Below are 485,191 nucleotides of genomic sequence, written 5' to 3'. Positions count from 1 at the left end.
CGTGAGACCCTCGAATCCACGAGGAAAAATGCCACTAAGGATGTCGAGTGAGAACAAATTGGCGGGTAAAATGATCGTATTACCTTGATTCCTTGACCAACGAGTGATTTAAGGACCTACTGGTGTTCCATGCGGGGAAAAAGTGGGGCAACTTTGGGATTTTGCAGAAGAAACCCCGTTCGAGATATCAGTTTGAGACAATCGATTATTTTTGAAACCTTGATCGAACACACTGGACGGTATATTTTATTTACAGATTCCAAAATTACTCAAATTTGATATCAGACTGAAAGTAACATCCTGGCAGGATTATGGTTAGCAAACACGGGATCACGAACTAATTATTTCGAGATGGCTTTGCATTCACTCGGTAGAGTTACTTGCACAATTACACGTATTGTAGAATCTCTGGGTGTCTCGACAGTTCCAGATTATCAAGAAACTTCTTCTTGTTCTAGTTTTGTTTACGTTCCAACTTGCCTCCAAGTACTATGTTAAAGGGCACATAGACGTTTCTGGAGATCAGCATTGCTCGTTTGCATCGTGACGAGACCAAAGTACCAATTCACAATTTCACAACGTCGGGGGTTAAAAGGATCGAGTATTATGTGAATACCAGTTTCACCATTTTTGGAAGAATTATTTTTGTCTACTCCAAAGAACTGTGGTCATAAATTTCTATTTTTCTTTAAATATCGTTTCAATGAATACTGTACCAGGAAATAAAAATACATCGTACTATTCTTGGTCTTCCTTACGACTGACAGTAGTGCCTCGCTTATTGCACAAATCTGTGGTACGGATACATGCAACGAACACTGTTTTTACACTTTCATCATTAAAATAGGGTTCACCACTGTGTAGAAGACCCTGTCACGCATCAGAAATATTCTAAATTTGCATTAAAAGTTACTGCCTTATTTTTACTGTAACCGAACGTGCAACGTAAAAGTTTTCGCTGCAAAAAACGATTCAAATTCCCCCGCCAGTGCGATGAGTTATGGCCCAGGTCGAAACGAAACGTTTCACAGCTGGAAACAGCCCCGTGGATGTTCATTTTTTATGGACAATGACTTATGGGGAACCTAACGGGGAACACCCAGTCGATCCAGCGGCAACGAAACGCGAATGAATACGATCTCGCGACCAGACGGACAATTTATCGTTGCTTGCACTTGCGTCAGACCATCGTGCCCCCTGGATCTGAATAATTTTAACGAAGCCAATGAGAAGTCGAGGGAAAACGGATATCGAGGATCCCGTTCGAGTTTCGTCCGAGATTCAGCGGCCAAAATTTATCCTCCGGCGGATAAGAACCGTACGAGAGAAATATTTCCTCCCGTTGCTCCGAGTCTCGCGAAGAAATAAGACGGCTCGATGGATTTTCTTCCACGAGAACCAACCCCCGTCAGAGGGGGAGGTGGCGGATCGAAGTGGAACACGAAACGGACGAAAACTTCGACGTCGAGATACGGTTTCGCTCTTACGTTGGAAACTTGGAAAGTAAAATTCAGACAGTCTCTGTTACTCGGCTCGAAACGCTCCATACAGAAACAGTTTCACCGCCTTACATTTAATAAAACGCCCGCTGATCCTTTTAACCGAGGAATTTTTCTTGAGATTTGTCCCCGTTGACGTTTCCATCGAAATAAAACTGATACGCCTGATGTTCTCGGTTATCCGTCGATTTTAAAATTCCATTTTATCGCTCGACATCGTGAACAACCAACGTTATGAAATTTGACAGCTGGTAAATAAATGATTTCGAAAATAAATACGCCTGATAGCTGTTCGACGTTCAGCGAGCAATCCAAGCATCCCTTTATCCTTTTCTTTTGAATTTCGCGGACAATAGACAACATGGCGGACGAAACGATTAACTCGACCCTGCTGAAGCGTTATCTTCATAATTTCGTTATATCGGATGAAAATTTTATTATCCTCCCTACGCGTAAACCTCCTTTTTTCGCTCTAGAGCGAATTTAAAGGTAAAAGCAACGCTTCCAGCCAGACAGTAATAAAACGCGTTAAGAACGCGTACAAATGCGTAACGCGCTTCTGCCACGCCGCTCGCCGCTTTTAACGACTTTATCCAACTTCCGCTGCGACGTCCTGGAAGTTTCCAAAGACGTCCATTACGTTTCACGTGCTTCCACATCGAAAAAGATATAATTGCTACCCTATTATCACAAGCACGAACAATTGAATCAGTGTCGAAGCGAGGAATTTTTAAAAATTTATGATATATATACGCCAACAGTTGTGAAATTTTGATAAACGTATCGATATGAAAAACTGTTTAAGCCGTTCGTATCTTTCTCGATTGAAAACTTCATTTCTCGTCCCACCCCTTTCCCACCCACTTTGGTACTGCTACGAGTTTACCACGTACGTAGTGTATCGCGTTGGAGGTCAATATTTCCAAATAATAGATTCTTTTATTAACGGCGAGGTATTATTGAACCCCAGGGACCCCATTTCGCTCAAAAGATTGAAGCTCTGCTGTATATCAAACGGTCTGTCCTTCGCCACAGCTCGGCGAGATAAAGTAGCCGGCGAGAAAAATGGCCGGCGTCGGGAAGGGAAAAGTGAAAGCTCGTGGAAGAATAACGACGTCGATGAGAATTGAAAAAATATGGACCGGTCAGGGAGAAGGATTTTCGGTGGGCTTAAACGACCAACGCGTGTGCCAAAGGGGGGGATGCAAACGACGCTCGGTATTTCTATCAGACTCCAAACGTCCCAAATTGCAACAAAAAAAAGACCCCCTTTGGCGTTTGAAATATATTTCTATATTCCAATTTCGGTCTTTGGAAGTATGAAGAATTGAGAACACAAAGATTGTCAAATATTTAAGTCTCTTATGTAGCAGAAACCAATATCTATTTTTCCCGAACTTTCACTCCGTTTGGTGATATCGAAACGAGACTTATTTGAAAAACGAAAGGATCGTTCCTTGATTGTTGGCAGCTGGCACGACGCCCGTGCGGTCGCGAAAAGGTCGTCGCGTGCTCTTGGGAAACTATCGTTTGGCTTAATGCAAAACCGTGCTTCTATCTCCCCCGCGATATTACGATCGTTCCGGTTTCTATTTATACGGCCGATATTTCGACCTGCTCGCGACGATTTTAATTTATCGGGGCACCGGATCGCGGACATCCAGCCGAGAATCGACGTGATTAAACTCGAATTTCCTGGCGGTGATCGACGTTTCTTGCAGCCATCATACCCGGTTGGTTTCGATAACGATCGATAGGGAAATATTGGTACGGTAAGCGCTAGGAAAGCTTGGACTATGAATACCAATAATCTGACAATCCGCGTGTTTGTGATTCAATTTTTATTTTATTATTTAAACCATCGATCATTGTTTGCTTTCCTACTGATTAAGAACGCCAAAATGAATCGAAAAGTCCTTTTCCACTTTGCAATCCGACGCTTCGTTGTCGAAATATAAACGATTAAAGTTTGTGTTCGCCAGCTGACCGGAATTCGGCGCACGCGTTGCTAAACTTTAACTACTTGTATCTCGACAACGAAACTGTAGATTGCAAAATGGTAAAGGACTTTTCGATTCCATTTTATACGAAAAATTGATCTTCAGGAGCAGTTTCACAGTTTGTTATTTAGTACACATTATTGAAATTAACTGTGTACCCAGGTATTCGCATTGTATCCAAAAGGGTTAATTAAATTCAACCAAGAAAATACTTTTTCACTTTACCTATTCGAACGAATATGCCCAACATCGCAAATAAATTCTGAACGACCGTAGCGCGCGGATAATAAAAATGTTGGCAAATATCGTTACCAATCAGCGGGGAAATGTGAACTCGATTTCTGATGCGCCGCGACTAAAACGAACCGTTTCTTTCGATCACAATACGTATTCATTTTCCGAGCGTGCTCCCACGAGGGAGCCTTTAAATTCCCGCCGCTGTTAGGCGTGTTTTTCGTTTTATATTTATTTTTTTTTTCGACGTTTAATTTTCGCGGGATCCTCTTTCGGCGGTGATCGAGCACGACCCGCACAGCTTTTTGCCATTTTTCCGCGGAACCCCCGGCGACGGGATACAATAACCGGTCGGGTCGTCAGTTTTGCAGGTATATCTGGCCCGCATTTGCAAATAAATTTTCCGGCGTCGCTATCGATTTCCAGCAGGAATTGGGACAATCGACTGCGCGCCACTTAAGCGACCTTACTGCGGCCGCGGCGCATCCGCCACGCGCTTTAAAATCTCGGAGGATGCCTACTACGCTTCCCACCGAGGAATGAAAGCATCGCGAGAAACGCAATGCAGTGGCGTGGACACCGACGCTTCTTTAAATTACGATGAGACAATTAGAATCCAAAGATTAACAAACCATACCGAATTTTTCGTTCTCTGTCGTGCATCGCTGCATCGCAGGCTATCAATCGAAGGGGTCATGTGAGGTTATGTTTTGGCACCGTGCATTCCACTCCATGAAAATACAATTAGCGACAATAAATGAAAATTGGAAGACCAAAATATGATCTGAATTTCGTTCTTTATTTTCTTGAAATTTTGATATCTTTCGAAATGTAAAAATCGAAAATGTGATTCGGAAAAATTATAAAACAGTCTCTATAATCTCGTTCGAAGTCAATTTTTTATCCTCATCAAAGCGCCATTTGTGATCAGATTTTAAAATATAAAAAATTGCAAAGATTTTAGAAGAAAGAATTGCAACGATATGCAATTATTTTAATGCCATAAAAATTTTCGATTAAAAGGACAGCATGGCGTGTGAAATTGCGCGTTACAAATTGCTTTCGACGCTGGAAGGAAAAATTAAACGTGCAAGCAAAAAAGAATGCAAAGAAGATATAGAGGGTGTAATATTTCATGGAATAAATTGCAGGGTTAGTGTGAAAAAAGGACTGCGCGAAGAAAACTCAAGAATATAGAAGGTAAGCGTGTTACGCGATATTTTAAAAAATAAATAAGAAATTGCTTTTAATCGTGTAAGGCGATATTCCAAGGGAAAATTAAAACCTGCGGAAATCTCGACTGATTTACAACAACCTGGAAAAATTACGAACATCCTTGATCACAATTTACGGAAATGTTGAATATTATGAATTCTCTTTATAATTCGGAATAAAAGTCATGGTACTATGACTAAAGTTTCATAAGTTTCAGAGATTTATCTTAAAATGTTCTTAAAAGTTTCTTTGGTAAATAAAACCGGCGAAGAAATATAATTCGATTTAACGACGTACAATTTTGTCGAGTGCTTGCGAGAAATTAAGAGAGGAGCATCAAAACCGAAATCAGAACAGTAAATACAACGCCACTATCAATTTTACGACGTGTCGCGTGAAACGGTAAATTGAATTAAATGTGACGAGCATAAATTACCAGGAGAATCAATGCTGTTAATTTCTAAAGTTATAAATACCTGGTTTTCAGTTAGCTTCAGCCAAAATTTGGCTGTTCGGATAATTTATCCAACAGTACTATAGGGGATCGTATAACGGGGCGAAAGCTACTATTCAATATTAGTGCATGAATCTTAATTAAGAACAGAATTATTATCACCAACGAGACCAACTATATTTTGGTGAAATCGATTTGTGCAAATGGGCAACGGCGTGGACTTTCGTTCAGAATTATGCTTTCCCCGTTGTATTATTCAAATGAAATCCCTGCAGAACTCGTCAAACTTAGTCTGAAGAAACATAATTTATTTAATATACAGGGTCATCTCTGGGAAAAATTTTAATGGGAAGTCAAAATAAGATGAAAATCAAGAATATCAATTTCTTGACTGAGGCTTCATTAAAAATTTAAATTAAAAAATTTCAAATCATTCTGGAAAAATTATTTTTAGTTGCGAGGCTCGATTGCAATCATTTTTGGTGAATACACATACCCCTGAAATCCTACCCATTTTCGAGAAGAAAATTCGAGAAGATGTGAAATTTTTCGACAAAATTAAAAAATTTCAAATCGGTCTGGAAAAAATATTTTCAGTTGCAAGGGCCAATTACGAGCATTTTTGGTCAAAAGACATACCTCTGAATTCCTACTCAGTTTCGAGAAGAAAATTCGAGAAGATGTGAAATTTTTCGACAAAATTAAAAAATTTCAAATCGTTCTGGAAAAAATATTCTCAGTTGTAGCTGTCAATTACGAGCATTTTTGGTCAAAATACGTACCCCTGAATTCCTACGCAGTTTCGAGAAAAAAATTTGAGTAGATGAAAGTTTTAGATGAAGAAAAAGAATTTCGAATCGTCTTGGAAAAATTATTTTTAGTTGCAGGGGTCAATTACAAGCATTTTTGGTCAAAAGACATAACCCTGAAATCCTACTCACTTTCGAGAAGAAAATTCGAGAAGATGTGAAATTTTTAGACGAAATTAAAAAATTTCAAATCGTTCTGGAAAAAATATTTCTAGAGGCAGGGGCCACTTACAAGCATTTTTGGTCAAAATACATACCCCTGAATTCTTACGCAGTTTCGAGAAAAAAATTTGAGTAGGTGAAAGTTTTGGATGAAAAAGAAGAATTTCGAATCGCCTTGGAAAAATTATTTTTAGTTGCAGGGATCAATTACAAGCATTTTTGGTCAAAAGACATAACCCTGAAATCCTACTCACTTATGAGAAGAAAATTCGAGAAGATGTGAAATTTTTAGACGAAATTAAAAAATTTCAAATCGTTCTGGAAAAAATATTTCTAGAGGCAGGGGCCACTTACAAGCATTTTTGGTCAAAATACATACCCCTGAATTCTTACGCACTTTCGAGGAAAAAATTCGTTTAAGTGAACAAATTTTATTAATAATTTTGTTAATAACTTTTTAACGAAGCCTCCACCATCAAAATGGTACTCTTGATTTTCGTCTTATTTTGGCCTCTAGAATCTCCCATTAAAATTCTTCGATATACCAAAGTGCGTTAATTTATTTAAAACAAAATACGAAATTAATTTGTACTAGAATTAAATAGGATAAAATAGTGCATTGTAAAATGTATAAAATTTAAACATCTGTGTCAATAAAATAAAATACAAAAGTTTCGATTCCAAGGAATATTGATTAATTTTTGTGCATTGACGAGTACCCTAATTAACAGTAAAATCGTTTACATTGAACGAGCCACGTTCCCTAAAATTATATTTTGCAGGACATTTAATTTCCAGAGCGTCGAAACTCGAAACTACCAAACAGTCCGACCTAGTTGGGAGAAGTTAATTATTCTATCTTAGAAAATCTCCGTCCCCGTAACTTTAATTCGTAACGGAAACAGTGGGACGGTTAGGCGGAGGGGAGGGGTGCAGGGGGGAACTGTCCCCGTTTAGAGCCGTGAAAGATTAAAAATACCTTGCAAGGTGCATCGTGTTCTGTTAAATATTTGCAGAAAATAAAGCAGCGGAGAAGATGCAGCGAAGGACGAACGCGAGGCAGCCTCAGACGCAGGCGGCCATTGTTAATTGACGGAACCGGGTCAAGCGGTGTCTGTAACTTCGCAACGATGTCTGCTCATTCTTTCCGTAATACGAAACTAATTACGAGTTCAGGTGCTGGGTATCGATTACAGACGAGTTTCGAGTACTCTCCGATTTCCGCAAGTTTGTCTGTCGGGTGAATATCGAACAGAATCGACAAATGAGCAGGCTGTTCGAGTATCATCAACGTGCTTTTGCAACTGGCCGGTTGTCTCTGATGGCGAATACAGCCTCCAGATGTCGGCTCAGATACTCTAAAAAATGTTATGTTTTTCGATTACGAAACGAAACAATCCCGGGACAAAAATCTGAGTCCAAAACAGATGGAAGAAATCGATAGATTCTCCCGTAACAAAATCAAAATTGAAAGATGGAATTTTAAAGCACTGGAATTTTAAAGCGAGAGGAATTAATTTCATCAAAAATTTCAATACCTTTCGGAATTTGTTTCTCGACAGTGGGTAGGATTTCAAGGGTAATCTTGCTCCTAATATGATTGTAATTGACCACCGCAAGCAAAAATACTTGTTTCAGAAGAGATTGAAATTTTTTTTTTTTCGTCGAAAATCTCTGGCACCCCCACCCCTTTCGATTTTTTCGAAAAATTCGATTTTCACTTTTGACAAATTTATTCGACGATTTACAAATAAATGGTCTAATACGTCTCTGTAGGTACCCATGGGATGTATTTCAAGCCCTGTTTCAAAAAATAATTACAATAAAATAACATTTAATACTCTGGCCACGATGGAAACGTGGGCGTAGGTTGCTAAATGTTACCCCACAACAGAATCCGATTTTACATCTATCCTGTCAAAATTACGGCATTTCGTTAAACGTCAAACTATATTAACGCGTTAATTGCCGCGCCGCCTCCATAGCAGCTCACGAACACTTTCCAATAATTTCGAAAAATATTTGCTGTCGTAATTAATCGCTGGACCGGTGCAATTTATCGATTATATATTATGCCAAGAAAGTCTAAACCCCAAAAACGAGTACACGTATCGAGTGAATGGATCAGCAACATTTTACCATGAACATTTTTAATAAAATATCAATTTTTATATCGTTAACCACATATTTATTCATTATTAATTGATTGGCGAGGTTCTCCCGATGAAAACGAGTACAAACACGACCCCATTCGGACTGGTTTTAATTACTCGAAACGCATTTTCAAAATACTTATTTTATTTCGAATGTGGTCGTGTTTAGATTCATTTTAATAGGAGAAAGCTTACCACTCCATTGATGCTACTTTTATTAAGAAGAAATATAAAATATAAAAATGTTTAGGTCCATCAGCGGATAAATTAATAATTTTTGCTAAGTCGAAAGGCTTATAAAAGGTAACCAATATGGCATGCAATTCTTCTCAGGACTAGATTCCTTTGACTTTGACGTTAAAAAGCTAACTTTGATTTTATTTTTAAAATTGCACTGATCATCGCCAGAATCTATGGGGATATAAATACTGTCGTTCAAGCAGGGCGATTGATTCATTGTTCTTCGACAATCTATATCGTTGAATCACAAATCCTTTCAAAAGGGGTACAAAATGGAATGGAAACAGCCATGTATGTATTACTTTTTCTAATAGGAATATATGAGATCACACGAACTACCTCTCGAAAATGAAACAACAGTGTTAAAAATGCTAACGTGTACAGTGACTGAGTTTGTCGACTATGTAAATCCAAAAACTATTCTTCGAATTTGGTAAACTACTTTGCAATTTATCTTCCCTTGGCAACTTGATTTTATCAAAATCGAAAAGTATCATAGAAAAGGTATACTATCTAATTCTAGAGTTTAGAGTGTCAAACTCAACGTTATCAACTGAGAATGAAAGAAGATTCCAGCGCTACGAGCGGCAGAACTTAAAAGCAAATAGTTATTCACTGTCCATATTCATCTCCGTGGTCAAAATAACGATTGTTGGTCTTTGGGGGGAAAGTGGGGTCACATACGAGGTATACGAGGTAACTCTTTCGGTAACGCCTTCGCCTTATCGACTTTCGTAGCCCAATCTGACTACCTTACCGACCTGAAAATTCAGAGGTGACTTTAGCGTCCTCTTCGCGTGGATGGCGGTCAGTTGAGAAACTGTTCACTGAATTAGCATTGATAGGCAAACAGCTGCAGTGTTGCGTAAATACAGGTGAGTTGACTATGGAAGAGATTAAAATTCATTTCTGAATCTGTTGGTAACGTTGCAAAAGACACGAAAATGGTAATGCGGTATCGAGACCCCACAAAAATAGGCCGCAAAAATAAATTGGATGAAGGATCTACTTCTATACCACATCTGTGACAACACTCTAGAATCTTTGATGAATCAATGAGAATCAAAACTAGCCTAGCGAAGAAGCTCTATATTTATGATGACCTATGCAAAGCGGATCGCAGCCAATTTGCTAATAATATTTAGTTTTTAATTAATAATTGCATTACCCAGCTAAGAGTGATACGATTATTAATTAAACGCTAAATAATATTACCCAGGTCCCACCACGTGGAGGTTGCTGCGAATGGAGACCCGCCCTAACCGATTCCCAACCACCCTCCATTAATAAAAATCTGTGACCAACAATCGTTGGTCGAAGAAGAAACAAACGAAAGTGCAATCAACGATGGAAACAATCAACGAAAGAATTATTGAGAAAGAATTTGTTTCTAAATTCTCATCAACAAAACAGAGAAATGGACCAAAATATTGCCTGCCTGATATAACGATTAATATAGAAAATCAAACTCCTGCCTAACTATAAATCTAAATTCACTTACATCCTACCTATCTAATCATCTAAGAAAATACATAGTAAATATATTCTTCCTTGTTGATCCTTCGACGAAGATTTCCTGAAACATACTGTTACATTCTACCTAACTATAAACCTAAATTATTAAAACATAAATCGAGCAATTTGAAACAAAATACATGAAATACATTCTTCTTTCTTCTTTCTTCTATCTTCTATTTATCCCACGATGATTTCCTGAAACACGAACAAAGCAATATCAAACAAAATTGTAAGAATTCTTAATTGTTACCTTTATAGACCTAAAACTTCCATAGGAATATGCTCTGTAACAGAAACTTGTTTAATAGATTAGTAAGAGAACAACACTGAATCTGTAAAACTACAAATACTACAACTACAGGCAAGTGCAGTGACAAAGTAAAAATAGTACGTAATATACGAGATTACTTTGACTCTAAAATGTATTCGAAATATCTTCTTGCACGTAAATCTAATGATATATTTTAATAAGTAAAGAAAGACTTTGGGTATCCTCGATATAGAAGATACCCAAAGTCGTCGACTAAATTATGAAAATGAATTTAATTATCGAAGAATGTAAAGAACAATCGGAAGCTACTAATTTGACACTCGTTCTAAAGTTAATATAATTATAAGTATTATAAATGATATTAAAATCATGACTCTACTTTCGATCGATATTACGATATTTGTCATATTGACAATTGCGGCGTGTACAAACATCGCACGCTTGAATAAAACGCGACGCGACACGTGCTCATAAGCGTGCAGTGAGTGTGGGTATCAGATTGATCCCCCCCGGCCTTGATTATCAGAAAAGCAAGTCGCGCCCCTGACCCACGTCGATCGGACCTCTCTACGTACAACCGCCGGGCCCTGGAGGACACACGGTCACAACAGGACCCGCTTAGTACTCGAGAACGGATATGGGTCAGGAACTCTCGCCGGAGGTCATTCTCTTTTCCGTATAAAGAGGAGAATATATGCGCTCGGCGAGGCCCCACTTAAGCTGAACCAAGCTGCACCGGGGTTGAAGCGGTAAGAGCTATCACACCTAATACACAGGCGTCACATGTTTCATTCTATCAAACAGAGGTGATCGAGCATAAAACTCTCCGGTCCTTTCGGTCGAGACATAATCTCGGAAAGCGAGAACCAGAGAACAAGCGGACGAGAGAAAGTTAACTATTCATATATGTATATGTACTCATTATATATTCATTTTAAAGTGAGTGTCAAATTAAAAATGAATCTACTATGACATTCGTCATCTTGAATAATCGCGGTGTGCAAGAAGATTATAATTTTAAGTAAAAGATACTGAGATAAAACAATATACATGTGTTACTATTCACGGGTATCATTCATACCCGCGGTCACTACACTTGCCAAAGGTAGCACGTATACAACCAGTCGAATTGTACCGAGCAATTATTTTGTTTAACCTCTTGCCTTACGATTTGATTTCCAACTGTGCGTGCCAAAAGGTCCAACTCCAAGGTCCATAGGTCCGGTAGACTCATCACATCTTTGAGACGTCTTGTTCATGTTTGGCCCGGTAGACTTATCGCTTCTCTGAAACATCATTGTAAGCTGAGGTATTAAAAAGGAGGTTCTTAAACACTTAAAAATGATCTATCACCTATCTAAAGGGAATTGAACAGAGTATATTGGCAAAATGTTACAAGAATTTAAGCTGAAACGTAATAATAATAATCTTATATTCATCAGTGTCATCGAAACAAACATGGTATATGCATCGATACCATGTTATACATGTCAAAAGGGACATTCTTATATTCACCAGTGTCACGAGACACCAAGTTGAATCAACACCAAACAGTCAAACGAAATGGAAGAATCAAACGAAGTATCTCCGTAGAATATTACGAGAATTCGAGCAAGAATATAATATTACATTATTATATCTTGCAATATTATACATTTCAAAGCAGTCAGATAGATAAATAAAGTTGAATTCACATCAAACAAACAAATAAAAATAATAAAATATAAATAAGTGGAGTGGACTTACTACTTGTTGTCAGTACATAGGGTAGTTACCACTGGATCAGCTGTAAAGTAAGAAAATATTCATATTATAGCAACGTCAGTTAGGCAAGCAAGGCAAAATCAGTTCATTGAAACGAAATTGGTATCAAACGATAAGATAGAAGAGGGGAGAGAATTTTTAAACAGTTCTTACCGTAGTCATCACCGTCCGGCACTGGTCAGTAGTGGTCAGCAGTGGTCAGTAGTGGCAGGAACGCGAGCCAGCACTGGTCAGTAGTGGTCAGTATTGGTCAGCCCTGGTCAGCCATGGTCAGCGCTGGCCAGTAGTGGTCAGCAGCGGCCAGCAGAGGTCAGCAGCGGTCCCCAGTTCACTTCAGGCGATTTGTACACTCCCGAATCCGCGACGCGACTGAAGGATTCTTCGCAGTGACCCTGCTTATATGATTAAAGTGATGAAAGGGTGGGGAGACCAGTCAGAGCCAAAGCTGGAGTTAACCGTTAAGACTGTCTTGTCTACGAAGAAACTATTTCGATTGGTCCCACCTCTTGGCCATTTCTGGATCTTCACTGGACCGCTGACCTTGATGTCAACCTCACTGTTGACCACTAGTGACCATAAGCTAGTCATTGTTGATCATCGACCCATTAAAACCGATCCATCACGAAGATTAGAGCCTGTTTACGAGGAGCCCCTTACAATTTGATGCATGATCTTTTTAATATTTTGTTCCACTTTGGAAGAGTGTATCTCATGTTATAAAACACTCATGGTACAACAATAGCATTCATCCCACTAACGATAGCTCTATTCTTTACCCTCGAAAGTACATAGGATTTCGGGGGTATGAGTATTCACCAAAAATGATTGCAATTGACCACCGCAACTGAAAATAATTTTTCCAGAACGATTTGAAATTTTTTGTGGTTTGCAGAACAATTTCTGCACCTACCCCCGTCAACAATATTTTGAACAGGCTTGAAAATAATTTAAAAATTATCTAATGATGATAAAGTTAAATTTGAGTTTCAATGACCGTATGAAGCTAAAATGGGAAACTGCATACCGATTGTGCATCGTTTGCATACTGCACTGCATCGATTAATCTTATGTAGATAATGTGGATTTATCGACCACTAATCTGGAAGAAATTTCAGATACTGAGATTACCATCCTAGATCAGATATACCTCTGTTTTAATGACGTTTCGACTTTCAAGGTATCTTCATGCAATGAAACGTAACTACATTAAAAGTCATAAAAGATTGTTTATTGTTTATAAAATTGATACTGTGTCGGTAGATTCAAGAAAATTCTTGATTATTTGAATGGTTTAATCGAGACTTGGCAATTTTAAATAATTAGCATGAGATTCAAATAGTGCTCGTAAATGCCCTTTTCTTGCAATTAAAAATTTTATATAATACATGCTTTAACAATTATATGTTATGAATATTGGAACTTGATAGAAATTTTAAGGGTATTTTGTTATAATTTTGTTTAACGATACCATAGATTTGTATGTTTATTCCGCCATAATTCGAAAACGGCTCGCCATATTTGAATAAAATTTCGTACAGGTCTAGACATTTTTACAAATTAGAAAATAGGCTACGTTACGAATATCAATAAATTTATAAATATATTCTGTTACGTGGATTCGATTTTTCCTTTCGTTTTATTATTTCGTCCCTTTTATCAGCGCACAATTGAGATTTATCGTTGATTACACATTCATGCCGGCGTCTCATCGTCCCTGCGAATCAGTCGAAAATCGGATTTCTTTTGTGAACATGTAACTGCATTCGTATTCGAACAAAACAGAATATTTCAGAGGATTATTCTTAAAATTCGTTGGAAAAGCATCGCACGAATTCATCGATTTCTACAACATATGTATTAAATATGTATCTGTGAATAATGCATTTTACGTAGAACAGTTCCACTCGAAATTTAAGGGATATAAATAAATTATCTTCCATTATCTTCTATTATTAAAACAATCAGTATCTACCTGCCAGAATATTTAATAAATTTCGAACGTTATCTTTTATTAAATGCAGGAAGCTAAAATATAATTTATGTCTCTTTCAAGCGGAACAATTATTATCGAGAATACTATAAACTTTTTATCAACACGATACGTGTTCTAAAATTGTTAGAAGCTATTTTAAAGGACTGCACGATAAAATGTCACCAAGCAGTAATATTACAAGCGAAAATATCACATGTAAAACTATCACGCGACAATATATTACATGTAAAAATATCACGCGACAAAATATGGTATATAACAATATCACGCGACAAAATATCACTCTTGAATCTCTCTTCGATATTATGTCTCGATATTCGTACGCATTAAATAGATTATGAAATATACCTACTCAATTTAAAAAGTCTAGAGTTTGTTTCTCTTTTTAAGTGTGTTTCATTTCTGATTTTAAATTAAGCTTATTTTTAATCGAGATGTCTTCGTCAGTAATATTTCATCCTGCAACATTTTATCGTGCGATATTTTATACTGTTATTTTCCACCGAAATATTTTATCTTGTGTTATTTTTGTGTGTTCTATTTCGTCGTGCTACAATTTCAAAGCTGCAATAAATCCACGATCGATAACATGTTTATATTCCGAAAATGTTAGGTAAAAAATATAACTTTTATATTCATTCAGTAAACATTTACTATTTCACAAGTTTATATTACAAAACCTGGTAGAACAAATTTTAGCTTATGTATTTTCCAATTGTCCAATAACATTTTTTTCGTCCTCTAGAAAATTTTATAAATTCAGTTTCACTTAACCGAAAATAAACTAACTAGGCTTCGATAAAAAGTTATTAAAAAATTGAATTAAAAAATTTCATATCGTTCTGGAAAAATTATTTTCAATTACAGGGGTCAATAACAATCATTTTTTGTGAATAGACCTATCCCCGAAATCCTACGCACTTTCGAGAAAAAAATTCTTTTCCGAAAACTTCATGTCTGACCATATCACTGATATGTTTCACTGAAATTTTTCGGCCAAAAAAACAATTTTTTCAAATCGTTCTGAAAAAATTATTTTTGGTTACAGGGGTCAATTACAATCATTTTTGGTGATTAGACATATCCCTGAATTTCTACGCATTTTCGAGGAAAAAATTCGCGTAGGTGGACAAATTTTATTAATAATTTTATTAATAAGTTTTTAACGAAGCCTCGATCAACAAATTGATACTCTTGATTTTCGTCTTATTTTGGCCACTAGAATCTCCCATTAAAATTTTTCCCAATTACAAATACATATTCGACCATCGAAATGCTTCAGAGTCATCAGGCTTCGCGTCCGTATTAAGATGAATTAATTCCATGAAACTCCCCGAGATTCTTTACTCCCCGTATCAGCGTACAATCGGGGGTTCCGTTATTGATTACATATTCACGCGACGGTGTTTCATCCCGGCGTCGAATCAGTCGAAAATCGAATTTCATTCCGCGTCTGCGGCATTTCATTCGCGCTGATACGTACCATTGCGCTCCCCCGGCTCCGTCAAATAAGAGCCAACGACGAAATTGAATTACGATGCCAGGCTTCCAGCTGCATAAACAAACTCGATTTACCTTCCCTCTTGAATACGACGGGCCCTGCAGCGCGCGAAGAAAGGTAAAACAACGAGCGAACGAGAGCTGAGAAAGTCGGGAGTATCCGTAACCCTTTAAAGGGAGCAAAAAAACATCAGCGACGCGCGGCCAGAATCTTCATGAACTGTATCCCATTTCGAGAGTATCAGGGGGAGGGGGTGGGAGCTAAACAGAAAGTAAATGGAAATGGCTTGGGTGTCGGTGACGGCTGCAAGACGCTTCGAGTCACGTTATTCCGGCGCGAAATTTCTCCAGCAGTCGGTGGCCATTGTGAGGATTCGAATCGAAAACGGGGGAAAAGGCTCCCCTGATAGTGCACCGGCTAATTTTGAACGGAATAGATTCGACTGATACCCACCACTTTCTAAGAACTCAAAGTTAAATCGATTACTGGGGTCTACAGAGGAGGTGAAACTACCCTTGTGAATGAAACGTGGATTCTGAGGAACAGCACACTTAGAATTGATGTTGTAACGAACGAACGAGAACTATAATGAACCTTTAAATAACTGCTCTACATAACAATATCTTTGTGCTTGAAATGAGAAAATAATACAAATACAAATGAACGAGTTCTTTACTCCTTCGATCGTGGATGTTGCAACGGTGTTTGAGGTGCATCGAAAGTGTATTTATTTATCGTAACAAGAAGTTTCATGCAACATTTCGAGCAATTCCTTTCACATCGATTGTTACCATCCGAAACTCCAAATGAAAATGTTGGAAAAACTACGCGGCAGTATCCTCGAGACGGAGGCCATAAGGACGGGGGAATGGGATATGCATAGATTGAAAACGTAAACGCGCGAGGCAACACGGATCAAGAAAAATGAAGGACGATGAAAAATAATGGAACGGAAGTGTTACGTTGGAGCAATGAATCGTTCGACACCGTGAGGGTGGATCGAGGGGGGGGGGTGTAGGAGAACCGATGGAGCGGGTGGAAGATTGAGGATTCGATAGCCTCGCAAGAGGCGGAGATAAAACTCTCCCGGCGTATCCGATGCATTCTCTGCAATTTCGCGTTTCTTCTCTTTTCTTTCCCGCGTCTTTGCCCTTAACGACCAACTCTAAACTGAGGGAAGAGCCAGGGTAGCGTCGAATGTTCCACGAAATCACGAGCAGCTAGGATCCGTTCGGTGATTCCGTATCGCTGTAAATTTCTGTCACCCCGCAGGACCTTTTTTCGTTTTTCTTCGTGCCTCGAAAAGCGCCGAGATTCTTCGTATTTCACGAAACTTACGGTACGCTCCACGGCGAAACAAAAGGTTTTGAGAAAAGAAACGAGCGCCACGGACGACGGAAGACTTTTAATTACTCTTCCTTTAGAGCAACGAGACGTACGCAGGACCGTTCGCGTAAATGTTGGTAGATTTTTGGAAATTAATCGTTTCAAAAAATGTTGAGTTTCAACCGTGAGGCGGGTGACAGGCGGCAACGTGCATCGTTTATATTAAATTTTCACAGTCGGTTGTTCTCTTCGGTGGGCCGGGAGCCTCGAAACCCTTGAAATTCTCTTCGCATTTCGTACACCGTGGCGCCACGAAGTTTCCACTGTCGTGTTCACAAGTTCTAATTAACGGGAAAGGTCGGATATGAATATAAAATGGTTTTCCCCTTTGTCGCTCGGAACATTTTCAATTCCCACGATTCGCGTAAATTGCCGCGTAAGCTTTTAACGATTGTTTCTTTGTCGTTCGAATCAAACCCGTTTCCGATCCGCCTGAAACTTCTCTATCAGAGCGTGTAAACGTCGTTACGAAGATCAGACGTGGATAAAGAGCGTGATCCGACGTTCTTCTGCGATCGAGTCGAGTCACACGCTTTAAAACCATCGCACCCGTGTACGGAACAAGGTCTTCGCGGTAGGTGTGGTTTTGCATGCGCTTAATCAGTGCCGGGGATCAACCCTTTCCGCTTCGCCAAGGTCGCGTAATTCTCTCCACCGACGTGAATCAATTCTTCGCCGAAGACCTTCGAGTTTTCGGTCAATATTGATCCGCCTTAAATCCCTTACCTTTGTTGATACTTCGGGGCGAAGACGTTGATGCGCTACGAAGGTAAAGAAATGATAGGCGTGTCCATTGGGAATGATGGGCGTGTCCAGTGGGAATGATGGGCGTGTCCAACGAAAACAATTAGATATGGGCGTGTCTAGGAATGCGTGGAATATGTTCCTCGAGGAAATCTGTTCGATGCGACTTTCTGACGGCCGAAACGGCGAATTATTCGGTGGTGGCTCGTTTCGAACGCCTCGCCCGGAATATTTAGCGGAGCGCCTTTGGTCCAAAAGCATTCCATGGGCGTGATCAACGTTTTCTCGTCGTCGAAACGACGTCGTTTGGAGAGCCTCGAAGCACCTAGGTAATAAAATGCGTTCAATTATAATAAGAACAGTAAGAGAGTGGAAGGGGGCGGGGGATTCCCGGGCGTTATCGGCCGCTGCGGTTTCCGCGTCCACGAATGAAAACTAAATTAGATCACGGATGGAGACTTTGATGCGGAAACGGAATACAGAGTAATGAGGAAATGTTGTTAAGCCGAGAGGACCTCTTCAGTGCCTCTCGTAACAGCTCGCTGACAATACCTGTATAATTACATGGCCCCGATGTATGCAGTTTTCGCGAAAACAATCCTATTAGCCCCGTAATGCTGAATGTGATTAAGTTTCGAGTGCACTGATGAGAAATCATCAACCGGCTTGTTTGTTACTACGGATGAACCTAATTCCCTTTGAAGCGGGACGGGGTTACCTTTGGGCAGCTAATTTTTATCGCAGCCAACGAGATGCCTGGCAAATAGAAATTAAATGCATTCCGTGAGAGGATTTTTTTCTTTATCGTTTCACCGGTGTAAAACTGTAATTCAAACGAGCTTGATGGTTATCAACCCCCCATGTTTCAGGGATTTATACATTTTGCGTATCATTTGGGATCTATGCAATTATACAAGGTGTCCCGCGAATCTAGTCCAAGTCATGACGTTAATACAGTGGAAGAACGTGAAAAATTTCATTACGAAAAATTGTCTGTACGTCTCCTCCGCGCTCGAATGTGTTTCAAATATTTCAAGATCATTTCTATTTTTTTTTTCACTCTTTCAAAGAAAAAAGTATCGAGGTCCCTTTATGGAGAAGTGATTAATTTCGACGATGTTTTATGCATAAAAGCGTGATGCAATTGATAGTAAACACGAGCGAAGGTGACGTTGATTTATGAATATTAATTTATTTTTATTCATATTGCAAAGCATGAGAACTAAAAGTTAGAATGAAAATTTTATATAAAAAGCTTTTAATTTTTATACTCGGTATGAGAATTGAAATTATTTTTATGATTAATCTCAAAGCATCAGCTATGAATTATTCGTTTGAATAATAAATTATAAGGATTTAGCAATTTTTAATATGAACTGTACAAATTAAATTGTAATAGTAGATCTTTTGTACAGCCCCCTATAGCCTATACTATATTTAAAAAAAAATTATACTATATAAATACCGAGAAATTAGGAGGTAAATTTCAGTAAACACAAATTTTCAACTATACTCACCCTAGTATGGGGTGTTGCAAAATAGTTGTTTTATTATTTTAATTGATAATTAAATCAGGACTGAAAAGTGTGGATAATGGGTACGTGGCTTTAGAGTCACGCTGATGGAAGGTTAAAATGGTGGATGATGGATGGGAGGGGTTGGATTCTTCCTGGAGGTGTTGCAAGGAAAAGAATTCTGGCAATTAACTGTCCTCGGTTGCACGTTGCAATCAAAGAGGCGGGTTTCGTAGAATTGTGACTGCAATGCATGCCAGCTGCTGCATTAGATATGTACATGCAGCTCGGAGCGGTGTTTGTAGTGGGGTTGCTGCAATGCGCAACGGCTACGCCAGGACCACGTCGTTCTACCGCTGTATTTAGGAATTTCATTAAACGTCGCGTATGACGAATCAGTCTCGCGAGAAGAATCAATGGGGGAAGATAATAAACACCTACAATATTTCAAACAAATACATTTCTTGACCCGTAGGGGGGAAATTGTACAGGGTGTTCGACCACCCCTGAAAAAAATTATAATGAGAGATTCTAGAGGCCAAAATAAGACGAAAATCAAGAGCACCAATTTGCTAATTAAGGCTTCGTTAAAAAGTTATTGACAAAATTATTAATCAAATTTGTCCACCTACACGAATTTTTTCCACGAAAGTGCGTAGGAATTCGGGGATATATCTAATCGCCAAAAATGATTGTAATTGACCCCTGTAACCGAAAATAATTTTTTCAGAACGATATGAAAAAATTTTTTTTTGGCCGAAAAATTTCAGTGAAACATATCGATGGTATTGTCAGACATGGAATTTTCGGTAATGAATTTTTTTCTCGAAACTGAGCAGGATTTCGGGGATAGGTCTATTCACCAAAAATGATTGTAATTGACTCTTGTAACTGAAAATATTTTTTTCAACACGATTTGAAATTTTTTAATAACTTTTTAACGAAGCGTCAGTCAAGAAAGTGATATTCTTGATTTTCGTCTTATTTTGGCCTGCCAATATTTTTATAATTTATTTTGGAACTTTCAAATCCTACATTTGTTCTCCGTTTATATAACGATGTTCGTTAAAATGATGCAGACTCGTTGGCACATTAGTATTCCTACAATTAATGCTAGTACAGTTTAGACAGATAATTATTTTCATTAAAACTTAAAAATCAGAAACTGTATTTTTGTAAACGATACAGTTGGGGGGACGGAAACATCGGTGTTCAAAAAACAATCTTTATTTCGACTGATCCTCGTTAAATAAGACATAACAAAAAGAAATAGTGGACATTTAAAGTACAATCGTATATCCAGCTACAATATTCGTGACCGCTATACAATGACAATTTATACACTTACTATTTACAAGACATTCATTATCTTTGTTTCCTTAACTTCGATTAGTCCTCGTTTATTGCGTAATATGCACCGATCGTTACGATTATTATTGTTACCGTTATAATTACAGTTATCGTTATTATCGTTATCATTGACGTAGCACGTTGTCGTGCGGCGCGAAATCGAACGATGATGCAGGCGAAATTCCGCGATTAATGATTCGCGCGTCGCTGATGAACTCGTGACGCGTTTTTGATTGTCTATAGTATGCATTACGCACGGTTCGTCGATTTTCTTTTTCCGTTCGCCATTTTCAAACTGCAAAACACAGACGCCACGATCTTCGAGAAACGAATTGCTTCGTTACGAGAATTTTTTTCTCACTTTTCACCAACAAACCACGCTAAATATTCTTGTTCGATACTAAATAAAACATATTTCCTCTTCCCGAATCTCTTTAGGACATTTAATAATTCGTGACACATTTTATTCTCCGCTGCAGATGCAGAATTCGGTATCACCCGGTTATAAGAAACAGAATCGCGTCTGCTTGTTTTCACATATCCGGGTCAGGTTCACGTATCCGAATAGAAATTGTTTCGTATGTACAGTTAAAAAGCATTTCATATATTAGGATGGAAAATTTGAAATCCGGGTAGGAATTGTTTCACTTATCCGGGTAAAAAAAATTTCATATAGCCGGGTAATACTGTAATGCATTAACATCTGCATTTCCTCGATTGTTATGATCAAATTTGGGTAGGAATTGTTTCACTTATCCGGGTAAAAAAAATTTCATATAGCCGGGTAATACTGTCATACATTAGCATTTCCTCGATTGTTAATATGCTTACATTGATGGTTCCAAAGGAAACGTAAAAAGACTATAATCATAATAATTATATCATTAAAGATGAAAAATTTTCTCTAATCTCTGTGTCCAATAATTTACATTAACGTACTGGTGTCAGATGAAATTAATGTACAATCGTGAACGGAGGTGGGCTGCTTTAAACTGTCCATTAATTCTACGACAAAAGGGCGTTTTCCTAGACATTCTGCTGAACCATCGAAACAAACAATTCCCCCCATTGTCCGCGAGTTTTCACTTTCCAACGTTTCTTCTTTTCCCTCGAACGGGGACGTTTTCTTTTTGCGCGGACAATCGTCCGCGTAGGATTTTAACGGGTAATATCACGAACAAAAAGGTATTGTACTTCCGCAGCGCTAAATAAGACCGCGGCTTCATTTTTACGAGGGCGATGGTCTCCCTTTTAAAGAATTTTTTCCTTCGCCCCGGATGTCCTCGACGAAGAAAACCTCGCTGTATCACTTTAACAACCGAATCGTATCATTTCATCAGCCTTTGCGTTCTTGTTTGAATTTCTTTGTCACACCGAGTGTACTTAAATAAATATACCGGTCCAACGAAAGAGACTTCCGTCGTTTAATCATCCACTATTCGCAGGATGACGAAATTAGTAGATTAGAAACATTGGAAAGATTCATATTGGATTTGCTTTTCCAATTTCATGAAAAAAGTATACTACGTTATTGTGAATATTATATTTTTTATCCTGGAGTCCATATTTTCGTAAAATTGATTTGTTGAGGAAACGTCGATTTGAATTGCGCGCCCAGAATCGGGGTCCACGTCCACGGTTTTCTTCTACCGATATGCGCATGCGCAGTATGTCTTCCATGATGCCTATAACGTATTTCCAATGCATAGATTAACTCTTTAAAAAGAAACGTAAACTTATGTTGAATTGTAATGTTTATCATTTATTTATTTCCATATTATAATGTTTTAAATAAATGAATAACTAAATGACCATGTGTATATCCCTAAAGAGATTAAGGATGATGAAAAGAGGATTTAATATTACTCACTTATATATAAAAAGCTATTCTTTGTTTAAATAATTTTGACTTGTGTCCTGAAAGGAAACACCTATAGTACCTTTGTTTTTTTTGTTTGTTACACCATTTTACTTTTTAATATCACTAAAAACAAATTGCTTTTCATACCAATTACATCTAAATATACTCGTTCTAGTGATCACAATTTCTCCCTGAACATTAAAAATGTTGATTTTGTCGGAAACACGGGTTTTGCAAGTAGAGGACGGAAACATTTTTATTTTTGAAAAATGTATATGATCTCAGTTACATTTACAATTTTTAATGATTATTTCTATAGAATAACCGATCGAGTATCTCAAGAAAATCAATATTTTCCAATTTTGATCACGTTTAATCAGTACTGTACATTTCTGAATTCTTGTGTTTTTCATTTTTGTTGTTTGTAAAAGTGGAAAACGTCTCATTATCATCTAGTGTTTTTTTTTTTGATTCAGAGGAACTTTTTTACATTGTTGATTTCGACCGTTCGTGAACTTCTGTGTTTTGCAGCCATTGTTAACAATATCGCACATCGAAAAGAATAATTCTCAATGGTACACGGTATATGGTTCTAAAAATTAAATAAAAAGAAAACAATATACGTTTCTAATGAATTTTGATCAATTTAATTATTAATAGATGTTGATTTATCAAATTCATCGATTGTTATTTATTTAGAGTATATAAATATTTGATTTCGATCACGTTTTATTCTTCTCGACGTGTAATACATCCGTTCAAATGTTCTCATTTCGTTTACAAACTTTCGAACACCGTATCGTTTCGTGATTTCTCATCCTCGTGAAATGTATTATTGCGGCACATTTAAAATACCTACGCTAAAAAGTACGTTAGTCTTTGAGATGTCTTCGATCGCGAAAACAGCTCGAGAATATCACTTCGTCGAACTGCCCCCGCGGACGACATTTTGAAAAGTCTGCGTGTTTGGTAGTGGTCTATGGTTCCTCTCGCTCTTAGCATTATAAACAAACGATTATGAACAATAACTTCGCGAGGACTCGAGACAGCTTATTTATTTATCACACATATTATCGTATTATTGCTTGCTCGTCATACTGAATCACTGAGACTCAACGCGTACGAGAAAAAGGGTTCGAGAATTGATGATCTTGCAGAGGAAAATGGTAACTGGCATTACTGAGTCACGATAATTTTTCATCAATTTTACAATTGGTAATTCAAAGCTACTCGTTTAAGAAACGAATAAAACAATATTTCTAGGTTATCAGTCTTTTAAAAATTTTCATTCTATTCTACCAAACCGTTGACAAGAATCTCTTTGATTAAATTTGTTATTAGCGATGGAACTAATAATAGAAATTTATTTTTCAAAGAAAAATCAACGTATAATTAATTATCCAATCGCAAAACGTCTCGTTTCGTTCGCCAAAATCTTTGGTCGTTGAACTTCACTTTCAAAGAATATTTATTTATCAAATGTTAATATCTGTATAACAATTATATCTAACTAGCGTAATCATTAATAATGATAATACTGTATCGTTTCAAGCGGTAAAATTGAATTCGACTCGGTAAAAAATCAGTTTCTTCGAGTTACCTTCTTTCCACTGCAACCCCTTCAATCAGCGCCATCGCGCGGCTAGTTACACGCCTCGTTTGCCAGCATAGTCGGGCAAATTTTATTCACGAACAACGAAAACAACAGTTTTAGATTCGTTCTCGAATTATTATAACTTTTGCCCGCTTGGATGTCGTTTAAAAAAAAAAAATATCAAATTAACAGATTCCAACGAACATTTTTTTGTTCGTTGTTCGCGAATAAAGTGTGCTCGACTTTGAAACCGGAAAGAAAAACTGTTCGACGACGCTGCGCGACGACGGCAGCGATGACATCGAAATTAATCCACGCCTCCGTCAATTTACCCTATCAAGATATTAATTCACACTTTACGCAACGTAGCGGCGTCAAGTTTCCGAGGAATTGAAGCACACTTTTTACTCGTTCGAGTCTTGAATTTCGCCCGCACCAGCCTGTTGCCGCCTCGTCGGTCTACATCAGCCTGATGGCTTCAATTAGCCAAGACAATTATCCGTATTGGGGGCCTGTCGCGTTTACCGATCCGTTCAATCGTGATTCGTTCAACAAAATCAACCCCTCGCGGTTTTTGTTTTTCTCGTTCACGATGAATATTGCTCGACCTTTGCTCGATCAACGATCATCGAACCACCATTTTCGCGCGGGGGGGATATGTTTCCTTCGACCCACTATCGCACGAATGTTATTCTTACAAAATTATAAAATTATTTTTCGGTTATTCGTGGGTCTATCAATTAATACTAAAAGTAAGCGATACGTGCCTGTTACCTTGGCAAACCTTGCAAGGATTCTGTTTATTGTACCAGACCGATCATGCAATGGGAGGTTAAAGTAACAAGTAATTATTCAATTCCGTTATAATTTAAATGAATTGTATGGTAATTTAGTATTAAACTTATCTCGAAAGGGAAACTGTTTGCAGGTGAAAATATGAAGGGAATGAGTCGCCTTATGTTTCATATTTTGTCGCCAAAACGCTCTACCGAGTGCAACTTATTATGTACAGTGTGGAGCTCGAGCGCATAGTCCTGAGAGGCTGGGCTACTGGTCGACTCCACACGTGGGTTGGGCTACAGCCAGTAGCGCGACATCTGATGACGACATGACACGCCCCCGTTGCGTGTCCACGAGGTACACCGCCCAATAAATTGCAGAGGGCGTTACCAAGGGCGGAGTCAAAGTTTCTTCCACATTGAAACGTCTGAGCTCCACGCTGTAGCATAAGAATAGCTCTTCGCTGTCTTTATTGTTTAATAATCTTCGAAATTTACAAATATAATTCCTTTCATTTTTATCCTTTCATTTGAAACGAAAATAGGAGATGACTATTCAAAATAACATTTCAGTCTTTTATTTTTCGCGACGTTATTTGAAAATAACGATCTATTTGAAACAATAAATATTTTAACCAGCGAAATTATTTAAAGCAACAGATATTTTGAATAAGCTTTGCATACACGTACGGGTACTCGAACGTTTTCTACCGATAATACTGTTTCTACAAACTTGTTATCATTTGATTGTGCTGCCCAGCATGTTACTTTACGTCAGTACAAATATTCTTTACGGATACACACGACGTTTATGGTACTACGCCTATTTTCCTCGTGTAATCTTTGATTTTCCCGATAATCAACTTAGCGAACATTACGCGCGCCAATTTCAAATGAAATTCAAATCGAAGTGTGTTAGTGGGATCATTTTTTAAAGTCGGAAACTTGTAAATTTTTTATAAAACTTTTTTTTTGGTACTCGATACGTTCTCATCGATCAAATGTGGTATAATATTTCCATTAATGAATAAATAAAGTCCCGAGCGTTTAGTTTCTTCCAGAAACCGGTTTTATTTCCGACGGTGAAAAATGTCTGAAATGTCGATATACCCGGCGCTCGTTAATTCAGGATTGAAGGGTGCTCTCAGCAAGCACCCTGAGTGAATTTTTTTTTTTTTATTCGACAGTCGATTAATGATCGTGTGAAATGCTGTGTTGCTTGCAGCGAGCTATTTTATGCAGCAACCGGTATGAATGTGCAGTCGTAAAGAGCTCGTAAAAGGCTCGCCATGGGTTCATTTACGAGCCCGGCCAGTGAACTTGATCGTTTAGCCAGCGCGGACGTACTTGTGTAAATCGCGATATACATCGAAATTCCGTCAAATATTTTATTCGTCATCCGTCTCGTTGATACGCGTTAAAAAAACGTCACCAAACACAACAATTCTACAATACTCGAACAAGATAAAGGAAGACGTATTCTATAAAAATATCCAAAAATATAAATATTTTTATATGTTTCGTCGGAAGTTACTGTCCCCTACTTTTCAATAGCAATTAATAACTAACAAACACAGAATTGATGACACTTCTAATTACGTTCATTAATTTTCAACATTAACAGAAATTTGTTAAGGTATTTTCAAGAGGAATATTTGTTTCTCTCAGTGTTTACAAGAAGTATGATTCTTAAGTTGATTTAAAATGTCCAGTATTGTACTTTTCATATGGATCTTGTAAATATCTGCAGGGTGATCCGCAAATTATAGTATCGGTGGGCAGTGATCGATTGTTCGTGAAAAAGTGCATCGATAATATATAGTACAATATTTTCGTACGAGACTTCGTTCTCGAGAAAATTGAGCTCGAAGATCCGTGGAGCACGCGAATCTGGTCGCGCCCCAAAAACTTTCAAGCTCGATTTTCTCGCTAACCAAGCGTCCCACAAAAAAATGTTACCCCACATTTTTGAAGCACTTTTTTACGAAGAATAACCTCCCTACAGCGAACCTTCTGTATCTTAACGACTCATCGAAATATTACTGAAAAGAAGAATAAGGTTACCGACTTTCGTCACCGAAGTGTATTGAAATTTTATTTTTTTCTGCGAATTCGATACAAAAAATGAAACGAACACGAAACGAAGGTTTCCGGAATGTACTTCGAACGACACATTTTCCTCATGAGAACTCGAATCGGAATACGATTTCACACGCGATCGTAAATCTATGCGAAAACATTTAGTTCGTAGATTGAACGCACGAAACGAACGAAATAATAGAAAGCACGTACGACGACGAATATTTCCAGTGTTCATAATTATTACAAACGATACAGGATACTTGCGAAGTATCGACGAGAATTGATCGTAACAAAATTCTTTTTAATTTTCTTGCTCCTTCGATTCTTTAGCACTCTTTTGTTCTCGATTCTTCTGATCTACGTGCTACGCATACTTTCAATGAAAACGAATAAATACACGCCTAGCCGTTGTAAAAAATAATGTTCAAACTCGTATGAAAATCACTGACAGAAATAAAAACACTGATCTTACATTTAAAATATGTTCGTGTTTCATCGGTGATGAGCGTATGGCGATAAAAAAAAGGACAACGTTTCGATAATAAAATGACGCGACCGAACCCGCGGAATCGTAGTGCGCAATTTTTCTCGTTCCACACAATTGTCGTCTGTCGCCCATTTATTCTACACTCGGTACATCTGATTGTTAATACGCACGGCTACAATTTGTTTACGAGCTAATAGGTCGTTCACGGAAGAAACGCCGTAATCAACTAACGGTTATTGCAACTGACCACCACGTGGAGCGATGTATTTATTTACAAACTATTTACACGTATACAAGTGATATCTTTTTTTCCATTTTTCTTTTTTTTTTTTCTTTTTAATACACGACTCCTATCACAGAGAAACGGTGAATCGCACAGGAATAAAAAATAAAATGAGAGAAAACGTAACAACGTCATAAATAAAATTCTAACGATCAAACTAAACGTACGAAGATTGGCACGGTTGACATTAATCGAATATAACGTAAACGAAACACATTTCGAACGGCGGATTAAAATTAATTAACGGCTAAAGTACGCAATACATTTGACGAATAAATTACAACGTGGCAGGCGAATCAACTTTATCTAACGAGCCGCTAACGAACCGGCGTCGTTACATCGGCTTTTTCTTGCTTGTCTTTTTCATACGGTCGGGCAACTTCGACCCGACAACTGTTGCTTTGCGCTGGCAAAAATTTTATTCCGTAAAAAGCTCTTTCTTGCAACAGCCAACCGATGGCGTTTCTGTCGATTAATGCCTGCCAGGCGACGATGACGGTGAGCAAATGGACTTTTGTGAAATTTGTTCCTATTTTTCGAAACACCTCGATCGAACGCGGACGAATCGAACTGTACGCGATGAAATTGCACGCGTGCAGTGCGTGGTGTGCGGGAACAGTACGGTTGCTATCATTATACACGCGATCCAAACGCCCCTTGGGCGTTCAACGCACAGACTGTATTGTCACCAGCTCCAAAAATGACAAATATGTTCGATAACGTGGGATAAAACTTTAATATCGGTACCCTGGTAAAACGAACAGTTGCAATTTATGTATTTTACTAAATTTATAGAATTTTAAGCGATATATATATATATAGCTTTACACGTTCAGTAAATATAGTAATACTGATTTTTTAGTGTGCGAGATAAATAATACAGCAAGATGTGATTAAAGAGATTCCACTGTTATTGATTTTTGTGCACGACTAGAGCTCAGCCTGGAGTACAGAGCTTCCTGAAACCGCGAATCAATACTCCCAGAGGGGGGGGAAAAAACAAAAGGAAATTCGTGTTCGCTGGAAATTAGAAGATGGATCACAATTCTTCCATTCATCAACCTATCGTTGATCCATTACGTTAATATTTGTCCGGCACGTTGAGGTGTTTCGAAAACGTTATTTCACCTGGTTGCTTACAAGATAGTGTCCTAACAATAAGTATGTAAATGAGCAAAATAAATCGTTTAAAAATATTCACAACTCGTTGGAAATGTTGAGTCCCGAGGTTAGGTTCTGTCGCCCTCTCTGAAAAGAAAGGATGATTTGGAGGACATGGTTTCTTCGAAAATCGAAGTTATCGCATCCACTCGATTCCGATCCTAGCTCGAAGGGGCGCTGAATACGATTAAACAAACGATTAGAGAGCAAACTTGACAACGTACTATATCCGTTCAAACCCTTTCAAGTAATGAATATATACTCTTTGAGAAAAAAAAAAAAGGAAGGAACAACAGACGCTGTAAAACGTTTCGCGAAACACGACCGACGCTCGTGTCTCGTAGTCATGCGGTGCTCTCGATCCAAAACGCGGTCCGTTCAAACTTAACAAAACTCCGACCTCCAACGACCAACAATACTCGAATCTCTCTCCAAAGCTTAACCGTAGAATAAATAACCTGGTGATAATAAATAATAATGATTAAACAACAACTGGATAACAATAACGACCTCTTTGGTTTCGTACGTAGCGTGTCTCGAATTGGAAGTGTTCGGGCTCCGCTGAGACCAGCAGCATTGAAACGAAATATGCTAACGCGTTCGGGATGTTCTCGCCGGCAATAAATAATGTTTAATTAAACAGCAACAACGATATCAACAATTCTACGCGCCATCTTTCTCGAGTACGGCGCTGACAGACTGTCGGTCAAGGACCGTGGCCCAACTTGGGGGGCAATGGCAGCTACCGGAGCGACATCTGGCCATAAAAAAATGGCCGCCGTGTGGCTCTGCGCTCGCCTCTGGGATTCAGCTCAGAGCCCAACGCTGGAACTGCCAATTTTGCTCGCGCTGGAAAATGGAAGCGGAAGCAACGTCGAGCAGGGGGGAGGGGGGAACGTCGAGCTAATGAACTTGGCCACCCAATCGGACATTTATCGAAGCGTCGAAAGGACGACGAAGAATACCGACGACTTGGTCTGACTTGGTTGATCTGACCTGGTCGACGACATGGCGCGCGTTGTCCTTCTTCCTCGTCTCTCCGTAGATCGGTCGATCCCGGCGTGGAACGCGTCCTCTCTTTTTCTCTTTCTCTTTCTCTTTCTCTTTCTCGCTCTCTCTCTCTTGTCACGGAAGCTTCTCTTAAAAATACTATCTTTGGCAATGTGACGTGATCTATGCGTTGTATGCGTGTGTACCTGCCCCGAGTGTGCATCTTTGGTGACGGTTTGGCGACGTCACACGATTCTCGCGTGCCCTTGTGCTCCCTGGCCCCCTGCAGTTTCGATTTCTCCAGCAGTCTTCTGAGATCTCGACATTTTGTCAAACTTTAGGGAGCCTCGAAAGTGAAGTGGGACTGGTTTTAAAAGGAAGATTCGAAACAGATTCTAGAGTTTAGAATCAGCCAGTTTTACGCAAAACGGCGTTAAACGTTAAAATTTGAAGATGGATTTGTTTTATCTTCGATCCAAATTGTAGATCTCGAAAAAACGAAAGGAAAAGTCTTGTATATTTTTGTTCCAGGATGGATAGTTCGCTCAGAATATTAAATTTCTTGTCCCGAAGTGCTCCCTTGAATGGGTACGTGCTTGACAAAGGCACTTCGCGGCAAGAAACTTAATATTTTGGCTAAACTATCCATACTACGCCAAAAATATATAAGACTTTTTTGTTATTTTTGTTGATATCTACAATTTGGAATGAAAATGAAGCCAATCGGACGACTTCTGGAGTTCAAAATGGTGGATGGTTAAGCCTGATTCGTACTTTCGATTCCCGACCGGCGTGATATTAAATAATATATTTTCGATGGTCCCTACCGATGATGCACAATGTACAACACCGTCTCGGAAAATCTATTTCTCGATATTCCGTCGGTCGTCGATATTCTCACGCGTGATCGGGACTTGAAGGCTTAGTTTGAAGCTTCGGGACGGCAGCCGCTGAAACCGAAAATACACGAGGCCATTCAGAATGTTCAAAATGCGAATACTCGTTGAGATTCGGATTTTTGCTTCTTCTGTTTTTTGTTGTTTTTTTTTTTGGCAATATGACGAAGAATCTCTCGATGCGAGCTACGCGTACGTATTCGTCCGACGCGTTAACGTCGGTTTATTGCGTGTGTGGATGATGATACGGATGTATAGGTGGGTGTGTACGTATTATTCGTATCTTGTTGCGATTGCAGTTAACGTATAAAGTTGTTGTCTTCTCAGAGACTGCTACCAAACTCGCTCGATCTTCGTCGGTCGATGTGCTTGACGTACGTCTCCGAGTATATACTCTTAGTGCGGTCGTCGTACCTGCAAGCAGAAGCAGAAAGTGGCAACCAATACATTTTTTCTACCAATCGAATGGCGATTGTGTGGTGGAGACTGGAGATTTGTCGTCGCAAGGTTTTGTGATCGATCTACGAATGGTGATGGGCTCGAGGGTTCAGTTTTAGAACGATTGTCAATCAATTTTTGCAAATCATTAGACAAGTTTAGGACGACCAAGTCCAACGCAAAATGTCTTTTCTAATGTCTTTTGGCGTCCACGAGTAATTTATTTTCACAGTTATTGTTTTACGACCGAACTTTAACGCTGGGTAAAGAAAAGAAAAATCATAAAACGTATCATCATCGTTTCTTCCTCCGGTCGGTCGTTGAAACGCGTACTGTAATTTCCCGGAAATTGCGACAGCAATTGCAACACCTGTGTCAATCCGTGAGGTGTTCATCGTACAGAACGCGTGTTTGAATAATACGCGGATGTATCGATAAACACAAACATTTTTGTACCCCGTATTATCGTGGGCGCAAATATTGACGGGCGCGCTCGTTCCCCGAGTAATCGAGAAACATTTTTATCCCCGTTGACGGAGTGTAAAAATCGTATTTTAAGGTTAGGTTTCGGTGCTCGCTATTTTACCGTAGAATAAGGGCCGGAATTCGCCGTAAAGTCCCGCGAGAAACAGCTGGACGTGTCTCTAATAATCGGAGTCGCAAAGTCCAGCAACTTATTCGCTTTACAAGGAACGAAGGTGGAAGCAGAACAACGAAAAGCTCAACGCGAGGGAAATAAGAACCAGTGTTAGGACCAGTCTCCTGACGCGATTCACCCGACGAAAATGAGTCCAAACACGACCCCATTCGGACTATTTTTAATTATATACATTTTGAGTTTAGTAAAAAAATTTTGGAAAACTTATAATTAAAAGTAGTCCGAATATGGTTGAGTTTGGACTCATTTTCATCGGGGAACCCCGTACAATTCGTTTATAACATTTTCATGGGAATACAAAAGTTTCATTAATATCATGTAACCGGGGGGAGAAATTATTTCATATAACCGGGGACTACTGAGAATACAAAGGCATTTCTCACGATAGTTTAAAAGGGATTGTTGGTCCATGACCAACGAATTCTTACGAAGATCATTAAAATTTCATGACGCAAGAGAAATTTTGCGATCGAGGCTTCGCGTCGCGAAAGATTCGTCGTCCGTTTCTTACTTCGGGCGAACCACTTTGCGAAGAGAAGGGAGCGAAGTGGAAGAAGCACGCGTTTCCTGAGTTACGCTCGCATTTGTGTGAAAAAGTTGAGCATCCCGTTCTCGACTTGCCCTACTTTCTCCCGGCGAAATTAAAAGTAATGCCCACCCCACCTCGCCGCCCACGCTTCTAATCACCCCCGTTTTATGGCATTTTCTTGCGCCGTGAATTCAGGTGGCACCGATGTCTTTAACCGTGATTTTCATGATCCACGTGATTCGGTTTGTTCCCTCGAAAGAATACTTGGAGTTTTATTTGTAAACGTAGTGGTTGGATATCAATTCCGTCCGATGAATCGATAGTGAAATTTTTTGGTTCGTTCATATTTCATTTTAAATTGCTTTATGGAAATTCCGCAATTCGTATTCAAAGTTTTGTACAGGGTAACCTACAGTGTCTGGTATCAGCGTCCAGAGGGTGATTCATCGTGTAAAACTACATCGAGAATGTGGAATAATGTATTTTTATTCGAGCCTTCGTTTTCGAGAAAATTGATTTTGAATATTTTTGGGGTACGTTTATGACTTGTTTGACCATTACTCGATGTTTCTACTTGCATTGATGTTTGTAGACATTGACTGAATCACTGAATTTCTATTAAGCAATATTGGGTTCACATTGAGGAGGAATTTTTAATTTAATACTCGAGAAACACAATTCTACAGGGTGTCGTTCTAGGTAACCAACAATCTTGGCGGGTGATTTCGAGTAAACAATGTCATATACACTGTAGATCTATTCTCATCCCTTATAGAGTCATATCAACAATAAAATACTGCACACAAGTTGCCTTTCTACAAACAGATATAGTCACAGAGTGAATAGGAATAGACTAGAGCGGGCAGCAAATATTTTTATTTCTCAAAGCTATTGTGAAACATCACACTATACCTCCCACTATTTTGCTATATTTTTCGTCTCTCTGATACGTGTGCGTTTCAACCAAATATTTTTCTTCGCTCCAATGAAAATCAAACAGAAACAGACAGTTCTCTACAGGCTCTAATAGTATTTAAATCAAAATATTCGTCACCCACACGAGCCAAAATATATCAGGTGCTTTTTAAATAGTTCTTCATCGATATTTATCACATACCTACGACATCAAACCGAGCAACATTTACCCCGAACATGGATGAAAATAGACTTCCAATATATATGACCTGTTTCTCTCAGACTAGCCTGTTAACGCGCTGAAAAACCGGCGTACGCAGCGTTGTCTCCCCGGTTGTCACAGGCTCGCGACTGAGACGGACAACCTGAAAGACAGAGTGTTCAAGAGATTTAAAGACAATTTCCAGCACGACGTTCGAATACATCCAGAACGGGAGTGACAAGTGATCGTAACTACGTGACAACCTGAAGGACAGTGCCGTAACTCGTGCGCGAGTGCCCCTAATCCGGGAAGTAGTCGATCGAATGGTCAGGCGCGCTATTTATCGTGGTGATACCAGAATAAAATATCAAGAAACGATCACGAAGGGGGGCAGGGGTGTGGAAGAATAGAGGGAACGAGAAAAGCGATAGAATGTAGTGCGTACCTCAATGTGTCAGACCAGATCGTACCTTAGGGACGGCCGACGGAAATCGAGCGCCTCGAGGTCGGACGGCTCTCGTCTGCAGAGCGAGCAGAAAGCACACTGCAGCGTATTCTTAAAGGCTTCTCGGAAGTCGCGGTTGAAGTACGCGTAGATCAGCGGGTTCAGCGCCGAGTTCGTGTATCCGATCCAGAAAAGGAGCGCTATCACGATATCGGGGCACGGGCAGCTGTCGCCGCACAGAGTCGTGATGACGTACCTGCGGAGAGAGATCACTTCAAGAGGCACCTGTAGGTGTACGTGCTCCCAAGAGTCCCACAATCCTCGCGTCGATCGCGAACAAACGATTTTACAGCACGAAACTTGTCGCTTTAAAGTTACGAACAGATTCTCTGGTCTGAAACAGAATCCCTTCGTTCAAAGGAAGCTCAGCTTTCACTCTCGATGCAATTCTGGCGCTCACGTCGAAGGAATCGATACCTCCCGGTTAACTGAATGGTAGACGAGGTCTTTACCGTTCAGTTATCCGGGAAGGTGCTGTTTTCTTGCAGAAATTGACTTCTTTTTATCTTGAACCACCCACACTTTGCGGGAAGGTATCTCCGAATTAATTTTATTTCTTATATTTTGTCCAATATTAATCTATAGAAGTCACTTAATTTTGTGTTTTAAGAATAAGTAGTAGAAAACCTCCTTTCCGTTGGCAACGAGGATTATGGTTCTCCTAAAAGACTTTAATCCTATAACACTATGGAAGAGTTTGTAGGTTAGGTCTGTTTCTTCTTGAGTAGAGCAGTAGACCGAGACACGAGCAATCCTCGTCGCTAATAACATATCATCAGGCAGAGTTAGATTCAGGAAGCAACTTTCAAGCTAATGAGGGAACGTTAGAAGATTAAATGAAAGTATCGTTTTAATGGGGTGATTGGTGCGGGATCCATTTTGGAAGATTTGTCATTCAGTAAGTAAAGAGACAAAAAGAAATCGTTGAAAATGTAAGCAACATCCACCTTATACTTCAGATCTTGTTTCATCCAAGTTCATTTTGCTCGATCTCTCCTAGGAGTCATTGCGCGGTAGTCGAGTTTCACAGGAATGGAAGAAACGAAGAGAAATGTTCGAAACTAACTCAAACTTCGAGAGAAAGAATTCTTTGCTGTTGGTTTAAAAGAACCTAGTGCATAGAATCGTATTAAAACAAACGTTTGTCTCTTTACTCATCGAATTACTCTCACATAGATTTCAACGGGTAACGTCTGAGCTAAGAAATTATTTAGTTTGTTGGACAGGATGAACCATACTTTGGAAGATACTCGCAACAACGTGGATCGGCACAGAATTTGTAACAAAAGTTTCGGGGAACAATACGCTCAAAGTTTTGATTAAATAGGGGTAGCAGAACGATGCATTTTGAAAGCTGAAGGCACTATGTATTCTAAAGTGCAAGAATATGGGGTTAGACTTCGCGAAACCTTCGTGAATGTGCAATGGGAGGTTTGCTAACGAGCTCTGATAAAGATTATTCCACACAACGTCAGGCTAGGTTACCAAAACAGAGGAACGTGTTAGAAACAGAACAGAAAGATAAATTTCCTGAACGCCATAGCGAAGATGGACACTATTCCACCCAACCAGTCTGCAGAATCTGTCACTTCCCCAAATTCTCACGTGACACTAAACGAACAAATTGCTAAAAAAAAAAAGAATGGAAACCGAAGAACGAAGGAACTTCAACACCCACTGACGTAAACGAAAAGTGTCCATCGCGAAGAATGCTCGGACGCACCACAAGAAGAACGGCAACCAGCACAGTATGAAGGTACCCATGATGATGCCCAACGTCCTGGCAGCTTTGTGCTCCCTCTTCATCTTCATGATGTTCTTGTCCTTGGTGGGCGTGTGCAGATGATCGGTGCTGATCTCGTTCAACGTTAATGTCTTGGACGACCCGGCACTGTTCAGCTCACCGTTCAGATTGTTCAGATCCTTGCTGGGCCTGTGGCTAAGCAACATCACGTTACCCATTCTGCTGTGCATCTGCTTCTCCTGCCTGTTGGCCTCCTTGAACACCGCGAAGTACGTGAGCGTCATGATCGTGCAGGGTATCCAGAACGAGATGCTCGACGAGAATATCACGTAGATCTTGTTCACCTTGAACTCGCAGAGCTCGGGATGCTTGCGCCTGTGCATGCTGTTCTCGGCGGTGGTGTACCAGCCCATGAATATGGGCACGAACGAGATGAAGGCCGGCATCACCCAACAGGCGAGCAGCATGTACGCGGCGATACGTTTCGTCATGATGATTGGATACTTTAGGGGCTTGACGATCGCCCAGTACCTGTCCACCGAGATGCACATCAGGTGGAGGATGGAGCTGGTGCTGAAATAAACGTCCAGCGAGTTCCACACGTCGCACATGAAGTAACCGAACAGCCACCTCCCGGTTATCTGTACGCTCGCGTTGAACGTCATCGCGAACATCGCCACCAGCATGTCGGCCAGGGCCAACGAGACCACGAAGTAGTTTGTGATGATGCGCAGCTTCCTGTGCCGCATCACGGACACCATCACCAGGAGGTTACCGAACACGGCGGTCAGGATTATGGAACCGAGGAGGCAGCCTTTCGCGATTGTGGCCGGCACGGACCACTTAGGCTCGTTCGGGTAGGTGCTGTTGGCGAACTGACCCTCCTCGGTCGATATGGCGTTCAGCAGGGTCGTCACGTCCACCGGCGACACCTCCGTCGGCTCGGAGGTCGTAGCGATCGTCGTCATGCTCAGTCTCCGTTTGTACCGTGTTTCCCTTGGCCTTGTTCCTCTTCTTCGGCCGGAAGAGACACGACGGGCGGCCTTAGGTCACGGACGTGCCGACGAGCCGACGTACCAGGTTGGCCTTCATCTTCGTCGCGGAAAGGGCGTTGCCTCTTGCCAAGTTTCCCGCACCCCGGGACGATTGCCAGCGTAATCTCCGATAACGGGACGCGACAGAGACGCTCTGCCCGTTTCAGGGACGATCCCGGACGGCTCGAGAGACTCCTGGACGGTCCTCCTCTACGTGCTCAGCCTGGTAGTCTCGACGGTGACCTGGAAACAGAGTTTAGAATCGATTAGGGACGTTCCGCGACAGACCCAACGAGTATATTAAGGGGGCAGACTCGTGCTAAATGGTAAACCGAGATCTGATGTTTGACTATTTTTTTTACAGCATAAGGGTTTGATGAAACTTCTCACCACTTTCCATGTATATTCTCTAACATTTTGGGATACAAATACTTTTTTTTTCGTTACGTTTTATCGACTTTGGATAAAATAATAGATGTTGTTTTTTTATATATATAAACATAGTTTAAATAATTATTATTATGAAGGTTGTTACTTGGATTTTTATACGACTATGGGCGTATTTCAGTGGTTTCAACGCTATTTATAATTGCAAATATAGAGTATAAGAAATAGGACTTGGTTTGTTTGTTAATGACTACTACAGCCACCCCTGATTTTAACGAAACAGGTTTACGGCTGTTCGAACACGATACCAAGTTCTTATCATCTCGATTGAGGTATTCTACAGGAGAGGGGTATCAAGCCCACTACACGACCCACTTTATTCGATTTGTTTGTACTACTTGCTTAATCTACTCAATCCATTACAATCATTCGAGCTATTCAATTTATTCGGTCTGCACAGCACTGCACCGTGCCAGCGGATTCGTTTCCTCCCGACTCCTTTTTGACGCCCAATAAAACTCGCCTTTGATAGACCAGATCAGACGATCAACTTTATAATTAAATTAATTATTCTGCTCCGCGCTAGTTACATTAAAACATCGTTAAGAAATCGTTCGAGGAAGTACAGTCTAAAAAATATTTAAATTGCCATTAAAATTAGGGGTGAAGCCTAATTTGCTGAAGTAAAATGAACGAGACCATAACATGGAACTATGAAGTTCATACAAAAAATTCTTAGCAGACCCCCCTTTCCTGTAGAACGATAGTACCTAGTAATTATTCCAACCGACGCTGGTAGCCTTCCCAAGTTTACCATTATTGTCCAGTACTGAAGTATTAGAGCCTAATTTGCTGAAGTAAAATGAACGAGACCGAAACATGGAACTATAAAGTTCAGACAAAAAATTCTTAGCAGCCCCCTCTTTCCTGTAGAGCGATAGTACCTAGTAATTATTCCAAACGACGCTGGTAGCCTTCCCAAGTTTACCATTATTGTCCAGTACTGAAGTATTAGAGCCTAATTTGCTGAAGTAAAATGAACGAAACCGAAACATGGAACTATGAAGTTCAGACAAAAACTTCTTAGCAGACCCCTCTTTCCTGTAGAGCGATAGTACCTAGTAATTATTCCAACCGACGCTGGTAGCCTTCCCAAGTTTACCATTATTGTCCAGTACTGAAGTATTAGAGCCTAATTTGCTGAAGTAAAATGAACAAGACCAAAACGTGGAACTATGAAGCAGACCCCTCCCCTGCTTCACTGTAGAACGATATTACCTAGTAATTATTCCAAACGACGCTGGTAGCCCTACCAGTTCTCGGTTTCGAAAGTGACTGCGCGACTCAACCCTTTGAAGAGTCGAGTTCCCCGATTGTCGCGCCACTCGAAACGAGGACGTGCCGGAAGAATGAGTAACCTTGAATGGAACCCTCTTTTTCTGCCGCGTCGTCTGCCTCTCTAGCTCCGTTGACCGTGTCGCGACAGGGCTGTGTCAAGTGCACTCCCGTTCCGTCCGTGTAATTTATGATCCGCTATTTTTGCGGTACATTTGGGTCAATTATTCCGACGGCGGCCGCGCTAGCGATTCTGCCCGAGCGGCCGATGAAAAACACCCACCACCACCCCCTCCTCGCATCCGTTGGCATCTCTCCCTAAAGAACGGTACTTTTATTCCGCGATGAAAACGACATCGCCGCCGGGACCAGGGATCCGCGTCTCGGCCCAGCTTTGATTACTTCGCCCAGCTTTCGCCTTTGTCCTTCGAGGTTTTTGTGTCCTGGCCTTCCACGAGGGATCCTCGCTAACGGACGTTCCCTTGATCCGTGTTTGATGTTCGCGAGAAAACGTGGGGGAGAAAAAACCTCGATGGATGGCGTCGCGCTGAGTCGCCAGCGAACTTTGAGTACCTTTCTACAGTACTCCCGCGTTATATGCACGTTACTCGGGTCCGTGGCGGCGCGTTTATCGAGGGTCGACCACGTGCCGTGCCATTTGCCGCGTGGACGAACGTAGAAAGAAAGGGAAAGCGAGAAAAACGAGGCAATAATGAGAAGAAGGCAAAATTAATGAGTGAATAAATAAATAAAATTTTGTTTAATGTATTTGTGATACTTTTCTGGTTAAAATGAGACCAAACGCGATATAATTCGAGTAACATTTGCACGAATATTTGTCCCCGGGTCTCTTCACGCATCAAAAAACATCTGCAATCAAGACAACAGATAATATAAGCTAGCGACCGAACAAAAAAGTTTCTCCATCTTTTCCAGTTGAAACAAATGTCGTGCGAGATTTACCATCGGAAGAAGCCCCGATACCATCAAGAAAGGGATCATTTATCTTTCCCGCGTCGTCTTATCGACCGTCAGATACCAAAGGAAACTTTCTTCCAGCAGTTTTCCTCGCGCACTGAGTTGCACGGCCTCGCTAGGCAACTTTGTGGCCAAAAAATAACGTCACCGAGTCACGTTGACAGCCTCCGACAGATAAGAAATGCCCTGACCTAATATGTGCCATTCGGGACAGCATTGGCGAACGCGACCTTGGAGTCGAGAGCCAACCTCGAGGACGCCATCATTCTTCTAGTCGTTTGGGAAGATAAATACCACATCGTAAAAACATATGGAACTTTTAACTAAAAACCACTATTTTCGATCGTCGAGGGAAACAAATCTGAATGAAATTCATAAATTTCGACGAGGTTATGAAAATACCACGAATTTTAGGTTACGTGGTCCTCGATTGTTAAAAAAGAGCGTCGAAGCGTTCAGATAAATGAATTAGGACGTTGGAAACTTGACTGGAGCCCCGACCAGACTCTCCTCCGCCATTCAATAAAATATTGACCAGCCCTTTAGAAATTTTTCACCGAGACTACGTCGGAATTTTTCGGGTAATTAACTCTTAACTTTTGTATACGTTGATTCGACTATTGAAATTGGATATGAAAAGAGCATCAGTTTCAAGTTATTGTAATGAGGAATCCGTACCAATCTAGCAATGAAAATTTTAGCATTTCATACGGACCAAAAGAAATTTCCAAAAAAAAAAATGATTCCAAATACGATAGTCTATTCTTGCTAACAGGAGATTCTACTTACAGAGTTGTTCATTCGTCTATTCAGGCTAAAAAAGCATTAAGCGAGGGAATACTGTGATCATTTCTTGCTTGTACCAGATTCCTTTTAAAAGTAAATAAATCGGTAAAAATGAGGAAAAAGGAGAATAATGTTTCTCCAGTTGACCACGTTAGCGAAATCAGGATCGTACAGAGGCTTCGAAAAATTCGATAATGCCAGTACGCGGGAAAGACAGCGATCAAATTTATCTTCCGGTTGAAACGCGATTCATTCCTTCAATTGCATGCTGCGCCCCCGACATGATACCCATTTGCTGTATTTTACGCAACGCGGAATTTTCCGGCAACGTGTCCAATCGATCTCACGGAATCCGATTTGCCTTCTGGCCAGCGACAGGAGTGGACAATCAGCGTACTTTTCGTAACCTGATTTCGTTGACGAACCTTCGCGGCGAAACGATTCAATAGATTTAAAGTTCTGCCCGCTACGGAAACAGATTTGCGCGTGACATCGTTAATGGCTGACCGTTATTTCCGGAAAGACATTTTTGGAAAACATTCAGGTCGTTAAAATGTGGTATTGTCTTTTAACACTAAACCTACAATCACTTCATGTACACCCATTACACTACCATGACCGATCAAACATTCTGTATTTAGTTTTAAATTAATTTTCAATTAGATAAACAATTTATGATCCAATTTTATCGAACACTAGTCGTACAATCAGTAGGAACTGCTGAAACTTTTTTGGGTATGTAGCGTCAAAGTAAATTTCAAAATAAAAGTAGAAGACAGCATAAATTATAATAGGTGATATGATCGTTAGATAGAGGGTGAAATGCCCTTTAAAATGAGCGTTTATACGAGTCGATAGCGTTATTAGTTCCGGAGATACAGCGATTTTAGTTTGAAGTCGATGCGGTGGCTAGTTCTGGAGATATAAGGGTTTGTTTACTTTCTTCCTGAGGTCATTGACCGCGCGTGCTCGTAGTAAATAGTACACACTGCGTCACTCGGTCACTCGTTCAGTGGGTCGGAAGCTAACCAGAATTTGACACCAAATTTCGTCCAGTTCAAATACAAAGCATTCAACCAGTCAGGTGACCAATCGTAGTAGGTTTAATGTTCACAAAGAACTAACAAACTAGCAATTTTTAAAAATTATTCTCCACCAATTGAACAACTTTTTTGGAGACCTCCAGTTATTATCTTTCACAGACTATGTGGCTCACCCTGTATACAGGTCGAGGTCTTAAGAACGCTATTTTAAAATTAGTGTCTTCGATCTAAATATATTATACTTAGATTTTATTGGAGGTTATATGCTCGGTTGATTTAAAGATTAAACTCTGGGCAATGATATCTGGATCAAGGAAAATTCTTTTCAAATATTTACCCCAATAAAAATAAGTTTATATCATCGTAATGGAAATCAAATTTTAAGGTTATGTGGATCTCAAAGCAACTTAGACAGTATTTTCTTTTTCATCTCTGCTGTAACGTATATTGGATATGAAGATTTCTTTATTTTAATTTAATTAAAAATTCGATATGTCAAGGGACAAAGATCGCAACTAGGCCATATTTATTCGTGTTTCGTTGCTTCTGTATTTCCTGCGCGGTACGTTACGCGCAACCGTAAGTCATTGTGCTTTGGTTGTAAAAAATGATCGCCCCATAGGCAGCTCCCAGCCGTGCATTCAGCTTTTTTCCGCTTTACGGAGCATGACTAATCTCCGTTACGGTGACTAATATTCAGGATTCGAAAATATTTTGTGAACTCCCGTGATCAGACTGTAAAACATTCGACCGGGCTTACCTTTGGGAAAAAACGGGAGATCTCTTAACGAAGAAAAACTATCCGATTTTCGAACGGTTAAAAGTTATTTAACGCTGCTCGTAAAACATTTTGTAAAATCTGGTATCGCGACTACGAATACGACAGGTTTAGTAGGCTGTAACTTTTAGGTGGGAAATGTTTTACGCGAAGACACCGTGTTCTCAATTTCGTAAAATAAAAAATTCATGGTTCTGGACTTTATAGTCAATAAAAGACTAATAAAAGTCCTTCCGACATTTATGAAGTTTCCAGTTTCCAGGCCTCAAAAGAATTGATACATTTCAATTTTCAAAAATTACAAAACTCAAGATATTCTGTTGGTTTCTTTATCGTGTACATCTTTCGAGGTTTCGTTTTTCTGAAGAGAATTCAAATTTATTTTATGAATATTGGTTATCAAGTTATGTAAAATATATAAAAAAAAAGAGTCGAAGATTAAAAATTCAGATAGGACAGAATGATCCTATACTTAAACGCGCATAAGCTGCTCTATTCCGGTTCGTTTTAAGTGACGGGGCGAACGGCGAAGAATTTTTTTTTCGGCCCCGGTAAACTTTGTTCGAGTATTATCGCGAAGAATTTTATCAGCCGTGGTGTGGCAAACTTTTATCGCGTCGAAATTCGCTTGGTCGATTATGGAAAACTCTTATTTGAATTTTAAACACTTTTAAGCTGCGCGCAACGAGTTTTGTATACCTTTATCAAAGTTTACAGTGCATAGTGAAACTCGATTTCGATGTGTGTTATGCGTGCTCGCGTATACGACAACGCCAAATTTAGAGTACACAGCCACCGAACTTGTTATGTTTGTGGGCTACCGTGTGTACCCTCCGCTCTAAAAATATGAACTCTGATTTTATCGACGCATCAGCTCCGGAAATATTAACTCTAATTTTGTCCATATAATTCCCCTAAAAATATTACTCTCGATTTTATCGATATAATACCTCTACAAATATTAACTGTAATTTTAGCATTATAATAGCTCTAGAAATATATACTCTAATTTTATCATTATAATAGCTCTAGACATATATACTCTAATTATATCGATATAATAGCTCTAGAAATATATAGTCTAATTTTATCGATATAGTAGCTCTAGAAATATATACTCTAATTTTATCATTATAATACCTCTAGAAATATTAACTGTAATTTTATCATTATAGTAGCTCTAGAAATATATACTCTAATTTTATCATTACAATAGCTCTAGACATATATACTCTAATTTTATCATTATAATAGCCTGAAAACTGTAGTTTCTAATTTTATCGATATGGTAGCTCTAGAAATATGTACTCTAATTTTATCATTATAATAGCTCTAGAAATATATACTCTAATTTTATCATTATAATAGCTCTAGAAATATATACTCCAATTTTATCATTATAATAGCTCTAGAAATATAAACTCTAATTTTATCATTATAATAGCCTGAAAAATATAGTTTCTAATTTTACCAATATGGTAGCTCTAGAAATACATACTCTAATTTTATCGATATAATAGCTCTAGAAATATATACTGTAATTTTATCGATATAATAGCTCTAAAAATATAAACTCTAATTTTAACATTATAATAGCCTGAAAAATATAGTTTCTGATTTTATAAATATGATAGCTCTAGGAATATGAATGATTTTATCGACTATTAAATTATAAACTGTGATTCATGTTATTTTTTTAATTAACTTAATTATTTTAAGTTACTGCTAGTAGTGCGTTTCCAAAATAATTCAAAACGCCAAAACGCTTACAATTATGGCTCGCGACTCGTTAATTTCTTTTCAAATCCCGACTATACTACACCTTGGCTTCATCGCGTATGGGTGGCCCGTAAACCCGTGCGCCAAATTCACTTTTCAATCGGGAACAACGGCATGAAAACAAAACCAATCCGAGTCTGTGCAACGAACAACAATGAAACACCAACATTGACTTCGACGACAATGCGTAACACGACTGAGGGTGGGTGGAAAGAATGAAAAAAAAAAAAATTTAATTAAGAGTGTGGAGCTCGACGAAAATGGAATAGAGTTGTTCCAAACTTTTTGCTTTTATAACCGAACCCTGGAAGGGGAACCCAAACTGTTATAACTAAAATAAAGAAAAGTTGCAGGATAAGAAGTATTTTTGAAATGCTTTTAATGACAAATAACGATTGCAAATATGTTGGATAAGCTTGGATTTAATTTAGATTTTGTTTAAATTTATATGATGCTGTATAAATGTATTTCTCGGTTGTGATGACAAAAAGAGTATTCTCAGGGAGTGACGAGAGAATGCTGTAGTGATATCTATATTTTGTATTCTCGTGTAAGTCCCCAAGCTCGAATTTAAGTAGAAATTCTAGCCACGATCAGACGGTGTCGTATTTCTTCCACTGCTTGGGCGAACATAAATAAGCAGTAAAAAGAAATCCTGCGCGACGCCTTTCTTCTAGTACTCCAGACCATGGAGAATGACTATTTTTCAAAATTCCTACGTTAAAAAATTTCTGATGAAAAGTCAGTTGATACCACACAAATTAAAGGGATTCTCCAACTCTAAAAAAATACAGTAGCGCCACCTGCATTTTTGCAAGAATTTCACATCTCACATTTTGCTCCAGATTTCAAGTTACTCAATTAAATGCTTTTCAAAACTCCATTATAAAAATTAATTTATCCCCCTCCTCTCGACATGAAATCGAGTTCTCAACAAAAATATACGCCTGCAATATTATCACGAGCATTTGTAAAAAATTTCACTCAGAGGTGCAGTGGATAGTTTTGGAGATAAAAATTCATTTCCATTGGAGTTGAAAATTCAAAAATTCGACGTCTTTTATTTTTTAAACAGATTCGAGTCCACCAAAATGATGATTTAGATCCCTAATTTTACGTGCACTGTGTTCCGTTTCAATTTCACCAGAATCCACGAGATACGATCGATTTGGTGTGGAATGAGTACGGCGTAAATCCAAACTACGAATATAAGTAGAATTCTCGAGGATGGGGCTGACCAAGGACAGCAGACACGCGGAATTCCCAAGATCAATGGCGGCTTGGCCTCGAACCGCGTCGTCTCGCCTATCTAATGAGAATTTCTCGCATTTTCAATCGTCCGTGACCCAGGAGGGGGTGTGTGGGCTTTTGTATTGCCACTAATTTCGGCCTCCCAGTCGCATAAATCCATTCTATGGCGTCCTGAGGAACGAAGACGTGGAATTCCCGCTTTTCGTAATGGAATCCCGCGTCAGGAGCTGCTCCGGCTCTCGGTTTATATCAGGTCGTTGACTTCCGCCCACGCAAATATTCTCTTATTCGATAGGTAAAGAAAAATCAGAAGTTCCTCCATTTTCTTTTCAATATTCAAAGCGAACTCACGAATTTTTATTTTAATTGTAAAATGATAAATATCTGTATTACAAATTTCGAATGTTCACATATAGAGACATAAAAAATATAATTTTTATTTACATTTTCATGTAACAAGATTTTTCCCCTTCGAAAAAAATATTTAACTACGAATTAAAAATTGAACGATTTTAACCCCTTGAGACAGAGTATTTTAATCGAATGGTTAGGGTGACACTGGGCGAAGTATTCTTTTTGGATATGAATTTGCCCATAAAAATGACTATAATGAAACGTATCGAACGGAATCGCAACCGCGTTCAAAATCCACGCTCCCGTTCCCGTTTATATTTTCATCCCCATTTTTCCGCATGAACTAAAGCCGCTTCGTATCGCGATAAAGAGGCACGCGAACAAAAATTTCCGAGCGCGCCGCGACGCGTCATCCACCGAAAATGTTTCGACGATATTTTCCACGAGGGAGTTCTGTCTGCAAGCCCCGGCACCGGAGACGCGTATAATTTTTCATAGGTCGGGTACGCAAATCTAAAGTTTGGCACGCGGCTCACGTAGCAGCTAGAAGCCATTCCACGCCAATGGCATACGTAAGTCATTCGACAATAAGGATTTTTCGGATTTCTCCGGCGCCGCTCGAGAATACTGCTTCGTTCTGTTTCGGAGTCGTAAACGGGGGAAAAACGAAAGAATTGAAAGTCTAAGACGACGACAGATGGCTGCGCGTACGTTTTTATTGATTCAACTTCCTCCAAATTTCCTAACATAAAACAAAGCTGTTGTTATTTTCCCTGTACCATAAATTTACAGATACATTGAAAAGTTTTGCTTGAAAATTTGCGAGCAAATTATTGATGCAAAAAGGAGTGGAAAAGTTCTTTACCGATTTGCAATATGACGTTTCGTTTTTGAGATACAAGCAGTCGAAGTTTCGTGTGGCGCTGCACCTGGCACGCGCCATTTTTGTTCCAATCAGCTGACCACCCGGCGCCAAATACAAACTTCAATTGTTCGTATTGATAATTGATCGTAAAATAGCAAAGGACTTTTCGTTTTCCTTTTGCACGAGGAATTTGCATATTTTGTTTTATACAATTATTATAAAACAATTAAGGTAATTGATAATTACTGGACAGTAAATATCACCACTCGTCGACGTGAATTATTGCGAATGAAATGCGATGAACCACCGCTATGTATCGTCGATATACCAAACGCGTGGAGTGAAATTAAACATTGATTATTGTCGAAGTAATTAACTGAAGTATCGAAAACGGTGACGTGCTGATAACCAAATATTGCGCGCGATTGAACAGCAATCGTTTCGTAAGAATGCCGCGTTTGGCAATTACGCGATATCTACCGATAAACCGTATCAATTACGCGTTTCACTATGCTCGTGGGATTATGAATTTATCGCGTATTACGGAGCAAATCGCTGGTAGGAGATTGGCCAACCGTGTCCAATATGTCTTCGGAAATCGAAAAAAATAACCAATCACGCAGACCGAGGCTTGGCTTTCCTTCTAATCCCACGTGATTTCGAGTGATTACTCTTTTACGGTCAATGATCGACGATAAGGAACTTTTCACCGAGGAACATCGTTCACTGCTGTTCGCTGACAACGGTCAGATAGATCAATCCGTGTCACGAACGAATAGCACTTTCTTCAATTAAAACTACACGGTATTATTGACCACATAGCGTTGCAAGTAACTTAATTAGTTTTTAAAAACCCTGAAAAATTAAATAAAACAATGTTTACAAAAACAGTACTTAAAACCAGTGTTGAAGAAATATATAATCGGACTGCATTTGTCGCGATTACTTGTGCAAGGCAATTTCATCGCAATTAGACTGTAATTACCGTGTAATTATACAGTTTAGTTTTGATTATAATTACACGGCAATTACACGACAATTACAACGGAGTTACGATGCAATTATTCCGTAGAAATAATCTTGACAAGTGTAAGCGGATTGTATTCTGTCCAACACCGTTTAAAACCGATAAAAACTATAATGAATTACGACTGGACTATATTTTGTAATATATTGCAACGATATATATCATTTCTCGTGTCCGTCGTGTCCATATTTAGACGGGAAAAATCTAGAAAAAACATTGTGCAACAACGTGGGAGGGTAACGTTGTACTTTCGTACACATTCATCATTAATCAATTGAAACGAGTGATTTGTTCTCCGTGCATTGTTATCGTTCGCCGCGGAGATAGCCAGGGTCTCGAATCAGCGCGCTTTTTGGCGTAGGTCCGTGCAGTTATAAATGAAGCTAAGGCCAGGAGGTGTTATCGCGTGTTATATTTGCTCCCTTGCGTTCGAGAAAACGCGTAACCGATAACGGAGCCGTGAATCATATTGTTTTTCCTGGCGAACGGAGTCTGCCTCAAAACGCAGAACGAAGAATTAAAACGAATCCCCCATAAATCGCCGCCGGAGAGCCGCGAATTCCTGAAACGTATCGACGAGAACAGCCTTTACAATCTTTCTTTCTTTTTCAGTGTATAGGTATTCCCGCGTTTCTCGCCATATTGTCCGTTCGAAGCGAAATAATGGAACGAACATTTTGATTAATACATTCTTCGAAAGAAAGAATAGTATCGTCCATTGTACACGAGAAATCGATTATTCCACTGGACAATATAAACCGATACCTTTGATAATAAGTATTATTGCCGATTCTTTTATTCATTTGATCGTTAATTATACTTTATTATAAACAAAAATCTCAAATTAATTTAAATTCCCGGTGAAACCCAACTCGAATCTAACATTTTTCGATCGGATTTTCTGTTCATCAAATATTCGTGATCTTCGTCGATGTATTTTTCAAATTCATTCTCCCGCGCCGTGTACACGCTTATCGATCTTCGCAGACTGTTGACACACTTCCTAACAAACTGGCGTGGAAGTTGTCGGTCGGTGCACGTGCAGGCCCCCAAATTCCTAACTGCGAGTAATCGATGCGAAACTTCGTACGTTTTCGAAGTCCGCGTGGCCCTACATACGGCGCGTGCATATTTCAAACGATTGCCAAGTATACTCGAGGGTCATTTGAAATTCAGATGTCGGATTCTCCCGGCAGGAAAACGCTACAAATATTTTTACGCGGCCACCGGCGCCCCTTCCACCGCGATTTTTCATCCCCGTGAGTTTAACCGGAAACAGGATCGTCACCGACAGTGAAATACGACCGAAAGGGTAACATAAAAATCGTACATTGTGTCGAACCGGGAAAAACTAATGCCCTCTTATTTCTTATCGTTATTCCAAAAGCGTTTTTCGGTCCAGAAAATACGATCGCAACTACTTTTGCAGGTTATGTTTTCTATTAAAAAAATATTGGTAAAATCTAGCCTTGAATGTGTTCAAGACTGTAAAAAGGAATTGTTTATCTTGAAATACCGGATATATGATAACCTATAAACTCCGATAACGCGTTTCCAATCATTTTATTGCTAACCGTATCAGTTGGCTGCTCGAACGACCTCTGGCGGTGGAACGCGTAACTCGAAGTGTCACGTGACCCTTCTATAATGTGTTAAGAAGATTTTCGGGTCTCCCCCGAACAACAGCCCCTTCGTTATTATCGCGAATATATCGCCAGGGCTGAAGGAGGCCCGAGAGACTACTGAGAGGCTTTTCTTGTCCTTGTCCTCTCGATAAGAGTCAAGGACGCCAGATTACGGCGGTCGACAAGTTCCAAGATGAGTCCACGGGACGAGCATGGGGAAAGAAAGTTAGGAGGGGAGCATCCCCTAAACAGAATTTGCATCCTGAGATCGTTAACTGCTATAACTCACGCTTCGCTGCTTCACTGAGTACCTTAGTTATGATGATGACACTGTTTCACGCTGGTAATTATTGTTTCATAACCGAAGATCCCTTGGGGATCATGAGAATTATGTATACTTTCATAAATTTTTCATTCTCACTATTTTATAGTACTTAGAAATATTCATGGAGGCCCTTGGTCATTTAACACTACTTTTATCATCACTGTGCGATAGATCTAGTTACTTGGAGGAGTTTTTGTCAAAGAAATTTTGCTCTAACTGCTGTAGTGTCGGAGATACAGGGATTCCTCGTTAACTGTCGCGATTCGTATCAGTTAGAGAGGAAGGTCGTTATCCTTGAAACTGGACGCTACTATCCACCTTGACCTTACTCGTCTCCAAGTATGTCAATGGTAGGAGAGTATAAAATAGTTATTTGGTAACTCAGGTAAATGATAGACAAACTATAAATTTTTTTCAAGAATTCCTAAATCTGCGATCATCACCGTGCAATAGATCCAGTTATTTAGAGGAGTTTTTGTCCACAAAATTTAGCTCTAACTGCTATAGTGTCGGAGATACAGGGATTCCTCGTTAACTGTCGCGATTCGTATCAGTTAGAGAGGAAGGTCGTTATCCTTGAAACTGGACGCTATTATCCACCTTGACCTTATTCGTCTCCAAGTATGTCGATGGTAGGGGAGTATAAAATAGTTATTTGGTAACTCCGGTAAATAGTAGACAGACTATAAATTTTTTTCAAGAATTCCTAAATCTGCGATCTTCACCGTGCAATAGATCCAGTTACTTAGAAGAGTTTTTGTCAAAGAAATTTAGCTCTAACTGCTACAGTGTCGGGGATACAGGGATTCCTCGTTAACTGTCGCGATTCGTATCAGTTAGAGAGGAAGGTCGTTATCCTTGAAACTGGACGCTATTATCCACCTTGACCTTACTCGTCCCCAAGTATGTCGATGATAGGAGAGTATAAAATACAATTATCTGGTGAACAGTAGACGGACTCTACGTTTCTTCCAAGAATTCCAAAATAAATCATCGTACATTCCGATCTGCTGTCGTCATCCACCGTGGGTCTTCTGCCGGCCAAATATTTAATTACGTTGGCGGGAAAAGTTTATTATAACGCGCGGCGCTGACACTATGAACATAAATCAACGTCAGGACCACTCAGTGGTTTTGCCCCCGGAAGAAGCAACGTTACTCGGTTTCGATTACTTATTCATGAACGCGTGTCCGTAATCGAGTCGAGGGAGCCGCAGCCGATATTAACTCGAGGCAGGAATCAGCCCCGGCTGCCTTCGAGTGGGCTAATTAATATTCACTTTAGCGGGAATTAGCGCGTGGCAGCGGCGAGCCCCGTAATTGATGACTTAACCGAGGCCAATGCTCGAAAGTTAAGTCGAAACACGATAGCCCCGGCCCTAGTCGGGTTTCTTCGTTTAATTTTCGATCCCTTGCAACCCGTAACCTTGACTCGCGGCATGCAACTAATTTTTCTCCAGCCTCTTTCCGTCGTCAAAGCTGCTTGTGAATTAATTCTTTTAAGGGTAGTCGGGGTCTCGGTGTTCAGATACTTAATCAAATCAGGTACCACGTTCTAAATTTGAAATCTCGATTTAATTATGCACGAGTTTAAATGGCCAGGTGGCGATAGTGTCCACAATTTTAATACGCAATTACGTTCAGCGAGCAAAGTTCAGTTCGCGAGGGTGGCTGACTGATCAAACAGACAGCTTAGCTAACGTTTCTCGCAGCCAGCTAGAAGAATATTCTGTTTGCTGACAGCACACTTCGTCTGACACTCGTTAGACCGTTCATTTTTTAATCAAGACGTTTCTGTAGCCCGGTTACAGTGGTTCAAATTTCATCTCGTGTTCTGTAAAAGAAGAGAATCAATACCTAGTCTTTCAAGTCGCAAACTGCCCTATCCAATGGAGACAGAAAAGTATCTTACATATGAAAAAAGTTTGTTCTCTCGCGAACAGTCGAACGACGTTAATAAAAACTCCAATAAATAGCAGATGGCGCCACCGTAGTCGATCAAAGTTCCCCTCTGCAAATATCTGAGCAATCGCAACAGCAGTGTCTATGACTGTGATATTTTTACCAAAGCCTTGTGTTTGCTCATATTTTCTATTCTCGTTAGCTTTCAAGAAACTGTATAAAATGAAATATCGACGAAAGGTCCGCGTCTTGTTGCTTGATATTCAGAACCATCGTGGATTGTAACTGGTGGGTGTGGACGCTGTCGCAAGACGACGTGGAATAATATCCGGGAACGTGGCCGGAGACACGATAGTTTCGAACACTTTGGAAATCTCAAAAGCAACCCCGAAACCCTGGCGCGCCCAAAGGATCAGAACGGGTTCAAAATTCCCCGAGCCCGTGGCAGAGAGACGTCTCCCCATTTCTGTCCGTTCCACGCCAAACGATTTAATTACGAGCACCAGCGGCCATTGTGCGTCGGCTGTTAAGCGTTCCGGGGGAACCGCCGCGCGAACAGAACTCGAATTAACGACACTGTCCGCGGCCCGTGTCAAAATTTCGACGCTTTTGTTGCCGCGCTGACAGTCGAGCCCGGCCGACCGGTCGGAATTTCAAGTGAAACGACTCCATAATGAGCGGGAACGCGTAACAATAACTGCTTTAACGAGGGGAACGCGCGGCCCGTTTCGGGCTTTGTTCTAAAAATGCAGGTAGCACGGTTAATAGCCGGCGATAAGGCCAAATTATATACATTTGCCACGTTCTGCCATTTAGAGGCGATTAGTTGTCGCGAATCGCGCGACGGACAACGGAACGACAACTTTTTCAGCCTCGTTTCTGCATTTGGTCCTCCTCGAGTGCACTGCAAATAGAAATCCGTATCAAATATTCGAACAATCACGTTTAATTGTACTTCTTTGTGAAAATAAATATTGGAGATATTTTCTATACAGGGTGCAGCACCAGTCACCGCGATTTTTCAGCCTCTTTCGATGATTTGATACTATCGAAGTTAATGAGTACTTAAATTAAAAAACAAAATGATTTTCAATAAAAAATTAAGAATTAGGTATTTTTAACTTCATAGTATTGTAGGCAAATTCAACGACCTGCTACACTATGACCTTCAGATGACATTGAAAGAAAAAGACGTGAAGTTTAATTTTTATATCGAATTTAAGTAACTGCAATTCTGTTGTCGGTGAAATACTGATTAACTTCGATAGAAAACATTTATTTGACATCGAAAGGGCCTTACCCTGAATACGAGAACGTAGAGTAACTATTAATTGAATGCTGTTATTAATTAAATTCTATATGACGGACGCAGTGTGGTCAATAGAGCGTGATGCATTTCGTACAGGGATTGTTTATGAAAACGATGATACACCAAGAAATCTAACCTGGCGTGTTTACCAACTGCATCGCTTTAAAGTTTCGATCTCGTCTGTATTGGCAAACCGTCAGTTGTGCATATGCATCAAACTCTGTTGTAATATCGAAGTTGTAACGTAACTCCAATATTAGTTTGTGCCCGTAGCTATTTAATAATTACGTAATGAGGCCGGTTTGACATCAGAAAATACGAGGAGTCTGGTAACGGTGGTGTTTGCGTTTCATCATTATATTTATCAATATAATACTTTTCCATTGTTCCCTTTTTGGCACCATTATACAGGGTGTTCGGCCATACCTGGGAAAAATTTTACTGGGAGACTCCAAAGGCCAAAATAAGACGAAAATCATGAATATCAATTTGTTGATTGAGGCCTCGTTAAAAAGTTATTAAAAATTTAAATTAAAAAATTCCAAATTATTTTGGAAAAATTATTTTCGGTTAAGGGGGTCAATTGCAATCATTTTTGGTCATTAGACATACCCCCGAAATCCTACGCATTTTCGAGAGAAAAATTCCTTAACAAAAGTATAATGTCTGACCATGAATGAATGATTCCCCTGAAATTTCATGTGTCTCAAATCGTTCTGAAAAAATTATTTATAGTTGCAGGAGTCAATTACAATCATTTTTGGTGAGTAGACATACCCTCGAAATCCTACCCATTTTCGAGAAAAAAATTCGAGAAGGTGCTGAAATTCTTGGACGAAAAAAAAAATTTCAAATCGTTCTAAAAAAATTATTTATAGTTGCAGGGGCAAATTACAATCATTTTAGGTGAATACACATACCCCTGAAATCCTACGTACTTTCGAGAAAAAAATTCGAGAAGAAAATGTTTTTATAATTTTTTAAGGTAGCCTCAATCAACAAATTAGGATGTTTGATTTTCGTCAAAATTGTTCCCAGGGGTACGTTCTTCCTCCGAATTTGTTAATAAACCCGATAAAAAGTTGTTTCCGTTGCGCTCGTCGTTGATTGAAAATTTCGCTTTGGGGACGACTTCGGTTCCATCGTTCTCTTGAAAACCGAGCATTATAGCAATTGTATAATAGATTAGAGACTCGGTTCGTGTTCCCGATAACACGTTTCTCGTTTCTGTATCGGAGTCCACGTTACGAAACTCGCGAAACAAGGGGCTTTCTATCTCGTCCAGAAGGTATCCTCCGATAAATCGAAAATTTATTGTTGCAGAAAATATTTGCCCGTATCAAACTGGGGATCGAAGTTCCCCCAACGATTCGATTACTTCGCCGGGCCGATATTTCGTGCTTTTTCTAACCGTTCGTGTCTGGCTCGCGTCGGTTACAACGTAAAGCAGATACGAAGTTTGCGGACGCGATATTATTCTTCGAGAATTCCGTTTCGCCATATTTTCAATGGGAAATAGGCCCAGCGCGAGGGAAACCCGGAAACGTCGCTCCGCGAAACAGGGACACTTTCGTCTGGAACTTCCTTGCTCGAGGGCGTTTCGACTCCTCGCACAGTTTGAGAACGTTTGCATACACCTCTAGATTGAAATTATCGTGCAAAAGATAACGGGGGAAAAATTTAGTTAGATTTAGAAGCGATTCCAAAACTGTCAAACTTAATTCAAACTTCCATGCATCCTCAAACCTTGCAATGATTTAAAGAATACAATTTTTTTTTGAATATTTTAAAAAAAAATTCTCAGTTAGCATACTATGAGAAAATTGTATTCTTATTCTGGAAATTATAAAATTCGATGATTTGAGAAAATAAAATTTGGTGAATTATCGAAGATGAGCAGAGATCGATCGTAAGAAGCGAACGGCAGAAAACGTCGTTTCAGATATCGATTCGTCTAAAATAGACGAGCTGCTGACACGTTGTGTGATTTGCATTTAATAGGTGATGCAACGGCCAGCACCTTGAACTGTGACAATGAACCGTTCTGTTGGCAGTGACACAGCGGATTCGTTAAGTGACGCTTAATTGCTGCTGCTCGCGCTGTTATTTATCTATCCACGGATCAGCGATTCCGCATGTGTTGATTCTCGAGGCCAATCGAGGGGCGCTCGGCGCGCGAAAAAATTGCAACCGTTTGACATTTTTCATGAAATTAACGACGCCAAGGTGACACCGTATCGAGACGAGTCGCGAGGCGTTTCAAAAATAGTAATTGCACCTATCGCGATTACACAATAGGTATTAATACGCTGCTGCGACGATTGGTAATATTTTTATCCCCCGGCTCGATCGAAATAGATCTCTTCGACGAGCTTAAAAATGCACCACTTTGTTATTTAAAAACTGTTTTTAAATCAATTTTCGATATTTTGAACGAATTTTCGATAGGGTGAGGCTTTAGAACTGATAGGCTACCAGTGCTAGAGGGAACTCAGGTGTTTACTTCTCAAGAACGGGACGAGGAATTTGTCAGACTGTCCAACTTCCACTTGATAGTACTTCGAAATTGTCGTCCATTAGTCAGTGCAACTCACGGATACCCAATGTTTACATTGTCTTTGTGATGCAACCCACGGTCGGTGCTCTCGCCCAATGGAACGTCTTGGAAGATTTAACACTCTGTTTAAAAACCAAATACAAGCAATCAATGTAAAATTTAATGAAGAACCCCAGGCAATCAGCTTCGATAGAAACAATAACAAACTCTGACTTGTACACTCCAAATTAACCTGTTCAAATTGTCAAAAATACTAAGAGACGAGAAAAAAACTATCAAACAACACCTGAACGACAAAAAACATTGCAATTCTTAACGCAAATAAAAATGGTGGACCTCGTATAACTGACCGATTCAATGATTCGATATAAGTCTCGTACACGTATCTCGCTATATGATACAGATGCAAATAAATTCGATGATACTTAAAAACAAGGCGTGAGACATGAAATGAAGTAAAAAAACATTGTTGAAGTGTTCGCGAATGGACATTTTCGATAACCTTTTCGCGAATCCAGTGCACCTTTGTGCCCGGAACGTTCTGATCGCTGAATTACTCGGCCGTCTACCTCCCCCGGTTTTTCAATCGCGCGTCAACGCGAGGCTGTTCGACTTCAAACGCGCAGAATTGTGATGCCTGTCGGCGCATTTATGGCTAACAAAGAACATCCTGGCCGCTCAGTACGAACCTTTTAATTTACATACGCGAACGCGCGTCGTGGGAACCGGTCCTCCCCCGCGGCCTGGCAATTAAGTCCTGGGGATCGAAATCAACGATCGCCCCCATAGAAAATCGCCAAGGCTTCGATCGTTCGCCATTTCCATTGCGGAGAAAAAAAGAACTCGACACCGATAACAACCACGGGGCTAATGAGCCGGAATTTAGCGCTTAATTGAACCCCCATTATTCCCTCGCTCGCTAATTAACAGAGTTCTCTCAGGTGTGGTTATCTAGCCGTGGACAAAGTGTGCACGGTGCACACAGAGTGTCAAAAAATATTTGTCGACCCTCTCGCAGCGAAACTGCGCAACTTGGTCGGTGCACGCTTTTTTAAATAGCTACCAAGCACACTGCGGAACCTTCTTAACGCAAAACATTGGAAAACAACATTTTAAAGCTGGGTTGCTATTTTTAAACAAATGATAAAAACATCGGATTTTGCTAATTTTAATACCGGGAGCCATGGAAATAAATTTGACGTTGATCGGTTAACTGAAACTTCAGATATCGTGGCAGCTATTTTGAGAGTGTAATTTCGTGATAAGAATTGATTTTTTCGAGACTCTAGACCGGAATGCACACTTTGTGGAGCTCTTATGAACCTGTGGAGTCGAAGAAAGGAAGGAGTTTATTTTATTTGGACCGAAAAGCGAGGGAAACGGTAATGTCAACAATGGCGGCGGAGCGTTGGCGCGCGCGGAGGTTATGTTCGTCGAGTTCTCGGTCGAAATTGATTCCGATATACCGAAAATTCGTGGAAGCGGCCGAGGGTTTTCTATTTCCTCGACCGATGCAACCAGAAATTGCGTAATCGAGGCACGACACTCGGTTACAGAATGTCCGAGAGTTTCCGTAAATAATGCAGGTTGCGACGACGCGGATTGCGACACTGACCTTCGATCAGCCGCATCGTGGACGCGAGCCTGAAGAAACGTTCGAACGCCACGCCAATTTCTAGAGAACTTCGTCGCCACGACGACATTGAAGTTTGTTATTACCAGTTTCCCGCAATCTAATCGCGTCTGGTTCTGCTTTCCAACGTCCACGTCGAATTAAATTTAAAAGATACATCATCGAACCGAGATGATAAATTATGCACGCTCGAATCTGTATTTTCGCTAGATTTAACGGACCTCGAAACAAAGATGTTTGCTTCCGTTTCGATTCTTTCTCGTAGCTTCAATGTATGGAAACACCCGTGTGTGCATCTAAAAATAAAAATCAAGCTTCATAAGCCGATGTTTCACGTATCGTTGACTTGGCATTTCTTTTCAGAGATACTGCAACCCCAGCGAGTATGGTTGTAGCTTTGTAATCCTACCATCACGGTTCCGATTCCTCTGGAGATACATTCTTTCCCGTTGCGCTGTATTTGAATTTATACATGCCTTTTGCATTCTACCTGGTACGCACTCTTTCTACCATTTCAAATATTCTATTCAAATTTCCGCCATTTGGAAAGCTCAGACAACAAAAATTAAAGGAAAATAATACACGAATTGTACTATCGTCGAATATAGAAATTTTTATATATTGAAAAAAACTGATGCATTTGCTTTTAAAAAAATTAAAAACTGAGGATCTTGGAAGTTGGCAATTTTTCCTGTTTATTTCAATATCACGTACTTCAACTAGAGAAGACGAACTCGCGACAGTGAAATTGAAATCTATCAACTTTGCGAGCGCCCCATCGTATATAACGCAACTTTTCCCAACAGGAACGTTTTCGCTGATAGAAAAACTTATGAACTCCGAACTACGAAACTTTTCAACCTCTCTTATATTGCAAGGGGTATCGTTAAACGGTTGTCTGCAATAAACAATCGCCGAAGTTTCGGCAGATCGTGCGTTTCCGAGCAATCAATAACACCGACAAACAACCCTCTTCCTTCGTCGACCAGTTGAATCCAGTCGAATCGTTGCAATTTGTGCTTAAAACCGACTGTCTTGCGGGAAATATAAAACATCGAAGCAGTCAACAGCTTTTATCGTTGGCGAGGGACGCCATTTTAAATGCTTGGTAAGCCTAACGAGGTTACCCAAGGAACTATCTACTTCGAAGCCTTAAAAATTAGTGCACACTTGACATTTCTCTTGTGAAAACAATCATTATACTCATACTTTAAAGATATATTATTAAGTTAGTGGGGGTTAGAAACATTCAGAGATAATATTAAAATATATTATTTGAATAAAATTCTGCCCACCTTTGTTCGGGGTCTGAGAACAGTTGAGAAACACTGTTTTAATTAAGCAAACATTAAAGCACGTCGCTGATCACTTTCTTCGCGAGGCAATTTTAATTTCACCACCCCCTCGATCAAAGAGTCTTTCATCTTTCGATCCAAGTTCTTTTTTTGTGTGTGTTTTTGCTCGCGATCATTAGCCAGTTAATCAACACCGTTCGTAACGAACTTCGTTGGACCTTATTAATCCACTTCCCTATCGAGCAACACGGAAGAGTTTGTTGACTTCCAGGGGATGCTCGAAAGGGGGTAATTTACACGAGAGTTCCGCCAGCAATTTTTTTCTGTTTACACTGCCGAAGAAACGGGGAACAAATTTCGCGAAGACTAATATTTTATTTATACGAGCCCGTTTTTGATTGCAGCGCGAAGTTTATGGAAATTTATGCGATCCCCCGCGACCGGGAAGTTTGCATCGAATAATATTTATGAAAATCCTTGGAATCCCTTTGACTTTATAAATATTGCTTGGAGTGATTGCAATTATTTGTTCGCCTCTGGAAGCTAGTTTCCCTTACGTAATATTCTTCGGTTTACTTAACCGAGGGGTCGGTCGAGCGCTTGTGAGAAAGCGATCCCTCTGGCGGCGAGCATTGGAGGCGACGCCACGCACACAAAATAAAATGTATTATCGTTATAAAATAAGAAATATCCTCTCGTTTAGGACAATTATAATTCGTCACCTGGCCAAGGTATAAATATTTTTCGGGGAATGTTCCAACGTGGAATGATCGAAAATAAAAATGAAGTGCATCGAATGCTCGCGTATCGATCAAAATAGGTGCACGATGCATCGCAATTTATCCAAGCATTAGTTTTTGCTCCGCGCAACGAAATGGCAATTAATCCAGAACACGTGGGTGGGGTGGGGGGTCGAAAACTTTTGCGAATCGTGCAATCGAGACGCGTCGAAATTGGAAATTTCGGATTCGTCCGTGTGTTCGGTTGGTGCAATGCAGTTTCCTCTGTAGGGCTGCGATCGATCTAATGCGCGCGGTGCATAAGGCCGTGCACCCCGTTCCGGTGCATCAGCAGCTCTGTGCAGCGAATGATTTTCGGGTATAAGTGGACTATACGCGACCGTGGAATCGAAACTCGTTCGTTCTGTGCGCGTTCGACGCGAAGTATCGCGTACCAAACGACTCCGTTGATCGTTTGTTTTCGATAACGGGGGATGACTAATGACTACCACAGATCGTCAGCCACCGATACGGAACGACTTTCCGAGAAAAGAACACCCCCGGACTCGATCCCGATACCGTCTTATGGTTTTTGCAAAGGTCGTTTCTATAATTAATCATTTCCAATAATCCTTTCCCCTGTTAAATATTATGACGTTCTCCCCCGGTACTTGTCGCGTTGTTTTTGCAGTGTTCTTTAATTAGTACCAAGTCTATTCAGGTTGTTTTCAGATTACTCTATAGTAAATTACTGTAGTGAGTTTTTAGATAATATGTATTGCACGAACTATGAAAAATATACCCACATGTATATGTCGTATAATCTGAAAGTGACTTCAAATAAAAGGGGGCACAACAAGAAAGAATATAGTCTGTAAAGTGTACTATAAAAAGAAAATAGGTTATACGTATCAGAGGGCAAGGTGAACGAGTTTTGGATCCTTTATTAATTCGATTTAATAAATTATAAATAATAGGAAGGGGATCCTTTTAGCTGCAAATTTCAACTGAGACGAATAAAATGGAGCGTGTCAAACACAGTCGGACGTTCAGGGATTCCGAAGATAACGTCGGCCACAAAGGCCCGAGAAAATTAGAAAAGCGAAATAGAGAACCAGGGGAGGGAATTATAGCGAAATTAAACGGAACACGAAACGGATAATTCGCGAGCGGAACGATGGACGCCGCGCGAAAGTACGGAAAGTTGCTGAAAGGAAAGAGTATCTCTGGAACGAACAAATCGCATTTAGATACCGCGCGCGGTGCTTCCAGGAACATGTTTGAAAATCAACTCCGCGCCTCTATTCTCTTTTCCATATCGTGGAAACGTGTCTGCGGTCGATTTAATGACTGCCGGGAGCGTGATATTCCCGCCGATGGCCAGGAAACGGATTCAGCGCGGAAACCTTGAGACACTGCTGCCGAGCGACGCCGGCGTCCGTTATGCAAGAAGCTACCGGAAGGATCGTCAAACCGGAAAACGCCGTTCGGCGGAAATTTTTCTTTCGCCGTGGCAGCCAGATCAATTCCGACCAAGGTGCGAAATCACCGACAGTCCTTATGTACACTCGATCGCAAAACACTCTGTGCACCCTGACCGTACAGTCGATTCCAAAAATTTCCATACACAAAATGTTGGTCCAAATATACAGTCAGTCGAGGAAATGTACTGTCCCTATGTACTGGATCAAAAATTGCCATTGATATTCATGTACAGTCGATACTAAGAGTCTGTAAACAGACTTATGTACAGTCAACTACAAAAGATTCCCATAGACTCGAATATGCAGTAAAAATATTGGGAAAATCTGAGAAAAATTTTAATGGGAGATTCTAAAGACCAAAATAAGACGAAAATTAGAAACAGAAATTTGTTGATTGAGGTTTCGTTAAAAAGTTATTAGCGTTTAAAGTTCCAAACTGACCGAAAAATTTTTCGACGAGGTTAAAAAATTTCAAATCGTTCTGGAAAAAATATTTTCAGTTGCAGGGGCCAATTACAAGCATTTTAGGTCAAAAGACATACCCCTAAAATCCTACGCAGTTTCGAGAAAAAAATTGGAGTAGGTGCTGAAAGTTTTGGATGAAAAAAAAGAATTTCGAATCATTCTGAAAAAATTATTTTCGGTTCAGGGGTCAATTGCAATCATTTCTTGTCGATAGACATACCCCCGAATTCCTACGTACTTTCGAGAAAAAAATTACCGAAAATACAATGTCTGACCCTGACATTACGATTCCCCTGAAAATCATACCTCCTGAACGGATTGGAGGATTTTAATGTTTCAAACTGCAAACAACGCGTATTTTAGTGAAGAATCTGTAGAAATTCCAAGAATATTTGAAAATCGAATTTTTAAGAAAAATCGACAGGGGGTAGGTGCCTAAATTTTTCGACGAAAAAAAAAATTTCAAATCGTTCTGAAAAAATTATACTCGGTTCAGGGGTCAATTGCAATCATTTCTTGTCAATAGACATACCTCCGAATTCCTACGTACTTTCGAGAAAAAAATTACCGAAAATACAATGTCTGACCCTGACATTACGATTCCCTTGAAAATCATACCTCCTGAACGGATTGGAGGATTTTAATGTTTCAAACTGCAAACAATGCGTATTTTAGTGAAGAATCTGTAGAAATTCCAAGAATATTTGAAAATCGAATTTTTAAGAAAAATCGACAGGGGGTAGGTGCTTAAATTTTTCGACGAAAAAAAAAATTTCAAATCGTTCTGGAAAAATTATTTTCGGTTGCAGGGGTCAATTACAATCACTTTTGGTGAATACACATACCCTCGAAATCCTACGCATTTTCGAGAAAAAAATTCGTGTAGGTGGACAAATTTTATTAATAATTTTTATAATAACTTTTTAACGAAGCCTCAATCAACAAATTGGTATTCTTGATTTTCGTCTCATTTTTGGGCGATCGAACACCCTGTATATTGAATCCCAAAAATTACTCTCAAAAGTGTACATATCCATGTGCAGTCAGCTTAATAAATAAATCCAAGTGGCTTTTTAAATTTTATAAATCTCCTATATATTCGTTAGTAATTTTTGCTGTCTCTCGCATCGAATTATAAAGGTTGAATTATTATCACGAAAAATTCTCTAAAAAACGCGACACCGCGAGATTTCGCCCCGATCGATACCTTTTATTTACGAAGCTGCCTCGTTAACAAATTTTCATTAAAATTCTGCTCGACGCTGCAGCGTCCCGGCGCGGCATAATAAATTCGGCGAAATCAAACGTTTCGCTTTTGTCGTCCATTATTAAAATAAATCCACGATACCCCACTGACATTTTTCACCGCCGCTCAAACTTTTCCACGCGTTTATTGCATTCTAACCGCAACTTCAATTCTCATAAATCAGTCGCGAAGTTTGTCGCTCCTGAGTACCCGAAATCTTATATTTTCATTCGATTGCTTTCCAACGTTACTCTGCGGAACGAAATCGAATGTTTGGGCAGAGAGGAAATAAAATCTGAAACTTTCGTTCGTGTCTAAAGAGCTGTGATTTCCTATTGGTTTCCTTCTGAGAAAGAATGAAATACTCAAATTCCTTTTTATAGCCAAAGCTATATGTATATACAAAGACAACTCGATTTTCTGATATATTTATAAAATTATCAGCAATGAATTGACAAGGTTTCCCCGATTAAAATGAGTACAAACACGGCCGAATTCGTATTACTTTTAATCATTCCAGATTCAAAGAATTTTTGAAAAATTTTCAACCACTCTTTCGACTGTAATTAAAAATAGTCCAAATGGGGTCGTGTTTGGGCTCATTTTTACCAGGAAAACCTCACGAATCGATCAGCAATACTGTCTTGAAGATATAACAAACAATATACGAAAATAATCTGCTTAAAAAATAAATTTTTAATAATTCGTAAGGGTTATTAAGTTTCACTTACCAGCGAGAGTTTGAAAATTGAATGCTTTCTAACTTCGTGCTCCAATATTTGCGAATCTCAGTGGAAAATCCATGGTGCAAATTGTGTTCCAAGAAAGTTTGCAATTTCAAGCGAATCGGCGTGCAAGGCGTTCGCAAAAATAACGATTAAGCGAAGATAGCAACGCAATGAAAGTTCCAAAGGTCGATTCAGCTACGTTCAAAGATTGCGCCGGAATAACGTTCCGAACTTTCCAAGTTTTCTAGCATACATACTTAAATATATCGATCGAAACGCTGAAGGCGTCAGCGAAGCTCGAAGTTATTAGCTCCGTCGATTTTACAGTTTTCATCGGTCGGGGGAAACTTGATATTGTTCTTGGCCGCGAATCTAGCGGCCAACTTCTCCCACGGAAACCGTTTTATAAAGTTTCTTTTGAATTACACGATCTGCAGATAACGCGAAACACGATGAAGCACCGCCCGGGAAATCCGGGAAATTCTTCGGGGATAATTGAAAATTCTTCGAGAAACGGGTTCGACCATAATCGGTTAACGCTGCAAATAAATTGGAAACTATGAGCGAAAATAATGTTCGATCCTCCTCGTTACACGAGCAACCGTTCACCGACGAGAATAATAATAATTTCCACGACGCCTCTGCGATGCGCTAGCATGCCAAACACGCTAAAAGGTATACTACCAAATCGTGCATCCATCTTATTTTCCAATTTTCTCGCGATACTATAACCATCGATACAATTGCTTTTCCATTTAATTTTATCTGTCGTAAATATCGAGTCTTGCGGTTGATTTCTCGAGCACTTCTAATCCACTTCAAGCTTTGAACTTGCGAGACATTTCACAGAACGGTTATTTCAGTATCTCGAATGGTGAGAAATTTATTAAAGCGTGGAGTGTGTCTGTATACAAAAAAAAAAAAATTTTTTAAACATCGTATTCCAACAAAAATAACAAATTGTGTGATCTCGTTAAGATCTCGCAAGTTACGAAAACAGATCGCCGCGAATGAGTAAACAAAGGGTTTAAAGGAATGGGGAAAACAAGCAAAGTTTCAGTGGAGCAGTTGATGGTACGGATGCAAACAGGTCCCAGGTGGTTCCTTTCCACGCATTCTGGACTGACTTCCTTCCAAACTTCGATAAAAGTAGTAGTTTAGCAAATGAAACTACGTCTGGGAGGAAGATCCGACCCAAAACCTCGATAATAGTATCCTACATTTATGAATACTCTTATCTCGATCTTGCATCTCCGTGGAAAGTAAATAACAATAATTTCAGAACCTAACCTCAAATACACGTCACGTACGTGATCATTTCACTGTATTTTGTTTATTATAAAAATATTCACGACCACGAGATAAGGTTAACGAAACTTGGACGCTTAATCAAGCATCGTAATTCCAAATTCAAGATTCGAACCAAGTGATAAATGTTTAACCGAGCCAAGAAGATTGATAGCCGTGTAAACTGTCAAATACATCGATCATAGTCATACAGTATAGCCTAAACTACTAGGGCCATAAATTATTCAAACAACCCGCGGCCAAATATCAATAGACCGAGATATATATGCAGAATTTGTCAAGGATCAGCCAACATACTGTCAGTGTTCGAGGTTGATGATATAAATTCTTTCAACGTTAATATAAGGATTCAGTCTATTTTCGATCTTCTCAGAATATTCTGTCCGGGTTTCTAAATATTCTTCTACGTACACCGTGTCGCTCATAAATATCAGGACACTTGGCCAAAACGTTATTAATCTTTAGACCACTGTAACTCCAAGAAAAGGAGACGTGCAATAATTTTAAAAGCTCAACCTTCCACACCCTCGCATAACCACTTTACAGTTCCTTAAAAATTTTTTTACGGTCGCCAAAAGTTTAAAAAATTTCATTCTCACCTAAAACTATCATAAATTTTAAGACTACAGTCTCTTCTTTAGAACGACCTCTTCACAAGTAGATGTACCATTTTTTTTTTTGCTAGATTGCAGTCAGAATAGTGACCTTTGATAACCAACAGTATGGAGTATCTGCAGTCTTCCATAGTAAGCTTGGAGAATGCAACCTATACTAGTGAACCTCAAAGAGTATTAACACTAGTCGTAAGAGTCTTTAGGGCTTCATATTCTCGACTTATAGCCACCGCACGAAGAAGAGCATGCATGAGACGTAATCAGATAGACCTGTATGTTCAAACTATAGGATGAAACCTGTTAAGAGTCAGCTCCCACCCAAGGAACATCTAGCTTTGCATGCCAGTTGACCTGTCTGCTTCAGAGACATAGAGACTTGTTTGATCAAACTAAAGATATAAAGATATAATATGCTAGGATGCTCGATATCCTGGAACTCAATCTGATGGATTTAATTCTATGGGTAGAACATAAGGACTATCTAAAGTTTGACTCTACACTATTTTCTCCATCCTGAATCACATCAGTCGTGATTGACCTGCCTGCTTCAAAGACAAGGAGTTGAAGGGAGGAATGATGTTGAGGATGATTCTCAATAGCCTTGGCCAATCACCTGATTTCGACTATAGTCCCAAGAATAGTGACCTCATGAATTATTTCATTTCTATTCACATGACTGGCCTGTCTACTTCAAAGACAAAGAGTTGAAGGAAGGAATGATGTTGAGGATGATTCTCAATAGTCTTGGCCAATCACCTGATTTCGACTATAGTCCCAAGAATAGTGACCTCATGAATTATTTCATTTCTATTCACATGACTGGCCTGTCTACTTAAGGTCTGCTGACTCTGGTAGGCTATTAGAAGTCTTATCATCATCAAAGTGGACATTAAAGAACCGAATCCGATAGAAAGGAGTTCTTTGAAGGCAGTGGAGAGGTGGCCCAGCTTTTAGGAAGCATCCAAGCCCATTCAAACCGTAGGATTCCATTCGATTGGATCCATTTTAACGAATTGAAACCTACATACGTCCCCACCCTCCACTGACAGTGGGTCCAACAGTGGATGGAGAGACGTTTCGTCTAATTTCACGTCACATGATGTTCTAAACCACTCCGTAACAATGATCCTCCCAACGCGTACCGCAACTTTGAACTACCTCGATGGAGTAACAGATTGGATTACTTGCTGGACATTTCTTTTTCGTCTAAGTGCAGCCACCAGTCTGTGTTAGGGAAGTAATTGTTTCGCCAGCTTTTGCCGTGGACTTCTCAAAGAATCCGGGTGGAAAACTCGTCCAGATTTCTTCGAGAAGCTTGGAGGGATGTTTCCTAAGGTGCCTCGAGCTTTTTATGGAATTGCAATTTTCAATTAGAAATAATTACTTTTATTCGTTTACCTTGGCTTCTCTTGTTGGATGGTTGAAACACATGTGGCCTTCGCGAACACCCTGTAAAAGAAAAATTGTATCGTTAGTGTATAGAAACGCCAGGGAGGGGGCTATTCTTCTAAAAAATATGTGTCTTGGGATCGAGTTTATAAATTGTGCTAATCTGATGGGAACACAAAGATGGGGGTCGTATACAAGCTTGCAAATTATGGGCAATTTATAATCACCTCGTTTCGAATAAGTCTTGAGATAGGTTCCCGAACTTCCACCCATAAATGGCGATAAGAATCGCGATTTGTTACTGTACCCCAACGAAACTCATCCCATCCATCCTTAAATACCAATCTTTATGGGATTGTCTACCTCGAAGGTACGATATTTTATTATTATTGCTTCTTTCCGGGCAAGTCCATCGTTTTTTATTGCATTATTTTGCTCCCCCTCTGGCCACGAAAGATAAGCATTCATAAATTAGGGAACATCGTTTTTTTAATCTGCCTTTTTTATCGTTTTTCCATCGAATTCATGGGAATTTTAATTGCTACAAAGGAGCCCACACGCGTTTGGAACCGAATGATCGAACATCGGGAAACAGCGAACGCGGAAAATCAATTCGTAGACGAAACAATTGCTGCTGGGTTTGAATCGCTATGAATATCGATTGTTCGCGAATCGACCTCGTAATGTTGGCGCACGCGAAGGCTGCTGAAAGCTCGATTTGAGAGTGTAATTTTCAGGTGTTACTTCGAGAAGTGAAGAAGAAGTTCTGAAGTCATGTTTGAAGGGGAAAGTAGAGAACGAGTCGAAAATAAAAGCCTAACGCAATTATTTCATGAGCAATTATTTTGCTCAAGGCTTCGAAGATACTTAAGTCTCATCACTCTCATAACTCTAACAAAATTTGTTGGAATTTTCAAGACTTTGCAAGCCATTCAAGAAATTTTCCAAGACTTTGAAGGAGCTTCACAAGATTTTTTATGATTTTCCATGACTCAAGATTTCCATAATTTCCCAAAACTTACTGCGCAACTAGCACTGTGAATTATTTACTATTTATTTGTCTACGATAACTTCCCAATAAGGAGTCTTGACTATTATTTAGCAACCTTTACGTCAATATCTTGTCAAGAGATATTTCCATGAACTCGTTGTACATGACTAGCGCTATAGAGGGCTATAGATAGCGCTAAAGAAGATTATAGAAAGTTCTACCTTGGACTTTAAGTATAGTACAGGACAGTTCTATTTATACAAAAGTGAAATGACCTTGGAACTGGCGCAAGTCATTCTCGAACGACGGAAATTCGATTTCAGTTAAAAAGGAAATCAGCAAACCGAACTTTCGCGAGTTTATTAACTTGGAATTTCATTGCAACACATGTCTGAGATAAAAATGTGACAATTGGAAAGGCATTACTGTGTGATTATGCACATCGCTAACGACTTCATCGATTTCAATGACCTTGTAGTCTGTTGAGAGAGAAGGTCACTAGATATCCCCAACCTACGATCAAGGGTTGCTTATCTCTAGTTTTGAAGTTACTGGCATTAGAAGATAAGAGGAAAATAATAGGCAATTATTTGAAGTTGCAATTGTTTGTTCGTCGTCACCCAACTCCAGACCTAACCTACTCTCACGCCTACGCAAGACTATTATTTTTTTGTCTCAGAACACACGTGAACTTTTCCCCTTCGATATTCTTCAAGGTCATTGTGGTCAATGAAATGGATATTCACAAAGACCAAAATTAGATGTCGAAATGTTTCTATTGATCAATTTTAATAAAGAATTTTTTTTTGCACATTCCAGTAATTTGAATGAGATGTAAAGATAGTGTGAAGTGTTGGAAAACTGTTTAATAGTGGGAATAATAAAGTAGATCGTTGAAAAAATAAATCATCGTTGAAGAGGTTAATGCTAATCGTTATTGACCAGTGTACAACCCGTTGGACTCGTTTAGAATCGCGGTATTGTAACACGCTTGCGTCCATGTTCGAGCACAGAAACGTAACCTTGAGCTTCGCCAACGATATTCGATTATCGTGACCGCTTATGCAGGCATTTTCTCATGAACACGGAATTCGAGTGCGACCGTAAAAACCGTAATTACTGCCCTGCCACGACTTAATTATAGCAGTCTTCAATCTCTTGGCAATCTTGATAACGACTGTTCAATATCCACAGAGTCTTCGTGACTTTTGAATCTTTCGTAAAATATCGAGTTCCTTTGAGTATTACATAAGTACTTTGAAAGTCTTGAAAGTCTTGAAAATCCAAAATTTTTATTAGACCTAAAAGTCTGGCTAATGAATTTCGAACGTTGTAAACGTTTTTATTGCGGGTTTAAAATATTAATAAATTCAGAGTGTGCGACAGAAATTTCTCGCACATGTTTTTCACGACAGCGACGCATTTACATCGGCTTTCTACCGTAATTACGACCCCATGCGCTAAAAACTAGCATCATTTAGTCGCAAGCCATCTCGTACGATAACCAACCAACTCTTTGTATAGAAACTCATTAGCTGCGATATTCTGAATAAACTGAATATTCATGCTCCAGCTTGATTTCAAACGTCCATTTCAGAGAATACAGAGATCACGATATCGTTCTCATAAGTCCCTCAACTGAACGTTTTGCGAACTAAATGAATACCATAGAACGGAATTGCAACAAATGTCAATATACCTGTAGTTTCATCGACTTCTACTATGATTCTTTTGTTCCATTTAAACGTTCTGTGGCCTCTGCAACACAGAATTTATAACATTTCCTCCCTTCCTTATTGACCAGTGTTTCCTTCTTTTCTTTTATTTTTCGTGTCGTATGTAAAAGTATCTAGAATTCTTCGATGAGTTTTAACGAGTCGTAAATGGTGTGAAAGTCTTCGATGACTCACGAGTCTTAAATAATTTGAAAGCTTTCACGAATTCATGAAAGTCCTAACAACGTTTGAATTTCTCGAATGTCTGGACGACGAATTCAAAATGTCTTGAACGCTTTTATGAATTTTGACGGGGCCGCAATGCTTTGAAAGGCTCGACGACGAGCCTTAAATATTTAAAAGCCTCCCAGTGTGCCTTTGGATATCCAGATGATGCGTTGCAAATGCCACGAATGTTTTTTGCCGAGATTTAATGAGACTCCTGAATGTTCTCAAGGTTTTAAATATATGAGTCGCCCCGGTAATTACGCGGCATCAATTGTCCAGGGATCGTCGAGACGAGACGACGCGGTGAAATAGTTCCCGGGCGTACTTCGACATTGACCGTCCCCGGTTGTCTTCATATTTTTCCTTTTCGTCCGCAATAAAATTCCCCCGTCCACCGGAACGGTATTAAATTTTTTCCCCCCCTCGCGGAGGACACATATTTCAGGGAACAGAACGGCAATATAACGAAGCGTCAAATTCTTGTTGTATTACAGACGAGTGCATTCATTGATTGCCGCGGTTGTTTCTCGTTGCAAACGTGGCGTAAAGTAGGTTACGCCGGGCCTGGACACTTCATTCGGACGAAATGTGCAGAACGATCGTTGGCAAGCAATGCGGGTTCGCCTGTAAGCTGTTATTACATGTGTACCCAATTCCTGTGATTTGTGTATTATTTGCATGCACGGTTTGCAACAACCTTGTTGGCATTTGTTACAGAGACCTGCTATCTTGCGATATGGGCGTTCGAATTTTTATATCAAACAAATTTTTAGGTCGAATCTCTTTGAATATTCGAAATTAAAAATTCTCGACAGTCTTGGCAAGTTTCAAATGACTTTGGATGTTTGGAAAGTCTTAGGGAATCTTCCATGCTTCAGACATCTTTATAATGAGTCATTAATGGCTTGGAATTCTTAGTGATAAGTCTTGAATGTCTTAGAATTCTTAATGGTGAGTCTTGAATTCCTTAGAATTCTTTATGATGAGTCATGAATGCCTTAGAATTCTTAATGATAAGTCTTGAATGCTTGGAATTCTCAGTGGTATGTCTCACATAAAGATCTCAACGTGTCTTGACTGTTTCTCAAGCCTTTTTAAATCTTTTAATCCATCGCGCTAAGCCAACGATAACTTCGATTCGTTTGTATTTAATTAAATTAATCTCGAACACGAAACACTGCTGAAACCTGATCCTAATTAAATATTTTCTTTCCAACTGAACTGCCTCTTGCGTCATCCGAAACCCCCGTCACTGAAACCTGATTCATGCTTCGAAACGGGATATTTCAAACTTTGCCCTACTATTACTTCCTACTACTAAAATTCTAAACCGCCACGGAACTCCTACGAAGCAGATTGGCGATCTCTAAGAGAGTTTCACGTCCATATCCAATCATTGTATCAGCACTGGTTCAATTCCGTTTCCAATTGCGAATTCTCTCCGCTCGAATACTCTGCCCTTTCCTTTCTAATTATTCCTCCTTTCCAAATGGAATTCGGTGTCGAAATCCGGATTCTTTGGCTCGAATCACGGAATAAGAAATTCCCCGATTCTCAACCACCTTGGAATCGCAAGGCATCCGGTATAAAAGCACCTCGAAAGACTTTCTCAAATATAATTTCGCCCGGAAGCGAGCGAAAAGTGGCTGCGAATCTGATGGAATCACAACAGGTGTTCATGAGCTGGAACGGTCGGCATAATGCCTTTCAAATCAAGTCGGAAGCTCGGATTTTCCGCACGTTCGCATGCAAATGCATCCTTCCGATGAACGGATCGCGTGTAAACATCGCGCGAGCGGATTATTCGCGTGTTACGTGCCTGTCATCGCTGTTAATCGATTTTTCTTCGGTACACCAAGTCACATCCTTCGACTTGTCGGCTTCTGCGCTCCGGATGTCCCGTTGAACTCCGCCGGGGGATTTCGGAGATTTGGGGGATTTCTCAAACGTGTTTACGAATCTCTTTCCTCTTGAGATTACGTTATTGACATTCCTGATGTCAAGTTTTAAGTGTCTTCGACGACTTCGTTACGATTTATTCAATTTTGACTGTCTTCTGAGCTTCAAAAATGAGTCCTGAAGTACGTGAGTCGTGAAAGTCTTGGAATTCTTAATGGTGAGTTGTGAAAGTCTTGGAATTCTTAATGGTGAGTTGTGAAAGACTTGGAATTCTTAATGGTGAGCCGTGAAAGTCTTTGAATTCTTAATTGTGAGTCGTGAAAGTCTTGGAATTCTTGATGGTGAGTTTTGAATGTCTTGAACTTTGATGTTGAGTGTCATATGTCTAATAATTTACAAATATAATAAATATAAATGTATTTGTTTCGACATGGTTTTCATTTGTGACCGGTTTCTTTTTCATTCAGCCTTTTGGGGACCGTTGATATTCTCGAATTTTCCATTACTTCCGATCCACAGAGCAGCTTCCATTCGATCGCGCGCCACGGATGACCGCAAGCGTCGGATTTTTCTCGTTGAACGAAGTATCAGCCTGGAAACGACGAGCGCCGCCTGTCGTAGCTCTTGCAAAACGCTCGAGCACTAATCCGAATAGGTTTTGAACGGCGATTCGACGGTGATCGGACGATTAACGCGGGAACATTGGCGTATCGGGGCAACGTTAAGTCCCGTATGATCGTTAAGCCCAGCTGGTATGGCAAACGACTCGATAGCGTCGGGCGGAAAAGGAACCTCGAAAAAAATTTCGAAAAACTCGCTCTTTTCTCTTCCATAAAGACTGGTATTTTTTGTACATACGCATTCTTTGCTATCGATCGATACAGACACATAAAAGGAGAGAATTCCAATGACAGAGTAAATTCTGCAAAAAACATTTTCGTTCCGGTATTAGTTTCTCGGCTCTTTTCAGGGTATTTTGATAAATTCTTCTTTTTTTAAATGATTGAAACGGTGTTGTATTGGTTTGCGTTAGTAAATTAATTACTGGAAATATGAACGAATTCCGATTCTTCGCCTCGAACTTGTGACATGTTCTATGAACATTCGTTGGAACAGATGAAACTTTGGACCTTCAGCCGGACGATTATGCCCTATTCTCTGCCCCTTTGTCGAGTAACTGGATTTGCTGAATCCCAAACAGACCATAGTGGATCTGGTTTGCTTAATTTCTATAGTAATTACCACTTCGTTTCTGGAAACAAACGGAAGCGCCGGATCGAGAAGTTGGGGACAATCGGGGCGTGATTAGTGACATGTGGCTCAAAGGAAAATTTAGTTAATTTGCAATGTCCTCGTATCAAAAACAAAAACACCCTAATGTTCCAGAATTTTAGAATTTTAGATTCGTAATATTTTCAAATTTTTCAAGATCATAATATTAAAAATTTTAGATTAAAGTTCCGAGTTCATACTATACTGTTTCAACTATGTATCTCGATGTTGAATTAATTTTTCCAGATTCCACTTATCGGAATATCTGAATAAAAACTGGCATTATTACGCGATGACGCAACACCTCATGCATTAGGCATGCCAATAGAAAAACTCGATGAATTAGAAATGTAATTTTACAGCATCGTAGTTATTTCCACGATCATAATGAATTTCCATTTCTTTAAATATTGAAGAGAGAAATATTTAAATTCTTGAAAAATCGTCGACTGAGTAGAATGCTTAGAGTGGTTAACGATACAATGATACGAGCGAGATATAGTGACACATCCATCGACTACGTATGTACCTGGATTCCGAAATAATATTATTCGTGCGATTTATTTCCCAAATGGAGCACCCTCCGAAATTTATTTTCCTAGATGGGGCATTCGTAATCAAATTATTCGCTATCTTCGTTCCAGCAATTACTCATTGTTAACGTTCGTTATTATTACTGGAAACAAACAGTGACCGACTCTGAGTCATGTAAAACAGAACCGTCGACCGCGAAACAGCCAGATAACGCGAATTTTAAAGATACGGAAGAACGTGTGGCGGATAGGCGTTAACATCTCCGCGAACGCTCGTTTTATTATGACCTATGACTATTCGATTGGCTATTATTCACTTTAGTGGAATATACCCACTCTCTTCTATTCAGGGTGTCGCTATAATAAGTGATGAAATCTTCCAAGCGTATCCTATTCGTCTTAAAAACGGAGCAAAATGTTACTCTGACGTTAAAATAGCACTCACCAACAATGGCCATCTTTTACTTAAAAAATTTAATATTTAAAAGATAAAATTTAATTCAGCATTAATTTAAAAGCTAAAGCCAAGTGCTGTTTTTGAAATTTCAATTGTTCATACACATTGGAGCCTGAACGTCTCTAACGAAAGATAAAGTCGTGAAAAAAGTGAGATACGCCATTTTGGCTCGGGAGAGCAGCGCTCGTCTTAAACATGAAAACAGGTTACGCAAACATCAATTCTTCTTTCTTCCCGAAATATGAACACACGTTGGAGATAGAGCTTAACAAGCAGGCCAAGTTTAGAGTTAGAAGTGCTCTTATCTTTCTCTATTGTCGAAAGTACGTAAGTAACAGCACTTTGTAATCGAATGAGTCGGCTTAATATTGGAATCAGTGTATACTCTTGCAGGTATGGAAATTATCAGTCTTTATCTGAGCGTTTGATGGTTCAGATTGCGTTTATCAAGATGACAATTTGTTCTAACATCGAGTGGGCGGATATCCTCTGCACTTATGGACTGGCTAATGGAACCATGCATGATAGAGTATCTATCGAGAAATCTTTCCTTAAAGTTCCAGAAATGCATCCAAGATCACTGTTCACTGATTTTGTGAAATCTTTTTTACCAAATTTCATGTAGTTTGAAAGGGTTTGACTGCATCCAGATTGTGTCTGATACAGTTGTGAAACTTGATTTAGTTCGACCTCGAAGTATTTCATTTTACGTCACCGTCGGGTCGTAAAATATTAATTTAATATTTCGATTATCTTCGAATGTAACGACATCATTTTGTTAATCGAATCCATCCGATAATGAATGTTAATTTACATGTTACACCAGCTCATAAATTATAAGCCCATCAGAAATAAATAACAAACACTGCACGAATTATACAAATACCTCCATTAAATCGCGTAACACTCCATAAAAGCTTCTGGGTGATATTATTCAATAACATTCGGTACACCGAACCACAAAACATTAATCCATTTAATTTTCTAGGGAAAGCATATTTTCAGTAATTCTCGAACATCGTTCCCCAACATTTCTCTAAATCGGTTTACAATGGCAATGTACTCCACAAGTTTTTCAACAATGACCTGTACTCGTACGTTGTTAATTGTTAGAAATTTTCAATGCACCCATTGTTCGATCGAAATATTTACCTTACTCCAGCAACATCGTTTATTTAATAATTTTAGAAAATAATTAATCAAACAACCTAAACCATAATAGTTCGAATAATATTTCTAGTAAAATTGAAAAGCTTACTTTTCCCAAAACTCTTTTTGATACGAAATTAACAAATTATAAAAATTCTCGAAAATTTGATTCCAACCTTTGTACCCTCTTTCAAATTATTTATTTTAACAGACATTTTGTTCTAATTTTCGTCTCGTTTGATGTTCCTTTTCAATGTTGGTCCTCCATTGAATTTCTTTCCAATTCTCAGACCTGTTCTATTTTCTTCTAATCTCCATGCCTTTCAAATTTTTTTCCTTAACTTTCACTATTTCTACCATTCCGCCCCATTTTCATCCCCCGGAATATTTTCACAAGGTCATTAAGGAGCACGGGTCTCCATAGTGAAATTTCCAACGACGAAGTTTGCTGACAGAAGTCACTGTACAATCATGAGGTTATATTTTCCCCCAAGGTTCGCTTTCCAACTGTTATTATTTCCACAATTTCTCTTCCCGATGTTACTCTGTCGTCGAAATAAAAACTGTCTGTCTTTTGTCCGCGGTTACTACAATTTTTAAACCGAACAATTTAATTCGTAAAAATTCTTAAATATACTCAAAAAGTGTGCTTTTAGGTTATTCAACGCTGCTTTATAGTGTTTTACGATTTTTAAAATTTATTTAGTGGCGTTTCAGACTCTTTTGGAGGCTCTTTCAACACTTGAGTTTTCTTTCAACAGTTGAATTTTCTTTCAACACTTAGATTTTCTTTCAACGTTCGTATTTTCCTTCAACAGTTAGATTTTCTTTCAACATTCGAATTTTCTTGTAATACTGAAATTTTGTTCACACAAGACACAGAGGAATAATGTTAGAAAAAAAGGAATCAATAGACATCGAACGAGAAATGGAAATTCCTGGTTTGTAGGCCATCGAGTCCCACAGATAGAAATCACTTTTAAATTACAGACGACTATATTGACACAATGCTATTGTTAATTGCCTGTCTGGCATTCGCTATACCCGACACACGGTGTTCAGATTAATTACCGGAATCTATTACGCGAACACGTAGTCGTCAATCAAGATACCTTTTGTCATTGCCACGCTTCGACTCTTGGCATTACAGTATCCGGGGAACAGCTGTTCCGAGAAACAAATAACGCCCTCGGTAATTAACAATCCTCAGTTTTTCCATTACTTTTAGCGAAATCGCGTTTAGGATCTGATAACGGGAAGAACAAGCCGTCGAGACGCGAATGTTCGTTTGTCGTTGTCGCGAATCGATTTGCGTACGTTCGAGCGATTCTCGGACTTTGGAATTGCATCGCTCGGGAAACTTTCGACCATCCGTTCGATTCAGCAGTTTTAAAATGGATTCCGATTGAAATTTTCATCTCCCTTGCGGGATTCGTCTTCTTATCCATCGATTTCCACTTTCTTGCTCTCCACATTTCCCATACCATGCACAAAAGAATTTTTTTTTTTTAACTCACATTTAATAATCTATATTATTTTAACCTTTTTGAGAGGAAATTTATAATTTGCAAATTTTTTGGTGGAACTTTTACGTGGCTTTAAACGACTTCTACAATTTAAAATTGCAAATTTATTCGAACGTAGGAAAAACTTCATCGTCGATATATGTATTTTATTTAAAGGAACGAACGGTGGTTGCAAGTAAATTATGTGATTCTAAATTGTTACAAGTGTTTGTCAGAAGCACTTAATAGCCGTTTGCCTCACCAATTAACGTGACAAAAATTCGCGAACCAGGAAAAGCATATTTTAAGTCGTCGCTCGAGGCAGCGGGGATTTTGGGCGCGTGCCACGCATCATTTTAATGACACGTGTGTCTCCGTATGCCTCAGCCCGATTTTAATGCGAGTTTGGCACCGATCGAGCGCGAAAATCGCAGCTTGTCACGATTTGAAAATAAATTCTCCGCGCGTCTTCGAAGCCTCGAATACACAATCACTGACTCTCGATACTCGAGATGCGAAAAAACTGATCTAAATTGGAAAATTCATAACTTCGAACCTTTCGATTCCGCGTCAAACATTTCCTTTAAAATTTTATTCCGTCCGTAGCGCCTTGTTAGCACTGCCCGTTTTGAATTGTAGATTTTAAATGTTACCTCCGCAAATTTGTCCAACAAACGTGGCGAAAATATAACGAAAGTCGATGGGAATACATTTTGCAAAAAAAAAATTCACCGAACAATTGAAAACGAAATTGGACATATTCCGACTGTAATATAATTATCGACGCTACGGTCTCGCGGCGATAAAAAAAAAATTAATAATTCCGTTACGTACTTTTAACAAAATTCAGGAAATCATTTCTGGCGAAACGCGAAATTTTATTTAAATAAAAGAGTGAGGTATATTAATATTTTTATCAATTTTCCTATACTGACTCGTTGTTTTAACAGCTTGAATAAAATTCGGATTCGTTCTTCGATATCAAACATTATTTTATATAACGAAAAATTCTATTTTTTAAAAACTCGACTCGACGGTTATTTAAATTTTCTCTCGACGTTCAACATTTTCCAACGTTGGTTCCCTAACTTTCGTAACCCCCCCGCTGCTTTATGATTCTTCTTTGTGTCAAACATTTCCTTTCAATTTTCATCCCCCCGTCCATCGTTCCTTCTTAACGTAGTCCGTTTTGAATTGTAGATTTCGAATTTCCCGCGCGCGCGCAATTTTGCTAATTTTTCCAATAAACGCAACGAAGATATCGCGGGGTGGATGCTGTAGTATATTTTAAGGGAAGTTCCACGAATGATTAAAAACTGGATCAGCCTTATTTGAATACGCAAGCATTCGCGGGACGAGTTGGCTCGAAAGTTGGATGGCAAGGAATGCAAATTCGAATATCTAGAGGGAACTGGTCCGAATCATAAATTTAACCAGTGAGAGCCAGAGAGTAGTCGGGGATCATCGTTGTTTGAATTTTCTTCCCCCACTATTCGATGCAGCGTGCATTGTAAATGGGCCCGCGATGTCTATTTTTGCCATTTATTGTTAGCCCGTCATCTATACAGAGCTAGCCACTTGTTTACAATAATTCCTCTATTATTGTTTCGTTCCAAAAATAAACATCCGCTTGGCGACACTCCACTTGATGAATTGTTCCTCGTGCATTTTAGAAACCCCGAAAAATTACCAACAATTATTCCAAACATCGTTTATCATGAAAAAATATGAAAAATCACTGTTTCGCGAGAGGTGTTATTTTTTGAAATTATTTTCTGAATTTTTAATAGGTATGGAAATACAGTAAATAAGGCTCTTTTTTAACAAGCATTGATTTCTAATTTGTATACTGTTGCCCGCGTGTATGGAAAAGTTTTCGAACCCGAGTCGAAACCATTTATAGATTTCCTGTCTATGAAAATTTAGTATCCCCGGGCAGAATAGATTACAAAGTTTGTTATCTGTGCTTCTCTCGAGCCGCCTGGGGATTTCGTTGCACGGGGGACACTTTCCCGTCGTTACGAGTCTGCAGTTTTCCCACGACAGTTGGACGATTTATTCTCCCGGCCATTTTTTACGAACGAAACGCCGCCAAGTTTCGTCGCGTTTCCCGCGGCATGAAATACAATTCCGTTCATTTCCGGTTGGATCCGGGGCTCTGTTGTCCCCGGTGCATTCGTCCCGCGGATTAGGGGTGGATTAGGGGTATCCGTGTCGCCGGGGTTACGGATCCGCAGGCGCGAACGCATCAAGTGTTCCGCTTAAGCAGTCGGTTTAGTTTTCGTGCAGTTTTTTTTACCAACAAAGAAACAGAAGATTCGAGAATAAAATATCGACGAATAAATGAAATTAGAAAAATTTGCTAAAAAAAAAAAAATAGACGATCAAAGTGGAAGATTTTAACGAAAAATGAGAAAGCTCCAAATTTCTAACGCGAAGTTAAACGATCCGTGGTGTGATAAACTGGCACCATTTCCTGCCAAACATGTGGCCCGATGAATCTTAAAATTGCAATAACCTAACACGTTTCAGAAAACCGTCGCAATTAGCAGCCACGACATCGTGTAGTAATTGATTTCGAGCGACGGACTTGGTTGGCAGCTTCCGCGGTCGCAAATTACTCATTTCTAGGCCGTTTTATCTGCACACGACCGTGCACAGATAATCGTGTAGTTTATTTTAAAACGCTACCGCTGTTTAACGAAACTCGAACCAAAGCAAACTATTAATTGAATACGAAACTCTTCCATTAAAATTTTCCTTTATTTTAAAATATTTTGGCTTGGAGCACCGATCTTTGCTTTCGACAAAGTATAAATCATTTTCAAAAATAGTCGAAACACTCGAAGGAACGTAAGTGTCGAACGACGAGACGAGAAAATGGATTCTGTCGTGATATTCGACTTCTCGCGATCCATCATCGACCAAACAGGAGCATCGGTTTATTTGCATGACTCATCCTATATTTTGTAGCACATCGAACGTACAGCCATAATCACCATTTATCAGTATCAGCTCATAAGTAACAACCACTTATCTGCGCACGAAATAATGCTCTAATAATCGTTTTATGACGCCATTAAATTCTTTGGTTATGTACTTTATCTAATCTGACCGACGTGCAACGTTTAAAACCGGTTGGGCGCGTTTCAAACAAAAGTGACGATTTTAGAATCTATTTTTAAACGCCCCACTAATACGATAAATAGAAATTTACATTATATCTGACAAAGTAATGGAAACATTCATTGGGAAAGGCAACTACTTGTAGAACGTCCGATGAATTTATAGAAATAATTTTGTGACAACCTGACAGACAATTCTACGATCGTTCGTTCCACCTCCATATTCTACATTTTATACACATTTTTGATCAATGACAATTCTTGTAATTTAATTACAAACGTCTAAGTATTGTTGCCTAGGAATTTCATTTACGTTGGGAAATGGAACCACCTGATTCTGAACTCTAAGTAACGAGTTGTACCGTCAGGAAATTGAAAACACAGAGTGCCAAATCTGACTAGTTGGGATCCAATTCTTTTCAGTGTTCACCGTATGGCGTATCGCGTTGTTCGTGCAAACAGCTTTTGTCGAAAATGCTCCATTCCTGGAGGATCCAGGCGCAAAAACAATGTGTACATTGTTACGCGTGACATACGCGCGCGGATCCTAGTTCCCGGAAATTCCGCGCGTCGGGCGATAATATTATGGCACTGTTCGATGCCACGAGCGTGAATTAGATCAACGATGACGCATTTAAATCAGAGTAGCCGATTTATATGCAACTCTATGACAATTTCAATTGCAAATGACCAAAATCGAAATAATAGGAGCAAATCCTGTACGTCAGGTGAGCCAAGATGGCGCTGTTGAGTACTTCGATCGCTAGTTAGATGGTCTATAACTTATTTCAATTAAAACGGTCGAATAAAATGTGTTTTTAGACTGTGATTTATTTGGAATATAATGATCAATTTAATTCTAATTGCAAATTACCAATGTTTGAACTAACGGGACTGAAATTATGCATGCCAGATGGCACTGTTCGATGCCCTCAGGCGCAAATTAGATCGATAATGACATTTAAATTACAGAACTCGATTTATATTCAATTCCCTAGCCTTTTAAATTGAAAATAACCAGAATGAACGTAACAGGACCGTATATTCACTCGTAGAGAAGAATGAGCTATCCAACCTCCAAATATCAGTTGCCATTTTATTCGATCTGCATTAGTGTTCGATCAGATTTAATTAGAAATAAAATATTCTATGCGATTCCATCAAGTTCATTTCCAAGTCTATTCATTCCTTTGAATACGCTATCGCTACTCCATTGCATTAATCAAACTGATAGCGAATCTTGTTTGCTTTTGATACTGTATCTTTTATCTATCGCTTAACTTCTTTTTTCATGCGTATTTTTTAGATTATATTACTTATTTTTTATACTGTATTTCTTTTTTTATTATAAATGTGCAAGAATACAAATTTTATTCGAGGTTATGTTACCACAACGACCATTTTCAACAGACTCATCCCCATTTGTCTCTCAGTGAAGTGGCGGGATATTTAAACACTCAAACACGTTTAAATTTTAATCATCAAATTTTATAAGATTTAACGAGAGAAAATATTTTAGAAACGTAACCTTTTGTGAGACAATATTTCGCTTCGAGAAAATAAAAATTGATACTGTTTAAAGTCGTTCGAAGAAATTGAAAAGAATGTTTATATAATTTATAAGAATAATTCACCCAGACCAGTTCCTAAGCATAGCTCGTAGTATCGGAAATAAGTACGGTATGGTGATGTTTATTGATAGCACTCAGCTGTTTTTGTTTTGGCAGGCGGCGCGAAGACACACGGATCCACGAGGGAGCCGAGTGTCGTCATCGTTTTTATTGTTATTTTGAGCGTTGTCGAAGGTTGTTGCATCGACGACCCGTATCGAATACTCCCGATTCGCAGTTCGTGCGTCTGAACATAAATGCAGACCTTAACACATGCGTTTGAACGCCTAACCGATTCAAAATCCCAAGGAACAATGCAAATACTACGAAAAGACTAGAAAAACCAATGATACACCTCACTGATACCAGTGACAACTGACTATGTACCTGGACGACACAGTATAGTGCATGGAAATTACTATAACCCTATGGAAAGATGAGAAACACTATCATCAAACCGAGTTCAAGGATCCTAGACAACACTTGAGCACGACGTTAGGGGATTCACACGATCCACATGGACAGGTGGCCGAGATTTAGGTCAACCTGAGCTTAACCTTCTCCAACTCGAGCTATGCATCTCATTAATATTACTGTAAATTGATTCTCGTGCCCGTTCGACTCCTCGACGAAACCGATACTTATTGTTCATAGCATTCGAATCGCCTAACGTCCACCTGCGGATCCCCAGAGTTTCGCGACGCGTGTTCGCGAGCCTAGAAACCGACTAAACTGTTATTTTCAAGACAATTATTCCGCGACGGAGCACACGAAAGTATGAGTCGCATAATATCGGTTCCCGCGCTCTCTCTAATTGCCAGATAACCGCGGAGTTCGTTGCTTTGTTGCTGAAAATTTCGCGACTACTCCCATCCCGCTGGTTGCCCCTGTCGGTTCCCATCCGGGTCGAAAATTAATACGGGGATTAATAAACTTTTAATTGATACGCCGGGCGCACGAAATCCGCCGCTGCGCGTTAAGTTCGAGAAGCGGTCGAACGAATTGGATTTAATGAAAATTGTTACCGTTCTTGACTATAGTTTTGCAAACAACATTGTTGAAGTCATCGTTAAAGTGCTTTGGAATATTATTTTTCGTTTGTAATGTTACCTCAGTACTAACTCAGACCTAATTCACATAGAGCTATCATGGAGGGAACAGAAACTTATTCATGGAGCTACTATAGGGTTAATAGAGACTTCTATAGAGTCTTTATAGAGATATCTATGGGACTACTATAGAGTCAACATAGACTCATTCGTAGAGCTACCATAGAGTTGATAGAGACTTATCTATAGAGCTACCATAGAGTTAATAGAGGGTTATCTATAGAGCTACCATAGAGTTAACCCCTTAACGTTCATGCTGGAGTCTGACTGCCTTGAAAAACGATATTTGTTTAATCAAATGGATTAAGGGATGATAATATTTGTTTTCCTTCAAATTATACGCCGAATACAACATTGTAATTAACAAAAACCGCATTTTTAGAAATAAATCCAATAAAGAAAACTGATCATTCTTGGTTAACTCGAAAAATATGAGCGTTAAGGGGTTAATAGAGGGTTATCTATAGAGCTACCATAGAGTTAATAGAGGGTTATCTATAGAGCTACCATAGAGTTAATAGAGACTTATCTACAGAGCTACCATAGAGTTAACAGACACTCATTCATAGAACTACCATAGAATTAATAGAGCCTTTTATCTATAGAGCTACTATAGAATTAATAGAGACTAATTCATAGAGCTACCATAGAGTTAATAGAGGCTTATCTACAGAGCTACCATAGAGTTAACAAACACTCCATAGACCCATAGAGCTGACACAAACTAGCATAGAGCTCCTATATAAAGTCAATAAACCTAACACAGAGTTACAAATAACCATAGTCCCAATACATAGCTAACAGAAACTTGGTTAAGCCTACATTATTAAGCTTTGGATTCACTGATTTTCTGTCACTTAGTGGGGATACAAAGTCACAGCACGATTAGAGACGTCTGCCTTAGATCAGGTGCTCCAGCTTGTGAACCACAACAGACACAAAGTTTCTAGCTTGAGTTTCAGCTTTGCAGATCCAACATAGATTCAAGATAAACCTCTAATATACATCTAACATTTTAGCCCTGAACCATACTCAAAATTCACTGCGTTAACCCACGATAAAACGTTTCCACGCATATGTTTCGTGTTAGATAACGACACAGTCGATTTACAAAACAAACCAGGCGATATTTGTTGACTACATTTACCGCTACTTGACGCTAAGTAAGAATGAAAATGTGTCACGCGACGGTCACCCGTGTCGTTTCAAATTTATTTCCTCTCGAGCCAGTTGTTGGACGCTATATCGCCTAAACCGTGGAAGACATCAACTTCATATTTCTCGTGCGGTATTATGGTTGACTGGCGGAACCCGGACCATAAGCTTTGGAAAATGCAATTCATCGCGCGAGATATTTTTCCTTGTTTTTGTTTCGCAATTTGGAATTATTTTTGATGGTTGAGTCGAATGTGTAACTCGTGTCCCACGTATTGATGTAAATTTCTATGTTGTGTGCTCGATGTTTGTTTGTCTGTTAAGAATTGACTCTACTTGACTGACTGATTGCTGCTAACATGATCATATTTGCAATCGTATTTATAAAACATGTTGCATCATGTTTAACATCAATCCTCAATCGCAAATCCTAACGTCTGATAACCATATTCTATAATATTACATTCTACTATAAAAATATTAAATGTAGATTTTCTTTTCAGTAAAAAATTGTTCCTTATGTTTGAGAATTACTGAAAAATATTGCTCCAAATTATTTAGTATAAAATTGAAAATCACCAAAAAACTTCTTGAAAATATAAACAGTTCAAAAATTGAAATTATAAATTTGAATTATAAAATCGTCTATTATATAATTTTTTCGAGCAACTATTCATCCCTAGAAATGATTTCAGCTAAATATAACCGCCATATTAAATTAATTTTGTTGAAATACCGTTGCTCCAATTAGGAACGAATCGAGATTTGCAGGTAAAATTTAAGTGTAAAACAGAGTATAGAATAGAAAAGGAAAAATTTTCCTGCCATTCGTACGACCTATTAGGATACGAAATTAGTGTACTGCAGTGGCCCTCGCGGTGCCAACTGCACAGAACAAATGTTCTTGGCGTCCCGACTTTCGCGTCCGACGAGCAAATTCGCGGTTGCATTTCGGATTTCACGCACGCAACGCGTTGCATAATCGAAATTACCTCAACCTTGCGTGGCGCATGAATCTTGGCCAAGTCTTAGAATGCAAACCGCCGCTTCCTTCCGTCAGAGAAATTCTTCGAAACTCTTTTATAAAGAGAAAGAAACGCAAAGCCACCAGGAACACAAGAATTACATCATAATTGACGTTACTTTTCGAGAGGCTTTAAATAACACAGGGATTTTCTTTTGGCACAATTTACTGTCTATAAACATATTTTTTAATCTCATCGTATCGAAAGATCGCTGAAAATGTTGGAAATATTGTTATGAACACGACGAGAATTAATTCAATAACTATTTAAAGACCATGGCTGCTGCTAAGTCTATTTAAAACCACCGAATTCTCCGGTTTCCCTGACAGACAAATTTAAATCGCATCAATGAACGATCGCAGACACTCGAACGTTAATGGAGGAGCTACTCGAACGAAACGCGATGTCAAGTTCAGCCTGAAATAGAAACGCAAATGATTAATGCACAAACTACATATTAGCTCCGTGAAAAAGTTCCGGCATTATTCTCATTCACTATTCGCGATGACATAACGGAAACAAACAAACGAGATCAATTTATTTCACGTCCATTGTTACGCAGGACTGTTTGCAGAAAATCCACGCGTTTAAATCGAAAACAGTTTTAAATAATTCACAGTTGAGACCACGAAACAAAACGTATCAAAAAGTTTGCCAAAAATAAAAAATTTAAAGGATAAAGCAACCATTTTTTTCGTCCATCTTTGCTGCATACAGAGACTGGAAAAAAATTGTAAACGTACGCAAAAAGCCAATTAGTTGTATGTAACGAACACGTAACGTGTTTGTTTTCCCGCCCTTTTCCCCCCGCGAAAAGTTCACACGCGTCGCGCAACAACCGTTCACGTTTTTATCGTCGTTTTCGCCGGGCTTCAAAGAACCATTTCGAACGATCGACCCTTTGTATCGAGGCTGTAAATCCCGCGAGTCTCGTCGCCATAAAGGACGACGAGAATTTTTGTAACTCCGTTCCGGATCGCCAACGACGTTTATATTGCATTTATTTTTTCGTCGAGATCCCCTTATCGGTTCCACGTCGGCCGACTTTGACAGTGCTCGTAACGTTTTCATCTATTTTTCCCTACGAGCAGAACGAAAATGGCAAAAACGCTGTAATCAAATATGGCGTTTAAATTACTGGCAACGAGCGCGGTGCACGTCGGTCAGGCGACTTCGATGAATAATAAATGCGTTTCAAAAAATGTTACCGATAAACTTTAGTACGATTCCATGAATATTTAGTTGTATTTACTTATCAATTACGCCCATTAATATTTATAACCGTGATTATTTTTATTATTCGATTCCGTAGTTGAACTCTATGAATATTCATCGCGCTGAGAAATCATACGTTCTTCTTAAAACTACGTAGGTTGTGATCGATCGTATCGCGTTACTTATCGTATATGAATTAAGTTATGAAATTAAAAATATTATGCTGCGAATAAACTGAACGTATGTTTTCTGTGACTTGAAAAGAGCGAAACGACAATGGAACGATCCTCGACACTCGAACCGACGCGAGAAAAGAAAAAAACATCGGTTTACACATTTCATTCCGTTAAAAAAGAACGTCGTTTTTGTAATCGATAAAATATCCTGAAAAAAAGTAAATCTCGTCCGTGCACTTCGCTGAACGAGAATATCACGTTCACCGAAGCGTGCTTTATTTATTTCCTTGAACGCGGAAAGCGCGAAACGAGCCGGCAAACGCGGAAGAAAAGCGTCGTTGAGCTTAACTGAGCTTATTCCAAGCTCCCTGGACGATCTTTATTCAGATACTGCGTCGGGGACAATTTCCAATTACACTAACTGCGCCATTCTCAATGATTTTTTTTTTCAACCATTCAAACTGCGCGCTCTTTTCCTTCTAGGGACATTTGGAACTTTTCCCCTTAGAAAACAACTTCAGCTACAGTTCGTCCAACGAGAAGATAAACTCGTAAATTTGCCACGAAATTTTGATAAATATCTTACGTTTAATTATTTCTAGGTTATGTGTTCGATCCTGATTCAATTTTTAAAAAATATTTCCTCGCCAGAGGCGGAGAAAATTCTGCGAATTCGCGACGTGACCCGATATAAATTTTTATTTCGCCTACGTTTTTTTTAATAACTACGTCCGTACGCTGAGCAACGGTAGAGTTTTGTTTCATATTGAATTACTGGGAAGTTAGATTGCCGTATCTCGCAAATTTGTGATTGGAGATTCTTTAATTACCTTTACCCTGACGGGGAGAGAGAAACTTTTACGCGCTGAATTAATGTGATCTTCATCGCGGTGCTCGTAAATTATGAAATATCGGTTTATACACTTTATATTTTTACTGTATTATCCGCGGACTGATTGCTACGAACCCTGATCGCACGAATTTAAATGAATGTTCGTGCACGGGCATAAATCAATCATTCGAATCGTTCCGATTATCATAAAGATTATTAGTTTTACGTTATCGAATGCATTAAAAATTATAATTATTTCCACAAAATCGGTATTCTATACTTTCTGTCTGATCAGGAAGAGCAATCGAACAAAATTTTAACAGGATCGGAAGGAAGGGAAGAAAGTTATAGGGGAATCACAAACACACAGACTTTGAGTATTATATTGGCAATAGCGAGGGTATTATGGTATTTTGTTTGTGGTGAAACGCACTGTGTAGAATGCACTCGGTGACAAATAACCGGTGGAACACTTTTATTCCAGCTGTCACGCGAAAACGGTATCGTGGCCCGCGATACGATCTTATTTGCTAAATAGAATTTTCCTGAGCGACGCGCGCCAACCAGGTAAACAAATTCGTTCTGCCGACACGACATCGGGAACCAATGTCACCACTTTCCACGACTAAATTGAAATCGACCGACCGACCTACGCGAAACATTCCCGTTCGATGCTCGTTCACGACGATACTGACGTTCGTGCACATGGCCAGGTTAGGTCAACGTCGCCTCGAACGGGGCACACCTCTCACTCGGTTCTCCTTTTTGAAATTTAAAACAAATTTGCAAAACGAGAGGCTGTAATATAATAGAAAATAGTCAATGAAGACTCTGAAGCCTTTTTGCGGTTGAAATTCGTGCGACGCCAATGCGGTACCAGCGCTCTCTAGCGGCTGAAATTTGTACGACGCCGTACAGTGGCGTCAGCAGTCGTAAAAGTGTCCGAAAAAAAAATTTTGACGAAAATAAAACATATTGTAATCGAGAGAATTTTTCTAATCTTTTTTCTTTAATATACAGGGTGTGTTATATGAAAAAAGATTACAACATATTTTTGGTAGAAAATTGTAGCACAAGTAGTAATGGAAGGAGATTTAATTTAAGGTTGTGGTATTATTCATCAATTTTGTTTTAATTATTTTCTGTTGTAAGAACAATTGAAATACGAGATAATATCGGAACTATTTGTGGAAACTGTAGTTATATCCCCGACATGGAGTGATAATCGCTTTACACAATTGACTGTGTCTATAGTATCCCAAGTCTATTTACAACAATTACCAACACTGGTTACTCGAGCAGACATAATTTGCATTATTGGCCCCCTGAAAATTCACGTCGACAGCGAACAGTGATGTTTCGGTATCGATGGTCTCTAAACGTTTAATCAGGTGTCATCGATAACGTAATTATTGGATCGCGTGTTATTTACAGTCTTGTCAATTTAAACGATCCTCCTTTAAATGATGTTAGGATACTTATTGATTGAAAAATTTTCAAACTATGATAAATGATTTAATAAAAATAACAATTCTTTTAATTGTTATACAAATTGAAAAGAATGTGTATAAAATATTTTAAAAAATTTTCAAACTATGATACATGATTTAATAAAAATAACACTTCTTTTAATTGTTATAAAAATTGAAAAGAATGCGCATAAAATATTTTGCTAGTACATGCAAATTCAGTTGTTTCCATGTACTATGTACGGATCGGAAGTTGCCAACGCCTCCTTCTATGAAAACTCTTTCCCCGTAGCAGTAATTTTTCAATCAAGTTTGAACGCGTCCAGAAAACAATGGAATTTCATACAAAGAGTGCAATAACGTTTCGACGAAAATTTGGTTACGACAGACACGTGAAAATAAAGTTGTGCTTTTTGCAAAAATGAGAAATCTATTGTTATCGCTACAGGGGCCTTCTAACTTGTATCCAGAGGAAACGGGATTTTTTCGCGACTTTTCCTTCCGCCGTTAATATTACTGGAATTACCTCTATGAAAAATGTATTTTTATTCTTACAAAATGCAACAGTTAATTATCAGTTACAGAACTTTCTAGCGTGTTCGATTTAGTATTGTTGGTATGGACCGCTTTTGATGAAATATATTTCTGTACAAAATAACAAGAAACTTCGTGTACTTTATTGTACGAAATTTTACAACATTTTACACAAAGTAGAAAAATACACGAAATAATTATATTAAATTTGAATTATTCCAGAAAAGTATAAATTCTTTTAAATGATTGTTAAAAAATTGATATCTAACAACTATTTCTGTCGTTCTTATTGTTGTTGGGTGAATTACGTTCGTAAGAAAGGAACTAAAATAACAAATAAATATTTTCACGATTTAACGTAAGTTATAGATCGGCACAGAAATTTTGTGGATCACGATCTCGTCGATGTTCAGGGTCCAACAATGAAAATAAACATAAATTCCTTCGCGTTTGTCACCGGGCTACGGACATTCGAATATAAACATAAATAACGTACTTTCCCATCCCGCGTTTCTGTATAATTTTATCACTCGCATCGACGGACGACAGCATTACTTCTTTCATTATTCAAACCGAAAGGGGATATATTAATTTTGTTTATAATTCATTAACATAAAAGTAACGGAATTTGTCCCGTACTAACTGGACGTTTAAATATCACCTGAGATCATAAAACGCGATCGAATTACCTCGAACAAAATTTATCTGCTATTTCGTTTCAATAAAACGTGGAGGATCACTTCGTAATAAAATTTAATAATTCATCATAAAACAGCTTCTCGTTTAACAATAATTAACAGTACATCTACAATCTTACTTATTTTCCAATTTTCTTTTCAATAAATTGCAACTTAAATTTAAAATTAAATCTGTTGAATTTGAAAGTATCGTTTTACAAAATATCTTCTTGAAATTGCAGATACAGGAACTATGAAACACTATGCCTGACAGAACTCTATAAGTTCTGGTAACCAAACAACGAAGAAATAATAAAAATGACTGTTTTCGTTGGTTTTTAATGGACCAAAAAATTAGTTGGGCAGTCCTCCTAAATAGAGTAAATCTAGTCGGTCAGAAAATTCGAGGGGAAAAGCTAAAAAATGTATGGGCCCATCCTGGTAACAGAGAATTGATTACAGTTTAAAACCTGTCCGCGTTGCAGAATTTTTCTCGCCGCGGAAAATCGACCGAACGCGTTTCCACGTGCCGGTAAACCGAACTCCAATCAATCCACCTCGCTGAAACTAAACCGCTGACTCTCTGTGTCGCATAATTCTGCACCAAATAGCACGGGTCCCTTTCAACGCGTATTAAGAAATTGATACGAGATCCATGAAAATTTTGAACGTTTCTATTCCCGCGTATCGAGTTCCCACGCGTTTCTAATTACTCGTACGAAAAGTTACGTTTCGGGTGAAATTACTCTAGGTTTAGAGCACTCTGAACATGGTCTGGTTTCTATTAATAAATTGGACGCAGATCGATCGAGAGCCACCGATCGAAACTCAATTAGGATTTCTTCTTTGTCGTAATGATTGTTTACTCTGATCATTTCGACGTTGACAGCAACATGCATTCGCAATAGAATTTCGATTTTTTTTTTTTATAAATTTGCTATTTAAGTTGCATTTTTAGATCCGCTAAATAAATTTAAAAGAATTGCTCAATGATTTTCTACAAAGTGTAGAATGTTTATATACTTTTAGAGTAGATTGGGTAGAATGGAGTGAAAGACTTATAGTGAACTGTAGAAACATCACATATATGGGGTGACAATTCTATTTCTCTTTTTATTCTCGAGTCCGAGGTAAAATGGTGTCTCAGAATGAGATAAAGTTTTTCAAAAGAAACCAGTCTAACAAAGGACCAATAAAATAAAGATGAAAACAAAAAATTAATACAAATTAAATAAGAATAAAGTAAGGTAAATAAACAGTAATGTTTTGACGAGAGTCGAGAAGTTCTTTTTTAATTCAATTGTAATGTAATAAACAAAGAAAAATGTTGGTTGGTATAGTAAAATTGATGCAATTTCTAATAATAGGAGCACACGGTAAATAAATCGAAGGAACAACTTGGATATGTCCCTAGGAAATTCATCGTTAATGGAAGACCGCATCTAACGCGTGCCAACCGCTGATCAAAAACGTCCTTTAACCGCTGGAAAACCGATTCAATGATCCAAATGCATCGTGTATCCAGCAAAATCTATCCCTCCCCCGCAAATTGGCCCGTGACACTAGCCAAATTCCTCCCCCAACGACCGAATCGCTTGCCAGAACTCGATCATGTTTCTCGTCGAGATAGGATAATCGATAAAGATCGATCATCCGTCTGTAACTGTCCAGCACTGAACGCGATAATTAATTTGCAGACATTTTGGTTTCGATCTGTATCGAACATTCGACCGTGAAACGTTTAAAAAATAGATAATAATAAAACGTGTAGCCAGGGTGTCCTAATTGCGACTCGCTACGATTGATTTTTATAGTCTGAACGAAACGATTTTAGGCCCGTCCGCTTCGATTCTGATGAATCATTCAGGCTCGATGATACGTTCGCAATAAATAGTGTACCATCGCGGTGTATAAATATCCTAAACAGAATCCGTCAACATATGATTCTAGAATTCCTAACGGAGCAATTACATGACAGTCTTCCGTGTGTCACGAGAATTTAAATAAACATTCATATGCATACATAAATATTTATAACAAACAACGACGCACAGTGCCATGTTTAACGTGCCTAGAGCCTGGGTGCTTTCGGGCTGATTGCAACAATGAAATTAGAGACCTAATGACAGTTCCTAATATTAGACTTTTCAACACCTGACATAGCGAATCAAAGAAAACATGTATGACTGAGTTTCTATAAATTAAAATGAGCTGTTCACTAGATCCAAAATGTACAATTTTCTATAGGTTCAATGGAGAATTTTATAATTTGACTATTTAAGAGTCTGTGGCAAATACAAGAGCCTAGCTTTTTCGTAAAAATAACTCGCGACGTAAAATTCTCAAACTTGTAAATTAACTAAAGAGACTAAAGTGAATTCAAATAAGGTATTCATAACAACTTGTACACGACTCTACCGTGATTATTGTGGTCACGTTCCAAACCTAAACACGGCAACAAAATCGTCCTGGTGACATTTCCTAGCGTCATACTCTTCAGCTCCAATACAAAGACTCAAATTAAATCCAATGTACTCTCATCGTTTAGATTAAAATAAAATATTCTCTATAAATCTTGCAACAGTAACTCTGAATCTTTCAAATCCCAAAGGAATGAGACTACAAGATTGATGACCCTACTGAAACCAAAACATTAAATCTCTCAACAGGACACCCTGGCACTAACGAAGAATTCATGCATTCCTCAAGGACATTTACCTGCAAATCCTAGCCTCGAATCCCAAGAAAAAACGTAGTTTTCCCACACACTTTTCACGGGACACTCGTTTTCTCTGGCTAGCAACTGCCTCTCACAAACTACCACTGCTCACGAACCCCGAGTCAGCGCGTCGCGACACGTATCGACGGCTACCACCGAGGACACTGGACGTCTCATTTCACCCTTCCAGCACTTTTCCCGCCAAAAACACACCGACGACACTGGAGTCACTCCCTGAATAGCTCCATGGTTCCCCGACGTCTGCCTTTCGATGGAAACACCTGTTCCTCCGCTGCTCCACGCGTCCTGAACAGCATGGACAGGTCCTGATCAGAGTTCGGAGGATATCCTAGGGTCTGCCAGGTGGACGGGACCCAGGAAACACATGAACCATGCGACACACACTGATTCCAATCCCCGATCGACGAACCTTTGCCTCCAAAAGGTGTACCTCTCAGGCTAAGCCGACAATGAGGGTTATTGCACTCGTCCTGGATGACCTGGCCAGGTCCTGATCAGTGTTTAGAGGCTGTCCTACGGTCTGCCAGGTGGACGGGACCCAGGAAACACGCGAAACATGCGACACACACTGGTTTCAATCCCCTATCGACGATACTTTGCCTCCAAGAGATGTGCTTCTTAGGCTAACGTGGTGTTGGATAGTGTAACAAGGTCCTGGTCAGTTTTAGGGGTTGCTTCGGAGTCTGTCAGGTGGATAGGATCCAGGAAACACGCGACACACACTGGTTCCACGATCCCCCCTCGATGGAACTTTGCCTCCAAAGGGTCTGTCTTTCGTTTGTTGGGGTTGGAGAAGTTCGAGCGACAGAACGTGACGAGCCTAACCGCGGACGGTCGATCGACAAAGCTCGCAGCGTGGCGGGTCGACCGCGACTGAATCGAGCAAGTCGACTCGGTTTGAATGAGAGTGGCTGGCCGACGAAGAGGGAAAAAGTGGGGTGGACAGAGACGGAACGCGGCGTCGTTGGAGGGGTGCAGGGTGGCCGGGGTGGGGAGCAGTCGCGCGACAGAGAGAAACGGAAACGTCGACGGGCAACAGAGAGAGAGGGGGGACGTGGAATCGGGGTGGCAGATGAGGCTTTAGGCGAACGGGGAAACCGGAGTCGGAATGTTAAGAGAGGACGAAAGGGATGAGGGTGTAATCAAGAGGGAATGGAAATGGTGAAGAGATAATAGGGATTTGAGGGCTGGATAGAGTAGGTAGAAGCATTATCAGAAAACATGTGTGGACGGTGGCCAAAGGAATACAGAATTAGAATGGAATGAAAGTGTTATGGCGATCAACGACTGCCCGAGAGATACACCAACGTGGAACTTGGGGTTGAGGCGTTGAATAAGGGTGGAAAAGACGAGAATCTTGTCGAGTAGAATTAACGTTGAGACTCGTGATTCATTCAGGATGAGAGGAGTAACGTTGTAAAATTATTACGATAATATTACTTAATTTCTTGCTCGGTGAAAAAGTTCCGACGAAGAACCGTGGACAGGTTTGGAGCGTTGCATTAACGACTTTCTTCTATTGTTCGACTCAGAGCAACACTCTATCAAGGAAGAAAGAAGGCGGGAATAGTCTCGCCAAACGGGATAAATAAGACGTACAATAATTTATGCTAGACAAAGGGATTTTCTTTGAACGTGGAAAAACAATAAACAGGTGGTAGAGAATTCAACGCGGTAGGTGGAAATTAAATGAATTACACGCCGGGAACTGTAACCGAGTCAAAGGAAACGGTGAAAGCACGAAAGGTGAGAAATTCAAGAAGCAAGTAACAATCCAGAAGTACGTTCGTTAATTATATCCATGGAAGTTTATTCGCGTGTAATTTATTTTTCTAATTTTATTTGACGTCCGTGTCGCTCAAAGTTTCATTGAGAAAGATTTCCTGGACGGTTTCGAGGGATTCTGGGATATCGAATGTGGCGAATAGATGACCGGGAACTTTCGGAACCGCTTATCCCTGAAAAACGTTCGATTATCGAGATTCCCATAATAGATGTTATACTTCTAAGGACACTCAATCCCCCTGCAACGTACAATATGCTGCTCTATCGGGCTCTCCTGAAAGACCGCAACACCGATACTCACGCATGGCGGAGAGCCGATCGAACACAGAAGTTTTTAAAGCGACACGCCTATTATAATGCCACCAGCAGTGAATTACACGCCGCTGGCAGCTGAGTTCTGTATCTCCTTGCTTCTACAGAAGCCTCATTGTGCCCGTTGGGATGAATGGTAGGGACCGTTCTCATTTCTTCTTTCTTACTTTTCATTTTTCATTTAACTTGTTGTATCGAGACGCCCCTGAAGAGGTTTGCAAGCATTTCTGTCACGAAATACCACGCAAAGTGATAGGTAAACAAACATTTTCAAACTGTGTTCGACTGCATTCAAACAAAGTATCGAATTCTAGAAAGTCTGTCAATTATTCAATTTAATGTTCAGACTTGTGGAAATAAAAAAATGTAAAGCACACACGAAAGGGGAAACGATGTTCGTAATTCGACCAAAGCAATGCAAACAAACCAAGTGTGGAACTAAAACAATATTCTCATCTTAATCACATCACGGAATACCACCATGCAGTCAAACTCTTTCGTACTACGTGAAACGCAAACAACGTTTCACGAACCAGAGAAACGAGACATTTTAATTAATTCAATAACGAATAGCGCTGCAAGTATTTCGTGCAGTGCATTATCGTCAAAGAAAAGTTTAACTATAGAAGCTTTGAAGTTCATTGCAGTTTGCGTTAGCTCGGCCGTGAGTGCAGTGGATATCCGCCCACGCAATGTTGCAATAAATTGCCATTTCGATAAAACCTATCTCAACTATCTAACTTCTAGATAGAAACTGATAATTTTTCCGCTGGATACTAGTAATACTAATTCCAGTGTCAAGCTAACTCTTCCTACTATAAGCATTATTATTACTTTTAACAGGAAAGAAACGATAACAGTTTATATAAAATATTTGTATTCGATACGATATAGGAACAAAACAAAATTGAAAAGATAAAGGTAATCTATGTTTTATTGCAAATGGTATTGTTTAAAGGAAGATGCTACGCCAATGTTTTTGTTCTTTAAGAAACTCTGCATTCTAACGTGGCTTGCACTTTCGAGTAACATTAGTGTCCGATTCTAAATTTGGTATACAATCTGGAAAATGTACCTCTGCGGACGTGTTGGTTCTAGGATAAATATAATTCTTTATATAAGACGTACTCAAGCTGTTTCGCAACTTTGTACGCTAATGTTGCCAAACGACTGGTAAAATGACTATTATGACATGGGGTGCGCGAATAAAATCACAAAACAAACATAAAAATACGTAAACTGTTTGTTATTCCATTATCATTTCTAAATTTTCGTGATCAGTTAACTTGCTTCACAATTTTTTTCGTAAGTAAAATTATATTTAGGTTATGTCCAACATGGCCGCCACCATAGGGGTCCTCGGTTCAAAGACTTTGAATTATATATTGTTATTTACACTGTTTTGGGTATTGATTGATACTAATATTTTTTTGTTTTATTTAAATTTGATTGTTAGACTTTAAGTTTTGAGATTTTGTAAGCGACCACCGTAAATTTCGTGATTAGTTAACTCGCTTGGCAATTTTTTTCATAAATAAAATTATGTTTAGGTTATGTCCAACATGGCCGCCACCACAGAGGTCCTCGGTTCGAAGACTTTGAATTATATATCATTATTTATACTGTTTTGGGCATTGATTGATACTAATATTTTTTTGTTTTGTTTAAATTTGATTGTTAGACTTTAAGTTTGGAGATTTTGTAAGCGACCACGTAAATTTTATGATTAGTTAACCCGCTTGGCAATTTTTTTCGTAAGTAATATTATATTTAGGTTATGCCCAACATGGCCGCCACCATAGAGGTCCTCGATTCAAAGACTTTGAATTATATATCATTATTTACACTGTTTTGGGCATTAATTGATACTAATATCTTTTTGTTTTAAACTTGATTGTTAGACTTTAAGTTTGGACGTTTTGTAAGCGACCAAGGGATATTTTTTCTAATGAAAATAATTCGTTCAGGACGGAAAGGATTAATCTGATCCTCGAAACGGGCTAACAATAAATACTCGTCGTATCGGGGACGTCGATCGGAAGACAGAAACGTGTTCATTGTTCGATACCTCGTTTATGCGCGGTGCAACTATCGAACCCCGATAACGCGAGAACGTGGAACGTCTGGAAGTTGGCAATCGGCCGCCGTATCGTGCCAAAACGTTCGAGTTTCGCGGCGATATATCGATCTGCCTCGAACTCGACCCCTCTGGTCAGCGTTCCGCGGATTTCCACGATTTAAGGGGCGACCCGGCGAATCACGTTTGAAAATTCCGGGGGGCGATTCGTACCCGCCCTTTATTCGAGAGACCGGGAAAATACGACGGTTTAATCGTTTCGTAAGCGCGACGGAACTAACGGCGAACGCTTAGAGAAAATCTCGCGCATAATTTAATCGTCAGAGAGACCTTATCGGTGCCCCCGCTACGGTCCGCCATTTTATTATCGCGAACCTAGAACGATTTCAACGATCAGAGCAATCCTGAATACTGTCGAAGAGACTTAAAAAAGTAATTATATCAACAACCATATAATTTGTAAAAAGTCAAATCACCCCCTTGAAAAAAAAAAAATTAACGATAGTTATCGAAAAAATTTTAAATAAATTTTGACACACGGCTTTGCATATGTAACAAACGATTCGATCTCGACGAACGTTTTTATGTAAATACCTCTCCGCGAGACTAAAAAATATAACTTTACGTCAAGGGGTGATTTCAACCCCCCCCCTCCCCCCTGTAACCGGAATTCAGCGCGAACGAAAAATGATTTTTCGTCGCGGACGGACTTGAATGGATTTTTTTTTAATTTCCTGGGGTTTCCTCTTTTCGATGGACGTCGCAAAACGTTTCCAATTTCCTTACGGACGATTCCATAAATTTCGCGCGAACCTGACGCCCGAAGTGCAAAAGTCACGGACGCGGCTCGTTCGTTTTGCAACGATACCCGACGATACGATTATCGATTCGTCGGTTCGATCGGGGGGTGGTGGTCGTTTCGCCGGTAGTGGGGGAGAGGGAAAAAAAGAATCGACGTAGTTGTTAATTTTAACCCTCGTTGAATGGAAACCGGGGGGGAATTGCGTCGCTATCGACGAATGCAATTACGCGAAACTTAATTACAACCTGCAGATACGCGATCCATTTGCCGGTGTTGACACATACCCGCGACTCACTCTCGCCGTCTAATGATTCGCTGCGATTGTTCGCGAGCACGATGATAATTCCCCCCACCGTGGGAGGGGTGAAAACGAAGAGAGGCGATCGTCGAATTACGAAATTCGAATTCGCTGATGCGGTCGGGAACGGAGTTGGACGAATTTTATTCGCGACTAACGAACGCAAAATTTTCCCTCGTTAACCGGGAATTCGGGGAAATTTTGTTAGCAAATAACGTACGAAAACGTTAGATTCGCGAGTAAACGAAATTTTCAATTACACTCGCCCCAGGATATTTGTAAAATTAATGATAAACGTCTAGAGTCGGGTGCTGGTAAATAAACGATGGAGAACGAACTAATAAATTTGTTTTGGTAAATGCAATAAATTTTCAATGTGTAAAATAAAATTAACGACGAATGTTGTTAAGTAAATGATGGGGATATAATAAATTGTTTTGGTGGACGTAATAAATTTCGATGGGGTGACGAGAGTTGGGCTGTTTGAGATTGTTCGTTCGGTGTTGCATGTATCCGAACAGTGGATGGATTGTCGTTCGCCGTTCGAAAAACGGTACATATGAAATATGAATATTCACGAGCGCCAGGTTCGCGGTGGTTTTTGCTCGTGAAACTTGTTCCGCGGCCGTGACACGACGGAATCGAGGCCTATTGACATCTTAACGTGTCAGCTAGACTGAAATTATGCGGCCAGCCGCGAGAGCGCGCCTCCGATGTCGCGAGCAATTTTCACGGCTCCCTGGAATCGTTTAGTCAGCGCGCGAAAAATCGTTGCTATACTCAACGATTCCCGTTCCCCGTTTCAGTGCTTCTCAAACTTCGCTTTCCCATAATTGTCAATCGCAACAAATTTTTAACCCCCCGCCTAAATAAAATCTTTATTTTTTATGTATAATTCAAAAGTATTTTATCTATACAAATTATTATTTTTCCAGTCCACTCTCTAGAGTAGAGTTCTTATTTTATAAATATGATTTAACCCACCCCTTAGAATAAAATTCTTATTTTTTAAGTATGATCTGAAAGTACTTTATCTATTCGAATTCTTATTCTTCAAATTGTGACTTCGAAACGTTGGAAAACACTGCTTTGCACCGATCGAGAAGAGATGGTTCCGATTTATTTTATTTTTAAAATCGTAGAATTTTGATTTGAGTCTAGATTTATGAAACGTTGAAAATATTTTTTTCTTCGTTCTAGAGCTTGGCACAGCCCTACCGTTACGTTCGAGGATACCAACGTTGAGAAACGCTGCTATTTTATATAATCACGTGTCATATTTGCAGGCAGAAAATATTGCAATCTCGCGACGCTGACAGGATAATTGCATCCTCGCAAGAAAAACGTTGGTGCCGCGCGCGCGTGTCATGTTTATGACAAGAAATTATTGACACTTCTTCGGATAATTATACCATCAAGTTTTTCTCTCCTTTGATATCAATATTCGCGGCCGAAGTCAAATTCGAATAAATTTTATCCGACTATGGATAATAATCGATCGCATGGAGCAATGATTCCCAATTGCTCTGTGCAAAAGAAGAACATGTACACCCAATAAAATGCTATAATAACAATATTTAAGAAATTTCAAGACTATTCTAAAGAAATTTCGTCATTCTAAACGAATTTGAAGACTTTAAAAATATCCATTCTCTAAATAGTTAAAAAAAAGAATTAAAGAATTTTTTTCCCAAAAGTCCGTAGGATTTCGAGGGTATGTCTATTCACCAAAAATGATTATAATTGACCCCTGCAACTAAACAAAATTTTTTTAGAACGATTTGAAGTGTTTTAATTTTGTCGAAAATGTATCCACTCATTGAATTTTTTTCTCGAAAATGGTTAGAATTTCGAGGGTATGTCTATTCACCGAAAATGATTATAATTGACCGTCGAACCTAAAAAAAATTTTTTTAAAACAATTTGAAGTATTTTAATTTTGTCGAAAAATGTATCCACTCATTGAATTTTTTTCTCGAAAATGGGTAAGATTTCGGGAGTATGTCTATTCACCGAAAATGATTGTAATTGACCCTCGAACCTAAAAATAATTTTTTTAGAACGATTTGAAATTTTTTTTTTTCGCCGAAAAATTTAGGCACCTACCCCCTGTCGATTTTTCTTAAAAATTCGATGTTCAAATATTCTTGAAATTTCTACATATTCTTCACTAAAATACGCATTGTTTGCATTTTAAAACATTAAAATCCTCCAATCCGTTCGGGAGTTATGATTTTCAGGGGAATCGTAATGTCAGGGTCAGACACTGTATTTTCGGTAATTTTTTTCTCGAAAGTGCGTAGGAATTCGGGGGTATGTCTATTGACAAGAAATGATTGCAATTGACTCCTGCAACCGAAAATAATTTTTTCAGAATGATTTGACTAATTTTTTAATTTCAGATTGTTCCACGAAAGTCCATAAGATGTCAGGTCTACTTGTATAGCTCGTCTGTGGTACGACGATCCATCCTGTGTAAACACGGAGGAAATCCATCGCATCCCTCCGTTTGATCAATATTATCGATCAGAAGGATGATATTAACGTGTCCCGCCGGAGGGCCGATGAAAAATTCATTTTTGACGTTATACCAGCTACCGACGACATGGCGGATTAATGAACGTTATATAATAAAAGAGCTTTTGACGTTTTGTAATCTACGTGAGCGTAATAACTGGCTTTGATCAACAGTGCTGACACCTCCTACGAAGGGGTTAACGAGCAAACCATGTCTCTCGTTGATTATTCTTCAGAGGTTTTAATGAATTTTTATGAATATCCTTTGAGTAATCTTCGCACGATGTGACGTTCTTCTCGTTGGGGTTTGCTTTCACAATGGACGCTTGAAAAATGTGAAAGGAATCCGTGTTTGACTCTGACAAATTGAAAGCACTCGCTTTATCGGGGCACCCCCCTCTGTTTGCTTTTTACATAGCTTTTATTACACGGTTCGCTGAAAATTATTCTTGAGACTTTTAATACTTGGGCGATTCTCAACACTCCGTCAAAATTGTTTTTAAATGCCTTGGATCTTTAAAAAATTATGATTTTAGACTCTAGTTGAGTCACAAATTATAGTAGAAGAACTTAACAGTCTCTTGAGTTCTACTATAACTGAGATATGACTCAATTTTAATAGTTGCACCTGGACTATATTCTGTCTTCTCAATACTAATCATCATATTCCATAGAAATCTTGTCCAACAGAGACGTAGCACATAAGCAGAGTTGCACAATAATTGGAAAACACTTGATCAGTCTGTTAAGTTCTACTATAACTGACTCGTGACTCAACTTCAATAGTTGCACCTGGACTATACTCTTTCTTCTCAATACTAATCATCATATTCCATAGAAATCTTGTCCAACGGAGACGTAGCACATAAGCAGAGTTGCCCAATAATTGGAAAACACTTGATCAGTCTGTTAAGTTCTACTATAACTGACTTCTAACTCAACTTCAATAGTTGCACCTGGACTATACTCTTTCTTCTCAATACTAATCATCATATTCCATAGAAATCTTGTCCAACAGAGACGTAGCACATAAGCAGAGTTGCCCAATAATTGGAAAACACTTGATCAGTCTGTTAAGTTCTACTATAACTGACTTATGACTCAATTTGAATAGTTGCAACTTAACTTGTGACTTGATTTAACTATCCTGTCACGTGATTTCAATGACTGTCTCTCTACCTTGCCCCGTGTGGTGTCCTTTCATTTTATTACCCAGTAAAGGCAAAGAGGCACAATAGATGTCAATGTTTTATCTTTATTGCCCGCATCATTTGTCAGCAGAGCAAATATCATCGATGTTGATAAAGGATATCCGTCAACCTACACTGCCCGACACGCGATTCGCCACTATAACGACGCATTTGCGAGGGACAGCTGTCATCGACTCGTACTCGTCGGCGAAACTATACCATGGACAAACCGCGAAACGACCATCCACGATGTGACCGTTCATTATACTGCCCCAGTTATATTTTGCTGGTTTTAAGGGCGACTATAGACTCACTGATTGGCAAACTGTTCGCCATTCATCGCCAATTATAATATTCGTCGGTTTTGCACAACGGGACTACGTTCTATTCAAAATCGAAACGATTCTAATTAAAAAATTTGATCTTTGTACTATCGGTAGTTTGGTGTGGCTTTCCCCTAAAAAATGAGTCCAAACACGACCACATTTGGACCCCATCATTTCGAAAAAAAACAGGACCGAAATTTCAAAAAAATTTTTTAAATTTCTATACGAATAAAATTTGTAATTATTCAAATAAAAGAAAGGAAATAGAGTTTTTGAAAATATGCATGTTTTTAATCGTAGTTGAGCCTATATTTTTGGTCGTTAGTGATTTTCGTGTTCGCTTTAAAATAGCAGCCCTTTATATACGAGAAATTGTTTCGTTTGCATCAAAGTCTCTGCACGAGGCAACCTGTACCGATAATATGTTGAGCTCGAACGATCATGGAGCGCCAGGACGCCATGGAACGCCAATAAAGTCCCTAAATGCATGCATGAACCATAAATTCGACTTGCCTGCGGGGACGAGGAATATCGGGAAGTCTGTCGTGAATATTAATTTATTGATCCCCTTTACTTTCAGCTTGAACAGTCGTCAACATTCAACGAAACGCGAACACGTTCCATATTTCGGACGCTTTGCAATTAAAGTTTATAAAATTCACAAAAACACCAAACCTGTAATGGACTTTTTTTGTCGAGTATGTAGGGCGAAAAATAATTGTAAATTTTTAATGGAAGTTTGGGAGCGTACCTTCGTTATTTCGCTTCTCATATTTTTTAATAATTATGATGCTTCGCAATGTGCATTAAAATCTTATAAAATATTTTTAAACATGTCTATATCTCTTTGTAAAACCTGACTGAAGCTGTACGTTTTTAATGGACAATTTAAAACATTTCATTATTTCTTCGTATTTTAGTTTCTTGAAATTTTATAATAGAGACTCGAACCAAATTGTTTGTTATATTTGTTAAGAATAAGGAAATGTAAATTTGTGGGTAATAAATAAAGGGAATCACACGTAATAAAGAGTTATTTTTGGATCAGGTGTCGCGTGATCGTATGGCAGCGCGATGCAAGCAGAGATTTACTGGCATCCGGTTCAAGATTGCCTTCTTGCATCGAGAATCTTGAAGTGGCATTGATGCGAAAATTGGTTGCGTCGTCACGGCTTTATTTGATGGATCGGTGCTGGAGGAAGATGAAACGGAGAAGCTTAAAAGCTTCTGACCCAAAGCAAACGAGCTACGCGCTTGCATCCATCCAGCATCAAAATCTGTTCTTGACTCGAGACGCGGGAATTTCAGCGAACTACAAACTGCACTGAAACAGAATTCGCTTCAAACGAACTCTTGTCAATTTTCTATTATCAGAGTTCAAATTTTTGCATACGCGAAGCCCAACTGCGAAAATTTTCAGTTCTACAAGTTCATTTAAACTCAAAGAACAGGACATCTTTTGATCATATTAAATTCATTTGATATTAACGAATAAAAGTCTCGAATCACAAGTTCACTTTCATATTAAAGGCCAAGAATTTAAGTGTTTAAGAAGCAAATTAAATCCATTTTAATCCTCCCCAAATGTCAATGATTAATAGTCGATTTGGAAAGAATCCCTGGTGAAAATCTGAAAGACGATCGATCAAAGTCTGCTTTGATGGATCCATATTGAGAGATGCTTGACATTTTTATTGATAATCTAAAAATCTATTGCAAATTCCAACAGGATTTTTTGTTGTTGAAAGTATTCAATTTTGCTTTGTACTTTATCTCCATATTTCGAAACGTTTTAAAAATATGTTTCGTCCCAATTTCACGGGACACCCTATACATTACTATGCATGTCGCTTCGTACAAGAGAAACCATTATCTTTAACAAGTTACTCTCTATGATACACAGTAGTACATTGATTACGCTCAATTGATTAATGCTGTTAACAGTTCTATTTTATAATTGTTTTCACTGTAACTACTTTCTCATTTATATTTTATAATTATTTTAATGGATTTACTGTCTTAACATGTACGAAAAATATTTAACTATTTCTTGGTAATTGGTACTCAAGTATTCAAGTATTCAAGTATTCGAATACTTGAGTTTCACTATATTCGAGTAGTATTCGAATTCTATTCCAATATTTAATTCTGTATTCGAATACTTGAATATAGAAAAGATTTGACAGGCAGTATCAGCCATAATTTAGACATGGCTGATACTGCTTAGATCAAAGCATGGACAGCGATTTTCATCTGTCTGTACAGTAATCACAATTGATACCAAGGTAGGATAGCACTCTGACGATATAATTGGCCATCCTGATGGCCAATATAATCCTCTTGCAGCCAGCGTGCCAATCCTTGGAGCATCTAGGACTTGATGGGTTCTGGTTAAGAGCACAGCTATGATAAATGGAGCATAATCAAGGTTTTGAATTTAGTGTCGCGCGACCCACTTAATTGCTTGTAAACTATAGGCCCGTGCATGGAAACACAGCAAGGTATAATCGGTTATCCAATTACTCGACAAGCTGATGTTTCCTGTTGCGTGAACGTTCCCATGCAGACGAAGAAACAAGTTGAACTCGGTAAGATAATTTCCTCTCCGCGACGTGTTACGTGCCTGAGAACGACGCAAACTTCGCCCACCGCCGTCAACCTTCCATTAATCGATGCATTATTTATTTGCAACCTGTCTAACGACGCCATCAATTATAGTTTAATATTTGAGAACTTCGAATTTAGCCGCCATCTTGATCACACGGCGCGTAAACTCGATATTCTCAAATATTAAACTGGGATTAATGGCGGCGTTAGACGGTACGCAAATTCTAAATGTTTACTGTCTATTCGATATTAAAACACGATTCACTCGTGAATATTTATTCAGAATTTTAACAATTGTTCCTGTATTATAACATTCTCGTCAAACATAACTCTTTATATATTTGAAAAAGATTCATAAAGCTTTGTGTAATACACTCCACAATATTCTATGTCAGTTAATAAATGTGTTTTTTTTTTTTTTACATACGCTCTCTTAATTAGTACTTTCATAACAAGCAATATTTACATTCGTAAGTAAAATTGAAAAAGCGTATGTTTCAACAGAGACGTGGAAATATAATTTTAAAAAAGGCAAAGATAATATTTTATTGCGCAAGGGAATTAGTCTTGAGCTATTTTCACTCGGTTCGCACATCGCCTCGGTTTAATTAATAATTTTACGTACTGATCGAAAGTTACAGAATATCGATTACGAATAACATATTTTCCGCTGCGATTGTGAGAGCGCGGCCTGGCGATGCAAAGTGGAATATTTATTAATTGTGAAGCGAAATTTAACGTCGGAATAAATTTTAATGAACCTCGCGTACTCACATGACCGCGATCAATTCCGAAATAAATAGAACGAATTTTACCGGCGCTTGTAAACGCAGTTAATTTTAATGCAATTTTATAATAAACTCTGTGATCACTGCGAACTCTGCCGGCAACATTAAAATGCTTTTATTGTCGTGCCAGGAAACAATTGCCTAAATAAAATTATTTACCAAGTTACATGTCGCGGATTTAATTAAAAACACGTGGAATTCATTTTATAAAATATTTGAACGACGTAAAACAATTACTGGAAAATAACGTTTCGAAGCAACAAAAAAAAGTGTTCGGTACTCTATAGTAATAGTGTTAAAAATCTAGCTCGAAAGAGAGCTTTTAAAAGGCTCAGGAAATAAGTAGAATACAGATGCAGTGTAATGTGACTGTTGGAAATAAATAATATTCGCAGTTGAGTTGGATTACTTATTGAATTAGTTACATTCGAATAATTCATTACTTTAGTTATTCGAATACTAGTTCGAATACTTGACTATTTGATTAAAGTATTCAAATACTTGCATGTTCGAATGCTATTCGAATATTCGAATACTTGCATGTTCAAATACTATTCGAATATTCTTTGAGTTTAATAATTTAAGAAACTAAGAGAAACCTCCTCGAAGAACTTTTTGTAATTGACTGTATGCCTAATAAAGTTCCCCGTCAAAACGCATAATGGCGTTTTGTTTTGCAAAACAAACGGCGACTACGATCGACTTTACGAGATTCGAAGTCGATATTGCCACATCGAGATCGGGTCTGGTTCAGTTGCAGTTCGATTCCATCGCGTCCACTGATTTTTCATCGTCACGGGGCCAAAATTATTTAAAGGTATCTTAGCATGAGCGACAATAAACAATGACGTCGAGATCGACCAACGACAATGTGGTCGAGATACGAAGATTGAATCAATATTTCGGAGCTGTCATAGGTGAGCTAACCTCTTGCAAACGTAAATTTTATTAATTATAGTACTCGTTCACCGAATCCCACGTTTATTAAATCGAAATTATCACGAGTTATATCATCTGATTTTTTTCTGTAAATTATTTAATATCTTCTTGAACAATTCACTGACACTGGCGAGAATAAATTTTAATTTCTGTACCATTTAAAATAATATTTTTCTAATTTTCTAGACAGTCGGTTGGGATGCCTAAATTCGTGTTAATATATATTTTGATATACCTTGTTTGTTTACTTCTTGTGATTTTGTTTCTCTGTTTGTTATATTTCAAATTAAACGAAGAAATGAATTCTGTACCAATGCGTCTCTAAATTAACAGGAGTCAGTCACAAGATAGAAGGTACAATTTTATCTTCGAAAAGTTAAAAGACTCAGCTTTCTACTTCCATACTTTCTACTTCTTTTTAGTATCAACACTTTCGTTGCTGTTCCTCGAGAAGATTTCTTCACCCGAAGTTTTTATATTGTTCGCTACTTTTTCTACAAAAAGTCTTTCGATATTTTTATTGCATTTGTTTCCATACTTTTATTGCAATCTTCTGAATCGTGAAAGTTTTAATGAGGGCAAATTAAGAACGTAACCAAGCAATTAATAAACCAATCATTAGCAGAATAAAGGAGATGCAGCTCAAGGCAGTGGAAAAAGGATAGGAAGTAGGGCTAGGACTGTTCAAAAACTATAAATTCAAATATTTTACTCGAATATTGGAATAATCCTTAAATATTAGAGTAAACGAATATTGCAATTCGAATATCGCTCTATACGAGTATCATTCGTATACTCATGGTATTCGAATGGTCATTCAAGTATTCAAATACTAATCGAATTGTCAAGTACTTGAATGTTCGAATTTTTAAATAATCAAGAATTCGACTGGTATTCGAATACTCAAATATTCAAATACCAATCGAATAGTCAAGTATTCTGATATTCAAATGGTCAAGTATTCGACTGGTATTCGAATGATTAAATACCAATCGAATAGTTATATATTTGAACAATAATTCGGGTATTCAAATGGTCAAGTATTCGACTGGTATTCGAATGATCAAATACCAATCGAATAGTCATGAATTTGAATAATAATTCGAATATTCAAATGGTCAAGTATTAAACTGGTATTCGAATGATGAAATACCAATCGAATAGCCAAGTATTTGAATAATAATTCGGGTATTCAAATGGTCAAGTATTCGACTGATATTCGAACGATCAAATACCAATCGAATAGTCATGAATTTGAATAATAATTCGGGTATTCAAATGGTCAAGTATTCGACTGGTATTCGAACGATCAAATACTCAAATACTCTCGAAATATAACCACCGGTGATTTAAATGCTCAAATGAAGAGAAATTGTAATATTTCAAAGAAAAATGATGTCCTAGCCCTAACGAGAGTCTAATGGTCGTCTTTGTTGGTGAAATTTCAGCGTCTCTCGGCGGTTTCGCGCTCGGTGTCTCGCTCGGTTGGAATTCCAGCGCCGGTGAGACGATGAGGAACCACATGGACGCGACTGGCACTGAAATTGGACTGGTCGGTGGCATCCTGAACGCTGGGGCTTGTTTGGGAGCGATCCTGGTACCGTTCCTTGTCGGACGAGTCGGTAGACCGACGATCATGTCCGCGACGATGCCTATCTACGCTCTTGGATGGATTCTCATTTGCGTCTCGGGCATGAAAGTATGCGAAATCCGAAATTCACGCCGGACGAAATGCTTTCGTTCTAATTGGTCGTACGCGGGATAAAACTCGTTTTTTTTCGTTTCGAATTTCAGACCGTCTATCTCATAATTGGGCGAATATTGTGCGGCGTGTGCGGCGGGATGTTTTGCATTCTGACGCCGTGTTACGTGGCCGAGATCGCGGACAAAAGAATCCGCGGACGTCTGCTCGCGTTTTTCCAAATTTTCCTCAACTGTGGCGTCATGTACGCGTTCGTCGTCGCCCACGCGATCGGCAAACAGGAGACCGTGTGGAGGTACGGCGCAAATTAAATTCTATGAGCAGATCGACGCCGCTGAAAGCAGAGTTTCGACCGGAAACCGAATGGAAGCGGCTTTCAAATCCCGTCGATTCATTTTCAACTATTCGCGAGCCTATTGGGCGGATTCTCTCCCTGTTGATCCTTTTAGAAGTCACTGCGACCGTGTTGTTATTTCACCGAATCGGTTTCACTTTAATTTCAAGCTCGGTTTATTATTTGCCCTGGGATAGTTACAATTTTCATTCGATATTTTTCGTCAGACCTTTTGCAACTCTTGTTGCCAAGGGTTAAATGCACCTTGAATTCACCAGCGAATTGTATAAATCAATTCCTCCTCGCGAAGGTACGGCTCAATTTGTGGGATCGCGTGCTTCTTGATCGTACCAACGAAATCGCTACCAGAAAGTCCCCTCTACTATTTGTCGAAGAACGATCAGATCAATGCAGAAAAGTCCTTGAGATGGTGTCGCGGCGATAGTTACAATATCCAGGACGAGATCGACGAAATGAAACGGTTGATTCTCATGACTCGATCGAAAAAGGTAAACACTGTCATTTGTTTCGTCCATGAATATGTCCTTTGGAAATACGACTTTGTAAAATATGTTACCAAATACATTTAACATTTTATGTGCCAAGTAAAAGACTGGAGAAAAAGACCAGAGAGTGTAAAACCGGTTCGACTAGAATTGTATCCCCCGAACTATTTAAATGAAGCTCCGGCAGAGTTAAAAATCCAATAACGGAGAAATAAAAGTGAAAAAATTAACTTGGATTAAAGTTGTTCGATGCAACTAAAACGCGTTTAAATTATTCCCGATTTTACTGTGTTCGTGCCTTAATTAATTAAATAAAATTTAGTGTTGCTAGAAGTTAAATAGGGAAGGTTGGAACTTGAAAGGTATCACGATCTGTGTGAGTAAATGTTCACTCAAACTCGTTTAAACTGTGTCAAACCTTCCATATTTGCTCTATAGAGTGCCAAATAAATAGAAATTAGTAATAAAACTAATATACACATAATAAGTAAACAATATTCACGACTCAAGTACAGTCAAACTCTTTCAAACTTCGTCAAACTTGGTAGAAATGCATTTAATGATCACCGAACTCAAAAATCTGAGTTTCAAAATCAAAAAGTGCCTAAAATGGACTCAAACTTCCTGTCAAACTAGATCAAACCTCGAGGTAGTCTAACGCTCCATGAATTTTTCGAGTTGTATGCCGGTTTTTTAATTTCAGCTGAGTTTAAAGATGCTAACGAATCGTCGAGTTCTTCGATCCCTGGTGACCTGTTTCGGTGTGACCCTGGGCCAGCAATTTAGCGGTGTCAATATGATGATCTTCTACGCTTTGACGCTCTTCAACATCATTGGTTCTGGTGAACTGACCGGAAGCGAGCAGACGTTGGTCGTCGGCGCCGTTCAAATATTGGCGTCCCTCTTGGCGGCGTTTCTCGTCGACGTACTCGGTCGTCGAGTTCTGCTGACAATATCCACTCTGCTCATGGGATTGTTTCTGATACTGTTAGGTAAATAGTTTTACATCCCTTCATTGATCACATGTAATCAATATCACTCACGACGCTTTGCCATTTAATTATTAAAAGTAATCTCGACCTTTGACTCCATCCACGATCATTATACTGCCTCAATTACACTTTGCTGGTTTTAAGGACTATAGACTCACTGATTGGCAAACTGTTCGCCATCCATCGCCAATTATAATATTCGTCGATTTTACACAACGGGACAACTGAGTTTAGTATCGATAATTAAATGTCCTTCTAATTAAAAAATTTGATCTTTTGTATTTCTCTTTATATCTTTATCAAGGTACTATCAGTAATTTGGCGTGACTTTTCCCTCAAAAATGAGTCCAAACACGACTCATTTCTAAAAAAAAACAGAACCAAAATTTCAACAAAAATTTCAACAAAAATTTTTTAATTTCTCGTACGAATAAAATTGCTGCTATTGGGTTGCAACAAATGTCTATACTTGGATGTTGTTTATAAATAATATGGAATAAATTTAGGCACTCAGAAATATACTTGCTTAAAAAGAATCAATTATCAATCCTTCTACTATATTATTCTATGACTACTGCTCGCTTTGACTAAATTAATTACTAATAATTATTCGTAATTTCCTTGAAATGAATGTTTCGTTACGAGATCCAAAAATGGATATCAGTGTACGAACGGTTGATATACTCTAATAGCAATCAATTTCGTCTGTTAATTACAGCTCATTACGTTATATCAAAAATTTCAATAATTTCATTCCGCGACCGTTCTCAGTTTAATTTGTAAATTACGTTTAAATGTTTTCGTTAATTTATGGCCGACAAAATTACTCGGGGGATAAAAAATTGACTCGTTCGTTGGACACAGCTCCTAATCCAGACGTAATTCAGACCTGGCATCGATCCAGCTTAAAATACGAGCTCTTCCGCAATACTTCCGGCTCATGCTACGTAACGCGTATCGAGACGTCAAAACAGACCGTGTATCAATCAATAAATCGAACGCTTATTGGAAACTCGAAATGGAAGATGAATTTCAATTTCAAGGCTGAACGTAACACTTGTGGCGTTCCACGTTGTTCCTCCCCAAACGTCGAACTGTTAAATAATTTTACTCTATATATTATATCGTATCATTTCCAAACAAATTATAAATCTAGAATCCAGTTGTCCAAGTCTCAGTATATGATATTCGACTCTTCGAAGATTATAAACATAAATCTTAATATATGAAGGTTGACCAAACTTAAATCTTCCTCAACAGATTATAAATATCAATCCCAATATGAGGATCTATAGTAGTATGTAAGAGTCGACATGTATGTGAAGATTGTCCAAGTCCACAATTTCTCAATAAGTTATAAACTTGACAGGATATAAACTCAAGATCCTATTCCATATTAGGGATGTCCAAGTCCTCATTTTGAGGATGTACTAATGTCCAAGTCTTCACATCATTGACAAGTTATAGACTTAAGGCCCAGCGTATCGCTATAGCGTACACCATAACAGCAACAGTTCTGACCCACTTTCAGGCTGGTTCTTCAGTTTACGAGACACGGATCCGGAGTACGACGACATCTATTTCTGGATGTCACCAACCTGGGTCACCCTCTTCTTCGCTGCGTTCAATCTTGGCTTGGGTCCCATCTCCTGGTCCCTTCTGGGCGATGTGCTTCCGTTAGAAGTTAAGGTTTCCGCGGGAGCTGTCGCGGTGGCGTTGGGTTGGCTGGTCGCGTTGATGTCCACCTTGACATTCGAAGAAATGATCATTTCCCTTGGCAGCACGAAGGCCATGTGGCTCACCGCTGGCATCTGCTGGCTCGTGTCTCTATTCTGCGCCATAGTTGCAAAGGACACCGGCGGGAAGAGCCTAACCGAGATCCAGGAGGACTTTGGCATCGAATTTAACAGGGACATTGAAGAGACTTGATGTCTACTTGTGGATTCAATGAATAATTGAGCTTTCCATCGACGGGACTTGGTTTCTGCCGCCTTGGTTCCGGAGGAGGCTTACTTCCACATCCACGGTATCGATCGGTTGAACAATTTGGGAGATAAAAATTCCATTCCCCCGCTAATACAGTTTCAAAGGCTCCGAGTACGTATCGAGCTTTGTACCGGTGAGCAATAATTAATTTATAATAATAGTAATTGATGTATTTATGTAATAAACTGTTTCCTAGAAAGCTGGGTGCCTAGTATGGCATAATCGATCGGTGTTCTATGTGGTTTATGAACAATATTGGCTTTTGAGTTTAACGTTTAACATTTGACCATAAATTCCAACTGAATATTTATATAATTGTTTTCTTTTCTACTCCTTTTTGGGGGGGAAATCCTCTTGCAAAAAGTTCCCAAAAATGACTTCATTTTGGTGGAATTGAGCTTATTTGAGTTTATTTTTCTCACGTTAGAGTTACCCTTTTGATATTTCTAAAACTGTTGTTAGACTGTCCTACGGTAATATCGAACAATGGGTGTTAATTTTTAGTTTTCCTTGGTTCGCTATAAATCGTAAACCGTGCAAATAGACGGGGCTGCATATCGTTGTTTCGTACGGTATTCACTCGTAAACCGTCCAAGCAAATATTTGTTTGTTTATTTCGAATTGAAACGCGCGCATTGTCGGATTTGGCTCTCGAGTTCACTCGATACGTTTTATTTTCACTTATATCCGCGTTTCGCGATAAAACGCGAACGGGACTGAAATTCGAACAATTGTAATTATTGTAACATTGCTGCAGCGACGATAATACACGGGAATATTAAACTAATCCATTGCGCGACGACAATAATAAATAACGAAATCGGAACAACTGATCCACATTTTATCGTGAAATATATATACAAGTTGCCCGTGCACCGTGCATTCTATAAATCCATAATATTCCTCGTTCGTCAGAGATTTTCATCGGCACTCTGACAAAACACACGTCTGCAATATTGATTTTTCATCGAAAATGCGAGCTAACTACTGCTTCAAAATTTAAAAAAAAAACTGAGAATTTTGAAAAATTTGAAACACACGTGTACTCAAAAATGGTCTGACTATGGTCGTGTTGGTACTCGTTTTTATCGGGGAAACCTCGCCAATCGTTTGGCGATAGTTTTGTTACGATATACTGCAAAATACAATTGTTTAAACATTATCATAATAAATTATCAAAATTTGATTCTTGCCCTTCTTGTATAGAGATACGAAAATGTACGATTTTAATAATATACACACTTGAGGATGTGCATTATTTTTTATTGTTATATCCATGTTTAAATGTTTAAAATGAGAGGGAAGACGTTTTTCAGGATCATCGACGCGAGTCCTGGTATTCGAAATCCTTGATCGCGAGTTCGTCTCGATACATGGTCTCAATGAGTTAACGAGAATGCCTCCCGGTCTCGATACGAAACGCAAACGCGTGCATTCACTGGCTTCCCGCCAAAAAATACCGCGAAGATTCGCAGACGCATTTTGTTCCGAGCTTGATATATCACGAACAGATGCACCGACGCTTCGTCCAACCTTTTGACTAAAATAACACAACGAAGGCGATCGGCTGAATCGAGGAACGATTTCATTAAGGACCACGTTTATATTTACCCCGCAGAATATAAAGTGAACAGTAAAAATATTCAACGCTTCTCGAAATTACAGAAAATAAAAGTGCAAAAAAGTGTCGTCAAAAATTTGATAATCTTTGGAAGTAAACTTTTGTAAATAAATTTCGACCATCTCTGAACTTAATTTTACTATCAAAATTGAACAAGAAAATAAATTAAGCGTTCAAGCGAATATAAAGTTTTGCAAATAAAATATTTTGAATTTTGGACTGTCAAACGGAAATAGAAAAATATTTCCCTCGAATTTAGCTTCGTCCAAAAAATAAGAACAAAAGAAAACGATGGATCGTTGGACCCTGAACTCCGACGCAGTAATTATAACTGCAATCGTTGAGCTAAATATTGTTTTGCTATTCGAATCGAAATTTGCATGCGAACGCGCGCGCGCGCCATGAATTTCAATACCTGCCAATGCGCGTCTCTGTATTTCAACGGATCCTGTACATCTCGTTCGTCCCGTATTCACGATTTCAAACACGTTTATTAACAAATCTATCACGAGCAGTCATAAACGTAACGCTTAGCAAATTTAGTAATCACGATCTCATTTACTAAACAAACACGTATTTATGAAAGAGAGTATATCATTGTCTCGTTATAAGTCGTTCTTCGTGACTCATTATAAGTCGCCTCGCCATCTCCTCCACTGTTAGTATGCTAATAATACCTCTTGACATTCGCGCTTAACGCACGAGTCGCAGAGATGCAGTGTTGGTGCACCATGCAGCGACCGCGGCTTAATGAAAGGCTTACACATTATTATTAAGTGGTCCATATGAGAATATAGAACAGTTCCTCCGCCAAAGGCTACTTCCGCATACAGAGCAACCATTACCCGTCCTAATCATACGACGTACCGCTTCTGGAGTCTAATGGCCTTCCCATGGTAACTTTGATCATCAGAATCCTACTTGCTAAAACGCTCGAACGAATTCACCATGTTACCTGTTACTTAACTGCTAATGGCTGCCCAAGAACAGTACTTTTTTGTACCAGTCTGCTTCAGTGGGGGGTCTGTCAGCGACCATTGACAGCCCTCCCACGTGTTCTATGCCTTGTATCTGTGGTACTCGACTAGTAGTACTCCATTGACAACCCTCCCACATGTTCTATGCTTTATATCTGTAGTATTCAAGTAGTAGTACTCAACTAGTGGTGCTTTATATAGTAATAATCAACTAATAGTACTTTATATAGCAGCACTCAGCTAATAGTACTTTATATAGCAGCACTCAACTAGTAGTACTTTATATAGCAGCACTCAACTAGTAGTACTCTATATAGCAGTACTCAACTAGTAGTACTTTATATAGCAGCACTCAACTAGTAGTGCTCTATATACTGAAGTGCTTCACATTCCTATTCCTCAAATTTAATAATAGTGGGGCAAAAACTGAGCTCAAATAGCATACTATACTCTTGATTAGGACTACAACAGGCATGGATCTGACCTAGGCCTAGCATAGACCTGTCTCAATAGCGAATCAAAGCCACCCCAGGCTAATCAGAATCCCAAGACGAACATAAATCTAACGTAGTCTGGAGCTTTACGCACGCACGATTGGAGCGTAGATGGAAACGTACCCTTTAACCGCGCGTCGAGAACATCCCTCTTTAGGGGGGTTGTAGTGTCCACGCTCCGGGACGTGTTCTGCGGAGCAGAAGTGATCGACAGACGCAAAGTCAGCATTTCTTCACGCGTCATAAGTACGGAATTTTTTCTTTTGTTTACCGCCTGCACGCGTGGCCCTGTTTTTTACGTAGGCGTACGTATGTTCATTCATGTTTCGACAATGAATTCGTAGGTTTGGATCGATGTATTTGCAACTTCAGGTATGATCATATATGTCAAAAAAGAAATTAAAATGTATGGCTCTAAATTGTGAATAAAATTGAGAAAAATATTATGTAATTGATAAAATTATAGCTGGAGATTATACGTTGACTTGTTTCCAAGATATTGGTAACCTAATTAGGTCCAATAACTATTTTTAACACTGTTTTTGCGCCATAAATCGATCCATTCGTTTAAGAATTAAGAGTTGCACGGACGAGAGAGACGATCATTCCTTGCCTTGAATCAAACGGCTATAATTATTTAGATGAATCACGGCGGGTTGCAATCTCACGTTTTACGGATCCGGATAGCCAGGATATATACGCGATACGATCATATTTTCCGCAATCTCTTGCGTTAAATTACGAAACTTTGCTCATAAAATTAATGCTATGAACGCGACTATTGTGTCTACCTGAGAATTAGGATTCTCGGAAACTGTGGCGCACGTTCTGCGGGAACTTTGTCTTTGAAGTTCCTGAGACTGTGCAATTAAGAATATTTGTTGAATTTGTCGAGAAAGCTGGGCCAAAGTTCGGTGAAACGTTCGCGGAAAAATTTCTTCAAGTTTCGCCTGAAATTAGTCGAATCATTTTCGGGAAGCAAACTGAATTTTATGAAAATTCCATACGAAATCCCGTGGCGTTAAAAAGAAATTAGACATTTTGTTCGGTCTTGACAGGAACAAATTTAAAAAATTAAATTTAAAACGTATTACTCGTGATTTAAAAAGAACTGAATTTTAATTTTTTAAATTTAAAACGTAATATCTCAAATTATGTTAAATAAAATGAATCCAATGCGTTTCGTTAACCTTTTCGAAGAAACTGATTTTTATTAAAAATTATCCGTTGATTCGGATGGGAACGGCCACCGCGAAATCGATTAATTATATTTAGAGAAGGTGGCTCATTAACGCGTCAGCACTATGTTTATTTTTAATAAAAAATTTTCTATTTTATCGATCGTTGGCGAACTCTGTGCGCAGCCGTTGTTGACAATGTGCTCTTTTTCAATTATCAACTTTGTTCATCCAGGTTTAAAACAGTAATGGCCACTATGGACACGCGTTAAAATTTATGACCGATTATACGTTTGCCTACACGTTTGCACGGAAACCGCAATTTCCAGTTACTATAACGTGGATAACTACAGTTGGGAACTGTAAGACGGAAAAGAATGATCCTCTGGGGCACCATGATATATTGGAAATCACCCTAACTCTGCTTTCTTGCGGCTGTTTTAGCAGATGTATCTTAAAAAGGGAGCAAAAATTCAGCACGAACTGATAGATGACACCCATCGGAGGTCTCACTTAGTCGCGCGAGGCAAAAAGAGGGATCGATATTCTAAGCTATAGCACGTGCATTCATTCCAGGACCATACTCCTTAAATCCCCAGAAGGTCATCTACCGAAATAGCTTCTTCTCCTAGTATCTTATTAATGATGATGGTATTACGGATCTTGAGAGAAGCATTAAGGTATTACCATACTTCTGACAAATTGGGATATCAATTGCTCGGAGTACCAGATGACAAATACGGTATTTGAAGTGATTAAACGTTGAAATATTCAATGATCTCTGTCTGAGAAAGAAGTCTAAATGAACCATTAGTCGATAGACGTTGAATAAAGCCTGCATTCTTCCCAGGACCATTCTTGCGAAATTCGAGCTATACATAAATCAAGAATCTTCTCTTCCGTTCGTGAAATCGATCACTGAAGTTGCACCTCGTAGAAGTTAAATGTTAATTGGACACCGTGGCTCGATATCGACTTCGAGGAACTACGGTGACGATTAAGGGTGGCAATCATCGGCAAGACTCTATCAATTTCCGGCGAATGGATAGACGTTTAACGAACTTCCATCTGGAGGCGTGAATCTCGATTTTCGACTGTTCGTAAAACCTTAAAAATCGACTCGAAAACTGGAACAATCAAGGGCAAACGTTTCGTTGCGCCAACGGATCGTAATCGTGACCGCGTTTTCGGGGCATTTCAAATATTTTTCGGGCGCGTTCCGCGTAGATCGCGAATAGTTGTAAACGCGAAGTGGTTTCGGGTAAATTCGACGCCAAGGTATTTCGGACAGCGAGGGAATTATCCCTGTACACGCGATATTCCGCCGAAACGCGTAAATCCGATCCGCGGCTTACATAACACCGAGCGAGATAAATATTTATAAGCTGATAATATTCTATCGCGAACTTACGAAATATCTCGCCGAATCTTGTTTCTAATTAACGGCCATCGAAGCACATCTGAGCACCAAGTTCGATCAGCAATGTTGATCAAGAATAACTCTATTTATTTTAAATAAATGAAAACCAACAGAAAAGATAAGTAACGATTGTCTTATCGATCATGACAAATGATACATAACCTTACCTCGCCCTTTCTAAAAACTCACCGACTCGAACATCGACGAAACAAAGGAGAGGTAAATAGTACGGACCAAAAATTCCTGGCACGTTTTAGGCTGGCAGGGGATTCGATAAATTCATGGAGTTCGAAGAGGATAAATAACGAGGCGCGCAGACGGTGCGGGAGTCCGCTTCTAGCCGCGTGCGTGCTCGGACGGAGCGATAAATTAATTCTTGCGAGTACGATGCCTTTCGAAGACACGACATGGGGTGGATCGATTCGAAGAAACCTCGACAGGACCTGGGGAACCCCTAGACCTCTGCAGAGTTTGATACGTCCCCTTTAGGAACGCTCGAATACCAGACACCAAGCACTTAAAGCCTGGGCTAGCTTCTTTATCTATATTCTACGGTATAGCAGAGCGAAGGAGGGATTACGAGCACTCTGTTAATAAAAGAAAGCAATCTATCGATAAAACAGACTGATCGGTAGATAAAACAGAGCAATCTCTCGATAAAACAGAGCAATCTATTGATAAAACAGAGCAATCTCTCGATAAAGTAGAGTAATACGTCGATAAAACAGGTATCTCGGTATTGTTACGCTAAAAATTAGGAAAATATAAAGATTACGACAAAATTAACTCTGCATGGATGCGGAGAAGAAAGGGAACGTTTGCTGAGCAAGCTCGATGTAATCAAACCGAGCGGTAATTGTCGCGGAGATTTAATAAAGCAGCCGCTGCACCGATAGCAGCGGATACAAATCTTCGTGAGTTAAAATAAAAATACAACGACCGGGAAAGGGAACAGTGTTCCTGGTTTAATCCAGAAAAGGACGCTCCACGTTAATCCGCTTTTGAGATCCTGCTGAGACGAGTTTTAGCGATTCGATATAAAACGGATTAAGCTCGCGCGGAAGCTGGTGCGCCGATATATGTATGCAAAAATTATTAATTGAGCCTCTTAGTTACCAGACCGGCTAATTCTTTGGCTGGAAAATTCGAGTGAATAGAGGACAACCTTGCTTGATACGGTCGATAATTTCAATTTTATGCGTCGAAGGTTCAATTTGTTATTTCAGATTCTCTAGAAAAATTTTCGTCCGAGACGATTTCGTGTCAAAATTTCGAAGGCAGTGAATATTGTCAGAATCGGCCCATTTATCAATTACAAGCTTCAAAGCACAGATGGGTTTAGTTGACGAAACGCTTATGCGAGCAGAGCTGCTCGCAAACCCTTCAGACACCTGCGTCGTGTGAATAATACACAGGAGCGGTTAGGGATGTGACCGCGTAAAGTGATATGAATAAAACGAGAGCACAAGAGGTGCATTTCTGACTTTAGTACCCTGCAACTAGTGACGCGGACCGAGTACGTTATACTAAGAGCGTTTTATTAATTCAGTGAAAAAGTGTGTAGGATGAAAAAAAATAATTATTTTCGATAAATTGAGCATGAAAATTTAGAAGAACCAAAACGGGCAAAAAATGATTGACAGTTTTCATCGCTAAAATGTTGCGCAGAAAGAATATTTAGTAAATTGAAACTAAATTGAAATTGTTTATTAAAAATAATAAATTTCTTTAAAAAAACTCGTATAGTTTGAAAGTCCTTGCTATTCTGCGCATCTTTTGTTGGAAGTAATTTTCAAAATTATATACAGGCTAAAAGATATACAAAGATTTATGAGAAATCAAGTGAAACAGGTCCGTATACGGTCAGACATATATGATATTTTCTTATAACTTTTGATGCATGCATTATTTTTAAAATAGTTTCCAATAAAAGTTGTTCCTATGAATAGAAGCTCTCAAAATATATTCGTTTGCAGCAACAATTCTCAATGTTTATTCACTTATATGACTTTAAATAATTTTCATAATTTACTTGTGATATAAGACGAATGTAGCATTGTTACTGAGACAAATAATAAGGGTGGTATAGAGAATAATAAATAAGGGTGGTTTCATCCCTTACACGAAGTAAATCTTTATAATATAAGAGCACGCTAGTTAGATTTTTTCTTTTGCATCTTTGTATTTCATTGCTTTCGTGATAATTCATAAATTGCAAAGTATATAATACGTCATCGAAAATGATATTTTCTATAAATTACATAAATAATTATTAAACGAATAACGTGCAATTTATATTTACAAATTAATTGAGTCCCTCGTATCGCGTATTTCAATTACCGTGGTCTATTTATTTTGTCATTTATCGTTTCTCAATATATTCACAATTGTAACAAAATTATTTTACCTTCGCGTGAAAATGACCCATGAACAATTAAACGGTGAAAGGTGGCTACGTTTCTAAAACAGTAGAATCTATTGAACGAATAAAATTTTACCACCCTCACATCCTGGCTATTATTATTAACTACTATTATGCAATTATTTAATTGTCAATATCGTATATTTACTGTTATAATGAAATTATTTTTATTTTTATCTCCAGTACAATATCGCATCAATTTTTCAATCAAAAAATAACTTTTACCTCTATACATTCAAAATATATTGTTTTTTTCAACGAACCACTTCGTTTCAATAATTCCAATTGACAAAACGATGAACAGATACATCACCGAGATATTATGTGATTGCATTCGATAAATTTTTCAAATTTCATTCGAAACAAATTTTCGCACTTCGAGTATCGACTCGTGAAACGATAGTATCGACCCCGAGCGATCGCGACTTTATCCCATTTCCCCGATTTCCGTTCGTATAACGAATCTTATCAGAAAGTCACCTAATTATCCATAATCTCTATTTAGCTTGTTACCATCAAATCCCCTAACATTCTGGTTTCTCAGGCACCTCCGGTACCCGTCAATATATCGATACTCTCGAACCGGTAATTTGCATGAAACTTTGATTATCCGCCTGCATTATCTTTCGTTAGTCTACTCAGAAATGCTTCTGATAAATTGCAAAACTTAAATTGCCACGTTCAATTACTTTACTCGTCGCGAGATTATGCAAAATTATATTAGAATCTCGCTACCATACCTCGGAAATTGTCGGTACGATCATCATCCCGCTATTAACAGACTAGCAGGAAGCTGGAGAGGTAACAATTCGAATTAGTAAACATTTCACTACCGTGCCTCGTCAATTCTGTTATGGTTACTTCTGCCATCAACGATATCTCGAATCCCAATTACAACGGAATACTCCCCCAAGCTGCTTTGATCACGATTATAGACGTTCGTCATCGACGATGAGCGCCCATTTTTTGTCCGAATGAACATGCCCGGTTGCGAGGATAGAGATTGGAAAGCGTCAAAGCATAACCGGATCCCCGTATCGCTTAACAATAATCTTTGTCTCGAGGCTTGAATGGCTCGAGGATCGACGAGGCTTCATCCCGCGTCCTCTTCTCTGCGCCATGTCCTTTCACGATGCTGAATGAATGGCGCTGAAACAGAGGACCGCCACTTCGAGTGAAATTGATGCACGATTCTGATTAAGCGGCCTCAGCGTGATATTTCATCGACAGTGAAACGACTCGTTCGCACAACAAATTATTAAATTTTAATTCGCGACACAATGCACTCTCGTCGACATCCCACTCACAATCCTACAGATTTCGTACTTTAAAAGGCGTGTGGGATTCAGGGTGATATTAAGAGTGGATACGACAATTATGCCCGCTTTCAAGTGACCATCTTTACCCCGCATTCAAGTGACTGAATCATCTTCATGAATGTTCATGTTTATATAGTTCGAGTAACCCTTGTGTTGAGGAAAAGATGGTTGTGTGACATTAAAAGAGGATACTACAGTAATGCCCTCTTTCAAGTGACAATCTTTACCCCGCATTCAAGCAACTAAACCATCCCCATCAATGTTTATGTTCATATAGTCCAAGTAACCCTTGTGTTGAGGAAAAGATAGTTGTGTAACATTAAAAGAGTATACTACAGTAATGCCCTCTTTCAAGTGACAACTTTCACCCCGCATTCAAGCAACTAAACCATCCCCATCAATGTTTATGTTCATATAGTCCAAGTAACCCTTGTGTTGAGGAAAAGATAGTTGTGTAACATTAAAAGAGTATACTACAGTAATGCCCGCTTTCAAGTAACAGCTTTTACCCCGCATTCAAGCAACTAAACCATCCCCATCAATGTTTATGTTCATATAGTCCAAGTAACCCTTGTGTTGAGGAAAAGATAGTTGTGTAACATTAAAAGAGTATACTACAGTAATGCCCTCTTTCAAGTGACAACTTTCACCCCGCATTCAAGCAACTAAACCATCCCCATCAATGTTTACGTTCATATAGTCCAAGTAACCCTTGTGTTGAGGAAAAGATAGTTGTGTAACATTAAAAGAGTATACTACAGTAATGCCCGCTTTCAAGTGACAGCTTTCACCCCGGATTCAAGTGACTGAACCTCATTATTCCCAGTTCGAGGTGTATATCGCTACCCAGCCCGCTTTCAAGCGAATTTCGATTTTGTGGCTGGAAGATAGAACCATGTTCGTAAAAATGAAAAAAGAAATGTATGCCCTTCACCAATCTTGCTGAATAAAAAGAAGAAACTGAAACGATACGTTGTATTCAGAGAGGGATGGAAGCAAAACGAGGCGTCGATTGATCGTGGTCTGGTCGCGGATGTCTACCAGGACAATTTCTTCCTTGTACAGGGGAGTTGCATCGGCAATGATGTATGGCAGACTCGCACTTTAGGTAAAGACCACAACACACAGCTTTCGCGCCGGTATTCCCGTGAGAAAGCACATTCGTTCGCGAATGTCGTGCTCCAATTCCCACAGAGAGCACTCTTTTCACTCTGCTTCCTCTATCCCCCGGACAGGAAAATTTCGTCCCCCGCCGAGGGGGGCGAGAAAGAGGTCCGAGCACGCGTGGAGAGAGGAGAAAAAATCAGACGACGTGGACCTGGGATAGAGGAGGGTGAAACGGGAGCGCGCATTTACGATCCGGGAACGGGATGGGTGTGCAGTTTAATAGCAAATCTCATTAACGCCACGCGATTCCGGTCTTACCCTGGAAGATACGCTGGTACGGGATCTGGTGTGTCTGCAAAGAGGTTACTACGTGCAAGGGGGGACGCCATTTTCACGCGAAGCTGTTGTGTCGTAAAGAACAATGGACCTGACTCTTTAAACCGTCGACTGCAATTCGTGTTTAGAGAGGCTAGACGTGTTCCCTTGTCTGTAGACTGAATATACAGAGTGTTTTCAGATTGATAAAATATTTACGGTGTTGTGGATTAAAGCGACTCTATTAACATAATTCAACTGACTGCTGTTTCAGTGTAGGAGAGGCTCGAGTAGCTAGCAAATTCATCCTCCTCATCCTACTGTCAACATCCTCTAACATACGCATTCTTTAACTCAACAGTTGCACTCAACATACTTCATCATCATCCTCAACCTACTATCAACATCCTCTAACATATACATTGTTCATCTCAGCAACAAATGATGCAGTGTCTAAAGTACACTCAGCTAGATGATAAATCTGAATCAAATGATTAAACGTGGACACGTTTACCTATCAACACTTAACGACACCAATGTACTGGAGGCCCACGAACGAAACGAACGTGGCAATTAAAAGTTCGTAAACAGATTTTCCCGGGTCTGGGTAGATCGGAAAGTTTCGTATCGGGGCCAACTTCAATCCTGGAAGAAAGAGGGACGTGTTACGGCGGATGGTCACGTCACACACGAGCCAGGAACTTTCCGTTTCTGGAATAAAAGCGCCGACATGGCGGCCTAGTACGCGCTCCACGAACCCTAGTTTCACCTTGTTACATGCCCGACGGCGGTGCTAATTAATCGAATTCGATCGAGCGGTTCGTGCTAGCCACGAAACCTTCTGTCAGACCGTAGCTCTTCGAGGCTTTGTTTGCTCGATGATGAATTACCCAGAACTGTCATCGGCGGATAGAATCTGCGCGGAACACGACGAGCCAACCAGCGATCGATTCGCGTTAATGAACGGAACTGGAGGAATTGCTTCTACTGTTGTCAAATATTGGCCGTGTTGCATTAACTGTACGCCGTATGCGTTCGATCGTCCGATCATTTCATTCTGCGTAAATTTTCTGACACGTATCGCACGGAAACGACACCGATTGTTCTCCCATCGAGCAATTCGGTCTTTGGAGCTCCAAAAAGGATCCGTTCTTTGTGGAGAACCATAATTGTCTTGATGAACGATCGAGATGGGGACTGGAGGGCTGGAGAGCTCATTGTCAGAGTCCTTTCTCGTTTATTATTATTAATAGATTGGTAATTCCCAGTCAACAGTTATCAACAGTTATGGCGATGGGGGCCTGCTCTGCTGAATCTCTGGAACTTCACACTCCAAGAGTTATTGTTGACATTTGGAGGTCCATAATTGATGTTATTTAGTATATCATGATGGAACTTTGTTATCACCAACTGTTGAAAGAGGATCCTGTCTATTCTTTTTATAGACTGAAAAGATCCTACACTTCCTATTTGAGTGTGAGCAGGTTCTCTCAGAACTGAGAGTATTCTTCCTTTGATCTGAGAAGATGTTTTCTTTCTGAAGTGACCAGGTGTTATCCTTCCTCTGAGACCGAGAGTATCTCTAACACTGAATATCTCGATATTATTAAATTTTGCTATCTTTATAGCAGCTGCTGAGAGATCCTGTGTTTATTAGCTCTCACTATAGCAGTCGAAACCAATTCATCCCGTTCCCATCGAAAAGAGCTATTTCCTCGATATCTTCCACTCTATTCGAAACGATCACATGACTTCCCCGACTGTATGTTTCTCATGCAAATATTTCCCCGATCAATCACTCTTTGGCATGCGTGCACAAAGACAACACGATCTGCATCCCTCTTTGTCGTGCCACCCAGCGATTCTGGATGCATTTCTCCTCGAGTGGCAACGGAACCTGGCCTTTGATGTTTCGTTTTACGTTTTCATTCGAGCTCCACCCCTTCCCGTCCGCGTGTTCTTTCCTTCGACGTGCAGGCATAAAGAGAATTACGCTTCGCGTGACGGAAAGGTTCGAAGAAACGAGATAAAGTGCAGACAGTGCATTTGGCAATGAACTCCATCGAAATTCCGAATAGGACGTAAGAATCGCGGGAGCTAAGCTACAATTTGCGCTCGATCTATATTCAAATTTTGTTCTCGATACACAGGATGCATCATGATTTTTCTGGCAGCTCCAATAATCCACAGAAATGTTCGAAACATTTGGAAAGAAAGATTTCTTTGTCGAACAGTAGTGCCTCGTTTATTGCATCAATAGGACTCTGAATGATCATTTAAATAATTTTTAATACATTTCTAAAGGCACTAATTGAGAGGTTTCCCTCGATAGAGTAAAGATAACTTCCCCAGATGCAAATTTAAAGACGTTTCACAGTCCAGACGCGAACACACGCCCCATATGTATTTAAACTATGATGGCGGCTGATTCGTGTAACCGGGGTGTCAGTTTACTTTGCGGAGGGTTTCATTTTGTATGCAGCAATCCTGTCACGCGGAACGAGCACAGCCACAATGTAACGAAAAACGAATTTCCAGTTTCGAATTCAGCAGGGGAGAAACGTCACCGAAGCGTGTAAATCGATCAGACATCCGGCGTCGTCCAAACTCTGCTTTTAGCATTCCGAGCCGTGGATAGCGCTGGAAGACATTACCGACAAAAGTAAACGAAAAGTATTAAATAATATTCCAACTTTCAGAACACGTTATATATTTATATTTCGCGAGAACTGATTTAAATTTCCCTCCGAGTCGTTTCAACCCTTATTTTCGTGTTCCCTTTAACAGCGCTTGTGTGGATGTTGGGTAGTCTTCCAAATTGTGGATATAGTCGTTTAAAAATGAAATGAAAGATTAACCACATTTTTAATTTTTAAAACAAATTTTTAATTTAACGTGGGCAGAGTTACTTTGTAACATAATTAAACAATAAAATTCTAAAAAAAATAACAACGTAAGCCCAATATTATTTTATAAATGTAAAAAGACTAATATTAAAATACTTCGACCATTTAAATTAATTTCTCGTTTAAAATCGGATAAAAGTTTATATCCCGAGTTTGTTAATCCATCCGTGGTACCTTACTTTATAAAGATTTCCTAGAAAATATATAAAATTAATCTGTAAAAAGTTTTGAAACTTTGTACAAATTAAAACCGTTTTATCATTGTGGAAGATGCTGGTAAGTTCGAGTAATAATAATCAACGATGCTCCATACTTTAAAATTAATTAAACTCTTCGTTTTTCTTTACATAAAAGTAATAGAGTATCAGTGAAAATTGTTTGTTGTAAAATTAAAACTCGTTTCTTGCACACGTGACTGAAACAACGCCGGGACTTTTAATATATTTATACAAGAGCGAAGTTTAAATATATTTTCGTTATTCCCGAGCAATCAGGATCGAAAAACGTGATTTAAATCGCTTTGTATAAATTTTTCGCTGCTAAAAGCGATCAGAGGCGTGCACGCTTTTCATTAAAATTGAAACTCGATTTTAATTTACTCATCTGGTATGAAACTTTATTTAATATCCCTATTTGTTATTCGACGGTGGATAAAAAATATAAAAAAAAGAGGGAAAAAATTCACCGATGTGAAAATCATACAACGTGCGCCAAAAATTTATTAACATTCCGAAAATATCGATCGACGCGCGCTGCGTTTTCGAAAAGTTCATCTCGAACATTTATTATATACACTGGATTGAACTTTTAATAAAATGTCTTTCAATATCCCTGTTCGTTTAAAACGTTGCGATATAATTCCGGTCGCCCGTTAGTGCAAAATTCAACGAACACGTCAGATATTGAAATTCGTGTATTAGTAAATAAAGTTTGAACGAATTTAGAATGCATAATCTGTTTCTTGATGGGTTACGTGAATATTTCTGAATAGAACTGTATTAATAATTAGAGATTATCCGTGTTCGTCGAAGTCGAGATAAAATAGCGAGGAGATAATGTATTATTGAAACAAATGCAAAGTTAGTCAGATTAGAAGGGCTTGTGTGCTTCGGTGACAATACTAATTTCCAGAATAGATACTTCCAACGAGACGAAACATGATCTATTCACCGTACGGAGCTCCAATTTCACGGAGCCGCGGAGTCAGCCATGAATCGTAATTAATTCTAGATTTACAAATGTATTCCGTACAGAAGAACAACAAGAGACTACTGGGTAAACACGGCGAGCAAAATACACGGTCGTGAAGCACGATTGGCTGTCAGTTAGAAAGCGCGAATGCTACAGCATAATTCAAAGCCTGCATTAATATTTATGGCTGACGAGCCGCACCGCGGTACGTTTCTGCTCTCGCGAGTACCAGCGGTATTATAGCGCACGAAAAACGTTCATTTTCATTTTACCGTCGAAATTTATTCACGGGAAACGAAATATTATTGGATCGTTAAAGGAGGAAATTCGAGATTCCATTGGGAAACGGAAAAACAAGTAAAAAAAAGTGAAAATGCTTTTGGTCGAGAATTCAAAATGCTCTGAAAAGTTCAAAAAATTGAAACTACCGCGAGTTTTGACCACTCCAAAAAGTATTACTCAGCAAAGTATTATACCAGTGATTTATACTGAATCATAACGTGTATAGTTAGCAAGACACAAGCTTTCCTGACGCACGGTGTATCCACTGCGGTAGAAATCGTTTAATGCGAATAGTCAATGCACAAGAAACACGAAACAGGCCACAATTCAATCGCCTGGCGTGGAAAGTGGATTATCAGAATCCAATTTCACGTTACACACTCCAATCTAATGCATGTATGCGAACAAACGCTTATTAAGGTCGATGTTCGCTACGGGCCAACCTGATACGCCCTATCGAATAGCCAGCAGACGTTTTTGGCACATCTGTTGCGCATTATTCGATATTCAACACTCCCAAAAGCGTCGCTTTTTCCCCGATTACCGTATCCCCCTTTTGCTAGCGAAAAAGCTAATGTTCGGAGAAAATACTCTGCAAATGTTTGGCTCGACAATTTCGCAACTCAACTGGTACCGTGTATTCACTTTGCCTCGCAATGGTTCAAATTTTGTTGTTGATAAACCCCTCTATTAGGAAATTTTACTGTTGATGAACCCCTCTATTGGGAAACTTTACTATTGAGACACTCCTCTATTGGGGTATTATGATGTTGAGAAACCCCTCTATTGGGAAACTTTACTGTTGAGAAACCCCTCTATTGGGAAATTTTGCTGCTGAGAAACCCCTCTATTGGGAAACTTTACTGTTGAGAAACCCCTCTATTGGGAAATTGTGATGTTGAGGAACCCCTCTATTGGAAAATTGTACTGTTGATAAACCCCTCTATTGGGAAATTTTGCTGTTGTGAAACCCCTCTATTGGGGCACTTTACTGTTGAGAAACCCCTCTATTGGGAAATTTTACTATTGAGAAACCCCTCTATTGGAAAATTTTACTATTGAGAAACCCCTCTATTACCTCCATTCTCTATTGGGAAACACCATAACTAGAGCTTTCGTGTTTTAGAGCTCTTCTCTATTGAGAATCTCCTATAATATATTAGAGCTCTTCCTCTATAGCAAATCCCCTCTAAAAACGCTGTTCTCTACAGAGGGAAGATCCACTTTATAAAAGCTTCCATCTATTCGACCTAAACTCCTCACCATTACTTGCACAATAAATAAATTTACTTCCTGCGCAGCATTCAAGGGTCTTATTTAGCTCGTCGAGCTTTGCCTCTCTCGAGTCTCAAATATATCGCTAAAAAATTGATGATACCTATTCCTCTGAGCAGAACACAAGCGATACAGACTTCTCCATCGGGGGGAACTCGAAGTCGCTCGAGAACTCAATTCCCGGTGGCGGGCGAAGCTCGGAAAAATTGCTGATACTCGTTACTACGGCGATTCTCGCGCAAGGAATATTTATGACGAAGGAGTTCTCGTTGAAAAGTGCTATTCGGTATAGATATTTATCGCCTTCTTATTTTCGACGATTGAAGCACCCAGCTCTTTAGATCCTCGTTCGCCATCTGCGAAAGATACCGCTTTAGATGCGTCTCCAGGTTGCATTAATCATCGACCGTTTATATCGCGGAGCACTTCGCGCGATAAAAGTCACCCGACGCGTTTCTCGCCTTTAAACACAGGACACCTAACTTAGGGGAAATATCGTCCTGGAGTAGCAGCTCGTGGGAAATCTTCGCAATTGAAATTTCATAGCGCGGGATTCTTTACTTCCGCGGAATATTCCGACCGACTGCTAGCGGAAAGATTCCGCCAAGTGAAATTAAATTGCCCGCCGTTACAGGTGCCGTCGAGTCGTCGACGATTTATGCATCTACCTGTGTCGTGTATATCACGCGTGCAATTATCCCAGACAATTCTCCGGGTCCCGTGGGAGTAAGTGGAACGAAATTTACTCAACTTCTTCTGGCCTACTATTATCCGAGCTATCGTCGAGCTTCAGTTATGCAAACGAAACGCGTTAATATTCTATTGCAGTAGCTCTTCTTAGACACTAAATTACCAAACGTAAGTTTCCCCAGGAGGAACCAAAAGATAATCGAATATAATCATGTTCGTATGTCTTCAAACACATCAATTTCTGAATAACTAATCTTTTATAAAGATACACTCACACTTCGTGCAGACTTTCGACAGATCTCATTCCTGGCTCCGAGAGGTGGCCTTTCAGTTTGCTTTGGCCAGATTATCTTGAATTATCGAGTATTCGAATATTCTATGAATACTATTTGAATACTTCGATAATTCAAGTATTCGGTGTATAGAATTGAAATACTTCGGTATTTGAGTACTCGAGTAGCATTCGAATACTCAAGTATTCGAAATAGTGACGAATATAATTCGAATAAAATATAAATTCATAATGATTTCGCATTGCATTGGTATCGATCAATATCTCTCAATAGATAGGTAAGTTATAGCGTCGCAGAAAACCAGAACTTAGACTGCAAAGACTTCCAAAAGACGCTTCCAATAACGATGGGGAAAAAAGCTCCATGCTTTGAACATTTCTCTAATTTTCTTCTGCAATGCGAGTCTATTGCTAACAATTAGCAAGTTCCTCCCTCTCTAACGTTCGATTGTTGTATCCTTACATCCCGCGATCGTTCTTTGAATCTCCGCTGGCTCAAAGAGAGAAATTGGTATCGATCGATGTCCCTGAATAGGGTAGGTAAGTTATAGCGTCGGTGAAAACCGAAACTAGACCGGGAAGAATTCCAGAAGACGTTTCCAATAACCGGGGAAACGTGACCAACCCTTTCCACGAGTCCCTGGGCCGATTGCGACTCTCCGACTGCGAATGGGTTCGCGCGGAATCCACTGGCTGTAATTCTTTTCCAATAGGCCAATCCATTCTTCGATACGTCCAGTAATAGCGCCCGGGATGCCCCACAGGCGACAGAGTTTTATCGTCTAGTCCTGAAAGAGAAATCGCTCGCCGGGGCACTCCAATTATTCCTCCCGACGTTCCAATTTAACCGTTTTTGTTTAATCGGCTTTTTGTCCGTACGTACGCCCGCCGTACCGTCCGCTTCCTTTATCCGCTCGTTTCCTCATCCTTGCCCGGTGTCCTCCTCTTTGAGGATTCTTTCCGTTCGGATCGCTCGCCCTTGTTCACCCTCAATTTCACTCCGTAACTTTCTTATCCGCCGCATTCGGAAGACTCCCGGCGACTCGATCGATTCACTTGTCCGGCAGTTGGTTAGCTGCTGAGTCTCCGCTGGAACTGTTAATCCTTTCGACGTATATATACGTCGCGCGATGATAGCCTCCAGAGCTCGACGCCATTGCGCTTTTAACGCGGTCCATCGCCGCCAACTGCTTTGCTTCGACGACTAAATTTATGTTTTTAACTCCTGCTTCCTGTATATCATTCGAAAACCTATTTAATCCATCCGAAAAGAAAAAAATTATACTCGCGATGATCGAGGTAGATAAAAAATGAAATTTCTCCATGTTTGCCCGATGGAACCGAATAATGTGAATCCCCTTATCGAGCGTATCTCGGTCCACGGGCGAAATTTTATTCGAACAATAAATACCCGATAAAACGTTTGTTTAATCGAACGGTTAAATAATACAATTTTGATTTTGATTTTGATTTCTCATTTGTCTCGTGTTGCATACATTTGGGAGCATTAAATGGACGCAGAAAGTCTGTTTAAGGATTGCTGAGCGTCGCGTTGTTGGTGAAACGAGCCTCGAGATGCGTTTTCGTGTGTTTAAGGGTTTAAAGATCGAGGGTACGCGTCTTCGTGGAATATCAAAAGCAATCTGGCCCTTGCAGAGCCAATTCCGCGCGGATCTCTCGAGGAAATGAAGATACGCAGAGGCTAGGCTAGAGCTGCTCGCAACCGTAGCTCGGAACATCCTATTTGCTGTCGACGAACAGTCACGTATGAAAGCAGAGGCAAAAAAATGCTCGCGAAAGGTTAGAAGGGCTCTTCACACTCTTTCATTCCACATCGAGGAATAATTAGAATAATAATTGGAACACTGCTCATTCAGCTCGTCTTCAGTGCTCTTAATTAAGATGTAACGTGGTAAGTGTCTGGAGGACCGTGTCCGCGGGAACGAGCTAAATGAACAAAAAATGTTCGACATGTTCTGTGGTTGGACGCCTTTATTTATTACAAACGCAACGAGCCCTTTAAACAAATCGAAAAAAAAGTGGAAATAATAGACAAACGATAAACTTAAAATTCTTTCGCGTCAGGTTTCTTCGACTTGCGAAACAAACGATAGAAACGACTACGAAAACAATGACGTGGCTCCAAAGTACCAAAAGACCATAGTTCCCATTGTTATCGTGTTAATTAACCAACCATTCTGCTCTTCAGCATAATACGCGTAACTCTGAATTACAATTCCCTCCGCGGTCCAGAAAATTCCTCGCGATGAATGAAGAAAAAAAAACACACACACACACAGGACGCGCGCTTCACAAATCACGAGTTCTTTTGTCCTGAAAAAACGAGCTGACAAGAACGTGTCCTGGCCCCTTGTACCACCAGCTACCCGGCTCGTTGCTCGTTTCACGGTTCTTCTTCTCTTTAGAAGCGACGTGACTCCGCAACGGTAATCGTTTCCGGAATCGTGGCTTGACCGGGACGAATCAACGTCCACAGACGTCATCGAAATTTTGAAACGTTCAATCGCAAAGAAAATATTTCCTTACGTGTCACGAGAAAAACATTGTTCGCTGTTTAAAAGTTACTAATTAATTTGAATACTCGTACCATTATGGAAAACAATATTCAATATTAATTTCAAAAGGGACGATATTAATGCGGCGGATATTAACGCGATAAAATATAAACGTGGATATTAAATAGAATTGCGGTGTAAATAAGTGTCTGGAACTCGCCAGAGGCGTCAGTCGGGTCCCTGGATTTTAATTTACACTCTCAATCGAAAGTCATAATGTCATAAGCTGCAGTTACACAAAACTATATAGATCAAACGTGTATTTAGCACCAAATGATATTTGCACAGGAAATTATTCGAACACATGTTTACGTTCAATATTCATGCAGATTGCGCAAATCGCATTCACGCTGGTGTATTATGTCATGTGTACGCAAACATTACTAAATTACACATAACACGTACTAAAAAATACTATAAATTATCATTTCGCTGGTCCAGAAGTTTTGGTAATTAAATTTTGCGTAGAGTATGTACTAACAATCTTTAAACGATAAACTATACATGGAAGATTAGGGTGTGTGGTTGATTATAGCACGATTGCCTTACTATAACCCAGGAATGTGACTAGTGTGTCTGACTGATTATAGCACAATTGCCTTACTATAAACCCAGGAATGTGGCTAGCATGTCTGATTGATTATAGCACAATTGCCTTACTATAAACCCAGGAATGTGACTAGAGTATCTGACTGATTATAGCACAATTGCCTTACTATAAACCCAGGAATGTGACTAGAGTATCTGACTGATTATAGCACAATTGCCTTACTATAAACCCAGGAATGTGACTAGAGTATCTGACTGATTATAGCACAATCATCTAACTATAAACCCAGGAATGTGACTAGAGTGTCTGACTGACTATAGCACGATCATCTTACTATAAACCCAAGAATGTGAAACTATAGAAATGAAACTATACTATAATCAGTCAGGCCCAACTTTCTGACTCTCGTAGGAGACACTAAAGAGTCCTGATTATTTTCAACAAGAAGGAATCTACATACATTCCAATATTGTATAAAAATTAAAATTGCATTCTGACAAAGAGCAAAATTTAAACCAATTTCACACATTAACGTCCAAGTATAAGGGAGAACGGTCGTTCGTTTTCAACCAAGCTAAATCCCAATGCGTTAAGCGCTAGAGCTCAAACGCAACAGGATTCCTATCTCCATTGAACAATAGGATTCAGATTCAGGCGGGATGCGATATCCCCATCGTATGCAAATCGTACGATATCCTGAAACCTCACGGAATCCCACTCAACGTGATGAACGATTACTGAGCGACGTACGATGCCCGATCGACTGATGAATCACTATCACCTCGCCGGCCGCGGACGAAAATCCAAACAGCCAACAGACGGTACGATCGAGCCAGGAATTAATAGACCATTCGAGAGCGAGCACAACCGCCAATAGAGGGGTTGAAAATAGAGAAATCTGAATGGCCGGGGGTAAACAAATAGAAAGACGGATGGACGTTGTGAAACTGAGATCGGTCCAGAGTGTGACAGCGGAGCTATTTTAGGATTTATATCTATTTTATTATTTTCCAAACTATGGTCAGTCAGGAATATTGGATAGACTATGATTAGTCTAGAGCACTTGATAGTTATCAAACTATAATAGTGATTATGATTATTCTAGAGTCTCTTCTATTTAGAGGCACTATATTTATTCTTCAACCGATTACAAAATGGCGTTTAACAAATCCAGGACGAAATGCGCTCCTTTCCTTGTTCCTTTTACGTCTCCTTTCAGCGACGTACTTTGGATGACAGTAATAATCACACAAAAAGTACTGTCACTTCCAACCGAGAGGTAGAAGTAATAAGGCCTGTAATTTAGAGCGGAGTCACTTGTAGTTGCAATTTCTCACAGCGGCGTCTTTGATGCCGGGTAACCCGGCTTCAGAAAATTGTCTCGTATTAACCCGCCATTAAAAGAAAAGATCTCTCTTTGAAATAAAGAACTGCCCTTATGAAACCCGGTCGCTTTACTTTTAACAGCTTATTATGTTTAAGGAGGCACTCTGATGCTTGGAATGCGCTTTTCGACCGTGCTTTTGTCAAAGGGGATAGCTACGCCATGTCTTTTTAATATTCTGACATTTAAATTCCGTAAATATACACGCCTTAGCAGCGTGTGCCCTTCTCGTGATTCACAGAGAACTTTTTAAACGGTGGAATATTTTTATGCCGTGTATTTTACTCATCTTTTTACTCATTTTACTACTATATTATTTGCTCACTGTATTTGTAGTTTTTTAATGTGAAAACAATTGTACTTTGCTTTGCAACATTTCTGTTTTGTTGAAGAAGTCTATTGGAAATCCCCTCTATTGAAGCTCTATTCTGTTGAGAATCACTAGGGTGGAAACTTTCCTCTATTGAGAACTCTATATTAAGATCCTCCTCTATTGAAAATCCCAATATTAGAGTACTCCTTTGAAAAGCTCTCTATTAGGAAATTTTACTGTTGAGAAACCCCTCTATTGGGAAATTTTGTTATTGAAACCCCCCTCTATTGGGAGTCCCCTCTATTAGTCCTCTGCTCTATTGGGAAACGCCTCTATTCTTGATTCTCTCTATTGAAAAACTACTTTACTAAGGTTTTCTCGATCTGGAGTAAGTAAGTGGACTGTACCCACTCTGCTATAAACTTTTCCATTGTTGTTTCTTTAGTGTTCCCTATGCGTGGACCATTACCTACCGCGAGAAAAGTTTCCGAATCGGAGCCCAGCCGTCATTGTGGCGTTCGTGTACTCTAACCTTCATGGTCTGCCACTTGTCCAGACCTCGAGCATTAATCTTCCCTGAAACTGTAACCGGTGCTCCTTTAACATGCAAATACACTCTACACTCGGCCACGAATATAATTTACGTCTGTCCTCGCTGAACAAACGGGTGAAATCAATGAAGTCCCGGGTTCCTTGGCTCTGACCCGACAGTTCCGTGCCACCCTTTCTTCCACGGTTACCTTGTCGAATTAGCATTTTCAGCGGTGAATTGTTCGCGGGCCAGCGCTGGCCAAGACGATAGCGGAAAGATTTAGAGCTCCGTTCCAATCTCCCTCTTTTCCTAATACCCCTCGCTGAAGCCTCGGACCTCTTTGGTACCCTTGGCTGGATTCTATTTTACGACTATCTTGGAGGTCACTCGATATTATTTCCAAGAACAAAACTTAATACATAACGAATGCCTCGAAAGTACAAATACAGGGTTGAGGTTTTACAATTTTTTATAATTCGTAGACTCGACTTTCGATCGATAGCTTGGAAGCAATGGTTCCGTTCCTAAGTTTTCCTCGCTGCAACAATTTTTTTATCAATTCAATCGTAAACGTTTCGCCCCGTTTTCCCGGCGTTGATACAAATTATACTCGCAACGAGGTTTGGACTCGTATTTGCACAGCGGACGTGTGACAAAGGAAAGAAGTTTGTGCAGTTGAAAACGCGGAACAACGTAAATCCTCGAATCCACGTTTATGACATTACAGCGGAGTAATTGCATTGCGAACGAATTGGAACTAATTGCGTGCAAGGGAGTTTAAAATTTCGTCCAGCGTAATAGAATTTGTCGCCTACGTACGAAATTCTTTGCTACAGTTCGTGTGAAAAACGCAGTTATTAGATTGACAAACGTTTGTAAATATCGTGTCGTTTTGTCGTGAAATTACATTTTCCGAGGAACTACGGATTTGAGATTTACGTGAGCAAAGTTGCATTTCTATCGACTATAAAACAAAAACTATCATTCATCTTAAACTTCTGATAACATGGCGGACATTTATGCCCCGTACCTAACCTTAAAAGTTGTTTTATAGTCATAGAACTTCCATAGCACCACTGACCACGTTGCACTTCTGGCGACTTATTGAGCCAGGAAGGCCATTTATCATGAGCTTCGAGTTACGTGGCATACATTTGCATTCCAGATCTAACCTATAATGTTCTTTTATAGTCACTGCACGTGTAACTCTTCTACTAACCACGTTGCATAATCTCTATTGACTTACGGAACAAGGATCGTCATCCATCATAACCTTCGAATAACATGGCGGATATTTATGCCCCGTACCTAACCTTAAAACTTGCTTTATAGTCGGAATGTCATATTTCTCATATTTTTACCAGATCTAACCTGCAAATTTCTTAAATAGTCATCGAACATCTGAATTTATATTGAAAACCTTCTTTTTCTAGCGACTATAGAGCAAAGATGAAACCTAACCTCAAAAGTTGCTTTATAGTCACCACCTTCTTGTCGTAACCTGATCTTAAATAATCGAAGACGTCAGTCGACTGCAAAGACAGCAGATAAGTTCGTTCGAAACGCAGAGTGGTTTAATAGACGTTCCCTGCGCAGTGTGCAACTCGTGCAACAGTTTTCACGGTTGTTTCCTATTATTGTTTCACGGATGGTGCGCGGACAAAGCTTATCACCGTTTTCACGGTTCTGTTCTGTCATTGTCCCGCGGACGGCAAGCGAACAAAGAGTTTGCAAGTCGCATAAAGGATGACCTACGCACCGGTAACATAATAGAACGTCTTTCCTTGTTCTTCATCCCCCTCACTTCCAACCACCCCCACCCCCATCCCCTTCCGTAGCGTCTTTCCTCGTGAATTTAAAATCTTTGAGTTCACCATTAAAATGTAATGTGAAAGTACCGTGCATCCTTTTGATGTGAAAATCAAAGGAAAAGAAAGAATTTTTTTCTCAAAAGTACGTAGGATTTCGAGGGTATGTCTATTGACCAAAAATGATTGTAATTAACCCCCGCAACCGAAAATAATTTTTCCAGAATGATTTGAAATTTTTCAGGAAATTTCAGGGAAACGTATCAACGTATGGTCAGACATTCTATTTTCGGTAAGGAATTTTTTTCTCGAAAATGGTTAGGATTTCGATGGTATGTCTATCCACCAAAAATGATTATAATTGACCCCCGCAGCTAAAAATAATTTTTTTAGAACGATTTGAAATTTTTCAATTTCGTCGAAACATTTGTAACCTGTTTCATATCGAATGGAAAGATAACAACAAGCTTCGCGTATCTAGAATATAATATTTTTGTACGTTACACAATCGATCGCAAAATCCTTTTACGTTCACAAATAACTAATAATTGGCGGAAAATTCTTTGTTTTGTATCGTTAGCGCAGAATCCGCTTTTCCATTCCACGCACGTCACTGATCGCTTGCAGTCATATAAACAGAACAACTAGAACAGGACTGCTACACGGTGCATGAAAATGCAACTTACACGTTTCTGTATAGAAATCAAAAACGTATCGATGATGTTCAGGGAGATTGTTCGTTCGGCTAAAAACAATCGAAACGCAACAATTGCCCAACCACGCGAATACTGTTGCAAATATCATCGCCGTTGTATAGTCGCATAGTAAACGTACAATGGCGAGGTTAAACGCCGTTAATTGGACTTTTGGAAGGCTGTACTCCTCTCTTTTTCACGAATATGTTCGTTTAGAAAAATTTTTCATTGCAGTGCTTCAATGCGGGATTCAGGAAATATTTGATTTTGAACTATTAACGTTAATTGACCTAAAAGAATGCTTCCCCTTTCCCTTTCTGTGTCGTGCAACTTTTACGAATAATATATTTTCGAATCTCTAAAAACATCGAAGATAATTGAACATATTAGGCGAGCCTGTATTTATTGGGGAAGCAAATGCAACGAAATTTTTGCCAACGAATCCCGCGCCAATATGAACGATAGCACGAGATGTAAACGCTGAACACACAGAGGCAACTGCGCTGATATGTAGCGGAAAGCACCCGGGTCCGGTGTCCTGGTTTCCGGCCGTGTATTCAACCCCTCTAATCTCTGCGATGCTTGCACGGAATTCGTACGCGGCCATTGTAACTCAAACGGGCGTGAGCCCCCCCCACCCCCCCTTCCCCCCCAACGACCATTATGCACTTTTCCCTGATGTCATTCACACGCCTACCACTGAATCGTCGAAAGCACTATCCCCCGTTTGTCCGAGCTATCAATCAGCCTATCGTGGCTACTCAAGATATCAAAAGCCCCCAGAAGGTGATTCGTACTTATAGTTACACTATAAACCAATTATAGTTACATAGTGGTGGTTAGAATCAACCACAAAACCCTAAAATTACTTTATAGACACAGAACTAGCCTACACTCATGTGGCTGTAGCGTCATTTGCCTCCGCCATTTGCAAACAATATGGTGCCCATTTGCGCCTCAGAATTGAGCAATAAAGTTGCTTTGTAGACACCGAATTTATCGATTTATATTGCATTGCGCTTCTAGTAATTTATAGAAAGTATACTGCTATCTTTAATTAATTTTAAACTGAAATTCCTAACCTCAAAAAAAACAGAGGACTTCTATATTTATATCGACCAGGATGCACTACTATAGATATATAATAGTAGTGCAATTATTAATTCTGACAAAATATCTGTAACGTGATTTTACAATACTGGTCCCAAACTTTCGAACAATAGTTTAGGCGATACCCAAAATATCCTAAAGGATAATCCAGTGTACCGTACGTGCTGAAAGCCATTTCCACTCCAGCTGCCTGTCAGGATTGCTTATCAACCGGGTCGGGTATCGACAGCAATGGATCAGTAATTTTTAGAATCAGTTATTAGAACACTCCTTCTCCATCATGCTGCCAGGATCGTTGTTCCCGGGCTCGTGTGCGCACACACGTATATCCAAGGTGAAAATATAATCGATCCGACGTGGGCGGGCGAAACAAAAGAAGAACAGAGGCTGAAAGGGAGGACTGACAGGGTCGCTCGGAAGCTTGTTTGAATCTAGTGGATTCCGATAAACCTCGTCTCAGGAACATCTGTATCGCTCCTTCGAATTACAGGCTCTCTCTCTTCTTTCTCCCCCTTCTTTTCGAACGGATCTCGTTATCTTTCGCGACACCAGGATTGGTGTAATGATCCGCGCGTTCGGGAAAGAAGTAATAAATTAGACTTTATCCCCCGGGGAAATTAACATCTTACCAGCATTAAAGGGGATTCCCATTAGTGGTGTTAAAAAGAACGATTATTCTTTTTTTATTCGATTTTCACAATATAATGTGCCCTTGACATCCTGCTCTGCAAGCTTTATACACTGACTCGAGCACCTTGAGTAACTTATTTTGTTTTTAAAATTTCAGAGGAATATTATCAGAAGCCTGTAAAGTATTCTTAATACTTATTATAATTCGAATACTTGAGTATTCGAATAGTAATCAAACTTGTGAGTACTTGAATACTTGAATATTTGACTACTCGAATATTATTCGAATACTCGAGTACTCGAGTATTTGACGAATTCCAATACTTGCATATTCGAGCAGTATTCGATTATTCAGCAAATGAAGTGGTCAAATTTTAATCGAAAATATTTAAGAAATCTCTGACCACGAATAACCACGGTGATCTTTTTTTAATTTGTGGATCTGGTATTTGATAGGCAAAAAGGGTACGTTTTAAAGTAAATGAACATGTATACGAGGGCATAGTATTCGAGCTCCTTAAAGTTTCAGTTGAGCTAAATTGGAGTAGTTACATGAATAATGGTATTTCTAATGGTATCCCCGTTTAAGCTAAACCAACGGTGGTTGGTGAGTTCCTCTCGTTGGCGGGTATCGAATGGCCCTGGCTTACGCGCGAATATCGATACCCCCAGCGGTCACTGTGAAGTAGCTGATCGTGCGCTCGTGGGCGTCGATAGTGGTGAATTCCGTGCCGTATCCAGAGTAGAAATCGTTACGCGGTTTGTCGTAACGACGTGTGTAATAGTGGTAACGCAACACTAATTAATCGGTGTCGTGTGATTAGATGTCGAGGACTGTCCGGTTGTCCGGAAATGAACTGTGGACTTTGTAACTGTTGATTGGTGGCTTGTAAATATCCACAGGTAGCATCGTATCCGGGGAATACGTTCCTGGACCAGTCTTACCACCCCACAGTTTCGAAATATGCCTAGAGTCTGATTGTCGAATTTTTTAAACAATTATTTGACTGAAAGTATTCAATTCGTTTTTATTCGAACACTTGGGGAATTCAAATATTCGGGAAATGTGACTCGAATACTTTGGTAATTCAAGTATTCGGTGAATAGAATTCGAATACTTCGGTATTTGAGTACTCGAGTAGCATTCGAATACTTGAGTACTCGAAACAGTGACGAATATAACTTGAATAAAATCTAAATTCATAGCGATTACGATCGAACGAAAAGCTGAACAAGGGGTGCTTGTCGAATATAGATATTTAACGTATTATTAGTTCGATAGTTGATCTGTAATTAAACGAAAGGCAGAATGGCAGTTCGTGATCCCGATAATGCACATGAGCTTATTAAAATCAGTCCGGAAGCGTGTCGTAATCCACGATATCGTTAGAAATGGCGATCGTTTCTATCTATCGGTCGCGTATATCAGATAATTAGTTTCTATTCGAATTAATTTGTTGCGACAACTTCGCGCGACGGATGGTAATTAATTAATTAATTAATTAATACCCGGCGCGGCTACTTCGAAACTGACTAATCAATTTGGAAATTTTCTCCCAACGGCGTGGCATCGCTGTGCCCCAGACTTCCGTGAAAATCATGAGCGTCCCTTTGACCGTACTTTTCCCGAACATTTGTCGTTTCTGTATCTCCCGATTTAATTGAAATGCACACGTGCCAGTTTGATCCATTATTCATTACCAGTGCGTCCATCGGCCGGCTATTAAATCGAAATTTAAGAACGAACATCCGCGGCGGGAATTTAATTAAGGAAGTGGGTCCCCGATTCAAATTTCGTTCGATATTCACGGCGGGGGCAAAATTCTTTTGAAACTTCTAGGAATCTAGAAGAGACTTCATTTATCCACAACCTGACGCTCTATTCGGTCCACCATCGCGGTTCCTGTGAACTTTTTTCATATTTACCTACCTACAAAGTTTGGCTATACTTTTTTACTAGAACTCTGGTATCGTAGTGTTTTTAATCCAATAATTTTTGTTGAGGTGGATGGTGAGACTAATTCCATTCAACTGTGGTCGATTGAATTAGTCTTTCGAATACTCTTCGAGGTATTCAAAGTATTCAAAGTATTCGATACGCTAAAGTGCATTTAATATACTTGATACATTTCATTGTTATATTATTTTATTAATTTATACTAATGCATGTGTACTGTTGGATATTTGATATACAATGTTAATTAAATATAACAACGAATAAAGGGTATAAAGCTTGATGGAAAGTTTAACTTAGCCCTCCAGTGTTTAATGGAACAACAACGCGGTCCACCTTCTTTGATTTTACGGGTATCGATTACACCGTTAATGCAAACAATATAGTAAACGATAACAGCGACTCGAATAATACGATTTAGTGGAATCGATCGAACCCAGCCGCGATAATAGTAACAGTAACAATAATAATCAGGATCCCGTGCGCCGTGGACATTAACGCCGATTACCTCAACCGACGATCAACAGCGACGTAGCCGCCATCTTGGTGTCGTTTCAGGGAGCGCGAATTTCGCGTGGAGAAAGAAAAAAAAAAATGACGCGACAACGTAAAAGTAAACGGTGGCTCGACTGCAGCCTGCATTCCGTCGTTCAATCTATTTAATTAACAACGTAGTTCCGGTAGCAAAGTGCCATCGAGGGTTTCAGAGTCCTGGCGAGGACAGACGACCCTTTATCGTGCGGTGAACGCAACCCCACCCCCCTCCGTCTCCCTTTTTCATCGTCAAGTGGAAACGGGGTGAATGAAAGCGGATCGAAATGAAATTCCGAGCCACAGAAATCTGTACCTTTTTTTTTTTTGCCACGGTAATTCAAACGCGGTTGATTTTTTATTTTTATTCTCGATTATACCGCGGAAATTTACGGAGGTCTGTTTCGACGTGAATTTTATAACGGGATGAGAAATTGGTTTTACGTTAAACACCAGGGTGTTTTAAATTATTTACAATATGGTTTGACCCAAGTTTATTTTATAACGATATCGAGAGATACCGTTTTGTATGGACGTTGGGAAATTTTTAACTGTTTAAGGAATCTGGAAATCCTGAATAATCTTGTGAAACTCGTAAATTTTTGGTAACGAACGAACTAGCGGATCGTTTACGCCGCGAAACGAGAGCAAAATTTTGGTGAAACCGTGGAAAAGCGTAATTTATGAGGAAACAAATAGCCCGTTTATCTTATCGCGTGAGCGACGTGATTTTTCGAAGCGTACGTGTCATCCGCGGGGCCCGCCATTCTGGAACAATGGATATTTGTGGTTCCGTGCAGATATGGATGCCGCGTATCGCGCGTTCGTACATCGAATTTCACCGCGATCGATTTAGCAACGCGTTCGCGTAACCATCGCGGTCAAAAACGGAGTTTTGGCTTCTGGCCCGCAAACCTATTCAGGTGTCCCGTAAACATATCCAGTTCCTGTTTGCCCGCGAGAGATAATGTCGCCGGAAACCTGATAAATGCGATCGAACAACTCCCAACAAAACGACGCACTTTTTTCAACGCCGAATATTACACTCTTTCGCGTGGTCGTAGCGACAAATTATTGGTAAAAATTTATTTCTAAGGCGATGAAAATTTGTCGTAATGGTGGTTCTGTTAAAATTTCATAATTTTCTATCGAAACGCTCACAAGATGTAAAGGTAGACAATGTGTCAATGTGTCTCCATTTTTCGTGAAATCTTTTTGAAAATTGAATGATAAAATGCACGAAATAAAGAGGAAATATGCTCGAGTTTCTGACTAAATAGATGAACTGTGTACGATTTAGGTTGCAACTTGATTACTGTTAATTCTAAGGGGAAATTAATATTCCAGAGCGATCAAAGGGGTAACCTCCACAAACGCTCGTTGCGTAGCGTCGTTGAAATTTCGAGATTATCGCATGAAACGACGCTTTTGCGTTCGATTATGGCGTCCCTCTGGCCTACGTCGTCGCGACGTCGTAACATCCGAACGCTCCGCTAAACGAACTTGAACGCGAACAAAATTACACTTAAATAAGCAATTACTCCGGCACTAATGGCAGACCAAGCGCAATTAAAACGGCGACCCAAGCTCCGCGTAATCCGACAAATTTCCTGCTCACAAATTCATCAAATTAAATCCCGTCCACGGACTGAAACTCGCTATAGCGATAACGCAAATCGTGAAAAGAGTGACAGGATGTCGCGTGAACGATTGTAACAGTTTTTCTGCGTTGAATCGAGTATTTTAAATACATTACTGACGTCTCAACGATGAAAATGAGTCCAAACACGACCACATTCAGAATTATTTTTCGATGTATTACGTGCACCTCGACCTGGGACTATTCTTTCGTCCTCCCTACTCTACATAGAATTAAAAAATAGCCGAATATAGTCGTGTTTGGGCTCATCTTTATCGGGAAAACGTCACAAATCCAATGACAAACATATAAATTTCAATTGTTGTTAATAATAATGAAAACAAGAATTATTAGTAAAACTCAATATTTCTTGATTAATTCCCATCGAATAAGGAACGTCGTTTATTTAATTGCAAACTTCCCCGACCGTCGCTGATTATTTATTTACCTGTTCGCGAGAATTCGTCCACCCGGAAGCACGTAAAACGCGAGCGGAACTCGTAAACGGATGCGTAATTAAGCGATTTATCTGCCGAGATAAATGGCAACAACACTCAAACAGCGAACAGGAAAAACTTGCCCCGAACGTTTCGACCGTAGTTTCGAGGAACTTCCCGGAACTCGTCGACCACGAACTTTCAGAGCTTCCAGCCTGAAAGCTTTCCCGTTCGTCAAGTACGTTAAGAAGAGCGCAAAAACGCCGACGGCGTTCGCTGTCTGCCACTGATACCGTGGTCCGAGTTTTATGGGGGGTTTCCTCGCCATTTAGGTGGGGATAGCACGTTTCTCGCGTTAAAAAATAACGATCATAAAATTTAACATCGCGATATCGCGGTGAATTGATCAATCGGCCGCGAAAAACAAATTTCCATTGTCGAACGACCGTGATAATTCATGAAAGATCGTTTAAAAGAAAAAAAAAAGTCAGAAGTTAGGTTAGGGTTTGCATTTGCTCTTTAATTCGAATTATATTTGAGGAAAATGTAATTTTTAAGTGTAATATTGTTAGATCGTTTAATATTAGAGATTATAAATCGCTCGTCAGCTTAATCTCCTAAAATCTTTCGATTCGATTGTATCAACCGCCATTTCTTGCGTTGAGGTTAGAGACACGGCCTGGGTTTGCGCTCCGGGCGTGACTTCGTCGTCATTTTTTAGATTTAAACTCCATATACTGCTTTGTCCCGATGCTTTTTCAATTTGGCCCTTTAAAGGTAGAAAAGCTGGAAATTTTAATTGATTCTTAGAGGAGTTCGAGTTTCTTCCTGTCTCTGGGGGTACAAACTCGATTTCTTACAATAATAAGAGAAGATTGCCATAGCTTTTACGACACAGCAATTGATATATAGTTTAATTAGATATTAACTGGGGGTTAGAATTCAATTGAAATCTAATTTCAATCGAGGTTAGGATTTGATGGAAATTAGGTGTAAATTGGGGTCAGATTTTAACTGATATTAAATTGAGATTTGGTTTTGATCAAGTATAAATATCAAATTTCAACTACTAATTGTTGAATTTAACTAGTGGTTAAATTTACCAGTGAAAATACATTACAATTGTGGTTGCAATTCGACTGTGTTTAGATTTCAACTGTGTTCTACGCTTCTACACTTCGTCTGTTTACACATATATTTGTGGATATACTATTTTACCTTCATTTCAGATGTTTGTAACCTCAAATAACTTCTCGAACTTTAAAACTAGGTAGAATGTTTACTCCCAACTATTTTATGCTTGTAAACTGAATTTTGTAGCCAAGTTCAACGAACTGTTAAAACTTCACCAAAATCTGACACCTTGAACTTACCAAACGCCTGGGTACAACGAAATAATTTTCAAGTTTGTTGAAGTTTCGTGTTGATAGAAAATCATGGTCTGCCACGTTTCTACATTTGTATGAGATGTGCAGACATACGATACGTACACAATATTACGAATGTTCTCAATATTTCATGCGGCTCTTTTTCTTGCGAAACGTACCGCAATAGGGATGAAACATGATGTTTTGATAGGGGAAAATATGGGTTGTGAAACGGGGATATTTGTCGGGAACATCCTGTTGGACTTCTCTACGGTCGATTCCGGATGTAATTCAGTCCGAGGATTTTTCATTTCCGCGATGCGGTATTGTGTTTTACCTCCTCGTTTTCTACCCACGGTTAGAGGATCAATTTTATTATTTTAGTATTTGCTAATAAAAATTATTTTAATATGCACAAATTCACAGACAAAAATAAAAGACCGATGTTGAATGTATCAGAGCACCAAATACCAAAATTCGTAAGAAATATTAACCGTACCCTCAGCCTGATTAAAACTTGAAACTAACAAGCACCGACTAACCTCTGGAATCCTCGCCCTACGCCGTCCTCCATAAACTAAGGCGTTGATAAATCACACGAAAAATCCGATTTGTCGGCTAATTGTTTGCTCGGCGAGTTTTAATTGGCTCGGGTTTGGTCGTTAAGAAGTTTCTTTTTAACACACCGCGATCGCTAACTCGTTCGGAAACTCCAATTACGACGAGTTACGAGCCTCGTTACACGTCTTATTGCCTATGGAAATTAAAATCGTAACCGGTGCTACGCGCCGAGTACGACCCCGAAGCTCAATGAGAGCACTTTGTTTGTGGGACTTTTGAAAAAGTTTCCAACCCTCCCCCGGTTAACTGAAGGGCCAAGTAATGGACCCGTTTTTGCTTTGAGGAAGTCGAAGATTTCGAGCCACGAGAAATAGACCTTTCAGAATTTTCCATTTACAAGAAACATGAAAGCGAATTGTCCAAAAGTCTTTGCAAAAAATACTGGTTACGAATCTTATGATATTATATTTACATAGCAGAGATATAAAATAAATTACAAGGACTATGAATTGACTCACTATTCACAAAATAATTACTATACAGGGTGTTTCGCCACCCCTGGGAATCATTTTGGGAGATTCTAGAGGCCAAAATAAGAAGAAAATCAAGAACACTAATTTGTTGATGGAGGCTTCCTTAGAAAGTTATTAACGTTTAAATTTCTGCCATTAATGAATTTTTTTCTAGAAAGTGGGCAGGATTTCGGGGGTAGGTCTATTCACCAAAAATAATTGTAATTGACCCCCGCAACCGAAAATAATTTTTTCAGAACGATTTGAAAATTTTTTTGTTCGCCGAAAAATTTCAGGGAAACGTGTCAATGTATGGTCAGACCTTACACTTTCGGAATTTTTTTCTCGAAAGTGCGTAGGATTTCGATGGTATGTCTATTGACCAAAAATGCTTGTAATTGACCCCTGCAACCAGTAATAATTTTTTCAGAATGATTTAAAATTTTTTAATTTCATTTTGTTAATAACTTTTTAGTGAAGCTTCAGTCAAGAAATTGATATTCTTAATTTTTGTCTTGTTTTGGCCTCTAAAATCTCCAATTGAAATTTTTCCCAGGGATGGCCAAACACTCTGTATAGTACTAAACACTTTTGTAGTCCTTTTATATCTAGTAGTACGAGCCGCCAATAGTAGGAATTTATAAAATATAAATATATGTAAAAACAAAAAGAATTGTTATTTTATCAACGGATTCTAGTTTTCCAATCCACAGTTTCCGTCCTCTGCAATTTAACCAAAGAATTACTTGGCAAATAGAGTTCCAACGTGTTTACACATTCGCGCAATGTTTCCCAGGCTTAAAAATAATAACAAACGAAGTGAATCGCAGAAAATGCAATCTCAGAAACGTCACTCTCAATCTTCGTGCAATTTCCTAAATCCGGACACCCGCCCAACAATTTCAACCATCTCCGAGTCCATCGTCCCTTCGGCCCTGTGGCACGAGTAGGAACAAAGGAAATGACTTCAAGGATTACGCTCCTGTCGCAAAGAAATTTAAAACACGCGTACCTTGAACAAGTAGCGAGACGTAGGTCTGGAGTTATTCCAATAGCCTTTTATCGAAAACATTATAGATATCTTAATAGAACAGCAGTAAAATATTTTTTTCAGTGGAACAACAGTAAACAGAGTCAGACGAAATGTTGCAAGAGGAATAAGAAACGAAGGACACACGATTTGAGACTTTCAAGACTAAAACAGGAACAATAGTTTCGCAGAAGAAACGACACCGGTATCCAAATTTAGTAGAACATCAGTGAAATATTTTTTTCAGTAGAACAACAGTGAATAGAGTCAGACGAAACTTCGCAAGAGGAATAAGAAACGAAGAACTCACGGCTCGAGATCTTTATTCTCGAGGCTAAAACAGGAACGTGACAATAATTTTACAGAAGAAACGACACTAGTATCCAAATTTAGTAGAACAGCAGTGAAATATTTTTTTCAATAGAACAACAGTGAATAGAGTCAGACGAAACTTCGCAAGAGGAATAAGAAACGAAGAACTCACGGCTCGAGATCTTTATTCTCGAGGCTAAAACAGGAACGTGACAATAATTTTACAGAACAAACGACACTGGTATCCAAATCTAGTAGAACAACAGTAAATAAAGTCAGACCAGACATCGAAAGGCTAATAGGAAGACGCAGATGTCTATGCTCGATGGAACAGCAGTAAAATACTTGCTACCAGGGGCATTCCTTACAAAATGGTGACCCTGGTGAATCTATAATCCGCGGGAGTCCCTTGGCGGGTTCAGGTCGCAGGATCTACGAGGTATTCGGCGACGAAGTCGCGGGTGATTTATTCGCACGTCCGCCTTGACATCCAACGGGGTCACGTGAACGCGTTTCGATTGGCCCGACCTGCTTCACCGAGGAAAATTGAATCTGTTTCCGGTCTGCGGTCGCCGCCACGTCCACAGACGTCCTGGCCGGTCGTTATCGGCCCTTACGCGAGAGTGGGGGGCGCCGTCGTCGGTAAAATTACCCAAGAGGAAACCATGAAACCATTCGCCCGGCGGTTGTAACTTTTACGCGGAGCTTCCTGCGTCGCGCCACCTTCCGTTTAGGGTCGGGGAAACTTATAGAATTTTTCTTGCATTTGAAATTTCTAACTTTTTGCTGGTTCGAATACCCGCGGAATTTAATTCCAGTATTTTGGTATTCGAACGTTCGATTCTTGGTGAATTCAATTCGAATACTACTCGAATATTCGGTGAATATAATTTGAATATTGCAGTATTCGAATGCTACTCGAATATTGAATCATTCGAATACACGGTGAATACAATTCCAATACTGTAATATTTGGTGAATACAATTATTATATCACCAAAGTTAATGACTCAGTAGAACAGCCCAAATATAGGTCAGACCACGAATTCCAACGGGTGTTCAATATTTAATTAACTTCTAATATTTTCATTTCTAGAATAAATTTGAAAGAAATTTCTAAAAATAAGAAGAGTACAATAGATCGAAGTTTTTACAATTATTTAATAATTTGCAATTCCTATCGCGCCACGGGGGGAAAAAAACATTTCTTACCGGCGGTGTACGTTTTCCCAGGCCATCAAACGCAATATAGGAATTTTAGATTCCAATATCCGATGGCTCCTGGCCTATAGAAAAATTGTACCATTCAACGATTTTCGATTTACGATTCATTTCAAAAGCACTCGCGGCTTGTCGTTTGCTCAATATCCGCCGTCCCGATTATTCCTATAATTTGATACTTGGTAGCGTTTCAGGTGTTAATTAATACCCCGTTTCAGTACAAATGGAGTGAATAAATTGCCCGGACGAAGTGAATAAATATGCGTAACTGGTTCGCGATAATGGAGGCGTAATTAGTCTGTTTGACAACAAAATTCATCGGCGTCGAGAGCGAGCGCCGTCCATTAATCGACGTCGATTAATTTCCGTTCTGAATGCAGCTACTCCCGGCGTCTGATCGTTCGTTGCTTCGTAACCGCGCGCTAATTTATTTTTTATCGATAACGCGACTCTCCGTCTGCACGGAATTAGTTTTCAGATCCGCGAGAAAGAACAAAAAAAATACGCGAAATGAGCGTCGACGATATTTTCGAAACGACGAGAAAGAAATTTCGCTCGTACGCGGGACAATTTTTAATCGGTACCAAGCGCTTTTGTGGAAATGATTTCAAACGAAACGGCGAGGCGGACTTTGACGGAACCGTTCGTCCCGATTATATACTTTATTCCGCGAAATTCCGGCCGCCAGTTCCGAAATTCACAAGAGAGAGGATATTTCGTTCATACGAGCGATGCAGTCGCGGAGTATAATGACAAAATCTACACGTAATTCGTTAAGTATAGTATACAGTGTGCCGTATTCAAGGAAGGAAATTTGTATTCGAATAGTCGTATAATTGTTAATTTTTTTTAACGCTAATTTTATACTTGGAATATTTTTCGAGTCGCTGATTGATGAAAGTTAAAGTACAGTAGTGCCCGCTTTCAAGTGACGCATTAGTGGCCGACAATTCACTTGAAAGCGGGCACAACTGTACTTTAATTGATGACTCGATATATCTATGATAAAATATAAAGTACAGTAGTGCCCGTTTTCAAGTGACACATTAGTGGTCGACACTTCACTTGAAAGCGGGCACTAGTGTACTTTATATTTCATCGTAGATACATCGAATCACCAATTGAAGGTTAAGGTACAGTAGTGCTCGCTTTCAAGTGAATTATCAACTACTGTTTTGTTACTTGAAAACGAGCACTACTGTACTTTGAATATTTGATCCTAGATACATCGAATCACCAATTGAAGGTTAAAGTACAGTAGTGCCCGCTTTCAAGTGACTTGTCGACCACTATTGTGTCACTTGAAAGCGGGTTAAGTAACAATTTTTAATCGATGGCTCACACTATCTACACATAAACGTAGATGTGATAATTTCTTCACTAGAATCCGGGGTAGAAACTGTCACTTGAAAGCGGGCACTACTGTATTTCGCTTGTAAGCGTTCCGGTGTCATATATTTTGAAATTTCAGTGCTTCTCATCATTTTAGAAGTCTAGTGCTTCCTATCACGATACTACTTTGAAACTTCGATGCTCGATACCTCGATACTTAACATCCTGATTCGATATAAGGCTAAATCATCGCCTCGTTGATCCGCGATTGCACTTTGCGCGGATTATCGAGAAACTTGTCGATAAACTACGAAATTTTCTCTACCGCGAATCGCGTCCCACGGCCTTAATAACAAAAGATATCGGTCTTATAATAAGATCCCGATAATAGAGCGTTATATATACTTCGTATTTTCCACCAAACAATGCACTGGGTGGTTTCGACATTAAATTGCCTCGTTCCACTCCTCCACTTTCCTCGCGACGTCTCAGCGGCCCATTCAGATCCTTCACCGTGCTTCCAGTTTGCACAGAGCTTCGAGCACAGCTCGGGCAAATAGAACGAATAACGATCGGGGCTATCCTGGCCGCAAAATAAATGCCATAGTTCGCATCGTGCTTAGCAAGCGCGAGAATCCAATCCGGTAGGAAAGATGGAATTCCTAACGAGTTCGGGTCATCGTCGAGCTGAAACGCGGGAAACGGGCTTTCAGGCGCCTCGAAATTCCCACCGATATCCAGTAATTGGCTTATTTTACCTTTGTTGGCTGCTGGAAAGTTCGCGGACCCGATAATGTATCAACGAGACGTTTCACTCGCGTGATTTCCGGCCGAGATTCGAAATCGAAACGCAAATTCGAACCTTTCGAAACTCCCAAAACACACATACGCGATCTCCAAGCATACATTCATTTTTTCTCGACAAATTTTCAACTGTATTACACTCTCAATGTTTCCTGAAAACTTTCAAACATAACGTTTGCCAAAGCTTTTGCTCGAGCATCTATTGAATCACAGTTCGACGTAAAAATCGATAATTTCAGAATTTTCTAAGCACCCTGTTGGACGTTAAATATTACTAATGTACAGTAGGCTATTAGAATTATGGATACTTCCTGAAAACTTTCGAACATAACATTTACCAAAGCTTTTGCTCGAGCATTTATTGAATCACAGTTCGACGTAAAAATCGATAATTTCAGAATTTTCTAACCCAACGATATTTTGCACCCTGTTGGACGTTAACTATTACTAATATGCAGTAGGCTATTAAAATTATGGATACTTTCTGAAAACTTTCAAACATAACATTTACCAAAGCTTTTGCTCGAGCATTCATTGAATCACAGTTCGACGTAAAAATCGATAATTTCGGAATTTTTTAACCCAACGATATTTTGCACCCTGTTGGACGTTAATTTTTGGAAAGTTAAGTAAACTTGAGGAAATTGGCAAGCTTTGAGAAAACAAGGGACGAGGGACGCGGATGGACGATTCGTTTGATTTGTAGGGTGGTTCCCCGCTATCTTCGCGCCTGCTCAAGCCGAATTCGGATCGTGGAAGGCATTAAATCGCGTTCAGGGGCCGTATTTTACGCGACTGGAGCGGCTCCGCTAATCTAAAGAATTTATTTCGCCCCGCGGCGACCGACGCCGAAATAACTTCCTTGCTCCCGGTCCCTTTGGAAACTCTTTGGCGCTTTATCGCGCCTTGTTACCCCGAGCGGGATTGTACTTCGCCAACGGAAATGGAGTCGACTTCGAGTCGCAGAAATATGCATGAAAAGAATCGAAATACGGTCGACAAAGGAACTCGATATACATTCTCGCGAGCTTTCTTAACGATCAAAATTTAGACCAAGCTGCTCGGAACAAACGATTAATACGACGTTAAACTTTTTTAATTTGGAACTTGAGAGTCTCCTCGATATTTATATCGTACGATTAAAATAATTACTACCGAACAAACTGAATTCGATTATTGCTACGAAGCTACGCTCGTGGAACAATTTGATGTATTGTCCGATTTAAAAATTGTACGCCTCTGGGGGCGTTTCCCTCGCGCCAAAATCGAACGCAAAGCTTCTGAAACAATGCACGTCTCGCGCGTACGTTGTTTAAGTAGAAACGAGAACGAAGACAGGATTGCGGAAATATTCGAATCGACTATTCCACTATAGCAGTAAACCTTCATGACTAAGCTCGTAAAAGCAAAACCGTGCAGTTGCATTACTGCATTCGATGCATCGAACAGCATGTACGTAATTCCGAAACAGTAAATTCCGTTTGCTTGTTGACCAAAATTTTTATCTGGTTCGTTTCGCCGACGAAATATGGAGATTTCCAACGTACGCGCGTAATTTGCATACACGGCGTGGAAGAGTTTCGTGGAAAGTAGAAAAAACTACTATGTTATTCCTTAGATTCAGAATCTCTACCGGATACTTTTAGAGTAAATGGAAAATTGTTGTTTCTCTTCCTTTGCATTTTACTGTTTACAGAAAAATTGATATTTTATCAACTGAATTGGATTACCGCTTTGAAATATTCCGTGGAAGATTAAAAATTTTGTTCTCGAGTAGAAATTTTACAACTTTGAAGATTAAGAAGTCCCTTCCAATGTTCGTAATATACGCGTTGTAAAAGGTTCTAGCTTTGATAGAATCAAGACTTGTGGAGCCATTCAGCTGAAGTAACACAGAGTGCTATTGAGGAAGCAGATCCGCTTAAGCCTTTTAGAGTACATCACATAGTATTACTTTGTACCACGCTTCTATCTGACCCCGTATTTACAGCGTAAGAAAAACTTACGTAAGTCATGCAAGGATTTTCTTAGAAGATCTAACAAATAATATTTTCCTCTAATATTTTTTCAACAGTGGGGATATTTAAAGTGTTCAAAGTAAACGGGACACCCCGTATAAAAATGGTAAGTGTTCCCTGCAGATACATATAACCAAACAAAAGGAAACGGGATTTCGTTCTCTATTACGTTACATTCAAAAGTACAAGTTCTATTTCTACCCTTAAAAATGGTGCAAAAGTCCCTAGAATGACCTGGTGCATAACCCAGGCGGGGATTACGTAGGAAATCGGTGTACGTCTAGGAGTACCGTCCCCAGGTGCCTAACGACCTAGCTGTATAGTATTGAGACCAGAACCAGCAGGATAACTTCACAGAAAGCTGTTGTTAATACCACAAAGGCCTCAACAGGACTTAAATGATACCACTGGGGGGGCAAGGTTTAACTATTCTCTTCTGAACTCTAAGCTCTAATTGACCAATATCGTTGAACTTGACGGGAAGTGGTGTTAGGATATGTCATAAAAGCCTCACTGTTGGTTTAAATGGTACCATTGGGACTGAATGGAGAGGTCAAGAGAGTTCGGTACTCCTACGCGAGCTCGAGAGTTGCTAAGGTGCATAGCCTCGTGATATACCTAACCTTATGGCGAATACGAATCCTTGGCCATCTAACAGTCCCGGTAAAGTTGCATCCTTTGATGGCTGTTGGTAAATTGTGGCTAATCTACTAGGGTAAATACTAGGTATTTTTAACTGAAGAAGTTAACAAGGTTCAGTGTTGCTTGCCAAACTACAGAGTTGACAGTGTACATAATGGTCAATCATCTACCTGAACCGTCAGGATGAACCATCCTGTTGATAATTTACTGATGAACTGCAGCTGATCAACTACTGTACAGTTTAGATGAACAGGTTGACAAGGTTCAGTGTCCCTTGCCAAATTACAGAGCTGACAGTGAACATAATGGTCAATCATCTACCTAAACCATGGGGATGAACCGTCATGTTGATAATTTACTGATGAACTGCAGTTGATCAACTAGTGAACAGTTCAGATGAACAGGTTGACAAGGTTCAGTGTTCCTTGCCAAACTACAGAGTTGACAGTGTACATAATGGTCAATTATCTACCTGAACCATGAGGATGAACCATCATGTGAACAATTTATTGATGAATTGCAGTTGATCGACCAGTCTAGTCATAGTTTCTTCTTCTTCCACATCCTCACGACCGGTCGATAGGATGTGAAACTGTTTAGGAACATCCCGTAGCGCGCTCCTCAGCGTATGATCGTCCAATTACATTAGGAAGTTGGCTGAATCAGGCGGCGGCAATCGCGAGAGCGTTATTTGTACCCCGTCGTTGTATTCAATTACGGTTCAAAGTAAACAGCAAGAACGCGATAAGAGAGACGGCGGTAACACTGTAAACGTCATAAGACGGAATTAGCCCTGTTTACCCCGAGCAAGCCGACATGTCTGAAAGTGGATTCTCAATGCAACAAAGAAGTATTGTCTCGAATCGTGGGAACGAAAACGAGTCCGTAGCGTCGGAACCGCGGGACGTCGAAGGCGCGGAAATTACCGTTTCACGTCCCGAACTTTCCAGACCGGGTGAAACTTTAGCGATAAATCGCGACTCCGCGGCCGCGATCTCGAGATCTTCCGTTGCCGATCCTTTGTTACGGCTCCCGCGAGATAGCTTTCCGCGTCGCGTTCGCGAATTTACGACCGGCGAATATCTCTGATCCCGTCGAACGTCGAAAAATAGAAACCGCCGACCGTTGCGTCACAGCTGCGTGGCTGCAATCTTACAAGAAACCCACTGTTTCCTTCGTACGAGTCGAGTGGAACGCAAAACCAACCGCGACCAGCTAGTTAAATATTTATTCAAACGGTTTGATAAGATTTCGCTCGGCTCTGTTACGGGATAAGTGTTGTTCTTGGCTTCCAGTTAAATTTTTCCTCGATCCGTTCCCACGAGCCGGAGATAAAAGTCTTAAAAATGACGGCACCGTTGCCCGAGACGCAAACGGAATCGCAATTGTCTCGGTCCCCGGCAATTCTCACGGCAATCCGAGTAATCAGGACATGAAATTCCCAGTGGACTCTAAAGTGAATAATTACCCGGCGCGGGAGACCACGACCTTAGCCGACCTAATGCAACAACGCCAAATCAGACGTATCCCTTTGAAGCGATTCGATTGAACGCGATAGACGTAATTCTGATCACTGTATTTACCTCGACTCGAGGCCCGATCGGGAGTAACGCGTCGTCCCGTTATAAAGCTTAATTATCCGACGAGAAATTGGAATATTAACCGATAAATAGAATCGTTGTTGGTCCAACCTGAGACGCCATATCGAAACTGTACCGATTCCAGGGGAAAAGTGGAAGTTTACAATTAAATCTATCGACAGTTTCCAAAGAAAAGGTGATTAGGTTCGAGGCGATCTCACGGAGCAAGACAATCGCCAACTTCCTTCCCAACAAATCCTGGGGAAACAGGATTACAAAGACCCAATCATATCCGACTTGGAACGTCCGCGTCAACCGTAATCTCTCTAACAATAACACCAATCACAGGATGCAACGTTCCAAGCACGAGGTACTTGCCCTTACGTCCACTTTTATTTGTAATTTAACGAAGAGCTTCGACCACGAGGGCTTCGATTGCATCGCGCGCGACCGTTCATTAGGGACATCGGGCCAAAATGGACGATGTAATTATCAGCGCACTTAACGGATTGAACGAAGCTAGAGGACTCGTTCCATTTCTCCTTAATGGAAGCGTGTCCGTGGACGCGCAGCCTCTCGAGCTGCCGCCAACTTGATCCAGCCATTTCTAAGCAATATATCGGTGTAATTAGACGCTGCGCCGATATAATGAGCAACCGATAATTCATATTAAGTGGCAGACACTTTCAACGAGGCCGCTGCTGGGCGCTTTTTACTCTTAAAACGACTACCAGCCACTTGCCTACATTTTTACTTCGCGACGGAAAAATATATTTTACGATCTAGTGGTTCGATTTTTACAGTAATAAATTAGTAATAATATACAGGCTGTCACGAAGTTAATTTCGGTGTTAGAAAATCGGCCGCCATATTGTCACTGTGCTTTGGGCCTCGAGAGATGGCGCTGCAAATGCGTTCGAATTAAGTCTTTTAGGTTAGAACTGATATCTATCGTTTAATTCGAATTTAAAACATGAAGTTTCTCTTCCTCGACCCAATAAAAATGTTATAAACAATATATAATCCCAAAATTGTATCTTACAACCTCGGATTTCGTGATTTCGGAGGAAAATTACTAATTGTCCCAATAAATTCTCTTTTTCTCCGGTCACAATGCATCTTGGAAGCTACCTGTTGAAGTTGGTACGACAAAAATGGCGGATCGCGAGCAGCGAGCACGCGGCATTTGTAGCTGTATTCGGTAGGAACAACGGAAATGAGAATGCGTTTTCCAGCCATACTTTAGCGCAGCGCAGCTTCTAACGAGTTGCAGAGACTGACTGACCAACTTTTCCAATTTAGCGAGACGCAATAACGATGTTATACGCGACGAGGCGTTACGGTGAACTGAGACCGGGAACCTCTCATTCCTCGCGCATTTCCTTCTCGTTTTTTTACGCTCGAGTTTGTTTACGAAGACGGAGTGCATTAAGGTAATTGAAGACACTGGCTCCCAAAGCCCCGGAGATGGTTGATTTCGTAGGAAACTCTGTTGCCTCTGTTTCAGGGCGAACGATGTCTGAATCGTTAGAGCCAAAGTACGTATTAGTCGAAAGCTGAATGCAAGAAGCCTTCTAACTGGTTCTAAGGGATATCTAGACAAACTAGATGTACCGTGGAACAGTCAATGACGAAGTTAAAACTTCCGTGTTTCCGTTGATCGTGTCTGAATAGCGTTATGATATGCTTTGGCAATTGTTTAGGATTTTGACACGATGAAAATTAACGAGTATTAAACAGAATTCTAGAATAAATATTTCCAAAAGATAATATCCAAACTCGAAAGACACACTTGAAAATTTCAACATGTTGATCGAATGAATTATTATTTCCTACTCGAAAGTACGATGGAATATTTTATCACGCGTTTGTAGGAAAATTGTTGCTCGCGCGACAGAGTATTTAACATTTAACGGTAACGAAACTTTGAACTCGACGCTGTTAGCTTTGCGTCGCGTAAGTTGAGGTTTAATTTCTCGGGAAACGTAAGCGCGCGATTCTCGTTTGTACTTTTTCGTTCAAGGATCCCAAAGGAGCGGCGTTAAACATGTATTCGTGCGTGATAAAAGTTCATGAATAAAAAATGCACATTTGTATGAAAATGCGGTACACGAACGGGGGGGAGCAGGAGCTGCCATTTTTTCTGTCGCTGCTCGTTTTCCTAATCTCTTATTGTCCTGTTTTTCATAACAGTAGCGTCGCGTACGTTTCACTTTCGTTTCGTGGTCCATCGAATTTCTTAAAAACAAAATTACTGAGCAAACACCAAGCCTAGTTTAGTTTTAATATTTAGAAAAATAAAAAACTTACACTGTGTTTCCTTCTCTCCTATATAAAATTATAAAAATTCTAAATATGTTTTTAATCAATCTTAAAATCAAACATTTTCTTTATCTTTTCTATATTTCTATATTTTCGAGTAAAATAGTACTAAAATCTTCGTTAGTTTATTTCTCTGAGTCGGCCATATTGAATTTAAAATAACTCGAAGGTTCTTAGGTTAAACGCGATTTTTGTTATTCGAGGTCATTTTAAAGTTGAATATTGCTTACAAAAATTCTAAATATGCTTTTAATCGATCTTAAAATCAAACATTTTTCCTATCTTTATATTTTCGAGTAAAATAGTACTAAAGTCTCTGTTAATTTATTTTTCCTGAGTCGGCCATATTGAATTCGAAACAACTCGAAGGTTCCCAGGTCAATTCGAAGAATCGATCGATAAAAAGGGTTAATTTGAAGGTGTAAAAGCAGCTAAAATCGTGAACTCACCCCCGTCGATCGTCGTGGAATCACTTTCGCGGAACGAATCGCCTTCCCGGGGAGCATCTTGGATGATTTTCATCGCGAGCGCCGACTCGTTTTAATCCGGCAGCCATCAAACTCGGCTGTCACGCACAAGATTGCATCGGGGCACGTCGTTCGTACGCCCAAGGTGAGATGCGGCTCGTTCTCGCCGGGCGTTGAGGTTCAATTAAAGTTCTCGGGATTTCAGCGACGATTTTCATTCTGCCGCGACAGGGGAAGCGATTGGTTATTGGGGGAGACCCGACGCTGTTCACAAAGGGCACTTTACGCGACTGAACGCGCTTCACAGTAACGTAATTAATTTGCCTCGGTGTGTTGCACTCTCGTTCCCAAACCTCTGCCTTTGTCGTTCAAGATTTTTTTCCCCCGCCCCGAGTCGTCTTAATATATTCGTATTGAACGAAGCCGTCGCGACGCGACCAGGCGAACGAAACGAGAGATTAAACCGACGACATTTTTCTCCCCCCCCCACCCCCCACCTCTAAGTAGATTTTGATGACGTTCGGGGATGGCAGTCTCCTGAAAATCTAACGTGTAACGCAATATTGTTCTCTTTCGCCATTGTCGAGGACCGTTGAGTCAACCCTTAGACAACGACGCCATTTTATTTGCACTTAAAGCATGCAAGAGGATCTGCAACGTTACTAGTTAAATTTTGTCAAGAGTGAAAGGCAATGTCTGTAGAAATATTATCGACTATATTCAATTCCAAACTATTTATTGTACAAAGAAATTTACGAACTTATAAAATTGAAATAATAAAATTTTAATTTAATTTTTAAATTCTATTACTGCTACTAATTTCAGGATTTTAACGTGAAAATTTTGAGTACAATTTTGATATAATATAACATTGCAAAATCTTGTGAAGTCTCTCTCAATACTCTCCAAGGGCTCTCTTAATACTTACTAAATGAAGTCTGTAATATCGTTGCTTAAAGTAAAAGAGAATATTGCAGTCTGCAATTACTGCAGCGTAGCAAACAAACACTGGAATCTTGCATAATATTGCACAGTAATTATTACCGACACAAGACAAATAAATTTAAAACCTAACCGGTAAAATTTCTTCCTGATAAATCTGACGTATTTCGTTATAATTTATTAAATTGTAAAATACTTTTGTTCAAGCGTATGATTTTAGTTGGAATTTTCAAATTGTCCACAGCCAAAAACGCGTCCCCTTTTTATGGGCTCGTGATCCGGAACTGGGTCATCGATTCGGGGCGTCATTAACACTCAACCGTCTTCCCGTCGCGTAGTTTACAAATTCATTGAATCACCTGGAAAACGTAAATAATTTTCAAGCTCGAAATAGAACGAGCCACGTCGAAGAACGAGAGGTCTCATTAGCACTCCAATTTGACCCCCCCATCTGAAGCCGTCTGAAAGCCTTTTGACAAAGGACCTTTTCAAATCGTCTCCGTTACGCTGTTTGCTCGTCAGTCCCGACACCGGATTTTCCCATCTTTTAACCCCGCGATTACTCATTCGCCGTCTGTCATCGACGGATTAATTATTTCCACGGCCAACGACAACAAGTGAATACTTTTCAGCCAACAGACACCCCTAAATACACGACACTTTTATCCATCCACCAAACACGTGAAATCCATCGATCTATTATCCCCTGATACATCGAAATCTTTACACCTTCGTATATTTGAAATTTATCACAGCCCCAAACACGAGAAATATTTTAAAAATTTGTACACCCCTAAATAGATGGAACTTTATATATTCTCCAGTATATACAATTCTATACACCCCTGAATACGTGAATTGTTTACACTCTCAGGTATTGTAATTTTTTGTACACCCCATAAATACAAGCACAAGTGAAGTAGAATAGTTTATGGTCAGACGAGCAGAATGGGATAGCGATTACGTACGTAGAATTGAATTGTGCTTGGTCAGGTAAATAGAATCTGTCCGTGCACGGTTAGATAATTTGAATAGGACAATGCCTGGTCAGACAAGGAGAATAGGACGTTGAATAGCTCTGTAAGTAGAATAGCATCGGGCTTAAACCGACCACCGCAGTGGACAGAGATTGGGCATGTAAGTAAGAACGACAGTATGAATATAATAATGATAATACACGGAATTAATATTAATAATTATCGGTCGAAAATAGAACAATTAAATCGCATTTACGGTTTCATAATTCCGAAATATCGAACAACCACATCGGAACGCGAAGAATCGTACAATCGGTATGGAATGCTCGTGAAAAGGGGCGACGCGTTTATTGAAATTGAAATCCCGTGTTCGCGATAGGATTATCAGGCGAGTTTACATGATTTTCAGAAATCACGCCGCCGTCCGCGGGGGGATTCCCAAGCGGCAAAAATGTAATCGCCGGCCGCGTTGATTACTAATTCAGGACGACTGTCACGTCCGAACACGGATTCGTAAAGCTGCCCCGATTATCATCGTAACCGCGATCAATCTACCGGATGACCTGCTACAGAAGAAATAAATAAAATTTACCAAAAAACACGACTGTTTGAATCATGTGGAGCCCGGTAAATAACTCTTCTCTTATGTCTTTCAATATAACAATTTATAATTCAAGAACGAAAAGACTTTGGTGCTCGAAAAAATTTACACACACACTGGAAGTATGCACGAACATGTGTGCAAAATTTGAAATTGATACGTCTGATAGATTTCTTGTATTTAATTCACGAAAAATGACTGCTCCCTTGAATCGAATTCTGCGCGTGCCCCAAACAATTTCGAATTCAATTTTCTCAGAAACGAAGCTACGTACGGGAAAAAATTATTCTGCATTTACGATTCGTTTTTTAATGTAGAATCACCTCCTAGTTGTTTGTATCGCTCATTATCACGGGTCAGGATGTATAGCGCAGAGATAAGTGGATATGTGCTTGGTGTTCTAATGTATGTTGCCTCGCGATTATCGGTGTACCAATGGAAGGTAATTATAATCCTGTACGTGTTGAATAACGTAATTTATCGAACATTAAATACCACTGTGTTACATCGCGGACGTGAAACGTAATCGCGCGGAGCTCGACGGCGTAAAAAGGGCGAGTTGAAGATTAGCGAGTCGCACGAATTGAATTTAGCTCCGAATAGAGTAGCTGGCGTGTATAAACCCGGTGATTAGAATGTGTAATTTTCACGTTGCGCAAAGTTTGCGAAATGTAATATTGAAGTTGGTCGAATTTTCGCGTCGCGATAGAAGTTTCTCGAGCATTTCGGCGAAACGCAAGCAAATGACGAATTATAATTATTTGGAGAAACTCTGGAAAGATTGTTTAAAACGATTTTATAATAACCAGTAAAATACAGAATCTATAAAATTATTTTCTCGAATCTTAAGAACCCCCAAATTTAAGTTATTTATATTATATTTTTTGTGAGTAGATTTTTATCGATACAACTTTTAAACAATTTTATCTATTTAAAAAAAAAAAGAGGGATGTTCATCGAATAAATTATTGGTGATTATGCTGCATTTAAATTTTACTTATTTTATTCTGCACACTTTCGTGCATTTTTCAAGACACCCTTTTAGACTCGTGTTATCCAATTTCCTATACAATTCATGGATTCCAGGGGTTCAAGATTGCATCAGTGGAAGCCCTGCTTTCTTGTCAGACCTATAAGGTACCCATCCCCAGACGTGCCCGCAAAGTAGAACAACTTCATCCCAGCGGGATTCATAAAGACTACCTTCATAGTGGCATCCTGTATTTTGTATCACGGTTTGGCGCGCTGTTAGGGGATCTTATATTGCTGCTGTGGGACGCTTAAACACGGCATGATTATCCCGGTTCATTGGTCGTAGATCATGTTAACGACAGCATGAATACCAAATATCCGATCCCTTAAAAAATAAATCACAATGTTGAACCCTAACGCAGACATTTAACTAGCTGGCAGACGTCAAAGGTGAAATAAAAGTAAGACTAATCAAATATAAGATTTGTTACGAAAATTAATTGCACCCTTCCAAATTGGTTTCTTACTTGGGAGGGCTGAAGATAAATAAATGGCAAAAGTTCCCGTGATGCGACAAGAAAGATGATTTATTTCGGAATCTGTGCCTGACAGAGCAGTACGTTCCCTCTGTTATTAATGGAGAGTGTTTTTAGATATTTAATTCAACCGAAGGGAATAATTCTGTTACTTGAATTCCTTTTCGAAACTTTTAAGAGAGCCTTCGAACAGCCACTTCTTATTTTCTGGTTTCTATATGTATATTTCTATTGTAAAGGTTTGCACATGCGATGGAAAATTTTAGATATTTATCAGGATCGATTCTTCGTGCAAATATGAATCAAAAAGTCCTTTTCCGTTTTATAATTCGAAGGTTCGTTAACGAGATATAAGCGGTTATAGTTTTCGTGTGTGAGTGCGACGCGCGCAGCTAGCTGACTGGGACTCACCGCGTGCACCGAGAATCACATAACTTCAACTGCTCATATTTCTGCAACGAAACTTCAAATTGAGAAATGGTAAAGGACTTTTCGATTCATTTTTACGCAAAGAATCGATCTTCAGAAAGTGTCCCTCGTTTTTTTATAATTTATAAGCAGTACGTGTTACATTCTTATCAACGCCTCTTATAAACCGATGTCTGCAGAGAATAAAAGTGTTTCGTTCGAGCTATATAAGCATTTATCGCGACTATTCCCGCTGGCGCCAACTTTCTACAAGTTCGCCATCTGGGGATACGTATATTTCGGGGAACGACACAAGTCGACTTCGAATGAGCGGCTGAAATAATTAAGCGCCATAGATTACCGCCAGCCGCCGCGAAGCGCGTTAAGAAACGCAGTTAACCTCGCGGCGGTGAAACTTCGTCGAACACGCCGCAACGAACCCCCTCGCAGTTTATTAGTTCCTAGTTAGAGCGTAAGTAGCCGTCAAGGAAGTTGCTATCGCTCCCGACTATCCGGGCCGATCAGGAACAAGTGTTCCTCCCGCGACGCCATCGTCACGGCCCGCAGTGGTCGGAATTGAAAAATTACGATAACAATTATATATTTTAACAATAAAATTCTTCAATTCTGAAGGAATTCTGAACAGAATTGTTCACGAAAACCCTTTGCAAACAATTTTAATGTTTTAAGTGACTGCATGTGTTTCTATCAGCTAGAATACGCGGAAGTATTCGCTTTTTAAAGTTGATATTCAGAAATAGTTTGTTTCTCTTTTGGAGTCAATTCTTTACGTAAAAATGAATCGAAAAGTTCTTTACCGTTTTGCAATTCGAAGCTTCGTTATCGAGATAGTAGTAGTTAAAGTATGCTTATGTGACGTTTGGGGCACGCTGTTTATGTACGATCAGCTGACTGCGTGGTTGGTGCGCCCAAAAACTTTAACTGTGCGTATCTCCATAATAAAACCTCCGATTGCAAAATGGAAAAGGACTTTTTTATTTGAATTTACACGACAAAGCGATCTTGAGGGACATAACGCACTTTTATTAACTATCGATGTTAAGAATTACAAATGAAAATTGTCTGTAAACAATATTGAACCGTAATACAAGCTTTGGAGAAATCTTTTAATATATTTCATCGATTCAGAGTAACATTTTGTTACCTCGACTCGGTAATTCGTGAAATAACTTTAGCTCGTTGAATTTGTTTCCGAAGTTGCGCCTATATTAATTGGTACATTATATATAGCAAAAGCAGAACTTTGGGGCTAGGTCTAGAAACAGCCTTCGGCTCCTCATTACGCAGTTAAATAATTACTCTCGTATGGCATGTATAGTATCTTCTACTTTGCCCAATAAAGTCGATAGCTATAATAATCATCATAATTTTATCTCTTAACGGAATGAAAATTTTTAAAAGGAATATTGATTTGAAGAAATGAATTTTTCTTTATCGAATGTTAAAATTTCCATTTTCTGGAATCTATACCGTCCATGAAAGTAAATTCTCCGATTATTTTGGCAAAAGGAATCGGTTCGATATAAAAATCAAGATGAAAGTAGCGGTTCAAAAGTCTCGGACGAAAATTCGATTATAAGCCAGAGCCTTCCTTATCGCGAATATACCGTCCAACCCTCTATGGCTTCCCATTTGCATTTCTATATTCCCTCCATATCGATTCCTGAATGCTTCGTCTTATACTTCTTACCTCCAATTTTGAAGATGGAACGTCGTGCCTCGCTAGGCTCTTCCGGTCGACAACCACAAAAGAAAGGAAAGCACGCGCAGCTTCCTTTTGGGTCGATTGTAAAACATATAAACGTCTTTACAGAGATGAAGGTGTTTCGTCATTGATCACGCGACGCTCGGGACATTCTCTGACGCGCAAAACGTTCGTACATTTCGCTCCGACAATTTTCCACGATATTAAATAATTTAATTTGCACGTTACGCGAGATAAATCGACGTGTTTATTATTAAAATTAACACTGATTTTCGCTCCCCGGTGCGCGATATATTTTATCACAACGTTCCGCGTTTAAGAAATATTGTTTTCGTGTGATCGAATTCAACTGCCCGTGTGTGTTTGCGAAACTATTTAATGCCCGACGGACGCAAGCTTTTATACGATTGAAAACGTGTTTGCGCGGCAAAAATAGGAGTCGCGAAGGAGGGAATTAAAATCTGGTCGACTAGAGGCTGATATTTATTCATCGAATTGCGTACACACGTGACGCTGTAACGCGTAACGAACGACAACGATGAATAAAATTCAGACGGATGTCGAATTCAATAACGACGAAACCGCTGATAATCGACGCGTGTTTAATGTTCGCGCGTTTCGTACGAAACAACTGTTGCACCGATGAACAATAAATAATGTTAAATATACGAGTAATCTGCTATTCAAGATGGATGAAATTAAACGAGCATCATTTTATAAATTACTCTATCAAATTCGAGCAAAAATTCATGAAAAATATGAAGGGATTAAACCCCAAAAAAAATGTTTTTAAAAGGTCAAAAGATATTCTGATAAAATCGTCTCCAATTCTCTCCTAAAAGTGAAATTTAACGTTAAACCTCGAAAGCCAGTAATATTCCGTGTGCTTTCTTATCCGCGGGAGCCAGATAATTAGCGAAAATCGAAGCGTCCGTTGCGCAAACTTTCGCAATAATACTGCTGGCAAAATATCAATTCGTGCTCGAGTTATACGACCAAAACTAGAAATTTTCGTAAGCAATTTCCTCGTTAGAAAGTTCACGGCGCGCGACCGAATGGAATTGGGATTCAAATGAAGGCGCGGGGATTGCATCTGGCGTTGGTTTTTACTGCCATGATACTTCCTGGAATTAACGTGTGTTGGAAAACGGAATGAAAGTTAAATTGGAGGGGAGTTGAATCAGACGAAAAAGACCCGAAATAACTTAAAATACCGCTCGGACGAACGGGCTCCGTTTCAATAAAACTCACCCTCGAACTGAAATTATTCGAATAACTCAGTATTTTGAATGATACGAATAGTGTTCGAATACTTGGAGTATCATAAACTATTCAAATACTGGTATTCAAATAGCTTTATTCGAGTACCACTGTTCGAATACTGGTATTCAAATATCATTATTCGAATACCACTGTTCGAATACCAGTATTCAAATATCATTATTCGAGTGCCACTGTTCGAATAACACTATTCAAATATCATTATTCGAGTACCACTGTTCGAATACTACAATTCGACTTTCATTACTGAATTATTACCATTCGAATATAATTCTTTTAACGTCATTATTCGATACGGAAATGATAAAAAGAGTAAAATACCAGGAATTAATTGGCGCGAATTTTTAATTATAATGTTTGAAAATCTCATTATAAATCCGCGAAACACGTCAGCCGGCAGTAATTGCGTGCCAGTGATCGTTTTTCGATTACGCCTCATAATGAAAATTTGCGTTTCGTTCCTTTGTTTTCCCCGATAAGCGCGGTCGGGCCGTTATTAAGTAATTAAATACGGGAAATAAAAAAAAAAGGGGAAAAAGCCGATACCCGCAGATACGAGGGAAATGAAAATGTTTCAGTTGCACGCAGAACGAGAGAAAGAAAGATTAAACCGTGCAATGGAATCCAGTCTGATCTCCCCTCGAAAAGGCTTCGTTCATCCGCCTTTGATTGAAATCGCTAAAAATAGTGGCTGGTATTGTACGCAACAGAATGAAACGTGTTCATTACGAGACGTACTGTGAATCGAGTGGGGTACAATAAATCGATTAAAACCATTTAAAAAGTACGGAAGAGCATTACTGCGACTATTATTGACCTTTTTCTACTTAAAAAAATGTTTTATCGCCGAGCTTTGCTACTTAGGGTTGACATATGATTGAGCTTTACTACTTAGGATTACTGTATCATAGAGATAGTTGAATCACGGTACTTGCAATTGCTATGTCATTCAGTTACATTGCTCACGTTGACTCTATTATTGACTTGCACTACTTAAAAATGCTTTACATCGAGCTGCGCTACTTAGAGTTTATTAACAAATTAAATATTCTGCCCAAAACGTTCGAAGGAATAAAGTCCATTTGTCTCGAACGAAAACCACCCCCGGGAAAATTCTGCGTCCCGTTTCTTAGCATGTGCCAGCCCATCGAGAACGAAATTCACTTGGTTCCGATTACGAGCCTCCCTCTGACGCCTCATTATTCTTCCCTGAGCGCTCCAGCAGTTTCCATCCCCTCTGCGAACGCGTGGCCGTGGCCGTGTCTCTGTCGAAAGAAACGGAAACGATATCTCGCGGTGTTTGTTTCACCCTCCCGGAATTCGACAAGCGTAAATACGGGGGTGCAAGGAACGAGCTTGGGCGTAAAAAAAAAATGTCGAAGAGCCGGGGCGTCGACGTGGCAGGAAAATAAGAGGACCAAAAAACTAGGAGACAGGAGGTTGCGGTAGCTTTTGAACGGTGTCACGAGCTTTTGCACCCTTCCCATCGAGCCCGCCCGCCTGAACGTCCCTGTCCCGTCGCTCGTTTTTTCCCTAATACCTTTCTTTCCCCCCCGGACGCTTTTTCAGACTCCTACCCCTCACTGATTTTACGCTCGACGTTTGCTGCCGGGGCGTTGTAATAAAACCGAGGAAAAGGGTGGATTGATTGCTTTATCATCTACGAACGCGGGGCGTAAAGATAGCTGCTTTCCTCGAGGAGGGAGGACAGGTTGTTCGTCGGAACGATATTGATTACTTATGGTAAGTTCATGGGTGGATCTAGGGTGTTTCGGTGGTATTTCCCTACTATTTCTTTCGGGGGATGATTCTTCGTATAAAAATAAAATTTTCATCAATATTGTTATTAACAAGGATAAAATACAAGGCTCGAAATACTGTTATAAAACCTAAGGTTGAAACTTTAAGTAGAAATAACGAGTTATAGTCAGACATGGTATCCCTATCCTGATTAATTTTCAGTACCAATTTTCTCAAGATTGAAGCCCCGTAGGAAAACATTTCGTACCACGTTTGCGACTCATTTTTACACGTAGGATCGCCACATATAAAATATAATTAATCATCCCCCCAAAAATTATTTTCTTAATGAATTGACGAACAATGCAAGAAAATTTGAATAAAATTTATCTACCAGGTGGGAATATAACATTGAATTTGTTCACCAGGGGACAGGGGTATCAATTTACAGCGAACCCCTTCGACGTATCATCCCCTAAAGAAACAAAAAGTGGCGAAAAGATGTCCTGTCAAACAAGGGTTCCCTATCCCATCAAAGTCGAGCTTTAACAATGCACAGGAACGCTACTTCCTGCCCCTGGCAGCCGTGAAATCCCATTATTTTGGACCGCCGGAATATTTCATCGAACCGTGGCAACCCCTTCGTCTTGCCTCAATTTTCCTCGCGCCATCAACCCTCGCCGCTGCAATTCCTTTTTCGCAGTCGCTCTAACAAACCCCGGGCCTCCGCCAGCCAATAACGAACGACACCGGATGGAACAGGATGGCGCGGACAGAGACAAAAAAATGATTGGAGCTAGCGGTAATGGGGCAAATCCAATAACATTACTCATTAGTTTTTCTCGCGTCCCGAAAAATGGCCAATATTTGGAACATTCTCGTAAAAAAGCTACTCGAAACTTTTTCTACCAATTTATGTTTTTGCACGGAGCTAATAATTTCTAAAATTTTCGATCTCTTTTTTGTTAATTTTTAAGTCAGACGACAGCCAGATATATGTAAAATAAAAATACAATAACATTTCCGGCCACACAGTATATTTTCGGTAAAGAATTTTTTTCTCGAAAGTGGGTAGGATTTCGGGGGTATGTCTAATGGCCAAAAATGATTGTATTTGACCCCCGCAACCGAAAATAATTTTTCCAGAACGATTTGAAATTTTTTTTTTCGCCGACAAAATTTCAGTGAAACATATCAATGGTATGGTCAGACATTCTCGGTAAGGAATTTTTTTCTCTAAAATGCGTAGGAATTCGAGGGTAAGTCTAATAATAAAAAATGATTGTAATTGACCCCCGCAACCGACAATAATTTTTCCAGAACGATTTGGAATTTTTTAATTTTGTGGAAAAATTTGTCTACCTACTCGAATTTTTTTCTCAAAAATGCGTAGGATTTCGAGGGTACGTCTAATAATAAAAAATGATTGTAATTGACCCCCGCAACCGAAAATAATTTTTCCAGAACGATTTGGAATTTTTGAATTTTGTGGAAAAATTTGTCTACCTACTCGAATTTTTTTCTCGAAAATGCGTAGGATTTCGAGGGTACGTCTAATAATAAAAAGTAATTGGAATTGATCCCTGCAACCGAAAATAATTTTTCCAGGACGATTTGAAATTTTTTTTTTCGCCGACAAAATTTCAGGGAAACATGTCAACGTATGGTCAGGCATCATTAATTTTTTTCTCAAAAGTGCGTAGGATTTCGATGGTATGTCTGTTGACCAAAAATGATCTGACCGAACAGAAATTGGAACCGTATTATTAAAAAGTCAATTTTGAGGGTGAACTGTTGGATCTAGAAGACAAATTTGAAAGGAATTGAGCCTTTAAGTGAAAGGCCGGCGTGATCCGAAAAGCGAATGTCCCAATCCTGACCTCTCCCTGTCAGTGCCATCGCTAGAAGTGAGTTTTATACTCTTCCTCTCGGTTCGATTTTCCCTCGCGGCCTGTTCTAGCGCTCATAACCTAGATTTTAACGGATAACAACGCGCCCCCCCTACCGCCGAGCCGACTCGTTACAGGTCGTCTGTTTTCTTTCGCCCTTACAGCGGGGCCCCTGTAACAGTCTCGTTCCCCGATACCGAAGGATCTCTTTCTCCTACCCCTTCAGACTGTCCCTCCCATTGATTCTGGATTCGAGATTCTGGGTCAACGGTCTTCCTTGTCTCCTCGCTTGTTTCTCGAGGGGCGGCTCTAGAGGGTGAATTACTGTTCAGTGGAAAAGTTATGCTGGAAAATCGAATATAAATGATTTGGTAAGGGCTTAGGGTGTGCTAAGCTCGAGATAAACGTAGGTTCCGTGACAGAGGGGGGTGTTCGAACGAATTTATGTCGAGCTATTTGCGGTAAAAGGCGTAGTGTCGTGAATCGTGATAATTTTAACTTTAGATTTATCGCTGCGTCGCGGAAAAATTAATGTCGCGGAAAATAAGAGATGTTGAGGAATGTTGAAATTCACTTTTGGTCTGAATCAACAAACATTGGATCGAAAGATTTTGAAATTGGATTATAGTCTTAATGAATGACTGAGATGTTGAGGAATATTGAAATTGGAATCTGGACTATATAATTGAACGAGGTATTGGAGGATACAAGATGTTGAAGGATGTTACAATAGTATGAGATGATGAAGGATGTTGAAATTAAATAGTAAAATCATTCTCAAAATAATTCCCACACCTTGACAAAAATCCCCAATGCTAGTGATATCTTTTTAAATATTAATCACCACGTAATTGTGCTTTCGTATGGAAATAAAATTGAAAACACTATATAACTGTTTTTCTGCCCGAATGCCTGGCATATAGGGTTACACATAACCTGTAAACGGAAACGAAGGGATTAAAAAAACACGGGATCGATCGTAATTGGCAATATGAGGAGGGTCGGAACTCGATTTCAAAATTCGGAAATAAAGGTAATCACCGAGAATGTGTAAGTGTCCCGGTATTACGGTGTAAATGGTGGACGTACCTAAAAAGCATGCGTGCGAAAAAGCGATTAACCGGGTCCCTGAAGCAAATCAGATTTATCGGACACCAGCGAGCCAGAATCGTCCTGAGTAATTAACCGAGTTATTCACCAGCGAGGAAAGCCTGCAGTTCGTTCGCATCGTCGCTTTTTGACTCTTTATTCCAACCCTCTTTCCAAGAGCAAATATAATAAATAAAAATATGTAAACGTATTTCATTGTCCAAACGCATTTAAAAGACCCTCTAATGCATTTTAAATTTCTTTTAAATCGATAAATTTAATTGGTACTCTTCCCTTCAATCTGTCTGATTATCTCAGTCTTTATTCGATCCTCAATCGCCCGCGAATCCTATCATAAATTCATTACCAGTGGCGTCAAAAACTGTCTCGTTCAGCCTATTTATTTATTACTTAATTAAACTTTTACCGGCCATAAAGCCGCAAACTTTTCCAGTCAAGCACCGCGCTTTAATTATCTCGTAAAAACACCAACCGCCGCCATTCTCAGCGAGTAAGTTTAATCAGTAAACGGATCTGGGAGTCGTTAAAGTCCCATGTTCCACGGTGATTACACGATTCAAGTTCAGTTAATTTTCCATGTAGCGTCGAACGTTCGATTTTAAACCGTTGTTCGTTCCAGCGACGCGAAAAATTTACTCGATCGCGGGAGCCAAAATTTGAGTGGAGAATCGAACTCTTCGAAGTGTACGCGACGACAGGCCCGACGTAGAAAATAATTACCGCGAAAGAGGAACGCAAGAGGCATCATTATCCCCAATTTCACGGCCCTTCGGCGGCCAACAAAGAATAATCGAAACGAAACAGGAGGATATTGGAAACGGTGGTCTACTCGAGGTACAAACCAGCCCTTTGTTGGCGGATCGCGTCGCGGCCGGGAAGGTCCTGTGGAAATAAGGCTACTGATAACGATTCCCACGCACCGATAATCTCGTAACGATACCCGACCGGATGAATCGTTACCCGTTTCATCTTGGTAACGCGACAACAAAGCAAACCTAAGTCGCGGAAGTCTTTTTAACTCAAAGCGCATCCTTTTCAAGAATTTATTCTAAGCAAACTGCACGATCCACCGGTCTGAGATTTTTATCACATATTTAGCATATTCTTGCGATACGAAAAATATTTTTTTTATATCGACGATATCGTTAGTTTATGAAGTCTCAAATGGCGGTGGTTCGGGACGAAAGTTTTGGCCGTTTTTTATAAGGATAAAGGAATAAAGAGAATGAAACAGTATTTCATAATCTTTCTTAGATCATGTCCTGTCTCAAACGCCTCGAAGATTTTTAAATCGTTAAAAAATCAGTAATAAATAATGGTGATTGTTTGACTGTGTCGATGGTGAAGATAAGTTTCTAATTGTTCTAAAAATAAATAATTGCGTTGAGAAACACTGAACCGTGACCCTGATCGGCCAAAACATTTGGCGCAGACTTCCCTCGTCCAGTTTGACTGCATTCGCCACGGCTTTGACTACGTTCGATTCAATTACGCGTTACAACCCATGTTGACCAACAATGCAACAGGCTAACCAACGCGTGAACTAGGGAACAATCGCGACTGCGCTCATTGTTGCTGTTCGATCGTGAGTTCCTCGTGTCCGGGAACATAAATACCCCTTCGACTCGATAACTTTGATTACGTTGAACCTCGGAAAAATATCCTACGATATGGCAAGACTGTCTGTTAAAAACCCCTTAGTTTACAACGACGTTTCAGAGGCAAGGGGTTGAAGAAGCAAATATATCATCGAAGATTAATTTCAATTTTAGAGTGTAGAATCATCCCCTAAAAAGTTACGAGAGCCTTAAATACCCTGACACGTATCTTTTCCCGAAGAAGAACCTAATTAATATCGAACAATGTCGCCACAAGCCTTTTCTTTGCACGACAAAGGACTATAGATTGTACTTTCCAACAATTACCAGCTATAATCACTACGAAAGTCGAAGTTTCGTTAATGCAAAACGCGGGGAACTTAAGAGTGAATTAAAACTCGCTATTCGCGAGGCTGTTTGCATCGAAAATCGTCGGGGATGATCAAACGGCGAATCAATTCAAGAGTTATCCAACTTAAGTTTAATTGAAAGCATTCCATTAAACGACACAAGCCCAGAGCCTCGCGGAACGATCAAGTTTCCCAAGGAACGAATGCTAATTTTCGAGGAATATTCAAACATTCTGGGCCATGTAAAATATTCCGGCGAAACCGGAGCTCTTTCAGCGACGTGGATTTAACGAACGCCTTCGTTCAAAACGCCACTTACGGCTTAGGAAACGGAAAGTATAAATGTTAATGCGGGACGCGACGTGAATGCGCCTCGCGTAACGAAACGCGCGATTCGAAAGCTGTTAAAAAAAACATTGTGGACCAGAGAAACTTTGGAACGGGTTGGTAATCTTGCTTTGTGCCAGTCGCGTCCTTTTCGCTTTTCTACATGACTGTTGGAGGTTCGAGTGTACCGTTTGTGACGTTGCGTACAAAGTATCCTCTCACGATTATCCTCTCATCCTCTGTCTTTCAAACTTCGGGCGTTCGTATAACGAAGCACGGTATTCGTAACTCGACCGAATGTGGAATGATTTTTCGCGCAAAAGTCGAACAAAAATGTGGAATGCAATCCTCTTGTTCGAGTTCATTCGAGTATTCAGTAGTTCGAATGGTATTCGAGTTGTATTCGAGTTGCATTCGAATGATATTCGAATTGTATTTGAATGATATTCGAATGGTATTCTAGTTGTATTTGAATGGAACTCGAGTTGTATTCAAATGATATTCGAATGGTACTCGAGTTGTATTCGAATGGTATTCTAGTTGTATTTGAATGGAACTCGAGTTGTATTCAAATGATATTCGAATGGTATTCGAATGTTATTCTAGTTGTATTCGAATGGAACTCGAGTTGTATTCAAGTGATATTCGAATGGTATTCTAGTTGTATTTGAATGGAACTCGAGTTGTATTTAAATGGTATTCGAGTTGTATTCGAGTTGTATTCGAGTTGTATTCGAATTGCCTAAAATACAGCGCAACTTTATCAATCTTAGGACGCGTTAAAAGTTGCTTTCCAGCAGCCAGCAGAAACTTCGTGCTCGCAATTTACAAGAAAGAGGAAACATACGCATCGCGGCGAGCGGTGAATCACGATGCACAGTAAGAGTAACGTCTTAATGGAACAACGCCGGTAGCAAAAGTTTCCTTGTAACGCAGAACATAGTCGAAGTTACGGTTTACCTTGAATTTTACCATTAATGTTTACAAATGAAGCGGCCGCGGACCGGCGCGCCGCGGACTCAACAGGTACGGACGCGCTCTACGCGAACAGAATAATTCCTTCAGAACTCGAAACTTTGCGTTCATTATGGATGTGCTTCTGCGTGGGAAAGTTTCAAAGCGCCCAGGAACCCGTGAAGAACTCACGTATTTCGTATATACTTTCGGTTATACTTGACGAAGAATGATGCTCGAAACTTGTCTCGCGAATGAGAGAGGGGAATTTTGGTTCGAGCTTCCGCGATGGAAATCAAATATTTTTACAACGGACGTGCCAGAGTAGGGTTGAGCATATAGATTTAAAAGTTAAACGATTTATTACGACAAACGAAATATTTGCCTCTTATAATAATAAAAAATGTTTCGAGAAGTCGTTGTATAAATGCTGTAGAATTTTGTAGCTTTGTTTATATGAATAATATGAGATTGGGGTGTCTGATCGTCACTGGTATATACTACTTAAATTTACTGCACTAAAGCATGGAAATCTACACGAGTGTCTGACTATGTCAGGTGTTTACTACTTAATTCTGTTGAATATTATTCCTTTTCACTGTCGATCTTAAAATGTCTCTTTTTATTTTAAAATAACCTAATTTTCTTATGGGTTTCGAATGTAAATAGCCTCTGACAGGTCATAGAAGGGTTGAACGTATGGATTTAAAAGTTAAACGAAATCTATACGAGTGTCTGACTATGCCTGGTGTTTACTACTTAATTCTGTTGAATATTATTCCTTTTCACTGTCGATCTTAAAATGTCTCTTTTTATTTTAAAATAACCTAATTTTCTTATGGGTTTCGAATGTAAATAGCCTCTGACAGGTCATAGTCAACACGGTAGAACTAAATAAAATTCCATCCATACTTTTTGTAAAATACTATCTTAGTAAAATTCTCGTATTACTACCCTTCTCTAATCCCAGTTTACTTTCCAAGCAATTTGTCTTGTTCTCGAGGAACAGTACACAACCACCGGTCGGGTGTATCTATTAACAGCAATAGAAGATCAAGCAGGCTCGTCTTAACCTAATCGATCTCCGCCCACCCTCCAGTGTGCACATGTTTGTCGGCGTATATCATGCGAGGCCAGCCCCACCGTTTCAGCTACAAGTCTACAAACAATGACAGCGTAACGGCGACACGGGGCCGTGCATGCAACAATCGAAATTATAGGGGAGGGGTGGTGGTAATTGAGGGGAGTCGAAGACGAACGGACAGAGAACGAGCCACTTTTAATTAGAATTAATTTATAGCCGACTGAACTACAATCGAAGCCTCGTCGAGCTATTTCATTAATGGTGGATCCGCGTATCAACTCGAGGCGCTGATTGAAAGTACTCCAACCATGATCGATGGCTGATACCCTCTCGGGGGCACACCGACTCCGGGGACGATCGTTTCATAGAATTAACCACGATTCAAGCTTATTCGACGTTGAATGGATCTCGATGGACGCGGTTCTTTGTTTCTCCGTATATAATATGCAATTTATTCGCATAATATTATACCGCGATCGCGATTTATCAGAGGCTTGCCGATAATCCGAGGAAAAACGAACGGAAGTCAGTCTTGCATCGATGTTAGCAGTTTCTAATCGATCATTTTGCCCGTAAGAAATTCTGAAACCTTTGAAATTTTTCAACGATTCTCACTTTTTGATTTAAATTTTTTTGCCACTGTATATACACAGTGATTGTATAGCAAAATTAAATTAGCAAATTTTTATCGTCGAAATAATTGATAGGAAAATTCCACTTAATTAAACGTAAACATTGACGTTGGCACGATGTTACTTTTTCTAGCTGGTTCTAATTATAAAGCGGTTAGATCTACGAAGGGCAAACGATACTATTCCGCAATTACGCATCATTTATGTAACAAAATAATTCTTATTTTAACAAATTAATATCACGAGTACAAAAACTCCTACGCGATTTTTTCTTTGGAAACATTCCTCGTTATATCACGTTTAAAAGCATCGTTAAAATGTTGAAATATATTTTCAATCAATCCCCATTCCGTGCACCATCGTTTCCGTGCCGCTACGCGGTAAATATTATTAATATCGGGGGCAAAAAATTGGTGCAACGCGAAGATAAAACGCGCCTTACAAAGGTTGGGCATTTTTACGAATGAATTTCAATAGATTTTTAAAATAAAAACCGCGGAATGCGCAGCACGCGATACAGTCGAAACGGGTCGATTAATGGAAACCAATGATGAAAGTTTCAATTCGATTGGGACAGAATGGCGAGCTGTTCAACGATGAAAAGTAATCAAAACCCTCGAACCAAAACATTTTCAAAAGAGATACAATTTGAATGGCTGTGCAAAATACCTTTGGAACGTAGCCATCGACAAAGGTATTTCGTCAATTCTGTGAACGGTAACAACGAAATGCTGAATATAAAACGGGGCACAAAACCGGGGGACTCTTCTGAAATCATTACTGCACGACAGTAAAGAGGTGAACGAAAATTCATTAAACCTGGCACACATAGAGATAAATCAGGATTGAAAATATACATCGAATTTTCAGCCAAGCATATTAATAAATCCTTTTTTATTGTAATTCTTTAAGTAGATTTACGTGAGCTTTCGTATTTCGTATTTTAAATCTTTTTGTTGGAATATTCCTCGTTATTCTCCATTTACTTTTTCCATGAATTTAAACAAATGTAACAGAATTAAAACAAATTTTCGTTAACCATGCAGAGATGCACACCCTTTATATCTGCGTTCTGATTTATTTCGCGAGAATTTGCAACATTTTATGAAAAACATTTCCGTCCATGTGCACCAGATCCAAAAACTTCATACTCTACACTCGTGTCTAATAAAATATTTCACGTTTAATTAATGCGTCGTTCCAAACACGTACGTATTCGCAAGATTGCAAATTTTCAATTATTTTATGCCACGAGTGTTAATTGAAAAAGCTGCGGCGAATGTAAATAAAAATTACGTCAACGTGACGAGCTGCAAAATGCAAATATATTATGCAAGCTTGCACGTTCCGAAATATTATTTCAAAATGTCCCCGGGTGGCGGGGATTCCCTCGCGGAGAGAAAAGTCGACGGGAAAGAAATCGCGAGAAATTCAATGATCCTTTCGTTGCGAACAGGGATCAGGATTTTCAATGAAAGATCTCGAAAATTCGACGTCCGTATTTTTCTGCAAATCCCGGGGAACAAGATCTACTTATTGATTCTCGTTCACCGTGGCCATCTTTACATTCACTTCGCCCCCGTTGTACGTTCTGGCCTCGCGGGAATCCCGGCGGAAATTACGCGAGCAAAATGTCTGCGTTATGGTCGCGCGTGGACACGCTGTTTTAGCGATTTTTACCGATATTTTAGCAATTTAAAAACTATTGATCCGTGCAAAATCTCGTAACCGTCGTGGAATTTTTTTGTTTTTTTTTTTGAGTAATTAAAACAGAAAAAGAATCGTGTGCTATTAACGAAAGATCATTAGAGATGCGTAAATGTAATTTAATATCGATGGAAAAGGTTTTCGTTGAAGGGGGTGTTTAATTTTATTTTTAATTACTAGGAAAGAATGTTAATGTACGAATATAGGGATAAAATGAAATATCAGTGAATATGGGATCTGGAAATGGCACACCATCTGCCGTCACACCGCACAATGCCACTGTTGTTGATATTGAATTGCACTTTCAACGCTATCAGCTACCGTACATTTGATGGACTGACCAATTATGTGGTTGTATCACCGGCAACAGATATGATTTCGTATTTTCGTTTGATGCCGGATCTATGATTGACTAACTCACTTATACGTTGAGATAACAGACAATATTTTTAATATTTCTTTATTCTACTCGAAGCAAATACCGAGATACCTCGAATATATATTTGTACTCGATAGAGTATAAATAAATGGGCTATATATACGTTATAAAACCGTAATACTGGCTATGAAATTTACTAGCTGTGACACGGTATGTTATACGATCCCTGCACTCCGACAACTATATTTTAACATAATACGATAGTACGGCCAGTGGTAAATTATTATACTATCAAAGTTATATCATGAATTATGAGGATCCTACGACCCATTATGAAATAATAGAGAACCCCGTTAGTGGGTAAGTGAATTTAAATAATCTCTTTCGCTATTTATTCGCCATTGTTTCATAATATACGACCCCTGAAAATTTTAATAATCACTTTGTACCATCGAGTTTCCGCGATAATGCGTATTGCGCATAAATAAATTTTTCATGAAAAAACACAGCAAATTACGCGAAAAAGATAAAGTTGTTAAAAAACAAAATTATACGTAAAAATAAGGGAGCACGTAATTATTTCGAGCGATCGTTTATCAGGGAAAAGTCAATTATTCGCAAGAAAAAGATCGAGGACAGAGATGGATCGTGAAAGATCCGTGCCAGGTTAAAAGTAAGAATCCCTTCGACTAACTTCTGATACCGGGAGTAACTCGATTCTCGAACGAATCCCCCTGGTAATTCTCTAATACCCCAGGTGCTGCAAATATATTTTCCCCTACGCGAATAGCCGCGGCCAAAACTCTCCAATTACGGAAACCTGCTAAGTAGGTCGACACGTACTTCGACCGCAATACTAATTTTCCCCGTGACGGCGGCCCGCGTTGTGTAACCCGGCCGCCCTCCCTCGAAAATAAGTGAATGTAACGTTAATTGATCAGCCGTCCCTCAACCTGCGAATTGAATAACTCCTATTAAATCACGGCTTTAATTTCGAACGCGACTGATTGTCGTCCATTGTAACCAAACGTTCCCTGTACCCGATACGCTATTGTCGACTTATTGATCTCTGGCTACCTTGGAATTTATAATATTTCGAGGACTTCACCCCCCCAATCGTCTTTCATCGAATTGAAATGATAGCAAAAGTTTTGAATATCGAAAACTATCGAATACTCGAGTAAATATTCCAAGAAGCTGTTTAACACGTTTCAACACCGTATAATATATTCTGCAAAAGTAAAATGTTGATTTTAAAATTTGTTTCGCTACTTATTTTCGTAACTTTGTTAAAATTCACAATTCTATTCAAATTTATTTCTCTCAATGTCTTGACTTGAGAATTAATTTTTCTAGTATCATAATGATAAATCCTGTCACCCACATATGAGTGACGTGGCAGTTAAAGTGTTAAAAGTTGAATTAATTATCATAGTGAACGACAAAATAAAAATAGATCTGGTTTGTTGTGTTTTTTTTTTTTAAATCGAATTCAGAAAATAGTTGTTTTCTGTTGTATCGAAGTCGTGTTTGTTTTACGATTCATTCTGTAGCGCGTAAATATGCAAGCAACACGTTATAAAAAATAGAAATATTTTTGTGTATTTATTTAAATAAATAACTGGAAGACCGATAAATCATGAATAAAAAAAATTCACGGGACCAGGGAATATCGGAAGAATTTACTCCTCGGTAAGCGCAAACAAACGCTATCAAACCCATACTTTGGGCAAAGATTACTTTGAAATATCATCTTTGCTCTTGTGTATAAGATTTTACTTTATACTAGGGGCCAAGTTACAGTGATTATAATGCCAAACATGGCTAAATTCTTCCTTTAAAGTGTCCCCCCAAGTTATCAAACATGGACCAACGCTATCAAACCCATACTTTGAGCAAAGATTACTTTGAAATATCATCTTTGCTCATGTATATAAGATTTTGCTCTCCAGGAAGTGCCAAATTATAGTAAATATAGTCGTCAAACATCACCAAACCAGGACCAACACTATCAAACCTATACTTTGAGCAAGAATTACTTTAAAATATCATCTTTGCTCCTGTATATAAGATTTTGCTTTGTACTAGGGGCCAATTTACAGTGATTATAGTGCCAAACATCGCTAAATTCTTCCTCTAAACTGCCCCCCAAGTTATCAAACATGGACCAACGCTATTAAACCCATACTTTGAGCAAGGATTACTTTGAAATATCATCTTTGCTCATGTATATAAGATTTTGCTCTCCACCAAGTGCCAAATTATAGTAAATATAGTCGTCAAACATCGCTAAACCAGGACCAATGCTACCAAACCCATACTTTGAGCAAGGATACTTTGAAATATCATCTTTGCTCCTGTATATAAGATTTTGCTATGTACTAGGGGCCAAATTACAGTGATTATAGTGCCAAACATCACTAAATTCTTCCTGTAAACTGTCCCCCCAGTTAACAAACACAGACCAACGCTATCAAACCCATACTTTGAGCAAGGTCTACTTTGAAATATCATCTTTGCTCATGTACATAAGATTTTGCTCCCCACCAAGTGCCAAATTATAGTAAATATAGTCGTCAAACATCGTCAAACATCGCCAAACCAGGACCAACGCTATCAAACTCTATCAACGAGACTCGGAGTTTGTCTAAATATTTCTGTCACCCCTTCGAACGACTCGTGATTAAATTTCTTTCCCCGTTTAGTATTTATCACTGTCCCCGGTGCCCAAAATTTACCAACCAATCTTCCGGCGTATTAATCAGCCACCTCTCGCTATATAGCCGGGCACAATTAAAGCCCGCTTCGCAGTTATCAAGCAATTTCGCCCGCGTCGGGGGAAATGGATCGAAACCGTTGTTCGAAAAAGGGCGAAAACGAGGAAGCAGAGACGAAAAAACAAAACAAAAAAAAGAAAAAAATAACACGAAATTGGCTTGCCCGTTGACATTCTACAGAACTGTGTATCGATGTGGATCGCGGGAGAACAGCGGAATACGCCTCGCTTAATATCGGGTCAACGTGTCCCGAGCACAAAAACTTCTATAAATACCGGACTCCGGCCCCCCCGTTTTAACCCTCGGCGCAAATGCATCCGCGAAACAGCGACGTTCGCGCGTCTCGTTAAATACTACGGCGTTCTTTGTTGCCCCCGCGATCCGCTGTTTTATATTTAATAACAGCCATGCACATTTGGTCGGGCGCTTTCTCCGTTGTTGACCGAACCCGTGGCTGTTTTTCGACCCAGTTTATAATCGCCCCGTAATTTTTCTTATTATTCGGTGCCGTTATTGTTGTTAGATGAAACGGAACGCGACGTTTGAAGCAGCTTCGCTTGAAACTGTCCCGAAAAAGAAACAATGAAACATTGTTAGGGGCGAAATAAAGTGTTCGTTCCTTTTCGTAGATTTGAATTGAGGGGAGTGGAAGAACAAAAGACGTGATCTTTATGCTAATTTCTTCGACGAAATATTTCGTTACGCGTTGAAGATGGGGTGCACAACTAATAGTTTTGAGTCTATAGGTACGTAATTCAAATTTATCTCGAACGACCGAGACACTTAAGTCCTGTCTACCCAGCAATATACTTATAGCAATCACGATGTCGGCCTTGTGTAAATTATTGCAACGTGTAAATAGCAGAAGCAAGCTCGTTCGCTTCACCAGGTGAGTGGCTGGCATAGTGCAAGCGTATCAGCGCGTTGTTTGCGCAATTTCTCAGAACATCCCTGAGAGCTCGTGTAACATAGCTTGTAACGATTTATGCATTAATAGCTGAAAGCCACGGAATACTCATTAGCTCTCCCTTGGTGGATCTTTCCCTCCTTTTAACTGTTGACTACCCTATTTATAGCCACTCTGTAGCTGCACGTATCACTGTTCTTCCCTGGCTTCAGCTGGCACGTGCGTCAGCATTCTTGGGAGGGATTAACGAGTGAAATTTTATTTTCGTCGTTTAAATATCTGCCATTTTCTCTAGGCTCTCGCCTTATTTCACAGCGCTTCCTTGTTCCTGGCCGATGCAACCTGGTAAATTTCACTTTTCCGGAGCAACTTTGTTTTCCTAATCCAGCTTACGGATATAAAATATACTTAGACGCGCCTAACTCGGCCAGCTGAAGCTCGGATAAGGCTGGAACTTTCTTCTGCTATTTTTTATATTCGCTCGAAATGGGCAAATATTATGATAGACGACAAATTTACGGGGTATCTTTAAAAATAAATATCTAGATCTAAAAGATGAGGGAAAATTGTCTGGCAATGTTTGAAAACAGACTAGATATAGTAGCAGTATTATTATCCAATATGGCGTCTGCTTAATTGTGGTTATTGTGGTCGAGTTAGGTGTAATTTCAGGCGGATAGGTATCTCGTTAATATCCCAGCGATTTATCAATTCATCACGCTCCCGAAATATCTATTGTTCGATAACTTTCGCCCCTTTGGTCGTTGTTCCGATAACTTGTATTGCATTACCACCACAGCGGCGCAGTTTCGAGCACCAATCTACTCGCGAAACCTTTGAAGATGGTTCTAAACAATGCTGCAGGCTAAAGTTATGCAGAACCAGCAAGGTCAAGTATTTCAACATCGAGGGTTTCTATATATTGCGAATAGGGGGACTGAGAAGCTTTAATATCGAAAATACATCGCGGATGAAGCTTAATTGTTGAATTAATCGTTATTTCATACTACAGATTCGAATAAAAATAGCAAAATTGGTATTCGTGAGATAGAAGCTACCCTTAATGTCGTGAATAAAAAAAGCGAAATTCTATAGCTAACCAAATTATAAATAATTCATACGAAACATGTGCTTCTTGGATGAGAATTTGTCACTCTAAACGAATTTTAAGTCTAGCTACTCCACAATGTAGGCCATTTTTTGTTTTATTATTCCCCTCGTCATCCTGCGGTAACCTAACCTATAATGTCTCCTACATATAACCTAATAACGGCTTTCTAAGCTAAGAAAAGCGTTCTTTGGGAGCAGTACGGAGAAGAAATAGAAGACGTAGCTAGATAACTCCAGATGGGGATAAAGAACAACTCGAAAGAGGAAAACCTTAAGGCAAGGTAAGACCGGAAGAACGAAAGCTCGTGTCGACATTTGTCATATAAACGGGTCGTCCACCCGGGGCGAAGTAATACGGTAAATAGTGATATACAGAGTGTCTTTGAAAAAGATAATCTCACCAAGGGTGATGAATCGAGCCAGACGAAATTCCTACAAATAAAGTTTAGAGTTTTTACGAATAATTTGCAAAAACACTGTTCGATATAGTTACATTTCATGTATATGCAAAAGATTTATATTGGACAGTTAGTTTGGCCCAAAAAAATTACCCAAGATGGCGTCACCTTTTAACACTTTCGGTGTTCGAAAGGGATCGAAGTTTCGAATAGAATAGCGTTAAACAAAAATATTCTACCCCGACGTCGAAACTCGAACGAGCAATAAACCACGTCGTTGAACACGATTCATGGCGGGCTGTTATCATTGATCTGGCCGAAATGCACCGTGACGTCGAGTTACTTCGTGCCGCGGAACTTCCCGAGACAGGATCAAGGAATGGCTCTCCGTCCTTACTTCGAGCAGCTGTCGTTGTAGCTCGAGGATTTGCATACGGTTCTCGCGAGCGAGACGGAAATACCGAATTACAGAAGTTATTGCGATCCTTCAACGACGAGTAGACGCCCGCCTTCGATGGGAAATACGGTTCCCGGTGGTTGGTTATATTGTGCCACGGAGATTCGAACGCGACTGGTCTGGTCTTCGGTGATTCGTTACGGTTGCTTTCCAAACTTGGTGTGGAAGGAGGGATGGAGGATGATGGGAATTTCTGGCGCGGTCCGAACCTGAGGGAATCGAGCAAATAGGAAACTGATGTTTATACAGGTTTGCCTCCTGAAACGCGAAGATACCTTCGCGAACTCGACGCGCGGAGAAATGAAAATCATCGCAAACATGGCGACTCGTATTACAGAGAAATAAGAAAACAATCATTTTTCGTGCGGAAACGGAGAAAAGATTTAGACGAAATGATTTCATTTTCTACGAAACGCGTGACAAAATTTTTCTGGGATTACTGATAAACGAGATGTAAAGGGTTAACCGAGTAAAAGTTAAAGTTCTGTACGTATTGAATTTTTTTCTAGAAAGTGGGTAGGATTTCGGGGGCAGGTCTATTCACCAAAAATTATTGTAATTGACCCCTGCAACCGACAATAATTTTTCTAGACCGATTTGAAATTTGTCGAAAAATTTCACATCTTCTCGAATTTTTTTCTCGAAACTGGGTAGGATTTCGAGGGAATGTCTAATGATAAAAAATGATTGTAATTGACCCTCGTAACCGAAAATAATTTTTCCGGAACGATTTGAAACTTTTCTTTTTCGCCGAAAAATTTCAGGGAAACGTATCAATATATGGTCAGACATAAGATTTCGGTAAGGAATTTTTTTCTCGAAAATGCGTAGGATTTCGAGGGAATGTCTAATGACCAAAAATACTTGTAATTGACCTCTGTAACTAAATATAATTTTTTCAGAATGATTTGAAATTTTTTAATTTAATTTTGTTAATAACTTTTTAATGAAGCCTCAGTCAAGAAATTGATACTCTTGATTTTCGTCTTGTTTTGGTCTCCAGAATCTCCCATTATAATTATAATTATTGTTTTAGCTACTTCGTGGTAGGGATCTCGAAGGGGATGCTGTGACCTACAGGTATCCGGAAAGTATCAAACGGTAATTCCGTCGAAAGTTTGCATGTTTGTAGGGCAGCAAAATGTAAAGGACATGTATATTCTTTGGCCGTAGTAATTCGAGTTTAAGAGGTGAAACTACCCGACGAAGTTTCGCCACGCTGATGTTAGCTTCGAAACTGTTGGGGGTGTACAAGGAATATTTCAAAACAAATATTTTATGGGAACTAATCCCGCAGTGCGAATGAACTAATTGAAATAATTCTATTAGAACCAAAGAAAATTGATCTGAAACATTCTTTTATATTGTCAAATATAGGCTAATTTTTATTGGCGGTCCGTTTTAAATGTCTCACTCGGTATAGTGTCTTGAAAGAAGACATATCTTCTTGGAATAAAACTAAATAAACGCGTGGAATAGGAATGTATGTAGCCAGACACCTGGAATTATCCCTAGCAAGTGAAACAAACACGACTATGGTCGGACAAGTAGAATAGATCTACGCTTGGGCCGAAAAGTAGAATAAATCCGACTCTGGTCGAACGAATAGAACAGAATAATGTGTAAAAGTATGTTTGAGAAGAGGAACAATCGATTTAATTTTGGAATTATCGGAGAATTGCAACAGAGAATTTAAGAATGGAAATGGAATAAGAGATTACATTTTGGAGGTAAATGTAAATAGTTTGAATAGGTAAAAAGTGGTATTGGAAGGAATATTATCATCCAAGTCGATCCAATTAGGGAAAAGCTTGCGCAAAATTCTCTAATTGTTAATTACTCGAGTATCAATTCCATCAAATTTTTGAGAAACCACACTCGTAATTAGCTACTGTTTAAACAATAGAAGCAATTGTTACACGTAACCGTGTGGTTTACGAGGCAGAAAAAATATTAAACCAATTTCAACGTTCCTTTAATTTTCATATTCGTTTGGACAGTCGCATATTTCTCGTCGGAAACAGCACACTCGGAGAAAGAATAACAAATGAATGAATGCGCCGGGTATAATTATTCAACAAATATGCGCGTAGCGAACGCGACATAGAGACAGACTCGAATAACAATTTCACCGTTACGTTGCGACTACTGTGCATTCGAGTTGCTTCCGAGACGATCAAGAAGATATATTATAATTACAAGCACCGAAGTACAGAAAATGGCGGCCATAAAAAACGATGCATGGAAGGAGTCTCCGTGAAACGGAAACAGTATTTCGCTATTGTGTAAATAAACAATTAGCTCGCATGCAAATTGAAGCAGTCGAATTAGTGCGCGAGCCACGTTGATTTAGAATTAATATTTAATAGTTGCATAATAACCCATTTAAATCGAAATTGAAAATTTAGTTTCTGTTTTAAATTGATATCCTTCACGATTTTACAATTTTATGAAATACTCGATAATTTGGAAAAGTTTGCGAACAGAATCTATTTTATAGGATGGTTCAGAGATATTCAAGACCGCCAAATGTTATTAATAATTAATCTCGAGAGTCAAATATCTGGTACACAGAATTGCAAGAAATTATTTTGCGAAATTACATGCACACGGTGACATAACAAGGCACACTCTGCATTTGCATTGCAACAACAGGTTCAAAACGCACTAACAAACACACTCGTGGAGCAAATTATTAATTATTCAACATTTCCCAGCTACCAGTATCGCTGGACCGGAGTTCTTCGGAACGAAGAAACCACAAAAATTTATTTACAAAACTTTAAGTTATCTAGTCTCTCGATCAGTTTAGCTCATATTCCTTTCGTTTACAAAATTTATAAATACTGCTCGATAAAAAAAAAAGAGGTAAATTTATTGCTAAGTCAAGGAGATTAAAATCGTTAAAATGAAATGCAAATACGCTTGGAAAATATTTAATAACAACCCGATTCTGTTACAGGCTTGCCGAAAACGGTGAATTCTTGCGAAACGCGGCAGTAACGGCTTGATTAAAATTTCGGCGAGGGACCGTGGCCGAAACAGGCCGAAACGTGGCCTTTTCAACGTCAGGATCGAACGAAGTGACCGGCACGCGTGTAAAAGCATTCCACGGACCTCAAAGACGACGTTCACAAACAACGTCAGAGAAAACCAATTTCCCGATTTGCTGGATTGATTCGATCAACGGGGGGGAACAGTCGCCACTTTGTACGCGAAACGTGTACGTGTTCGTTCGGCGGACCGTCGATCGAAAACCAATGGCAGGATAATCCTGCAGGTCAGCCGATAATATCGCCAACGATCCCCCGGAATATTCTCTGCCGGGATTGGGGGACTCTCGTGAAATATTACCGAGCACGGGGCGAACCGTCTGAAACGTGCTCGACGCGAGGCGATAAATGCGGTTCGAGGCGCATATCCCCGCGAGACGCGAGCAGTCCTTGCGACACCGTCTTTCGTCGTCTGTTCGACAAAAAGTTCCCCGAGGCCACCGACGATCCAGACTCGCGACTACGATAGTCGAATTCTCGCCTATTCGCGGACCCAGAACGCGATTCACGAGCCAACCGTAAGGTTTCTCGATCGTCGTGGCCGCCATGTTTATTGCTTTCAAAATTCGCGAGAATAAAAAAAAAACCAACGGAAGTTCTTCACAAACTGAACTCTATACATTGCGAGAAAACCTAGTAGTTCGTTTGCAATACAAAAATTTTCAGATTTTTCTTTTTTCTGAAACATTTAGAGAACTGTGGGAGATAAAAAGAATAGTTTACACGAGATACGAAAAGGACTGTGTATCGATAAATCTAAAAAAAAGCACGATTTTCAAGTTACAAGTTGTAGCTAGAAAGCCACTGAGCCGAGATTTTGTGTATAAAATCATGTTGAACGGTGTTTGAATGATTTAAACAATGTTCGGAGTACTTGGAATATCTTGCTGAATAATTATGCGAACCAAAAAGCCCTATGTTAATATTAGATACCACAGAGCCACGTTTATTAACGCTAACGAAATGTCGGATAAACAAAGACGGATTTCTCTCGTATATCGCGAGTGTAATTCAGGGACATTCTTTACAGCCCCATGCAGGTACTATCGTTTGCTTCTAAAACGATAATCTTGTAGCATTAACTTGGCAAGCACTCGTGCCAACTTTTACTCGCGAATAAAAAAGAGGTTATTATTCAAACAGGAAGCGTTTCCGGGGCCATGTTTATCCGACTCTTTTTCACCTTTACGATAAGTACGATATGCTTCCTGTTGGAATTATGTTATATTTTTGAATGGATTCGGTACACAACGGCAGCGATAAAAACGCGTTTACTGTTTGGTGTATCGTAAATAAAAAGAAGGATACTTGGTGTAAACTAAACCACACGAGACGAGACAAAGCACCATTTTCTCGTCTCGTCCTCCCCGCCATTTTGAAAAATGTCTCGCTAGATATAGTTTGTTGGATAGAGTATTTCTTAGGTACAAAAGTATCGATGTTTCCTATCGAATTGCATGGTTTTTATCGATGTATCGATTGCATTGATCCTATTGCTAGCGATCTATCGATTTCGTCGCGTCGATAATGCAACTTTGCACTTCCATTGGATTTTGATACGCTCTCCAATTACAATCGACGTAATCTAACAATGAGAATTTAATTACATGGCGCAACGGGACCCTCGAGGACATCGTGTTTTTGAATCTAGCGAGAATCGTACCGACGCTGTGCGTCTCGACGAATGAAAAATCTACTCGAAGCGAGTCGAGCAACGAAGAGGATAAAATTCGAAGAATCTCGCTAGTCTTCGCGATTGAAACTGAGACAGATGAATAACATAAAAAATAGCAAGACGATACAGCAATTGAAATTTGAGAAAACTCCGGTCTCTGTTCTCTAGTGTACGTTTGTGGAGATAATTGGAGTTTGGTCCAGAAAGTAAACACAAGGAATGTAGGGCAGTTAGAAGTTTGAAAGAACCTAAGTTTTGACCTTGTTCTTTACAACGGTAAGAAAATCCTCATTTTACGAGAGAGGAGAAAGGATGCGATCAAAGATTTAAAAATGTTTTACAAATCCAATGTGATGAAGTATGGTCAGAAATTTTGAAAAAGGCACATCGCTGAAATCAACTACGAGACAAAGACAGGACTTGGGATTTAAAGATACTTGTGTCTTTGAATAAAAAATGATTGCAATCGACCCCCATAACAGAAAATAATTATCCCAGAACGATTTGAAATTTATTAATTTTGTCGAAAGATTTCATACATTCTCGAATTTTTTTCTCGAAAGTACGTAGGATTTTGGTGGTATGTCTAATGATCAAAAATGATTATAATTGACCCCTGCAACCGAAAATAATTTTTCCAGAACGATTTGAAATTTTTGAATTTTGTCGAAAAATGTCACACCTACTCGAATTTTTTTCTCGAAAATGGGTAGGAATTCGAGGGTATATCTAATGACCTAAAATGATTACAATTGACTCCCGTAATCGAAAATAATTTTTCCAGAACGATTTGAAATTGTTTTTTTCGCCGAAAAATTTCAGTGAAACATATCAATGTATGGTCAGACATCTTCGGTAAGGAATTTTTTTCTCGAGTGTGCGTAGAATTTCGGGGGTATGTCTATTCACAAAAAATGCTTGTAATTAACCCCTGCAACTAAAAATAATTTTTCCAAAACGATTTGAAATTTTTTTTTTCGCCGACAAAATTTAGTCACCTCCCTGTCGAAAACTTTTGATTTAACTTTCTAATAACTTCTTAACGAAGCCTCGATCAAGAAATTGATATTCTTGATTTTCGTCTTATTTTGGCCTCTAGAATTTCCCATTAAAATTGTTCCAAGGTGGCCGAACTCCCTGTATAACATTTTCCGTGAAATCCGCGTAGAATGCAACGTGCAGTACGCCCGGGGAGGTTAACGAATCGCCTCGTTAGCCCGCGGAACGCCGCGTGGAGACACGTCAAAGAGGATACGCGTTCGCCAAAGGACAAAGCGTGACAGGCGACTTACCTTAATCGATGATAACACCTCCGCGAAAAAGATTCGAACAGGGGTTCCCCCTCGTATCTGACAGGCCCGATCAACACGCGAATGTCAGCCCGTTCCGCGATACAAAAAGCACGACCATCGAGACGTCAGATCGATGCAACGTCCCAGCTTTTTATCGCTACTTCGTTTCGGGGATCGTTCCGATCCCTCCCCCCTGCGGGCGCGAGCTTTTAATCGTCGAACGTTCCCAACCATTCACTGAAGGTCCTCGTCGAACAAGTAAATAACTATCCCGGTTACGGAAACTCGCGGTGATTCTGGCCTCCCGAACGGTCAAACTTTTCGGAGTCGAACTCGGGATCAGAGTCTGCAAATCGACGTCTCCCGCCGCACGAAAGTGTTGACTCGATTTCCCTCCGATTCACTGTGTCACATTGCAACCCTCAAGAAGAGGATCCACCCCCTCTGAACCCTTCCGAACGGCTCGTACACCACGAATCCTCCATTCACCAGGGGATTCCCAGCGTCGAGCCCCGTTCCAACCCCTTCCGCGGCGGACGAACGCGTCTGGCGATCTCTCTTCGAGGGGGATTAATCACTGCGAGGGTACCGGCGGACGAGCGAGGCCACTTTTCCAGGGGCCGAACCCGATCTTTACCCCGGGGTTCCCGATCGTTCGGGACGCCGCGTACGACAGCTTTGGCAGCTTTGACCGCGCGCAACTAAGGGACTCGGGTCGTAGGGGGTTGCGCGGGAAAATCAGCCGGAGGTTGTTCGGGAGGACGGTGCGCAACGGTGCACGGAGGGGGATGGCCCGACAGGCTGCGTGGCGGCGTTGTTGCTGTCCGCGGAGACACTACGGGCCGATGTCGTTTCCAACCCCTAGGTTCCCGACTCCCCAACTCCCCTTCGCAGCGTCGCGGTACCGAAATGCAGCTACCCTCCTTCCGCGTTTCCGCACGTTGCATTCGGTTCAAGCGACGATTTCACATAGAAACTGACGCCGTTCGTGGCTCGAAACTTTTCGCCCTTTGGCAACTGGGGTTACACTCGCGCTTGGAAAATTCATTTTTAACGTAAACAAAAACGTTTACCCTACGAAAATTTACATGGTCATGAGGGTAAATAGCAGTGAAACACGCGGCAAAGGTAATTATCATCGAATGGTTTTATGTACGTGCAAATATTTCCCTTTGAATCCGATAGAATTCAAAGGTGTCGCGGTAAGAAACAACCCTAAGTTCGCAGCCATTAGCTCCGTGTTGCTCGCGACGAAGGAGTTCTCCGTCGCGGCCAACACCGATTACCAGGTCCCACCGCTTGGAGGTTGCTGCGACTGGGGACCCATGAAGAAATAGAGGAAATTGAAGCTTCTTTTCTTTCAAACAGGCAGTTGGCAGCAGTGACCATCGATAGCCATCAGTGGCCAAACGAAGCTACTAGTGGTTCTACGTGGCCATGAGTGGTCATAAGTGGTCATAACTGGTCATAACTGGTCATAAGTGGGCATAAGTAGTCATAAGTGGTTATACATGGTTATGAGTAACCATCACTGGTCAGACGTACATCTTCAGGACCCTATTCACTTGATCGCTGATACCTTGACGTAAATCTCTTTAACCATCGATGACCATAAGCTGACCACTGAATATCTACTACTTTTATAATGAATTACGCCAGTCGTTGACGCTGTAGCTGGAGTAGATTCATGGTTCCGGGAGCATCGATCGATGCCCGAAATCCCCGTGGTTCCAACGATTCGCGAGGGTCCGGATGTTCAGGTGGCGGCAGAGATAACCGCGCCACCGCGATAAATTCGCGGCGCACTTTCTGTTTTACAGCGACATTCATTAACCCGCCGGCGGAGGATGAAAAATGCAGCGGCCGCGTAAACGAATACAAAAGTGCTAGGTTTGGTGGACAGTGTCGCGCGGCACGAGGGAGGAAAAACAGAGAAACAAATCTAACGGGGACGGCGAATGAGGACGACAGAGATGGTCGAGTTCAGAGGAACGTGGGAGGAAAAGTAGACCGAAAATATGGAATGCGACCCCTTTGGGCACGAATAAACTTCGGCTCGGATGAAACTGATGAAAGGCTAGCGCGCAGTAGGTGAAATTCTGAAGAATTCTCTTTGTAAGAAGGAAGAAATTTTAATTAGCAAATGTTCCGCTTTTCTATAGTTTAGTGTATAGTAGACCCTCGTTATGTGAGATGATTTTTACCCTGGCTGGGTAAAATGGAACGATGGCTAACCACTACTGATGTTACTGATATCACGTGTGGCGCGATAGATCGAATTTTATCTAATTACAACAATGAAGATTAAAATATTTATATTTACGACTATATCTTCGTGAAAGAATTAATGGACTGTATTGTAGCGACACTAGTAAAATATTGATTTATTAAACAGATTGGGAACAGTGTCGAGTAATTTTTGTTTACACGGGCTTCACAAAAACTGATTAAAACGTCTGATCAAATATAAATTGGAAATCTTTCTTTATCTCTGCAATAATTAAAAGTATTTGAGAAACAACCTGTGATTAAAAATAATCTGAACGAGGTCGTGTTTGGACTCATTTTTCTGGGGAGAACTTGACCAATCTATATGTAATATCGAAGACTATAAAAATGTTGGTTATGACCAATCTAGAAGTTAAACGCGATAAAAGTTAGAAGAATTAATTACATCGAGGTAATAAGATTTCCCCCAGGAAGTTATTTGTTTTTTTTTTAATTAGAAAGTATAACGTAACTTCTTTGCTATCGAAAATAATAATTGCACGGTTCCACGTGAGACGAAACTCCAAGCCGCCACGTGGGCCAATAATTTTTAGAAAGTTTTATCGTTGTTTCCGGAGGTGTGGGGCTTGTTAGCTAATGAGGGAATTTTAAATCTCCGGATAGGAATGATGGTAGCCCCGTGCCGGGATAATTACGTACCGGTGCGCGCACGTAATTCCAAACTAGAAGTTTCGCAGCTCGTAAAAAGCAAGAACGACCGCATTGAAACGCGAAAATCTGTAACGGCGATACTTCGCGAGCCATGAATCGTTACAGCTCGTTTGTCGGACTATACAGTACCGGTCCCTTTGACTGCAATCGAGTCGAGACCACTAGGCAGGAGTCGAACAAATTCTATTCGCGAATAACGAATAAAAAATTTTACATTCGTTCGTGAACTTCACAATTACTTACCTTTTTTGTAAATTTTTTTTATTTTCTGTTACAAAAAAAATTATTTTTTTTTTTTCTCAACATTATCCAAGCTTAAGAAACTGTGGAGAAAGTGCCTCGCGAAACAGAATCAAGGAAGGTGAAATTGATTGGCGACAATCAATTCCGCAACAGGCAATGCCCATAACACAAACCACGGTACTAATAGGCTGTGATGAGCTGGGCTTATGCAGTTATACCGAGTGACCCGATTTGATCAAGCACACCGGATGTCCGGTGCAGAACGGATATGAAAACGGTGGACGTGGCTGGTCATCGATCAAGAATTTTCAAACGCGTTTTTTTCTCGGAAATGAGTAGGATTTCGAGGGTATATCCAATGACCTAAAATGATTATAATTAACCCCCGCAATCGAAAATAATTTTTCTAGAACGATTTGAAATTTTTGAATTTTGTCGAGAAATTTCACCTATTCTCGAATTTTTTTTCTCGCAAATGGGTAGGATTTCGAGGGTATATATAATGACCTAAAATGATTATAATTGACCCCCGCAATCGAAAATAATTTTTCTAGAACGATTTGAAATTTTTGAATTTTGTCGAGAAATTTCACCTATTCTCGAATTTTTTTTCTCGAAAATGGATAGGATTTCGAGGGTATATCTAATGACCTAAAATGATTATAATTGACCCCCGCAATCGAAAATAATTTTTCCAGAACGATTTGAAATTTTTGAATTTAATTGTTAATAACTTTTTAAAGAAGCGTTGTACGAAGAAATTTAAACAAAATTAAATAGTACAAGTTCGACGTATTATTTGAAATGAAATCATACGTCGAAGGGTTGAAAGGAACATCAACAAAATCCTGGACTCGAAGACCATCGAACGAGCATCGATCGAAAACGGGAGAAAGGACCAGACCGGGGAGAACGAAAAATGCAAGACAAGAAAAAAAAAAAAGAAGGAAATACAGCGTGCCTAAGAAAGTAGGGTTTCTCGAGGCTAGATCTTTCGAGGAGATAGACAGCGTCTGACAAAGCCAGTACGTGACCACTTGTGCCCGAGAAACTTTCCCTTGTATCTTTGCCCACCAACACGACATCGCGTGTACTTCTTTCCATTTTTTTCTCACCCCTTGCTACTCGCACCCTCGTTTCGCACGGCTCGAGATAAGAACGCCACCCAAGGTCTTGCTCTAAATAGCGAACGGTACCTGACCTTCCGACCTCGACCCTCGTCAGCCACGGGACGCTGATACGACGAATCGAATTTTCTGGACGCCTCGGGACTAGAACCGAGGCTACTCGTCGAATCTTGTTCTATTTAAATATTTAAACGGTTCGAATGTTTTACAAACGTGTAACAATTCGATGGCTATACCATGGTATCCCTAAAAAAAAACCACAGGAAAAAAACACGTCGTTGACACCGGATTACCAGAGGTACGACGATGGCTACGTTGGTAGGACGACTGACTAGTAATCCGGAGGTCGTGGGTTCGAATCCCCGGTACCTCCCACCTGTCGTTTTTTCTCGATTTCTGCAATACGAATTCAAATACTTGATTAATTCTGACCGGTATTTGAAAAATTTAAATGATCAAATATTTGACTAATTCGAATAGTATTTGAATACTTGACCAAATTCGACTTAGAGTATTTTAAAAATACCTTGACCATTCGAACACTTGACTAATTCAGCGACGAAACACAACTACTATAATTGTGTAAGAAGCTTAGAGAGGAGTTTGTGTACCCCGACATTATATCTCATGTCGAGTCAGAGTTTTGCAGTTTCTCTAGACTGCCAAACCTCAATGAAACTAATTCATACAGAGACACAGACACATGCATAATAGTAATATAGTCTCATATCTGTAATATTTCCATGACCTTCTTAATACTGTAATTATGTTTGTTACATATATTTACACATTGCCCAAATATAAAGCACCTTGAAAGTATCGTTTTCCCTAGATAAGAAGTTATAAATAACAATATTCGACCGATTCGAATCTACCGGGCGGAACTCATGCGAGACAAATATGCCGACAACAGGGTATCAGAGTTTAACGTGTTCAACTTTAAACACTTTGTCGTGAGTATCACTCGAAAGATCTTATTAACGGAAGGTCGTGGCAAAATGCCACTATTTAGTGTACCTATGCAATTTCGTGCAGTAATATATACAATCTCTAATTTACTATTACGTCACCACTGCGGTTCTCAACTTTCTCTAGTTTCATTCGGGACTGATTTCTTCTTCTGCCTACGATAGAGCTAAAAAAACGATTCGAACAACCTGCAATTAAAAATAGTCCGAATGAGGTCGTGTTTGGACTCGTTTTAATTGGTTAAACCCCTAAATTTATGATAGGATTCCTTACTTAATACTATGAGAGCCCCTGTCTCAGGAACGTAATCACGATATAGCACCGCCTGTTTCGTGGCATAGTTAGCTGCACCTACAACTGCTAGGTAAAATAGTTAGCAGTCCTCGTTTCTCAATGCAATTTAACATCAAAGAAGTCTCAAATGTGACCCCTTGCACTCAACACACGAGTCCGTCTATCGTCTGACAAAGAAACGGAGGCAAAAGGGTGAAAACTACCGGTGTCCAAAGGAGACCCGTGCAATCCGTTTCCTATTGCAGAGACCTACCGTCGTCTTGCTTTACGGGCAAGATTGCCTGGAAATTCAATAAAACAGTATTAAACAACATTTTTAAGAACGAAAACAAAGAACCTTAACACGACTGGAAATACAGGGTGTTCGGCCAGCCATGGGAAAAATTTTCATGGGAGATTCCAGCGGCCAAAATAAGACGAAAATCAAGAATACTGATTTGTTGATGGAGACTTCGTTTAAAAGTTATTAACGTTTAAAGTTCCGCTCGAACTGAATTTTTTTCTCGAAAATGGGTAAGAATTCGAAGATATGTGTAATGATAAAAAATGATTGTAATTGACCCTCGTAAACGAAAATAATTTTTCCAGAACGATTTGAAATTTTTTAATTTTGTCGAAAAATTTCACAACTTCTCGAATTTTTTTCTCGAAAATGGGTAGGATTTCGAAGATATGTGTAATGATAAAAAATGATTGTAATTGACCCTTGCAACCGAAAATAATTTTTCCAGAACGATTTGAAATTTTTTAATTTCGTCGAAAAATTTCACAACTTCTCGAATTTTTTTCTCGAAAGTGGGTAGGAATTCGAAGATATGTCTAATGATAAAAAATGATTGTAATTGACCCTCGCAACCGAAAATAATTTTTCCAGAACGATTTGAAATGGTTTAATTTTGTCGAAAAATTTCAGGGAAACATGTCAATGTATGGTCAGACATTTTCGGTAAGGAATTATTTTCTCGAAAGTGCGTAGGATTTCGATGGTATGTCTATTCACCAAAAATGATTGTAATTGGCCCCTGTAACCAAATATAATTTTTTCAGAATGATTTGAAATTTTTTAATTTAATTTTGTTAATAACTTTTTAATGAAGCTTCAGTCAAGAAATTGATATTCTTGATTTCCGTCTTATTTTGTTATTTTGAAGTCTTTTCAGCCATTGCTATTAGAGATATTTATAATTAATATTTGATAATAATTTTAATGATGGAACCATTTGATAATAATTTTTAATCCTAACGCGGTCTTACATACGATACACTACTAACATTACAAAAGGGCATGGAATACCAGTAAATTTCGACGTACCCTGTGCCCGCTAGGACAAAGACATCCTCGAGGACATTCGAGATGTCCTCGTTATAGTGATTTCGTTAGAGACACAGATAACTCTCGAGCAGAGAGCAAATGTGCCTGAACTTCGGCAAACGAGATTAGGAGAAATCTGTGCGAACAAGTTGCAAGGGCCAGACAGTCGAAACTCACATTTCACGTAACAGGAAACGGATAAATTGAATTCAATGAACACTTTGCACGCGCCAGCTTTTCCTTGTTTTCATTCATCGAATAAATGCTAAGACACCATTACGGAAATTTACGAGTAAATCTATCGACGTGAACTCGAACGTACACTGTCTGCGGATAGTTTGGAACTGTATTTAACCGTGTAACAATTATCAGCGCGAGATGCATCGTTACGCGAAACGTATTTCAGAACGTGGAGAATTTAGGTACGTACTCCGGAGGCTGTATAATGAGTATGATAAAAAATAAATAACTTTTTACCGAGTTCCATAGTAAAAGATGATTCGTGAAGTGTTTCTCGCTTACGTACTAGTAATGTACTAATAATTATTTATTCGTTTTATTCGGAAGTGTATCAACGCGTGTCAAAATGGATAATTTTCAAGATTGCACCGTCATCTGCGGCGGAATGGCCAAGTTCGTCGAGAAATAATACGTTGACTTCGACACTAGATGGCGCGTCAGTAATTTCTTACAAGCATATGCTTGAGACATCATCTGGCGTCGAATACAACGTACTATTTTTCGACAAACCTCGTCGTTTTATCGCAAATGACCATTCGATCGTACTGTAGGGAAACATCCAGTCAGAGAAATAATATTATTAACCTCTTGCCTTACAAGGTCGGTCGCACGTTCGTCCCGCCACGTCTCTGGCACGTCTTGTTGATGTTTGGCTCAGTCAGCATACCACATCTTTGGCACGATATTTAAGCTAAGTGGTTAATACAGGCCTCGCTCCCGTCGTCCCCGCGTATTGCCGGAGAAATTAGATAGGAACACAATTAGAGAAACTCCACGTGGTTGTAACAACGAAACGATAAACACTTTACTCCGAACGAACGTCCTCGCGCCGCGAGGGCCGAGCAGCGACTACCGTGGCGCCGCGCTCCGCTCCCCACTACCCCTCCTCTCGCGCAGGCAGCGGAGCGAGAAGAACAGAGAGCACGGAAAGTGAGGCGGATATACTTTTCTCCAGGAGGAAAGAAATAATTAAATTAATTTCTATGGTATCGAAATTCAAGAAACGTTAAGAAAACAAAACCGACACACAACCGAACGCAATGCTTTGTTATATTTCCTCCCTTTTCCATATTGCACTTAAGAAAATAGTCATACGAATTAAAGAGGGAATCGAACAAATTTAAATCCCCCACATAACTGAAAAATCATAAGAATTCTAAGAAATAATTAGATAAATGGATGAATACGAAAAAGTTGAAAAATAGGAGATGCTTAGGATTTGAACAGTTTTCACTAATTGTTAGGACTGGAATGACCAGTGGTCACTATCAATTCTTATACGATTATTGACGAATAAATATTAATTTATTTTTTATTCGTTATCCGAATTTTTGTATCTAGATAACAATTTTGTTTATCTAAGTTAGATAGTTGCTTGGCTCGGCAAAAATCTTTTACCCCATAATACAGCATTAGCAAATTATTAATATTAAAATAGTAATTGTAGGTTGTCATAGTTTCTGCCTTAAAAATTATCACATTGATCCGGTATAAATTATAAAAACCTATTAACCATACAACACCGCTTATATTACATTTTTATTTTAAAAACTGTTATTTAAAAAACAAAGAAACAGAAAGGTTTATGCAATCATGTACACTCAAGTTTAAGAAAATACATTCCTTCGTTAATAATAATCTATTCACTTTGGACAACTGTGCAAAGTGAACTACTAAGAATCTAATAAAGAAAATTTGAATCTACTAAAAGAAAACTAAATATTTTCTGTTTTCTATAAAGCACTGTATAGATTGATTAATATTATAAACGTACATTAAACTTACATGCACACGATACATACTTTAATCGTGAAATCCTAAATATGTATATTACACACACAAAAAGAAAAGATGTTACCTTCCTCCGGCGTAGATTATACACGATTACCCAAACCATTATTACGAAAGAGTTTATCATAACCGAGTAATCTCGACTTTAGTTTCGTTAAAAAATTTGTATAGTTTTAAAGTTAATTCCTATCAATCTAAATTTCCACTTCTATTAGCAGTAATAAAATCTAGTAATATACAATGTAAGTGGCATTATACATTATACATTATTGTTTACGTTTATTTTTACACGTTTAATATAAAAGTTTGACGATTAATATTTACAAGTTCGTATGATTCTAAGTCTTTGTCAATATGAATTTATGGAACATTCCAGAATGAAAATATGCAAGTAAATTAGCATTAAATTATTTGCAATAGATTATTCCCATTAATTCGACATTTCGTTATCGATTCTAGTCTCGATATCGTCCTGGAAATAAAAACGCATAACTGGCATTCCTCGAACCACATAGGAACTCAATTACACTTCCTAATATAACTGTTAAAATATAATACGATCAGTCTGTACTTTCTCATTATCTGTAAAAGTATCAAGAACAAAGTACTATCACTTAAACTTTTGTTATCCTACAAATTAAATAAATACCTAGATCACTGAAGGTAAACCGCCGCGCGATACGCGGGGTATTGCATTCATTGTTATCGTATCGTTTGGGACATATGTAACGGAGTTAGCATTAGTTCGAACGCAGCGTTTTTCAAATTTGCGCCGCGCAAATTCGCATATTGTAAATCAGACCCCGATAAGTCACAGCACTGAAACAGATGCAAATGCGTTGTCCTGTTCATTAACCCTCGGACGACGAATCGTCTTAGTGACAGAACGGCGGACTCTGAGTCTAATTTTACTCAAATCTGAATCTTTTATTATTATTTAATTTTATGAGTTTGTGGCGTCGCCTCCCATGCTCGCCGCCAGAGGGGTCGCGTTCTCACAAGCGCTCGACCGACCCCTAGGTTGCTATATATACGCTATACACCCCCTCTGGTGGCAAGCATGGGAGGCGACGCCCCAAGTTCATGCACTACTGTTACCGTTATTCGGTAAGAACTGAAACATTACGATTCTAAGAAAAGGAAATTCTAAAGAAAAGGTATTTTCCAATGTGAATAAATGTGCAACAAATATTACCTCTAAATCAGCACCAGCTAGCATAGCTCGTCTCAGATCACAATTTTTCAAGATAGCATTTTTTAACGATGCCACTCTGAGATTTACAGAAGCCATGGAACTACCCTCGAGATTGGCGCCTTTTAGATTTACACCCTCCATGTTAGCGGATCGGCCACGAGGATCTTCAAAATTACACGAATGAAGATTGGCGGCGCTAAGATTTGCCCGTAACATTTTCACGCAAACGAGCTGCGCGCCCTGCAGATTCGCGTTAGATAAATCTGCACGTTCGAAACAACAGCCGGATAAATTTGCACCCACCAAACTGCAGCCGCGCATAATTGCATACTGAAAAATATTACAATAATAGTAGTTTAAAATTATAAACAATCAATTGTGATGATTGTAAAGAGGGCACGAATCGAAACAGAAACGTTTAAATAAATCGTCTTTTCCCCTAATTTATTTATTTAATATAACTACCTTAATATCAAAATAATTTGAATCACCTTGAAATTAATATGCCCGAGATCTAGCTTTGATAAATCAGCACCAGCAAAATCGACACCTTGAAATCTAAGTTCGGACGTCATAGGTGTTGACATGATTGCTTTAAGTACATCCTTTCTAGTTAAAGACACTGAACCATTTTTCTGAGGATCCTCCGTTTCGATCATTGTAGTCAATATATCGATAGCACCTTCTATTCTATAAAAACGCGCTTCTTCCAAAACCCCTGAAATGCATTAATAATGTTAATTATTAGTAACGCTGTTAATTAAATTAATTTAAACATATACGAAGCGAGTATATCAATGGTATATGATTAATGAGTTTGAAAGAGAGAATTATGATAAAAACAATACCTGCTGCATTAACATTAGCATCAAGTATGATTTGCCCGTGTCTTAAATAATTTAACAGTGGTTCAAAATATGTAGGACTCCTATCTATCAGATATGCACCATTTTGATCTTGTCTGCTGGGTAAGATTCTTTGTTCGCTGCCTGTAGTTTCAGTAAACATTCTATAAATGATTTTATTGCATAAGATTATACACGCGTGCTTAACTACTTCTATATTCACCAACCGGTCGAACAATATATTTGCTTACCTTGCAAGCATGCTCGTTGGTTCCTCTTTTGTTAAAGTATCTCTAGTTGTTGTGAAATACTTTCCACCGACATTCAGCGTAATCCAGTTCGAATTTCTACTCAACTGACTTGGAATACCAATCTTATCTTTTGGAATATAATCTTCTCCGCTTGAAACATACAAGACATCGTCATCCCTGTGAAGAATTTATTTTTGTTCAAAAATAATCAGACTACTGGTAGAATTAATATGTATTCGTTATCTCGGATCAACATAACCAAAAATAATCATCTAAATATTTATTAATCATCGGTAAATCAGTTAATTTACCGGATTAACTTAATATCATCAATTTCTCCACCTTGAGGAGTAAATATTCTTTTGGCAGTTATGTCAAACTTTGAGCTGGCAGCTGTTAATAATTCATCCAATGAATGAGTCACCATAAACACCTGGCATGGACAAATAATATACAAATAAAATTTCCTTCTTATCCATGGATCTTTGTAAATATATCATCCAGCATATACAAATTAATATGTACAACGCGTTATAAATCCCCTACAATGTATCAATATTATAAATAATTACATATAGGTACATTTTGTACATGCTGTTCAAGATATAACATTGCAAAATTTACGTATGCCGTACAAACTTTTAAAGAATTATTATCAAAAAAAATCCAGTGAATATGTAAAAGAGGCCACAAGATACAATTAATTACAAATACGAATAAAATTCCAGCCACCTTGCCGTTTACATCGCTTCCATTTAAAAAAAGGATTACTCTCTTCATATCTAAATAGCAATAAAAATCTGTACAATACAATAAAATAGAGCTAGTGAAAAATACTAGATAGAGTGACAGCAATATGAACAAGCTCCGTTCGACAGTGGACAAGTTGCAATATTAAATATGCTTTACCCGAATCCGGAATACGGGTTTCTCAAAATATTCGACTACAGTCATTGATCTCTGTATATAGAAAATATATATGAACGAGCAACTACTACACGAATCGTATATCTTTCTTGTGGAACGCCTTAAGATTTAATTCTCAACGTAATTGTTGTTATTTGTGAATAAAAAATATTCTAGCTCTTAATAAGGTCTACACGCAAATCAAAATAGTTCAATTTACTTTCTATCGATATATAATATAAAGATGAGTATTCTTAAAAATTTACTTTTACAGTTTTCAATAAACTTCAAAAAAATATTCTAGCTGTTACGTTTTGGATATTGGTAAGCGTGTTAATAGCGAGGCAATTTGATTTCAAATGATAAAAAGTAATGAGATTTCATGACTTGTTTCTTCGTTATGAATGTTATGAATAATCGTTATCAAATTCTTCTGATTTTTGATCAAATATAAAGGAAACATTAATTCGTTAATACGAGGGAATAGCAAATTTATAACAGATTCCTCTAGTGATTTTTATGTCTTGCTTACTTCACACAACACAAAACGATCTACTGATTTGAACATCTATTCCGTATTTTGATAGTTCTGGTGTAAATAAAAAAGCAGAAGGATTGGTATCACTGATTATTATTCATTTACCTACACAGATACAGCATTTAACCTAGACACAAAGCCAGAAGAGTATGGCCGCGTAATGTTTCACGGGATAAGTTCGGTAATGAAAATGAGTAATTGTTTAGCTTTCACGTGAATTATAATTGTTTTAAATAGCTTAGTTAGCATGGAGTTGGGCTTATCTAACACGTTATTGGCGGGTGATCCACGATTAATCGATCACATCGTTGGAGAAGTTAAGTCTCAAGGAATCTTTGATCAATTTCGTAAAGAATGTATCGCTGATGTTGATACAAAGGTACGCAGTATATTGTTCAACGACCGATTCGTTCTTTGTTAAAAACATGAATAATTGTAAATGTATTTGCGTGACCATCTAAAATAATATTTCTAAACCATGTACATATGTAGTATAAAATTATAGATACGTATGTACGTAGTACAGAATGTATTTCTATTTCTGTACCAGTATCTAGTATCTTGAATGAAAATTATGCGCGCATCGATAAATATTATTCTTCTATTATTATTTATAGGAACACGTTAATTACAATTTATGCCACTTTCATTACAGCCGGCATATCAAAATTTACGTACAAGAGTTGAAGGGTCTGTGAATTCTTTCCTTAGCAAACAATCATGGAAACCAGACTTGAACAAGAATCAGCTGAGAGAGACTTTACGCAAACATGTACACGAGGCACCTTATTTAGATGCCGGTGTAGAGCGTATAGTAGATCAAGTAGTAAATCCAAAAGTATATTCTGTTTTCATGCCTCAGATCGAGGACGTGGTATACAAATTTCTAGGCATAGAACGACCTAAGGCAAGAGAAAGAAACGGTGCGTGTGGCCTTAAAGATTTATTACCCAAGGATTTAGATCCAGTTTCACCGGAATCTGATAAAAATAGTTTGAAAGATGTGTCTTTAGAGTCTATGGATGCAATGGACGATTTGGTGTTAAAAAAAGATGAAAAGTCATTTTATGAACAGAAATTGGAAGAGGACGAGTCTTTAAATGAGAGAAACAAAGGTAACACCTTGGAAGATGAACACGTTTCTTTTGAAGAAAAAGGATTAGACGAAAGTGGCAAATCTTTTAATAAGACTGGTAGTAATTTAAATTTAAATACATCTGGGAAATCGGATGATAAAACGGAAGAGGATGAAGAAGACAGTCCTACGTTTGAACCAATAGACATTATGAATTTGAACGAATCTAATGATTCGCACTTATCGGGAATATCAGAATTAACCAGTCACAGATCTAGAAGTCCTGACTTTTGTAACGAACTGTCGAGAGACAATTTTGATTATAGTAATCAAGATTCGCAGCTAAGCAAAGTCTCATCCGACTCTCGATTGTCGATCGTAACGGACTTTGGATCTTCGAATCATGCATCAACACCAATACATGATACCCTGAAAGACGAAGTTAATAAAGACAAATGTGATGTTAAAAGCATTAAAGACAATTTTAAAGTTGTCAGAGAATATGATTGTAGTAAAAATAAAAGTAAAAATATTTTTGAATTAAATAGAGGTAAAGATGTACAAGATGTTAAAGATTCTAAAAATATTAAGTACAATTTATCCTCCAAAGAAAATTCTCGTGATGCGACAGATAGTAATATAAGAGATAAGTATGAGTGTAAAAATAATAGAGATAGGAGCAGAGACAGTGAATCTAAATCAAAATCAAGAGAAAAAAATCATGCAAAAGATGGAAAGCATCATAGGGACAGAAGTAGCGACAAAAAGAAGCAAAAGAGCCACAGTAGTACAAAGTCTGATAAGTATGATAAAGGTAAATCTAAAGAAAAAACTGATCAACTAAAAGAAAGTGTGGATAAAAGTAAAGACTTGGAAAAAGATAGTTATAGTAAGGTGAAGGAAGATAAAACAAAAGAAACCGACAAGAAGGATAGTATCAGTAAAGAAGGGAAAGATTTAAAAGATCTCTACAAAGAAAAAATTAGAGAACTTAGGGAAAAGAAAGAATTAACAGAAAAAGAAAAATTAAATAAAGACAACAAAGAGACAAAGCCAAACAAGGAAAACAGAGATAAAAAAGATTCCCCTAAAGATAAGAAATCTTATAAAAAGGATCATAAAAGTTCTTCCAAAAACACTTCGTTAAGCTCGCATGAAATTAAAACTATTAAAACATCTGATAAAGTTGATGGGAAAGAGAAACGAAGTGAATCAAAAGATAAGAGTAAACGAGATGAAAAACGTAGTTCAAAAGATTCAAAGTCGAGAAATCACGTAAGTATTAAAGCAGATTCAATGGAAAAGTCAGATAAACAAGATACAAAGAAAATTGTTAAAAATGAAAGGGAAGAGAAAACTGAAAAATCCGAAATGAAGAAAGATGTTAAATCAAGCAGCGAAAAAGTGAATGGCAAAAAAGATATAAAGAGTCACATACAAAATAAAAGCTCAACGCGAAATGAAAAATTAGATAATAAAAAGGATTCTAAAAATGACCTATTAAATAAGGACAAGAAACGTAAAGAAGAAAAAAAATCCAAGTCGAAAGATGATCATTCTAGTTTAAGAAAAAATTCTAACGATCGACGTTCGACAGACAGGGATGGCTCAAACGGGTCAAATAGTAAAAGTTCACAATCTAGTACTTCTAATTCCAACATTGCGAATAGTAAATCGGGCGCATCAACTTTGTCCAAAGAAACAAATCATATGAGTAATTCTGGTAGTGAAACATCAGACAATATAGAAGAAATGCATACAAGTGAATTGAAATTGTCACTGGAAGAATCGGATAAATTACACATAGAGTACAAAACGAACGATAGCAGTAATTATGAAACGCATACATATACTAAACACGAATCAGAATCTAACGACAGCAATTTACCGCTGAAGAAACGACAATTACTTGGTGAGAATAACAGCACCTTAGGAGAAGTGAAAGTGAAGAAACCAAAATTTGCAAAGAATATACACGAAGCCAAGAAATTAATGAAAATAAGGAAGCAGATAGAAAAACAAAAGCTGAAAGATAATAAGAAAATAGAGAAAAAACTTCAACAGAAAGTAGAACATTCGGTGCAATCGAACGTTAACAACGATAACTTTGAAAGTGTGCCGGACGAAGAACGAGTCCAAATAATAGAAATACCGGATGAAGAATACGAAGAACCGTATCCCGAGAACCACACCAATTTGACATTAGAAGAAAGATCAATAATGATGTTACAAAGCGAGGCAGGTGCAAAAGAATTATTGGAAACACGTTCTAACTTAAAATTAAAATTAACAGACATGGAATTGTGTATACAGCAATCATTGAGCAAAAATGTACAGACAATGCTCTCTAACAATGAAGGAAAAGGAGATTTACAAAATAAAGAGTCGCTGTTCTCTACAATAGGAGAAACAATAGGAAGCAATATAACAAAGCCAGAAAACATAGATGACTGTGTAGAAAACTGTTCTAAGAAAAAGGAATTGCTGCCTGGAGCTAGTACATCTAAACTAGAAAAACATGTAACATGTCGAAAATCGAACTATTTTGACAGTTGTACCAATGAAAATAAAAATTATAAAACACCTGGACAGTTAAACGCATCAAACGGTACAGTGGGTGATGTAAATTGTTTAAAAGATAGAAAATTTATGGAAATGCCTACAATGTCAAAATCTAAAGACAAAAACATTTCTCAGGACATTCAAAATAATAGCCATTCTAAAGTAAGCAGAGCCATAGGTACAGAATCTACATCAATGGTATCAGAAGAAAATGAAGATTGTCGTTATTTCAAAGCAGATAATGAACAATCAGAAAAGTTCTCTAATTTCTTAGAATCACTAGAACTAGTAGAAAATAGTTCTTTGGAAGATATAATAGAAAGTTTAGGAGGACAAGTTGTATCTTCTATACCAAAAGCTATGGCGCCTCCTTTACCAAAACGCAAACACTCAACTAGCCCATTGACAGATATATTATTAAATAACTCAAACAATAACAACGATGGCCATAAAAGAGCACTGAATTTACCTAGCGAAGATGCTTTGAATAATATAAAGAAAATGAAACTTGTGGCACCTAAGAAGCAAAGAGTTCAAGCAGCAAATATTTGCACTCCTCAAGGACTTTTAAATGGAGAGAATTTTGTTATGCCTCTAAGTCCAGAAAGTGATGTATCTGCAACAAGCGAAAAAATACCATCGTCAAATCTAATTAAAGAAGATAAAGGGTATGTAAACTAATTAGTAGAATGTTTTATATTACATTTTGGAACAGTTTTGGACAGAATTAGTGGTTGTATATAAAGAAAGAAATTATTTCCTTAAACGGAATCAACAGATATCGGATATCGTCGTAAGTTTAATTTTGTAATATAAGAAAATTTAGGTTAAGTTTTAAAGCAGCATTTTTACTACACCTTGCTTCTTACACATTTTTCATATTTTTACAATTATATGCAATTATGACGTAAAATAAAATAAATCGAAGTATTAAAATTTTATACTTCAAAAGACTAAAATAACATAAAAAAATGCAATGATGTCCATATTAAACCGTTTCGGAACAGGTATTGTCGTTCAAGGTTACCACTTCGAACATTCAAATTAAAATTTTTAATGTAAAAATATAACTGAACTGTTACGTTTATTTTTCGAAGCAAAATATTTTTTCTTGTAATTGTTCTCTAATAACTGAGCAACCTTAAACTCTATTAGAAGATAAATAAAATAATACATTGAAATGTCCTTGGCGCTACTATCTGGAACCAAAATTACGTCATCATTGTTCCTCATGAAATTAAACAACTTCTACCTCAAACATACTTTTTTTTATCTACAAAATTAACAAAATAACATATCTTAAATACTCCGTTCTATTTAACATTAGGTTTAAAATAATATTCGACGTATTCGAATTTCGGGAGGTTCAATTCTGTTTAAAGAAATAATTTTCTTTACATGCAACTTATTTTCCTAAAGTGAACTTATATAACAATCTAGTACTTTTCTTTCTCTTTATATATGCTGCAACAATTATTATGCTAAAGACCAAAAACTATCGTAACGTTCGAATTCTTTACAACTCTACTATATGAAGCAAACAAATAACAAAATAACAATAAGTTTTATTTTTATTGTTATACATATATAACAAATTAAGACTGTTAAATTCATGATATTTCTCTATAAAGAGAATTATAGTACATACAGTACTACATACCTTTTGTGATAGTAGAATACCTTATTTGAGATATAAATTTGTTGTTGTTAATGTTGTAATTAGTCTGTTATGTTATTGCAGCCGTCATAGAAGCAGTCAGCGTTATTCAAGCGATGACTTATACAAACCACGTCCATTATTTTCAAGTTCTTCTCGCAGAAGTAGGAGATCTAACCAAGCATAGCTAGTAGCATGTAGTTTGAGATGTTAAATTATGTTTTACTTTATGTAATATAAAAGGAAGTTCTAGTTGTTGGTTCTAGTAATATACTCTACACTATATTTGAATCAAATATTTTTGAACTCAATTAATACAAATAATGGTGTGACCAAGTGATGTCTGTAGATTATTATATACATTATAGTATCTATACAATTTATTCTATATGTAAGAAATTTAAATGAATATCTTTAAAGATTTTTTAAATATGTGTTACATTAGAAATATTTGAAAGATTTTTATGAATTGATATTCTTTAAATTTATTAAAAATTTTAAAAAGGAAATTGGCATAACATATTGAATTAGAAAAAATGCAAAATATTTTATGAAATCATTTATTCAGAAATAATATGAGTTTAGTAACAACTATTTATCTAGAAATATTAAATCCGATGCAGTATTAACATAAATACGCACTTAAGAAATATTTTTAAATAAATAGACTTTTTTTTTTATGGCACTTACTTTAGAAGTACTATACTTTGAAATTCCATGGAAATATGAACAATTATAGAATATGTACACATATTGAATTAAATCGTATAATTACTAACTTTCATCAAAATGCACTGTAAAATCTTATTTTTTAAAGAAAGCACATATATCAATTTCTGTGCATAATGTATATTTTATTTATATTTCGGGCTGTATTCTGATACTATACGTTTACGTAGATCTTATTTATAACAAGAAATTAAAGGTAATTCATATTTTTTCATATTATTCATACTAAAGTTTTTATGTAAAGCTCAATCTACCATAAATAACACATGGATCTGCAATTAACATTGTGCAATTTTTATTAATGTACACTTACACTATACATTGAAAAAATACAGAATATATTTATAGGATTACACATTATTTGTACTTTAAAGTAAGTTTTATATGTGATTGCAGAAATTGTATACTTCTATTGTATAATTTTTCTTTAAAGTGTTATTTCTCACAGTTGATGAATTGATAAAGAGTGTGTCTGAGAATACAAGCCTGATAAAAGATAAAAATGCGAGAAATCATTATAATGTTTAAACAATGACTTGCATTTAGATGATGTACGAATGTATTCCTAAAAATAGGAACAATATTATTTACATTTCTTAATCTATTCTGCTGGCAAGTTTTTTATAATTAAGTTTAACAAGGGGGAATAGAAATTAATAGCAATTATTCTGTGATGTTAAAATAAAATAAAGCAATAGGTTCCATGGTTCTTTTAAAAATAATGAAACAACAGCAACGAGTAAATTATAATGCAAAAAGGTCATTCATTTTTGCCACATTAGTAATTGCACATTGCATCGCTTTCCATTCTCCATACTTGAACTTGTAATATTAAATTTTTACAAAGATGTTAAATTTATTAATAAGCGTGTTCTCAATTCTGTACATGAAGAAATTTGTATAAATGTGTATATAAAACCGGGAGTACATTACAATTTATTATTGTGGAGATATTGTAGAATATTTTTTCCAACTTTTTAAAATATTTATTGCCATATGTAATATAGTAGCCAAAAATTTATAAAACTATTACTACTATGATTGCTTTAAAATAAAGCGATTTTTGTATACATGTTAAACGGTCCATAAGTATTAAAACCTTCCTCTATCTTTAACAATGAAATAGGAGATCATGTTGTATTTTTAAAAGTTTTATTTAAGAATTTTCTTCGGTAGAAGTCGTTTCATGTGTGTGAAAAAAGCTTCCATTTTAGTTAGCAAACAATATAAGTGATACAGATAAAATGAAATCGCATACATACGCATTACGATACTGCACGATACGTGACCGCAAAAGAAAATGATTACACGAACATCATAAAATGCGGGAAACTGATAGTTAGATAATTCATGGAGCTATCTGTTTAAAGTTTCTATTATTTGACAAATCATTCTGTTTTCTTTTAAGTTGTATGTAACTATATCGTACGACCTTGCCATTTAACCGGGCTCTTCGTAAATCCATATGCAATGTGATCAAAGACCCTCGTGTATTATTCAAAAAGTTATGACATAAGTCGAACTTTTACCTATCAAATGTAAATTACTGCAACAATTTTGACCGATTTTACCACATTAGAATTATAACGTTCAAACACGTGTATACGATACTTCGTAATCGCGATTTTCTATAAATAGAATGACAAATTGTGAACAATTTACCATGCTCTACGTAATATTATCTTTTACGTGTTTATACAACACATGCATTGTCTGGAGTGTTGTTAAATTGAAAACAATTGTAAAGGAACGCGTCCTAATAGATGCATGGACGTGTGTAAATATTAAATAAAATCTTCAATTCCATTGATCGTTTGTCCTAGCAACGAAACCCACTTCATTATACATTTATTTTACATTTTCTAGTGCTAAATAAAACGAAATCGGTTTTTAAAAATATTAATACAAAAGCATTGGTAGCAATACTTTTTAACAAATATCTCGAAAACTATAGCCGATCGCAAATTTTTGAAAAGGAAAAACTTTTTCAAAATATCCTTTATAACATATTTCAAAATTAACAAAATCTATGAAGAAGGGTATCGTCAACATCTTCATTAAAATTTGGAAAGTAAACTATAAACTAAAGTTGAATATTTGTTGAAGTACCAAATCTGAAAAAATAAGTTAAAAGACTTGGAAATATTTTATTTTGAATCACAAAATATTTAAAATATTATAAATGAATTATGCATATAATTTTGAAGAATGTATAACTGAAAGGTAATTTTGCATTTTGTAATGTACACGTGGAACCTAGTATTTCAAAACACAATAAAATGAAATTTAAATTTCAAATTATATGTATACTGTGAAATGCAAAACTTATTCCTAAAACTGATAATCAACAGAATATTTCAATTTCAAATTTCACCTATCTCCATAGTTTATTTTAATTTTATTTATCCTATCGCAAAGTATTTCAAATATTTCTCGATTGAACATTCGGTTCAATTTAGTTGGCAAGTATTCAAAATTGCTATAACACTTACAGGATTTAATTCAGATTTGAATTGTTGAAAAATAACCTTCTATGCTTCAATTTGTAATTTTGTCACGTTTAAAAAACAACAGAGCAACTCGTTGAATTATAATTACATACATATATTGAAATACAATACTAGAACCTCGCAAAAGAAAATCTGCAAATGGCATACTGCAAATAAAGAACAGAAATGAACCCATCCATGAAACTATGTATACGATACATAGTGATGCAGTTTCAGTTAATCGAAATCTAATTGATAAAAGTAATTCCTTAAACTTGTATTGTTTGTAATTTTCTTCACACAATGATTAAAATTTATTTTTTACTTGATTAATATGATATTAGTATTGATATGTTTTTCAAGAGTATCACTACCAATCAGATATACCAGATTTGTGCTGTGTGTAAACTGATATGATAAAATGACACTTTATTAGCTGATATTAATAGTATCGATAAGGTAGCGGACTCATCACTCATAGTACGTCATCATGCACCTGAATGTAGATGTATACACGTCTTATACACTAATAATCAGCTATACAGAGAGTTTCAAGACGATGGGACGAACTAAAACGTGCATATTCCTCGTGCAAAGAAAAATCGAAAAGTTCTTTATCATTTTTCAATCTAAAGCTCCGTTTTTTTAGATATAAATGTTTGAAATTTTTGCATGTGAGACTATCATGAAAACGAGTTTTTCGTGTCGAATTTGCGTATGTAGCGTTGTGTAATCATATAACCGGGGAACATAGTTACCGCGAACTACTTATTATCTACTCATATCTTGAAAATAAAGCCTCAAATTGCATAACGATAATGTAGGTTATCTTTAGAACGATCGTCACAGTTAAGCGGCAAGCAGTGTGTAGCATTTTCGATTGTTTATGATTCGGAGATAAGAGGTCCGTGCATCGAAGATGGTTGGTTGAGAGGTACCGAACAGCGAACCTTCCCGAGCGAAAAAAGCAGACAGCCGAATTAAAGACTTTTGCGAAGGAAAGTCTTTTGAATAATCCGTCACATTTATTTCCCCACTTTGTGTCTACTATAATAAAGAACTTTTCCATTTGTTTTCGCACGAAGAATTTGTGTGCGCTGCTCGTTTCACCATTTTGAAACACCTTATACACGAAGCACAAGCTGCGTAACATATTGCACGCACGAACCACGTGGCGAATACGACGCATGCGCGGCACGTGCGCGTATACCCAACCTCGCCGCATCAACTTGTGACGATTCGTAGTCGTATCGCAAAGAATGTCGATATGCATCGGGTTCTGTAACTATTCCAGTAAACAGTCAAACGTAAATGCTGTGCACCTCTGCATTTTGTAGCGTACTAACCGTGTAGTCAGGTACAATAGAAATTTCTTCTCGCTGCGAGTACGTGAAGGGGATTATACATTGTAAATTTGCTTATTGGGGGTAGCAGCCTTTTCAATTCCAATACGGTCTCATTAAGATACGATCAACGTGTACGATTACGTCTCTTCGTTTCGAACGAATAAACATTTCTGCCGATTCTGTTTGAATGGAACAACGTTTCAAGAAATGTAAAGTAAATGCTGTTACATTGACAGTAATTCGGCATCGGTACAACCGAAAACGTTTATTGCACATTGTTCGCTCCGATAGAGTGCATAACGAGTGCGCAGTACTTTATAAAGTCGTCGGCTGGAGTTCGTGTTAAACGCTTCTCGAAAAACATGAATACGGATGTATATGAGAGTTTGCCCACGTCTTCCGTGTACGTACATATGATAGCAGGTGCATTCGCCGGAATTATGGAACATTGCGTGATGTACCCGCTTGACAGTGTCAAGGTAATGACTTTATTTCTGCGTATTTTTTACAAGATACTTTACATAACCTCAACCATTCGTATCACGATATTCGATCCTGATACATTATAAGGAATTCAATGACATTTAATACCATGACATTGCAAGTTGCATGATCTTTGAATAATGGTAAACGCGAAGTTTCAACTCAAGATAACTGTCGGGATTTTCATACTTTCCTCGTGAAAACCCAAGAATCATGTGTCGCGCGTGTCGTCATCATAATTTTAAGTAAATAATGAACGTTTTATATTTTCATGATACATATGATAATCATTGTTAGATACTAATGTTACAACAATTTCGTTATTCTACAATTGTTTCGTGTTTTATAGCATCACTGCAAGAAAGATTGTGCAACCAACTCAGGCATTATTATTTCGTAATTATTTCCAGGTACTGCTAGGTTGTTGTACTCAAAAACGAATCAACTTAGTCATCATGTGATTTAGCAATTATGTTCTATTATAGTATGGTTACTGTACATTCAACAATTACTTAATAACATGATAAATACAGTTGTTTATATAAGTTAATAGTAGTATCTACATTATGTGAACAGACAATTAGAAAGGAAACAGATTTTATGTAATAAAAATAAATATAATATCTGATGTACTACCCACTTAATTATTTTCAATTAAGCATTTTTCATTGTTTCATTGTACTATTTTATTATGACAGTGAAAGTAAAGATTATTTTATGATATTGACATTTTAATAATTTTAAAGAAAACTGTTTATATGATAGTATTAATTCATGTGAAATTTTCATGCAGAACATCGGTTTCAAACATTTATTATGTAACAAGTTTCTTTGGTCTGTTGCAATAGGTTCTATTTTTGGTTTTCTTTCAACCTGCAACCTATATCATTGCTTACTGTCTCATTCAACTCTCAAAAAATATATTTTTACCAAATTATGATTACTATATGGTAATTCATCATCATACAAACAATGTATTACATAATTATAATTTCAAAGTTCAATGACTTATACATGTATACAATTTGCAATGCATTATTATATGTCATTGTTTTCAGTATTATAAGGTAATTTAAGATTTGTTTACATATTCTTAAATTACTTCTTTCTCTAATTTATCTTTTGTCTTTGAAAAATATTAGCCATTACCTATTACAAGTTATATTATTTTGATATTTCAGTATTTTTCTGTCATTGTCAAGTACTCGATAAAACTATATGATATCAGATTGATAAAAGAAATGTACTTTTTTCTTTTTTGCAGTAGTATACATTTTAAGTTGCGTATTTATTCTTTTTTATAAGTTTAACTGTATTTATCTACAAAGTATGCGATTAATTAGTTTTATCCGATAAGGAAATTATTTGTGCAATTTATTTACATATATGTCATTCTTTTGTCTATATTTAGACAAGAATGCAATCATTGACTCCAGGTCCCGGTGGTGGAGGGGGAGCACTAAAAGTCTTGATTAGAATGGTACAACAAGAAGGTATTCGGAGACCTGTTCGTGGTATGAGTGTAATGGTTGTAGGAGCTGGCCCTGCACATGCATTATATTTTTCATGTTACGAATTCATTAAAAATAAATTATCAAGCTCAAGAGCACCTAATGAAATTAATTTGACTATTTATGGAACTGCTGGTGCATTGGCAACAGTTCTTCACGATGGTGTGATGAATCCAGCCGAAGGTGAATTTCTCTTAAATTTATTCGCAAAATACAACATAGTTAATAGATTATATAATATAATTCTTTTCTAATTTAATTGTTATATCATTAAGTCATAATTTTCTGAATATTATTGAATGAAGGATTAAATTATCTTATTCCAGTGGTTAAACAGCGATTACAAATGTATAATTCTCCTTATCGAAACATAGCGACCTGTATAAAGAGTATATATAAAAGCGAAGGTGTATTTGCATTCTATAGGAGTTACACGACTCAGCTAGTCATGAACATACCTTTTCAAGTGATTCACTTTATGACTTATGAAGCTTCACAAGCCATCACAAATCCAGAACACACTTATAATCCCACGGCACACATGTTATCTGGTACGTATCATGTTTAAAAAAAACATTGTAATTTAAAACTATATAAATTCGTTTATGTATGTTGCAGGTGGATTTGCAGGAGCTGTTGCTGCTGCGATCACAACACCTTTAGATGTTTGTAAAACGCTACTAAATACGCAGAATGGTATACACGCTCAAGGTATGGTTGATGCTTTTAAGAAAGTTTATCTATTCGGCGGGGTACGTGGTTACTTCCGTGGTATACAGGCTCGTGTTATTTACCAAACTCCAGCAACCATTTTTTGTTGGTCAACGTAAGTAAATCACATACAATTTATATATTAATAACACTGCCCGACACGAATTTTATTTTATAATATTTATCCCTGTGACGCCTCGAGTTTCTTAGCCAGAACAGAAGTCTAGAAGCAGGAATGCTCTATTAAAAGTTCTCGGAATATACAATATCAGTATACAGATTCATTCAATTTGTTTTGTATGGCTGTAAATGACCATCAAAGTTTTAAAAAGACATCATGTTTTACCGCCGTGCTACTATCGCTTGTCTGCCTAGACTCGTCAGTCTCGTTAGCTATGTATAATCGACACCGATAGTATCGTTCAGTACTTCTGAAAAACAGTTTTAGATAGACGAATAGTATAATTTTGCGAGGTTTAGTGAATACAGAGGAGTGAAACTAAAAGTGACGTAAAAAGTACTTTGTAACCCTGTGATTAGCATTTAAGGAAACATATTTATAGAAAGTAAGTGCTTATTAGACCAGTATCTACTATCGGTCACCGACGGGGTCAAGGCAGGAGAACGATGGTCGCATTGCAGAAAAACATCGTGTATATGTTGCAGATTTACATTTTCCCGACCTATCTGTAACAAAAACCATTACAACACTTTCTCTGCATGATCAAATTTATTCTAATGGCCATTTATTTACAAATATTTAACTAGTAATTGCCAAGTATAACATTCCCCGGTTAAAACATCAAGACAATGGATAATGTAAAATATTAAATATGATGGTTATGCATGAAATTAAAATATATTTGTTAACATTGTCGAAAGTATTGTGTAATAACTTGTGTACGCAATATTAGACAAATATTTTTTTTTTTTAACATTTTCTAGATACGAATTTTTCAAATACATGCTACGTACGAAACAAGACGATGTTAATTGTGGACCAGAAGCTGACAATGATTCAAGTGGTACAAATCAGAATCAGACTGGTTCGTCTAGGTCTAGTCGCTTTCAAGATGTGAGCGTATACCTTAATAAAAATTCCTCGACCTCGGTGTTACTTGACATGACTACAAGTTAGGTATATCTGAATTGTTTAGTTCATGCACTTTTGTATGAAGAATAAGTGTCTGTTTTTCGTATTTCGAGAGTTTATCGATGATGAGTGATATTTTGTTAATTCATCTGTTATTGTGGTATTATTACATGTGTACAATAATTCATAAAGAATTTGAAGTTAAAGTTAAAAAGAATATGATATTTTGTAAAACAATCAAATATTTTATTCAATTTGATACTATAAAATTTGTAAATTTCATTGAATATTCTACCGGGATAAAATATCTATTGATGTTGTATATCACTCTAAAAGAAACAGAAAAATTGAATTTAACAATTAGCAATATTTGAGAAAGAAATATTCGTTGGCACTTGTATTGCTACCAGTTATCCAACAAGTAGAAATGGCTAGATACTGCTACTGTCTATTGTACCACTCACATAAAGTAACATGAAAAATTCATTACGCAAAATTAAATTGAAATTCATTGTTTTGTGACTATAGCACATAACGACAACACTACGAAATTATTTGTAAATCATATTCAATTTATTTATGAAGTAATTATGTATTTTTGTTATAAAATAACTTATATATTAGCTTATTTGTATGGACTTATTTCTACATTCACAAATTATTTAATGTATAAAAGTATTGAAACGTAACAATAATTGTCCATTAGAGTGAGTCGTATTTAATTTCGAATCAAAGAAACACAGCAGATTCCGGTTAATTTGGATGTATACATTTCATGTAAATACTTTTAGAAAGATATGAGAAACCTAAACTAACATTTCACTAAATAACGAACTGTGTATTTAAACTAATTACTGAACAAATTGCAGTAAAATATTTATTACGTATTTTAATATCAACATTATTAATGCCCTGTTCAAGGATGCGTCTGTGTATCCTTAAACTTGTCCTATCTAATCCTACTGAAACGAATTAGAGGAAAGTATGTGTATAAAATTATTAGTTTTAATTAATCATTGACGAAGGAATTATTTAGTGTGCGCTCCTGTGTACTTTTAATTTACTATGAGTGAACAAAATCGACACAAATATTTAGTGGAGATAATAGACTACCTTCATTGCTTTCCCGCATGAAGTGTTGTAATATAATACTTGATTTTCTCGACGAGAGAAAATGTTAAAGATATATGCTTTTTAAGATATACGCTAAATAAACGGCTGTCTTGATTAATCGATCGCCCAAATAACCAGAATCTACTGTATACGGTTTTTGTACAAAAAGTAAACTTGAGGATATTTCACTTTAGTACAGCAAAGTTATATCGAACGAGAGTTGCAAGTGAAAAATTAATACGAGCATTGTTTAAAACATTAGGTTTGAGAAACTTGCTCCAACTTGAATAGTGAATTAGTTCGCATATATTCAACAAATTTAGAAGAAATGTAAGTTCATTAAAATGATATTGATTTTTAAGCGAAGATCTAGATAAGGTTCACGTAAAAAGAAATTTAAATTAATGAAAAGAAAAAAATTGTCTACTACAGTAACGGTCTAAACCAACTACCGACGGTGTAAAGTAATTATTTTGTAAAGCAATATAGATTATTGATTACATTATAATTTAAATTATATAAATTAAATTAGTTAATGTTACATGTGTATGTACAGTATAAAAGAACAGATTAGAAAGGAAATGACAATTGCTATTGTGCAATAAATACAATTCATCTTAATTACCCAAGTGCAAATTAAGAATTGCTTCTTAGTCAGTTTGTAATACGTATAAACAACATTGCATCTAAACCTTATGATGTACCACAATATTGCTTCCTATGGCTGTGATTACTGAGTCATTTGATGTTGACTTTAAGAGGAAGTAATATCATGTGAGAACTCATATTTCACGCCATATTTACATATTTATTATTACGGCACCGTAATACTACTCATCGTTGTTAATACGTTATTAATTGTTACTACAAAATACATCAGTGACACTTTTGCATGTAAAAAGTGTACTGCGATGGACACTTTTTTAGAAATATTTTTTGATAGACACGTCACGATAATATATATACTATTTTCTAGGAAAAAACCATTAAAATTATTTGTATTGCGAAAATTCGATCGTTCATCAAATTTAACAATTAGATTCATGTTAGTACGATATATCTGTACGTACGAAGTATGCGTATACGTATTCATTCACGTGTACCATATCAATGGCACTACGTGTTTAAGTAATTATATCAGATGTTTAATGAACGTAAATCTTGCGTTTACAGTAATTTTATTAAATTTTATTGCGCAAAATTTGCATGTATACTTTTTTTAAAGTGTTTAAATAAATACTCTCCGTGCTTGTAGTAAAAAGTACTACCAGCAGTCCATTTTTCTATTATCATTAGAATCTAAATCTAATTTCGAATGCTTCGAGGTCACAATAAATAGTCAATTTCCATGGATTATTTATCTGAAAATTATTAAACGCGCTATTCATGCAACATCTAAAATAAACTCTGATGGTAGAGGAGTATCGTCTGCTTCTTAAATTAACTAATTTCCTTTTAATTATTTTGTACATAAAATAATGCTACCACTGGTATTATTATGTAAGTTTATAATGATAGCACATGCAAAAATAATTGAGCATCATATAATAAGACGTATTATATGTAATAATAATGTAAATAAAATGATTCTTCAAAATATGATAACCATATAACAATACCTTCTCTTGTCTGTTACACTAACGGAAAAATTTACTAACGAATAACATGAAATAAACATTAAAGCGTCGCGTTACTTCGTAATCTCACTTCAGAGTAATGTATAATTAATTAATGCTAATGTACTAATATCTTCTTAAATGTAAATTTTCCAAGTCGCTGATATATTATTTAAATTCTTGTTATACTTTTAAAAAGATAGTCGAACACCACGCAAAGTTGAGTCATGTCTACCAGAGGAATTTGCGATACACGCTGCCAGGCGTTTCACGTGGGAATGATACAGAAAGAAGACTCTTTACGCATGAGATGGTTTTTGAAAAATCAACAGAAATTATTGGACCGTCTGAAAACAACGGGAACCGCGACGAAAATTGAAACGCCTACGCATGAACCAGCGAAACAATCGAGCGCAGATATTGTATGGAAACACGTGACGCATTGTAACGAACTATTTTTATTGCGTGTCAAAAATTAGACGACGCTTCCTGTTTTATAGATACGCATAAAGCCACTGCCAAATTGGAGACCGCTCGAGCCTGATGGTTCTATCAATATGAACATAATGAAACCGATCGAACCGCGAGTAAGGGCTCTCTTGTACGAGGATGCTCCAAGCTTCGTCACTGCTGAAAATTACATCAGTGAAAGGTCAAACATAACAAAAAGAAACAATAACAGTTTGTTTCATTTTCCTAGTATTATCTATTTATCTTTAAGAAATCGATATCTTATATTTTTTTATTGATTATCATAGATTAAAAGACATCCCAGAAGATCGTTACTACTTCCCCGATTGTACCAGTTGGGTATACGGATGGCGTCTATCAGATTATCCACCTGTTCCGCGAAGTAAGGTTGGACAAAGAAATGTTATGATAAACGAATTCTACCGTCCGAGATTCTCGAGTCTTCAGAGAGATCCAGAATGGCACCGTCCTTGCCAACATACTCCGTCAATATGCGACGATGATGTAAACTAATATCGAAATTAGAGTATGTATATTATTACAGTAAAAGGAATTTATAATAACGAGTTAATATTTCATTAACTGTATTTTTCTAGTACAACAAAAAGTTTTATACGAATATTTATTTTCTTCGGTGTATTGTGAAATGTATAATACATTGGTGCTTTCTTTATTTTTTATGTAGTAATTTATCTCTGTAAATAAAGCAAGCTATATTTTTGTCATACAGGGTGACCTAAAATATTTAGATATAATTAAAACAAATTGTTAAAAAAAAGTCAAAATGTGTTTTGTTGTTCTGCTATCTGAAACTTTGGTTCAAGATATGACCAAATAAAATTGCACAGCGCGGCTTCGGATGTGCATTTTTTAGATATATAGATATAGTTGACCACGCATACGTGCACCCAACTATATGCATATGTATTTTATTCACGACACGAGCCGAGAATAAGCAAAACCATATGTTTGCGAAAGAAGTTCATTGGCATACTGTGTCTCGAGCCAGGAGTGTATCGTGAATTCGATAGCAGAATTTCTCACATGATCTCTGATTGTTCACATTCTTAAATAATTCATTTGTGTTAAACTTTGCAACGTGAGGCTTCGGTATTGAGATATAAGTTATAAGCACAGTTAATATGCCTACAAATGCACGAACACGTGTGTTTTCCATGTGCACAGTATTGCGCAACCGCGCTATCAGTTGACTACAATATGAAAACCACGTGCTGGAATTCACATCAGTAACATGTAATTACTTATACCTAAATAAGGAAACTTCAAACTTGATTTATTTCTTTTCGTATGAGATATTGACTTTGAAAAAAGGTTTCACGTTTTTATTGACACCCTTCGCACATGCTCTATTCAACTCGAAGCATACATACTACGTGTAAACAAAACCTCGTGGAACGAGAAAATCTCATTGGCCACTCAACTTGGTGTATCGTAGGTCTGACGCATACTGGGTCGAAATATGAAATGATTCAATAAACGATTAAAAAACCAGTGGCAAAATTTCCCTTAAACAGTTGTTAAAACCTCTATAAAAAACTAAAATAGGACTGTGTATATACGTACCGTACTTCCGCGAGAAGAAGGCACAGCGTGTTTATATCCTCACTCCCGTGCAGTCCGCTGACTCGCAGGTATTGGTCGAAAACGGTGACGAAGTTTGGTGACAGCCAATCAGCGAACTGCAACAAGAGTGGGAATGTAAACAAGCTGTGCCTTCTTCTCGTGGAAGGACGATGCACAGAACTTTACAATCAAGTTCATAAATTTTTCTATTTACTACTTTTTTCTTTTTTATCCTTATCAGAAACAACCAATCCTTGTAATTCTAGTGGTAGCAAATATTCTGCTTGTCCCGGCACAGCATTAAACACGAAATTTATGAATTTCTGAAACTGCCTAGTAACATCACAAATTTGTTCTTCCAGTGATTTTTTCTCCACGTGACATTCAATAATCTCTTCCCTCATCGCGGTTATAACATTGTTCAATCGGGCAATCAATTCGTGCAATCCAGCAATTTGTTTCTGTTTAGGCATAAGTTTCTATAAAACGATAATCTCTTTGAATTAATACCTACGAACGAGATCAAAGGTCCCTCTACCTGAAAGTACTTGTGTATGGTATGCTTTTCTCTACAAAATCGTATTCGTTCCAAACAGAGAACATGTATTATATTTACGGTGTTTTGCATTCGAAGTTGGTTCTTCTGAGTGTACAATTCTCTGCCAACTTTCGTCTCGAATTCTTTTTTCTCCGCGTTTAATTTCACGTGCGTTTCCCTATATAATTTACGAGCAGTTAGGTAAATGCAAATGTTATCTACTAATATGCAACCATGAACCTCATAATTCCATTGAAATCAGCGATTATGTTTTCTCTTTGAGCACGAAAAGATTCCTCGAATTCTTGGTATAACGACTGTACAACGTAAGCGACTTCGGTCCGCATTTTTTCCATCATATCGCGAGTTACGTTGATTCGCTCTTGCACCACTGATTTTTGGATATTTTTTGTACATTCTGTAGCAGCATTCGCCCATTCGATCTAGAGTTTTTTCACGTGTAACTGTATGTACTGTACTTCGCTGACTTGAAGTCCCGCGGCAGGAATGCGAGAAAAGTAGAAGGGATACACCTATTCCCACGTACACATTGAACTCTGGTTCGCTATTCGTCGCGGCAGTTACACACACATGTGGGACTGTCTGAGAGCAAGGGAGCAAGATATATGGGCGGTCCCGCGGGACTTCGAGTCAGAGGACCACCAGTAGTTGTATTTGCTTGTTTTGTCTTAACTACATAAAATTAAACGAAGTAAACAAAAATTGGTACATCGAGTTGTTCCTGTAACTGATGTTGAACGGTTTTCATGTAATCTTTGTATTTTTCGTGTAACACCTGCGCCTTGATCTCAGCTTCTCTCCTTTTTTTCGCCTGATACATGTAAAATTTTACTTGCGATTGTTTTTCTATTTTTTCGCGCAACTCCTTTTGAACTTGTTTCTGGAAGCATTCTAGGAGTTCTCCACCTATTTCTAACAAATTCATTTAAAACTATAGTTATACAAAATACGTTTAATTCATTTGTAATTAGGGATGTGCGTGTAACCCGAAACGTTGATTCGATTGCGGAGAAATTGGCGGTTCGGCCGGTACCCGATACATCTCAAGCAACCAAACAGGTTTGAGGTTGTTCGAGACCGTTTGGCCCGAAATAATATAGAAATCCATTCGAATTCGCCGATTTCTAACGGTTCGAATTTGTATCCGCGCACCACTACTTGTTACATTACTCAATATATTTGTATGCGCGTTTGCTTTAATGACTTCATCGTCGGTTAACGGTGATACATCGTCCTGTAAATGATCATCAGCTGGAATTGTGAAACAGGATTTTAGCGTTGTTTGCGGCGTAATCAAGTCCAGAAGCTTTTTCGTGTCATCGTGACTATATTCGAAAAATATTTCTGCCAAAGACGGGCCTAGACAAACACGAACTTCCGACGAAGTTGGTAAATCATTGCTCGAACACAGTTTTACATTACACGTCGATGATTTTTTATCTGCAATAATTTTGTTTTACCTGTCTACTCAAAGATACAATACTGTTGTTATAACTTACTCATACTTTCTTCTATTTTATAATACATAAATTTATAGAAAAGAGATCAATTTTACAAGAGATTTAACCTTCCCAGATGCATATTTCTGACTGGTTGATCGAGCAAAGAAACAAACGAAGTATCGGACAATTTTTAATGTAATTTAGCATCATGGAATTTCGAAACTTACCATAAATTTATAATCAGGAAATATTTATTATAATTCAACGAATAACTACTGTTATTATTGGAATTATATAAAATAAAATGTTTAACTCGTATAGATAAGTAAGATAAAAAATAATTAGTATAGATTTGACCATTGTGTAAAGTTAATGTTGTGATGTTTCAACTAGTGATGTCGCCACATATCTCTATTTTTGAGGTTATGCACGAGGGTCGGTTTTTCTTATTATAAACTGTAGAATATGAAAATAAATAATATTGGTTTTGAAAATGGTACCATTCAAATATTTTGTTATAGACCACTTCAAACGGAGTAATTCATTGATATCACCGTTATTTAGGTTTTTATTATTTCATTATATTTACAAATGTCGTATATCAAGTGTTCTTTAAAAGTGATTATATCAACTTATTTTTTGAATATAATTTTCAGACAATTATATCCCACAATGAGATTTACTCAAATCATAAGTAAAAAATGTAGTAACAAACGTTCGTCCAAGTCTGTGTCTGTATTATATCATCCTGTTCCTGTTAAAACAAATCCAAATGATAAAAATATTGGTATTGAATTAACTGGCACTTTAAATAAATCTGAGATTATCAAATTTTTAAATATTTTTGAACAAAAGAAGTCCGTGATGGACCTAGCTTTAAAATATGGATTGGACAGTAACTATCACCATTTGTGTTATTTTTATTAAAATATTAGTCGTTAATGTCTTTTCTTACTGGCTGTTATATTTTTTTCAGATGATCTCTTACGTACAGCGATGGCCAGTTTTCGAAAATATTGCTTAGAAATCGATTCGCTACCTGTTGATCTTCATGTTATTTTAAATGATGTCATTCAGGAAGCTGCGAATGTTTCAGATATATTTCCTTACTTTTTACGTTATACCAAAGAAATGTACCCACATATTGATTGCTTGGACGATCTTAAACAAATTAGTGATCTCAGACATCCACCTAATTGGTAATAATAATCAACGATAAAGTGTAAGATTTTAATATAACTTATGCTAATTGAATATATTTAACTATGTTTTTTTAAATTTCATTATCTATAGGTATACTGCAACAAGAGCAAAAACCAGAAAAATTGTATATCATGCTGGTCCTACGAATAGTGGTAAAACTTATCAAGCTTTAAAAAGCTTCATGGCGGCAAAAACTGGTGTTTATTGTGGGCCGTTAAAATTATTAGCTGTTGAAGTATTTAACAGGACTAATGCATTGGTTAGTAGCATGTATGAAATTACCATTAAAATAATTTCATTACATTAAGTATAAATAATTTTAGGGGACACCCTGTGATTTAATAACAGGAGAAGAAAGAAGCTACGCCAAAAGTGAAATGTCTCCTGCAAATCATGTGGCCTGTTCTGTAGAAATGGTAAATATAGATAATGTTTGTAAGTATCGGTCACGTTAAATCTTTCTTTTACAAATGAATAAAATTTATGTAATATAATATTTAATTTTTTTTACAGACGAAGTAGCGGTAATAGATGAAATTCAATTAGTACGTGACCCATCTAGAGGATGGGCATGGACAAGAGCTCTTCTTGGCATTATTGCGGATGAAATACATTTATGTGGTGAAGCTGCTGCTATACCTATAGTTGGTTTCATAATTTCTATTTCATAAATTATATGTTTACCTAGATTTGCAAAAATTTTTATTTTAATGCAGGTAAAATCTATATGTTCAACAACAAGAGAAAAAGTAGAAGTATTGGAGTACAAACGACTGACGTCTCTTGTTGTACAACACAAAGCACTTTGTGCTTTAGACAATGTTGAGCCAGGAGATTGCATAGTTTGTTTTAATAAAAATGATATATTCACTGTGTCGCAAGCTATCGAAACCATGAGAAAACAGGTAGCAGTAATATATGGTAGTTTACCGCCAGGTACAAAACTTGCACAAGCTGCCAGATTCAACGATGTGAATGATCCCTGTAAGATATTAGTAGCTACCAATGCAATAGGAATGGGTCTTAATTTGTAAGTTTACAATTATACAATTTTTTTACTTGCATAGTATTATAGGAATATCGTGGCAAATACATTAAATATACTGTTTTATGTATAATAATGGGACGAATATTAACTGTGGGCAAATACCCGATATTTCGAGTTTGGGTCGAATCGGAAATTCGACGATCTATAACATTTGGGTGCCCGAATATTATAACACAATGAAAATAACAAGATACATTGATATTATTTCAGACACATTCGTAGAGTTATATTTTATTCTCTTTCTCAACCATCTTTAAATGAAAAAGGAGAAAAAGAAATTGACACGATTTCTGTATCCACCGCGCTACAAATAGCGGGGCGTGCAGGTCGTTACGGGACACAATGGCCAACAGTAAATAATTTTGCATTTATTAAAATAGGAATAAAATTATTCCAATGATATATATGAAAGTTAATATTATTACATGTTATATTGTAGGGTTATGTTACGACTTTTAGGCCTGAAGATCTTAATCTGTTACAAAAGTTATTAAAGGAAAACCCAGAAACAATAAAACAGGCTGGACTTCATCCGACTGCCGAGCAAATCGAGTTATATGCTTATTATCTGCCGAATACACCGCTATCAAATCTTATTGTAAGGTTTCTTTAAATCTAATTTATAATCTACTGTAGTTTTAATCTTCTTTTCTTTTTTTTTCAGAATATTTTTGTTGCGCTATCCCAAGTCGACGACTCTCTTTATTTCATTTGCAATTTGAATGATTTTAAATTTCTTGCTGACATGATACAACATATACCGCTACCTCTTCGTATGCGATACGTGTTTTGTTGCGCACCCATCAATAAAAAAATACCGTTTGTGTGCAGCATGTTCTTAAAGGTAAGATACGCAAATATTTTGAAACTTTTTATGTATAATATAAATTTTTTTAATCTGTTACGAAGTATGCACGACAATGTAGTAGAAACGAAAAAATAACTGTTATTTGGTTGAATAAACAAATTAATTGGCCTCCTAAATCACCAACAACTATTGCCGATTTGGTACATTTGGAAGCAGTATTTGATATTCTGGATATTTATCTTTGGTTAAGGTAAGTGACTGTAATAGTAGTAATATAATGATTCTATTTTTTAATACACACAATTCTTAAAATCATTTAAATTTTATCTAGTTATCGGTTTCTGGATTTATTTCCCGACGGCAATGCAGTTAGAGATATACAAAAAGATTTAGACAGAAAAATCGAAAAAGGAATTCAAAGATTGAAAATATTGTTCCAGAAAACTCGAACAGGTATGCTTCGTTTCGAGATGTAATATTAGTTACTAATTATTTTAGATGCAACGAATAATAATATTCAATTCTGTTGAATCGACAGATGAACAGATCTTTGCAAATGGAACAAATACAAGTGAAATGTATGTTAAACAGAAAGGTAATTTGTTAACTATTAAAAATTCTGATATTTAAAGTTTGTATACAACTTATATTAGAAAGTTATATAGACTTAAATTTTTCGAAAAGAAAAACTGATTCGCTAACATATTTCAGATTCCGCTTTACCGAAATTGAAAGGAAAATTAACAAAGTCTTTAATGTCCCAAGGTCGTTTATCGCCAAAACTGTTACAACAGTTAGAATTAGAGTGGTCTGAGGTAATAAGGAAAAAATAAGGGTTTTACAAATTCATAAAAGATTGTAACGTATAGATGTTATATTATTCGTAACAGTAGTTGAATAAACATTGGACACATTTTTTTCTCTTTTACAACGTATAGTTTAGACATTTATAAATTTTACACATTTTTTTTTACCATTTCAGAAAAACCAGAAACTGAGGGAGAAGAATTACTTTTCAAATAATTTTAGCAAAGAAAATGATTCTGCAATAAAACCTAGAAGACGTTAGTAAAACTCTTTGGTGTTGTAATTTAATTTCTTAATTAAAGCGATGATCTAAGAGTATATCATTTTTATATTTAGACAGTCCAATTTAAACTATAAATACAAATCCAAATTATTACGATTAAAGAGACTTTTTATAAATAGGTTCTACTTTTATTTCCTTGCTAAAACAATTCCTTCCTTCTTCTTCTTTTTTTTTTGTAAAAATTTATCATATTTGTACAAAGTGTGTAGAAAGTGTAGTTCGAGATTGTGTTTCTTCAGAATTTTATTTGACATTATTTATTCCTTGAATGTTTTTATAAATTCATATCTACGGTCGTGTTTCCGTGTACATTTGTATTTTTGTCGAATTGTATATACTTTCTGTTTTTTTTTCGTAAATATAGGAAGATTGTAAGAAAAAGAATGAGAACTTTTTGATCTATGTTGTAATTTATGAGCTAAAGTAATGCATCTCGTACATCTTAATGAATCATTATTCACTATTAATGGGCATGAAATATGTCTCCATTTTATGCCATCTTTATAAGCTACTTTTATATCAGAAACTTTTTGAAACCCTTCAGTATTGTATATACCTAATTAAAAAAGAAAATATATAATGTTTGCTGAAAATGTTGACGGAGAAAACAAAAGAGCGTACATACCTTGACAAATGGTTCTTTGATCAAATTCATCGATAAGTTCTTCTACATCTAATAAATTTTGTACTTTTAAATGTTTTCCTTCCCTTATCAGGTTATGAATAAGTGGATTAATTTCTCTATTTACAGCAGCACAATGTAATATCATATCACTCTTTATAAAAACTTGCTTCTCTGCGAAAGGCATTCCGTTTTTGGTCATTGCCATGTACAGATACACAATTGTCGTACTATGCCCCTTTGAAGTTACTAAACAAGACCAACCGGGCGGTAATAATAATTCGGTGCATACTTCAAGTAAATCTTCAAATAACATTTCACTATCTTCAATATCGTTATACATAGAATAACATGTGTTTAACTGATCATAATTTAAATTATTTTCTATTTGGTTTTCTGCATATAAATCTTCTGTTTTTTTAAAACTACCACCCATTGGCTCTTCGTTATAACAAGTATTTTCTTTTGTTTTTTCTTCTCCCCATAATTGTACCGGTGTATCATCTCCTTCAGAGACATTAAAAAGTATTGAGGAAGGTTCTGTTATATTTTTAGACATGCTCAAATAATTATCTTCTTTACATGTTTGGGTTTGTACTTCCCTTCTATTTTCAGAATTCGTGTCTTTAGTCGAGTTTGTGTCAGAAGTAATACTGTCTTCTTTTTGATATACCGTTTTAATTCGTTTCATATGCTTTAAATTTTTTTCAAGACATTCTTTAACTTTAGATTCTTCGTGTATCTTACTTGTATTCGAGCCATTTTCTGACAATTCTTTTTTAGTCAATGAGTTTCTATTCAGCGAACAATCATAATCGTCAAATTTATGAGACGATTCGCGATGTAAAGATGTAATTTTACAATTCTCATTGCAATTTATTTGTAATTTTTCATCGGTTCTGGGTATCAGAAAATCCCTTTTTTTTTCTTCCGACGTACTTGTTTTTCTTACCTTACACGATGAATAATACTTTATGTTTAAATCGGAATCGCAAGATTCAAGTTTGGTTGTTTCATCTTCAGCATTATATTTACTGGGCACAGCACCTGGTCGTAATCTACATTTTTTATATTTAATCTATAGAAACGATAGAATTGTAAGAAAAATGAAAATTGCAAATTTATACTGATAACATAAATGCAAAGTATGATTTACCGTTATAACATGTGGTGGTACTCCACTAACCCAATGTGTAATAATATCGTCTTCGCTGAAATGTTTGCTGCAGACATATGTATCATCAGTGACAGCATAATTTTCAATGGAAATTACATTTTGCCATTTTTTACGTGTTTCTGGATCTTTTGGCGCTGAGAAAAAGCTGTAAGTATTCCTGTAGTTGGTTTCTTTGCACATTATACACTTTCGCGTCATAATGACACTATAAAATGTGTTTCCACGTTCTTTTATTTAAAATATCTAAATTCCATTATCACATTATGTATTATATTGTTGTATTGATTAGTAAAATACGCAGCATGTGTTACATTCGAAAGCAACGGTTCCATCAATTAATGTACGTTACGCATAATAAATCGTCAAAATACGTATAGGTTATTACGTTTTCATATACACCAAAAAAAATTAATATGCGCTTATTTTGAAACTTCGGTGAACGTCTATTGTTGTTAGTTTCACATAGAATTGTTCAATTACTTAAATGCGTTTAACTAAATACATGTTATACAGTATGGAATTTCTATATAATGTTTTGGAATAATTGAACCATCGTTCTGTGTGTTTGTTTAATTATATCCACTATAAAAAAATGTTAACACCGATAGTTAATTTTTCCGAATATTTTGCTCATTTGGCGATTTATGGCATTTTAGACAGAAAACGATAGACATTGAATATTTTAAACTATTTCTAACGTATTATTTATTTTGATCTTATATTTTTGTGTGGCTATCTGACGACGTCTTCGGGACGCATCACCAGAGGGCAGCGAATAACAGCAATTTTCATCAAACATTAATTTAATATTTTAATATTTCAAACCTACAAAATATTAAAATATTTCAAATATTTTAGTATTTAAACATTATTTTTTAAATATTACTATTTCAGTGATTAAACGCTAAACGGATCTTTAAAAATATTATAAATTAAACAGAGATAAATTTCCTTCCACAGCAAAATTAACAAAACGCTTTTTAAATATTTTTGTTATTTTGGTATGTTTACAACATTATAACTTCTGAACGGATTGGTGGATTTTAATGTTTCATAATGCAAACAACGCGTATTTTGGCGAAGAATATGTAGACATTCTAGAAATATTCGAAAAGTTGTTCCTTAACGTCGTAAAATGACAAATTGCTCAGAAAAATTGTCAATTTTCAAACGATCGTAACTTTTACAATAGTAAAACTTATCTCATTGAAATTTTTTCTGGAAGTAGAGTTCACGGATACCTAAAAAAAAGTATTAAACATCATTTCATTTTGATTCAGATTAAAAATCAAATTTATATTGTTTTAAATTCGCTTTGAAGAAGAACTTCTTCATTATGGGTAACACCGAGCTAATGGCTGCGAATTTAAAACAATATTTGATTTTTAATCTGAATCAAAACGAAATGTTGTCTAATACTTTTTTTTAGGTATCCATGAACTCTAATTTTATTTGTTGTTATTCCCGTGGCTCCCGTTCGCGTTCTTTATCAATTTCCCAAAGTTGCATGAAGTGCTGACCTGGCGTGACATGTGGCTCGTGCGGTAAGATATATCGTTTTTCCCCACCAGTCCGTTAAACGCTAAGGAAGTTCGTCGTTACTAATGTCGACGTCGATGCACTCAATTATGCCAGATCTGGCCACACTGGTTCAATCTATTCACTCTTCAGAGATTTCGAAACTGTTATTTGTTGAAGGTTGTACTGCTAGGTATGATTCATTTATTATATTCCCGTTAATACAACGTAAATCCGAGCAGTATTATCCGATTCGAAGTTGGCTAGAAACGTAGTTTTTCATCGTTTTAACATGTATTCAAAGTGCTATACTACGCTTTATATAAATCACGATATACCGTATTATCCATGGGTTTAAACGAAATAATAAATTTGTTTCGAAATATCAAATGTGTTTTAGGAGTTACGCTCATAAAGCAATAACATAAACTAAAGTTATTGCGTTGCTTAATGATGGATGACATTTTCGTAGGATAATTGTTAAATGGTTTGGTGATACATATGTACCTAGTTCATGTGTTGCTCTCATTTGTGATAACATGTACAAAATCAACATCGTTTCCGACATAATTATGAATTCTTCCAGCGATATGGATAGTCTAGACGATATATGATAACCTCGTAAGTTTTTCATATAAATAGATAATCTGTTGTTAAATGACTTTTAGGGTAACACGACACTGTCTGTAAATAAACGTATCTTTGATAATTAAAGCTAGACGTCAAACAGTGTACGAAAATTTGCTATATTTTTGCATGAAAATTATGTAATAACAGTCTAAAATATTTCTTTGTCTTTCAGGTTAGTATGAAATTACATTGGATCAAATTTTAAATGTTACATGAATTCTGTAGGTTTCAGTGAGAAACAAAAAAATATTCAAAAAACGAACCTGCTCAATTGTACAGTTAATATGGAGGAAATAGTGAAACTTGTACAGTTGTTGCATCAAAATGGAGATAAAGTGTTGAGCGCATCTTGCAAATTATCCTTATCGACAGAGTTACTTTACAATTTAAACGAAGCTTTTTCATCGATTATCGACGAGCCGGAAGATTTAGAAACTTCATTTCAAGTGTGCAACAGTTCAAAAATCAATATATTTAGCGATTTGAAATTTTTATATGATTTTATACAAAAAACAGTCGGATTGAAAGTAACTTATTGCGTGGATAATCCTGATATCCCTGTTAACATTACAAAGTTCAGACATTTGAAATATCTGGAACTGAAGAAAATTAATATTGAGCTTGTGAAAGGGCTGCAAGAGTTTACAAGTCAACTTGAAAGTATTATCTGCGTCGGTAGAAAAGGAATTTCTTCAGTGAGTCAATTATTAGGTAATTATGAAACAAACATGTTTAAAATTAATCCTTTTCATACGGAGGTGGGAATATAAGTTTTAAGCTATCAACTTATAAGGATAGTTCAAGTATTTCGGATCATAGATTTAGTCGAAACCTTGGACACTTATATATCTAGTCATTCTGTTCATGAAAATGTAACATTATAGAGGAAATACTCTATAGTTTTTGAGACATTTGATCAATCTATTATGAATAATTTACCAACGATATACAGGATTTTTATAATTTTTACACAGCTAGTTGCGGTGAAGGTGCTAGTATTGGATGTGTGTGGGACTCGTTGAAACATTTAACATTATCTTATAATAGTCTGGAAAAATTGGATAAATCTTTAGAGCTGGCACCTTGGCTACAATTAATAGATTTGAGTCATAACTTGATAACATCTGCGGACGAGTTATCTTATTTGCCAAATTTGAAATATGTGAATCTTGGATACAATAAGCTCGAGACAGTACCTACATTTAATAAGGCTGCCTCATATTCTTTACAAGTATTAGTTTTGAAGAATAATTATATAGAAAAGTTAAATGGTAATAGATTATTGCATTGGATTCTTTTATGACATGTGTGTGTAAACGAAAATTTTACATTCCTTTTTTTTTTCTCTCCACGTCAGGCTTACAAAATTTAAAATGTTTAACGAAATTAGATTTATCGTATAACTGTTTGATGGAACATTCAACTCTGTGGGTTTTGGAAAAAATGTCTACTTTGTTATGCATATCTCTGGAAGGCAATCCTTTATCATATCACCTAAAACATCGGCAGCTATTTATAAAGTATTTGCATCCAAGTTTAAAAGATAGCAAGGTGAATCATGTATTAAGAATAACAAAATATTTTAGTGTTGTATTATACGTAAATATACTATTTTCTTCAAATAAACTATTACATAAGTACGAATAATATTTTATAACTTAGTTTGTTTTAGACCATTTGCCACTTTCGAGGTCAGAGAAACAAATTATTGCAGGGAATCGATATTATGCGATCAGATCCGAAAAATCCGCGTCAAGTGAATTTTCCGTGTCTGTATCAGATTCGTTAAATTCTAGTAGCCTTTCTGCATCTATGAGCACGTCTACTTTTAATGAATTTGTAGCAGAAAAATCGATGAATAATCTAGAAAGAAATTTACCTAGAAGTAAGAAGAAATTATATGTTAAAGAAGCTATTATCGCAGAAGATGAACAAAAACAAAAAGAGTTGAAGGAAAATTATAGTGTTTGTAGCTCGTATTCGGGTAATTAATTATCTTGTATTATATACTTACATAGAGAATAACAAACATTGTAACAAATGCATTTAAAAGAATTATTTTCAGTATGACTTAATACAAATATTGCGTTTATTTTAATCTTTTTTAGAAACTTCGAAAGATCATCTAGAGACGAAGAAACAAATTTTGGCGTTACGAAACAAATTTGGCGAGGATGAATGGTTAAACAATTATGCTGGAACAATTGTTCAAGATATTACGGGGTTGCAATCGTTACCGGAGTTTGATAGTACATACACTATGCTAGATACTCAAGATTCTGAAATTCGTTTCCTTAAGAATGTAGAAACTGCGGCGATAGAAGATTCTGGAAGATACTCAGTAACGGAAAATAACGAAAGCAACGGTGCAATGGGAGAACAGATTGAAATATCAACGGAAGAACAAAATGTCTCTGAATCTCTATCGTCTAACGATACGACTATTGCTCTTGTAAATATATCTGATCCTCCTTATGATCTGGAAGAAGGTATATTATTGAAAGTAAAACATTCATATAGGTAAAAGAATCTTGTTCTAACTGCAGTTTTGTTTTTTCAATATTTAGAAAAAGGAGATTTGTATCTAGTTCACAAGAAGAAACAAGATAGCGACGAATTAGAAGAATTATTCTTGATAATAACACTAGAGTAAGTGTTTTTTATTAATATGTAGCAAATACTTTCTCAAATGATTACCGGAAATTACAAATTTAAAATGATCTGTATAGAAGACACTAATTAATTACCGAATGATATCAGTTATATAACAATTTCAGTGATATTAAGGAAAGAGATTCCATAACTGGGAAATTGAAATATTGTTGGTCGACAAGTTCTGTGTTATCGTGTGTGCGGGGTAGAAGCGAACCAGTTACGGTAGATATAATTTTTGATACAAAACGAGAAACCCGTCAAAACAGGAGATATTTTGTGAATTCAGATGATGCAAAGGTAAATAAATGAGAAAACATTGTCTTTCACATTCCTAAGTTGGGCGAGGGTTAATCCGTACCTGCTTAATTACATTTCAGAAAATAGTAACGACAATTAGCGAGAGGATAAAGAAACGACCAATATCATTAAAAGTTTTTAAATGTATGAAATGTTCAACTCATTTCTCCCAGGATACGGAATACGTTGCTGTCATAAGTACATCCGCATCAGGTACAATTTCAGTAATAGAACTGTACATAACTTTTAGGGGTACCTTGTACAGATATTATAATAAACGGTGTTTCTTTTTCCAGGTTTAAAACAATTGAAATGCCCCACTTGCGAGAGTACTTTAGTTATAGAAACAGATGAACTGTCAACAGTGGACCCAGAAAGTGATGCTTCCGAAGGTTCAACGGAATATTCCTCTACGAATCAATACCCGGAAAATACTACAAAAACTAATTTGCAACATTCTGAATCTTTCTCCAGCATTGGTAAAATTTCATTTTGACGTTTGCATGTAATTTACGTTACGATCAATTTAAGAACGATTTGAAGTGCTTGATAGAAGTTACACATTTATTACAAACATAGTAACTTTTGTTGATTATATTTTTTTTTCAATTTTATAACTGAATTTGTAGATAATTTTAATAACGTAACCCTGTTTTTATTATGTATATGTGGCGTTTTCAACTTAAAACATTAATTAAAGTATTAAACGTCAAACGGGTATTGCGTATTCGTGAAGTTTATCTAAAAACGATTAATTGTATATATAACATTTATGATGTTGAGTTTTTTTTAATATTAGTATGTGCCTTTCAGTTTTTTACTGAAAAATTATATTTATTAATTCGTTAAATGTGAACGCACTAATTATATATTGCTGACTGCATATCCATACATTGTTCTATTGACTGGGACTATAACATACTAATCCCCCGGTGCAGGTGGAACGGAGGGTCGAGCTATATCCGTCACCACTTCTCTGGTGCACTCCGACTCTCACACTCAAGCTCAAGTCTGCTGTAAGCTTTAGCCACAATAATTTATTACAGCACTATCTGTTTCTTCAAGCTTTCCTTATGGTTAAAAGACCAGGCATAAGCTATTATATTAGCTGCTTGACTATTTAGATTTAGTTAATGTAAATTTCTATTGTTTATTTTGGTCCATATTTTTGTTTTTGTATTTGAATAAATTTTTAATTTCCATTTATCACTCTCCTGAAGTGTCTTCCGGATCAAAATTGCTTTATTTTTTAGATTATTAAATATGTAACATGGAATATTTCGTTTACGTAAGTACATGAAATTTCAACATTTCAAATATCTGGACACATTGTATTACATAACATTACTATATTTATAGTTTTATTTTACCTATTTTACATTTATAACGTATATAGTAATTCTCTTCTTGATTATATTATATTTCCAGTGATTTAATTTTAACATCGATATATCGATATTATACAGTTAAAAATATGTTGTTACATTTTATCAAAGAGAATTGTCACGAATCGTGGTACTTTTCTGTGAAGCCTGCAAGAATGAATGTGTCCTCTATTCTTTATTCACGTTTTTATCATTTTTTTACAGACTTCTTTTTATCGTAGTCAGTAGTAGTATAGTTCTGTGAGAAACAAAAAGAAAAGTATGAGCACCTACTACTGTGTATACACATATGTATAATAAGCTTTCTGTTAAACTTGCGCGAAACATTGTCATTTAATATCCATTAATTGGACGAATATAAATATTTTAGTTTTTTTTTTTATTAACAGGTTCAGCGACAAGTTTAGACGAATCGCGAGAGTCCACGCCCTCCACAAATACGAATAAAAAATACGAAAGCGATATAGAAATACTTAGCAACCCGAGCCAAAGTAGCATCGAAGTTCTGGACGATGCTTCGAGGTAAGCTATATTTTCTGTAATTCTTATCGTATGTATTGTAACTAAATGATTAATTCTTGCTTTGTAATATTTTTCACGATTATCATAGAACTCATCCGATACCGCCTAGAAAGCGCTCTTCGGAAGAGAAATGCACCGCTGTTGTTCCATCCCTTTTAACGATACCAGACGTAGCACCAATTATGACTGGTTTAACCGAGAGTAGCTCTTCAGGTTTGTCAGAATTTTCATTCCACAAATAATCGAGAATCAATAATTCACTAATAACGTTATAATTGCAGGCTCTTTAACAGATAGTATATGTACCGCGTATGAAAATAAAATAATTAGGCAAATTAATGCGGACGAAAAGTCCCTTAACAGTAGTAACGATAAAGAGATCAAAGTCTCATCTGTAACAAACTTAACTTCTATACTAGGTGGTAGGTGAAAAAATGTAACTGTAGTCGATTTAATCTGTGGCTCGTTGATGTTGTAATTATAGCTGGCATTGAAATTTGTAGGTTTACTTCAGAGTATAAAAATCGGCAGTAATAAGCCATTAACGTTAAACGAGGAAGAAGCACCGCATTTTTGTGGCAGCAATATTTCATACTCTTACACAGATTTTAGCAGTATAGATCATAGAATAAAGTTACATATCGTTTTGAACATATTCGAACACGAAAACGAGGAACTTATTTTTCTCCTTAGGGTAATATATGAAACATTATGTCGCATTACCGTTTACTTCAGTATTGGGCAGAATATAATTGAGAAATTTATATTAATAACTTTATGAATCATGTGCAACCATTGTATTTACCAGACCTCGTCTCGTCAGATTGTTTTAAGCAAATCTTATGTAAAATTGGCAGTATTTTATATTTTTACAAAAAAAAATGCGGATTTATTACACAATCAAATATAATTGCTCGATACTGGTTAATAGTTTTTAGAACCATTATTGAAGAATACTTTTCATCTGTTCAATAAATTTTAGGCGGACATTCTTATGCATAATACGAAAGAAGCATTTCCTGGTTGCTTGGTTTTGTCTACATTAACAGTTTACGTTCTTAAAATCGATGGATTGGAAGGGTAAAGGCAAAACATTTTTAGTGTTATTATATCTTTAGAGTACCGCGTTTTATATGAAATATTGAAAAAGAAATTTTTTGCTCGATATACTTTTTTTTAAATTTTTATTATAGAGAGGATCCACAACGTTGGCTGCATAAGGAAATCAGTTGGACAATAGACAGATTAAGATCGTTTGCGCCATTGCCGTATAAACAAGGCATTTTGATTGAATTAGAACAATCGAACAAATTGAGCCAAGAACTACAGCCTGTTATTACATTTTTATGCATCTTACAAGACTTTCAGAGAACATATAATTTTTTATTTTATACTACTGGTAAACAAAAAAATATGTCCACTTGACACCTTTGAACTAACGTCAATACTAAAAGTATATGAATTTTGATTTATAGAATTGTCACTACCACCTAGTTGCAAGGTTGAATTTACAGTACCAGAACACTGTACTTCTTTGATGCATACGTTATTAAAAGATTGCACGAATTTTCAAGAAGGCGATACTGTAAGATTACTTGCATTATTTTCTTCCGCCTTACTAAAATATCAAGGCCTCGAAGTGCAACTGAAATTATCTAGTTTAATTGTAACTGCATCCGTGTTGGTGATATGTAATATACAATGGCTCTTACCAGGCAACAAAGAAGCGCCGCAAATAATAAGGAAACAACCTATGAGCAATTTAATCGGAATAGTGAGTAACATGCATTTCTCGTATATGTGATTTTAAGTAGTTATTCTGGTCCGGAAGGTCAATTTTTTTGCATAAAGAATCATATAGATTTTCTTATATGATTTTAAGAACACATACTCGTTACTATTTTATAATTAAGAATTCAAACGTGTATTGAACGAGTAAACTAATGCTTATGTGAACTATATACATATGATATAATAATCTTATTCTTTTTCTTTTTTTAAATTAACTCTTTTCATTTGACGCATTTACAGGAACATTACAGATCGTCATTGACCTTAAACTTTTTAGACGAGGTGGAAGAACAAAAGGATTCGTGGATCTTAAATTTCATTTCTGTGAACGCTGCCGAGACGGTCATTAATTCTATACAACCACCATGGGAGGAACTGTTTTCGATCCCTTTGCAGATTACAACTTGTAAAACGGAAACTACTTGAGAAGTGTAAAACGAGTTTTAATACGCCTAAATGAATATTCTAGTCCTAGTCGAACGAAATACACCAGGTGAACATCAAATTTTTTAGAATAAATCGATACAGTTTTTGATATTACACAATTTGTATCTTGCACGAGCTAATGATATTATTATTCTTTTTTTTTTAATCTATAATTTAATAAGTAAATAGAAATGAATAAATGTTGAGAACAACGTAACATTTAATTAATGAAAATATATATGCAATTAGGTATAAGATAACAAAACGTTATATCGTAAAACAACTGATATTTTTTTCAATTTTATAATCTGTATTTTTCTATTGTTCGTTAACTTATAAATTGTTAGTAAATATGGTGTAAAACAAATACAAAAAAACAGTTATATGGCGTGTGGGCGAATAATATTTTTTAGATTTTGAAAATATCAGTTGTCTCATCAATTTACATTTACTATAACTTTTAAACTTTCCTGATATTTTTGTAAAATGTTATGGCACGTTTCTTTTGATTATTTGTAACGCTTCGTATTAGTCATTGAAACATGTTAAATTTTAAACGGTGCTATTAATGCTAAGGTACTGCATCTCAAAATGTTTATTACTGAAAGTAACTTTTTTATACGACTAATTTATTACACTCTTCAAATAATCGAATGCTTAACGGCATTGTCAATGTTGTTTATTTATTATTTTGATATGAATGTTGTATTATAATCTATTCAATATTAATCTATTTTACAGCAAGAACGTTCATTTTACTTTCAGCAGTTTTGGTTAAATAATATCGCGAATATTATTGCAAGTAATCGTGTGTTTTTATATTGCAAAGAAAGAATTATATAAATTTGTTCAATTTATGTTTGCACATTTTACAAAGATATGTAAATAAAACTAATAAGATATTGCTTAAAACAGTCACGGTAAATACAATCTTTATAACATGTTCATGCACGTGTACAGTTCATGCATATTTCTATTTGCGTAATATAAATAGTATAATGTTTATAAGAAAAAATTACATACTGAACAATAGTCGAACATCGCTATCAGTCTGTGATATATATTTTTTAATTTTTACTATGTAAGTATGTTGATATGTATATGTACGTTGTAAAGTTGTATAATATATCTGTTTATAACAAACCAAACAAATGTAAGTGGCAATTTACGGTAATTTCATCGAAACTATTAACGCTTCAACTTGAATTTTGAAACTAAATCTCTGTTAAGACTTTATTTATTCCATTAAATACAGGTGACGTGAACGTACGCGACTTAGGGTTCTCTGCCAAGATATGAGGAAGGGTGAAAAAGAGTTTTCCAAGTATTTCATATCTCTTTAAAAGTATTAAAAGTAGCATAAATGAATACATTTGATAGAAAAATTGATTTCTGCTACCAGGGATCCCCTTCGAATTTTTGGTGCCACATTGAATGTGTTGTAAAAACTAAGCAACCAAGTTACTTCTTTCTATTATTTAAACTAGCAAAGATATTAAAGGGGATTGTTTTTAATGAGATGCTCCGTATTATTTATCAATTAATATTTACAAATCTTGAGATTTTGCAGTAATTCAAGTAGTTCGTTGTATTGCAATAATAAATATCATTTATGTACATGTAAATAAATTGTTATTGTATCTATTATACGCGTGTACATTTTATTGTTGCGATGCCATACTAAAAGTAAATAGATATGATTAACAAGGATATAAATATCATATAAGATTTAGTAATTTATTTGTACAAGCTGTTATTAGATACAACATTTTTCGTACTACAATAACTATTTTATCTGTGATATAAAATTGTTATTTTAAGCCTTTTGTAAATTCGTTGAATGATAACAAGTGTACGCCAACATGTGTTTCATACAAAGTGAATACCTGAATTCCATGTTACTATAGTTCTAATTGAGACGAGACACACACGGATATGTGTGTGTACCGAAGAAACCATCTATTGACGATGATAATAGAGAATGTAACATGTAAATGAAACAGACTGTGAAGATGCTGGAAATAACTCAGTATGTCTCTTGAACCTGTATACGAAGTGCATTATGAGCTTAAGTTTATTCGTATTATTATTTTCAACAGATTCTTACAAGTTGTAAATGCATATTTAAAAGTGTAAATAGTAATAATTAAATAATCATGAACAGCATTATAACAATTATGACTGTTCTAGAAACTAGTAAGTTCAATTATAGTTACATATTTAATGTAATTGTTGGATTATTTATGCATTCGATTTTATTACATTCATATATTTATTTTGTAATGTATTATTCCTTAAATTTGTATTACTTTGCGATATGAATTGCAAATAAAATCGAAAAGAATGACAATATTAGAAAACGCTTTCTAGCATCGCTTGTTACTGGAAACTTTGGATATAGTAAACGTGGTATGTAATATTCAATAACAATATATTTTTAGTTTATAACGATTACATTTAAAAATATAATTATATTTTAGAGCAACATATGTGGATTCAGAAATTTAAGCCGTGCGGCGGGAAACTGCAGTCTCCCGTATCCATTTCATCGTTCAAATCGGTACCTCTTCCTTTGCCTGCGCTTGAAGTTATTGGCTATCACGATTATCTTCCAGGGCCGCTATACTTAAAAAATAGTGGTCATTCGGGTAATTTGATTCTTAAATAAATATTTGTAACGCGAGAATCGAAAAATCCCTCGACGAACGAAACCAAAACTAACAAGAAACTTGTAAAAAATTAGCAAGAACTGAACTAACAAGTATCGAGATATTAAATAATTTTACTGCTATGAATTGATATTTAATTTTAAATCGGTTTGTTTAGTTTTAATGAACATAAACAACGGTTCAAGGAACATACATTTGCCCTATATATTTGGTGCCGCGCTTCAAGCAAATCAAGAGTTCGAAGTGGATCATTTGCATTTTCACTGGGGTGCAAAAAATAACAGAGGATCCGAACATATGTTAAACGGTGTCAGGTAGCAAAATTAAAAAATCCATAAAGTTCATCAGTATGTTTCTTTTTTATTTAATTTTGTTCGTGCTCATTTTGTAGGTACCCAATGGAGATGCACATTGTCCATAGAAATAAAGCATATTTGAATTTGTCTAATGCGTTAAATTACAAAGATGGTCTTGTGGTTTTAGGAATCTTTTTCCAAGTAAGTTCATAACGTGCGCGGTAAGTCTTAAAGTTGTGACCTCCCGTTTAGGCGACGCCATTTTTTTCAAGTTCCCTAGCAAGAGAATCGCCCTATACAATTTAACCGACAATGTTATCGATTCAGACTGAAAGCTGTGGAACGAATGAACCGCGTAAATCGAGGATATGCCGTAATTAATCAATTATAAGTTACTAAATCCATTTGAATAATAGAATTTACATTTAGTTGCAGGAAGAAGCTAATATGTTGTTGCATCCCATTTTAAACGATTTGATAGACGTGCAGTGGTTGAATAAAGAAATACCATTAAAAACACCTATAACACTAGCTTCCCTATTACCTCGTAGTACGGACGTATTTTATACTTATAAAGGTTCGTTAACTACACCTCCATGTAGCGAGGTAGTAACGTGGATAATTTTCCCAACCCCGGTACCAATATCTTTTGCCCAGGTATCCTCATCTATATTTCACAAGCAATCGAAGCTAAATGTTTTTATTTCTTTTTCACGTGCACATAGTAACATAATAAATATTACATGTTTCTAGCTAAGTAAGTTTAGACAACTTTCCAATGGAGAAGATGTATTGGCAGATAATTACAGAAAATTGCAAGATATAGGGCGTAGAAAGATATATGTTAGAAGATTGAATCAGTTTCTTATTACAAAGTACAATGAAACCGTTTTCAATGTCACGAATTTGATGTGGTTTTGGCAATGAATACTTTCGACTAAAGTTTTAGTTCTACTTCTGATAAAAGAATAAACTGTAGTATATGAAACTTTTATAACATTTTAAACGTTTATATTTTTAGCAAAATAAATAGATCGTCGGTAGTCCATTGTTTGAATTAATAATGCGTCGTCAGGAACCATTGAATCTTACGTTTAAATATTGTTTAAATATTTGTTAACGACAGTGATTGTTTTATCGAATTTAAACGTTATCTTCAATACGAAATGATAATACAAACAAAACAAATCGTTACGTATAATACAAATACTTTTGTGTTTTAATTTTATGTACCGCTTGTATTAGAATTCAAATATTTTTGTTATCCATCATCTAATTTTGTTTAAGTTTGATACAAATAATCATTATAAAAAATATATACGAAAAAACGTAATTATTACGTGACCTATATAAAGTGCGTCGATACAATTGTTTTGAATGTATTTAATATAGCATCAAATTTTACAAATGCGGTATCCGGAGATAATAATTTGTACTTGTGCGTTATCGTTGTACGTCGTTTTTAATCAACTATCATTTATACGAACAAAACAGTTGTCCTAATTACACCTACGGGTTTATATGTGTGTGTATGCATCAAACCAAGCGACCGCAAGCAGCTAGAATGTGAAGGTGGAATTGGTAAAATCAAATACGTCAGTGCATTGGCAATATTGTATTTTCGCATGATGTCATTTCTCACAGACGAAAGAATCATTATCAGTTTCTAGTTTGATACAATTTACGGTATTTAAACAATTTCGAAATTATATTTAAGAGTGGCATGAGCGTGTTTGTTAAACAAGAATTTGCATTGTTAGCATGTGCAATGACAACAATTGAGAAGTGTTAACGAATTACAGTAATTAAGATTATATATATATATATGTGTATTTCGTTTTAAATAATTTTAATTACACGGTTTCTAGGTTATACAATATACTGTTCCCATCGATCGATTTTACTTCAGCGCGTCAACCATTTGTTGGTTAACAAATGTTGAATTCTTGTTACTTGTTTTAGCCGTATTTATACATTTTATGCGAGGTGTCCGACACGGCATAAAGATCTACGATGGTTTTCGAATCGATCGTTACCGAACTCCTGAACAAGGTGTTGGGAGAATATATTCAAAATTTGGATAACTCGCAACTGAAGCTCAGTTTATGGGGAGGTAAACATTACGAATCGTTTGAACGTTTTTAATCATACCCTTGCTCGCTTTATGCTTCCTTACTTTTAATTACGAAAAACGTGATAACAACTTTTTATTTAATACTATGTTTTCGCAAATGTATTTAGAAATATGTATTATTTTTAGTAGATAAATATGACATCAACGTCTATTTATATTATAACTTGTTTATCTTGCGTGACACATGCTATGAAAACATTTATACAAACAGAACCTAACTCTGAAAGAAGTTAAGAAAAAATTTCAGATGTAGGGTATTTGATAAAAAGTATTTTTTCACAAACACAACGACGTACTAGAAAAGTATCTTTTATAAAAGAAATTAAACATTTCATTATATCTTTTGTTTTCAGGCGATGTTGTATTAAATAATTTATTGATAAAAGAAACTGCATTAGATGTGTTGGATCTACCTGTTAGATTGGAGTTTGGAAGATTAGGTTTGTAATATTGTTTACTTTCATTTATTCAGAAATTTTAAATATGAAATTAGCAGAAATGTTTGCCTTTTTTTCACAGGAAAGCTTATATTGAAAATACCATACAAAGATATGTGGAATGGTCAAATTGATGCAATTGTTGAGGAATTATTTCTACTTATAGTTCCTACTAGTCAGATTGTGTATGATGCTGAAAAAGAAGCAAAAGTACAGCTTGATACTAAACGGGCAGAACTTGCAAGAGTTGAGAAAACAAAACAATTGGCTGATACTAAATGTAAAGATTTGTCATTCTATAATTTTGTAATGATCAAGCTTATACAGTAGTGCCCACTTAAGTGTCCGCGGTCAGTTAAGCGTGGACACTACTGTATGTACTTCAACATACTGACTATCATAGTAATCTTTTACAGTACAAGAGAAGCTAGATGATTCCATGATCGAAAAACTCGTTGCTCGTATGATAAAGAATATTCATGTTGAAATTAAAAGAATACACGTGCGGTACGAAGATCATGTTTCGTTTAAAGATCATCCGTTTTCGGTTGGTTTTACACTTAATAAATTTGTATTAGAAAGTTGTACAGATTCTTGGAACACAAATGGCAATTTGAAAGATATGTATGCTATTCCACAAATTTATAAGGTAAGCAGAATTAGAAAATATATTGCAAGTGAATTATAATATTATAGTACAGGGAATGAAAATTATTTTTTCAGCTATGTACACTGGACGGTTTAGCTGCATATCTGAATACAACTGCAGAGCAATTTAGTAGTAGTGAACAATCGGACTATTCGGGTCTTTTTTGCTCCGGTATTGCAACTATAGATTACACTCCACCTGGTTATCAATATTGTAAGCAAACATATTATAAACATTATAAACATTATTATTTTTTTACACTATCGGATGTAACACAAAAATCACCTTGGAACTATTTCCGATTTCTCTAGTGTTGGGCCCAATAAACGTAAATGCGAAATTGAAGTTAAATCCAAAACCAGAGACAGATGGAAGTAATTACACTATTCCAAAGGTGTGGTTGGATCTAGAAATGCAAAAATTGAGGATAGGACTGGCGAAAAAACAATACCAAACTCTCGTTCAATTGGGCGAAGGGTTGGACCAAGCTCAAAAGGCTGCACCATACAGAAAGTACAGACCAAATTTGACATCGTATAGAGGACATTATAAAGAATGGTAATAACGCGTTACTCACACCCGAAGAACAGTAATAATTTAAGTACGAGACGCACGAGACATTCGATAAGTTTAATGTTACTTTTAGGTGGCGTTTTGCATACACTTGCATCTTAGAAGAAACGGTACGTAGAAGCCGCAGGAATTGGAACTGGAATCATATGAAACAACATAGGGACCTTTGCCGTCAATATGCTGACGTGTATCAAACGAAATTAACAAGCAAGAAAGTTGCACAGGAAATAGAAGATTGTCTTACAGATTGTGAAAGGAAATTAGATATTTTCAATTTGGTCATCATCAGGCAACAAATTGAAATGGAAGTTAGTATATTTGTTAATAAACCGTGTTCATGTATTTTATTGTTCCGTAATAATTTTATTTCTATTTTGTATTTAATAGGTAGAAAGATTGGCCGAAAAAGAGAAGAACTTAAAAGCAAAACGTGGTTGGTTTGGATTTCTGTGGTCTGGTTCGCAAGCAGAAGAGACTGAAGACTTGAACTCAGCAGCTGCAATAAGTAATTAATCATATTTTCATTAGACATCGGGCGAATATTCTCATTGTACGCGACATAAATTTTTATGATTTTCGTTTCAGTGCGGAAATTCGAACAGGCGATGACCCCTCAAGAAAAAGAAAAATTATACAGAGCTATTGATTACCAAGAAAATACCGCACCGACTCACTATCCTGAAACGTACGAGATGATCGATACCCGATTTCTTTTACACGAACTTCAAATTATAATTTTGGATATGGCTAAAGACCATCCGTGTATTTTGGATCTTCAACTACACGATGTTCGAGCGTGCTTCAAGTCGAGGCCGTCCGCCAATGCGATTTTGTATGTAATTTCTTAAACAAAACTTATGAACCGTGAACTATTTTAACACGTTTATTACTAGACCAGATTCATGAAATTTTCTACGACATTAATATTTTATAATATTTAATATGTATGAAAAAATTTGTTCTTTTACAGTGTTACAGCATCGATCAATGAGATGAAACTTTTAGGAACGAAGCAAGATGAACAGGTTCCATCGCTTTTTAATTCTCACGAGCATAGCGCGGATGCTGTTTTATTGTCCATATCGTATGAAAAAAATCCACTTGATAAATTGTGTGGCGATCGTGTCATTGTGAAGTCAACGTCCGTGGATATTATTTATGATGCACAAACTGTAATAGAATTGGTTAATTTGTTCAAAGTAGAAAACTCGTCGACTTTAAATCAGTGAGAATAACATTATACTTTTAGATAAGCATTTTACGATTGATTCCTTCCGATAATTCTAATACTTTTTCCACTTAGACTACAAGCAGCTGCAGCAGAGCAATTGGAAGGTTTGAAGGAAATGTCTGCTTTAGGTTTGGAGCATGCTATTCAAAAGCATTCAATATTGGACATGCAGGTACAATTCATATTGCACTAGTTTAATTGCAACGCTGTTACAGTGAACAAATCTTAAATTAACATTGATTAATGTTTGATAGGTTGACATGCAGGCATCCCAGCTAATCGTTCCGCACGATGGATTCTATAACGATACAAAATCACTGTTGGTAGTAAATCTTGGTAGCCTAAAAATGCATTCCTTAGAAAACCCAAAAGACGATAAAACGAACGTAACTGTTAAACAGTTAATCAGCATGGGTAAAAGCGAAGAGGATGTATTGTTGCATCTTAGGGAGCACAGTTACGATAAATTTGTTTTAAAAATAGTCGATTTTCAAGTATGTGTTTCTAACATTTTAAAAATATAAGATTGGTAAAAATGGAAAAACTGTATAGGATTTCAATGCGTAAATTACAATTAGGTATTAGTTTCACTGCCAGGAGAGGAATGGCGCACAATTTTATCGAAAGTAGATGATTCCATGACGCTACTGCAACCAACAACACTCGAAATTCAATTTCACAAATGCTTGATAACCGATGATCCTCTGCTTCCAAAACTTAGACTTATTGGTCAGTTGCCATCGGTTGTAATCAATATAACGGGTATGTATGTTGTATTTACTTCTTGAATACTTCAAAGGGGTTTTCTACAAGTTCAGTCGAAAAAGTAAACTTTCTTTGTTGTAATGTTTTTCTTGCCCTAAAAATGATATGCATATAACTTAAATTTCTTATTCAAGCGTTTTATAAGCGAAGATCTTTTCTTTTCCATTAGATAAACGCTTGTTACAAGCCCTCTCTATTGCTCAGAGTCTACCGTTCCCACAAGAAGAGGAACCCACAGAACTTCGGAAATTTTCACTCGTATGTTTCATATTGTACAAGTAATTCTCAATGTTGCTTATTCAGTGTTGCATCGTAATTATAAAATATCTATTGCTCGCAGAGTAAGTCCGTTTCTCAATTATCTTTGTTGAAAGAGCTAACTACAATTTCCGAGAAGAAGAAGGAGGCGGTTGTTTCGGTTAAACAGACAACTGATTTGGAAATGAAATTTGAAATGAAAGGTAAGGCATCGTATATTACGAGCAATCGAAATCGAAATCGATCTGACGATTATAAATCGGTTGCAGAATTTTCGTTGTTAATTTCGTCTCAAAAGAACGGATTGATAACGCCGTTTATGAATCTCGAGGTGTTACAATTGGAAGCAGAAATGTTACAACGGACGTACGATCAAGAAATATTATTGAGATTGGGCGGTATTCAAGTGAAGCAACATTACAAAGAAACAGACATATTTATGGTGAACACTCCTATGTCATCTGGTAAAGATGAATATCTGATAACAGTACAGTATATAAATGTAAGTTTTGAATATCCGAGTGCTAATTTTTCCTTGTTTTAAAAAAGTACAGCATTCGGTTTAACTTCACCTTAGGTAAACAAACGTTCGCCAGAATTTACGACCAAACACGGATCCGTTATTAAATTATTAAAACTGGAATTTACAACGTTGGATGTTTTACTTCACCAGGAAGCTCTTATAAGTCTTCTTCAGTTTGCTACTTATATGCAGGTAATCTTTTAAAATGCTTATAAGTTAAAATGAAAGCTAGTTACAACAAAGTTAAGTAATAATAGTATGTTTACCACCGTTACGTTGTTTATATTAAAGGATCAAATGAATGCTATAACGAGCAGTAGAATTGAGAAAGAGCGTCGAATGCGTCCACGCCATTTGACTTCTATTCAAGAAGAAACGTCTGCATTCTTCAAGGAACAAATTCAGAAACAAAAGTTTAGATCAACATCTCGTAAGTACTTAAATGCGTTGTATTATAGTTTTATCATTTCTTGTCAAGAAAGTAGAGAATAGATAGTTTCACAAATACACATATTTCAGGTCGAAGAAAAGCAGTGATCGAGGATATAGATTTAAAGATTCAAGCGAAAGTTGGAACTATCTGCATGAAGTTAGTCAGTGAATGCAGAGAAATCTCTGCCTTTTATATCGCCGGTATCACTGCTGGATTCATAATGAAGACTTCTTATTCTCAAGCAAACGTTAATTTATCATCTATCAGTATTATAGACCTTAATGCTGCATCCGCTTATAGAGACGTAAGACACAATTTATTAACATAATTTACATGTATATATTTTACATTCTTCGTCGATGATTTCGGTGCAGATTGTATCAGTAGCGGAGTATACAGAATCGTTACAAATTCAAGCTACGATGTACAATATTGAACCGACAAATGTTGATAAGAACAATATGTCCATCACCGTTTTAATGGGTTGTTACCGTATTATCTTTTTAAATATGTTTGTCACTAGTATTATGGTGAGTGAAAGCCTTTTCTTAAAAATGTTTCGAAATTCAAATATATTAGTTTGTAGAAGGTGTGAAATAATATTTAATTTTTTAGAGTTTTTTGAATAATTTTCAAGCAGCCCAGCAAGCTATAAAAGACGCGTCAGCAGCAGCCGCAGAGGCTGCGAGGACAAACATCAAAGATGTTCAAGAAAGCGCTGCACGTATTGGGCTTGCAGTGAAAATCAAGGTTTGCGACAGCGTATATTTTATTTGATAACTTGTTTTGAAAAATACTCAATTTCTGACTAATACGAAAACAGTATTATAAAGTGTTGATAATCACTGTTTAGGCTCCTGTAATATATGTACCAATGCATTCGAAAAACAATCATTGTTTAACGCTGGACATGGGTAATCTTACTATATGCAATGTTTTTAAAAAATTGGAAGTTGCAAATGAAAACGGGGATTCCCCAATTGTCGATGAAATGAAAATTGAATTACAAAACTTGAAATTATCAAGGTAAGAACTGGAGATATACGTACATAGCAGTTGACTACTTTATATCCGTAATACGAACTTACTATTTCTACAATAGGGTGAAATTGAACATGGAGAAGTTTGAAATCGAAAATGAAATATTACTATTAGAACCGGTCAGCTTCACATTGCTTATTAAACGGAATTTATCAACTGCGTGGTTTACATCTATACCGGACATTGATATGTCCGGAAGATTAAATAAAATTAATGTGCTAATAAGTAAAGAAGATTATGTGACTGCGTTGAAAGTGTTGGAAGAAAATTTGGGCGAAGTGGCCGAAGACACGAAATTCGTGCAAAATGTTAGTCAAAACGAAAAGAAACTTGAAGTAGAAGTTCTGCAACACCATCGATCCGGTAACTCTAAAGAATGATACGTTTTATTTACAGCAGAGTAAATTAATTATACTTCTATTCAAACAGATGAATTTGGAGAACCCACTGTGTCAAGTATGGAAGATAGAGAGTTTCAAGAACAAGTGAACATACACACATCCATTAAATTTGAGTTTGTTATGGATAGTCTTGTGATCAGTTTATTTACGGGTGGTTCAAAAATGGTATTCACTCTTGGTAATCTTGTCGTTTATGTTCACGCTCCAGTATACGCGTATAAATATTAAAATAATTTACAGCTTCGATCGCAAAGTTCTCTTCTACATCTGCCAGAGAATGGTTTAGCCAAATTCTGTTTGACTCATTTCGCGCTGAAAGGTAGAATATTTGCTGATGGATTAATGGCAACATCGATACTTCTGATGAACTGTACGTTGGACGACACGCGTCAAAGTAGACAAGGTTCTCTTATCAGAATTATGGAAAGAACAACAGAAGTACCTTCTATAGACGACTTGGAAAATGAATCAAATTCTGTTCGCAGCATGTTAGACATGACTATCAGACAGAGTTCAAACGACATGTTCGGTAGGTTTTTACTTGAAAAATTTCAAAAGGTCCAATCAAACATCATAAAATCATAAATTCTTAGAAAGCTTAATAGCGCTGGACTGTCTGGCTTCAACAAGTTTTTAAAATAACGAGATCATTATTTCTGAAATGATACAACGTAAATAAATAGTTGGATTTTGTTTATTTACAGTGGATGTTAGAGTATTTTCCTTCAGTATAATTGTATCACTTGATTATTTAATGAAAATAAAGGACTTTTTCGCGTCTGAAGAAGCACCGTCGAATAAGGCGATGCCTCAAAATATATCGAAGAATTATAACGAGTCTGTAGTTAAAAAGAAACAAACTCAAGCTGTACCGAATAACAAAATGTTCACGATTAATTTACACGTCGAGAAGCCGGATATCATTCTCCTCGAAGACATGGATGACATAAACTCAAATTGCATCATACTAAATGTAATAAATATCTATCAAAAAATATTTTTATCATTACATAGTATTTCACATGTTTCGTAATTTACATACATCTGATATTGTATTTTAAGACCGAGCTGTTACTGAAAGTACGTTTGATGGGTGAACATCAAGTAATAACAGGTTCCATAAAAGATTTAACGATTTTGGCTGGTATATACAATCCACAGAAGAGAAGCGATTGGATATATCAGGTAAAAAGGAAAAACTATATTTATATCTCATGCTGTTTCACATATGACTGGTACAGAAGAGACTAAAATGAGAATTTTCTGAATTTTTTAGGTCCTAAGACCGTGTAGTATTAGCGTAGCGGGTTCCACGCTGGAAGAGAAAGGACTTCATGTCGATGTTTGTTGTACTGACATTCACGTATCCGTTTCCCCAGGTAATTTATCGAATCACTAAACATAATTTGTGCAAATAAAAATTCGACTTTTCGATTCACAGGTGTCATAGAGATATTGAATAAAGTTGTTCATACTGCTACAAAAACGGAAGTAAAAGATGAAGAAGTTGTAATTTCTGAACCAAATCACAACGGATTGTGGATCATAACGCCGTTCGAAGAAAATGATTTTTGGTTTTTACATACAGGTTCGCTACGATATAGTATCGAATTCGAAAAAATTTAGACAATCGATTATTTCGAAAAGCATTTAAATTTTTTATATCCCGTTTTTTATTCTGTAGAGGTAGGAATGGAAGCTATGGAAAATCTTTCGTTCACTGATCACGATGTGACACTCTATAAACCAGAATTAGCAATAATATCTGCGCCGACAATTTTGTTCACGTTAGAAGCAGGCGTTGGTAATAAAACATTACCCATGCTTCTGCTTCACATCGGGTTCCAAAGCAACGTAAACGATTGGAGCTCAAAATCTGTAAGTAATGTTAACACTTGGACTATTTTTATTTATTGACCAATACACGCATACTTTTAGATGAGTGTGGAGGGTACAATGTCACTGATAATGGCGTATTACAACAGCCGTCTCGCGTTATGGGAACCATTGATCGAGCCAATAGAAGCCACTAAAAATAAAAAACGAATCTCAACACCTTGGGAACTAGAAACTAAAGTAATGCATCCGTCATTGCAACCTTAAATCGTTTATTGTTATTTTTTATTTTTACAGTCCTCTGATTACTGTTCCATAGATTCAATTCAATGACGTGGCAGTAAATTCTAGGGGAGCGAGCGTAATGAGCCCGACTTCGGACAGCGAGCCAGAAGAATGGCATCAGATCCCTAAAATGTCTATAGATATAATATCTTCTGTAAGTTGAACGATCGAAAGATGTATTTTGATAATATATTTTATACTAACAACGGTGTACGAAACATGTCCATGATATTCTGTACTAGGAAAATTTAGAAATAACCGTAAGCAAAACTTGTTTGGACGTACTTAAACAACTTGGCAATGCGTTCTCGTCGGCGATGGAAGCCAGTGAAACGGGAACCGCGAAAAGTGTGGCGCCCTACGTACTTAAAAACGAGACTGGCCTAGCAATGGTTCTAGATTTGAAACGCAGTCACTTCAAGGTTTCGTATAGCGTATCAGAATTATGAAATCAAAGTCATAGTCCGTGATATGTTTTCAGACAGAATATCGTTCCAGGTTTTTAACGATGGATCGACGACTGTGAATGATAGCGTCGTTTCATACATGGAAGTAATTCTGGAATCTGGCGCGTCGATAGAGCTGGCACCGAAAACAACAAAAACAGAAATACCTTTGCTCGACCAAGTGAAAACCGAATCGATTCAAGAGAGAGAAGATGACAAGTTTATTATCACGGTAATTGCTCGGATTTCGAATTTGCGATCTTGTTAGATTTATTGTGCTTATTAAAGTAAGATAATCTTTAAACAATATGTAATAATATTTATTGAAGTTCAAAGAAATCGGTGGTACTTTGGCTATACCAGTCTTAAGAGCCGATAAGAGATTCTTCTCGTTAAGATACCGGAAAGAAAGTTCTGAAGAATGGGGTATCGTGTCAGATGTTGTAGTCGATGAAGGAAGTACTATCGTTACTCTTAGAAGCATCCTTCAGGTGAGCAACATGTAATTGTATTGCAGCAAATGTAATCAGATTATAATTTGTCCAACTGCGTTTGATTTAAATTAATTGAATATGTTTCAGGTGCATAACCATTTCAGTGAACCGATATCGGTATATTATATGACTAAACGTGGAAATGAAGTCGAATGCGTGGGCACCGTTGCTCCGGACAGTAAATTAAATCTTCCACTAGATGCTGTATACACACCAACGAATATTTATTGGTTGTTTTTTAGCGTCGATCGGTAATTTACATATTTAAAATTTCCTTTCAATATTCAATATTTATATATGTTTATAAATATATTTAATCTTGCGTGTAGGTACATGGTTTCGATAGAGCCATTCGTGTGGAAAGATCTCCAAAAAACTGTCTCTATGAGCAAACTTTTAAAGTGTGAAAGTCGAACGAAACAAGATGTCGTAGAACCATTTTATATAAAGGTATTTAATCAAATTACGTACGCTTATTCCTTGAAATCTAGCCGACTCTCTTGCGTTGTTTATTTCTACCTTTCATACGAGAAACCGTTACACTGTATAATACATAGCACAAGTATCACTCTATGCATTTAAACGAACAATGTGTATCGAACAATACATTCGACGGTAACATAATGAGATAGTTATTTAATTTTAACTCTATAATGAAAAAGTTTCGTTGAAACATTGCATAATTTCATAAGCAGCAGTTTTTATTTTTAGATGTTTTTCGTGATGATTGTGGTTGGTAGTATTTTATATAATAATGACACTATTGGCTTATTATTGAATGCTATTAACTGGCGATCCATATTCTGTCGTTTCGTTGATTACGTCAAGCATCTTTGCTTCAAAACTTTATCCTCAGAACACCCAAAATATTTGGAAGCACCTATTCAGGTACTGCCATTATTCAAATTAGTTTTGAAAAGAGGTTTGTCAATCAGTATACGTTGAATATAAAAAAAAAAAGATATGTATTTTTATTACCGCTGTTAGATAGTTAATATACCTTAAATGTGAATGCGTATTTGCAACAAACAATTTCGTAGTATATAGTATAATTGCTAGTTGTGTTAATATTAATAATATATCAATAACAGGCAAACATGGAAAAGAAAGTGAACAGAGTTAAATCATTTGTCTACTAAAGACGATCATTTTTTTATTTCAACGGAATAATTTTTTCTATTGCTAAATACGTTATATTAAAGTTTTATCTTTTGGGTTTTTTTTTTCATTATTTTATTTTTTATCTCTATATATTGTAGTATCCGGTATTTAGACTTAATAAATTATTGTTTATTATTTCTAATTCTTTAATTTCTTTATGTTTCGTACAATGACGATATCCACGAGTTTCAAATATAGCCGTAAAAAATTTATATTAGTGTGCGTTGCAATATGTTCACTGCACGTGTTATATGTTTCACTCGTGTTTTATAGAATGAATGTATCGTTATTGTTATGCTGTAATGTTGAAAGTATTGTTTACCGATTTAGATCGTTGTATAAAGAGCAATAGAGTAACATAGTAGAATAAAGAATAATATAAACGTTTAAGAAAATGTTTAACGGATTCTAACGATTTGTCGCAACGATTACAGGTCGTAGGTGAAATAGAACAGGTTTACTTTGAAAATACTAGCCGACACACGATGGCAAGTACCATTTACAATGTTCACTTATATCCATCTGTGTATTTGAAGAACTTCCTGCCTATTGATATAATTGTATGTTTACCTGGAGCTGTGCAAGAGAAGCTTTTAGAAGCAGGCACATCTTATCAAATTCCTACAATTGATCCTGGAAAATCATACATAATCATAAAGGTAAACTACTTATAATTAGTTCTAGGATTATTTCAACGTTTTACAGATATTTTAATACCATGAATTCTCCAATATATTGCAGTTACCAAATTATTTAGAGAAGGATTGGTCATGTCGGGGTGAACTAATAGCAAATCCACCGGAATTTTCAGTTTGGTCATTCGAGTCTTTTGACAGTGTACAAAAGGTCGTGTTAGACTTGGGAATGCATACATCTTACGAACATGGATCTATAGTCATGGCATTGTATTGTCCGTTTTGGATGTTGAATAAAACAGGTTTAATGTTGTCTTACAAGGTAAGTAACAGGAAAATACTTTTTTATTATAATATTCCTTTATAATAACGTAATCTGCCATTTTTACCCTGTTCAGCTAAATGTACATTTTGCTTGTAATCATACATGTGTGTGTGTGTGTGTGTGTGTGCGCGCGTGCTCGTTTTTTCTGCATAAACAAATATCCTAATAAATTTGTTTAAATTTTATTATATTTTATATTGTATAATTTATCTTCATTTTTATAGAATATATTCGTAAGTTCCATTCATATAGATTTATAATAAAATGCGAATAAACTATAATCAGACAATTAAATATCACGAGATATCCTGATGGTACAAAAAATATTCTGTTTATAATTTTGCATTATCAGTATAAAGTGTTTCGATTTACAAGACATTAATAATAGCAATTGTAACGAAGCTGTTGATTTTTAGTAGTTGATTTAGTTATGTAATTAATCCCTTTACGCAGTGCTTGAGTTCGATATTTTGCGCAATACGTTAGAGCTGTGCTGTATTGTGCATGCTGAAAAGTAGTATAATATTGTAAATGTCCCAAAACCTGTACGATCGTACGTCATTCACTACTTACACGATACATTATTTTGCAGAAGTCGAGTAAGGGTGGTAAAGAACATTCAAGCCCGATAAAGGTAGTGATTTCATGTTATGGTATACTTTTGTGCTTATGGATGTAATACATGCTAAAGAAATTGTATCACATAGTGGTGGGCTAACGTGATGTTTATTTAAGAACTTTAGAGATTTAAATTATTTTGAAAAATGTATTTTTTTTTTTCCAATTTAAAATCGAAGTCTTTAATTTTTAAGCTGAAGTTCAGTACTTTAATGTAATAATAGTAGCATGTTGAGTATTAATCAGCTATCAAATTAGCATGTTGAAGTAAAAAGTTTTATTTGCATCGTATTGAGCGTAATACTTATAAGTAAAACTACATTTTACACGGCTTTATCACGATACATAGAATGGTATATTTCAGAGTTTGGGTTGTGTCAGGAAACCCTGTCAACAACGCGGTGAATACAGGAAGGAGAAACCATGTTCAGTGGTACATTGTTTTCATTTTATATTGATGACGGTGGTTTAATATTTTGTATACCTTGGACTTAAATTCTAACATAATTTAACAAATTGGTCTGATCGCTGACACACTAATCATAGGGATCTATTTACACTATGATCGGCGCTTTGTTTCCAACTAAACACATTATTATTTCATCGCTAAGGAAACAGTGATCATTTGCTATGCATAATTAAGTATCTCGTTAATTATAATGTATGTATGACGTTAGTTATAATGTTGGATTTCGTTTATGTCGGTGGCATTTTATTAATCTGCTTATAACTGTATCATCATAGTTTTGCAACATTACGTATATTTTTGCATTTTAAAAACAGGCAACTATTGATTGTAAACAAATTCTGCAATTTCACTTTTATACATAATTGTCTAAGCACAATGCACGATCATTAGACGAATCGAGCAACGCAGAAGCTTATAAATAATTATTGCAACTAATGTACGCAAAATTTGAAACAAATTTTTCGTTTAATACGAAAACGAAGATTATGCGCAAATTTTTATTGGAATTGTTTGTGTAACAATGTAACGTTGTTACTTTCATTGAACGATATTGTACAAATGTTGGGAACATTAAAATCAATTTCTATTTTCTATGCACGTCGTGCGCAAAATATTGAAACGCAACGTCAATCCAAATGTTTGATTTTATATATGTTTTCAGAGCGGAGATGATTTTTTGAATGTATTGTATCACCCGGAGAATTTCAAAGGACCCATATTATTTTCATTTCGCTCGAAAGTATTTTTTGGGAAAAAGAAGGCGATGATTCGAATCGAAGACGGCGAATGGTCTGAGAAGTTCCCAATAGATGTTGCAGGAAGCGAAGGAGTAGTCGTTTGCAGATATAATGGATTGACGTACCAGGTTCTCGCATAATTTATAATTTCAAGCTTACATTTTGAGTATATTTAATAGAGAGCAAAAAGACATTATATTTTATACATGTTACAGATCGGGGTGCACAATCAGTTGACGTACAATTCTTTAACGAAACAGATTACGTTTACTCCATACTATGTACTCATAAATAATTCGAATTTTCTGATCGAATGTCAAGAAGGTGACAGACCAGCCGATCCTATGATGAAGGTAATTGGTCAGATGTACATGTTAAAAAAATGGATCTGGAACATTATTTATTACTGCATTCGTTTGTAGATCCCTCCTGGCGAATGTACTGCTCTTTGGCCCCGTTCTGAAAATGAACAAAAAACTTTAAGAGCTAAGGTCGCTAGTGAACCTGAAAAAACTGCACCATTCGTTTATACAGATAGTCATACAACTTTATTAAAATTAAATAATAAGGTATGCTTTCGACGAAATTGTTTGAAGCGTAAATTATTTTAAGACTAATCCCAAGTTCGTTTAACAGTACGGTGGAATCAATGTGGATGTACAAATAAGCGAGGGAGGAGTTTACATTTCCCTTTCTGCTTATACTTATGGAAATGCTCCGGCTCTAATTATCAATCACACGCCGCATACTATTCATTTTTGGGAGAAAGGTTCATTGAACGTCAGGTACATTTATTTATCGTAAAATCGAACATCGTTCTTTTTGTATTTCGCTAGCAGTTGTACCAAAAGCAGTAAATATGCAAATTATTTTATAGATCCGTGCAGTCATTTAATAGGATGTTTTATACATGGGAGAATCCAGCTGGACCTCGGAAATTAATGTGGGAGGATAATAATAAGAAAGAGATCGAACATACTCTACGAAAGGTAAAAATCTCTACAGATTTGTATAGCAAGATGATTAGCCGGAATCTACTGAAGTTGCATTTTTCAGGATTTTTTAGGCGCTTTTCATTTGCCAGATTTGGACGAGGAAGTGTTTCACGTATCGTTTTTGGACGGCACGCAACGAATACTTCTGTTCACAACGAGTATGAAAATTGCAGAAGACTGTCAGCTTGTAGGTGATCTTGAAACTATAGAACAGGAAGTGACAATAAGTATTCACGGGGTTGGACTTTCGCTTGTTAACAACGTAACGAGAATAGAATTATTATATATGTGCATAGCCAGGTAAGTCTGACACTTTGACTGGCATGCAAAATTCATAGAATTTAAAAATCTATTTATAATGCAGTTCTGATATCATATGGGAAACGAGTAAGTCATCCGCTCATCGTTGGCGTGGTATCAGTACAAGAGATGTGATACTTATCGAAGAAGGTTATCAGAAATATATACGGGAATTACAAATAGGAAAGGACCCACCATACAGAGTGATGCTCGAACCAAAATTGGAGGTAAGGAATATTAAAGACATTCATTGATTTGTTAACATGCTGACTGTCAGGCCAAAATTTATCATAGTCAAAATTAATTTTTTCAACTTTAGAGTAAGTCCCGTCTTCCATATGCGTGACTATCAACAATGTTAATACTTGTTATATTTACTAACAAGAATTACATTTCAGGTCGATTACTTGAACATGGAAATGTTAAGACCACATCATAGAACTCTGCGACGCACGTTTCAAACCGGTCTATGGTTACAGTATCGAGCATCGCTACACCAAGTCCAGTTGCACGCAAAAATCAATAGACTTCAAATCGACAATCAACTTTCCGATTGTGTTTTCCCAGTTATATTAGCTCCAGTTCCACCCCCAAAAAGCGTCACGCAAAGTACCGGTGAGCACTTCTATTGAAAATGTAAATATTATAAAAATGTGGAGGAAAATTCGTCAATGTCTATATTTTTACAGTAATGAAACCATTTGCTGAACTCGGCATGGTTAAACGCTTATTAGAGCACAGCAGTGTCCAGCAGTTTCGGTACTTTAAAGTTCTTATACAAGAATTTCACGTGAAGGTGGATATTGTATTTATTAATGCAATAATGGGGCTGTTCGAAGCGAATGAAATGAACGACGCGGAAACGGTAAATTGTATTCGTATTATTATTCCTTATACCTGCATAAATGGTCACAGGGGACACTGAATTATTAAATAATTGCTCTGTTGTATATTATAGAGCAAACTATTTAAACTGGACATGAAATTGGTAGATGAACCTTTAATGTATCATGTCAGTTTAATCACTACGGCAGAACAGAAGAACTTCTTTGATTTACTTCATTTCTCACCCTTGAAGGTTTGTTTTTTTTTTTATAAAATATTACAGGACAACACTGTTTTAAGCAGACATCGTATCAAAACTATAAACTTGCATCAAATTTTTTTTACCCCTTCCAGATTCACATAAGTTTCTCAATGGCTGGTAGTAACAGTGGACCTTCTGCAGTGCCTCAAGTATTAAATGTATTATTACAAGGAATAGGTGTCACTTTAACCGACATCAACGACATTGTTTTCAAGTAATTCGATTCACAGTGACATTTCTAATTCGATTAATATCGATGTGTACCGCGAGGGTGTATAATTCTATTTTTTTCCCCCACAGACTAGCGTATTTTGAAAGGGATTACGTTTTCATGACCAACAAGCAACTCATTTCTGAAGCAACGATGCATTACGTGGGACAAGCAATTAAACAGGCGTACGTCCTCGTTTTGGGACTCGACGTAATTGGCAATCCGTATGGACTTGTAGTTGGTACTATGAAAGGTATTGAAGATCTGTTTTACGAACCTTTCCAAGGCGCTATACAAGGGCCCGGAGAATTCGCAGAAGGTTTACTCTTCGGCGTAAAGAGTATGTTGGGCCATACTGTCGGAGGAATGGCTGGAGCAGTTTCTAGAATAACCGGAGCTATGGGTATGTTTCTTCGTTATTTTAATTTTCAGAAATTATCGAAGTAAATTTATTGCTCTAATTTGATAATTTTCTAGGCAAAGGTATAGCTGCTCTTACCTTCGATAAAGATTACCAAAGGAAACGACAAGAACAGCTCAACAGACAACCTACTAACTTGCAAGAAGGTCTTGCTCGTAGTGGAAAGGGTTTAGTAATGGTACGAAAGTAATGGTGTCGCTTGTTTGTTCATTTTTAGAGAAAACTGACAAGTCATTACATTGCTCTAGGGTGTAGTCGACGGTGCAACTGGCGTGGTAATGAAACCTATATCGGGAGCTAAAGAAGAAGGTGTAGAAGGTTTCTTCAAAGGTTTTGGAAAAGGTGTCGTTGGCCTCGTCACTAGACCAACTGCTGGCGTTATAGACTTTGCCAGTGGGTCGCTTGGAGCAGTGAAACGGTATGTAAAAAAGAACAAATTTTGTTGAACCAATTAACGCAAATAGGTTTTACGTATTTTGACTTTTTTCAGCGCCACCGAGTTGAGCGAAGAAGCGAAAAGAGTAAGGCCGCCTAGATTTTTCCAACCAGACAATTTAGTCAGACCATATATACGGGAAGAAGCTGAAGGACACAAGATTCTAAATGTACATAATGCTAAAGTATTACCAAATTAACCCCTTTGCAGCGATCGATCTATTTGTTAATTTTTGCAGGAACTGGAGAAAGGAAAATACGCAAACACCGATATCTATTTTTATCATGTATTCGTTCTTAAAGATGTAGTGTTGCTCACAGACAAGAGGATAGCGTACATAGAGCATAGCGATTTATTCGGTGGATGGCGAGTTAGTATATTTTTTTAAAAGCTGACCAAGGAATTGGTACAAGGTATATTTAATTTATGTTTTTAATATGTATTTCGTAGGTCGATTGGACTTACACGTGGCAAGAAATCAGCGCGTTACCGAAAGTAGTCGATAGAGGAATCCAGATTTTTGTTAAGGGTAGCGGTAAGGGGAAAAAACTCGGAAACTTATTTGGTCGCGCAGACCAATCAAAAATAATTTTAATACCAGATGATAGAACGAGACAGGTTAGTGATTTAAATAAGTATTCTCTTAAATTAAATATAAATAGTAATATATTCTTCGTTGTCTTCGTAGCTTTTATGCAATAAAATGAAAGAACAAATCAATCAGAGAGAGATTTTAATATCATCGAAACCAAGCAAGAAAGTAGGTGACACATAAAACACATACTTTAATACCGAAGTACAGTTATTTAAACTGATAGTGCCTAGCGTCGTAAACTTATATTAAGCTTTGCAAGCGAAATTTCACAAATTCTATTATTATATACATTATAAAAAAAAAAAAAGAAGTTTTCTATAAACACTATTTACAAGACTGATGTTTAATCGAAACCAGTTTAAGGTGAAGGAAGATCAGTATATAATTTTCTATTTATTACGTTCCAATTTCATTTTTAAAGTTCCGATATTTTTTCTTATCGTCTGTTAATATTTTTACCGTTGAATGTGCCGATTTTAAATTCCATAAAACGTTATGATATTAACGACACTTAACAAATCGCTTCTTACATTTTCAATCGATGCATACAGTAGTAACTATCATGTTATGCAGTATTATGTGAAATCATTATTATAGCAATCGTCTTTATCGTTAAAGGTTCTTCATACATTTATACATACACATATTATATGAATGAAAGAGTATATGACCTTGAAATGGTAATGTTAATATTTAATTATTTTCGTATACAAAGTTACGCATAGAATCCAATAAAAAGAATCGTCAATCAAAGTACAGAATATACACAGACCTGCAGCTTTCGTAAAATATTTTACGCTGTGCTTCGCGAACGATAATTTTTATCGATGCATAATAATAGTCTTAATTGCATGATTATAAAATAAGGGAAAATAAGTTCAGTACATTCGAATGATTTTTAGTAGATTGTTCACAACGATATTATATTTTTTGTGTCATGTTACGTGATAATAAGTTTAATCAAAGTTAATTTTATATGCTATATGCACAGAAGCGAGAGTGCAAATTTAAGCGCACATCTTAAGTTCGATTAAACCTCTATGTGTACCTGCCTAACTATGTTACCATTGTACATATAAATACAAAATATTTCTAAAGATATCGTTTTTATATCGTGTATGACAATTGTTTTTTCTTAGATATTTATCGTCAAAATTTGATAGTAAGTTCGAGTATCTTTACATACAATATCGTAAGATTTTTTGTACAGTTTGTTACTTGGTTTATATACAGTATGAATCTACATTGTATTTCGACTAATTATAGTATCAGCCATATTTTTAATATTATGTATTGCGCGTTCTTAGAGACAGCCGGTACCGACCGTTGATAGCATATAATTATTACTAGAAAATGTACGCGTGCGAGTTAAATACACACATATATTTAAAAGTGGAAGAAAAATGTCCAAAGATGTTTCACTGTATCTTTCACAGCTTATAAGCTACATACGTTACTATTGGAGACGTACGAGAACCCATGCGTCAGAAGAACTAGAGCCAATATTTTAATACATCTTTCATTCTCATTATTATCAGAGTCATAACAGAGACTGAAATTGGTTACTTCAATGAACAATAGATATTTGTTATTATTTACTTATTAAAGTAAAACGAAGGATTTTTATTTGATAATTATTCAATCATACTTTTCTTTTGGGAACCCAACCCAACCATCCGGTTCTTGCACGCCTCTAGTTATTGTACAATCTAAACTACCCTTCAAATGAATGAACTATTTAGAACACGTTGATGCTGAAGAAAGATATATCTGTATTGTTATACAATATTATTTGTACAAAAGAAATGTACTATACGTTAAGAGAATTAAATCTTTTGCTTTGTATTGCTTTCTTTAATTTCGTCTTTCGTTGTGTATATATAGTAAGAGACTTTAATTCTTATCTCGTTTAACGTGCATTGTATTCCGTATATCGTCACCGATTACTATGCACGGTAAATGTTTCTGTACATCGTACGAAGCGCTGTAATTGTATACGTTTATATTGTTAGCATTGTATCACACGTTCGTTTGTTTATTTATGGATGCTTGACATTTTCTATCCACGTATATTGATATCTTAAATAAGTAAAATATGGAAACAGGCAAGAATAAACCTATACGAAGCATAAAGTGACAATTATTTGCTACTTAATTGTAAATATTATAAACGTAACATTTATTTCGTTCAATCGCGGTGGCGTAATGTATTTAGATAACATGTATACATTTAACGTTTAATTTAGTGCTCCAGATACAGTGCATGATTGTTTAAATATTTGATAGTATATATTATCAATCGCTCGATGCAAGGGGATCAAGAGATTCGGCGATTTATATCGGGCCCGCCGCAATTACCACCCCTGTTCGAAGGACAACAGATTCAGACAGTGAGCAAAATAAAAAAAAGCACAAGTTTTATATCAATTAATAAATTTATACTTTTCATCATTAGGGGCCCTATACTGTTACTGTCACGGCTGATATGGTAGCTCAGAGGGAACGAGAAAACGAGGAATTGCATAGAGCGTGGCTAGAACATCAACAAAGAAGAGTAATGGGCCCAGACGACGATGATTCCGATTATGTAGGGGAGTTTAAGCAAGAAGTCGTGAGAAGAAATTTCATTAGAAAAGTCTTCTCTATATTAACATTACAGTTGTTGTTCACAGCCTGTGTCATAGCGTTCTTTCTTTTTGTGTCAGTGTTATATGTTAAAAATACTAAAATCATTTAATTTTGATTTAGGAGCGTGATAAATTTTATTGTTCACATTTTAGGGACGCTGCAAGAAAATTCATGATAATACATTGGTATTTTTGGATTATAGCCATGTACGTAAACTTTATCACTGTTTACGAATATTTCAACGATCGATAACTACTTATTATTTTTTTTTGTTTAGGATATGCTTCACCGTTTCCTACTGCGTTGTGTCTTTCTCTAAACGCGCTAGACGTAAAGCACCATATAATTACATCTGGCTATGCAAATTGGTAAGACGTTTAATTAAATGCAGTCTCTGATTAACCAGGCGTTTATCGTTGGTCGGTAAATATAATTTAGATAAAAATTCAATAACGATTATTTGTTATTTTGTTCTTTGGTTGAAATGTTATACCAGGAACAGAGAAATTTGATTATTAGAAAAAGAACAGAAATTAGATTAAAATTAGTTCAACAAATTGGTAACAAAAATGTCAACTGTTATATTGGTTCCAGACATTGGCAATGTCGTATTTAGCTGCTTTTGCATCGGCATTTTATGAGGTCGAAATTATTTTAATGGCATTGGGTATGACGGCGCTAATTACATTCGGGATAGGCTTACTGGCAACATTTTCAAAGGTACATTTGCATACAAGTTTATTAAGTAATCCATAAGGAATGGAAAACAAATTTGATGTAATTTATAACAATGCTACAGTTTGACTTAACAATGAGAACAGGATTGATGATGATCGTCGGTTTGGCTTCCATTGTTAGTATTTTCGTAATGATGATACTTCTGATGTTTACGCACATAAAAGTATTACACGTAATTATTTCTGTTATAGGAATGATATTACTATCAATGGTAAATATACAATATTATTTACTTCGAATAGAATATACTTTGCTGTACGAAAAATATATTTAAAAAATAAATATATGTTCTAGTATTTGTACTTTGATGTGCAAACAATTATGGGTGGACGAAGAATAGAAATATACCCGGACGAAGTTGTATTCGCAACGGTGCAAATTTATGTTGACATTATATTGTTATACCAGTACGTGCTAATGTTTATGGGTTTGATTCATGAACGTTGAATATTGAGACGGTGATGACATTGTGTTACATAATTTTACACAGTATTATTTGGTATTGTTGACTACTATTTATGAAACGAATAAAGACGTTAATAAAAATTAATATTGTCAAATGTCTTTGGTTCGAATCATAATGTTACGAGAAAGTAATATGTGCTCCAATGACGTACAGGTCCGCTCATCGCAGGAGACTTTTGTAATCTGCGAAGCACGTGCTGCGTACCTAGTAATCCATCAGTGACGTAGTGGGGGAACGAGACTGGAAGTGGGAGAACGCAGTAGCATGCGCAGTAGCGCAGCACGTGTGCGACGCGTCTCCAGATTAGTCGGAAGTTGAACGTCGGATCAGATGCAACGTTCGTGTGGTACGTAGCGTTAAATATAATCTTTGTGAGTTCATACAGTGTGTGTTATGTTTGGAAATTGGAAATGGATGTCCAATCAAGTAAGTCATATAAATTCTTCAATTATTTTAAAATATATAAACGATCGAACGATTCAAACGCCTCCCGCCGTCTCCGCTAAGAAATTCTCATCCCCACTCCTAGTCTCAGCAATGATAAAGAATATAAATAAAAGCTCTGTTAGTTTCTAGGGCATTTTCAATGATTGTATGACCATAAAACTAGGTATTATAACTTCATTCCCCAATACTTTTTCCCCATGATTTACAGATACTAATTCGTGACATTGTAGTCGTTTGTCAATTCTGCTGCGTTACGCTGTTCTCTAATTTCCGTAAAATTTCGAACCGTTGTTGCAGCGTCAAGAAAATGTGTGACTTATTTAACAATTATATGCAAACGGGGGATTTTTAATTCATTTCGTTTGCAAAGAATACGGTACACCAAATATTCTCCTCGTGTTTGGTAAACTTCTAGTTGTTGCACGGTTCAAACGCTGGATGGCATTACTGTCGCAACGAAACTGAAGTCGCTAGCGACATAAGAGATAATTTGTTGGTAGACTCGATGGCTAAAGATGTTACCTTTTTAAATAACCGACCATAATTGCCCACTTTACTACGACTTTACATAATATGTACAGCAAAAAGTAATTCGGCAATCAGAGGGGGAGTAGAGGGGGAGTTAAAATAACATGACCGAATTACTGGAACCACTCTGTATCATGTAAAAGCCAGCATTCAAATTTTGTACAACCTGAGAAAGTTCTTGTCAGAGGTCTGGCTAAAACGTCCATCCAAACTCCTAATCCAGGCTCATAATTTGTTCCAGGTCTTTCTCCCCTTAAAATATATCTGCAAAGGAAGATCCATCAGAGCAACCTGTAACCAGGCTTCTGTGTACTAAGTGCCTTGTATTAAGCTAATTAATGGATGCACTTCAGCGCGTAATATGTATACTGTACCTCTTCAGGTTGCCACTCTGTGCAACTACACGTCCCTGCGAATCGATATTTCTAATATCATCCGATGGAAATGCAATCACCATGCTTCTCGTACGCACAATCGCAATGTTACGCAACATCGGGATGGATACAGAAAATATACGAAACAAGTTAGGCGTCTCTCGCGAGTCATATAAATGCAGATATTTCCTATTTCGATTCTCAGAAAACATCTGTTGTATCTGTTTCTCTGCGTCGGCAATAGAAGGAACTCGCTCCTCGGTAAATAGCTTTTCTTTCGAAGTTACGAGCGCGGTTCGCGCTTTCCATAACGTTGTTGTTCCCACGCGCGTTCAAATTTGAAATTAATAACATTCAATACCAACAACTTGCGATCTATCGTTAGTAATCCTCGTCAAGTTTGTCGCTGTAATTTTGGTTGGGATCGTAATCCATTCGCTGGTAATAGAAGTTCGCTAGACTAAACTGTATAAAATTCTTAAAAGACGTATATTTACAACTGTCTACTTTAACAATATTTACAGAAATAATATCTACACTCGGAGGTACACGCGGACCGAGAGTCAAGACTATAAATACTGCGCGTCCTCGTCATTGTTCATAACGTTTCTTATCCATCCGACGTAATGTTGTATCTTGGTGTAGACGTCGGGATATCCAGGTCTGGCGCATCCCGATCCAAACGAAGTCACACCCGCCAACTGCCAAACTCCATCCGCGCGTCGACACTGTAGCGGTCCTCCGGAATCACCCTAACGAAATTAGGATAATCGTATAACTCACAACGCTAACTAATAGTTGAGTATCTTCCGTTAAGGGGAAGTCCCTATTTCATTACTCTTTTAATTAAGCAGGTGGTAGTGAATAGAACCGAGCACCGTTCGTCGATCGTGAATTTGAAAGTCGAGCGGAAAGAAATCGTCGATATTTTCGTCCCCATCGGCGACCGAATCAGGACAACTCGAACGATGACCAAATTGCTACGCGAACAAGCGTAGCAAGATGCGCAATTACACGCAAGTGTATGCAAAATTAGAAAGTTTCGTGAGAAAGCATCGAAGGATTCCGATGGTAATCTCGCCGCGGCAATCACGGCAAAACGATCTATCGTTCCATCCCGATGGCCTTGTCGGTGAAGGTTGGCACCAGTTATCCCAGAAAAGCTCTAATCTCGTTGAGTGGATTCGTACGCGACGATCCTCGTATGCTAATACCTTATGTAATTGTGCACGGAGACCGGTTCATTCGAATCGCGATTAACCCCCTGCCGTACGATGACGAGTCTGACTCCGTCGTAAGCTCTTTGCAACAAGTTTCACAACGGGTCCGATTTAAAATTCGTCGTTCAGTATTAATTGTCGGATCTTTGTATTGACAAGCTTTAATCTTGTGATAAAAATAATATAATTTCCAACTATGCATGCCAAGGTTTGGCCTGGTAGACTTATCACGTGTCTGAGACGTCATTGTAAGCTAAGGGGTTGTGGCGTCGCTTCCCATGCTCACCGCCAGAGGGCTCGCGCTCTCACAAGCGCTCGACCGACTCCTCGATTGCTATATAAGCGAAGCAGTGCCCATAGGGTTAGTAACAATAACGAAATTGCGTGTGGGTACTTACGACGCAACTTCCGGAAGAGCCATCGGTGTGGCCCGCGCAAAGATGGCCGCTTCGGATCGGTACCGATTTCCCATACGCTTGCGTGCATCTTTCTAAATCGAGCAATGGCACAGTTGCTTCCAACAACGCGGTGGAAAGTGATTGAGTGGGACCGTAACGACCCCAGCCGGAAGCGATGCACAGACCACTCGCTAGTTCTTCCCCTGGTTCCGGAAGACATATCGTTCGCACTACCTTCGACAAAGGGGCTGGCCTGGCCAACTTCATCAGAGCTGTGTACACACTTCAGTATTAGACTATAATGATCGTAAGGCGTTGGTCCTGTTCGTTTGTTAGAATCAGAAATATTTTTATTTCATGGGGATTTAATGAGCTTGCAATTAGAATAAAGAATATGCGCGTACCAATGTCGTGCACGTAATTATTGAATCTCTCGTGAATGACGACTCGTTCAACTGGTAGCCTAGCCGAGCCACGCCCACCGGAGTCCAATTCCCATTCTCCTACAACTGCCGTCCATAATGCACCAATTGGCAAATTAAAAAGGTCACTGTAAACAAGTATCGTAGCTTCAGGACTCGAAAAAATAATCAACTTTTCTTTGGAACATTTTACAAAACAATGAATCTACCAAGACCAATATTTTTATAATATTCTAAAAAAGTATTGCTGGTTCAATTTTGCTCGCCACTGTAGCTTTTCCCAAGTTGCATGGACGAGAAATAATCTCACTTATAACCCCCATTTTTATGAGTTAAAGCAATAAGTCTACCAAGTCCAATATTTTTATAATATTCTAAAAAAGTATTGCTGGTTCAATGTTGCTCGCCACTGTAGCTTTTCCCAAGTCGCACGGACGAGAAATTCAACTCACTTATGAATGCAATGGGCGGCAGTAACGACCCAAGTAGGCTCAATGAGAACACCGCCGCACCAATGGCCGATGAACCCCAATTTTGGATGCAACAATTGAAGGGAGACCTGCCATGGCCAGGAACCTCGTTTGCTCGGTTTACCGTTGAATATTCGCCCGGTCGTCAATGTAATAGTCTTCCTTCCAACCGACGACGAATTCCTCCCGCTTCCTTCCGCCAAAATCCCACGCGGTTGCCTGTGTGTTGCTGCTGGACATCCGCATTCTGTTATTTAAAAACTCAAGGTTCTCACCTAATTGTGCTGTTCTCAAAAGGGGAAAACATTTCTTTGAAAACATAAAAAGGTGTCTTCAAGTCCTTTTTTTATTCGTTTTGTTCTTCGATCCGTTGCTTAGTACATGTCGCTGAAGCTTCGTCCAGTGGATCCTGCCTTGGTCGTAATTAGAGTTCTCCGACAATTTCCTATTTGTGAAATTCCTAACTTATTATTACAAAATTGCGTGACCAGTTATAAAAGAAATTAAAAAGTCCTGTACCAGTTTACAAATCCCATATCCTCGATCTCCTTGTTCGTAGATTAACGAAACAATTTCTCCCTAACGAGAATAGTGATATTCACAATTTTCTAAATATTACCAGTGACCACCAATCACATCAATCAAGGGTTGCAAAAACTGAAGTGAATTACTCGGCGGAAATTCATATTTATATCGAGATTATTAGTAATCATTTTCAGTATTGACACAAGTCATTATTAATTTCATAAATGTTGTATAATCTTTATTGAAAGACTCGCCGATGCGCGGCTTCCGGCGTGAGAATCCCATTTCCGGTCAACCGTTTACGCGGTATTTGCTTGGACACTTACGATCGGACGTTATACGCCGTTTTCAGTCAAAGGATTATTGATTATATTACTATAATCGATCTACTTACTCGAATGATTCTCTCGCACGTGCTTCAATGTCGCGCAGTCGATCTCCGCAAGAACGAAAAGAAGTATCGCTAGTCCACCGCGAAGATTCATCTCCTTAGAGCAGAGTGCACCATGTATCCCGATTGGTTCGTTCACTTCACTGTTTCTCACTGATCATAGTTATTTTTTATTTTCAGGAAAGGGTGCGTAGAGGTTATTCAGCGAGCAAAGTAAATTTACCGATCTCAGAGGTCGCTTCACGGTTCTAGTTTCGTCAGTCCCCGCGATTAAACGGACGCTCATAATAATCGTACGAGATTACGAGGGAACGGGGCGACGATCGATAGCACGAGCGATCCTCGCGCTGGATCGTCGACTCGCGGAACGAGTAAATCCTCGGAGGTAACCTAGAAGAAAGTGATCGTTCACGAGTGCCATCGAAAGAAGGGGGCACACACTTACGACCGCGGCGAACGAATGGAAACTGGCAGCTCTTAACGGACGCATATCGCTCTCACTAACGAAAGTTCACGCTGACTCTCGATGCGCCCCGTACTCCATCCTCGCGCGTCTTTCATGCCAATTAGAAACGTCCGTACCCGGCTATGTATATTACGATTCACGGTACATTAACCTAACTATTTGACTTGTTGCCTGGCGTGAAAGAATCGTTAAAGAAAGATGCTGTTTCGATGCATTCCGTTGGCGAACGGAACGCGTTTTTAACGCGTTCACCGTCAACCAGTAATTCGGAAAATTTTCACGAGGTATAATCATTTTATTTTTTAATCAATCCGGGAAACAATTTAACGCTAAAATTCATAATCCTGTTAGATAATACGGGTCCAAAAGTTGGTACTTATCGAGATATTAATGGGTTATTATTTAAAACAGCGAAGATTGTAAAATGCCCTATTTCTAACAAACTATACTATGTGTATAATGTGTTACGAGTCGCTTAGTTTCTCGCGAGTGCCAGCGAGGTACTAGAGTATGAACGATCTTTTTGGTCGTCGATGGAAACTAGATCTAACGCTGATTACTGTGCGTATCAAGCTTTAATCGTTCTCGCAAGAGACAGATTTCCATCGAGAATCATAAACGATCAATTTCACTCCTACATCGAGGATGTCGGTGACGCTGTGCATTACATAGGGTGTTTTCTCGTGTGACGAATTTTTTAACCTTTTTCTGGGGAATTTTTTCCAAAGAAACCGTAAGACTTTCTTATATGATTTTTCGAGCATACATTTGTTGCGCTATTATTACTATTCTCATTATTTCTTCCAGCTGAAAATAATACGAAAATGAACACGAACGTTGGATCAAATCCATGGAATCTTCCACGCGGTTAACATTTTTCTCTCAGACGGTTGGAAACCGTTTAATCTAACATTTAGTTTTTTTTAAATATTTCACCTTGATAATTAATTTTTGCAGATTCTTAATGGAACTAAGAAACGAGGTGTTAAATAAAATAGCTTAGAGCGAGTTCTGAAGTTCTCAGAGTGGATTTTAGGTCAACTTGAAAAAGGAACTCCCACATTGTCCGGAATCGATGGAGAACATGTTCGTTATCTGATCACAAATTGATCAATTAGAACTTTCAGAATTCTAAATAAAACGCGAATTAAACCAGTCTATGATTGCACCGTTAAAGGATAATACCAGTGAGCATTAACACATCGAGGCGACATTTCTTGTTTTATTTTTTTTCGAGAGGGAAAGCGTGTCGCGCATGCAAGCCGGCGGTTTTTCTCGAATTCCGCGTCGTTGCTGAAATTCTGTATCCGGTGATTATTGCTCGCGGCGCGTCTATCGGATAATTTCACGTTTACCGCGGTTGTAATTATTCGAAACGTAACGTTTTTTGCGACGTCAGCCGTAACTGTGAAAGTCGGATTACTGTTGAGTTAGTGCAACACACGAGAGCGATCGTTTCGCTTTTCTAAAACGATTTGTCGTGTCCTTAATTTGCAAATACCGACCGGGTCCATAAGTTTGATGCAAGACAGAGGTTTTGCATAAAATTAATGCCCGCGAATAGATCAGACTCGAGTGTAGGTCTTGCACGCTGGAAACTGCATGGAAGAAACTTGTCCATCAGCGACAACGATTGACAAGTTTTGCAGACTGTGCAACAACGGTGGTACTTGGGGGATTCTAGAGGCCAAAATGAGACGAAAATCAAGAATACCAATTTATTAATGGAGGCTTTGTTAAAAAGTTGTTAACGTTTAAAGTTCCGCCCTTCCTGAATTTTTTTCTCGAAAATGCGCAGGATTTCGGGGGTATGTCTGTTCACCAAAAATGATTGTAATCGACCCCCGCAACGGAAAATAATTTTTCCAAAACGATTTGAAATTTTTTAATTTTGTCGAAAAATTTCACACCTCCAATTTTTTTCTAGAAAGTGGGTAGGAATTCGGGGGTATGTCTATTCACCAAAAATGATTATAATTGACCCCCACAATAGAAAATAATTTTTCCAGAACGATTTGAAATTTTTGAAAATTGTACCCATTCTCGAATTTTTTTCTCGAAAGTGAGTAGGATTTCGGAGGTATGTGTATTCACCAAAAATGATTATAATTAACCCCCACAATAGAAAATAATTTTTCCAGAATGATTTGAAATTTTTGAATTTGGTCTCTAGAATTCCTCATTAAAATTTTTCCCAGGGGTGGCCGAACACCCTGTATACCTAATGTACACCGTTATCGTACAGCTGGTGCTGTCGTTGCACGTGTCCGTGTTCGTCCAATGTTTAGTAGGCGTTTATGGGAGCTGATTAAATCGCGTATCGTACAAAATGAAATTTCCGTATTGTCCACGGTCCGCGCCGGCCCGTTTTTAACGCGTCATTTTGTCCATTTTTTTCCCCCGTCATAACGTAATGTCATTTTGCCTAGGAATTGTTCTTTTCACATTAATTATTTTCCCCCGCGCCATTAGCTGATTAAGCACAGTAATCTCGGGGGACGTCAGAAAGGTGCGTCGTTTAATATTAAGGATTAATTTTCCTTGACACATCATTCGCGATTTCGTATTATTCCACACAAAGGTAGAGAGAGAGAGGGGAGAGGCAAGAATCGAAAATACAACTATTTTTTAGCTCATTATATCCACAATTAATTTTTTTACAAAAAACATCTTTATGCTCTATATAGTATTATCTTAAAAAGCATATAGAACTATTAAATTTCTTATATTGATTACTGTTGTTTACTTATTGTAGTTTTAAAGATGTAGGGAAACGCTTTGTTAGCCAACGTGTCTGTCCATTGCTCGCTATTTCTACTTGTGTTTGTGTTCTTAAACATTGATCGTAATATGGTATTATTTATATTTAATTAATGTTTACCATATCCTAATTAGTTACAAACGATTGAAATAAATAACACACCGCGATCAATGATTCGTAATACTATCCCAAGTAGAAATAACGAGTAATGGACAGACATAGCGCCGCAAGCTTCTTTTTTTCCAATTTGCTTGCTCGAATACCGTAGCCATTAAGAAAATTAAATACAATAAAACAGTGTTATAGCTTCAATTAACATTCCAACTACAAACTAAAAAATTTGTATCAACCGATCTAATCCTTGCATTTTTCTGCTTTAGGTTCGAGTGTCCACGTGCATCGTTTAATATATTTTATAATTACATCGAATCTTATTCGATGAACATTTGAGCCGCTAATAGCATCCGTATATTTGACAAACGAATAATTCACGAAGATGTCTCATCCCTAGTTCGGACGCGGCCGGGTTTCGGCGATCCTAACCTTTACCAACGACCGTAGCGCGTCACGGTCTGCGCCGTTCTAACGCGCAGAGAATTGGTTAGAACGGTACGGCCGAGCGGACGGTGTTGACATGCGCGAGCTGGCCCGAAGATACGTCCGTGAAACGAGCATACCGCGTCTCCCATAACCGTGCAAACGGGGAGAGTGCGCGTTCCTGATCAGTAGCACACTTTCATCGCGGCGAGGAAAGCGAGGCGAGTCGACCGTTTCGGCCAGCTCGAGGATCATCGTCTCGACGCCGAGAGACGAGCAGCCCGCGCGTTCGTAAAAAGAGTGACGGAGACGGGATCGAACGGCGTACGACAAGGTGGTTCGGGCAGAGAAGCGTGGCCTGGGCGCTCGAGCATTTTAGAAAGAGAGCCGGACACGTACGAGGAGAAAGGGAGAAACGACGACGACGACGTATCGTGCCGGGACGCCAGCGGGACGAGCGTGTTTCGATCGTTGGAAATATTGTTGTTCGTTTTTGCGCGAAGGTGGAGGAGGGGGGGGGGGCGAGGGGGAGGAGGTTGTCGGTTTAGAATTGAACCGTTCGAGAAAGTCGCGACTGTCACGGGGGAAAGGAGGGGCCACGACCCTTACGAGAGATGCACGTACGTGACACTGACCGCGAATTATAAGAGAAACGTCACCGTGCCGACTGCCACGGGACCCATGGACGAATCGGAGACGGAGGGTTGATCCTGTTCTCACGTCGGTAACGATCACCGTGGTGCACGATGATTCATCGGGCCATCTGACGTTCCAGACAAAAGGGCCGTGGACGATCGAACGCGCGAGGCAAACGTTGTCGTAAGTAGTGGAGCCTTCTCGCATTCAGAGTAGCCGTTCGACGCGGATTAAGCTCTCGAGACACTTGACTTTTATAGAAGACACGGTCTTTCTTCGAGAGGGACGTTTCGATTCAAGATGGCTGATTATATCGTGCACCCGATGCAATAATATCTCGATCGGTTGCACGTACGTAGATAGAGTTAACGAAGTCAGATCCTCGATGCGGAGCTATAGGGTGGTCCAGCGCCTGTTGCCATCTTCGTATATCGACTGCCAAGCTGGTTTCATAACTTTCTCGAGAGACTACCCTGTCTTTTTTTTTATAAGTTTTATTGTCTATACCTTGTCGCTTTAATGTCACGCAATCGTTGATGAATATACAGACCTAGCAGGCCTCTGTAACTTGATTGCTTTCCTTAAAATACAATGTCCCAAAAAATTAATCTAACAAATCTGGTAGATCTATTAAGCCCCAATACACCAACCCCAGACTCTAACTTTCTTTTCATACGTATGGATCATTTCCACGCTTCTCTTCCTCCTAATGTACCTAGTGAACCGAGAGATAACCTCCGTCGTCAAAGAATTGCTATTGAAATGTTCGATTCCGTTTGTCTTCAGGGCAGAGAGATCCAGTGGACCGCTCAAGAGGTAGTGATGAGTAGAAACAACGAGAATGGCATCTCCCTGGCGACACCTCCGGCGATTCACGTTGGACCCATCGTGAACCCGAGCACCAACGAGACGATCTCGATCGTGATCCCGCTGTCGGCGCAGCTGGCGACCGTCACCAACCAGAAGATCGAGAAGCCATGCAAGGACTGCAACAAGGACGCGAAGCAGTCGTCCGCGTCGCGGCCGCGGAACGACAAGACAAAGGGTTGCCCGTATCCGGGTTGCACGCGGTACGGTCGTGCATTTTCCAGGGCGCACGATCTCAAGCGTCACATAGCCCGCCACGAGATGAGAAAGGAAAAGTTGTCCGATTACGAGAACACCGCGGCCGCGATCAAACAGCAGCTGGTCGGGAACGAGACCATCAGGAACATAGCGAATCGACCCGCCGACAGGCAACACGCCACGTGGACCGACGATCCGCGAGAAGCTCTCGCGAAGTTTTACTGTTGCCTCCATTGTACCAAGAAGTACACCAGCGAGACCAAGCTGATGGCCCACATGAATTCCCACGGGAAGGTACATGTCGATTCAGCTCCGAGCACGCGTTATTTATAATAGAAATCTTGTATGGAACTCGGGTAGCGCAAAAACCGCGGAAACTTTCAGGATGACCTAATACTTTCTAAGCGAAAATCGAGACAACTGTTAGAGGGAAATTGTTCCACGATTCGTCGCCGTCTACTTTCTTACGAGAGTATATTTTTTCGAAAAACTGTACCGATGCGCCTGTAAGAATGCAGAAACATTTCCCCGTGCCCAACTTTCTCTATCTTCGTTTAGAAAGGAGCTGGAGTCCATCCCAATTGCCAGACCGATTTGTACATTTCGCTCTTTGGTAATTATTTACCGTGTTAATAGCCTCTGTTAGTTGCTCTGTTTAAATACCGTAGATACAGCGTTGAATGTAAAATAAATATTAAGCTCGATAACTTCAGTTTTATGCAACGATGATTCGATTAGTTTTCGTTAAAATTTTCACTATGTACAGCAGTTGTTTCTTCGCCTTTTATTTTTATTTACATACTTTTGTTAACGCGGTTAATAAGTAGCCGATATTTAATTCGATTCTAACGCAAGTACGTTTGGTACTCGATAGGTGGCGGGCAAAAACGTCTGCGCCGTTTGCGGGACGTGTTCCAGAGACGGTGAGGAACTGCAGATGCACATGAGACAGCACACGGCTCACACGTTGGAGGGTCAGTCGGCTATTGGGAAAGGCGAGTCGCAAAAGGACCAACCCGACAAGGAGGACGATTTTCTTTTGGAAGAGATGTTGCTTTTGAATAAGAATCCACGGCGAACCGCGCAGCCGGAAAAGGCGAGCGCAGCGTCCAAGATCAGATGCGACTACTGCTCGAAAACCTTCAAGACCAAATGGACGTTGAGTTCGCACGTGGCGGCGCACGAGGGACGTTTCCAGTTCGATTGCAACCAGTGCGGAAAGAAATTCGTCCGGAAGAGCCACTACGAGGGTCACGTGCGGTCCCACGAAGCGGCGAGGCCCTACGTGTGCGAACAATGCGGCAAAACGTTCAAAGAGCTGAAGCACAGAAGGGAGCACACCAAGAGAAAGCATCCTACGAATCAAAACGCGATACAGACTCTGTTGGACAGCATCAGTCCGTGCGCGTCGGACGATTTGCCGGCCGATCAGACGAAGTTCACTCTATTGATGCCGGTCAACTTCTCCGTGTAAATTTTTCTTTCATGAGAACGATAATGGAATATCGTTTACTCTGTTATACAGGGTGTATTCGAACGCGTGGCCCTATTTCGATGACCTTGATATATATGTTGCCAGAAATCACTGTTCCAAGTAACTTTTTTCCCCGGTGCATGTTCCCAGCGCCTCAGCTTCAGTTTCCGAGATATTCGCAGAAGATTGCTGCTACCACGGTAATGCAGAGTTAATGATTCAACCCCCCTCCAATCCCCTCCATTCGGTATCTCGAGCTCAACGAAATCTAACTCGACGGAAGAGGAAAGAGAATCGATGAAACGAAAGTAAGCAAGAGGCACGAAGTACAAAGAGAGATGCCCGTAAGAAGATGAAGATGCAATAAGAAAGAGTTTTACTTTCCATGTTTTTCATCTTACCTTTTTATAAACGATATCAATGCATTACTGTGTACTATTGTTTATATTGCAGTTAAATGTAGCGCCATTTTAGAATCAATGTTTCCATCTCGGTAATTTTCAACGCATCTCGCCATCTTGTCCCACGATTTACAGCCACTGTATGAATCGTAACCACGCTACCATTCTACGCTTAACAGAACTTACATATAATTATTATATGTAATTTACATGAAAACAATCGTTTCGAATAGAAATATAACTTTTTTTCGTTTAATTCCTGAACCAAAGGAACGATTCTATGAATGTGCTTTGAACGAGTACCACACAGACCAAAGACAATCTTAATTCCAAACAATATTCGACCTGTACATACAATGATTCTAATAAATCAACCAAAATATATATATACACATTGTTTTCAGTCATTGTGAGATTACATTAAGAGACCGTTCGTCGAATTTTGTTTATTAATTATTTCCAACCCCGGATTGTACAGTACTGTTACCGATGCAGCAGCGTTAGAATTGAAGCACCGTGTAGAAAAATCGTGAAAATCGACAAGTACGATCGAACAACAAGACGTTGCGTGCTGCTTTGTTTCGTTGCCTCGAGTGCATCGGACATTTTAATTTTATTAAATTTTTATTCCCAAGGAACGTTTTATTTACGATGCACCGATATAAACCGGCGTTTTAACAAGAAAAGCACGACGACGTAATCGTAGCGCCGTTAACCGCAAAGGAAACAGAGCTTTTTATCCAGTGTACAAGGAAGAGTAATCTTTGTCTCCTTGTTTTAAATGAACGTCAACAAGCGACGAAGAGTACAGACCAGAAGATGCGAGAAGCTCGAGGATTTACAGGGGAATTCGAAGAAAGCCACGTTTTTGGACCAAGGCTACCAACGATATGTATTGGACATGCTTCCGCCGGAAGTCCTGGAGACGATTCTACGACTACTACCTTTTCATGATGTGGCCACCTCCGTGCGTTTAGTTTCCAGGTGATTTATTACACAGGGTGTTCAGCATGGGAGAAATTTTAACGGGGGATTCTAGAGGCGAAAATAAGACGTAAAAAGTTATTAACAATTAAATTCAACAATTTCAAATCGTTCTGGAAAAATTATTTTCGGTTGCGGGGGTCAATTACAATCATTTTTTATCATTAGACATACCCTCGAACTCCTACCCACTTTCGAGAAAAAAATTCGAGAATGGGTGCAATTTTTCGACGAAATTCAAAAATTTCAAATCGTTCTGGAAAAATTATTTTCGGTTGCGAGAGTCGATTATAATCATTTTTTATCATTAGACATACCCTTGAATTTCTACTCACTTTCGAGAAAAAAATTCGAGAATGGGTGCAATTTTTCGACGAAATTAAAAAATTTCAAATCGTTCTGGAAAAATTATTTTCGGTTGCGAGGGTCGATTATAATCATTTTTTATCATTAGACATACCCTTGAATTTCTACTCACTTTCGAGAAAAAAATTCGAGAATGGGTGCAATTTTTTGACAAAATTCAAAAATTTCAAATCGTTCTGGAAAAATTATTTTCGGTTGCAAGGGTCAATTATAATCATTTTTGGTCATTAGACATACCCTTGAAATCCTACCCACTTTAGAGAAAAAAATTCGAGAATATGTGCAATTTTTCAACAAAATTCAAAAATTTCAAATCGTTCTGGAAAAATTATTTTCGGTTGCCAGGGTCGATTATAATCATTTTTGGTCATTAGACATACCCTCGAATTCCTACCCATTTTCGAGAAAAAAATTCGAGTAGATACTGAAATTTTCTGACGAAATTAAAAAATTTCAAATCATACTAAAAAAATTATATTTAGTTACAGGGGTCAATTGCAATCATTTTTGGTGAATAGACATGCCCCCGAAATCCTTCGCATTTTCAAGAAAAAAATTCAAAACGGGCGGAACTTTAAACGTTAATAACTTTTTAACGAATTTTATTTTGGCCTCTAGAAACACCCTGTATATTGCTGAATATTAATTCAGAAAGAATCCGTCAAAGAATGCTCGCCTGTCGAGCCTTCAAACTTGAATTTTATAACTTCAGTAATACAGGTAAGGTTGGCTCAAAAGAGACCACCCACGCGTTTTCTAAATTTCAAATACTGGCTGCCTCGTTTATGTAAGCGAACCTAATTACATGCTGGTTGTTTTAGCATTAACGATGTCCTGCCATCTGCCAAATATTCAAAATTAATATAATTAAACTAAATAAACCGTATTTATTTTCAGACACTGTTCGACAGCTGCCGCGACCGTGTTGAACAGCGCGTTCCTTGCGTTTGGCCCGAGGCTGGACAACTTAATAGATCGCAGCGATAGTGTGTTAAAACACGCGAAAACGAATGCCGCGCTTTTGGTCCAAAGCAAAGCCCTGAACGCTTTGGCGATGATCAAGGCGCAGTACAAAATGCTAAGAGCCGTCACGTGGCGATACACGCATCCGCCGACGAACCAACAGAAATTCCCACGTCTTTGTTTTTACGCGGGAAGACTGCTCGACGAGCTGAACGAGCTACTCAGAACCATCGCGAACTTGTCCATCGCCAACTCTAGCCTGATGGATTCCATCGCCTGTTTCGTTACCGTTTGCAAACGGTTCATGAACTTCTTCGAGAAGGTCTCCGAACGCAAGTTGAACAGGTGAACCGATTTCGCGAAGAAACTCTTTTCAAATGACTTTTAAAAATTTCTAAATTAACACAGTCATGAGAACTACTCTGTAACTATTATCATTAGTGGATTGAAACGAGTCAGTTTGTATGCAAAACGTGTATCGACGAAACTAATATTAGCAGATCGGCGCTGATCTCCGGATGCAAAATCGTGGATGTTCTGGACTGCCTCGTGGACGGCAGGCAGGTGTTATTTTTCAAAGTGACGCCGAAGGCGGGAGTCACCAGCAAGACCGTCACCATGAAACTTCGATACGTGATAAAACACGCTTGGTTCACGTGTCTGGAAATCACCAAGAACTCTATGGACAACTCCTGGAGGGACGAGCAACGCTTCATGTACCTTAGACTGCGTCGTTTGGTGGGCAGCGTGAACGAGCATCTGTTCGAGAATTTATTTTACGAGCATGAGCTACTTTTACAGGTGATTCTATGAAAAGTAAAAATCAACGGAAGGGTAACTCGTCGAAGAAATTTCCCTCTTTCTATCCTTTCTTCCTCAGGTGCCTTTGCCGCTTCGGTTGAGGCCACCGCCTGCTTCCACTTACTCGGGATACGGGGAGTACGGTGGCCAGTTCTTTTACTACGGGAACATGAACAAATACGCGTACGAGAGCAAATTCGTGCATAGTTTAAACTCGTTGAACAATACGCTCGAAACTAGACAGCAGCTGCGAAGGCCGCCGACCTTCGACTTGATAATCGAGGTAGAGTTCAAATGTACGCCCGAGCTAGCGCCGCTCGCTGTTCGTAAATTCTTGAAGCCCGACGAGTTCGAAGCGTACGAAACGAAAACGTCCAGGCACCAGCAGCTGTTCTTAAAAATGAACGTAACTTGTCCCGCCTCGACGGCCAACAGATTGCCGGGCAACTTCGTCTGGGAGCTGCACAGTCCACGACGTACACGTAAACATTCGTAAACAATTTTAAACCGTGTCGCGAAACATTCTAACACAAGGTAGAATCGTCGCAAATTCTTATATATCTTATATTAATTTTTATTCTATTAGCCAATATATACAGCAAAAACCATAACTGAACCGATAACTAGAAGTTTTGTAGAAATCATTATTTATTGCTAAGAATACTAAGGAACATGGAAACGTAAATATTATATACACTTTTATGACGATTAGAAATTTGTACAATTATTGTCACCGCTGAAAATGCGAGTCAATTATTTTTTTTTTTTTATCAGTTACTTTTCGTATATATTACATGCAGTAACAATGATTTACCAAAAAATTCGGAATGTTGGTTCAGTTATGCTACTTACTATACACGCATATACAAAACCGAACATTTAATAGTTATTCGTAGAAGAGTAATAAAATATGTTGCATATATGTTAGTAGCCCAGATCAGAAGAACTAGAATAAAAACTGCAGAGTATATGTTTTTATTTACACTATACTTTCGAGGTATAAAAATTAATTTGATGCGGACATTTCTATAGGCGGAGACTCTATTACCTCTTCGTCTACCATCTGCGGCATCCACCTCATCTCGTTCAATTTTCTAGCACGGTTTTCTAATATGCTGTACGCGTAATGATTCAGAAGAATTCCTTTGGGTAATGCTATGGCTTGAAATCTATAAATATTGTCCGAATTCGGTAACTTGTGGACAACGGCGATCGTGCAGCGTCCTATTAAAGATGTATTGCCTACCATCGGGCCTTTACTAATATCTATATGATCTCCTACTCTGTACAATGTGATTTTATCATCATTGGCTCTTGCGATATCCGGTATCTGTTGAAACTTGAACGGATTGTCTTGGAACATATCGAGCGCAATCTCTTCCGTAATTTCTATCCTCTCTATGGGCAATTCTTGATTGATCAACTTTACGAATTGGGCCGACATCGCGCGCATTTCCTGGTCCGTGGGCTTCCAATCGGGCAGATCAAGGTACACGTCGTACACGAAATTACCTGATTTTATGTGCGGTACCGGGAAACTGTGCAAATGAACCTGTACATCCGATTTAAATGCAGATTCTATCATGGCGCCTAACAGGAATGAACAGGTTCGCCAAAATGCTATGTTCGCTATATTGTTTTTCGGGCTCTTCATGTTTACCAACTGCAATCGGCAATCGGATACCAAAGGTCTGTGCATATCCCACGGAAAATCGTCGACCAAAGCGATGGCGGACACTCTTACAACACCTTCGGAGATGTGTTTCGCGCAATCGGCGGGCGTCGATAAATATTTATTCATTACAAGAGTAATCTCCTCCACGGGAGACTTATAGTTAACTTCTATCTTCTCTATCCTCCCAACGAGGTCCCTCTGCCTTTTCTTCTCCTTCTCAAATATCTGATTTCTCCTTTCCTTTACTTCGGCTTTCGACAGTATGCTGCTGCATCTTAATTGTGCGTGAGATGTTTGTAATCTCAAAACGTTGAAGCAGAAACTTCTGCACCTAAAATAATAATATTCTGTTACAGACCCCAGTGCCAAGAGGCTTGCAGAAAAGAATCTTAGTAAATGTGTTAATTGGAGTTATTTTAACAATTTATGAACATACCTTTGAAACATATTGAAATGTATGAATTTGAAGCTTCTTGGAAAAAGAACCTACATATACAATCAGACTTCTAGATCTTGGTTTTCCTTTCTTCCTTTAGTTGACAATATGGCGTCTAAAAATATAAACCAACAATTTATTTATCAATTAAACAAACAAGAACAAGTTCTAGTAGGACTTGGGTATAAAATTGTTAATCAATAGCGATTGATAAGTCTCAACCTGATACGTACACGATCGCTACGATACACCGGTTATAACGCTATTTCCAAACACACAGTCAGTACACTTGAGATACGTTTTCATATCATCTATCAGTCTGAAAGGCAAAAGATTTGATCAAAATTAAGAACGGTATATGCCTCGATAGTTACAAATGCTTATAAAATTGATGGTTAAATTTATTGTGTTCTTCCACTCGTGTTACTAGCTTGTTAGAAACACTAAATAAGTGTTGGAAAACGGGAAAGCACAAATTACCCACGGAACATATAGGAATACAAAATCTGTCATAGGGTTTTTTTCGAACTTATGATACATTCCTGAATAGAGCGTGAACTCGCGAAAGTGAACAAACCAAATACAATTTTGGTTCCGCGATAAGCTCTTTTTACACATGTTTCATTTTCTGGAGAAGAATATAATCCCTATTGAACTAAAATATTTTGTTCGAATCTAAAATACGATGCGTAGATTATCATTTACTTCGCATCCATTTGCATCTGCCCAAAGCAATTGTTATTCGATGACCAAGAAATTGATTCTAGATATTCGTCGCGACATTCGATGAGTGATCACGTGTAGAACGAAAAAATTAGAAAACATCGTTGGAGTATTTGAACAATTCGAACGTTCCTTGTTTACGATATGGAGAATTAACAATGGCGTATGATTGATAGTTGCTCTAGAAATTAAATCGCATTTTAGCACGATGTTGATGTTTTGTCCGATTTGCGGTAATGTGCTTCAAGTGGAGGAAGCCTTGTCGGGATTACGATTCGCGTGCAACACGTGCCCTTACGTGCTTAATATCGCGAGGAGAATTAGCAGCCGTACGTATCCAAAGCTGAAGGAAGTGGACGACGTGCTGGGCGGAAGCGCCGCTTGGGAGAACGTAGATTCCACGGACGAACGGTGTCCAAAGTGCTCTCACCATCGAGCGTATTTTATGCAAATTCAGACAAGGTCTGCTGACGAGCCTATGACTACGTTTTATAAATGTTGCAATCCTCCATGTGGCCACAACTGGCGCGACTAAAGGTACTCGAATTGTTCAGATCACACGACGGTAACTCGAACCAAGCTTACAGGTTAGAAATATTTCCGACTATTCAATCACAGAGTAAATTTTTAACGACATTTGTCACAATGTTTGGACACTACCATATGTCCAATTAATACACCAGCGTCTGTGAATAAATAGTATCGTAACACGGAACGATATCGATGCGTTATTATGAAAATATCGTCCGGTAGCCGTGAATGTTTTGACAATTGTTTTGACCCACCTGGTGCGTCATTAGCCAAACAAGTGCAATGTACCGTGACTCACGGGTTGAGTCATCAATCTGGAATTTGTTAAAACATTTTGCGCGCAATAATGTGATTTAACTTAAATTTTTATAATTCAAGAACGAAGTTTTTTTTATTCTCTGTGTCTATAATTGTTAATAAAATAATTTTTTTTCATTATCATTAGCACTTTAACGATAACGGATTAATTAACTAATTTTGTATTTTGAAAATACAGTTCTGTTTCGAATACAGCGGAAAGAGAACAACTATGACTAGAGCAGATCTGGGTCCAATGAAGAACATTTTGGATAGAGCTATGGAAGAAATGAATCTATTAGACTCATCTAATAAACATTGGATCTGTAAAGGAAGAAGAAGCTTAGCAGTGGCGGTTACGTTTTTTCGGAAAAATAAAATTATAGCAATTCCAACAGATACGGTATACGGTCTTGCTAGCGTGTGCGAACCCAGTGCAATCAAAAGATTGTACGAAATAAAGGGACGTAACGAGAACAAACCGTTATGCATATCCGTTGGTAATGTAACAGATATACAAAAATGGGGTATTGTAGATCATTTACCACAGCAGTTATTGCCAGATTTATTACCCGGACCATATACAGTTGTTTTGAAACGAACGCCTGCTGTACATCCTTCTCTGAATCCCGGCGTCAATACCATAGGCATAAGAGTTCCAGACTTTCCATTTATAAACAAAATCTCAAATATAATTGGACCATTAGCGCTAACGAGCGCTAATCGAAGCAACGAACCGAGTTGTTTGCATGCTGAAGAATTCCAAAACTTATGGCCCGAATTGGACGGAATATTTTACGATACACGCAGAGCAGGCGATGCGCGCGACATATTCAGAAAAGGTTCCACGATAGTCGATTTATCTTGTCCGAATCGGTACAAAATTATACGCGTTGGAGTCGGGGCACAGTATTTAATTGGAACTGTGGAATGTGCCGGATTAAAGCCATATGATCCTGATTAATTGCATCGTTGATGATTTATTGTTACTCACGTTACAATGTCCAAGCGAGACGGGTATTTTTTAATAGCAATAAACAATTTTACACAACCGAAACTTATGCATATAATTTTGTAAATAATTAATAAATCGTCTGATAATACCAATTATGGTTTATTTATTTTTGGGGAATATATCTTTTTTGTTGATCGAAATACTATCGAAATCGAGCAAGTAATGTTGTAACATCTTTTATTTAATCATCGGTGTGTACAGAGAATTCTCAAACGAGAATTCTAATTTATTACAAATAGTTCCACAAGGTGGCATTATAATAACAAATGTTAAGCAATAGTTTCTATCCTGAGATATCTCTCTAATTAAATTGTGTTAATAATTCATTGGTGAGTACATTGCCAGTGCAAATCCTAACAACATTGTATTGTCTTCTTGACGAGATATATATCACATAATATTGTTTCAATATATTATCATTTTACTGACTAAGTAAATGTTTATGAATGCTATCGATATAAATATGAAACACAATCAAAGGGGCGTCGAGACAAGTGTTTAAAGTAAATAAATAATAAAACGCTAGCTTTCAGTAATGAACTAATAAGAGACAAGTCAGTCGAGACAATAACGTTTGAAGATCTTCTTGCATGTTATTGATACCGTAGTCTACATGCATCATAAAATGCGCATTATTAATTTCCCTATATCATAAGTACATGTACACCGAATATTTATAACGAACACTTGCGAGATACGGTCACGGGTGTCACTTAATAAAATATAATCGATAAAATGCATTTAAACACCACCGTTGAAACGTGACTACCAAACAGAACACAGTGTACGTGTGTGACCATATTTGTGAATTTCACTATGGAGGTATGTATAGTACCAATAAAGCTGTGAATAACTTTATCCGATTACAAATCGTTAATTAGGCACGCCAAAAGTTACACCTATATTTATGTACCCATAAATCAGTTTACCTGTTAAAAATTAATAAATCAACGCAACCAATGTCCACGTGTTCTTTAAAATACATGCACATTCGAAGGACATACATTTTTAACAAAAAAAAAAAACACTCGAGAATATTTTCAAAACGTTTTTTTACATAGATGTGGTTTTTTTTTGAACCTCCTTTGGATCTTTTAGTTTAAAATGCACATTGCGAGTTTCTGTATATCAACAGTAAGAAAGTACATATAATATGTGTATACATACATAATGTACAACACACACTCGTGCACACGCGCGCGCGCGCGCGCGCACACACACACACACACATGTGTATCCATGGATGTACTAACCACTACAATAAAAATTCACGTATTCACTCGAGACTTGCACACGTATCTTTATCACAATACTGCGTTGCCATTGATGCGAGTTAATTATATGTCAACTCACATAAGATTGGTATGTATACTTTCGGTAAATAATTATTAAAATAGCGATCATATAATAAATAATCAATATAATTATTAACACGCACACGCACACGCATAAATGTGTGACAACATAAGTGTCGTATGGGATATTCGTAACTGGCCTCTCGTCAAACATCTCACAAAGTTCAATCAAACTTCTCGAACACTCGAACTCATCCCGTTACCTTTTTTAAATAAAAGCATCCAAACCGCCCTCGCAAACATGCATACCGTTACGTCGCGCAATTTCCATTCCGATCACTAGACATTATGCAAATAAAATTTTCTGTCTTTATTTACTTTTAATTCTAAATTTGTAAATATTCTTTTTTTCCGTTTACAGTGTAAGTCAGTCTAATCATCTTTCGTAGAAAACGTTCCTACCGAGCCTTTCTTACCTTCGCTTTTAAATATCCCTACCAGGCTACTCCTTAATCTTGCGTAAATTTCTTTGCAGACCGTTGACGTGAATTTGGTCATTAAGCAGCCGATCGCTGCGGTAGCGAAGATCAAATTATACAACAATACTAGTTTGAAGTTACCAAGCCACTCGATGCGCCCAAAATCACCGAGCAAATCAAAGTTCGTCATGCCTAGAACGAATTACAGAAGAATGTTATCGGAGTTACGTATATTTTTTCAGTTCGCCACCCATAGTTATCCCCCCCCCCGCCCTCTGCTCTTCAGAGATATTCCATTTTATTAATTCGAATTTTTTGTGTTTCAGGACAAATTTGGAAACGGATTTTTCTATATGTAGACTGCAAAGATTAGCTTGAAGCTATCAGTTCTACACATTGGGATGTTTTGGAATCTACTTTATGACGTTAATTATGGAATAACATAACAGTGAAGGTATTAAGGTGTCCCGTTTTTAACATATATAATAGGCAGCGAACTTGTTAACACTTTGACTGCCACGCAACACTTCATAGAAATTGATCTTTTATTTTCGACGTTCCAATGAAAATTTTTAATCGTTCAATGGACCACAAAGTGTCAATTTTCATTCGACTCTTACAATTGTAAGTAGATCAAGCGCTCTGGTCACCGTGTTCGACCAACCGTGGGAAAAATTTTAATGGAGGGATTCTAGAGGCGAAAATAAGACGAAAATCAAGAATACCAATTTGTTGATGGAGGGTTCGCTAAAAAGTTATTAACAATTAAATTAAAAAATTTCAAATCATTCTGGAAAAATTATTTTCTATTACGGGGGTCAATTATAGTCATTTTTGGTCATTAGACATACCCTCGAAATCCTACCCACTTCCGAGAAAAAAAATTCGAGAATCGGTGAAATTTTTCGACTAAATTTGAAAATTTCAAATCGTTCTGGAAAAATTATTTTCGGTTCCGGGGATCAATTATAATCATTTTTGGTCATTAGACATACCCCCGAAATCCTACCCACTTTCGAGAAAAAAAATTCGAGAATGGGTGCAATTTTTCGACGAAATTAAAAAATTTCAAATCATTCTGGAAAAATTATTTTCGGTTGCGGAGGTCAATTATAATCATTTTTGGTGAATAGACATACCCCCGAATTCCTATCCACTTTCGAGAAAAAAATTCGAGAATGGGTGGAATTTTGTCGAAAAATTCAAAAATTTCAAATCATTCTGGAAAAATTATTTTCTATTACGGGGGTCAATTATAATCATTTTTGGTCATTGGACATACCCTCGAAATCCTACCCGCTTTCTAGAAAAAAATTCGTGAAGGTGTGAAATTTTTCGACGGTAAAAAAAAATTCAAATCTTTTTGGAAAAATTATTTTCGATCGCGGGGGTCAATTACAATCATTTTTTATGCCCAGACCTACCCCCGAAATTCTGCGCATTTTCCAGAAAAAAATTCAGTACGGGCTGAACTTTGAGCGTTAATAACTTTTTAACAAAGCCTCCATCAAGAAATTGTTATTATTGATTTTCGTGTTATTTTCGCCTCTAGAATCCCCCATTAAAATTTTTCCCAGGGGTGGTTGAACGTCCTGCACGATCAAAGTGTTAACCAATATAGTTGTATCAAAGAAATAAAATTTACCCAATATCCGTGACAACAGTGGCAATGCGGAGCTCAGTACAAGAAGTAGAGCACAATTTGCAATAACGTGTGTGAGCGGTGTGGAATGAAACCGTGGCTGAACGCGCCTAACACCCGGAAGGGTGTACAGGCCTATCGCGCTTGTCGCTGCTAGATACAAAATAACTGCCACCTCGACAGTTGCTCCGATGGGGCCGAGCTTCGACAACGAGCTGATGCCCAGCGTGAATTGCTAAAAAGTTCATTACATCGAGCTAAGTTCATTTCATCTGCTAACATTGGTAATAAAAATATCCTTCATTCTCGTAACAAGTAACATTGTATCTATACGAACCCTGGTGCTCAAAGGCAGCGCCTTGATACCGACAAGAAGCTCTAACGTGTTTTGAACTGCTAGCAGGGCCGTGGCAGTGGAAAGCATAAGTAACGCTAGCATGGCCAATGGATACAGCAATGTGCGCCGAACCCACCAGGTTCGTCTTTGCTGGTCCAAGATGTTTCTTCGTTTTTGGATGTCTTCTAATCGCTGAGTCAATCCACGCTGCAGAGCACCGTTCCTCAGGCACATCAGGCTCGGATTTACGTTAAGAAGTTCATCGTCTTCGAGCGTCGAGTAGCAAGCTGGTATCGACATGGGCACTGGCGAAACGTAGGATTTTCCCGTAGCTTTCGCGTGCTCCAGTCTATGATAGGTACGGTGTACATTGATTATTATTAAACCAATTTACAGTTTAACGACTGTTGTTAACCAACCTTCTTTGAATACAATCCTCCTCCAGCCTGTATGCGAAAAATTCTTCGTCTAAATTTTTTAGGAACTGTGGCTTCACAAGAAACGAGCCAACCACCCCAAATAATCGTACAAATCCCATGGGAGTACATACTGCAACAAGCATAAATTTTTATTTCCCCTACAGTGATTCAAGATTGTCTCTGGTAGTTCTATCGGTGATAATTGAAAAAGTACTTACATAATAACATAACAACTCCAAGAAATGAAACGCAAGAGTAAAGGAAAGGTAAATAGTATGTCCATAAATCTGTAATATAAGACGTCTTTATAGCAGATACGTTCATGACAAAGGGAAAAAGTATGACATTGTACAATTATACTTACTGAGCAACGTGTGAAGGCTGGACTTTTGATAATCTATGAGCGCCGATAAAACATATGTCATTCCTAATACAAGTGTTCCGAGTAAACAAAGGACCGTCACAGTTTCATAAACTCTAGCCATTACACCCTGCAACGAAGAACATTTTCAAACGACGTGGACACGTAACGGACAAAAACTACTACCAACACTTTGACAGTCATCACTTTGACTTTACATCACTTTGACTTATTGATTGATCTTACCTTTCTATATCCGACGAATCCTTCCGACTCCGTAAACAAATAGGCGAATGGTAGAAACACGAAGAGAGATAAATTCGAGAAGAGGAACACATGATTCCATAGACCTGATTGCCAAAAACGAATTAAAACCTTTTACAGAAGCTCTCTGTCGCGCGAGAGTAAATAAAAGGATCGGTGAAAAAGTTTTCGTACCTTGAATGAGCGAGCTATTAAGCCACTTAACGTAATAGCTGTTCGGGTATAAAATGAGTACTTCGTTGCTAGCGATAGAGACCGGAAGCAATAACGTTGCCCCAACAGAAACCGCCAAAGCGACAGTACATAGCCAGAGACTGATTCTGTAAACTGTCGCCTCATCTTCGTCCACGGAAAAGTAATCCTCGCGATCTTTCCGGCGAAATTTGGCGATCAATGCATAGCTCGAGGTGTAGAGGACCAAAAACAGCAGGAGAAATATCTGAAATTATATTTAGTACCTGGTCAACAAATTGTACACAATAATTTTTATTTTTCTATCTATACATATAATAAATAATATAATAAATATTATACAGGCTGTCACGTCAACCGTGGGAAAAATTTTTATGGCAGATTCTAGAGGCCAAAATAAGACGAAAATCAAGAATACTAATTTATTAACGAAGGCTTCGTTAAAAAGTTATTAACGTTTAAAGTTCCGCCAGTATTGAATTTTTTTCTCGAAAATGCGCAGGATTTCGGTAGTATGCCTGTTCACCAAAAATAATTGTAATTGACCCCCGCAACCGAAAATAATTTTTCCAGAACGATTTGAAATTTTTTTTTTTCCGACGAAAAATTTCATATCTCGAATTTTTTTCTAGAAAGTGGGTAGGATTTCGGGGGTATGTCTATTCACCAAAAATGATTGTAATTGACCCCTGTAACTAAATATAATTTTTTTAGTATGATTTGAAATTTTTTAAATTCGTCTAAAAATTTCAGTATCTTCTCGAATTTTTTTCTCGAAAATGGGTAGGATTTCGAGGGTATGTCTAATGATAAAAAATAATTATAATTGACACTCGCAACCGAAAATAATTTTTTCAGAACGATTTGAAATTTTTGAATTTAATTGTTAATAACTTTTTAACGAAGCCTCCATCAACAAATTGGTATTCTTGATTTTCGTCTTATTTTGGGCTCTAGAATCCCTCATAAAAATCTTTCCCAGGGTTTGCCGAACACCCTGTATATTATACATAATATTTATTATATTAATTTAATCGTTTTAAATAACCTAAATATTCTATTATCAATTCAATAATTGATATTAATAAAAAACATATAAATGTAATTATTGAAATTGAAGATATTAATTCTCCAATAAAAAGAAGTTATTGATGAAATTAAAAAAATTATTAGAAAATGGCAACAGCCAAAAATAAGTATTTAAAAAATATTGTTAGAAAATCAATCGAGGAGAAACGATTAAACGTTGAAAATAATTACAAGTTAATATTTCGAAAGGAATCTTTCGACACCATTTAGTAAGGATGGCGTTAATATTGTGTGTTTATCGAGCGCGTGCTTCATGTTTCGTGTCGTACGAGTTCAAAGGAACACGAACTGGCGTGCGATGTATTCATTAAACGATCGTTGATGCGTGCCATTCAACGAAAATTGTATCTAAACGTGGACTTATGATTGACGCGCGTGGCGCAACGACGCGATTCAACTTTTCACCACTGCAGTGTTACATAAATCTAAAACAATATACACGTTACAATCGAGCCAAACGTTTATTGCGTTACGGTAAATTAAAAAATTCAGACGAACACCTGTACATGTGGCTTTTTACGATCCAAATACGGATTAAGATAATTTTACATCCTTGCACGATACGTGCATCTGACGAGTAGACGAATAAATCAGGAGCGAGATACGGAAAATAATTCGTCGAATAAATCGATTACGAAACAAAAAGTACCGTGTGTCGAAACAAGTGTCTCGAGTGTTGGTATTGTAATCAGCGATAGATTTAGGGTAGATTAGATTGGTTCGATAATTTGGTACCATGGAAACGAAAATTTCAACATTTCAAGAAGCATTGAAAGAATACTGCGAACCACGTATTTTATGAGATCTTTATTAACAATTTTTTCGTGCTTATAGTTCGTAGATTTGTAACGTTGGCCACCGGTGACCGTCATGGCGGCCGACGTGTTAAACAGCTCGTTCTGCGCCACTTATTTCACCGTTTACGGAATACTTTCGACTTTTGTTTGATTTACCACGAGTGACTGGTGCTCGCGAGTACAGTAACGAGGTTATGTTGGAAGATAGAAAATAACTGTTCCGTCGGTCAAAGTATTCAGGCCATCGGTAGATTATTTTGCTTTGAATCTAATCGAAAAATGTCCGCGGTACGCGCAGATAACAATTGGTAACTGTAAGAAGGAAGACGGAAATCGCGTATTATAAAATTATTCGGTCGTTTCCAGCGTTTCGAACGAGACATTGCCACGCAAGCCTGAGTCTCTGTTACAAAACACTTCCGTATATTGCTCTTGGTTATCAGGCACGCTTGCATTAATTTTCCATCTCCTACGCCTCCCCTAAACGCGTCACATAATGCGTACATGGCATTTCCTTTTAAAAAACGATACACGAACAACGTGCTTATTGGCTGCCAGCAATGAAAACATTAATACCAAAGTAGCTATTAACCTTTTGTGATTCGAAAATATTTTTTATACTTTGTATCTTTATTTGTTGCAGTAATATTGCGTTAATATTTAATTACAGAAGCAAAGTAAATAACATTTTTAATTTAAAATTAGTCTTCTATAAGAACAATACAATCAAATGAAAGTTAGGGAACGATTAAGAACGAATAAACCGTTTTATTTTTATTATAAACGAAATATAACAAGCATCAAAATTGTAATACTAGTAATCAGTATTAATGACTTTAAATGCTCGATTCTTCGTATCGCGAACCAATCTTTTCAGCGTCTTTTTGTTAAATCAGTGTTATCGATTACTTATCTTTGCATATGCAGCGTCGACACAAAGACAGCAATGGAAATTAATTTACGATTAATTACAATAAAATTATTATGAAACAATTTTAATATTAAAAAAAAAATTAGCTACGAACTTAAAATTATGATTGATTTTCAATTCGATCCATGGAATTTTATTGGTTGAAATTGTGCTGCGCTTGAATTAAATAAATCGTGTCTCGTATTTTTTCCTGTTATTTTTTATCTCGACGTGCATAAACAAATAGGAAGATAGCATAATCGTAAAGAATACAAACTACCTATTGTTTACAATTTCTTGACCGCCGTAATCTACGTTCGTATTGTTTTTCAACGGACACGAATCCGAGTTACTGCCACGTGTCAATTGCACGTCGCTAAAGCGTTAAAGTTACAAGGAGAAACCGCTAACATCCGAAGTGCGTTGTCCTCCTCTAAGAATAAGAAGCGTGCCCCCTTCGTTCACGTTATTCGCGTCGATCCTAGCTTGCCAACGGCATACAAATTCTCAATCTTAAATCTCTTTGCATATTTATCCCTTATCTTCCGTATGTACGCGCAACCAACAACACGTACGTGCCTTGGTAATGAATGATAAAGAAAAATTGTACAAAATGATCTCTAATTATCAGCAAACCCCATCTATTTGACTTATTAATCAGACGAACAACACTTTTACGACTGTTTTGTTCCACGATTGGCAGACTTCATTTTACACATTGACTTATCGAGGCGGCCATTTATTAAATTTAATTTTTTTGATACTAATTAATACGGTACAAAGTAGGGTTCGGCGACCCCTAGGAAAATTTTAATGGGAGATTCTAGAGGCCAAAATAAGACGAAAATCAAGAATACCAATTTATTAATGGAGGCTTTGTTAAAAAGTTATTAACGTTTAAAATTCCGCTCGTAATGAATTTTTTTCTCGAAAATGCGCAGGATTTCGGGGGTATGTCTATTCACCGAAATTGATTGTAATCGACCCCCGCGACCGAAAATAATTTTTCCAGAACGATTTGAAATTTTTGAATTTTGTCAAAAAATTTCATCCATTCTCGAATTTTTTTCTCGAAAGTGAGTAGGAATTCGAGGCTATATCTAATGACCAAAAATAATTATAATTGACCCCCGCATCCGAAAATAATTTTTCCAGAACGGTTTGAAATTTTTGAATTTTGTCAAAAAATTTCACCCATTCTCGAATTTTTTTCTCGAACGTGGGTAGGATTTCGAGGATATATCTAATGACCAAAATTGATTATAATTGACCCCCGCAACCGAAAATAATTTTTCCAGAACGATTTGAAATTTTTGAATTTTGTCAAAAAATTTCACCCATTCTCGAATTTTTTTCTCGAACGTGGGTGGGATTTCGAGGATATATCTAATGACCAAAATTGATTATAATTGACCCCCGCAACCGAAAATAATTTTTCCAGAACGATTTGAAATTTTTGAATTTTGTCAAAAAATTTCACCCATTCTCGAATTTTTTTCTCGAACGTGGGTGGGATTTCGAGGATATATCTAATGACCAAAATTGATTATAATTGACCCCCGCAACCGAAAATAATTTTTCCAGAACGATTTGAAATTTTTGAATTTTGTCAAAAAATTTCACCCATTCTCGAATTTTTTTCTCGAACGTGGGTAGGATTTCGAGGATATATCTAATGACCAAAAATAATTATAATTAACCCCTGCATCTGAAAATAATTTTTCCAGACTGATTCGAAATTTTTTTTTTCCCGTCGAAAGATTTCACACTTCGAATTTTTGCTTAATATTCGTAACGACACCGACAACGCGTAACGCGTTAAAAAGTTCCAATTTCGAGAATCGTTCGAGCGGAATCGGGGCACAGAATTCATGAATATTCGCGGCACGAGCTTGGCGATGGAGCTAAAGAAGAAATCGAAAGAATGTAATTGCGCGATACGGGCAAAGTAAATTTGACATTAATAAACGGCCGAACTATTGCGATTCAAATAAATTCTGGCAATGCAATTTCCCGATACTATATCACCAGTTTTGATCACGGTCGTGCTATTAAATTTAGTTCAAATTATGTATATAATTCGAATATAACAATATTTACGAGCTCTGTAATTATAACTCTTCAAATTAACGGGGTACGTAAATCTAGCGACCAGTGTTTAATCGCTAATGTCGTCCACCACGGTACATTGTAATTCGAACGTTTGAAAAAGATAAGTTCCCAACGTTTTACAACCTAATGACGTGTCTTTGACCCGAACAAATATATTTTTAGCGCTTCTAGATCAAGAACATTGCTGTTGACTCGTCAAGCCTGAAAGGTATTCCACGTACAGCTAGTTGCAAAATTGAACCGTACACTGGTATTAAATCCAGCCTCAACAAAATAGAAGAATGCTTAGTAAGTTTTAACATCTAACTTTATCACACAATTATTAAGTTCTATAATTAAATATATTTTTCAGTATGATCCAGAACGAACAATTAAATCGTGCGTTTTTATCACGCATGTTTGTGCAGAGATGCGCCTTCGACGATGTTTGCCGAATTATCGTTATTATATTCACATTAACGCGAGTAAAATATTTAACGTTTAAATGACAGTCGTTGAAAATTTATACAAAGAGGATTTCAGCTGCAGCGGCTGATTGGAGATGCAACTTGCTTGGTTAGAAACCACTTTTTATAGGGTTACGAAGGTGGAAGGAAAAACCGGTCGGAGATCAGAAGCAATGTCTGGTCAACGACTTCGCGTGAAAGTATTGGGAAAGCATATCGCGAATATAACTGTCTTTCGTCCGTGACTTTTTCGTGCAACAAACGTACCGACGATTATCCAATTAAAGGCCGTTAAAACAGCGCCGCGAGTCAAGGTTGAAGAATACTTAGAACGGTAACGTGACGCCTATATTTCGGTGAAACCCCCCATCGTTTCGGTTGTATTTACAATTGCATCGCGCGACGAGAGACCCCAACGCGCGCGATCTTAGTAAGGCCAAACCGTTTAAGCCGGTCGGTCGAACAGATTCGTATTTACCCAAAAGATACAACTAAATCGCGTTTAGTTTTGCGGTGGCTTCTCTTACGACCCACGCCTCGTAACACCGTATTAACGTGACGTTTTCCATTTGGCAGCTTTGCAACTCGAGCCCCTTTTCATGTAAAAATTACCAATGCAAACACGCAGGATAAAAAAGACTTAACGTTCTATTATTGTAGCCAGCAGAAATGCAAAGAACGATAAGAATACGCTCGTGCTTATAATTAATGAAAATGTTATCGACGACGTTTACGATACGCGATCGAAGTTAACGGTAACTAAACGACTCGAAGTAAACGAAGAAAACTCTGATACTTTTTTTTTACCTTTTATGACTACAGTTTCCTTGCCTTTTTGAACGAAAAATTACGTATCGGTATTGGCTAATGTGCCTTTATGCCCACAGATTTTATTGTTCTTCTCTCATCCCACTTATCTACACAGATTCGTAGCGTCGACACAAAAAAGAAAATGATTGTGTTATCGTCGCGTATTGCACAAATTATATTCTATTATTATCCTTTTGTTCTTGAGCACGTATTTTGACTTAATCGAGATAGGCTTATTTTTAAACGAAATATCAATTTTACAAAGCACAGGAATCGTTAATAACGAAAATGATACGTTTCGCTGGTTTTGATTTAATTTTCAATAAATCAAACATTTATTTATAATTAGAGAAATATCCTTACGAGCAACGTACAATTGACAAGAGCTGAGAAAGAGAGAGAGAGTGAGAGAGGAAAACGTTAGTTCGATAACTTGAAGGTTAGGAATGTAGAACGGAATTTTGTTGACCTTTAATAAAAGTTAGGGAACAGTTTCGTTTAAAAATTAAATACTCGAAGAAGGAGTATTAAAGGAAACATGGTGATCGCAGTAACGTCACAAGGGATTTTAAGAACCCTCGTTAATGGTCGGTGGTTAATAAACAAACAGGCGATTATGGTTACAGCATTTACTCACGATGTTCTCTCGTACGGTGTTGTGAAACAATTGCTCTCTGAGGTCCGCATCATCTTCCATTTTCACCTGTCTGTCAGTAAATTTCTTTCAGCTAAATGTACGGTCGTCGGCAGCAACGACATTTTCTTAAATCAGTAATTTTTCTGTGTAATACACCATGACAAAATTCTCGCGAACGACACACGTATTCACATCATTACGATAGCTTTTGCTTTTCGCGAATTAATTGCAAGAAGCTGTTCTTTCTATTTCTGTGTAAAAAGAATCACATTCCTGTTCCCTTGCTTCTTGTATTGCGTCCACGTAAGAATGTACTTTACACCGCCCAATCACCGCCAACCCTTCGTTATGGTTGGCAGACTACTAAAAACGATGCGCCGCTGTAGTGCAGCGGCTGTGCTTTGGTAAAACCACGCCATCTATCTTTACATATATAGGATGTTTAAAAACACACGCGACACCTTGGAACAAAAAAAAATAGAAAAGTCCTATCGTTTTGTGGCTTAACATTACGTTTTCAAGAGATCAGCCATATTTAACACTAGATTCATGGACATCGATGGCAGATATTTTTATTCAAACTCGTCACGTTAATGGTTACATTAAAATGTAGTTATAGGTGCATTGATCAAGTTAAAGGTAAATTACTAACAAATAATATTTATGACTACCGTAACGTTAGATATGGAATCTGAATCCCGCCAAATTGACAGATTCCCTATATCTAGGGTTAAACAGAACAGAATAGATCGCTTTTAGAAACACAAGAAAAAAGTAAGTATCTAGATTTTGAGTTTTAGGATTCGAGATTTCGATTTCGTGTCTAAAATGTAGGTTTCGACTCTCTTCTACATAATATCAATGAATTTCTAACTATATTTTTAAAATATACGTTTCTTTCTGAATCTAAATTCTGCAATGAATAGTAAGTATAGAGAAGTTCGGTACTTGGCATAACAGAAATATTTTGTTCGATCTAATAAAGATTGCATTACAAGACTAAAAGATTTCGATGGTCAATTGTTCCTAAATGATCGAAATAGCAAGTAATGTAAATAGCTTATTTATTTCACTTTATCGAAAGGATAGAGTTTACAAAATGTATTGTATTGCCATATAAATATAAATATATGAGATTACTAGTTCTTGAGTAACGAAAAATTGCAAATTTCGTTTACTCGGTTCTAATAAATTCGCAATGAATTAGTTACAGGCAATTGCATAATATTGTACTCTGTGTATAATACGGCAATACTATTAACTACGTTCTTATACAGACAAAGAAATAGTGTTAGATCAATAAATTTCTAATAAATATTATACTTTATTAGAAAAATTAAATTTGTTGTTTTATTGGTACTCGTATATTTTTATAGTGACGGTTGAATCAAGTAAAAATCGCAATAACAAAATAATTACTATGTTCTAATGTTACATATATAATATAGTATATTCGGTAGTTAATTTTTATTTAATTATATACCTTTATGTTTTAATTACTATCATGTACATATTTGGACCATAAATTAAACTATTATAGCATAGAGATCAAACCTTTAAGATAACACTCTGTAATTTTCATCAAGTAACACTTTTATTGATAAAAATGTGATGTCAATAGTAATTTATTCTTTTCTTTTGGGAATAGTGGCTTATCGGTGTTAAATTTTCTATTAACAGTGCTAGACTTATTTGCTGTTAAAAGCGAAATTAAGTAAATTGCATTTCACTGTACAATAAATTTAAAAATTTACTTCTATATGGCATGGAACACACTCGCTGCCAATAAAGGCTATGAATTCCGTTTAGGCAAATGTAATCTAATATCACAGATTCTTAATCTCGCTAAAGAGATAATTCGTAACACGTTATTTTCAATACGTTCGTAAGATATTTCCCATTGCAAGAGCGATAAATAAAAAAAAAAATAAAATATGTTTAAACACGTTCATCGAAATTTAAATACATCGATTTCTAATTAATTTAATCACGAATTTTTTTATACCGCAACGAAAGCAACTGTACAGACCTGAAAGATAACAGAAAGTTTTAAGATTTAGTTCCAGGAACCTGATCTTTAGTCAAAATTAAAAACCTGTGTATATTATACGTCTAAACAATCCTCATAGTGCACTGCATATATCTTCTGTCAACAATAAAGTATCCATATCATATAGCTAGTCTGCTTGCAAGCCTCATTTAAAGTAGAAAATTCTGCTCGAGACTTGAATTTAGTAGGATTCTCAAACAGCAGTCTGATTAAATGTAATTGATAATTGGCAAAGGATAGATTTATTTTGCTACGCGGCTACTTCTCCGAAATTCATATGACCCGTCTCTTTAGCGTGTTGTTGAGCAGCCGTTTGACCATTTAATTTAATCTTACAATCATTGCACATTAACGTGAATTTTTGAACATCCGTAAATTGACGACTAGATTTCGCTTCTCTTGCAAGTTCAGCTGCTTCTAATAATATCCTTTCATCCTCCGTGGGAAAGATTGTTTGAATGCTACTACCCTATATACAAATACAAAAATAATTTATTATCGGTATTTTATTGTAATTAAAGGGTTTTTTTTATTTATAATAATATTTATAAGTATTATACGTACATCCAATGGTTCCAAATATAATGGATCATAGTGAATACCATCAAATATTAAAAAGACCCTTTGAGCATAGTGTTGATCTTCTCCAAATCTGTTGATTATGGCATTAATACTATCAATTACTGCTATTTCTAATCCATAGAATTTCGATAATATTGACAATTCTATAGCTCCTCCCCATGAATCAGACTTCATAATCCATTTACAATATTCAGGATTGGGACGACCCAAAAGGCCTTCTGAATATTCTTCCGGATCAGCTGCCACAGCACTTGCTATGATCTCCCTCATGAAACTTGCACAACTGGAGTCAACTTTACCTGAAAGTGTACTATAAGATTACAAGGACCAATGATGGACTGTGTAGATGGCCTCATCAATTTTAATTGCCTTGGAGTACATCATAGGAAGTCATCAAGCAAGTAAAAAATAATTCTTGTTTATCTTTTACGATTTAATTTTTTTAAATTTGAGTTACAACACAAAACTATTTATTATCTTAAAAATGGAAATTCGTAAAAATTCCATGTTTCGAATATACGCGTAATTTTATTGTCCGTGTAGACTAGGATGGACCCTAATTGAAAAAACTTTTTTCAATGTTTTGTGGGTGTAAAAATTTAGCGTAAAAAAATTTCTGCGAATGGACAAATCGATCGTAAAATCAGAGAACGTACCGCAAATTAAGTTTCACCAAAAACGAAGAAATACTCGCTAAATTATGCTATTATTCGTGTTATATATGTATAGATTTTTTATTTATGTTTTATAAATGAACTAAAATACGGGTACAGTAATTACGAAAGTACCGGTGAAACATAGGTTAGGAATGTCCGTGTACTGCAAATTATACGGATTAAAATACGGGTACGTTAATTACCCGGGATACCTATTCAAGATCCCTATTAAATATTACTTTAGAAATACTGGAACAGGAGTATGATAAATTTGCTATAAAATTTATCAAAAGTCATTCTAACCTCGCGGGCCTCGTATAATAATAGATGGTAGGCCAGATTAAATCCTATTCTAGAACGCTCAATGACCTTCCCCCACCAAGATGCTTCAAGGCCGTTAAAATTGCCAAGGTTGTCGACACAGAGCATAATTACCGATTAAAAAGTGTGTATAGAATTCTAAATGCAATAATGCGGAATGTTTCGATATTTTGGCTAGAAATAACATAGGTGCATATATAACTTATATAATAGTGTAGATACCATTGAGTACATAACCGACACTGGTAAACAAGCAAGAGTTATCAGCAGGCACGACTTTTTTCATCAACACACCAGGCGTATCGATGAAATTTTCTTCGTCGATATGAGACCGTCCTATATCCTCAAATTTTTGTTCCCCGTTGTAATGAAGTGGCTTCTCTTCTACGATCAAGGTATCGCCCGAGACGATGCCGCTCTCCTCGATCGTGGCCTTCTCTTTGTTCAGATTAATCGCCTTTGGTGGAAATCCACCGAGAACGTGAAGCGCCCCGACTGGTATTCCCGTTATTTCGGAAAGCTTGGACTTCAATTCGGACACCTTGTCCTTCGGGATCAGTCCGTTCACGACCTTTTGACCTGATTTCGTTTTAACTCTCAACACGAACCCGGCCATCGTTCCACCGCGGATACTGAATCGACTAGAACGAGAATTTTGTCCGATTGTCTGTTGATTAGCTGTTAAAACAGCACCACGACAAAATTTTGCTGGTTTTGAAAACGATGATCATATCACAAATGGAACGCCGCTCTGTTCACTGATAACACATACTTCGCGTATTTATTCCTGCGATATAGACTACCTTTCCCGATTCATTGTACTTAACACGTAACAGAACAACAGCAACCTCCGTTATCGACGAACTTTACTATTGTTATAATAACTGCTTTAGGAACTTTCTCGTCGAAACGTTGGTACTATTTTTTTGCGTCTCTTTTTTGTTAATTTTTTACGATACGGGGCAGACTGAATTATCGTTCGTTCGATTCGTATAAGGATTTCGTGTAAATAAAAGCGTGTGATTGGAAACGAATCTTATTGATTCGTGTGTTGCGTTCAGAGTTCGCGGTTTAGGGGAAAAAGGAGGTGCATTGGTTAGGAAATTTTGTTTATGTGTAGTCCTTCGTCGAGTCGACCTTCTTAGTCTTTTATGGTTTATGACGTAGCTTCTACAGACTGGCCACCAGAGGGCTGAGAATGCACGGTTCTATAGCACTTATCACTATATTAACAATTATGTGTAATCAAACAGCGGATGTGGTTATAACAATATTTATTTCAACAACAATTAACAAAAGTAATGTACTCCTTCTACAAAACACATGCTCGAGGCTCGGAAACTAGGCTTAGAAAAATGGTCGCGACTGTAGTCGTTCGCGTGTGAAGTATACAAGACCTTCACTAGACAAAGAAAATTGCATGGACGCCTGGTGTGAAAAACAGTTCACCCCTTCGTCGGTAGAGGCGCGACAGTGAGTGTGCAGCGCCAAAGTTACGAACGCTGGCCACAGTTCTTCTTTTAGGTTGCGTTTTCATATGACGCACTTACTGTCTATTTCATCGTGCTGCTAGGTGGACGTTTCAACTGCTGCAACAGGTGCCTCGATTCTTTTCATCGTAAATTATGTTTATTCGAATATGTCAGGAATACAGGCTTTCACAAACGAACGAAGGAATTACAAACGGTAAATACCATCACTTAATATTAGGTACATACGATATAGTATCGTGTTAAACGACTAAATTGACACGTTTAGGCTCGATCGTAAACGAAGGTACATTTCGTAATTTGTAATATCGAGCTTCTTTAATACGATATAAAAGACGAATGGTGCCATTCGCGAACCACGTCCGCAAATAAATATTACATATTTACATGAATTTACATCAAGCTATCGGGATCGACAAATCGACTTTCGGCGAAAATCATTTTACACGCTCGTTAAGAGCCTTTGATGCGAAAGTGCGCGAAAACAGAAACATTTACAACTAAGTTCGACGTTGATTCGAAGGATTAAAAATTCCCTTCGATCGATATTACGACGTAATACCGGTGTTCGCGAGGGTGGTGGTCAAATATCTCCTTAATTCCGAAGGAATGGAAAACGATTCGTGTCAATGCGAATGATTCTTTGTTCTTCGATTTACTTTCGACATTCTCTTTGGCCATTTCTCGCCAGGAGACGGCTCTCTGTTTAGTTAATCGAGGGTCTCTTTCCCTGTCTTTGGCAACAGGAACGACATGATTCCACACACTGAAAAACAGAAAATATACGATGTAGAAATTGTTGTACTTGGTGCAACAATTACAAACGTAAGATCTTATCTGATGCGAATGCCCGCGTTTGTACGTCAATGATGCAAAGAGGTTAGGTGAACGGGGCAAATTTTATTCACGAATAACGAATAAAAATTTTAGATTTCTTTCGAAATAATTTGCACAAAATTGAGACGTTACTGGACAGATAGGGCAACATGTAATAGTATTTGTTTTCTTTTAACATTTCTCCTATTTATCGATTTATAATTAAAAGAATACTTACTGAATAAAAATGCTGCGAATAATACTATAGGAATTACGCAGGCCAAGTCGATTAGGTAGCCAAACACCAAATTACCAATGAGAGCGCCTAATCGACCCATTGTTAGAGACAACGCCGCAGCCATTACTCTGAAAAGTATATGGAATTATGGTTGAATAATCACTGTTTCAAAATAAAGGTTACGAATTCAAACAGTGGTTTCCAAATTTTTTCGCAGGTGTCCCACTTCTTCCTCCTTAAAAAAAATTTCTTACGATAAGTTTCAGCAATTCATACATTAATTAAATGTATTGCGAAAGCCCCCTCTTTTAGGGGGGTAACACCACCTTCATTTTGGAAAACACTGGTATAAATTTAAGTACTAGTAAAATGAGATTAACAACGAAATATTATAATAATAAATACAAGAAACAAAAATACGTATACAGGGTGTTCGTTAAAAAGTTATTAACGTTTAAAGTTCCGCCAGTACTGAATTTTTTTCTCGAAAATGCGCAGGATTTCGGGGGTATGTCTATTCACCAAAAATGATTGTAAATGACCCCCGCAACCGAAAATAATTTTTCCAAAACGATTTGAAATTTTTTTTTCCGTTGTGAAATTTCACACCTTCTCGAATTTTTTTCTCGAAAGTGGGTAGGATTTCGGGGGTATGTCTATTCACCAAAAATGATTGTAAATGACCCCCGCAACCGAAAATAATTTTTCCAAAACGATTTGAAATTTTTTTTCCCGTTGTGAAATTTCACACCTTCTCGAATTTTTTTCTCGAAAGTGGGTAGGATTTCGAAGGTATGTCTAATGATAAAAAATGATTGTAATTGACCCTTGCAACCGAAAATAATTTTTCCAGAACGATTTGAAATTTTTTAATTTAATTGTTAATAACTTTTTAACGAAGTCTCTATCAATAAATTCGTATTCTTGATTTTCGTCTTATTCTGGCCTCTAGAATCCCTCATTAAAATTTTTCCCATGGATCGCCGAACACCCTAGTTTTAAAAATTTTTGCTCGTCCAAGCGAAAATGTACGCTATCCGATTGAAATAATTATCGACTACAATAACGCATAACGTTCACGGTGAATTTTATTATTGACGTCTCTTTGTCATTTTCTCTTACGAAAGTCCTTGTATAATTTCTTTCAAACACATTGCGCAAATCAGATGGTAAATTACGTCCCTGGAGGAGTTATAAACATTAATAAAACCGCACGATCGAAGGAAACACAGTCGATGTAATGAAAATATTTATCGAACATGTAACGTCCAATGTCTACATGACGTAGTCTATAAACTGTCGGATGAAGTTGTTCGATCACGTGATCTGTTTCCAGCGGCGCGCCAGTGCGACAGGCAAACTATGAAATTACACGATAACAAAAAAAAAATAATAAAAAAAAAAATTTGCATTGTAGGAGAACGATATGCGAATCAACGCGTCGTTCAACATTATCGCGATAATTAACGGTATCGTTTAACAATCATAAATCTCCCTGGCGTTGCATTGTTTCCATATATCCACAATAAATAAATCACAAGTTCTGCTTACCTGAGATTCGTCGGGAACATGTCGACGATTACGCAATAGACTAACGAGATACCAAGAGACGTCAGGGCCTCGAACACGCAGGATAATATTAAGTTTTGTGTCGCATTGACCACGTAATAAAAGGCTATCGTTACAGCGCCGGATACCAGCAGAGACAAGACTGGAAAAAAAAAACAACGTTTCATGGTGATTCGGATTGTTTTAACAACCATTAACACATAATGTTAACGCTTCAATGTAGACCAAAGTGAGATACACGAAGATGCTTGGAATATTATTAGAAGGAATTATAAATGTAACCTCGACAAACGTAATAAGTTGAATGTATAATGAAATGGTAACTGATAGAGTAGATCACGTATACGTGACAGCGGCCGTCAAACTTAAAAAAGAAAACTGGAAGAAATTGCAAGTCGTATCGAGTTTGTTTTGGTCAGCTCCTCTAATTTAACGACGGTGTATGTCCACAAATATGCTACAATAAGCAAGAGAAAACAGTTTTGAAAGAAATTGCGACTTCCAGAATGTGTCTGGTCAGTAGCCAACAGAAGAGATCAATTATATCGGATTTAGTAATACGTGTTGCCTCCCATGCTCGCCACTAGAGGGGTCGCGCTCTCGCAAGCGCTCGACCGACCCCTCGGTTGCTATATGTATATACATTCCTTGAAAGCCTTACTGACGAGTCCACTAGCAGGCCTACGATTCTCACGAGTTCCACACCGTCAGCAAGGCAGCGCCACAGTGTAATGACAAATGTACTCACTCAAGAAGAATTTGGCGCCAAGTTTGTGCACGAAAATTGGCAAAATGATGGATCCAGGAATGCAGGCGAGTCCAATGTACACCGTGTGCAGATAGACGGAAGACGTGATCACTGTTTCGCATCCGTAAGGATCGGCGAGGGTCGCGTTGTCCGACAGAGCCGACACTATGCAGACCGACGTAGTCTCGCCGGGATTGTTGTGTTCGAACTGCTCGAATCTGCAATACGTGCATTATAAAAAAATTCTCTGATTTCTAAAAATCAGAGACTTCGAAGTAAACGAAGAATATAACCCATAGGATGACGCGAAAGGCAGAAGTGGTTACCTGGTGAATAATTCTGGGAACCAGACCATCAGAGTATAGTAACTGCTGGTCAAACCGAACTGTATGCCGCAAGCCAGCAGCGTGTTGTTCAGATGCGGTGATTTGCAGAGAGCTGCCGTCAGGTCACGCACCTCCTTTATCAATACCTTCAAATCTTTACGTTTGTGCAGCTTCAGAGACCTCATGCTCTTATCCTTGGTCTTCTCTTGCAAGGATTTCACCTGAGAATCAATTCCCACGAACACTTAGAGCATCGTTAATTTAGACAAAAGCGAAATTGTGTCTAGTAGCGATGGGACCAAAGGTTGTACAGTACTCTGTGAATAATTATGGATTCTTTTCTTTAATAATTCCAAGGAACAACTGATAATAAGAAGCTTCTCTCTCGGCTATCTGCTCAGTGTTGCAAAATGAGACTAACAGGAGTATTATTGCAAGGAAAGTCTATGATGAGAAGAGGTAACAGTTGACCATATTGTTAAAGTTAAAAGATGAACAGAATCTGCTTGGTTAAGTAATCAAAAAACTAAAGAAAAGTGCACTAATTGATGTTAGTGTAGCGGTAGTATCCAATCTTGGTCCAATTACTAGCTAGGGGATTTGTCAAGTAAAAAGCAAGTGTATGAAAAATTCGAATCGAATGGAATTACCGGATAGGAGTCTGGACTTTGTCCGGTGTTCTGAGCGTAGATCCATTTGAAGACTTCAAGGGCGGCGTCCGTTTCGCCGCACTCTAGAAGGAATTTTGGACTCTCTGGGAACGCGAACAACCAGAGGCCCAGCATCAACGAGGGTAGCGCGCACAGCGCCACGAAGAGATTCCATGACTTAAAGTAAAACGTGTCCGAGACGTACATGAAGTCTATCGGGATGATCAGCCAAGCGATCACTGATCGAACAAAAAAAATCATTGGTTGGTTGATTCGCAAGTTTGGAAGATACAGGGTGTTTGGTCAACCTTGGGACCTCAAGAATATTAATTTGTTGATCGTAATTTTTTAATAACTTTTTAACGAAACCTCAATCAAGAGATTGATATTCTTGATTTTCGTCTTATTTTTGCCTCTAAAATCTTCCATTAAAATTTGTTACCAGGGGTGGCTCCCGAATTTATTTATTTTATGGTCTTGTATTGGTACATCAAGCCCGGTGATTTAAATCTGAATCACTCTGTAGATAAAAGATTCATGCTACTGTACTGTGTCAGTGTAACTGGCGTTTCGGTGACTTCAATGCCGCGATAGAAGAGATTGTTGGGCACAAAGCGTTAACTAATGGAAGAAAAGAACTTGGACCGATCGAGTCAAGTTGCAAAGTGGAGGAATATTGTTTTTCAAACATTGCGTGCAATAAATATACAAATGAACTCTGAAACGAAGAGGTACTTACATGGTAATAATATAACTCCGACTGTCCAGAACATTTCCATCCAACAAAGGCATCGTTCGCGATACTTTGTCGGCTGGAATTCCCCTAAATATGGAAAACAAATTCCCATAGCTCCCGTAACGCTGTATATATGAAATAAAAATAGAGATAGAAATAAACGAAAAATAAAAACAAAATTATGATAAAACGAGTGGCAAAGAAGGCGACTGTTTTATAATAAAGACATCTCGTTGGGCTTGAGACACTTACGCGAACCCGTTGAAGAAACGGAAGACCAAGAAGACCCAAAAGTATTGGACGAAAGATGAGACGATGCCGACGATACCGTCCATCAATAAAGTAGCGATTAGAACGATTTTACGTCCCTTGATGTCAGCCAGGCAACCCCATATGTAGGAACCAATCACCATACCTGAAAATCCCCGCGAAAAATTGAAAAATATGGAATCTTTTATTCGGAATTACCGGAACAAAAGTCATTGCGTTGATCATGGACGTGAAATTGATTATTTATATTTGAAAAACTTAGCTTGTATTAGTTGTAATGGTATGTAAAATGGTTTACTAAAAAAAAAAAAGTAGTCATAGTTATAATAGTCAAACGGTGTATAATTAATACAAACAACTTTCGTGTTTTTATAAATGAATATTATTACAACCATGACCCTAATTACATATCTAATAATCATATATAGAATCAACTAGGTATTATTATAAGTATAGCTGAAACATTTAGAACTGTTTGCAGTGGTAATAGGAGTTGTAGTAGTATTAATAGTACCAACAGCAATAGTTTTAGAATCAAAAAGATTACTAGCAAGTAAGAATTATAGTAGCAATAACATCAAGATTAGTGATATTAATAGTTGCAATGTTTCGTGACCACTTCTGAATCTAGGAATAGTATCATCAAGATGAGTGTAAAGAAATGTGATTGTATCAAAAAATTTATAATCGGTCCAAATTTCCAGTAATATCTCGATGGTTTTAATTCCACGGCGATAAAAGTAATTTCGTTTGTCACTGATTTTCTGTGATTTTGTTTGCATGACTACTTTCTGACAGCGACGATTTCGAGATATCACTGTCGACCGATTTGTTTTCGCCGCGCTACGGTAACTGATAAAGGTTGAAATGGAAAGGTACACCGTGAGTCACGTTAATTCAAATAGTAGCAGAAAACGAGAGTGAGAATGTGCTTTTTCAAGGAGAGGCAGCTTAAATCGAAGGTCTTCGAGCCGCGTTTATGGGGGCCTGGCTAGTTTCGAACATGAATCACTCGATGATACCCAAGATCTCTTAAGCGATCGTATATTTCGCTGATTTGTCAGAATTCTTTCAAGCATAAATAATACTGTTGAAGTAACGTCCATGATCAACAGGGTAGCTTTGGTTCTAGTTTTCTTGGAACAAAGAGTCGAAAAGAAGATGGTTCCAAGTTAATATGCTTTGATCATTTGAGTGTATAGCTTGAGAAGTGTTACAAATTGACGTCGTTTGCCTCAACGCTGGACAAACTACTTAAAAAACACCTGTTATCAAGGTACAGAGATTCTCGACTAATTCGACAGCCCAAAAAACAATTCAAAGGAGCTTACCTAACATCGGGGACGCCGTGAGCCATCCTTTGGACGTGGAGTCCATTTCCAAGTCGCATTGCGCCGCGGGTAAAACGAACGAGAGTATCGTAACCCCTATCGCTGTGTCCATGTAAATCAAACCGCATACCGCCAGCAGCATGTAATGAAACTTTCCGAATCCTAAACGAAAATGGACTAAGCATTAACACCGCCAAACCGATTATCGCAAACGAAAAATTCATCCCTGCAACTGGCGAACCTTTCAAGTCCTACTGCTACAAGCAACGCCATTTTTATCGCTTCAGACATCCCTGGATCAAGGATCCAATGATCAGGTCTTTGTAATCTATCGTCGAACGAACAATCGCCCGAGTGACAAAAAGAAAAGGAAGATTCCAGAACGCGTGCAAGCGTTGCTCAAAACGCGGAAAAAGTTTCAACAACGTCGTCGATAAGGAGCCTCGTTTCGACTAGGCTGTAAATTAAACGTTGCTCTTGAACTTGCCACCAGTTTGCTCGGTGTTTAGCGTGATTCGTATTCCACGACGTTATCTTGATTTATCAAAATACTTGCACAACCCGAGCACGGTGTGCCAATTACCTGAGAAGATTCGAGAGGCTTTTTAACAATGATCTCGCGCTACTTCGCGAGAACAACGTCGAATATTGTTTAAAATCGAAATGGTTCACTCTGCTGATCACTTAATTATACGCGTGGTACAGCGCTTTCTATAACGCAAGTGAAAGATACACATCTTTCGCGCACCCCACTTAATCTGATGTCTGAATCAATTAATCCGACGCGTTGATGCGTCTTAATAAAATCGTACGATAATTTCGTGTGTCGGACAAGTGGAAGTCGAGAGGCGTTCGTTTGTTTTTCGATCGACTCAAGATCTACCGAACGTTCCATTCAGATAAAGCTTTCAACAAGTTCTGATAACTGAATGAGGCTGTATCTTGAATTAAATCGACACGCAATTAATACGAGTGAGCTTGTACTTGCCTGTTTCGGTGATTGCATGCTCGAAATCGGCACTTCCGTCTGCCAGGAAGTCGAGTCCTGTCGCGAAAAGAAAAATTGATTAAAGTATAGGTTCCCTTGACACGGTCCAAAATATGATAATATTGATCGTTTTTTGGGGTTTTTTGGGTTTGGAATCTGTATTATGGTTCAGAGCTTATGTAAGACCCGAAGAACTAATGGTTATAAGACCTATGTGAGAGTCGATGCAAGAACTTCAGTTTGGACCAATATAGTTTGAAGTTTGGGGGTTTTGTAATAGTTCCTGATGATAAAGGTTCTTTGTAACTGTTAGTAGAACCTACATTATAACAATGATATAGCAAATGCTCAGGAAGATCAACAGGTTGATGAGAACAAGTGCACCAAACAGAAGTAGCGATAGCAATAATAACATAATAACGGCGATTAGTACTACTAGGAATGCTACTATTGCGATAGCAGCTACAATAGTTGTAGTTATGTTAGAGATATGATCTATCAATTCTGATAATTTCTAGCTAACCCTAGAGTGTAAACTCATGTGATCCTCCATTGGTTCATTGTTTCTTAAATGTTTTAAATGAAAGGTGGAATCACCATTAAGTAAGACAATTCAGTTGAAGTTTAGAGTCCACTCAGGGGTTGAATGAATGAAATTTACTAAAAAAGACTGTTCTGATATGTGGTCACTTCAGTTTTTGGGACTCTATGTTCACGGTAGAGTCGGTGAGTGTATTCGATCGTTTCTCGAACCTACCCATGGTGGATGGTTACGTTGCGAAGATCGTCGGTCTCGCGATGAAGGGAGGTGGCTGGGTCAGGTGGTGTCGGAGAGAATCCGGGTGTCTGGAGGACCCCGGTCGCCAAAGCGCTGCACTGTCGGTTCCTCGTGCGCGTTCCACGGTTTTCTCCTCGTTTGCAACCGTTGCACGCCACGCTCATTGGTGAACACTCGGTGGTATTCGATCGCCGTCTTTATCGCCCGAGCGAATTCGACGATGACTTCCACCGAGAATCTCTGCGGGCGATGGTACCAGTGACGTCTAGGCCGGTTGCACCTCGACGATCCTCGATCGATGGGATCCTCTGGGTCGATCGACGGGCTCGGGGTTGACGGGTGTATCTGGAACGACGCGCGATCCTCCCGTACTCTTCTTTCTTTTTTCCTGTTCGTTTCGTCGTGTCAGAACGATCGGCGTCGAAAGAACAACTGACCAAAAATTAATCGCGCCTCAACATATCTAGTGCTTTTCGGTAGCTTGTCATTACCAGCCAGATAAGATATAACCCTTCCCCGTCTCTCTCTCGCGCTCCTACGTCTACCTGGGCTGTCGTTTCCCATCGTCCCTCCCCGCGAGGGGGCGACATTTTCTGAAAATGACACTCATGAAACGAAAAAAAAAAAGAAAAAGATGTAAAAAAAACCGCTCGAAACGCTTCTGTACACACCAGGAGTGCAATCGTATATACTCGACGATAAGACCGTTGAGACAAGCATCACGGGATTTCTAATTGCTTTGGATTACTTTGACTAAAATACGCGAAAGCTGTTTACCCGTACGTTTATTATGTACAAGGACTCCTTTTCGTGATATCAAACGGTTATCTGGCTGCTTAGTGGCCCGGGGGATCCATTATTTGCCGACCTACTAAGAAAGCAATAATTTCGACCGTTCTCGTCAAACATTGCCACCAGTAGGGTAAACACGTATCGCAATTCCTAGAGGCTTCGTAGAAGCACGCACACGACCGGCTCGTCACCTCCGCGGGACGTGATTTACGACCGCGGGAGCGTCTAGTTAGGCATTGTCTTTGCAGTACTCGCATTATCTAAACACGAATCCGGCAATAACTACGCAAATTGTTTGTTTGAGTTTCGGTTGATCGTCGAACGACGTGTTTTGTCAGAGCGGTATATCATGAACTAACTCCGTGTGCTCTTCGATGTTATTTAACCGAAATACGCGAACGATTCCGCGCGAAGGTCTCCACAGGGGTATTCTGGCCTAAAGATTCGAAAAGAATCGATTTCTTAAAGTACTACACCTTCGAAAACATATTCACAGCCGTTTGAAGAGTATAGTTTATAACTATAGTGATCGTGAAACTTAAAAAGAGTCTCATCGATGGATTGGCAAGGTTCTCCCGATGAAAACGAGTACAAACACGACCCACTTTGGTTCATTTTTAATTCCGACTTATTCTTTTGTTAAAAAAATTTCTAAATTTGAAAAATCGAATGTCGTCCAAACCTGGTCATGTTTGGGCTCGTTTTCATCGGGAGGACGTTACCAATGCATTGGTAATATTAATGTTGAGAAAAATTGAAGTTTTATTATTATTATTATTATCTGCATTCCTATCTTTTTTGTGCCTGAGACTTATTTATGATTCCATAGTATCGAGAGATCTATTTCGCAACACGTATCGCGGTACAATAAAAAAAAACCACGAACGCGGTATTGTTGCGCACGTGTCACCGTACATCGAATTCCAACGACCTTTCGAGGAGCAATATACCGTCCCGTGGCTCGTAATCGAACGTGACGTCGATGAAATTTTACGGAAACCGACTGAAGAAGCCTGCCTCGATGGCACAGAACCGTGCCTCCCGAAGTGCCATGACAATTGCCAGGGTCACCGTTAATCTATACTAGTCGAAACTAGTCTAGACTCGACATTGTGCTTCTCACTTGATTCATTCGTTAACGCAAACATATTTATCAACCTGGGCGTCAAACGATACGCATCAACGTAAACTTCGATGTTTTCCCCGACAAGATTGCTGGTAACGATAAATACTGATAGTTGGGAAGGTCCCGTCGTGGTGTCCTCCGTTCATTGTTAACATAACCCAAATAGAGCTCCCACCTGAGGTTCACGCGACCCTATGCAATTCGAAACTCACTTAACATGGATCTCAAGACGATCCTTAACCTAGCTCAATTCGATTCTAACTCAGCCTTCTAGCGATCTTAACGGAGCTACAATTTATCCTGGTTTAATACATATCTATACGTAATCTATAAATTGATCCAAACTTAAGAACTTCTCAGCTCCGGTATAACTTCTGATCAGAGCTTAACGCAATCTTAGTCCAACTTGGTCTTCGATAAAAAACTGAGTGCAATTTCTAATCGAGCCCTTGGCTGGAAGAGTTTCAATTTCGTCTGACTCATTATACTAATATACTACTTGATCCGTCGTGGATCCTCTCAAAGACATAATCCAGCGCTAACATAGACCCTAACTGCCTCAAAATCAGTCCCTTTTCTGTGTACAGGTAACGAATATCGTGAAAACAATTTATTTTCGAGTACCTTTTCTCTAATCTACGAGCTTGCAGAAAAAGTATAACATTTGTTTGAACTGGACTTAAGGGAGCTCCAACTTAGCCAGATCCAATATAGTTGTAATCGAAAAACTATCTCAGTATAAATACCGATAAGGCGATTTAATATAATGTCCTATCGTAATTCTCCATCAAGGTCTAACCCAAAGCTAAACGGTATGCCCAGCTCAGACTAATTGAAAGTTTATCTTCAATTCAATTACTCCAACTATTGACACAGTGTTCATTTTTTTCCATAACGCGTTTCTTTGGAACCTGTACGGTTTATTAGCCACGTTCTTAGAAACATTATGGCTCTGATGACTAACGAGAATCGCGCGCGATCGAATTAACGCGACAGTCTGGTAATTCCAGGGCAAAAGAAGATGATCTCTTTCTTTTATTTTCACGCGATATTCGAGCCATAAAAGAGGAATTATTCGTAGAATGGGATCCTCGCTAAATCTCGAGCAAAGATTTGTTAAAAGAAAACAATACGAGTCCGGGTGAATTAAATTTCGTTTCGTTCCGACTATTCGGTAATTCCGGAAAAAAAGATTCCGGACTTTCCGTCGAAAATGGCGGGTATCTCGACCCCTTCACGCGCAAACAATGTGGTAAGTTGGTATCACGAGACTTACGGTTTATTGCCAGCTAATCACCGCGATCACGTACCGAACACTGGAAGCAACGCCTGGAGCTTATTACAAGACGGAACCATAAATCGTAATCGATTAAATGCGCGACTTTATTGCGTCGAACGGAGTCGAAGTACTGGCGAGTCACGCGCGGAATCGTCTTCGTTCGCGCGCCCGGCGAAACAACGCCTGGGTGTCGTTTTCCGCGGACGCCTCCTCGTTCTTTCCTTCGATTACGTCACTACAGCCGGGATTAAGATCTGGTGAAATCCCCAAACGAGAGATTTATCTGCCCCGTCGTGGGATTACATGATCTCCGGTGTCGTAACCGCGAAAGATCGAACGCGCGATACACGATTGATTAGAACACGATCCGCCAAAAGGAAGGTCGCTTTCACAAAACTCGCCGGGCAAAATAACTTTGTAATCCCCCAATAAATTGGGGCATTTGCCTCATCCCACTTGATCCCGTTCTTCGAACACGTTTCGAACCCTCCACGGTGGGCCATTTACCAGAGAAAAACACATTTTTCGTCTCTTGCTGTTTCACCTCGTTGTGGAGGAAGCGCATTCGGTGTACCCAGTTTATTTATGACGAACGAAAAATTACGACAGAGAATTGGAACGAACGTCAATCGCATGATATCATAGCGAAACTAATAAACTTTTATACTTTAAGCTCTGAGCAACTACGAGCAAAAGGTGTCTCGAGCTTTCGAGTAACGATTTTCTTGCGTTGCATGTAATTTGGGATAGCAAAATACCAATTTCGATTTGTAAAATGAAGAACGCATGAATCACTGCTAAACCCTGCTTTGAAAGCAGACGTTCACCAAAGGATACGCTATGAGTTTGATGAGATTTGACAGCAGTTTTCCGCGTGTTCAACGAACCGCCAAACGTAAATAACGCGATTGATATCCGCGCGAAGGCGATCGAAAATCTGTCTCGGAAAATGGCCAAGAACCTTGCGTAATCAGGACGACAGTTTGGACGGCGATGCTTTATCAGAGTACAAGCAGGTGCATGTACTCCGTGTCGTTTTCGCGCGGAACCCAGAAGATTCGAAGAAATGACTACATTCTGGAAATGCCCACGAAATCCGACGGATCAACAGAGTTTATCAGAGTCTCTGAAAAGTCAAACGTTAGTCAAAAGTCCAGAGCCTTCCACGAAAAGAGGCCCAACGAAACGCTATCCAGAGTTCTGGATAAGGAATCGTTTGTACAAGTCTTCCTTTGAACGAAAACCCATAAACGAATGTTTCAGACCGAGTATATCGACTCTACAATGTTTATTCGTTAATTTGCCCAACTCTGTCGCTACCCAACGAGCTTGAAAAACGATAAATCGAACGGTAAATTCCAAATTCCGAATCGACCGGCTGAGACCCGTGATATTCCTCAAGTTCGCGCGCGCGTCGTTCGGTGATGTTGGCACGCGATCGACGTCGACGGTGGATTCGCGCCAAGTCCTCCGATCGTCGCAATATTTCCATCATCGATGCACGACGTAGAATGATCGTAATGGTACCTAACGCGGAGACCCGTGAAAACCGATGGAATCCTTGCGATCCTTCGACCGGGAGCCAGGACCCCGACGAACCCTTTGGGGAGTCGCGCGACATCGTCCGCGGTTGGGGGCTGACCGAACCGTTCCACCGACAAACTACGACTAACCCACGGGTACCATTTAAATGGCTGCACTCCAAGATCACTCTATTTCGGCGTGTTTCAATGTCAACGGCGCCAGAGAGGAAGAGAAAGAGAGAGACAGTGGGACACGCAGAATATAAAAAGAAAGGCGGCCGATTAAACGGACCAAATCGAAAAGAAATCCTCGGTACACAGGGTGATCTTACCGGTCCACGTCCGATCGAAGCGCGACGACTCCGCGAGAACGGTACTATCCCGGCCACGGAACTCCTCGATGGTAGCCTCGTGCCTTCCCGACTGATATCCCTCCCCGTCGATCCGATCATTCATAAAGTATCTCTGTTCGGGTCTATAGGCGTTCCGGGGACGCGTGACATCCACCCTGCGTGTCAAGCGACCCCTCTGCGGGAGCCAGCTACCAGAATCCCTCGCGTCTACCCGTGATAAGAGAATGATCGCGGTTACGCCACCGATCGGGTGAACGAAAGCGAGGCGTCCCACCGACACCTTAATTAGAATGCAAGCCGCGGCTAAAGGACTATTTAATCGCGTAGCCAACAAGCCAAACCGACACCGCGCGACGCGTTTGTATATTATGCGCGCGAACGACGCGGTTCCTCCGGATCTTCTAATTCGGTCGACAGTCTTGTCGCGCTTACGCGATCTACTGCACACACCGTCCCGATTCATGTCTGGGGTCCGCTTCGCTCGGTTCGGTTCGAATAATACCTGTAGCGTGTGTTCGCTTGCATTTGTGCAGGGTGGGGTAGGCTGTCAGGAGACCACGCTCGGACGTCTACGTTGCGCTTAGGCACGCGACCATGTTTACGTCGTGAAACGAACTTTCCTGTTGCCCGCGAGACACCGCGAATGGGTTTGGACAGCTAGATCACCGTTTTATGGCTGTTCTAGGCGATACAAGAAGAGCACGAACCCCTAGAATCGTTAAGCTTCGATGATTGGAGAGACGTTTTGATCCAAAAAGTGCAATGATTATTTATACTTTATCTCGTCGTACGGAAGATATCTTCGATACGAACTAATTACACTACTCGATCACAGGAAATTCATGCTATTTAATTTCCAAAACGATGAAACTTATCTGCGTTTCTTTGTTGCTGATGAAAGAAGCGACGATACGCTCTTATCTTTTCTCTTTGCAGATGTTTCTATAATTGTTGTACGATATATTTAGCAATATACGGGGGTATGAGGCTGGTGTGGGACTTCCTGACGTTTGGCAGGTCGAAAACCCCGATTAAGCTGATGTTCTTTAATACTTGGACCACTATCCACCTGGATAGTGGCCTCCTCGTTGCGGAGAACTTCGGCGAAGTTGGTGGGCTCACTTCGGTCAAATCCACTCATCTCACCTCCACGTGGGACCCCTGGGGCCCTGTGTCAGATCGGTACAGGGTGCGAACGAGTGAGTGGTAGTGCAAAAGAAAATGTCCTTACAGGCAAACTGTAAGGAAAACTCCCTTAACTCCTAGAATCGATATCTCCCAAACAAAACATCCCATACGATCATCGATCACGGAGGACACAAGTGGTGAAGTGCACTGTGTTACATTCAGTGAATTGCAGTGACCAAAAGGAGCCTGAAGTGTATTATTATACTTCTTGGTAAGTACTCTTTTAAGTATCATTGTGTTGTGTACATTTAGTGAGGTTCCTGGACTTAGTGTTGTTGTTGCAAACATTAGATTCTACCCAGACCTAACCCAGACCCAAAAGAGAATATCCTTGCAGGTAAACTGTAAGGAAAGTTCTCCTAGTCCTGGACAGTATCAATATCTCCCAAACAACACATCCAATACGGTCATTAATCGCTGAGGACGCAGAAATGGTGAAGTGCATCGCTCAAAGTGCACCGTGTTTACATTTAGTGAATTACAGTGACCAAATGGAACTTGAAGTGTATTATTACACTCCTTGGTAAGTACTCTTTTAAGTCCCATTGCGTTGTGTACATTTAATGAAATGGTATCAGGATAACAGATAAGAAAATCCAGTTGATCGGTTCGATACGAATACTTTTTTTATTGCACTTAAATGGCCGGCATATAAACAGTATACAATATAAAAAGTCTCGTACATAGAAAAATAAAGTAAAGATAAAACGCGTTGGAAATTCGATCGACGTTCCAATTACGGATCCGCCTATCGGGTAGATTCAAGCTCTTTATTATCATACAATTGCATCTAAGTCAAGTATCATACCGCTTGCGTTTACAATAAGAGATCGTTGCGATAATCGTTTAATTGAGCATTTTCTTCTTGCTTTGTTGTTCTTCACGCGATTAAGTACAAGTACGTTAATCTACAATCCGAAGCTCTTTAGTCGTACGACGAGAGAACAGATAAAATTGGTGAAATTTGAGAGAAACTTTTCTAGAATATTTTAGTGCTCGCGTTAAGGGCAAGTTGACCAGGCAGAGACTCGAATCATCTCTCGTTTCTCGATATTCTTCGTGCTGTGTCGACAAAGGTACCCCTTCGCTTACTTTACGTAGACTCTATTCCCTCGCAGAACTATATTCTTAGGTAAAAATCATTTAGAACCATCTTATACAATATTGAGTAATAAGACCTTTCTGGTCGAAAGGTTGACTCCCGTCATTCTCTCTCTAAACATTTGCAACAATCCTGTGCGTTACGCGGAATAAGCAAGTATTATTAATAATGAGTCGCACCTTTGTAAGAGCGTGTTCTTACAGCAGTAAAAGCTCCTTTCATAAGAGATTCGGCTAATTACACTCGTCTTCTTAAAGTACGTTTCTTAAGCCTTTATACTAAAGCGTTAGTTAGTTACGTAATAAAATATACATAGTGTACGACAGGGGCGACGAATTTCTTCGAGAGAACGTTGATTTGCCGTATTAAAATTTACGAAAGTGAGAATTGCCACAATTCGCCACCCCTGGTGCACGATATTGATCGCGTTCGGTCGCGTACATCCTTATTTTTAAAATAAGCGCAATGGGCGCTGCTCGAAATCATCGGAGAACCGTGTTCGAACGAATGAGGGAAATTTCAAAGATAACAAAATTACTGTGCGTTTAAGTACCACTTTAAGTAACATTTTTTGCTGAATTGGTCGCTCTAACGTCCCCCCTTCAACTGTTTTCGAGCAGTGCGAAACGATTCGCGCATAAGAAGACACTTACGTTCCGTTTCTACATGAAATGCATTTACATCGTGTTAAAGTATGACCTTAGACGTTTATAATACGATACTACGAATACAGAACATTTCTATTTTCTTTTATTTCGTTTACGATCACGCGGAGTCCCCCCACTTTCGTTAGGATTTCTCGTTGTCTTTGCTCGGCCTCTTTCTGCCCGGCGTGAACAGAGCAAGTATCCCGCTCACTGAAACGCAAAATGAATATTTCGAAGATTAGTGAGACTTCTGTACAACAAGTAGTGAAACACAGCGATAAGAGGCGACACGAGTTTGGATACGTACGGAAGAGTTGAGCGGCCACTATAACGATCACCAACGTGCAGTAATCATCGATCAAGTACCCGATCATCAGAGTACCGCTTATAGCACCTATTCGACTGATAAAAGCCGACAAACCAGCAGCCATTGCTCTGAAAAGGAAACCAACATTATTCAAGAAGCCACTGTTGAAGCTGTTCCCATACACTAAGGGACACCATATATATTACATATGCAGTCTATGGATGACTATTGTTTTCGCAATGATATAGTTGGCATTGAAATGCTAAACACTCGAGGACGTTCAAGAGTGACCGTCACGATATTTCTTAAATAATGCAGATAATCGACTCGATCCAATCGCTCGATTATAAATAACCAGATAGAAGAATATAAATATTACGGGCGGATATTTATATCGTCGGTATACATCGATTGATAAGCGATAGAAAAAACAATCGAGTGCCAATGTCGATAGTTACGGTGGCTGACTTATCGCCGGTGGTATTCCAATCGGTGATACCAGACGACATAACAAGTTTTATTTATCAGGAAACGATCAGGGCGTTTACACCGTTCGAAATAGACGGTCACCCACTTAATTGACCTTATCTTTCGTCGAGATATCCGGAACGTTGTTGAAGGCGTTCGCAAAAATTTTATCTGCCCGCTAGTTCACGAATTGAGCGCCGACTTGATCCCCTAATTCTCTCATTGACATTTATTGGCCAATAAAAATTGTATCGAACAATACGAAACAGCTGCGTAAACAGCGACGAGGCCGTGTTTAATGCACGGTCAAAGTTGAACACGCTGGTATCGAGTCGAATACATCGTTCCTGCCGATTGCGTTCTTCTTTTGTGTTTCGAATCTATTGGATGTTCCGTGACGCAAATGCAACGAAAACACGGTTATCTGCGTGTTACTCATTGATCATTTCATGTTAAGAAAAACGTAATCCGGAGTCGAGATGCTCTTAGTCATCGGAGAGCAAGAAGAAGAAGCGCGAAATAACATCCATTTTCAAGGAATTGAAATGTACAGAATGGATCGCAACACGAGTACAAACGTTTTATCTGCAAATAATAGCGATAAAAGTTCTACGAAATTGATCGGTCTTCAGATCTAACGATCAGCCAATCTCGAATTCTATTTATACATCCAGCAGGACTTAACACAGACCCAACATTCCGTCGACACAGATTTCATTTACTCTTTAATCAGGTTTACTACATAATCAAATTTAGATTAGACCGAAGCAGCCTAACTCGCACTCTGCGTATGCGAATCACAAACGTAACCCAGATCTATTCTTAACTCGGATCTAATTTAGTCCGATCTTGCGCCCAACGCAACCCTAGGTCAATCTTACAAACACACGTGGCCAATTTGATTTGGTCGTGTCTCGACTCGAACGTAACTTGGACTTAACCTGACTCAATCTTAATTTATGGTATTCAAATGCTTGGAAAACGAGCTTATTATAGTCCTGACGGAAAATTTGGAAAATTGCTGGCATCGATCGTAGAAAGTTACCTTAAATGCGTTGGATAGAGATCAACTAGAAGGCAGTATACCACGCTAAGGCAGACGGATGTGACCGATTCGTAGGCGCAAGAGAGTATCAAGTTTTGAGTGGACGTCTTCACCAGGAAGAGACAGGCGGTCACGATGGCGGGTATAAAAGCTGTTATCACTGAAACGGATAAAAGATATTCAGCATATCCTGGAGATTCTACAGTTTCGATCAACGCCATCTATCAGATGTACTCGTGGACGATATTGAACCTCGAGTTTGTATTCTAGGAACACAAACTCTTTGTTTCATGCACGATTGCTCTAGCAGCTAAGTTCTCCACTCAACAATGAAGTGTTGAGAGTGTCCCAGAATAGTAAAACACAATATGGCGAGTATGACAAGTACAACCGATAGCATAAAGTTGATCTTCGATGAGCGTTTCCTCGGAGAAAAAGGGTTCCACTTACCGAGGAAAAATTTGTATCCTACATAGTTAACCAGGAGCGGCAATATCAAACCCGTTGGGATGCAAGAGGCTCCCAAGATGAACGTATGGACAAATACGCTAATTTGTACTCTGGATTCGCAATTGAACGGATCATCCGACAGCGCCTATGTAAACAATTGAAGTTAGACGAAAGTAGACAAGTGGTACGGTCGAATAGAATCTTCAACGTTCAACTTACTACCACTGTAGCGTTCTTCGCGCTCTTCAGGGTGCAGACGCTGGCTGTTTCATTGGGATACGCCTCTTGGAAGTCGGCGTATCTGTGAAACAGCTCTGGCAGCCACAACGTGAGCGTGTAATAAGAGGATGTGACGAAACAGGCGATCAAACACACGACTATTGTCCTGCACAGGAACGGGGGCTTCAGGATCATCACGGTTTTCGTCCAGATGTCGTTTATCATCAACTGGAAGGACTTTTCTTCCACGTCATCCTCGTCCCTCGTGTGCATTATTTGATGCACCAGGTCGTTGAGATTATTGTTCCCACAGTTTCGTAGTTTCGTCTGAAAAGATAGAGCATCGTAGTGCTGGAAAAGCGAACTGTTCTCTATTGTAGCAGCTGACCACTGTTCTCCAAAATGGAATAGCTTACTGTATATTCCTTCGGTGGTTCCCCACTGTTCTCCGAGTACATTCTCATCAGTACGTCCAACATTTGGACGTTCTGTCCGGTCTCGGCGAGATACTTGGGTGTCTCGGGGAAAAATATTAGCCACGTGCCGGCGAGCAAGGCTGGCAGGGAGCATATAAAAACGAAAAGATTCCACGAATGATAAACCACACCTCCGATTACCATGTTCACTTCCAGTGGAATGATTATCCAACCGACGCCTGAAATCAAAGTTACCTCCGTTTAAAAAGGATGCATTTGGCGCCTAAATAAATTGCCTCAATGTTTTCTTTTGGATATACACAAAGAAGTCCCAATGAACTCCAAGAAAAGAAGATATAACTCTTCTAATAAGAAATATCACCTGAATAGAGTATTTCTAATTTTTGTGGAACCTGGTACAAAGATAAAGCTTCCAATAGAGGAATCACAAGGGTCGAATACAAGCTCCATTCGACCATAGATGGCGCCACCACAGACGATTAGATTGGCTGTAGCGGAGCCTACTGCGGATGCGATGAAATTTATATTTATACACCTAGTGATTATTCGTACAAGATTCTGTTTATATTTAACATTTTTTTTTACGCTTATTTTGTGGGCCAAGTTCCATAAAAATGTCCCTAGCCAGTAAATAATTAGTTTTGATCCGAGTGTTCACCTGCCAGAATGATCATCCCTAGCACCCAAGCCATCTCCATCCACGAGAGCATCTTGTCGCGATACTTGGTCGGTTGGAATTCACCCAAGTATAGAAAGACGACCGCCGACTGCCCGTTCATGCTGAAAACGTTAACATTTTATTATCGTTTGCCGACAAAGCGATTGACCTTAGCAGAATGGCACATGTCGTACTAACGCTGCACCGCTTAGAAATTTTAGGAACAGGAAGACCCAATAGAGAGGCACCACCGACGCTAATAACTCGGAGATTCCGTGGAGAAACAAAGCAACCAACAGTGATAGCCTTCGTCCTTTTATGGCTGCGTAACAGCCCCATATGTAGGAACCAGCCAGCATACCTACAAATTTACGTAATTATGCAGATACAGAGGTCTCGATTAGTGTAACCTCGAACGTTGCACGAGGGCCTCGTTTGGTGCGCTCTGTTGATTAATAAAACGAACATGATCGATTAGCGACTAATGAAGTTGAAAATGAAAGTCCCCCAACGCAGCTAGTGGAAATGTATTGTACATGAGGAGTTGCTTGTTATTTAGATTGTTACCCCGATAAATGCAGGCTCAGCGCCATCTTTTTATAACCGACGCAATTGAGATCAGCTAAACATAGTTGCTAACAAATAGTTGCTAAGTACTGAATGTACAATGGACCAAAGAATAGTTGGCCTACTATTAGCATCTCCAGCGGAGAAACGATGAAACACAATTATTATACCTGAACAGGTATAGTAGTTCTGTTTGTTCCAATACGTTTTCAAATGAAAATGAAGATTCAACGTGATTATATGACAGAAAAATCTAGGTTTATTCATAAATTTTATACAAATAAGAATCGTAGTTGGTTGATCAGGCTCGAACACAACAGCATAGTTATTTACACCGGTGTAAAACTTTCTCCCATAATTGCACGGCGCGAGAAAATGTTAGTAGATCGTACGTTTCGTTGCTTGGAATGTTTCTGTGTAGAAAAAACGTTCGGTGTTGCGCGAGATAATGCCTTTCGATTCTTGTCGCGATCGATCGTTAATCATCAATAAATGATGCAATTGCTACGCACGGCGCGAAGTTGTACCGCCGTGCATGGTGAACGCAATGGATTTTCCAGTGATTATAGTATGATGCAAAATGACTGATAATTGATCTTCGACAGGGATAAGTAGTTTAATTATTACCACTTTGTTGTCGAAGAACAAAAAAAATAATAGCCTCTTTGTTATGACACTTGACGTTTAATTTTCTCCACGTGGCATCAAATAAAAAAAAAGAAATGGAAAGGGGGTAAGGGGAGGGGACAAGTCACGTTCCGGCATTGTACGAGTCTTCAAGGTTTAATTATTTACATTCCGGTCGTGTGAGTGTTGCCCAGTCGAATACGTTTGCATCGTGTTTCTCAATTGACGGGGATACTTAAATTATCTTTTTTTATAGTAAAAAATTACAGTTGTGGAACTTGTACGAGACTGGTGAACGTGTTAAAAGAAATCGAGCACGGTTATTGAACTGTAGTTTCCTTGTTCCGAGTCGCGGCTGTTGGACATTGCACGACCCTGAGTGTGAGAACATATGCTTCGAGTAATTCAATTAATTTACATCGCGTTCCATTTAAACACGTTCGCTTCGACACTTCCTTGCAAGAATTTTTATCTTTGTTTCTTTCGCTCGAGACTCGAAATTCAAACTTAAACTATATTAATTAGGCCCCCCTCCCGCCCCTCTTGACACGTGCCAAGATCATTAACCTTTGAAGGAAACCGACGGTATATAAATATTCATCCTATTATGATAATAACTTTTTAAAAAACAACGGACGCCGGCTGAATCATTCGTATCATTACTCAAGATAATGACCTTAATGACGTATCAAACAGTGATTGAAATCGTGAGATGGCCTCTATTTAATTTGGCTTTGTGGCTTAAATAAAATGTTACAAGTTGCGAGAGGGAACTAATCTTATCGTTTGCAACAAATTCTTTTTGTCAATATTATTTTTTTTATTGTAAATTTATATGATACGGTATAGGGGCTTGTCCGAGTTCCCGAGCAGCCCAAACCCTTTTCGAGACGACACGTACAATCGGCACGACCGTGTTAGATTAGATCGATGAAAGGGCGTGTGTGTGTCGCGGGAAAGGCACGCAAGAAAGACTAATTCCGGCGATAAGGCGGACTATACTTTCGCTGATTGCACACACGCGCTGCGTCAACGCAAAGAAAAAAAAACGAACGGGGAACGATCCTAAGAAATACGATAGAAAGCTGCCGCCAATACCGTATCGTTTGACGAATAATTAAACATCGAAGCAGCGGTGCACAACCTATGCATTTCGTTTGCAAGCTAGACAAAGTCTAAGATCGCTATTTATTTATATCGTCTGATAGATTACGTTGTGATAAAAAATTCTATCGTAATTGGTGAGGCTTCTTTGTTATCTTCGATAGATTTAAGTCCTAATTTCGCGCGATGAATTTGGAAGAAAGGGTCGGTGTTAAGCGCCACTGTGTCGTAGCGGCTGTCCGCGACACTGAGTGAATCATTGGAAACAGCCTTCCGCGCCAGGACAGCTTATTTGCTGATTTCAGAAAATACTGACTCAGACCCTTTGTCCGTGGTTATAAATAACAAATTGGCAAATGCGCTCGAATCCTGGCTGGGGAATCGACCAAAACAACGCCGTTATTATATCGTCGCTGGACCACAAAGCGTGGCAAAAATAATTCCCTGTTTTTCTACGCGTTATGATTATTATGGATGCGAGAAATGCAAAAAAAAAAAAAATCGTAAGAAACGATACATCATAATAAATGAGAATGGAGAACAATATATAACCAGTTGTTTTAGAATTTACTATACACGTGTAAATGTTTACACTATATTGTTAGAGTAAAATAAAGGATTACCTAACATCGGAGCGGCGCTTAGGCGGCCCTTGTCCACCGTGGTCATTTGAAAGTCGCATGCTGCTGAAGGTAGTATGAATCCAATGCTGGTTATGCTGAATGCCACGTTCATGAAAATCAGACTGCAGACGGCCATAACCTTAAGGTTAAATTTGCCAAATCCTGTTGGAATAGGACAAAGAAAAAATACTAAGAACAAGGAAGGCATTACTGTTTAATTAATAATTATATCAATGATAAAATGGAGCCAAAACAGCAGAGTATCTATTGACGTTAATGAATCTGCAATTACTTATTATTTCTAGCGAATGAATTTAAGGTCGTTTCAAGATCACAACCATAGACGATCTTAATAAAAATTTTGTAACCAGATCAGACAGGTTGAACCAAAGCACGTCTATTAGAACTATCGTACAGAATTTATTGCAGTTATTTTTATCACTTGATAGACTAAACCTTGAGTAAATAGAATGTTTACAATAGTCTAACGAATGACGTTCATGATAGAGTCGAGTTTCGTCGTCGCGTTTTCAACGAAAGCGCGTCTAGTTATGCCGTTTCACCTTGCAGAATATGTAAAAATGCTAATTGCGAATGGTGAACAACGAAGCAATCTTGGAACGCCTTGTAAATTTTCTTTTATCGTTTATTAAAATGTCTTGGAATTCCGGTTTTATGCTAGCAGTCGTTTTATACATTACGATTTTCGATTGTGCAATATTTTCTGGTATCTAATGTCGAATTGAGAACGGGGAATACCTGTTTGGTCGACGGCATCTTGAGCAACGCTTTCTGCCGTCTGTTTCGTTCCTGCGAACAGAAGAAAATCATCGGTTACGCGCAAAAGGGAATGATAACTGCATGGGCTCGCGTGAATGTCAGACAGTAGCGTAGTAACCTCCAGCGGGGCCCTGGACAACAATATTTTTCTTTTAAAAGAGATCATGAAAGGGTAGTTCCTGTTCTAAATCGATCATACCATTTATGGCACACGATATAGCATTATACTTGTGTGTTCAAATAGAAAAAATTCAGGTGAAAATTGACGAACCCGTTAGAAAAATTTAACTGTGTACAAAGTTTGATTTTCGTTTCATAAATAAGTTCTGCAATGTTGTCAGAGAAACATCAACGTGATAAAATAATTTAGCTGTTGGTAGAGGTGACCAATAATAAGTGACACTCAATGAACAAAAACAGAAGTATTCGTCAGCTGTCTCGTCTCGTTCGATAAAGTACAGCCGGTAGTTGGCCAATAATAACGAAGAACCTGAAAAGTGGAAGGGATTAGGGTAGAGTTGGCGTTCGGAGTCCCCTCGCCCCTCGTTCAGTTTCGTTTCTCAATGATACTTCGCCCAGCGGTTATTTCGAGAATAAAAACGATTCCTGGAGCCCTCGGGTGTCCCAGACGGAACACATTGCGTCTGTCGGGACAACAACACGAGACGTCACAACGAAGCGCGCTGGCTAAAAGGACGAGGCTCATCCCTCCTCTCGGGGCTCCGGTTTCCGATAAACCGTTTTTCGTGCTATTCGCGGCTGCATGGCGCTGACCTGTTCGCCCAACGCCACGCGCGCTCGTGTGTTTCTTTGTTCTCGTCGACCTAAACGCGCTCGAGCCGTTGCCCCGAGTGCTTTGGCAAACACTCGCCGTCTACCCCCCTCGGCTTCGACGTTTTCGGAACACATTTTCCTCGAGTCGACGCTCGTTCCTGTCGCAATTGCATCGAGAAGTCGTTAAAACGCCGGTATATCATCGTATGAACAAAGCAGAAACACAGGAGTCGAAGCAATGCTGGTTTAAAGTGGAAATTGACCTGACAAGAGTCACCGATTTTATTGAAATTTTGCACATTGGGCTTCACTGTTCGTGATAGTCTCTGTTCAGCAAGAACTCGCATAAAATATAGAGAAACGTCCAAGAGATGAAACAGATCGTCTAAGAATACATATTTGCTGACCAGTGTCATTATACTGCTTATTTGCTTCTTATTGCTCACACGTTTTCGACCTAATCCGCCAAGAATGATGAGTTCTTTTAATTGGACCCCTTTCTAGACTACACGACAATGTGATTTTTATTAATTACATAACCGTAGACCTCGAGAAAGACAATTATTTTCATCCCTAAATCAGACTTGGGCATCAATTAAGAATACTCCCTCGAACCCTCTCTGATATTATATCACCAAAAAATATATCGAACAACAGATACCAGGCACGAGGCGGTTTCACGAGAGGTGGATTCCGTTACCTCATAACTAGTCTCGTTTCCTGAACCCGCTACACGCGTTCGAGAATTCGTTCGAGAATTCGTTCGAAACGATGCGTCGAAAAAAGACAGAACGTTACCCAACGATCGAAGGAGAAAGACGCACGTAGAACTGGTTGCCAGTGGACGACCCGAGCGACCCACCGGTTAACGTTCGTAACGTTGTGTCAACGTTCATCCCCCTCGAGAATGACACCACCGAAACTTCGAGAATTCGAAATCCCCCCCCATCACTGTTCAAAAAACTTATCGAGGCTCTCGAAGCTTCGAACTGGTTCGGTCCGCGGGTGAAATAAATATTACCTTGCAACGTGAACGCAGCATCTCCTGCGACTAGTGGCTCGGACGCGGCTGGCTCGTGTTCCAATCGAGCGATATCGCTGGACATCGTACGCGCGCGACACTAACGCATCGCTGCGCCGACGTCGATCTTGCTGGTTTCGCACTACTCGCGCGGCTTTGCTCGGTACACGCCGCGCGTTTCGCTTTCAACGAGATCGCTTAACCAACTGCGCCTCCCCCCTAATCAACTGCAATAATAAACCTGCTGCCCGCCGCCTTCGTTCGTCGCGCTGCCGCTTTTTTTCCGCTCGCACGCCCGTAGTTTCCGCGAAACGCGCCCGTACGTACGCATCTACGCGATCGACGAGGCGCTTTGTCGTTCCCAGCGGGCGTGCAGACCGATCGGTGGCGACGTATCGACCAAAAACGAACGCCGTGGACGGGGTTATCGGTCCGTTCCCATCGGTAACGTCGAAATAGACGCCGCGGTTAACATCTAAGCGTCGCTCGTGATTGCCAGTTTACACCGAGCGTTCGATACGCACGCCATGCACGAAATTTCAGTGAAAACGACTCGCGACAAACCGGGGGAAAAATGTCACGCGTGCCAATTGCCTTTGTCGCTTTGAAAACATATCGAGATCAGGTTCCCTTTGTTCCATTGTCTCCGGCAACCCAACTTCACGCGACTTTAGAACGCAATTTTGGATAAAAGTTTAGCAGGAATTTGGATAATTATCTTACACGTTTATTGGACATGTACGGTACCATAGCGGACCTAACCCAAAACGCAAGAGAAGAATAACAAAAATTTTGGATCCGTTGAAGAGGTCACGACTTAATTATCTGGCCTATTAAAATAACTTCGATTAAAAATTTTCTTTTCTCTCGTTCGAGGAACGCTCGTTTCCAAGAATGCGCGATAGTGTAACGCTTCTCACGATGTCACATAACCTCTTATTTGAAATTTCTGCTCGCGTCTTCCCACGCTACGTGGTAAATAATCTAATCTACCCAATTGCAAGATTTCACACTGTCCAAGCACACTTCGTGCGCGTATACTTTTCCTGCTGATAAATCTTTCGTCGCTTATCGAGCGTAGAATGTTTTAACGCAAAATGTTAGTCGCGCGTGGCGTGATTCGATCAGCATGGTTACACGGCGTGAGGCGGTCTGTGTAGCTACGCCGTATCACGTGACGCGCGATGGTCGATAATAGTAGTTCGAAATTTTAGGGAAAACTGGAATAGTAAATTGTAAACAAATTATTTTTAAATCGTTTCTGTAAACAAAGGGTTAACGTTTAGGTTCAACGTTCCAGCTGTGGATTCTGATCGTGCTAATTGCTTTTCTGCATAAGTCGACACGGTCTCGTTTCGTGTACCAATGGAATTAACGCTAGGAGGATCCGTAGAGTCGTTTACAATTCCGCGGTAGTAAACGTACGATTATTGTTGTGGAACTTTTAATCTGGAGCATTAGCAGCGATACGGAGAGATAGTCTTTCTTTAACCCTACTAAAACCCCAGACTGAAAACTACGCGACAAAAATATTCCGTTTGTGAAATTACAAAGGAGTCATTATGTACAGTGGTCCTCAACCGCGATGCTTCAAATATTTTAGAGCAACCAGCTATAAACGTTGAATACATTTATTAAACACTCCGTCGATTGCTGTATTTGATCTTGTCCCCTGATTATAATTATTTTTCTACCTTGATAGTAATTATTTACCTTTAGCAGAAGCGACCATTTTCAGCTTGGCGTCCTGTCGTAGAGTTTCTCGATATTTTAGATAAAACAATTGCTTCCGAATGGATGAAAGAATAAAGAGTTAGGTAGTTTTGAATATACGAACTGGCTGAATAATAGATCCGACAAGACCTGACCTATCCAATTTGTTAGAAAATCGTTTGGCTGCTCGGCTGAAATATGACGGTGTATCGTCACGCATAAATCGCATGTGACGTCTGCTGGAATTTCTTCCGGTAATTCATGCAATTGATTACTCAAGATATTGACACACGTTTAACCTTTGTCGATCCGCCATTTAAGAAAACCGGGAATTACCGAGCGTTCATTGTATACAAATAGTTTGGTAGAATCGGTTATACTAGTGCATAAATAGTTATAACTCGGGAAAGAGGTCGAATAGAGCACGATGTTACGAGAATAATGAATAACAATGGAGCAGCAACGAACTGGACGCACGAGAACCCCTTGCTACAGACAACTTTAACAAAAAAAAACAAATAGAAAACCCTATCTAGTTTCTGAGAGAATTCAAACAGCGTAAAACAGTTTAGTCTCTGAAAAAAACGCATAAGACGTCTTGTGTTTGGAACAGTTGCGAATTCATCGAGTCTATGGGATCCTTTGACCTCCGAACAGGGACGCCATTCACTCTTTCCTTTCATTCACCTCGGCACACATCCTCCCCGACGCGCCGTATCCTTTGATTCGTATTCTTTTAAACCAGCTTTCTAATCTCGGCGTCGTCGTGACGCTGGAACTCGTTTTGCAAATTCGCCCGACCGGTTCGGTCCTAGGATTTCGTTAGACGATCGGGCATTATCGACGAACGGATCGCCCGGCGACAATCGGGGATTCCGCGAACACAATGACGACCGTACCGTTGAATAGAATTGGAAATTCCACGAATCTTACGTTCTGCTTGCGCAAGGAACGAGGATTATTAATTTCCTGGTCGATTAACCAGCTTTTTATAGGGCGTAACGAAGCATAAGTCGCTGCACGACACAAAGAAACGTTCGAACATAACCTATATGAAATTGCAGAGATGAGAACAATTTATTTGTGACGTCCATTCGACGAAATAATTTTTTATCAGTTCGTCGTGAAATATTTCATTTTACAATCGAAACTATTTTTATTCAACGAGCAACTTAAATGTGAAACTCGAAGAAGATATTTGGGGGACAGTATCGTCTTCTAATAGAATAATGGCGCGAAACAAACGACCACGACTTCAAAGCAATATTTCCCAGAAGCCATAACTTTTATCCACTACTGCAACCATAACCAACGAAATATTACTGAATACATGTTTTATAACCACCAGGAGCTAAATAGAATGTAGACTTTTAAGAAATTTAAGCCTCAAATTGCATCGTAGAGGCACAATAAGTATTATTTACGTATTTCGTGGTTACGGTATTACGATAGGCCTGCATCCAACATGGCGTCCAATGGCCACGTGCCCCAACTCAACACTAGAGCTACCAAAGCAGTTCAAACGACATAATTTCTAATAAAACTATAAGTGAATGAACAAACACTTATTTAATTCCTCTGATACAAATAAATACATTATAATCGTTGGTAATTTCAGCGTTAATCTTAGATGTATCGAAAACTATGGCCCCGTGTCGCCGTTGAAAATTTAACGGAACGAATCCGCGCGATTTCGGTTCATTACGGAATCACATTAAGCATTATCTCTAATTAGCAGTGCAGATGCCACAGGAATTTAGTTCATAGTGAGATACAGACGGCAATTGAGATAAACTAATCTGTCAGATTAAAGCCTGGAAAAGTTGCACGAGAGTCAGATAAATAGGCACTCGAAGTTCAATGTTTATTTACTTGAATTTTTCAGTTAACACTGCTACAAAGATTACTACTCTTCGAGCGTTTCGCGAAACAGGCACCAGTTGCAATTAAATATTTTAAATAAGTAGACATTTTTTTTTATTCCATCGTAGACACGTTTTACCACGAAGTACGTTTCCTTTTTTCAGCCACACGTTTCAGCCCTAAAGTGTGTCGTAAATTATGCACGATAACGCGCGAAACACGGCTCGTTCATGCATTTTTGCGGAACGATGCACGTTTATTGTAACGCGTAGCGATACCAAACTCTAATCGCCCCGCGTTATCATCGAGGCGCGATAGTTGCGTAAAAAGCATCCGTGCATACACAGCTTTTCCGAACGTGAGTGGTATTTTAACGTTGCTCGTGAGAAACACGTTTTGGTTTCAATTTCAATTTACATTTCACTCGTACAAAATGAAGGATCTCTGACTCAAGAGCTGAGGAACGATCGGAGCAAGGCACGACGGGATTCGTAGACATTTTTAAAGGCGAGGACGTCTTTAAAAACATATTTTAACTTCCGTGTAGTTAAAAAATTTCATAATAATAGTTGCAATACTCTTGGTCGTTCAGTCACGTGTGCACGGTTGTCGAAAAATGTCGAAATGAAAATTTTACTATGAACCTACTTGAAAGGACTCACGCGACTTTACGAACACACGTTCACGTTTGATAAATCAATCACGATAGTTAGGTAGAGACACTTGACGCTGCAATAGCGTCTTATCGATTCTGATAAAGGCAATTAAGCTGATAACGCATTGATTCGACGCATTTGTATTGGTGGGCCTCTAAATAATAAGCAAGCAAGCTGGAGGCTCACGACAGCCACGCGCGAGGATCAACGACAGCTGAGATTTACTCGCGACAGTTAAAGAAATTTTATTCGTGCAACGAATGCAAATTTTTTGTTCGTCGAATCAACCGGTGACGAGGGTACGTTTTGTACCTGAAGAGATCGGGTGCAATTTCGTGCAGCATAGAGAAGTAATGCAAGTACGAAAAGACTGCAAACTGATAAACCGTATCGGTTCGAGTCTGTTCATTCTAGTTCGCTTGCGAATTGTTATTGGCGAATGCGCGCCACAGTATTATATTACTTGATAATGAGCTTATTTGGCCAAAGAGGCTGGCAATGGTAATTCGTTTACGCAATACCATTTACTGTGTACCACCTATGGTATTTGTATCATATTGACAGGTGTTTTTGGTATGCGATAATACTTGTTAACGAATCGTTAATTGCACGTCTTATAAAAACTGTTCGTTATCTTACACGACTACCATGATCCAACTTAATTGAATTACGATATCTCAGAAATTTTTATTTCACTTTTTAGCTGAAGGAATTCGTTTTGTTTGACCATTTTGATCTAATATTAGAGTATTAATTTTTAACTTCTAATTAAGCGTGTTATTGGCGATAAAATTGTGAGTGTTCTGTTTTAGTATATAAATAGATATATCGGTATGCAGAGTTCGATAGATATCGATGGATCGTCAAGGACGTTTCAAGGTCAATCACACTAATCTCGAATCAAATTTTAACATTGATAATCGTAATTTCGATTCACGATTTCGAATCTCAAATAAAAGTAGATTGTTATTAAACTACAATTACAATTTTATTTAAGCGTAGTCGTATGTATAAAATAAAATGGCTCACATTTTCACATTTCTCTAGGCTCGGTGATCAATAATTTCTTGCATTATTCATTACTATTGTTGCATTATTGTTGCGTTCGTGGGAACGATTCAGACAAATGCATAACGGAATTTTAATCGAGAGGAAAAAACGAGTCGCTTCCGTCAGTAACATGATAAAATGTTATCTTGAAGAGGTCGCTTTCCTACATACTTCTTTTCTTTCTTATCCAGTGTTTACCAGATCTTTTGTATACTCGTAATTGTTATTATGCTTTATAAGACCGCGCTATTCTTTTTTTTTAACTCTTTTATTTAGTAGCTGAGCTGCATCAGGGTCAAAATTGATCTGGACGGTTCAAAGATATGTCAGCATTTTTTACATGTCTCTGAGGAACGATTCTAATAAGAAATTCGCAGTTTTCGTTTTTCAACCAATCATTCATGCAACTACTTGTCAATTAGAATCTCTATTAACACCCACGTCAACAAATCACAAACCACAAATCAACTATGATCATGAACCAACTGTCGTTCAGTCAGAATCAATCTCTCTGTCAACCTACAAGCAACTGTTATTCCTCAATGCGTCAATCGACGTCAAATCAACTCTCACATCAACTATAGCACCCTAGCCAACCAGCCTACTCTAACCAAAGACAATTAAAATCAATATCATCGATACTTTCAACGTCCAAGTCAACTCTTGTACTCGAGCCATACTCAGCTACAGATAAACTCCAAATAAACTACAAGTTACTAAAAATTTACCGCCAAGTCGATCTCTATATCGCGCTGAACGTTCGCCACAGCGTTCGCCAAACGTTGCTTGCAAGTCAACCTCCCCACTTTTTCATCGTCTATTTAAATCTGTCTCGCGATCGCTCTTACCAGAGCTGCATAGTGTTCGATATCTACCTTGCGAAACGGTCAGGTGTTAAAACGGTTCAGAGTACCCCAAAATACAGATATCGACGATCACCCGACTTACCTTTCACGTTCTCAATGTCCATCGGTGAGCTTAGGTTGCAACGACGATGAAAAATTTATTCACAATGAACTTGTTGCGACCGACGATCAATCGGTGAGCATCAACGAAGGTTGTATCGCATTGCACTCGATAAAGGTCACCAAGGACCTGGTGTACCTCTCTAACTGTCAGGGGTGACGGACAGCGGAAGTGGAGGAGACCGAATCGAGGCACCGTTTCCTAGAAACTACCACACGTAGCGAGACAACGTTGCCTCAGTTTCGAAATTAGCCACCGGACATCACTCTGTCGTTGTCCGAGGTTCAATGCCGTCGAAACATCGAGAGACTCTAAGACTCGTTGGCATCAGCCACTCTCGAAGCACGTGTGCTGTAAATACAGCCGTGGAGACGTCCGCGATCGCCAAGCTTTTTCGTCAACCCGCTAAACGTTCATTTTCTTCCTTCCCCCTGGGCAGAAATTGACCAATCCCACCCGTAGCAAATCGAGTCTCGTTCCTATCTTGCAACCTATCCTAATGTCTCGAGCTCGTTAGCTATCGATATCGAAACTTTCACAGATTGCAGACAAACGTCGTTTAAATCTCATTAACAGCATATTGGGACATCAAATCGTCGATATCCCCATCGAAATGCTCTCTGTTTCGATCCCTAACTCGACTGCCTCAAGGGGGTATTTTATACTAGAAAAAGTCCAGTCGAGTTAGTAGAGACACTCTGTATAAGAAGAACAAATCTTCGCCAAATATACGAAACGTGTTAACAGCAGAAACCGTTATGCAAATGCCTTACATCAGAATGATCGGCGATTCTATGGATCGAAATAGGCGTAAATTAGTGGGCACATTGCTCGGTTATGCGAGTTCAGTCGCCTGTTCAAAGATTTCGAAGAGGGTACATAGGGATTTAAGGCCCTCTCAACTGCTGCTGAGTGGTGCCCCCTACAATTCTCAATATTTGTCGTAGATACAAATACACCATATTGTAAATATTTTAAACTATTATTTATGGATATCGTTCGTTTTACAAGCCCTGTACAACATAGTATTGGAAAGAAACAGTTGGCGTGGGTCTGAATGGACCCAGACTCCGACTTAGCGAGGGTTAATAGAATCGATTCGTTCGAAACGCGGTAATAATTCATGGTAATTCATGATATCTAATATTCTATGTCGTTCCCATCGCTAGCACCGGGTACGTGTTGCGCCATAGAAAATTTTTCCGTCGTCCACGACGCTAATCAAATTAGGAAAGGAGGATACCCATCGAGGGGAAGGAGATTAAACTGTTGTCGGCGATAATTGTTACCGGTCCTCCTTCTTCGCGTGCGTTGCTCGGCATTACACGCGCCCGTCCACTTAACCCCATAATAACTGGCACAATTGCCGGAATTATGTCAGGCAACAACTGTTCGGACGGAGGAAAAGAGAAGAACGCACGAGAAGACGGTTAATTAGTCGCTAACCAAAACACTCGTACGATTCCATTTGTCGTATAAACTGTCCGGTAAGGTTACCAATCATACTTTGTTAAAAGCACACGTATCAACAAAATGAACCTAACCTAACTTAATTCGTTGTTCAAGGAAACTATTTTATCTCGGTTTCTCGAAGAAACTTTTTTAAGGAAAATAAAATTAGTATCAATGTCTCTTGTGTATATTCCCTCGCTTGTTGCAAGAAAATCGGGTCTTAGGGGACTTCTAGGGACTTTCTAGGTAAAGCTGTATCATTAAAATGATTGGAGGTAGATAAAAATGTAAAACAAATATTATTGTATTCTCGGGGCCCCGAAAGCCTTGGTCCTTCAGTGCTCGAGGCAGTTGGTCTTCCCGCCTCCGAACGATGGGATGATTCTTCTGTCGGGAAGCAAAGTTCATCGAACGATTTCTGTTCTGTTCCGGCTCGAGTCCTTCCATCGCGACGATAACAGCTGCGAAATTTCCTGTTCACCTTGTTCCCGTCTAACGATCGGAACTCGATTCGAGTTGAAACGATTCTGATAAGTGGAGGGCCGAGAGCCACAGTGGTGTTCCAAATTTGTTAGTTAACAATGTTTACACTGCAACTCCATCCCTTACGAAGAGATGATGGCTCTTTTCAAACTTAACAGAGCTGTTGGAACCATAGTGGAAGTAGGTCCACCTTACGCCATTTTGTATATCTTGGTAACCATCAACGCGATGTTTCAAATAAAATTTATGCGGCAGATTAATTAATAACGCGGTATATTCGCCAGGTTAGCGATTCGTCGGAGTTGAGGCGACCTTGTTTGCTGGTCGCGAAGCAGGAAAAGTGCGAATTGATGAGGCATCGGGTTCCGTCTTTAGAATGTGGAGCAAAAGGTTCTGTTTTGTTATGCACGTCAATGAATGGCGATAATCAAGCAATCACGACAAAGTACATGGCCGATGCAAGCCTTAACGATCAACGAAGTCCAAGGATAGTCTCAACGAGTTGAGCTAATTAAAGTCCAAAGGTTCAAAGCCTAAGGAGCTCAAGTGATTCTAACCCGTAATATACAAGTTCAGATATATATTAATTCAGAGCTTCAGGACGTTTGAAGTTTACAACTCGAAGACTATTCATTCATCTGAAATATTGAACTTCTATTGATAGGTCTGGGTCTATTAGAACGCTAATTGTGATTCTTAAGGTTTCTGGATTACTCCAAGGTTTCTAAACTCCTAGTTAACACTTGGAGACTCCGAAGTCCTCGGATGATCTTAAAAACCTCTATTTTGCTTCAGACTGCATGGGTGTAGGTCGGTGTTAGAACACCAATGGGGATTCTTAGGGCTTCTGGTCTATTCCAAGGTTTCTAAACTCCCAATTAGAACTTGGGGCATTGGAGTTTTCTAATAATCCTCGAAATCTCTGTTTTCTCCAGGGTATGTGGAACTTTTGGATCATCCAAGGCACTTAAATCCCTGGTCAGAACTTGGAAACTGTCTATTGCTATGATGGTATCGTAAACACAATCTCTATGGATGTTCTTAACACAGATCCCATCGTCTATAGCAACGTAAATGATGTACCAGTCTCATTCTCCCGCGAATTTACTATCGTTTCTACGCCAGGCAAATTGAAGCTAGGGAATACGTATTAGGCAGACATTCAAGATAAATAGGATTTACGCACGCAAAGAAGAGACGCGTAAAAAACAATAGAGATCAACGTTGAGCTCCCGTTTACCCGTAAAATCGATCGTCTCCCCTATCGACCTTCCATTTTATTACCAATGCGACCTCCCTGAAAGACTACGAGCCAAAGATAAATTTATCCTTCGACAGAAATAATGAAAATCTCGATCCCTACAGGATCTACGTTCCTCACTTTGCCTTCTTATATTGTGATTGCTATTTACTTTAAGGTTAGGTTAATCACAGCATGCACGTATGGACGATGGTGGCCATTGTGGTCTCGACATGGAGAAAGATGGCGACTGTGGATTTAATAAAATACACTGAATGCAATACAATCTTGAAATGATTGATGGAACCTCGTCTGAAATATTACTTACGATGCTATTTTCATCCTTTATCCAATTCCGAGCATTTATCGACTAAAACGGATTTACTATTAGACGACTCACTCGAGCAGCAATGTCTTCCTCTTGCACGAACTTCGAACGACTTATTTATCGAATAATAAAGATATCCATCGAGAAAATACCAAGATTATTATCGAGGTTCCGGTGCAATCATAACCTTGCTTTTCCCCATCATGGTTGTTTCGTGGAAGCGGGCTTGGAGGGTTGATAAAGTTTAATCAAATAATCGGATTGGAAACCGGTGCTCCGGTAACTACGCTACGAATTGCTCTACCAGAAAATACCACGTAATTAATGAAAGTAGCATCTAAGATAAGAAGCAAGCAATACATACAGCATTTAATTAAAAAGAAATCAGAGTTTGAGAAGCGACTATAAATTGTCGAATAATTCTTACGAACTGGAAGAGTATGTGACTACTGTTCCTGAGCAGATAGGCTAACGTTTATGGGACCACACAGAAGTATAATAGAATATAGCAAGGACCAGTTTCGTCTTATTCTGCATTTGCAGATGCAACGTAAGCCTGATTGCACAACAGATTGCTTCTAACAACGGCATGCATCGATAAGAATTAAAACGATATTTGCACGTGTCTTCAATGAAACTGCACGTTAAATGATTAGCAGACTATAGACGATCGTCATTGACTTGTTCCTCTTGCGCAAGGTTAACTCAAATCGTATCGTTAACGTGCGTCACGGCGGAAATAAACTAGACACCTCAACGAATACAATTTCCGAAACGATTCGAAAACTTTCTAATCGGCCAAGGATTTTTCTTGTCGATCGGCTCGAGCCTTTATGGCGTCTCTCGTGCCCGCCATTTTCCTGGATCTCGTTACGATCGGTTGGAATAAAATTAATACGAACGACGTGGAATAGCAACGTTCAAAAAAATATTGCTTTCGTTCTCACAACGTTTATTATACACGGCATAAATAATAACGGTATCGAACCAGCACTTTCCGCTTATCTACGCGTGTGTATATAGAAATACATGGTGTTTGCTTTATTCTTAAATGCGTAAGTGTTTACACGCGTACACATCGAACTGACTACACTCTGTCTCCGCAAACGAAGCTCCCCAACAAAGCTTTTTCCACTGGTCGCAGATGTAATTTCCGCCGCGGAAATTGCACTTTGTCGATTCCCTCGTGCTCCTTTCGCGGCGGATTTTCAATTCGATTTAACGCCGTCCAGAGTGGAATTTTATACGAACAAACGCATAATGTTTTACAGATTCTGGTTTAACGTTATTGACAACTCTCCGTTACTCTTTTATTTTTTATTCCAAGAATTATATTTGAATAGTTGTACTGGAATATTGATATTCGAATAACAATGCATCGATATTCAAATAAGAATAGAGAAAGGTTAAGGCGCGTTAAGGAAAAAAATGGACGCCTCTTGGCTGTTCAAACATGGCGGATAGGCGGCGTCGATGTTGAAACATCTTCGATTGCACTCTCCGTGGAATTATCGTTAGGATGGGGCTAGATACCGTTAAGGAAACGTGACTTTTTTTCAGGAAGCATATTATACTGTCGCGAGCATATCGAACCGTCGCATTAGTCGAAGTCCTACAAAGTAGGTCTTGTTGCGTATATGGCCTTGCCTCGAGCTTCGCCTTAGTAAGAGCTTACGATAGCAATACGCATCGATAGCCCATTGCCAGAGAACCATAACGCGTTGATCGAACTCATTTTTCCCTGGTCCGTCATAGAATTCCAATTACATTCCCGACTACTGTCAGCTGTAATTGCGCTGTTCGAAAAATGATATTAGAACAGTAGCACTCGAATTTTGAGTACTGTTATTCGAATAGAATGAAATTCAAATACCTAGAAAAGCCCCAATAATTAAATACACCCTGCTCAACTCTCAGTACTCCCTAATGCACCTCTCAAATTGCCCCACGAAAAGCTAATAAAATCGTCCATGGAGTCGATTATTAGGAAAGGGGTGTAAAACCTGGCGATAAATATTCTCGAACAGGGTGTTGGGTTCCGTCTTCGCCCATGGGACCGGATACTATAACCCCATAGGTTGCCCCTATCGAGAAATCTCCTTTTTCCAATTCGATCGCTCCCCTCGCGACGGAACCGATTTTAATCAACGCTAACGAGGAGCCACCCGGTAAGTAGGTTTCCTCCCCCTCCTCCCCCCGGTACACGAAAAGCTCATTTTACAATCCTCTGGGTACGCGGGGTCGGACGTGGAGGACGTTGGAACCGGGCATCCCTCGGCGAGAGTCGACGTCGCTGGTGCTTTCGTCTTGGCCGCGAGCTTGCGGGACCGCCAGTCGTGTCTCGTATCTCACCGGCGTAGCACACCACCCCCAACCCCTACCGAAAGTATCCCTTCTCCGCGGATCGACCAGCCAAGTTCGTTCGCGATGGATCGGAAACGCGCGCTTCCTACGGTGCGCGCTAATTGAATTCGCGACCGGGTAAACTTTTTTCATCCCACCCGCGGAACGTTCGAGCGACGAGCGTGTGGGCGTGAGGGTTCGCGGCGTGAACCGTCCGCTCGAGGGGTGTCATAGATCCCGGTACCTGGCGTCGCGATGACACCGAGGACTTTCGATTGAAACACGGTGGGACAGGTATTCGCGCGCGACACACGCCGTACGCAATCATGGTCGACAAGCTCCACGAGTACGAGGGCTTCGCTGGCAGGCTCCACGGTGTACGCGACAAGATCAAGGAGAGGTGGGAGGTATGGAAAGAGTGGAAGAACAGCGTGCCCACGGATCAAGGGATCGAGGGATTCTTAAATCATATTCGGGGACCGCCGAAATTGGAGAGGACGTTGGACGATTACGCACATGTTTACAGGTAGATCGACTTTGCAAAACTCATCCTTTCGGAATCCAAGTTAACCTCGTGGATGGCTCAAAGACGAAACAACCAGTCATTTTTTTCTCATTGTTTTTTCCGCGAAATATTCACGGGGAATGTCTGTTTCTGGGTCAGGTCTGCTTCAGTAAATCTTTCAAGGCTCCAGACTCTTGAGGAAGACTCTTTTAAAGAAGTACAATCGGTCTGATCGAGTTGATTTTCAGGAAAAAGACTCGAGGTGAATTGGTGCGCGTGTCCGCGGCCGTGATGGGGATCGAATTCTCGTACGCCGCCGAAACGGCCTTCGTTTCACCGACCCTCCTAAAGATCGGGGTGGATCATCAGCACATGACGCTCGTCTGGGCACTCAGCCCTCTCATCGGCTTCTTCGTGACTCCGATTCTGGGGAGCTTGAGCGACAGATGCAGGCTGAAGTACGGAAGAAGAAGACCCTTCATCATGTTGCTGGCAATCGGCGTATTGATAGGTGAGGAGAGCAAGAAAGCAATCCTCGATTCCGACAAAAGCTTCCCATGTTACCTTAATGCAAACGTCTCGAATGGACGCCTTTTGGTCCAAGAAAACATTCATAAAATCACAATAGAAATAGTACTAATTTAAAATAAAGTCCACGGGTGGTAAACGCAGGATTGATACTGGTCCCCAATGGCGAGGACATGGGTTACGCTTTCGGCGACACGCCACCCCATGGGACCAACTACTCGGTCCCCCTCGGTCATCGAACTACAGCCAAACAAGCGAAAGAGGATGCTGTGAAGCCACCCTCCCACTCCTGGGGCATCTTCTTTACGATCTTGGGCACGGTTCTCCTCGACTTCGACGCTGACGCTTGCCAGAGCCCGGCCAGGGCTTATTTGCTTGACGTCACTACACCTGGCAAGTAAATGAATTACCTCCTGATCGAGCAAGTTAGCCTCAGGGTCCTAACTTAGCTGCTTCAAGAAATGTTTTAAATATTTTTTTAACTCCATCTACCCTAACAACCAATATATAATATATCTCATCTTCTTGGCAACAAAGATTCGCGATCCTCCAATTTGTCCGCGTTCTTGCGTCACCACTTAATTCTAATCGGATCAGTAGCTGCTGGGAAATAATATCAGGACACTCGTTGTATTCGCAGAGGATCACGCCAAAGGGTTAAGCACGTTCACCATAATGGCAGGCTTAGGTGGTTTTATGGGTTACGGATTGGGTGGCATTAACTGGGACGCCACTGCGATAGGAGTGATGCTGGGTGGACATCTCCATGCAACGTTCACTTTAATTACCATCATCTTTGTCATCTGTGTATTTTGCACCATCACCAGCTTCAAGGAAATCCCTCTGGAATTACTGGAAAGGGACGAGTATCAACAGTTACACGAGCAAATGGTTCGTTTTCCATTCATTCCCATCGACTGTCCATTGCTATTTATTAACAAAACGTATCGATTTACATGTTTAAAATTAAATAAGAAAACGCATTCACGTGTTACGAAGTAGCCTGCAGATTGTTTTCAAATTTAATTAGATGTCTGCCGAAGGAAAGGAGGACGAGCAAAAGGAGCACGATAAAATTACGACGGAAGAGTCCGTCTCTTATGGGACACTCGACAATGATCAAGACGTTGCCACGAAGAAGGATGTGAGTTCATGGTCGTCCATGCTTGTCTCTTAAGATTTATTTATATCCTCAAGGAAAGTCTTAACGTTAAGTGTACATGGTTCCTTAGGAATTTGTCTTGAAACCTCTGCCAGTAAAAGAGCCGGAACGAAGAGCTGGACAAGTGCCTATGATACCGGACGCCATACCTCAGGAAGCCAGTGGCGATAAATCTGGCTTCGAGGAGAGCGGCGAGAATCCTAAGGCTACTTTGAGGGAATATCTTCTTTCGATCGTGTACATGCCGCACAGTCTGCGCATGGTGTGCCTGACGAACCTGTTCTGTTGGATGGCCCACGTCTGTTACTCGCTCTACTTCACGGATTTCGTCGGTGAAGCTGTCTATGGCGGCAATCCGCAGGCGAGCAACTCGTTACATTATTACCGATCGATTCTTCGTGAAAATATGAATCGAAAAGTCCTTTACCGTTTCGTAATCCGATGCTTCGTTACCGAGATATGAGCAGTTAAAGTTGATCGCGCTCCGGGTTCGCGCCATTTCAATCAGCTGATCGAGTGGCGGCGCATGCGCATGGTCACGCGCGGGACACGCGACTACGATATTCGCGCGCGTAAAACTTCAATCGTTCGTATCTCGGTAACGAAACGTCCGATTGCAAAATGGAAAAGGACTTTTCGATTTGTATTGGCACGAGAAATTGATTCCCAGGGTAGATTCTGCATTTTTGGAAGTATTCAGAGATTGAACAATTTGTATCGACTGTAGAGCAGAGTTTCGTAAATATGTCTGATCACAGGCACCGGATGGCACCAAGGAACGAGAACTGTACGAAAGTGGCGTTCGTTTCGGGTGCTGGGGGATGTCCATGTACTCGCTCTCCTGCTCGTGTTACTCGTTGATCATCGAGAGGCTGATAGAACGCTACAAGTAATCTCGATCTTCCCTGATTCTCGATTTTTACGGGGTCAAAACTTTGTGACTTTTGTTTGAACAGAGCTCGAAGAGTTTACATCTGCGGCCTGCTGTTCTACAGCACCGGTATGATGATGATGGCGCTGACCAAACATCCGGTGGGGGTGATCATATTCTCTTGGACAGCAGGCGTTATGTACTCCACTTTGTTCACCATGCCGTACTTGTTGGTTGCACACTATCACGCTTCGTCGACGGTGAGTAACATTTACCAAGATTTTTGCAAATACAAAGTTTAATCAAAATAAAACCAAATGAAATATTTGAAAAATTGAAACCAAGTATGTCTCATCTACTTTCGGTCAGTTAATCGTACCACAGACGCTCTTAAATTATACACGGTTAAATTATAGCTCTCGTTTTGTTCAATTGTCCTTAAAAGCCTCGTAAGATGAATTTTACCCGTGGGGAATGCTACGGAGCTACATCGTCTCGAAAGTTACGATCGTCGCCATTGTCACCAAGAAAACAATTGCCTCGAATAATATCGCTCAGTCGAGAACGACTATCGGAGCTCCCTGCGAAACGGGAAGCGCTCCTTTGGGAGCAATCCTGCTAATTTCTTAGAGAGCTACTAACGAGAAAACATACCCGACTGGGACGACTCATTTTCCAACGAGCTTTTGCACAGTAACTGAAATACTCAAGTTACTAAATTACTAAACGACTTCCACAATTTTGATTATTTTCCATTAAAAAAATTCGTGTGCATCCTCGAAGGATGAACAAAACAGTGAGCAGAACCCCCACTGGAAAAGCTTGACAGTTTCGTTTGCAAAAAATGTACAAACGAAGCTTATTTTTTCGGTATATTGCAGACTTTGAAGTGGCAGTGTCAATTTGATGAAACATGATAAACATTGCAAGATCTGTAGTGTCATTAAATAGTACGATACGTAATACAGTATGTTTGAGCTGGTGTTTGTCTGGGTTAGGTCTGTCTTCGTCTGTGTGTGTGTTGGAAATTGAATTAGTCGTCTTTGCAGTTCGAGGTGACAGCCGATGGAGAAGCCGTTCAAAGCGAGGGAGTACGTGGTCTCGGTACAGACGTAGCGATCGTCTCGTCGATGGTCTTCCTGGCGCAATTTCTGCTCTCCTGCTGTCTAGGGACCATCGTCAGTCAGTCTGGAACCACCACGGCGGTGGTGTGCGTGGCGAGCACCCTCGCCGCTTGCGGGGCCATTTCTGCTACGCAAGTCATGTATTTGGATCTCTGAACTCGATTCAGATAGAAGATACGCGACTCCATGCTAATCTTGTTTGTCTACCTCCCGGCCTTCGAGGTATAATTGGCGGGAAGAAATACTCGAGACGCAGTCGAGAAGTTTGTTGACCCATTAAGTACCAGTGTACCATTCAGGAGACTTCGAAAAGTAATCGTTTATCTTTCTGTTTAAAATACAAGGAATATTATACTTGATCAGTCATATTGTTAGTTAATTTGGTACCTAATGCGTTAATAAACATCACCCCATTGTTTCTGTTTACTCGATGCTCGAAGTCGCCACCCACCCCGTCTTCAAGCGAACTGGCCATTTTGTCACTTGAAAGCGGGTATTCCGGCGTTACGATAGAAACATGGCGAAACAGGATTGTTATTTTGTATGAAGGATAAATAATTTTCATCGATACACTTTGAACCTTTTGAAACTACGGTTAAAATTCTTTGGGGTTGACAAATGTAAAATGTGTTTCTCGTTCAGAAATCTCGGAGCATTTGGTCTGTACATACAAAAAATATACTTGTGTAACGATTATTATTATAAATTAGATTAGTTATCTCGTCATGAATCATGGCTATTGGATCCATAGTGTCTATAGATTTTATAAAACCGGGGATCGTTAATAATTCCATCGTATGAAAAGGGGTGACGAATCGAAAATTTTTTTCGAATGGTGTTTTAACGGTCGTCGGTAAAAAAGATTATGGTCACGTGGCAAGAATGTTATATATTTAAAAAAAAACAACCGTTGACACCTTTTCGTTAATAACAGCTTTCATGAAGACAAGTGCTTGTTCGTGTAATAAGAATACCGTGTTAACGATGCACAAATAATGGCTCCATGTATTTATGGCATGTCGTAAAGTTGCAACTTTACGTCGTCGAAGGAAACTTGTAAATAAATGTACCTTGTATAAATGCAATAAAATGCATAAATAGTAGACGAACGCGTTATATTCCAGTGAAAAACATATCGTATATTATCTGCTGTTTGAGTTCTAATCGCACAGTGCTCTGGCGGCGGTGACGTCTCTTGCTATCAGTCTGCTTAAGTCCAAGATGTATCTCTTAACGTATTCGTCGATAGCGAGGCCCTACGAAATTACATTGTGAACCGAATCCAAAACTTTCAAACGGTATTTTATACTTGCACGATTTCGTATTGTCCGTTTCTACAGAATACGGGGTACGAGAAAAATATCCCTGCTCGAATGCCGTAAGAATGGTCGGACAATACCCCCATGCAGGCCCACTCGTTCTCGGGGGTACCATTCCACAAAATATCGCAATGGTCCGCCAAACAGCACGCTGTCGATCTGACGTATCTAGGTCTGTGAGTGATCTTTCGCAGAATCTACAAAAAAACAGGGAATATTGTTCGATAATTGCATACCTTTCCTATTTCTTTCTCTTACAACGTTTCAACGGTACAGAATTTATGTTACAGATGGCGGGCAAAGCGGTACCTAACAAAATGGCGCAGCTAGCTTACAGAAAAGGTGAGAATAACCCAATAAGATAGTAAAAATTATAAAATACAAGGTATAGGAAAGACATTCTTACACCTGGAAGATCCGTTTTTAGCCACACTATTAGCTCGTCGGTTAGGGGCCTTCCATCCGCGAAGTACATGTACCCGCAATCTGGGAAGTTGTACCTGTTGTTGGAACCCCATATTATAATGTTCTTAATATCTGCCGGATGACAGTTTGCTCGAGCAGCGATCTGAAACGATAACCACACAAGCATTCCTAAAAGACACCTAGAGGCGACTAATCGAACCAAAAGATTTATTAAACATTTTAATAATGATTTACGTATATAGTCGTACATGTGCTGCAGCGATCTTTCTATTGAACATAGACAGGGCTGTTATATTCTTGATAGGAATGGACGTGGCGTATCGGGATATGATCGTGGCAGCCGTGCCACCGAGTACTATAATCTTCGCGTCCCTTTTCGCGTACTTCTCTATGCATTCGCCCTGTAGAGAAGGGAACAAAGTACTGAGCTATAGCAACTCTAGGATTATTGGTCTAATTCGATGTAACGAGTATACGTTAATACGTAAAACTTGGCGGCGCGAACGTAGTCCTTGAAGAATAGGTCGTTGTAATCATTTTCAGTGAACATGTACCCCCTTGCTGTACCTATACAGACCACGACGTCCGCGTCTTTGAAAGCAACCGAAGCATCGAAACAGTAATTAATGCCTGTAAAAAGTGCCCAATAAAAAGATAATCGATCCTTAAAGGAACTGCAAGAACCTAGGCTATTTACCATGCAAGATATTGGGACTGAACGCGGTAAGTTCGATCGCGATGCTCTCCAGAAACACTGCCTTTTCTGGGAATTCGTAAATGCTGATGAACACCGATTGGTCCGGACCAAACGAGTTGACGGACAGTATCCGGTGCAGGAACGCCAGGGTCATTTCCGTGGTCCCGTCCGTGACCACGATACGCAGGACGTCGTCCTTGCGTCGTGAAACGTTAGTGACCACGGTCTCCCCTTCTTCCGGAACGATCAAATTCATGTTTGTTGGTTATCAACCGAGCATTGAAGTTGGCAACCATAGACGAGGTGTACGAGTAGACCTTACATCTTATGGCCTTTCGTGGCCCAATCTGACTGCCATTTTAGCGTCCTCTTCTCATGAATGGCGGTCAGTTGAGAAACTATTCACTATACCTCATGACAATACTCAATAATCTTTGACGAATCAATGAGAATCAAAACTAACCTATCGAAGAAGAAAAAAATTCGAGTATTTGCTGAAATTTTTCGACGAAAATAAAAAATTTTAAATCGTTCTAAAAAAATTATTTTTGATTGGAGGGGTCAATTGCAATCATTTTAGGTCAATAGACATACCCTCGAAATCCTACGCGTTTACGAAAAAAAAATTCCTTTACTGTTAATATAATGTGTGGCCAGGCAAATTTATGGTAGTCAGGATTATACAGAAAGAGTACAAAATGTGGAGATAAAAGAACTTTTATTACGTTCGCAAATTGTTAATACACTTTTCCAAAATGTCCTTTTTGATGCGCGGATACTCCGGGTTCAGTTTGAGCACCTCGTTGCAGACCTCGATCGCCTCCGCGTACGATTTCGCCTTCATGGAGCAGTAAGCCAACTTGTAGGCGACCGACAGCTTTGCTTTGCCGCCATACTTCCACGCTTGACAGTATTGCGACGCGGCCTCGCGATAATTCTGCTCCTTCTCGGCTATGTAGCCCGATAGTTCGTGTGCCCTGACGCAGGTCACGTTGTGTTGCAAAACGCGTTTCAGGAGCTTGTTAGCCTCGTCGTACTTGTTCGACTGCGTGTAAATGTCGGCCAACAGTAGCCAACAGCGTTCCAGGTACTCCGCATCCTCGAAGGTCCATATGTTCTTGCTGACGCGTTTCAAATGGTTCCGCGCCCGAGGTGTTTGTTTCAGGAGGATGTGAGCCATGGCCATGCCAAGAGCAGGTCCCACGTGATCCCTCAGAGCCTCCTGGCTGGCCAATGCCGTGCAATCCTGCAACGCCTTCTCTATGTTCGACTTCTGTTTCGTAGCTAGCAGGAAGAAGTTGCTCAACAGCCGGTGCGTTAACATTTCGTGGGGACTGCCTTTAGGACTCAACTCCTGAAACAGTGGTTTTAAATCGTTTGCCCCGGCAAGCTCGTTATAGTTTCTTTACCTGCAACAGACGGTACGCCGTTTTTAAGGCCATCGTTCTGGAGTCTTGATACTCCGCGTCCTCGTCGTTGAAGACCTCGTTCGACAAAGAGGAATCGTCATCCGGGTCTAAGCAAATCTCGATCATGTTGTATATTGCTTGTTGACCCCACTCAGGATCGCGTCTGGCGAAATTAAACTGACGCAGCGCAGAATTTGATCTTCCCATGCGCCAATCCAACAAGCCAGCGCAGTAATAATATCCAGCAGCTAAGCTTGATCCGCTCATGCCCACTTCTGCACGGTGAAGCCATTCCTCGAGATCGTCCATGTCCCCTGAACCGACGAAACGCTCAGACTCTACAAAATGTCCTATAAAAATGTCTATCCTTTGTTCCCAACCTGTTCTACGAGAAACTTCTATCAGCCTTGCGAGTGCAGTCCAGTAGGTCGGTTGCTTCATCAATAATTGTCGAAAGTGAAACGCTGCCGTGTCGAAGTCGACCTTTCTGAACGCGAGGTCCGCCATCATTATCGAAGCTGCCTCGTTGTTCGGATCTGCGTTCAACAAAGCTGTGCAGCTTTGGGCGCATCGGTCCAAATTGTTTGTCTGTTGATTTGTGGTGATCATTATCCACGAACTTATCATGATAAGTCGTGGGTTACATAGAACAAAGATACCTAATATGGCCCATGTTCCTCTTTAGTTTGAGGCAAATCAAACTACTTGACTTTTGCTAGGTCATATTAGCTACCTTTGTCTTAATCGTTAACCTGCATGTATAGCTTGGCCAATGACAACAAGGCTTGCACATTCGCTGGATTATGGTTCAGAGCTTCCTTGTAGTACATTATAGCCTGATCGTAGTCCCTCAAAGAAGTCGAATAATCCGCCATTGTCAAGCAGATGTTGGCCAAGGTTTGTTTCTCTTCATCAGAGTTGGAGCCTCCTAGACGCTGTATGTACCTGTGCTGATTTTCTTTAGCCTCTTTGAGCGCCGATAGAGCGCCCTTAATGTTATCTGCTCTCTCTCGCGTTTTCGCGAGCAGCAGCAGAAGTTTGCCACGCACTTCTAAACTTTGTATATCCGTGTCTCGACGACCATCTAAAGTACGGGAAGTTAGCAATTTAAAGAAAAATAATATCAATTAGATTCTACGACTCAAAGCCCTCCTAAAACGAGCAAATTTATGAAAAACAAGTAAGTAATAGCGTTGGGGAAGCCCCGTTAACTGCGCGACATCTACCTTGCAGTTCCTGTACCAACGTAGCCTCCGCTTTATCGTACTGTTTCATCGTCATGAATAGCTTCGCTAAGTCCAACTTCAAGCCTTTGAAATTGTCCTGTTTCATAGCTTCCCAGTAATAATTTATAGCGTTCGTGTATTGGTGAGTCTTCACGAGAGCTTTGCCCAATTTACTCGCTATATGAAACTTATCCGTTGGGTTTCGTTTCAATGCTTCTTCGTACGCCTCTATGGCTCTTTCCGGTTCCTGTATAGACATGTACGCGTCGCCCAGCATGCTGTACGTCTTGGAATCGGGACAATGTTCTACCAATTCCCTGCAAACGAACGAATAAAAAATCCATATCGAAAAATAACAAGAACAACGACTCGTAGACAGACCTGAAACACATGGCGAACGCGTGCCTGTCCTTCTTGTGTTTCAAATTGATCTCAGCCAAACGCGTATGAGCTTGCAGATAATACGGCTGATCTGGTGTGACTTTGGACAAACATTGGATGGATTCGTCCAGCTCTCCCATTTCTAAGAGCAGTTCCGCGTGTCCTATTAATACTCTGCCTTCTTCCGTGGTATTCCCCAGCTTCGTTTTCGCATCCTGCATCGCGGAAACTGCCTCGCCAAATTGTCTCATTTTACCGTACGCGGAGATCAGCTCGAGATACAGAGTCGCCATGTCGGAGGTCGAGATACGCACAGTTTCCATAACGTTCTCGCGGGATTGTAACCCGGCGTACGACATGGCCGCCTGGAAGCTCTTTATCGCGCCCTCGACGTCTCTGTTCTCTTTCTGAACTATGCCCGTGATCAAATGGTAAATCGGATTGTCCCTGATCTTGAAGTTGTAGCTCAATCCGACCTCGAGGCTCTGCGAAGCCAGTTGGTAATTCCCGCGACGAGCCTGGATTTGAGCCATGAGCAAATGTGCCTCCGCGTTTGACGAATCAACGTTCTCCAACAGATCCTTCAGTATGCTCGAGGCGCCGTCCAACTCCCCTATCTGCATTTTCACTTTGCTCAACAGCAACTGCGCCTCGACCAAACCAGGATACGCCTCTGTCAACTGTTCCAATAAATACAAACTCGGTTCCTTTCGATTGGATGCTCCATCCTGTTCCAAATTCGTCGCGTCCTTCGTGATCGAATACACCAGACGCTGTTTAGAGATTTCCAAGCACAAGTCGGGGTTCAATCTTTTTATGTACGCGTACCCATAGGGTATGTACTTGCAATTGCTCAATATGATCATGGCTGCGTTGTCCAAACAATTGAGAGACTTGGTCGGATCGTTGGATTGCAGCTTCGCGGACATGAACAGCAACTCGGCCGCTATCGAATTCGATTGTATCTCCATGAGAAAGTCTACTTGTTGCTGCGCCAATTCCGCAGCATCAGCCGAGGCGTCCATCAGCTGACAATTCGCTAGCCCCATCAAAGCAACGAACGAGGACTCGTTTATCCTCACTGCGTTTCTGTACCAGTGTTCCGCGTCCTTAGCCTTGTTCAACGAAACGTACAAATTACCCAACTCTACCATCAAGTCAGCGTTCTTCGAATTTTGTTGCACCATCTTCTCGGTGGCTCTCGACAGTTCTGCCAGGATTTCTTGATTTTTGCAGGCCAATCGCAGAAACAGTTGCACGTTGCTGATGAAGACGGTCGCGTTCCTCGGTTCCGTAGCCATCAGATTCCGGAAGAACGATTGCAAATGCTTCAAACCTTCGCTGTAATTTCCATCCCTGCAAAGAACTACGAACGTGTGCGCCTTCATAGCGTCCAAGTTGTTCGAATCGATCGACGATATCCTGTTGGCGGTCTCCAATGCTTGATCCCATTCTTTCAGCGAGAGCTGATTGTACAATTTTTCGATCAGGGGCAAGCTCAGCTTGGGATAACGTACGATCAACGAGTTTAAGGATAATATTGCACCGGCGCTGTCGCCATGTTGCTGTTTATATTTTGCTGAACCCAGCAGAGCATTCACGTTCTTCGAGTCTTGTTCCAAGATAACTTGAAACAAATTCGGCTCCTCCGAGCTGCTTTCGTTCGCAACGGACAGATCTACCCAGCCTTTGGCTAACAAAACGTTTATATTGGACGAATTTAATTTATAAGCTCTGTCCACGTAATCTTTAGCTTTATCAACTTTTTGCGACAGCAACAACACCATGGCTGCCAACGACAATGCATTCGGGGATGATTTTCGTCTCTCGTCTCTGATTCTTGTGTCTATCTGCATCATGGTTGCTCTTTCGACGTTCTCGCTGATTGTGTACGCTATATTTTGAAGAGTCAACGCTGCTAATGTTACGTCTGGGTTGTTCAGCAAGCTCGAGCTTTCTTTAATAGCTTCTTGAGTTTTTCCAGTCAGTGCGTACGCGAGACTTAAAAGAATTCGCAAACGTTCGCTCGTAGGGTAAGCTTCGCAAGCTTCCTTGGAACGTAGCAACATTCCATTATAATAAAATTGATGACAATACCATTCGATCAACGTTGTATATTCTGTCTCCTCCATTTTGTAAACGGTATACAATATTCGATTTCAGACCATTAATTTAAGATACATTTCGATTAACTTCAGTTGCAATAATAATTGTTTAAACGAAAACGTTTATTAAGTGGAATAGATCAGAAAGTCTTCTGGATCGGGTAGCTCGTAAATAACATCGGGATCCAAGGGTTCGGAATCTGGCCCGTCTAAAATATGCGGTGGTCCGACGATACGATCCTCTAGATCAGGATTTTTAATCGCAAGATAATACTTCTGCATATAATCGCATGATAAGTACATGTAGTAGTAGTTCACGATAGCGTACGTAAATGCTGTCTGAAAGTACAATTTTTATGTAATTTTTTTATTATCATATTAAAGTCAAAGTATATGGTTCATTTTTTTTCTTAGATGAACTATTTAATTTTAATATGGTATACTTGAATCTACATTGTCAACTAATATCTTAAAACAATTAATTTTAACTTGGAATCACCATAATTGTGAATGTAAATAGTACCTCAGCAAGTAGCCGTGCTATACCTTGTCCTGTATATCTGTACGGTACATTAATTGCTTGCATATCCAATACCTTTCCATCCGCAATGTATTTCAACACAGCTTTTGCTAAAAGTATAAAAAATAATGTAAAGTAACAGAGCTATGTTATGCGTACGAGTAAAATAAAAATGAAATTGTGAAAATCAAAATATTGTTAATAACTAGAGAGTTAAAATGTTGATATTAATGTAATGATCGCTCAGGTAATACATCTTACAATTATCGTCCAGTTTTAAATAAAAGATGCCTCGTTTTTCATTATGATGTACAGTGTAAACGAATCTTGCATATTGGTATCGCTTGATTTGTTTTAATGTCAATGACGATATCTTGGTCATGTGATTCATAACATTGGCGAATAGTATAAAATCTATGTAAAAACGCACTTTGTATAAACTCCAAAACCATATACTTACATATCCTTTTAAATTTATGAATTCTACATTTCTTGGAACATGACACTTCAAATATAATGCTAGGTTATGTTATTGTTGACACGCAGTTGCTTAGCAACTTGACTATATAGTGTTACTATCATATATCCCTATATGAGTAACATATTCTAAAATTGTTTATAATTTTCCTTTTTGTACAGTAGATAGATTTCAAAAAACACTGTTCAAAACAAAAATATATTGCTCATGGGAAAATAGAGAATCTGTTCTCTAAAGGAGGAACTATTTCTACAGGGAAAGGTTTCAATAAATAATGCAAAAGAGTTTTTATGAAAAACCAAACGTATAATATATTCATATGACGTTCTCTTTACATTACAGGCATTAATACGCTGAAGTTGCGCAAATCTGGTCCAATTAAAGCCCATCGATTAAGCTTGACATTAAATCTGTATTATTCTTATAGCAGAATCGTCGCCATAAAACTCTCATTGGTGGTTTCGATTAATAACATCGTAACAACTAAGAATTGCATGTTTTATTTCCGCATATAAGAATGTATTGGTAGAAAAGTAGGACCAAAATCTTTGGTCGCCACGGAGTTATACCAATACTTCTCCTATGTTTTCGTGGTGTATGGTTAAGGTAAAAGTTTTCATGTCGTAGGAGAGAAATGTTGGTTCTGTTTGAAACGTTACCGAGCTAATTAAGTAGTATGAATTTTAATGCGTATCCCTGCTTGTAAGTCAGAACGAAACATCGACTGGCTCGATAAAATTTGCAAAGTATCGCGTCATTGTCGTCCCTATCTAGGAGTGTATTGCGTGGTCTGTGTTTGACATCTGCGCAATTCTCACGCTCCCACGGACGAAAAATCAAAACAATCAATATGGCGGACCCGAGCAACGAAGCTGCATCGTCGAGTAGCGTTATGGAGCAGGCTCCCTCGGCTACACCTATTCGCGACGACCTCGAGAAGCTAGAGGACTTCCTCGAGCCCGACAAAAAGCGTCGAAAAGTGTCAAGAACCGATGGGAAAACCGAGCAAAGGCTGGAACACCGCTTGGGCGGCATCCTGTGCTGCGCAGTTTGCCTCGATTTACCCAAGGCGGCTGTCTATCAGGTAAGTTTCAATAGATATTTGTCTAAATTCTTTGTCTTGTATTATTCAGCGCGTGGCAGTTACGAAAATGATGCAAATTTACGAATGCTTGGGTTCTCTCGAACGGTATTCCCCGTATCTAAACATCGGCGATCATTGTAATGTCGTCGTTCCTTTTCATCCGACATTTTCACCCGAGGTCGTTTAGTGACTTTCTTGTTCACTACGAATACGTATATATATACATATATGTATATATACATATATTTAGAGATATATATATGGATACGTTGTTAGATAAATATTGTTTTGACTGTACAGTGTTCACCGTGACAAATTATTGACGTTCTCCTGTCCGAAATCGTCTTTTGTCGTTTTCGGTTATTCTTTGACGGTGGTAAATTTTATTATCGAAACGTATGTAGAAACGTTTCGTAATATTTGGCTTTGTTACTTAAGCTTTATGTCGCCAGAAATTACAAAAATAAACGAGCCCAAAAAGGTATATCAGAAATACAAAAACTTAACAGGTATTTGAACTTTGTGACCTGTTATTGTATATCATTTATTTATAGTACTTTCCGTTTCCTGATTTTTAATTTCCTGATCAATTAACAAACAGTCATTAATACCACTTTATTTCTTTATTAGATTCTTTCTCTCTCACTCTGTCCGTCTTTCTTTCTTTTTTTTTATTTTTGATGATTACAATATATTTTTAAATAGTTTGCCCTCTTGATAAGACTTATTTCTCTGACATTGCAGGAAGATAAAATTAACAGTTGTACAATTGCAGTTTTCATTTAAATTGTAATCGTATAAGTATTTAAGACAAACTTAAGCTACCTTTATTACCATGTTGTTAAAATTAAAAAAAAAAAAAAAAAAACAAAAATTTTCATCACCAGTATTGCATTTCCTTTTAAGATTATAATGAAATGATCGCAGGTAGGTAATTATATGTTTCTTTTAGTGAAAATGGTGTTAAATGTTTGAATAGGAGGTACATATGAAGAAGCCTTTAACTTGTTTAATACGAATACTAACTTTAATGAATATTTGTTGTTGTTGAATGTATTTAGAAGTTTTGGAAATTCTTTATTGTAATAAAAACATATTGTTGCACGTAGTATGCTTTACTAAATCATTTGAGACGATAGTTTGAAGCATTTGGTGTTATGATAAATACACTGATCAATTGCTTTTCTTCATAAAGTTTGTATTGTAAAAAATGAGTCACATTTTTTATGAATCTGTTTATGCATGCATGTAAAGTAATTCTCACTACAATGTAAGTTTGTGCGAATTTTCAAATTATGCGTGAAATAAATACACAGACAAATGGACCACAAAGAGAATTATTGTATGTATGCATGGCCAGGCAAATAATCCCATTTTTTAGCAATATTTATTTACAGAAGCTCCTCTATTATTAAATTTATAGCATTCCAGTCCACCTTATACTATTTATATTTTGTTCCTGGTCGTTCTCTTTTGAATTTCATTAACAGAAATATATATATGTGTAACGCATTCTATATTCAGTGTCTTCATTAACTGTAAAACACTGGGAAGAATGTTGCGTTTAACCTGTCGTAATAGAGACACATACTGTAAGTTTATTCAGTGCGCCATCTAGCGCACGACGTAACAGTTTTATTTACTGTGGTGCACAGGTTGTATTCGTGCATTTGTGAACACGTAGACATTACTGGAAATATTTCATTTTTATAAGTACACGCGAGTAATTTCAATTTCAACTTCATTCTTGTCGGTATTCTAACACAGTAGAACGTCGATTATCCGAATACAAAAAAAGACGTTACGTCTGTAGCATCGCAAACCCCCCACGCTAAGCAGTGATCGGCAAAATTCTCATTTAAATAAAAATATACAATAACGAATAAAACATAGACAACTGTATTCGTTATCGGTTGAATACAAATTAGAATTTGCATCACAAAACGATATCGTATCCCGTGTTGAAGGAACAAAAACTTGTCCGAAGAACTGTTCGATCGAATAATCGCTGCGATTTTATTCGTCATTTATTACTCGAATAAAAATTTGCCCATCGCTGACGTTAACGCTGTTTACACTTTGAACCTGTATTCGTCTAACCTCTACAATACATTATGCCTATGATTAAAGTGTCCCAGGCTGGTGTCTCGCAAACATTAGATACAAACAAATAAATAAAATTACACGTTGCATTTGTACTATGAGGAAATGAGTGGTACTGGGATTTGTAAGAGAAGTCAAATGTCATTGAACGTTTAAAAAGAGGCGAAAGAGTCTGTACTTTAGCCATGGTATATGCATTATGTTGGAAAGTGCACGTTCAACGGAATTAAAAGTAAACGAATCAAAATTACAACTTCGAAACAAGGTGAGTGATCAAGACGATAGATTAGACAAATGGATATTGAAAGGGAAGGAAGCGTTGGTATGCCAAAATGCGTTAGATGTTGCATTTAAGATCGGCGAGAACTCTGAAAGGAATTAGATCCCGTATAAAATATTCAATTTAGAAGAAATTAGCAATCTACTTTCAGTTTTGCTTGAATTAACAGTCAAAATTGTTGTACTTCTCATGCATTTGATTTACGAACGCAAAATTGCTACCTTTAGTAGGAATGTCGCCACTAGATGGCGGATCCCTCTCGTTGCTGAGTTTGATCCAAAGGCTCTTATAAGAGATTCTAAACGATGCAGGAGGAGATGGTACTTCGTTGCATAGTTTTTGCAATATTGGTTCTCTGGGACCGATTATCCAAAATAATCGTTTCGTTCAGAACGATCTTTTCTCCTTTATTAGTTTTGGGTAATTGACGTTCCACTGTACAGTCAATTAGAAAAGTACAGAGATGTACTTAAGGTCAAACAAATCTTTATAGTCATTAGCACATAATATAACAAATACATTTTCTATCAGAAAAGCATCGTGTGTTTATTGTAAGAAGTAATCGAAACTGAAGGAAAAAAAAAAAAAGACACACCAAGATCTTAGTTACTAGGAAAAAGTTATTGTAGCCCCATGCGAAATTGATGTTCATCATTTATAATTAATAGCGAGAGAGTGAGAGTGAGAGAGAGAAAGCGCATTTCCAGAAAATCTGTATAACATGTATAGTTGAAAAGCATTAAACAAAATAAATATTCTTAAAGGTTATTAGTTAGTTATTTCACATACGACAACCTTTTTCACTTGTCCCATGCATCATTATCCTTTTCTCTTCCTTTCTATTATCGATATTGGCAGCGTTGACGATGGTTGCTTTCGATGATAAATCACATACTACTTTTTTTTTTTTTTTTTTTCTTTTTTAACCTACTGGTTTTGCAAAATAATTGACTATATTAATAGTACTACTACGATTTTGTGTTTCAGGTTTTAAAAACATCAAAATCATGGTAATATACATGAACATTAGTTTTGTTACTCTAGTTTGATTAATGTTGTTGCAAGGGTTGTATATGTTTGCTAAGACCGGTCATAGTGTGGCAGTATGTGCAAAATAAAAAAAGAAAAAAAAAATCATTTTTTATCGTTAAAACTATTTCCTTTGATCAACATTCCGCATCGGTGGCCCGGAGAAATTCTATTTTGCACACAGCTGCCCCATACACTTCGTAACGAATTTACCTAAGATTGACAGAACCTTCAACAAGACTAGGATATTATCATTTCATCAAAATAAAGAAGTTCAAAGTCGAGGATGCTAGTAATACATACTGCAAAAATGTTCACAGTGTACAAATGGACACTTGATGTGTGCCGGTTGCTTCACTCATGTCCTCGCAGATGCCAGGCTGAGAGATGAAATGGCAACGTGTCCCAACTGCAGAATCGAGATCAGCAGAACGTCGCCGTCGCGTAATTTGGCGGTCGAGAAGGCTGTGTCCGAGTTGCCGGCGGAATGTCAATATTGCGCGAAAGAATTCCCGCGAAACTCCTTGGAACGCCACGAGGAGACAATGTGCGAGGAAAGGTAACTCAAACGCCGCGCGTACACACGGTGCAGTTTAATGTTAGTTGTTGTATGTGTACAGAATATCCAGTTGCAAGTATAGCAGAATCGGCTGCCCCTGGCGTGGACCAAATCACGAATGCCCGGAGCACGAAGCACACTGCGTACATCCTCATCGTACGGGGCTGGATGTCATGGAGGCTTTGCGCGATATAGACGCGCGTACCCTCGAAGAACGTAGGCTCTATGACAATGTCTTTGACCTTTTGTCCTACGAGAAAATCACATTCAACGGTCTGTATCCGTTTCTCGTGTATGCCTGCAAACAAATCTCTCCCTTAACACTTTGACGGCCGCTGTCACGTATACGTGAGTTCGCGAGCTAGCAGCCTTTTGGCCACTGTCACGTGTGCGTGATTTCATCGTATATTCAACTTGTTACGTTTGTTGAGGTTACATATATTGTCCTAGCATCTTCGTGTGTCTCACTTTATGATACGTGCGGCCATTAAAGTGTTAAGGGGGTAGTCAACCATTCGAGATTGATTACCCCCTTAACTATTAAGATTACGCATCAACTAGACTTAGAGAAATGTATCTTACACCTGTGTTTTCTGCCTTGTCCAGCAGCAACAGGAACAGTTCCCTTTCGTCAGATAGTTAACATAGTTTCGCTTGCCTAGATTCTCGGATTGCATTGTTCAGCCTTCTTTTAAACTGTCGTTTGTTAATAACAAATACCTCGCGGAGTACGCAGGATGTAATCTATTTGTGGGATTTCGTCGTTTATAGATTTACAAATGAAGCCGTATCGTACGGACGAGTTTGTCCATAAACTATTTTACGAAACTTCTCGGTTCCCGGCGTTTAATAATCAGTGGGTAGTAAAAGCGAGGATCAACAACAGTCAGCCTGATCCCGCCCAAAGCTCGGAAAGGGACATGACTTATCAAGTATGTGGGGATTAAATATCATTGTCAGATGTCGGAGTGTTTATTTCGATACGCGTTGGCGGTGGGAACAATGAAAATCGTTGTTTAATTTTGTAGCTGATATTAAAATCAAAAACAACGTACCCGTTACCTCTTCATTATTTGATATTAAAAGGATCGTTCGGGGACATGAAAGTACAACCGAGGATTCACAGATTTGAATTCACCGACCAAGAAAACGAAAGTCCTTATTTACCGTTACCTTTACCTGACACGGCGGAGTGCAATCGACTTCTCGCTGCAAGAGCTATTAATTTCAGGTGAGAGACATCAGCGCACTTGTTCATACAACGAACTTTATTAACGGACAATCGCTAAACACATTCCCGTTTTCTTTCTGTTTCAGACTAATAATGTTCCTGGCATCCAAGTAGTTTCGCACAGCAAATTACTTTTTGTCAAGGTTTTATGGCAAACGAATTATCGACACATCTTTTTAGATTTAACAGCGATAAGAGTATAGGTCACAGAGATTTATAATCAATTATAGTAGCGATAACCGTAACGATAATAAAAGATAAAGATGCTAATTCTGCTGTAGTCGATACACGTATACACTCAAACTATACACTGTGCCGATACTACATAGTGCGGCGCAAAGGTGAAACAAATAACACGCGGATTATTTCAAAAAGATGAAAAAGAAAAAAAAAGAAAAAAGTAACATTTGATTTGATTGAAATTTCTTTCGAACATTTTGCTGACTCTTTGAGCTAAAACAAGCGAACGATGCTTCACGTATAACAGTGCTGTTAGACACGCGCGTTAAATCGTACCCCCGTCGATGCGTCCTAGTTTGCACAAAACAGATTACATTTTCGAATAGCCGTGCCGCCAGATCGGTTTACGATTTCACGCGCGTGCCCGTCAACGAAAGCCTAGTACAGATTCTTCTATTTATATAATAAATACATGTCATCAATGTAAAATCCTGAATCGACATATTGTAATAGACGAAATTTAAATAAATTTATTATAATTACGACTGGTTTCTCATCAAAAGAACCGCACAATCGTTCTATTGGAGCTCGGACAGGTTGATGAAAGTGTTGTTGTTGGTTTTCGGCCCGTTGGTGTTGTTCGGCGGGAAGATTAGGGGATTCAGGTTATTTTCTGGGGAGCTGGCGCTGTGCCTGCGATACCTCGGCGTTGGCGGCCGGGGATCTGGTTCCGAGCAACCTCTCAACCAGTAAGAAGTCACCCTTCCTTTCCCTTTTAACTCCACCTCGCCCCTAAGCTCGAGATCGAAGGTTCCAAATTTCTCCAATATGCACTTCGTCGCCTTGGACACGTGTATGCAGAGCGCTGCGCCAAACACAAATTTAAAAATTAATTTAAAAAAAATTTCCGTCGTCTAAATTACCGGATTTAACTGTACGGGTCTATGTAACCTAACGCATAAAATTACGCAACTTACGCAATCCCGATGACTCCATCCTCGACGCGGTATTTACAGTGTCGCCGAAAAGGCAATAGTGCGGCATCTTCTGTCCCACGACACCGGCGCAAACCGGTCCGCTGTGCACGCCAATTCTGACGCTCAACTGAGCGTTCTGTTTGTGCATTATGGTGAACGATTTCACGGAATCCAGGATCGCCAGCGCCATCAGGGCTATTTCCCTCGCGTGCTCGTCGCCATTCCGTTCTGGCAGGCCGGATACTACCATGTACGCGTCCCCTATTGTCTCCACCTGTACAACGATCGAGCTCTAAATAAATTTTGTGACGGGACTGAAACGGTACACATCGAAGAGATTTTAGGGAAGTATCGAAAGGTACTGAAATTGGAGGTTAGGTCCCAGATACTGGGCATCAATTCTCGGGACCGATAGTTTATGCAGTTTTGTATCCAACACTGACGGATTTTATTTTTATATTTTAGGTTCTGTGTTGGTTCAGAAACGGGCTTGGAGTTATCTCGAAATGTCGTACTTTGTAGACGTCGTAAAATTCAATGATACGATCGAAGGTACTGTAGAGGTCGTTGAGGAAGTCCACCACCTCCATTGGCGTGCTCTGCGCACAGAGGGCCGTGAAACCCACTATGTCGCTGAAGTATATCGTCACACATTCGAACTGCTCCGGTTGCACCAATTCTCCCGCCATTAGTTGGCACGCCACTTGCCTGCAATATACTTTAACGTTAACGTCGTTCGATGAAATAACTTTGCAAAATTGTTGGGCTTTTAGAAACCTTTACCTTGGGAGTACTTGATAGAGGAGTTCCTCGCTTCGTCGTTTCTCCAGGCTCAGCTGTTCCGTTTTCTCTTCTACAAGAGCCTCCAAATTATTCGCGTATTGCTCCATGCGTCTCAGTAAGTCGTCCATTAAGTTTTCGCAGTAACCCCTGCAAAATTATTGAGTATACATACAATTACAGCTATGTATATTATAGGGAGTAGATATTAACTAGAGTCTCCAAGGTCGGTACCACCCTCTACTATCACCCAATTCGAATACATTAAAAATTTTTAATAAATAATTAGAAGTCTACTAATATTATGTTTCTTTTTCTTTTGTTGCAAAGTCAGAGCTTTTACTTCATAATGCTGCGTATCGTTCCACGAATCGCATGAAAGGTTGGTCGTTCCTCCGGCACTTCGTTCCAGCATTTTTCCATCAGTGACAGGATGTCCGGCGGGCAGTCCTTCGGCGTCACTTCCGGTCTAAATGGCGGCGTCTCTGATGCTGTGACACGGCTGACGATCTTCGTAAAAATCATCGACATAGATGAGTAAATATTATATTGATAAATCATAATTTTAATATTAATAATGAGGATTTATTAAACAGTGAGTAATTTCATTTGATTCTCTGACGCAATTTAGGCGCGCAGCTATCTACGATGTAAAATGGCCGTCTCGAAAGTCGCACCTCCGGATTTTAACTGCTTATATCTAAGAAACGGGGTATCAGATCGCAAAATAGTAAAGGACTTATCGATTTCTTTCGAGTGAAGGATTGTACACGTTGTAGCCTCGTAACGTACGACGAAAGAAATTTTAATCGAAAGGTTATACCTCTTGAGAGGTCATGAACGCTTTGACGGTTTCGTAAGGCCCGCCACGGACAACGATTTCCTCTAAAATGATCGCGAAACTGTAAACGTCGCCTTTCTGGGTCGCTGCGCTTCCTGGCATCACCGTCAAAGGTAGAAGTTCCGGCGCGATCCAAAGCAACTCTGTCGAAAATACTTTATCAACACAATTTCTATAAAAAAAGATCGTCTTATGTCGAACAAGACGATTCAGTCTTACGCACTGTTATAGTAAGTGTCGTCCATGATCAAGTCCGCAGGCGTAGTGAGGGTTTTCAAACCAAAATCCGAAATTTTCAAGACGAAACGGCCGTCGATCAAACAGTTGCAGGATCGGAGCTTCCCGTGCGCCGATACCTCGCTCGCGTGAAGATAGGACATCCCCTGTAGAAGCATAAACAAAATACGCGTCGTTTGCATTTTTAAACATTAAAATCCACCAATCGGTTCAGAAGTTATGGCAGTCAGAAAGTCCGTAAGGCGAGAGCTTCGTTTAAATTACCCGCCAGGCAGTCGGACAAATCTGTGGCGCCATCTGTGCGCTTAGTGTATCTACCTTGACAATATCGTGAATCAGAGACATTCGAAAATTCCAGTCTAGCTTGATGGCGTCGTTTTCGAGCACGTCCTTCAAGGATCCTCGGGGACAATACTCCGTCAGGATCAAAACTGTCGGTGAGGGGGAGCAGAGGCACGCCCCGATGAATCTAAGATCAATTTTAAAGATTATAAGTGGAGGACATCACCTCTCGAAACTTTAACTATCCTCTAAACGATTAACCCCTCTGCGCCTAAATTCACACGATCTAAGCTCAGTGCATCGATCTTCTCAGCTCCTCCTCAGAGATTGATCTCGTACCTAACGGTGTTCTCGGAGGTGACGTCTCGCACTTGCTTGATCTCCCAAAGCAGCTTCTTCGTGACGTCGACCACCTTCTTCTTCGTGATCTTTTTAATGGCCACCCTCTCGCCCTTGTAAATCCCAACCGTGGTGAAGACCGTGGTGGGCGGCAGGGACTCGCAGCTGAGCTGCGATCCACGCCGTATGCGTTGCTCCAATCCGAAGTTCTGTCGCGACAGAAACGTGTTCGCTATTCGTATTCGTATTCGTATTCGGTATTGCCTTCTCGCCTGACTCGCGGCGGAACTTACGTTCACCTCGGATATCGCTTGGTGCAGGTTAATCTTCGAGGAGAATGGTTTCCCGATCTCAAGGAGCAGCTCCTCGTGCCTGATCCTCCAGGACATGTTGTTCAGATCAGCGGACAATCTTAGGTGCCTGCAAAGGTGTCGAATTCCTCTTAACGACGCGGTTGGGACCAACACGTTCACTGTCCCCTGATCCACAAGCGCCACAGAGTGGCTCAGGATAGCTACCACTTAGGATTCCTTAGGGGTTGGAACAATTTTACCTCCCCAGGTATATAAATCAAATTCGATCTCAGAACCTCTGTCTCACGGGGACAGTGAACGTGTTAACTTGACATGATCAAATAAGACCTGCTTGCCTGTATAGGACGCAGGTTGCTGTAACAGCAGCCAGCAGAAACGCGGCCAATGCTAGGCTCGTGTAAGCCACGAAAGTGTAGGCCTCTGTCCTTGACGTGCAAGCCGGATCGTTTCCCAAAAACCCGCATTCCGGAACATCCGCCGGCGGACCCTCCCTCCCACCTGGCCAGTGGATCTTCTTTCCAGGAACAGGACTGTACTCCCGATTTAGTCCCAAATAGTGCGCTACCACCTCGAACCTGGCGATCACGTTTTCATTTGACGCGTTTAAAAATTAGGATTTGATTTAGAAAATGAATTCCTTCCTAAAAAAGCAGTTAAAAAGTCTTTTATCGTTTTTCGATCGGAAGCTTCGTTCTCGAGATACGAGCAGTTGAAGTTCATCGATGGGATTCCCCGGCCACCGCGCATGCGCGAACTTGTCCGCGAGAAACGCGCGCGTATATCTCGATAACGAAGTCTCGGATTTTAAAATGGAACAGGACTTATCGATTTTTCTTCGTACTTTTCGGTTCGTTCTGTCTTTTTGAACCGGCCGGTATCAATTCCAGCCTCGCCGTCCACAGAGAGGCGATTGAAATTGTCAATAGGGGTATATTAATCACGCATAGCTCAACGAATCAAGCGTCATTCAAGCCAAAATCGGAATTTCGAGAGGACGTTGCGTCATAACTAAATTTCGCGTCGTAGAATAGGGGGCTTGATTACTATGGTAACGGTCGAAGGAATGACCGGGCTTAATTGCCACTGACCTTCCGGTGATAGGGTCCAGATCTAGAATACTGTAGTCGGCGTCACGGTCGCCATTGTCGTCTATCCTGACGTGTCCCGTAATACCAATGAAGTCCCGGTCCCACATCCTTCTCGTTATCGACATACCGTCCCTGATGTCGCCATTTGCTGCCAGAGTTTCGTTCAACGCTATACCGAGCAGGTAAACGCCGTCGTAGAAAGCTCCGATGAAAAAGTTCACCTGAAAAGATATCGAGCGTCGAGGTAACCTCTTCGAGACTTTAGACCAGAACCCTAAAATAATTTTTATATTCGTGTTTCGTTAATTGGAATAAGAAATCGATCGTGTAGTTTCGCGATCCTCGCGAATAATCTTCCGCGCATCTACCTTGCACACGAGCAACGCTTTAGTCGTTTCACCGCCGGTGGCGCTAGCGTCTTGCAACTACAATGGTGGTCAGCGTACACACGACATAGCACTCGAAAGATTACAATTATCAGAAGCATTAAAACGATACTAGTAATTTTCTTACTTCTTCTCCGTCCGAGAACGAGTAATTGTAACCAGTTTGCGCCCGCTGGCGAACAGACTCCGCGAAATCTTGGAACCTGGGGCTGGTCGGTTGCAGAAGCGACACCCTCAGCAGAGCCTCGTAAGCCTTTCTGGCTATAGCATCGTCCTCGTCGCCCACCTCCCAATCGTGGTCACCCCAATACGATCCCTAATTATCAATCGAACGAAAATATTCGCAAAAATAAAAATGCTCTGCGTAAATTTTTGTCGAGATCTCGGTACCGTTTACCTGGAATATCTCGACGTCGAGGAAGGCCCAATCTCCCCTCGTCATTCCCAGATCGTGGGCCGCCAGCATGAACTTCCTGACCAGCGTCCCGCGAACGCTGAGAATCAACACTGTCGACCCGAAATTTTACCAAATCTACTCACTTTCGGGAGTACATCTTGCAAATTACTATTTACCTCTCGCGTACATACTGGCATCGCGCAGATAAAAATGGTACGGCTCGTCCGCCGAATTGCCGTCGAGTTCCCTCACGAATTTCAACAAACCGTCTTTTCGTAGACCGTATTCGAGATTCTTGCCGACGGTCCACGAGAACAGGTCCGATCTGTCCAGAATCAGCGCCACGTGCGACCATCCGAACTCTTTGAAAACGCTGGAGAACACCAGCCGTAGCCGGCACTGGCAGTAGGACATCCTCGTTAGGGTCGGGTACTTGCTCTTGTCCTTGAAGATACCCTTTAACGGAAGGCGGTAACGCGTTCGATCGGTCAGGGTAACGAAAATGAAAATGGATCGCGAGCCAGGTTTTTTTACTAGACTTTCGTTTCATCCCGAGCGTCTTAACAAGGCCACGGCTAATTAAGAATACTAATGGAGTCATAAATACGGGCGAAGAGAGGCGGCGGTAGCTACTCGTGTTCTGTGTGAATAATGCGTACGCGACAGTAATTAAGGAATCGTGCATACGATGGACAAGAAACACAAATTACCAGGATCTTACCGAACTTTCGTTTTTCCATTTATTGATTCTACCGAGGATGCCCGAGGTCACGGACAGTTCGCCCTCCGAGGGTGGCTGGATCGAGAAAAATGATAAATAATTTTTATCATTTTTAGCAGCTGTAGGAAGGTTTAATTTGTTTTTTTTTTAAATTGATTTTGTGTTCCAAACCGTACTTGGTCTCCCATTCCTGTGATGATGGGGGTGTTCCAATAGGCGGCGAGCCTCGCGACAGGCTCGAGGGCGAAAGCGCAGGCTGGACCGATGAACGCGATCACGTTGTCCCGGAAGTGCATATCGGCCGCCAAACCCGGCGCTGTTGCGCCACTGCACGACGGATAGCTTCGAACATGCACGAGAACCGCTTAACATCGCATTTTTATTGAAATTTTATTAAAACGAGAATCCTCGTTTCTAATAAAAACAATCGAGTATTCTTGGAACTCGATCGAGCTCAAACAAGCTCTGTGTACAGGAAATAGCCAAGGTTATTTGAAGGTTATGCCACGTTGCGTCGCTGCAAGATGGATGACGTCGAACATGCACGAGCCCCACTTGCCATTTTGCTTCTTTAAAAGCAAAAAAACGAGCGTAATATTGTAGACAGATTATCGAATAACGAATTCAGGGTCACGGAGTAAACGAAATATTCGTTGTAAAAAATTTATATAGCAAATGAAAGTGTAATATGTGTACAGTATAAAGAAGTAGCAGAAATCTGCTTGTACCGTATATAAACGTAAATTTATGCGTGTCCTGTGAGCTATAATAAAACTGAGGGTTTGAAAAATGCTATTATCCTGTTAGGAGGTTGATCTTAGTATGTGTGGGGGTGGGGGAAAAGAATGTATCAAAGTAATAATTTTTATCTGTTGGTAGCCCGAATAATCGAATTCCTGTTAAATGTTTTATTGGATCGCCCTTCCCCCCACCCCTAAATCCGCCCTTAGTTAATCCGCTACAGGACGGGATCGATTCTTTTATCGGCGATACAATTCCTTTATCGAAGATGGAACAAAGAAAGGCTTTGGACAATGATTATCGGAATCAAACAATATCACGGGAGGAACAGGAGCAAACGACTTGATGGATGATCACGTTCCGGGGCGCAAACATTGCACGATCGAATTACTGGGCCGAGGGAACAATCGCATTGGCCGTGATTCGAACACAAACCCGAGGCAGTCATGTCAAATTCACTTTCTCCCGAGAATTTCAAAAGTTATTTTTAAATATAACATAACAGTTTATCAATCATTTATTGTGTACAGAGGGGGTCAGACAACACATCATTTTGTCATTTGCCATTTTAAACATTCCCACCGCCATTTTCGATTTGGTATCTTTCACTTTGGATTCGAAGATAGAAATTCATAGGACTGTTGAGCGAGCTTAAAAAGGGCCAAGCACAGTGCCAAGTCATGGCCAAACAGGGGCAGAATTGTTGTTTCGTTTAAAGTCTGATGGTCCAGGGAACGCTTTTGACATGGCTGCCCTAAGGGAACCCGCGGATGACCGCCGTCGAATAATCACATCGAGACCCAGCGTCGAATGATCGATAATTGCCGGGCGTAAAATTCACTGTCATTCCGAGTGTAAGTAACAATTTGGTGTAATGATAGATTAATCGCGGCGGTGAATGGGGAATGATTGGATACCGACCGATGTGCGGGAAAGTGTACGAGCCCTGGACGATTTTTGTTCCTCCCTTCCCTTCGTTAACGAATTGTAATGTATTCACCCCGGCTGCCCAATCGAATATTCCCCGTTAAAGCAACTGTTTCTTTAAACTTCGTCATCCATCTTGTTCGCCATCTTAATCCTTTGTTATTGAATTTAACCTTACTCCGTCCCGTTGCCCTCCTCTCTGCTTAATGAAACTGAACGACGCGAGAAACCTTTGTGATATTCAGCATTTGGTATTCGATACAGAATTAAATATATTCTATTCCGTGTACTAGATACCTAACACTCAATATTTGCTGTCTGGTACTTGGTACTGAGTATTAGGTATGCACTTGATACTCAAGTGTTACTGTTTGGTATTGAGTACTTGATACTAGGTATTTGTCAGTGTTTGACACTCTGTACTATAATACTGAGTACTGGATACGTGATGCTATACTCAATATTCACTGTTTGGTACTTGGTATACTGTATACCTTATACTCGATGTCCACTACTTGGTATTTAGTGTTTAATACTCAGTACTATAATAGTGAGTATTGGATACGTGATGCTATACTCAGTATTCACTGTCTGGTACTTGGTACTACATACTATATACCTTATACTCGATGTCTACTACTTAGTATTTAGTGTTTAATACTCAGTATTGGATACGTGATGCTATTCTCAGTATTCACTGTCTAGTACTTGGTACTACATACTGTATACTTTATACTCGATGTCTACTACTCGCTATTCAGTGTTTAATACTCAGTACTATAATACTTGTACTTGGTACTGTATATTGTATACTTTATACTCGATGTCTACTACTTGGTATTTAGTGTTTAATACTCAGTACTATAATACTTGTACTTGGTGCTGTATACTGTATACTTTATACTCGATGTCTACTACTTGGTATTTACTGTTTAATACTCAGTACTATAATACTTGTACTTGGTACTGTATATTGTACACCTTATACTCGATGTCTACTACTTGGTATTTAGTATTCTGTACTCTGTATTCAGTACAAGGTATTTGGTACTCAATACTGGGTATTTGGTACTCAGTACACAGTGTTCGATATTCAATATACACTCTTTCCAGTATTTAACATGCAATACTTTGTACCCAATATCTTATACTTGGTACTCGATACACTATACTCGGTATTCAGTACACAGTACTGTATATTGCTATCCCGATGAGGTATTCAACTCCGAAAACTTGTAGATAACGATACGAAATTACGCAGCAGCCAAGATTATCAAGCGAGGCGTGTCTAAAACGTTTCTTTTTTTTTTATAAACGCAAGCTTTCGATCTCGCGCAGAATTCGGATGATTACGTTTAACTGCGCGCAGTCGACGAATCCCGTCGGATATCGAAGGCCCATTCTTTTTTTTTTATGCAAACGTCTGTCCAATTGAATTAATGTAATGACATGGAAGCAATGGAAACGCGTGGTCAGAAGCGGATCAACTTACGCAGGGTCGTTCGCGCGCGTATCTAGGACAAATTCGCCCCTCTTTCTGTTCTCCATTTTCTTTTTAATTTCTCGACCGTCATTAAACACAACAAACGCTGAATGTTATCGTTTAAAATTCGGCAATCTTAATTCTTTGCATCTCTGGACGCATCGAGGTGTCCTGGATCCAAAAATTAAACACGGAAACCGGGTTTTAGGTTTTAGAATTTCGTATGGATGTTTGCTAGCTCTTGTTTGACTTTTTTTTAAATCTTTTTAGAGGTTTGTCAGAAATTATGAAATTTGGACTTTCATGGTGTCCTACCTTCCCTGTACTTTTTGCAGCTGCACGTTGTGGACGTTTAAAAAGTCGTTTACTTCTGCCAAGGCCAAGTCCACTGCTGGGCCGCATCTCTCGAGATCGAAGGGACTGTTCAGGTGCGAGGCCATTAGAACACCGACGTTGTAGATCCTCGGTGAATTTTCATAATTCACTGTACAAACAAGACCAAGAACATTTTTCTGAACCTACGAATCGATAGACACTCGTCGAGCAAAAGAAAATCTAAAATAGCTATCGTTCAATTTTGTTTCGTATTGTACGAAGATCACCGAAACTCGACGATCCAAATTTTTCTCGCGTACTTTTCGTATCGGTTGGACGGTTCGACGAGGAAAACGTTCTTTTTTTACGACGAGCGCGAAAAATGATCTTCGAACATTATCTTTTCGAAGGTCGCGCTCGCAGAGTCCGATCTGCGATTCAAACGAGTAGAAGCCGTCGCGTTGCCAGCCGTCGAATCAAATCGCACAGAAAGGATGATTATTTCATTCATACGTGCAACTGTTCGTGAGACCAAAAAAAAAAAAGGAATGGAAGGGACACGCTCGAATCTGGTGATACATTGTCATCCTAACAAACAACACGTTTCGAACGTGAAAAATATCTTTCGTTGTTAAATAAAAGTAAAATAATTCGTTATTATCTCAGGAAATTTACACTATTTTTCAACAGTTTAAAATATGTTTTTAGCTGTAATAATTCCTAGTCTTAAAACTGATTTTATGAATGTTAATATCACTGTCTGGCTCAAGTTTGAAGATCGAAATTCTACTTCCGCGTCGTAGATTGAACGGAAAGAACAAAACAAGTAAGATTAATCCGATGAATATCACCTGGTGAAACGACGATGAAGCATAGCGTTTAAAAAATCTGTACAATTTTGTCTACAGAGTGTCTTGCATTTCCTTTATCTTAACGTTGGGCCAATGAAATTAATTACTTAATTACTATTACACTATCTGACAGTTGAAGTGGAATATAAACATTAAAACACGAATCTGACGAATCTCACCTGGTGAAACGTTGATGAAGCACAGCGTTTGCGAAATCCCTACGATTATCAGAAGTTTTGCACTCGCGGGCAACGCGTGTTTGTACAGAATATCCTCCATCGCTAGAATTCTAGCAACACGCGTCGATCAACATAATTCCACGTACAATATAAGAGAACGCGCGAATATTAGAAACGTTATCAAATCGTTGAATTAAACTTGGAAAGTTTATCGCGTGACGGAACGCCGGTTCGAACACATCTAAACCACCCTCGAAGAAGATTCACCCTTATATACGGATCGTCATAACGCATTGATAGCACCCTCGACGGTGCTTTTTAAAAATTCGACAGCTTTTGCAGGTCCGACTTAGCGAAGACTGCGGTTTCTTTCGCGGTATCCGGATTTGACGGAAGATTTTGCGTCGAGCCAGTAAAATACACGAACTGATATGCATTTGGAAGTTTTGGTACATGCGCTTCGCCGATAGGAATCCCACGAGCCACCCCCGCCGTGTTTACGCATGCTTGGGATCCTGAATCCTTTACCCTCCACCCTCGATCGCTCTCGAATGAATCTTGTACCGAACGAAGGTGTGAAATAATTCAATTGGTAGCTTGTACCAGGTTTATCGTTTAATTCTTTTACAAATTGACGCGTTTCGTTGCTGGAAATAACTTAAATTCGAGTCGAGTACGTAGTGGCAAGAATCTCGTTGAGAAAATCGCTGAATAATTATTTCCATTTGCTCGAGGAGCCGCGACATTTGCCAGACGAGTAGTCTTTGTCTTCTTGGGCGCACAAATCCTCGTCCAGCAACAGCTCGAAGTTCCCCAGGGCTTCTGGCTGAGGACATTTGTTCCACCTTACGCTGAAAACGATCAAACGTCGTTAATTAACAATACAACGATAGGAATTATAGATTTAAAGTACATTGGGACCAAAATGGCGGATCAAAATGGCGCTTACTCGGGCACACCGTCAGGTGGCACCACGATCGAAATTATGTTGTCGATCAATTTGTATTTTAGAATTCGATCGTTCACCGTGGTGGAAGTCAACGACGGGGACGCGTTCACCTACAAATATAAGCAAAAATAACAATTATCGTACAGAACAGCGGTCTCTGGAGAATCAGAAATGTGGAACATGGGGGAGAAAGCGAGGAAAGATGGGAAGAAATATTTTCTCAAAGGGTCGTTCTAAATCTCTAATGTTTTCCCTGGACCTGTCCTTGCAATCAATTTTCCTGGGTTTACTCCCTCTCACAGCTGACCCTTGACTCTATTTTCCCAACACCCTCACTTTCACACAGACACTCCAACGTAACGTGAAACTGGCCAGGCTCTTCCTGGTTTTTTTCTTTCTCAATTCTGTTGCCTTTACCAATTTTGTATCTACACTTTTTAAAGATCCTATAGAAGCATCAATCTCATTGAATTATTCATCCAAATTGTCAGATACATCTTATTATTTCTTTACCAAAGTTTGAATGGAGATTGCCAATAGCAAAATGGAGGAAATGTTACTCCTTTGAACGTTGCCCTTACTGTAGCGTTGCAATAGTGTAATTAATGAGTATTGCCAATAGAAAAACGTTGCCCTTACTGTAGCGTTGCGATAGTATAATTAATGAGTATTAGAGGGATTAAGAGAACCTCTATGAGCCACGGTTTTAGCTCATTGTCGATGATAATGTCGTAGCCGTAACACTCGAAGCAGTGTCGGTCGTTCGCCATGACCGGGGCGACCGCTTTCAAAGAGTGGACGATGCACCATGTGATGTTCGCGAACAACTTCTCGGTGACCGCTTTTCCACGCGTGCTCTCCAAGTATAATCTCAAATTGTGCACGCTCAATTTACCGCCGTGCTTGCTGTTATACTCCTCCTATAATACACACACATTTTTTCACCGGCTGATTCTTATATCGAACGTTGCCTATGAAATGAAAACAATTAATGTCCACCACAGTGGACAATTTGTTCAATTTCAACTATTTGTTCTTTCTTTCAAGCTATAGGATCCTGTAGATGAAATCAAACTTACTCCATGCTTTTGCACGGACACGTTCGTAAGGTGTATGTACATGTTGTCTAATTCTTGTATGCTGGTGTCGTATTTGACCGTGCAAAAGCGACAGAATCCAAGCTTGAACAAATACGCTTTCAGTGGACGAAACGACGCGATGAGGACGTACAATCGGAGGTCGAACTTCTTGCCTCCGATCAGCAGCGGATTGTCGATGTACCTGCGAGTTCGAAAGATCTGGTTCAGTTTGAAAGCAACGAGGAACAATCGTTAGAATCAAAATGGCCGCTAGATACCTGGATATAACGTACGATTCCTTGGTTAAATTGGGATTGAACGGATTCTTTGCCTCTCTGGACCATTTCTTCAGCTTGCTCAGTTTATTGATCAGGAATATACCGGCTCCCTGTGATTTACCGCACGGTTTCATGATCCACGTGCTCTGAGGCGACTTTCTGTACTCCTCCACGAACATGTTATAATCTACACAGGGATGAGCATAATTATTTAATTGAGATAATACATTTTTTAATCAATTGGAGGGGGGGGTCAAGTCCCAGTAGCTTGCTCTTTCTTTTTTTTTTGTATGTGGAGAAATCCTCATGGGGGGGTGAGCTTGCTCTTTCTATCCCCCCACTAACTAGTCCCCTTAAGTATTTCGATTGCAATTATAACAGTCGATTATACTTTGCCTGCTGGTAAAACAAAGGTGACTGGAATGAAGTCTAAATAGAGATATTTTCCAGGACAGTCGCCCCTTTCCGCGATAGGATTCCCCTCCCGTTCCAGCTCCTTTCTGTACCTCTTTATATTCTTCACCAGAAGGTCCTTTCGCGTCAATTCGTAATGATTCGGAAAGTGATTAATCATTCTAAAAAATTTAAAAAAAAATTATACCAAGGGTAAACGCGTAAGGAGAATATTCTCATTGGGTGGGTCGAAAAGATTATATTTTTTTTCAAATCGTGTGCTCGTATTTTGAATATTAAAAAATTTTTTAAAGTAGTAATAGTACTCATCTATCTGCTATTAAAATCACAAATTATTCGAGCTAGTATTTTTCTTACAAAAAATTCACAAAGACCATCTTTCCTCCCCTTTCAAATAAGAATACCTCCCTAAATCTGTTAGGTTTCATGGGCCATAAATGTCTGACTGTTTGTCGTCCATCCGGTATCCCGTTTCCACGCTGAATATGGTCCTGCAGGATTGCGTGACTGCCCTGTAACAATAATAGCGAACAAATAATAATTCTTCTTAAGACCAAACGTGAAATTCTGGTGGTTCACGAGCTAATTAAATTGTAATTACCAATAGAAATTCCAGTCATCCTCCGGACCAACTTGCACCCACCCCCTTTTTTCGAAATTGTGTACTATTATAGATTTTTCTACGTCCGTGCAAAATGCGACTTTCGTCTTGTCTGTTCCACTCGTGCATACTCTATGACAATGAATAAAAATTGTTCTCTTCAAAATTCAAAATTGTTCTTTTAAAGTAATTCCTATTTCCTATATTTTCTTTGAGAAAACGTAAGACAGTCTGTTTTTCGATTATCGATTAACGCTTGATCTCGAGGTTTTTCAAATTTTCGTTCGTTTACCTGCCGTAGCTGGTGGATAAACTTAAGTTTGCAGCACGTTTGCTTTCTGTAAATGCACCAGTCGCCATTCCTTGTTTTCTCACAAGTTGGATCGATTCGCCGTGGATACACGAGTTTTTAACATTTTATATTCCACGTTAATTCTCGATACCATATTTAACGTACTTTCAACAGACTAACATTCACATTTACTCTAATTTACTACTTAGTTAGCAATGCTAACATACAGATCGGTTGACAAAATTAAAAGTAAATATTTCTCATCATCTAGATATATTTAATAAATAAACGTTGACGTATGAAATAATAGTAACGTTAAGTACGCTAATTATTCGCTAATGGTACAGGGTTTGGGATATCCAAAGAAATATTTCAGGAACATCGTATAATTTCAAACTTTATTTTAAATACAATTGAATCATTTATTGCAATTTATTTTACCTTTTCGCCATTCGTACTATGTAACCTCGTAGTTTTCTATCGATTGTGAATCAAACATACTTTCTTTGTAAATTTTGTCGGTGGAAAATGTGGTTGTTTTGGAATAAACTAGGGTTATGTTCGGAGATATTTTCTCTTCTACGATCGCCGCCCGATTTCAAGTGTGTTATATCGCTGTCATTGTCCTTCTTTTGCCTTCGTCGACAGGACGATCACGTAACATACGTGACGACGTATTCTCTTGCATAAGAGAAGCGTCGTTGATGACGTACCGTCTTTCCACGAGAAGAAGCCACAGGCTGTGTGGCCCACAGCGTGTTTACATCCCCACTCTTGCTGCAGTCCGCTGATTGGCTGTCACCGATCTTCGTCACCGTTCTCGACCAATGCCTGTGAGTCAGTGGACTGCAACAGGAGTGGGGATGTAAACACGCTGTGCCTTCTTCTCGTGGAGGAATGGTAGTGGGGGGAGTAGGAATGGAGGTGGGGGAATAAAGTCGCGTCTTGAGACTCGAGACAAGTCACTTGTGAGGTTATATCGATGCGGTATTGTATTTTGATTTTTATAGGGGTTATGAAGGTATCGAAAAATACCGGTATAAGTCCCTGGTTGTAAAAAAAACATAATTTTCAGTCCAGATGGAAAGCTCGATATTCAAACTTCCGTGATTCTTTCAGTATTAAAAATTACGTAAAATTTTGTTACCACTAAGGTTAGTACGGTAACATGGTACTGTACATTCCACATTTCGTTTAAGTAGATAAAATAAAATTGTAAATAGAACTGTGTTCATCAGGAAATACGAAATCATTCGTGTTACTGTGCCTTAACCATCACGGTGCTCGTAAATAAGTTAAAAATGTCGAAAATAAATTTATGACAAGTGTATTCAACAACCTGATTCATTACTTTTGTTGAAATATACATGATACTATGGACACCAATAACGGCGACGATGAGGATGAAGATATTGTCATACAAGTACGTTTGTTTTTTCTACAATTATTAATTACATTATTATTACATTGTATCAGTTTTGTTCTTCATTTTCAGGGTAGTTCATTGTATGAACATTTACATAATTTAGGTTACACAGATTTTGAGAGTGTAACCATACCCAAATCGACGCCTAAGAACGAAGAAAAAAGTTTCAGATTTATTGTAAATTTCTTTCTACTTTGAATGTACCAGCCAGTATATTATTTCTTGATACAATAAACATTTATGTGCTTTTAGGATTTTATACATTCTGCAAAAAATGTTTTTAAGAAACTGTTCGTTGTATGCTTGAGAATAATTCAGGTAAAGGTATGTTAAGGTATGGTATCATAAAGTATCGCTAATATAAAGTTGTATTATTTGTAACAGGATGATAACATATCCAAGAAACAAGTAGGAACCATTTTAACCGCAAAGGTTCTTTTAAATGATCATGCATGTATAATACACGATTACTTTGACAAATACAATTGTAGATCATGGAGGTAAATATCAAAATTTATCAAGCTTGCCCGATAAATAGTATTGAAATTTGATGATTTTGTGAAAAATAGTTCTCTTCTATAGAAATCAAAAATTGAGGCTTCAAGCTTTAAAATGTTATTTTTTATATTATCAAACAGCTATTTTTCTCGAAATTGTAGAACTTTGAAATTCGCTATTTTTCAGGCAAACCGTGAAATGATATTTTAAGTTTGTTACAGAGAGAAAGAAAGTAAAATAAATGAAATATTGACGATGTAAATGTTTTACAGGACTATGCTATTGAAATTTTTTTTATTAGGTGCAGCTTTATCGCCTTCGTTGTATATTCCGTTCGGTACACGATATAGAAATTCAACAAATTTATTTGCGCTATTTACATTGTTTTATGTCAGTTACGTCGAATATTCGAGAGTACACGCGCACAGAAATTTGAAATCTGTTGTCTCCTTGCAAAACGATTTATTCGAACTTTATAAGAAAGGGCTTAAAATTTTAAAGTATGGATATAAGATGAAGTTGAACAGAAGGAAATGTTCTCAGCAATTTAAGTAAGTTTCTGATAACACGCTGCGTACGTTGAATTTGCCAATTTAATTTGAGCAATTAATTTATGTTGTAGCGATCTTACAGCCAGTAGACTTAATTATTTGCAACCCATAATGGAAAATTTAGTGAAATGTTTGGAGCACTCTTCGTACACATATTATCGTGTCTCTCTAATTCTTGCGAAGTTATTACCGATAAATGTGATCGAAGAAGATTTATTAACGAGATTTGAGATCGAGTCGTTTGAAATACGGGGTGAAATAAATTATCAAAAATTGAAGGTAATTTTTTTTTTATCATTGTTTAGCCACGATTAACATTTGTATAATTACTTTGTTTCGACAGAATTTATATGATACTTATATTCTTACACAATCAGAAATGTTGCATTTGCTAGCTATTGGATACGATAGCCATACTTGGCAAAAATCGTACAGCAAGATTCCTGAATTGAAACTAGCTTACATAATTAATTTTTTACTGAAATATTTGACAATGTATAAGAACAAATTGTTGAAAATCATCGATGCCTATTACGCTTTTAAAATAGAACCAACAATGTATAGGTACAGGTGCGTATGTCTTTGAAGAGTTTCTTCATTTCTCAATAAAAATATATCAGTTATATGTTTATGTTAATTTCAGAGGATCGACTGTGTCGCATTGGCAAGACTTGTACATGCATTTGTATTTAGCTTCCAATAAGTTGCAACTAGCTTACGGTCACATATTATCGATACTCCATGATATCGATAATAACGTTATCGAAACCGTGGCGCACGAAAATTTTATAGAAAGTACAATGCAAAGGCTGAACGAAATGAAGAAAGATATTGAGACTGCAAAAGATTTTGTTGAATTCAGTAGTATATTCCTTGTAAAAACGCGGACCGATAATCATGCAAATAATTATTCGGAGATAAATGTGTTAACGCCAGTTGCGAATGTCGATATGCCTATTGTGCATGATTCAGAGCCAGAAATTATGGACGAAGTATTCGAAGAGTACATTAAGGAAGAATACCTGAAACCTTTGAGCGAAGAATGTGACGAGATGTCGTATAGTTATAAACGGGACAAATCATTGTTTAAGAATTTTATGACCGAATTAAAAGATGCTTTGAAAGACAAGCAAAAGTCTATGTCCGAAAGGGAATTAAAAGCACTTGAAAGAATGCGTAAAAATATAGTAAATGAAGCTAATTCAACACCTCCGCCAATGCCTTCGTTTAAATCACTTGGAACGATGGAACTGGAACAAGTTGATCAAACTTGTAACGATAAAGTTAACACGCAGAATAGACTGTCCGAAGAATCGAAAATTGTTGAACCAATGCTCGAAAACAAACAGAATTTGGAAAAAAGTGATCTATGCAATTCTTTCGACGATGATAAATCTCCAATTCCCGCAATACCTCTGCAAAAAAATACAGGATTTTCCTTGATTCTCCCGCCGCCATTTTTAAAAGCTAGCGAAGAAACGTTTGCAGGCAGTGGTGAAAACTCTGAAGAAGAAATTATTGAAACGGAGAATGAAAACTAACGAGACAATAGGTATTTATTATGTAAATAATTTTTTAAAAGAAATCAAGTACTTCGGTTGAAAAATAACAAAGGTAAACAAAATTCTTAATGGGGACATTGGTTTATATTAATTGGATTTGATGTAATAATATATATATACATTTGTAGTTTGTTCTAAACCTGTATTTCCTTTGCTTACAAAACTAAGTATTGGTTCAAGTAATTTATTCATGATTATTTATTTACAAATTCGAACAAAATTACACACATTTTCTACGTATTCATATGTACAATTTTTCGTTTTTTTTAATAGTATTAATAATAATGAGATTTACAACAAACGGTAACATACATAATATTATAATATTAATATCAATCTTTTATAATAATCCAAGTGATTCTTCTGAATTTGATAATTAATTTATGTCATGATTATAATTGTATAAAACTCTTTAACATATGAATAATAATGTAAATAAATATTGGATATTTCTGTACTGTTCGCACTGGTGAAATTATAGAATTAAATTAAAGTATCGTTAACGCGACTTGCAATCTATTATCGCGAAGTCTCTACAAAGTAATAGTAAATATTAGGTATTCAATGTAAAAATACTGATGAAACATTAACGAAAGTACTTAGGTGCAAGTTAAATAACAGTTGTTTTTTTTTTTCCACAAGATAAAAAAACGTGCACGTTAATCACGTAATTATTTTATAATAATTTAAAGACATTTTTTTTTTTATTCTTTCACTGCATCGTATTTAGAGCAAATAGAATCACGATATATAAATTCATTTATTTAAAAAACAAAAATTAATATAATTTGTCTACAAATGAAATTACTGGGTTGTAACATAAATTCGCTCGTCGCAAGTGTCGTATTTCTTCTTTAAGAATTAATTATTTGTTTCACTATGAACACACGAACAATTCTTGTTGAGGTTACACCGAAACGAGCTTTTAAAATGGCCGATTTAAAAGTGCTTTTTCGGTGTATAATGCTATTTGAGTTTAACCTAAGTTTGAAAGATGAACCAAGGCCCGGACATTAAAAGAATAGGAAATTGTAGTAAATTAGAGGTTTTGGGTGCAATTTCCCGGATTATTATTCATTCAATCTAACGAATTTCTGTTACAAACCAACATTTCCGTTACGTTATTTGCTCCATTCGTAAAGACGCTAATTTTTTGGCAGTGATAAATTGAGAGAAATATTATTCTACAATACAAATATCTCAACAAATAGTTCTTAGTTATATGTTTGACAATAAAAAAAAAAAAATATTTATAATTATACATATTCACAAATCTTCAGCCGGAAAAATTATAATTTAAAACATTTAGTACGTGCAGTTTTGGTTTATTTAATAAATGAAAAAAAAAAGATTATATAAATCAGATATGCAGTAATATAGCATACTGTTCATTCATAAAATGCGAAGTATTTCTAATTTATTTCATTCTATCATGTAGATAAGTCAGTATATAATTTGAAACGTACTAAAGGAAGCAGAATTATATATAAATGTATTCTTCTTTGCATACCTTTGTTTCATAAAGTGTAACTAAAACATATTGTATGATCCGTCGTACGAGGAGGCAAATACATTCAAATTTCACTTCTGCTGTACAATAAATATCATACTATGCAATTAATTAAAAGCGCTATAAAGCCAACCATGGATGATAACGAATAGCCTCGCGGCTTCGATCTCCATAATCGTACGTCACTTCTACACCAATGGGTATGTTTTCTTTCGCCGTAAGTACCAGGTGGGGCGTTGAACCTACTTCTACAACTCGTGCAATTAAATTACCATTTCTCGAATGATTTACAAGTCTACCTAACTTATCAGTCTCTGCTGTTGCATCGACGCTAAAAATGCAAAGGACACTTGTAACATTTTGCGGAGGTATACGGTATGAGATACAAACGACCATACTTACCAATACTGATGATTACGATGTTGAAAATAATACATATAGCATCCGGTGTTCTGATCTTGGGCGTACAACTTCTCACGCTTTTTCGCTGTTATTTGATCGATCAATTCACCGACGTATTCAACCACGAACTCTCCTTTAGCGAACTCTCGCGTTGTTATAATTCCACGTCCTTTACCACTGAAGTGCCTTACCTGGAACAAAAGTGTTTTGAATTGAATTTATGATAAGATAACAATTATTTAAACAAACTATACATATATATCAAAGAAGATTGATTTCATGTTTCGTATAATTCATTCTTATCAACCTTCTTACCTCCAAACCTTCTTCTACTTGACAAAGCACTTTGTTTTCCATATCACGCTGCTTCTCCTCCAATACAGCCTTTTTAGACTTCCTCACGCTGCGACGTACCGGGAAGTAATCAGTAAGCTTGTGATTTGTACTTTTGGTATTCGTAGAATCCGTCACGCGACGACTAATGTCTTGATTGTTATTTAATTTTCTACGGCCGCGATTAACAGATTTCTTCAAAGGTGTTTGTTCCAGACAAGGCTTGGACACTGTAGAGTTGTTACTCTTGTCACAGTTTGCATTCCCTTCGTCCAAGTCTTCCAACTGACTGTTTGGCATATTTATCCTGTGCGGTGTTGCTGGCCCATGAATGGGTACAGCCACAGGTGTTTCTGAAATAACGTATTCGTCGATTTAACGGCGCTATTTACAAAAACTATAGTGTCCATATAAATATTGTTACCATCTGTTCTAAATTCACCGATATCGATGAGAATATCATCCTGTATACTAGTAGTCTTTTCATTTCTGTAGAAGCTTTCGATAGGTTCTATGGAAGCTTTGCTTTTGGAAACATCCGAACTCGAAACATTTGCAATCTGTGTTCCAAAAATAGATAACAATGATATATATTGTATATAATATTTGTGTACATCGAAATGATATATTGAATCGCATACTTGAGTGTAAAAAAATGAGCTAATGCACATGGAAGATTTACGTGTCTCATCCGGAATATCATTTTCTATATTTCTACTTTTATCTAGTTTGGCCTCCTTTTTTATTGGGGAACCCATATCGTTGAATTGCAAGGACAAGACAGCTGCTCTTGTACAAACTACATTCCTTGCCTGTACACGTTTTCGTCTTCCTGCAATTAAATCAAGTTAAAACTCGGACTTGATTTTCCGATTTTTTTAGAATATTTTGAGCGAAAAATTATTGATTTTTTTGGTAAAAAATGTTTTCAGTTTTTCATTCAAGGCGCAAAATTACATACGAAAACGTTGAAAGAAGGAACAGATCATTTTTTTATGTCAGCCATATTCATCAAATTAATTCAATTACGAAAAACTGTTCATAACTATGACAAAAAAAAGTAGGAATGACTATAATTTGTAAACTAATGCAACGTGAAACGTTGGTAATTCGGTTACGAGATATACTTCATTTCTTCTATATACCTGTCTCTAGAATCATGTATGTATTATTATTTTAGGTGTAAAAAATGTCTGAGACTAGCTGTGCATGCATGAAATTTGTGCTGTTTAATTCCACACAGTTTAAGGTCATGAACATGAGCGATAGAATATTGAATAGGTATGTTAGAAAAAAAAAACTTGGGACTCGCTGTTTTTACCCGAGATTTTCTCCAATAAATTTAAGATGTGTTTCAAGAACACGGATGGATAGCATAAAAATTCAAGATAATTCGTTACGAATAAGTTCCGCGTAAATTTGTAAAGGGTTTGGTTAACTAGCGTCTCCGAAATAATGTTCAAAATGGAGAGAGAGAAGGAGAGAGGAAACGAAATCTATCAAAACATAACCTGATTGCCAACACGAAATCTTAAGAGAAAGTACACATGAATTTTTTTCAATCGCATTTCTACCTTTCACCATGTTAACGCTTGATCTTTTCGCGTAGCAAACGAATTCTGAATTTAATCTTCTCATACAAAATTTTCGTTCGCGCGAGGCCACCGTTTCAATTCACTCCGACACTAGTCGACGCTAGTGTTCTTCACGCAAATGCTTCTTAATAATTCGAATTTTTACACTCGCGATTACTGAACGAGCATCGTTAACTCTCGCGTTTGCGAAGCGGCATCTCGATCGGTAGAAAGAAGTTATTTATCGAACGTTATCGTTGCGAATTTGTTTCAACTTGTTCGGGGCATCCTCCCTGTAAAACGAGATCGAAATTACAAACAATGTCGAAACAACACACCGGATATGCCGCCATTGCTCGTCGTGGTATCATTAAATTAGATAGTATAGACTGTTTCATATATTGCACATCTATTTCCATTGTAACTATTAAGTTGGTGCGCATGAAACCTTGTTTTTCCAAACTTCGAAAACGTAGAACTTTTCGTAAACTTTGTACATTTAGTCGAGGCAGTTTTTCAGTAATTTTTTATATTTTCTGAACGATCATCCAGTTTCGTCGTGGAGTTTCATTGACCAAAAACTCTCCTCACATTGATATTTCGGATTTTTCGTTACGGAATAATATTTACTTTCTACAAAATGATTAAAGAAATAAAAATCTATCGGCGAAAGATCTAAGAAATAAGAAGGTCGTGGTTACGTTTCATATTTTACTACGTTAAGTTTGTCTATCATCTTTCACGCAAGAGACTGCATTGTTATGCAAGAATATTAATTACAACCTATTCGTTAGAGCAGATTGTTTTACTGCTAATTTTAAGTACATTTATTCGATTTGTATATCATATATATTGTTGTAGTTATTTTCTAGATTTCAAATGATATATTGGATAAATCTTGCATACGATTGTTGAACAGTAATCGAGTAAACAATTATTCTTTCCTGGTATACCAACAATCTTGATATGTGTTAAATTTATTCTCATTTAATCATTATTCCGATCGTTTTTAACTGCAGTAAAAACAAAAGCATTGGGGATTTGTTTGTTTCTTTGGAATAACGATCGTCGAACGTGATTTTTATTTTTACGATACGAAATTGACGAAATCAAATCATCTCCCAATGTCGGTTAGTTACTCGCATTACCCGCTACGTGGCGTTGTCAGCCGCGCGAAGCTCGGATCGATCGTATTAGAACGATGTTATTTTTTAGATAGATTTAGGTAAGCAATCGTAGAATACGCGGTGGGGATGTATTATTTTGGCGAATGGGTCGTATAAAATCCCTCGATTTTCGCGAACAGATTCAAATCCACTCGAACGCGCATTATTCAACATTTCTGAGTAGAGTTAGCTGTTGTATTCTTTTCTTTTTACCGCGGATACTTTAAATCAACTAACGATCAGCGCTGCGCTTCGGCAACGTTGCCAAACGTCCACCACGGCTATACCCATTTAAGCGTAACCACGCGCGTGCGAACACATGATACGCGATATGCATGGTTTGTTTACTGTTCATTGTGATACGGAAGAACACGTGTTCGATTAAGTGATTGTTAAATTAGTAATATTCGAGTTGACGCGTGTCCCGCGACTTGTCTCTTTTTTTTTCGATATTTATTAACGCAGTGACGTACGATTTGTGCCGCCCAGGCACGAACGGACCAGGAAATCGAGGAGCAATTTATTTAAACGGTATTAAAAACTCAACACGGATCGATTGAAATTTTTTTCGATGAAACGAACAATATCTCGCGATCAATTTTACTTACGACAATTTAATCGTTCGCGATCACATCCTGCTGTCGTAAGTTGCATGTTATGTTCAAGATTTTAAATAATATTCGCTACACGGAACAGCCGCTTGTTTCGTTTTAAATTTGCATGCATCGTCCTGAAAAATTTAGTTACGAAATAGTCGATAGATGTCAGAATTTTCGGCCGTTTTTATGTCCTCGTATCGAAAGCGTTCGCGTAAATTTCATTCCACGTACGTTTTCACATACGCGAAGCTCAGAGAATTGAGGAAATACCGAAGATCGAACCGTCCGGGATCTATCGATTAATTATTCTTTCAAAAGCGCGGTGATTTTTTGGTTAACGCGCTCCTGAGAACGTCCCCTTAAATGCATCGATCTGGCAACGTTGCACGAACGTATTCCGCAAGCAGCAGCCATAGTCAGCGCGTGTGTTTTTGTATTTGCATCGCGGTGTACCGTGGGCCGGGCGAAAGCCAAGATGGCGGCAGCCGTGTTTGGCGAACGCGTTTCGAGTGTGTGCTCGGTCTAGACCATGTAAATGGCTCGGCCTAAGCGCACAGTACATTCTCACGCTGTGATATTCTAATTCGCACAATTCGCCAGGCGTTCAGTCGTTATCGGGTGATGTTTGTTTGACGAGACACGAATCACGAGATACTTAAGGGAGGAAAAAAAGTGTCGTATCTCGTGCACCCTGTCAAGAGTCAGCATCTTCGACTGCACGACGAAGACCAATATCCACCGCCGTCGTACCGTCCGGGTGTTCGTTTATCTTGAATATTCCGCAATCGTGAGGACGTCGATAGATCTTTTGTCATGGTAAGTATTTTTTTTTTTTCTTTTTTTTTTTGTTCATCGTCGGCGCACGTTAAACGTTCACAGGAAGGCGCGCTTCCTCTTTCGTACGATGTATATTTTCTTCCGCGAGCATCCATCTCTTGGCACGACTAACCTATAGACGCGGGGTACATACGCACAGTCTCTCTTATTGTAATTTCAAATGACTCACACAGTTCTCCCTCCCCATGCTCTCTCAATCCCTCTCCCTTCACCCCAGTTGAATAAAGTATGTCTTTTCCAGTAGTAAATAATAAATAGCTTATTTTATTTCCGAATTTGATCTATTTTTAATCGAAACAAAATGGTTATTTTATTCGCATTGTCGCGAACATGAAAACTTGATCGGATCTAAATATTAAAGTATTTGAATTGACGTTATTAAATGATCGACGCCAAAAGGAACGTAAATTTTATTGGTTATATTAAACGCGTCGAACAATATCGGTAGTTCTATTTACACAAGCGGTAAGTGTAATTTAAAAATTTATTACTTCAATTTAAACGGATACATAAAATATTGTATTTTCGATTATAAAATATTTAAGGTCCAACCAGGGGCCCAAGTTTTTTGTGTTCCGTTGTAGTAATCTTTCAGAGTGTGTTATAAAGCAGAAAATAGTTTTTAAATTGTGGTTTATATTTAATAGAATTAAATAGGGGGTTTATAAAGTGTGAAAATGTTTTTTATCCAGTCAACCAAAAGGGATAAGGATGCAATGAACGAAGATAGCAGCAGTGATGAAGATGAAGATCCCGACAACATGGGGGTGCCAGGTAAGTTTCATATATTTGTTGTACATATTACTGTATTTATATTTTATTATGTATTGTTTTACACGTTATAAAATAATAAATTTGTCGTATACATAAAACAAGAAAGAAGCATTAGTCAATTGGCAACATTTTTTCTTAGGTGGTGGAAAAGATCTTGCCACCGCTACTGGTATCGCGAACATCAAGGATGAGAAACCAGCGGATGCACCGTCTAATCTTATGGTCAAAGGACAAGGGGGGATAAATAGTAAGGATAAATTTAATGTATATATGTTTTTCATTAGAATCAATTATTTTATTTAAATTTGCTGACATCGGTTACATATATGTATATTATTTAAAATCATATCCTTTCGACAGTGATGAATCAGAAATTTGGGAGCAAAATCCCTGGTGGATTAGTAACTAAGACTGCAACACCAGGATACGAAATGGTGCGCGTGGGAGGATCACAGGGTGTACCGCCTGGTTTTGTCAATGCAAATCAATTAAGTCAACTGGGGCAGTTGGCCGCGGCTGGACCATATGGTTTTCCACCGGGATTAGCAACTCTTGCAGGCTTCAATCCTGCTGCCTTTTTTCCACCTAGTAAGAATAAGTCTTTTGTTTTTCATTTTCACTGTTATATAACAAAGTAAAATTTTCGTATTTTTCATGAGTGTTGTGCAGTTCAAGTTAGGGATGCTTGAGTCTCGTAAAAATATCGATTTAATAAAAATAAATCCTCTTTTTCCCCCTGTGAGTTAATCCTACATATTTCTATTTAAGGCATTACAAAGAAAAAAAATTAATTTAATTAAGTGATAAATTAATTTTATTAATTATTTATTCGATGGTTATGAGTTTAAAAAATAGTAAATCTTACAACAATGCTTAACAAGGCTTACATAATCTTACATACTTTCCAATAATTCTTTGGTAATATCTTATGATAAAAACGTAGAAGCTTCAGCAAGAATACCTTCGAATCGATGTTTGACTAAATCCACGTCAGAATCAAATTAAAAAATTTATTTGCTTCGAAAAAATCGGTTCAGAATCGTACGTCCCTTGTGCGTTTAATGTATGTATGAATTAGCCATGCACATACATTATTAGTTCCATATGCTCGCTTGTAACTTACAAGGAAAGTGTATACATGTAACATTTGAAGTTTTTTTTTGTCCTCCATTGTATCACACATGATAGTGACAATTGCAACAGTGATTATTATACCATTGACAAATATTGTATATAACAATAATAATGTCATCGCCGAAAGAAACATCAATAGGTTTTATGTGTATTATTTTCTCAGGCATGGATATGAGCTTGATGAGTGGTATTATGGGTATGCCTGGAATGAACTTGACTGTAAATCCTCTTGTACAACTATTGAATCAAAACGGTATACATCCGAATTGGCCAGCTGGGCTATCAGGTACTTTTGTTCATTGCTATTGCAAGTTACGACCGAATGCATCATGATCGATAAATAAAATTGACATGTTTTGACGCGATGAAAACAAATTTGATAGGTAAAGCTGTGTCTCAGTTATGGATGAACGCTGGGGATCCCACTGAAATGACTATGCAACCAACATTACCGGAAGAAGAGGAGGTAGATGACGAGGACTTAGGTGTTGCAGAAACGTACGCCGATTACATGCCCACTAAACGTATGTTCGATTCACTCAAGTTGGAATAATATGGAGAATTTGTCGAATTTGATCTCAATTTTGTCGGAATCTTTGAGAAAATTGAAAACAAAAAAAATTCGATATTTTGCATGTGATTACTCAAATAATTGTTGTAATGCTCAACAGTTAAACTCGGACGGAAACACCCGGATCCTGTTGTGGAAACCGCATCGTTATCAAGCGTCGAACCAACAGACGTCTGGTATAAAGTTTCAATACCAGAGGAATCAATACGAACAGGAGCTTTATCCGCGTTACAGCTCGAATCTATAACGTACGCGTCTCAACAGCACGAGCACCTCTTACCAGACGGTACGCGTGCTGGTTTTCTAATCGGTGACGGGGCGGGGGTTGGAAAAGGACGGACCATAGCTGGCATCATATTCGAAAATTATTTAAAAGGGAGGAAACGTGCTATTTGGGTCTCCGTCTCGAACGATCTCAAATACGACGCAGAACGCGACTTAAACGACATTGGCGCATCGAAAATCGAGGTATTTTAATTTTATCCTGAGCTAAGACCGCGTCTCGTTAGTTTTAATTGATCGATTTAAATCGGGTTATTATGTATCAAGCAGAAATTGTATTTAAAGGTCCACGCATTAAACAAGTTTAAGTATGCAAAAATATCCTCTGCCGTGAACGGGAACGTAAAGAAAGGCGTGATATTTAGTACGTACTCTGCTTTGATCGGAGAGTCCACGCAAAGTGGTGGAAAATATAAGAGTCGATTAAAGCAACTTCTGCAATGGTGCGGTGAAGATTTCGATGGTCTGATTATCTTCGACGAGTGTCATCGCGCGAAGAATTTGTGTCCTACGGGTAGTTCAAAGCCAACGAAAACCGGTATGTATACAAAAGCACATTATTTAGATTCGGAAGTGGTTAATGAAACTATTTAAATTTACTTGCAGTATCTAATAATGTCGTGTAATAATGAGTTCACAGGCTTGACAGTTTTGGAGCTGCAGAACAAGCTTCCCAAAGCCAGAGTAGTGTACGCCAGTGCCACGGGCGCTTCCGAGCCTCGGAACATGGCGTACATGGTTCGGTTAGGGATGTGGGGCGAAGGGACGCCTTTCCCTGAATTTACCGATTTCATCAGCGCCGTCGAGAAACGAGGAGTCGGTGCAATGGAGATCGTAGCGATGGACATGAAATTGCGAGGCATGTACATCGCTCGACAACTCAGTTTTCACGGTGTAGCTTTTAAAATAGAAGAGGTACCGCTATCCAAAGAGTTTACCGCAGTGTACGATAGTTCAGTTCGATTGGTGAGTATTGGAGGAAATAACGCAACGTACCACGTTCTTTAAAACTATTTTGGAAAAGGAGACCAATAGAATTCCGTGATTGACAAGTAATAGCTACCGTAGTGTACAATCATAAAATGCCTCGATATTTATCACAGTGGGTCGAAGCAATGCAAAGGTTTCAAGAGGCGGCCGAACTGTTGGACGCCGAGAATCGTATGAAGAAGACTATGTGGGGCCAGTTCTGGTCATCGCATCAGCGCTTCTTCAAGTATCTGTGCATCGCCGCTAAAGTGAAACATGCTGTCGCGGTTGCGCGCGAGGCCGTGAAGTGCGGCAAATGCGTTGTGATCGGTCTGCAATCCACTGGCGAGGCTCGTACTTTGGAACAATTGGAACGCGACGACGGCGAGCTCAGCGATTTCGTCTCCACCGCGAAGTAAGCAATCGACGAGCTTCCGATGGAAAAGTGGCGATGATAAAAGTGCATCCACACCTTTCTTCCTCGTGTTTTCAGGGGCGTGTTGCAAACGTTGGTGGAGAAACACTTTCCAGCCTCGGATCGTAATCACATACACCGAGTTCTTGGCATAGAGCCGTCGAAGATGCAGAGGTTAGAGGACCTGGACGACATGGATGGCGCCGGGGGCTCTGCAGGTGGTAGCAAAAGGAAACCAGTTCGACAGGCAGCCCAACGGGCCTCGAAGAGGGTTCGAACGTTCCCATCGGACGACGATTTCACCGACGATGAGAGAAACGGTGGCCGCAGCTCCGACTCGGAATATAAACAAAGCGGTAGCGAGAGCGAGGACGAGCATAAAACGGACATGGAGAGCAACATCACCTCCGATTCTTCCTTTCAGTACACCGAGTCGGACTCTGGTTTGTTTTTGCAAATTCGTTTCCTTACGTCGGCGATTTTTAACCTATTTTTACTTCACTGATTTGTCGATTGTATCATAGACTCGGGCGATAGGCGAAAGAAGAAAGGCAAAAAGCAAAAGAAACCGGTGAAGAAACGTGCAGGTAGAGATTTTATATTAAGATAATTTTAGATTTTATAACGGACGTAACGGTGGTGCCGTGTTTGATTAGGGTATGCAGGAGCCGCCAGCGGAAACGCAGCGATTCGTAATCGAGCTCCGTCGAGAGACGCTGTCGAGCGCGCTTACACCATGAAGAAGGAATTACTGTCGGAGATAGAAGACCTAGGCGATCGGCTGCCACCCAATACCTTAGATCAACTTATAGACGAATTCGGTGGGCCTGAAAATGTCGCTGAGATGACTGGTAGGAAAGGACGAGTCGTGCAAACGGAAGACGGCACCATTCAGTACGAATCTAGATCTGAAGTCGATGTTCCATTGGAGACGCTTAATTTAACGGAAAAACAAAGGTAATCGCACAATCGATTCTTTGTGTTTGCGTAATAATATCTAAAAGCTTGGAACGACGACGTTGAATAATTGACATTATGACAGGTTTATGGATGGTGAAAAAACAGTAGCCATTATATCAGAGGCGGCTAGCAGCGGTATATCGTTACAGAGCGACAGACGAGCAAGAAACCAAATGCGACGAGTGCACATCACACTTGAATTGCCATGGAGCGCCGATAGAGCGATACAACAGTTCGGACGTACGCATCGTTCGAATCAAGTGAACGCGCCGGAGTACATATTCTTGATCTCGGATTTGGCCGGTGAACGAAGATTCGCGTCGATAGTCGCGAAACGTTTGGAGAGCCTTGGCGCTCTCACGCACGGAGACAGGAGGGCCACGGAAACCAGAGATCTCTCGCAGTTCAATATCGATAATAAATACGGACGTTCGGCTCTCGAAGCAACGATGAGGACTATAATGAAATACGAGGCGCCGCTGGTACCACCTCCTCAAGATTACCACGGAGACTTCTTCAAAGACGTGGCCGACGCGCTGGTGGGCGTCGGTTTAATTTGCAACAGTGAAAGCTCACCAGGTGTACTCACGTTGGACAAAGACTACAACAACATGTCGAAGTTCTTGAATCGTATACTTGGCATGCCCGTCGATTTGCAGAATCGTTTGTTCAAATACTTCACCGACACCTTGAACGCGATCGTCACGCAGGCGAAGAAGACCGGACGCTTCGATATGGGTATACTCGATCTGGGCACGTCGGGAGAGAACGTACGGAGAGTGAAATTATATCGTTTTCTACGGAAACACGCCACCGGTAAGGCGCCGACGGAACTTCATGTCGTTCACGTCGAGCGTGGCATGAATTGGTCCGAAGCAATGGACAAGTGTTCCGAGTTAACGGGATCCAAAGAAGGATTTTATTTGAGCCATCAGATTCGTAATGGAAAGCAGACGGCAATTCTCGCGATCGCCGTGGATACTGGTAAAAAGAAGACTGAGAGCAAGAAGGATCAGTTGTACATGGTTTACAGGTAAATCGATCAATTTACCAGTTCGCTTCTCTTTGATGTTTTCCCCTTTGGTTGTTTGTATTACGATTGAATCTGTTTTTGTCCCAAGGCCCAATACGGGGCTGCAGCTAAGGCAAGAGACTCTAGGTGAATTAGAGAAGAAATATAAGAAGGTGTCTTCAGACGAAGCGGAACCCCATTGGTCGCAGCAGTACGAGGCTTCCGTGGATACATGTTCGCACGCTTACTGGCGTGGTAATTGTAAAAATGCAACGCTTGGTATGGACTGCGAGGTCGGGCTCCGAAGACGTTCCTATAATGTTTTATCCGGTTCGGTGTTGAGCGTATGGAGTCGTGTAGAAAGCATTCTAGCAACACGTTCTGGTCACAACTCTAAGATGCAAGTTGTACGTTTACGAACTGGTAAGTTTAATACATGAAATCATGTACTTTTAAGGGCCGTCCGGTATAAAGTGTTCTGTTACAGACGAAGGTTTGAAAATTGTCGGTACCCTTATTCCGAAGTCCTGTATGGAGATACTACGTCAAGAACTTTCATCCGATTCGGAGAAAACCGAAGACCTCTCATTTTGAACATTTCGTTATTTCGCTTTACAGGTAAGAAATAAATAAAAAGTAAGATCCGATTAAAAAATTTATTAATTAGGACATACAGAGTATTCGATCATCCTTGGGAAAAATTTTAATGGGGGATTTTAGAGGCCAAAATAAGACGAAAATCAAGAATACTAATTTGTTGATGAAAGCTTCGTTAAAAAGTTATTAACAATTAAATTCAAAAATTTCAAATCGTTCTGGAAAAATTATTTTCAGTTGCGGGGATCAATTATAATCATTTTTGGTCATTAGACATACCCTCGAAATCCTACCCACTTTCGAGAAAAAAATTCAAGAATGGGTGAAGTTTGTCGACAAAATTAAAAAATTTCAAATCGTTTTGGAAAAATTATTTTCGGTTGCGGGGGTCGATTATAATCATTTTTGGTCATTGGATATACCCTCGAAATCCTACTCACTTTCGAGAAAAAAATTCCTTACTGAAAATGTAATGTCTGACCATACATTGACATGTTTCCCTGAAATTTTTCGCCGAAAAAGAAAAGCTTCAAATCGTTCTGGAAAAATTATTTTCCGTTGTGGGGGTCAATTATAATCATTTTTTATCATTAGACATACCCTCGAAATCCTACCCATTTTCGAGAAAAAAATTCGAGAAGATACTGAAATTTTTAGACGAAATTAAAAAATTTCAAATTATACTAAAAAAATTATATTTAGTTACGGGGGCCAATTACAAGCATTTTTGGTGAATAGACCTACCCCCGAAATCCTATCCACTTTCTAGAAAATAATTCAGTACGGGTGGAACTTTAAACGTTAATAACTTTTTAACGGAGCCTCCATCAACGAATTGGTATTCTTGATTTTCGTCTTATTTTAGTCTCTAGAATCTCCCATTATAATTTTTCCCAGGGGTGGCCGAACACCCTGTACATTCGTATCCATCGCGCCAATGAAATTCAACTCTTTTAAACATAAGAACGAGAGTGTACCTTTGTCTGTTGTCGAGAGCAGGACCAATGGAAGCGACTCTACAGTGACTCGTGGACAAATCCCTCTTCCTAAGCCTTGTGACAGAAATTTGACGAAGAAGGGGGAGCACTTGCAAATATATGTTGATGGCACGGATGCACGTGTTATAACTATGAAGAGATAAAAGGTAGAATCCAAAGCAAATCCCAGTGGCCTGCCGTTTATTGCCCTGTTCGGTATGTCGAGTGAAAGAAACGCGTGGCACGAACATTTCCAATTTTTGCGATTCTACGAACACGAGATCCGAGCTTGTCCCTTCGTTAGACTCTCGCGTTGTTATTTTATAAGTTTTAACAAAGCCTACTTGCTCGCCCGTCGCATCTCAATACACAAACGTCATCAAATAGTTGGAATTTTTTCTTCTTTCCTTCTTTTCTTTTTTTAAAAAAAAAATTTTTTAGTCGTAGACTACGCCCGTATTACGTTGGGTTAGGTTTCGAAACGGAGTACAATTTTCCATCTTTCTGTTCGTTTGTTTCGCGTAAAAAGGGAGAAGGTATCGAAATCAGTAGCCATTTTTTTTTAGAAACATTAAAATTAAAGATTCCGCGAGATGCATTTCGTTGCATACGGATAGGAGATATTTAGGGTTTCGTTCCTTTCGATCGCGTTGCGGAAGAGATTCGGCCAGTGCGACGTAGCTTTACTTTGCGTCTGTCACAACTGAAATTTCGCAGTGGAACGAGGTTAAGAAATGTGAGATTCATATTGGGAAGCACGAACAATTTAATTAGGTGATTCGTATCGACTTTAAGGAATTCGTATTTTACGCTAACTATATCCTGGACCGAAGCGACATCCAGTGAGAATCGATTGTATAAATCGTAGCAGTAGGTCGGGGAAATTCGCTTACTCGTGTATTGTGATCGATATAGTAAGTGTAATACGAAGGAAGAAGAGTGTACGTAGTATTAGTAATGTACGAGGGACAGTGAAGGATGACGATCAATTCTCGCTGGAAAGTACAGAATGTATACGCGACTGTTCAACTTTTGTTTAATCGTTGAATCGATCGGATAGTTAATTATGATCATTGCTACTGCTACCATTAATATTATTACACTACTACTGCTACTATTATTAGTATTAGTAACTCCCACTGCAAAACTATTACTATTATGACCGAGGTGGGGGAAGGGGGCGAGGTAATAAACGATCGTTATATCACATCAAACATTACGTTGAAGCAGAATGTTCGTTGTTTGTAAATCAAGTGCCAATGTAGACGTAACTTGTTTCCTTTTTTCCTAAATTCGCGTTCGGTGATTGGAATCGAACAAAAGGTTTTCTTCACTTCTATTAGACACTTCGATACAAGTTCGTTGTGTCGCCGTTAAGTAGCATTTACCGATAATTTAAAATTAAAACGAAAATTGTTGCGACCTTGTCTCCCGATGTTCTCCATTTATAAGTAGTCGGCATTAAAGGGATAAAAAAAAATAATTAGATTCAAACGATACGTACGGCAATATATTTATATTCAGAATCATAAAGTGTAGTTATGCGGCTCGCATGTATATTGAGTAGATGTCTGTTGTTTGTTTGTACGCCTGGGCGAGTTTCGATAGAGTGCTAAGTGGGTTGGATCTCGCAGTCTATTGTCGATTACGGGAAACAATAAAATGAAAAATATTCGGATTAGCGTGTAGAGTAATTCCGGAGCAATACGATAGAATCGGATTTTTCTTTGGTAGATTCTCGATTGTAAGGTGATACGTGGATTAAATATTGTCCGGCGTGTTCGACGCTACGGGAACGGAAACGTGATTGTGAATATTTTCCAATCCTTCGCGACTCCCCTCACTGCAAAGAATCGTTTTTGACGTAGCACACAAGAAAACTACTGCGTTTCTACGGATACACTACATATTGCATTTATAAAGAAAAAGAGAAAGAGGAAGAAAAAAAATGAAAAAAAAAAGAAAACAATGTAACATACAACCGTTTACGTAGCATACATAAGAACGTCCTTATTGCGTTGCATTTCTCTGTTTGTTCGTGGAATTGGATACGATAGAAAAGATAACCTATAAATTATTTATTTACGTACATTGTACAATGTACAAGGGATCATTCGTTTGGTTTGGTTTATCAATGTTTTTAATGGCAATCGGTTATTACAAAAGAATCACGTGAAACGAATCTGCGGAATCGTTTACTCGTCACAAATGCGGAGATTCCTGGGGGAAAAGATAATGGAAAACTATCGGGAAAAGTAAACCAGTTGAACGAAATTTAAATATAGAAAGTGATTTGTGATTATATGGAAGGTTTCAAACTGTAAATATTATATATTAAAGAATATAAAGCAGTTTTAGGTCACACGTGTACCTTATATTCGAATATTTTTACAATTTTTTTTTTTGTTCTTTTTTTTTTTTTGTTTTGAGTTCCTATTGCAAGCAAGGTGTAATTTATAAATGTGGTATCTAGTATACGTGGAAACAAGCACTGGCACTTGCCCGGAACGATTCCTTTCGTAACGTGCTGTGTTTTGTGAACTCGAATGAGAGACTTGAAGATATATGCATATATATATATGTACGTGCGTGTGTATATATACATGTATAAATGTCTCTGTGTATGTAAAATCAATACTTCGTAGTAAAAATGAAAAAAGATGATGTTAAAAAGAAAAAAAAAGATCGATCCTTCGATACGAAGTCCGGTTTTATTATTGCAATGTTCTCATTAACATTGTTTCCTCCCCCCTTCGTTGTCGCGCAACTTTTCTCCGGTGTCGTGCATCCACTACATTTCTTTCCTTTCGTTGTTTCGAACACTCGTTACGCCGCGGAGCATAATAGAAACATTGATCACATAGGCGTATAAAATACAATGGATTTCAAGTAAAGAAAATATGTAAATTGTTTTCCTTTTGCGAGTGCGAGTGCATTGCATTAAAATTATACGAATAGTGAATAAAAAACCTTATATAAATATCAGTCTGTTGTACTGCGACAAATAGTAATGATTTTTGGTATTATTTTTCTTTTCGATCTATGAAAACCGACACACATCCGCGCGTAGGTTGAGTTTCTATGAAGCATTAATTTCTATTTAATATCGAGAAGCTTTTTACGCAGGCATAATTTTCCACGGACCTTGTTTTTAGGTATGGTACGTTCGTAGTCGTGTATATAGGAAATCGAGAGAAAGTACAAATATAATTTTATAAATGCGTAAAATTTTCATCATTGATTTTAACGTTTATTAAATTAACATGTCGATCGTGGATTAAAGTTCTATACATAGTTTGACCCACGACTTAAGTTAGGTATAAAAAAACTGTACATTTCAACATTTTTTTTTTGTTTGTTTTCTTTTTGTTGTTTTTGTTTGTTTGTTTGTTTTTTTTACTTGTAAGAACGAGGACATTCATTCGACCATTCAGAGTTCACTCACGTATAATCTCGCACAGCCACGCTCTTTCCAATTTCAACGTTTCCTATTTGCATGTATTTTGTAAATACATCACCAAATACCTCTTACTTCTACATATATGCATTCCCATTGACGAATCACTAACCCATTAAGGGTGGAAGTAACTTTGGTATAGATGGTTATTTAGTGAAAAGCATACAAGAGCATAAGGAACGTGCAAAATCCAACGATAAGACCGAGAATTAGAGAGTCTCGTCTTTTACGTAGATTTATCCTTTGTACTAGGCTAGTTACCGCTGGAAATCGATTTGAAATATCGTTTAATCTGGTTTGTATACGTTTAAATGTATGCCTCTGGGTCATCAAATGTTCTCGCGTCTCCATCGCTATACTTATCTGATCATTGATTAAACGATCCGAACTAGAAAAAAGAGAAAAGAGTTTCCATAAATTTTGTATCCTGACGAATGTAAACAAGCAAATCAGCTCTTTGGTATATACGAGTAATATTACATCGGAATAAAACGAATTGTATAGCAAACTTTACTTACTTCTGAATATGTTGACTTTCTTTCAAATACATCTCCCGGCGATTCAGTCCGCTCGCACTCTTGTAGTTACTGCGAGGCGAACAATTTTTTATAAGTCTTAAATCGCGCGTTCGACGACGAAAATAATGTTTAGAAATAATAAAACAATGGTAAACACATACTCGATCTCTTTACGAACGCTTCCCAGTAGATCTTCTCTGTCTCTTCTTGCTTCAAAATTATTTCTAATTTTATTGAATTCGAGCTTGTAATCCTTTAGTATGTCTTTGTGACGCTGCATAGTATGTAGCATCGCAGCACCGTTTGGTTGTAACTCGTTCATTCTCTCGTTTATAGAGAATAACTATAAGAAATGTATATATTTTAAACTATTTAAACGGTATTAGATATTTTAAACTTACTTTAGTTAATAAAGCTTCTATCTCTGAGGCCATGTTCTCAAAGACATGTTCTTCGTCCAGAAGTGGTACTTCATCTGTATTAATGAGCTTGGTGCCAGTATTGATACCAAGTTTACTGAATGCTACAAGCTTTGCGTCAATTTCATTCTCTAGATGTCTTGCTTGCCTTCGCAGATCTAAAACAAAATCTGCAGTCAGTGACAATCCAAACAAAGAGAAAAAAGAGCATAGATATATATATTAATACGAAGTTTTTTAGTAAAAGTAATCTGTTACTATCGTGTGCGACTAAAATGAATAACGTCATAAAATTCTGTAATTACATTCTCCGGAAATAATGATTGACCATCTATGATCGTGAGGGTTAGGAAACATACTTTGCATTATACTCGTTACTGGACAGCCTATTTCGAGCGAAATGTATCTTAGGAGATCGTTCCACGACACAATCTTTAGTTCCAATCGTATACAAGGGAGTTACAATCCTCATAATTACATTCTTTGTACTTAAAAAGCACTTTGGTCCAACAAAAGCGGAGTACCCTATTTTTGTTTTCTCAGAATAAAAAAGAAAACCCCCAGCTTTTGTTAGATTTTGATAGCAAACGATTAATCACGGTGATTTTTTTTCTCAACGTAACGGTCAACATCGTTTTAATAATAAAATGACGTATGTCAAAACAAGGTGGTTCGATGTTACTTGTTGGAGTAACTTTCATTTCTCGATAATCGAGGGCAGCAAAGACAATTATAACGAAAGCAATATTCGCGTCAAACAAGATCTACCTTCCCAATCGACAGCACCTAATGCGTTAGCCATTTGTTGTTTTTAAATCAGGAGATGCTCTATTTCCTTTCCTATGATGTGTGAACAGATACTACATACGATATAACACAGTTCCACGAACAGATGATGACAACCAGATACCTATACAGTGTTACCAGACGGTAGACTGGTGTCCAGAGGAAACTACCCCTCCACTTACGCATATTAATGCACAGCTACGTGTACGTGAGATTCGGTGTTTCGGGTATCTTCGGGGATTCGAGAAAGAAGGCGAATGTGAGACAGCTGAAATACGATTTGCGTCAACCGGTACACGATTTCGAGTCTAATGACTTTCGAGGAATAAATATCAGATAAAATTGTTAATAATAGTAACCTGTACATCATATAAGGGAAGAAAGACTTTATCGATTTCGGTAGTTCAATTAACCATTGGTGTTTTTATCAAGTCCATCGTTTGGTAACACTGGCGAGACTCGAAGTCTTACGTCGGTTGATGCAATTCGTATTTCATCTGTTTCGAGAGAGAAAAGGAAAGACTCATGTTCGCCTTCCTTCTCTAATCCCCGAAGTTACCCGAAGCGTCGGAGCTCACGTAAACGTGGCTGTACATTGGCGTACGTAAGTGGTGGGGCAGTTTCCACATACTGGCGACAGTGTACCGATATACCATGAGTATGTGAAGTAAACTAATCTGCTGTATAAACACGTTCACCGATTGGAAATGAAAAATGGCGGAAGAACTTGAATAAGGGATCATTCCCACGATAATATATTCTTTTTATCTTCTTATCTTTATTTGTACAGAGAGGAAAGAATAAACGGGCGGGGGAATCGAAATACAGTTAAAAAAAGGAAAATAAAATCATTTTTCTTTCATTTATGTCGTCTGACAAAAATAATCTGTTATTATATTCTAACCTTAAAAGTTGTTACTTTCATTCGTTATTCTAGGTAATCAATTATGAGTTTAGACAATCCAAGCATAAAGATAGAAAATTTTTATTTGATTATTTGTGATAGCTAATAGACGGTGTCATTTTTTAAGCAAACAAGCACGAGACCATGTTGTTATGAAATATATTTTTGCTCATCTCTGATTGACACTAGCGTTACATCGACATATTCGTGTGTTCGTGATTAGGAACGTGTAGTGGTGAGTAAACCGGTTTTCTGTGGGATCTCGTATAGTTACGATGCTACTACCTGTGCCATGCTATCCTGGTATTATTGCCTAGGAGAAGGAACTAGGAGTAAGATAACAGGAACACGAGATTTAAATGAAATTTAAATACAGATAATTTAGTGACATGCACACGTACACACGTTATTTACATGCCATATTAAAAATAAAAATATCTAATAAAGTAGAACAATGGTGAAAAAAATGAGTCGATTTGAATGCTTTATCCTAATAAAGATACAAGGAAACGGCACAATAAGAAGAAGATTTAAAATAACTTTCGTGGGTGATTAACAAAATCTGCTTTACCATCATCACGGGATAAGTAGATCGGTTTTAATTCTCGCTATTTGCCGCTCGGGGGTACTTCCGTCAACACGGTATAATTTTAACTCTTCTATAAGGGCCAACGCAGCATGGACGTGATCATCGTCGTGAACGGTCAGGCCAGAAAACTGATCTTGCAAGAGTCGTATTATTATGTTCATTTGACTAGTAGATCTGCAAACATATAAAACAATAAATCATCGAACGATAGTTTCACGGTCTCGAGGAAAGTCTGTCTAGTATTTGTAAAATTCGAAATAACAACTAATATTAACCAAATGAAAGGAGAATATTTGTTCACCTAGAAAAGATCCTTAATCTGACCTCTCCTTCGATAATAGGCAAAATCTCGATTAGACAGAACATGAGACATCCGATCGACTTTACAACGTAAACATCCGCGCAGATTTCTTTGAAAGATTTTTCCTCCAAGAATTCGAGAAGGCGTTCCCCTCTGCCAGGATGCATATCAATTTTCACGCCAACGGTCTTTTCTATCGACGTGCACTTTAATGCCAGAATGGTATGCTCCACGTCGACCGAGAACTTTACCCCGCAACTAGTATCGATCGTCTCCTCGACGCGTAGACGAACAGTGGGTACAGGAGTTTGATACTCTTTATCGTCGACTTGGTACGAGATCGTGCCATACGCGTCGCAGAAGGAATCCTTATCAAATTTTGGTAAATTAAGAGCCACGGTGGCTATGGCTTCTTTGCGGGGTCTAACGGTGTCGGTTCGGTACCAAAACGTGCTGTCCACCAAAGACCAACACATCGACGAACCGTTGATTTCCTCGACCTCTTTCACGGCTACATAAACCTGAAGATTGCACAACGTTCTGAAACGAAACGAAATATTTCACGTCTTTATTTATTAAACAAATACAGTTTTCTAGGAATTCTACCTAGTCGATACAATAGATCCTGCTCAAGAACCAGGGTCCGTTATCGACCAAGGAAAATTGTAATTTTAAAAAGCACGAAAGTTTTTTGGTTCGCTATCGTTGGCATCCCCTGGCAATAATACGTTTCATCTAAACGTGTTTAGGCAATGAAAAGAAGCATTCGCGAAATAAACGTCCGCGAGATCGAGGTTAGCAAGCGAGCCAGAAACTCGAACGCGGTTCGTCGTGCCGCGCGTGCGCAGAGTGCGTCGAGCGGCAAATCGACCCGCGAAAATTTCGTCCAATCGGCGGCGTTGTATGAATCGGCTGGTAGCAGAGGGCGCGGGGTACGAGACGTTGGTGTCCCTTCAGTGATCTGCAGGATGCCACCGTGATCGTGCGGTGTCTGTATCTTCGGTTCGATCGGTCAGTCGTGTCACGTGTCTCGCGAGTTCGTAAATCGAGAAGCAATACAACGCGTTGCGTCTCAATTTCCTCGTGCTCGATTGGATCAGCGGCAAGCAAGTGACTCGGGACGAATCGACGCGGAAAGTTGGATTTCGTGCCAGGGGTGCGATAGATGCATCTTTGAATCCTGACACCGGGGCATATATGTCCGTAGAAAGTACGTATTCCACGCGTTTGAAAAGTATCGTTGTTGGCTGTGTGTATCAAAACAATGTAGAGAAGCATAATAGTAATAGTAATAGTAATCGAGGGGGACATAAAACCGGGTGAAAGGAAGGGTGCTCTCTGACCCATTGACCCAGGAAACGTACGCGGTGCAACTGCGTTCCTTTCTCGCGACTCTGGTCTTTCGATCGAGACCGTAATTGTGCAAGATTCGTGTCGTGGGTGAGATGTCGTGACCAGCCACGAGAGAATCAACGCGCCTAGATACGCGTCCTTGCCCTTTCGCGGTTTGTTTCGCGTCGAACGTTAACCACCGATCGGCGGGATTATTTACTTGCATGACGGTACGACGTTGCGTGCACCTGTGTAACCGATCGAATGTCCACGATCGGTAGACATAACTTTCTTATACGCTCTGCATGTCGTATACGATTGCCCGCGATATTACTTCCCTTAACGAAGGCAACTGTTACGTTAGGTATGAATTAAAACTAACCTCTAAAAATTAAAACTTTATACACCGTGAGTAGAAGTGTTTCGAAACTTTTATAAACGTTAAGGTTTGTATTATTTATGTAAATGATTACTATCGCCTTACGGCATCCCTTCGTACCGCGTGTGTCTCGTTTTCGTTCGTTTTATCAATTCTATTTCTTTTTTTGCTGGGTCAGGTTTCGTTAATGTTCGAGACGCTGAGTGGAGAGGATTTGGGGAGACGAATCGTGGAAAGTTAAGTTTGTTGCTGACCCAAAAATTTCGGAACCGGAAACGAAAATTTTATTTCAAGGAAAATAACAACACGTAAATATTAATAAAATTTAGATCGACGAATCTCGTTCTCGTGTAGGAACGTGTTCGAATGACATTACGGTGCAAGAGGAAAGAAACGGTATCTATAAAAAAATACCCTATGCAAAATAAATATTCTCTAATCTGGACAGATATCGAATCGATAGTATTGATCTAGGTGATTATTGCATATACATTTCGTCTTGAAAAAACGAGGTCGTGTTCATCTTTTATTTCACAACCGAAAAAGCTGCAACTTTCCTATAAAAATACACGGCCGTTTGAAAATTCGAAATTTACCACAAATTTTTAGGTGTTCCGTTCGTCGTAAAAACTAATCAAAATTTTTATTAATTACTCGAACGGTGAAACGAATGCCAGCAGAATTGAACGGTACAATTATCAATTCCATCTAATATTTTCTTGGAAAATGGTAACGTAATGTAATTGGATGCGCCGTGCCACGGTCAGTGGTTACGAAACCGATTATTCGTACTGCAGAAGTATCGCGAGAAACAAGTTTAACGCATAAGGTGTTTCTAAAATAATATTACACACCATGAGTCTCCAGAAACGGTCGTAATAGCATGAGTCTTCAAACGTTCTTTTCGACGCAGTCGATTTTAGTTGCCGCAAAACATGTCAAATTTTATCTTTGCCAAACGATTTAAAACCGATATGATAGATTAGATTAAAGCGAAGAATCCTAAATACTTTATTAATGTATCCATTATTGTGAACGGACGACAGTTTAACGAATGGTCGCTAAATGGAACTAAATGGTAAAAAATGGTCGCGCCTTTGGTCACGTAAGTGGACGTTTAAATTTTTTTTTTATAATTATAGTTACTGTAGATAATAAATAGACTCAAAGAAAAAAAAATTGTCCCTTGAAGAGGTTAATGGCCGCTTGTATCATGGGAAGACCATTGTCCGCCATAACTGATATCGTAGACCAAAGTGAAATACACGGATATGCTAGGAATATTATTATAATTATAAATTTAATCTCGATAAATGTAATAAGTTGAATGTATATTGAAATGGTGACTGATAGAGTAGATCACGTACACGTGACAATGGCCGTCACAGTGTTAACAAAATCCAATGGTAATTTAGTAAAGCATACAAGTTGGACACGTGGAATGTTAGTAATTAAGATTATTCGAATTATTGTTTAATTCAGCGTTTCGGAGGTGTAACTGTAACCGGATACTGTTGGAGTCCAAGCAAGAACACTAGTTGGTGGTGTAGACTGGTTCAATGTCGACTGGACTACATTATCGACTGAGCACAAGAAGGTCCTTTTTCGGGGTTTTTTCCATATTTATCTGTTTGTAATAAGAGAGTTTAGGGGTGCCGGACGACTACTCTAGGGAGAGTTAAAAGAGTAGAAAGGAGGGGAATAACTGGAGACAGGTAGAAGTAGGAAATAGAGAATTAAAAAATTAAAAAATAGAAGTCAAATGTTGTTACTACGAAGCCAATAGTGCCAGAGTATCGCACCGAAAAATAAAAAAATTAGAAATAGAAATAGACTACCCTAGTAGCACTCGGATGAGTCCTAGTGTCGATGAGTAAGACCGTGTCATAGTGTTCACAATCTAGGGTACACTGACTATGCACGATCTTGCTCAGCGATGTGGCTCAAGGGGTAAAAGTATCATGATTCCAATCGGGCATTTTTGTTGCAGTTCGACATGAATACAGAAGGAAGACCGTCCATCGCGAGAAGATGACACCGCGCCGCCGTATATTCGCGGCGATCAGGCGCACGTTGCTCGCCGCCGGTATCATAACGTTGCTGGTGTTGGCTCTGTCGAGCCAGGATGCCGGGAACACCGTGCATCAGAGCCTTTTGTTGGAGGTGAGCGTGCAATCTTTTACCGCGCGGCCCGAGGATCCCCTTTTGTTCTTAGAGAAAAGCCCTTTCGAGCGGGACGCGCGGGATTTAGACCACCGGAAAATTAGGCGGATTGCTTTCTAAAGAACAATTACTCCCGGTCCGCGAGGAACAGCCGGGGACAGTCGTTTCAACCGGAGCGGATGTATTAGGCCGAGTCACAAGTAACTTCCGTTTTTTTATCAGACATTTATTTTCCTCTTATTGAATAACAAAATTGTATTGATTTATTGTGCATTCACCACTGTTAACTATAACCTTCTATCATCTTCCTTGCAGTTTATCAATTCCTTCCTTGTAAAATCTGGTTGGTTTGGACTGGAAGAGGTTTTCGATAGCCTGGCTGACTTGCTCTTCAGAATTGAAGGTTTTTCCATTTAAAAAGTTTTGTAAGGTGGATGTGGTGAAACAGACCATCCAAGCTCAAGAATTTTGTCTCGAGTCACCATTGCTGTATGTGGTCGCGCATTGTCGTGTAAAAGAATTACGTTTTTGCGATTGACGAGTGCAGGACGCTTTTTACTGAGTTTCTCTTGCACTCTTTGCAACTGCTGAACATATTTATCCGCAGTAATCGTTAAATTTGACTTCGACAACTCGTGGTGAATTATTCCTTGACAATCCCACTGTTGGATGACCAATAGGCCAAATATCGACACGTCATCGTCTGTTAGTCACTAAGTCTAAGGGTCCTCCTCCCCTACTATTGCTAAGACATACAAATATCGCAGGGCTCAGGGGCTCAGAGTTGCACAAGAAGTCTGCTGGTGTTAAGAGTCTTTGAGGCCTTAAGAGACCTTGTCTTTGAGGTCTTAAGAGGCCTTGTCCAAGAGTCAAATTCCATTGCAAATTCCATTATTCTTCATAGTTGAGTTGGGTGTGAGTTCAACATAAATGAATAAACTCTTATAACACAAAAGGAGCATTACTTGACCACGCAGATTCCAACACCACCATATACACAATAAAATCTTTTTGCCATGGATGTTTGCTTTTGGATCTGGTAGATGTGACCATATTGTCATAGGTGACCCATTTTTTATCCCCTGTTACAATCCTGTTAAAAAAAGACTCAATTTTAACCCGTGAGAGCAGACTTGTGGCGATTGACCCATACTCCTAACTTGTTGACTTCCCCTAATTTCCCCAGGTGGTGGTTATCAGTTAATCATGATGTATCCAACCTTTCTGCTATACCTCTCGTTGATCGACGTGGATCTTGCTCCAATATTGCCTTTAAAACGTTGTCGTCAAAGTCGGAATCTCCAGAACGGAATTTTATAAACCAATCTCTAATTGCCCGATCAGTCATCAGTCCTTCACCATATACACTCCATATTTTTTCAACTGTCGCCTTGTTTAAATTCGCAAAACATCACATGTCGAATACGTACTTTTCCCCTCTCCATTTCAGAGATAAAAAAAAACCAGTTTAACATAACATGTATCATACAAAACAGTTGACAAAAGACTGACTGAAGCCTCGTCTATATAGTGCAAAACAAAAACTTGTAGATACGAACAATAGATTCTACTTAGCTGCATCGGAAGTTACTTGTGACTCGACCTGATAGTTCGAAGAGCCATCCTAAAGAGGACTCCTCTTTGTTCGAGGCCGTGGCGAGTTGCGCGAGGAACCTTTTCAGTGTCCTTCGTTGCACCAGTCGACACTTGGTGTTATTTTGTATTTTCGGGGATCGCGAAAACCAGTACGCCGATAGCGTTACTCCGCGCCAGGATGTCATTAGGCAGACGAGAGACCATTGTGTTCCCCGGGTCCTTGAAGCCCACGCGACCTGGATTTTTGAATTAAACGCTACGGATGCTCGAGGATCTCATTCCGCCAACACCGGAATTACCTTTATCCGGTTAACATTGTTACGTGGTTGAATTCAACGACGAAGAAATTTCAGATTCGAGCGTTTTTATTTACGGTTCCCTCCATCTTGGATCCGCGCGGGATTGTTGTTTCTGCCCCCCCCCGTCGCGGAGAACGTTTGCTTAACATTATTTCTACCAAAGGCGTCGAATCACCCGCGGTATAAATAGGATTACTCGTCTTTTTTCTTTTAATAGTGAGACGAGCGAGCATTTTTTGGGGGGAATTTATTCCGAGCGATCGGTCTGAAAATTTTACCATTTGTTTAGCATGTATTTAGATAGCGGGAAATCATTTTTTCTTTTCGTGTCAACAAAGTAGATAGTGTGGACGATATTGTCGGTCGAAGAAGACAGCATTGGCGCGTGCTACGATAATTTTGAAACTAAAGATAATAAAATTCAAGAGGAATATACGACGAAGCATAGAATAGAAGTGAGCTCGATTATCGTCGTTTTTATATTTTGGACTCATTTTTAACAAGTTTAACGTCGTTTTTTTGTTCTTTGGGAGACTCTGAAAGACGCTGACCGATTTTTTCGTTTTTAGACAACGTCAAAAATTGGTATCATTTAACATTCTCCTATCCCATTGTAGAGGGATTGAAAAGTCGAAGAAAATAGCGATCGTTCGAATCGAGGATCGATCTAGCATCGGTGTAGTAATAGTCGAGATTGAGGGGGCAACTACGACCACCCTTTGCATGCTTAAAGGGGCCGTAGGAGCCCGCGATCGTGTGCCGCATTGCGCCTGGAAGCCTGCCAATCTATGCTCGCAATGCTTTACGTAAGGAGATCGTTTCGCGGGATGTAGCCTCCGCGCTACGGCGAACCAAAGCCCAACTAGCCCGCTGATTTGTAGGTTACGCCACTTCCGGACAACACGAAACGATCGGACGAACGATAATCGAACCCGATAAATTCCATAAATCGATAGAAACATCGTTTCTGTAACATTTTCAATTATTTATAAAGTATCAATTCTAAAATCGATTAATCGACTCTAGAGGCCAAAATAAGACGAAAATAAAGAATTTCAATTTCATGACTGAGGCTTCCTTAAAAAGTTATTAACAATTAAATTCAAAAATATCAAATCGTTCTGGAAAAATTATTTTCGGTTGCGGGGGCCAATTACAATCATTTTTGGTCATTAGACATACCTTCGAAATCTTACCCACTTTCGAGAAAAAAATTCGAGAATGGGTGAAATTTTTCGACAAAATTTAAAAATATCAAATCGTTCTAAAAAAATTATTCTCGGTTCCGGGGATCAATTATAATCATTTTTGGTCATTAGACATACCCTCGAAATCCTAGGCACTTTCGAGAAAAAAATTCGAGAATGGGTGAAATTTTTCGACAAAATTCAAAAATATCAAATCGTTCTGGAAAAATTATTCTCGGTTGCAGGGGTCAATTACAATCATTTTTTGTCATTACCAATACCCCCGAAATCCTACCCACTTTCTAGAAAAAAATTCGAGAAGGTATGAAATTTTTCAACGGAAAAAAAAAATTTCAAATCGTTCTGGAAAAATTATTTTCGGTTGTGGGGGTCAATTTCAATCATTTTTGGTCATTACCAATACCCTCGAAATCCTACCCACTTTCTAGAAAAAAATTCGAGAAGGTGTCGAAGTTTTTCGACAAAAATAAATTTTTCAAATCGTTTTAGAAAAATTATTTTCGGTTGCAGGGGTCAATTACAATAATTTTTGGTGAATAGCCATACCCCCGAAATCTTGCGCATTTTCGAGAAAAAAATTCAGTACAGGTTGAACTTTAAATGTTAATAACTTTTTAACGAAGCGTCCATCGACAAATTGGTATTCTCGATTTTCGTCGTATTTTGGCCTCTAGAATACGCCATTACAACTTTTCCCAGGGTTGGTCGAATACCCTGTATATCGATTATCGGTCCGAGTCGATTAACTGTTGGAGAAAGAGGAAAAGACGAAGATAAATATAATCATGGAATAAAAAAAAAGAAAAATCCGTGGATACCTCTCTCACGACCATATACAAGGATGGTTTGTTCCAAACCACTGAACGTCACAGGGTTTTAAATAATACAAGTGTACTACTTTTAAAATAAAAAGCAGCCTCTATGGCAAAAGTGTAAGGACAGAGAAAATTGTATAGTTTTTGTAACTCGTGTAAGAATCTATACTCGTGCAGATTAAGAGAAAATTTTTTGTTTTTTCCCGGATACAAAGTTCATGGCGCCTCAAATTCAAAGCACGCCTCGCGGAAATGGCTCCCAGCGTCGTTATTTTGCCCTATTCTTGAATATTTCTTTTTTAACACTTAACAACATAATTAATAACATTCTTGAATAGTACATCCATAAAAAACAAATCGCAAAAAACCGCTTTACTTCGTGTTTTTACAGTGGTAAACACGCTCATCCTCTAAAAACTCGCGGGACTCGTTTCGAACGATAATTTCATCGAATGTTTAATTTTCACAGCACGTTCGAACGTCTATGAATGTCGCGATCCGGTGGAACGATTCTCTCGTTACCTCGGGCCGTTTTCTCCGAAGAAACTTGAGCGGAACTTGCTGGAGGAAACCCACCCCTGCGAATCCCTAGTGGAAGCTATAAAATTTCACGGTATTCGCCGTGGCGGAGTCTTCCGGGATTCACCGTGTCTGCCGCGGCGAGAAACTCGCTTTGTATTTAATTCCGAGACCTTGAGATCGGTCGTCGGTTAATCGATATCTGCCGCTTGCACGGCATAACGTGCATCGCGCACGTGAAACGTTCGACGTTCGTGAACTTTCGAGTACCGTCCAGCCGGAAACTGGTATGTTTGTTTAGCCCGCAGGCGACCGAAAGTGCATAGTCAGATCCGCGTAACGCGATACAGAAATGTTTTACATACGGGTTTACCGTGAAATAGAATTTATTAAGGAGGCAACAAAATGGTTCTGCAAAAGCAACTCCGCCATTGTATCGGTACATTTGGAATACTAGTTTCTTTAAGATCAACAAAAAGTTGATACTTTTGTATGTATTGCGATAGGGATCTCGTGTAAGCAAATATTTACATCTAAAAGCCTAGGTCTAACTTTGCTGCAATAGCATGGTGCAAGACTGTATCGATGCATATTCTCTTGTTATATGAAAAGGAAAGAATCTTCGCGGGAGGTTGTAGCAAACCGATTTAGGTTCGCCCAACACTTTGCCACCCCTCTCGAGTTTTCTAAACTCTCGAGCTAGATGTCCCCTTATCAGCACAATTCCTCGAGACATAATGAGCATACCACAAATGAGAGCTCTGTGAGAGCTATTGTAACTGCTCCTCGATTCTAGGGTCACAAGCGCCTTCTCGATACGTTCCAAGAGTCTATACGCTCTCAAACTTTTACGTTGCAATTACGCGCACGGTCAACGTTTGCTGGCAAGGAGAAGGCCAGAACGTGGAAATCGCCGTTTGGAACTAGGGGTAGATGCAAGTTGTAGCGTACGGCCTAAAAGCATTTATCAAAATAGGTTTTAGTCTTTCGAGAAACCCGAGTTTAAAGTCGCCATTTTACTTAGTCTTGTAACATAAGTACGTGTCGAGTTTTATATTATTTATTGTTATTATCATTGTACGATCCCTGCCTTTCTACTCAGAATGACTTCCGGATAAAACCTTCATCTTAACCTAGATCCTCAACATAAAAATTATTCCTATAAAATATTGTTACCCAGATTAAGTAAAAGATAAAATGCAAGATTTATTTGTAAAATAAAATACAGCAGTAGAACACGTGGTGAGACTTAAAACGACAATCCAAGGAGAGTCTAGAAACCGTGAAAGATAGGACGCGTTTGCATGTTCAAGAAATATGTATACAGTACCAATATAAAATTAGAACGCTTGTTTTTTGAGTTTGAATTTGAATTCTACCAAAGTTACAACCTTTTTTTATCCTCGTTTGTTTGAGCTACCTAACATAATAAATTCGATCGGTGTTTTAACAGGCGAGTATACCGGGGAACTTCGAAGCGTCGTTTCGCGGTTAGCAGGCGTCCCTGGTTGTTTAACTATTGCAGACCAGTTGACGCGATAGCAGACAGGAGACAGTTTGATGTCTTTAAAGTCGAACGTGTCGTGGCAGCCACGGTTAGACGGAAACAGGCGAATGCAGAAGTGCCTGCTTCCGTTTATTGATTTCGGTGTAGAAGCCGAACGGTTTGCCGCGACGTCGACGCCGACGCCGCGAATGTGGGCCATACGGGTGGTGCAGCGTGCTGTTGTCTGCACTTTGCATCCACGTGCACGTGCACCGGCGCGCATCGACGAAACCGATTATTCCCAGAAAAATAACCCGATATACAGGGTGTTCGGTCGAACCAGGGAAAAAATTTTAGTAGGAGATTCTAGAGGCCAAAATAAGACGAAAATCAAGAATACTAATTTGTCGATTGAGGCTTCGTTAAAAAGTTATGGAAACTTCTCCGGTCACACGGTATATTTTCGGTAAAGAATTTTTTTTCTCGAAAGTGAGTAGGAATTCGAGGATATATCTAATGACCAAAAATAATTATAATTGACCCCCGCATCCGAAAATAATTTTTCCAGAACGATATGAAATTTTTGAATTTTGTCAAAAAATTTCACCCATTCTCGAATTTTTTTCTCGAAAGTGGGTAGGATTTCGGGGGTATGCCTAATGACCAAAAATGATTATAATTGACCCCCGCAACCAGAAATAATTTTTTTAGTATGATTAGAAATTTTTTAATTTCGTCTAAAAATTTCACACCTTCTCGAATTTTTTACTCGAATGTGGATAGGATTTCGAGGGTATGCCTAATGACCAAAAATGATTATAATTGACTCCCGCAACCAGAAATAATTTTTCCAGAACGATCTGAAATTTTTTAATTTTGTCGAAAAATTCACCCATTCTCGAATTTTTTTCTCGAAATTGCCTAGGATTTCGAGGGTATGTCTAATGACCAAAAATGATTATAATTGATCCCCGGAACCGAGAATAATTTTTTTAGTATGATTTGAAATTTTTTAATTTCGTCTAAAAATTTCAGTACTTATACACACAAAGCGATCAATTCTAGTCTTTATTATGTCTCCAATCACTAAAAACGAAAGTGATATGAAAACTTCGGACCTAGTTTCTCCTAAAACACAAATGAAAGCTAGAAATTTTTTAATACCTCAAAAACAGGGGTCACTTCGATCGATAAACGTGTGATTTTGAATTATTGCTGAACGAATATCAATTCGTTCGAAGGAAAGAAACATAAAATCTATTGAAAATCAATTACGTCCCAGCGAGAGAATACTGATTGAACTTGTCGTTACAAAACCAACCTGTTCATACGGACAATATGACACACGGACAAACATTATATAACACATTAGTGTGATTACGCCTGTACTTCGAGGTGTATCTAGTTGTATAACTTCCTTCGGGTACAATATTTTCCCACCGAGGCACACACGAGCCGTCTGAATCGTTGCATCGCGCGACGTGTGTGGAAACCTGACGCAATGTCAGCGCGTCCGGACAAAATCGAACGGACGTAAACATTGGATGAAAACTATCGTTGTTTGCGGTGGCTTCGTTTCATTGCATCGCCATCCACGTCGACGAAAGTTATATTTACTCTCCGTCGAATTGGATACACGCAAGGCCACGGATGCATTTAGGGTCGCTATTCTTTAAGGGGGCATCCCCGTCCGGACGGCGACTAAAAACTCAATTCGATCGTTGTTGCAACCTCATGGACAAATGTAAATGTTTGTTACCCAACGACGGGCAAGACAACGCATATTAAAATCTACTTTCCGATCGTCTCGCGTCTTTCCTGGTCTCGTTGAGCAACACCGCGAACGACCTTGAAACATCTTTGACGCCTCCCATTAGGATATTGATCGTTCCAAGTTCTAATGACATATTTGGCCTCCTTTCAATCTCGACATATTCAATATTTACACTTCACAGTGCTATCTAACACATAGTGCGTCATGGACGTGGGATGGGTCGTGAGTCCCGTTTCCCAGAAGACAGAAAAACAAACGGCGAAAGAAAAGGTTGTCCGGTTTACCAAGGTCTGTCTTATAACATTTGCGTCGGTCAATTTGCAAATACAATTACATTTTTCAAACACGTTTCCCTGACACTTCTATACGAAATATAAAAAGGCAATTTCGCTGTGCATTAATCATAAAAAAAAAACCTTGTTATACCATACATCATTTTCCTGGCAGCAATTCAATACGTCGGAGAAGAAGTATCGCGATAGATCAAAATTTAATCGCAGATTTTTGCATTTTGCAAATGTTTCGAAGTTGCCCAGAAAAATACAAAAAATATTCTAATCGATCCTGTTTCATTAACTAGGAAATAAATGTATTCTGTGATAACACTAATGACCGTTGGCTAATTCAATGCTGAAAGCACGCATCTCGGTTCCAAGTGGATTAAAATGGCGGTGAAGAGTTGAAGATCGGTTCTGAGGGAACAGATGGCAAAGAGCTTTCTTTTTTTGTCGTGTAAAGAATTTTTTAAACCGATACCGTCGGTTTTTCTTTTGTCCCCGCGGAAGCAGTCCTAATTCCGTGACTTACCCCGTCTAAGCAGCTTAAAAATAAAATGGTCGGGACCCGGTAGCCACGACCCCGCGCGGTTAATGCAACAGTGTTTTCCATCTGAGAATGTTCAATGTGCCGAGAAACCGGGGACAAGGAGGGCAATCTCGAGTGATCTCTAAGCTCTATCAATTATGGCAATTATTATAAGAATCGCTACGCCTCGTGGCAAGAACGTGTAACCGCAATGCGCCAGGCAAGGCGTAATCCGGCGCTACCGCTAACAGTCGTCGCCGAGTATTTTCGATTAATTGCAGAAATTAGGAAATTGGATTAACCTTGCGTGGCGAGCAGAAGGTCGGCGCACGTACAGCGATACACGATATAATACGGCCAGGCCTGTTGGCAACGAAACGGCTTCGAACTCCGAAGCCTCCGTGTTAATCGACTGAAAAGCCTCGCGAACGTCCACGCGTGATTAGAACCGTTCACTTCCTTCGAACGTGCACGATAATTACGCCAATTCCTCTTCCACGAGTCCTGCGTCGAACCAAATAACAATAAATTTTCTCTACAAAGTGCCCTGCTAGAAACAAATATTAATTGTCTTTTTTCGTCTTTTCGATCATTCAGAATTGTTGCAGACTATACTTTCGATTAAAAATTTTAATGGGAGATTCTAGGAGCCAAAATAAGACGAAAATCAAGAATACCAATTTGTTGGTCGAGGCTTCGTTAAAAAGTTATTAACGTTTGAAATTTCACTCAACATGAGAAACTCTGTTTAGTGACGTATCGACAGTCTCACAGTTTTAGAAGTGAGAACCACTGGGACCAACCTGCGCACGCACGCAGCTGTTCGCAGATCGCTTTTCTACAGGCGGATCTTTAAACGTTAATAACTATTTGAGGAAGCCTCCATCAATAAAATAGTATTCTTGATTTTCGTCTTATTTTGGTCCCTAGAATCTGCCATTAAAATTTTTCCCAGGGTTGGTCGAGCACCCTGCATATGAATTAATGAGACTCAAAATGTTTAATAAAAATTACTCTTCGTATATAAAATAATAATATTAATGTGAACGTTAAATGAAAGACACATTGTCGGTTGCCAGGAGGATTCGAACTTGACCCCGGAGGAAAGACTGATGGAGGAAGCAACGAACGCCGAGACGGAGCGTCGATTGGAGATCAGGAGGAAGTTTTTGGCGGAGAAATGCGCCGAGGAAGAGCTGGATCGGCCTGGAAACGATTCTCTGCATAGGCCTAACGCCTGGGAGTTTCTTGTAAATAGAGAGTACCATCTGATATGGTGCAACGTCTTCAAAGCAGCGTCTACGTCCTGGATGTACAACTTTAATCTACTTGCTGGGTTAGATCTCTGCTACTTAAAGGGCTTACACCATCCAGACACGTCTTATAACAACAGGCGGGACTTGAGTACTTTCCACATTGCGTTAAGCAATTCCCTTTATTGTTACGTAACCAACATGTTTGGTAGAATCTTACGGATCTCGGACAGTATTCGTACAATGTAGATAAAAGATCCCGTGATACTATTTAATTAGTTCAGAAAGCAAACTCGAGATTCACACGTTTTTATAAGTCGTCTAGGCGGTGTAGGGATAAAAAAAAGAAAATTAAGAAACATTGTTCTACGCTCTGACGTTCTGTCAGGTATGGCCCTCAGTTTTTGAAGGCCTCAAAGGCTGTACCGGTGTCCCTGGCGAGGCAGAAGTACCCCAGGCACACGGCTGAAGAGCTTGCCAAGTTCCTAAACGACAGCATCAGTTTCCTGATCGTCAGACATCCGTTTGAAAGATTACTCAGCGCCTACAGGGACAAGCTGGAGCACAGTTTGCCACATACATTTCACAGCAATCTGGGGGCTCATATCGTTTGGCACTACAGATCCAGGGTAAGCGTTTTGGAACGTCATTGTTCTAATTCCGCCGGCCCCGAAGATATTTAATTCTTGATCCTAATCCTACCGGGATGGGAATTTAGGTCGCGTACCAAGTTTGAGTAACCGTGGGCTCTGCGATTAAATTTATATAGTAAGAACGTTTTGCGTGAATTGTGACTGAATGATGAACGTGACTTAATTTTCATTTTTTCCAACCGACGCTCAGGATCCAAAAACAAATGGACGACACGGTCCGAGGTATCCGCTGTTCGAAGAGTTCGTGCGTTGGCTTCTCTGCCAATGGAGGGCTGGCAACGAACTGGACATGCATTGGACACCGGTGGTCAGTTTCTGTACACCGTGTCAAGTACGATTCGACGTGATCGCGAAATTTGAAACGCTTCACGTGAGTACCTTTCGATTTACAGCAAACTCGACTTATCAGACTGAGATACTCGTTTCTAAATAAAAGTTGCTCTTTGTTTTTTTGAAGGAAGACCAAGACTATCTGATAAAACAAGCACACGTGGGCCATATTATCAAACCGGAATGGAAGAACCCCACGAGAGGCGTCCAAACGAAGGATGTAATAAAGAATTACTTCGCTCAATTGTCCAAATCGCAGATCAAAGATCTCTACGAGATGTTTAGGTAAATTGCAAATGGCCGACTCGGCGCACCGGTAGAAAATTCAATACATGTTTGATTTCAGGTACGACTTTGTGCTATTCGATTATTCTCCCGACGATTACATCGCGTTTGGGAGGGACGAGGACACTGAACTGATTTGTAAAATATAATAACAGTTGTTTCGTACATAGTTAACGAGCGCCTTGCGGCGCGCTTAAATTCTTTCTCTTCTTTCCGTGTGTCGTCGGTTACAACGAAAATATTAGATAGGAAACAATGTTTGTTAATATAACGAATTAAGGGGGGACGCTACCTTTCAAGATCCAAGAAAATTCTGATATTTAGATATTTTTTCTGACGATACGAAATGTCCAATATAAATATTTCGCGTACAGAATGTTCGGCCACTCATGGGAAAAATTTTAATGGGAGATTCTGGAGGCCAAAATAAGACGAAAATCAAGAATATCAATTTGTTGATGGAGGCTTCGTTAAAAAGTTATTAACGTTTCAAGTTCCACCCCTACTGAATTTTTTTCTAGAAAGTGGATAGGATTTCGGGGGTAGGTTTATTCACCAAAAATACTTGTAATTAACCCCTGTAAGTAGATATAATTTTTTTAGTATAATTTGAAAGTTTTTAATTTCGTCTAAAAATTTCAGTATCTTCTCGAATTTTTTTCTCGAAAATGGGTAGGATTTCGAGGGTATGTCTAATGATAAAAAATGATTATAATTGACCCCCGCAACGGAAAATAATTTTTCCAGAACGATTTGAAACTTTTTAATTTTGCCGTAAAATTTCATCCATTCTCGAATTTTTTTCTCGAAAGTGGGTGGGATTTCGGGGGTAGGTCTATTCACTAAAAATGATTGTAATTGAACCCTGCAATCGAAAATATTTTTTCCAGAACAGTTTGAAACTTTTTAATTTTGCCGTAAAATTTCACCCATTCTCGAATTTTTTTCTCGAAAATGGGTAGGATTTCGAGGGTATGTCTAATGATAAAAAATGATTATAATTGACCCCCACAACGGAAAATAATTTTTCCAGAACGTTTTGAAACTTTTCAATTTAATTGTTAATAACTTTTTAACGAAGCCTCCATCAACAAATTGATATTCTTGATTTTCGTGTTATTTTAGCTTCTAGAATCTCCCATTAAAATTTTTCCCAGTGAACACCTTGCATACATTTCAAGTACATACTTTGAACAATATTTCTAACAATTTTCTCAAGAAAATGTTAAGCTATCTAGAAAATAGAAGCATCCTCGTACCGAGCTACAAGAATTTCCTAGTCGCGTGGAGGTATTCTCTGGTCCTAATGGTCAGAATTAAATACAATTAAAATTTTTAGAAATTAGACGAATATCGTTATCGTTGTACCTGTTGATCCTTTAAAGGATCAACAAAAAAGAAGAAGTCGATAAGTAGTTTCTGAGAAAAGTTGAGGGTTTTAAGGTTTAAGGTTTAAGGGATCGATTGCTTATCGTTGGACACGTTCAACGAACGTTGCATCTTAATATTCTAGTGCAGTATTCTTAAAACGTAACGGTTGAAAGAAAGCATTTATTTTCGAAGTCGCAGAGACGGTGTTCTCCCTTAATTCTTAGTGTTTGCGCGCCGAACGCATTGTCCGCCTACTAGGGCGTCGAATTGATAATATTCAGCTGTTCAAAGTTGATGATACCTGTGCAAGCACTGCTACTGCATTTAAACTTTTGATAAATAACGAGTGTTGCGGTCTATTAAATTGTTAGGATCTACGACAGCCTTAACAAGGTGTTTGTATAATTGTTACGAGGCGATGCGAGTACGTTTTTAAAAATCTTGTACGCATAAATCAAGAGTATTGCTTGAATATTTTAGCTAGAACAAACATGGAGCATTTTAATGCATATGGAATCAAGCGCATCGTGATCATTTATGCATTGCTGTTCGTAAGTGTTGGGGCACTTGATCGAAACGGTATCGATATTTGGAGTATTGCAACTTCGTGAAAAGAAGTCCTAATATTTATGAGCGGCGATGTATACATACGCGAGTACATGCTTGCATTCCTGTAGAATGCATAGAATCAACATTTTTCCATCCGAGCGAGTTATAAATGGTACAACGGATTTGCATATACCCATTAAGATTTCTTTGTTTACGCGTAAAAGCCACGGTCAGTCGTTTGCTATGATAAGGGTATGTTAGTTATTTTCTGTTCTTATCTATTCAGAAACGTGTTTATGTTTTCCCAGATTCTATATGCGTATATCTGTCTATATGTATATATACGTATGTTAATATAAACATTGTTATTATAGTTATTATTATCATTGATAAAATGATAATAGTACTGCCTCAGAAGAAAAAAGAAAAACTGTAGCATATAATTGTATTAGTAAGATGTATTAAATTACACGACTTCCAAATGCAAGAGTGCATAGAAATATATACATTTCGATTTTTCTAATATTTATTTACGCTTAAAAAGATAATATTTGATTGATACAGGGTTATATTTTCATAATATATAATCCTTAATATAAACTTACTTAATTAAGGGCGGGAGCCGTTTAAATTGCGACCAGCGCTATTCGTACGGTTCCGCGTGGAAAATGTAGGTGGCAGTGTGTATAAACAAATCTCTTAAAGCCCCCTATCATTCTAGGATTTGTTTTTTGTGAATACTGAATTTCACGTAGTACTTAATTCTATGACAAAATACTTATAGAGAAACGATGTCTTAAAATTGTGGGATTTTATGTAAATAAAACGAAATTCTTTATAAAACAGAAAGAACTTAAGAGACACATGGCAGCATAGTAGATTTCAATCCTTTATAATTTTATAAATCGTAAGTACAATATGACAATAATTATTTTGGCAAATAAAAGGAATTTCAAACAAGCAGATTATATTGGAAATTAATTTTATTTACGTGAAACTACGAAAATGAAAAATTTTAGTTTTTTTTTTTTATTCGTTAATAATTTTATACGATTCCGTCGTAAATATAAATGCATTTGATCAAAATTTCATTGTACAATTCAGCAATAACTATTAACAATGTACTTACTCTAGTGAAGCATTTTGTAGAACTATACCAATAATCCATTTGTCACAAATAATGTATTTCCAAGTACTTTGTACAACTAAGATCCGATTTGGTTCCTCATGTGCATGTTTTTTCTTCTTTACCACTGGTTGCCCGTCTACATTGTACAACTGAAAAGTGTGCAAACTAATGTTAATATATTTTAACATATACAGAATGTATATATTATAAATAATGTATGTCATTTCAATATTTTCTTTGCTACCACTCCTTTCAATCATTATACATCACATTACAATTAATTACAAATTATATATAGCAAACAAATAATTATTAGACCATTCTATGTGTTACTGCTTTCTTTGATAGACATGCATTATTATAAATATGATCTTGAGGTGGTAATCAAGTCTCAAAACCTTCAAAAATTTCAAAAACTAATATAGTTGTTAGTCTAGACTATTATAATTCCAAAACAAAAAGTCATTCAATAATTTTCCTAGAGTTGTCTTAAATGTTGAACCTTCTACTTTTACGTTAATTAGTTTGAAAAGGATTGAAGGATTTTTATATTTTTTTCTGTGTAACATATCAGTGACATTGTTATGAATATTGCAAAGTGACTCACATCACTGTCAGAATCCGAGGTTACATTCTCCGCGTATTGGGCTCGATGTTGCAAAGATTTTAAAACGTGTCTCGTCGTATTTTGAATCTCTTTAATGTCGATGGTGGTTTTCTCGATTCGATTCTGTACGTCGAAAAATTGTTTCAGTAACTGTTCTTCTATGGGGTTGCATTTTGTTGTTGATATCGGTAAATCTTCGTCGCTGAGCGCGAACATATCACCTTCGAACGAATCCATCGTTTTTTTAAAACTGCACACGCTATTCGATGAAAACTCATGCTTAATGATCAATGGTAGACAACACTGTGATAAACTCGACGCGAAACATCGATATTGTACAGAATTCAATCATTTTTGGCGTGTATCTTCTCTTCCAATCGCTTCTAAAATTTCCGCGGCAGATCACTATTTATCCACGATCATTCTAGCAACGTTGAATCGTGCCGAATCAACGGAAAGTTACCAAGTCTCTCTTTCACTTTTCATTTGTTAAGATACAGAGATTTTATATAAACCAATCGAAACGATAGATGATGTTACTTAAAGCTACCATAGAGTATTATGCTATAGAGCGGTGTTGTGGCGAGTCTCTGAGATTCGTCACCCCGCCACAGGTGGCGTTGAGGTCTACAGTGAGTTTAGGGTTATAGAAAGACGGAACAACGATTAACAATAACGACATTCCTCTTTTATTCTCCTGAACTTAGAATTCAGCTGTTGCGAGATACAAGTTGTCGACGCGTGGCGAGGATCTGACCTAAAGATACAATTTTTGCCGGGCGAATACTGTTCGAAATCGAGTCGGCCTCATCGGTACTCACCAATACCTAACCTGTGATCTAACGAACAAGGATCGCGAGTATGAACGCTACGAGTAATGGAGAAAGGTCCGGGTGAAGGACGATACGATGGTCTACGAACAGTGCTTGTTCCATGTTCGCAAAGTTGTTATTTTTATCCCGCGACACGTTCGAGCGCCGAACGTCCCTTTTTAACCAACAACGTTCGGTCTTACGGAAAATCGGCAGTACGAGAATTAATTAACGTACTCTGCGGAGCATCTAAAGACAACGGGGCCCCGAGAACATTCGAACGTTTGCAATCGATGGAGAAAAAACGGATCAGAGTCGAATTGAACTTATCGAAGAACAGAGAGTGAGCAAACAGATACATACGTGTTCTGTTCGCTGTATTATTCCGACGACGATCGTTCGAATATTATCACGGGCACACCGGATATACGAGATAATACATTAATACTAATCGACCGCGAATCGTTTACTGTCTAATTATTTAGGTTTCGTCATAAAAAAGTGCCTTTAAGCTTAACAATTGGTATCGTACCCGCTACTAACTAACCGATACTCCGTAATCGCTACTTAACTATCGTAACAAATTTTGATTCGTTATTCGTGCCTCTCGTCCGATGATCATTACGCTAGGTTTACCTTTATCGTCTAGCATTTTTGATATCTTAATGCGTGTATTGCGCTTGTCGGCGAGATTCCCTCGTAAATTGATTACAATAACAACTGAACGCAACGAAACGTGCCGAATTGAGCCGATTCTTTATCAATTCACTTAACGATAATAACAAATAACTCTATCTTTCGATCACAATTTAACTTATACTAAGAGTCTCCAGTCGTTTCGTTAAAATATTAGTTAAATTTTACGTTAAAGTCTCCCCGCAATTTCGTACGTTTTACATGGAAATGGAATATAAAAAAAAAAGAAAATGAAAGATTCCCATAAGCTTCGAATAAAATGTTTAACACGATTTAAAAACCGTTTGGTTCATGGGAGTTCAACGAGTTAGTTCTAAAGTCCAATGAGTTAATTACGATCTATGTTACCAACTAACGATCATCAATTGACTAGGTTCTCTTCGATTTATAGCTACGATCGCTCGCGTTTTTAGACTAAATCGATAATTGCTGTATTCGCAGCAGATGATATTGGCCGTTTACAGTCACTTCGAAGTTAGTTCGTCTCTGTTTGAGAGAAAGTATAGGGAACAAGAAAGATGCTGCCTTTCGAACACAGTGGATAGGGATGGGGTACTTAAATAGTGCGGTAGAGGTTAGCCCAGTGGCCTCGAACGACCAATACATTCTGCTCTGCGTTACAGATCATAACCTACACGCTCCTCCGAATTCCGCAGCGTGTTTGATTCCTAAACGCAAGGGATACGGAGATCTTAAACTTAGAAACCCCGAATTTAATGGTTCCTCCGACTTCGAACAACCAACAAGCACATACGATATGTATCTAAATTACAGATTACCGAGGAACAAGCTGTGTCGAATGGTACGCCTACGAAAATGTAAGGTTACATTCGACTGGAATATTCTAAGTCAAACGAAAGGGCTGGTCGAAGCATCGACGTAACTAACAAGAAATTTTTTGTTACCGTTTACAATTATTCGAACGACGAATTTGTAAAATAAACGATTCGTAAAGATCTTGTTATCCGAAAATCTTTTTTCTTGCTTTCTTTTACTTAAGGTATAACTTTTCAAACGTTAACTAATAAGAGTTGTAAGATATTTCCATTGTTGCAAATATTACTCATCCAAACATCCTAGTCACGATTTATATAATAAAGTGTTATTTATTCTATTGGAATCCAACACCATAACGTCGTTCGAATAATTATACGAGCAACATTGTACGTAAACTACTTGCCATAAATTTCTGATTCCTAGATTAATCTTCGTGAAACAATTGAATACAAAGACACGATAATTAATTCTCCCATTAATTGAAACCTCGACGATTAACTGAAAGCGGAATTACAACGACCTCAGAGCAGTTTACGGGTACAGTGGTTTTCTTGTTCGATCTTTAGATCTTCAGATCCAGCCTATTCCTTCTTCCCTATCTTTAACCGGAAATTTCATTAAACGTTCGTACATTCCATCGAAACAAAAAAATTTAACAAGTTGTTGGAAGCTTCCGTTTAACGCTGTCAAAGTCGTCGCTTCGCCTTAGCTTCTTTATTCGCAGTAGACGGTATTTAAATTTCGCGGTTTATTTAATACGACGATCCGGCAATTTATACGTGAACTAAAGAACGATGACCTTGGCAGAGTTAAAAGTTACACGCCTTACATGATACGAAGAATGTTTTGCCGGCTGGTTTCGATCGTTACTGCGTAGAAAAAGTTTTAATATAACATTCGTTGTTTCTCCATCTAGGGTCCTCTTTTTGTTTTTCTTAGAAAACATATAAAAATCGTTTTAACATTAAGATCGAATACGGCATACGCGATGCACTGTCCTCGGAAGTTGAACGCTTTTTTGGTTTTTTTCTTTTTTTTTTTTCAAATAAAAGAAAAAAAAAAATGTCGGGACTCTTCCGTGTACGATTTCGAGAAACTTCGAATAACCAGAGAATGCTGAAGGCTCGATCGTTTTCGTTACAGTTTCTTTATTCTTGGTTCGTCGATCGACCGGAAACTGTTCTCCCGCCCGAACAACGCGACTGGACAAAAATTATCACCAGACGGTCGCTGCACGTCCAACCTCAACCGACTCGACTAAATCCCTAGCCGAGCAGTTGCGCAAAAATGGCGCGACAGTCGCGTCGTTTAAGGCGGGAAACTGGTCGCGCTGACCGAACTCGCGGAAATCTGGTTATTTCAATTGGCGCGACGAGTTAGAGACTTGAGGAATCGTTCGTTCGCAGTGTGCTCGCACTTACATTTACGCTTTCATTCGTTTTAGGAACAACGGGTAAAGGATTCTTGATTGTAACATACTTTCAATCTTTCTTTTAATAGTAAGACTGCAACCAGTGATGCGAATGATACCGAATACGTGCAATTGCACGAGTCAACGAAATCGTATGTTTTTAAACGGTTGATAATTAGGTTATGAAAAATTTGCTCTGGTATCATTCCCATCACCGGCTGTAACGTGTGCGATACAATGTGACGGAGGAAGAGATACTTATGTAGATGCCCTAAAAGTGCGAGAACGCATTCAAAACGTTATAATCAGTCGTTAGAAAACGTGATTTAAATCCAAAACCGGACAAACGATCGAAGAAAAAGGCCCCGAGGCGCCTGTCGTATCCAGAGATTCGTTTCAGAGTACGATTTGTAATTTAAGGATTTGTACAGTTAACCTAAATGGTGATTTAGCGAAAGTTTGGTGCGATAAGGCGAAAACTGTTCACTGATGTTCCTTCTCCCCTAATAACCCAAAATTCAACGTCATTATCAACTAACAGTTGTTATAGGAACGTGCCTAGCAACCTATGCATCGTCGATCCCCTATTAGAAACACCGTGACATGGGATATCGTCGATTAACAAGTGACAGTGCTACAAAGAGACGATAACAGTTAACAAATTTTTTATTATTCTAGATTAACTTGTCCTAGGTTGACGACCCTAATTCGTTTCATTCGCTATTTCGAAGGATTGGAATAGAAACGAAAAGCATTGACTGACGATTTCCAGGTAACTATAGCTCCGAATCGTTCGTTACCTCGAATACGGTACAAACTAACGTGCGTTCGAACGAATAAGGAGTCGAGTTCAACGTACAGGTTATGGTAGAGTTTTTGCTAGAGAGTTTTTTAGTTGCAATGCAATGAGAACAGTACACAAATACAATAATAGAATTAATAATACGCAATTGAGTCGAAAAGAGGTTAGGACGTCCAATTTGCTAAAAATTCACTAAAAATTACTACTTTGCCTGTTATTGAATTTCTTTATCGAACGAATCGTTCCTCGTGGCTCGCTATGATCGACAAAAGGGTACTCGAGAAACAAAAGGTCACTCTAGAAGCTCAGAAACTACCTGTACTCGACGTTCGAAATTTAAACGTGAACCGCAGTGTGCAATTTCGTTATTTACTCGCTTTTATTACGGTCGTTTATTACGAGTTAATTATTGCAGTTTGGTGTTTCATTACCATGGGTGAGCAATAACGGAAACTTCTCTCGCGTTCTACACGACGAGATTTAACCTTATCTACTCAGTGTGTCCGCTTAGTGTCTACGAATTTTAACAATCGACTCTTAAAAAAATTGATTCTCGATTCGCTTACCCCTACGATATCTCTACAAACGTTATCGAAAACGGGTGTACCCGGAATACAGAGTTTCTCATTGACAAACGTAATACCGTACTGTCGTTTCATTAGCAGAACTACATCGTTCTCGTATACCGCCATTTTAATATCGATGAACGAACTGTTTCTTTTTCTCGTATGGTACTTCGCGAAACGCACGATTGTCTGGAAATAAATCCCTTTTCGACACCTACAGAATGTTTGGTTAGGCGTTCAAGGAAAGCATGTTAGAACAATAAATGAAATCGGTGGTTCCCCGACTAGAAGTATAAGATCTATCCAAAATGTTGATGTACGATGAAAACGAGGTGATCAAAATACGAAATAAACTGTTATTTTAATTTTCTACCGACCCTTTGTATAGTTTGAATTCTGCAGACATTAAATTCTTCAAATTTATTTGGTGCTTTAGAAAGCAAATCAAACCAAATGTCTAAAAACTGATTTAGATTGAACCTTCAGACTGAACTTCTGAATTCTGGCCATTGAACAGAAACTGTATCTAAATCGACAATGTCTACTCGCCATTGGTTCACAAATTGTAAAACCATAGTTCTATCCATCGAATATTGCACTCGCCTTTAGCGACTGTTTTCTTGTTTTTCAAACCGTACTGGATTACATATTCTGTTAAAACAATCGACGATAACGTAACCTTGTTGTTTTTAAAACAAATTCAGCGGTTTTGAAGATTGCAAGGAACCGAGGCACAGTACGCGAGACTACGATTTTGCAATTTGCGAGTTTGGATTGCTTCTTTTCGCCCAACGAACTCAGGAACACTGCGTAATCTTGTGTCTCGATCATCGTGATCAATCCCTTGGATAAAATCGTATCTTTCGAAATTCCTCATCGTTCGCAACCTACTATCGCATACGAAAGAAATAGAATAGTTTTTATAGAGGGTTTTGGCACAGAAGTCAACAAAAATCGAATGCTCTGCTACGTCTCATCGTCCGTTTAACATTTCCGTTCCGTGGAATAACAAATTATCCTCCACAACGTTCGACGAAACGAACCCCGAGAACTCGAAGATATCAAAAGCCGTCTATCTCGAATCTCTCGTTTCGCGGTCCTCTTCGAATCCAACCATTACATCGGATAGATATCTTTTTAATATTCCTAATTCACCGACGTCGGTCGCTTAACGATCCCGTACACCGATCCGTTAACTCGCAATTGACAAATCGTTATTCTCTCTCACGCAGTACCTTGCATCGGGACGTGCTCGGATTGGTTCACTTACGTGACGTTAAATACCTCTTCCGCAAGAAGAAACATCCTCGGCTCGTTCGCTCACGACGAACAAATTTAATTGTATTACCGAACCCACAAGATTCCGGCGAATTTCCTTGTTGCTCGGCTCCCTCTTCCTTTTCCAGAAACTGGACGCTTTTGTGCTCGTCAGGAATCGCGTTTGTCTCGGCCTGTGGAGAAATTTTAACATCGTTTTGGATACTTTTACAGGTGTACACGTGGTGTTAAGCGCCACTGTCCGAGTATCCCAGTTTACTGTCGTATACGGGGCTCGTTGAGTACGTTACCCTTAGCAAAAGAGCGGTGCCTCCGGTTGATTCCACCAGTGCGCCGCTAGAAGCATGTACAACTCCTGATCCTGAACAGTGTAACCTGGAGGTGGTTGAGAAGGCAAAGGCGGTGGAATCGGTGGCAGCAGAGAGTAGGACGGCGGCGGTGGCGAAGGCGACTGGGACTGTGAGAAGGTGGTCGTGATGGAGAGCGGCGTTGGCGGCGTCGTGGTCACTGCCGTGGGCTCTTCCTTCGCCGGAGATCAAAGCGTGCAGTCGAACATTGCCAGCGACTGAGTGATCACGTCATCCTAAAAGATTCATCGCCTCAATATTCATCGTCCATAAAGGGCTATATACGCATTTTGAAACAGTAGTCTAGGTGGCAAATGCAATTATTTTCTCATTTAAAGCAATTTCTGCCCAAAGGTGCCGATTTGATGGTCAAAAATATGTCAACGGAAAGTTCTGACCGTCGAACAGGTCAAGACGCCATCTTGGAACAGTCGATGACGGCGGCCATGTTTGATAATGACCTGTACCCTACACTAGGAAGATTACTAGACTCCAACTTGACTTTAACTTAGCTTCAATCGTGATTCTTTGCGTGGGAAGTGTGTAAAAACTTGGCATAAAATAATTTCTGTCTAAATATGCCAAGTTGTTGGTCAAAAATATAAGAATGGAGAGTTTTGTTCGTCGAACAGGCTAAGATGCCATGTTGGAACAGTCGATGACGGTGGCCATGTTTGATTATGAACTGTACCCTACACTAGGGAGATTACTAGCCTTTAATTTGACTTTAACTCAGCTTTAATTGTGATTCTTTGCATGGGAAGTGTGTAAAAACTTGGCATGAAGTAATTTCTGTTAAAATATGCCAAGTTGTTGGTCAAAAATATGAGAATGGAGAGTTTTGTCCGTCGAACAGGCTAAGACGCCATGTTGGAACAGTCGATGACGGCGGCCATGTTTGATTATGAACTGTACCCTACACTAGGAAGATTACTAGACTTTAACTCAGCTTTAACTGTAATAATTCGCGTGAAAAATGTGGTAGTTTGCGGTCGACTATTCTAAAAGATAGCGTCGACAAGGAACCAAATGAAATATCGCGTGGAAGGGAAGAAAACGATAGCGATTGTTCGCGTTAAAGTACGAACAAGGAATTCTCTAATTCGGTCCAAAATAGCCTCCCAAATAGGGAAACAATTTGTAACTCCACTCTGTAGGACTCTGGTGACTAGGAACTCTTGAACTCTGAACGAAAATAAGATGTCGCACCTTCAAGCAGCTTTCGATAAATTCCTCAATCGTTATTACGCCGTCTTGATTTAGGTCGAGTTTCTTGAACACCCTGTCCAACTGTTCCCTGACTTTTCTGTCCTCCTCGGCGTGATGTCGTCTGCCCATGAGCTCGTGCACCGCCGTCACGACTTCCCCAAGCTCGCCTCTGGTGATGCATCCGTCGCCGTTTATATCGTACAGCTTGAACGTCCATCGTAGCTTCTCGTAGATGCTGCCTCGCAGCAGTGTCGATAAAGTGACCAAAAGATCCTGCGAAAGCCATATTTCACGCAACGTGCAAATGTCCATTCGTACAAACCGAGGGTCAAATTCAAGTCGTTACATAGATCTGGGTTAGCTCTGGGGAAGATTCTTTTATAGCGAATTGAGGAGGGAATTCCCATGCACGGTGATCGGTTGATACAAGTTTCACGCGGTTGGGATGCCCAAGTACCAAACGGAGAGGCGAATATCGCTGTTGGGACACCGTTTGGCGTTCGACTTATGGTCGATCTGGGAAAAATCCGCTCGAGCTCGGTCTGTATAAATGGACCTTAAGGCGTTTACAGGCGCGAACCACGCGGATCCGATACACGGACGCGGATAAATAAATTACCCTGAAGCTGATGGCGCCGTTGCAGTTTACGTCGAAGGCCTTGAACACGTAATGGGCGTAGAGGCTGGAGTCTGCAATTCGTAGGAGGAGTCGCCGTTAACTATTTACGCTAAAACGGGATCTCTTATTTAATTGGAACTCACTGCCATGGGGGAAGAATTTCGCGTAGATGTCCTTGAACGAGTCCTCGTGCACTACACCCTCCGGACACTCCTGAAAGCAATCGGGAAGAGCGTTATCTTGGCTACGTGGCCATTCGTTTGGTTCAGCTAAAGCATAAGTTGTCCCGGGAGGAAGTTGCTATACTTCTAGAACACGTTAGGGAAGTCATTTTGATCTAAGGACACACTGTTCGTTTAAACAGTAACACGACATCTTTGTTACAGTAAAGTCCAGTTTCTTTGATCCCTCAGCTTTCTTGCCTAATTTCAAACGCGAAACATTTTAATCGAAGCTAGAAAATGGAGGCAAAATTGCTCCAACAAGTATTCTTCTGCTATTTATTGTAATAACCACTTGTGATTCAGCGAGACGGGTGAAATAATTCCTAGATTCTGTCCCTTGAACAACGCTCGTTTTGCATAATAGTGATTGTTTCAATGCAGATTCATGTACGGCGATAAAAACGAACGGTATATGTTAATTCACTGAAGATAGGGGCTTTCGGTCTCAATGGCGTTTGGCAGCGTGCCGCCTCGGAAAGAATATAAAACAGTAGGAAATTCGAAGAGAGCAGGAGGGAGGAGGTAGGACAGATACTCGTGTTTGCATATTTGCGAAGGTGACGCGGAAAGGACAGCAGAGAAATGAGGATTCCCCACACCGTGCCAAGGAACGTCTTCGAGACTTACAGGTAATGCCTCCATTTTCCCTGCTACGTTCAAATTCATCGAACGTCTCGTGGTCGTTGGGAAAACGCGGCGCCTCTGATAGAATTTATAATTTCCATTTAATAGGATAAAAGTTTACTTTATTACCCAATAACCCAAGCAGATTCAATAGTTGTTCTTCGAGTTTTACCCATTAAACTATTAACTTTTATTAATATATAAGGCCTATGGAAATAACAGTTTAATGCCTCCAGTACTCTGGCACGCATTTAAGAGGGTATTGCGATCCAGAGTTTCCCCTTAAGGATACGTAATGACAATTAAATCTGTCGATAAGGTGTTCCTATGAAACAACCGAGTTATCGAACGAGCTCGAGAGGACAATTCGATCGGAGGATGTCTCCTGGGACTTAGGGAGAGTCCCAACCTTGAGAACTTTAGCTCTCCACGTCATAGCCTCAGTGTGGAAGGACAACCCTATACTGGAGGAGTTGCCAACTTGCGAAGATAAAAACGAGCTGATAGAAATTCTGCCGACCAACCTGCCCTTCGAGTTGACCATAACCAGAATCGAGGATGAATACTATTGGGAACGTTGCTCGAAAGATAGGTAAAACTATAAGATTGGTTGTTGCATTAATAAGCAATCTTTTGAGCTTTCAGTCTTCTCGAATACTCCAATTGCCTCAGATGGGAGCACAACGACCCAACGGAGCACGGTAATTCGTGGCGACAACGGTATTGCGAGGGCCTGTTATGCGAATGTCTGGAGCGTCTGGAGCCCACCTTCTTCGAAACACAGAAGGAGGAGTGCGAGAAGATGATCGAGCTCGTGCGGGATTACGTGCACGCGATAAGAATCCGTTCCCTGGTGCCTACCAAGTAAGAAACTCTCCAATACTCTCGATAAACAGTTTCTGTACGTTGTAAAAATTCGCAGAAAAATTGTGAAAGCCTTGGACGACGAGGACCCGTGTCTGGCGGGCGAGGACGTCGTTCACCACATCCCCATGGCCGGCATTCTCCCCCGGCTACCTCATCTCGTCGAGATCCGCATCATCTTCGGTGTTATTTACATGAACGACGGCTTCGAGTGGCGCGACTTCGAGTGAGTCACTTCGCGACGATGGTTTTCATTAAAAACGGCCATTTATTCCGGGCGCTTGATTCACGCGAAAAAGGTTCTCCGTCGAAGACTGCACGGGGCTCGGGGAGGGCATCAAAGCCTGCCCAAACTTGAGAAAGTTTACTCTATCGCGGAGCAAGCTGAACCAATCGCGAGTTGCCGCACTGCTTCAAGGAGTTGTTGCAAACAATAATGTTGGTAAAATCTTTCATATTTTTATTAATAAAATGGAAGCTTCTTAGAGGGTTGTCACGACCTCTATGTACAATAATTCGTATCTTAAAGTATTTCTTATATTTTTTTATATTGAGTGCATTCTGTAGTTTGTTGAGAGTTAAGATGTCCTAGTCTAGTAATCATATAGAAGTTTGTATATACACTGTATATAACTTTCGTTATTGCCTAGAGTAATATAAATAGTGTGACACGAAAATGGACAAGTATCCTATAAATTTTAGAGCTCGATGAACTATTAACTTTTGGTATATCTTTCCTCCGTCCATGGATTGGCAACGATTGTTTTTAAAGCCAGATAGAGGAGATCGATTTTTCTCACTGCAAGTTGGCGGACAAAGGCGCCCACGCGGTGGGGGAGTTCCTCTCCATGCACAAGGGCCTTAAGGTTTTGCATTTGGTGAACAACGATATTGGCCCGGATGGAGTGGCTGGCGTGATATACGGATTGCTGAAGACCGAAGGGTCGATACTGAAGCACCTGAATTTGAGGTTGAATCCTTTGCTGGATTCCGGGACGATTCACGTGTGCGCTTGTGAGTATACGAGGCATCGGTTCGCTGACATTGGCCCCCTCCGTCAGTCAATATTTACTTTCTCGGTATGTCGGAGGCTTTGCTCCCCTGTAAAACAATCCATAGCCGGGTCAGGTTTCGATTGGTCAAGGCCACCTCAGACGAATGCAATTTATTTCGTGGCGTACATTGCGACCACACGCGTGCACGTTGCGAACTGTTGCAATAACTCGTACGAAAAAGTGTCATTTATAATTTTATACCCCACTGAACGGATAAGAAATTTTTCAAAAATTCGTTACACTGCATAATAAAAAGATGAACCGAGGACCAGGCAGCAAATGAGCCGCCATTCGGTCAAAGTGCTATTGAGAATCACGAGTCTTTGTTCAGTTCTCTGTAACGAGGGAGGACTGAATTAATCATTGTGTTTGCGCACGAGCGCACGATACGAACCCCCAAAGCACTTCGAGGATGTTAATTAAATTTTATAATAAGAAAAAATAATAAAAGCAATAATCGTTGGTGAATTTTTTTATTATTTTCTGGTTGTTCAGCATTTGACCTGAAAATTTTTTTCGAAGACGCCTATATTTGTTTCAGATTTACTGCGAACTGACAGCTTAGAGATACTTAACGTGAGTGGCTGCGGAATTAAAGCTGACGGAGGCGCGGCTCTCGCCGAAGTATTAAGGTCTGGCTGCGTCAAGTTTAAAATGTTGAGCCTCGACGTGTCTAATAACGATTTTGGCGAAGAGGGTGAGGGGCGAATTGGGTCGAGGAACATCCAAATAATTTAATGCCACGTGCAAACTTTCGGCGCTCGGCTACCCGCTGTTTGGATATTGTTGTTTCGACGATAGAAACATTTTCCCGGTGTCATCAACATTATCCGGTGCTCGAACGAAGTCGCGACACCCGGTGTGCACGGATCGATGTTGTTGATACGAATGCACGAGGCGGGCCGGAAAATGATAAACGATATGATTTCAGTGGGCGAGATGTTCGATGCTGCGCTCAACTCCGTGACGTTCATTGTCGACTTCGACGCTCGAATGTGCAATTTCTCCAGCCAATCGAAATTGTCTATTCACGAGGCGGTGCTCAGGTAAGGAAACCATTGGCACGGCGCGATAAAATGTTACTGGCTCCCTTTGTCTCTAGGAACAAGGAAGAACAGTGGAAAGAGAGGACCAAGGGAATGCTTGATCGACTGAACAGCTCGCGTACGTAGCCATTCGAGATCGAAAGCGACGTGAGAAATTATCAATAGCTCCCTGGAAACCAAATTGTCCCGCGCACGATTACCCTTTCGCACGAGTAAAAGCTACAAACAACGCCCGCCATTTTGAGCTTGAGCAAGAGAGAGAGTTCGATACTCGACGCGCGCCATCGAGCGAGATCGTACTTCTCCGCGGTCTTTGGCGTCGTTCCGTACTCGTAATATTTTCATAAAAATCAGGCTCGAGAATGCGAAACGAAAATGACCATTGTAACGGAGAGTGACTAATGAAAAGCTTGGCAACAAAAGAACAGCGGAACTAGGGTGCAGCTACTTGAAGAAACTTATGCGAAAGCCGTGAGCACGGTAAATTGCGGGAAAAGTAGGCCAGACGTAAGACTTTTTCCATTATTAATACGAATGTAGACGAAGAAAAAAGAGAGCCCGTCAGGTTTTCCACGGTCTCGGAAAAATTCATCGTATCTGCAGACAGACAGATTAAATCTGGTTCTATCTCTCGCGACGAGCAAAGCTTAATTTCCTCTTTGTTTCGACGGTGTCCTTTGATCGTCCAAATATTTTCCATTTTTTACACTTGTAAAATACAACTTGGAACCAGATTGCTTCGATACATCGTGATCGAGCTAATATTTGACTATTTATAAAATGTTCAATGTATAAATATCGCGATTAAAAACGACCATTAAAGTTCAGAAACGAACCAGGAGGAGGTTAACGACGAGAACTGCGAGCAGAGTGGCACTCGACTGAAGAATTGGTCGTTTCTGGGATCCGCCTATCACCCCTCGATCCAGCTCGTTTCGCCATTTTGCGAAATAGTTTTACTCGTGTTTCTCCGTCCGTCCTGGCCATTCAACCACCACCCTTTATATCTGTTGTTCCGTTCCGCGCGTTTGCATTGTGTTTCGCCACTTGTAATTCAACGCCCGGCTCTCTCGACGATGATGGAGAGAATTTGAACACCCTGTACGTGCTCTTTGATGTAACTAAACTTCGCTAATTACGCGGCATGTTTGCGAAGTTCAAACACGCGGGGCATTCGTTTATTTATCCATTAATCGCCGGCAATGCCGACTGATTTTCCTGTGTAATTTCCGTTCGATAATCTCAGCTTTACAGCCCCGTCCGCGCTCGATTCAATGGCGCGTCCGTTTCGCGCAGGGCGAAATCGCTTTCTTTCAATTTTTCTCGACAAACGAGAAAGTCTTGTAAACGCTCGTAAACGTTAAAACTATTAAAAGTTTTTCGAAGAAATTCACAAATGTGGCTTTGGAAGGGCATTAAAAGATCCTAAAAGCCTCGAATGTCTCGACTATATTAAAAAACATTACGTGCTTGGAAGTTTTTAATTAGCATTTAACGTTCTGAAAGCCTCGAAAGCGTATTCTTGCAGCTCTTTAGAATTTCGAAAGGCCATCGTGCACGTGAGCAAACGAAACGTGACTCGTAAAGAGCGATTATCCAGAAAACGGTGGACGCCAAACGCGCTATACACGTCGTCCATAACGATTCGCCAGCCACGTGCGTGAAAGTTCGAAGGTTCGTTAAAATTATCGGGGGTTCCAGGGTACGATAGGGAGGAGTTCGTGAACTTATTTATCGAATCGATCTTCCCGGATAGCTATCTGCAAACTGACGACCCTAACATAGGCCAGGTATCCTCCCGATCCTCCTAAACGTCAAGGTCCTGGCCTCGTCGTGGCCTCCAGCTGACATTCTTCGATTTCCACTAGATAGCAACGTTCTCGGTGCTACACCCTTAAATAGAATCGAGTTCAATAGGACGTACTAACGCTCGTCTAACCTTTACGCCTTCATTGAAAAACTTCTGTCCAGAAGCTGAACGTTACCTGAGAAGCTAGGTCGGATCAAAGGGAACAGGGGAACCAATAAAGACAAAGAGGTTCCTCGACAGCCACGAGAAGATATCAAAGGAATTGAGGGTATTGGACACTCGAACAACCTTCAGAAAAACGTAAGCGAACGATAACTGTTATTCAAATGTGGATAAATAGAAATTCGTTCGATCCGATGGGCATTCGCACATGTTTTCACAAACATTCTTTTGCTCTATTTTATATTAATCGATAAAGTGTCTTATACTGTCCATAATTACGCAAGAGACCATACCAGTAACCGAGTCGACTTTTACACCTTTTATTTCGTATTTTAAAACGTCGATAAAACATCGTTCCCGTCAAACCACAGACGCGATGTACGAGTAAATCCTACGTACAATGTATTTTTTTCACCCATTTTTCCCCATTACCATTTTATTACGAGATTAAGGAATGACCTCTCCGACATTCTTAAAATTTCTACATAGTCTTCATCTAAATACGAGTTACGATTTTTTTAAACATACGCATGGATAAAATTTCAGGTCACACATTTATACTTTTCGTAAAGAATTTTTTTTCTCGAAAGTGAGCAGGATTTCGGGGGTATGTCTATTCACCAAAAATGATTGCAATTGACCCTTGTAACTGATAATAATTTTTTTAGAACGATTTGAAATTTTTTAATTTCGCCGATTTTCTGCACCTACTTGTACATGTGTTGATCTAAATATGAGTGATGTGAAAGTTAAATTAGGATCATAATTTAACTTGAATATACACTAACTGCTAGTATCAGTCTGATCTATGATCTAGAATTCGTTTGACTAAATCCAGGAACCGGATGTTGAGATGTCGTAAGTGTCTTAAACGGCGAGGTATCAGGGACCGCTTTCTTTTCTAATTTTCGTTAAACGTGACCCATCTCGCGGACCACTTAGCGCGAACGTTTCGCCCGTGTAAACGCACGCTCTTGACACAATTGCCAGACTCGGCTCGAGTGGCGCGTGTACAACTACGAAATAGCGCAATTAAAACACCTAAGAAGTTCTTAAAGAGTCCCGGACTCTTTTTCATCGTTGCTAGCGCGCGCGACCGTTTCAAGCTGCTTTTAGTTGCCCGCGATAAGTGCCCGTCCGCGAATTCCAGCGACGAAAGGCAGGAAATTTAACCTTTCGATTCCTTTCGCGACTATATATAGCGGGATCGACGAATGGACGCGAATAAAAAACGAATTAGTACTTGGTACGAGGCGCGTTTGGACTTGTTGCACGACCACGTTCGGGGTCTGTCCTCTGTCCTCCATCATTCGCCATCTTTGTGTCCGCCCAAGCTTCGCATCGTATCTACGTGAACGCAAGTCACCCGGACAAATCTTCGCGAATGTTATTTTACGATTCAAAGCGTCCAATATGGCGGACAGTAAGATAATCGAAGTTGGAATATCATCGATATAAACCTTGTCTATTTTACTATTGCGTGGTTTGTGCAAACTGTTCCCTGCGTGTACGAAAAAAAGAGAATCGTAATGTAATACCCGGGTCTATCCTCCCGGAAATTCGCGTAAAAATTCATTCGAACGAACCCACCATTCATCCGTTCATTCGTGTGTAAAACCATTCCGAACACCGTCCAACCGGCGAGTCACTGAATTTATTTCTGTTTTCAGTGCCCTCCAGAAAATCAATGGTCGAAACCGGAGCCATTCGTCCGCGAGGACTTGACACCACTGTTTGCGGCGACGTTTTACAAAACAGTAATCGGCGTGACACACATTTAGGCTGGCAGGAGCATAAAAGCCGGATCAATATCTAAACGTGTGTGTACGTGTGCGCGCGTATGCGTGCGTCTCCGCGTCCGGCTGTGAAAAAACAGTGCAAGATCCGCGTCGCAGCGACGGGCCGAAAGAGCTTTCGCGTTTATCGCGCTCGCGTAAGTTCGATGGTCCTGGCCGGAATTTACTTTTGGAAATACTTTTTTACACGGTGAACGACGCCACGCGCGAGGGGACCGCGATTGTCGACTGATATCGACTGCATCGGGCGACAGGCCATCGTTTCCATTGTCTCGCGCGCGCCGGGCTATCTTTATCGATAACCATCGAGAGGCTCGGCCATTTGGACCGTCAGCGACTTCTATTTGCTGTCCGCCGTTAATTAAATCGGGAGTCTCTATTAAAGCGTCGAAACATTGCGACTTTCGACCCAGATCGCGCCGGAATTATTTGCGGGACACCGGTACCGGTAAATTTCCTGCGGCGAGACGATATAACGCGTATCGCGAGCGAGATCCATCCCGCGAAGGTGCTCCAATTAATTCGCCGCCGGATCGGAGGATACCGGCGGAGACGTTCTCCGCGAAAAATAGAAAAATTCTCGTCGACGCACCGCCCCCCGTCGAAGGAAACACGAACGAACAAGTTGCACGGGCGCTCCTGGCCAGATTAATTTAATTGAAGGCATCTTTTCTTCGTAATTGTCGCATGACGGGGCGAACTTAATTACGAACGTCTAAAATCTGTTTGCCAACGGTAGGACCCGGGGAGCGCGGCTCTTGAAAGGTGGCCAAAAATACCTTCCGCTTCTAACCGAGAAATTAATAAAACTCGCTGGAAATAAACTACCAACTGTCGGAAATAGTCGAGGTTGTCCGGCGGGGCGTATTTATTTTGCAGTTTGTTGCAACCTTGGATGAGAAACGTTGACATTCCTTGGCGCGAATCGCGCGGATTCGATTTCTTTAAGGCGTAGTTTCGCGAAGATGGTGCGACGCCATGACAGTTCTCCTTGCCAGGCCATAAGTCTCCGAACGTCGCGTTATCGGTTGTTCCGTTTCAGCTTGCACGATCGGAGCCCGTTCCTATCGAGGATCGCGAATATTCGTGTACCGCGTGGCGCCATTTTCGCGACAGACGAGGCTGCACAACGCCTATCGTCGCCGATACCAACCCGCCACGCCAGTCTCGCTCGTAAAATATTTACGTAGCGTTTCGAGGGCGGTGGTGGTTGGTGCTTCTGGATCCAAGATTGCCTCAAGGTTGCATACGCTGTTAGGGCGTATGAACGTTAAATGTCGGAGGTGTACGGCAGGTCACAATACAACTGGCGTTCAACGATTTTAGAGTCATATCCGTGAGGTTGAAGCCTAACGCGAGTATCTTGGTGGGTTGGAGAAGATAAATCGAAGACCGTAGGACCGTTTTCGTATCTCGGGTGGTTCGCAAATTGCAGCACCGTAGCGGTTGCAGCGGTGTTGCATAGGTATGGGGCTATGGGGCAGGGTAAGTCTGGATTATGTTTCGGTTACGTCTACGATAGATCTAGGTCAAATCAGTATTAGGTTTGGCTCAGGTCGTGGCTAGCTCCAAGGGGTGGGTCTAAATTGCGTCTGGATTAAGTTTGAATTACATTTAGTTTAACTACAGATTAGCGTGGATTAGGTCTGGATTATGCTTAAGCGAGGCCTTCGATTATACCTCGGTGTAATATATATATATTAACGTAAACATGAATATCAGATCGGCAGAGCGAGGGCGATAAGGCTGGTGTTAAACGCGCGCGTACCGAAGTTCCACTTTCGGAAGGCGCCGAGTTGGTTCTTGCCTCGCGGTATTGAAAGTGCAGAAGTGCAAATGAATTATAGAGAAAGGTTGTTCAGAGCGTAGTTTGTTTTGTCGTAACGAATGTACACGGTGTACTGCCTGCTGCAACGTTACACACGGTGTCCCGCGTAATTACAGTACGCTACATACCGTCGAAATAATTATCTTCCGTCTTGCAATGGCGGACTTACAAACATGCGAGTAATTACATTTCCATTGTCCCCGTTACGTCGTATAAATATTCTTTTTTTACTCGTGTAACGAGTGCCTGTGTTTGGAAATTATTAAAATCGCCGGTATTTTATCTTTAATTGGTATTTAGGATTAACGTGGTTATAATTAGCGCGAAAAGGCACTTTTATCCGCCAGGGAGCGTTTCGAGTGGAGCGTTGAAGATCGGATGCATAACGGAGACCCCGTTCTACCCTTTAAAATAAGGTCCCTCTCGTAACGTTTTCGCCTTTTCCTCGTGAATATTCATGCAAACAGAATTATAGCGGGGAGAATTGATGAGACGACGAGCAACCGGGTAGAATGCAAACAGCTGACTCGCGTAGGGAATAGAATTGTTATTACGGACTCCGCTTCAAAAATGATTTCATAACGCTGCAGGGTACGAACAAAATCATTTTGCCTCTCGGTTTCGTCTATCCTGTTATTATATTATTACGTTAATTGTCGTTCGCGATACAGAACCTCGGGGTTCGAAGGCGCAACCAGGCAAATCTCATTATTCGTTCGTCGTACCGTGCAAGACTTCAAGGTTCTCGGTTCGTTAATACTTGCTAACGAATCTTCGTGGAATATACAGATTCGCCCTTAAAATATACATGAAAAATATCGGCGAAACGCTTTTTTTTCTTTAGAACCGACTGTACCACGGGCTAGCGTCGGGGGCGGATAAAAATGGTCCTGAAAGGAATTGCAGTTTTATTTGGTCAGAACGTTCACATTCCCCGCCCGATTTAACGCGGAGGTCGGGGGTTTCTCGTGTAAGAAAACGCAGTCTACGGAAGCAATCTCCTTGCCCCGTGGCATAATCCCTCGAGACCATTTCTATTCAGCTACCAACTGTACATTATTCAGGATCGCCTTACCTGCTTGAAACCTCGGTACATAACTCGGATTTCCTGCCTGGAGAACTTGGTTTGCCGGAGGAGTTCTTCGAGAGCCACCGGCCTGGCGGTTTGTTGCCTGGTTCTCGTGCTCTCGAAATCGAAAAGTGCCTCTTCCGGTCCGGGCGAGTCCGGCGGCGTAGCCATTCCTGGTCAGCCCCTGGGGTTCCTTCTCGCGCAAAGTCCCTAACGACGACCGCTGACCCGCTCCTGGTGCCCCCTTCTCGATGACTATCACGGTCACACCACGGCTAATTCATCCCTTCCCGTTACTTTCATCCTCGCTATTTTCATTCGTCCTCTCGCCCGTCCCTTGGCCGTCCTCCCGTCTCCCACTGTTTCGTCCGCCAAAAAGAGACGCTGGCGATCGGTTGCCAAAGCGGCTGTAAATAAAACAACGGAATCGTTTGACTTGAACGCCGGGATATCGGGTGGTCGATCGACCGCTTGCGAGAGAGACAAGAGCGTAGCCCTCTGGTGGCAAGACATAAAGCAAAATTCAAAGTGAGAAGCATAAACGTTGCTTTCATGGACGTTTCATCCTCGACTTCGATGAAACATCTAATCATTACGATATACGAATATTTTACGAACTAGATTTAAATTGCGGGCGAGTCGACGAAACAATTTCAAACGACACGCAGCCACGAATAAACGTGGCCCGCGCCGCGCATGTCGCGCATATATTTTGCATATTTGGCCGGGACGGGCTCGCGTAAACATCCGCGGACCCGGTGATAAGTGAAACGCCGCGAGCCGTTGTAAAATGACTGATTTAAAACCGTGCCAGTCTGGCTTTGTGCACACAGGCGCGCTTGGAACGGACGCGAACCGGACGTCCAATCAAATATTTGCCAGCCGGTATTTCAGCGAGGTCTGCAACAAACCTCCACCGCCCGCCCCCCACGTCCACGCTGTGCACAGACCACGAAAGATCCGACGTTCGACGAATCGAATTTCACCGAGACACGTGTTGCAGACCGCGCGCGGTCTGTCCGGCCACGATCCCATACTACTTTGTAAGATAAATGCCGCCATTACTGACTGGACTACCACCAGCGACCCCTTCCTTACTATATTTTCTTTAAGAGGGTATTCCCATTAGGAGCCATCGTTCTCACAATGATCTTTGATACTAAATATTTGTTATAATTATAGATGAACAACATTGAAACTGTGCACACGTGTTTGGTCATGTTTATTCGATCTAAAATTCTTAACACGTTCGCTGCCTGTGAACCGCATATGGGTCATAGCACTACGCTATTGGACAGCGAACGTGATAAAGCTACCAGTCTTCGAGAACCCACGAAAATGGATCAAACGCGTTCAATTATAAAACAGGCAACACGGATCGGCGTTGAATTCTTTATAAGTAATCCTCTATCTCGACTTATTTTATTTCCACGTCGAACGGAAGGGTACGCTTGACCCATTTAAAACCGCCGCGATTGGCACTGGACGACATCCGATGTCTAGAATTTTTTGTATTTTCGGCGCAATTAAAGTAATCGGGAAATAACGAAGTAATTGGATAGGCGACCTTGTACACAAGGCGTTTCCTCGAAGTAAATCGACTCTCGTGTCTTTTGCTACCCGGAAAGATAGAAATTACGACGCAGACGCGGATAGGAATAATTTTTACGAGAAAATTTACGCGACGATCGTCCGTTGCATATTCAGGTCACTCGGTTGACGCCTATTGAAATAAATACAATGTCGAACCGGGTGCCATGTAAAGGAAAAAAATAATAAACACGTACACGTCCCCCGTCAAGCATCGCCGACTTCCTTTCGTAAACGATAACTGTTCGAGGCCACACCCCCTCGAAATATCTCGGAGACAAATTTCAATGCGACTATAAAATTTTGTGTACTTTTTATCCCGCGTAATTTCGATGGAAACGTACTGAAAACATAGTCGATCGACTCTGCGTGGCCAATGGTGCAATGGTCCGCGACTTTTGTACGGGACTGTATTTATGACGTCCCCATTCTGGTGGTAGACCAACGTCACGTATGCGTGACAGCGATAATTTTGCATTCCGCGTCAATAAAACAAAACGAGGTCTGGATGCGTTGGCACCTGAAAATATTTCTTTGTCTATGCGTTCGCGTCAACTCGAAACGTTGGTTGCACAAGGGACCGGAGTCGAGAAAGGGTGCACAACAGCTGCCACCGGTGCAATAAAGTTTATGGCGAGACGATGAACTCGAGGAACTTCCTCACAGTCTACGCCACTGCTCGAATTTGTACCACAAGTAGCCAAATAGTTGGGTCCCAAAATATTCGAATACTTTCGTACATTTAATAATGTTTAACTACAGGGACAAATTTTAATAGGGGATTCCAGAGGCCAAAATAAGACGAAAATCAAGAATACCAATTTGTTGATAGAGGCTCCCTTAAAAAGTTATTAACAATTTAATTCATAAAACTCAAATCGTTCTGGAAAAATTATTTTTGGTTGCAGTGGTCAATTATAATCATTTTTGGTCATTAGACCTACCCTCGAAATTCTACCCACTTTCGAGAAAAAAATTCGAGAAAGTATGGAATTTTTAGACGAAATTAAAAAATTTCAAATCATACTAAAAAAATTATTTCTAGTTGCGAAGGTCAATTATAATCATTTTAGGTTATTAGATATACCCTCGAAATCCTACCCACTTTCGAGAAAAAAATTCGAAAATAGATGAAAGTCGACCAAATTAAAAAATTTCAAATCGTTCTGGAAAAATTATTTTCGATTACGGGGATTGATTATAATAATTTTTAGTCATTAGACATATCCTCGAAATCCCACCCACTTTCGAGAAAAAAATTCGAGAAAGTGAAATTTTTCGACGGGGAAAAAAAATTTCAAATCGTTTTGGAAAAATTATTTTCGATTGCAGGGGTCAATTACAATCATTTTTGGTGAATAGACCTACCCCCGAAATCCTATCCACTTTTTAGAAAAAAATTCAGTAAGGGTGGAACTTGAAACGTTAACAACTTTTTAACGAGGCCGCCATCAACAAATTGGTATTCTTGATTTTCGTTTTATTTTGGCCTCTAGAATACCCCATTAAAATTTTTTCCAAGGTTGATTATTAGACATTATTATTGCAATGTCTTCGCTTAGGATAGAACTTATAACCTGGCCCAGTTACTTGGATCTCTCTGTATAATCTTTGGGCTACATAGCCCTCGTTACCGCGTGCGTCTATAGCACGTGCAGTTATTCGAGGTTTCCGTGGGAAGTTGGCAAAAGCAGTGCATGCGCGAATTTCCGGAATAAATTTCGTCGGTGTGCTTAAATTCGCCTCCTTTATCGACTTTTCCCGGCTACGCGTGGGTCTTTAAAGAAACCGCGATGGATTTCATTTACGTAAGTCGTAATAATAATAATAACGATGTCACCGTGTCCTTGTTTCACGGAATCGAATCACGAGAGTCAGCAATTCGGTTTTGTGAACGGCGCGATGCTCCACGGTATTCGTACGGGACGAAAAAATGTTAAAATGTTATGCTTTAAAAAATTCAAAACAAACGTTTAGATTGAAAATGATTAGATTATAAAAAAAGTGTACATTCTTATTTTTTTTGGGGCACCCTATGAATTTGGTACGACAAGATTGTTACACTTGGTATCTGCACACAAAAATAGCTTTGTATGCAAAATTTGACACAGATCCAAGGAGGTCAAGTTTTGAGGTTCCTTTCTAAGTCTAGGCAGAAGTCTCAAAGGATACACGAAATTTGTACATTGTCACTAATTAAGAATAAGTTCTTCACTGAGAAGACGGATTAAAAAGTTGTATGCAACCTGTACGCGAAATATAAGAAAAAAGATAATTGATAAGAATAGGACAGAGAACATCCAAGTAATTCTTTCCCGCTGAATTTCAATCTTTGCGGTTTCTTGTGGAGTTTATAATAAATATAAGTTACGTAAATCGCTAATTGCGGTTCTCGTTACCTACTTTTGTGCGGCTCTGTTCGTTACGAGAGTGCTTCTAACACGTATGCACTCCTTGCTGTGAAAATGAATTAATTAAAATAAAGAGTACGAACTCGTGGTCGTTAAAAAAAAAAGAAGAGAAAACAAGCATTTACGTTTCGTAACAACAATGAAGAGAAAAAAACTCAAAAATAATTAGGTATCCTGTCGAAAGAATGTCTCGCTGGTATCCTTTTCCCCGAACAAGCGCAAAACAATATGGCGAACGTATCGATGATCGTAAATACTTCGAATGCACGGAATATTTAATAAAGAAATACCTTGAATACTTGAAAAGAAAAATAGGGACGATAAATTTTTGAACCGATCTACCAACGCGGAAAATAATCATGGCGATCAAATTACATACATGTTTCGTCCTGTATAAGTCTCGCTAAATTGAACTGCAGAAAATTGATGGAACGCGAGAATCTCGTCAAAAATAATATGGCGGCGTAAGCAAAGATTCGGGGCTACCGGTTTCCGCAAATATTTGTAATTTCGAAGGAATTCGACCGTAGCGGTATCCGTAAATATTTGAGGTTAAGTTTTGAGGGAATTCGATAGTATCGATCGCAACTCGAGCTCTGTTTGAGTATCGACGGAAATAAATAAATAAGAAAGTACGGGAGAAGCGAAGGAGTAAAGATAACGAGTCCCTTAAAATACCAACGAATAACAATTATTGTTTGAACGAAGCAACAATGTTATTACCTTTGCTTTTTCACATTTTTTTCGATAGAAACAGAAGCGTTAAATTATTGTTGCAATGGAGGGGATTTGAGAAAATTTAACACAGCGATATGTGTTGTTCGATGATTATTGTTCGATGAACCGAAGCAATGTATTTTTATTGGAAGGCAGAGCGCAGGCTCATTGCCCGAAGTAAAGTTTAAGATCGTTCTAGTGCTATCAAAAATAGACCATGAAGTAAACCAAATACCATACGTACAAGAGTCAGATACACCCGCGTTAAATCTTCGATCGAATTATTATTCTTTGCAAGTCGTCTTCATAGTGGAACCCGTATACATTTTCGATGTTTTAACCAAAGAAAATAATTACGTGACAACGTTAACGAGAAATGGACTGATTTATTAAAAAGATTCTTTAAGAAAGGAACGTGTCAATATACGTGTACAGGGTGTTCAGCCACCCTTGAGAGAAATTTTAATGGGGGACTCTAGAGGCCAAAATAAGACGAAAATCAAGAGTACCAATTTGTTGATGGAGGCTTCGTTAAAAAGTTATTAACAATTAAATTCAAAAGTTTCAAATCGTTCTGGAAAAATTATTTTTGGTTACGACGGTCAATTACAATCATTTTTGGTGAATACACATACCTCCGAAATCCTGTCCACTTTCGAGAAAAAAATTCGAGAATGGGTGAAATTTTTCGACAAAATTAAAAAATTTCAAATCGTTCTGGAAAAATTATTTTCGGTTTGGGGGGTCAATTGCAATTATTTTTGGTGAATAGACATACCCCCGAAATCCTATCCACTTTCGAGAAAAAAATTCGAGAAGGTGCAGAAATTTTTCGACAAAACAAAATTTTTCAAATCGTTCTAAAAAAATTATTCTCGGTTGCAGGGGTCAATTACAATCATTTTTGGTCATTACCAATACCCTCGAAATCCTACCCACTTTCTAGAAAAAAATTCGAGAAGGTGCCGAAGTTTTTCGACAAAAATAAATTTTTCAAATCGTTTTAGAAAAATTATTTTCGGTTGCAGGGGTCAATTACAATAATTTTTGGCGAATAGACATACCCCCGAAATCCTATCCACTTTCGAGAAAAAAATTCGAGAAGGTGTGAAATTTTTCGACGGGAAAAAAAATTTCAAATCGTTCTGGAAAAATTATTTTCGATTGCGGGGGTCAATTACAAGCATTTTTGGTGAATAGACCTACCCCCGAAATCCTATCCACTTTCTAGAAAAAAATTCAGTAAGGGTGGAACTTGAAACGTTAATAACTTTTTAACGAAGCCTCCATCAACAAATTCGTATTCTTGATTTTCGTATTATTTTGGCCTCTAGAATCCCCCATTAAAATTTTTCCCAGTGACAATAAAAATATTAGTATATTAAACGTGAAGTATTTTCGTATATTTTTAAAATTTGCTTCATCGACCAAAAACGATTGTAATAGCTGTTCTACAAATTATGTTCATCCGAGAATTCTTTGCTGTACCACAAGACTTTCGAAATGCTGTACGATATCCAGAAGTCGATCGATAGCTCGTCACGAGCAGGAGCAACCCTAACAGAATCTCATGACAGCGACGATACAGAAAACTAATTCAATATGGAGGGACGTACGATAAAATAACATTATGTAACGCTTAAGATTGAACCTGCACGTACGCTATCAAAATCAAAGCATTCGGTATGATTTTGTTAGAGCCGGGAACGCTTGCCAAATTTTCTTTTTATTAAAATATATTCTGCACTGGTAGACGAAATTGTTATAAAGTTATTAAATTTAGTACAAAAACTGGATCGTTGATAACCCTGTTCCAGGATTGGAAACTATCCTCAAAGTTGTGGATGAAATACCAATTTAATTAAATTTCTCGAAAGCCAATAGCGATAGAGAAGAATGTTGAATATGAAACTCGATAAAAATCTATCTCTCCTATGTTTAAAACTATTTTTCTATTTCCATTAGTTTTCGGGAGATTTAATTAAATGCATAAACAGCAAAAAATGGAAATTGTCAATTGTTTGGTGTCCTTGTTGGTCGTAGCATTCACCAAGCTGACTAAAATATATAAGTAATGTGAGATATTTTTTAAATATTCGAATGGACTCTAGTCTGAACAAAGCCAAAGTATGTGGTAGTTATATAACACCGTTCTTTGCATAAAAATATTATCACTGCTAAAGAACCGTCGCTATAAATGTTATCTGTAGAGTACAAAGGACAGCTAGAGGCACAATGCTTAAATAATTGGAGGATCTCGTGCCTGAAGTACGAACCAAACATTGGGAACAAAAGGGGCGACATATATTTAATACCGTAACATGTTTATGAAACGTTCATCTTGTGCAGTATAAATATCTCTCTAGGTATTGCTCACCTCGTTCATTTATAAGATAATTAGAGAAAAACTACGAGTTTTTAAAAAATAATCGAACGATAGAAATCGAGAAATGTTTAACAAAATTTCGTAGAAAATTAACGCATTTTTCTGCTTTCCAAAAATCATCGAATTTCTGTTATAAACACAATCGCGAAAGAGTTGTTTCCATCGAACATCGAGACAATCAACAAAGACGAATATTCGGGTCCGGTAACGCTCGACTTGCCACGATAAAAAGAAAGAAAAAAAAAAAGCAGCCGCACAACAGATATCGCTGCACAAAACGGTCAAAGGAGCTCGTGTTTCTAGACGGGGTCAAAACAAAACATCAGAGACGAAAGAAACGCGACGTATTTACCTCTGCTGTGGCCTGTCAGTCTGCCCTACCACAACGAATCTGCGTGCACTAACGAAACTGAACATGCAACGAACGAAAGTCAGGTCAGGAACAGTTCGGTGAACGCGAATCATTCGGAATCAAAGAGACACTGAGCCAAACGCTTCTGAATGTTTCATAGACGCGAGTGCACTTTTCACGTAGCGATATATCGGGTTGGTCAATATAAATTGTACAACAGAAATAAGTTTCACGTTGAACGAGTAAAAGCCTGTCTGAATAATTTGTAGAAACAATTAAAACAGCGTTTCGACGTGAACGAGCACCGCGAATTAATATTCCAAATCTTTAATAATACATTTTTATAGTATCGATAGGAAATTTGTTTATTAATTATGATTTTTCTGGTAGGCAACGATTCGATAAAAATTACAACGAGAATAAATGTCACTGTCCGATAAAGACGAATAAATCGTATCGGAGATTTCGTCTATCGTACGGAATAAAATGTTGGTCACCGCGACGCGTGTTTGGGGAACGGTGCCCTGACAGTAAGCTTTTTTATCGAGCGCGAGGGAACGATCATCGAATAGTTCTCGGTAGCGTAATATCGCCGAGGGTCGAAACGTCGCTGGAGAATCGCTTACGTTTGTCCGTGGAAAGCGGCAGGCCTCGGGTCCGTACGGTGAAAATTCGATAAGACCGTGGAGAGGACGACGGCGTGGTGGGCCGAGAGGAGCAGGAAAACACAGATCGCGTTCGGAGGACAACGCGAGTTCGCGAAACTGCTCGGGCGCAGGGTGGATGACCCTGGGTCGTTTTCGAATCGGCGTCGATGTGGTCGATGGAAAGGCACGTTCCTCCGCCGGAGGATCGGGACACGGGAGTCAAGCAGACACCATTACACGTCGTCGATTAATTATGATCTTTAACATCCACGCTGTATCACAGCTCACGATGGAGACGCGTTACGTCGTGTCTGTGCATGGCGCGGCGAGTACGCGCGACGGCGTTCCTTTGTCATGGGTCGGCGAGGTGACTGTGGACGCGCGTAGCCGGGACCAAGTGTGGGAGAGACAGACCGCACACCTACGACGGTCGGCGGCAGACTGGAGGTGCCCGGGTTGAGCGGACCACGCATCCTCTGGCTCGACCAATCGCCGCCCTCCTTCTCTCTCGCCTTCGCCTACGCGATCCTTCCCACGAAAACCACCCTTAACTGGACGCGCGCTGGCGCTCCTTCCGTACCGGCCCGCGTTCGTCCTTTCCTTCTTCGAGACGTAACGAGTAAACGAATCGAAAGAATACTTAAATGAAATTGTTATGCAGTCGAACGCAGCGGCTCTCAACACTGTTACACAGACTCCGAAAAGAACGCACGCGTACTCTCGTCAAACCTCTGTAACAGTGGTTAATAACCTGAAATCCGTAAATGGGGTTATGGGGGTTCACGAACTTGTACGTGGGGAATTTTAAATGTTTATTTTATAAAAGTATGGCGTGGTTTCTTGGCTTCGTGGAGGATATAGCCTGGTCGATTATCTTTTTAAATTTTCGACACCTGTTCTTAAATACCTTGTATAAACTAGTTTAGAAAGATAATGTACAAAATAATTACTATGCAGCCAACGTTATAGTCAGCCTTTTAGAAAATTTCTTTCAAATTTCACGGCGCACCGACCATAATCTACTTACTTGTAGTACCATGTTCCTACTATTTCGACACTAAACGCAACAGAATGCTCATTTTTGTTACATATAAATTCTATATCGAGCAGACAGGTTTTACGTTACTATTTTTTTAAATGGAACAAATGCTTACTCCGCGGGATAAAGTCAATAACGTAATATCTGATACGAGAATTCCCAATAATTTCGTTCCAGGTTGCACTGCCTATTTACGAGCGCAACAAAGAAAAAAAAAAATGTTTTACGTCGACGCATGCACAAGTGACCGACTGCTCGATTAATAAATTACACATATATGGAAAAGTGATATCCTTTCGACGCCCAATACCGTCGATATTGGAAACTTGTCAAGTTCAACTTGACCGAAATCCGTCGGGTTTCCAACCCTTCGTCAATATTGGGCTCATTAAACTTGCAACTTACCTACACCGATTCATAATACGACACAGACACGCAAAAGAAACTATAAAACGATGCATCGATTCGTGAGAATTCGCTAGCACGTATAAAATACCATAATTTTATCCAATATTCAAAGAAACTATTTTAAATTCGCAGCCATTAGCTCGGTGTACCCACGAAGAAGAACTTTTCTATCGTGGGTAACACCGATTACCAGGTCTCACCACGTGGAGGTTGCTGCGAGTGGAGACCCGAAGGGAGATAGATGGAATCAAAGTTCCATCGATCTCCCTTTTAGCTAAGCTTAGCTACCAAGTAATTATTTCGTTTAAAAAGGGATGAAGCTAAATTATGGGATACGCGACGCGACGCGATGCTGAACCGTGCAGCAGATCTTCGGATCGAATCAACACTGCCCTTGGTAGATTGATTCCTATTTCTAGCAATCGATCTATCATTGGTAGGCGACTAGATCTTTCGGACAAACTGGACGGCCGATCACATGTTTCGATCGATGAAACAGCGGTGGTCGAAGCTAGGAACCGGAGAACGAGTCGAGAGAAGCTACTTGTTAAATAATTACTTGGAAATATTGGGAGACGCGTACGATAGGGACTTAAAATTAACGTCGAAGCTCAAGTCTGGTCAAGTTGAAACTAAAATTCGGACGATAGAAGGAAACGAACATTCTTGGATGTTCTGATTTAGTTGTACCAAGCAATTATTTGGTCAAAAAGAGGGACGAAGTTAATTTGAGGGACACGCGACGCGACACGACGCGACGCGAAGCTGAACCGTGCAGCGGATCCGAGGATCGAACCTACTGCCCTTGCTAACTAGATCTCTACAGGATAACGGACGGCTGCGACTCCGAATCTAAGGTCTCCATTGCTCCAACGCAACCCGCCGGGAGCCCGAAGGACCCGACTCAAGTTGTCTGACAAAGAGAGAGTACCTCTGTTTCAGTGTCGACTTCCGCTGGAAGGTATGCGTTTCCGCAGGATACGGATACTCCACACCTTCCAGCAGAGTACCATTTTCCCTGGATCGAGCTACCAAGGGAAGGCGGTTAGATCTGTCGGGCCAGCTACACGGCCGATCACATGTTTCAACCGATGAAACAGCGGTGACCGAAGCTAGGAACGAGGGAACGAGCGAGAGACAATCTACTTATTGAATAATTGCTTGGTAGGACGCGGAGACACGTATAATAAAGAAGGCTTCGACGTTAATTTTAATACTCGCGACGAAGCTTAAGACTAATCAACTCGGAATTAAAAGTCCCTCGGCGGGCGCGGCGTTCTCCCTCGGTGTCCTTGCGATTAATCCAAATTTAAACTGAAATCAAAACTAATATTTATATTAGTGAGACATTGAAGGAAATTTAATAAACACTTAAAAATAATCTATCACCTAGCTAAAGGGGCTAAACGTAAAAATAGAAATCTTATATTAATCAGTGCCATCGAAACAAATATGGCATATCCATCGACACCATGTTTTACGTATCAAAACGAACATTCTTCTAATGATCAGTATCATCGAAACGAATACAGTATATACATCGCCCCATTGTGATACAACTCAAAACGACCATTCGTAATAACGATAGGAACTTGGATCGAGACACCAAATTGAATCAACACCAAACAATCAAACGAAATCGAAGAATCAAACGAAATGGAAGAATCAAAGAAAGTACCTCCGCAGAATATTACGAGAATTCGAGCAAGAAGGTGAAAATAAAAATTCATGAAATCGTGTAGAAACGAATATAGTATATGATTGGAAACAATACTACATTACTATATCCTGCAATACTATACATATCAAAGCAATCACATAAATTCGACAAACAATGTAAAAGTAGAAACATAGAAAAGGAACATTCATAATAACCAAATAAAATCAGATAGATAAATACAGTTGAATTCACATCAAACAAACAAATGAACATAATAAAATATAAATAAGTGGAGTGGACTTACTACTTGTTGTCAGTATACAGGATAGTTACCACTGGACGAGCTGTAAAGTAAGAAAATATTCATATTATAGCAACAGCAGTTAGGCAAGCAAGGCAAAATCAGTTCATTGAAACGAAATTGGTATCAAACGATAGAATAGAGGAGGGGAGAGAATTTTTAAACAGTTCTTACCCTAGTCATCACCGTCCGGCACTGGTCAGTAGTGGTCAGTAGTGGCAGGAGTGCTAGCCAGGACTGGTCAGTAGTGGTCAGTAGTAGTCAGTAGTGGTCAGTCCTGGTCAGCTCTGGCCAGTAGTGGTCAGCAGCGGCCAGCAGAGGTCAGCAGCGGTCCCCGGTCCACCTCAGGCGATTTGTGCACTCCCGAATTCGCGACGCGACTGAAGAAGTCTTCGCAGTGACCCTGCTTATATGTCTAAGGTGATGGAGTCTAAAGGGTGGGGAGACTAATCAGAGTCATGGTTGAAGATAAGAGTTAGGACTGTCTTGTCTACAAAGAAACTACTTCGATTGGTCCCACTTCTTGGCCATTTCTGGACCTTCACTGGACCGCTGACCTTGATGTCAATCTCACCGTTGACCACCAGTGACCATAAGCTAGTCATTGATGGTCATCGACCCATTAAAACCATTACGAAGTCGAAGATTAAAGCCTTCTTACGAGGATCCCCTTACAATTTGATGCATGATCTTTTTAACATTTTGTTCCACTTTGGAAGAGTGTATCTCATGTTATAAGACACTCGTGGTACAGCGATAGCGTTCATCCCACTAACGATAGGTCTATTCTTTACCTCGTTTATGGTGTAATAGGTATGCATGGGTTAGAAAATAAAATTGCCTGGGCAGTTGAGAGTCAGAATCGTATGCAGGTTAACACAAATCGGATTTCAGCTGTTTCGTAAGCAAGAAAGAAAGGCTCACATTCGCCTTCTTTCTTGAATACCCGAAGCTGTCCAAAGCGCCTAAGCTCACGTACACGTGGCTGCAGATCGGTGTGCGAAAATGGAGGGGCAAGCTTACTCTGGGCACCGGTCTGCCGTCTGGTAACACTGTTATGAATCAATTTTTAGATGTATCAAGACGCATATGTATAACCTCAGCATCTGTAGTATTACTCATTTTCCAATCGTTAATTTTTGTTAATACGTGTCTTTTTGTACGTCAGCTCGAACATTATTGTAGTTAAAAATTGTCGAATCTAGTTCCACCAAAGTACAGAACGTAAAGAGTATGGCAAAGATAGATTTGTCGTTGCTGAGAAGCAAATTTCGCGGTGCTATGCTTGGTGTTCTAATGGGGGATTGCCTTGGCAGCCCTTACGAAGCTGAGGAAAAATGGACAAAGGGCATTAAATTAGTTTTACAACGGTCTTTCGATAAATTGGAGGGTCCAATTTACAAAGGTAAAATCTTAACCCTAGCAAGACAGCACGAGCAGTTGCGATAATGACTAGGCGCGGAGAGGGGAATCTCGTAAAGACGATCTATGATGTAAATCAAAACCACTTCTTAAAATCGATCTTAAATAGTATATTTTTAAGATTCTTTTACCGATGATTAAACGAGTTATCCCCTGTAACCTTTCTGGGGTTAAACATGTAAAATACAGTAATTAATTTTTTGTCTGCATAGTGATGTTGACACAGAGCATTTTTTTAACTGTATAGCACCGGTCATACAGTTTTCAGATGATTCTGCAATGACCTATTCTCTGGCCAAATCTTTGATAGAGACAAAGGAGTTGGATGTTGTAAATTTAGCAAAGAAATTTGTCAAGAGTTATTATTTGGAGCCTAATCGTGGTTACGGGCCTGGTGTTGTAACGGTACATACAGTATCCCATGAATTAAATAAATGAATTTTTCATTATTGTCGCTCATGCATAATTTTGGCAAAACAAGGTATTCCAAAAGTTACGTGGTAACAAATTTATGGATGTTGAGAAACCAGCAAAGGAACAATTCAATGGTCAAGGATCATGGGGAAATGGTGGAGCAATGAGAGTCACTCCTGTTGCATTGTTTTCCTACCAAAACTATGACAAACTTTTAGACATAGTTAGAAAAACAACACAGCTTACTCATACTAATAAAATTGGAATTGATGGTGCCATTTTACAAGTAGTTACATTTTGAATATATGAACATTTACATTCAATGGAATTTTAAATAGAAAATATTTTTTTATCTAACATTTTCACTATTTTGCAGGCAATAGCAGTCCATCAAAGTCTTCTATTAAATCCTAACAAAGAATTAAACGTAATAAATTTTATCGACGATTTAATTCACAAAATGGACCAAATAGAAAAAGACGAAGATGGGTATGCTTTAAAAATATAGTAAAATATATCATACTGTAACTAGAACAAATTCGTGAAAATATTTAACGAATTCATACTTTTTACAGATTGGGTTTGTCAGAACCACAGCCCTATAAAATACAATTAGATGTAATAAAAACGTTAATATCGGAAGATGGTGAAGGGCCACATGATCAGAAAGTAGTAAAACAATTAGGAAATAATGTTGCAGCTTTATATTCAGTACCTACTGCAATATATTGTTTCTTAAGGGCACAGAAACCAATTATAGACATAGAAACAGAAAATCCCCTTAGGAGAGCAATACAGTATGCTGTAAGCATAGCGCGCCGCTTGATTTTTTAATTCGGGAATCCGTTAAATTATAAATTAAATGAATATCGAAAGAAGAATAGAACAGAATATAAATTAATTCTCAAATATTACTCTCTTCTTTACAGATTAGTTTGGGCGGCGATACAGACACTATTGGCAGTATGACTGGCGCAATTGCCGGTGCATTTTATGGCGAAGAAAAAATTAGTTTGAATGTTCTGAAACATTGCGAGGCGTCGGACGAATTTCGAACTTTAGCAGATCAATTATTCGACACAGTGGTATCGCAATAGAAATTTTAGCGGCGCATAAAAAGATGTAACAATTTTAGTTTGTAACAGAATTTCATGAAAATATAATTATAAGCGACCTTTTATTAAAAAATGGAGTAATCATATTATATGTCCTTAAATTATTTACAGAAACATATGACTTATGGTATATTTATAACAAACTGAATTTGTACATTTGTCAATTAAATAATGTTACAATCACGAATTCGTTTAATTCTGTTTAAAATCGAACGAGAAAAATTTGACGTTTCCATCAGCTGATATGAATCAATATGGCTGCTCGCGAAGCACGTTTTCCATTCACGGTCGAAGAGACGCTTACAAATGAGTATTGCCGTGTGTGAAGTAGAAAAGCATTACAATAAAAAATCGTGAAATTTTACAAAGTATCGTAAATTTCATATTTTACCATGGCTGGCAGCGAGAAAGTATTAGAAGGATTTATTTGTCCGATATGCATGACCGAATTTAAGGCACCTAATCAATTAACTAAACATTTCGAGGATTTTCATAATAATGATCCAGAAATTCTCAAGTCGCTTAAAGGTGAGAACTTTGGTAGTTTAAATTGAACGGGGATCTTTTAAATTTGCGAAACAAAAATATTAATAAATAAATTCGTATATTTACGTTAAAAATGAACCAACGCGATCGACAAAGCAGCATCTTAAAGCTGTTTTTATTTCCAGATCTCTTTGGCAAGGCAAAAAAAAAAATCTTAAAACAAGATGAAATACCGGAATCATTTTCAGGCTCTATATCAAATAAAAGACAATATAGCCCAGAAATTAATTGGGGACCTCAAGAAATTGGTAAACACATGCATTATGATATTTAATGTTAAGAAAGTTTTATTCAGTGTTGCAGTAAATTATTTTTCTTTTTTTTTTCGAAATTTTAGACCGCAATGCCCCCTTAAACATTAAGGATTATTATTTCTAGCTGTGTATCCTTCCAAACTCAACAAGTTTTACAAAGTATATAATTGAATAAAACTTTCAGGTATGATGAAATCACATACAGCTTACTTTAAAGATATAAGAAACGCAAGACTGGAACGATATTCTTCAGAAACAAATAAACTCATAATAAGATTAGATAAATTATTAAATAATTTACCAACGGATCCTGTTGATAGGAAAGGTAGAATTACTAATTTAGTCATTATTTGTCAAAAGCGATATATTATTCACATTGCTTGACAAAAGCAACTTAACATTCTTGATTTTTGTTGATACAGTTCATGAACGTGCCATTGTGCCATGGATAGACGAGAAAGATGTGAAGTTATGTCCTACGTGTGCGAAGAGTTTTCATGTTGCGAGAAGGAAACATCATTGTAGACTTTGCGGAGCTGTTATGTGTCACAATTGTACAGTATTTCTATCTCTGCAAGATGCGCGTACGTACTTCCATTAATTTCACCGTTCAACACAAATTTCTTTTCTGCAATGTCCATTAAGTGTACCTGGTAAAGTTGGTACATGGTTTTTAACACGTTCGTCGCCGCGTCACCCAAATATAGGCGGCGAACGTGTTAAAAAACCCCAAGAAATTATAGCAAAAAACAAAAATAAGACTAATTTATAGGGAAAATGACAAGTCCTGTGTCGGTACAAGATGATTCTGCAGTGTCTCCTACTTCGGAACGACGAATTTCCGAGCGCATAGTACGCGCGGGTATTGGTCTAACAAAATTAGCCAGATCGCCATCCAGTGGTAGCTTGAATAGCGTTTTATCGTTGGTCAACGATTCGGCAGCTGGCGAGCAACATTTTAGAATTTGTATACATTGCGCAAATTTACTTGACGCGAGGGAAAAACAAAAAGCAAAACACTTCGACAAACCAATCGTATGTCAGTTTTATGAAAAAATGAGAGCATACATGGAAGAAGCTTCGCAACATATGCAAATGTATAATAAAATGGGGGAATCTTTGAAGTATGTCTTACAAGACTTCATATCGGCTGTAACGATGTTTCTCAAACTTGATCCAGGGATTTTTAGATTTAAATTACTTTAATGATTATTAAAAAGATAATAATTGTACCGTAACGAGTCCGCCAAAAGTTCATTGAAAAGGTCCGCAAGAAGATGAAGTTTGAGAAATGCCGACCTATAATATAAATTTCTACCATTACGATTCATATTAAAAAAATCTGTTTGTTTAGTGAGGGAGAAACTACATACAACTTAGACGACGCGCAGGCTTTACGAATTAAAATTGCAAAGTTAGGTGAAAATATCGATTTAATTAGTAAAAGAATTTCTGTACTGGGTACAAGATGCGTAGAAAATCCACCGCAAGAACAAGAACTCCGGTTGCACCACATGGTCAGAGTATCTGCGATGATATTTCTAAAAGAAGATTTGCTGAGTATACCGTCTTTACCGTCGACAGAAAAATATGCAGAGTTGCAAGTAGAACGTCAGAAACGATTAGAAGCTAGAATCGCATATGAAAGACAGCTAGAAGAAGAACAAAGAGAGAGATCTAAAGAATATCGTAAAAGGGAAACGTGGAATACCGAGGCTCGATCCTCTGTAAAGGAAAATCAGGTAACTCTACAATTTATCGAAGTTACATACAGTAATGCCCACATAAATGACCACGGCCGGTCTCGAGCGTGATCACTTAAGTGGTCACTACTGTATATCGATTAATCGATATCGATATTTTATTTGCGTAGCCGGTAGTGGTGGTGAACCAATCACAAGGCTGGGGACCCTCGAACGTTACTCCTAAAATGCCTCCGTCTATGGATCCCATAATTGAGCAAATGAGTAATCTTCGAGCTTACATTAAACAAGCTAGAGACGATTGCAGATACGATGAAGTTGCTACCTTAGAAGGCAATCTTAGAGAATTACAAAGCATATACTTTACTATGAATCAAGGTAATAATAGCGATGGATAGAAACACAGCTAAGCCTGCATTTTTCTACAAGGTAATATCGTATTTCTTATCAAATTTAATGATACTTATAAATATTTCGATTATGTCCAAAGTTTCACGTATCACTGCATCTAATTCATATACAAGATGAAGCGTGTAAATCATATCGCTCGAATAACTTGTTTATTTTTTTAAAAAAAAGGAAAAAATGCAAACATTCTTTTCTACCATTAAAAATAAACGAGTTGTCCGGATGTATTGTTTTAAACGTCCCATCCTGTATTATTGCACAATGTGATATATTTCAAGGGTTCCTTTATATTAATCAGTTCAATTATATCGCATTACCAATATATTTCATAAAGCATATATCTATTGTTGTATATAATGACACTAAAGAAAGTATATAATTTTTAATATGAAGTTTATATTAAACTATATCAGAATACATTGAAAAATAAATTCTTACAATACTCGTTTATATGAACTATAAAAATTGTTATTTATACTACGCTTCTAAAATATTTAAATGGACGTTTTACTTCTATTGCATAATAGCGATTATCGGTAATATTATTTTTATTAGACATTAAGTGAATTTGTATGAATGTAATAACACTTGTACAACATTATTTTCGCCTCTTTTTATGATACAGATTTAAGCTAGTGCTTAAACTCGTTTCGATAAATATCGAATATCGATATACATGTTCCTTTATCGAAATAGACATCTGCATACTTAAACGCGTCTTATAAATATTTTATTTAACGTATTCCAGTACCGTGACTGGCAATTCTTGCGAACTCAATGCATTTTGTATCATATTTCCTTCATTTTGTTCAACAGCCGTGTTATCGGGATCGCTTGTAGAACTCTCACGTAGCTCGAGAACGCATTGCGGTAATTCGGTAGAAGTTATTTCATTTTGATTAATATTTAGATTAGACAGATTCAATGAATCGTTTGTAGAATTATTATGTAAAGTACTGCTGGATGCAAACGTATTGCTGTTCAAAAATGCCGGAAGCTCGTCTGACTGCGCTTCCTCGTTTAATTTAATTTCTTCTATACTTTGTCCAAAATTATTTAAAAATACAGGTAAATCACGGGACAACATTTCCTGTTTCTCGAAACCATACTCCTTTGAATTATTATTATTTGCATTATGCGTACGTACCGGTTGTTTCGATATGTGAAAATTATTCCGCGCTCTGCATTCCTCTGCATTCGGTTCGCTACTGAACTTCATCAAATCGGACACATCTACATTTGACAATGTTTTCGCGTGTTTTTGTCGAACGATTGCATTTCCAACATTTTCTAAATGTTTTTTATTATGTTCCTCCTTAATGGAAACTAATTTCGTCGACTGCATGTTCCTTTCCAACGAACTGTTGCGCGTCGCATTATCTATTACCTTATTATCATTAGCCTCGGAGGGCAGTCCGAATATTAACAACTCGTTAGAATCGATATCTTGTAGATCCACTTTTTCCTCTAACAATTTTTTTATAACCTCGTCTGAAATATCTACGGGGGCCGCAGGTCCACACTCGGGCCGTTTTGGTAGTTCCTCTGTTAACAAAAATAGAAAATATTGAGCCCACAATCTGTATATGGTTTTATAAATAAAGCTAGTTGTACATTTTTATATATTACACCTTTTAAAATGTCCCCTGCCAGGTAATCGGCTGCTCTAAATAATTCCGCTTTCACTAGAAGATTTAATAAAGTGCGTAACGTTGGTCTGTTTCTTCCCATTGTTCCCCATTCTGCCAAAAATATTTCAGCTGCATTCCTCCTTTGTTGTTGAGCAGCTTGCTCTATCATGCTATTATGAGAATGCATGGGAAGGAAATATAAAAATGAACGAGTTATTCCTCTTGAACTTATTCATTTGTTATGTAAATATTTAAAAAATTTTCATAACATCACCTAAGGTGTTCTGCATTAAATTTGGGAAGATCGGATGTTTCACATTTTGGTACAATTGCCATTAACTTTTTCCATGAATCTGACATATTTAATATTTGCCCAAGCATATATAACTCTGCTGGTCTTAATTTTCTCAATTCTGTGTCTAAGCAAACTGTATTTTTTGACATTGTGCTATTATTTCATACGGTATCAAATTTGTTAATATACAGATGGTGTAAAGGATTCAACAATTATTGATACTTTCTGCAATTTTAAAATATTTTTCATAATTATAATAAAATTTATTTGAATATATGTGTATTAATTATAATTATACAATGTCGACGTAAATGTGTAAAATTACGTGACAAATCAAGTAATTATTAAATCATTTAAAACGATCGCCATGTGGATAATTTTATTATTTGTTCAATAAAACATATAACAATTAGTGTGTAATTCCAACATTTTATAATGAATATTAGCGAACAATAGTATAAATGTAAGAATATAAAAATACGTATGTATTTATGTAGTACTTGTTTAAAATATCCGAAAAGGATTCCTAACCTTTCCGTATTTAATTTCATTTACTTTAACGCATTTCTCTCTTCCGTAAGTTCGATATTAATACACTATTTATTATTATTTAGTATTGTTTTTAACTACCAGCTATTCAATTTTACAAGGTATTTATTTAAAATATTTGCTTACGTTTTTCTTTTAAAGTTATGTAGATTATCATTCGTGGCGAATTATGTCCGTAAATAATTAAAAAAGCAAGGCAATAGTTCTAACCATGATACCAGCAGCATAGATATAATCATAGAATTAACATATAAACAACATAAAACATATTATTGAAATAGTTTATTTTATTTCCATAAATCGTAAAAAGTTTATATAAAAATTACATTAAAAATTGTGTTTTTTTTTTTTACAAGACAAATGCATGTTTGAACATAAGACAGAAACTGCAGTACACACTAAATATCACAGACTTGGCAAAGTTACACTACAGTAAACCAGTCTGAAAGTAAATATTGGATCATTTTTAATACTTGTTAATGTATTTGCTAATAACGAAATGACATTCTACAAACCAATTTTCATAATCTATCTGATACATCTTTAGCATTTTCTTTGCCATTAGCGATTCGCGACCCAAACTGAAATGCTCTCTTAGGGAAGTTAGCAGTATTTTGGAAGCCAAGTTTATATGCCAATAAACGCAATAACAACTTGTCTCCCAAACCAGATGGCATTTTATCTGTTGGGTAGCACCTATAAACAATTCAATGACGCTGTATGTTTGTTAACAATTCCACTATTTTTCAAGTACACCATTGTTACCTTTCCCATGGTTTCAATTGTTGAACATATTGTACTATATTTTCGTCCAAGTATGGCAGTCTTGATTGTTTCCCGTGATCGGATACAATACGATCGTCGCGGCCTAAATTTCGTTCCGAAATTCTAGCTAATTCGATACTTAATTCTTGCGCTAGGGCGTTCCAACCCTTATGTTTCAATATTGTCCTATGCCTCATATATCCACCGAACAGTTCGTCTGCTCCCATGCCTAACAAAACTACTCTGCATGGTGATTCATAAAAATTGTTGCTCGCTGAAAGCGTGCCTCTGGCACGGCTTGCAAACCATACAGCACAACCTAAGCTCTCGTCTAATATCGTACAAAGCGGATATAATAAATTGGAAATTCGCGCGGAACGATATTTCTGCAATTCTATTTGAGACACATTTACCTGGAATAAATATATATTAGTTTAAGATCCCCTGTACAACGCCGGGTAATATTTGATCGAAGCAACGATTTACGATTACAACTTAAATGGATAATCGATAGTAATCGGCTCGTGAGAAATGAAAAATACTATACTTCAAGAAAGTTCCACTTCCTTTTCGGGCAAATCTTTAAAAGCTCTGAGAACGTCTGCTTTCCGGTTTTTCGATCGGGAACATCGTACTGAATTTGCGCACATTGTCTTTCATTGTTCGCATTAGATTTCATAGATGCGTTAACTAACTTTTCGAACGCAACGTTGATCAAATCGATATGTTCATTTTGCGGAACATATTTGTCAGCGATTAATGCCAAAATAGCAGAATCTAAACCTCCGGAAAATAACACGCCTATTTTCGCATGATCGCACGTAACATTTTCACCGCGTAAAAATAGCTTAATACAGTTCTTACAATATTTTGGTTGTTTCTTTACTCGAACCTCCACAGCTTTATGGAGAAGTTTCGACAGTTGATCTACTCTTTCGTATATATCTTTATTTTGTAAAAAATATCGCAATGTCATGTAAGAATTCTCAAAGTAAGGACTATTTTCAAAACATTCTAAATCTATAACGTTTGGGTGTAAATGTAGATTTGTCAATGTATCAGATTCTAATATAGTTTCTTTAATATCGATATCCACGGTTAAATGTGTTTCCAATACTTCGATAACGTCCGTGAATCGTAAGTCTGGCTCCCTCCACGGATAGCATGCAAGATTTACCCTTAAATTAGCTAAATTCATCACGAAAATGCCAATTGCAGGAAGCTCTACTATCCCATCTATTTGTTTATTTGCAACAGATGTTAATATCAGAATGTTTTCATCCGTGTTTGCTTTTAAGAGCAAACTATGTCGCCCTATAGTATCTCTGCCAAAGTACAGAAGGTTGCTGGACTTTTGAAAGTATACAAAACTGTATGGCCCTTGTATTTCTTTAAATACAGATATAATAGTTGGTGATGATTGGAGAGCATTCAATACCACATCAGTATCGCATATGTTATCTTGAGCCTGAAACAATACAGATATAAGAACAAGATTTATTCGTATAATGTCCAACACTCTTGATGTAAGATATTTACCAAATTTCCAGAAAATATATCTCCATTCCAAAGAAGAATATTACCATTAGAATCTATGGCAGGTTGTTCAGTAAAATTAGAGCCTTGCATCCATAATACAGAAGCAGCAAAATGCCCAGACCAGTTTTCAGTTAGATGTTCGAATTTTTCTGTTGCTTTATCAGGACCACGAGCAGTTATTAAATCCTTACAAATATTCCACTGACGAGATAATATCAGTTCATTGATACATATTTTCATAACCTAATTAAATTTATCTTTTAACAGTATATAAATATAAATAATAATACCTCGCTTGAAACTTTCACATTGTTCTCTTGGCTTTGTGAAATATAACAAAATATTCCGCACATTTTTTTATCGATGTGTTATAAACATAACCTAAAATTAAAAATATTTCACAAATAAAATGTTCTCGCAATATTTATTTACAGTATGTTTATGGATAAACAATCGAATATGTAGTGTTCATGATTAAAATACAAATAAAAACACAAAATTGTTTTAATTTGTCTGTTATCATCGACTGTAGTTGTGGTCAAGGGACAATGAAATTACAGAATAAATAATTCTCTCTATAAGAAAACCTAAATCTTCGATATAAAATATACTCGTGTCTGCATAAAAATTGAAATAAATCTAACGTTTACGAAACTAATCATGCGTATTTAATGGAAATAAAAATGTCAAATTCGTCCAATTTGTGCATCGTTAATCTTCCAGATAAAGATTTTACACAGTGATATTAAATTATCGACATTCGTATCTAAAGCCACCTGTAATTTTTTTTATACTCCTTCAAATATATTTTATAATATGTAGGTATATAGAAAATTTAATTTGCAAAAGTAACACGTGCGAGTACATTGAATGATTTGCATTAGTCATTTAGCCTTCGACGTGAAATTCTCGCCATATTGTTGAAGATGGAATTCTAATCTTGAAAACACAATTAAAAGAATTTAAAAATTGGACATTGCACCGTTATCGATAGTAATCCAGTTCAAGTATAATTTACTCCTTTATGTTGTTAAACATATTTTTATTTCATTACCGTGAGTGTAACCGAATAAAGCGGTTCGACGATTAAATAAATACATCGATTATTTCTGACAGTTCGTCGATCTATTTACAATATGATCAATACGGGGTATGTAACATACATATTAAACAACAACTTTTAATTAATTCTGCAAGTCAGCTGGAAATTATAACGTATTTTCACATTTGTACATTTTAATAAGTACGCGGAAACAGGATTAATATGTTTATTATTTAGTGCTACCGATCGAATGTGGATCAAATGAATGAAATTTTTTTTCAGACACAATTAACATAATTGCTCTATTAATTTGGGTTTGTTTGTAAAACATCCTTGATTCAATTCTTCTTGTTTTAATGTGCCGAATAAAGTTGTTAGATAATTTAAATAAATAAAATTTACTAATCGTTTATGAAATAATTATATATATGTGTCATGCAAATATTTATTCTAGGAAACTTGCTGGTCGTACAATTTTTATCACTGGAGCATCAAGAGGCATTGGGAAAAGTATTGCTGTGAAAGCTGCAAGAGATGGAGCTAATATTATTGTTGCAGCTAAGACTGCAGAACCGCATCCAAAGTTACCAGGAACAATATACACTGCAGCTACAGAAAGTAATTATCTTACTTTTAGATCATAATAACAACTATAAATAGTAGTCTTAATAATTATTTATTGTATTAACTGTCCGTACACTTTCAAGATGGTTAATAACAAGGGATCACACCCTTGTAAATATTCTGAAAATGTCCCATTTGCAATTTTGAAATCAAAGTTCCACTCATGATAAGAGATATATCTTTATTTTTCTGGAGTAACCAAATAACAAACATTTAAATGCTAAATGTATACAAAATTTGTTGTAATTATAATTTGGCAAGTCTTGACATTCCTTTATCAGTGACCCTCCTTCTCCAATGTGCTTAAATGTTAATGAGACTGATGATCTCATTATTATGATAAATTTAACAGAGATGCACAAATTTTGTTCTATTTTATTAAAACTGAAATGACTGTAAAATAAGATGGCATGTTATTTGAAATAGTATTTTAGTATAGTAAATAGTTACCTTAGATTCTATTGAAAGGATTTCTGACCAGACATATTTTATCTATTAAACGTTAATATCAAATTAACAGGGAAAATCTTAATTTGTTTTAGTTGAGCAAGCAGGTGGAAAAGCATTGCCATGTGTTGTGGATGTAAGGGATGAAGCGCAAGTAGTTTCTGCAGTAGAGAATGCTGTTAATAAATTCGGCGGTATCGACATTGTTATTAATAATGCAAGCGCGATATCTTTAACAGGCACAACATCCACGGATATGAAAAGATATGACCTTATGAATAGTATTAATACTAGAGGAACATTTCTTGTGTAAGCATACAAATTCCTGTATTGATTGCTCGAATTGGTAACTTATATTAATCAGTTTCATATTAACGTTTCAAGGTCTAAAGTTTGTTTACCTTATTTAAAGAGAAGTCCAAATCCTCATATAGTAAATATAAGCCCGCCATTGAGTATGAAACCAATATGGTTTAAAAATCACGTTGCGTATACTATATCTAAATATGGTATGTCAATGTGTGCTCTTGGCATGGCAGAGGAATTTAAAGATGTTGGTATTGCTGTCAATGCTGTTTGGCCAAAAACTGGTAAATTTTAATTGATGTTATTCGACTAGCGTTAAAAATCTTGATGTTTATGTTTTAAATATAAAAATTTTTATTTTATACCTTTAAGCTATCCATACTGCTGCAGTTGAAATGTTATCTGGCCCAAGTTCAAGCGATTATAGTCGTAAACCTGAAATAATGGGAGATGCTGTTTACGCTTTAATTTGCAGAGATAGTAAATCCGTCACTGGACAATTTTTAGTCGACGAAGATATTTTAAAAAGCGAAGGAATTACGGACTTTACCAATTATGCATGTAATCCAGGTAAGTTATATACAGTAGTGCCCACTTAAGTGTCCGCGGTTATTCCCACCAATTCTTAGAAGCTGCTTCGAACATTGCAATGTAATATGTCCTCCACCAATGCATGATACTTTTGTTCCAATAGGTTCTTGGGCAGTTTAGCTATTTTTTCTGTCTATTTGACTTGAAAGTTACAATTTCGTAATATCAACGCCGCGTGTACGGAGTACGAAAAATGGCGCTCGTTTTACGATTAAAAAAACGCGCCTGCCAGGGGGTTAATATAAACGAAGCAATAACTTACAAAACTACGTTTTACCATAACTTATAATTTAAAATTAGTCATTGTGTAGTATCTTCAATACATTTTTCAAACTCTTTTGCTTTTTTCCTTAGCAAACAAAGACAAGTTGATGCTTGATTTCTTCTTAGAAGAGAATTTGGAAGGGCTGAATTTACAAGAACAGTTAATTAATATTACCGCGCAAAAGAAAGCTGAAAGCACACAAGATACCAGTAAATCAAATTTACAAATCGAACAAATATTTACTGCCATTGAAGCTAATTTAAGCGGCGAACTTGTTAACAAAACAGGAGCTATATTTCAATTTAATGTTAACGGTAATTAAAGTTCTGTAATAATCAGTTATTTTGTTAATGCTGTGTCATTTATTCATTATTCTTCGACTATTATTTAATGTAAATTTTGCAGGTGATCAAACTGATACTTGGTATTTGGATCTTAAAAATGGTAAAGGTTCGACGGGTAAAGGAGAACCAAGTCAGCCACCAGATGCTACATTAACGATGGATTCTAAAAATTTTTTTGCGATGTTTTCGGGTAAGTGATAATATTACAATAAAATATCAGGGGACGAAGGGAATTTATGTAGCTATAATACAGGGTGGGGCAGTAACTATTAGCACCTCAGATATCTTCGAAACTATAAGTTTCACAGAAATATTTGCTAAAGTAAATTGCACAGTACGAAGGGTGCTATTCGGTGGCGATAATAGTTCTTTTGCAGGTGGAGGTACTTCGGACATTTGAAGGTCACATCCATTTTTTTAAATGGATCGGTATGTTTTTGCTTCCGTATCACGATAGAGGATCTTAAAACGAGTTCAACGACCTGTTACACAAGGTCATTGAAGGTCATTGAAAGTAGAGAAAGGCGATAGTACTTACGGTTTTGATAGTAAATGAAACATACGTATTGTAAACAGTAAAGGAATGCGTAATGCTTACCGTTTTTCTTCACTGAGAATTAACACTGTTTGAAGGACCCTTTAATAGTTTGCAGGTTAAGATAAACATGATAAGATTATTATCGATAAATCGGTAAATCCGGCACGATGTATCCGTTTGAAGAGCAAGTTGATATGCTTATTATTAAACTATTATCGCCACCGAATAGCGTCCTTCGTACTGTGCAATTTACTTTAGCACTTGATCGGTACATTGTATATGTATATGCAGGTATATGGTTTCGGGTGTCAGCTATTGTATCTCATTCGCACTTATCCATTTTCCTTACCTCCGTTGAATTCTGAGAAGTGACCATACCCGCTTAATTGTCCGCGCTCGGGACCTGCCCGACATAGATATTATTACTACTGTAATAATATATTAATATCTGTTCGAGTATAAGTCGTATTTTTTCATAATTTGTACCAAAAAATTTTGTTTAGGAAAATTGAAACCGGCATCAGCATTCATGATGGGTAAGTTAAGAGTCCAAGGTAATCTTCAGAAAGCAATGAAGTTAGAAAAATTAATGCAAAGTTTGAAATCTAAATTATAAAAATGAAATATACGTCAGTATATTTCATTTTTTTAAAGCGACACACGCATTAATTGATTAATTACAAATACCGCGAAATGTTTAAATTTTGAAAGTTTTATGTTACATCGTTTGTGAGAATTTAATACTACAAATGACATGTTTATACAACCGTACAGAAGTAAGTATAGTACATATTTTCATATATTATTGTAATATATATTTTATAACAATTAAAGAAGTTAATCTTTTGTATACATCATTTCTATACATCATTAATATTTGGTATTCTTCTTATAAAAAAATAAGTAAGTCTGTGGAGAAGTTTGTCACTACAGTTTTTACTTTTTCGTACGTGCCGAAGAAAATAAAACCTCCTAATGTTATCCAAATTATTCTAGGCCCGATACCCGCATAAAGTCTGAAAAATTTACAGTGATTATGTTTACATAGGCATGTATTCACATTAATAATAAAGTCTATTAGATTATTAGTTGTAAATTAAATTGCAAATCTTACCCGGGCAAACCTTTTTCTCTATATATATCTTTTAGCATATATAATATTTTCAGTTTCTCGGAATTTGTATTTTTATGGGCGAGCATTATTCTCGTCTTTATTACGTCTAATGGCGTAGTAACAGAAGCAGATACACCACCTAACAAGTTATTTATAGTCATTTGTACATTAAATAAAATATAGTAATGTTCATCTAAAGTTTTAAACCTGCGATTGCTCCACAAACGGCGCTTTCCACCGGAAGTATATTCCGATCGATATTAGAATTCCAGACTTTCTTTAAATATTCCCATATTGGAAACTGTATTAAACTAAAAGGCATGTCTCTTAACACGGTACTCCAATATCCACGATATAGTAATCTAAGGGTAATATCTTGTTTATTTAATACTAGTGCTTGTTTCCTTTGCTTCACAACTTCTATGGGCACTCTTATCAGAGATGCTACCTTTACTCAAAGCATGATAATTAAATTACATTTTACTAATTGAAATTTTACAATATATAAATGAAGATTGGATATCTTCATTTATATATTGGCTTTATTATATATTGGATTAAAATTTCCCATAAATTTTACCATTTCTGCTAAAGATGCAGCACCCATATGAAGCAAGGAATGATATTTCTCGGAAACTTTACATTGTACAACAGTTTTAATACCTTCATAAGTTACAAAAAATAAGGATGCTGTAATATTGCAGAAAAAAAAGAATATAATTTAATTTCTGTAGTTTTATAGTTCTCTTGTATTTGTAAAATGGATTTAGAAAATGTTTACTGTACCAGTTGGTGCAGAACCGATCAAAACAGGAATAATTCCTTTATAAAGACCGGAACATCCTCCTGACTTTCTAAAACCTTTTTTAGCTTGTAATCGTGTTTTTAATGTATCCAATGGAAATAATGCCACATCAACAGAAGTACCAGCCAATCCTCCTGCCTATTCAAAATTATGCATTTCTCTAATCTTTGTGTAATTTGTGAAAAAAAATTATTAAAATGCTATGAAATGCTAAAGCCCCACTACTATGATCTTACACAAAATATGAAATTACTAAGAGACAAATATATGAAGCTAAAAATAGAAAATTACAGATGAAAAAAAGAAATTTATGCCTCTGAAAATACGTATAGTGTTAAATTAAATTAGGAGATATTTAATTAAATTTGCTTTATTCTTAAAGTTAATTTTATAATTAAACAATGAAAAAAGTAAAGAAAAAAAGAAATATATAAAAATGCTCTAATACACGTGACACTTTTATTAGAATCACTGGTATTTAATTTAAAATAGTAAGTATCTTTGTAAAAAATTTAGATCATTGGAAAGCGAAGTTTAATTTTCCCGCAATTCTTGCATTTAATTCTGTTCCGTAGATATTGGGAAATATTTAAACAATTTAAACGAAGTATATATAACTTACTATTAACGATGCAACGAAAATAAAATTCGTATTTGTTATTTTGGGCTGTTCCTCGTGTGTTGTCATTTGGTAATGGTGTTTGATAAAACAGTTACTGGATCAGTTATTTTCATGCGTGCCCAATGCGTCTAACCTTCACGTTGCACTACACTTTGCTACATGTAATAAAATAGTAGCTGATAATACGTGTCTCGTGTTGAAGATCATATAATATTATCGTTGAAAATGAGAAACAGTTTACGAGAAGATTTAAAAGGTTTGAAAATAGAATACTGTATAGCAGAACAAATATTTTTATGATTGTCTCGAAAATGATGGCTGAGCAACGTTATGATATAAAGGAAAAAGTTGAAAATAATGTCTCTGGCAACATATTTCGATCTTATGAAAATTGGTGAGGTAGTCCATTTTCGAAATAATCATTACAACGTCGCGTAGATCTTCAAATCGATACTGTAATTGCATTACAAACATAAAGTAACCATTATTTTAAAAGAAATTCGTCTGATTTTCATAATAATTTATTAGTATTCAAATTCCAATTTTTTCAATATTATTTATTTGGGACATAAACAATGTTTATATTAAAACTATCATATAATAATTTTTCTTATACTACTTAAAATAAAACAAATAATAAAAAACTCATTGATGATGTTTGCAACTTAATGTCGCAAAAGGCTGTAGGTAATAGTTTTTCTTTTTTTGTTCTATTTTCTGTTATTTATAAAATTTAAGAAAACTTAAATACTTAAAATTAATAACATATGATGTAAGATATAATTTTATTTAAGTTGTGAAAGTATAAGTAGATCTTGTATTTGAATCACCATTAGGTGCAATTAACTTTACAGATTGTGGATTAGGTATACGAAAACCTTCCAAGATTGTATTGCCTTTCCCTGTGTTATAAGACTGACTTGACATATTAGTTCCGCAAGATAGAAGGTACGAGTTTCCTGTGTTCCTATAAATAGAAAGATATTAATTTCTTTGTGAATTGTCATATGTATCTCTCTTATCTTTTTACTCTATTACTGAGACATTTGACTGTATTCAGTTTGATTTAAAATCGTATAAATTTGTATTTTTCAATAATCTGCATATCCTATACCTTCCTTTGTTCCTTCTGTTAGTAGGATTAAATGGTGTAGAGGTACTACTCATAGAATTCAGTGTTCTGTTTTGTATTTCAATAGACATAAGTTTCTTTCTTTGATCTACATTTTCTACCTTCAGTTTCATATACTTGTCTCTTAGTATTTTCATACTTTGCGAGAGATTATAGTAGTGGGACTTCAGCATTTCATATTTCTTGTCCTTGAATTTGATTAAATAATTTAGATAATTTTTTTTCTACAAATTGCACAATGATTAGAGAAACGCACAATTTCATAAAAACGTTGTATCACGAGTTTCGTTTGATTATTTTGAAATCCGCATATTTTATTTAACGACTCCAGTGATTCGGTCACGGGCGCGAAAAAGTTTTCCACCCGTGCTAGGGATGGTTGTTGTAGTTCCACGGAATATACACCCATTTGCTGGCATTGAGGGCACTGTTTCTCCGCTACATTACGAAAAATAAAATGTTTTCTTAACTCGAACGTTGTCGCCCGCCGAGTTCCCTCTTTTAAATTTAAAGACTGCAGGCTGTACTCATTGTAAGAGATATTATTTAATATCAGTTGTTTTTAATTTTTACCTTGTTGTATACAGCCATTACAATATATATGACCGCATTGCGTTAAACAAAACGGTTTCTTTCCTCTCTGAGTCGTGATCGAACACTTATTACAAATGAACAGGTCCATGTTTACTGTCTACCAGAAATAGGCTAATAAAATTTTATATATATTGTATGACTGTCTGGTCGAACATTTACATCAAATTGACGAAGAGCGTTTTGTAACAATTTCGTTTGAAATCGATTGATTATTGTTTCGAGCAATGGTGGCGCTAGTTGTCTTTTCCATGGATGATAAAACAGTTACATCTGTGGTTTTGTTAGTTTCTGGTCGAGTATCGTTTCTAGAATTATTTAATTATTATGTTGTCGGCGATTTTAGTTAATTTCTGATTGAACACGATTCCTAATTAAAAATTGTAATTCCATTCGTATTGTCGGTGAATGAAACTTCGTTTGGGAATCGAAGTTTCGTGTCGAGTGAGCCGAATACTTCCGAACCGAGACGAGACGAGACGAGACGAAACGAAACGAAACGAAACGAAACTAACCGAGAGAAGCTAAAAATAGTTCAGATTAGAAGCATTTACCTGGCCGAAATGAATCGAACGTTCAGTTTTTTGTGAAATTAGTCGAAAATTATATTGTTTGTTTATTTTTTTTTATCAAGTATTCGCAGTAGAATACATGTACGAATCGTATCGTGGTTAGTTCATTGCCCATAGTTTCGATTCCCTAGAGAGCAGCGTGGAAGGCAGATAAAAGAGATGGACGATAGGGAACTAATTTTGAATGTGAAGGAATACGAAGAGCTCTACGATACTAGCACTACAGATTACTACAATCAACTCGTGCGAGATAAAATATGGGAAGAAATAGCAGCGAAAATGGGAGTAACAGGTCAGAAATGAGTTCGATATAAATTGTTTAATTAAGTAGTTTCTATTATCGATGAAATTTCGGATGAATCGTAGAAACTAGTTGTTGGAAAAAAACGTAGCGAAAACGTAAATTAAACGAGATAGAGAAATGGGAATGCAAGACTACTGTTTATTTCGTGATTGATATTCGAAGTTTTTTTAGGTGTTTGCTCTAAAGTAGTTCATTGTGTTGTTTCCATCGATTGTACAAAGAGAAAAGTATTAGATAGAATATTTCTCATATTTTATATAAATATCGACATTCTAATTGTCGTTTTAAGGTAAACGATGTAAAACAAGGTGGAGTTATCTGAGGGATCTCTATATGAAATCTCGAAAGACTAGGAAAATGAGGCGTGTAGATGGTAGCACCACGACGAAACCGTGGACATACGAATACGAGATGGAATTCTTGAATCCGTTTCTTGGTCAGCTGAAATCGAGTCAGTTTATACGCAATAGGAGACAAGGATTGCAGCACAAGTCCGAGTTGCGACTTCCTGAAGAAATTACATTAAACGCCGTCGCAAATAATGTTCCTCCATCATCTTTGACACCAAATCGTGTTTCTCCTCCCCCTCCCCCTTCTTCCCCTTCATTGGACCAGAGTTTAAAGTGTACGTTTAGAAAACCAGAGTCCGTTAGCTCCGCAGCGTTCGTTCAGGACGCTTCGAACGGTAGACCAGCGCCGCCTGGCGACGCTTTGTTAAAATACTTCGAAGCCGTTACGGAAACCGTCAGAGGATTCCCGCCCACGCTTCAAGTGAAAGTAAAGTCGGAAATATCGAAAATAGTACATCAAGCAGAGTTAGAGCATATTCAGCAGACACAGTTCGAACCTTTTCTACAACCAGGGCAGGATTTGACACACATACAGTTTTCACCCGATAACACGGTAAATTCGCAATATGAGTTTGAATGCTGCGTAACGAAACAAGAGCAACCAGGATGAACGCTCTGGTAGTTGGTTTTTAGAGATTACGTTTTAAACGAAGGCCTGTCTGAAATTCTTTACTCTCGTCGGTTCTGGTTCTTGCTGCGAGGTTAGTAAGTAATCATAACCTAACTCGTAACGCGTATAGTCCGAGGGAACAATATTAACCTTCGAAGTCCGGATGCTTGAGCAGTTTTGATCCATAAAGAAAATTCAGATATACATGTGTGTATATTTTGTAATAAATTCTGCTGCGATTATTTTTAACATTCTTTATTAGCTATTAACACCTGCTTTCGACTCTCTTCGTTGCAGCTCTATTGAATACTGATTTAAGTTTCTGTTATCAAGGTATAAGGCACTAGTTGATCTATAGGAAACATGAATGATTTTGTGTTTGCTATTTTTGTACATATGTACAGGGTAAATATTGAAATAAATAAAAAGTTATTAACTTGCGACTTCTGGAATTACAGCCTTACCTTTTTTTCTTCTTAAATGATACATTCTACAAAAAGTAAATAACTTTACAAACAGTATTGCATAGTAAGGGGGAGAATATATTCTCCGTTTGTTTATAAGATATATTAAAAGGATGAAAATAAAAAGATCAGTATTATGTCCATTGATGGCTAACCGTACATTGGTAGTATAGATTTTTGGTCCCAGGATCCATGTAAAGAGAGATACCAATTTTACATGCATATTTGCATCTTTATTTAGTTAGAATATACAGATGCAGAAATAGGTACATTCTATTATTACAATATTATGCGAGTATAGAATAAATGGACCAAAAGGTTTAATATAAAAGTAAATCATTTGTTACAAGCGAATGTTATCAAAGAGGATTCAGATACAAATTACAACAGCAAAAGAAAATAGTAAATTTTATTTTCATAAGTAAATTTTATATTCATAGCCTGTATAGATCCTTCCATTCTGGTTGTTTGTCTTATACTTTTAATCGATTACAATTTTCATTCTTATTACATTTGTATACTGCGAGAGTTGAAACAGCGAAGTAAATATATCGATATAAGAAATACAATCTGGGTTAGAAAGAAATATCACTGAACTAGGCCAATAATGCCACATGCCCAACGGTCTCCCGCGTTTCCAGTCGTCATAGAAAGTGGATGTTGTGTTTGACCCAGATCATCTTCATCAGCATGAACGACAATCGCGCGTCCCAAAATACTGTTCGGTCCACTGAGGGAAATTACATTATCGGTGATGTCCACTACCGCTACTCCGTTAGCGTTGGCTTGGATGTTTCCCAGGTCGCCAACGTGTCTTATGGGACTGTCTGGTGCACCGTGAGAGACCTGAATGCAAAAACAAGACATATTTAATATAACTTGTAATAGAAAGTATTCGTACACAAAAATGTTTCATGATGTCTATTTTTATTCGGAATAAGGTTGTCTTAAAGTTGTAGTTAAAATACCTCCAGAAAGATTATTATACGATTTCTTTTTATGATGTTAAAAATTGATAACGTTTAGACCAAGTGCGTTAATATTTATGTTTTTACGTTATTTGTTTTTATGCCTGCTACTTTGGAAAATGCATACTGAAACAAGGAATTGCTGTGATTATTATAGATTCTTATGTACCGTTCAGCGAAGAAGGTGAATGGGATACACCGGGAATGAGTGAGATAGATCAAGAGCGAGCGAGAGTCCCCCATTACGTGCGTTTGGTGGCCATAACTTCAAAGCGATACCGTATGCATATCATTTTGTTAATCGTTATTGCAAAATAAAAAGTTTCTTTTTTTCTTTTTTATTTTGTTAGAGTTTCTGAAAAGGCACAGCGGCGTTTACATCCTCACTCCTGATGTGGTCCGCTGACTCACCGGTATTGGTCGAAAACAGTGACGAAGATAGGTGACAGCCAATCAGCGGACTGCAGCAAGAGTGGGGATGTGAACACGCTGCGCCTTCTTCTCGTGGAAGGACGATACAAGATACTTATATTCTCGATTTCTCTTTTTCGTCATACCACTAATACTTGAATCATTGTACTTGAAATTATTGTACATTGTTTGGTACATATTATAGCTTACCTTTTTTGGATTAAAATGAGCAGCGGCAGATGTGCAACCTTGTCTCAAATCCCCTTTCTCGTGTACGTGAAAACCGTGCAATCCTTCGGTGAGACCATATACATTGCCAATGATATGAACGGGTCCATTGGATTCGTTTTGTGTGATAGTCAGTTCTCCAGTTACATTTCGCTTACTCACATCGTGAGGCCTCAGGACGACAACTCCGCATGTCATCGGCTTCTTGTGTCAATAGATATCAAGATGTTAAATGAGTATGTAGCAAAAACCAATTGAAATGTTCATAGCTAGAAGTACAAATTTTTAAACAGTCCAATTTCGAACGGCAAACGATTGCATCGAAACACACGACTTTTAAAACGATCTCAAAGTCGATCAAGGTCACAAATACGAGTACAATCCTTGCGTTCTATTCCTGAACGAGATAATTTTATGTTGGTTTTTGCGACAGTTTGTTCATTCTCTAACTATTTTATAAAAAATCGAACAGTATTTGGGTTAAATGTTTATGCTTACCTTCGCGACAGCAGCGCCAACAACAACGAGAAGTAGTATTATAAATTTATTCATTTTTGATGCTATAACAGGCGAGCATAATGATTAATTGTAGTACGTAAAAAATTGTTTGCTCACGTGCAATAATGACGGAATCAACACGCGAAATGCATTCACACGAGTTTTTCTACAGAGTATCGAAAAAAATGTTTCAAGACTTTAAGGACTTGTAGCACTTCGCGAACCGAGTAAAAAAATCCAATCGACGTAGATCCAAAAGTTTTTCTGCGACGCAATTGAAATGCAAATAGAACAATCGATTGTCAACGCAAGATTATTAGACTGGCATCAACGACTCGATCAAGGTATTGAATATTCGTAGATAATAGAAGTTGATTTTTCGTCGAAATAATTGACATTCGTACCTCTGTCGATTGGACACCTTTTGCTCCTCCATACAGTCTTCGAAACACTTTTCTTTTAATACTTTGTACACGAAGAAATCGTAACTATCGAGATGAAATAAAATTAAGGTTACGTTAAAATACTGATGCTATAAGAATACGGTATTTTAAATTTTCCATTTAATTTTTTAGCACCACGGTTGAAAAATTTCGTTATTTAACGACGATCAAATTATCACGATCACGCTAAGGAAACAAAATTAATGGCCGTACAAGGAAATAACTCCAACCTTGTTGGGACGATGTAAAAAGTGAAAGGAACTTACCATACACACGTATTCACGATATTGCGATTACTGACTGGTTCTCGAGCAATGTTCCACTTATATAGAGTGATTCGCCCGCCAGTGAATTAAAGTGTTAAAGATGGCAACGATGCATCGATGTTTCTTATCGATACAGGACTATGCATAAACAGTAGAATCCATCTCTTTGAACTTGACCTGGTATTCCCTGACCGGGTCTGATTTATGTTTATAGAATTTAATTTGAATTTTTTGTACAATTACGTTGAGTACAGCATCTTAATCAGGGAGCAACCATAAAAATATTTCTTAATTTCTAAATTTTAATCAACGCAATCGATATTTTGTCATTACATTAAGAACGACGTTTCGTTTTTATTAAGACATTTTCAGAGGAAATTAGCGTCGGTCATTGTTCGATTTAATAAATATTTTTTAACTTGTAGTCCATCGAGAGCCGTCTCGATTTGCCTTCTTCGAGCACTGTTCTCCAATCGAACGTGTGCACGAATGGATTCTTTTGCAAATAAGCCAATGCTTCCGTTTCTGTTTCCATGTACTTCTTAACAATCTCTTCGTCCGGATCGACGATTACCACATCCTTTTGAGCAATTAAGATTATGTTATAAAAATGTATGTAGGCTAGATGTGACCTGTTCAGCATTAATATTTGATGAGAATTGTAATTTCCGACACAATCTACAGAGGAAAGAAACGTAAATTTGTAAAAGTTTTTCAGCAAGTATGCTAATTTGTATATTCTGTGGTTTGCTTGTTTTGTTTTAAGGTGTCAAAGTGGATGCACTGTGAATGTGTATTTCTGGTAAACTGCTATTGGAAAACGGGGGTACGAGGCTGGAGTGAGACTTCTTGGCTTTAGCCAGGTCGAAAACCCCGATTAAGCTGATGTTCTCCTATATCTGGGCTATTATCTTCGATAGTAGCCTGGTGCAGAGAATTTCGGCGAAGTTGGCGGGCTCACTTTGGCCAAATCCACTCACCTCACCTCCACGTGGGGCCCCCGGGACCCTGTATCGACTTATGTTGGTACAGGATGCGAAAGAGTGAGTGGTAGATGAGCAAGGAGTCAAGTACCTGGTTGCTACAAACATCAGACTCGACCAAAATAGAGAAGACCCGAGAGTAAAAGAAAAGTCCGAGTAGGTGTGATGTATTATAGCCCGAGGAACACCAAAAGTGTCGAGAATCAACGCAACACTAACTTTGAATATGCTGGTCGTGACTTCACAAGTTAACACCTGTAACTGCTGCAGGAAGTGAACTGTAAGATTTAGAATTTATATTTACCTAAGAGGATCGTTCAGATGCTGAAATATAGGGTAACGTAGCATCATTTATTTTTGCAATTTCTCCGTTATTTTTCAATGTATATTAATTTTTTGTATTCTACATTTTAAAAGCTCTGTTGCTATTACTGAGAAACTGGTTACTTTACACTACTTTTAGATTTTCATGAATATTATGAATACTATTTTTATTGAATATTATTGCGATCCAAAAACATTTTTATCTCGAAAATATGAAAAGAAAGTAAGCGTGATTACTGTAAGGTTTATACTTTAGCTTAGTGAAAAACCGAAGGAAACAACTGAGCTTGTCGTATGCAGCAACCAGATTATCAACGCCTTCAAGCCCTATCTACGAACAATTAACCAACACCGCTCGTTTCAATGAATTTAAGGAAAAGCCCAAACTACCGAAACCGTTAAATAATAGAGTCAAAACATACTGGCAAGAACTAAATATGAATACACCAAAAATTATATCGAGAATACTGTATCAAATTCCACCATGGACGATAGATCCTCCTTGCATACTCGAAAAAATTCTGGAACCAGGAAAAAACACCAACTCAAACGTTCTCAAAAGTCTATATACTGAATTATCTGATAAATACCCACACAGGACAGGGGGCTGGATGTGTGATATGCACTCCCGAACATGAGCTGCTATTTAGGCTTCCGCAAACGTTCACAGTATTCACTAGTGAAGCATTAGCTGTTCTACAAGCCCTGAAGCACATAGAAGAAACAACACACAACAAATCCATCGTTCTAACTGATTCTAAAAGCACCCTACTCGCTCTACAAAATTTGGAAACAAATAACTCAGTAATCCAAAACATTATTGAATTAAATGAAACCCTTAAGCGAGACGAAAGAGAAGTTTTATATTCCTGGATCCCCTGGAGCAAAACTGGCTAGCTCCAGTAGAGCTATAATGAAATATGACCAGGCAACTCATCAAGACCTCCAAAAGTATTGCACCAAGGCGCTAACGGAACTGTGGAATGAAGAATGGAGAAATAGCAGACCAACTAAGCTACACAAAGTTCGAAACAATATATATGACTTCGATCCGGCACTACCACTAAATAGAAATGATCAAGTGAAAACGACCCGATTAAGAATAGGACACTCAAGCTGGGCACACTCGTACCTTATCACAAAAACCGAATCAAATTCCTGCGACACCTGTAACGTACAAAATATTATTAACACACATCTTGACAATTTGCCCTAAATACAATATGAAGAGGATTCAACATAAGCTACAAAATTCTTAAACTTATTAAAAGACATTAAAGTATACCAATTGCTCTAAATATGATCAGTTCCATTAGGTAATCCAATTGTGGTCACTAATAACCAACAAGGTGCATGTGACCTAAAATGCTCAAAAAAAAAAAATCCCCTAAAACCGATCGGTTCATGACGAAATACTTCTTAACACCAGAAGTATTAATTTAGTTCATGTTTTTACGTGTGACTGTGTGATGTTGAATCTTTATCGCGTATGATTGCGTCATAATGAGGGTAATATGTCAGTCATTACCTAACAGCCATACTGATAAGAACGTTAATAAACAAAATAGTTGCATGCCATTCAATTATTTTCAACTGTTTGAAAATGATGTTTTATACGTTCCTGTTAGACAGACTGTACAAGATTGTTGATTTTCAGCAGTTATTTTTTAGTATTTCCCATTGGAAAGCGAATTTATTTTATACTTTACCGCTTCCCTACGTTGAAAGTATCATTGTCCAGACATGTCCCGCTGTAACTGCCGCTATCGCCCCGCGTCAGTAATAATACAAACTGGTTTCCATTAGTCGACTCACCTGCAGCACTTCCTGCTGAAGCAACGTTTCCGCCAACGTGTCCTTTTTCGTTTTTTTGGCATCAAGCTGTATGGCAGTGCTCAGCGATACTCGTTTCGCTTCCGTTTGTCGTTTAGGGAAAAACAGGTTCACGTTGTGCTGAAAAATTTCTTCCTGCATGTCCAACGTCTCCTCGAGCATCTCCTTCTTCTTGATCGCTTCCCGTCGCATTTTCAATATCGGCTCGCGTTGCCTCTCCAGGTCGTCCTTCTTCAGCCCTTTCTTTTCCAGAATCACCTGTTGCATCCGCTTCAGTTCCATTTCCTGCCACCTTTCGCGCGCTGCTTCGATGATCTCCCATGGTTTCTGTGCACGTGAACGAAACACCACGATTAAGATAGTACGATATCAATTTACGAGTGACAGGTACCGGGGGTTTTTTAACGGATATCGTGTCAGCAACTTCCGTCATTCTTCTCGTAGCTATGGCCCTCTCCTCTTCCAATTGCTTCTTCTTTGCTATGTGCTGCACCAGCATTTGCGTCTTCTCGATATCATCCCGATGCGTCTTCGCCCATGCTTTTTGCCAGTTCTGACATTTCTTTATCTGAAATTGATATGAACACTAACGCAAACTAGAATGATCGATTACATTATATTCGAAGTTTCCATATTTTTTAACGACAAGATCGGATGCCAAAGCAGATGCACAATTGTCAGATATAAGAAATTTTAGATCCATCTTTGCCACTACTATTTTATTGCTTTAGGTTTACCCTTTGGTATTGTCGCTCTATGAAATTGTTCATCCATTTTTCGTTGATTCGGTCGTGTTTGAGAAAAATCACCGGGACCAGGAATACTCTTAAAGTGCCATTGAAGTCGCAGAACCCTATACACTGAGGTTCCAGGTACAATTGATGGGTGTGAACCCCCGTGATTAGGCGTCCGGATAAACTTTGAACGACACACGGCTCTTCGCTCTTGATCATGAAGTCCCAAATTTCGATACTTCCGTCCATACGTGCCAAGATCACGACCGTGGGACGAAAGCTACCCCAAGAAAACGCCGTGTACCTGCGGTCGATAGAATATTTATTGCGTACCTTAAAATTCTAGCCACAGTTCCTACCCGACGTTTGATTTCCTAGACATCAGCGGTGTGCTAAAGTCGTCCCTCCAAATGCAAAACAATTTCCCGCCCACCGTAGCAACGATATTCTTGTCGTTCCTGGACCTAATGGCGTGAGTTATTGGCCCATCGTGTACTTTCTTGTACCAGGACCAGTGGCACGTTTCGCTGTTAATAACCATATCGGTGGTAAACTCGTATCCTTCCCACGTGATGCATCCAAAATCACCTTGCAGACGACATTCAAATACGTGACAAAGTTTTGACAAATTCTCATCTCTCTAGTACCGTTTGTATCATAGAATGTATACCTTCGACTGTGCCAACAAGTATCCTCGCTTCTGTTACAAAATTCGGTTTTTTAATTATATTTTTGTAAACTCTTCTAACAGTTACGTCTTTTGTAGGTGGAGAAACGTCGACGCGTTCCTTTTTGAACGTCGGCACGTAGACGCTGATCGCGGTGATCACCTGTTTCCGACTTATGTTCGGATGTTGAACAACGAGAACGTAATGCGGCCTGAAGATGCGGTCGAGGTGTTTGAACGGCGAGACCGACTTCAACATTTCAGGCCGTTTGCTCGCCCTTTCTTTCTTCGCGATATGACGGCTTTCGTACAGAAATTTCTGCAGCCTTAACACAAGTAATGTTTCAAATCCACGAACCTTTTGAAAGTATGTGTAAAATGGTCGAATACTGTTCCGAGATTCACAGCCCGATTTTAACACTTTAATGGCCGCCAACGTGAGATATACGAAGATATTATTATAAGGCATTATAAATGTAACCTCAACAAACGTAATAAGTTGATGATGCAGTAGATGAAAGTCACGTATACGTGACAGCGGCCGTCAAAGTGTTAGAATAGATTTGTTAATAACTTTACGCCTTTTAACAGATCCACCAGAGATTATAAGTGTATTAGTATTCTATCTATGATAATTTACTAACTTCAGGTCCCAGAATGCGATCGTACCATCCTGGCTCGAAGTGACAAATTGGCTAGTTAAGTCATCTACGTTCGTGTTCTCCGGTAACGACGTTATCCTACCATTCTCGTCGATTTTATCGTACGGCGAGATCCACGATATTTGCGTTATCGATGCCTTTTGGCTGTCTTTTAGCGACGACATTGCAGTAGTTCTGACAGTAGATGTTCCGACTACTTCTCGCAACCACGTGCTCAAATTCTTGATAGCGATCTTGTACCTTTTTTGATTCGGGGTGCTTACAATAACGGTCTCTATTTGTTCAATTTTCCCGGGAATATGCCAAATTACAACCTACGGTTCCAACAGTTCCTACATTTATCATAATATCGATAGGGCATGGTAGTCGATCGTTAGGTTGTTACTTAACTGGCCGTTCGCGCAACCACCGACGATCAAAGTTGGATCGAGTGGATTCACGGCTACTGTTGTGACCTCCCTTGAACACTCGAGGATCAGTTTGGGGGCTAAACTGTCGGTGAATGACCATACCAGTACGTAATTGTCTTTGTACGCTTTCATTACCTGCATTGAAAGCAATGCTCACACGAAAGTATACGAACGCATACATTTATAACATTTAACTAATGAAATATATTTATATGTATATATTTTATATATACGAAATTTGATTAAAATACGACATCTCCTTGTCAATAAAAAAAAATTTCAAATCGTTCTAAAAAAAATATTTTCAGTCGCGGGGGTCGATTACAATCATTTTTGGTGAATAGACATACCCTCGAATTCCTACCCATTTTCGTGAAAAAAATTCAATAGGTGGAGAAATATTTCATCAAAATTAAAAAATTTCAAATCGTTCTGAAAAAATTATTTTACGTTGCGGGGGTGAATTATAATCATTTTCGGTGAATAGACATACCCTCGAAATCCTACGAATTTCCGAGAAAAAAATTCTTTACCGAAAATCTAATGTGAGGCCAGAAATGGTTTTCGAAATTTCATGTGTGTGTTTAAAACACCATAACTTCTGAACGGATTGGAGGATTTTAATGTTTAAAAAGACAAGTAACGCGTATTTTAGTGAAGAATATGTAGAAATTCCAAGAATGTTTGAAAAGTTGTTCCTTAACCCCGTAAAGTGAGAGAAACCGCATAAAAATTGGTGCAATTTTCAAACGTCCATAACTACTACAATTTAGTGTTTCTCTAACAGTATATAAATATAGTCTTTCAAGTGTTTGCTGGAGGCATACATTAGATATAAGCACAAACGAGGTATATGTATTGTATACCTTGTCTGTGATAGTGTGGTGATATGGTAGCTATCTTTTTTACCTATGGCTACTTGATGGCTATCTGTTTTACCGACGAACCATGGTGACATATCTTTTTTAACGACAGATGAAAGTATAGGTTAGATAACCCTTTGATGACAAGTAAGAAAAGTGCTAACAGATCGGTAACGTACCAGTTGTTCAAATTTATTGCGAACAGATAATGTACCACTTGTTGCTAAGTGATCTACCATTGGAAGGAACGAACATGATTCGTGTAGAAGTATGGAGGTTTTTATCAAGGTTCAATTGTAGTTCGCGAAATAATTACACTTAAAGGGGACATGCTCGATCCGTTGTTTAGAAACCCAGAGTTTAGAAAAAGGCGAAGAAATTTAAAGAGAATTTTGTCGAAGAAATTTTTTTTTTTTATGATTATTATCTTCGTCGCGTTTACCTCGTCGTGTGGTTTTGGTCCCAAAAGACGATGGCACTTTGAGTACCGTGTGTAAGCAGCGAATAGAATTCCGGTCCATAGCGAGTGCCAACACAGATCGTTGATGACTTTTTCGCTGATGTGCTCGCTATCGTGAAAGCTCAAGTGTTCTTTGTAGGCTGCTGGAATGGTCCATTGTGTGTCTCTTACGTCCCTGACTAAATTCCAATAATCGTTTGTGTAAATGTCCCAAGTGGCGTTTATCAATATCTGTAAATTTCAACAGATCCGACATTCTCGCTTTCGATCATTACAAATAAGGGCTTGTAGTTTGTAAACGAACTTCGTCGCACACTTCGTTGGTAAAACGTCGAAGAAAACGCTTGAACGATTCCCTTTGTTCTTCGTTGAAGGCAAGAATATCCGGGGACTTGTACTCGTATCCGTACTGGTTCCAAGAATTCGTAGTCATCGATAGCGTAGTTTGGACCTTAATGTCTCTCGTCATTGGCGTCACTTGCGTCGCTTTGTACATCAGCTTTCGCGATATATTTTCATACGTTTCGCGGTAAGGAAGGAGTTCGATGTATCCGTCTATTTGATCATCGACGTTCCTGTCTATCAGGTTCACCGGCGCGTTGAGCAGGTCCGCGGTAGATACCAGCTAGAGTTAACAAAACAGGATGAATATCGGATAGGTGCTATTTTGAGGCGGATGAGATTTCGAATGGTTGGTCACAATCGCGATCAAATCCCTTGCCTCACGATTTAATTTCGATTCACGATTAAAAGCGACACCAAAGTTTGGCCCCGGTAGACTCATCGCGTCTCCAAGACGTCATTGTAAGCTAAAGGGTCAAGGATGGGGTGGGTATTCGATATTTCGGTCCCCATCGTTCTCACCTCGATTTCCAAAAGCGGCCTCGTATTGGAAACGATGATCGTTACGATCTCACCCTGGCTACCCAGGTCTTGCCACTCCCCCAGTGGTTTGTACACCGCGGTTCTGACGCGATTCTCGTGTTCCTCCCTTAGTTTCTGGATATGCTCCAGGACAGCGTCGCGACCCTCCTCGGTCAAGCAAACGTAGAACTGGCCTTCTTGGGTCAGCGACGGCACGTAGCCAATGAGTATCTTCGTGTTTGGGAACCGTCGTATCTCGTCCTTCACGGGCAAAAAGTCGCTGCTCTCCTCGTGAAGGTCTATGTTGTCCTCGATAATTTCCTTTCTCACGTATACCCAAGGGTACTCGGTGCTGACGTTCTCACCAATCACGCAACCGACCACCTTTTGCGTCAGGGATGTTAGATTCAGTCTTGCTATGCCTGGCACCCCCTAAAAACGACGTTCTATCGTGTGTTCGAACATCAACCGATTAACGTCTAGTATCCGAGCGTACTCTACCATCGAAATGGAATATTGAATACGTTTCCGTGGCTCGGGCTCGAAATCCGTCGTGCTAAGTTTCAAGATGTCCTCCTTCGACGGGCCAAAGGACATGTGCGAATCGAGCTCGTATATAGTTTTCCGTCTCTCTCTGGTTTCGATGTCAAGGTGCACCGTCCTCTTTGCCTCCTTCTCCCAATCTATCGTTTCCCTGGAAAGGGCTAAAGGGAACGAGGTTTTCATTTTTACCGATAAGGCGGTCTTTCGACACCTTTGGTAGAAGTAGTCTTAAAACGATCGCTAACATTTTTCTTCCTCCATTTCCCACTTCGTGGTGTACTCCGGTATATATTCGGGCTCTTCATAGTCGGAAATGTTGTCGCTGGAATCACGACTCTTAAATAGATTAGTACTCATACGCGTATCTATCTTTTCATCTTTGATTTCACTTTCCTTTTCCTCCTGCTCGTCCTCTCTTTCATTTGCAATATAATCCTCCGGCTCGTCATCCATTATGTTTCAATTAACCTTATCACAAACGATAATCCAAACGGTACTGAGACATTCAATCGCGATAAATATTAAATTATTAATGTGTTTTACATTTCTTACCTGTGCTTGTTAACGTTCAAGATTTTTAATTTATTTTCAGTCTTGAGACATAAACGTAATATAGTTCGTTCGTAGACTTTCGTGTGACTGTTCAGAAAGTTATTTTTGATCGAACAACAAGAGATTCTCTTTAACGGTCCGATAGAACCGTCAACACCGTTCCCTGGAATTCGAAACGAAAAACTGGAAACCGTAATGGCGTATAATGAAATCTATGGCATCGTTTGCACGGAAAGATCGGAAAAACTGTTTAAAATTCAAATGAATGCGGAGCGTCGGGGTCCAATACAAACAGCGCAATAACCGACGCTCACTTCGCGATCGAGTTTTGGAAGTTTTATGTACCGATGGCAACGATGGCTGTTGGCTTTAATTGCCTTACAATTGATTTCGTATTGCCCGGCGATTCGGATTTAGCTTCCCGTGAACGTTAGCGTCGGGAAAGGAAACTGATACGAATAAAATCTCTGTATTATAGGCATAAATTCGACTACTCGGATATAGGCTTATAAAAGCGAGAAAACTGCCGTCACAGTCGAGGTATACCTAAAACAAATGAAAAATCCGCGAACGATTCATGTTTGCGTTCACGAATTAAATATCGTTGTTTCGTGGCGACATCTACCGACCGGTAACTCCCACGCTCGCCGTCAGATGGCCCTCCAACCGATTCTGTTCCCGGGAGTCGCGATGGGCACGCAAAGATTCTTTCTTTTTACGATATCGCGAACCATTTAAATAAGATACATATTTATAGACAATTTTAGATTTTCGATATGTCTCTGGAACTAAAGTTCGCCCGGAATTTTTAATAATTCCATAAAAAAATAGATAGGTTCGCCCCCCCCCCTCATTAAATAATATTGATTATTCGTAGAAACGAATAACGAATTTTTGTAAAACTTAATCTGCGTGCGTCGTGGGTACTTCAGAGTGCTCCGTCCGAGACGAAGAAACGCTCGTTCGGGTTTGCATCCGCGCGATGGAAATCAACAAGCACGGTAACTCACGGATCTCGGAACGCACTTTTACTTTTAACAGCTCGTAAAGCAGCCGCGACGAGGCGTTTCCCCGCCCCCGAGCGTCTGAAACGCACTTGAACTCGGCTTGTTTCCGGCAAGTGGGATTTAAGTGAGTTCTTAACGAGCTTCTGGTTACAGTTATCTGCCGCCCGAGACCGACTAATACCTGCGTCGGCCACATCGTCGCGATAAAACTTCGCGGGGCGGACCACTTTTATCAGATCGTCGAAACGGAGTCGCGGATTAGATTCAGACCGGGCTGCGCGAGGACTTTTTTAATGCATTCACCGCTAAGAACTCCATCGTGGAACTCCTTAAACGAGTTACGGTGAACTTGTTCCGACGCACCCGTGTGCCCATCCTCCTTATCGGTACACCTTGCCTCTTGTTCCGCGGTTAACTCCGCCGAGTTCCCCATTATAGCGTCCAAGAGACACCGGAAGTCATTGTTCATTCACTGACCGCCGACGAAGAATCTTGTTTTGCAATGCCACCGTGGAGTAGAAACTCGTTTCCCTTCACTTCACCTGCGCTCGTTTCTTCCTAGAACACCTCGCGGGGAGAAAAAGAATCGGTCGTACTGTCGGCAACGACGATTCGAGCCACGGCGCTGCCCGCTTAAACGTCCACGAGTTGTACCCATCGTTTTTTACAACTAGTTGACGGATGATTTTCGAGTGCTCCGAAGCATAGCAACCCATTCGTGGGTGGCAGTGTTTTCGTGGATTTAAACAGATCGATAACCTCGACTGATCCTTATTTTGATACAAATCAGATTGGACGCGAATCAAAAGACCCCAAAAAAGATGTCCCTATAGGTAAACTATAGGGAAAATTCCCCTAGCCGTGAAACAGAAGTGTTGCATCGTTTAAAGTGTAAAGTGTTATATTTAGTGAATATCAGTGACCAAACAGGATGTGAACGCAAGAAGTTGGGAGTACTTTGCTAGCTCCACCCATCCCGACTTTCGACCAATGATGAGGAGAGAACCAATTTCACGCGTACGTACAGTACTCTTTCAAGCGCGTTTGTGTCGTGTGGATTTAGTGAGAAAGGAGGAACCGGTGTTGCTACAAAAATTAGAACCGACAAGGACAAAGAAGACTCGAGAGAAACATGTACACGACCGAAAGGCAAAAAGAAACGCCGAACCACGAGTCGCGTTGTTGCGCAGTTTTTGCGTAAGACGGAAAGTTTGCGTTCTGTTTCATTCAAAGCATCCGTTGCGATTTAATTTCGCGAAGCTCCCCGCAGCAACACTTTGCGCTGTTATGGCAAAGGCGTGTCGTTTTGTGCGTACGATCAAAGGCCTTTCTTGCTATTTACTTGCGGCGGTGGAGGTAATGCGACTCGCCGTTCCCTGTTCCATTTTATGCGCATTAATGTGCCTTTCTGTGTGCCAATTATCGCGCTTTGTAAAGATCAAACGGGGAGGGACTGTCTACGACTCGAGATGTCATAATCGTCGTGTCGCACGCTATTGCGACACGTTCCAGCGAACGATTAATATTAAATGCTGAAAAATAACAGGCTCTCTTTGACTCGATCGAGAGACGCACCTCGGGTACTTCTGAAAAAACCACCCTCCTCCGTTGTTTCGATTCGCGGGACGATCTCGTTCGTGTTTCGAGGCTACCGACGATTCCGCGCGAAGTTAGCAAGTCCCTTTGAGAGGAACTTGTCTCTGGAAAATATGCTAAACCGAGAACAAGATTTCGACTCCGCCGCAGAGGTAACGGGGACTACCCGGACCGCAAAGGTCGAGTTACTTTCACGCTGAACCGTTGGATTCCTCGTTGCTTTCATTTACCACCTGTTCATTGACTGCGACCAGCGCTACGTGTAATCTAAACGTTCGTTTCGTAACGCCCGTCGTGAGATTTCCATTGATCGATCCCGTTATCGTCGGTTGTTCAAGCGCAAAACATCGTTGTTATTGCATCAGGAACACGTTCTCGTCGTACAGACTGTACGAGGAGAGTGTGTTTTCAAAATTTATGAAAATTTCGAACAACATATGTTCGTCACGGTGTATCGTCTCCGCAGTCCCATCAGGTATGCACCCCAGAAGACAGATCGCCGGACGAATCACGCGTCTATCCGACCGTGTAACAAAACAATAAGCCCCGTGTCCGCGAACCGAGCAACAAAAACGTCCGCCCGGCCGGGAAGTCCCGCATAAAAACCGTGCAAATGCCCCATCCGCGAGCAATTACCACCAATACGAGGGTGTACAGGATCGTCCAGTCTCGATCCAGATGGTGCCAGAACGAGGCTTAAGCCACCGCCCGCTTGCCAGGGCACGCACCGCCGCCACCGTCATCCCCCCAAACCACCCTCGTCCCCCGGGTACGATCGTAATTTCGACTTAACGGCGATTTATCGCGGCGCGAGCCACGAACGAACCAAGGACTCTCGCGTCTTTTTCCGCGCTACGTAATAGTGCCGAAGGTGCGCCGGTCACGTTCGTTATATCAATGCCCATTTTTCAGCCGCGCGCCACCCGAGCCGCCTCTCATCCTTTTCTTCGTCTTCCTCGAATCGTCAAAGGTCTTCGAACGGGTCGTGACAAGTATCGGCGGCGCGGGATCGAGAGCTCGGAGCCGCTCTTTTTTTTATGCGACTCCTCAGCGACCGGTCTGGCCGCTCTCCCTCGAAGGGCAATCCTCTTCCACCTTGGTTTCCTCTCCGCGGAATAAGGTCACGCTGTGTGTCACAGGAAGTGGAACCCCGGGCGTCTGGAAGAGCCGGCCGCAAAGGTCAGAATACTCCGATGGTACGCCATCTTGCGTGCTCGTGTCGGGGCCGTGAGACGCACAGGGTGTTACCACGCGTTGTTTCGGGTCGGGAGAACTCGGAAAAAGTCGAGTACGTTTATCGAGTTTTCCCGACCCGACTCGAGTCTCGGTTACCCGTCCATCAGACACGGTTCACACCAATCCCCGTTGTTTTGCCAGTTCACGCGGGCTTGTTTCATCGTTTTATGGAACGCTGTTTCGAGACCTATCCCAGTTTCGCTCGCAGAACCAATTCTTCTTCGATCGAACGGGAGTTTATTTTCGAACCGTGTCCCGCGCGGCTTTCATCGACAAAACTCGTTAATCTGGCGCTCTTAAAGTGCAGTTTCGTTAGCGGAATGAAAGGCTCCTACGCGGCGACAAAAGGTTCGCACGCGCTATCGAGCAGCATTATTATTTTCATTCACGGCGCGGTGTGAATCGAGGAACCGGATTTTAATCCCGCGTGACAGTGACGAGACGCTGACACGAAGATCCGCGCGAACAATCCCTGTCCCCCACACCCTCCTCGACGATTCAAAGGCCATTGAAATTAGCATAAGCACCGCTGTAGATGGCACAGCCGACCGTAAACGAACCAACGCGATATTATGCATCGAAGTTTTTCCGATACAATGGCAGCGACAACGCTTTCGGAAAATCGATATCATCTTTCTTTTTTTCCTTCCGCGCAAGGAGGCTCGCGTTGTTAAAGCACCCGGAAAATGCGATCGATTAAGGGTAAAACCACGCGGAGCGTGCTCCGTTCTTCTCGCTTTTTCAAAACGTCGGCAAAAGGACGCGACAAAAAAATGTTGGAATGTTTCGATACGGTCCGGGGGAACTTCGTCCGATAGCTGACCGCAATTCGCGGGCTACCAACCTTAAAGGGTTGATAATTAGCCGAAGAACAATTATAGAACGACGGGCACGTAGCAACAGGGATTCGTGGCATTCTTCCTTTCTGCACCGAATCGAAGTTCCCGCTCGAAAATGTTCGCAATGTTCGAGGCTCGTTCGATAAGTCGGATGGGTATTAAAACGGGGATTCTTAACACTAGATTGCCCAAGGAATTCATTTTGACTGCTTTTTAATTTCAATTAGAAAAACAATTATATATATAATGACACAATTTCTTAGCAATTTGTGACTTTTTGTACAACATATAAATGAGTTTATTAATAATTGTAGTTACCACCCCCCTCCTTCATTTCCGGTGTTATACCTATATTGCTCAAAAGCAGTCATTTTGACTGCTTGGGAAATGTTAAATAATCAAATGACTCTTATTATTGAATCGAGTAAATGTCTTATATGACCAGTTCGGCTCTGTATTGAAATAACAGTTTTCATTTTTGTTCAATTACCAACACATGATAAATTGTCGATTTGGGCGTATACTTGATAAGTTGCAGTTTCTCAATAAGCTAAAGCAGTACTTGTTAGTCGAATCTTTACGCAGTGATACTTGTTCTAACAAGTTGTTTATTTTATTTCTTTTGCGCCCTAAATTCATAATATTAAAAATTAATTTTAAACAAATTTCTTTACACATTAGTTATTCTTTCAGGATACAGTCATTTTGACTGCTTTTGGGCAATATAGGTATATACTAAGTTTCAGTCTTTCTGGTGTTGAGCTTCTAGAATTTTTAGTTGGTATCCCTGTCGCGATCAGATATTCCACACATGCGTTATAATCGCGGTAGCCAGGTGGGGTACCCGATGTGTCGTATTCGGGTCGAGTGATTCGAATCCCGACCCAACCCGACCCGCGACTTTCCATTTGGATTCCATCGAACTCGGATATCCCGGATAAGACTCCGCGACGTTGCGTTCGCGTGGCTGGACGAGCGTGTCTTGCGGACGTGGCAGCGGGCGACCAATTTTTTTTCCTCCTCCCCCCGGAAGGAATCGTCTCTTCCTGTCGCGAGCGTGTCATTTTATTGGCAACGCGAGAAACGTGTTTGTGACACGTTTCACGGGGACCGTCGTGCACATGCAAAAGGGAGACTTCGAGGCACGCGTGTTCCAGCGCATAATACCGCACAGTAGCGTTGCACAGACAATGCGTAATTACCGGGAATATCGATCGATACCGGGCAAGCTATGTAAACCGACCAACGATGACTGTTGACCGATAACAATCGTTTCGAAACGTACAATCTAAAACGACTTCGAAACACCGGGACGCCGGTTATTTACGGCGATGCAGCGACCTGGCTCCGTTCTCTCTCTTCTTTGTCTCTTTTTTCGTCTCTCTTTTATGTAATTTCACCGTACCACCGTCACGCGATTTTGAGCCGTGTAATTGCGCACGCAACGCGATGCATAATGCGACCGCGGTAAAAAGAGATCCGACCCGCGACGCGCACGGAAATGAACAGTTGTTTTCGGCGAGCTTTACCGTCGTTCAATTTCGCTGGTCGCGTCGTATTGTAAAATTTTATATAAAAAAAAGCGTGCAACGTGCGCCGTGTAACGTTCTCGCGCGCAGTTTCAGTTTTTTACGGACTCGTTGGTCGATGATTAGATTTCAACGAACCGCGCGGAAGACAAAGGCGCGACGCTCGCGACACAGTTCATCGTTGTTTATTGCATCGCCTATCGGATCGAACAATGCCTGGTATGCAACTTATCTAGGTGTATCTGACGTTGTTACAAAAATACGCTGTACGCGAGGAGATTGATTAAACCGATGTTTTATTTTACTCCAGCGAAATCTATGTTTTTCTATCGTCCTAATCTCCCCGGCTTTCGACTTCAATTAGGTTCAAAAAATATCCAACAAAGATCGTTTCGAAACGATGCAATCTTATCGGAGTCGACGTGTTTCCAGGACACGTAATGCAGGCTAGATCAACAACCGATGCGTGTGTATATAATTATCGACCGATCGTATGAAAAACTACTTGATATAACGGGATCTGTTGCACGCGCAAACAACTTCATGCGTCAACACACGTTTCGAAAAAGTTGATGAGTAACGGTTACGAGAGTGCCTCGAGAACACTCTGAATGAGAATCCGTCGTTTACACAAACCCCCAGCCACCTGACAAAACATTCCGTACTAGTTTTATCGTACACTCTGTGACAAAATGTAGGACATCCTTAAATTTCTACCATCCATCAACGCCAATGCAATACGTAGAGATTTTGTGCGGCCTTGCCGCGAAAGATGGCCGGTGATTTACTATAAAAACATTCGACGTTCGAACGTAAATATGGATCGTCCTCTGTACTCTTCAGGAAAAGTTCCGCGTAATAATCCGAGATTGTATCCTGGCCGAAAAGTTCCGTCGAAAATATTCCGCATCGAAAGTTCGCAACTTGTTACGCGGGAGTTCCTCTTCAAAAGTGCCAACTCATTTTTCGCGCGGCAACGCGATCTTCGTTTTAGAAGCCTCCCTTTGAGCTACGGGAAAGGTTGTGCATGACAAAGAGGCTCCTGGGCCTCTTGATGTGCTCAACTTTTAATAAATATCGGGAAGAAACACGCGCAGACTCGCAGGATTTTCGACAGGGACGGGAGCTTCGCGAAGTTTGCAATAAAGAGTTGGTTAAACGTTAATCGTTGGCGTCGTTGAACGCCTGTGCTCCCTTTCTTTCATTTGCGCGAGCGCAGTGAATCGGGTTGAGTCAGGACTCAGGTTGAGTAGGTGAAAATGAGTTTGGGTGGACTTTCTCAATAATAATATTTGATATTTATTATTTTGACAATCGTTGCGTTCCCCTTTGATTATACAGAAAATAAGAGCATGGTAACACAAAAATGCAAATATTAATTTTGCGAAATTGGATAATTTTTTGCAATATCCTGGAATTCGTTTTGAAACTCCATCGTATTTTGCATGTATAATCAAGGCACCGTGATACTCGTTTGATAATTCACCCAAACTGTAGATTCGACGTTGTAACGTATGTAGTTAACGCTGGCGCGAGTCTATGATGCGGTTTTAATTGCGTATGAGTGCGAATCGTGATCAAAGCAGGCTGCACAGGGTGGCGTAATGTTAACGAGAGCCGACCGTTTAACCACCCG

At 38.7% G+C, this 485,191-nt stretch overlaps 48 protein-coding genes across 87 annotated transcripts; 23 read left to right on the top strand and 25 right to left on the bottom strand.

Moving 5' to 3' along the window:
• Window positions 1-20,760: 20,760 nt before the first annotated feature.
• On the bottom strand, window positions 20,761-187,627 carry LOC122396466 (octopamine receptor beta-2R-like). 5 transcript variants are annotated; one of them, XM_043394912.1, is made up of 6 exons: window positions 91,542-92,420; window positions 66,157-66,207; window positions 36,276-37,208; window positions 35,911-36,185; window positions 34,153-34,383; window positions 20,761-31,354 (listed from the first exon to the last, which is right to left on the bottom strand). In XM_043394912.1, exons 3-6 carry the CDS (start codon window positions 36,897-36,899, stop codon window positions 31,264-31,266), a joined length of 1,221 nt encoding a protein of 406 aa, XP_043250847.1. In that variant the 5' UTR covers window positions 36,900-37,208; window positions 66,157-66,207; window positions 91,542-92,420; the 3' UTR covers window positions 20,761-31,263. The 5 variants fall into 5 exon arrangements, with proteins under 5 accessions (XP_043250847.1, XP_043250843.1, XP_043250842.1 ...); XM_043394908.1 differs by lacking the exon at window positions 91,542-92,420 and adding an exon at window positions 187,423-187,627 and having other exon boundaries at window positions 35,911-37,208; XM_043394907.1 differs by having other exon boundaries at window positions 35,911-37,208.
• On the top strand, window positions 105,110-110,667 carry LOC122396465 (facilitated trehalose transporter Tret1-like). The gene is made up of 6 exons (XM_043394906.1): window positions 105,110-105,182; window positions 106,653-106,903; window positions 106,999-107,201; window positions 107,551-107,749; window positions 108,450-108,738; window positions 110,270-110,667. Exons 1-6 carry the CDS (start codon window positions 105,110-105,112, stop codon window positions 110,665-110,667), a joined length of 1,413 nt encoding a protein of 470 aa, XP_043250841.1.
• An 8,363-nt stretch (window positions 187,628-195,990) lies between the features above and the next one.
• On the bottom strand, window positions 195,991-199,573 carry LOC122396198 (BTB/POZ domain-containing protein KCTD9). Of its 5 annotated transcripts, none has more exons than XR_006259018.1 (8): window positions 199,362-199,486; window positions 198,941-199,062; window positions 198,630-198,806; window positions 198,382-198,542; window positions 198,025-198,251; window positions 197,534-197,863; window positions 196,988-197,157; window positions 195,991-196,920 (listed from the first exon to the last, which is right to left on the bottom strand). XR_006259018.1 is itself a non-coding variant. In XM_043394383.1 (7 exons), the coding sequence occupies exons 2-7, from the start codon at window positions 199,054-199,056 to the stop codon at window positions 197,041-197,043; spliced, it is 1,128 nt and encodes a 375-aa protein (XP_043250318.1). In that variant the 5' UTR covers window positions 199,057-199,062; window positions 199,539-199,573; the 3' UTR covers window positions 195,991-197,040. The 5 variants fall into 5 exon arrangements, 3 of the variants coding, with proteins under 3 accessions (XP_043250318.1, XP_043250315.1, XP_043250317.1); XR_006259019.1 differs by having other exon boundaries at window positions 195,991-196,810; XM_043394383.1 differs by lacking the exon at window positions 199,362-199,486 and adding an exon at window positions 199,539-199,573 and having other exon boundaries at window positions 195,991-197,157.
• Window positions 199,574-200,195: 622 nt separating this feature from the next.
• On the top strand, window positions 200,196-205,695 carry LOC122396639 (biorientation of chromosomes in cell division protein 1-like 1). Its single transcript, XM_043395223.1, has 3 exons — window positions 200,196-200,452; window positions 200,729-204,378; window positions 205,452-205,695. The coding sequence occupies exons 1-3, from the start codon at window positions 200,321-200,323 to the stop codon at window positions 205,552-205,554; spliced, it is 3,885 nt and encodes a 1,294-aa protein (XP_043251158.1). The 5' UTR covers window positions 200,196-200,320; the 3' UTR covers window positions 205,555-205,695.
• Window positions 205,696-209,823: 4,128 nt separating this feature from the next.
• LOC122396326 (mitoferrin-2) lies at window positions 209,824-216,730 on the top strand. Of its 2 annotated transcripts, none has more exons than XM_043394618.1 (5): window positions 209,824-210,410; window positions 211,826-212,108; window positions 212,252-212,476; window positions 212,544-212,751; window positions 213,582-216,609. In XM_043394618.1, the coding sequence occupies exons 1-5, from the start codon at window positions 210,294-210,296 to the stop codon at window positions 213,772-213,774; spliced, it is 1,026 nt and encodes a 341-aa protein (XP_043250553.1). In that variant the 5' UTR covers window positions 209,824-210,293; the 3' UTR covers window positions 213,775-216,609. The 2 variants fall into 2 exon arrangements, with proteins under 2 accessions (XP_043250553.1, XP_043250554.1); XM_043394619.1 differs by lacking the exon at window positions 213,582-216,609 and adding an exon at window positions 216,658-216,730 and having other exon boundaries at window positions 209,826-210,410.
• On the top strand, window positions 216,686-217,442 carry LOC122396585 (protein ATP6V1FNB-like). The gene is made up of 3 exons (XM_043395123.1): window positions 216,686-216,880; window positions 216,959-217,110; window positions 217,217-217,442. Exons 1-3 carry the CDS (start codon window positions 216,686-216,688, stop codon window positions 217,440-217,442), a joined length of 573 nt encoding a protein of 190 aa, XP_043251058.1.
• Window positions 217,443-218,719: 1,277 nt separating this feature from the next.
• Window positions 218,720-220,575, bottom strand: LOC122396583. Its single transcript, XM_043395119.1, has 6 exons — window positions 220,572-220,575; window positions 220,243-220,512; window positions 219,782-219,984; window positions 219,292-219,494; window positions 219,052-219,229; window positions 218,720-218,974 (listed from the first exon to the last, which is right to left on the bottom strand). Exons 1-6 carry the CDS (start codon window positions 220,573-220,575, stop codon window positions 218,720-218,722), a joined length of 1,113 nt encoding a protein of 370 aa, XP_043251054.1.
• Window positions 220,576-220,912: 337 nt separating this feature from the next.
• LOC122396641 (ATP-dependent RNA helicase SUV3 homolog, mitochondrial) lies at window positions 220,913-224,663 on the top strand. The gene is made up of 15 exons (XM_043395225.1): window positions 220,913-221,078; window positions 221,171-221,409; window positions 221,491-221,713; window positions 221,808-221,976; window positions 222,041-222,152; window positions 222,231-222,361; window positions 222,434-222,747; window positions 222,976-223,117; window positions 223,205-223,363; window positions 223,430-223,609; window positions 223,675-223,823; window positions 223,905-224,026; window positions 224,112-224,168; window positions 224,285-224,388; window positions 224,556-224,663. Exons 1-15 carry the CDS (start codon window positions 221,008-221,010, stop codon window positions 224,640-224,642), a joined length of 2,259 nt encoding a protein of 752 aa, XP_043251160.1. The 5' UTR covers window positions 220,913-221,007; the 3' UTR covers window positions 224,643-224,663.
• Window positions 224,664-224,909: 246 nt separating this feature from the next.
• On the bottom strand, window positions 224,910-227,183 carry LOC122396642. Its single transcript, XM_043395226.1, has 3 exons — window positions 226,442-227,183; window positions 225,289-226,363; window positions 224,910-225,219 (listed from the first exon to the last, which is right to left on the bottom strand). The coding sequence occupies exons 1-3, from the start codon at window positions 226,658-226,660 to the stop codon at window positions 224,921-224,923; spliced, it is 1,593 nt and encodes a 530-aa protein (XP_043251161.1). The 5' UTR covers window positions 226,661-227,183; the 3' UTR covers window positions 224,910-224,920.
• Window positions 227,184-228,073: 890 nt separating this feature from the next.
• LOC122396312 (serine/threonine-protein kinase 11-interacting protein) lies at window positions 228,074-237,253 on the top strand. Of its 4 annotated transcripts, none has more exons than XM_043394592.1 (20): window positions 228,074-228,173; window positions 228,381-228,601; window positions 228,836-229,321; window positions 229,585-229,881; window positions 229,968-230,161; window positions 230,273-230,594; window positions 230,719-231,099; window positions 231,178-231,259; window positions 231,388-231,562; window positions 231,643-231,775; window positions 231,859-232,041; window positions 232,501-232,578; window positions 233,337-233,469; window positions 233,558-233,682; window positions 233,751-233,891; window positions 233,973-234,163; window positions 234,452-234,549; window positions 234,663-234,868; window positions 234,945-235,243; window positions 235,501-237,248. In XM_043394592.1, the coding sequence occupies exons 3-20, from the start codon at window positions 228,895-228,897 to the stop codon at window positions 235,684-235,686; spliced, it is 3,651 nt and encodes a 1,216-aa protein (XP_043250527.1). In that variant the 5' UTR covers window positions 228,074-228,173; window positions 228,381-228,601; window positions 228,836-228,894; the 3' UTR covers window positions 235,687-237,248. The 4 variants fall into 4 exon arrangements, with proteins under 4 accessions (XP_043250527.1, XP_043250526.1, XP_043250528.1 ...); XM_043394591.1 differs by having other exon boundaries at window positions 228,783-229,321; XM_043394593.1 differs by lacking the exon at window positions 232,501-232,578 and having other exon boundaries at window positions 228,783-229,321; window positions 235,501-237,243.
• A 487-nt stretch (window positions 237,254-237,740) lies between these two features.
• On the top strand, window positions 237,741-239,578 carry LOC122396582 (putative carbonic anhydrase 3). Its single transcript, XM_043395118.1, has 7 exons — window positions 237,741-237,882; window positions 238,057-238,095; window positions 238,167-238,334; window positions 238,513-238,669; window positions 238,747-238,852; window positions 239,081-239,308; window positions 239,405-239,578. Exons 1-7 carry the CDS (start codon window positions 237,843-237,845, stop codon window positions 239,576-239,578), a joined length of 912 nt encoding a protein of 303 aa, XP_043251053.1. The 5' UTR covers window positions 237,741-237,842.
• A 617-nt stretch (window positions 239,579-240,195) lies between these two features.
• Window positions 240,196-260,156, top strand: LOC122396190 (vacuolar protein sorting-associated protein 13). Of its 3 annotated transcripts, XM_043394368.1 has the most exons (60): window positions 240,196-240,337; window positions 240,520-240,764; window positions 241,139-241,225; window positions 241,305-241,502; window positions 241,639-241,871; window positions 241,946-242,084; window positions 242,183-242,429; window positions 242,518-242,752; window positions 242,832-242,949; window positions 243,030-243,276; window positions 243,415-243,669; window positions 243,748-243,847; window positions 243,930-244,169; window positions 244,254-244,437; window positions 244,610-244,698; window positions 244,781-244,901; window positions 244,968-245,200; window positions 245,276-245,413; window positions 245,513-245,651; window positions 245,741-245,958; window positions 246,029-246,184; window positions 246,270-246,404; window positions 246,508-246,680; window positions 246,757-247,058; window positions 247,125-247,261; window positions 247,337-247,625; window positions 247,801-248,069; window positions 248,159-248,281; window positions 248,373-248,475; window positions 248,538-248,684; window positions 248,781-248,974; window positions 249,035-249,172; window positions 249,252-249,371; window positions 249,460-249,639; window positions 249,716-249,895; window positions 249,993-250,154; window positions 250,245-250,408; window positions 250,487-250,607; window positions 251,753-251,977; window positions 252,060-252,275; window positions 252,871-252,912; window positions 253,261-253,329; window positions 254,027-254,230; window positions 254,318-254,455; window positions 254,525-254,671; window positions 254,739-254,887; window positions 254,980-255,091; window positions 255,159-255,397; window positions 255,462-255,624; window positions 255,796-256,012; window positions 256,087-256,262; window positions 256,356-256,475; window positions 256,577-256,698; window positions 256,785-257,098; window positions 257,173-257,294; window positions 257,365-257,534; window positions 257,607-257,721; window positions 257,791-257,922; window positions 258,003-258,170; window positions 258,241-260,156. In XM_043394368.1, the coding sequence occupies exons 2-60, from the start codon at window positions 240,665-240,667 to the stop codon at window positions 258,325-258,327; spliced, it is 9,861 nt and encodes a 3,286-aa protein (XP_043250303.1). In that variant the 5' UTR covers window positions 240,196-240,337; window positions 240,520-240,664; the 3' UTR covers window positions 258,328-260,156. The 3 variants fall into 3 exon arrangements, with proteins under 3 accessions (XP_043250303.1, XP_043250305.1, XP_043250306.1); XM_043394370.1 differs by lacking the exon at window positions 253,261-253,329; XM_043394371.1 differs by lacking the exons at window positions 252,871-252,912; window positions 253,261-253,329.
• Window positions 260,157-260,453: 297 nt separating this feature from the next.
• Window positions 260,454-261,960, top strand: LOC122396580 (protein lifeguard 3-like). Its single transcript, XM_043395117.1, has 7 exons — window positions 260,454-260,537; window positions 260,603-260,847; window positions 260,928-260,981; window positions 261,053-261,143; window positions 261,370-261,495; window positions 261,575-261,724; window positions 261,808-261,960. The coding sequence occupies exons 1-7, from the start codon at window positions 260,454-260,456 to the stop codon at window positions 261,958-261,960; spliced, it is 903 nt and encodes a 300-aa protein (XP_043251052.1).
• Window positions 261,961-262,304: 344 nt separating this feature from the next.
• On the top strand, window positions 262,305-274,434 carry LOC122396049 (zinc finger protein 605-like). 3 transcript variants are annotated; one of them, XM_043394147.1, is made up of 5 exons: window positions 262,305-262,405; window positions 266,935-266,940; window positions 270,362-271,337; window positions 271,941-272,513; window positions 273,094-274,434. In XM_043394147.1, the coding sequence occupies exons 4-5, from the start codon at window positions 271,977-271,979 to the stop codon at window positions 273,691-273,693; spliced, it is 1,137 nt and encodes a 378-aa protein (XP_043250082.1). In that variant the 5' UTR covers window positions 262,305-262,405; window positions 266,935-266,940; window positions 270,362-271,337; window positions 271,941-271,976; the 3' UTR covers window positions 273,694-274,434. The 3 variants fall into 3 exon arrangements, with proteins under 3 accessions (XP_043250082.1, XP_043250085.1, XP_043250083.1); XM_043394150.1 differs by lacking the exons at window positions 262,305-262,405; window positions 266,935-266,940 and adding an exon at window positions 267,387-267,504 and having other exon boundaries at window positions 270,493-271,337; XM_043394148.1 differs by lacking the exons at window positions 262,305-262,405; window positions 266,935-266,940 and adding an exon at window positions 267,415-267,504.
• On the bottom strand, window positions 263,898-266,848 carry LOC122396579 (chymotrypsin-like elastase family member 2A). The gene is made up of 5 exons (XM_043395116.1): window positions 266,758-266,848; window positions 265,821-266,085; window positions 265,351-265,496; window positions 264,947-265,218; window positions 263,898-264,080 (listed from the first exon to the last, which is right to left on the bottom strand). The coding sequence occupies exons 1-5, from the start codon at window positions 266,846-266,848 to the stop codon at window positions 263,898-263,900; spliced, it is 957 nt and encodes a 318-aa protein (XP_043251051.1).
• A 441-nt stretch (window positions 274,435-274,875) lies between the features above and the next one.
• On the top strand, window positions 274,876-277,704 carry LOC122396578. Its single transcript, XM_043395115.1, has 4 exons — window positions 274,876-275,078; window positions 276,342-276,752; window positions 276,908-277,208; window positions 277,288-277,704. The coding sequence occupies exons 1-4, from the start codon at window positions 274,876-274,878 to the stop codon at window positions 277,702-277,704; spliced, it is 1,332 nt and encodes a 443-aa protein (XP_043251050.1).
• A 441-nt stretch (window positions 277,705-278,145) lies between these two features.
• LOC122396513 (39S ribosomal protein L39, mitochondrial) lies at window positions 278,146-280,386 on the bottom strand. Of its 2 annotated transcripts, XM_043395007.1 has the most exons (4): window positions 280,341-280,386; window positions 279,553-279,638; window positions 279,320-279,434; window positions 278,146-279,214 (listed from the first exon to the last, which is right to left on the bottom strand). In XM_043395007.1, exons 3-4 carry the CDS (start codon window positions 279,328-279,330, stop codon window positions 278,215-278,217), a joined length of 1,011 nt encoding a protein of 336 aa, XP_043250942.1. In that variant the 5' UTR covers window positions 279,331-279,434; window positions 279,553-279,638; window positions 280,341-280,386; the 3' UTR covers window positions 278,146-278,214. The 2 variants fall into 2 exon arrangements, with proteins under 2 accessions (XP_043250942.1, XP_043250941.1); XM_043395006.1 differs by lacking the exon at window positions 280,341-280,386 and having other exon boundaries at window positions 279,553-279,724.
• On the top strand, window positions 280,027-281,194 carry LOC122396516 (DNA-directed RNA polymerase III subunit RPC10). Its single transcript, XM_043395010.1, has 2 exons — window positions 280,027-280,579; window positions 281,070-281,194. The coding sequence occupies exon 1, from the start codon at window positions 280,251-280,253 to the stop codon at window positions 280,575-280,577; it is 327 nt and encodes a 108-aa protein (XP_043250945.1). The 5' UTR covers window positions 280,027-280,250; the 3' UTR covers window positions 280,578-280,579; window positions 281,070-281,194.
• On the top strand, window positions 280,497-281,979 carry LOC122396515 (yrdC domain-containing protein, mitochondrial). The gene is made up of 2 exons (XM_043395009.1): window positions 280,497-280,629; window positions 281,070-281,979. Exon 2 carries the CDS (start codon window positions 281,103-281,105, stop codon window positions 281,832-281,834), a length of 732 nt encoding a protein of 243 aa, XP_043250944.1. The 5' UTR covers window positions 280,497-280,629; window positions 281,070-281,102; the 3' UTR covers window positions 281,835-281,979.
• Window positions 281,980-282,053: 74 nt separating this feature from the next.
• Window positions 282,054-294,021, bottom strand: LOC122396511 (protein Lilipod). The gene is made up of 9 exons (XM_043395000.1): window positions 293,676-294,021; window positions 286,857-287,121; window positions 286,665-286,768; window positions 286,422-286,548; window positions 286,276-286,344; window positions 286,058-286,187; window positions 285,639-285,987; window positions 285,305-285,536; window positions 282,054-283,851 (listed from the first exon to the last, which is right to left on the bottom strand). Exons 1-9 carry the CDS (start codon window positions 293,733-293,735, stop codon window positions 283,613-283,615), a joined length of 1,575 nt encoding a protein of 524 aa, XP_043250935.1. The 5' UTR covers window positions 293,736-294,021; the 3' UTR covers window positions 282,054-283,612.
• Window positions 294,022-295,306: 1,285 nt separating this feature from the next.
• Window positions 295,307-298,143, bottom strand: LOC122396514 (ubiquitin thioesterase OTU1). Its single transcript, XM_043395008.1, has 3 exons — window positions 297,507-298,143; window positions 296,290-296,606; window positions 295,307-296,194 (listed from the first exon to the last, which is right to left on the bottom strand). Exons 1-3 carry the CDS (start codon window positions 297,898-297,900, stop codon window positions 295,976-295,978), a joined length of 930 nt encoding a protein of 309 aa, XP_043250943.1. The 5' UTR covers window positions 297,901-298,143; the 3' UTR covers window positions 295,307-295,975.
• Window positions 298,144-298,894: 751 nt separating this feature from the next.
• LOC122396512 (synaptic vesicle glycoprotein 2B-like) lies at window positions 298,895-312,578 on the bottom strand. Of its 4 annotated transcripts, none has more exons than XM_043395001.1 (12): window positions 312,277-312,578; window positions 307,204-307,656; window positions 306,447-306,503; window positions 305,459-305,620; window positions 304,110-304,272; window positions 303,861-303,982; window positions 303,122-303,360; window positions 302,472-302,692; window positions 302,146-302,363; window positions 301,380-301,539; window positions 299,829-299,956; window positions 298,895-299,540 (listed from the first exon to the last, which is right to left on the bottom strand). In XM_043395001.1, the coding sequence occupies exons 2-12, from the start codon at window positions 307,205-307,207 to the stop codon at window positions 299,485-299,487; spliced, it is 1,530 nt and encodes a 509-aa protein (XP_043250936.1). In that variant the 5' UTR covers window positions 307,208-307,656; window positions 312,277-312,578; the 3' UTR covers window positions 298,895-299,484. The 4 variants fall into 4 exon arrangements, with proteins under 4 accessions (XP_043250936.1, XP_043250937.1, XP_043250938.1 ...); XM_043395002.1 differs by having other exon boundaries at window positions 307,204-307,569; XM_043395003.1 differs by lacking the exon at window positions 312,277-312,578 and adding an exon at window positions 311,949-312,075 and having other exon boundaries at window positions 307,204-307,569.
• Window positions 312,579-314,093: 1,515 nt separating this feature from the next.
• On the bottom strand, window positions 314,094-330,773 carry LOC122396346 (synaptic vesicle glycoprotein 2B-like). 2 transcript variants are annotated; one of them, XM_043394658.1, is made up of 11 exons: window positions 330,545-330,773; window positions 322,499-322,549; window positions 321,740-321,901; window positions 319,017-319,179; window positions 318,819-318,940; window positions 318,140-318,378; window positions 317,724-318,050; window positions 317,505-317,649; window positions 317,055-317,214; window positions 315,542-315,669; window positions 314,094-315,444 (listed from the first exon to the last, which is right to left on the bottom strand). In XM_043394658.1, the coding sequence occupies exons 1-11, from the start codon at window positions 330,564-330,566 to the stop codon at window positions 315,377-315,379; spliced, it is 1,587 nt and encodes a 528-aa protein (XP_043250593.1). In that variant the 5' UTR covers window positions 330,567-330,773; the 3' UTR covers window positions 314,094-315,376. The 2 variants fall into 2 exon arrangements, with proteins under 2 accessions (XP_043250593.1, XP_043250592.1); XM_043394657.1 differs by lacking the exon at window positions 330,545-330,773 and adding an exon at window positions 324,315-324,699.
• Window positions 330,774-336,411: 5,638 nt separating this feature from the next.
• On the top strand, window positions 336,412-341,642 carry LOC122396153 (proton-associated sugar transporter A). The gene is made up of 9 exons (XM_043394309.1): window positions 336,412-336,934; window positions 337,162-337,424; window positions 337,586-337,834; window positions 338,082-338,332; window positions 338,472-338,585; window positions 338,674-338,964; window positions 339,362-339,492; window positions 339,560-339,734; window positions 340,524-341,642. Exons 1-9 carry the CDS (start codon window positions 336,735-336,737, stop codon window positions 340,752-340,754), a joined length of 1,905 nt encoding a protein of 634 aa, XP_043250244.1. The 5' UTR covers window positions 336,412-336,734; the 3' UTR covers window positions 340,755-341,642.
• Window positions 341,643-341,758: 116 nt separating this feature from the next.
• LOC122396577 (malate dehydrogenase-like) lies at window positions 341,759-343,296 on the bottom strand. The gene is made up of 6 exons (XM_043395114.1): window positions 343,041-343,296; window positions 342,828-342,973; window positions 342,592-342,744; window positions 342,324-342,485; window positions 341,908-342,114; window positions 341,759-341,854 (listed from the first exon to the last, which is right to left on the bottom strand). The coding sequence occupies exons 1-6, from the start codon at window positions 343,294-343,296 to the stop codon at window positions 341,759-341,761; spliced, it is 1,020 nt and encodes a 339-aa protein (XP_043251049.1).
• A 465-nt stretch (window positions 343,297-343,761) lies between these two features.
• On the bottom strand, window positions 343,762-348,323 carry LOC122396110 (tetratricopeptide repeat protein 21B-like). The gene is made up of 6 exons (XM_043394237.1): window positions 346,057-348,323; window positions 345,676-345,992; window positions 345,202-345,533; window positions 344,830-345,037; window positions 344,450-344,763; window positions 343,762-344,394 (listed from the first exon to the last, which is right to left on the bottom strand). Exons 1-6 carry the CDS (start codon window positions 348,186-348,188, stop codon window positions 343,762-343,764), a joined length of 3,936 nt encoding a protein of 1,311 aa, XP_043250172.1. The 5' UTR covers window positions 348,189-348,323.
• On the bottom strand, window positions 348,288-349,314 carry LOC122396111 (protein NATD1-like). Of its 2 annotated transcripts, none has more exons than XM_043394238.1 (3): window positions 348,943-349,072; window positions 348,685-348,791; window positions 348,288-348,500 (listed from the first exon to the last, which is right to left on the bottom strand). In XM_043394238.1, the coding sequence occupies exons 1-3, from the start codon at window positions 349,070-349,072 to the stop codon at window positions 348,288-348,290; spliced, it is 450 nt and encodes a 149-aa protein (XP_043250173.1). The 2 variants fall into 2 exon arrangements, 1 of the variants encoding a protein (XP_043250173.1); XR_006259013.1 differs by lacking the exon at window positions 348,943-349,072 and adding an exon at window positions 349,142-349,314 and having other exon boundaries at window positions 348,482-348,500.
• A 306-nt stretch (window positions 349,315-349,620) lies between these two features.
• LOC122396134 (cysteine and histidine-rich protein 1 homolog) lies at window positions 349,621-356,047 on the top strand. The gene is made up of 6 exons (XM_043394273.1): window positions 349,621-350,243; window positions 353,976-354,214; window positions 354,276-354,487; window positions 354,986-355,146; window positions 355,243-355,445; window positions 355,532-356,047. Exons 1-6 carry the CDS (start codon window positions 350,010-350,012, stop codon window positions 355,557-355,559), a joined length of 1,077 nt encoding a protein of 358 aa, XP_043250208.1. The 5' UTR covers window positions 349,621-350,009; the 3' UTR covers window positions 355,560-356,047.
• Window positions 356,048-356,120: 73 nt separating this feature from the next.
• LOC122396130 (atrial natriuretic peptide receptor 1) lies at window positions 356,121-366,583 on the bottom strand. The gene is made up of 19 exons (XM_043394267.1): window positions 366,484-366,583; window positions 365,454-365,622; window positions 362,164-362,329; window positions 361,988-362,062; window positions 361,443-361,722; window positions 361,267-361,376; window positions 360,997-361,185; window positions 360,484-360,704; window positions 359,731-359,970; window positions 359,381-359,501; window positions 359,082-359,290; window positions 358,779-358,929; window positions 358,447-358,606; window positions 358,206-358,366; window positions 357,726-357,892; window positions 357,386-357,532; window positions 357,118-357,310; window positions 356,603-356,876; window positions 356,121-356,490 (listed from the first exon to the last, which is right to left on the bottom strand). The coding sequence occupies exons 1-19, from the start codon at window positions 366,581-366,583 to the stop codon at window positions 356,204-356,206; spliced, it is 3,420 nt and encodes a 1,139-aa protein (XP_043250202.1). The 3' UTR covers window positions 356,121-356,203.
• A 615-nt stretch (window positions 366,584-367,198) lies between these two features.
• On the bottom strand, window positions 367,199-370,164 carry LOC122396132 (probable tubulin polyglutamylase TTLL1). The gene is made up of 9 exons (XM_043394271.1): window positions 370,097-370,164; window positions 369,805-369,960; window positions 369,650-369,715; window positions 369,186-369,364; window positions 368,790-368,976; window positions 368,512-368,713; window positions 368,122-368,352; window positions 367,433-367,542; window positions 367,199-367,334 (listed from the first exon to the last, which is right to left on the bottom strand). The coding sequence occupies exons 1-9, from the start codon at window positions 370,162-370,164 to the stop codon at window positions 367,199-367,201; spliced, it is 1,335 nt and encodes a 444-aa protein (XP_043250206.1).
• An 897-nt stretch (window positions 370,165-371,061) lies between these two features.
• Window positions 371,062-374,334, top strand: LOC122396131. 2 transcript variants are annotated; one of them, XM_043394270.1, is made up of 9 exons: window positions 371,062-371,250; window positions 371,335-371,519; window positions 371,592-371,699; window positions 371,775-371,840; window positions 371,907-372,022; window positions 372,293-372,571; window positions 372,643-372,850; window positions 372,915-373,141; window positions 373,215-374,334. In XM_043394270.1, exons 2-9 carry the CDS (start codon window positions 371,472-371,474, stop codon window positions 374,110-374,112), a joined length of 1,950 nt encoding a protein of 649 aa, XP_043250205.1. In that variant the 5' UTR covers window positions 371,062-371,250; window positions 371,335-371,471; the 3' UTR covers window positions 374,113-374,334. The 2 variants fall into 2 exon arrangements, with proteins under 2 accessions (XP_043250205.1, XP_043250204.1); XM_043394269.1 differs by having other exon boundaries at window positions 371,775-371,846.
• Window positions 374,335-375,420: 1,086 nt separating this feature from the next.
• Window positions 375,421-378,184, bottom strand: LOC122396133 (N-lysine methyltransferase KMT5A). Its single transcript, XM_043394272.1, has 6 exons — window positions 377,953-378,184; window positions 377,020-377,210; window positions 376,803-376,938; window positions 376,361-376,731; window positions 376,046-376,236; window positions 375,421-375,974 (listed from the first exon to the last, which is right to left on the bottom strand). The coding sequence occupies exons 1-6, from the start codon at window positions 378,014-378,016 to the stop codon at window positions 375,764-375,766; spliced, it is 1,164 nt and encodes a 387-aa protein (XP_043250207.1). The 5' UTR covers window positions 378,017-378,184; the 3' UTR covers window positions 375,421-375,763.
• A 1,995-nt stretch (window positions 378,185-380,179) lies between these two features.
• LOC122396386 (protein strawberry notch) lies at window positions 380,180-390,219 on the top strand. Its single transcript, XM_043394723.1, has 17 exons — window positions 380,180-380,533; window positions 381,247-381,328; window positions 381,468-381,575; window positions 381,689-381,916; window positions 382,626-382,748; window positions 382,846-382,986; window positions 383,134-383,501; window positions 383,586-383,853; window positions 383,956-384,281; window positions 384,419-384,699; window positions 384,778-385,142; window positions 385,224-385,286; window positions 385,356-385,656; window positions 385,742-386,692; window positions 386,781-387,094; window positions 387,159-387,289; window positions 388,268-390,219. The coding sequence occupies exons 1-16, from the start codon at window positions 380,531-380,533 to the stop codon at window positions 387,263-387,265; spliced, it is 4,029 nt and encodes a 1,342-aa protein (XP_043250658.1). The 5' UTR covers window positions 380,180-380,530; the 3' UTR covers window positions 387,266-387,289; window positions 388,268-390,219.
• LOC122396390 (Golgi SNAP receptor complex member 1) lies at window positions 388,673-393,659 on the bottom strand. Its single transcript, XM_043394731.1, has 5 exons — window positions 393,408-393,659; window positions 392,622-392,797; window positions 392,382-392,563; window positions 392,221-392,289; window positions 388,673-392,090 (listed from the first exon to the last, which is right to left on the bottom strand). Exons 1-5 carry the CDS (start codon window positions 393,439-393,441, stop codon window positions 391,853-391,855), a joined length of 699 nt encoding a protein of 232 aa, XP_043250666.1. The 5' UTR covers window positions 393,442-393,659; the 3' UTR covers window positions 388,673-391,852.
• An 848-nt stretch (window positions 393,660-394,507) lies between these two features.
• On the bottom strand, window positions 394,508-414,211 carry LOC122396387. Of its 2 annotated transcripts, XM_043394725.1 has the most exons (5): window positions 413,772-414,211; window positions 413,165-413,313; window positions 395,220-395,759; window positions 394,901-395,092; window positions 394,508-394,642 (listed from the first exon to the last, which is right to left on the bottom strand). In XM_043394725.1, the coding sequence occupies exons 1-4, from the start codon at window positions 414,006-414,008 to the stop codon at window positions 394,906-394,908; spliced, it is 1,113 nt and encodes a 370-aa protein (XP_043250660.1). In that variant the 5' UTR covers window positions 414,009-414,211; the 3' UTR covers window positions 394,508-394,642; window positions 394,901-394,905. The 2 variants fall into 2 exon arrangements, with proteins under 2 accessions (XP_043250660.1, XP_043250659.1); XM_043394724.1 differs by having other exon boundaries at window positions 394,508-395,092.
• Window positions 396,190-410,611, top strand: LOC122396388 (carbohydrate sulfotransferase 11). Of its 5 annotated transcripts, none has more exons than XM_043394728.1 (8): window positions 396,190-396,429; window positions 397,109-397,238; window positions 398,921-399,093; window positions 408,674-408,930; window positions 409,236-409,476; window positions 409,691-409,870; window positions 409,958-410,115; window positions 410,177-410,611. In XM_043394728.1, the coding sequence occupies exons 3-8, from the start codon at window positions 398,962-398,964 to the stop codon at window positions 410,262-410,264; spliced, it is 1,056 nt and encodes a 351-aa protein (XP_043250663.1). In that variant the 5' UTR covers window positions 396,190-396,429; window positions 397,109-397,238; window positions 398,921-398,961; the 3' UTR covers window positions 410,265-410,611. The 5 variants fall into 5 exon arrangements, with proteins under 5 accessions (XP_043250663.1, XP_043250662.1, XP_043250661.1 ...); XM_043394729.1 differs by lacking the exon at window positions 396,190-396,429 and adding an exon at window positions 396,767-396,997; XM_043394730.1 differs by lacking the exon at window positions 396,190-396,429 and adding an exon at window positions 396,768-396,915.
• Window positions 414,212-414,469: 258 nt separating the features above from the next.
• LOC122396391 (Kv channel-interacting protein 1) lies at window positions 414,470-441,296 on the bottom strand. Its single transcript, XM_043394732.1, has 7 exons — window positions 440,849-441,296; window positions 432,773-433,173; window positions 422,432-422,501; window positions 422,289-422,359; window positions 421,670-421,942; window positions 420,404-420,696; window positions 414,470-420,286 (listed from the first exon to the last, which is right to left on the bottom strand). Exons 2-6 carry the CDS (start codon window positions 432,935-432,937, stop codon window positions 420,649-420,651), a joined length of 627 nt encoding a protein of 208 aa, XP_043250667.1. The 5' UTR covers window positions 432,938-433,173; window positions 440,849-441,296; the 3' UTR covers window positions 414,470-420,286; window positions 420,404-420,648.
• On the top strand, window positions 422,888-424,004 carry LOC122396392 (dynein regulatory complex subunit 5-like). The gene is made up of 3 exons (XM_043394733.1): window positions 422,888-423,141; window positions 423,456-423,728; window positions 423,809-424,004. Exons 1-3 carry the CDS (start codon window positions 423,095-423,097, stop codon window positions 424,002-424,004), a joined length of 516 nt encoding a protein of 171 aa, XP_043250668.1. The 5' UTR covers window positions 422,888-423,094.
• A 4,069-nt stretch (window positions 441,297-445,365) lies between the features above and the next one.
• On the top strand, window positions 445,366-447,302 carry LOC122396311 (ADP-ribose glycohydrolase ARH3-like). Its single transcript, XM_043394590.1, has 6 exons — window positions 445,366-445,682; window positions 445,947-446,104; window positions 446,181-446,399; window positions 446,490-446,602; window positions 446,689-446,917; window positions 447,043-447,302. The coding sequence occupies exons 1-6, from the start codon at window positions 445,511-445,513 to the stop codon at window positions 447,208-447,210; spliced, it is 1,059 nt and encodes a 352-aa protein (XP_043250525.1). The 5' UTR covers window positions 445,366-445,510; the 3' UTR covers window positions 447,211-447,302.
• A 218-nt stretch (window positions 447,303-447,520) lies between these two features.
• On the top strand, window positions 447,521-450,411 carry LOC122396272 (rabenosyn-5). 3 transcript variants are annotated; one of them, XM_043394507.1, is made up of 7 exons: window positions 447,521-447,756; window positions 447,900-448,022; window positions 448,213-448,353; window positions 448,451-448,582; window positions 448,801-449,152; window positions 449,383-449,770; window positions 449,902-450,411. In XM_043394507.1, the coding sequence occupies exons 1-7, from the start codon at window positions 447,621-447,623 to the stop codon at window positions 450,127-450,129; spliced, it is 1,500 nt and encodes a 499-aa protein (XP_043250442.1). In that variant the 5' UTR covers window positions 447,521-447,620; the 3' UTR covers window positions 450,130-450,411. The 3 variants fall into 3 exon arrangements, with proteins under 3 accessions (XP_043250442.1, XP_043250441.1, XP_043250443.1); XM_043394506.1 differs by having other exon boundaries at window positions 448,451-448,612; XM_043394508.1 differs by lacking the exon at window positions 447,521-447,756 and having other exon boundaries at window positions 448,112-448,353; window positions 448,451-448,612.
• A 268-nt stretch (window positions 450,412-450,679) lies between these two features.
• LOC122396314 (protein Tube) lies at window positions 450,680-452,801 on the bottom strand. Of its 2 annotated transcripts, XM_043394598.1 has the most exons (5): window positions 452,741-452,801; window positions 452,045-452,290; window positions 451,771-451,940; window positions 451,287-451,684; window positions 450,680-451,229 (listed from the first exon to the last, which is right to left on the bottom strand). In XM_043394598.1, exons 2-5 carry the CDS (start codon window positions 452,212-452,214, stop codon window positions 450,870-450,872), a joined length of 1,098 nt encoding a protein of 365 aa, XP_043250533.1. In that variant the 5' UTR covers window positions 452,215-452,290; window positions 452,741-452,801; the 3' UTR covers window positions 450,680-450,869. The 2 variants fall into 2 exon arrangements, with proteins under 2 accessions (XP_043250533.1, XP_043250532.1); XM_043394597.1 differs by having other exon boundaries at window positions 450,680-451,684.
• Window positions 452,802-452,977: 176 nt separating this feature from the next.
• Window positions 452,978-455,687, bottom strand: LOC122396051 (asparagine synthetase domain-containing protein 1). The gene is made up of 6 exons (XM_043394153.1): window positions 455,209-455,687; window positions 454,919-455,119; window positions 453,927-454,847; window positions 453,380-453,792; window positions 453,130-453,310; window positions 452,978-453,056 (listed from the first exon to the last, which is right to left on the bottom strand). The coding sequence occupies exons 1-5, from the start codon at window positions 455,269-455,271 to the stop codon at window positions 453,136-453,138; spliced, it is 1,773 nt and encodes a 590-aa protein (XP_043250088.1). The 5' UTR covers window positions 455,272-455,687; the 3' UTR covers window positions 452,978-453,056; window positions 453,130-453,135.
• Window positions 455,688-455,834: 147 nt separating this feature from the next.
• Window positions 455,835-459,796, top strand: LOC122396052 (hydroxysteroid dehydrogenase-like protein 2). The gene is made up of 8 exons (XM_043394154.1): window positions 455,835-456,068; window positions 456,415-456,578; window positions 457,127-457,340; window positions 457,416-457,621; window positions 457,710-457,907; window positions 458,283-458,507; window positions 458,599-458,727; window positions 459,579-459,796. The coding sequence occupies exons 1-8, from the start codon at window positions 456,055-456,057 to the stop codon at window positions 459,689-459,691; spliced, it is 1,263 nt and encodes a 420-aa protein (XP_043250089.1). The 5' UTR covers window positions 455,835-456,054; the 3' UTR covers window positions 459,692-459,796.
• Window positions 459,797-459,964: 168 nt separating this feature from the next.
• On the bottom strand, window positions 459,965-462,081 carry LOC122396301 (S-adenosylmethionine mitochondrial carrier protein-like). The gene is made up of 6 exons (XM_043394571.1): window positions 461,617-462,081; window positions 460,976-461,132; window positions 460,770-460,879; window positions 460,397-460,637; window positions 460,190-460,328; window positions 459,965-460,091 (listed from the first exon to the last, which is right to left on the bottom strand). Exons 1-6 carry the CDS (start codon window positions 461,680-461,682, stop codon window positions 459,965-459,967), a joined length of 840 nt encoding a protein of 279 aa, XP_043250506.1. The 5' UTR covers window positions 461,683-462,081.
• A 296-nt stretch (window positions 462,082-462,377) lies between these two features.
• On the bottom strand, window positions 462,378-463,923 carry LOC122396635 (RING finger protein narya). 5 transcript variants are annotated; one of them, XM_043395213.1, is made up of 6 exons: window positions 463,764-463,806; window positions 463,502-463,518; window positions 463,322-463,435; window positions 463,005-463,186; window positions 462,731-462,936; window positions 462,378-462,583 (listed from the first exon to the last, which is right to left on the bottom strand). In XM_043395213.1, exons 3-6 carry the CDS (start codon window positions 463,428-463,430, stop codon window positions 462,406-462,408), a joined length of 675 nt encoding a protein of 224 aa, XP_043251148.1. In that variant the 5' UTR covers window positions 463,431-463,435; window positions 463,502-463,518; window positions 463,764-463,806; the 3' UTR covers window positions 462,378-462,405. The 5 variants fall into 5 exon arrangements, with proteins under 5 accessions (XP_043251148.1, XP_043251145.1, XP_043251149.1 ...); XM_043395210.1 differs by having other exon boundaries at window positions 463,322-463,439; window positions 463,764-463,800; XM_043395214.1 differs by lacking the exons at window positions 463,502-463,518; window positions 463,764-463,806 and adding an exon at window positions 463,894-463,923.
• On the top strand, window positions 462,452-467,219 carry LOC122396634. Of its 3 annotated transcripts, none has more exons than XM_043395207.1 (3): window positions 462,452-462,564; window positions 464,043-464,203; window positions 464,505-465,450. In XM_043395207.1, exons 2-3 carry the CDS (start codon window positions 464,071-464,073, stop codon window positions 465,173-465,175), a joined length of 804 nt encoding a protein of 267 aa, XP_043251142.1. In that variant the 5' UTR covers window positions 462,452-462,564; window positions 464,043-464,070; the 3' UTR covers window positions 465,176-465,450. The 3 variants fall into 3 exon arrangements, 2 of the variants coding, with proteins under 2 accessions (XP_043251142.1, XP_043251143.1); XM_043395208.1 differs by lacking the exon at window positions 462,452-462,564 and adding an exon at window positions 463,845-463,949; XR_006259058.1 differs by lacking the exon at window positions 462,452-462,564 and adding an exon at window positions 466,765-467,219 and having other exon boundaries at window positions 464,058-464,203; window positions 464,505-465,270.
• Window positions 465,923-468,551, bottom strand: LOC122396636 (superoxide dismutase [Cu-Zn], chloroplastic-like). 3 transcript variants are annotated; one of them, XM_043395217.1, is made up of 4 exons: window positions 468,454-468,541; window positions 467,745-467,806; window positions 467,229-467,447; window positions 465,923-466,485 (listed from the first exon to the last, which is right to left on the bottom strand). In XM_043395217.1, exons 2-4 carry the CDS (start codon window positions 467,796-467,798, stop codon window positions 466,228-466,230), a joined length of 531 nt encoding a protein of 176 aa, XP_043251152.1. In that variant the 5' UTR covers window positions 467,799-467,806; window positions 468,454-468,541; the 3' UTR covers window positions 465,923-466,227. The 3 variants fall into 3 exon arrangements, with proteins under 3 accessions (XP_043251152.1, XP_043251151.1, XP_043251150.1); XM_043395216.1 differs by lacking the exon at window positions 468,454-468,541 and adding an exon at window positions 468,149-468,171 and having other exon boundaries at window positions 467,229-467,450; XM_043395215.1 differs by having other exon boundaries at window positions 465,924-466,485; window positions 467,229-467,450; window positions 468,454-468,551.
• Window positions 468,552-468,850: 299 nt separating this feature from the next.
• Window positions 468,851-477,249, bottom strand: LOC122396576 (dynein axonemal intermediate chain 3-like). Its single transcript, XM_043395112.1, has 14 exons — window positions 477,186-477,249; window positions 477,077-477,095; window positions 476,755-476,947; window positions 476,254-476,685; window positions 475,694-476,014; window positions 475,372-475,620; window positions 474,048-474,201; window positions 473,639-473,972; window positions 472,998-473,320; window positions 472,687-472,915; window positions 472,331-472,631; window positions 471,985-472,161; window positions 471,576-471,920; window positions 468,851-469,033 (listed from the first exon to the last, which is right to left on the bottom strand). The coding sequence occupies exons 1-14, from the start codon at window positions 477,247-477,249 to the stop codon at window positions 468,854-468,856; spliced, it is 3,321 nt and encodes a 1,106-aa protein (XP_043251047.1). The 3' UTR covers window positions 468,851-468,853.
• Between the last annotated feature and the right edge of the window lie 7,942 nt (window positions 477,250-485,191).

The sequence above is a fragment of the Colletes gigas genome, unplaced genomic scaffold (assembly GCF_013123115.1).
Source record: "Colletes gigas isolate AHSC1104 unplaced genomic scaffold, ASM1312311v1 Colletes_gigas_Sc00007, whole genome shotgun sequence".
NCBI classification, from domain to species: Eukaryota; Metazoa; Arthropoda; class Insecta; order Hymenoptera; family Colletidae; genus Colletes; species Colletes gigas.
Note: the sequence above shows the minus strand (reverse complement) of the source record. Positions and strands in the feature narration are given on the sequence as shown.

Bases quoted from the DNA above. Each gene is read 5' to 3' on its own strand.
- LOC122396514 (XM_043395008.1), bottom strand. From the start codon at position 297,900: ATGGCCGGGTTCGTGTTGAGAGTTAAAACGAAATCAGGTCAAAAGGTC. The intron at 296,607-297,506 runs GTATCTACACTA...GTACACTTTCAG, and splicing joins TGTCGGTTATGTACTCAATG to GTAAAGTTGACTCCAGTTGT. The intron at 296,195-296,289 runs GTACGTATAATA...ATTTGTATATAG, and splicing joins TATATTTGGAACCATTGGAT to GGTAGTAGCATTCAAACAAT.
- LOC122396577 (XM_043395114.1), bottom strand. From the start codon at position 343,296: ATGAATTTGATCGTTCCGGAAGAAGGGGAGACCGTGGTCACTAACGTT. The intron at 342,974-343,040 runs GTAAATAGCCTA...CACTTTTTACAG, and splicing joins CAGTCCCAATATCTTGCATG to GCATTAATTACTGTTTCGAT. The intron at 342,745-342,827 runs GTATTAACGTAT...CCTTCTCTACAG, and splicing joins TTCGCGCCGCCAAGTTTTAC to GGCGAATGCATAGAGAAGTA.
- LOC122396635 (XM_043395214.1), bottom strand. From the start codon at position 463,430: ATGGACCTGTTCATTTGTAATAAGTGTTCGATCACGACTCAGAGAGGA. The intron at 463,187-463,321 runs GTAAAAATTAAA...TTCGTAATGTAG, and splicing joins TAATGGCTGTATACAACAAG to CGGAGAAACAGTGCCCTCAA. The intron at 462,937-463,004 runs GTGCGTTTCTCT...ATCAAATTCAAG, and splicing joins TACAACGTTTTTATGAAATT to GACAAGAAATATGAAATGCT.
- LOC122396312 (XM_043394591.1), top strand. From the start codon at position 228,823: ATGAATTCTGTAGGTTTCAGTGAGAAACAAAAAAATATTCAAAAAACG. The intron at 233,470-233,557 runs GTAAGCTATATT...CGATTATCATAG, and splicing joins GTTCTGGACGATGCTTCGAG to AACTCATCCGATACCGCCTA. The intron at 235,244-235,500 runs GTGAGTAACATG...ACGCATTTACAG, and splicing joins TGAGCAATTTAATCGGAATA to GAACATTACAGATCGTCATT.
- LOC122396388 (XM_043394726.1), top strand. The intron at 399,094-408,673 runs GTGAGCGTGCAA...GTCGGTTGCCAG, and splicing joins ATCAGAGCCTTTTGTTGGAG to GAGGATTCGAACTTGACCCC. The intron at 408,931-409,235 runs GTTAGATCTCTG...ACGTTCTGTCAG, and splicing joins AACTTTAATCTACTTGCTGG to GTATGGCCCTCAGTTTTTGA.
- LOC122396515 (XM_043395009.1), top strand. From the start codon at position 281,103: ATGACTAGAGCAGATCTGGGTCCAATGAAGAACATTTTGGATAGAGCT.
- LOC122396512 (XM_043395001.1), bottom strand. The intron at 303,361-303,860 runs GTAAGTACCTCT...TTGTTCGATCAG, and splicing joins CGGAGTTATATTATTACCAT to TGATCGCTTGGCTGATCATC. The intron at 302,364-302,471 runs GTAACCACTTCT...CACGTATTGCAG, and splicing joins TTCCCAGAATTATTCACCAG to ATTCGAGCAGTTCGAACACA.
- LOC122396051 (XM_043394153.1), bottom strand. From the start codon at position 455,271: ATGTGCGGAATATTTTGTTATATTTCACAAAGCCAAGAGAACAATGTG. The intron at 454,848-454,918 runs GTAAATATCTTA...GTATTGTTTCAG, and splicing joins ATATATTTTCTGGAAATTTG to GCTCAAGATAACATATGCGA. The intron at 453,793-453,926 runs GTATAGTATTTT...TATTTATTCCAG, and splicing joins GGAAGTGGAACTTTCTTGAA to GTAAATGTGTCTCAAATAGA.
- LOC122396311 (XM_043394590.1), top strand. From the start codon at position 445,511: ATGGCAAAGATAGATTTGTCGTTGCTGAGAAGCAAATTTCGCGGTGCT. The intron at 446,400-446,489 runs GTAGTTACATTT...ACTATTTTGCAG, and splicing joins TTGATGGTGCCATTTTACAA to GCAATAGCAGTCCATCAAAG. The intron at 446,603-446,688 runs GTATGCTTTAAA...TACTTTTTACAG, and splicing joins ATAGAAAAAGACGAAGATGG to ATTGGGTTTGTCAGAACCAC.
- LOC122396134 (XM_043394273.1), top strand. From the start codon at position 350,010: ATGGCGGACCCGAGCAACGAAGCTGCATCGTCGAGTAGCGTTATGGAG. The intron at 350,244-353,975 runs GTAAGTTTCAAT...AAATGTTCACAG, and splicing joins CCAAGGCGGCTGTCTATCAG to TGTACAAATGGACACTTGAT. The intron at 355,446-355,531 runs GTGAGAGACATC...TTTCTGTTTCAG, and splicing joins GCAAGAGCTATTAATTTCAG to ACTAATAATGTTCCTGGCAT.
- LOC122396301 (XM_043394571.1), bottom strand. From the start codon at position 461,682: ATGACAACACACGAGGAACAGCCCAAAATAACAAATACGAATTTTATT. The intron at 461,133-461,616 runs GTAAGTTATATA...AATTTTGAATAG, and splicing joins TTTTCGTTGCATCGTTAATA to GCAGGAGGATTGGCTGGTAC. The intron at 460,880-460,975 runs GTACAGTAAACA...GCAATATTACAG, and splicing joins GATCGGTTCTGCACCAACTG to CATCCTTATTTTTTGTAACT.
- LOC122396386 (XM_043394723.1), top strand. The intron at 384,282-384,418 runs GTGAGTATTGGA...TATTTATCACAG, and splicing joins ACGATAGTTCAGTTCGATTG to TGGGTCGAAGCAATGCAAAG. The intron at 385,287-385,355 runs GTAGAGATTTTA...GTGTTTGATTAG, and splicing joins ACCGGTGAAGAAACGTGCAG to GGTATGCAGGAGCCGCCAGC.
- LOC122396392 (XM_043394733.1), top strand. From the start codon at position 423,095: ATGAGGATTCCCCACACCGTGCCAAGGAACGTCTTCGAGACTTACAG. The intron at 423,142-423,455 runs GTAATGCCTCCA...TCTGTCGATAAG, and splicing joins AACGTCTTCGAGACTTACAG to GTGTTCCTATGAAACAACCG. The intron at 423,729-423,808 runs GTAAAACTATAA...CAATTGCCTCAG, and splicing joins GAACGTTGCTCGAAAGATAG to ATGGGAGCACAACGACCCAA.
- LOC122396133 (XM_043394272.1), bottom strand. From the start codon at position 378,016: ATGAGAAGATTAAATTCAGAATTCGTTTGCTACGCGAAAAGATCAAGC. The intron at 376,939-377,019 runs GTATGCGATTCA...TTTGGAACACAG, and splicing joins GCTCATTTTTTTACACTCAA to ATTGCAAATGTTTCGAGTTC. The intron at 375,975-376,045 runs GTAAGTATGGTC...TTGCATTTTTAG, and splicing joins CATCGTAATCATCAGTATTG to CGTCGATGCAACAGCAGAGA.
- LOC122396130 (XM_043394267.1), bottom strand. From the start codon at position 366,583: ATGGAGGATATTCTGTACAAACACGCGTTGCCCGCGAGTGCAAAACTT. The intron at 360,705-360,996 runs GTAAGAAAATTA...ATATCTTTTCAG, and splicing joins CGTTCTCGGACGGAGAAGAA to GTGAACTTTTTCATCGGAGC. The intron at 359,971-360,483 runs GTCAGTGGCAAT...CGTGATCGCCAG, and splicing joins CTGGACCCTATCACCGGAAG to GTTCGAGGTGGTAGCGCACT.
- LOC122396049 (XM_043394147.1), top strand. From the start codon at position 271,977: ATGAGTAGAAACAACGAGAATGGCATCTCCCTGGCGACACCTCCGGCG. The intron at 272,514-273,093 runs GTACATGTCGAT...GGTACTCGATAG, and splicing joins ACATGAATTCCCACGGGAAG to GTGGCGGGCAAAAACGTCTG.
- LOC122396387 (XM_043394724.1), bottom strand. From the start codon at position 414,008: ATGGATTCGTTCGAAGGTGATATGTTCGCGCTCAGCGACGAAGATTTA. The intron at 413,314-413,771 runs GTGAGTCACTTT...CACACTTTTCAG, and splicing joins CCTCGGATTCTGACAGTGAT to TTGTACAATGTAGACGGGCA. The intron at 395,760-413,164 runs GTAAGTACATTG...GTTTCGTTTCAG, and splicing joins CTACAAAATGCTTCACTAGA to AACGTTGTGCAATCTTCAGG.
- LOC122396052 (XM_043394154.1), top strand. The intron at 457,908-458,282 runs GTAAGTTATATA...TTTTTTCCTTAG, and splicing joins CAATTATGCATGTAATCCAG to CAAACAAAGACAAGTTGATG. The intron at 458,508-458,598 runs GTAATTAAAGTT...TAAATTTTGCAG, and splicing joins ATTTCAATTTAATGTTAACG to GTGATCAAACTGATACTTGG.
- LOC122396466 (XM_043394908.1), bottom strand. From the start codon at position 36,899: ATGACGACGATCGCTACGACCTCCGAGCCGACGGAGGTGTCGCCGGTG. The intron at 34,384-35,910 runs GTGCGTCCGAGC...CTCTCTCCGCAG, and splicing joins TGGTTGCCGTTCTTCTTGTG to GTACGTCATCACGACTCTGT. The intron at 31,355-34,152 runs GTACGATCTGGT...TTCTGCTTGCAG, and splicing joins TTCCGTCGGCCGTCCCTAAG to GTACGACGACCGCACTAAGA.
- LOC122396639 (XM_043395223.1), top strand. From the start codon at position 200,321: ATGGAGTTGGGCTTATCTAACACGTTATTGGCGGGTGATCCACGATTA. The intron at 200,453-200,728 runs GTACGCAGTATA...CTTTCATTACAG, and splicing joins TCGCTGATGTTGATACAAAG to CCGGCATATCAAAATTTACG. The intron at 204,379-205,451 runs GTATGTAAACTA...ATGTTATTGCAG, and splicing joins CTAATTAAAGAAGATAAAGG to CCGTCATAGAAGCAGTCAGC.
- LOC122396111 (XM_043394238.1), bottom strand. From the start codon at position 349,072: ATGAATCACATGACCAAGATATCGTCATTGACATTAAAACAAATCAAG. The intron at 348,792-348,942 runs GTAAGATGTATT...TTATACTTTTAG, and splicing joins TTTAAAACTGGACGATAATT to CAAAAGCTGTGTTGAAATAC. The intron at 348,501-348,684 runs GTACTATTTACA...TTGTACTTTCAG, and splicing joins TAGCACGGCTACTTGCTGAG to ACAGCATTTACGTACGCTAT.
- LOC122396110 (XM_043394237.1), bottom strand. From the start codon at position 348,188: ATGGAGGAGACAGAATATACAACGTTGATCGAATGGTATTGTCATCAA. The intron at 345,993-346,056 runs GTCTGTCTACGA...GTTCGTTTGCAG, and splicing joins GCGTTCGCCATGTGTTTCAG to GGAATTGGTAGAACATTGTC. The intron at 345,534-345,675 runs GTAGATGTCGCG...CCCGTACTTTAG, and splicing joins GTTGGTACAGGAACTGCAAG to ATGGTCGTCGAGACACGGAT.
- LOC122396516 (XM_043395010.1), top strand. From the start codon at position 280,251: ATGTTGATGTTTTGTCCGATTTGCGGTAATGTGCTTCAAGTGGAGGAA.
- LOC122396634 (XM_043395207.1), top strand. From the start codon at position 464,071: ATGGACGATAGGGAACTAATTTTGAATGTGAAGGAATACGAAGAGCTC. The intron at 464,204-464,504 runs GTCAGAAATGAG...TGTCGTTTTAAG, and splicing joins AGCGAAAATGGGAGTAACAG to GTAAACGATGTAAAACAAGG.
- LOC122396641 (XM_043395225.1), top strand. From the start codon at position 221,008: ATGGTACCATTCAAATATTTTGTTATAGACCACTTCAAACGGAGTAAT. The intron at 221,410-221,490 runs GTAACTATCACC...TATTTTTTTCAG, and splicing joins TTTAAAATATGGATTGGACA to ATGATCTCTTACGTACAGCG. The intron at 224,027-224,111 runs GTATGCTTCGTT...TTGAATCGACAG, and splicing joins GTTCCAGAAAACTCGAACAG to ATGAACAGATCTTTGCAAAT.
- LOC122396391 (XM_043394732.1), bottom strand. From the start codon at position 432,937: ATGGCTACGCCGCCGGACTCGCCCGGACCGGAAGAGGCACTTTTCGAT. The intron at 422,502-432,772 runs GTAAGGCGATCC...GATTGCTTTCAG, and splicing joins TGTACCGAGGTTTCAAGCAG to GAGTGTCCGGAGGGTGTAGT. The intron at 422,360-422,431 runs GTGAGTTCCAAT...TACGAATTGCAG, and splicing joins GAAATTCTTCCCCCATGGCA to ACTCCAGCCTCTACGCCCAT.
- LOC122396390 (XM_043394731.1), bottom strand. From the start codon at position 393,441: ATGGCTAACGCATTAGGTGCTGTCGATTGGGAAG. The intron at 392,798-393,407 runs GTAGATCTTGTT...ATTTTGTTTTAG, and splicing joins AGGTGCTGTCGATTGGGAAG to ATCTGCGAAGGCAAGCAAGA. The intron at 392,091-392,220 runs GTAAGTAAAGTT...TCTTTTTTCTAG, and splicing joins GAAAGTCAACATATTCAGAA to TTCGGATCGTTTAATCAATG.
- LOC122396346 (XM_043394657.1), bottom strand. From the start codon at position 324,399: ATGTCCAGCGATATCGCTCGATTGGAACACGAGCCAGCCGCGTCCGAG. The intron at 317,215-317,504 runs GTAAGTGGAACC...TATCCGTTTCAG, and splicing joins AGGATACAAATTTTTCCTCG to TGATAACAGCTTTTATACCC. The intron at 315,445-315,541 runs GTACGTATCCAA...TTTGCGTTTCAG, and splicing joins AGTGGCCGCTCAACTCTTCC to TGAGCGGGATACTTGCTCTG.
- LOC122396636 (XM_043395215.1), bottom strand. From the start codon at position 467,798: ATGAATAAATTTATAATACTACTTCTCGTTGTTGTTGGCGCTGCTGTC. The intron at 467,451-467,744 runs GTAAGCATAAAC...TATTGACACAAG, and splicing joins TTGGCGCTGCTGTCGCGAAG to AAGCCGATGACATGCGGAGT. The intron at 466,486-467,228 runs GTAAGCTATAAT...TTTTGCATTCAG, and splicing joins CTCATTTTAATCCAAAAAAG to GTCTCTCACGGTGCACCAGA.
- LOC122396190 (XM_043394368.1), top strand. From the start codon at position 240,665: ATGGTTTTCGAATCGATCGTTACCGAACTCCTGAACAAGGTGTTGGGA. The intron at 248,685-248,780 runs GTTCGCTACGAT...TTTATTCTGTAG, and splicing joins TTTTTGGTTTTTACATACAG to AGGTAGGAATGGAAGCTATG. The intron at 257,535-257,606 runs GTATGTAAAAAA...GACTTTTTTCAG, and splicing joins TCGCTTGGAGCAGTGAAACG to CGCCACCGAGTTGAGCGAAG.
- LOC122396582 (XM_043395118.1), top strand. From the start codon at position 237,843: ATGAACAGCATTATAACAATTATGACTGTTCTAGAAACTA. The intron at 238,853-239,080 runs GTAAGTTCATAA...ATTTACATTTAG, and splicing joins TTTTAGGAATCTTTTTCCAA to TTGCAGGAAGAAGCTAATAT. The intron at 239,309-239,404 runs GTATCCTCATCT...ACATGTTTCTAG, and splicing joins TACCAATATCTTTTGCCCAG to CTAAGTAAGTTTAGACAACT.
- LOC122396326 (XM_043394618.1), top strand. From the start codon at position 210,294: ATGAATACGGATGTATATGAGAGTTTGCCCACGTCTTCCGTGTACGTA. The intron at 212,109-212,251 runs GTGAATTTCTCT...ATCTTATTCCAG, and splicing joins TGTGATGAATCCAGCCGAAG to TGGTTAAACAGCGATTACAA. The intron at 212,752-213,581 runs GTAAGTAAATCA...AACATTTTCTAG, and splicing joins ACCATTTTTTGTTGGTCAAC to ATACGAATTTTTCAAATACA.
- LOC122396153 (XM_043394309.1), top strand. From the start codon at position 336,735: ATGGTCGACAAGCTCCACGAGTACGAGGGCTTCGCTGGCAGGCTCCAC. The intron at 338,586-338,673 runs GTGAGTTCATGG...ATGGTTCCTTAG, and splicing joins ACGTTGCCACGAAGAAGGAT to GAATTTGTCTTGAAACCTCT. The intron at 339,735-340,523 runs GTGAGTAACATT...TCGTCTTTGCAG, and splicing joins ACTATCACGCTTCGTCGACG to TTCGAGGTGACAGCCGATGG.
- LOC122396511 (XM_043395000.1), bottom strand. From the start codon at position 293,735: ATGGAAGATGATGCGGACCTCAGAGAGCAATTGTTTCACAACACCGTA. The intron at 286,769-286,856 runs GTACGAAAACTT...TTTGGCAATCAG, and splicing joins TAATAGCTCGCTCATTCAAG to GTCTATGGAATCATGTGTTC. The intron at 285,537-285,638 runs GTTCGTATAGAT...TGAACTTTTTAG, and splicing joins CGCTGCCTTTGAGCACCAGG to CAATTCACGCTGGGCATCAG.
- LOC122396465 (XM_043394906.1), top strand. From the start codon at position 105,110: ATGACGTCGAGATCGACCAACGACAATGTGGTCGAGATACGAAGATTG. The intron at 106,904-106,998 runs GTATGCGAAATC...TTCGAATTTCAG, and splicing joins TTTGCGTCTCGGGCATGAAA to ACCGTCTATCTCATAATTGG. The intron at 107,750-108,449 runs GTAAACACTGTC...TTTTAATTTCAG, and splicing joins TCATGACTCGATCGAAAAAG to CTGAGTTTAAAGATGCTAAC.
- LOC122396131 (XM_043394269.1), top strand. From the start codon at position 371,472: ATGGACACCAATAACGGCGACGATGAGGATGAAGATATTGTCATACAA. The intron at 371,700-371,774 runs GTAAATTTCTTT...ATGTGCTTTTAG, and splicing joins AAAAAAGTTTCAGATTTATT to GATTTTATACATTCTGCAAA. The intron at 372,851-372,914 runs GTAATTTTTTTT...TTGTTTCGACAG, and splicing joins TAAATTATCAAAAATTGAAG to AATTTATATGATACTTATAT.
- LOC122396272 (XM_043394506.1), top strand. From the start codon at position 447,621: ATGGCTGGCAGCGAGAAAGTATTAGAAGGATTTATTTGTCCGATATGC. The intron at 448,023-448,212 runs GTAAACACATGC...TAAAACTTTCAG, and splicing joins TTGGGGACCTCAAGAAATTG to GTATGATGAAATCACATACA. The intron at 449,153-449,382 runs GTATGTCTTACA...CTGTTTGTTTAG, and splicing joins AAAATGGGGGAATCTTTGAA to TGAGGGAGAAACTACATACA.
- LOC122396198 (XM_043394382.1), bottom strand. From the start codon at position 199,409: ATGAAGAGAGTAATCCTTTTTTTAAATGGAAGCGATGTAAACGGCAAG. The intron at 199,063-199,343 runs GTATTTGTAATT...TGTCCATGCCAG, and splicing joins AGGTGGCTGGAATTTTATTC to GTGTTTATGGTGACTCATTC. The intron at 197,158-197,533 runs GTAATATTTGTT...CATCTGTTTCAG, and splicing joins TAGCTGGTGCTGATTTAGAG to TGCTGTGACTTATCGGGGTC.
- LOC122396580 (XM_043395117.1), top strand. From the start codon at position 260,454: ATGCAAGGGGATCAAGAGATTCGGCGATTTATATCGGGCCCGCCGCAA. The intron at 260,982-261,052 runs GTACGTAAACTT...TTTTTTGTTTAG, and splicing joins TATTTTTGGATTATAGCCAT to GATATGCTTCACCGTTTCCT. The intron at 261,496-261,574 runs GTACATTTGCAT...ACAATGCTACAG, and splicing joins TACTGGCAACATTTTCAAAG to TTTGACTTAACAATGAGAAC.
- LOC122396585 (XM_043395123.1), top strand. From the start codon at position 216,686: ATGTCTACCAGAGGAATTTGCGATACACGCTGCCAGGCGTTTCACGTG. The intron at 216,881-216,958 runs GTATGGAAACAC...CCTGTTTTATAG, and splicing joins AACAATCGAGCGCAGATATT to ATACGCATAAAGCCACTGCC. The intron at 217,111-217,216 runs GTCAAACATAAC...TGATTATCATAG, and splicing joins GAAAATTACATCAGTGAAAG to ATTAAAAGACATCCCAGAAG.
- LOC122396576 (XM_043395112.1), bottom strand. From the start codon at position 477,249: ATGGATGACGAGCCGGAGGATTATATTGCAAATGAAAGAGAGGACGAG. The intron at 473,321-473,638 runs GTTAGTAAATTA...ACTTGTGTTAAG, and splicing joins ATCGCATTCTGGGACCTGAA to GCTGCAGAAATTTCTGTACG. The intron at 471,921-471,984 runs GTACCTGTCACT...TCACGTGCACAG, and splicing joins TATCCGTTAAAAAACCCCCG to AAACCATGGGAGATCATCGA.
- LOC122396579 (XM_043395116.1), bottom strand. From the start codon at position 266,848: ATGAATCTTCGCGGTGGACTAGCGATACTTCTTTTCGTTCTTGCGGAG. The intron at 265,497-265,820 runs GTGAGTTGAATT...ACTTGTTTACAG, and splicing joins GCCGCCCATTGCATTCATAA to TGACCTTTTTAATTTGCCAA. The intron at 265,219-265,350 runs GTACGCGCATAT...GTGTGTACACAG, and splicing joins TAATTACGTGCACGACATTG to CTCTGATGAAGTTGGCCAGG.
- LOC122396583 (XM_043395119.1), bottom strand. The intron at 219,495-219,781 runs GTACCAATTTTT...AAAAAACTCTAG, and splicing joins AGTTACAGGAACAACTCGAT to ATCGAATGGGCGAATGCTGC. The intron at 219,230-219,291 runs GTTCATGGTTGC...TAAATTATATAG, and splicing joins GATTTCAATGGAATTATGAG to GGAAACGCACGTGAAATTAA.
- LOC122396132 (XM_043394271.1), bottom strand. From the start codon at position 370,164: ATGGCGACTGGTGCATTTACAGAAAGCAAACGTGCTGCAAACTTAAGT. The intron at 368,977-369,185 runs GCAAAGTATAAT...ATCCCTGTGTAG, and splicing joins CACCTTTGTTTTACCAGCAG to ATTATAACATGTTCGTGGAG. The intron at 368,353-368,511 runs GTAAGTTTGATT...TGTGTATTATAG, and splicing joins TGTCCGTGCAAAAGCATGGA to GAGGAGTATAACAGCAAGCA.
- LOC122396578 (XM_043395115.1), top strand. From the start codon at position 274,876: ATGAACGTCAACAAGCGACGAAGAGTACAGACCAGAAGATGCGAGAAG. The intron at 275,079-276,341 runs GTGATTTATTAC...ATTTATTTTCAG, and splicing joins TCCGTGCGTTTAGTTTCCAG to ACACTGTTCGACAGCTGCCG. The intron at 277,209-277,287 runs GTGATTCTATGA...TTTCTTCCTCAG, and splicing joins AGCATGAGCTACTTTTACAG to GTGCCTTTGCCGCTTCGGTT.
- LOC122396314 (XM_043394597.1), bottom strand. From the start codon at position 452,214: ATGTCAAAAAATACAGTTTGCTTAGACACAGAATTGAGAAAATTAAGA. The intron at 451,941-452,044 runs GTGATGTTATGA...TTCTCATAATAG, and splicing joins TTTAATGCAGAACACCTTAG to CATGATAGAGCAAGCTGCTC. The intron at 451,685-451,770 runs GTGTAATATATA...TTTTGTTAACAG, and splicing joins GGCAGGGGACATTTTAAAAG to AGGAACTACCAAAACGGCCC.
- LOC122396642 (XM_043395226.1), bottom strand. From the start codon at position 226,660: ATGACGCGAAAGTGTATAATGTGCAAAGAAACCAACTACAGGAATACT. The intron at 226,364-226,441 runs GTAAATCATACT...TCGTTTCTATAG, and splicing joins TACCACCACATGTTATAACG to ATTAAATATAAAAAATGTAG. The intron at 225,220-225,288 runs GTATGTACGCTC...TTTTTTAATTAG, and splicing joins TCAAAGAACCATTTGTCAAG to GTATATACAATACTGAAGGG.